This window comes from Onthophagus taurus, chromosome 6 (assembly GCF_036711975.1).
Source record: "Onthophagus taurus isolate NC chromosome 6, IU_Otau_3.0, whole genome shotgun sequence".
NCBI classification, from domain to species: Eukaryota; Metazoa; Arthropoda; class Insecta; order Coleoptera; family Scarabaeidae; genus Onthophagus; species Onthophagus taurus.
Window position 1 is genome coordinate 22,566,839 of NC_091971.1, and position 458,830 is coordinate 23,025,668.

General features: G+C 33.3%; 6 protein-coding genes and 2 long non-coding RNA genes across 10 annotated transcripts; 2 read left to right on the forward strand and 6 right to left on the reverse strand.

Moving 5' to 3' along the window:
* Positions 1 to 6,025: 6,025 nt before the first annotated feature.
* LOC111415114 (regucalcin-like) lies at positions 6,026 to 7,386 on the reverse strand. The gene is made up of 4 exons (XM_023046624.2): positions 7,086 to 7,386; positions 6,608 to 7,030; positions 6,372 to 6,550; positions 6,026 to 6,306 (listed from the first exon to the last, which is right to left on the reverse strand). The coding sequence occupies exons 1-4, from the start codon at positions 7,240 to 7,242 to the stop codon at positions 6,139 to 6,141; spliced, it is 927 nt and encodes a 308-aa protein (XP_022902392.1). The 5' UTR covers positions 7,243 to 7,386; the 3' UTR covers positions 6,026 to 6,138.
* Positions 7,387 to 16,934: 9,548 nt separating this feature from the next.
* Positions 16,935 to 46,062, forward strand: LOC111415112 (zinc finger protein 271-like). The gene is made up of 4 exons (XM_071196331.1): positions 16,935 to 17,212; positions 25,602 to 27,394; positions 45,465 to 45,667; positions 45,721 to 46,062. Exons 1-4 carry the CDS (start codon positions 17,063 to 17,065, stop codon positions 45,873 to 45,875), a joined length of 2,301 nt encoding a protein of 766 aa, XP_071052432.1. The 5' UTR covers positions 16,935 to 17,062; the 3' UTR covers positions 45,876 to 46,062.
* Positions 46,063 to 52,926: 6,864 nt separating this feature from the next.
* Positions 52,927 to 63,028, reverse strand: LOC139429919 (uncharacterized). The gene is made up of 3 exons (XM_071196330.1): positions 62,880 to 63,028; positions 55,078 to 55,663; positions 52,927 to 55,020 (listed from the first exon to the last, which is right to left on the reverse strand). Exons 1-3 carry the CDS (start codon positions 62,978 to 62,980, stop codon positions 53,011 to 53,013), a joined length of 2,697 nt encoding a protein of 898 aa, XP_071052431.1. The 5' UTR covers positions 62,981 to 63,028; the 3' UTR covers positions 52,927 to 53,010.
* Positions 63,029 to 76,649: 13,621 nt separating this feature from the next.
* Positions 76,650 to 372,374, reverse strand: LOC111415113 (adhesion G protein-coupled receptor E2-like). Its single transcript, XM_071196332.1, has 7 exons — positions 372,290 to 372,374; positions 277,882 to 278,047; positions 166,888 to 166,993; positions 125,982 to 126,142; positions 112,249 to 112,368; positions 89,049 to 89,235; positions 76,650 to 77,127 (listed from the first exon to the last, which is right to left on the reverse strand). Exons 2-7 carry the CDS (start codon positions 278,037 to 278,039, stop codon positions 76,816 to 76,818), a joined length of 1,044 nt encoding a protein of 347 aa, XP_071052433.1. The 5' UTR covers positions 278,040 to 278,047; positions 372,290 to 372,374; the 3' UTR covers positions 76,650 to 76,815.
* Positions 362,536 to 362,778, reverse strand: LOC139430290 (uncharacterized). Its single transcript, XR_011640753.1, has 2 exons — positions 362,749 to 362,778; positions 362,536 to 362,626 (listed from the first exon to the last, which is right to left on the reverse strand). It is a non-coding gene; the product is annotated as an uncharacterized lncRNA (long non-coding RNA).
* LOC111418567 (uncharacterized) lies at positions 365,508 to 366,510 on the reverse strand. The gene is made up of 2 exons (XR_002706845.2): positions 365,634 to 366,510; positions 365,508 to 365,574 (listed from the first exon to the last, which is right to left on the reverse strand). It is a non-coding gene; the product is annotated as an uncharacterized lncRNA (long non-coding RNA).
* Positions 372,375 to 427,140: 54,766 nt separating the features above from the next.
* Positions 427,141 to 448,104, reverse strand: LOC111420306 (caspase-8-like). 3 transcript variants are annotated; one of them, XM_071196333.1, is made up of 7 exons: positions 448,016 to 448,104; positions 447,757 to 447,858; positions 447,377 to 447,688; positions 446,695 to 447,320; positions 427,666 to 428,020; positions 427,430 to 427,607; positions 427,141 to 427,374 (listed from the first exon to the last, which is right to left on the reverse strand). In XM_071196333.1, exons 2-7 carry the CDS (start codon positions 447,851 to 447,853, stop codon positions 427,209 to 427,211), a joined length of 1,734 nt encoding a protein of 577 aa, XP_071052434.1. In that variant the 5' UTR covers positions 447,854 to 447,858; positions 448,016 to 448,104; the 3' UTR covers positions 427,141 to 427,208. The 3 variants fall into 3 exon arrangements, with proteins under 3 accessions (XP_071052434.1, XP_071052436.1, XP_071052435.1); XM_071196335.1 differs by having other exon boundaries at positions 447,757 to 447,876; XM_071196334.1 differs by lacking the exon at positions 448,016 to 448,104 and having other exon boundaries at positions 447,757 to 447,989.
* Positions 448,105 to 448,229: 125 nt separating this feature from the next.
* On the forward strand, positions 448,230 to 449,668 carry LOC111420308 (Solute carrier family 35 member B1 homolog meigo). The gene is made up of 4 exons (XM_023053288.2): positions 448,230 to 448,763; positions 448,814 to 449,047; positions 449,099 to 449,308; positions 449,366 to 449,668. Exons 1-4 carry the CDS (start codon positions 448,422 to 448,424, stop codon positions 449,549 to 449,551), a joined length of 972 nt encoding a protein of 323 aa, XP_022909056.2. The 5' UTR covers positions 448,230 to 448,421; the 3' UTR covers positions 449,552 to 449,668.
* Positions 449,669 to 458,830: the final 9,162 nt, after the last annotated feature.

The window sequence follows — 458,830 nt, forward strand, 5'->3', positions numbered from 1 at the left end:
AACGTTGTTCTTCTGATTGATAGAAATAGGCTTTATATACATCTTCAAATTTCTGAATCGAAGTCTCTTTTAATTCTTGGCCCCATCTTGTCATATCAAAAACTTCTATCTTATGCCGCGGATCGAGAATTAAAACTGCAGCATAAATCCAATTAGTTTTACGATAATGTTTTAATATTTTGTCTCTCGCAGCCTGAAAACTAACAATAAGCTGCTCTTCGACAGCGTTTCGATCTGCCTTTCGGTCCCATGTAAATATTTTGCTCTCAATATTATCTATTAGTATATTGATACATACAACAACCATAGGTAATGTGACGTACTTCTCTCCTCCGAGTTTCTTGGAAAGTGTTTGAAAGTTTACTAGCAATTTATCCACTTCTTCTAGCAGTATTCATTCTTTGTCCTCAAGAGCATATGGTTTTAAATCAACAACATTTTGACACAATACACCAAGTCCATGTATACCTTCAAGAACTACTTTCAACATATCATCACTGGAATTCCAGCGTGTAGGCACATCCAACACAGGTGTCAATTGGCGAGAATTGCCAGTTGCTTCACATGCACTTCGAAACTTAATTAAAAGTTGCTCTGACCGGTTAATTTTCGAAAAGATAGAATGTATTTTACATAGTGCATTAGAATTATCTTCAATTTCCTCAACTTCAACTGCCTCATCGACACTATCATCACTCAATTCTTCATTTGCTTCAGAATTTAGTTTCAAAAATTTAAACAAATCTTGTCCCCTACATTTAAATCTGGAATAAGTTCATGAAGTTCTTTAATAAAAGATGTATTTGCTGAGGCATTATCCATTGTTATTCCTTGAAGTTTGTGGATTAAGCGTTTAGCGTTGAGACATTTGAAAAACGTAAGAGCGATGTCTTTTCCTGTATGTTTTCCATGGGCAGGAACAAAATCTAGAGCGATAGATTGCAATTCCCAATTGTCATCTATAAAATATGTTGTAATTCCATAATAAGATCTGCCGCTGATAGAGGTCCAGCCGTCTATAGTACATGATAATTTCGAAGAATTTTCTATCAACATGTCAGTCATTTTCTTATTTAGACATTCGAATCGTAACATTGCTAATCTTCTCAATTTATCTTTTTTTGGAAAATCCTCTCCAGATATTTCCTTAAAAAAAATTTGAGTGTCTTCGTCATTGAAGAAATTAAAACGTGAATATTTTTTTGCCATCCAATCAACGAATCAAAATTGTCCTTTTTTGTTTTCACTGGTGTGCTCTGAAAATAATAATAAGGAATGCGATAAAATCTTATAAAACGGACTAAAGATAAAAAATAGCTATTTATGTAACCACTTGGGAAATGACAAATGACACAATTTGTGTAATGCAATATGCAATAGATAATTGATGCATGAATAGTTTTATTTCCTACACTGTATTTTCTGCTTTTTAGTGTAGTTGTAGTCGTTTGGAAACCTTTTGGAAAACTTATTGATTTCAATATTTAAAACACAAATATGCGATAAATAAAAATATGGGCATCGATGGTATGCAGTGTGTCCTCTTAAGTTATGCATATGGAAACTTTTTTATTGTTCATTTTATGAAAAAAAGGTTACTTTTCATTAATTTCTTTTGCTCGATGTATAAATGAGGCGCTGAGAATAGAAAGAGCGAACTCAACATCGGACCAAAAATTTTTTTTTTCATTTTTCATTAACCCTTAACTGGTGTTCTAGGGCCAAATTGACCCTAAAACAATGTAGTTCAGTAGTGGTTAAAATTAGGATCACCAGTTAAGGGTTTATTTGCATGATGACGAATTGTTCTACGACGAATTATGTTAAGTTTGCCCTTCTTTCCCTTCGAAAATCGAATATCAAGCAAAACGGATGTTCGATTTTAACCAATACGGCTGAGAGTACAATCGGCGAACTCAACACGCCTAACCACAGGTGTCACATTTTCACAGGTGTGACGTTTTTACCTCATACCCAGAGCCGCGACGTTGTCGGGCAACTCATTGGCGGCTTGTCGCCTTACGGCTGAGACTCGGGCCACATCACGCAACATATAGTATACCACGCCACTAGTTAAGTTTTTCTACGCCACTGGTTTGTAATTTCACAAAAAGAAACTTAATACTAAATCGCGTATGTCGTGGGTGTCGGCGATTTGAGACGACACACGCGGACGATGGAAATTATACATTAATTAATTGGCATTTAATTCTGACCGATTTATAGTTTTTCGTTACTTGGTCAGCATCGTACGGTTTTATTGTATTGTCAGCATCGTACAACAATACAATAAAATTCGACCTGATTTCCTTATATGGTAATCACTCGTTTTGATGTTGTAACTATAGATCTTCATAATTTTTGGTAATTTCTCCACAGATTCTCATCCTGCGTACCTTGATCTCTTCTAAAAAGAGCAAACTTACGTAGAAGGTAAAAAAGAATTTTTCTGCAACTCTCCATGGATATATATATATATAGTATAATTAAATGAATATGTATGCATAATTGTGACATAAACAATAAATGAAAACAATATACCCCAATATGTTATCGTAAATAAAAAAAAATACACATATACAGGGTGTATCTGAATGACTGCAACAAACATCAAGGGGTGATTCTTTAGTGAATTTTAAGGGTACTTTGATATATGAACAGTTGTTTAGAACTTGTTTAGAAGGGTAGGTTGAAAGTACAAATAGGGTCAAAACGTGCCCTATTATGAGTTAAACATATTCCCCAAATTTCATTTTCCTAGCGTTTATGGTTTTTGAGAAAAAGAAATTAAACCAAAATTTTCCGCCATTTTTGGAGGGGTGTAGCTCCTTAGGGGATCCGAAGTCGCCCATGGTTCATATATCAAAGTACCCTTAAAATTCACTAAAGAATCACCCCTTGAAGTTTGTTGCAGTCATTCAGATACACCCTGTATATACAAATATAAATACCCATATCGAGATACAAATGGCGGGATCCAGAAAAATCTGCTCTATCCAACCGAATAAACAGAAAAGAGGACATCCTAACAAAATAAAAGAAAAGGAAAGAAAAAAGAAAAACAACCTGATAAGGTTGCCCTTGTAGAGCCTGTAATAGAAAATAATAATAAAAAAAAAAACAAACTCAATTCAGATAAGAATCAACTGACAGCCTCTGACTGCTGACAAAACATTAGTCTCCTTAGTTCTGTGCGAAATCGAGATAAAGACAACTGTCGCAACAGAATTAGTAAAGATCCGTATGATTTGTAAATGTGATACGTAAACGATCGCTGGAACATTGAAGTTCTAAATCTCGGCGGATAGAAACCCACTCCCGACCTGGTTTGACGAAGCTGTGGTTTGAATATAATTTTATTATATAGATATTCCGGAATTCCAGAAACCACAATTCTTTGGAATAGAATCAAACTGTAAAACTCCCTCCTGTTGCACATACTCAACCAACCAGCCTCTTTAAGTTTATAAGAAATTCTCTCAAATTTTCGAATTCCATAGATAAATCTAAGACAACTGTTTTGTACTCTGTATACTTCGCGAAGTAACCGCATCAATAGCGCCATGATATATAGCAGACATAAAGTTAAAATGTGAGAGCACAAATGCGTCACACAAACTTATTTTCACTTTTATGGGCAGGTATGACCGATGCGGATAGAGAATTCGCAAATTGCGGTAAGATCTTTTAATATACATTGCAATCTGTTGCTTAAATCTAAAATTATTGTCTAAAATCAAACCAAGACACTTAGCCTCTGAAACTCTTTTAATTAACGTATCATTCAACTTAATAGCCAAGTCAGGAGCAGCAACACGCTTTTGACTACTAAAGCACATCCACATATATTTTTCAGGGTTTATTTTTAATTGATGGTAAATAGCAAAACTAAATATTTTTTCAAGATTTGTTTATATTATATTCAACAACACCACTATCCGCATCCACATAAGAAGCGTACAGTTGTGTATCATCTGCATAAGAGTTAATCTTACAAAACTGAATAAATTTGCTGAACTGCGAAGTATATAAAGAAAACAAGATAGGACGCAACACAGAACCTTGCGGAACACCGCTCGTTACTGCCAAATCACTAGAAACAGAATCGTCAATCCTCACCCGCTGTGTGCGATGACTAAGATAATCACGTAAAATAGATACTGTGTTTTCAGTAAATTCCAAATATCGAAATAATTTACAAATAACAGTGTGGTTAACAATATCAAATGCCTTAGAGTAATCCAAGAAAACAACAGCGGTATTCATTTCTCTGTCAAGAGCAGTCAACAAATCATCTGTTAAATTCAGCATTGATGTAGTATACCCACGCCTAAAGCCCGATTGCTGCGATGGGTGTAAACTCTTCAGTTCCACATACTTTGCCAACTGTATCTTCATAATCTTTTCTAAAATTTTGGAAAGGACAGAGAGCACACTAATAGGTCGCAAGTCGCCATATTCCTGTGGGTCACCCTTCTGAGGCAGCGGAATAACCACAGCACGCTTCCATTCCATGGGAAAGACATGTTCAGTTACACAACAGTTTAGTATATGAGTTAAATATGGCAAAATAGTTGGACAAGACATTTTGATCATGTCAATGGAGACACCATCCGCTTCAACTGCAGATGAGGCAATAGAATTAATCATCTCCATCACCAAAGAGACCTCCACTGGTTTAAAAAAAAAGTCATTTCTAAAACTAGAACTATCATAGAGATCTAAACCAGGCCCTTGGAAGTCTTTAACAATTTAATTTTCTAATCATTAACTTAAATATATCGGTCATCCAGGGAGCAGGAGGCTTAGTAAATCGATACCTTTTTACAGGAGCATGGTCATCAAAGACGTTAATTAACGCATTTGTGAAAAAAGAAACCTTCTCATTAATGTCACCAATATAAAATACATAGTTAAACGGAATTGATCTTAAGTTCTGCAAAAAGGAATCATTATCAATATACTTTAAGAGACGCAAAAATTTAAAAGTTGGAGATTTCTTAATTGTATTAATCCTTATGTCACAAAAAACCATATCATGATCAGAAAGGTGACACGGAAGCACACCACTACGAAGTACCAAGAACCTATCAAATGAAATAACTAAATCAATAAGAGAAGCCGTATTCAGAGTTACTCTGGTAGGATGTTCGATGAGCTCCTGACCTCCAAGAGATCAAGCAGACTTAAAAGATATTTACTATCAACACTATCAATATTCATTATATTAATATTAAAATCACCACAACATATAATTTTGTCAGTAGCGCTTAGACAACTAGCAACTGAATTTTCGAACTCATCAAAAAAAACCTGTAATAAACCGCATACTCTTTAATTTGATGAATAGCACGACCAGATCGGTCATATCTAACTCGAGAATCAACTTACCCTAAAAAAAAATTATAGCTCCAAAACGTATCCATAGAAAACATTTTAAATGTGATTTTTGAGTTTAGGGGACCAAACTACATAAGACAAATACAGTGGCGTCAAATGTACATTTTATAAATTTTTGTTTGTAGATTAGTGTAATTTATGTAATGTAATGTAATGCAGCTTAACAGTGAGCCACGGTTTGTTCTCGTCACATTCGTATCGAATCGCTTGATTCACTATCAGTTGATTAAGGAATTATTGAGGTTGGGGCTCTTGTCGTCATTTAGTACACCTTACATTTTTGTAAAGTCATTTGATTCGATCATAGAATGTTTTTGATTTAACCTAGCTTGCAGCTTTCTTTTGCTTCTGAGAGGTAAATTTTAATTAAGAAATTGAAGGGATCTCTCAGTTGTCAATGAAGGGCTCATCCCATTTTTCGAGATGCTTTTTGGACCTGTTGGTAGTAACTTATTTATTATTACGGTAAATGGAAGTTGAATTTGTATAGAAAATTAGGTAGCAACATATTATATTGGTTAAAGCGCAAATTTACTATCTTAAAAATAAATGTAAAACAATATGAAATAAGCACCTTATTAAATGTCAAGTATATATTGATTAAATACAAATAATACAAAATCAATCACTCCTTTAAATTTAAGTGTTTTAATCATTTTTTGTCCTTCATATCGAGATATCTGATAAGATTTTATTAAATTTTTTAAATTATTATTTTTTTACTAATAAAATCTAGGATTATATTTTAATCCGGACTCCTGGAAACCCGCTACATCCTAATCCCGTTATTTTGTAAAGTACGCCATTTTCGGGACCGTCAGGAGCTGGTTCTGGCCCAAATTGAACTTTTGCCGTCGTTACATATAATTCATCTAAATTTTTACCACCAAACACTAAAGAAGATACCTTAAAAAACGAACAAATGTAACAAATTAAAGAAAATACGTATAAATATTATAAATAATAAATACTTGTTGTGCTGGAAGTGTAATTTTTTCTAAAAGACATTCTTTTTTGCTCGGATCAATTTTAATAATCATCCCGCCACCAAAACAAGTTACCCATAAATTTCCATCTTTGTCAATGGTCATTCCATCTGGAGCTCCTGGAATGTTATGGTCATCGAAAGTAAATAATCTAATTCGATTTGCTAAAAATAAGGTTAATCAATAAATAAAATTAAATTAATAAATTAAATATAAAGTACTTATAACGCTTGCTTCTGGATCGTAATCAAATTGTTCAATTCTTCGTGTTGGACTATCAATAAAATAAAATTTATTTGTCACAGAATTCCATGCCAAACCATTCGGAATTGTTAGTGAATTAAAATGCCTCTTTATTTGTTTGTTAAGTTCTAAATTATACAACGTCCCGGTTTTTTCCTCAAATCCACCCATCGTCTTAATAATCATAGCCCCAGCCCATAGTTTTCCCGTTGGGTCCACTTTTCCATCGCACCAAATATAATTACCATTTGGAACTTCATCCAGGGAAGATAAAACTTGTATATTTTGACCTCTTTCACTTTTACCATCCCATGTTAATATCGATAATTTATTACCGTGTGATATTACGTATTTATTATTATTATTTTCAATTGGAATTGCAAATGTAGAATGAGTTAATCCTAAATTAATTTATAATTATTATAATTAATTAATAATTAATAAATTAATTCTTACCTAATAATGCACGAACGTGAAATTTATCATGTGGACTATATCTATGTATTGCTCTATCATTAGTATCGACAAAATATAAACTTTGAGTTTCCTCGTCCCAAAAGGGAGCTTCAGGAAGTTTTAAATTAGTAACTAAAGCTTCTATTTGTCTCGACATACTACTTTAAGGAACAATAATAATTAACTGATTCTAACATTGGTTCATTTCAAATTTTTATCTTTTATCATTATCTTTTGATAAATAATCACCATGTTCATTCAACTGGATATAAAAATGTAATGTTTTACAAGTTTTCTTTCGAAAAATAAAGAAATTAAAAATCAATTTTATTGTGTTTAATGACTTAATTTGTTTTTTCTTTGGATTTCAAAGTGTTCTTATATAAGCCTAAATAAAGATAAGACTAAAAATAGAGAACGAACGATAATAAAACATTTTTATTGCCGCATTGCTACGAAATATCCTCATTGCGTAATTTAAATTTTTATAATTTTAATGTTGACATTAAATTAAATTAATAAAGTATACAGGGAAATAAAAATGTAATTAATTATGCACTAAATAACTATACGTTTTTTTATTTAAACAAAAAATGTTTTGTTTGTAAGTTTCAAAATAAATAAATAGATTATAAGTAGGTCATTTAAAAAATTTATAAAGAATGTTAATTTTTTAATTTTCAAGCGATATCATTGAAATTGAACAACGTCGAAAAATGGTCTGCAAATTTCTCTGTGATTGTAACAGCAGATTGCGAACAACCTGGTGGTGCTGTAGCTTCAATTTCTTCTAAACCTACTAGGTACATTCAGTGTGTTATCGAAATCCATACCATCCTTTTCTCTCACAAAGTTGTGAAGAATGCAAAAAGCCTTTATGATAATCTCAGCAGTTTTAACATTCATGTCTGTAGCGCATCTGTGGCGTTGCACATATTCCCTGCCATATTGATTTCAATTTCTACTTTTTTATTATTTACCATTGATTATTTAAAAAAAATGATTTTGTATTAGGAAAATAACAAATGATAAGTCCAAGTATCATTTGGTGGTTGCAAATTTGCCTTTCGATATCATTTCTAGTATTTTTGACATTATCTCTTCACCTCCTGATAAAGATACGTTTATACGTACAATTAAACTGCTTTAATTTCTCGGCTATCATTCAGTGAAGAAACAAAACTTGATGAACTGTTGTCAGGTGCAGAGATGGGGAATCAAAAACCATCTAATTTCCATCGAGGTATGTTGAGTACCGTTGGCGGAACACAGATGGTTAGTCATGATCTCCTTTTAAAATTGTTGCAGCGGAGGTTGCCACATTCCATCTCTGTAGCACTTCATGCATCCGGAAATGAAAATATTGATGATGTTTTACAAATTACAGATAAAATCTGGGATTCCTTCCATCAATTTGCTCCTCATAATAATGTTTCCAACATTAATCAATATTCCGATGTTGCGACAGCTCAATTGAATCAACAAAATAATTTATCTTTGATAAAAGCTATTAGTGATCTAAACATTTCTTGTAAATCAGTGATTACAAATATTTCTCAAAAACAAGAAATTATAGAAACCCAAATTACCAACATTCAAAATCAAGTTAAAGATAGAGACAATTATAGACCACATTTTAGTTGTCAAAATTGTCAACAAAAATATAGATCGCGTTCTAATTCTAGAAATCGTACAAATAAAGATCAATCTTCTTCTATCCTCCAACCGGGTGATAGGTTGGGTGATAGGCCGACAACCCGTCCCCATTAAAAATCATCTGTTACGGAACTTAATGCAATGCCTCAGATTGGACGAATTCAGCGGTCACGATCCGGCAATCAGAAAATTAATTACTCCTTCGGAACCTGAAATAAGCAAACCTAAATGACTGGGCAGCGAGATAACGCACATGAGGTCACATACAATCTGTAAAAGTGGCAAGGGAATAAATTTATTCTCAATAGAGCATATAAACAGTAGATCATAAACTTCAAACCCATTTTTAACGAAGGAATGTTCGCACTACGTATCACCAACAGCCGCACCAACAGACGACAAGGATAAAGCAACTAAGAATGAATTTTATATTTAGCTGGAAACAACTTTTGACTCATTGCCCTGAAATGACACCAAGATAAAGCGGGCTCTAGTCAACATTGTAATTCCGGGCCTATTTTTCAGTCATGACACATACTTTGCGTTTGGTTTTAAAGCATCTAGTATGTAGTTAATAATAAACATATTTTATTAAAACAAGCAATAATACTGAAACAAATATACCCAGATTGATTAGTTATATTGCCTTTTTTCTCACTTTTAATTCTGCAAACTCGTCAATTAGTTTGTCATCAAATAGAGTTATTTAATACCTCTTTTTCTATATAAAGTAATGATAAACTATTTAATTTTTGTTGGCCTAATGTGGATCTTAAAAATTTTTTATTCTGGCTATTACTGAGAATGATCTTTCACCGCTTGCATTGCTTATTGGAAGGGTTAAATAAATTCTCAGAATTATGTTTAAATTAGGGAATGTTGCAATAATATTATATTCCTGAATAAATGACCACATGGACACAGGCGAAATAATATTTTCTTTACTTATAAAAGTTTTAAATTGTAATACTTCATTTTTCAGTTCTGCTAGGTTTAAATCTTGTTCATAACATTTTAATTCCTCTATTGAAGAGTCACCAACATCACTATCATGAAAAATTGTTTTGAATTTATTGTTAATAGTTTTATATCCGTCAGATCTTTTCTTAATGTTGCTAATTAAAGAATCGCATACAACAAAAAAAAATTAACTTTAAAATCTTCTTTCCCATTGAATTTTCTGCCGTTTTTTTATCATTAGTATATGCAATATCTTTAACTTTTTCTGTTTCTCTTTCTAAGTTGTCAAAATCATCTCTAACAGTTTGTATAATAATAATAATAATAATAATTTATTATGTTAATAACCCAGAGGGCATACATTCGTCACAATCGAAATAGAAATACCACATAAAAACATATATAAGAAAGAATAAATTACTAAATACATTACATTACATTAAACCCCTGATAAAATAATCGGTGTCCGGTCAGTAGCGACAAAGGCACAGTCGTAATACATCATAAAAATATCAATCGAAGGACTGTATATCGTTTAAGAAATCATCTATGGAGTAATACGCCTTCCCCACTAAAACATTTTTAATTTTGGTTACAAAAGCCTTATAAGGTAAGCTTCTATAACCACAATGCAAGACATTGAAGAACTTCACTCCATAGTAATTATATGCGTTTCTCGACCTCTCCAGTCGCAGTGCCTCCGGTCGAATGTCATTCCTCCCCCTAGTGCCATAATTGTGAACATCACTATTTTTCCTGTGCTGACTATGATGTAAAAAAGTGAGCTTTAAACATTCCAAAATATATAATGAAGGAAGTGTTAATATTTTTAATTTGATAAAAGAAGGCCTACAGTCATCAGTATAGTTCAAGTTAGCAATATTTCTAATAGCTCTTCTTTGTATCCCAAATATTCTTTTATTGATCGGGGCATGTCCCCAGGCCAGTAACCCATAACTTAGATGGCTCTGAAAAAGCGCAAAAGAATATGAAATCTATCAATGAATCATATATTAAAACTGCTGTATTTAAGAATTCGTCTTTTTGTTGAAAAGTCTTGTTTGAAGCATCTATTCTCTCTAAAATCTTTTCCCATACAGCGTGTCCCGTATCTTCCGCATCAGAGCATTATACGGTTGTAGAATACATTATCGGCGCGGCGGTCCGGACCGATTACCTGAATCTGATTTGCGATTTGCCATTGGATGTCGAAAAACAGTTCCCGCGCGGTTATTACAAACATTTCGAAAAAAAATTTATTAGAAAAATCGCTTCGGAATAATGTATCCTACAACCGTATAATGCTCTGATGCGGAAGATACGGGACACGCTGTATAGTAAGTAACAGTACATACTCAAATGTATCAATTTTTTTATGTAAATCGGCAGCTTCGGACCTTGTTAATGGTTTCTCATCTTTGTTTGAAGAAAAATGACGTAAACAATGTTTAATTTCGTCATAATTTTCCTTTAAGGATTTTACAGCATCGGAACGAGCAGACCACCTGGTGTCACAAATAGGTTTGCTACTCAAGTGTTTGCTCTTACAACATTTTTGTAATGCATTCCAGCTATGTGTAGAACTTGAAAATAATACGTAAAATTGCTGAACGATATTGAAAAAAGTGGTCATTTCCATGCAACTTTTTGCAGCAGCGTTTCCAATTAAATTTAATGAATGATTTGCTAAAATAACTTTATCCAAGTTTTTACCAGTATGAGAAAATATAGGTAGAAATCCCAAAAATCTTTCTTTTATACCACTTGGAAGAACATAGCGAATAATGACGGTCAGCTGATCTCCGTGAGATATATCAGGTGTTGAATTTATAATAAGAGAGTCAAATTTGGCTTCCTTTATTTCGTTCACTATTGTGAGTTGTAAATCTTTCGATATAATAGAAATAAATTCATCACATATTGTAGACGAAAAATAGTTTATAGTACCGGTGCCGCAGTTTGCATACTTTTTCATGTGTTCCCGCAAAAATGGATCGAACTCGGATAAATATTCCAAAGCACCTATATAATTACCATTGTTTTCACTAAAAAACACTTCATTTTTACCACGAAACGCTAAAGAGTATGAAGAAATAAATTTGATTGACGCTATCACACGTTTAAGTACTTCCCTCCAATATTTTTTTTTCATTAATAATTTGTCTTTCAAGTTCAGTGTCAATGCGTCCGGTAATTTTAGATCTTGTTATAAAAATTAAAATAGAGTTAATGTGGTCACTGGAGTTTTCATGCTCTGACAATTTTTTATGTACATTTTTCCAATTATTCGTCCCTTTTGTCATTAGCGTTGTTTGCTTGGAAAATAATTTACAGACGTAACAGTACAATAAGTTGTTGGTTTCAGTATAAGCCAACCAATCTCTTTTAACTTTTTTCCCGCTATTAATTGTTCTGAAGAAGGAGGCAATAGTTAACTTTCTTGTGATTTGTTTTGACCCTTCCTTGCATGGACTAGAAGATGATTCCAAAGATCCATTTATTGATTTTGGTGGATTTTTTATATAATACTCTCGCATGGCATCTGTTAAGTATTCTGGCTTTTTTACGTTTGACTTTTTAAACACTTGCATAGTAAAGCTCGATCCACACTTGTCGACTTTATCAATCAACGACTCGGCATAATTTGGATACGTTTCAGCAATAATTATGAAAATCACGTTTTTCTGTTAAATAAAAATTAAAATTAAAAACCTAATTTTTGGGTCCCAAAAATTACGGGCTCTACGTACGTGCCTAGGTTGCCTAGGCCTTAGTCCACCCCTGCAAGCAGGGTTGTTTTGATTTGTAACAAATTTATTTTGTGTGTGGGATGAGACTGCAGTAGGTGTCTTTACAAAGAAACTTCAACTCAGTTCCTGAGAAAATCAAAAAGTTACTTGAGGCTCTTCACCCACTTCCTGACCGGACACTGCAGGTTACGTAAGCATATGTTCTACATGAAGTTGGTGAACACACCTAGGGATTGCAATCCCGGGATTTTAATCTAGAAAATCCCGGGATCCCGTACATATTTAAATCTATCCCAACTAAAATTATACCAGGAAATTATGTTTAGCAAATGGTTTACACCTTGCAATAATAGATGTGTTAAACAAAAGCCAAAGAAACAACAAAGTATATTAGAGCAAAACATTAGAGAAACTTATATTACGTTTAACATCAAAATATGTTTGAAAATGATGATGATGACTGATAATTGCGGAGCCTCGACGGCAGGAAATGAATTAGACACTGAAAGAAAAACTTTATTTTGCTCTTGTAAGGAGCGGCTCTTACTATGTTGAGTGGGCGTGCTAAAGGCGTATGCGACAAGCAGAACCTGGTCACGCTGGCTTGGATTTAGGGAGCAAAGTTAAATGAAATTAATAAAAATAAAAGAAATCAAGTTAAATTTAAATAATAAATTTAATGAATTAAAATCAAACCAAAACAATAGCAAGAAAATAAAATACAAACTTAAATTAATAAACAGAATTAAAGTTGAAATAAATTGGAACAAACAAAGTTTAGCTTCAAAAATAACTCGAAAACTTTATATTGATTAACAACAAAAGAAATTTTAATCTAGTAATTTTGTTTACTTGAAAATCTTTATAACCAAATTTAATTAAAAACATTCAAAAAAATCTAAGTTAATAAAAAGAACAATTCAAAAGAATATCGAATATTACGTAGGTTCATACCAAATCAGAAAAAGCTAAAGCAATTAGTTACAATCTTTACAAGTTAATATGTAAAGTAAAACATTAACGACTTACCAAGCGTTAAAGCGATCATATTGAGAGGAGTATCTCGTTAAAAAGTGTAACACAAAGAAAAACCGGAGTCTCACTCGAACATTCCACTGAGACTCTTAACCGAAACCGAATAGGGTGCTTCGCCGAAGAAATTAATTTAAAACCAAACCGAACTGAACTGTCTCGCCGAAGAAGAGAGAAATTAATTTTAATCCAAACCGAAAAACTCTGTTGTCTCGCCGAAGAAGAGAGAAATTAACTTCAATTCAAACCGAAAAACGGACTCAAAATGCGCTCCTCCTCAATATTTAAACCTTTACCCCCTAGACGCTCTTTCCTCTAGAAAAGTCCTTATTGGCCAACGCATGATTCAACCAATTAGAAATTGCAATATCAGCAATTAAACAAAAGAGAGGGAAGGAAAACAAAAAGAAAACGTTTTACCCCTGGACGTTCTTAACTCTAAGAATGGTCTTATTGGCCAACGCATGGTTTAACCAATCAAACAATTACAACTATAACAATTAGACAAAAGAAAAGGAAGGGAAGGATGAGTCGAGCAACGATCCCCTCCATTCGAGAATGAATAAAAGAATATCAATAATTAATTAACAAAATTTGAACAGATCCGCAGATCTACACTCTAAACAAACAACAGCCATCTGTCCAGTTAACTAAGTGTAAGAATGCGCTCTTCAATACATTGATCCAAGAAATTGATGTATTCAATAATGGCGGTAGCATCGGTAAAAATCATCAATTCGCTTTTAAATGTTTGAAAACTATTCCACCAACAAGTGTGGAATCGAAACGGTGCTTCTCTTCAGTAAGTATATTAAACACAAACTTTAGATCTCGTTTAATAGATAAAATAATAGATAAATTACTTGTTCTGCGACATTTCTTTAAAAGTAGTTCAATGTATGGTAGATTTTTTTATAATGCTTTCTATTATGTTTAGAATAAACTGTAACGTTAAAAACACCTTGAAACTTTTTATTTATGATTACATATGTAGCCCATAAAACCCAGGATTACCCGGGATAGACAATTCTGATCCCGAAATCCCGGGATTATAAAAACCATTCTTGATTGCAATCCCTAAACACACCCCTTTGTAGAGGGTGTGAAATGGACGACGAGATGGTAAGTCATATTGTTTGTGACTGTTCCAACCTCGTGTACTTAAGGGAATCCATTTTTGGCGTACCATGGCCTATGTTAACGTTCATTAAAACCTTGAGCTGGTTTTCTGACCCTCAAATGAACTGTAAATTGTGGGAATGTACAAAGGTCTCGTTGGGGCCTAAGTACTGTGAAGGAATTCACCCTTACATGAAACTACATATGTACATACATATTATTCGAGATCGGTATATACCGGGTGATTAAAGATTGTGTTCGGATATTTTGACATTAAGTGATAGAGCACTTATAGTTCTCATCAAGATAAACAAAAAAGTCTTAGTAAACCTAGGTCCTAAATGCAGTGGTTTCGAAGATATAAACAATTCCAGTGTTATTAATTAATTGAAGCGTCTTGGTCTTCAAATGTCTATTTAATTGGGGAAAATACAAACAGAACATAAAAACTGAATACAAAATGCTTAAAGTAAATGCTCTACATGACCTCCCTCTATTTGAATACATGCTTGACATCTTCGTACAAAAGAATCGCTTACTCTTTTGAAGACTGCTGGAGATTGGCGAATAGTCTCACGTGCATTTTGTATTCTTTGCTGGAGATCCTTCAAGTTATTAACAGGTGCTGAATACACTAATGAATTTAAGTAACCCCATGCAAAAAAGTGTGGAGGATTTAATCAGGTGATCTAGGTGGCCAAACTATTGAACCTCCACTTCCTATCCATGTACCACAAAATTCAGTATTAAGAAAATTACAAACGATGATCGCAAAATGTGCAGGCGAACCATCATGCATGAATCATATTTGTAACCTATCCTGGAGAGGTACTTACATCCTCGAATAATATCGGCAAAGTGTTTCGCAGAAAGTCCAAATAAGTATCACCAGTTAAGCGATGAGGAAGAATTGTTGGTCCTATCAATCGGTCACCAACTATACCAAGCCAAATATTTATAGAAAACCTATACTGACTTCTTGATTGCGCAACAACGTGAGGATGCTCATCCGCCCAAACGTGATTGTTATAAAAATTCAAAATTCCGTCTTTTGTAAAGGCAGCTTCGTCAGTGAATAAAACACTAGCATGGAATATCGGATTTTGTGCAAGCTTCTGGAACATCACTTCACAAAATGCTCTTCTCGAAACGTAGTCAGGAGCGACAAGTTCTTGCACTCGTTAAACATGGTAAGGATACAATAATTGTATCAACAATTATTGTTGCTAACGTAAAATTCTCCAAACTATTAATGTTTGGCGCATAATGGCATTAATGTTTACTGCAGCAGAGATCCTTCTTACAATCGTACCTGGATTTTCTTCAACCCTTCTCAAAACATCCTCTTCTACTGCAGGAGTACTCACAGATCGAGATCGACCAGCATCGTGGTAAGTTGTCTTAAAAGAACCCACTTCCGACAAACGTTGATGCAATTTTGTAAAAAGTTTATTACTAGGTAAGTTACGGTTGGGGTAAGTTTCCGAGTGCCTCATAAGCGTTATCATTAGCAGCACCGTACATAAAGTGCATGTCTGCCAATTCTGCATTTGTGTATTCATTCATACTTACATAAATAAAAGCACCCAACTACACCAGCGAAAGTGACGTGAGATGGACAATAACTAAAGACAAAACGTGTTTAGTTTTGCATGGGTAACACGACTAAACGACTAGATATGAACTTTTATGAAAAGCAACGTAAAATCAACTATATCGCTGAAACAATTAATTTTTGAACCTAACTTTACTAATTGTAAGACTTTTTTGTTTATCTTGGTGAGAACTATTGGTGGGTAAAATATTTTAACACAATTTTTAAACACCCGGCATAAAGGTAAGATCATAAATAATAGAAACAGTTAATTACTTTCAATTGTACTAAGATCATTATTTTATTGAAATGAAATAGAAGTGATTTTTGTGTTCAAAAAATATTATTTTTAATCATTAGTTTCGATTTAAACACAGTAATTAACAAAAATTGGTTTTATTTATTATTATGTTAATATTAAAAAAATTTATAAGTACGAAAACTTTCACAAATTTCATTAAAAAATATTATTCAAAATTATATTTCAATTTGAAATTTTCCGCAATTTATGCAACCAATTACAATCATCTGTATATTTAGTTGCATAAATAAATAAAAATTAAACTGAAACTGCTGAAAATAAATTAATAATCTTAAAATTAAAACACTATTTTCAATCGAAAATAGTAGTTTGTGAATACAGAAATTTAAACAATTTTGTAACTTAATCATAAAAAGTATTTTAGTATAATTTAAATTTGCCGCCTTACGATGTTGTCACTGGTTAAAAATTATGTGCGCAGATATCTACTGCGCAGTCCAGTGGAGTGGTTAGTGTTGCTTTTTCGGTATCATTTTCGTAGATTTTTCTTAATTATTGTTATTTAGAAGCAGTTTTAGCTAAAATCGATGATTTTCTTTTAAAAATGGAATCGAAATACACCGATTTAACGAGGTTATGTCGAACTTGTAAAATGGAATCTTCCGATATGCGGCCCCTGCATACGCGAGACACTGACAATGGCACAGATAATCCTAGAGTAGATGACATGCTAATGTTACTCACAAATATAAAGGTAAATTCATGAATGAACATTTTAAAAACTATTAATTTTAAGTTTTTTATTAAATACTAGAGATTCAATAATGATAGGTTATGTAATTGTTGAAGTTTGAAGTAGGTAAATGTAGTAAAAAAAGTTTGATTTTGTACTTTTAAACTGGTTTTTATTTATTATAGACTTTAAGTGTCACTAGTTTCGCCCCTTGGCCATCTTCAGAGATTGTTTCTTAAATTAAAGCTATTTTAAGAACGTTCTTAAATTTTAACCTATAAATGTGTAACACTTCGTCCTTAATTTTATTTTACAACACTTGTGAACTTTAATTTTGTAAATTTAGTAACTAATAATCTGACTTTAAAATTTAATATGTGATCTTTTTGACAAACGAAATAGTCTCTGAAGATGGTCAAGACCCGAAACTAGTTAGACTTAAATTCTATAGAACCCAGTAATTGGATGGTTTAATTTTATTAATTTTTGAAAAAGAATGAATGGATTTGTGAGACAAGTAAAGAAATAGAAACAAGGAAAAAGTTGTAGTGATTTGTGGGCATAAACTTTGGAATGAGCAGAAGTTATTACAATAAAAAGGAAGGGAAGGACAGATTTTTGTTAACAATGAGTGATTCTAAAACTGTTAGAACGATAAGGATGGACATCAACCAGGGTATTGTTGATAAATTAAAATTAAATTAATTAAAAGAGACACTGTATAAATTGGGAATATGTAATAAAGGGAACAAACAAGAATTCAAACTAACAATAAAATTAAAATCCTATATAAACAGTTCACTTGACAAAACAGATGATGAGGTAAACTTAAATGACTTGATAGATAGTACCATAACCATAGTAAACTGTGATGTAGACAATGTAAACTGAACGAAAATTAAAAATAATAAAATGACATTCAGCTTGTTGAACTATACAGGGTGTTCCGGTGACTCGGGGGATAAAATTAACCTCATATACTAGAGCAAAAATGATGACGATTCGTGAAAAAAAATTATTATAAAAGTCTTCAAATGGCCAAGATATGGGCCATCAAAGTTCAGAAATTTTAACACATTTTTCTAAATATTTTTAATACCATTTATGCTAGAGCTGATATGAAAATATTCTTAAAATTCTCTTTACACCAAGCAGGGCTTAATTCCTTAGCCTTAAAATAAAATCCAAAAATTTTTAAGTCATTATACCTCTTGTAACATCTATCCTAGGACACTCTGTATAAAAACAGTTTTTTTGTTTTTTTTTAATTGCCATGGCCAACCTTGACTTTTTCGAAGACTTTTGTATTTTAGTGTTACCATTAAAATCGAAGCTTAATATTTTCGCATATAACACGAAAACGGTCAATGTTATCAAAATTTTCAAAGAGTGATAAAAGTTTCTAAAATAAATTTTCTATTAAAAAGTACAATAATAAATGTAGGGTTACGAGCGAACAAAAAAGTTCTGAACAAACAAATTTTAGGGACACCTGTATAGCATGATTGCCGCCGCGCCGCCCGATGAATGTCAAAATTGGTTCATTTTGCTTGACATTTGTTTACCTGTACCAAATTTCAACGCCATAAATATTGAAAATATTTAGAAAAATGTGTTAAAATTTCTGAACTTTGATGGCTCATATCTTGGCCATTTGAAGACATTTATAATAATTTTATTTCACGAATCGTCATCATTTTTGCTCTAGTATATGAGGTTAATTTTATGCCCCGAGTCACCGGAACATCCTGTATACAGAAAACTCTACATACCCGTAAACGTCTGTTTTGAACAACTTGTGCAAGTTGAAAGTATAAAACACTTATTATACAGGGTCATCCACGACGACCGTCCATTAGAACTATACAGGTTCTGGCCAAAAAAAAATTTGAAAATTCAGATTTAAGTATTATCAATTGCGTTGTATTCGACTGAAATATTTTCTGATTTCTCCGGTATAACCGGAAGTGCTGCACCTACTTTATTATTTTAAATGGAACACCTGTATGTTTTTATACAGTGTGTCCCAGGATAGATGTTACAAGAGGTATAATGACTTAAAAATTTTTGAATTTTATTTTAAGGCTAAGGAATAAAGCCCTGCTTGGTGTGAAGAGAATTTTAAGAATATTTTCATATTTTGCAAACAAAGTCGGCCTTGACAGTGAAGCGAAAACTAATTTTAGTTTAGGTGAAGTAACCTTTTTGTTCATGATACGGAAAAATTTTATTAAGAAAAGTTGTTCAAAATAAGAAATTATGGTCCTATACAAAATTTCAGAAGGATCCATCTACTTTGGTTGAACCATTACATTTTAGTTTAAATAACATAAATATTGTATAATTTTATTTTATTTATAAAAAATCGAACATCAACATAACTGTCGTTTATTCAACATAATATCCACCTTTTGTTGCACACTTTTCTATACGATGCCTAAATTCTCTAAAGCTTTTCTGAATTTCTTCGATGCGTATTTCTCCTATAGCATTTGTTATCCGTTGTTTTACTAGTTGTTTAAGGCGACCCCATAAAAAAAAATCTAATATTGTAAGGTCGGGAGACCTTGGAGGCCACGCAATTGGACCATTTCTAGATATGATCTTATTTCGAAATATTAAATTTAACCATTCAGATACGCGTGCTGTAGAATGTGCAGGGCATCCATCGTGTTGAAAATAAATGGCCTGTCTTTCTATCAGCGGCATGTCGTTTAAGTATTCTTCCCTGAAGCTTTCAAGTAGCTGTAGATAAGAATACTGATTTAACGGCCCCTCTATGAAGAAAGGTCCAATAATACCTAAACGGTATGAAATAGCGCACCACACATTCACTTTTTGGTAATACTGTCTTTTACAGTTGACGCGAAAATTTGGATTTTCCGTGGACCAGTAACGACAATTTTGAGAAGAAATAACGCCATTTGTACTAAAAGAAGTTTCGTTAAAATAAAATTCAAAATTTTTTAAGTCATTATACCTCTTGTAACATCTATCCTGGGACACACTGTATATTTGGATTAGCCTGCTTTCAAGGTTTATGAACAACTTTACTTTTTGCAATTTGATTCGGCCATTCTCGAGTTATTCGAAATTTTCTAGAAAAATCTGCTCCAGCAGACATTTGTTTAAAAAATCAGAGAACACTCGGTTTTTAGGATATCAATTTAGGATTCAGAACATGCTTAAGCAACATGATGGAGTATGTTTTGGTGCCGCGTACGGCTGCCTAGAACGTTTGAACACTTTATTATAGCACGTTAACTTGGAAGTATAACTTCATTTTTTTAAATGGCACCCCCCATATTTTATTACTTAGTCATCTTCGGAGTCTCAATTTACATCTTTTATATCCCATATGTCCTATATCTAACATTTATGGGTTGGGAGATAATTAGGGTTTTTTGAAAAATGCACACATATCGATATTTAACCTAGTGTGCCATGAATTAAGTGCATAGTGTGACCTAGTGAATAACCAAATGAAGTGGGGGTTTGAAAATTTGCAGACTTGTGATGTTTGATGCTAGCTTTTTAACTAAAATATTTTCAGGTTCCGGGTACTTGTGGTTACACCGGAAGAGGTGACAATTTTCATATTTCAAATGGAACAGCCCTGTATTTTATTACATTTTTGAAATGTTTGTTCAATTTTAGGCCACTTGTATGTTACATACACTATACATAAGTGGAGTAATTTTTGAGATTTTAATTTTTTGTAATCAAAAATGTCAACTACAATGTTAGTTGCTAATTTTTAAATCATCTACTTTGACCGCCAGAATAAAATGTTGTGGTGTTTATGTATCATCGGAGGATCAATAAGGAAAAAATAAACAGTTTGACATTTGCTAAAGCTATGGTTTATTTCTGTTGGTGTGATGACTAGGTTACTTTTTGTAGTGATCTATTTGATAATAATTTATAGAGAGTGCAACCAAATAATTGTCGTACGTGTCGGCTATTTGCGGAAAGATTTCCATGAATTTCCAACTCATCCGGTACCAACTAAGGGTATTGTACACAAGCTATTAAAAAATTGTCGGGAATTTGGAACATTTTCTCTGGAATCAAGGACATTAAAACTGGAATTTTATCGCTCTTCGTTGCGATGAAAACTTTACCTAGTCATCACACCAACAGATATAAACCATAGCTTTAGCAAATGTCAAACTGTTTATTTTATTCGTACTGATCCTCCGATAATGCATAAACACCACAACATTCCCAACACAAATTGTTTTCCGGCGCCGGCTGCTGCAAATTATTGCACTATAACATTCAATATTTTTATTTATCAAGATATAACAAATTATCTTCAAGCTATAAATAACTATTCTCACATTTAAGAAATTTCAAATTTGTTCAGAGGATAAACTCCTAAACATATACGCCTAAATTATTCATGAACGTAGAAGTGAATTTTAATTATAAAAAGGAGTTCCTCTGTGATCTGACGGTGAGCTGTTTCCTTTAATTTTCTTTTAATCGTTATATGTTTTTGCTCCTTAATTGTTTTAATCTTTAGTTAATTTGTTAAATCAATTTGATAATGTCATGGTATTTTCAGTCGTGCCTGAAGAAGGAAAGAAATTCCGAAACATATGTAGCACTGAAAAACAAATAAATTTGCTTCATCGTCAAACATGGTTTAATTATTAAATATAACATTCAAGGTTTAAAGAGTAAAAGTGTTGAACTGGACATATATTTAACACTCCAGTAGTCGCACCTCCAGTTACTACAAGAGTGCGCAAAATATATATATATTTTTCTATGATGCAAAAGTATTAACAGGTTAGTCCAGGCAGACTGTTTACGTCATCTCTTAGGCGACTTTTCAATGCATGCAAAATATATATATATTTTTTTATGATGCAAAAGTATTAACAGGTTAGTCTAGGCAGACTGTCTACGTAATATCTTAAATGACTTTTCAATGCATGCAAAATATATATACATTTTTCTATGATGCAAAAGTATTAACAGGTTAGTCCAGCCAGACTGTCTACGTCATCGCTTAGATGACATGCGACTATTGGAGTGTTAAAGGACTGGCTGACGAATCTTGAAATTGGTAATGTTAACCTAAATGGATATGTGAAAGCATCAAGCTTTTGTCGGTCTGGGCGTTTACGTGGTGGTGTTGCTATTTTATGCCCGTTCTTAGTTTCCTTCTCGCACACCTCTTTCGTTTGATACGTTAATGCTCTCAACTGAATTAGACTTTGAAGTTGCTGATATAAATTATAATGATGTTCAGATATTGTCTGTGTACCGTTCGAAGCTATCTAAAACTCTTACACAATAAATGACTATTACCACAATCACCTTATAATTGAAGTTTTATCCACACTTATGAACCATATAAAGTACCACTTTATCCACTAATGGAATAAAGTTACTTTATACCACTAGTGGAATAATGAAAAATACAATCTTAAATCAATCACATCCTATTTATTATTTATATTAATAGACATTTCATTCTTTGATTTGTCATATTTTACTTCCCTTCCATTAATAACCAGCTTGTAATTGCCATAGCTTCCAGAATGTATAGTGCCTGTCGAAGTTTTTGAAAAATCTATAGAAACAATGGACGTTTCCTCTAGTAAGGAACGACTATACTCTGTTTTTAACGTTTTTAAACCAGGAGGAGTAAACGCGAAAGTCAGATTTACACTAGGAAAAATCACCAGAAAATATCACTAGATATTTTGGCGGTAAATTTAAATTAATAATTATTATTTATTTATTTACTTATTATTGTATTTATTTTCGTTTGTTATCGCAACACTAAACATACAAATTAACATTGAAGTTATGAGTGTATTTATTTCAAAATATAATAAAGAAGGGTTTAAGAACACAAAATTTACAATAATGACACGAAACTGTCGAATTATCAATAACCTAACCTTCAAATTCAAAATTGCCTGTATGTGAACCTTCCTCGCATTCAACCAATCACGTGCAAGGTCAATCTGGTGACAAATTTAAAATACTCCTCCTGGTTTAAAAACAGAGTATAGTACCAGTAGAACCTTGGATTTTTCTTGCGATATCAAGCTTATTACATATAGAATCCTCGATATAAATTTCTGCTATGCCAGAGCTCCTCCACCCACCATGTCGTTTAATTATTGTAAGGTCGGCACCTTTATTGGCCAGTAAAGTTGAAGTGCGCCTCATACAATGGCCGCTATAAGCTTTTGCATTTGCCAGATTCAAAAACGAAGCAACTGTTGAAGGAACTTTCGACAAAGTGTCAACAGGTTGTGAAGTACATTTTTGATTAGCGTATTTTAAAAAGAATCTCTCATTGGATAACTTCTTCGGACGTAAAGACATGTATTTTCTACACGTCTCCACAGTATTGATAGAGAATCCTTCTTCTATAATTGTAAATTTTCGTGAAATACCTATCTTGGTATATGGTATCGAAACAATCAAATATCCCCTATCTTCTACATCAGTAATCTTCAAATTAGTCAGTTCACAGCATCGACAAGCACCAGACACCCCCATTATTAGTGCAACCTAATATATTTCAAAATTTATTATACAGTGATATTCCCCTAACTCGAATCACTAAGAGAGTGGAAGAAAACTTCGAGTTATGGAAAATTCGAGTTAGAAAAACACATTTAAACATATTTGAAGCCTAGTCAAACGCTTGAGCTTACGAAAATTATTCGACTTAGAGGATAATTCAAGATATAGAAGTTCGAGTTAGGGGAATTTCACTGTATATAATATCCAAAAGGTTAAGAGAGATTACCTTGATCGTCAAATATTCTTTATTGCAAGCCCTTGTCAAAAACTCTTCGACATGTGTTCTTTCCCATACTGCAGATTTCTTCGCCTTGTATCCTCTTGACTGATTCTTCAAATAGGCCATGAGCTTACTATATTTTCATATATCTATGTTTTTATAAACCTTTATAGCGGCTTTCAGCATCGAATACTTCGACCACATGGATGAAATTGCATACCTCTTCTTCAAATTTAAGAAATACGATAGCAAGACTTCCTCATTTATTGTTATTACCCACCGTTTTTCTTTCCATTCATTAAACTCGGAAAATACTTTTTCGTAATGTTCCCTGGACTGTGCAGGCAATAATTGGACAGTTGCTTCTTTAGCTTCCTCAAGAATTATCATATCACTTTCTTCCATTTTTCTCCAACTTTACATTTACACCCTTTACAACTTTTACAAATATGTTACAACATGTTACAAATGGAATCGATAAACAATCGAAAATAAATAGCAACAATTCAACACCTCCCAATATTTTTTTAGTTAATTGCAATAATTTTTGAGGTGACAGCCGCTGTCAGAGTGAAATGTCAAATCATTTTTTGATAACATCAGATGAAATTTTGGCGATTCTGATTCTAAATGAGTGTGATTGTGGATAAAACATTCTTGCGTGAATAAAATACTGTCTAAAACACTTACACAATAAATAACTATTAACACATAGATAAATACATCAATAATGATTTTGGGGATCTTGTATAATTTTGTTGCTTTTGTAAGCCGTTGCCTGTACCCCTCAGGTCGATTGATGTTGTGTTTTTGCTTTTCTTTTCGCGTTTTAGTGGTCTTGTGTTCTCTATCTATATAAATAAATAATCGTTTATTGTGCAAAGCTACAAACAAGCAAAAAAAATCCAGAACAATATACAGGATGATTCAAAAAGCCGCTGACAGACTTTTAGGGTAGATAATACATGAAAAATTAAGATAAATAGTCTTAATATACCTTAATAATAGTCTTAATGTAAAAAGTCCTTTTTTAAAAATATTGTTTATGCCATTGAGCAACAGTTTTTGATTGGATTAACAAATTTTCTACAAACGTGTTTTTCTTAAAAACTATTGCTTTGATCAAAATTTTGTAAGAGACCAACTGATAGATAATTGATCACTATACAAAATTTGCAGTGACGTTGAAAATATTTTTAAAAAAGGGTTTATTATTGCAGATAATGTGTAATTTTAAAGAAACTTTGACACCCTTATATCTCGTTAAGGTGGCATTTGCAAGCCCATGTATATTGTGTATTACCTGCCCTAGGAGTCTGTCAGCGGTTTTTTGAATCAATCTATATAAGTAGTTTATTTATGACGTGTATGTGTATTACTATACAGCATTTTGTATCATGTACTACTGACTTGTGATAATACTTAATAGCATATTTTCATTAATAAAGATTATTATTATTATAATAAATAAAAACCAGTTTAAAAGTACAAAATCAAACATTAAATTGTTTACCTTCTTCAAAATTGACAACTGGTAGAGTGGATTTTAATTATAATTCTTTATGTAATTGTTGTTAAAAGTGGATTTCAATAAAATAATAAAAATTGTTTTATTTTTTCTTACAAATTTAGGTTGAAGAATCGGATAAACTCCCACATTTAATATGCAATTATTGCGTGACACAACTAAAAGCGGCCGTTAATTTTAAACAACTTTGCGAAGCCACAGATTTATTTTATAAAGATTTATTAAATCTCAATATTGAGCATAAAATCGAAATATACGAAGATATGATACTTTCAGAGGATACATCAATAAAACAGGGAGGAGATAACGATAATTTAAATAATCGCGACTACATCCAAGTTCTTGATGATGAGAACATATTAATTTTAACCTGTGGGGAATGTTTAAAAGTTTTCACAACAATCGAGGGTTTAAAATGCCATAAACGTATACATTCTAAAGATCCATTTAAATGTAAATATTGTGGCAGGGAATATTTAAGCTTAAAAAGTTTAAATCGCCACGAATTGATGCACACAAAACGAAAATTACATGTTTGTAAAATATGTAATATAACTATATCACGAGATACTAATTTAAAGAAACATTTAATGGTTCATTTGAAAGATAGGCCATATCAATGTGAGGGCTGTACTAAAGGTTTTAATCGTTCTGAAGATTTAGATATTCATAAAAATAAATGTAAAGGGCAAAAAATTTACACTTGTAATATATGTGCGAAAGGTTTTAATCGAGAAGATAGTTGTATGGTGCATGAAAAAATGCATGAAGATCAACAATACGTTCTTCCAACATTAGAAAGTTTAGATAATATCCAAGAATTCTATTATGAAGTTGATCTAAACGACGAAAATATTAATTTAATTAATTCAGAGATTTCTGATGTTGATGTTGAAGAAGAATTCCAACCAGATATCGCTTGCGAAGTTTTATTTACCCCAACAGTTGATAAAAATCCTATCATAGATATTAAATCAGAAATTTATGCCGAAGAAGATCCCCTGGAAATCATGGAAGAAAAAGCTAGGATTGAAGAAGAAATGTATAATGGAAATAGTGATAGCGCTGAATCTGAATACTTTCCTTTACGTATAAAAAAGAAAAAAGGAAGGCCAAGAAAAAAACCGTTAAAAAGATTAAGAGGTAGACCAAAAAAATTAAAATCAAACGAAAATAATGAACACACTTGCCCAGATTGTAAACAAGTTTTCCCAGAATTATCACTTTTAGAGGATCACATGATTAAACACGAATGCACTTATTGCAAAAAACGATTCGCGAGATTTACTCACTTAAGGAGACACATTTTAACACATTCAGAAAGTAAACCATACCCTTGTGCACAATGTGAAAAATCATTCACAAGATTAGATCATCTTCAACAACACATTAAAGTTCATGACCCCGAATATAGGCATTCCTGTGAAAGTTGTGGTTTAACATTTTCAAGGCAAAGTCAACTTTCCAGGCATATGGTCACTCAACACAACGCTGAGCCTTCAATGCAAGACGTGGAAAAAAAATTTTATTGCAATATTTGTTTGAAAGGATTCACAACTGAAAAATATCGAAACGTTCATGTGAAAAATCACGAAGCTGGGAGGCCGTTTCAGTGTAATATTTGCAAGAAAACTTTTACTTTAAAATCGCATCTTAATGAACATATAAAATTTCATAGTGAGAGTTCGAAAAAGTTTTTATGCTCGGAATGTGGGCAGAGATTCATTCGAAACGATTATTTAATTATTCATATGAGGAGGCATCGTGGTGAGAAACCTTTTAAATGTAAATTTTGTGGAAAGGGATTTCCTCGGACTACAGATCTTCATGTACATGAAAGATATCATACTGGCGAAAAAACTCATTTGTGTGGTGTATGTGGACGCGGTTTCGGAAGGTAATTAATAAACCTTTATTAACTATTATAATAATAATAATTTATTGTCTCCCAATATTGTTACAAAAAAGAACAACATTATCCATAACTAATCAAAATCCTACCCCTTTCCCCAGATTCTCCCTGTCTCGACGTCTCCTTGCTGTAGGGTTGCCAGCTCTATTTTTTGCTTTACGAGGGTTATCTGGAGAAAATACGGGATTTAGGATTAAAATACGGGACATGCATTTTACATAATAAAACTCCACTTATTTCTGTTTTGGTACTAAATGTATTACAAAATATGTAGTATATTATTATACGAGCATATAATGAGGGCTATTATTCACTAAGGTTAAGTTTATGTCACGAACGTAGCGAGTGGCATAATTAACCTGAGTGAATAATAGCTCATTATACAGGATGTCTCCGCGAGACCGGTCATTAGACGTTTCTGGAGTTATTTTATCTACGACTGCCCATTTATCAAAATTTTTGAGGAATTGATAAAGAAGTTTAAAAAATTAAATTTTGATTTTTTTTTGAATTTGCCTCTATGAAACTAATTTACATCACATTTTAATAATTTAATTTTATAATGTGTAATTAATGATTGTAGTTGTCGTCCCGTTTTTGGTACAAAATACATAATTTACTTACAAGGGAAGTATCAGAACTGTCCCTCACCGATTTTTTTGAAATTTGGTACAGCGATGGTATGGCCAAAAATAAGGTTTACGTATTTTTTTATACGTTCTAATAAAGCCCCTGGGGCGAGTTATAAGGGTTGGAAATCGGGGCAAAATATATATATTCGCTTATAGGCTGAAAACGAAAATAGCTATCGAAATGCGGTAAATGTAAACTGGTATTCATTTTTAAAGAACTTTCCATTGATATATCACATATACAGGTGTCTCAGCGAGACCGGTCATTAGACGTTTCTGGGGTTCTGGCGAAAATAAAAATTTGAGAATTCAGACTTAAGTATTATCAATTACGATCTCTTCGTCTAAAATATTTTCAGATTTCTTGCACTTCCGGTTATACCGGAAGTCGCCACCAACTTTATTTTTTTAAATGGAACACCCTGTATATTTTTACATATTTGGATTTGTCTGTTTTCAAGGTTTATAAATAACTTTACTTTTTGCAATTTGATTCGGCCGTTCTCGAGTTATTCGAATATTTCTAGAAAAGTCTGCTCCAGCAGACATTTGTTCAAAAAATCAGAGAACACTCGATTTTTAGGATATCAATTTAGGATTGAGAACATGCTTAAGCAACATGATGGAGTATGTTTTGGTGCTGAGAACTGCTGTCTAGAACGTTTGGTCACTTTACTATGGCACGTTAACTTTTCAAAATTTGGAAGTACCATAACTTCATTTTTTTAAATGGCACCCCCCATATTTTATTTCTTAGTCGTCTTCGGTGTCTCATTCTACATCTTTTATATCCCATATGTCCCATACCTAATATTAATAGTTTGGGAGATAATTAGGGTTTTTTGAAAAATGCACACATATCATATGGATATTTAGCCTAGTGTGCCATGAAAAACAAGCCTTCTCAATGAGTTCTTGTCAAAGACTCACTTGTTTACGTCACTTGATGCATGTGAGCTAATAATTATCTGTCATGTCCCTTAATATTAGTACTGAAACGAGTTAAAATTGATAACAATTACGAAAGTAATATTTACACAAATCAAGAAATTCTTAATTTATTTTTTATGCATGAAAAGCGCGACAAAGTTCGTAGTATGATTCCCAGATCTTCTTTGACAGCTCGAATTGAGGTGTTGGGACTGGGCTCGAAATAAGCCAAGGTATTCACCTCTTTTGTTGCATTATCTACTACATTTTTTGGTCAGTTTAACACGTGATTAATTCGTCCAAAATGCAAAAAATTTGCTTCTATTCTTCTAAATTTACCTTTTGTCATCGGAGATAAATGTGGATAATTTTCATTAAACATTCTGCAAGTTCTACTAAGAACTTTGTCGCACTTTTCGTGCACAAAAAATAAATTATGGATTTCTTCATTTGTATAAACATTATTTACGTTATTAATATCCATTTTAACTGGTTTTAGACTCACAAGCATCAAACAACGTAAATCAGACTTTGACGTTTATCAATAAGTCATTAAACATTTGTTTTCCATGGCACACTAGGTTAATATCGATATGATATGTGAGCATTTTTCAAAAAACCCTAATTATTTCTCAAACTATTAATGTTAGGCATAGGACATATGGAATATAAAAGATGTAAAATGAGACGCCGAAGACGACTAAGTAATAAAATATGAGGGGTGCCATTTAAAAAAATGAAGTTATGGTGCTTCCAAATTTCGAAAAGTTAACGTGTCATAGTAAAGTGACCAAACGATCTAGACAGCCGTTCTCGGCACCAAAACATACTCCATCATGTTGTTTAAGCATGTTCTGAATCCTAAATTGATATCTCAAAAATTGAGTGTTCTATGATTTTTTTAACAAATGTCCGTTGGAGCAGATTTTTCTAGAAAAAATCGAATAACTCGAGAACGGCCGAATCAAATTGCAAAAAGTAAAGTTATTCATAAACCTTGAAAACAGACAAATCCAAATATGTAAAAATATACAGGGTGTTCCATTTAAAAAAATAAAGTAGGTGGCGACTTCCGGTATAACCAGAAGTGCTAGAAATCTGAAAATATTTTAGATGAAGAAAACGTAATTGATAATACTTATATCTGCATTCTCAAATTTTTTGTTTGGCCAGAACCCCAGAAACGTCTAATGACCGGTCTCGCTGAGACACCCTGTATATCTGAGGGCTTCAGGGGGTAAACTACCAATAGTTTTTTGGAATATTTTAAAAACTAAATAGTACGTTTAAAAATATTAATGACGTGTTTTTTCTTATTTGCCTCTGACCATCCCCTGCAAAGTTACGGGGTATGATAGATAACCCCTTTCCTTAAGAATAATGTGATAAACTGTTACACTTTTGAACAATATTTTGAAGAAAACCATTAATTAGATGTAAATTAAGATGTACGCAGTAAAATAAACCCTATATGACATTAAGGGGTGGCTGGGGTTAACTACCCTAACCACTCCAAAAATTATTCTTTTTTGCGAAAATTGTTTGTCGATTTTGGTGCAATTTACCACAATGATTTTTTATACGTTTGGTAGATCTATTGTAAGAACTTACAAGGGTTAGAAGTTTGGGGTAGAAAATATATTTTCGCTAATAACTTCCATACTCCTACAGAAAAAGGTTTTTTTATCCTTATTCTATTTAAATAACACAAAAGTTAGGATAATTATATAAATATTTATTAATAATGAGTTAAAAAGTAACTGACAAAAGAATGGTTGACTATCACAAATTGTATTCTACATTATTAATTTAATTTCTTTATTTTTACTTTTTTTATTCAATATATTGTTGGCAATAATGAAAATCATGGAAAAAATGTTTTAAACACAACGATTGTTTACACCATGCACAAGTTATAACAGCTATATCTCCACAGATATCGCACGTAGGTTTTTCATTGGAAAAGCAAACCTCCACGGGATTTTCAAACTGTTCTGGTCTCTCCTCTATATATCCAGATGCAAACTAGGCGTATTTAAAAACATTAATAAATCGTGGGGGAGACAACTGGGGTTATACGTTAAGGATTGCAATTTTAAAATGTTATCTCGCTGATGCAAATTGACATCGTACTGGTAGAGAATAACTTGATCAGAAAATCTTCTAATGAAATTTTTCCATATTCTAAAACCAAATACATCCAGGGGTTGAATTTGACCTGTTGTCCCTGCAGGTATGGACAAATATTTAAACTTAACATCCGATGGAGTTACTTAACTAATAATTTCGGGGCAGTGGCCACTCCAAGAATCCAGTAATAGTAATGATTTGGGTCTGGTGTTTGGGAAATAGACATTTTGTAGCCAATTTTTCATATGAGCAGAAGTCGGTTTACCAGACTTTGATGCCAAAACGAATATATTATCTGTTTTGAACATTGTACTTATTACCCTCGGTCCAAAGGTACCAGAGGATTCTAACAATGTAGAATACAATTTTTGATACTTAACCATTTTTTTTCAGTTGCTTTTTAACTCATTATTAATAAATATTTATATAATTATCTTAACTTTTGTGTTATTTAAATAGAATAAGGATAAAAAAAAACCTTTTTCTGTAGGAGTATGGAAGTTATTAGCGAAAATATATTTTCTAGCCCAAATTCTAACCCTTGTAAGTTCTTACAATAGTACTACCAAACGTATAAAAAAATCATCGTGGTAAATTGCACCAAAATCGACAAACAATTTTCGCAAAAAAGAATAATTTTTGGAGTGGTTAATATCGTCATAATATCGCCAAAATCGACAGCGTAGTTTTTAAAATGTTCCAAAAAACTAGGGGTAGTTTACCCCCTGAAGCCCTCAGATATATGTGTGATATATCAATGGAAAGCTCTTTGAAAATGAATATCAGTTTACATTTACCACATTTCGATAGCTATTTTCGTTTTCAACCTATAAGCGAATATATGTATTTCGCCCCGATTTCCAACCCTAATAACTCGCCCCGATTTCCAACCCTAATAACTCGCCCCAGGGGCTTTATTAGCACGTATAAAAAAATACATAAACTTTATTTTTGGCCATACTATCGCTGTACCAAATTTCAACAAAATCGGTGAGGGACAGTTCTGATACTTCCCTTGTTAGAATTTTGGATCCAACAAGGCCCAATGATGATAAAAACGACTGTTATAATACAAATACTTTATTTTCATACCATTATCTAAATATTTACATTACTAAAGAAATGATAGTTTATTATTCATAATCCATGTCTTAATAATTAAGACTAATTAATAATAATAAATAATAATTTAAGAACTGTTTACAATAAGTTCGTTGTAAAACTATATGCAATCTTGGGGAACATATTTATTCGCTAACGTCTTCACATCTTCGAATTTACTTTTACTTTTCCCTGGAAGGGAGAAAACGGTACTTGGTTTTTCTAGCTGGAATGTATCTCTGCGTAGTGCGGAAGAGTCATATAACAGTTCATCTTGATTGTATTCTCCATACTTGTACTTTGATATGGTAAACTTTACTTTATGATTACATTTGCGTTCAGATATATTACTCTGAGATTTAGCATATAGAGGTTGCTGAAACATACTTTGTTTGGCTTCTATAACTACAAACTTCTTTCATGACTTTCGGACCATGTCTTCGTAGTCTTTAGGAACAAACACCCTTTCTCTTTCTCGTCTTTCTTTTTCAATAACACCAAAAGTGCGGTCACAAGGTAAAAAACTGTGTCCTGGCTCTGGATATCTGTGTATAATTTTATCAAACGTTTTATACCCCTTAACAAGAGTGTACAAGTGTGCATCAGTACCATGTTCTTGTTGTGAGCTGAGCAGTTGTCAGAAAAAAGGTACAGGTTCTTTTACACTGGAACTGATTTCATTTTTTATGAAATGATCGATCATGCTTATTACTTAATTCTGACCTTTCCACCCAGTACCTTCGTTGTACATGTAGCAGTGTGAGTTTCCTTTGCTTGCACAGTATATAGTGAAGTTATAAACCCACAGTAGTCTCTTGTAAAACACATCTCCAGTTGGTACTGCTGGAAAGGTAAATTCTGTTGAAAGTCTAATGTCAAGACTTCAATCTTATCATTAGTTTTGGATTCTTTAATTTTTAAACTAATTTCTTTATAAAATTCCTCACTCTTTCTTAAATGAAATTCTTTTTTCCTTTTTAATGTCTCTAAATTTTCTTTGTTGTTTTCACATTTAATTTTGTTCTCTAGTGTATCACATTTTTGGCATATATCAGATTTTGGTATTCCAAATGAAAGCTTATAGTTTTCATTAAAGTGACGATTATAGTAATTGTATGTAACTGTTTGTTTGCATTTTTCACCTTTTTCCAATCTCGCAAATACCGCTGCTTCATGTTTATCTAAATAAAGTCTCTGCTTTCTTCGAATACTCAAATCTGGAGAAAAGTACCGTACATTCGCATTTTTCGTCCTACTGTAGTGAGATATTTGAGCAGGAAAGTTTTGTATCTGCTCATCAACTTGATTTATAATATGATCTGGTATTTAGTTTGGTCTACTACCATGTTTTCCACAATTATCCTTCAATACATAGGTATTCCTTTTTGTAGATATCCTAGTAACTTTTCAACTCTACGTTTTCCTACTCCATAAAGAGAATAAAAAGCTTTCTTACAAACCTTTTTTTCAAAAGTACCCTGTTTTATTTTATAGTGTGCTGCGTAGACTCGAGTTTGTACTGCCCCTGTTTTTGGTCTACGCCTCTGAATAGTGGATAAACTAATTTGGCCACTAAGATGAATGTCCTGCTTCTCCTTATTTGCCATTGCATTGAAACTACTGAGCATAGTAGCCTTAATAACGTCGGTGATAACAGAAAAGCATTTGCACTTGCAGTTGCAATCCGGACCTCAGTTGCGTGCTGTGACCACATTACCTGAAGAATTCATATGTTCATCTTTAATCGTCCCTTTTCCGCTTTCGTCCCGTTCCCTTACGTATGGTCGCATTTTCATTATCATCACAAACTATGTTTGTATCGGAGCACTCGGCATCACAAGAAGCTAATAACAATATATTTACATTGTATCTAGGCTTATGCTTCTCTACGTTGTTTTCCGGGATATAATCTGGATCACTATCCGTATTATCCAAATCGGTTTCAACAATAAATAGGTTGGTTATGCTCATAACTGAAGCAAATTCCGTCAAACACATAATATGACCTTACAAAACTAACAACAGCGCTGTATTGGCCATAGACAACTATGATAATAAACAAAATAGTAGAAGCAGTTGTTTAGAACAAAAATTATCAGGATGGGGCATTACTACTTCAAAAGTGTAACGGAAATTTTTTAATCAATTGTCAACAATCATTTCAAAATATTTTTATAAATGTCAAAATAGACCTTTTTAAAGAAATTGATTTTTAAGTAATTTTTAGTAGTCGTAGATAAAATGTTGTGTATCACAGGTGGGCTAGAGCATAATTGGACTGCGTATACATCACTTGACTAAGCGACAAATGATCGATGTTGAGAAAAACGGGACTTTCGTTTTCATCTCTCTAAAAATATGACTTCTCAGATTTATTTATTTTTATCACAGAACACTGATGATAGCCATCACAAGCACAGAATCCGCTTGGTCAGTCGTTTTATGATTATACAGAGTGTTTCTGTAAGTCGTGGCATAAATTTAATCACAAATACTAGAGTCAAAATGATGATTCGTGTAAAAATTTTTTAAGAAAATTGTCTCGATTTTGATTTTGTACTTTTCAACTGGTTTCTATTTTATACAGAATTATTAGTTACTAATTTACAAAATTAAAGTTCAAAAGTTGTAAAATGAAATTAAGGACGAAGTGTTACAAGTTTACAGTTTAAAATTGAACGCTTTTTTTTAACAAAAGAAATATTAAGAAACTTGGGAAAAATTCAAGAATCATCATGTGGCTTAAAAATCACCGTTTTTTTTAATCAATGTGAAATGACCCAAAAAACACGTTATAAATAAAAAGAATGTGCGGAAATGTGACTAACACTAGATTAACTTCAGTTATAAAACTTCTATTATATGATAACTAACTTCAGGTTTAAAATGTCAACCTCAATTTTGACATATTTGCAATCTTCATTAAAAATCCTTTAAAATGAATACAAACACGACATATTTATCTTCAATATTAATGAAGTTATGGTCAACTTCCGGTTAAGAATGTCAACGTTAATTTTGACATATTTGTAATCGTCGTGAAAAATCCTTTAAAATGTGTCCAAGCATGATACGCTTAATTCCTATATTACTCGAGATATAAACAACTTCCGGTTTGAAATGTCGTCATTTTGATATATTCTTAGTTTTTATAAATTGTATTTGTCACAAAAATAAAAATGTAATAAAAAAAATTAAAAATTAAGGTTGGTATTAATATTAAATTGCTATCTTCATTGTTGTTAACTTCGGGTTTAATGTTTTTTATTCTAACTTTTATGTTTTTTGCGATAAGTGCTATCTTTGGACTCATTTTAAAGGTTTTTTAATGAAGATGATAAATATGTCAAAATTGACGTTGACGTTTCAAACCAGAAGTGATTGTATCTCCATTAATGTCAAAGTTAAGCATATCGGGTTTGGACTCATTTTAAATGATTTTTTATGAAGTTAACAAATATGTCGAAATTAATAGTTGAAAGTTCGAATTTTGGTTTTTTGAAAGAAATGCGTCATGTTTGGACTCACTTTAAAGGTTAGTTTATGAAGATTACGAATACAATAATAAAATTAAAGTTGACATTGATAACTGCAAGTTTTTTTCACGACTAAACCCGAATGTTTCTAGTTTTCGTTCTACCACTGCCACTAGAACTAACACTAGACCGAGAACTAGAAACATTCGGATTTAGCCGCACGTCTCTCAAGACGGCTAAACCCGAATGATGATTCTAGTTCTAGGTCTTGTGTTAGTTCTAGTGATAGTGCTAGTGTAAAACTAGAACTAAAACTAAACCTAGAACTAGAAAGTATCTAGTTCTAGGTCTAGTGTTAGTGCTAGTTTTAGTGCAATAAAAATATGCAACTTAATGATATCTTATGCTAACTAGCGCTACCTACCGCTGTCGTTTGTAATATGGATAAGATGTGAGATGTTAATCTATTTGTGGAGAGTTTGAAGATGGCTAAGGGCAGAAACTAGTTAGACTTAAATTCTCTATGAAATAAAAGACATAAACTTGTAATTTTATGCTAACATCTAGAAAACGACACTGGTCCGAAATTGTAGGTTCATCTATTTTTTCTATAGTAGAATTTCTTGGTGTATATAAGTGTCGTATCTAAGACGGTTCTTAGACGTATGGTGCAAATCGGACTTGAAATCGCGTATTTTAGCGTATTTTAGGTCTTTCGGTATTCTGCATTTTTTCTAAGAGCATGAAAATCTTTAAAAATGATAAAATGTCGCTTAGTCAAGTGATGTATAACGCGGTCCAATTATTAGTCTGTTAAGTTGATTACCCGTGAATAATGATTATTCACCGCTATTATTCACTCTGTGAAAAATGACTGCCCTTTTGTTTTAGAAAACTCGTAGGTGCCATGTCCCGGTCTCTTTTCCGAGACTAATCGAATCCTGCAAAGGCCAAATCTCTATCTTCTTTTGTTTTTAAGTTATAGCCAAAAAGTCAAATTTTTGTGATTTTAAAAAATGCTCTTATTAATATTATACATTCTTAAGACACTTTTTTGAGTAGAATATACTGGGCGTTGAAAAATTTTAAACATAGCTGATAATTTTTGAAATATAACATAAAGTTGTATTTTTTTTAAATACAAACTATAGTTGATTATGATGTTACTGAAAAGAGCATATTTTTAGCTTTCCAATGATGGATATATTTGCATGGTATATTTGCGGAAAATAAGCGCTATTTTTCCATTCCAAAATAGTAAGCGCTAATGTTCAACATTTTTATTATAGTATGTGTTATATGGTTTTGCACGAATATGACTGAATAAATTTGGTTTTGTACCATTATGCAGGATAAAGTTGGTTTTGAACCAACGAATAAAAACTGTGAATAGTTCATTTAAATTTCTCAGCGTACCACAGTGGTAGTACTACTGTAGTACATAACTTATGTACACTTATGTAACATAAAGTGAATTCATTTTTCCATAAACAAATTACTTAGTTTTGAGAATTACCTATTTATATTTTTGGCAGGTTTTAGATGTTTTACGAGCTGCATCGTTTTCTAAAATATATTTATAAAAGTCTTTGCGTGACAGATTAAAGTTTGTTTTTATTTGTAATTCTGCCTTCACACTTTGTATATCTAATCTGTTTCGATTCTTGATCCATGTATGTACAGGTGGGCAAATTTGGGTGTTATTATAGGCTATCTCAGAAACTATAAGAGATACGAAAAAAGTAGGTGCCATGTCCCGGTCTCTTTTTTCGAGACTAACCCAATCCCGCAAACACCAAACCTCTATCTTTTGTTTTTAAGATATAGCCAAAAAGTCAAATTTTCATGATATCAAAAAATGTTCATATTTCGTTTATTTTTGAAATTAGAGAAATGGAGTTGATACGTTCTTAAGACACTTTTTTAAGTAGAATATACTGCCGTAGAAAAATTTAAAAAATATTTGATGATTTTTGAGATACAACACAAAGTTGTATTTTTTTAAATACAAATTATACTTGATTATGGTGTTACTGAAAAGAGCATATTTTTAGCTTTCCAATGATGTATTGCACGCATGGTGTATTTGGGGAAAATAAGCGTTATTTTTTAATTCTAAAATATTAATGATTAATATTCCAAATTTTAATTATAGTAGGCGAGGAAAATGTTAAATGTCACTTACAAGGGAAGTGTCACAACTGTGTCTCACCGATTTCGATGCAATTTGGTACAGTCATAGAATGGGCCAAAATAAGGTTCGCACATTTTTTTATACGTGCGGTAAAAGCCCCTGGGGCGAGTTATAGGGGTTGAAAGTTTGGAGAAAAAGTACGTTTTCACTTATATTTTGAAAACGAAAAGTGCTATCAAAATTTGGTAAATTGTAACTGATATTCATTTTAAAAGAGCTTTCTTTTGATGTGTCACACATATAGCAGAGGGTTAAAAAGGGCGAACTACCCCTATTTTTTTGGAATTATTTAAAAACCACCCTATCGATTTTGGCGGCATTAAGTATACTTCTAGTGCGTTCAAAAATATTAGTTAAGGGTTTTTTCCCATTCGCCCTAGATCAACCCCAGCGAAGTTACGGGGGTTAACATGTAAGCACTTTTCGTAAGAATGATGTGATAAAATTGTCAGGTATTTTGAAAATACTTTAAACAAAACCGTAAATTAGTCGCACAATAAAATGTTTAGTGTAAAATAAGGCATAATACACCATATAGGGGTTGTTGGGGTTATCCACCCCCTTAAAAATTAATTCTATCCCGGGCGTTATTTGTCGATTACGGCGAAATTTGGTACTGTGTTTGTTTTATATTTGAAGTAAAAATTTTTGAAAATGGTTATAAGGGTTACAAATTAGGGGTAGTTTTTTGTTTATACCTCGAAGATGAAAACTGCCATCGTAACTGTGGTATTGTTTTTTAAAAATCTATCTATCGATGTTCCACGAGGTAAACTACCCTCATTTTCTTTAAATAATAAATATAAAACTACTAGATAAATAAGATATTTTATTTATTTATGAGTTAAAAAGCAACTGACAAAAAAAATAGTTCAATATACCAAAGAAGTTTATTCTACATTACTAATTGACGTTTTTTATGTATTATATTAATTTTCAATATTAAATTTATTTTTATTCTACGTAGTGTTGGCAAAAATGAAAGTCGTGGAAAAAATGTTTTAAACATAAGGATTTTTTACACCATGCACATGTTATGACCGCTATATCCCCACAGATATCACACGTTGGCTTCTCACTCGAAAAGCAAACTTCCACGGGATTTTCAAAATGGTCTGGTCTCTCCTCTATATAGCCACTTGCAAACCATGCGTATTTAAAAACATTTATAAACCGAGGGGAAGCCAACTGGTTATGCGTCAACGATTGCAATTTTAATATGTTATCCCTCTGATGTAAATTGACATCATACTGGTAAAGAATAATCTGATCAGAGAATCTTCTAATAAAATTTTTCCATATTCTGAAACCAAATACATCTAGGGGCTGTATTTGACCTGTTGTCCCTGCAGGTATAGATAAATGTTTAAAATTAGTACCTGATGGAGTTATTTCACTAATAACTTCAGGACAATGGCCACTCCAAGAATCTAATAATAATAATGATTTAGAACCAGTATTTGGAAAATATACATTTTGGAGCCAATTTTTCATGTGTTCTGAAGTTAACTTTCCAGATTTTGATGCCAAAACGTATATATTGTCTGCTTTAAACATTGTATTTGCTACCCTCGGTCCAAAGCTGCCAGAGGGTTCTTTTAAAACAATAAAAAGTGGAGAAAGAAGTTTCCCATCAGCAGATATTACGGGTTGAATTGTGTAACTGTGCGTTGTAGATGACACCGACTGGACCACACTTTCTACGGTTTTAACTCCTAAATCGCTTAATGTTCTTCCCGAATGGAATTCCAAGTTAAAACCGCTCTGATCCGAATTGTAGGTGTTTTCAGGTCCATATATTTGGATTTGTAGCTTTGCCTCTTTAACGAAATCTTTTGCTAAAGTTTTTACTCGATCAACATTTCCAATTTGTTTTTGGGATAGAAATTTTGTTATTTTTCGGCTTACTAACCGATTTGCTTTCTTAAAACGTTGCACCCAGCTATGAGATGCTTTGAACAGTTGAGGAGATAAATTCTTTTCATTTCTAGCTTGTATAGCCCATCTGCGTATATCAATATCATGTAGTGGCAATTTATTATCTACGGCGGCTCTCGCTTGATTAATTACAAATTCGGTAATTTCTGCTAATTTTTCTTTGTATGTCCCTCTTTCTTCAATATATTTAGACCATCTGTGCAATTGGGTCTTTGACGTTACTTTTCGGTATTTGTTTTTTACGGTTTCTAGTTTCAAATAACCTTTCTTCCCACTTGTCCAGTAATTTACCGCCTCTAATTTGTACTCGTAGTCGATGTCATCCTTCAATGGACAATGAGCATCAGTATCTTCTACAAACCTGTCAGTTGTATCCTGGTCTTCAATAATTTGCTGACCGTCATTGATGCCATTGGATGAATCGAAAATTAATACAGTTTCGTCTTCAATTTGCATATTGTAGTCTTCCATACTTTCCATTAAAATACGCTGTATATTTTCTTTTAAACTAACTTCTGCTTCATTTACAGGAGTCTGGGGAATATTCATAACAGTAAAAACTGTCATTAGCAAATTTAAAACGTTTATTGGGTTTATTGTAACCATTGCTTCTGTCAGTTGCTCTGAAACTAAAATCTACCCACTGGGCACACGTTCTTTTATACTAGAAAAAACTATTTTGAGAAATGACCTTTAGCAAGCGGCACTAAAAAAACAAATATTGTGCCAAAATTTTTTTGGTAGGTGTATTTTTGGCAACATTATGTAGAATAAAAATAAACTAATAAACTATATAAAACAAACACAGTACCAAATTTCGCCGTAATCAACAAGTAATGCCCGGGATAGAATTAATTTTTAAGGGGGTGGTTAACCCCAACCACCCCTAAATGGTGTATTATGCCTTATTTTACATTAAACATTTTATTGTGCGACTAATTTACGGTTTTGTTAAAGTATTTTCAAAATACCTGACAATTTTATCACATCATTCTTACGAAAAGTGGTTACATGTTAACCCCCGTAACTTCGCTGGGGATGATCTAGAGCGAATGGGAAAAAACCCTTAACTAATATTTTTGAACGTGCTGGAAGTATACTTAATGCCGCCAAAATCGATAGGGTGGTTTTTAAATAATTCCAAAAAAATAGGGGTAGTTCGCCCTTCTTAACCCTCTGGTATATGTGTGATACATCAAAAGAAAGCTCTTTTAAAATGAATATCAGTTACAATTTACCAAATTTTGATAGCACTTTTCATTTTTAAAATATAAGTGAAAACGTACTTTTTCTCCAAACTTTCAACCCCTATAACTCGCCCCAGGGGCTTTTACCGCACGTATAAAAAAATGTACGAACCTTATTTTGGCCCATTCTATGACTGTACCAAATTGCATCGAAATCGGTGAGACACAGTTGTGACACTTCCCTTGTTAGTTACTATAGTAACGTGAGTTTACTGATCATTTCATTAATGAATTTTTCGAAACGAGTTTCCCGCTAAAAATTCCTCATTATCTTTAAATACATAAAGCGATAAAATTAAAAAATTATTCTTTGAAAATAATAGATAAGGCTCCATATCCCATATAAACATCGTTTCAATGGAAAGTTCGCTGCCCAGTTTATGATCCCTAATCTTCCTCTATCTCACCCAATTTTAAAAGAACAAGTTGTTAATATAAAAAAACTTCTAAATCTCATGGTTGGGGAAAATTGGGAAGATACTACCGAAAATTTCATTCCTTGATACCCAACTGTTCTAACCTTACAACCAGTAAGTTGTAAGTAGAAGAAGATGACACAGTCTATGACTGTTTAGTTCCGGAAGTTGTTGTTCATATTTAATTATTCATTAATTAATACGTTTCTTGTATTTTTAATAAACAAACTTTATCTACAAATCATTTTTTATTAGTGAACAAAGTTAGAGATAAGACACTGAGAAATTTAAATCAACTATTCAAAGTTTTTATTCGTTGGTACAAAACCAACTTTATCCTGCATAATGGTACAAGACCAACTTTCCGTCATATTCGTGCAAAACCGTATAGCAATTAGGTAGTATTTACTGTCCGAACCCGCCTACTATAATCAAAATTATGAACTTTAGCGCTTACTATTTTGAAATTGAAAATTAACGCTTATTTTCCGCAAATACACCATACATGCGATACATCATTGTAAAGCTAAAAATATGCTCTTTTTATTACCATCATAATCAAGTATAGTTTGTATTTAAAAAAATACAACTTTGTGTTGTATCTCAAAAATCAACAAATATTTTTAAAATTTTTCAACGGCAGTATATTCTACTTAAAAAAGTGTCTTAAGAACGTATCAACCCCATTTCTCTAATTTCAAAAATAAACGAAATATGAGCATTGTTTGAAATCACGAAAATTTGATTGTTTGGCTATAACTTAAAAACAAAAGAAGATAGAGGTTTGGTGTTTGCGGGGTTCGGTTAGTCTCGAAAAAAGAGACCGGGACATGGCACCTACTTTTTTTCGTATCTCTTGTAGTTTCTGAGATAGCCTATAATAACACCCAAATTTGCCCACCCTGTACAGTGTTGTTTCCGTACAAGGAAAAGATTCTTTCAGCTTGTGCATTGGAGGTTGGGATCGAAAACATAAACTGAAGTAGTTTGCCAAAAAAATCGTTTTCATTAATTTCATCATGTTGTTGACTTTAGAATGCGTATCTAGGTGTCGAGGACTTTAGCATTTTCATTACACTCCTTTTCCGCAATTATATACTTTAAATATAATTGGTTTGAGCACAGAATACTTCTCATATAATACATCTATGTCGATATTTATATTTAGCTGTGACACAATTTTAACCAAGTCTTCGTACTGGATTGGATTGGCTAAGAGCAGAAACTAATTAGACTTAAATTCTATATGAAATAAAAGACATAAACTTTTAATTTTATACTAACATCTAGAATTTCGTTGAATCTTCAGTGTCAATTTTTGCAACAAGTAAAAACTATTAGTGTTTTCGTTAAAGTCAACTCTTGATTCACGATAGTTGATTGCGTCTCTGTACCAGATGAGAAATATGGATTTATATTTTTCTGCTTCAGTATTAAGTAGTTTTCGAAGTGATTGCTGCATATTCATACCAAAGAAAGCACCTTCAAGACGTTGCTTCAGTTTTTGCCTTAAACGGTCCATAATTCCGTACACCCTGCATATTAACATGTTTGCACGGTCAAGTTGAAGTATAGCTTCTTGAAAAATTGTTAGGACATGGTGGTAAAACGCCAAACATATTTTTACATCCAACACATCTTCATTGGTATTCTGCATTGCCGCAGAATCAGTAGTCTTGAAATATTTGAGAACATGTACTGGGCAGTCAGGTTCATTTACGAAGTTCATTTCACAGCCGTCAGATTTTTGTAGAGTCGTTCTATTGCTGGATGCAACGATAACCATCGAGTTACATGTCGAAGCAAGGGCGAGCATTCTATATCCATGAACTGAAACACCTCCTTTAGCTCACCTATTCTCTTTGTGTGACTTGAAAAATACGAGAACGTTTTTTTTATTATTTGTAAGTATATCGTTTGAGGCCTCTTTTGCGTCTTCATAGTAATCCAGTAAATAGTTTCTCAAGCCGTCTTGTAATGTGAAGTATCATACCACTAAAGGATACATTTTAATGTTTCCGCGGTTTGCTGCATCTGTACCTATTGAATAAAAAATGTCTTGATAAACCAATCTCTTTACGGCTGTTTTTATGGATAGAGGTCCTTCCTAATTTTATGTCACCAGCAATTTTGGAGTCCATATATGATCGAAGCCAGTTTAGTGCAGTCTAACGAAAGTTAAGATTGTTCATGCACTATGTTATGATAAACGTTTGTAAGTTTCGCTGTAGGAACTTTCTTCGATGATGACGTACACGCTTGGGATCCAAAGAACTTCGCAGTAGATTGGTTGGTTTTCACCTGTTTCACCCTATTTTGATGTTCGACACCTCTGTCATGCTGTTTTACGTCATTGAGTCCTCCGCCGGCCACTTTGAAGTGCTTTTTGTACAATGTGCAGAAAGTTTTGAACACATTGTCTTCACAATTTTTTATCCAAAAATAACTAGTCTCCCAATTATGCTTGTATTGGCAGAAGCGTTTACGTTTTTTTGAAATAACTGATTCGCTGCCACTGTTCTCATCGTCAGACACTGTGACTGCGGTCGAGTTAGACATTTTACACTGCAACAAAACACAAAATCACAACAAAACGAGGATATACGAATCGAAACGAATAAACAAAAAAGCTCGAAAAACCGAAATATGGGACGATGTTCTGTCCCGTATTGTCATACTGAAAAATGGGACGTCTCGTAAAATACGGGATATCTGGCAAGCCTACCTTGCTGCCACCACCTCCCCTATCCATCTTTTTCCTTCCGCCCTCTACCCCAACAACTGTCTCCTATCCATCACCTCCTCTTTCAACTCACTACACTCCACCAGCAGATGGTGTAGAGACTCCCAGCCCTCCCCACAGCTTGCACCCCTTCTCCTCATCTTCCATCCAATATCCGTTGGCCCTTTCTTCATTCCGACACCTAAACCTGGCTACCAACCCCTTCCCATCCTCATCCCCCTCCGTTAGCAGGTACTTTGGTAGCCCCTCTACTACAATTTTATTATGTACCTGCTTTCTCTTACAGCCGTCCTTTTCTCTTGCTTGTTGAATTGTTTCCACATCTCAATCCTCTCTTTTCTTTTCCTGTTCACTTCTTCCATTGAATACCCCTTCACTTGAAATCACCCTTCTGTAGTATTCCTCCTTTTCTCGTTGCCTATAACGCCACTTGCCTCAGTCTGTCTGTAGCACTCCCCCAAGATTTTAAAATGCCCTCTACCTTCCATCCACTCCTCAAAACGCACCGCTCGCTTACCCGCTTCCATTCTCACCTTATCTACCTTCATTTCTTCCCTGACTATACAGGATGATTTATTAGCTCATCATCAAACTTTGACATATGATATTAAAACTTTAAAGTGTTATAATTTCGTAAATAATTGAAATAGGACATATGTTCATTAATATTTTTTTTGGTAATTAGATTAGCTATCATATGTCAAAGTTTGATGGTGAGCTAATAAATCACCCTGTATATCCCGGAGTCTTTTGCCAATCCAAAACCCACCTCCAGTACCTGGTCTGCACATCCTCTAAGAACCCTTGCTCCTTCCATCCCCATAGTTTCACCCCATACATCATTACGCTTTTTATCATCTTTCCCAAAAATCTTCTCATCCCATCCCCAAACCTGTCCCATAACCCTATTCGCCCTCGCAGCCAACATTCTAATATGTCCGTCCTCCTTGTTATTCTTTTTAAATCTGTACCCCAAGTATGTGTACTGCCTAACTTCCTCCATCACCCTCCCATCTCCAGTCGTCAGTCTTCCTTCGACCCTCTTTACAGAATTTCATCATTTTTGTTTTATCTACGTTTACCTCCAAATCCTTCCGGCTAAAATACCTTTCCAGCGATGCATCATTGCCCTCTTCTCACCCGCCTCCCTCGCGATCACTATCAGGTCGTCGGCATATCCCAGTACGTGCACCTTCCTCCTTCCGATCATATAACCTATTATAGTAAAATACAATTTACTTTTTTTAGAGCTTATAATTTAAGGGTTCATATGCGAACTCATACAGGTGAAAAACCTTATCAATGTACATATTGTCCTGCTGCTTTCGCCCAAGGAAACGATTTAAAGGCGCACGTTCGAAGACATACAGGTGAACGATTTCAGTGTGATCTTTGTGAGGAAACATTTCTAATGGGTTATTTATTAACACAACATAAAAGATCCGTCCATGGTGAATATTTATGGCTTAAAATTATTATTTTAAAATAATACGATTAATTTAAGGTTTAAATATAGTAGGAAATGTACGACGATTAACACCTATGAAAAAATATGATATCTCCAGTGAAGAACCAGAAACTGTAAGTTTACCTGAACCGGTTATACTATCAGCAGCTTTACGTGGGACTCGATTGCAAACAGAAGTAAAAATGGAGTAATTATTTGGAATTCTACCTCAAAGCGATGTTAATAATAATTATTTTGTAAGAGTAGAATTTGTTGTTGATCTTTATTAAGAGAAAAAGAAACGTTGATTTTATTGATTCTTTATTACCCAACAATAACTATTTTTGTATAAGATACAAACCAAATTGATGATTTTAAAAATAAATCTATTAAATTTTATAGAATTATTTATTATTGCAAATTTATTATTGTTTTTAAAGATGCAAGGGAAAATTTTACCGTACTAATTTACGCGTTGACGAGCCCTATGACTTTACTCTAGACTCTAAATCCATTCAACGACAGAGGGCACTACTATATTTAATATCCTGTTTTATATAGAGAATATAATTTGAAAATGTGGTTGCTCTTACCTCATATTACAATACTTATACATATAATGAAGATCCTATTTATTTCGTATTTAGGAGAAATAATATGTAATGTTTTTTGTACTTTCAAAACTGGTCTTTAATTAGATAATAAACATGAGTTTTACTACCTTCGGCTAATAGCGGGAGATAATCAGAGACTCTATAATTAATTAATAATCATAATAATATTATAAATTAAAAAATTATAATTAGAATTTCAAATTTAACAAAATAGAAAATAAAGTTACAGTTTTTAGGACACAATAATAGATTAAAATATCAAGTTAACATTCTTTAAAATTAAAAAGTAAATTAAAATATAAATGTTTAAAGTATAATTTACAACCACGTAACATTTTAAAAACTTAGAACGTTCTAACTCTAAAAAAATCGTTGAAATTGTTATAAATTGGGAGACAATATTAAATATTTGAAAATGGACATTCTGTTTTGTATAAATTTTATTAAATTTTTATTGAACTTTTGTTAAATTTTTAAGTTACATTCTATGAGGTATAAAGCTATTATAGCTCATAGAATTGCAAAGGGGAAAAGGGAGAGAAAAGGATTAGGGTGTAGGGAGATATATAAGAAATGGAAGCGGGGATATAAGAAATGGAAGTTTTTGGGGCCACTGGGACCCCAAAAAGTGCAAAAAATGAACGTGGTCCAGATGCATTATCTTCTGCATTTTGGGGAAATGGATGAGTTAGGAATTTATATAAAGGAGTTTTTGTACTCTAGACCTGATCGTTGAGGCATTCTAAATGGGGATTGTTACTCTTGAATCTATCTGTTTCAAATTGTTCTAAATGACGCAATTTAATCTTTTTGTTTAGAGAATATAAAAAGATCAAACAAAAACTTAAATCTAATTCTATTATCGTCACCAATGCAGATAAAAATGCAGGCCTAGTTTTCATAGATGAACAAACTTATATTTCCAAAGCATTAGAATTTTTTACAAATAACAATTTTACAGATATAAAGAAAAAAACCTCTACCTTTCATTTGAAAACTAAAAATATAAAATCATCTATTGATTTTTTAAATAACAAAATTTAAATACATTTAATCTATTACCTATGAATCCTAAAATCCCTCTTGCGTAGTTACTAATTAAATTACATAAGGCTAACTACCCTATCAGACCAATTATCTCATCTATAAACTCAAGTACTTATAAAATTTCAAAATTTTTAAATCAATTTTTCAAGGAAACAATTAATTTCAAAGCTAAATTCACTGTCAATAATAGAATTGATCTAATTAACAATATAAAAACCATTCAACTACCTGATAGCTTCACTCTTTTATCATTTGATGTTACAAATTTATACACTAATATCCCAATTATCAAAACTTTAAATATTACTAAAGATATTATCAAGGATAAACTTCTTTCAAAAGATGTTGACCACATTTACAATTTTATACTGAACAGAATTTTTGTCAATTTCAACATAAATTTTACAAATATAACGAAGGTTTACCCATGGGATCCCCTCTGAGTGGTCTTTTAGCTGACATTTTTCTCAACCATATGGAAAGCACTATTCTCAGTCCAAACAATCCTATTAATAAAAATATGATACTTTGGCGTAGATATGTAGATGATATTTTAATAATTTGGAACAACCAGAACGATATACATATCAAAGATTTTCATAATTATATTAATTCTCCCCATAATAATATAAAGTTCTATTGAAATAGAAAAAGACATACAACTTATCTTTCCAGCTCTAACACTTATCAATTTTAACAATAACATCGAATTCAAAATATACAGAAAACCTACTCAGGCTGATGCTATAATTCCTCAAACATCTTTCCATCATTCTTCACATAAAATAGCTGCTTTTAGAACTTACATCCATAGATGTCTTAACACACCTTTATCAGATGTAAATAAAAATAACGAATTTCAGATTATCAGAACAATAGCTCTTAACAATGGTTTTTTTCACACACAAATTAATTCACTCCAACGCAACGTGCTTACCGAAAAAAGTACAAACGTAACACTAAAAAGAAAGTCATTACATTCGACCTTTGCTATGTATCTTACAGACGAAAAAGAAGTAGAGAATATTATTAAAAGTCTAAAAAATATCAAAGCCGTAGGAGTCGATGGTTTTTCGATTCAGGTATTAAAAGAGGAGTGGTTGACCATATTTCCTAAGAATCTCAAATTAACAATAATTAAACCAATTTTCAAAAAAAGAGTAGTGACTTATTTCTCAAATTATAGACCGTTTGCGCTTATATTCAATATTTCTAAAATTATTGAGAAGATAGTTTTTACCAGAATGATGAATTTTTTAATAAAACACAATTTGTTAAACAATACGCAGAATGGATATATCAAAGGCAGAATAACCTCTAGAGCGATATTCCAATTGCTGGAAAAAATTACGTATAATATGAATAAAAAACATGTCACGTGCTGTTTGTCTATGGACTTAACGAAAGCATTTGATTGCGTACATCATGAAACGTTGTTTCATAAAATCGCAAACATGGGCATCAGAGGTACACCATTACTTTCGTTCAGGTCTTACTTGTCTAGAAGGAGTCAATGTGTGACCTCTTATGGCAAACAAGGAAATGAAATAAGGTCAGAATGGATGTATACTAACAGTGGCGAGCCCCAGGGTTCTATCCTTGGCCCTTTGTTGTTTCTCATGTATATTAATGATCTATCTACTATGACTGATGAATTATTGATCCTTTTTGCTGGTGGTTGCGAGCGAGAAAGATAGAAAGAAAATAATAAATTCTCTGAAAATAAACCTTATGAAACTTAATGCATGGTTTACAGACAACAACTTGACATTGAACATTGGAAAAACGAGCATACTTACTTTTGGAAGTGACCCTATAGGTATAAAGTTTAAAGATGTAATATTATTCACATCGGACACATTCAAGTTTCTTGGGGATTCAAAAACAATGGATTCAAAAATCTCATGGAGGGCCCATATTGAGCTTTTCTCTTAGATGTGTTACGCGTACTATCGGGGTGAATGCTTCTATGTGCGCGTATTTTGCGTGTGCTTAATTTAAAATACTGGTGTGAAGTGGTATTTATGGATAAATACCAGGCATAAATTTAAAACAATAATAATTCCTTAACCAATTTAGCCGTTACCTTAACCCGTTTTTACTTTTTTACTAAGTTTCCGGATAGCCGAGATACAGGAGGTGTTTGAAAATCATAAATTTCAAACACTCCCGGTATATCAGAAACGAAGAGGGTTATGAAAATTTGGTAAGTTTCACAAAAAAGGTTCGCGAAAGCCGCAACTTTCTATCTTTCATAATAACTGAGATACTCTGCAAACCCATCGAAATTTGGACACCTGTATATATATTAAGGGTGATTTAACTATGCCGCCGATTGACCAACGAAAACCCGGATTAAGATAGTTGAAAGAGCGCTCTTTCTGAGTGTGATAACAGTTTTTTTTAAATTCGGTTTGATAACATTGCTCAAGGGCTTGAAGTTTGGTAATTTTGAGCAGTTTAATCTAAGTACAGAGCGATGTTCTTCATCTTTTATTGATCTTAATATGAACTTATCTACGGACCGGTTTTAGATAGAGAATTAATCAAGCTTTCAAATGGTGCATTTAGCTTTTCGCTATCTCGAATGATAAGAAAGATATCAGCTAAGAAAGTAAATAGAAAATTACGTGTAAAAGTTTGTTGCTACTTCGCACGGGTGAAAAAAAAACCGTTAACATTTAGATCCACGCCAGTAGAGATATATGGCAAATAAAGTGTTATGATTTCTATTTATGTAGTAATAAATTTGTATCATTTACATACGACTTGATAATAAGATTTGGTAAGATCTAATATTTATTTATTGTTATTTTGTAACCATGTACACACATGTCTTTTTTAATAACTATTTTAAGTTAAGTAAGCTACTACGTTCCAAAAGTACACTCGGTTCCAAAAAAAGTGACGCACTTGATTTTTGACCTAATTTTAATATTTTATATTTTTTAAACCAGTGGACCGATTTTTATTATTTTTTTATTTTTTGGTAACCAATTCCTTTGTCTTAAAAAAAAATTAAAAAGGTGGAAATTTTTTCAATGACTCCTGGATGGTAGTGGAAAAACTGGAACCATGTTTTTTTCCTAATTTTTGACTCACACTGTGTATTAATCAAGTAATGGTATAAAAAGTGCTTACGCCCTATATGAAAGACGTTTCTTTTATGAGCTTTTTTTTTATTCATTAATTTATCTCTAAAATTGTCCGAATTGAAGCTTTTTTGTTGAAACCTTGCATATTGCCAACTTTCTGAATTTATGGAAAAACAGTTTTCTAGTGAAATAAACTGATACGAATTTTTAAAAAAGTTTTATTAAACACTAAATTATAAACTGGGATAACTGCTTAATACCGTGTATTGCTTCCCCTAGCAACTCTAAGAGTTTCTAATCTAAGCGGCATACTGGAAATCAGGTTTCTTATCGTTTCCATTGGTATACGATCCCATTCTTCCACTAACGCATCTGCTATTTCTGCGAGGCATTCCTGAGGCCTCTCGCGAGAACGTATCCTTCTCCCTAATTCATCCCACAAATGTTCGATAGGGTTCATATCGGGGCTTCTCGCAGGCCACTGTAATGTGGTGATACCCGTAGCTTCTAAGAAGTTTCGCACTATTACTGCGGTGTGTGGTCGGGCATTATCCTGCATCAATATAAAATTATTGCCCACTAACTCTTCATGAGGTAAGATATACTGTTGTATAATGTCAATGTAAATTTGGGCCGTCATCGACCGCCTCACCGGAAAAACATGAAGGGGTGTCTTTCCATTCATTGACATCCCTCCCCACACCATAACCGACCCACCATTAAAACTTTCGCGTTCTGTTATTAAATTCTGATTAAACCTTTCACCAGTCCTTCTCCACACTCTTTTTCTTCCATCCACCATGTTAAGGCAAAACCTTGACTCGTCCGTAAACAAGACATTCGACCATTCAGGAATATTCCATTCTCCATAATTTTGAACAAAATTTCTTCTAGCAGCACGATGTTCGGGCAATAATTTAGGACCTTTTGCAGGTCTCCTAGCTTTTAAATTAACTTCTTTTAGACGTCTACATACCGTCTGCTTACTTATTGCAACACCACGAATTTGGCGAAGATCTTGCTGAACATTTACCGCAGTGTTTGATCGATTCCGTAAAATCCGCAATCTCAAGAAACGATCATCTCTTGGAGACGTTTTTCTAGGGCGACCAGAACCCACCTTCCGAGCAGTGCTTCCTGTTTGTTCATACTTGCGGATTGCTCTACGAACAGTTGCTTCATGGATTCCCACTGCACGAGCGGCGTAACGTTTACCACGCCCATCGTTTACTAAAGCAACTAATCTTGCTACTTGTTCTGGATTTATTTGAGGCATTTCATGTAATTTTAATCACTACAAAACTTTTTTGTAGTTAATTAATGACACAACGACAAATTAATTGCTATGGCAACGTCAATTGTTTGACAATGTGATCTGTGGTATAAACGTAATTTTTCAACAACAAAGCTTCAATTAGGACAATTTTAGAGATAAATTAATGAATAAAAAAACAAAATGCTCATAAAAGAAACGTCTTTCATATAGGGTGTAAGCACCTTCTATACCATTACTTGTTTAATACACTGGGTGAGTCAAAAATTAGGAAAAAAACATGGTTCCAGTTTTTCCATTACCATCCAGGAGTCATTGAAAAAATTTCCGTCTTTTTACTTTTTTTTTGAAAGACAAAGGAATTGGCTGCCAAGAAATAAAAAGATAATAATAATCGGCCCACTGGTTTAAAAAATATAAGATATTAAAATTAGGTCAAAAATCAAGTGCGTCACTTTTTTTGGAACTGAGTGTACTATAAAATTAGAGAAAAAGTTCCTGACAATCCTCGTTTTTTTCTGCGATACCATGCTGGAAAATGTGCCAGTCAACCCGTGGGAAAACGCACCTTTGCAAAGATTCCGTTCCAAATAGCAAGTTTTTTGAAATTGCCGGAAGGAAGTCTCTACAGGACATTGTTATCGCCGGAGCGGGGCAACGTTACTGGCTAACTCAGGAGTAAAACGTTTAGGATTAAAACGTTTCGGTGGCTGGAATAGTTCGATTATTGCGAAAACTTACTTAATAATAGATTAGAAGTATCGAATCAAGTTTTTTATAAAATCAAAATTCCCATCGAGGAGAAATCTAAAGAACCAAAAGAGAAACATATTTAGAAGAGTTGGACAGTATATTATGTTTTCCAGTTCTAACTGCATCAACTTCAGCTTCATTTAATGAAAAAGATTTTCAAAATGAGAATTTGGTTCTTGGCAACTCATCTTGTTCGAACTGCTCCATTGTGTTCAATAGCTATAAAAATAATGATAAATAAATAAAATGAATGATTTTTACTAATTTTGTTCATCTTTATTATTTTCCTAGGAATATAATGAATTAAGTTCTGTCGTCAAGGATTAATAAATAAGCAAATGATATGGCCTTACGATACTTGTAACCATGTATGCAATTTCATCTTCGAAATTGCTAATGGGAAAAAAATATTTAATACTTCAATAGCTGGTACTCTCTTATTTCACATTACTAATTGTGATGTTTTATTAAAACAATAAAAACCATTTAAATGCAACTTTATTAAACGATAACTTTAAAAAAGTACAAAATCAATATCCTAATTTATTTCATATTAAAATTATTACTATTCCATATGAATATCATCAGAAACTAAATTTTTCATAAAACTAAAAATATCTTTTAAGAAATGATACTTTTCGGGCGTAATCTGAGCTTCATCAATTTTCTCAATTCTATTATCCCATGGGGAACGTCTCAAACGATTGTTTCCGTTACCCTCCACGTTCATTTCTTCTCCGAAACCACTCGGGATTGAAGTCGTCACATCTAAATCTACGGGAATTGCATTTGCGGGAAGTTTATTTTCTTCATAAACTTTAATCGGGATATCAGCGATTTCTTCTTCCTCAACACCTTTTAATTCATCACCAACTATATCAGTTATGTTATGGTGTTTCCTTCCGTTGCAATGTTTACAATTACAGAGTGCTTTCACGTCGATACTTAAATGAAGCGAGCCGTCGTGGAATTCTTTTAAAGTTAAGGGTAATTTAATTCCATCACCGACGAAGAACATATTTTTATGTTTGACTTGTTGAGGGATATCTCTTCGGTTTATAACGTGATCTCTTGGTATTAATTTTCCTAAATTGCGAAATTGGTGGAAGGAATTTCTACCTTGATGCCGTTTGGCTTCGACGATTTCTTTTGAATCATTGTTTTCTTCTGAAGAGTTATCATCGTCGTTCGATCTATAAACTGGTAAATCAGAATGATGGATTCTTGGTAATTTATCGTGATTTTTTAATGGAAAATTTGGTAAATGTAACGGTAATTTCTTATGATGAGTTAAAAACTCTGGTAATTTTGGAGGATTTAATCCGGCTGCTCTGTAAAGATCATCATCATATTTATTTGAATAAGGTGGTTCTACATTGAGGTATTTATAATTTTCTTCTGATTCTTTACTACAAGCAACATGTTCATCATCTTCTTCTTGAATTAGGTCGGGTTGAGAGGATTTTTTTATATTTTTCGCTAAAGAATCCATATTTAAAAGATTTTTATCAACAAACGGTACTTTCCCATCATCTTTTGTGGTTTCTATGAAAGACGGTTGATTTTCAACAGATTCAGCATCACGATGTTTCGACTCAAACGGGGCATTTTCAGGTAATCTTTTTATCGTTTGATATCTTCCGTTTTTATGAATCGTATCAATTCTTGGATGTTTACTATAAATATCTTTGGGTTGTGGAGACATTGCAACAGTCGGTTCATTTTTTTCTTGATTTAATTTCATTTGTTCTTCAGGTGTTAAAGATGTACGAAATTTTTGGTTATTTGTTAATTTTATTTCATCAACCGGCGATGAAGTTTCATCTACATTTTCTTTGGGTAAATCTGTTAAAGATTCTGGGAAGATTTGTTGAACTAAATCTTTAATTTTTTCATTATTTTCTTGGACGGAAAGAGTTGCGTCGTTTATAGCTTTATTAGCAGCACTTTCTATGGCTTCTCCTTCTGCTTCGCGATTCAAAGAAGGAACTAATTTAACTGGACCATCAATATTTTTTGGTAACAGCGATTGATTTTCTTCGTTTTCATCATCATCAAGTACTCGTTTGGATGATGTCGTTATTTTCTTGGAAATCATTTCTTCATTATTTGGAACTTCTTCTTCGGTCATTTTAACTCCTAATTGATTATTTTCTTGTAGATTTGTGTTTTCATCGAATTTTTTTTCAGCCATCATTACTTTATCATCAGTTTTAGTTATTGGAGAATCTTCAAGTTTTTCATTTTCAATCATTTCTTCTTGCTTCAAGAACTCCCTTTGTGAAGGAGATGAATCAACTTCGGATTGCCTTGAAAGATTATCTCCAGAGACCATGCGAGTTTTATTTGAATTTGTTTCATGATTAACGTCTTGTAATTTCTGATTTGCTTGTTGTGAAAGTGTTGTTGCTGATAAGATGGTTTCTGTAACTAATTCATTGACGTTTTTATCGAAGATTGTTGAAGGTTCGGAAATTGGAGTTGATACAGATTGAATTAACTCATCTTCGGTTTTACTTGAACGTTCTGTTGAATTAGTTTCTTTGAGTCTAGAAGCCATTTGAGGTTTGTTTTCCTAAAAATTAATAAATTCAAAGTTTAACAATTAACATATTTTTTTTTTAAATATTACCTCTCCAAGTGCTTCTTCAATAATTTCATCAATTTCTTCTGGCATTAAATGCGGATCCATATTAGCTTTTTTTTTATCTTCAACAATATTTTCAAACTTTTCATCTAATTTCTCAACCAATTCTTCAGTGGGTTTATTCACATTCTTAACTTTATGAAGTTCCAATTCGAGACGTTTATCATTTCCATCATTTGTAGTGAAAACATGGGCTGTATCAATAACAACCGGATGACTAGCTGGACGAGGATTCTTCGATTTCGGCTTAACCATTATTATCATATGATCAGTTTGACTTTTATTGCTTAAATTAAGAAGTTTTTGAAGCAAACGTTGAATCGGGCCTTCCTTAAACGCCCCAACTGTATAATATCTGTCTTCATTTTCGTTTGTTGAAGCATTCTCCGAAGATCTTTGTGCCATTCCAACCGATTCTACAGGTTTTTTGAAAGAGCTTTGTTGATATTTATCGCAAATTTCTTCGCATGGTAGGCAATTATCTTGAGCTTTGCATTTATTTTGTATTTTACAACTTGTACATTTTGTTTTTAATTCGATTCTATTTGAAATGGCTCCAAGTAAATTTTCTCTAAAAATAAAAAAATAAAGTTTTTTAGCAATTTTATTAATGGCTTTAGTTAGAAGAACGAAATAAAAGTAATTTGGATCGGTTACGAGATACGCTACGCATTGCCATCTCAATCTCAACATGTTCGACTTCTAAAACTTAACAGAACGAGTTCGAACGGTGACTGAGCTGGTCTCGTTCATTTCTACAAAGAAAAAGTTTCCGTTCAAGACGTGTAGAGGGTGAAAATCCGCTTAAAAAGTCGATGACGCGGTGAAATCTCCGAACGTTGTCAGGGGATTTTCTTGGATTTTCCACGTCTTTCTCTACCGCGAGTTTTCCACCCTTACAAAGTTTCATTAACCCTCCACGACATAAGACATCTTGTCAACGTTACATTTTTTTTATGTGATTAGTATTAAAAATAAAGATATGGTGATTTCTTTGAAAGAAAATTGATTTTTTTTAATTTATTTCACCTTATTTTGGGGTTTCTGTAGCGTGCAGGGTACAAAATTTGAAAGCTAGAGGTTGAAATTATTAGACCCTGCTAATTGCAAGGGCGTGATATATCCTGCGGCTATCTAATGTCTGGGTATGAACGATCCCTTTTGGACACATTGCAACCTCATTTCGGAGCGTGATTGCTTTTCCCAAAGCTTATACAAAACAGACCAACATTTACTAAAGGTTTCAGAGCTTATTTCATGCTGTATAATAAATGTAACGTCTGTTTTAGTCAAATTTCGGTTATTAAGATGTAAGATTATTGTATAATTAGAATAAAACTAATTAGCTAGAGTTAACTTGGAACAATTTACTTTCCGTCAGCTTTGTTATTTCACTCAATAGATGTTTCAAACGTAATTGGTGATCTGCCATTAGCTTTTCTTTTCTTTGATTCGTTGCTTTTTCATAAAAATTTGGACATGACGTGTGATAATGATGTAGGTCAACAAGAGGTTCATGAGGGGGTTATCTGGATTTGAGTCCATTACTATTTCATCAAGTTTCCACAATTTGAGTATATATCGCAACATAAATGATGATGTTATACAGTTTGGAAACTATATTAATACTAATGCCGTTATTAATTCAAAACTCGAGAGTTTTTTTGAACTAAGTTTGATTTGAATTCTGGTATAACTAAAAGAATTAAATACACTTTTTATTATGTCCCGTCTAAAAAAAATCTACAATGAAGAAAATAGAAAACGAAGAATATACATTTTAATTTAATTTAAAAAGCTAAGGTACATGGATGAAAGAAATTTAACAAAGGAGAAAAGTTGTGTTGGGTTATGCACGAAATGCATAGGGTATAGACAGCATTCCAAACAAAGCACTGAAGACGATATTGGTGTAATGAAAAAGATGAACCCAAAACCGTTGCTAAAAATTTATCACAACACGTGAATATAAGACAATCGATCGAGTTATCGAAAATTATGAGAAGAATTCCGTTGAAGCAACCGCACGAAGAAGTTGAAGAGAAATATCTCTCCCCAAGAATCCCCAAGAATCGATTATGATTAAGCCACGTAAAGAAGCTGTACAGCAAGATACGAATCTTACTAGCACGTTTGAACTTGCCCAGACATAAGATAACAAACCATTACGCTACTGATTGATGTAAGAAAGGTTCAATACTCCATCTGGTATATTGGTCTGCTGGCAAACATGATCGAAACCAATCTGAAAGAAAATGTTATAAGAATTACTGATTGTTATCTGAAGAATAGGATCTGAAATTCTTGTTATAAACTTCTGCATCGTTTTGAACCTTGAAAAGAGGCGGAAAGAGACATCGATAAACACCTTTACGGACAGTCAGGCCATCCTAAAGGCAATTCAGGTCTACACGTGTAAAGTGATAATAAAGTTACGCTGTGGTAGGTTCCAGGTCACAAAGACATTGTGAGTAATGAAACGGCGACAAACCGGACAAAAAGGCAGCGAAGATGCCTTTTATTGGATCCTAACCCTGTTGTGGACTACAAAAAAGCCATAAAAAGCTCAAAGGTAGCTCTGAAAAGAACTGACAGGACACAGACAGATGAAGAATATGATAACTTTATCACAAAAGTGAATTAAGAAGCTCAGCAAAGAGAACCTAAGGACAATTTCAAGTTTCCTGACCGGCTACTCACCCCTAAATTACCACCACTTCAACATTGGACAAGCTGAGTCAGACTGAACATATTCTGTGTGACTGCGTTGCCAGAGGTCGCTTAAGACACAACATTTTCGAAAAGATTTGCCTGACACCTAATGACTTAACACAATAACACCTTGTAGTAATATTGAGGTTCATCAAGGACCTAGATTTGTCCTTAGCCTTTGAAGGGCGTAAGTTACAATAGATCTGAGAGGTCGCTGAGACGAAAGGAGCCGCTCTTCTCAGCCCGGCATCAACAAAAGGTACTTCCATGTGAAAATGGAGATAAAGTACCTGGAACTGATGACTGTTAGGGAGATTTGATACGTTTATGTTGTAGAAATAGAAGACAAAACAAAACTTCCTTCTGTATCATTCATAACAATACGAGAGCGTGCTATTTGACGCGATTTCTCCCTCTGTAGTTTTGTGAAATCTATGCCAATCAGCCACTAACTCTTCCTGTGCTCAATCTAACGTCATCGAAAGTTTCATGAAAAGAGTAAAGAGTTCAGAACCTTGGGGAATTTGCCAAATTTTGTCTAATTTTTCTGGAACATGTTTACTTTATATTGCAATAAAATGATCATCATTCGCACAAAAATTACGCGTTTCATTTAAAATTAAATCAGGCACTCTTGGGATACCTTTACAGTCATTTACAAACAGAATTCTGCGTACATTAATAAATCAGACGGGTTGGAAGCAATAGAGAAGAAAACTTCCAATTTGGTGAATAACTTAAAAGAGAATGAAGAAGTCTGTTCTTCTAGAGAGATACCTATGGCGGTATACACTACCTTTAAATGATGAAGGAAGAATTATACGGGTTAGATTATATGGCTTGCTTACAAATCGCTCGCTAGATATTTTAACCGTAATACCCGCCCCTAGCCCATCAGAGCGTCGTTTCTTAAAACAGGTACATCAGTAGAAAATAAAGTTAACTGTAGTATGAAAGAGTAAGTGGTCACCATTTTATACCTCTAACACAATGCAGCCGACGACAATGTTGCCCGTTTTGCCAGCACCTACTTGTTTTTCTTCAGCATGATGTTTAAAACACTCTTTGAATAATCGAGTTTTTTGAAAAGTCGACTAAAAGGTGAAGAAAATAAGCGCAGATCCACAGAACAAAATGATTAAATGAAAGCCCAACTAGTGGCAAAGTCAGCAAATGAAAGTCAGTAAAAGATTCCATACAATTGCCAATATTGTGGATAAGTTGGACACAAAAAGGTTAACTGTTGGAAATTAGAGATCGAAGGAACAATATTAGCAGCAAACGTTGCCACTCTGTTGTCAATTTGTTTTTATGAACTAGATGTGATAAAAACACAAAATAGCAGTAAAAGCTTGTTAGATTGTATCGGGGTTGGTGGGATCTTTCATTATACAGGAAACAAAAGGGAAGAAAATAGAATAAAATCTGAAACAAAAAAAGAAAACGCCAAAGGATATTTAGATGATTATGAAATGTTTATTTTGAATGCTGAGATATTTGTAGATGAAATTCCACAAGATTAAGTAAGTTTGAAAATAGAGAAGATAAGAAACATTGGTTGACAGCTATTAATGAATTGTTAAAATGATGTTACAAAAATTATCAGACAATAGAGCAATTAGGATGAAACAGTGAGACACGAGGATAGATTTGTGAATCATCCCCTGATTACAACGAAGAAGATATGATATGAAACATATGCGCTGCGTTTTAATAATAATCTTGGGATCTTTTTTGATATTAAGAAAAGATATACAGAAGAACTCGTAAACACTCCAACTAAAGGACGAGTTAGAAAAATCCGAAGGATATCGCCACTCTTAGCTGCGGCCTTCATATTAAAAAGGGAAATGTTATGAGGTGCATTAATTAGGGGTATTAAATGGAAATATTCTAAACGTTCGAGACAAATATTGAACTGAAATAAATTGTATCAAAATAAACAACGTTTGCTAAAATTAAATGTATCTACAAAGCTTAAAAATTTAAGTTGAATTGATTCATAATGTTGAATACAAAAAATTTTGGTCTAAGCGTTTAGACGTACAACGAGGGGTCACATTTCTCAGGCATGTGGGGTATATGTTATATTAGGGTGTATAAATATTAGGTATTTTTAGGTGCTAATCATATTAAAAATATACCAGAAAGTTGAGATCGTGTGCTTATAAAGATTACCCAGAATACTTTGAAGCTGTGTTAAAAAATACTACAGGTGATAGTTTTTTAAAACCATAACGACAATATCCTGAATAGATTAACATCGATTAGATGAAAAGTGCGTCTAAACAAAATAAAGAGCTTAGTTCATGTCTCAAATTTTTCTGACTGACTTTTTTTTGCTGTAATTCAAGATGTAATCTAAAAAAACAATCAATTCATAGGTTTAGTTTAAAAAATTCTTATGGACGATAAAAACCTTTATATGCGCTTAAAGAGGGTAGCTACTGCTTTAATTCAAGACATAAATCGTTAGTTAATTCCTATAAATAAGGAAGATACGATTTATTAAAGTTTGAGGCTTTTGAAGATGTATTGTAAAACAAGCAATTTTTAGGTTTAGTTTAATTAATTTTTTTCTGCTAAATTTTATGGACGATCTTAAAAACCTTTATATGTGCTTAAAGAGAATCGATTCAACTTTAATTCAAGACATAAATCGTTAGTTAATTCCTATAAATAATGGAGGTACGATTTTTTAAAGTTTGACCTTTTTAAAGATGTACTCTAAAACAAGCAATTTTTAGGTTTAGTTTAAAAAATTCTTTTCTTCTAAATTTTATGGATGATCTTAAAAACTTTTATATGAGCTTAAAGAGGGTTGCTTCAACTGTAATTTAACACATAGATCGTTAGTTAATTCCTATAAATAAGGGAGAAACGATTTTTTCAAGTTTGACGCTTTTAAAGACGTGTTCTAAAACGAGTAATTTATAGGTTTACTTTAAAAATTCTTTTTTTCTAAATTTTATGGGTGATCTTAAAAACCTTTATATGCACTTAAAGAGGGTTGCTTCAAGTTTAATTCAAGAGATAAATCGTTAGTTAAATCCTATAAATAAGGGAGATACGATTTTTTAAAGTTTGACGCTTTTAAAGATGTTTTCTAAAATAAGCAATTTTTATGTTTAGTTTAAATAATTTTTTTCTTTTAAATGTTATGGACTATGTTAAAAACCTTTCTATGCGCTTAAAGAGGATCGATTCAACTTTAATTCAAGACAAATATCGTTAGTGAATTCCTATAAATAAGGGAGATACGATTTTTTAAAGTTTGACGTTTTTAAAGATGTACTCTAAAACAAGCAATTTTAGGTTTAGTTTAAAAAATTCTTTTTTTCTAAATTTTATGGATGATCTTAAAAACTTTTATATGAGCTTAAAGAGGGTTGCTTCAACTTTAATTTAACACATAGATCGTTAGTTAATTCCTATAAATAAGGGAGAAACGATTTTTTCAAGTTTGACGCTTTTAAAGATGTGTTCTAAAACGAGCGATTTATAGGTTTACTTTAAAAAATTCTTTTCTTCTAAATTTTATGGACTATCTTAAAAACCTTTATATGAGCTTAAAGAGTGTTGCTTCAATTTTAATTCGAGACATAAATCGTTAGATAATTCCTATAAATAAGGGAGATATGATTTTTTAAAGTTTGACGCTTTTAAAGATGTGTTCTAAAACGAGCAATTTATAGGTTGACTTTAAAAAAATCTTTTCTTCTAAATTTTATGGGCGATCTTAAAAACCTTTATATGAGCTTAAAGAGTGTTGCTTCAAGTTTAATTCAAGATATAAATCGTCATTAAATCCTATAAATAAGGGAGATACGATTTTTTAAAGTTTAACGTTTTTAATGATGTGTTCTAAAACAAACAATTTATAGGTTTACTTTAAAAAATTCTTTTCTTCTAAACTTTATGGATGATCTTAAAAACTTTTATATGAGCTTAAAGAGGGCTGCTTCAGCTTTAGTTCAACACATAAATCGTTAGTTAATTCCTATAAATAAGAGAGATACGATTTTTTAAAGTTTGACGCTTTTAAAGATGTATTCTAAAACAAGCAATTTTTAGGTTTAGTTTAAAAAAATCCTTTCTTCTAAGTTTTATGGATGATCTTAAAAACTTTTATAGGAGCTTAAAGAGGGTTGCTTCAACTTTAATTCAAGACATAAATCGTTAGTTAATTTCTATAAATAAGGGACATACGATTTTTTAACGTTTGACGTTTTTAAAGATGTATTTTAAAACGAGCAATTTATAGGTTTACTTTAAAAAATTCTTTTCTTCTAAATTTTATGAACGATCTTAAAAACCTTTTTATGCGCTTAAAGAGAATCGATTCAACTTTAATTCAAGACATAAATCGTTAGTTAATTCCTATAAATAAGAGAGATACGATTTTTTAAAGTTTGACGTTTTTAAAGATGTACTCTAAAACAACCAATTTTTAGGTTTAGTTTAAAAAAATCTTTTTTCTAAATTTTATGGACGATCTTAAAAACCTTTATATGGGCATAAAGAGTGTGGCTTCAAGTTTAATTCAAGATATAAATCGTCATTAAATCCTATAAATAAGGGAGATACGATTTTTTAAAGTTTGACGCTTTTAAAGATGTGTTCTAAACGAGCAATTTTGTACCTTGCTTTATGAAATATCATACACAGGAAAATATACAGAGTAAAAATATTGTAATAACACAAAGTAAAAAAAAGAAGTACATATATTGGACGGATTTAGAATATTTTAGTTATTATTTACTCTATATTTTTTCCTGTACATATATCAACATCAAATTTGATGCTTATAATGAAAATATATGTACGTAAAATGAAAAATATATGTAAAATATACTTTAAGGGTTTAATGAAAAAATACGTGACTTATTCACCTAAAGTAGCCAAAAGATTATATTTTAAGCAGATTATGTAATAAAAAAATGGATTAATTTTTTATGGCCGAATTTTTTTCTGTAAAATATTTAGTTATTTTAATTATCGCTCAAAAAGAAATGCTTTAAGAAATTTAATCATGACATAATAAGGAAGACATAAAAAAATTAAATCTTTCTTACCCATTTTCTAATTTACTATTGGACGGAAGTTTATATGAGTAGGTTTCTTGTTGGCTAAGGCCCACGACCAAGATGATCAATATCATGAGTTGAGAGTCCATCTCGACTTTGGTGCACCACCGATCATTAACTATTAACTAACTAACTTGATGTAACGTTTTAGTTGAAGTCTCGTCCAGGTGCGGTTTGTCGAAATTTGATGATTGGACGTTTTCATAATAATATCGCAACCAGTAGAAGACGATTATTGCAAAATTTAAATGTTATGTCCAATCATCAAAAAAAAATGTTGCGTACATTTGCTGTTTTGACAAATTATTGAATTTATTCGTTGGAAAAAACCTATTTAAAATTGCTTAGGTATTTAATAAGAATTTAAAATATGGTTGTAATTAAAGGGATCCTTAATTGCTAATAATATAATAATTAACTTCGGAGTTGAGTAAATTTGTTCTACTTTAGAGGAGAATGCGGGTGGGTGAAAGGAAAGGAAATCCTTTGAAGTTTTAATTCTTATACCCGGCAGCTTTTATGCAATTAACGCTACTTTTCAATTAAATTTCTTAATACCTTTTATTCAATTTAATTTTTTTTTTAATTCTTTTTATGAAAACTTTATTCAAGCTGTCTCTTTATTCATTACTTTGTTAATTACAAATAAATAAAAAAATAGTAATTAAAATTTTTCACGCCAACATGTTATTTACGAAATAACAAGATCATTTTAGTTAAAATAGACTTGTCAGCTGAATTCGATGAATATGCAAATAAAGCACGTCGTCGTTCCATAGAATGCATTTATAATTATTATTTGTTCCCATCCTGTGTAGGTTCATCCGCGTAAAGAGTTCCACTTAAAAAAAGGTTTTCCAATTTAAATATCTACATTTCCACTCTATTTTTGAATAAATAAATTTAACAAATTTCCCGTAGGTATTTTTGAAGGGAATAAATTAAATTACATGTATTTTATTAATATGCGTTCCGTAAACCAGCATGTACATAGTTTGAAATCAATTTCCCGGTTATACACATTTTGATTGCATTCCTGTTGAATTGATTGAAGCTCTCTTAACAATTGAGGATTCCAATCGGTTTGTACTGATAACACGTTGGAATAATGAAACCTTCATAGGATCTATTTCAGGGAAATTGAGAGGAACCTCCGTAATACATATTGCTATATAGAACAGCAGCCTTAGGGACCTTTGTTTGACCCGGGTCTATGTCGTTACGTGGCACGTTGAGTAAATACGTTCCGGGAGTGATTGAAAAGATAAACCGTTTATGGTCGGGAGCAAGGACTTGAAACCTTCCGGCGAAATATACCGAACCAATTCTTCTAGCTTTTGATATCCAAGTAAATAAGCTCAATATTCTCATGTCCTCTCAGATTCGTGATAACCCAAATAAATAACTTTAGTTTTTGTTATTTAAACATCTCTAATTCTTTTATACATTGGGTGATTTCTTTTAAAATTGTTTGAATCTGAAAATACCGTAATTTCCTATCCACTTTTTTAGCTGATATCTTCCTGATTATGATGTGGCTGAAGTTAGATTCACTCGCCAGACACAGATTCGAATATTTACAGTCGATCAAACAAGTAGTGGTCCCAAAATTTTATTTCAAATATGAACTTTTCTCACCACTTGGGAGCGTTTCACTCTAAAATCACGCTAAGTACTTAAGTTGAACCCTCTAGAACCCCCGTATTTAGAGATGGGGATGCAGGGTGAGGGTTTAATTTTTGTTAATTTTGTAGGGTAACTTTAGGATTTTTTTTCTCATCCCCCGTGGAGTGCTTCACTTTGCAACCACGTTAAATAATTAAGTCGAACCCCCTAAAACCCTCGTGCACGATCAGCACCTCCGAATTTAGAGATGGGGATGCAGGGTGAGGGTTTAATTTTTGTTAATTTTGTAGGGTAACTTTAGGATTTTTTTTCTCATCCCCCGTGGAGTGCTTCACTTTGCAACCACGTTAAATAATTAAGTCGAACCCTTTAAAACCCTCGTGCACGATCAGCACCTCCGAATTTAAAGATGGGGATGCAGGGTGAGAGTTTAATTTTTGTTAATTTTGTAGGGTAACTTTAGGATTTTTTTTCTCATCCCCCGTGGAGTGCTTCACTTTGCAACCACGCTAAATAATTAAGTCGCACCCTCTAGAACCCCCGTGCACGATCAGAACCCCCGAATTTAGAGATGGGGATGCAGGGTGAGGGTTTAATTTTTGTTAATTTTGTAGGGTAACTTAAGGATTTTCTTTCTCATCCCCCGTGGAGTGCTTCACTTTGCAACCACGTTAAATAATTAAGTCGAACCCTCTAAAACCCTCGTGCACGATCAGCACCTCCGAATTTAGAGATGGGGATGCAGGGTGAGGGTTTAATTTTTGTTAATTTTGTAGGGTAACTTTAGGATTTTTTTTCTCATCCCCCGTGGAGTGCTTCACTTTGCAACCACGCGAAATAATTAAGTCGCACCCTCTAGAACCCCCGTGCACGATCAGAACCCCCGAATTTAGAGATGGGGATGCAGGGTGAGGGTTTAATTTTTGTTAATTTTGTAGGGTAACTTAAGGATTTACTTTCTCATCCCCCGTGGTGTGCTTCACTTTGCAACCACGTTAAATAATTAAGTCGAACCCTCTAAAACACCCGTGCAGGATCAGAACCCCCGAATCTAGAGATGGGGATGCAGGGTGAGGGTTTAATTTTTGTTAATTTTGTAGGGTAACTTTAGGATTTTTTTTCTCATTCCCCGTGGAGTGCTTCACTTTGCAACCACGCTAAATAATTAAGTCGAACCCTCTAGAACCCCCGGGTATGATCAGAACCCCCGAATCTAGAGATGAGGATGCAGGGAGAGCAAAAAAGACACTGCTGATAGGTGGCTATCAGATTCCTGTATTGATGCCTTCGCGTTTGCATATTTGCAATATTTTGCTGATATATATTATGTTGACACAGTCTCAACACAGTTTATGTTTTCAAACAATACCTCTCTGAAGCTACAAATTTATTCGGAATGCTTCAATAAGTACAGATACATATTAATTCCTTATAATATTAATTTTTCGCATTGGACTTTAATTGTTTTAAGTGTACCTAACCACTTAATATATTTTTTTGATCCAGGACACACAAATGCCCAATCCAAAATTTTTAAAATGGTAAAAAAGTTTTTTTTACTTTACAACAATTTCAACAATTCTGATAATCAAATTGACGTGGATGAATGGAAAATGGCACCAAACTGTAAAAATCTCAAACAGTTGGATAGTGTAAACTGTGGCGTGTTTGTGACATTCTTTATTAACACCATAGGTGAAAGTGGAATGCATGATTTGTTTTTAAACCATAAAAACTTTGATCCCGAAAATCACAGAATTTTCCTTCAGAATTATTTATTGGAAAAATCTAGTGATATAAGGAAATATTGCCCTTGTTGTGGACTGTACAATGTATCAAAATACATTAACTGTAACCAGTGTCATCGTTGGTACCATTTCTACAATTGTTCCGATATTCCAAAAACCATTTCATTTGATGCTTCCTTCCATCCTTCCTTTCTTTTTAATTGTTTGTTTTGCCGAACATAGTCCCATTCCAATATTAAAAACATATTTTAACTGTTATTAACTTATATTTGTATTTTTCTGTACCAGCAAGAATGTAAACGTTATTTTTCATAGATATATATTTAAAGTGTTACTTTTATTATTTGTTAATATATTAATTTGTTTATTTTATTATTTGTTAAGACATCATACATTGTCAATGCTTTTAAATTTTAAATAAATCATTGTTTCAACGTTATGGTTGTTTCATCAATATTTTCTTTTATTTCGTAATAAATTAAAAATAAATCCTTACTTCGCCCTGAGAGTATAACAACACTTTGCAAAAATGTTGTTCGCGCACGGGCTTTGTAGAGGATCCTTCCGAGTCATTTTACGTGGTTGCAGAGTGAAACACTCCACGGAGGATGAGAAAAAAAATTGTAAAGTTACTCTACAAAATTAACAAAAATTAAACCCTCACCCTGCATCCCCATCTTTAAATTCGGAGGTGCTGATCGTGCACGAGGGTTTTAGAGGGTTCGACTTAATTATTTAACGTGGTTGCAAAGTGAAGCACACCACGGGGGATGAGAAAAAAAAATCCTAAAGTTACCCTACAAAATTAACAAAAATTAAATCCTCACCCTGCATCCCCATCTTTAAATTCGGAGGTGCTGATCGTGCACAAGGGTTTTAGAGGGTTCGACTTAATTATGTAACGTGGTTGCAAAGTGAAGCACACCACGGGGGATGAGAAAAAAAATCCTAAAGTTACTCTACAAAATTAACAAAAATTAAATCCTCACCCTGCATCCCCATCTCTAAATTCGGGGGTTCTGATCCTGCACGGGGGTTCTAGAGGGTTCGACTTAATTATTTAACGTGGTTGCAAAGTGAAGCACTCCACGGGGGATGAGAAAAAAAAATCGTAAAGTTACTCTACAAAATTAACAAAAATTAAACCCTCACCCTGCATCCCCATCTCTAAATTCGGGAGTTCTGATCGTGCACGGGGGTTCTAGAGGGTTCAACTTAAGTACTTAGCGTGATTTTAGAGTGAAACGCTCTCAAGTGGTGACAAAAGAAGTTCATATTTGAAATAAAATTTTAGCACCACTACTTGTTTGATCGACTGTAAATATTCGAATCTGTGTCTGGCGAGTGAATCTAACTTCAGCCACATCTGATTATGCTAGTTTACAAGAAAAATCTCGAAGACTGTGATATTTTTTTTATAATGCAGAATGTTGTGCTGATTCTGAAACTGTCCTCAGTTTTTTTCCATCACGTCCAGTTTTTGAGATATACCCAAAAATGTGGAAAATCGGAAATAAAAAAACATAGTAACGGTTCATGGTCAGTATATTTTTTATTTTGCATAGTGTGCTTCTGTAGCTATATGGACATGAAAGTAGAGATCCAGACGAATATTTTGAGCTATTGATGGCATAAATCGGATTCTCCGTTATTTGGCTACAGCCTAAAACAACAAAATGAAATTTTTTTAACACTTAATCGCACCGTAACGAAAAAGAATTATATGTGAACAAAAAAGTTAGCTATTCTATCCTGTAGAACATTTAATTCTCTAAATTTCGAAGCATTGGACATCATGGTCGAACGTATTTTACCGGAGATATCGTTAATTTACGACAATCGTGCAAAATTTCATTTTTGCCATTTTCACTGTATTGTTGAAACATTATTACGAACAATTTTTTTTAATAAAGAGGTATTTTAACTGTTCCAGGCACTAAGAATAAACATTAAATTCACTGAAATCAATATTATTTTACCTGTTCTAAATGTTGAACATTAAGCATATCAAATAATTAAAATTTATTGGCTGTCGTTGCTAGATGACATTTCTCCACTGTCACTTTTACTCTTATAACTTTTTTTACTCTTTTACTGGATTGTAGTAATTGGTCAGGAGGATTTGGTTTTGGCAGAGATACCAAACTTTTCTTTGTCTTTTTATTTATATTGTCTAGGTTTATAGTACAAATTATATTACAGAACTTTTATGGAATTAAATTTTATGGTTAATACATACTACTTTACTTATTGTTAGTATAGTGCGGGATATGATTACTTTTCGACAATGTTTTGTATGCCTTTGAGTCGATTTCTCTGATAACACTCCAGAGATAATCTCCCATCATCCCGGCGTCCCAGTATCCTTGTTAACGTCTTTCCAATGCCATTAAGTCTTGATACAACCGCTTGCCTTGTTCGTCACTTTCCGCTCCAAGATTGCTTGGAAAAAAATCTAAGTGCGAATGGAGAAAATGGATTTTGAGCGACATATTTGCATTTATGGCTTCGTAATTGTGCAATAAGTTGGAAATTATTTCGCGATAATTCTCATCCTTATGGTTTCCTAAAAATCCATGGACGATTTGTTTGAAGCTAATCCACGCCATTGCTTTTTTTGTTGTTAATATTGACATTAATCGTTGTCATTTATTAATTTTCTTGTTTGACGGCCAACGAATATGCCTTCTTTTAGTTTAGCATACGATAGTTGTGAAAAGAGCTGGGTATTTAAAGGTATTTCAAGATATTTAAATGCTGGGCCTTTGGATTCAACGTTTTCACAAAGTTTTTCATCAAACCCAGTTGGATGTGTAGTGGAGGCAAAATTACAGATGCTGGTCTCACCAGAGGCTTATTTAAGACATTGAAAGCACCAGTATCGTAATGTTCTCTAGAAGGCCAGTCTTTGCGCACATAATGATGCTCTCTCGCGCGGCTATCCCACAAACAAAGAAAACAGCAATATTTTGTAAAACCGGCTTGTAAGCCAGTAACCACAGCAATTACCTGAAAATCATAGAAATGTAAGTCAATACTTAAAAAGTAGAAGTTAGTAAATTTCTTTACTGCGGCAATTACCTTTAAATCTGCACAAACTTTCCATTCAAATGCGTTATAGTGAATTAGAGTCAAAACCTCTGATATGCGCACATATGTTTCTTTAACATTGACGGCATGAGTAAGTGAGCAAGTGGAATAGTTGGTATACCAACTATAGCAACTATACCAACACTATAGTGTGTTTCCATTATGAAGTAAAGCTGCTTTAAAACTGTTTTTAGAGCTATCGATAAAAAGACGCTATTCACTTGGGTTATGATCTATTTTCAATTCATCAAACAGTCTCTGCACGTTATTACAATAATAAATACCTTGATCTTTCGTAAAAAATTGTACAAATGCTTCGCCTCTGTTTCGATAAACAGTTACACGGGTTGTAGGGTGTAAATAATTCCATTGCTGTAAGCGGGATGCCAATACCTCACTATCAATCTTCAACAACTTCAGATGTCTAGCTAAGTCACTTAGTTCTTTCTGTGACAGTTTATTTCGGCATCATAGTCTCTGCTAGATGACATATCTTCACTCTTTCCTTTACTCTGATCAAAAAGTTTCGCTGTGCGGAATCGGCTTTTTGGCTGATCTTATATTAGGATAAACCAAATTTTTCTTTGCTTTTTTTGTTTATGCCGTCTAGGTTTATGTTACAGAAATAGCAATCGCAATGGTCTGATATCTGTGATCATAACATTGGAAAACCAAACTGTAAATGAGATATAGATATATATACCGCAATTCGGACATACAAAGCTGGGCGTCCAGGGCTTGTCTAAATTCGTCAAAGCAAACCCAAAATAATGAAAATACGCCTGTTTTATAACAGTTGTAATTGGTGGTCCCGTCATCCCAATAATGTATTGTCCGCCAATAAAACAGAACGAATCAGAATTGTTCTTGCATTCAAAATTTCTGCTGCTGCTAGCCATTATCAACAAAACTTTTACAACACTTTGCTATTTTCTTAAACGAAAGATCATTGAGGTATCTCAAGAAGAACTAAATATTATTACAATATATTCTCCTTTTATATCATAAAATAATTTAAAAAAAGACTGTTTAGCAGAACAAGGTTCTAATGTATAAATAAGTGGAGTTATTAAAAAACACTTTTTCATAGAAAGTAATTGTTTCTTAACAAATTTCTTTTGCCAAGAAAGGTCTAAGAGGTAAACGCGCGCATTCTTGAAAACTTTTTCCAAGAATGTTATTGTTTGTTGTATTTAAAAAATAATAATATTTGTTTTAGTAAATTTAATTTATACTTACAATTAGTGCTTGGAAGAGTTAAAACACCTGTTTATTAAAAAAAAATTGTTCGTAATAATGTTTCAATAATACAGTGAAAATGGCAAAAATGAAATTTTGCACAATTGTCGTAAAATAACGATATCTCCGGTAAAATAGATTCGACCATGGTGTCCAATGCTTCGAAATTTAGAGAATTAACTGTTCTGCAGGATAGAATTGCAAACTTTTTGTTCATATATAATTCTTTTTCGTTACGGTGCGATTAAGTGTTAAAAAAATGGGAAAAATACCAAAAAATTTGATTTTGTTGAGTTCTTTTAGGCTGTAGCAAAATAACGGAGATTCCGATTTATACCATCAATACCTTAAAATGTTCGTCTGGATCTCTACTTTCATGTCTATAAACCTACAGAAGCACACTATGCAAAATAAAAAATATACTGAACATGAATCGTTACTATATTTTTTAATTTACGATTTTCCACATTTTGGGTATATCTCGAAAACTGGTGGTGATGGAGAAAAACTGAAGACAGGTTCAGAATCAGCACAACATTCTACGTTATAAAAAAAATATCGCAGTCTTCGAGGAAAAAATGGATTAATATTTGTAAACTAGTGTTATTGGAGATAGCGAAAAACTAAATGCACCACTTGAAAGCTTGAATCTTTTTCTATCTAAAACCGGGTTTCGTCTGCCAATAAGTTGATATGTACTAAGATCAATAAAACATGAAGAACACCGCTCTGTACTTAAAATAGCTCAAAATTACAAACTTCAAGGCCTTGTGCAATTGTTATAAAACCGAAATTTAAAAAACTGTTATCACAGTCAGAAAGAGCGCTCCTTCAACTATCTTAATCCGGGTTTTCGTCGGTCAATATCTATCGGCGTCATGCTTAGATCACCCTTAACATCCATCCCTACACGCAGAAACGCTTAAATACTCTTCCTCTAAACATCTTTCTTATTTAATAGGGGGAAAACTATAGAAGTATATTTATCTTATCGAAAATTTTCTGCTCTTTCTAATTAGATTAGATCAAGTTATTATGATTATTATCATCAAGCCATTGTTGGACATAGGCCTCCCCTATTCTGTTCCATTCGATTCTATTCTGTGCTGTCTGAATCCAATTGTTGAGCTTTGCCACAATGTTGACCACATCATTTGCGCCAGTTCTTCTTCATAGGTGAGCCTCCTGGCAGTGGCTACCGTTAATGTTAATAATAATAATAAATGACTTTATTTTTTTTTTCACTAGTAATACAAAATAAAAACAATGCTTGTAAACTTAAAAAAAAGAAACCAAAATACAAAAGCGAAAAAAAAAGGCGAAGTTCGGTCTTAAACCGTTTTTCAACTTAACCATGAGAGAAAAAAAATTTATTATGTGAAACAAAAGTAAATCAAAACAAAAGCAAATTAATAAACGACTATACAAACTAGAATTAACTGAAGCGTGCACATCAAAAATAGTAAATAAATAAGAATAATCCGTAAGAATGACAACAACGTAGATAAAAACAAAGGCAAGAAGAAACACAGAAAGCTCTCAACCTGCATCAAATAACAATGCAAAGTATTTCCGTTTAAATGAGTTCTGAGACAATGATTTTCTGATGTCCAATGGAATATTATTGAATATTTTAGTAATCTGGTAACTAAAACATTTTAAAAAAAATTGAAATTTGTGTACTGGAGGAGTCAGTGTACCTCTAAATCTTATATTCAATGTATGGACATCGGCTCGAAATCGAATCCTGTTATAAAGGTAAGGGGGCTATTGATAATTTATCACTTTATAATACAAACAGGCTGAATGCAAAATTCTTCGGTCCTGTATATTCAACCAGTTTACATCGACCAATCGATCACTAACATGTTGCCGACGTTTAATACCATAAATTAGTCGTAAACAGGAATTTTGCACCTTTTGTATCTTCCTCTTTGCGAGATATGAAATGAAAGTAGAATATATCACATAGCGATTTCATCTAGTTTTCACTTTTTCGTATTTTCTCGATGTTTATGCATCTGAAAGCAAAATTGTAAAAAAGCAATATTGTTAAGAATAAAATTTGCTACAATTTCTATACTAAAACTTTTTTTCTAATACGTTCTGAATCCCATGCTCTCCCAACAATGAGATGTGAAACTACGATTTCATCTAGTTTTCACCTTTTCGTATTTTACCCGATATTTATGCATCTGAGAGCAAAAGTATAAAAGAGCAATATTATTAAGAATAAAATTTGCTACAATCTTTCTATTAAAACTTTTTTTCTAAAAGGTTCAGAATCCCGTGCTTTATTAACAATAAGATGTAAAACTAGGATTTCATCTAGTTTTCACCTTTTCGTATTTGTCTCGATATTTATGCATCTGAAAGCAAAAGTATAAAAAAGCAATATTGTTAAGAATAAAATTTGTTACAATTTTTATACTAAAACTTTTGTTCTAAAATGTCAAGTACCGTATTTGCCTGAATATAAAGCGAGGTTTTTTTCAAGAGAATTAGACACAAAATTACTACTCGCCTTATATTCGGAATTTTACCGAGGAATCAAAAATGATGTATTCGCGCACTAGCAAGCATAAGCGGGCTCAAAGAGTATGATTCGCTTCCAGCCTGCTGGTTATGTAAATAGGGGAAGCCCCTAAATGCTTACGGCCGATGCGAAGTTAGGTAGATAAGGCGCGCTTTTGTTATTCGTTAGCAAACTCTTGTCCGGATTAGACTTATTGAGAGTGCCTCATCAGTTATGTGTAATTGAGTTGAAAATCGGGGTACGGCGAAAGGTCAAATATATAAAAATATCCGAACAAGCTATGATGCCAATTTTTAAATTATGGCTATTTGTGAAGCAGAAAAAAGAAACAATTGTGCAGCCGCTAAAAAGTATGGTACAATAGAAAACAATATTAGACGTTGGCGATTGCAAAAAGAAAATCTTTTGAATGCTCACTCAACACGAGAATCCTTTCGAGGACCCAAAAAAGGTCGATTTCCAGAAATTGATGAAATTGTTGTTGATTTTATAAATGAAATGCGTGGACAAGGATTTCCACCAACAAGAGAAATAATGTAATTAAAAGCTGAAGAATTTTAATAGCTAAAAGCAAAAATATCCCTCAAACTACATTTAAGGCAAGTTATGGATGGTGCAGAAGAATGATGGTTAGGAGTGGATTATGTTTGAGTCGTCGTACAACGTTAGCCCAAAAACTTCCTAAATATGTTGAGGAAAAACTAATTGAATAACAACGTTATGTAATAAATTTAAGAAAACAGCACAAATATCCTATAAACTTGATATGTAATGCGGATCAAACACCAGTATATTTTGATATGGTTTCAAATTAACCCTTAAATAAAAAAGGCGAAAAATCGATTCTAATCAAAACAACAGGAAATGAAAAATCGAGGGTAACGGTTATGTTAGCAATACTTGGTGACGGAACAAAACTTCCTCCTTATGTGGCACTTAAAAGAAAAACCATGACAAATTTCCAGATGGAATTATAATTAGGGTACGAGAGAAAGGATGGATGGATCAAGCACTGGTTATAGATTGGATAAGAAATGTTTGGGCAAATCAACAAAGGAATGATGGGGAGAGAGTAATGCTTGTATTGGATGCTTTTCGGGGTCACCTTGCACTACAAGTGCGAGAAGAAATTAAGAAGCAAAATACAGATTTAGTCATTATTCCTGGTGGTATGACTTCACAACTGCAGGTTTTAGACGTTGTAGTTAATAAACCCTTTAAGGATCACTTAAAGAAACAGTTTCAGTCAAATGATCATCCACTTACTTCCAGTGGAAAAATAAAAAAATCACAAGTTTCAATGCAATGTGAGTGGATCTTACGGGCTTGGAATGAAATTTCATCAGAAAGCATTATTAAGGGATTCAAAAATGTTGCATTTCAAATGATTTAGAAGGTGCTGACGATGATGTCCTCTGGGATGATATGCAGCAAGACCAAGCTACTAGGGCTACTAATGATGAATCGAGTACTGAAGAGAGTTATGTGGAAAACGCATGTGAAATGAATGATGACAAGAGATGTGTTATTATTCAGTATATTTGAAAATAGTTTTATTTATTATTAATAAAGTACATATTCTGAAACTTACCTATGTTTTCTTAATAGTATGCCACATACATTATATTTATAAATGACATTAAGGCAAGTATAATATATTTGTGTATATAGGTGTCCGGTATCTTCCGCATCAGAGCATTATACGATTGTAGGATACATTATTCTGAAGCGATCTTTCTAATAAAATTTTTTCGAAATTTTAGAGTTTATTTCTCTTCCCGTGTCGAATCTATTGGTGAGAAACGACGTGGGAAACGAGTTATGAACGGCGCGGAGGACCGGCCGAGGGTGGTACCGATTACCTGAGTCTGATTTACGATCTGCCGATTGGTCGTTTTTAAACAGTTCCCGTGCGATTATTATAAACATTTAGAAAAAATTTTATTAGATAGATCGCTTCAGAATAATGTATCCTACAACCGTATAATGCTCTGATGCGGAAGATACCGGACAGCCTGTATAAGACAGACGTCTTATATCCACGACTTTTTCATATTTTCAATATCCTTTTGGATATTTGGTGAAAATGTCACGCCAAAAAGTAGGGGTCGCCTTATATTCGAGTAAATACAGCCATTTTTATTTCAAATATCATTCGAAAATGTAAGGGTCGCCTTATATTCAGGCAAATACGGTAGGTTGTCTGGTTATCTTGTTGCACCACAACATACTTCAAAATCGTATATGGAAATGCAATCAAAAGATCGTCGCAGATTTTATTGTACAAAATGTAACAAATTGCATTGTTACATTTTGTTATAAACGTTTTGCTTACATAATCAATATAGAAAACGACTTAATAAAAATGAATAAAATCCTTCTCGTATCACATTTAAACAGTCTGTGTGTTTTTCTGAGCTCATTTAAAATAAAGTTATGACTCAAAAGATTTTTAGGAAGTACGAGCCCTGCTATTGAAAGTTCTATAACGATAAATCAATATGTGAACCACACGAATGTTCACAGGCTGTAGAAGTCTCAGAGCCCGAACGTAAATTTATATTTACATATAGGTGAAAACAAATTTAATAAAAAACAACCTACAAGACCAAATTTACTCAAGAACTGAAGCCTATTCATCATTAGACGCGTCGAAACTTTCCAGATTGGATTGTGGTAAAGTTTAAAGTAAATCATCTTCAACGATGAAGCTCATTTTTGGTTTAATGGCTTTGTCTGTAAGCAAAATATGTGTTAGTGGACCACATGTGCTTCACGAGACTCTATTAGAATCACAAAAAGTGACTGTGAATTTTATGCCGGTGTGATTTGGTCATATTTTGTCGTCAATGAATCTAATCGTCATGTTACGGTCGAAGTTCAATATCTTACCATGTTGGAAGATTAGATTTTGAACAAAATTGGATGGACTTGGCAAGCTCGATGTTATATAGCTGGTTAAACAATTGATCTATTGACGAAGATTTAATGCCGTTTTATTACTTTTTGTGAGGTTTATGATTTTGTAAGGTGTTGGTTTATGCCAACAACATTAGAGGATCTTAGTGAAAACATCGAATGCAATCACATTATCAGGTTATATTAATTGTCACTACAGTATGAAATTATTAACTTTGTTTCTCTACATTCTTTTTGTTAAGTTATACGATAAAGTGGTTTTATGAAACAATGTAAATATGTCATATAAACAATGTCTGTTGGGAAATAGTTGTTATAATAGCCTTATTTCGTTGGCAGTATGGCGTTTGTGTAAGGATAATGTATTGCTGAGGGCGGTAGAGAGCAAATTTATTATGAAAACTAACACGTCGGGGTTATTTCGGTCCCCTTTCTCCACAACCCTGGACTCCTCCTGCCTTGATATACGACAGTTGACGGTTTTTGGCAAGGCACTTAGTTCCTGTGTGGGGGTGCCCGATTCATCACACCAGCTGTGTTGGATGTTGCAGCAAAACGTGACACATCTAAGGAAAGGTTAAAAAAATAATCGAAATCATATCCGACATAAAATCTTTATTAGAATATAATTTATTTACACGGATATGTATAAAACATCTATTTACATACTAAAAAATAATTATTTTTAGCTAACAAATTCAATTTTTTTTGCAATTCTAACATAATCTTTATACAGAGTAAGATTTAACGTTTAATTTTTAATCGTTTATACAGGATCGGGTGTTGGATCCCATGTTAATAATTGCAAACTTGTTGATTTCGAAATTGAGACTCCTTTTCCAAGCAAAGTTTTTGCGCTTGGTACGATATTTCCGAATGTACTCGTACCTTGTCTGGGTCCTCTTGATTTAAACGTCCTGGTGTACAATTTCAAAACTTGGCAATTACAAGTAACCATCATTGCGACGAAAATTCCTTGCAAACCTTGCCCAACATGATAAGAAATCCATAAAATTTCCGAACGGATTAATTTCGTTAAAGCACCCAATGTAATTATTAAAGCCAAAAGTAGCGTTATCTAAAACAACAAAAAAGGTATTAGATATCTTGTTGAATATACGATCATAAATCTCGCGGTAGGTAGATAATAGCTTGAGTAGATGCTTCCATTATTCACGTTTAATGCCTCGGCGGAATGACGTCCTTAATGGACTTGGGAGAGTTAAAACAATTCTAACCGTGATTAGTTAGTTTAAATGGGTTTTATGGAAATAGTTTTATTTGGTTGTTTTTCTTAGACGACAAATTAAATTTAATAAAGTTTAGGAACATGCGATAAAAATAAAATTAAAGGCGATAAGAATTGGTTTATGAGAAAAGTTAATAATTTAAATTCCCGTATACAAAACTATTTAATTTGAAACGCTGTCGGAACATACTCGAAAGTCTCGTTACCATTCATTAAACGGAATGCGGCCGTTTAATTCAATTATGAATTATTTCAAACCATGCAGCGTGTTTGCCTGTATCGGAAATTAAAAATATAAAATGAAACAAAAAAAAATTAAAACAGAAAGAGGTGAAATAATATGAGTAATAAAAAAATGTTTAGTCATCCATCACTAACTTGCAACTTTGAATATTTGCAGATCTAAACAATAAACTTGAATAGGTAGTTTTGCAATAATTTGAATTGTGAATCGGAAAATGCTGTTTATAAATAATGTTTATGTTTGTGTGAGTTTTAATGTTTTTTTGATCTCGATTTTTATTCATATCGAAATCGAAACAAATGTAAATATGGAGCAGCGATTAAAAAAAATTGGGGCACGTGTGTCAATTTACATAGAACAAATTTTAGCGGAATTTAACAATATATACAATTTATACAATGAATTGAACTAGGACAGACCTGCGTGGTGAGGGGTGTGTTGCCTTCGATATTTAAACTCAAAATTTTTCTTAACAAACAATGCTCTTTACTATTTAGTATGTAAATAATAAAATAATGCTAAATAATACTATTTTAAAAATATTCACTTTTCCCATGATGTTGTCAGACGATAAACTAGTTGAGGGAAAAAGATGAAATGTAAATGAGAACGAAAATTTTAAACCTAGTAAGAAGATAATTAGAACTCTTAAAAAAACTAGAAGCTGAAGAAAGTAAGTTAGATAAAATGATGTAGTTGATGGTAAACTTAAGGTGGGTTTATGCAAAGTGTTTTAGTTTTAGTCATAGTCATAGTCATAAGCGTTTGCTTTAGCTGTAGCTATAAGGAAAGGGATTGGTTCATGCAATATTTAAGCACAGTACATTAAAGGAGGATTTTGACATATAAACAGTAGTGCCACAACTCATGCCAAATTAAAAAAAAGAAATCGGAAGTGAAACTGTTTTGATTATAATGAACAAAAAGAAAATTGTTGTCGCTGCTTGACTATTTGCAATTTTTTAAATATGTTTGCATGTCGTTCGAAGAGTTTAAGGAATTGTTAAGACTGGTTGAACCTTTTTTAGCAAAAACACCAAATAAAGGTGCAATTTCACCCGCTCAAAGGTTGATAGTAACCCTACAGTATGATTTTGTTTAATTTTATATTATAAACAAATTTTAATTAAGTAATAAAATTATCGATACATTCTACAAAAAAAAGCATATCCAACTGTATCGGTGCTGTTGATGGTAAACACATCCATATGCAAGCACCAAAAGCATCGGGAAGTGGGTTCTTCAATTATAAACATACCTTCAGCAATTTTAATGGCATGTGTAGATGCGAATTATGATTTCATTATAGCAGATATTGGAGCTAGTGGAAGAAATCATGACAGCACTATCTTTAAAGAATCTTCTTTCGGGAGAGCTTTTTTAAATGGAAACATAAATATCCCTTTTCCAAAAAAATTGCCTGGAAACAACATTACACTTCCACATTTCGTTGTGGGTGATGCTGCGTTTTCTCTAATGGAAAATATAATGAGACGATATCCCGGACAGTACTTAGGGCTAGAAAAAAACATTTTCAACTATCGTTTATCCAGGGCAATCCGTTGAAAATGCCTTTGGTATACTCTGCCAGCGGTGGCGAATTCTACGGAGGCCATTTAAAAGACGTTTAAGAATTAGATTTAAAAGACGTTTAAGATACTTAATGAGGATGAAAAATTTAAGAAAAATTGATTTTGAGGTTTTTTGGAGATTTTTGAAAGACATCAAGTAATAGAAAAAGGTTATTGGTGTGTGTGTCAAAATGGTTCAAATCGATTAAAAACGTAGTTAGGTGATTAATAATGACAATAATAATTAATAGAATCAAACAGGACGTTTTCCAGAAAATTCAAAGATTTTTGAAAATTGAAAAAGTTGATTGGTGGGAGTCAAAATTGTTCTGATCAATTTAAAAAATGTTTAGGATAGTTAATGAGGATGTAAGAATTGAAAAAAAATTAATTTTGACGTTTTTTGAATGTTTTGGAAGATACCAAAAAGTAGAAAAGGACAACTTGTTCATCAAATTTTCATATTTTCGTATTTTTCTTGTTAGTGACGCATCTGAGAGCAAAAATAAAAGTGAGCAATGTTGTTAAGAATAATATTTGCTACAACTTTTGATCTAAAAGTTTTTTTGTAACATGCTTCGATTACCGAATGTTACCATTAGCTAATAGTAAAACAAGAAAATTAAGTAAATTTTCATATTTTCGTATTTTTCTCGCTATTGACGCATATAAGAGCAAAAATGAAAGAGACCAATATTGTTAACAATAATATTTGCTACAACTTTTGCTCCAAAAGTTTTTTTGTAATATGCTTCGATTCCCGAATGTTACCATTAGCTAATAGTAAAACAAGGAAATTTAGTAAATTTTCATATTTTTGTATTTTTCTCGATATTGACGCATCTGAGAGCAAAAATGCAAGAGAGCAATATTGTTAAAAATAAAATTTGCAACAACTATTGATCTAAAAACTTTTCTATAACATGCTCCGATTCCGAAGTGTTACCACTACCTACTTAAAACAACGAAATTCATTAAATTTTCCATAACTTCCTTCGTATTGAACAGCAAAGCGAAAGGTACTGTCCTCCAGAATATGGTGATATTATTCAGTCAGAGTCAGGGGAAATTATGAATGGTCAGTGGCGAGCTGAACCAATGTCACTGCAAAATATAGGATGGGTTGGAAGCAACAATACGGCACTAAGGTTCCAGAAGAACAGAGACTTGTTGTGCGAATATTTTTTTTTTTGCGGTATTGGAACTGTAACATGGCAATATAACAAGTAAAGTTAAAACACCAAGAAACGTGAGAATTAAGATATACAGATCAAGAAAATACAACGACAAAATGTCCAGAATTCTATCTGGAACGAAGATAGAAAAAATATAAGGAAACGGCGAAGGAAGTGGCTTCACAAGTTTGTGTTTGCAAATAATTAATACGAGACATGAAATGAACTACTTGGTAGATTGACAAAGGTAGGAGGGAGAAGAAGAAGATGCTTTAGAGAGTATATTTAGTGGATAAAACCAAAGAAAATACGAGGCTTACAAAAATCAAAGAATAAAGACTAAACTGATGATATTAGAGGTAGAGCTAGGAAAGGTTCGGTGAGACACTGGAAAGAAATTGAAATGAAGATGGCAAAGCCACAAAGAATTTTAGTAATGGGAAAGTAGGAAAACAAATAAAGATGAAGCGAACACTGAAAATTTCTTAAATCCTAATAAAGTTGAAAATAATCAGAGGAAGAAGTATTTGAAAGCTTTCAAGTTGGAGAAGGCTGCAGGTTGTGATGAAATTCCACCAGAAATGTTGAAGTTCTTAAGTGAAAACCACTTTCACTAGTAATTTCGCTACACCACGTAGCGAAATTACTTGGATCATCAGGTTAGCGTGGATGCTAAAAAAATTATTTATATATTTATTTTTGATTTCTTAGTACATAATAAGGATATCCAAAGTTCTCCAGGTGACCCTAGATACCATTTGCGCTTGCCGTAACGGAAAGGATCTATCGATAAACCCGCAAAAAACAATCGTTGTGGCCTTCACCAGGAGACGAAAGTTGGATGGACTAATTCAAGGTGAAGAAATTCCTTTCTCAAAGGAAGTCAAATATCTAGGTGTAATTATGAACAAAATCCTCTCATGGAACGGACATTTGCAGGGAGTTTTACACAAGGCTACATTATCCTTGTGGACTTCTCGTAGTCTTTGTGGAAAAAATTGGGGTCTTACCCCTGAAAGACTGTACTGGCTCTATGTGACTATTAGACTTATGATCAGATACAGAGCAGCATCCTGGTATAGGAAAGTCCGAGAAACTATGGTATGTTTCTTATATCTGAAATTTGGAGCCATGGTACTCTAAAAGTGGATTGCCTTAAGTACGCGAGGTTGGGACAGTCACAAACAACATGACGGATGTATTCGTCAGCTTCATGTAGAACATGTGCTTACGTAACCTGCAGTGTCCGGTCAGGAAGTGGGTGAGAAACCTCGAGTCACTTTTTGATTTTCCTAGAAACTGAGTAGATCTCTTCCGGTCAGGGTAGAGCAGAGTTTTCTTTGCAAAGACACCTACTGCTGTCTCATCCCATCTATGGCAAAAACCTCGATAGGAGATGGAGTTTATCAGCTTTGATGTTGTATTAACAGCTAGTGGTACAAACGGTTCAGAGGAGATCGGTGACTTGTTAGCCGCCCGTTTCGCCAACCTGTCCGCATGATCATGTCCTTTAATTCCGATGTGTCCTTTTCGTCACTTTATCGTAGCGTTGTTTTATACGTTTGCCTCCTCAAGTGATTGTCGATAGGACTTCACCAAAGATGATGTAGTTTGATGCCTATCAACCGCCAGCATAGCCTGTCTACTATCAGGCTATGCATTGGCTGCTATGTTTATAGCAGTTATATCGGCTTGAGCAGTCGTGCAATACGACTCTAGCGAAGTGGAAAGGTGTAGCTAGAGATTGTGCGAGATAATTCTCGCTCCGGAGCCTCCAGCCTTCTTTAATCCATCAGTGTGGCTTGCCTAAGAAAGTAAGTGTGATGTAGTCTTTAAGGAGGGGTTGTTTACGAACAGCCTCACTCCAGCGCTCGCTCCGGACTATTCCCATTTTAACAACCTGCTTATCATTTACTGATTGTAATCGAAGCAACGTCATCACGGCCACCTCCCTGATAACAATATCTAGGGGCAGCACGTTCAGCATAGTCTCCATAGCAATCATAGGTGTAGATCTCTTAGCGCCCGTGATTAGTAGGCAGGCCAGTCGTTACAATTGATGCAAAAATTTAGCTTTATATGCATGTTTTAGTGCTGAGCACCAAACTATGGATCCGTGAGCTACCATCGGTCTTATCACAGAAGTGTAGATCCACATTGTAACTTTTGGATTTAGACTCCAAGTATTCTCAATAGCCCTTCGGCATCGGGTCGTACAATCGTTTCTTTTTTGGTGTTGCAACTAATGTGTGATTTCCAAGTTAGTCCTTTGTCCAAGATTACACCAAGATGTTATTGTGCTATCAATGCCGTCAGATTTGACGGGCTCACTATCAGTATTAATGCTTGATACCAGATTGTACTGCCGGAACGGCAGTTCTGGATCGAAAACGAACATTCTCTGATTCAGGCAGATATTTGCATGTTCATACATGGATTAAAATCGCCGGAAGGGGTCGGAGCAGAAGTATACATGCCAGACACCTCGGATTAAGCAAGCTTACAGCCTGGGTATGTACGTACTGTATTCCAGGCGGAAGTATTTGCTATTGTAATGGGTGCTAAAATACTTCTTGAGAGAGAGGGGTGAAGAACATGACAGTACGATTTTTCTCAGATAGTCAAGTCGCTCTCCAGGCGCTGCAGGCCGCGAAAACGGTGTCGGCTCTGGTTAATAACTGTTAAAGAACATTAAACACACCGAGTTGTGATAACACAGTTTCTCTGATCTGGGTCCCAGGTCACTCTGGGCACAGTATAAAGTAAATCAGTAGTCTCACTTGCCTTATATGGCGTCCTCAGTTTTACTACAGCGCATACGCTGCGCGCATTCATGCCACGTTTGCTACCTTATGAGTCATCTTTATCATCGACATAAAAGTTTGTTTTGACAATTGTTTCAATGGTGCGCGAAGCGGATGCGCAGTAAAAAATGTACGGACACGACGTCAAAGGTGCCGACACGAAGTGAGACTGCTGCTTTACTTTACACTGTGCTCTGGGGTTGCTGGCAATGAAGCGGCAGATGTGCTAGCACGAGAGGACAGCGCTAACGCGTTTGTGGGGCCACAACCAGCAGTTGGTGTATCATTTGCGATGGCCAAACATAGGATTGGACTGTCAGATTTTGCTGTTGGTGGTATTGCATGTAAAAATATGGCATCTTTATAAAAGATTTCTCCGTTAGTAAAAAGTGTAGGCACAAAAATCTTTAGATAAATGTTTTTTTTTTGCATGAAGCACAAAATGTGTCCAATAATCATTAATAGCATCAGACATACTCGTTTTATCTCTGTGAACAATATGTGGCACTAAGGTTAATACCATCAACATAAAACTGATGTCAAACGGTGCAGTGCCTCGGTCGCAAGCGACCTCGGCTTATTCACCTGAAATGCTCGAAAACACTCTATTAAATCGAGGTCAACACCAAATACTTAACCAAAGTCGGCTTAAAACAAGTCATGCATTTTGGATTCTATAATGTAAAATTAGCAACAGGTTGCTGAATAATCTTTACCATAATATTTTGTCAAAAAAACTGTTGAAAATGGACCAGTCGATGTTACAACGCCACGGCCACAGACTACATAGATTAAATAAAGTGAAATTCATGACAAAGACTGCATGATGTTGATCGATTAAGCTGAGGTCGCTCGCGGCCGAAGCCGTACTGTTAATATCATATCAATACAAAATGGATGCAGGGCCATAGCTAGGAGAGGGGCATAGTGGGGCAATGCCCTAACTTAAAATACCAATGCCCTACTTTAAAAAATGCCTTTAAACTGTTTGTTCATTGTATGACACGATGAACAAAAAATTTACTACTCGCGTAGCGACATCTAAACAATTCCGAAGTAATCACGGTTTGTTATAATCATAGATGTATATTAATTCTTTATTTAGCCCATAGGTGGCAATTGAAGTATGTGTAGGAGTTGTGCCGGTATTGCAATCTGTGGTATGGGGAATCGCCATATAAACTAAAATAAGCAGATTAGAGGTTTTTTGTCTATGGTGTTAGTTAGTGTTGTGTAGGTACGGTGTTTCAGTCGATTAACGACACAATTGTTAGTTTATTGCTGTGAACTGAAGATTGATTGATTGATTTTTGCGATGGATATACGGACTTTCTTTAGCAAAAAGTGAAGAGTTGAAGAAGAAATTGACCTCGATGAACCACATTCCTCAAAACAGATGCAAGCACAAGATATGTACAATTGCTACTTCTAATCCTATGGAATTCAGTACAGGTTTGGTGAAACATGTTGGTAGTATTAGTCATGGTATTCCTTTTGATATTGCACAAATCGGAGAACCAGTAAAGCAAGTTATTTTAGACATATACCCCAAACAAAATAATAGGGCCTTTGTAGCGGACTGGTCCAAGCGATATAAATGGTTGCAGTATTCTATGGAGAAAGATGCTGCGTTTAGTTATCCTTGCCAGCAATTTTTGCTTTATGGTAGCAAACGAACTTCTTACACTTCCACATGTTTGAAAAACTGGAAAAACACCACTGATGCAAAAACTGGTTTCCCAAAACATCAAAAATCAATTTCCCATACACAAGCCATGGCGATGTAGCAAACTACGTAGAATATCTACAACTACCAGTGTCAAAACGTTGTTAAATAGAAAAGTATTAGAAAAAAATCGGTATTACGTGAAAACTATTGTTGAAGTAATACAATTTCTAGTTGTCAACGAGTTAGCGTTGCGTGGAAATTATATCTTGGAGGAAGAAAAAGAACAAGGATTATTTCAGAATTTGTTTGAATGCACGTGCATGGACGATCCGAATTTGAAGGAGGCTCTCAGACACATACCACAAAATGCAACGTATGGTTCACCTGAAATTCAAAATCAAATAATTCAAGCAATGGTTCAAGCAGTACGAAGTTCCATTGTTAAAGATATTAAGGAATCTGACGTGAACTTGTTTACTCTAATGGAAGATGGAACAAGAGATAAAAATAACCGCGAAAATATTGCAATAGCAATACGTTACGTTAAGGGTGGAATCGTCAATGAGTCATTGCGGACAGTTACAACTACTGAAAATCTTGATGCAGCCACTTCTACGGAATTGACGTTAAATACCTTTAGGGAAAATAACATTGACCTCTCGCGTATGCTAAGCCAATGCTATGACGGCGCAAGTGTAATAAGCGGAAAAGTTTCTGGAGTTGCGACCAGAATGGCAAACAAATTTTGCCAAAAAGTTCCTTACGACCACTGCTATAACCATCGCCTGCATTTCATAGTCATCAGGACTATCTCAGAAATGACTTTCATCGTTTATTTTTTGATCAATGCGTCATGTTACATGAATTCTTTCACTATGGCAAAATAGCTGCTTTGTATGGTGGAAAAAGGATTGGCCGGCTCCTCAAGCAGCGTTGGTCAGGACACTTGGCTGTTACAAAAGTTGTAAACGATAATTATTCAGCGATTTTGACGACTTTAGATGAAATTAAAAATGACAGATTTAACGGTGATGACGTCGCCAAGAGTGTCGGTATTAAAAAGGTCATGCTCAGTTTGGAATTCCGAATGGCTATGGTTGTGGCCAAAATAATCTTATTCACGCTTTAGCCTGCAGACGCAGCTTTACAAGCCCAGAGCGCAGGATTAAAAGATGCCATAAAAATCGTAAAGTGTGCCCAATATGAAATAACGAAACTGAGATCAGATGATAGGTATCATCAAATTTTGGGAGAAGCTAAGTCTATGATAAGCGGCGATTCCGAAAATAGGACCCAGACCCAGAAGAGACAAGTCAAAAAATCTAATCGTATGGATGATTACTTGATGTATGGTCCTTCCTGTTCCTGCGCGAGACAAAATATAGAAGACCAGAACGATCAGCCATTTAAATCTCAGTATTTTGAAACTTTGGACATACTAACAGCTGAATTACAAAGAAGATTTTCGGACAACGACGATTTATTAAATTCATTAGTGAGTCTTGATGAATTGGATGTAGACAAAATGGTACCTTTGAAAAATCTGGATAAGTGTGACAAAATTAATGAAAACTATGTTGCTACTATTGTTTATTTATGTCCAATTCACAATTTTACCTAATTTTGCAGGTCTAACAATTCCATCAAGGGAAGAAGCTGCTGCGGTTAAAGCTTATGTGAGTCGTCGCGAAGATAGAACGGAAAACACAATGCAAGGTTATTACAGACAGCGAGAGGCCTTCAAAGATACTTATGAACTGTTTGCATCTGTTTGCGAATCTACATTTTCAACTTTGACTGCAATCAATAGGCCTCAGAGGGTATTTCTTGCTTTTGAAAAGAAAAGGACAAAGTCAGTTGATCTCAATGCAGTCCTTCGCATTTTTAACAATATGGAGGAATGAAGAATTCAGCTGTTTTAAGGAAAGACTTTTATTAGTATAGTGATTATAATATGTTTGGAAAATTAATATAAACCTGAATAAATGAATGTTTTGCTATTATCTACCTATCACCCTCCTGCAAATTAAGTACTACCTCACTCACTCAGTCATATTCACAAGTACGATGAAAATCGATTTACCAGATCAGATCAAGTACAATTTTTTCTTCCGCCCTACCTGTAACCACCGTTGCCCTACTTTAAATTCAACTCTAGTTACGGCCCTGAATCGATGTCAAACAAGGCAGCACCTCGAATTGAATGATGATATTAACTATAATATTATGGCAAAATACCATAATTATACAATCTGGCAATACTGGAACTATGTGTCCTCGCTGATAATCTGGTCATATGTGCTGAAGGCAAGGATAAGCTACAAAATAACTGAAATGTTGGAATAACGAAAATGCTAACTTTAGATTAGCCATCATCTCAGGAAAAACTAACGTCATCTCGAACGAAGAAAATGTGGTAAGTCTGCAAGTGGAAAGAGTTATTATAACGCACTTTCTAGGACGGACATAAAGAAACTATCAAAAATACAAAAATGGTGCTATACAGAACAATTTATCACCTATTTTGATTAATGGCTGCGAAAACTGGATTATGACAAAAAGGCACCAGAGCCGAATACATACGATGAAAATGAAATATTTGTGTGTACAAGTGAAACGATAGCGTGAGAAAGATTTTGGTAACTGATGGTAAATCCTGGACGGAGGCAATGAAGTTAGCAGCTATCAGAGAGGAGTGGATAATTTTTGTTTCAATCGAACACCGTTAAATGGAGAACTAGAGGGGAGAACCTCAACATCTCCGGTTATAAAAAGGATTGATTATGATGATGTTGCTTTCAAGTTTACTAAGAAACTACAGATTAGACGAAACACCACCTAATTTAAATTACTTGAACTAAAGGTAACATAATATATTGAAGTTAACAAAACGAAAACAATGTTTTCTATGAATTTTCCAACATTAAACTATAAAAACATTAACGTTTTAATCTTGACATTTAAGGGTATTTTTAAATTTCTCATTATGTGGGAACTTTCAAAGGCCTCCTGAATAATTAACGTTAATAATTCCGGACAAAGACCGCAAATTACGAACCTTTACATAAAGTCATGCATAAAATATAAACGTCGTACCGCGGAAGATGAACATTATTTTAGAGCAGTTTTCTAATCTTTGCACAGCTATATTTCACGTCTACCTTATTCAATATTAAATACATATACCGTTTACGCTAATCGTTTAATCTTTAGATAATTTTTAATTAAACGCTTTATAATACGTTAATGCATTTTTCTGTTTATAGAAGAAAATAGAACTTCTAAATTAATGCAGTTAAAGTAAGGAACGTTTACCAAGCGTTCCTTTTACTAATTAATTGAAAAACTACGTGCCGAGCTTCAGTTGAGAGCTGCTTAAAAACTAGGCACGACCTCCATTAAAATTGACCGGTTGTAAAGATGGATTAAATGTATTTATCTACGCCCTTGGAAAATTAGTCCTTGAAAAAAATTAGTTACTATACAGCGTGTCCCGTATCTTCCGCATCAGAGCATTATACGGTTGTAGGATACATTATTCTGAAGCGATCTTTCTAATAAAATTTTTTCGAAATGTTTATAATAACCGCACGGGAACTGTTTAAAGGAACTGTTTTTCATCCAATCAGCAGATCGTAAATCAGACTCAGGTAATCGGTGCCACCCTCGGCCGGTCCGCTACGCCGATGATAACTAGTTTCCCACGTATACTCACCAATAAATTCGTCATGGAAAGAGAAATAAACTTTTTCGATGAATCAAAGTTGTCCGTTATTGGTCGTCGTTAAACAGTTCCCGTGCAGTTATTATAAACATTTCGAAAAAATTTTATTAGAAAGATCGCTTCAGAATAATGTATTCTACAACCGTATAATGCTCTGATGCGGAAGATACGGGACACGCTGTATAGACAATAAAAATAAATGAGCTCTATATTTTTACATTAATATTTTTTCATTTTTTAGAATTCAACACCTAGATCAAAAGCGAACAGAAGAACAGGATGTGCTCTATAGGGAGTCTTAAGAGGGAGGGAAAGGATCTCACATTCGCGGATGGGAAAATACGAGGAAAATCCATTTACCGCGACCCCCGAGGCATTAATCCGGACCCGATTTTTCCCATTTTTATTCGAAGCCGTCTCGTTCCACCTCGCTCTATGTGTAGGGCTTTCGTGGAAATATACGATCTGAAAGCTGTTGCTGGCAGAGTGCTAGAACAGTTTCCGGTGGTCCCTGATACAAACGTTTAAGAGATGGTTTAAAGAGAAGCGAGCCCTAGGCTTACCTTTGTGAAGAGCAACAGCTGGAGTTTACGTTTCCGCTTCATCTTATCTCGAAGCTTTTTATCCACTTGCATGTTTACCACGTATCTTGCTACTAAAGCCGATCGGATTAAATAGCTGAAGGTTGTTAAAGCTAGAAGAGTTGATGGCAGGATTAAACCATAAATGAAGGCGTTCTTATCTAAAAACCTTAAAAGTACACATCGTAATTAAACTCCTTTTATTACTTGATAACCGCGAATTGAATATTTATTCCATTCGAATAAATCAACAATTTCGAACGATGTTCATGATGAAAAGGTACGACCGCATTTGCGGAATACAATTTACAGGAATAAATCGTGCTCGGGCGACAAAAGCGTAGGACCGAACAGTTGCATTAACGGGACAATTCGCAAATATGAAAGCTCATTTTGACCCATCATCGTTTTCTCGTTAATCAACTTGTGTAATATGATTACAAATGAATTTACAATATTAAGAACTGTTAGTGTAGTAGTAAAAACGTTATAAATTACTTATTGTTTAAGGCTTGACTGTTTAGAAAAAATTAAATATATAATATATAAGTATTTCGATAACCTAATAAGTATTTCAAAACAACATTTTAAGAAATTAAAACAATTTAAGATGCAATTTAAGAAATTGTTGCCAACTGTTTAGTTGGCAACAATGTTGACTTTTTTTAAATGTTCACCGTGTATATTGTCTATTTTTTTACGTTTGAGTTTTAAATTTACTATTGATTTAAAAGAATAAGTTTAAAATTGTTTATGTGTCAACCTAACTGGATTATTACGGTTCATTTAATTGTTCAAAATTAACCTTTTTTTAAATTTTACTCTACTTAGGTTGGCAATAAATTATTTTTGGCATTATTGAAACGTCAAATTTAGGGATATAATGCATACAATTCGTTTTTCTTCTTAATATCTGTCAAATTGTTGTAAAGTTGACAAATTAACAGGGATTTTGTTTTATCATGTATGTTTATTTGAGCTTTCCTTATTCAAAAAATCAAAAGATGGTTCTGAATTACGTAGATGAGTAAAAAACTATGATAAATGTTCGCTTAACATTAAAATAAAAACTGAAGGAGTTAGGTTTACTGTGCTACATGCAGGTTACAGAGGTGGCTTTTTAGAAAATTGCTTGTAACTTTTTAATAGCACGAATACTGACAAAGATTACCACAAGACGATGAATTTCCAAATCTTTTACAACTGGGTCAACAAAAATCTAATTCCAGCAGTACAAAATTTATCTGGCAAAAATGTAGTGATAATGGGTAATGCGCCCTATCATTCAGTTCTCAAAGAAAAAACACTCAAAAGTGTTGTAATGCAATTTTTAATCGAACATAATGTAAATGTTAATGAACATAAAACAAAAGCTCATCTTTAGGAAAAGATCGTGCTATTTTTACAACAAAATACAAAAAGATATGTCGTCGATGATCGTCTTCTGCAGAATATTATTATTTTTAGAATTGTCAGCATAATGCAATTTTATTGAACTAGTTTGGGCCTATTTATATTAAACCTCGAAGACTCTGATTCGAAAGGTAATAAACATGAATATGATGCATAAAACATGTTTTGGGGTGTTTATTTGCCATATGTTTACCTAGAAAATGTGTTCTATTTCATAACTTTGTGGCACGTTTCTACAATAAATATGTACTTCGTTAAAATCGTATTTATCTAAAAATGTATTTTAACCTAAATTAATTAGTTACTGAAAATGTTACTAAAACTCAGGAAAACAACATAAATTTTATAAGGGTCCTAGATAATATCAACAGAAACCCTAAAAAATTTACCTTGACAAGTTTTATAGAAAAAAACGAAGATTTAAACGAATATTCAAGATTTATTCTTTATCGAATCCAATTAGTTAATATTTCAATTACCTGCAGAGAATCTGCTTCGACCTTACACAGCTGTTTTTAATGCTTTACTGTTTTAAAGTACTCATCATTAAATAACGTAAAAACTGAATTATAGTAGGAACCACAAGAGCTGGCAGTGACTTGACGTTTAAAAAAGGTATGAATAAGGTATGAATCAAGATATGGACGTACGACTTAGATTATTTCTACACATACATTTAAATGTATGTTAGGTTAGTAATGGAGGTTATATGTCAAACATTGTCAAATTTAGGAGAGGTTAAGCAGCGAAAAATCGTTAATATTTATTTATTTATTCGGGATACGAACAGGGTTTCCCCCATAATAGTATCCACTAAAAGAATTCATACAAACAACAAAACAAAAAAAAAAGAAATCAACATGTAACAAAATCGAAAACAAAATAGCAAAATAAATAACTAATTCTAGATATAACAACAAAAACAAAAAATAGTGTTCCTAATTAATAATACAAGCCAGATTGAACTCGAATTACACAGATATTCAATGGCAGATATTCAAACTTAATATACTCCTGCGGAAAGACGCCAACGAGGAATAAAACATATCACACATCGAACAATGACGATTGTAAGAGTGCATCAATCGCGGTAAAGGTGAGTTGTAATGGCAATTGGTAGTAGAAGCGGGCAATCGGAAAAGACATTGATCTCGAGTGGGATAGCTAGGAATTAAGAGAGGAATGTGTCTCACAAGTTCTGGCGAGTCAACAAAACCGTTCATTAGTTTAAACAAAAATAGCAAATCCGTAGCAGCTCGACGCCGCGCAGTGTACGCAAACCGAATACAGTGCATCTTTGCTCGTAGGAGCAATAAGGCAATGCGAATTTGTGAGCCAAATAACGCACAAATCTGACCTGTAAGGCCTCAATGCGGTCAATGTACACAGCATACGCAGGATTCCATACAACTGAAGCAAAATTAAGTATGCTGTTTACGTAAGCCATGTACAAAGATTTGATGCACTGTAGATTGGTAAATGAATTTGACATTCTAATAATGAAACCTAAGCTCCTATTCGCCTTACTGATAAGTTCCTCTACGTGGTATAAGAACAACAGTTTAGAATCGAGCACTAAGCCAAGATCCTTTACCCTAGACAACACACTTAAGGGTCCGGGTCCAAGCTTATAGTTTTGATTTATAGTGTATCTTTTTCTGGTGAACGTTATTTGACTGCATTTACCATAGTTTAGAAAGAGATAATTATAAGTACAATAGGTTTGCAAACGATTAAGATCCATTTGAAGTTTTTCGCAATCAGAAGAAGATTCAACTTTGGAAAATCTTTTACAATCATCGGCATATAGCAAAAAGTTACTATGGTGAAAGCACTCGTAGATATCGTTTATATAAGCCACAAACAGAACCGGACCCAAGTGACTGCCCTGAGGCACTCCTAAAGTTACCGGAATAAAGTTAGATATGTAATTATTAATTTTTACAGCCTGGCATCTATCAGAGACATAAGACGCCAACCAAATTAATAACCCATCAGTCAGGTCAAATTTTTGCAATTTGGACAAGTTTGAATGTAATTAATATAAGATAGGAGATTGGATTCTACAGATCGGCTACGAAGAAAACCATGTTGCTGCTGCATAATAAACGGTTGTATTGAACGGTATATTTTATCATAAACAATTTTTTCAAAAACCTTAGATAAATATAAAATAATAAATATTATTTTATAATAAAATTTGTGTAATTATTAATTTATTTAACAAATACTTTAAAAGGGTATTTACAGGTCACAAGGGATTAGTAAGTTTTATTTAAACAGCGGTTCATAATTTATTCATTAATTATTAATTTATTTTATTTTCGGCTTGTGAAAACACTAAAAGATTCATGACAACGCTCACAAGACGTTTCGATTTGAGGTTATAATTATAGAGTTACATCCCTTAGAAGAACAGACCTACTTTTTCCACGTGGCTATTTGAATTGTACAGCAGACATATTAAACTAATGCTATCTCTTTCTAACACACATTACTTTCTAGCGGTTTGTGAGCTACGTATGGCATTTGTAAGAGCGGAACACGATGATTTACTGCCAGCTCTCGTGGCGTCTACTATACATTGTATTTTCATTTTTCATATTTTTGTTTAAATTTAAACTTACATGACCTCTTGTAATTGTCTTTTAGAGTATTTAAAAGCTTATTAAATTACTTTTAAGTTGACAAAAAATCAGTTTCGTTGCATATAGAGGTGTTTTTTTAAGCCAGATAGAACTTACGAAAGGGTTAACTGTTAAACGAACCGTCATACTGCGCTCACTTTTTGATAGTTATGATCAGTATACTCTGGCAAATCATCATGAATAGATTAACGTTTGAACAACGCTACCAAACTATCCACATTTACTTTGAAAATCAGTAATCAATTCGCACAACTTATAGGCGACTTGGTGATTTGTATGGCGCACATAATCGTCCATCTGAGCAAGCCATCCGTCGAACAGTGTATAGATTTCATACCACATACTCTCTAAATGATGCAATAACACCACCACGTCGAAGGAATGTGCGTACTGAAGAAAATCTCGCCGCTGTAAACGAAAGTGTGGAAGAAGATCCAAGTTTATCGATTCGTCGTCAGTCGCAGGATTTGGGGCTCTACGTGGAAAATTTTGCGCAAAGATCTTGGACTACACCCGTTTAAGATCCAGCTGGTGCAGGAATTAAAGCCACGAGACCATCATATGCATCGTTGTTTAGCCGATTGGGCTCTAGAACAGTTAGAAACTGATCCGATGTTTTATCGTGTTAAATGTGCTGGTGAACACTGGACCAACGAATGCACTAAAGCCAAAGAAATCCCGGCTAAATGTTTCAACTGTGGAGAAAATCATCCAGCGAACTACCGTGGATGCATTGTGATTAAGGAACTACAAGCCATCAGAAATAAGAAAACAGTAAATTCAATCTCCTATGCCGAAAAAGCAAGTGGTGCAACTACAGAAAAAACTGTAAGTACATTAATCAATAAGAAGGCTGACAGTAAATTAGATCTAATACTTGAAAAAATACTTGAATACCTGAAAAACAAGAAGAAATAATAAAAACTTTATATACTCGTTTAGATTTCATTGAAAGCAATTTAAACCAAGAAGCGATTCAAAAAAGAAATCAAAATGTCTAAAAAGCAGCAACTAAACATAATGTTGTGCAATTCCAATGGTTTTCGACAGCATCAAAACACACTACCAATAATACTTAAAGAAAACAATATTGATATATGTCTTGTCTCCGAAACTCATTTTACACGAGAATCGTATATAAACATCAACCATTACAATACTTACCACACAATTCACCAGAGTAATGCGGCTCGAGGTGTAAGTGCAATTATTGTTAAAAGGAATGTTGACCACTATTTGAACAATACAATTAGTACTGAACGATACCAGTGGTAAAAGTTCAAACTGCTAATGGCTTAATATCTGTAGGAGCAACGTACATACCACCGAGACATAATCTCAAAAGAGAAGATTATCAGGAAATTCTACTACATCTCGACAACAAATTTATACTTGGAGGAGACTTTAATGCAAAACATATGTCTTGGGGTTCTCGCTTGACAAATACAAAAGGAAAGAGAACTGAACCATGCAATAGAGGCTCTAAATTGTGAGGTGCTCTCCACTGGGAAGCCAACTTACTGGCCAACAGATAAAAGTAAAATTTCGGACCTGCTTGATTTTTTTATTACGAAAAATATTTCGCTTAACTTCGTAAACATAGAAGAAGAGCTAGGGCTGGATTCAGATCACTCACCAGTAATTATTACTCTAAATAACAAAGTATGTAACAAAGAACCCTTTTTATCACTAACTAATAAACTCACTAATTGGAATCTATTTCAACAAACATTAGATAATAAAATTCATCTTAATGCTCGAAAACGCTTGAAAACAAACGAAGACATTGACAATGAAGTAGAAAAGTTCTTAAAAGACATACAAAACGCAGCTTGGGCTCAACACCAATTTTAACACCAAAACCTAAATCTAATATTTATCCTAAATTCATTAGAGACAAAATTGCAGAAAAACGGAAAGCAAGAAAGAAATGGCAAACCAATAAAATTCCTAGTGATAAAACTAAATTAAATAAAATAACAGCCGAATTAAGAGCATTAACAGATAGCCACAAAGAAAATAATATTCAAAAGTACTTAAAAGACCTTACTGACGATGCCAGTACTAATTATTCTCTGTGGAAGGCAGCAAGAAAGCTTAAAGTTCCAAAAACACATACACCTCCAATTCGAAATAATAATGGAAATTGGGCTAAGAGCAATCAAGAAAAAGTTAATTTGCTTGCTGAACATCTGAAAGAAACTTTTACATCAGACAGTCCAACAACTATGCTAAATAGTGTCCCTAGCGTATTTCAAAGTGATCAGCAGAGTAATATACCATGTGTAAGAATGAAAGAACTGTATTATGAAATACAAAAACTAAATATAAAGAAATCAGTGGGCTATGACCTAATTAATGGAGAAACATTGAAACATCTACCAAAACGGGCGATTACAAAACTATTACACATAATTAATGCTGCTTTTAAACAGAAATACTTCCCAAGCATATGGAAAGTTGCTGAAATAATAATGATACCAAAACCTGGTAAACCCCCCACAGATGTTACACCATATAGGCCAATCTCATTATTACCCTTACTATCAAAACTGCTTTAAAAATTACTATTAAAAAGACTAAAACCTGTCATAGAAGAAAAAGCCCTAATACCAACACATCAATTTGGGTTTCGGAATAAACATGCAACAATAGACCAAGTGCATAGAATAACGAATACTATCGAAATAGCAATGGAAGAAAATAAAGTCTGCTCCGCCGTATTTTTGGATGTTGCACAAGCTTTCGACAAAGGCTGGTTAGATGGTTTAAATTACAAAGTAGACCAAATACTACCATCAACGTATAGTCAACTATTAAAATCGTATCTTTCTGATCGATATTTTAGAGTAAAATACGAAAACGCTTATTCACCAATACATGAAATACGAGCCGGAGTTCCTCAAGGAAGTGTGCTTGGCCCAACATTGTACTTACTCTACACATTCGACCTTCCTCAGGTACCAGAAACTTTAACAGCTACATTCGCAGACGACACAGCGATCTTGGCTGTTGCAGAAAATGAAGTAGTTGCAGCAAATAAGTTAGGTACAATTGGCATTAAATTCAATAGAAAAGTGGACCAAACGATGGCTAATAAAACTAAATACAAATAAATCGACATACATAAACTTGACTTACAAGAAAGTAAACTATGTCCCAGTACACATAAATGGCAATGCAGTCCCTTACGCCGACACCGCAAAATATCTTGGTATGACGCTGGATGCCAAACTCAAATGGAAAGCTCACGTCAAGAAAAACGAGAGGAACTTGATATTTTTGTGTTTTGGTCTTAAAACGGTAAAAATATGACAATATTTATCTATATTATGGGTAAAGCAGACTGGACCGCTGGGAAAAGCTGCAAAATATTATCTAGTTTTATTTAGTGTTAAAAATAAGTAACTAATTAGTATGTATTTGCTAGGTGTTATACAATTGTGCTATGCATAATACAGAAAAAAAGATGTTTTATCGCAAAATTGTGTTCAGCGATGAGGTTCATTTTTGGCTTAATGGGTTTCTTAATAAACAAAATTGCCGCATATGAAGTGAAACCAATCCACAACAGACCCTATAGACTCCATTACATCCAGAAAAATGCATCATTGAACCTTATTTCTTTAAAAATGAAGCCGAAGCTCGCGTTACGGTCAATGGAGATCGTTACTGCACCATAATCAATGATTTTTTGTTTGAAAACATGGATGACATTGATCTGGGCGAGATGTGGCTGCAACAGGACGGCGCTACGTGCCATACGGTGACCGCAACCATCGACTTATTGAAATCAAAATTTGGCGATAAGTTTATTTCGAGAAATGGACCTGTAAAATGGCCTCCAAGGTCGTGCGATTTGACACCTCTCGATTATTTCCTGTGGGCCCACACCAAGTCATTGGTTTATGCTGATAAACCAGCAACACTTGACGCTTTGCTAGGAACAACATTGTTCCTGTTATTCGTGACATACGGCCAGCAGGGCGACTCAAAATTGAACCATTTTCAAATGTTGTATCATGTATTGATCTTTCGAACAAAAACATTTTTTGGATTAAAATGTAATTTTTTGTGTTATTTTTTTCAATTTAATTTTCTATCGGGCTTAATAAAACACCCAGTAAAATCGTACACTATTTTTATTAATTATTTTATAAACCACATCTCGCTAACAGTGCACAAATAATAAAATGCATCGAAGTAAAAGGCAAGAGCGAAAACTTTTTTAATTTTCATTTAGAGATCCAATTAATCCAAAACATGGATAAAGTTGTCAAGCGTATCATAAGAAAGATCAATGCGTCCAAGGCAGGAGGTGTGAAGAGTACGACCATGGAGCATGTTTTGCAAAAAACTTCCCAAATATCTTAAGTGTGCCAAAGATAGTTTCACCTCTACCAAAGTATGCCAATCACCTTTTTCATATTCATCAATCAATGTAATCAACCGATAACAGAAGAGAGTGAATGAGCCATCTGCAATACCAGTGCATAAATTTTATACAAAGAAACATTGTAACTCTCCGCAAACATTCTAAAACGACTCATCCTCCATAGATACAAGCAATTCAATCTCGAAACCATGATTGACTTCAGACCACGATGCAACATCATAGAACAAATTGTTATGGAAACAGATACTATTCGTAACTTCACCACTAATAAAATAATATCTCTTGCCACTCTCCACATCCATAAAGCGTTTGGAGCCGTTTGATATGACGCCCTTAATCGCAAACCAAGTATCAACCAGATCGTTCAGAGACAAGTAGTCTGTTGGTTTATCATATAGCAAGCAAATAAAAACTTACAAATCCACCTAACACTCCCCCAAAAGTACTACTAGAAATTGAATATCCAAATTGACACTAACAAAACCAATCTATTTCACTACATGTATAAAAGGAAATTCCTTATCACACTCCTACCAAGTTATAACTAACAGCTTTTCACAACTACAGAAACCACAAAATGTCTGGGCATCAATAAACCACTCTCAATAACTTCTGTCATTAGTCATCCAAATCTGACTCTTACCATATAAATCATACACTAAAGGAATCCTATTTCTCTATCTCTGCCCAATGTTCAATAATACCTACAAAACCGATCATATCAAGCTTAAAGTCATTTAAAATAAGGTATCTTTGATAAAGTATTTCACGAAATCCCTGATATCCTAACTAACCAATCTGAAATCTTGAAGCTCATTACCAAATTACCTGCATCCCTACCTAGGAACACAAATAAATATAACATTAACCACAGCTTATTCCTTTTCTCCAAAGCAGACACTGCCGAAGAAACATTATTTTAAAGAAAGCTACCATTATCCACTCAAAGATTAACACACCCACACCTCCAGAAAAAGATTATAAATTCGACTATAATCTTTAAATCACATATCAACTGCCATATTTCCAGAGGAAGAACTACAGAAAAGTATAATCAACACGAACACATACGAAAAATGGCAAAATGTTTCACCTGCTATCATGGAAGTCGTAGTGATCGAATTCTGTCATCGTTAGCACTATTATATATCGTTAAAATCACTATTAGTTAGCACTATTAATAAAAGATATCTCTATCACGAAACCATAAACAATTCCGCCAGAAACTAAGCATAACTTGCAAGGAAAGCTGTAAAATAAATTATAACACAAGAGTTATCCTATTCCGTACGAAGAACACGGAGAATCGTAAAAGAATCATCAGAAATGACAAAATTGGATCAGCACACGCATCTCTTGATCTGGGGAAAACAACAATCACTAAAACTGCGTTAATCATCACTTGCCAAGACATTCTTGAAATCAACACCAACAACGCATCTTAATACACTCTTTTAGTTTTCTTTCCGAGTTGTAATTAATCCAGAACAGAACAACGCGCTGGGTCGTTATCAATTGTACATTAAATACATTCAAGGCACATCTATGTGCAATAATACTCCTGCAAAACGCGATTGCATCTTGTTCATCTTCGCTATACCTTTAATAGATATCTACCATAATATATCTGCAGCAAAAGTTCTGCTTGAAACATCCATACTTTCCAACAACTTTTTGTAAACAATCTGTTATAATTCCTATTCTTAAAGCAAGTAAACCAATCTTATCAATAACCCAAACTTCTATAGACATATGAGACACCCTCTCACTCCTAAAACTGCAGCTCGTCTACAGAACATCGTGCGTGACGTAACTAGATGAAGACAAGAAGAAGACGGACTATAAAAGAAATGATGGGCATCAGGATGGTCAGTAGTTAACAACAGATGTCACCACTACTACACCTACTAACGGCGTCCATACCTATCGATCATATCTGGCAAATTAACTATGTGGCTGTAAAGAATGGATCGACAACTATGTACCTTAATGTCGAAAGGCAGTTCACGTTGGGGGGCAGCTGATGAATAGAACTACAACCACGTGATAAGTGCAATATATCTTTCAGTACTTGAGATATAATATGTATTTTCGATATTGTATTAACGTCACATTTATTGCAGCGCGTTGACCGCATGTGTCCTCAACTCAAATCTGTTACAGCCGACAAGTATATAAGCTGAAGTAGTTTGCGGCCGAGGCTCAACTATGTATTATTTGAAATTGAATCAATTTGGCTTGATTATAGCGCCTCGGTCGCAAGCTCGCTTGGCTTATGTTGTTCTTAATCGTAAAAGATGTAAGCTGAGGTCGTTTGCGACTGTGGCGTTAAAACCCATAAAAATAGAGAGCGATAGAGGAGATTGCTTTCATTGAAGCTTAAGAAAAAATAATTACGATAAATTAATTAAGGAAAAAATGACATCTCCCAACGATGGCCAATACCGCTATCCTTGAATATAATTATGTCGCGATCCTTATGATATGACTGGTTACCGGTTCATGTATGCGAGCTTATCGTCTCAAAAGCAAAAGATGCAACTGGACGAGCGAGCTGATTTAGCAAACCGTTACGAGTTTGCAAACCGTTACGAATGGCATCAATAAGCACTATTCTTTATGAAGTTAAGATCAATCAGGTGCAAGTCATAATATTGTCGCGCTACTGTTCAAAGCTTATGAGTTCAGCGAAATATCTTGTCAATGCCTCTTCACAATCGAACTACTAAAATAGAATATTTCGTAGACATCCTTACGGATTTTTGCATTTTCGCATTACTCGTGATCGAACGATGTTTGAGCTTGTTGTACAACCTATATTCAGCAAACAATTACGTCATCGTGACGCATACAGTTGTATTATCTTGGTTTCCATCGGGATTACACATGGTGATTGGTTGTGGCTAATGTTTTTAAGCTTATAATTGGTATCGAGCATTCAGGATTACTGGTGAACGGGACATTATGTCACATTTGACATTCCAAAATAAAGCAGGAAATTATTAAGTGAATACTGTTTTCAACAACTATCCAATAGTATTGATTTTTATAGATGTATTGCTATAAAAGATAAAGAATTTATAGCTAGATTAAAAAGAATTTATTTTTGTCCAAACGTGCATATGACGAATCTCACTCGTCAAAAGTATCCAAAGGATTAATCTGATTTATATGATATATGTAGTAGGTTGAAGAGTTTGGAATAGTATATGGAATTTATAAGGAAAACTACTTTTACTTTTGGTAAATGAGATATATAATAAAATATTAATAATTTTGTAGTTGGAAAATCAACTGTGACCTTTATACAGGGTGAGTCAGAATGAATGGGAAATCTGAGAACAGGAGACATTAGCACTAAAATATGACGATTTAACCTAACATCCCTTTTACAAATGTCGGTGGTTTTCGAGGCACAGGGTGTTGAAAGTTAAAATCTTATAGATATCGAAATTTCTTGATAATTTTGAAGCTTTTGTACTATTAACATAAAATTTGGTAGTTTTGTGTTTTGAGAAATACGAATTTGAAACTTGTTTTGTGATAGCTCGCAGAGGTCACTGCTCGTTTGATAAATCAAGTCATGACTATTTTGTCAGTTGAGGTATGGTGAATTAGAACTACAAATCTGAAAGAGCTTTCAATTCTACACAAAAAAGGTAGTCTTACTTAAATTGTCTAACTCTACTGGTTTCCAAGTTATCTGCTTCTTGAATTTTCGCCTCAGTTCTTTGATCGAATTAATTTTGTTTTTGTACACCATATTTTTCATTTATGACCATATTGAAAAATTCAATGGATTTAAATCTGGACTTCTCGGTAGAGTTGTATAGAGAATATACACTGTAGGCAAATGATCGCTCAAAAAGGAAGGTCATATGCTTAGGAGGATTTATAACATTTCTATTTCTGATGTTGACACTATGCAAGTCAGCTCTAAAATAAATCTTTCTAGCTAAGTAAGGTGAATTGCGACTAACAATCATGTCATGATAAAGTGTAAGTGATAGCATTTTAATACGAGACCTCATATTAAGCCATCCAAGATCCTTCAATTTATAAGTAATATGGTCATATTTTCTTATGTCGAAAATGTACCGCATACAAGCATTTTGCACACGCTGCAACCAAGATACGTCAACAACGTCGAGACAAGGACCGAAGACTGGAGCACAATAATTAAAAATGGACAGCACAGTGCGTTCACCTAAAATTGTCTTAAGCTTGATGCTGAAAACATTCCTAAAAGGATACAAAACCTTTAGGCTTAGAAAACTTAAACCTATAAGTCTTGAAATATACTGCCGATATCGAAATGTATTATCAATAATAAGACCCAATTCTTCTCCTGTGGTGATATAGGAATCACATTATTGTCAACACTGATTTTAACCAGTGATAGTAGTTGCTGAACATGTTTCTCATTTCCAAACAAAAGAACAGCACATTTTGCCGTATTCAAAAACAAAAAATGTTCACGAACATAAACAAAGATCGCAATTAATTTTATTTACAACATTTTCATAACCATTAAATAGAAAACCATTATACAGTTGAGTGTCATCCGCATACATGTGGACATTACAATATTTGATACAATTATGCAATAAGGACGTATAAATGGTAAACAGCAGAGGGCCCAATATTAATCCCTGTGGAACACCTTTATTAACATGTAATGGATTAGAAACCGAACTACCCATCCTGACACATTGACACATCTAATAAGACCAAATACCACAATCACCCCGATCCCTAATTCTAAGCAAATCATCTGTTATATTCAAAAGAGCCGTAGTACAACTACGCCCAAGTACAAAACCTGACTGACACTCAGGTAAAATGTTGTAATGTACTAAATGTTCTCTTAATTTAACGCTAACTATTTTTTCAAAAATCTTGCTAAAAGCAGGCAATATGTTAATAGGACGAATATGTTACAGGCGCATCTTTTTTAGCCAGAGGGATTACATACGCCATTTTCCAAGAAGAAGGAAAATATATCTCCTCGATACAACAATTGAGTATATGACATATGTATGGTAAAGTAAGCGGAAGACATTACCAACAGAGCTGCCATTCATATTCATCACTAAGCTTAAAATTGTATCTTCATCCACAGATCGAAGTCTAAATACAAACCCAATATTGTTGAAAGTATTACTATTGTAAACGGATGCAGAATGAGTGTTATTGTATTGACTATTTGGAATATTATATACAAATGCTGAGTTTATTTCATCGCACCGTCCTGCATACACCACATGTTTTCTTTTAGAGCGTCTGGTAGATCATGTAAAAGCTCGTGTAGATGATCGTCAAGAAAACTTAAGTACACACACCTCCATTTAATTTAAGAAAAAATGGATGTTACACTACATCAAATCTTTACTTTAAACTCGTGTTGAAAATGTCTTTTCCTTACAGTATATTGATTCACGGACTTGTAAACGTCGCTTCATCACAAAACAGAATCTTGTCAAGAAAATTTTCATTTTCGCGTTATTTGTTTTGTAAAAAGTGGGCATAACGGGAGTAGAATGATATGGCCGGATTTTTCTTTCTTTAAAACTCTACACACCGACGACTGGCTTATCCTGGTTGTAATACTTAATCGGCGGGTACTTACAGATCGATTTTCTGCAATTCGAACCAGGATCTCCTCTTCTTCGTCGACGCTAATTGTTTTTGTTACATTTTTGCCATTTTTAGGACGAAAAGACCGCGTTTCGCCAAGGCGATTGTACAGATTCCTAAATAACATATGATTAGGTTGCCTTCGATTTGGATATAACTTCAAATATCTTCGGGCTCCTGCTAAACCATTAAAATTAGGTAGAGCAAAACAACTAATCATATTTCGCATATTGCCATTAGAAAACTCATTATGTTGTGGCATTTTCAAATTGGTAATAACTTTATTCAGCAATAAAGTTATCTTTACCAACTTAAAGATGATTATTACACACTGAAATTAGAACAATGTTAACAATTAACAAGCAATTGTCGAAACATGAGCGAAAAAATACATTTAAACATTTAAAAGCAAATAATTCGAAAACCGATAGACTTAGACAATTTAAATAAGAGCACCTTTTTTATGTAAAATTGAATGCTCTTTGTGATTTGTAGCTCTTATTGGTCGTAGCTCGACAGCCAAAAAACTTACAATTTGATTTATCAAACGAGCAGTGTGCATCTAGCGCCCTCTACGAGCAATCACAAAACAAGGTTCCAATTCGTATTTCTCATACTCGAAAACATGATACTACCAAATTTTATGTTAATAGTACAAAAAGCTTCAAAATTATCAATAAATTCCGAAATAAGAATTTATCTTTCGACATACACTGTATTAATTAATTATCATAACCCACGTGACCTGTGTAATATTGGCTGCATATCTCAATATGTAGTGGTAGCTTGGATAATTTTAAACTTGTAACCAGATGTTGACAGCTGATCGAACGTTATTGTTTAAAATATATCTAAATATATTTTAAACGGCTTTTAAAGTTAATGAATTGTCGTCATCGTTTTTAGGAATTTTCGTCGCGTTGCAATACCAATCTGTGATATTGGTTGCATACTTCGTCAGGTACGATAATTAATTAACACACTGTATTTCGGATCCATGTTGCAAGTTTCAATTTCAATATTTCAAAAAGATTGTAAAAAACTTCTTACTTGCTTTAAAAAAATATATTTATTCGGAACCGGTTTCGAGCAGTGTTCTATTCATCATCAGCCGAATCTACGTTGAAAAAACATATCATATTATGTATGACATATTCAAATATGAAAATAAGTAAAAAAAAATAATATATTTACAACTTACTGTTATAAAGTTAAAAATAAATTACACGACTTCAATAACGTTTGGTTGTGAAAGTTTCTTATTAAAAAATGTTTACATAAACTACAGAAACGTACAATGTAGTAAATAATTAATGTAATTTTAATTATAGTAATTTTGGAGCAATATATTAAAAACACGAAAGACGGAACAAACAACTCGGCATGGGGCACGAGAACAACTAAAAGACTAAAAAAGCAAAACCGAGCAAAACAGAAAATTTTTTATGTTGTTATAAAAGTTAAACATATTGTATTAAATTTCTCTTAAATACTTAAATAATAGGTTATAGTCAATATTAATTTAATTATTTAACAGTATATACCATTATTATTCTTGAATTTTTAAATATTATACTGCTCCAATAAATCCAATTTTGGACATTATAGCTGCAAAATAATTTTATTAAATATTGTGTCTCCCTACATTAATTATTTATACATTGTACGTTTCTGTAGTTTATGTAAAAAAATTTTAAATGTTATTGAAGTCGTGTGATTTATTTTTAAGTTGATGACAGTAAGTTGTAATAATAATAATAACTTTATTGTATTTTTAAGAATGAACACTCGTCAGTCATTACAAAAAATAAAAGGAAGAAAAGAAAAAACAAAATAATTAACTTTGCATACTTAACCTCTTTCCTACGCTTATCCGTACCTTAACATTGACAATTAAATAAAACATTCTACATTTAAAAAGTCCTAAATACTATAGAATGCGTTGCAAATCGTTTTTTCAGAGCTGCATTTGATAAACATCGGTTGTCAAAGGGCAATCGATTGAACAACTGCTGGGATGTGAATTTCGGTCCACGTTGTGACATATTCAAACGGCAGCATTTCGGCCTGAAGTTGTGCCTACCCCTAATCCCGTATCCATGCACCTCAGATTGAAGTTGGTACACTGACTTGTTGCTGTAAGAATACTGAGCTTTTTGAATAGAAATTTGCAGTCATCCTTGTAACCCACATTGCCCAGGACACGAACAGCACGTCGTTGCAATTTGAAAATATGTGCGCTGAAAGGGCTATTACCCCATACCAAAATGCAGTAGGTTGCCAAGGAATGGACCAACGTGTGATACGTCAACTTAGCTACATCCAGTAAAACTGTACTCATTAGGAATCTCAATGCAAAAATACTACGACTTATCTTTCTCCTATTATGGCAGCATGATTATCAAGTTTTAAGTTAGTTGGTGTAATATACACCCCTAGTGTAACTGTGGTTCAAAATATTTGAATTTCTAAGACTTAGTGTCGTTTTAACTGTTTTTAAGTCATTTAGCAAGAGCTCATTGGCTACGGTCTACTCGCGTGCCCTATTCAGAACACTGTGCGACAATTCAAGGACCTTATCGATGGTCCGACCCCTAATTGTTACCAATATAGAATGGAAAATCATTAAAAAAGTGCAGAAAGAGTAAAGGCTCCAGATTTGAGCCCTGCGGTTCAACTGGCAAATTACCAGAAGTATTTTGTTTACAACTTACTCGTTGAAATGTGTTTGATAAAAATGATTTAATGAGATTAAGGTTACCGTTATTGAAATTGTAAATGTTATAAAGTTTTTGAAGCAAGATTGAATGGGAGACGCAGGCAAACGCTCACGATAGGTCCATATTCTTGGACCTATCGTGAGCGTTTGACAACACAGTGCTCCCCCTCGTCCAAAGTACAAACTTTTACAAACTTCGCCACTGCATACTTTGTGCCCACGCCCTTACGAAAACTGAATTGGTTCTTGTACAACAAGTTGTTATGCTCCACATAGTCATATATGCGGCTGTATAGTGCCCGTTCATAAATTTTTGAAAAAGTAGGCAATATGCTAATAGGTCGATAATTATCAACGTCTTTGGAATCTCCGTCTTTGTATACAGGAACAACAAATGCTAGTTTTAAAAGATCCGGAAATTGACAGGTATCAAAGGCAGAATTTACTAATTTAGTTAAAGGCGAAACGTATAAGCTGATGTTTTTCTTGATAAAATTAGATGAAATACCATATACAGGGTGTTTCATTTAAAATGACATATGCTTATATCTCGAAAACCAAAACTCGAATCGAAAAAAGTTTCAAGTAAACTTTTCTTGGTGAAAAGGGGGGCACAGGGTACACATGAGCAGATTTTTTTCAGGGTTGCCTAAAGACCCTTCTGACGTCATTTTCATTTTTTCAAATCGCACATATATTTTTTTGTTCCAACATTTTAGTACTAACACCAGAACATTGAATAAAATTTATAAAGTTACCTTTATACATCGATTAAATGCTCAAAATGATGACCATTCACTTCTAAACATTTCTGAATTTTCATTGAAAATGTTCTGTACACATTGCCAAGCATTTCTTCAGTTATTGATTCGCAAGCTGCTCTGATACGGTTTTTCATATCGTTTGGTGTTGTTGGAACCTGGTTGTAAACTTTCTCTTTGAGGTAACCCCAAAGAAAGGAATCGGGAGATGCTAAGTCGGGTGATCTAGCTGGCCAATTCACCGGTCCATTACGTCCTATCCATTTTTCAGGAAACATTTCGTCTAAAACTTCTCTTGCGGCTAGAGCATAATGAGATGGACATCCATCCTGCTGATACCATAGCGCAAGTCTTCGCTATGGTATCCAAAACCGGTAAATCGTTCAACAAGATATTCCGATACTTTGTGCCATTCAAATTGCCTTCAATAAAAAAAGGTCCAATTATTTTATTGCCAACAATGCCGCACCAGACATTAACTGACCAAGGTTTTTGATGATCAACTTGTCTTAGCCAACGAGGATTTTCATGTGACCAGTAGTGCATGTTATGACGATTTACTTGGCCGTGATCGGCAAAAGAGGATTCGTCGGAAAATAGTACATTGAAGAAAAAATTTTCAATCAATCTTAACTTTTCTATAGCCCAAGTACAAAATTGTACACGATTTTCGAAATCATCGCCATGTAATTGTTGGTGTAGAGAGACATGATATGATACGGATGAAACTTATTAAGTTTCAAAATCCGATGTACTCGTTAACGAAATGCCTGAATCTTTTGACAATTAACGGCAACTTATATGAGGATTAACATCTACAGCTGCTAAAACATCTATTTGATTCTGTTCATTCGTAACCGATCTTGCACGTGTTCGTTTTTTTCCCTCCACGTTACCACATTCCAGAAATTTTGTAACTATTCGATATAAAGTTTTAGGACAAGGCGCTATTTCTCCAGGAAATTTTCGAACATAAATGCGATGGGCCTCAGCGAAATTTTCACGACTTTCACCGTAAGCTAACACCATCTGAATTTTCTGTGGAGTAGAGAAGTGCTCCATTTTTGCTTTGATCACAATGATTTTTTCGCTTGAAATTTTTATCCCACGTGCAAGTTAGCGCACATCCAAACAAGGTTTAGAACAGGATTTACTCGATTTATAAACATTAAAAAATTTGTTTTGTTGATATCTTCACAACGCACAGTGGTCACTTTTGTCGATCTAAGCGAGCGAAATTATTTTGTATGATAAAATATATGTATAATTAACTTTTGAAAAAGTTTACGAAAAGATAGAACAGTACTTTAGGTGAATAGTTTGTAAATATTGAAGGATATATTACTGAAAAAGTACTAAAATAAAAGAAAATTAACGTACAAAGTATAAATAAACGAAGAAACGCTTTAAGGCAATGGTTTTTGGTATAATTACACTTAATAAAACAATACCAGTTTTTAATGTGTAACATGTAACTGAAAATGTAAAAAAACGCTTTTTATTTTTTAGTTATTGTCTATGTCACTATTATAAGATTCACTTTCACTACTATCATTTATGCTACATTTAATCTTTTTTTTAACTTCTGATGGCAAAGTGCTACTTTTCTTAGGTTGTGATAGTCGCAAACTACTAATTAGTGGATCGGATGATACGAGTAGCAGGTGCATCATATCCTCGAGTGTCTGCTGACGAGTGAATTTACGAGAAAAGAACTGTCTATATTTATTAATAAGTTTTGAATAGTACGCTATTTACTTCGAAACCACAGGAAATGGTAATTAAAATGGTACTTATTCGTTTTATAAAATTTTCAGAAGCTAATTCAGGACTTCTGAAAAACGTCTGGGTGTATTGCCGTCATTGGTTGTCCCAAAACCTGGCTTAGGCATATCAACCAGAAGACCCATGTTACGACGAAATTTTTCTTGTATTTCTTTCTTTCTGGTTTCTACTTTTTCCTTATCTTCTTTCCTGACTTGCCATTTACATATCTCAAATCTGTATGCAATATGTAAAATGCACTCAAACGCTTTTATCCACGCATGGAGGCTTGAAATTCCATATTCCAACTTATCTTCTTTTATCACTCGTTTTAATACGACATCTACGTCATTCATTTGCTTCGGAGAAGCTCCGCAAAGGTGACAGTTTTGACCGGGCGTATCAGATAACCAGCTGCAAATTTTACCATCAATCACGGTTAAAGAAAATAAGGAATAACACGGTATCAGATTTGTTTGAAATTCAGTAGTGATCTATTTGGTTCATCTATTTGTTTTTTAATGTTTTCAATTTCAGTTTTGACAAATTCTTTTGTTTCTTTATGAAAAATTATTTTTACTGGTCGACAGTATTTTGTTAACGATGTTAATTCATTTTGCCATATAACAAATTCCTGTTTATCTTCAAATACACCTATGATACGTAATGGTACTATATAAATTGAAAACAAAAATGAGTCATCATATTCTTCGCGTTCAAAAACCTGTTTATAACAACTTTGTCCCGCTGCACCATCACCACCCCACTTGAAATATATGTTCCTTTTTTTAATAATACTATTACTACTATTAGTGATATGTTCAAGCACTTCATTTTGAACGGAAAGTAATCTTTGAATTGTAAGTTCAACTAACGATTGGAGCTTGACTTTGGCTGAAATTTCACTAATTGTTATCTCATTTGGATAACATTGTCTTTTTGCAAGCAGCAATGCATTATAATTTGGATAAATGTTTGCATTATGAGATTTGCTCATTTGCTGTACAGCAATGTATTCTTTTTTCGTCATTTTTGAATTTACGTATAAAGCGAGCGCCTTTTCAGCTGTAATTTTTGTTGGTAGTTGTTGTGAATGAGAATCTGACAAACATATAACATTATATAAGCTGCATCTCTTTTTCCCGTTCGCCTAAAACTTACTCTTGATGCGTAAGTTAGTTCATCTTGCGTAAACGTCTGCAGGAGTGGACGAACTTTTCTTCGTTTGACTGAATCACTACAACTACCAAAAGATTTTCCTGGTCTACCAGACCGTGATAAAAAAAACTAAATATGACAGACAACCGCGTAAGTGCGATTGCGTTATGCCTTGTACGATCATTTTTATTGCAGCGTTTCCTTATTCCACGTTCGATCTTGAAACATATGCTGAGAGGCGTATCAGCCATAGCTGACAATGAGTTTACTATGTTTGCAGGTAGCTCAACCAAGTATTTATTTAATAAATCAGGATCAAAATTAATTAAGGATTTTCCTTGTCGATTTATGTTGGCATTTATAATTTCCCAGCTGGCTGAATAAATTGACTAGGAGAATGTTTTTTAAAAATTGTTAAACCTTTTCTGCAGTCCGATCGTATTTTATTCCTTAGGGCTAACAAATTTTCAGTTTAACGCATTTTATAAAGCTCCGAAACAAACTGAAGCCCTAATCTTAATTGTCTCTGGAAATCATTAAACCATGCGATATTATTATCTTTAGTTCTAACTGTACATTTACGTTGAGGATAGCTAGCAGTGAAATACTTGAGAAAAATGTCATGAAAAAGCTTAAATTTTTCATTACCACCTAATAAACCATCATCCAAGAACCAGCGCCATAATTGACAAAAGTATCAAAAAAAATCACACCACCAATACTAGTAATTGGTCGGGTTACTCTAGGAGTATAGCTTACACGGTTTACAGGATGGATAGGCACAACAATGCCTTGGGCACAATGATCCGATGAGTAAGTGTCATAGATTCTTGTTTCAAAAAGATTTAGGGAAAAGTTAATGAATATGTTGTCCAGGCAGTTGCTCAACCTAGTTGCCTCGTTTATGGTTCTTATAAAGCCGTAGGAACTTAAGAGGTCACACAACTTCACTGCAGCACCATCAGACGTGCCAAATCTGACGTTGAAATCACCGCAAATGATAATTTGCTTATAATTACTTAATTTATGTAAAGCTTCAGAAGTTATTGTGCAAAATTAATCAAAGTCTCCAGATGGAGACCTATACAAACAGACAGTCACAATATCATATGACTCAAAACGCGATGCAGTTAATTCACAGTGCAATTCCACAGATAATTCATTAACACACTCCAAAGTACTGCATTTAAGGTCGGTTTTACTTAATATTAAAACACCCAAGTGAGAATAGTATATTACAATACAAGTGAGGAAACTAAGATTGCTGTCGTCGCCGATATGTCACATGAAATTACCCAGGAATTAACGAATTTTAAGATCGGGTTTTCTCTAAATAGCAGGATTGAACAAAATGCTATACAGCACACGTGGGAAATTAATATTTTTCACTAACTTGCATGAAAAATCTTAGTTTCCTCACTTGTACCGTAATATACTAATTTTTCTACTTATTTTTATATTTGAATATCTGTAATATGATAAGTTTTCTTTTAACGTAGATTCGGTTGATGATGAGTAGAACACTGCTAGAAACCGGTTCCGAATAAATAATTTTTAAAGCAAATAAGAAGTTTTTTTACACATTTTTTGAAATATTTTAACTTTCAACAGCCTGTACTTCGAAAACCACCGACGTCAATATAAGAGATGTTGGATTAAATCGTCATATTTTGGTGTCTAGTGTCTTTGGTATTCGGATTTCTCATTCTTTCTGACTCACCCTGTATATGTAGAAAGAAAATACTTTATATTTCCGTTTTTAAAAAATAATCATCGAAAATGGTTAAGGATCAAGTTAGGTTGGATATATTCTATTGTTTAAATTTAGGGAAAAGAAGTAGAAAATCTTTTCAGTTTTCAAAGAGTTTCCAACATTTTCGAATATTCCGGATATTTGAACAAGTTTTTATAACTTCTCCAACTTTTCTTCTTAATTATGTACTGTTCCTTTATACATTATTTAATTAATAAAAGCATTGTAAAAGTTATGAAAACATTTTTATGTTGAACTTTTCCATCTGAGCTTTCTTTGAAAAAGGAATAATAATATTCTAATTTCTGTTGGAGATTGCATAACGTTGGCTGGTAATTAGTGAAGGAGAACATTTTCCTCGGTTTCCACTAAAAGCAAGAGAACTGCGAAAATGGAGGCGGGGAAACGAAAGTCGTACCTCTACTTTCGCGAATCGAGAAAGCGCGAGATAACTTCCTCGGAACTCATAAAGCCTCCCCCTTTGAAATTGCAACCGCGCCAGTTCTCGTGCGCGCTGATTTCGATTCTAACTTTGGCGTGCCAATCCTGCGCCTCAGGAATTTTCAACTTTTGATTAATACTTTGCCGTTTCCGTAAAGTTTTCCCCGATTCCCGCGTAAATGGCTTTTGTTCACCCCTTCACGTTGTATTCCCTATCCTCCTAATTGAAATTGACGGTAAATTTGTAATCATAGCCAATTAAATTAATCCAAGCCATTAAAAAAATATATATAAACCAAAAAAACCTATAGAAAAGACGTGATTTTTTTTCTTTATTCTTTTTCCTTGTGGATAAAACGAGGGGTGATAATCAGGTTCGTTCGGACGAATTATGGGGCCGTAAATAAGTGGGTTTTGGTCGACGTTACGGTTTCTCGTAACGCCTCCCTTAATAACGATTTCAGCGATTTTAGATAAAACGAGGGAGCTTACCAACAATTTTGCTCTTTCAAACTTGCAGTATCCAGGATTTTTCCACCCTTTTCTCTGTATTGAACGATTACACTTGCTCCTAACAACACCGCTGGTAGTCCCCAAGCAAACACAGAGTATCTAAAAGAATTACAAAACATATATATAATTTTAGAATAATTATTGGTATTTATAGGTTTATATAACATTCAATTTTCCAACAAAGCTTGTTTATTCATGTATAAACTATAAGGATTGTGCTATATTGGGCAAGTTTACGATCGGTTTATCTACAGTATAGTAGCTAATCGAACGCATAGAGAAGGGCTTTTGTAACAACCTCTCCCGCTTGTAATGCTCACTTCCGGTCGATCGATGTTTCTCCTCAACCGCAAAACGGGGGGATGTTGTAGTTTCGTCGTTTTGCCGTTAGTGTAATACCAGGAAAATCATTTTCAGGGTTTTAGATCTTTCTCGCTCGTACTAAAATTAAACTTTCCATCCAAGTCAAGTTGTAATTTAGTGTACGGTCTGAATATAAACATAATGACAAGCAAACGTGTCTCCAACGTCTACTGACGTAAACATAGAAACGAATCTACGAGTTCTATGTTGGACTTTGTATACGAGAGCTACGATTTAATATGCGCCGGTGCCCCGGACCGTGAATAATTTTGCGATGCCAGCCAATTTGGTTGGCTGTAAATTTACGAGCTCGTAATTTCCCTCGACCGATGAGAATGAGATAGTGAATAAAAACGAATTTTAGGTCAATTATATTATGTGACAAATTTAATATTATTTATTACATATACAGTAAAACCTCGATATAACGAACTAATACGGGGAAAGGAGTGTTCGTTATAGCCAAAAGTCCGTTATATGAAAAATTTTTAATTTATACTTTAAACTGTTTTAATGAATAATTTAATGCACATAAAGTGTGTTCAGTCTACGTGGGTTTATATTTATAGCAAGAACGGTCGAATCTCAGAGGGCTGCTACATCCCGGGAACAGGTGCACAGCTCGAAGGCCCGTTCGTGACGTCACGTACAGGTACAACTACATTTTCACACTTTGAATTAGCAAATGCTTAGTTTATTCTATTCGTGTTTTCTAATGTTGTTAGTTTGAGACTTGGAACTAATAATAATAAGCGTTTTATTGTTTCTTTATCTTTACAATTTTCTCTTTCCTAATATAATACAATACAATCTATATGTTACTCGCAATACCCGAATTTGGACATTGTCCAAAATTTTTAAATACAACGCGTTGTGGGTATTTAGGTTTACTCAATAGCCGAAATTAACCAATTTTGCACATTGTGGACACCAAAAAGTACCTAGAAAGCGTTGTGACTATTTGGCGTTTACTCAACACGCCAAAAAGTATCCACAATGCTATGTGAGTATTTCACGGTTGCTCACAACACGTTGTGGCTATTCAATATTTACTCAATTTGTAAACATTGTCCAAAATTTTTACATACAACGCGTTGTGGGTATTTAGGTTTACTCAATAGCCGAAATTAACCAATTTTGCACATTGTGGACACCAAAAAGTACCTAGAAAGCGTTGTGACTATTTGGCGTTTACTCAACACACCAAAAAGTATCCACAATGCTATGTGAGTATTTCACGGTTGCTCACAACACGTTGTGGCTATTCAATGTTTACTCAATTTGTAAACCATCGTAGGTAAAGTGCTCTTTCTAATCGAGGTACAACAAAAGTTTATTAAGATAAAATGGTCTCTTATTGAATTATAGCGATATGCCAAATTTTTATTTCTCCAAGAAAAGAAAATTTTAAATGTTCTGGTAAGGCTACTCCTTGAAGAGTTGGCTCCACAAGGAAAAATAAGAAGATCGCTTCTACAGAAAATATTTTATGTAAATGTTATATATATGTAAATGTAAATGCTTGTAGAAATAAATCGTGTTCGTATTTAAAATAATTGCTTAAGTGTAATTCTAAATACCATGTAAAACATTCCAACAGTAAACCATGTAAAAATAAATAAACATGTTAATATAGCACTTATTTCTTTTTAATTTTTATAATAAAAAAAAAATTTTAAATTAAACAATAATAGGTAAAAAGAAAACGATTTATATGTCCACAATCGAATGTGGCTAAATATTGAGTACAGGTGTCCCAATTTTGATGTCCGCATAGGCTATCTCCGAAACTAAAAGAGATAGGAAAAAAGTAGCTTACATGTCATGATCTCGTTTTTCCAGAAAATGCTAATGCCGAAAACTCCGAACAGCTATCGTCTTTTGTTTTCGCCCTATCGGCAAAAACTGAAAATTTTGCGAAAACGACAATCGCGAATATCTCACTTATTATCAACGATAGAGTATTATAAATAAAACATTATATGGGCAACTTTTTACGAAGAATTCAGTGGTGTAGGAAGAATTTTTTTCCCATCTTTTATTTTCGAGATTTTAAGCGTAACTTTATTTTTTTAAATGGAAACCATAGTTGGCTATGACCTAAAATAATTTGTTATTTTCTTCTGATAACAAATATATATAGTTTGTGGGGTATATTTCTTATAGTTATTGAATAATTAACAAAAATTCATTTTGTTCTATCTAAAACTAATGTATGTATTTAAAAGTTAATGTTGCTATGGTGATAACCATACATACTATGATGGAACATAATGTATCAATTGTTTTTGTTCTTTCTGAAACTATTGTATGTATTTAAAACTATTACCAAAGTTTGTAGCAGTATTTAAAAATTCACTAACAACTCTGGCATTATGTGCTGGTGCTCCGTCATATTGAAAATATATCATTTGTGACATACAGGGTGCCCATTATATATGGAATATAGTATATATCTTGGTAGGTATCAACTTTATAAAAAAACATTTTATACAAAACTTGTTTAATATTTTATTTGCCATAATAAGACTGCATTTAATTGTTTTTAATTCAGAAAACAGATGAATAACGAATAATAATAAAATTTTTTTAAATGGCAAAGTATTCTTTCTTTAGGCTCATTTGAGAGAGATTACTTTTCTCTTTACGATGGCGTAAAATGTTTGTATCCTTACATCAGAAAATTTTTGAGAAAAATGGAAAAATTGTTTATTAATAAAAATTAATCAATAACATTAATCTAGATATCCGAGATCGTCAAATACCTCCAATTATTATTGTAAATTAAATTTACATACAAAATAAAACAAATAAACGAAAAATTAGTGTACATCTCCAATAATTCGAGGTACTTCGAGGTACTTGACGATCTCGGATATCTAGATTAATGTTATTAGTTAAATTTTCTCAATAAACAATTTTTACATTATTTTCAAAAATCTTCTGATATAAGGGTACTACAATTTTACGTCATCGTAAAGAGAAAAAAAATCATTGTTAAATGAGCCTAACAAAAGGGTACATTGCCATTTAAAAAACTTCAAGTGTATTCGTTGCTCATTTGTTTTCTGAAATAAAAACAATTGAATGCTTTCTTATTATGGTAAATAAAATATTAAACAACTTTTGTATAAAATGTTTTTTTATAAAGTTGGTACCTACCAAGATATATACTATATTCCATACATAATGGGCACCCTGTATTTAGTGGCAAATTGTCGACCAAAGGCTCAATGTGCTGCCTTAATATATTGAGGTATTTACCTTAGTTTAAGTTTTTATGGTAGATACTATATGCCAAAATTCTATTATCTAAAAGGGCACACCATACATTGAACCCTAATCTTCTTTGAACACTCAGAGACTTCATCAGTCCAGATGACATTTTGAACAAACAGCAGATTATTTAATTTTTCTAAATATCATCTACAAAATTCTAGTCTTAGATTGACATCTCCGGCACGTAAATAATGAGTTAACTCCGTTTTGTATGGTTTATACTTATTTTTCTTTCACATTCGGGAGCAGCGGCTTTTGGGTCACATGTCTTGTTCAATTTCTCTGCAAGATGTTGATGGATTTATCGCAAGTGAAGCCAACACATTGACTTCATCCTCTTGCTAAAATCTATTAAATTTTCTTCTAACTGGCTGAAGGTTCTTACGTGCGGTTATCTTCTTTCCAGATACCTTGTGAAATATAATTCCGCGGCTAACGTCGCATTCTCATTTGATAACATATAGCATTCCATCATGTTACAGTTTTCATAATTTTCGGAATTCATTGTAAAGTTTTGTTACACTTTGACACTTAACATCCTGGTGCTTTATACCAGCACATAATGCCAGAGTTGTTATCGAATTTTTAAATACAACCTTAAGCAATTATTTGATACATTATGTGCCATCATAGTATGTATGGTTATCACCATAGTAACATAACTTTTAAATACATACATTAGTTTTAGATAGAACAAAATGAATTGTTGTTAATTATTCAAAAACTATAAGAAATATACCCCACAAACTATATATATTTGTTATCAGAAGAAAATAACAAATTATTTTAGATCATAGCCAACTATGGTTTCCATTTAAAAAAATAAAGTTACCTCTAAAATCTCGAAAATAAAAGATGGGAAAAAAATTCTACCTACGCCACTGAATTCTACGTAAAAAGTTGCCCATATAATGTTTTATTTATAATACTCCATCTTTGATAATAAGATATTTGCGAATGTCTTTTTCGCAAAATTTTCAGTTTTTGCCGATAGGGCGAAAACAAAAGACGATAGCTATTCGGAGTTTTCGGCATTAGCATTTTCTCGAAAAACGAGATCATGACATGTAAGCTACTTTTTTTCTATCTCTTTCAGTTTCGGAGATAGCCTATGCGGACATCGAAATTGGGACAGCCTGTACAATTAAACAAATTTTGCACTTAAAGGTGAAATGTGTTTATTATTACTCTACCGGTTTCGCTCCTTTCAGAGCATCCTCAGGAGTTCCTAAAGTTGTAAATTAGTTATTATTACAACATTTTCTATCATAATATAATTTTCTAAAACATTTTAACTTCCGTCAATTCAGTTTTTGAAAATCTAAACATGCTATGTGATATTTTGTTAAAGTAATTCACTATTAATAATAAAATTAGTAAATGTTAATTCTTAAACATACGTAAATTACCTTTTATTATATTTTAAGTTATGTTGAAGCTGTCAATGGTATATTTTCTATTGTAATGTTGGTAATCTGTCAGATGAAGAATAGAAATATGACATCAATAAGAGAGAATTTAACAACACATAAATTTCATGAAAGAGTTACAAATATGTCAAAGACACAGTTTAATCAAAACGAATTGAATTTGCTAGAAAAAGGACTGAAATATTGTCAGTTGCGAGAGGATTGCCAAAGAAAGAAGAAATACACAAAACCTTACAACAAATACTAATGAAAGAAGAAACTAAAATAACAAAAAGGAAGAAAAAGAACAACGAAAAAACGGAAAAGAAAAGGAAGTGTGAAGAAAAAACATTGAAAACCATCAAAGCAAAAATAGAAAAAAATAACTTAATCTTTACTAAAGGCGATAAAAACGCAGGTTTAGTCATTTTAGATAAAGTAAATTATATAGAAATAACCGAAAAATTCCTTAACGATAACAATTTCATAAAAACCTTAAAAAACCCTACGAACTCCTTCCATGAAAAAGTCAAAAAAATAATAAACAATAGTAAAACTACTTTAACGAAATACGGCAGAAATGTAAGATCAATCATCCCAATGAACCCGAAAGTACCTAGATTGTATGCATTGCCTAAGCTGCATAAACAGAACATACCCAATAATAAGACCAAGTATACCAGAGCCAATAATAACCAGCATCGACTCAAGTATTTACAAAATATCAACATTTCTAATAGACATTTTCAAAACAAATATTAACGTCAAACCAACACACACTATTCGGAATAGATCAGAAATAATAACAGAATTGAGCACAATGTCACTGCCAAAAGTTTTTACTATACTGTCCTTTGACATCGTCAACCTGTATACCAACATCCCCACCAAACAAACATTGAACATTATTAAAGACATTCTATCACATAACATAGCAGACCTAAATGATCGTAATAACATATTCAACGTATTTGAGATCAGTTTACAACAAAATTTTGCAAATTCGACAATAATATATATTCATACGAAGAGGGTTTGCCAATAGGGTCTCCATTAAGCAGTTTAATTTCTGACATATTTCTAAATGAAATGGAAACTAAACTCATAATTAATAAAGATAATAATCCATATTTTGATAACATAAAATTTTGGAAAAGGTATGTAGATGACGTACTAGTCATTGTTAAATATATTAACAACTACACAACAAGATACAATTTACGATAGAACTAGAGAAAAATAACGAAACAAACTACCTAGACATAAATATAAAAAGAACACAGAATGACAATTTTATATTTAACACATATAGAAGACCTGTGTGGGTCTTCAGATACAGTCATACCCTACGACTCATATCACTGTAACGCACATAAACTGGCTGCCTTTAGATCACACATATATAGAGCATAAACCATTTAGACCACCGAAATAAATACAATCTACCAAATTGCGAAAAATAATAACTTCCCAACTTCCATAATAAATGATATTATAAACAAACAACAGAAAATGATTAATTGTACTACACTAACGAATCAACATAATGAAGATCAAGGTATTTATTATAGAGCTATAACATTCCAAGGCAACATATCCAACAAAATAAAACAGAGCTTAAAACAATATAATATAAATCTTAATTTCAAACCAAATAAAACATTAGAAAGAATGCTTATAAACAACAAAGACAAAATAAATAAACTGGACGCCAATGGTGTATACATACTGGAGTGTGACACTTGTAAAGCTGCGTACATTGGAGAAACAGGCAGAAGCCTTAGAAAAAGAATAAGAGAACATAAACACGAAAATAACTCCAACTTCGGAAATCACTTAACATTTAATTCAAAACATGAATTTGACGAAGATAAAAATTCCAGAATCCTTCATCACATCAATAAAGGTTACTATTTAGAAATAATGGAAAACTATGAAATTAATAAATTCCTGAACAACTGCCCAGATGTAACATGCCTAAACGAACAGATTATACCTACAAGAAGACCACTATGTCCCTCAAAAGTGGCTCACCCCCATATTTTTTTTTTATTATTAGTGATATAAGAAAACCATTTGGAATGCATATATACCTGTATACAGTGCTAGCGTAAAGTAACCCCCCCCCCTTTTTAACTTCCGAACAGATTGAGATATCAATATGAGCAAAAAAATGTCAGGTTCTATATTTTATCAGCACAAATATTTTCTTATGGAAAATTTTGCTATCACTTTTAGTTTTTCCGGAAAATGGATCCACTTTGTTTTTTTTAAATGGAACACCCAGTATATTATGGTATCTTCCGAAAGATGAAACCAATACAAATCCAACGGTACTTCACAATCAAATACCGGTTTATTAGTTTTTCGCATAAAAATTAAACAAAATGCGGAATTTTGCCGGAAAAACCAACGTATCTTCGTTGACTACCTGTCGAAATGCAATCGGCCAGTTAAATGGTGAACGGTAGGTTAACGGTAGGTATACGCTCGAGCTAAGACGGATTTACCTCGGTCCATAGCCGAATTATGATTGATTTTTTCAAAAAATGTTTCAGATAAAAGTTGAATCGAATCATATTATACATATTTTAAAATTATTTTCAGTAATGGCGGCCTTCCGCTTCTACCGGAAAAGGATATCAACTTTGTTATTTTAAATGGAACAGCCTGTATATTATTGCATTTTTGGATTCTTTGTGAAATTTCAATGGTACTTTGATAAGGATGACTTAGGTCTAACTGGTATCGTTTTTGAATTATATGACGATATTCGAAAAAAATTACATTTGCAGCGTCTTGTAAATTTGGTAATATTACCGAAACTGTGAAAGCTAGAAAGATTTGGTTTTCTGTTTTGAATTAACAATAAAAGAACACACGTTTGCTAATAGAAAATTATGCATTTATATTATAGAGTTCTTAAGTAGGGATCTGTAATTTTCGAACTTTTTACTCATGGATAACTTAATTTTTTTTAATGGAACAATATACCAGTTTTTGCATAACTGGTTGTAAAATTTAATTTTCTTTCAGTTTTATACAAGTATCATGGTGTCTATTTTTAACGGTTTTGCGAAGTAGGCTTAGGACTGGTAAATTGGAAGGTGGTCGACACTTTGCAATACTATTAAAAGTTGAAGTAGGCTTGGAAAACAAACTAGGTAAACTGTCATTGGTGTTCCACGCAGTAGAACTGGTTTTCAACGTATTATTTGTTAACATAATAATTAAAAATGTCACTTACGCGGAAAGAATTAGTAGATATAGTTTTCGTCCTCGGCGAATGTAACAAGAACGCTTTGTTAGCGTCAAGAGTTTACGCACAACAATATCCAAATAGAAGGCATCCAAATAGGAGGGCATTTCTGTCCTTGCTGGAAAGATTTACAAATACTGGATCCGTAAAACGTATTAAGCGCAACCAAACCAGTTGCACGTATTGTTAGCTGTGCAAGAAAATGCAGAATCTAGTGTGTGTGAAATAAGTAGGAGGACAAACATCAGTAAATCTTCGGTATACAGGATTTTAAGAAAACATAATTATCGTCCGTATCGAATCCAGTTGCACCAGGAAATTACTGAAGGCGATTTCGAAAGCAGGCTGTTATTCTGTCAGTGGGCAATTGAAAGAACTAATCTTGATGCGAATTTTTTCGAACAAGTGATGTTTTCGGATGAAACCGGATGTCGAGATCATGACATGTAAACTACTTTTTTTCTATCTCTTTTAGTTTTGGAGATAGCCTATGCGGACAACGAAATTGGGACACCCTGTACAGATGGTCAGTCAACGTGTGGGCAGGTGTCATTGGAACGCATATCATAAGCCCTTTCTTTCATAATCAACGTTTGACGGGTAGGATTTATTTAGAATTTTTAGAAAATAATTTGGGCGTTCTGTTGGAAAATATTTCACTGGCTATTCGTCAGTGGATGTGGTTCCAACAATATGGTGCTCCACCACACAATATCGCCCAAGTACGTCGATATTTGGATGTGTCCTTTACGGACCGTTGGATAGGACGAGGAGGACATGTCACATGGCCTTGCGATTTCATTTTATGGTGTTTCATTAAAAGCAAGGTTTACGACTCATAAGCCTCATAAATTATGAGACATCACCAACTACTCCTGACGATATGGTGTCAAAGCATTGTAACAGCTTTTCAAGAAATCACACCAGAAATGCTCAGAAATGTTCAAAACTCCTAACAAAAACGATTTCTATTATGTAGTGAACAAAACGGACAATATTTTGAACATTTGATGCAATAGTGGTCTTGTTGTGTTTTGTTGGCCACTTTTTAAGCATTCCAGTAATATTTCTGCTAGTCCCAAGCCTGATAAAATGCGAGGGAAAGGTGGCCGGCGATGCGAAATAAGTATCTATCGTTAAAAACTGAAAAATCTTGAATATCTCCAACCGTTCAAGATAGACACCATGATACCTGTATAAAACTGAAAGGAAATTAAATTTTACATCCAGTTATGCAAAAACTGGTATACTCTTCCACTTAAAAAAATTAAGTTATCCATGATAATAATAATTGCATAATTTTCTATTAGCAAACGTGTGCTCTTTTATTGTTAATCCAAAACAGAAAACCAAATCTTTCTAGCTTTCACAGTTTCGGCAATATTGCCAAATTTATAAGACACTGCAATTTTTTTCGAAAATCGTCATAGAAATCAAAAACGATACCAGTTAGAGCTACGGTATCCTTAACAAACTACCATTAAAATTTCACAAAGAATTCAAAAATGCAATAATATACAGGATGTTCCATTTAAAACAACAAAGTTTATATCCATTTCCGGTAGAAGTGGAAGTCCGCTATTACGCTAAAATATGTACAGGGTCAGCCAAACTCGACGCCCCAACTTTTCTATGGGAAGCAGGTAAAATTTTCGAAAAAAAAATTTATACCATTTTAAATAGTATCTTCTCAGCTTTAAGAAACATCAGGCGTTACAAATTTTGGACGACGACGCTAGGCGTCGCGACGTACCCAAATTGATTTTTTCAACGAACACATTTTTTTCGGTTTAGGAATAGGATGCCTATATAATTCTATGCAATGTTGGATAAGAATGTTTTTTTATATCTCTAATAGTTTTTAATATATAGCGGGATATGTAAATTAATATTGACGAGCATCATTATAGTAATTCTTCCATCATAGGTAGCCATGGACTAAAAATTTACTAATATAAAATAATAATATAATAGATCAGGAAGTTGGTTTCCAAAACATTTTAATAAAGTGGATAGTAACAAAATAACAACGAAATAAAAGTATAGAACAATTTGTTGAGACAATCATCAAATTTTTTTAAAACTTAAATCAATAAATTTTGATTTTAATAAATTAAAACAACAGAAACAGAATATGTTGCACCTACAAAGTGTGCTCAAGCTGACCGCCATTCGCCGCCAAACAGTGCTGAAACCGGCTTCTCACTTCATTATGAGTAACTTTTCTAAGAGTATCACGACTTATCGTATTACAAGCATCACGAATTTTTTGTTTAAGATGTTCAACGTTGTTTGTGAGAGTACTGTATACAATGTTCTTGATTGTGCCCCATAAAAAGAAGTCCAGGCAGCTTAAGTCTGGTGACTTAGCTGGCCAACGCACTGGACCAGATCTTCCTATCCATCTCTCAGGATATACGCGGTTCATATATTGCGTAACAATTGCAGAATTGTGATAGGGTGCTCCATCCATTTGAAACCATACATTTTTCTGCATGAGAGGTATATCTTGCAATAAATCGGGCACTTCATTTTCTAAGAAATGGAGAAAGATTGGTCCAGTAAAATTGTAATCGAAAAAATATGGACCCACTAAATATCGATCGATTATGCCGCACCATACATTAATTCCAAAGTGGCCTTGATTTTCGACTTCATTAATCACATTAGGATTTTCAGTGGCCCAGTATCTTTCATTCTGCCTATTTGGAAGCCCATTACTTACAAATCGACTCTCATCAGTCCATAAAATGTTCCTATATATCCTTCTATTGTAGTCTTCCAATATGGCCATATCCGCTAAAAAATCTATGCGTTTATTACGGTTATCTTCATTTAAAAGCTGCAAGTTCTTCAATTTGTATGCAAAATATCCGTTCTTCTTAAGTATTCGACGTATGGAGGAATAGGAAATATTTAATTGTTGACTTGCCATATTAACAGATGCTCTAGGATTATCTTCAAAAAACTGACAAACTTCAGCTACGACGCCATCATTGCATACGGTTTTTTTAATAGGAACATGTTTCCTACAGGAAAACGCGTCTGTATTTTTTCTTAAATTTTGTTCCAATCGAGTAAAAAACTTGTGGTCCGGAACAGCGCGGTCTGAATACTTTTCGCGATAAAGTCGGACAGCTGCCCTTGAATTACGGCGAGCTTCACCGTAAATTAAAAGTATGTCAACCTTTTCCTGGTGATTTGCCATTTCTAAGAAACAAATGCAAGACTATTTGACACTGAGTCAAATTAAGAAATGTTCAGACATTTTCAATCCATGGCTACCTGTGATGGAAGAATTGCTAGAATAATGCTCGTCAATATTAATTTACGTATCCCGCTGTATATAAAAAACTATTACAGATATAAAAAAACTTTTTTATTCAATATTGCTAAAAATTATATGGGCATCCTATTTCTAAACAGAAAAAAATGTGATCGTTGAAAAAATAAATTTGTAAGCGTCGCGACGCATAGCGTCGCCGTCCAAAATTTGTAACGTCTGATGTTTTTTAAAGCTGAGAAGATACTATTTAAAATGATATAAATTTTTTTTTCGAAAATTTTACCTGTTTCCCATAAAAGAGGTGGGGCGTCGAGTTTGGGTGACCCTGTACAATAAGATTCGATTCAACTTTTATTTGAAACATTTTTTGAAAACCTCAATTTTAATTCGGCTATGGACGGAGGCAACTTAGGCGGGACACCTGTATATGTATAAAATAGAAACCAGTTGAAAAGTACAAAATGAAACTCTAGATAATTTTCTTCAAAAATTTTTACACGAAACATCATTTTAACTCTAGTATTTGTGATTAAATTTATGCCACGACTTACAGAAACATCCTGTATAATCGTAAAACGACTGACCAAGCGGATTCTGTGCTTGTGATGGCTGTCATCAGTGTTCTGTGATAAAAAGAGATAGGCACCAAACAATTTTCAATAGTTTGAGAGTGTCTATTCTGAAAAGTCATATTTTTAGAGAGATAAAAACGAAAATCGCGTTTTTCTCAACATTGTTCATTTGCCGCTTAGTCAAGTGATGCATAACACGGTCCAGTTATGATATAATAATTGTAAAAAAGCCCGACAAATGCGAAACCCCTGCAGACTTTTGTTTCAAAAACTGCAATAACTTGTGTGAACTCTGCAATTATATTGCAATAATTAAATGTGCTTGGTGTCTGACATCAATGTACAGCAGCACTTCTTTGTGGCAACAAACGGCAACTCTCTACATTACTGTACTAATTTTAAAGTATAGGTCAAAAGCACCCTAATGGCAAGAAAGGTTTGATTGATACATGAATCGCTACTTGTAGTGATCAGTTTTCATGATTCGTTACTATTAGGGGTAGTTTTTGATATGAACCGTTTTTCTAGAAATCCGCCTTAAAATTATCGTTATTCTTAAATTTTTTAAAATTCGTCGCAAGTTTTAACAAGGAAAAGGGGCAGATATACAAGTCTAATATTTTTCCATACACTACTTGTGCCAAGTTTCAAGAAAATCGCCGTATGGCACTTCCCTAGTGTTACTTGTAAGTATAAGGTAAGCAACTATTATTTCACACATTGAGTTATCAAATGCTTAATTTAGTTTATTCGTTATTTGTAATGTTGTTATTTTAAAACTTAAGGTTCATAATATAAAATAAAAATCGAGGTTTTACTGCATTTGTTATAACTTTTTAAAAAACTGTCTCGGTCCACTTAATTTTGCTTGACATGCCACACAAGGGTGAATTTATTGTAACGTTGCGGGTACAATGCAGATAACTCCCGAGAGGAAGTATTCGAAACGAACGTTCTATTCTACCCTTTAAGTGGCTCACCCAACTCTTTCATCTGAAACCGAGAAACGGTTTTCGCGAAGCGCAAACTTTCCGTTATTCTCAACATCTCATTGTAAGTTTTCTCTCTTTTAAAAACGCGATGAAACATCGACAACTAAACCCGAAACAAAGAGAATTATCAACGCCTCAGTTTAATCGTTTTCTCTTTTGGAAGTAATTGCCGGCAATTTTAGCGGAGAATTCCAGTCTCCCATTTTCCTTTCTTCTCATCCTCAGCATCGCTTATATTTAATTGCACCACATTTTCGACGAAGAAGCGGGCGGTTAATGCCATATTGCCTCCTCCCCCTACCTATTCATCCTGACAAATTAAACGATAAAGTGGCTCTCGTCGACGCGGAAGCCAAAGGGTTAAAGCGTTAATTTAATTGAAGGTAACAGCTGGGGAGGGTTCTTAGGTTTATCACTTTGGTATATAAAAGGTAAAACACCGGATGGACTTTACTAGCAATTAACTTTAATATTGGGGAGTGGATGTCGTGTCGAGTTTTGATGGACACGGCCAATTACGGAATACAATAAACTGAGGAGTGCCGCACTTACCGCAGAAATCGTTTTCCGATGGAGTTGTCCGTGATGGGCGTTAGGTGCAGATTTGTACTAAATTGAGTGTACATGTGATGTGCCATTACTAACATCCAACATAGAACGCATGACCGGATGTATTGCAATGAAAATGCCAAAGCTATACATAATTCAGGATCCTGAAACAAAAACAAAATCTAATAACTTCATCAAAAAATGCACTCTCAATATCGCGTCACACATTGCCGCAAATAATTAATGTAGTTATTTAAATTCAAGCAAAAATCGTTGTCTACCTCATCCCCTTCTCCAGATGGTTTAGATCCCACAACGTAGAAGCCATAAATCACAGGACCAATAATGACGCAGCATCTCCGGTGGGATTGGAAAGCGCTTTACGCTGAAAGACGCGTCCTTATCCCGGAAATATATTGCCCTATTTTCGATTTTATGTCCCCGAATTAACGTCACATCGAAAGGTATCCAGTTTGATGAGAGAGAACACACGGTAAATCGAAAATTATTCGTGATCAATAGATCTAAAGCCAAGATAACGACGAGCCCTTTGACGATGGAAATATTGACGCACCCCGAGGGGTTCAATTTGCTCCTTTTGACGCTAACGTTCTCATTACGTTATTAGATTTTTGTTCACAGCACACACGCGTTTTAAAAATGTTCCATGGTTTCATAGCTTGATATACCTCAACGAGGGGAGCTTTTCAAACGTGCTTTGTAAGCGCGAGCTTGCAAAACGGTAATCTTGTATTCGCGGATAAAAACCAGCCTCCATTATCGTAATCTACCAGCGAATGCTTATAGCAGCAATCCTTTTTGTGATTAAAAAGATTACTACTCGTATGAACACGAATAGAGGTACTTACTGGAATTACAGGGTTTCATTACGTGATTGAATTACTAGGAATTACTTACACTTCTGTAGTTCAAGTGGTTTGTAGAGAAATTTATCTTTGAAAAAGAAAATACCTACTAATAGATTTTTTAAGCAATTTTTTATTGTTTTAATTATTTTTAATTTATTGTTAACAAAAATGTCATTGTTGTAAAATATCATTGTAAATGTTTAAGTTGCACACTCTAGAGATTATTAAATTTAGTGAAGGATTATAATGTTCGTACTGGGAGTTGATTTCCGCGCGCGCACTTTGGGGAAATGGATAATTCTATTTATGCGCGGAGGTGACGTAAAGCAACGGCAACAACCACTTGTTGGCCGCACACTTTAACTTCTTGGTCTGCGTACACGTTAAGTGGGCGCATGCAGCGAGTAGTATTGCTGTATTAGAGCACTTATGTCAGAAATTTCCTCGTAGTTTCCGGAAAACTGTCCTTAATTGGATGAAGTATGAGAGCTTTTGACGTATACAGTTACCATAATTATAGTGTAGCCAGCTACAACTTGATATGTTTGAAAATGTTATATTAAAAAATTATTATGGGTCATAATTTAATACTTCATGAATTAATTAAAACGAAATACAATTAAATTAAATAAAAATAATATTGTTTATCGCCCACCGGCAGCAAAACAATACTCTATGCTATCCATTTGCGGCAGCAAAATGACACTTTGTGCTACTGTCCAGTAAAGTGTGCATTTAATTCATTTGTTTTACTTTACCTGCCGCATATGCGGCATGTATCTTTGAAATGGTTTTATAGCTATTAACATACCGAGAAATGTTATGACATTTATTACAGCCGCAGATGTCAGGTTGAAATCCGAGCTCGAAGAGCGAGGATTTTAAGACATCTAAGGCTGTAATGTGTCATAACATCGAGGTTTGTTCAATAGTTTATCGGTTTCAGGCGACCACCTTCGCATTTTGATGACTTTAATGCGAACAATAGTAAATCAAAAATTCATTTGCAACGTTTTCCGTAAAAGTCAAAGTCGTTATACAAGTTGGTTGCTAGGTAGTCACAAAGATGTTTATTTATCAACAAATATAAATTTTTTTTTAAATTCAATAATTTGTAAAATGTGCGACGTTAATTTACCTAAACTAACTAATGCATCACACTTTTTCGGGTTGTTCTAATTGCACGGTGAACATAAATAATTACTATTATTAAAAGTAGCATTAGGTTTCTGTTCCATTGTTACTTAAAATTTTCATAATAAAGGTTTATTAAATATGTTGCTTCTTTTCCTGTATTGTAAAAATATAACATTACTAATATGTCATTTTTACCTTACCGATATGTCATTTTTACATTCCTAATACAGTTATAACGTACATTACAAACCAACTTTTGTGAATGTTAAGAACCTTCTTACAGCCTGAAACCGGTAAACAAATTAACAGTCACGACAAATTAGAGTCGTATTAGAATTTCTCAATATTGTAGAAAAATTAGAATTTGTGAATGACTTTATAACATGGTTTTCTATATACATATTTATTTTATAAATTTGGCATGTTTTTATTATTATTGTCATTTACAGGTCAAAATAGTATTTGCTTTCCGCAGATAATAATAATATGTTAGTATATAAAATAAGGTCCTACATTTCTCTATGATGATAAAGATATACAGGTGTCCGGAAATTGCGTCTATGTATTTAAAGTGGTGATTCTACATCAAAAATTATGAAGAAAAGTTTATATAAAGTCCGGTCCGAAAATGCTTCCTAACGCGCTACAGCCCTTTAAAGATAGCACTCAAAAAGTACTCTTTTAGCGTTATCTCAAAAACGGCAAGGTTTAGAATGCCGAAATTTGGTGTACAGAAAATTCAAGAATCATCATGTGGCTTAAAAATAGACGATTTTTTTCAATCAATGTAAAATCAACGCAAAAAACACGTTAAAAAAAGAAAGTGCGGAAAAGTATAGAACATACCGAAAAAACACATTAAAGTTTCGATGTGACGACACATTTTGTGATTGCTTGTCATTAGATAGACTGTATGTCAATAGAGTCTGTGTTAATAATAGAATTAACACGTGTAAAACGTTAACGTTAACGTGTAAAATTAGAACTAACACTAGGCCTAGAACTAGAAACATACTTTCTAGATCTAGGTTTAGTGTTAGTTCTAGTTTTAATGCAATAAAAATATACAACACAGTGATATTTTATGCTAACTACCTACCACAGCCACTAGAACTAACGTTAGACCTAAAACTAGAAATATTCAGGTTCAGTCGTCTTAAGATACGTTTCTAGGTCTAGTGTTAGTTCTAGTTTTAGTGCAATAAAAATATGCAACATAGTGATATCTTATGATAACTAGCGCTATCTACCACTGTCACTACAACTAACATTAGACCTAGAACTAGAATCATTCAGGTTTTGTCGTCTTAAGAGATGCACGGCTAAACTCGAATATTTCTGGTTCTAGGTCTAGTGTTAGTTCTACTTTACTGTCAATAAAAATATACCAAAATCTAACGCTAAGCATATTTACAACTGGCACTAACACTAGACTGAAAACTAGAAAGATTCAGGTTTAGCCGCACGTCTCTTAAGACGGCTAAACCCGAATGATTCTAGTTCTAGGTCTTGTGTTAGTTCTAGTGATAGTGCTAGTGTAAAACTAGAACTAACACTAGACCTAGAACTCGCATAGCTAACCCAACCCTGCTTCATGCCCAACCCAATTGTTAATTAACCTAACTTTTACACAAAATTCTGAAATAAATCAGTAAATTAGGTGGATCCGAATGTAACGTTTAAAGAGGGGGGCTCTACCCCCTCTAAAAGGATATGTCGCATCTGGGTGAGAAAGCATCGAGTGTTGTAGCAGCAGTTTTTAAATCTGTAATGGAAGGGACACAGAAAGATATCATATTCACTCAACAGAAGAATAGTTTCAGTAAATAGTCTTCAACCAGTAGTATTGTAATCTCCAAGCACTTAGCAGTGTTTTGGCAGCAGTCTTCTGAAAGCATTAAATAGTCTTTGACAACCATATCTAGCTTTCTCGAAGCAATCAGTTTGGAGAAAGCTAGATAAACTAATAATAAACCAACAATATGTAGCAGTCTGAAAGTAGTTAATAGTCTTTTGGAAACAGTGTCTTGTCTTTCCAATTTTTTCTAGTAGTATATAGCGCTCTGAAAGCAGTAAGTAGTCCTATGGAGGCAGTATGTCGTCTTTCCAATCAGTTTGTAGTTGTCTTCTACAAACAGATTGTAATCTTTTCCACAAGTATCTAGCATTTTGCAAGTGGTAGGTACCTTTCTTGGAGAGCACATTTCTTCTTTCCAAGTAGTTATTAGTCTTTTTCAGCAGTATCTTACATTCTGGAAGCAGTAGGTAGCTTTTTGGAAAGCATATCTTTTTTCCAAACAATTATTAAAGTCTTTGAAAGCAATATGTAGTTTTGGAAGCAGTATTCCGCCTACCCAAGTAGGTCAAAACCTTTAACAGCAGTGTTTAGCGTTCTGGAAGCAATTGAAAACAGTATCTAGTCTTTTCCAAGTAAGCTGTGGTTTTTTTCTGCAGTATCTAACATTTTAGAAGCAGTAGGTAACTTTTTGAAATAGTATTTCCTGTTTCCTAGCAGTTTTTAGTCTCTTACTAACAGTATTTAATCTTCTGATAGCAATAATTAGTATTTTGCCTACAATATCTAGCTTTCAGGAACCAATAAGTTAAAGAGGGGGTAGGGCATCAGGTATAGATTTTAGGTTATTTTTAGTTTATAGATGGTAAACAACGACATTTTAGTCGTTGTGCGTTAAAAACCGTAACAGCCGATTTTAAATCGATTTACTTACCGATTTTTCGGTAAGTTTTACATTTTTCAGCACTTTCTTTTTTACTTGTAACGGCTTACTTGAGTGATTTCCCGTCAATTTTTAAGCGACATGATGATTCTTGAATTATACCGGGGGCGAGTTTAAGGTACCATATTTTTTATCTCTATTTTTCTACCATTTTAATTGCAAGAAATCATTTCTGCGTAAAAAAAATACATAAAAAAGGTACTACTTAAAAAATTGTCGGCAAAAGTAAAAGTACTAATTTTTTTTCTAAATATCCGAGTAGGCTTCTTTCACATTACAGTTTTTACTGTCAAACGATGAATAAAAAGCAGTTGTAACGTATTTTTGAATTCAAATTGCTATTAAAATTCTCAAAATAGTTGAATATTTATTCGAAGAGTATATCAATATAAATTTTATGTATAGTAAGGCTGATTGAAATGCTCAGGAAGCTCGGAGGTTGTATGCAGAAGCGTATCCGAACATATAACTTCCTTGTGAACAAACTTTCTCGTTAGTTCATAGAAGACTGTTTAAGACAGGATCTTTTAAACCTAATCGGGTGAATTGTGGAAGATCACGCTCCACCAGAAACGCAGATATTGAAGAAAGGATATTGGCTGCAGTAGACGAAAATCCTTTGGCCAGCACCAGAAGGTTGTCTGCTCAAGAAAACGTACCGAAAAGTGCCGTTTGGGGAACATTGCAGGAACAGCTACTGCATCCATATCACCTCCAAAACGTGGACGCTTTAAAACCTGTGGGTATGGAACCACGAGTACATTTTTTGTGAATGGATTGTGGAACATTTGGAGTAAGACTGAAACTTTCCAGATAGGATGAAGCTGGGTTTACTCGGGATGGCGTCATAAATTTTCACATCAGGCACGTTTGGGCGAATGAAAATCCATATGCTGCTATGGCCAGAAACCACCAAGAAAAGTTTTCTATTGATGTGTGGGTTGGAATCATTGGAGACCATTTGATCGGACCGCACGTATTTAATGGTCGCCTCAAAGGTGCAAGTTACCGCAATTTTCTAGAAAACACTCTGAGTTATTAGACGATGTGTCATACCAAACATGGAGAAGAATGTGGTATATGCATGATGGGGTTCCTCTTCATTTCAGCATTCAAGTTCGGCAATATTTGGATGAAACTTTTCTAGAAAAGTGGATAGGTCGAGGAGGACCCGTAGGTTGGAGTTCTCGTTCGTCGGACTTGTATCCAACAGATTTTTTTTCTTTGCGGTTACCTCAAAACGTTAGTATATGCCACACCAGTTAATACAATTGAGGAGCTAGAGTTACGCACATTCGTACCAAACAGGGTGTTTTCTAGAAAGTCAGGCGGTCCTTAATTAGATGAGTTAAAAGTTGTATTGAAATGAATGATGGTGTTTTCGAACATTTGTTATGATTTTTTTATTTTATTTTTTATGCATTTTTGTTGCACTTTTTTTGATGAATTACTATTTATTTGTTCGATAAGTTTAACAAATTTTTGTGCAATACAGTTCATCGAACATACTTACAGTTAGTCACAAAAGTGTACATACACCACCTAAAATAGAGATACCGCAATAAAGACCATTAAATTCATCTTTGTATTACATCTAAAACTACTTGTGTTTATTGACGAGCATACCATATAAAATAAAACTAAATAAAGTGCTCCATAGACAGAGCAAAAAATGAAATATTGACGGATAAACCTCCCAAAGTCAACATACAGTTACGCATTTGATACAAAAGAGCTTACACACACATTTCTAGTTAATATTTATGTTATTTTATGTTTAAAAAGTTTATAATATTATAGTTTCTAGTTAACTTAGTGCTTAAAATTTAAAATAATAGGAAAGCAAAGAAATATCGGTTGAAGTTCGCCTTTTAATAGTAAAGTTAAGAAATGAAGGAATATCAAATGGAACAATCCAAACAATTATAAAAAATTTTAATCTAAATGGAAGTGTGTTAAATAAACCACGCATTGATCGTCCAAGAGTTTTATATCAACGTGATATCCAAACAATTTTAAAACGGGTGAAAAAAAATTCCAGAACAAGTCGTCGCAGAAGAAATTCAACAAGCTACCCATAATGTCGTGCATCCAGAAACTGTATGTAGAATGTTAAGATTTAATGGACGAGTTCCACGAGGAAAACCTTTGACTTCTCAAACAAAACAGACAGAAAAAGGCAAAACAGTTCTGTTTACTGACGAAAGTAAGTATAATATTTTCAGATCGAATGGTAGAGGAAAAATTTGGCGGAAGATAAACCAAGAAATGGAAGCAAAAATTTGCTCCAAAACGTTAGCACATGGTGGAGGGTCGGTAATGGTTTAAAGCTCGATGGCGGCTTCTGGGCTAGGAAATTTGGTTATTATTGATGGTACCAGGAACCAGATTTGGAAATATTGCAAGGCAATTTGAAAAAATCAGCAGAGCGCTTAGGGCTTGGAAATCGGTCATAGAGGCTCATGTTATCCGAGAATGGCTCTATTGCGCACATTTGGGATAAGGTAGAACGAAGGCCCGTAAATAGATTGTTAAAAATAAGCAATCGTTAAAAGATGCGCGACATAAAGCTTGGGCTGAAATACAAGTCAGCATAACAGAGAATCTTGTTCTTTCTATGCCACGACGATTCCAGACAGTTCTGGATTTGCAAATATTAACATTTTTGTATTTGACTATTATTAATTTAATAATTTCAAGTTTTATACATGTGTATGTAAACTTTTGTGAGCTGTTAATTTCAGTTTAATTTTTTTTGCTAAAATTGTATTATGATAAAATAGTTATGATGTTTCAAAATTGTCTACATTCAGGTAGTAATACATATTTTTAAAACGAAATGTTCAATAATATGACGTATTATCTAACTGGAGTACAATTTATAAGTATGAAGCTTTGATTATATATAATATGGATTGAGCTAACTGAATATATCTACTAACAAAAATGTGGCTCAAGGTGAATAGACGCAGATGGAAAGCGATAATGTGAAAGTGTAACAAAGATAGACATAAAACGGTACTAAACAGACGGGCGCATGCGCACAAAAGTGTCAAACCTCTTCCATTTGACGTTTATCGTTTTGTTGTGTCACAGCCAGTCACACCGTTATGTTTAAAAATGTATTGTTTCGTGTGCAAAGTTCGCGATAATACAGTTTCACATCACCGGTAAGTATTATAAATGTTACTTCTAATTGATAGTTTTTTATCTTATAAATTAACGCACGCCCATTATATGTCAGTACGCTTCTATGTCTATCTCGGTTCGATCACCTTGCGCAAGCTATCTCTCTCGTTGGCTCAATCCATATTATATATAATCAAAGGTATGAAGGCTTTCACGGCCGGTGCGAATTGAACTAAAATTAGAACTAAAACTAGAATTAAAACTAGAACTAACACTAGAAACTTTCGGGATTTGTCGTGCGTCTTTTAAGAAAAGGTTTAAGAAAATTAAAAAAAAAAAATAAAAATTTAAAAAAAGGAGTGGATTTACTTGGTGTATGTAGACTTTTGTGATTAACTGTAAGTATTCTGTGACTTTATTTCTAAAGTTAAAACTGTGTAGAATTAAAACACCATAAATATTGAGAAAAATGTTGTCTGTTCACAAAGAATTACCATACATAAAATGGATATTGGTATACTCTTCGAATGAATATTCAACCATTTTGAGAGTTTTATTAGCAATTTGAATTGAAAAATAGGTTTTACAAGTGCTTTTTATTCATCGTTTGACAGTAAAAATCGTAATGTGAAACAAGCTTACTAGGATATTTAGAAAAAAAATGTAGTATTTTTATTTATGCCGAAAATCGTTTAATGCATTTTTTTTGGAATCGACTAGTTTTAGACAATTTTTTAAGTAGTACCTTTTATGTATTTTTTACGCAGAATTGATTGATGCAATTAAAATGGCAGAAAAACTAAAGATAAAAAAAATATGGTACCTTAAACGCAAAAAGAATGATTTTTGATATATTCATTTTCATTTATAATGATGTAGTATATCACCAAGTTGAAGGTACCCCGATGGGCTCAAAAATTTCTCCGTATTTCCCTTATTAGTTATGGATTTTGTAATTGAGGAAGTTTTAAAATCAAATCACACACTTTTTAGAATTGATTTCATTAAGAAATATGTTGACCGAATTTTGGGTGTACACAGGGATGATATTGACATAGTTTTAGAATCATTTAACAACTTTCATCCGAACATTCAATTTATTATAGAGGTTGAGACAGATAATATTATCCCTTTTCTTGATACTAAGTTAATACGTAAGAAAATGTCATTCTGTTTAATTGGTATGTCAAACCTACTTACTCGGGAAGGTATTTACATTTTCAGTCTAATCATAATTTTGGACATAAAGTGTCAACTATTTTGGCAAATATGTGATCCTATATTTCTTAGAGAAAACCTAATTTTTTTGACACCTTTATTAATAATGGTTATCCGTCTAATTTACTTAATAAACTTCTGTTTTCATCAAATATACATAATCACCTTAATAACAGCCGGTTGAATGAACAAAATGTACAAGTCAAATACAAAGAAGTCTCTTTTGTTGCTAATTTAAGTTACAAAATAAAACGAATACTGAATCCTCTTGATGATATACAGATTGTTGACTGGTATGACAACAAACTGCAAATGTTTTTTTACTAGTGTTAAAGACAAGACGGAACACCAACTTAAGTGTGGTGTTATTTACTGTATCCCCTGTGGTACTGTAATGGCAAATACATTGGTCAGACGGATCAGTGGATGAGTAAACGTAAGATCTCTAAACATAAAAGTGATTGCAATTTAAGAAAGTCTACTTGTGCTTTATCCCGACATGGTACGAACACGGGGCATCGTTTTGATTTATTATATGTTAAAATACTAGAAAAATATGAAGCTACATAAATGAGAAGCTACATAAAAGAATATATGAACACAAAACCAGGAATACTTCCAATATATTTAAGCGACCGAATATAACATTAACTTTGAAAATGTGAAACTCCTTCACAAATGCGATAAAGGTGTAAGAATGGATTTTTTGGAGGGTTTTGAAATCGATAAAGTTAAGCATAGAAAAGATTCTCTCCTACTGAATGATCAAATAGAAAATTTTTATAAGCCTTTGTACGCCTTTTTAAAACATTAGATTTTCGTTATCCGACTCTTTTTCGTTTTAATTGTAATTCATATTTATAACCTGTTTGCGACAAAATAAATTTTTCCGTTCGAAATCGAGAACTAGTTGTCAGTTGTATCGCGTGTGTTTTCATGAATGTTCGTCTTAATTTATAAAAAGGTTTAATTTGTTTATTTTATTGTAAAGTTTTTATAGTTTTACTTTCATTTTACTTGTGATTTTGTATGCCCCTACGCTGTGACCTTTTTTACGATTGTATTTGGCTGATGATGGCATGTGAACATGTCGAAACCGGTACCATGTAAATAAAATATATTATTAAGAGAAGAAGAGGCTTTTTTAGTCCTTATTAAGTATTAAATTATACCTCTAAATCATGGATTTTTTAAGATAAAAATAGTAATGCTAATGTCACCAATGGTCGATCACAAATATTTGAACCACTGATTTATGATTTTAAATTGTTTGTCGATCTGTCTTGTCCTAATTTTAATTAATTTAATTCAATTGCTTAATTTTTACGTTTAAATTTTGGCGGTTCCACCACAAAATATTTGACACTTGCGCAGTTCGGCTCTTGTTCACAATTTTAGTTGGTATCACTGATTAAAAGGTTTTTTGAAGTCTTAAAGAACACATGTTATTTTTATATTAAAGATGTTTTATCTGTCAGACATCTTATACGCTTGTTGATTCACCCAGTTTTATTAATGCTTTCGTTCAGTTTTGATCCTTTATGACCCTTTTACTTTAATAATGGTTTTCGGTTATTATACAATAAAATTGTTAGTTTCATAAAACAAGTACGTTTTAATTACGTTAAGTAAAGTTTATCTTTAACTTTTGTAATGATAAAAAATGCTCTGAGGAAGGTTACAATAAATGACCGAACTTTTTAAAAAGCTAATATAGCTTTTTAAAAAGTTGTTTCTTTAATCAAACCTGGACCGTACACCCCGAATAGTCGTTTTTTCTTGTTGCTAGTTTCATATTTCTATATTCTAGTTTCATAGATACTTCTTTTCTACATTTAAATATATATATTGTCTATATATAGACGCAATTGCCGGACATCTGTATATTAAAGATGTAAATGTTGTTGACTTCCTGCAACTTCCGCTTAGATGTAGTGTTAGATGAAGAAGATATCTCACAATCTTCCAAGTTTGGAAAAAGGAAGATTTTTTGTTTGAAATAATTCATGGTTCGAGTGTATGGTTTGAAGTATCTTCTTTTCGGTTAATTTCGGACTTGTTTTCAATTTACAAACAGCCCAATTGAGATTGACGTCTCTTCAGGCCTTAATAATAATAATAATAATTATACTTTTACTTATAAATTTGGAGAATAATTTTGATTCTGGGGTTCACAAATCATGATTGATTGTTCCTGCCTTAGAAAACGAGATTCGTAGCGATCCTGGTATTATAACGGATTGAGTCCGACACCATTAAGCGTCGCCGAAGATCCTGAGTGTGCTTTTCACAACACCAAAAGCCACTCTTCATGCTACGTTACACTATTCATTCATCTTTCGCATTCAATGCTTATTTTCCCGTATCACGCTTAAGAAAGATTACCCGCGTTTTTTTTTGTAGAAGATCAAATTAACTAAAGTGGTATTTAATTGTACCTACTTTTCAGTTATTTTTTTTTTACAAATAAAGACAAAACGTGCCTTCGAAACGTTTTATAATCTCTATTTCACAATCTAGTCCGCGAAATGAAACTATAGCACCGATGAAAAATGCACGCAATAAAATAGGAGGTTAAAATGTAAAATGAGGTTTGCAAAGTGGGTCGCACGTGTGGGAAATACTTCTATATCGGATACATTAAAAAGATGAAATATGAAGTATTGTATTTTGCATCGCAGCACTGCACCGGATGGTTAAAAGATTTCAAGTCAAGACATGGAATAAAGGAACTGGCTATTCAAGAGATATTATATTCGGACAGTTTTGCTGCAGAATTTTTCAAGATCATATTTTTGAATTTTGTATCCGAAATAAATATGACTTTGACCAATAATGAGTTTGTTATTTGCTATAGACAAGACATTTATAACTGTGATAAACCCAGGGCAAAATATAAAGATTGTAATGTTTGGATCTTATGTTAGTTTGCCACTCTTTATGTATATGTATTGATGATGGCTATACCATAAATATTGAAAGAACAATTTTCTGACATACAAGATTTGCTATAATGGCATAAAAAGCAGGGATATTTTACGCATATAATCAAATACGATAGCCTTGATATCATATCTCTGTTTACAGATCGTCTCTTGTGCACCAGTACTGGTACTGTTACACTTTTTCTGCTACCTACTAACCTCCTACTAACCTTTCCTCCTAGAAGGAAAATTTCTAGAGGTGACCAAGGCGGAAAATTGGACTGTAAGCACCATGGGATGGTGATGAAATACTCGCTTAACAAACAGAACTAATTAAATCGACCATATACATACGAACAAGAAGAGGTGCAAATAGATGTAAGAGAAGAATTAAATGGACACCGAAAAATTAACAGAAACAGAAATACAAGATATCTCTAGCAAAATGGAAGCCACAAACATAAATAATAGCAGTGACATAGACGAAAGTTGGGAAAAAGCGTTACAAAATCCGCAGATATAGTAATAGGCACGCGTGTTAAAATATAGTCGCTAACCATTGGTGAAATGACGTGTCCTTCTGAAAAATTTCTTTACTTTTCTTGCATAAAGGGATTTATATTTACATTCTATTCACAATAAATACAGTTTCATGTTTAATATCCTCGTATGTTTATTTGTTTGGCGATATAAGTACTTTTCATAATGGTTTATTAGGATTATTTTAATTTGTGCATAACATAATGTCAAGATAATTTTTTTTTATGTGAAAGTTTATAATATTTTTGATAATTGCTTGTAGACCTCTGATGATGATCGTTACATGTCAGATTAAATTAAAAGAATTTAAAAATTAAACCAATAGTAAAAACATTTTTGGATTTTATTTTCTGAAACAGAGTAGTAAACTTTCAATTATGCTCGACAAACGCGTGAAAACTGGTTCGTCTCTCAAACTGATATCTTTTCACCAGTGTCGTATCACTCATTTCAAAGAATTATCACAAATTTCATTCAAAAATATATAAACAAATGATCAAAAGTATTAATGATCAACTCCAAAATCCTGAACAACTCTTTATAAATATCTATATATTGTGCCAAATATCGTATATGGCCAGCAATAATCTTGACTAGAGCAAATTTTGAATTGGTAAAACTTGATTGACGACTTTGGAAGAAACATACTTATTTTATAAAGCAACATTTAACATTTTCAAATCATTATATGTCTGCCACCACTTCCCCATCGATCTCCTCATCTCCGCCTTCTCTGCAAGCACTTGTCTCCAGTCCACCTCCTCTCTCAACTCATCACACTCTACCAGTAGATGATTTCCTCATCCTCCACCAATATCTATTGGCCTCTCTTCATTACCACACATAAATCTGGCCAGCAACCTCATAACCCAACCCAACCTCTTCCTCACCTCATCCACCTCTGCCATCAAGTACTTCAGTAATTTCAGATATAGTCTCCCTTATCTCAGTCGCTCTTTGTTGCATTCCTATATCCATATTTCCTCCTCTCTTTTCTTCCGTTAAGTACGCTACCCTTCTGTAATATCTCTCCCTTTCTCTCTGCCCAAATATAAACCGATTACATTAATCCTTTTTATATCCAATTCAGAAAAAAATCAATGTTTTCAAAAAGTTGTACCAACTAAATTTTTAACAGTAAAGAAATGATTTATATCTTAAATTGAAGCTAGAAGATTGCAGTTTATGATAAGATATAAAAACGTTGATATGGGATTATAAAAATTTCCTGATAAAAATTATTAAGTGCTATTAACCGGCCATGCGCCCCTGCAATACCACCTCTTCCGTATTGGACAAGCTGAGGATCAAACTTGTTGACTTTGCAATGACGACTCAGAAACTACTGAACATATACTGTTGGAATATGTCGCCTAATGGCTGGTTTGGGATATCAAACGTAACCGTAACCGTAGCAGTAGTTGTAACCGTAACAGTAAGGAACTTAACGCTTACAGCTGACCCGTTTAGGAAGCAACTTTAAGATTTTAAAATTTAAATATGTAGTCAATAAAATAACGAGAAAAGTACGGAATGTTTAAAAGTAAAAGTGTGTGGTGAATACTCTGTTCACCACTTGCAACGCTACTGCAACGTGTTACATCGTGTTACAACACCAGCCCGTGATGTCAACATGTAAACACAAAACAGCTGTACGTAGCAATGTTTAACATTGACCCTTCGCATTAGTGCGCATGCTCAAATTTTGTCCTAAACGTAAGAAGTTAAAAGTTGGTCAACTTTAGGTGTTACAGCTACATCGGTCGTAGCCTTAAGCGGTTCTCTAAACGGTGCTATTGAAACGCATTGGTTTAACTTTTCTTACTGCTACGGCTACAGCCGTTAAGTTTGACATCCTAAACCCACCATAAGAATCATAAAGGATCTGCAATTGCCCTAAACTTTTGGAATGCTTAAGTTACAGTAGATCTTATAGGTTGCGATGACGAGAGGGGCTGCTCCCCTCAGCCCGGCAGCAATAATAATAATAATATTATCTTATAGTTTTTATATCATTCCGTGACTCGACCGACAAACTTATACCATATATTCCGGTCATTACGATCGAAAAATGGTTATCACCTATAGGTGAATTCCGCTTTGTTGTATCGAAATAAAAATAAAAAAGAACAAAAAAATAAAATAAATATGATAAAAGAAAATTACAGCAGCTGTTCAAAATGAGAACCATCATTTTCTAAATATGCAGCTATTCTTCGTGTTATAGAATGTTGCTAGTTAATTTCTTTAGCGAATTTTAGTAGCTTCAACTATTCTGTCAATCAACTCTTCGCGTGTATCTGGTTTACCATTACTACTATACGTACGAGATTTGAGGCAACCCCACAGAAAATAATCTAGAGGCGACAAGTCAGGTGACCGAGCTGGCCAATGTATGTACAGGACCACCTCGTCCTATCCACCTTTCCGTAAAATTTGGATTAAGAAATACCGTCACTTGTCTCCCAAAATTTGATGGTACCCCATCTTGCTGGAACCACATGCCACGACGAGCTTCTAGAGGACTATCTTCTATGTAATTCGGCAATTTCTCTTCCAAAAAGTTAAGGTAAGTTTCTGCACTAAGACGTCTTTCAAAAAAATGAGGCCCAACAAGTTGATTATTTAACAAGCCGCACCACACGTTGACGGAAAACGATATTGATGGTTAACAACGATTGCTTCGTGTGGGTTTTGATCCGTCCAGATGTGAGAATTACATGTGTTATTAATACCATTCCTTGTAAACTAGGTCTTATTCGTAACGCAGGAAGTAAATGCTGGACTTTGTGTAAATGATAGGGATAAAGTCCATCATAGTGCAAAATTCTCCATACGTTGGTTTGAGGAATTTCCGTTGTATGGGATATTCTACGATACTGGGAGAAGGACTTCATTCAACTGCATTTAAAACTGCTTCAGGCAGCATAAAAATCATTAATTTATCAAACGTTAAATCATCAAGACTATCATTTTTTTTAATTCCTTCGATATGTCCGAAATAAAGAGGAATTCACCTATAAGTGATATACCATTTTTTGACCGTAATGACCCCCGGAATATATGGTATAAGTTTGTTGGTCGAGTCACTGAACACCCTGTATATTATAAGCATTTAATGTTCATCGACTTTAGATAACCTTTCAATAGCGCAAACAGAAGCAAATTACAATCAGTACTGATAAAGCAAGGTATTCCAAAGTAACTCGTCAGCTTGGCAATGATGGCAATGATGACAATGTACGTATCTAAAGCAAAAGTAATAGTACAGGGTAGAAAGTCGGAATCATTTGCCATAGAAATGTTAATAATGGTATTAGACAAGGCGATAGACTATCAACGTTACTGTTCAATCTAGCCATGCAATATGCAATTGGTGATCTAAAAAATGAAGGCAACATATTCAATAAGGCATAGCAAGGAATTGGATACGCAGATGACATAGTAATAGTGGTCTGCTCTCTATACACCATAGTAGAAACATTCAAAAGGCTCGAATTTAAAACGAAAATAATTGGCCTAAAAATCAATGAGGAAAGAGATGAAAATAGAATAATTCCGCAAAACTTAACTGTTGCAGAGTACAACACTGCATACAAGACAGAATAAAAGTTGGAAATGCATCTTAATTCGCTCAGTAAAAGTTATTCCAATCAAAACTGTTGTCTAGAAAATTAAAACTATTACTATATCAAATCATGATAATAAGACCGATTGTCACATGTGAGTGAAAGCACTCACCTTGGCATGATGATGATGAATTTGTAAAAACAACAGATCTATAAGTGATTCTCTGAAATTAGGAAGCCAAAGAATTAGTAATCGCCAAGTTGCACAAGATCTTCAGGAAAATGAAACTATAACCAACCTAATTAGTGTTTTATGGATATACAGTGCCAATTTTTCTTTTAATGGTAGTGCTTAAACTCAAAAGTATCGAATATGATTTAACAGAAAGTCATAGGTTGGTTTTTAACAACTAAAAAAGCATGCAAAATATAGCACTATAACACATGTAAGATCGATGTCTTTAATTTCTTTTATTTCTTATGATTAGTTTAGTTCGTTAACGATATACACAGTGGAACAAAAGTCTGGAAACCTGTAATTCTCATAAATAAATTAGCTAGAATTCCAGATGTAATATTTAAATGTTTCGAGATTTGCTGTTTCTCTGATAATATTTGTCATTTTGGATTTTTAAATGTAACACTCTGTATATCGTTTCATTAGTAGAATATACCCTTCAATATGTAGTCAGAAAATCTTAAATAAAATCATAAAATTAACCTCATTATTGAAATTAAAATTATCTTTAAATTTTTAATGTAGTTCAATTAAATCACAAAGTCCTAATTTGTAATTGATAAAATAGATAATGTCCACTTAATTAGCTGTTCAAAATGTGCTTCGTTGTTAATTTAACAGTACCCTAATCGATGGTAAAATACGTTTATTACATCCCTCTATGATTCTCCGGAAATTAATCGTGATTGATCGACAATTCGTTGCCTTAGCTCTACAAAACATCCAGGATTGGTCTTATAAATTCGACTTTTCAAGTATCCCCAGATAACAAATGTTGTCTTTAAGATTGAGACCCGCTAAACGAGGAGCCCATTTAATACTCTCGTCTACCAATCTATTATCCAGGACATATCTCACCTAGATAACACCGAAAATGTATGCGAAAATAAGCTGGATCTCTTTCTTGTCAACAATGTCATGTCTATGTAGCATTTTATACCCATCAGCTGCTAAATTTCATTCGATAAGCTCCAATTAACTGAGAACCCACTAAGACCATACATTTAACTTTAGTGATCTTTGAGTACGGGTTTCATGCATTCAGTGAGGGTTTACATCATGCTAATATCTTACATTATGGGGATAAAGGTTGCTTGGTAATACATATCTTGTTACTGAAATTACGGTATTCTGTAAAGAAATAATCGTCTGTATTATGCTCACCGATAACGTATCTGCCAATTAATTTCAATTATTAATCTCTTGGTCCTGTCTCATGAGACGTTTGTGATTTATTGCTAGATGTAATATCTGCTGTTGTACTTTTATAAGATTTCAAGCAATTCACGGTATATTTTGTCACTGCAGAAGACAAATTACGAGAAATGTTTTCGTTGTTGAACCGCAATGAATCACAAAAGTATTAATAGAAACACTACTCCTTAATGAAATGAATATGTAAATATTTTAATCTCATACTTGGCAGGTTTCTTGAGAATAAATTGAATAAAGTTACATTGTCCCCGAAAGCTTCTAATTTTTCAGTATTACGTATACAGTATACACTGGGGTTGGTTAATGTTTATAAATTTCCAGTCTAAGTTCGCGCCTATTTTGCTTATTGTCAAAATGTAGATATTGAAGTACTAACCAAAAGAGATTCAAAAAATCGTTGGATCTCATGACACATTTACTCTTGTTTTTCCATCTATACTTGCTGTTATCTTCCTTGTCGTTGGAGATAGTGGAATACTAAATACACCGCTAGAAAGCATCGTCTTTTCATAATCTAAAATCAAATTATTTTATCCTGTCGATATGTTGATATAAACAGCAGCGAAAATTAAAGAAAGTGCCGTGTACTAAATACATTTCAATATTATCAATGAAAAACCCGTGTGCAGCCGTTATGAAACCAAAAAAAACTAAACTAATTTTAAAAGAACATGCTTTGGGCTATTTAGATCCGGGGTTTATCCAGTCAATATCGATCTTCTTCCAAAAAACACATCTAATAAACAACCCTTCATTCTACCCACATAGAATCGATAGGTTGATGTTCCTCAATACAACTTTTTTATTTGATTTTAAATGATTAATGCAGTACCAATCATTTTGGAAATTTTCTAATAACTTTTTTATATGCAAACAATTAAGTCTGTGACCATATAGAATCGATAGCTGGTATATAACAGCAAGAACGAAAGCAGTACATAATTGCGTACAAAAAAGGAGCGATGCATATAAAGTTTAAGCTTATAAGTTCTACGCCAAGCTGGGTTGAATTTGATTCACCTTCAACCACTTGCAGATTCTTTTATCTCTCGATTCACTCAAACATAGTAATTGCAGACTCTGTTCTCTCGCTTTTACTGTGTGAAACTGGGGTGTTAAATGTGCAAATTCGTTTACAATCTCGTATCGTTGAAAATCCTATTCATTTAATAAATATTGTGCACATGAGCACAACAGAGTTACACGTGTGTAACAGTTGGATCTCTTTCAGACTAATTTACTGCTACCGTGCATGTGTATTATAATATGATGCGGTTTTCCATTGAATGCTAACATTGTTGCGTTTAACATGGCAAAACTAGAGAGTCGATACGAACTTTTGTAAATATAGGGCATTCTAAATTAGGCATAAAACTGAAATAAAAAATAATAATAATATATTATATAAAATAATACATAAAATTAGCATTAAAACAATAACAGCCAGGATGGTATTGCTGCTTAAGCATGACTGATTAATACGCACTCAACAGCAGAAACCAGTAAGACAAGATGAGTTTGCTGGATGAAATAGGCTTCCTTAAGCACACTACCAGTAGCATCTATGTAGGTGTAAAGTATTGAGGAAATTGTTATTAGGATCATTTACAACATTAACCTGATCTTTAGTAACATTATTGGCAGTAAAGGATTGCCCTTTTAACTGGAAACATGTATATGATCTCTTTACATTAGCATTACATCTAATACATCGTCCTCCTAAGTATCAAGTTTTTTTTTAGAAAAATAATAGTTTAGTATGCCTAAGTTGGAGCCTTAATGGTCGCCTAAATTTAACCGGCTCAAATTATGATTATTATTATTATTGCAGCTGGGCTAATTGAAGCGGCCCCTCTCGTCACCGCGACCAATAAGATCTATTGTGACTTAACCCAGATATGCCCACCGTACTACATATTACACAGGCATTCAGTAAGAAGTAGTGGTTGCGTAAAGATGCATAGGTTTGCAATTAAGTGTTAATTACTCTAATTGTTATTTTTTTAAATTTGTAAAATATCATTAATGGCGGAATACGGTGTACGATTTGTTAGGGAAGTAGTTTTTCATATATTGTATTATCTATTTTTCTATTATTCATTATGGATAATAAGACAAAAGTACCAAGTTTTAGATATATTATCTCCAAATTAGTTTTAAAATTTATTAGAGTATTGTTTCAACCCGATTTTTTTATGTGTATGTAGGACGGTGGGCATTCGGATACCTCTTATTTTTCTACTATTCTAGAAGTTTTTCGTTAAACGAGGCTTTGGCAATGTTAGAAGATGACGACGAACTGGCAGAAAATGTCGATTCTTTGACCATTTTTCCACCAGAGAATGCTTGCGCAGATCAAACCGATGAAAATTCTGGAGAGGAGGATGCCACAAACCTAAACAATTTACCTGGACCACAACTTCAAGCTCCAGCTGAAATAAATTTCCGAAATATTGACTGCCAGAATCAAAATCAAAAGAATGATGACGATTTTTCTTCAGACGACGAAATTCCTCTTTCAGCCTTGAGGGTAAAGAAAACAATGGTAGAAAAAAATACGAAAAAAAGGAAAAGTTATAAATGGACGGATAACGACTTGGAGCCTAGTAATATAATTTTTAATGGCCAAGTGGATGAAAATGATCACGATATAAGTCCTTTGGAAATCATTTTCACTTTTCTTTGATGATGAAATACTGGATCTAATAGTAATCGTTATACAAATCAGAAGAATCACCACCTAAGAATAGAGAAAACTCAGTGGGTACATGCAAGTACCAAGCAGGAGAATGTACTGGGAGTATGAAAGAGACAGTCAAAATGTGTTGGTGTCTGAAGCAATAAGTCGAAATAATTTTGAATATATTATGTCCCATTTTCATCTTGCAGATACTACTAAAATAGAAGCAAGAGAAAAATTCGCAAAGGTGAGGCCTTTATTCCAATATCTGAATAAAAAAATTTTAGAAAATAGTATATGCGAGGAGATGCATTGCGTTGATGAAGCCATGGCACCATACTTTGGTCGTCATGGCTGTAAACAGTTTATACATGGCAAACCCATCCGATATGGATATAAACCCAATAAATCCAATAAAAATTTGAGAGGCACAGGCACCATTCGTGAAAACCGTATACCAACTAGTACTCTGATGGATTCTAAAAAAATGAAGAAAGAGACCAGGGGATGTTACGATTATAAAAAAGTTGATGGCCAAAATATAATTGTTGTAAAATGGCATGACAATAGTATTGTCACTTTATGTTCAAATTCAGCAGGGGTGAATTCAATTCATTCTGCGAAAAGATTTTCTCGAAAAGAAAAGAAAATTATTCAAGTAACTCAGCCACATTTAGTTCATTTATACAACGCGAATATGGAAGGTGTCGACAGATGTGATCAAAATTTGAGCCTTTATCGTATATATGTCAGAGGGAAAAAATGGTATTTTCCTCTTATAGCACATTGTATTGACATGTCAGTCCACAACGCGTGGCAACTACGTAGAAGAATTGAAGAAGAGATGCCACCACACTGCTATTGCAGAATAAAAAACAAACGACTTCAAGAGGATATACGTCACGTAATGAAAGTATAGATATTCGTTTTGATCATACGTCATACCTCAAGATAAGCAGACTAGATGCGTCCATTGTCATCAGAAGACCGCCACTAGATGTTTGAAGTGTGAAAAGGGTCTACACGTTTGTTACGCCTTAAATACCCAGCGTACTATATATAGTACGGCTTGAATTTTGTATTTTTCAAAATAAATTTTTAATTTGCTTTACAAAATTTGTTTATGTATAGCTTAAACACTAACCTCTCAGAACATCTACTCATAAACAACCACCAAATTTGTATGGGCATATCTGGGTTAATAAAAAAAAGCAAGAAAGAAGTTATTTTTCTTTTGTTTCTTAATTATATATAAATCTTGCAACATGGATTCTATCACATGTCTTAATATTTGTCACAAAAACTAAACCCGAATTGTCACTAAACCCGAATGTTTCTAGTTCTCGTTCTAATTTCAGTTCAATAAAAATATACAACATAGTAATTTCTTATGCTAACTAGCGCTACCTACCACTGCCACTAGAACTAACACTAGACCGAGAACTAGAAACATTCGAATTTAGTCCCACGTCTCCCAAGACGACTAAACCCGAATGATTCTAGTTCTAGGTCTAGTGTTAGTTCTAGTTTTCGTGCAATAGAAATATGAAACATAGTGATGTCTTTCGCTAACTAGCGCTACCTACCGCTGCCGTTTGTAAAATGGATAAGATGAGAGATACTAATCTATTTGTAGAGTCTCTGAAGATGGCCGAAACTAGTTAGACTTAAATTCTATATAAAATAAAAGACATAAACTTTTAATTTTATACTAACATCTAGAAAACGACACTGACCCGAAATTGTAGGTTCATCTATTTTTTCTATTGTAGAATACCTTGGTGTATCTAAGTGTCGGTTCTTAGACGTATGATGCAAATCGGACTTGAAATCGTATAACGTGATTGGCACTTAGCTTTATCCTTTAAAACAAATAGTATTTTATGTCCTTCGCTTTTCTGCATTTTTTCTAAGATAAGTTACACCTTTACCTACCAGACAGCAAGAAAATCTCTAAAAACAATAAAATGTCGCTTATTGTTAGTCAAGTGATGTATAACGCGGTCCATATAGTGTTACGACATCAACGCAGAAGATCCGACTAATTTCAACCCAGAGCTGTATATCTTGCAATATGCAGTCGACACGATGCTTATCTCACATAGCAACACAATAAATAAAGCAAACTTACAAACTTTATACAAGCAAGTATTAAAATGGTTACATAAATGGATACTTACTCCCAATCCAGGACAATTCAAAGTGATGATTCCAAATACGGTGGATTTGTGAAAAATTTCCAACAGTGAATCGATTAAATACTTAGGAATAATTTTGGATAACTGCCTAAAATTATCCAAGCGTTACGAAACCAAAAGAGATGAAGCAATCCAAAGAGCCAAATACTTCCGAACATTTACGTATAAAAACGAAGGGATAAACATCGACACAAAGCCATATGCAGACCGATCTTAGACTGTGTATACATACTAACAATTAACTCGACGAATTAGTCTAAATATATCATTGATAAAGTAGAAAGGAGACGCAGAAGAATAGTAACCAAAATCCGACATCCTAAAAATCCTCTGCACAATATAAGTAACTAAGACCTATACACTCGAACACTAATATAACCAATACGACTAAGGCACGAACAACTAAAGAAGAAATTTATCAATAAAAAGAACAACAAACAACATTGGATAAAATGTGTTCAAAAAGAGCATACAAAAAATAACGATAATTTTAAGGAACGAGATAATTTTTAAATTTAAGCAAGTAAATTATAAGAATTGACGACTTGTTTATAAAAAAGTACATACTTTAGTTAATGCTTAGTGAAAATTGCATTACAATTTTTCATCGATTCTATTATGCAGAAATTTTTAAAGTTGAGCCGAGTCATTATGAAATATACGAAAATATCGAGTCTACTTAATAAACCTGAATCCTTCATTGAAAAGTAGATGTTTTAGTTATTAATTGGGAAAAGTTTTGTAACAACTCTCTGGATAATATCTTTAACCTGGTAGATAATGACCCGACATAACTCTGGTTTAGATAGCATAAAGTTTGTTCTTTTCAACTTAGTAAAGTTCTTTTTTAATTCAGTTCCATTGCGGAGCTGCATCCGAGCTTGAAGTTTGATAATTGTGAGGTGTATTGCGTACACGGTGAGAATTTTATTGCAGCTATTGATATCACCATATCGAGAGGACAAAATAATCCGGTTTGAATAAACATTAGTTTCGCATATATTAACATGAATGTCTCTCTCACCATCTACATCTTCCTACAGTTTCAAAGTTTTTTTTGTTCAATTTCTTTCTACGAAAAAGACATTGTAGGAAAATTCTATAGAGTATTTACATAATAAAAAAGAAAGCACTTTCAATAGAAACATTTTCACATTGAAAACATACTTAGAAACTGAGTAAAGTTATAAGTTAATTAGTTGCAGCGTAAATTGAAATAGAATTAAAAATATTTCAAAGGGCTATTCTTTATATCTTTTAATGTACAAATTAACAAGATTTAATTTCCATTATTCAAACGAATCAATTAGCCCGATGTAATTAATTGAAACATTCTCTGGTGAAGCTTTCGCGATGTCGATCTTCACAATCCGCTAGACGTCGCTGAAGATGGTAGCAGTGAAGCGCTTAATTGACATACAAGTTGTTAAGTCGGAGGGATACAAAGTCGCTTCAGAGTCTCGAAGTATTCCCTTTGAAGATCCCGACTGTCGAATTAACGCCTCGACGTCGCTCTTCCGATTCCATCTCTTAGTCGCTCCACAAGAAGCGCTTCGTGTTTTATTCAGCTTCTGTTTATCAAAAGCGATTGAAACGCTGTATAGAATTGACATCGAAACCATCCTATTTATCGATTTGATGTTGTAAAAATAGACTAGGAAATGAAATAAAACGTGTAATAAACGGATGGCTTGTGGGCTCAATTTATATACATGCCAGACGCAGTTTTTCGCAGGTTTATGCATTCTAACTCGAGGTGGTTTCCGAGAAAGTTTATAAAACCGCGTGTTCCCTGTAGAGTTGAAAGAGCTGGAAGGTGAGCTCGTTTAGAATTTTATCATGAAGTACATTTACCGCAGGCTATTTTAACATATTTTGTGTTATTTTCGTTTCTTTTTGATTACATGGTATTTTTTGAGGTGCTTATTAATTCACTATACATCAAAAGCAATCTATAGAAAGTTATTTTTTTAATTAATGACTTACTTGTAGGTGGAGTAAATAACTGTGACAAGTTAAAGCAGGTTTTAACCGGATATAGACAAAGCTGTGACCCTTTGGAACGAAACGGCGCAGTTCCTTATATCGACTTTTTTTCTAAAAATAAACTTTTGCTACGTACATATAAAGAAGTTATTTATGGCCCAAGCTTAAAACATTCTCAAAGTTAGCTAAAATAATACCCCAATACATTTTTCAATTACACTTTAGCGATTTCATTTTTATAAAAAATGATGGAAATTAAACCCGTGGAATTTAATTAAATTAATCGATGTTCTTTGTCAAACAGTAAATAAGCAAACCGTACAGAGTCCCTATTAAGGAAGAGAGATAGAAAATGGGAAAACGACAAATTGAGATCGCATTCCAGAAGAGGCATTGCACGTTCCAGTTACGTGCAAAAGGGGGCGTTAATTTCAGCAATTACTACCGGTTTACCTGACAGGGGAAACTAAGGGCGACACATCACACTTATAATGGCCCATTGTTTTGTTGTTTTGTTTCGTTCCACCGGATAAGCACTTCCTTTTCCTTCTCAAGCTTATTGTATTGTTGGATTTAAAATTAAATTAAAGTATATTGAATGGAGAAAAATGTAATGAAATCAAAATGAAATTCGTTTCAATTTCGTTTTTAATTTTCCGTTTTCATTTTGTATCGCATCTCTATTCAGAAACGAAAAGTCTTCTATAATACGACCTCAATCTGGACGTAATGCGGCTTTGAATTCGCATTGAACCGGTATCGGTGGAGATATTAAATTTCAATTTTTGCAAACGGCAATAGCTTCGAAGGGCGCTTATTCGAACAGGCAGTTGATTTGAAGAGGTTTTTGAAACCATCTTTTTTCTGCGAATTCGACAGAGAGATTTATTGAGCTATTAGTACGACCTCTTTCTACTTTTTCCTTTTCTATCGTAAAAAACTCGAATTTCCATCGAATCGTTATATAGTGTTTTAAAATAAAAGTAGCAAAAAAAAACAATTCCGTTTTAAAATTAAAAGTTAAAGAATTTTTACTTTAAAATCTATTTTTTATGTGAACCTTTTGTTTGATTCTTTTGAAGATCTGAAGGGCCATAAGTTTTCAAACGATCAATTTGAAACCTTTCGGTCGCTTTAAAATAGGTACTAATGGACGATATTTGTTACGAGCGGGTAAAGATTTATTGGGAACGATTGAAACGGGGCAAAATTCAGATTGAAGTGATTTCTTTTTTGATTCTGTGGGGGTTTTCTCACATATTATAAAATAATAGAATAATAGTATTTTTAGAAAAAGATTTTGTATTTTGAAAATAATTTCAATAATTTTCAATTAATAAAAAAAATGAATTTATACATAGTAACGTAAAATAACAGATTTCTAGATTTTTTTAGGTGATAAATTGTAAATTTGATTTGGACTTGGTTCAGGAAGTTTTTTAACCCTTTGTGTCCCAAGAATTAAAAATTTTGAAACTTTGTGACAGAATCAGACAGAATTAAAACGCTATCAAAATACACTCAGTAAAGGCCTTTGAAATCAATTTTAGCAAAATATGTAATCCCCCTATTTTCGCAGAATCTAAGTGTCAAAAAAGATGCTAATTCAAAAATTCCTGGAAGCCGTATTTATTGAAATTTAGAAATGAAACTTATTGTAAATTGAAGCTTAAAGCTTTCTGTTTAAATCGATGTATTATAATCGTTGGGTTGAATTAGAAAAATATTGAGAAAAAGAGTATTGATTTAAAACTAACATTTTCGTATAACCTGAGTGTCAAAAAAGATGCTAATTTAAAAATTCCTGGAAGCCGTTTTTATTGAAATTAAGGAATGAGACTTATTCTAAATTAAAGCTCGCAGCTTTCTCTTTAAAATAATGTATGATAATTGATGGGTTGGATTGGAAAAATATTGAGAAAAAAAATGTTGAAACAAAACTTACATTCTCTTATAACCTAAAAGTGTCAAAAAAGATGCTAATTTAAAAATTCCTGGAAGTCGTATTTATTGAAATTAAGGAAAGAGACTTATTCTAAATTAAAGCTCAAAGCTTTCTCTTTAAAATAATGTATGATAATTGATGGGTTGGATTGGAAAAATATTAGGAAAAAAAATGTTGAAATAAAACTTACATTTTCGTATAACCTTTTTTTTTTTTTTTACAGTTTTTATTAGATCAACATTTTATTACATGTTATGCACAATATTTGTAGTTTAGAATTAGTGTTTTATTCATTATACTGTATGAGGTTATTCACTTGTCTCCTCTTCGCTACTTCCATCGTTAGTTAATTGGTCTTGTGGCATTTTTCTTTTAAGACGTACATAGATGTTTTTCTTCCCTAACTTATAGTGTGTTGCTCCTTCGCAGTTTTTTAAGTTTTCAAAGAACTTCACGTTAAGCCGTTTGATGAAAGTTGTCACTGTAGGTATGTTTAATTCTTTATGAAGTTGGTCATTTCTAACGAACCACGGTGCATTTGTTGCAATCCTTAAAACTTTATTTTGAAAAGTCTGTTTTGAAGTTTTGGAGGTATTTGACCATACACAGCTGGCGTATGTTAATAGCGATCTCAACAATGATTTATAAAGTAGGAGGGTGCATTCTATTTTTAGTTGGGATTTTCGATTTATGAGGGGATAAAGTTGGTTTAACCGTACATTTGCCTCATTGAGTTTTCGGTTGATATGAAAGCCCCAGTGAAGCCTCGTGTCGAGATATACTCCAAGATATTTAACAGCCTCGGTTGACCATTCTACACCTTCATTGTTAATTGATATTTCTGGTAGCTCTCGGAATCTTCTTAACGTGAACATCTTCAATTGTGTTTTAGCCGGATTTACCATAATTCCCCATTTATTGGCCCATCTGCATACGATATTGATATCATTTTGTAATGCGTCAGTTGTTTCCATGATGTTGTTTCTCTGGCTGATAATAGCGGTGTCGTCAGCAAACATTGATAGTATTCCTGAAACGGTTGGTATATCGTGCACATATATATTAAATAGAAGGGGGCCAACACGCTGCCTTGAGGTACTCCGGCTTCTATAGATTTAATTGTTGATAATTCGTTATTGATTTTGATTTGGAACGTTCGTTTATCAAGAAATGAGAATAATATAGCTGTTAAATATGATGGTAGTTTTAGGTGTAGTAGTTTGTATTTAAGGCCTTCTAACCAAACTTTATCGAACGCTTGGGCGAAGTCTAGGAAAGCTACCGCTGTGTATTGCTTTGCTTCAAATCCCTTTTCAATAGCTTCACTAAGTCTTAGTAGTTGATGACACGTTGAATGGTTATTTTTGAATCCAAACTGAAATGACGGAATAGTCCTTTCTATCACTAATTCTGTTTTTAGTCGGCTTTGGATGATCTTTTCTAAAATCTTTGATAAAACTGTTAGTAAACTAATAGGACGATAACCGTCCATACAACTGTGATTTTTTCCAGGCTTCGGAAAGACTACGATTTGGGCATGTTTCCATTTATCTGGAAAATACCCAATTCTCAGACATCCATTAAATAGAGTTGTTAAAAAAACTAACATTTTATTGCTGAGTTGTTTTAAAATTTCGTTAGTGATCAAATCGTATAACCTAAGAGTGTCAAAAAAGATGCTAATTTAAAAATTCCTGGAAGCCGTGTTTACTGAAATTAAGGAATGAGACTTATTCTAAATTAAAGCTCAAAGCTTTCTCTTTAAAATGATGTATAATAATTGTTGGGTTGGGTTGGAAAAATATTAGAAAAAAAATGTTGAAATAAAACTTACATTTTCGTATAACCTAAGGTGTCAAAAAAGATGCTAATTTAAAAATTCCTGGAAACCGTGTTTATTGAAATTAAGGAATGAGACTTATTCTAAATTAAAGCTCAAAGATTTCTCTTTAAAATGATGTATAATAATTGTTGGGTTTGATTGGAAAAATATTGACAAAAAGAATGTTGAAACAAAACTTACATTTTCGTATAACCTAAGAGTGTCAAAAAAGATGGTAATTTAAGAATTCCTGGAAGCCGTATTTATTGAAATTAAGGAATGAGACTTATTCTAAATTAAAACTCAAAGCTTTCTATTTTAAAATGATGTATAATAATTGTTGGGTTGGATTGGAAAAATATTAAGAAAAAAAAAGTTGAAATAAAACTTACATTTTCGTATAACCTAAATTCCTGGAAACCGTATTTATTGAAATTAAGGAATGAGACTTATTTTAAACTAAAGCTGAATGCTTTCTTTTTATAATGATCTGTAATAATCACACCTAATAACCATTTATCAAAGAGATAAATTTTTGACTTTTTGAACAACAAAATTCAACACCACTTTTTACTAAACTTCTAACCTCACATCTGAATGAATAAGTTTAAATATACCTAAAAACCCTACAGTGCGGATTGCGTCATTTTTTATACAGATTCTTTCTTGTATAGTAGAAAGTACCGACAGCTCTAAATGGGCCGAATAGATTACTACAGTTTAAAATGAGTGTTTAAAACTACTGGTACTTTAAAGTACCGTCGGGACACAAAGGGTTAAAAATAAAAGCAGGTTTTAAGCGAGAAATATTTATTGTTTGGTTTCTATTAAATCGTGAAATGATGAAATTGTTTGAAAATTTTCTAATCACTTTGAATCGTCCTGCGTACTTTGGTGATAAATTTGCTCTTTTGTTTTCAACTCGAAGGAACACATAATCGGACAAAAATAATTCTTTATGTACAAATGGTTTCGGAGAACAATGATGAATAGTTGTCGTAGGTCGTAGATTTGAAAAAGTTTCGCGTAAAGAAATTAATAATGGAAAAGTATCAATGGCATTCTACGTTTTTGTAAGAAATTCACCTGGAAGATGCAGAGGTTGACCATAAACCAGTTCTGCAGATGAACAGCCAAGATCTTCTTTTAGGGAGGAACGGAGGCCTAAAAGAACTAGTGGAAGTTCGTGTTTCCAACGATTTGTATTACCTCTTGCAATAAGAGCAGTTTTTAAAGATCTGTGAAATCTCTCCAGAATACCTTTGCTTTGGGGATGATAAGTAGATGTATGAATTTGGTTTGAACCGAAAAATTTATTGAATTCATTGAAGAGTTTCGATTCAAATTAAGTGCCTTGATCATGCGTAATAGTATGAAGGATACCAAATCTTGAAAAATAATGAGTGAAAAGAACATTAGCAATCGTGGGTGTCGTTATATTGGAAAGAGGAAAAGCTTCAGTCCATCTTGTAAAGCGCTCAATAACAGTAAGAATAAATGTATGTACTTTCGTCAGATGGAGCAAGCCTAACGAGATCTATATGAATATGTTCGAAACGGCCTCTTGGAATATTAAATTCTCCTATAGGCGTTCTAGTATGTTTATTTACTTTAGAAAGTTGACAATTAATGCTAGATTTTGTCCAATGATATAAATGGGTATTCATTCTTGGCCAGAAAAATCTTGTTTTGATTAAATTTTGTGTAACGCGTACTGCCGGATGTGAAATGTTGTAAAAATTCGAAAAGATTGTTTTACGAAATTTGACGGGAACATAAATGCGTGATGGGGAAGAAGAAATTTCGCACCAAAGTTTTAAATTGGAGGAAGAAATTTGTTCTTTTGCTAAAATAAATTTTGCTTTGTTAAGAAGTTGTTTTTGTAAAAGATGTTTAAGCTCAGAATCGCCGTCTTGAGCTGTTTTTAAAGTTTCAAAATCAGGATAAGGTGAGTTAATGACATCAATATCTAAACGTGATAGAGTATCAGCTACTATGTTAGTTTCTCCCTTAATGTATCTAATATCCGATGTAAATTGTGAAATATAATTTAAATAACGAGATTGTCTGGGAGATTTTTCTGTTTTGGATGAAAAAGAATGAATAATAGGTTTATGATCAGTAAATATGGTGAAATTATAACCTTCAAGCAAATGTCTAAAATATTTTATTGATTCGTAAATGGCAAATAATTCACGATCAAAAGTTGAATATCTAGTTTGTGAAGGTGAAAGTTTTTTTGAAAAATATACAATTGGTTGTGATAAATTATTTGCAGATTGCTCTAAAACAGCACTTATAGAAGTAGAAGAAGCATCTGCTGTTAGTGTTAATTGAGCATCTTTACAAAGATGAGCAAGACTAGTTGCATTTATAAGGGACGTTTTAGCAGAAGAAAAAGAATCTTGGCACTCAATAGAAAAGGAAAGTAATTCTTTTTGTTTAAGAACACGAGTAGAATTTGCTAGCGCATGTAATGGTTGTAACAATTGAGAAAAATTTGGTATAAATCTATGATAAAAATTTATCATCCCCAAAAAACGTTCAAGTTGTTTCAGCGTTGTTGGAATAGGAAAATCATTAATGATCTTAACACGTTGCTCAGAAGGAAGAATACCTTCTGGAGTTATAAGATGGCCTAAAAAATCGAGAGAATTGATACCAAAAATACATTTTGAAGGTTTGACGTTAATGCCATAATAGCATTAAGCTTTTAATAATAGAACTAACTACAACATTACTAACACCTACCTCCGGATCACATTTTAATATCTTTAGATGTTGTTAGCCTTTTTACCGTCATTCCGTTGGATTTGGTTAACAGAATTGTGGACGAAAAATGGCATTTGATTGCTGATCATTGTTCATGGGACAAAGACACCTTTTTGCTTGGATTGAAACTTATTTTTGATACTTCAATTTTCACCTTTGACAATGTAATTTGCCATCAAATAGAGGGCTAAAATATCACCGGTTCTAGCTCTGATGGTGATGGATTTCGCGTTGGATGAGATTTTAGTTAATAACAACTCGGGTTTTCGCATCAGTTTTATCAAAAAGTATGTTATTTGATCATTGGAATACATAAAGATGATATGGATTCAACGTTGAATTTGTTTAACGGTTTTCATCCAAGCATTCAGTTCACAATTGAGATCGAAAAAGACAACTGCATTTCTTTCCTTGATACAAAAATGATAAGAAATGAAAACGTCATTCAATTTAACAGGTACGTCAAGCCAACATACTCGGGACGCTATTTGAATTATTTTTCTAGTCACAGTTTAAAACATAAAGTTTCCACCATTCTCGGCATGAAGCATAGAGTTTCGAATATTTGTGATGATCAGTTTTTACAAGAAAATCTTAACTTCCTTAGGACAAATTTTGTGAATAATGGTTATCCTCTTAAATTGGTCAACAGACTTTTGTTTTCAACGTATTCACATAATAATATCAACCAGATCAGTTTAACTAATCCAGATTTAATTAATACAGAACGCTTCACGTACAGAAAGCTTCCATACATAGGAAGGTTATGTGACCAGTTAAAGAAAACGTTGAAATGTATTGATAACATAAAGATCATTGATTGTTATGGTAACAAATTATTAGGAAACAATTTTACTAAACTTAAGGATAAGACTGATGATAATTTTGGATTCAACTTGATTTATTGTGTTTCATGCAAGGGTTGTGATGGAAAGTACGTTGGTCAGACCAGTCAGTGGCTGAAATGTAGAATCTCAAAACATGCAAGTGACTGTAGACTAAAAAAGTCCAGTAATGCTTTATCCCAACACGTTTTGGAGTGCAGACATGAGTTTGATTTTAAGGATGTAAAAATCTTGATTTCAGAAAGCAATTATCATAATAGGCTATTTTTGGAGATGGTACACATCAATTATACACAGAATTCTGTAAATTTTAAAACAGATACTCAGAACCTTAGCAACATTTATGCTTATTTGTTTGCCTTAGATAGGTTTAACCATAATAATTCACGCAACTTACAAGGTTCCAATGCTAATAACACCTTAAATTTCTCCAATGATATGCTATTTTAGTCCTTTAATTGGTTTTATATTGATTTTTTTGAGTTAATTTTATTATTGTTAAGAAATTTAGAGATTCTTTATAAATTAAATTTATTTTTGTTTAACGCTCATATGTTTGATGAATTTTCTCTGTACACTGTACATCTTAAAATTTTTGGGAATCGTGTTCTCACTCCAAAAACGGGTTTTCCCTTTTTACATTTGACAGTCGTGCATTTTGCGTCTATTTGTTCCACGTTTTATTAATAACTTTTTGATGTTTAATTTTTCAATTTTAATGTGTTTTTTGAATTTTAAATGTATAGGACAATACATTCAGAAACTCTGTGATGAAATCCCAGCAGAACTAACACAAACTAAAAACTAATACATTTTTTGTTTGTTGTTAAATAATAAACTAATTGTTTGGAGGAATATGGAAGACGGAAAAGTTCCCTAGAGAATGGAAATCCGGCATTATTAGTCCTGTATTCAAAAAGAGGTATAAGCTGATTTAATCGAACTATAGAATAAGGTTATTCCTCTAACCGTGCTTGCGGTTATGTACAAATTGTTCATGCAGATAATCCATATGCGGCTAACTCCAGTGGCAGAAACGATCATAGGAGATTACTACGCTGGTTTTAGCAGGGACTAATATCAATGAATTAAACATTCACCAATATATACATCAATTCCACAATGGCTTATGATAAAGTAAAACAATACGAAATTTTGAAAATACTAGAAGAGTTCCAATTATTACTAAAGACACGAAAACTGAAGAGATGCAGTGGGAGAAATCAAATATCAATGTAAAATAGGCAACCAGGAGTTTGAAATGTAACGCGAACTGAAGCTGAATCCGCTATTATTTAATCTCGTCCTGGAAAGGGTAATACGACGGAATTACGACGGGTATATAGACGGAATTACACTGAACCCTGGAGGTACGATATACAGTTATCAACTTCAAGTACTGGAGTATGCGGATGATGTAGCACTGGTAAGAGGAAGCTCTAGAACAATAAAATAATGATGGAAAACACTTGGGTTTACAAATCAAGCAAATATAAAGTAACAGGACGTAGATTACCTGAAGAGCGAGAAGTACATATCCAGATTGGACGTAACAACTTTGAATGGTGAATGAGTTTAATATCTAGGCTCTATCATAATTCAAAATAACAATATCGATAGTAAAATAAAGGCTCGAATACTAGCAGCAAATAGAGCTGCTTTCACGCTAGGGAAACTAGTACGGGCCAAACTTTTAATAAGAGGCTGTAAAGAAAGGTTATACAAGACGCTCGTACGCTCTGTAAGCAAGTAAACTATGGATCTGAAACATGGACACTAAATAATCTTCACCAAGAGTTGTTAAACAATTTTGAAAGAAAGATCTTACGAAGAATATATGGGCTAAAATATAATACAAACCTGGGAGGATGGAGAGAAGTCATAAACTACGAGATAAGAGACTGCGGAAGCACTGCAACTATCAACGGGGATTAGAACCCAGAGATTGTGGTTGTTGCGACACGCAAGAAGTTTAAAGTTGAGGTATTTGAACATCAACATGGTTTTTCACTCAAAGTTTAAAAACTGTGGATGCAAATGATATTAATAAAAAATGTTCACAATAATAGAACAAAAGTATAATCTATACTACCATTTCTTTTCAACTGTTTTGCTTTTGTAGTTATAAACCATAGAATCCTCTAAATTGAAATCTTTTTATTAATATCAATATCTCGAAAGTCGTAGGAGAAAATGTTATATGATGAAAATTGTTTGTAATAAACCAACAAACCATTATCTGCAAGCGATTATAACCCAACTATGACTATGATTTAAATTCATAAACAAATGAAATTTGAGGCAGTGAACAACTCTTCCAGCTATTTAACATAATACATAAATTCACTAACAACATGTCAAATGTAAGAGTCAGAGAAGAACTAATCGAAGATATCAGGTAACATCCGACAACGGACAAAGTAGTCGAGGAAGTAACTTTAAACTTAGGATATAAAATGGGCCAACAGAAAATCTGTATAATTTGCTACACTGGCGCTGATGACACTGTGATAATTGTCAAAGAAGAGTAAGACCTGCAAAGAGCTTTGAGCATGGCTGTTTCTCCTTCAAAAACAAAAGGCATGGTGGCAGCAAGGGAGCCAACAGGATGTAAGCTGGGTGTCAACAATGCCACTATCAAATAAGTCATGAAGTTTTTCTATATAGGTGTACACAAATTACAATAAAATATCATCAGGCTAAAATACCAAAATAAAATTAAAGCAGAAACAGAATCTTATTGGTACAAATACAAAACCGAAAACTTGGAAGCAAATGGAAGATTTTAAAGATATTGTAATTAGTCCGTCAGTAAAACATGTGGGGTGATAAGTTACAGAGTTAACAAAAAGCACACACCATGGTGAAAGTTACTATGAAAAAAGAACCTGGATACGTCCAATAGTGAAGACTACGAAAAGTATAAACAAAACAGAACAGAGGTAAAAGGGACTGTCCAGGAAGCTACAAAAGAGATGTAGAGGAATTTTGGACACAGAATGGATACACATGGCAAACAATTCTTGAAACTTTTGTACTGGACTCTGAGAATCTTAAGGAAAGGTAAGAACTCAAACCAGAGATACATCAAAGACGAAAACTGAACGATACTTATGTCAGAAGAGGAGGTAAAACAAAGATGCTTCGAATACTGCAATGAATTATTGGAGGAAGAGATTCACTATGAGAAGCCATTAGAAACTTAGATTGGGTTAATAGAAAATAAAATACTGCCAGATATAGAAGTGGATGAAATAGAGAGAATGTTGGATAAAATTAAAAAAGGGGAAAGTACCTGGAGCAGGCAATATGAAACCTAATATGATAAAATGCATAGGAATATAACATGGAAAGGTAAACAGAAACCTGAGGATTAGAATCTCGGTATTATAATCCCAATTAAAACAGGAGATATTACTGACTGTAATAATTACAGAGGTATTACTCTCTTACTTCGCCGTAGTTCGAAAGCTGTTTGAAATAATAATCAACAGTATGTAGAAGAGACCAGAAAGGATTGACTACAGAAGTACTTCAATTAAAAGCAATAATAGTTAAAGATCTGTTATACGCTGGTGATCGCTGATGATCAAATAACAAAGCCGAGCTGAAAAGAATGATAGGAACTCAGAGCAGGCATCTCAAGAAACACGGCACGTGAATTAATTTTAACAAATTTGAAATAATTGCAGTAACGAAAACAAGAGAGTCCATGCAGATTATCACAGAAAGAATGATATACGATATATGATTGGATAATAATGAAAATCTGGAAGTAGATATATACAATGAGATACTTGTTACATCTAAATTATTTAATGCATGGAAAGGACTGTTCCTAAAGAAAAGAGAGGCAAGCAAAAGTACTAAATTACACCCATACCTCGCTATCAGTGTTGTTAAATACCCGGGTATTTATTTTCAAGGGAAAATTCCCTGGATATATACCCGGGGGTATTTACCCAAGATGGGTATTTAGAGGTATTTATAAAATTTGATTTAAATTGAGTTAGTGGCAGTTTTGCAAGTACTTCAAGAATGCAGAGTCCATTATCGATACACCAAACTTATTTATAACACTTACAAGAATGCTACAATGACGGTAAAATTGCATGAAAGTACTGATCGAATACCTATTGGGCGTGGGGTAAGGCAATGCGATATAATGTTGAACCCAAATTGTTCATCACGGTCCTGGAGAGTGCATTTAAACAACTGGATTGGACCCAAAAAGGTATAAACATTGATAACAATACCTAAATTGCGCTACGCGGACGATATAGTCCTTATTTCGGATAGCCTTGGAGAGATGAAACTGATGCTGAACGTATAGAGGAGACGTGTGCAAGTGTCGGGCTAAATATCAACAAAATTTAGGACAAATCTTGTTCCAAGCTCTAACATCAATATTGGTGATAATGAATACTTTTATCTTGAATACTTTCGATGGTATGTCATTAATCCCTGATGCCTTTCCATGTTTTGACGCAGTGATTGCGTTTTGAACCTCACTGATTGATATACGTTCCATGGCCTAACCTTTCTTTGGTGTGACGGACTGCTGTCTATTTCCAAATCAGTTTCTATGCTTAATAGGTTTTGGAAATAATTATTCCAAATGTCATTCATTTCACTATTACATATTATCTTTCCTGTTCCATCTCAGCATAGAGCTGTGTGTGATTTGTGCCTTTGTCTTAACTGTCTAACAAATTTATACACATTCCTGGTGTTATTAGCTTTAAAGTGTACATATATTTCGGGAAAGTTTATATTTTCACTACCGACCATTCTCGTTTACGTAATATTCTTCGAAAATATTTAACGATTTCTTTAATGTTTCAAAAACAACTTTGAATGTCCTGAATTGAGTATAAGCCTAATAAAGAGTGTCTCAAAATTAACGCAACATTTGAATTAAATAGAAAACACAGTTTTTAGTCTTTTGATTGTAATTTTTTTATTGATTCATAAAGCACATAGGATAGGGTTATTTATAAAATAACACATCGGGCAAATGGCCTCCATGGCTTTGCATACACATACGCACTCGTTTCTCGAAATTTTCCATGACCATTCTGCATAAATGTGGCTGAATTTCGTTGATGCAACGTTGAATCTCCTCCTTTAATGCACGCGTGGTTGTGGGCTTGTTGACGTAGACCTGTGATTTTAAATAACCCCATAAAAAGAAATCTAATGGTGTTAAATCACACGATCTAGGGGGCTAATTTTGATCACCGAAACGAGAGAGTACGCGACCTGGAAATATCTCATGCAGTAATTGAAGTATTTCACGGGCTGTATGACATGTGGCACCGTCTTGTTGAAACCATATAAATATTGGCCACATCAATATCATTCAATTTCGGCAAAAAGAACTGTGTTAACATATCGCGATATCGAGCACCAGTAACAGTCACTGCTTGAACAGCCTCATTTTCAAAAAAGTATGGTCCAATTACGCCTCCAGTCCAAAATCCACACCAAACAGTGACACATTGTGGATGCATTTGTTTTTCGACAATCACATGTGGGTTTTCAGAACCCCAAAAGGGCAGTTTTGGCGATTAACAAACCCATCAAGGTGAAAATGTGCTTCGTCGCTTAGGATGATTTTGCTCGAAAAATTAGCATTCATTTGTTGATGCTCAATAATCCATTCAACAAACTCTCTACGCTGTTCATGGTCATTGGGCTTCAGTTGTTGTGTTAATTGAATTTTGTAAGCATGTAGGCACAGATCTTTAGTGAGTATACGCTGTAGAGAGCTTCTTGAAATTTGCAATTCTTGTCCACGACGCCGAATTGAGGTTCCTGGATTGTCGCCGACACTCGCACGCACTGCTTCGATATTGACATTTGAACGGCTTGTTTTTGGACGACCAGTGTGTTTGGTGTCTCCAACGGATCCTGTCTCCCGAAATTTTTCAATTAATCTCTTCACAGATGACGAAGTTAAAACAGTATTCCGACCATATTTTGTACGAAATTTTCGAACTGCGGCCGCCAAGCAGTCATTATTTTTGAAATATTGTTCACTAATGAAGACACGTTGTTCTATTGTGTAAGGCTCCATTTTTACTAACCCTAAACTGTCAACTGTCGATTTATTTTTTTTTTAGGGTTGTCAACACTTTACTGCATGAATGGCGGCAAATTGAAATCTTGCGTTAATTTTGGGACACCTTTATATATAAAAACCATATAAAAACTTCTAACTTGCGTTTATTAATTTAAAGTCGTACTAGTTTCGGGTTACCCCATCATCAGCGACAAAGTCAATGAAGCTATAAAAGGTGCAGACTGGAAATCAGGAGAAAGTTTCAGGCTAGACTGTTTTCAGTCTCGCCTCATCTCATCCCACCAACACATCTTTAATACGATCTTAAAGATTTATTCGAATTTCTTATTTTTAACATTCCACATTTTTAACGTCGCCATTTGTACTTTCAACTTTATCTTCATTTTGTTTATCCATCAGATAGCAAAATGCTTTACTTTCTCCTGATTTCCAGTCTGCACCTTTTATAGCTTCATTGACTTTGTCGCTGATGATGGGGTAACCCGAAACTAGTACGACTTTAAATTAATAAACGCAAGTTAGAAGTTTTTATATGGTTTTTATTTGATCATTATTCTTGCAACATGGATAACTCTTTCACCTTTATATATGACTAAATTCAGTTTTTGTGCTTCATTAATTCTTGTTGTATGATTCTTCTCTAGTCATATTGCACTTCCATCAAATCCAAGATTCCAAGATCCATCAGATTGTTGATTTCCAATTGAAAATTAAGTAGCACGTTGAAGATCTTATTATTCTTCTTCTTTTATTCAGGTTGTAACCTGTTTTTCACGCATTATTCATGGTGTTTCATTAGAGCTGGAAATCCAACTTTCTGGTCTCCCGGGATCTCTTTCTAGCTAACCTTTGGTCTCGTGCTGTCTTAATCAACCAGGTTTCTTCCAATCTTTGGAAGTATTCATTAATTTTTTTTATTTTTCCCCTAGCAAAACTCATGACATATCCGAATCCACAAAATTCTCTTACAATTTTGCTCCTAACTTTATCTGTTCTTGTTTTTTCCATTATTGTTCTTAAAGTACTCATCTCAGTTAGTTCGCATCGCAGCCATATATCTTGGCCATGAGGTTCGTATATCGAGAGATAATAGTCAAACAAGCGAACTAAACATGAGGATGATACTCGCATGGGCAGCCTACAGGAAACTTAGAGACATCTTCATGAGCGATATTCCTGTATATTTGAAAAGAAAGGCTTTCAATCAATGCGTGGTTCCTCCTTTGGTTATGACATTACCAGGAGGCTCAAAGTAACGCAAAGAAAGATGGAGAGGTCGATGCTGGGTGTAACCCTGAGGGACCACATACGAAATGAAGACCTACAAAGAAGAACTGGCGTAAATGATGCGGTCAACATTTTGGCAAAGCTCAAGTGGAACTGGGCGGATCATCGTCGCAAGAATAAAGAATGAGCAGTGGTTACCTAATTATAATACGTCTTCGATCGTTGACAATCGTCTTCAACGAGCCCATTTCATCATGTTCCTCTACATTTTTGTACGAATCTGTTATATTTTTATTTGTATCACTTTTATATGTACTGTTTGGGTATTTACTCTGGGCCGGGGTAAATACCCAGATAAATACCCATTTTATAAATACCTACCAGCCGGGTATTTACCCAGCGCCCATCACTGCTCGCTACACGGTCGCTCTTTATACGGCATTTCGCTATAGCGGCCCTCTTCAATTAAGGCACGTTTTCGATTTACGGCCTAAAATGTTTCGCTATAACGGCAAAAAAAAACTTTTTTTCGATGTATTAGAATAATTGATTCCTTATAAGGCTTTTCACTTTGCGGCCAAGTTTCGTGGAACGTATCTAGGCCGTAAAGCGAGGTATGGGTGTATAAATTTATGAGATTGTTTTTGTACCCATCAAAACTTACTGCTTTGGAAATAAAGATATTAAGAAGAATAGAAGATGTAACAAGGATGGATAGAATGAGGAACTACGACTTAAGACCAAGACTTAACAAGAAACCAATAATAACAAAAATAGAAAAGAGCCGACTTAGTTAGATGGTAAGAATAAGCGAGAACAACCTGGTCAAACAGATATGGGAAGCAGGGTAGGATGGAAGGAGGGGAAGAGGCAGACAGATTGAAAAAAGAGAAAATACATGGACGATCGCCAAATATACGACGGTAGACAGAGAAAACTAGAAACGATACTGCAGAAACCACACTCAACTTGTACGGTTTTTTATGTAATAACAACATTTGCAAAAGTTCTTTGATAGATAATGTTCATTGATGAATATTTAATTTAAAGAAGCCAAACATTCAGATGAAGTATCACTTTCAGTTCCGCAATTTTATATCTGATTATTTATTATGATTATAAAGGCTTGTGCAACATTTAATTAATTTATCTTCATTTCAAACGACAGTTGTGTTCAAAAAAAGTTCCTCTTCCGGTAAAGATATTTTACTAAAATTTTATATTCGATTTGTGTTCAGGTTAAGTACTACTTACTGTTAATGGATTTAGCCCAAAAGCTTTAGCTAAAATTTCGTCACTGTAGGTAATTGCGTTTTTGAATTATTGTATTTACACATACACCTAGAAATAGCATTAAAAATGAATATATCCACTAAACTCTCGAGGTAGAGCTTTTGCAGGATTACACTACATACTCTCTTTTTATCCATTTCGTATACGAGAGAGTAAAAATATTAAATTGGATTTATCCCAGACATTTTATTTCGTACAATTACCACTTAAGGGTTCTCTTCATTCAAGTTTTTGTGAAATGAATAGGTAGCTTTTAAAACCGGAGGGATGTAAAATTCGAAGCGTAAACCGTCGTCGGCCAAAGAACTCGATAAAAAGGGGAGAGTTTATGTCTGGGATAAAGACCCTAAAAACGACAAAAACGACGAACGTCGAAATGCGACCGATAAACTTTTAGGCGACCTCTTTCACTTTTTTTTGGTCTCATTATTTTAATTTTTACGTAATGAGCAACATAAAGGGTATTAATTAATACGTACCGGTACTCCACCTACTCCTATGACGTAAAGCAGTTGGGTCATGAAGAGGGCTGCCAACAAGTTCATTAGGGCCGTACCGGAAAGGTTTCGAAGGTCCGAAAATAGACTGCGAACAAACGTATCAATCAGTTAGTGACAGCTATAAATCTCGTTTTCGTGATAAATGGTGAAATTTTGTAATTTATGATGTTAATTAAATCAATACATAATGAATCAAATTATGAAAAATCGATTTAACTTGAAACAAAAAAATTTCAATTAAAAATTGTGCCTTTAAAATTTATAATACAATGAAACCTCGATATAATGGATTAATACGGGCACTTAATAATAATTTATTTCAATCAGTTAGCACAGTACATAGCATTGGTCATCATCGTAAATACAAAAAGAAAATAAAACAAATCGTAACAATAGTTAATATAAATACGTCAGGCTTCCATATATGCAGTGAAATTTTCCTATTTAATTACTGTATTAATGGAGCTTGACAGATTATTGTATAATTTAACAAAACAATAGAATGGCGACTTCTCGAACAATGCAATAATTTATTATTTTTCGTGTTATACTCATGGCCAGGAAGCAAAAACTGGTGAAGATGGCTGCGCAAAAAGGACTACGGCTTTAAAAATATTACAAATAGTTAAATTTTCCCTGTACGAAAATAGGGACGATAATACTCTATTGGTTGGAGACCATGTATGTACCGAATGATTCTTTTCTGAGCAATAAACATCGTCATCAACCCAGATGCTCTGCCCTAAATGAATGTGTTGTATGTCAAAACTGAGTGCGCAAGGACGTAATATGTACTCAAGATACCACCAACGTTCAAGCTTTCTAACATTAGAATTGCAAAACATGCAGAATTCAATTTTTTTTCGAAACGTAGTCAATATGACCATTAAAGGCCAGATTATTCAATTGTTATACCCAAAAACTTGGCAGAGGTTTCTAATTTAATGTTTTCTAAATAATAAATAAATTTGAATCAAAATCTCTTTTGAAAATCAATTTAAAAAAATCTAGCATACTTACACTTGGAATCTCACCTAAAGAAAGACAATTAATTGCGAAGAATAAGTCATGTATGCTTGGTATTTGTTTTAATAAACGTCAAACTTTCGTACCTCCATGAAAAAGCCTCGTGGTAAATACAATAAGGTTAGTGCTGCTGATAGAAGAAAAATAATGAAAGCTTACGAAGATGGTAAAAACTGGAGGCAAACTGCTCAAGACTGGGTGTCAACGTTCGCACTGCGTACGAATGGTTAAAAAATGATCAAGAAGATCCGAAACCTAAAGAAGGTTCCAAGTCTAAAAAAACTCTTGCAATTGACGAAGCGTTAGTAAGGTGGATCGAAGAAGATAGGACGTTAACGCTTAAAGATCTATCTAATCGCGTGCATAATGAATTTGAACTTCGTGTTTCAATGAATACGATAAAGAACAATGTGTTTCAATAAGCGAAAATAATTTACCGTCCGGCCAGTCAATTATTTTTGCTTAAAAAAATTCGTCCACATGTTGCAAACATCAATACGTACGAAAATAAAGTCAAACGAAGGGAGTATGTTGAAAAACTTTTAGAAAGCCGGGGTAACGGTAGAGACCTCATTTGGATTGATGAGTGCAACTTTAATTTATATTGCCGTCGAAATGAGGGTAGATCAAAAATTGGCCATAGAGCTCATGTGGTTGTTCCGGCAAGTAAAGGAAATAATTTGCATTGCATTGGCGCGATGTGTTCCACACAAATTGTATCTTTTGAGCATAAAAGAGGTTCGTATAAAGGTGCAGAATGCAAAGTATGGTTTAGAGGTTTAATTGCAACATGTAGAAATTTAGGATTTTTGCAACCGAGTTTTATTATCGACAACGCACCTGTGCACTCAAACTTGGAAAGTGTTTTGCAACCCCAAGAGGATGTTCAAATAATACGTTTAGCACCGTATCCATATTTATTAAACCCTATTGAACTCCTATGGAGCTCCTTTAAATCTAAAGTGAAGAGACAGATACAAGTTAGAATGCCAAACGTACTGAACTATGTGCATTTAAATAATAATCAAGGACTCACTATTGCCGAACGTAAAATGCGGATTTTAGAAGAAATCGCAGATGAAGTAATTAGGGATACTCCCCAGCAACATCTTTTGGGGTATACAAATCATGTGGAGCGTTATTATGCTGCTGTGCTAAGGGAGCAAGATTTAAACGAGATCTAAACGAAATATAAGTTTTAAGATGTAATTTATATATAGTTATCATTTAATTGTTTAATTTAATTATATTGTTGTAATTATTTAAATACTCGTTATTAAAATTCCATTGAATAAACATGTTTATATAGGTCTTTATTTACAGCCTAGTAAAATTCTTTGGAAATTGATCTTCATAAACATAAAATTCATTCTCACGAATGTAAAATTCGTTTTCATAATGTTGACTTTGAAATTCGTAAAGGAAAAATTTAGTTTCGTAAAATTGGTTTTCATTAGTACGAAATTGATTTTTCGTTAGTACGAAAATGATTTTCAGTTGTGTGAAATCCAATTTCGTAAATTTGAAATTGATTTTCATAAGTGCGAATTCGATCTGGATATGTTATAGTTCAAAAATATTAGAAAAGACTATTTATAGATATAAGCAAATAGTTGCCAATATTAATGAGCGATCCCTTCTTATGGACTGCAATGACTTTGTTATTTTTGAGACTTCTTCTTCTTCTCCTGATCCTTATGCCCGATGGCGTCGGATATATCTTTTTCTATTCCTCCATTCACTTCTTCCACTCGTTCCGGTTCCTGGATAATTCCTTTATATCTGCTTGAGTCTTCCCTGTAGCGGGGCCGTGGTAGGTTTGTATATTAGGCAACTAAATGTGCAATATGATGTATAATACAAGCTGTAACTTGTAAGAGTAAACAATAAAGAAGTGTCGTTCAAGGGAACAACACATGGTGTCAGGTCTAAGCGCAAACAAAAGGTGACCGTTTTAAAGGAAAAAAATGAAATTAAAACTGCCATGGAAGAGAAAAAAAACGAACGCAAGAGAGATAATTTCAAAAAATAAAAAGGGTGCCGTAGAACGAAACGGACGAGGTCGGATTAAATTCGTGGACGATGGCGTCAAACGGGAAAAAAGTACGTCGTGAAAAAGAAGCAGACATTGATCAGTTAATAGAGCAGTTAAATAGCATGCAAAAGTTAGTGAAAAATCTACAAGAAATGAACCGGAAATACTAGTGACCGGGCAACAGACAATACCAGCACCGGAAAAGTTCTCATTTGCGAAAGAAGATTGGGAAACGTGGGGTAAGCAAGGGGTAAGCGAAAAATCGCAAATAAACTCATTATGTCTTCATATGGGACCGGAAATAACAAAATTCGATATGCGACGACGAACGCGAGTGTCCACCGATGCATCATCGTACGGGGTGGGTGCTGTTCTCAAACAACAACACGAAAAAGACAAGTGGAAACCAGTGTATTTTTGTTCAAAGACATTAAACGAAACGCAAAGTAGTTACGCGCAGATTGAAAAAGAACTGTAAAGAACTGAATTACGTGGGCGTGTGAAAGACTCGAACAGTTCTTGTTAGATAAACGATTTTTAATATAATTTTTATACTCGCGACTAAACAACTAAACAAACTATTTAATAAATTGCAAAGATTCCGCAGGCGTTTGGCTAAATTTAACTATATCATGTATACGACGGGAAAAGACTTAATAGTGCCGGATGCCTTATCTCGAGCTTCGTTGTGCACCAAATCCGATAAAGACATTTTACTTGAAGACGCAGATATTTATGTAAATTCTATTATCAAAGAGGTAAGCGGATTTTATTCCCGAAGAAAGGATCAAGAAGAAACAAGATTCCGACGAAGGATTACAATGTGTAAAATAATGTATCAAAAATGGATGGCCGAAAAAGAATAAAGTAAACGACTCAGCAAAAGAATACATCAATCACATACCGAGACCGTATAATAATACCCACAGAAGCGAGAAAATGGTGTCTCAATTTTCAATCTAATCCACGAAGGACGTCAAGGTATTAATAGATGTATAGCTAGAGCAAAGGACTCACAATCAGTGTGGTGGCCAGACATACGAAGAAACATAATTAGTACTATTACTGTTTAAAAATCAAAAATCGTGTAGTAGAACCGATGATTATAACACAAATACCAGAAAAACCATAGGAAGTAATTGGTGCAGATTTAGCAACCTATCAAAACAATACTTATATTGTAGTTCAAGATTATTATTCTAAATATCTCGAGATGTGCAAACTACGAAAAATCAAATGTCAGGAAGTTAATGAACACTTTCAGGACGTTATATCACACATTATGGTATACCTATTGAAAAGAGAACAGATAACAGTAGACAATTTGACAGCTACGAATTTAAAAGATTTGCAAAGACATATGGGTTCAAATGGACAAGTAGTAGTCCTGAATACCAACAAGCTAATGGTCAGGCCGAAAGTGCAGTCAAACTAGTTAAGAAAATACTTGAGACGAACGACGACATGTACAGGGTGTCCCAGACCACCCATACCAGCCAATTTATTCGGAAACGGTGAGTCCTAGAGAGTTGAAATAAAAAATTCGTCAACTAAAGCAGACACCCTCCTTCTAGATAGTGTGTTACGACCGACCAACAACATCCGGACAGATTTTGATTGTTCATTTCAACCATCCAATGGGGGTTAACTTCTGACCAGTAGTGGGCATTGTGCAGGTTTAACTGCCCATTACTTTTAAATGTCGCTTCATCTGTCCAAAGGATATTCCGATGAAAAAATTGAGTTTGGCCTAATAACCAATTACAAAATTGTAATCGGTTATTAAAATCTTGATCTCTTAATTCTTGGCAAAGATTTACATGATAAGCGTAAAATTTATTTTCTTTTAATATCCGTTGGACTGAGCTCTTGGTGATATCCAATTCCCTTGCCATATCACGGACGGATAAATGAGGGTATAACTCAACACCGGCTATTACCTCCGCTGTTCGATTGTCTTGCACGGTTCTTTTTATTCTGTGTCTGATATTGTGATTAGGACGAACTACCCCAAATCGCTTAACTCTACAAGCAAGACGACTGAAGACATGACGACTTTGCTGTGGTCGGTAAGGAAAGCGCTCGGCATACAATCTTTCGGCAGCCCGAAAATTTTGTCTGCATTCCCCCAATAACATCAACATGTCATACGCTTCTTCATTGTTGAAAGGCATGTTGATGTTTAAATAAAATTCTAATTAGTTGTTCAAGATAAATACGAAGAATTGATAACTGCTAGTTTCACAAGGTTGACGTTCTGTCAATAACAATTAAATAATTTTATTTTTTTTTTATAATTTTTAATTTATTAAGTTTTATTATTTAGTGTTTTGTAATATTCTTCTGTGGTAAAAAAAACTCCTTGTTATTTTATTCATTTTGTTAGTAAAAACAATTTCTTGTTATTAACCAGCCATTTCTAAATTACACGATTTTTCAAAACGACGAATAGCGACATCTATTTGTCAACTTAAATAACACCGGTAAAAAGTACCAACAATTAGGGTGGATTATTTCGAAAACGATTAGCAATATAAAAATTTTTTTCAAGCAAAAGAGATTTCTATTGAAGAGTTCTTTACGATGATATCGTAATTGACCCCTCTTTACATATAAAATATTAAAGTACTACTCAATTGCACCCACTTCCGGTTGTTGTTGGTCGGTCGTAACACACTATCTAGAAGGAGGGTGTCTGCTTTAGTTGACGAATTTTTTATTTCAACTCTCTAGGACTCACCGTTTCCGAATAAATCGGCTGGTACGGGTGGTCTGGGACACCCTGTACAAAGCATTGTTAATATACCGAAACACATCGTTAAAATGTGGAGCATCTCCACCTCAACTTTTGTATGGTAGATCAATGCGCGACCCACCCCCAAGAATCGAGGCCAAATTAAAACCTAAGTTACCAAATCATGCCATCATTAGACAAAAACTAAAAATAGAAAAGGAAGAACAAAAGAGGAATTACAACAAACGTCATCGAGTTCGAAAGAACACAAACCGAACCAGGCGATCGGGTATGGATAATAAATAAGAAGCGGGAAGGCATAATAAAAGAAACAGCTGACGAACCAATGTTATATGTTGTAAAAACGGAAAAAGATGATTTGAGAAGAAATAGAAGACATCTCCAAAGACTACCACAAATCAGCGAACAGATCCCGGATGGTCCGAGCGAACCTCAATATTTGGAAGAGACCGAAACCAGCGCACAGATAGATGGAGAAACACGGAGAAGCGGACGTGAAAGAAGAGTTTCATTAATGTTAAAAGACTTTGTTAAAGAAATTATAGTGTGGGCTTTAGAAAGGGGTATGTAGCGGGGCCGTGGTATGTTTGTATGTTAAGTAACTAAATGTTCAATATACATATGTATAATAGAAGCTGTAACTTGTAAGAGTAGTCAATAAAGAAGTGTCGTTCAAGGGAACAACACATACAACAACACATTTCCAACTTCTGCTATTTTTTCCTCCCAGTTCTTCCTAGGTCTTCCCCTCTTTTTCTTATCCTTGTTCTTTGCTTCAAATACCTTTTTTACTATTATGTGTTATGTTCCATTCTAATTGAATGGGCGTACCAGTTTAGTTGCTTTCTCTCTATTTTGCTAATTATACTCTCTTGATTTACTCCGAGTCTTCTTTCCTCATTCCTTATCCTATCCTACTTCGTTTTCCCCACTATTTTCCGCAAAAATTTCATTTCCATTGCTGTGATCTTTCCTTCTTGTTTATCCTGGAGTGTCCATGATTCACTGGCATATGTTAATATTTGGACTGCCACTGAGTTGTACACTTTCAATTTTATCTTTTTATCTATCGCCTCTTCCCAAAAATTGTTCTGTTTAGAGTATGATATATGTTGTTTGTTTTATTTATTTTTGCATTTAGGTCTAAATCTATCCTTCTATCTTGTGATATTATACTGCCCAAGTACTCATATGATGATACTTTTTATATCTTTTGTTCCTCTATAAATATTTCTTTCGGGTTATTTCTTATTTCCTTTTTATTTATTATCACGATTTTATGTACATTTATTTACGTTCAATTCTAGGCCCAACTTTTCAATTTCTTCTGCCCATATTTCAACCAACTTCCTTGGCTTTTTATGGTTCTCTGCTATCAGCACTATGTCGTCAGTATATAGTAAATTATCTATTTTTATTGGTTCCAAATTTTTATAACCTATTACTGTTTGAAATTTATTTGTTCTTGTTCTTGTATTTTTTATCACTCTGTCCATTAATATTATAAATAACAAGGGGCTCAGGCTATCGCCTTGTTTTATTCCGTTGCTCGTTTCAAAAGTTTTTGATGTTTCTCCCATCATTTGTACTATGCCCTTGACTTTCTTTTTATAGGTTTTCAATTATTTTTGATAGTTTTTGTGGTACCATTAGTTGTTCTAGGCACTTCCATATAATACTACGGTTAACCGTGGCAAAAGCTGCTTTTAGGCCCAAGAATATTAGCTATAGTTTGTTATCGTTCGTTTGTTTGCTTGCTTTGTATGCTGCTTGTTCATCTTCTTCAACTTGTAGATGTTCAACTTGTAGATGTTGGGTATCGTTCTGAAATTTTCACACTTCGAGTAGCTTCCTTTTTTATGTATTGGTAAGATGATATTATTCTCCCAATCTTTCTGGATTATTTCCGACTCCCATGCGATTTTATATATGTATACTTAGAAGCCGCTCCTTCCCTTTTATTTCCAAATATTTTATCAGCTCCGGATCTATCTTGTCTTTGCCGCAAGTCTTGTCTGTTTTCATCCTCATCATTGCCTCTCCTAACTCTTCCATTGTTATCTCTTCAGTTGCTATGTCTGTAGTGTCTTCCCTTATCTTATCTTCTCTTTTTGAGACAAGATGGAAATATTCCACTGAGAACGCCTAAATTAAAAAGTTCCGACAAAGGGCTTATAATCTCATAACGCACAGTCTTCACAGTTCTTAAGAAAATCAGGTCATCATGACCAACGCTACTAGTATATTTCAGCCTCATAATAGCAAGTAGCATAATTAAGAGTATAAGACCAGTTCATCCCACAAAGTTCAGCTTTCAAGTATGCAACCAATATCACAGTATTGATATTGCAATACGCGATTTGCGTATTTGGTTGCATACTTGCACTGATGACGTCGGATACGATAATTAATTAACAGTCTTTAGTTTAAAGCACGATATGAAAGGATACGACAGTTAATCAAATTATTTCATTTGTTTTCGTGCTCGTACACTTAATTGAATATAACCAATTTATCAACTTACTTTAGACTCTGAAGACGCACGGCTAACTCCGAAACTTTCTAGTTCTAGGTCTAGTTTTAGTTCATTGAAAGATATACAACATTTTAACGTTGAATAACAACTACTTAAAACAGCTAAACCCAAATGTTTCTACTTCAAGGTTCCACTATTCGTGCAATAACAATAGAGACTGTCACTAGAACTAACACTTGATCTACAACTAGAATCATTGGGGCTTAGCCGTACTTCTCAAAAGACGGCGAAACCTGAATTTTTCTAGTTCTAGGTCAAGGTTTAATATTGATTCTAGTTATAGTGCTAGTGGAACTTCTAGTTTTAGTTGTGCAGCGTCAGGTTGTTATATATTTTTATGGATCTAATACTAGACCTAGAACTAGAAATATTCAGGTTTAGCCGTGCGTTTCTCAAGACAACTAAATCCTAATGTTCCTAGTTCTAGATCTAGTATTAGTTCTACTTTTCGTTCAATTAAAATATACAACAATCTAGCACTGAATAACAATTTAAACTAGAACTACCGTCCTTGATTTATACATCGCATAGACAACTCGGGTGAATACCCGAGGTCCGTTATGTCGAGATTTTACTGTATTCCTTTTTGTATCAAATCAGACAATTTGTTTCCAAATAAAACCCCGTCTTGATTATTGTTTAAAATAGTTTGTTTGAAGATCCTTGGAGCTATTTGTTTCCGTTAACCTTCGACGTAAGGGAAACAGAAACAAACTGAAACGTTGCGGTAAGAAAGACAAACAAAGCTACCAAATCCGAAAGAAACGTGCCTAGGAACCGGACGGCGCCATCGATAAAACCGCAATAAATTCACAACCTGTTGTCGCTGGTTGAAAATTAGCGGCCTCCGCTTCGTTTTCAATTTGCCAGAGCGGAAACAGTTCGATTCGCACCGTGTCGACCGGTAACAGATTGCCTTCCCTCCATCCCCCTTCACTGCACAAAATTCGATTTCAAATTTCCTCCTATTTTCAAGATTGACGACATACCGATCCAATTTTCATAATTTACTAGTTGGTTTTTTTAATTAAAATCTAAAAAAAGACTTAATCACAATTTATAATTTCATTTTGATACCCGTATATACTTAAACATTCCCCTTAACAAAAGTTTTCAATCCAGAAAGTTTCTATTTGCGTCGTCGCTGCCTAAAACTTTCATGTTCAACTTCTTCAATATTTCACGGAGGTCGTGTCTCGCTGTTTTACGACGCTCGGATCTCTACGGTTTTTATCCCCTCAGGAGAAGAAATGATGGGTGAAACGTTGCAGCGACGCATACGTTAACTAAAAACTTTTTACCTTGCAAATACGTATGATTTACGTGTCGTAAGCGTTGCATTTATGTAATTTATGAATCAGGGTGGGGGCGGCACCGGGCTGAATTTACTGCTTTTAATAAAGTCCTAAGGTACCTTAGAGCTCTCGGTAATTGTGTTTATTATCGGACGGCGTCGGTGTGGTGTTAGCGCGTCGTTTTATGAGGAACGCAACATTGCTTTTATAAACCATTAAAACAATAAAAACAAAAAAGAAAAGCAATTTTTATGTTTTATTATTAATTTTAATACAAATAGGATCTTACGGGCCATTTATGCATGATTCGCAAGTTCCGGTAACTAGTTTACCTCCTTCCGCATACGTTGCCCTTTTGGATGAGGGGGTAGTTGTATTACCGCGAAGAGCTTCGGGATAATTAACTATAGTGCGCTCCGACGATGGATCTCTTGGTTCGAAATTACACAAGATGGTGGGATGTACGAGGTCGAAACTTAATTCAAAAGTGATGGCTTATCGTACATATGCCATGAGAAACTTGTTATCTACTAAAGCGTACTATTAAGGACCGGCGAGACGATAGCAACAAACCGCTCAGCAACAAACTTTTTCCTTTATATTTCCACCTACTTCTAGGGCCAATATCTTCGTTATCTAGAAAGATAGCGAAAAACTAAGCGGTTGGAAAGCTTGGTCTTTTCTCTATCTTAAACTGAGTTTTCGTCCACCGATATGTTGATAATAAGAGCAAGACAAAATAAGAAACGTCGCGCTGCATTCAATTTACCTCAGAATTACCAAACTTCACGGCCTTGTACAGCCGTTGCCAGATGGAAATTCAACAAATCGTTTAAATATTCGGAAAGAGCTGACCTTGGGCTATCTTATTCTGAGTTTTCGTCCATCAATATCTGTCGGCGTCTGTAAAAAAACGTTCCTGAAACAGAGCCTACAGTTGGCAACAAACTTTACTTTTGTATTTCCATCTATGTACTTTTCGGACGGATATCTTTGATATTTATAACGCTAGCGAAAAACTAAGCACACGGTTGGAAAGCTTGGTCGTTTCTCTGTCTTAAACCAAGTTTTCGTTAGCCGATATGTTGATAATGAGAGCAAGAAAAAATAAGAAACGTCGTGCTGCCACGGATTTTTGCCGCGGCTAAACCACGCTTGGGTCATTAGAGAGTTTGCGGTAGTGTATTTTCGTTACGTTAGGCGGCCATTTTTTGATTATAACGTAACGTAAATTAATTTCTTGAAAACTTGTTTGCGGTTAACGTCGGTGCTTACAATTCAAAATCGAATTCTGATTGGCTCCGTTATTATTTCAGGAAAATTGTGTAAATAAAGAGTTTGCGGTAGTGTGTTTTCGTTACGTTATGTTGCCACTTTTAGGTTATAATGTGAAACATAACCTGAATGTTATTAATTGAAAACATGTGTGGTTATACAGGGTGAGTCAGAAAGAATGGGAAATCCGAATACCGGAGATACTAAACACCAAAATATGATGAAGTAACGTAACATCTCTTATACAAATGTCAGTGGTTTTCGAGGCATAGGGTGTTGACAGTTAAATTCTTATTGCCAAATTTCTTGATAATTTTGAAGGTTTTTGTACTATTAACATAAAATTTGGTAGTTTTATGTTTTCGAGCATGAGAAATACGAATTTGAAACTTGTTTTGTTATTGCTCATAGAGGGCGCTAGATACACGCTGCTCGTTTGATAAATCAAATCATAAGTTTTTTGGCTCGACAGCTACGACCAATAAGACCTGCAAATTACAAAGAGCATTTAATTTTACATAAAAAAGGTACTCTTATTGAAATTGTCTAAGTATCGGTTTTCGAATTATTTACTTTTAAATGTTTAAATGTATTTTTCTTCTAAAATATTTATTTTTTAACATGAGCAAAGTTGAGTTATTTTTTCGCTTATGTTTCGACAATTGCCTGTTAATTGTCAATATTGATCTAATTTCCGTGTGCAATAATCATTTTTACCAACAAGAAAGTTATTACCAATTTGAAAATGCCAAGACATAATGAGTTTTTTAATAGTGAGAAATCCAGATTTAAATCCACTGGATTTTTGAAAATGGTCACAATATTCTATTGTTATTTAATAATTAATAATTAATAATTAATAATCAATAATTAATAATTAATAATTAATAATTAATTGTTATTGTTACCGATTATTATCGTTACTAATTGCTACAGTTACTGTATGTTATTGATTTTAAATGTTAATCTTAAAATTAATTTTGAAACAATTAAAAACAGATAACTTGGAAACCAGTAGACTTAGACAATGTAAGCAAGAGTACCTTTTTTGTGCAAAATTGAAAACTCCTTCAGATTTCTGGTTCTAATTCACCATACCTCAACAGACAAAATAGTCATGACTTGATATCTCAAACGTATAATGTGTATCTAGCGCCCTCTACCACTAATCACAAAACAAATATCAAATTCGTATTTCTCATGCTCGAAAACATCTAACTATCAAATTTTATGTTAATAGTATAAAAACCTTCAAAATTATCAAGAAATTTCTAAATAAAAATTTAACTTTCAACACCCTGTGTATTAAAAACCACCGACATTTGTATAAGACATGTTAGGTTAAATCGTCATATTTTGGTGTCTAGTGTCTCCGGTATTCGGATTTTCCATTCTTTTTGACTCACCCTGTATACAATTGTTTCTTGACATGTAGATTGACATGTGCTAGACCAACAATGACAAAAGTGTATACAGAAGATTTGCACAATCTCATATTGTTTGATATAGATAATGTTGAAGATTTTCTTGTGTTTACTTCTTTAGAAAAAGCAGTTAAAGAAAGGAAGACACTGTGTTCGGTAGCGAAATTTAATTTTCATTTTATACCACCAGAAAATTGCCAATTTATGTTTCGTTTTGAAAAGCATGACATCATTCGACTTTATCAAGCTTTACATCTGCTCAATAGGATAGAAACAAGCGATCAACATATTATAGATGGTATGTAGTAATTAATAATTTTTAAGAATTACTATATAGTGAACTGTATTATACTTTTAAGGAATTGGAGGGTTGTGCTTATTACTACGCAGGTTTGTTTACCCAAAGCGATTGAAGGAATTGCAGGAAGAATTTGGATTACACTACACCTCCTTAAGTAAATTATTAAATAAGATAATAGAGCTCATATATGGCAAATGGGGCACTTTTACTTAACATATCTGAAAATACATGGTTTACGTTAAATTATCAGAAGGAATTGGCCAGAATGGTAGAATGGTGGATTTATTGATGGAACTGCTCGAGCAATATGTAGACCCACAATAAATCAAAAAGAGATGTATAGTGGACATAAACGTCTCCATTGCATGAAATTTCAATGTATTACATTACCAAATGGGATTGTTATCCATATGAGCATGCCATATCCAGGTCGAAGGCATGATGTTTTCATTTTGAAGGATACCCTTATACTAGATCAATTACAGCTATACTGTAATCCATATTGTATTTATGGCATCGAGATACATATAATTTACTGGAGTACGTGCTCACGATATTCGCTTGGTCGAGAAAACGGTCCGATTCGCCAGCATGTTCCCCCACCCTATAACGGCAAGAAATACAAATAGTACTAACTAATGGATATAATTCAGCATGAATTTATTCAATATTGACTAAGTAATTCAAATAATGTTATTCAATAATGATGAAAAATACCAAATAATACATATTTAAGTTATTATAGTTAGGAAAAAAAAAAATATTACGTATGTTACGTTGAAGCTTTTTGCCGTTATGGGGTGGGGGAGGCCGGCTCGTTTTCTACCTCAAAGCTCGCACTCCAGTAAACATAGTATATCTCGATGATTTATGGTGATGAAGGGTACCCTTTAAAGAAACAATTAATACGGCCCTATTCTAGCACTACATTGTCAGAAATGCAAATCAGGTTCAATCGAGAAATGTCCAAAGTTCGGCAATGTGTGGAATGGAGCTTCGGAAAACTTGTGCAACAATTTGCCTATCTAGATTTCAAAAAAAATCAGAAATTGTATTTGCAACCTGTTGGAAAGTACTATCTTGTTGTAGCACTTTTAACGAATGCCCATACATGCTTGTATGGCAGTGTAACTTCGACTTATTTTAATGTAGAACCTCCGTCATTATTGGAATACTTTCTACAGTAAATAACTGTTATAAGTGTCATACTGTGCCGGAACACAGTTCTGTGGATGGATATAAAGAAGTTTACGGACTTTCTTATTTGGCCACCTGGTACATGAAGCTTGTGGAAATCTATTGGTTATTAAATGAAGACATAACCACAATCGATTTCTAGATGAAACCTTTCAGTATCTTAAAAATCACTTCCACAGTAAATTATATAACTACCCTGTACATAAAAGATGTGTTGATCGAATAATTAATAAAGTTTACACAACTTATGTATGCCAACTTATTTATTTACCTACTAATAACTATTTGATAAACCATGTTATTTATTCTTATTTATTAGAGTTTGTAATAAGCTTATTATAGTAGAAACCACGAGAGCTGGCAGTGACAGATCGCTTAAAAATGGTATGAATCAAGATATGGACGTACGACTTAGATTATTTCACCACATACAATTAAATGTAGGTTATGTTAATAATGGAGGTTATATGTCAAACATTGTCAAAGATATTATTTAATGATTTTCCTTTCAAAGAAAACATTTTCGGCTTGTGAAAATACTAACAGATTCATGACAACGCTCACAAGACGTTTCGATTTGAGGTTATAATTATAGAGTGACATCCCTTAGAAGAACAGACGTACTTTTTCGACGTGGCCATTTGAATTGTACAGCAGACATATTAAACTAATGCTATCTCTTTCCAACACACATTACTCTCTAGCGGTTTGTGAACTACGTATGGCATTTGTAAGAGCAGAAAATGATGATTTACTGCCAGCTCTCGTGGCGTCTACTATAGTAAATTATTTTTTTCTATTTCGGCGTCTTTCTGTCGGGCTTCTTTCTCCCACCCAACTTTTTCGAATTCTAGTTTAGCCTTTTTAAATCGAAGGCTTTCTTCTTGTAAGTGCACTTAGTCAGCATGTTGTTGCTGTTGTAATTTTAACTCTTCTTTTTTTAAATCATTTTCCAACCTTGCTTTTTCGGCCAACTATACATATACACTAGGAATAACTTCTTTCTTTTTCCTTTTCTTAGTGATACCTAGAGAAGAAGTAGGAGTATTCTTTTCATAACATTCCAAAGTAAAAGAAGTATTACTGCATTCTCCATCATTAATTTCTTCTTCATCTAATGAACAGCTCTCATTCGTTCCCATTGCTGCATCTCGTATTTTCTTAGCCAGCTCCATGTCTCTCTGTTGCGAAGCAGATTCTTTTTTTGATTTGGAACCTTTATTAGCACTATCTGCTAATTTCTGATAGTTATCCCACACGGTTATCAGGTCTTTCATGCAGTCACCCCATGGCGTTTGTAAGCGTTCTTTCCCAGATTCTGTCGCCTCATGAGAATCGTACTTGCGAAACTTTGCAACTTGATCTACTATGTGGTCCTTCAATAACCTAAGGCTGCATGACTTAAACCTACAAAAAATTAACATACATTAAAGCATCATGAAGTCGAATCCATACCTCTTCTTCTGTTATAAGGTCATCTTTAGCTAAAATGCCGTATAATTCTTTAATACATTTTAATCTATCTGCATCAGAGAATCTAAAACGTTTTCTCTTTTGCGTCTCACTTTCTCTAGAGTTTGTTGGTTTAGACGTGCATTGTGCATGGAATTGCATTGTCTGTGCGAATAAAGAACTCAAAAGGTAACAAAAACTTCTTACACACGGCAATTATCTGTGCTATAATGACATATGACATCTTATTTATAAAGGACATGAGCGACTCATAAGAATTAAATTGTGATTGGCTCCGTTATTTCGGGAAAATGGCGTTACTATCGTTACTATACGGTATAAATTTAACGAAAACTAACCTTAAAAATCATAACGGCAATTTTTATAAGGAAAAATGTACTACCGCAAACTTTTTAATAACTCTCTTATATGACGGGGAGGAAACTCTAGCACTATATTCATCCTATGGGAAATTTTCTGTTGTTTTCATTGGTATATAACACATCTCAATCACACGTTTGCACAATCGTTTTTCAGCCCAGCAACAAACTTTTCCCTTGTATTTTCGCCTACTTTTCGGGCCAATATTTTCGTTATCTAGAAAGATAGCGAAAAACTAAGCACACGGTTGGAAAGCTTGGTCTTTTCTATATCTTAAACCATGTTTGTCGTCCGCGGATATATTAATAATAAGAGCAGAAAAAAATAAGAAACAACACACTACATTTAAATCACCTCAAAATTGCCCCACTTTAACGGCTTTGTGCAGCCGTTATCAGAAGGAAATTCAATAAATGGTTTACTATTACATATGCGAAAAGAGCTAACCTTGGCCTGTCTTATTTCGAGTTTTCGTCCGGCAATATCTGCCGGCGTCTGTAAAAGAAACACACCTGAAAGACAACCTACAGGTAGCAGAACGCAATCACTTCTTATCCTAACTTTCTTATTTGATGAAGAAAAAATTGGGACAAAGTTTTACCCGAGAGAGAATCCTAACTTCATTTCATGTTGACAGATAATTTTTCATTCACTCTTAATTTATTTAAAATCGTTTAAAAACATACATAAGTATGAAGGCTTTCACGGCCGGTGTTAATAAAATGTTTGACGTGTCGGATGTCATGTTGCAACCTTCTTCAGAAAACAACTTCGAAGCGAACCCAAAAGTGTCTAGTTCTAGGTCTAGTGTTAGTTCTAGTTCTAGTTTTACGTTTAGAAACATGTTAAACTGTTCAAAACGGAAAGATTATTTCATGTTACACCTATTTTATCAGAATCTGAAATTGTGTTTTGATTGTTTTGAATCTGGTAACGTTACCAACCTTTGCATTTTAATTTAGAAGTAGTAACGGTCGTTACTGTTAGGAACAAAAGTAATTTATTGGGATACACGACCAGGCTAGATAATTGAAAAGAGGCTTCCTTTTATCTTTACCGAGCTTTCGGAAATTTTATTTTTCCTTCTTCAGGGTAACTACAATATTGAGACAACAAAAGTTATAATAATTAACAAAAATGCATCTTAACAACTTACAAAAATGGATTGCATATGGAACTGAACCAAAGCTAAACATGAGGTCGCAAAAATTGAACACTAGACATCTCTTATTAAAACTATACTTCTCATAATTCACTAAAGGTGACGAATTAAAGATCAAATAATACTAAAAATTATTACAACGTTAATTATGAAACTATTAAAATAAGTATTACTTACAATAAGAACACGTTAAAATTCCAACCCACGTTAAAAATGGTAGCAAGAATGCTGTTGCCTTGTTGGACGAGGCAAGAGGAACCATCTCTCATAAAGTTAATGAGTTTAATAAGAGGTTAGGAACTAATATTCTTAATTTTGAAATTCAAATTACTTACTATGATATAAAAAAGGTTGATGAATCTATTGCGGAGCTAAAAAATAAATTGTACAATGTGTTACTTATATGTGTGGTGAATTTGAGATCAGATTGGCATTTTCTTATTCAAGGATTTTTAATAAAGTGAAGTGTATTAATGTTAAAAAGTTTAAAGTTTTAAAAAATAGTAATTTAAAAAATTCTAAAATGTTTAATGATAACAAGGGTTGGTTCGTCAATAATACATCTATCCAAATACCTAAAGATGTCAAAGATTTTTTGTCACTGGGACCTAAGTTTGACTTATTTCCTGATGCCACTACTTTGTCTGTTCCTAAGTTGTTGGCAGATGTAGAGTCTATAATTAAAGTTTTGCCTAGTAGTTTATATAACATAAAAAGAGCTCAAGTTACAAACATTATGACTAATTTTCTTAATGGACACCAACACCTTAACAGTACCCAGTTGTTTTTGAAGAGGAGTTTGATCTCTACAAAAAGGTTTTTGAGTCTTGAAAGAGAGGACCCGATTCTTATACTCAGAGCAGATAAAGGACAGGTTACAGTAGCTATGTTTAAATCTGAATATATATCGAAGTCTTTAGACTTATTTAATGATCAGTCCACGTATTGTGTTTTGGATAAGGACCCTACTTCAAAGATACAAAATAGAAACAATAAATTTTCAAAAATTTTATTAGAAAAGGAATACATTGATAAGAGATTGTATAACAGCCTTAGATGTCGTAATGGTGTCATTCCCAAGTATTATGGGTTGCCGAAGATTCACAAGGTGAACTGTCCCTTGAGACCTATTACATCGTTTGTAGGTTCCCCCACATATCACTTGTCAGAGTTCCTGTCAGGTATTCTGAAACTTTCTTTTAGTGAGAGAACTTCCTACAATATCAAGGATACTTTCTCTTTTGTAGAGAAAATTAGGGATATAAAACTCCCACCTAACTTTATGCTTATCTCACTTGATGTGGTGTCTCTCTTCACCAACATACCCCTCAATTTGGTGAGAGATATATTGTTACAAAATTGGGACCTAGTAAGTTCTGTCACTCCCATTGATATGGAATTGTTTTTACAATTGATAGTGTTCCTTTTTGAGTCTTCGGTATTTACTTTCAATGATGTTATTTACAGTCAAAAATTTGGCACTCCAATGAGAAGTCCTTTAAGCCCCATCTTGGCCACAATGGTGATGCATCATCTTCTCGATCAATGTATCCCTCTGTTGGGTTTTTCTCTTCCTTTTATCTATAAGTACGTGGACGATATAATTTGCGCTGTACCTGTCGACCGCATCGACGATGTTATGGATGTGTTCAATAACTTTGATAGTCATTTACAGTTCACGGTTGAAACTGAATCTAACTCTAGTGTTCCTTTTCTGGATACTAATGTTATAAGAAATTTATATCAAACTATTAGTTTAAATTGGTATACTAAGCCAACATATTCGGGGAGATATATTGACTTTCATTCAAACCATCCTCTCAATCAGAAACTGAACACTGTGGTTGCTATGGTTAATCGTGTCAGATCCATCTCTGATGTCCGCTTTCTTGACTCTAACCTAAAAAAGCTCCGGGATATATTCGTCAACAACGGGTATCCGATAAGTCTAGTGAATAGAATTCTTTATCATAATGGTACTTATCATCGTAATATCAGTCAACCTTCTGAGGGTGACGACCAGCACGACATATTAGCCTTCCTGACCGCCGGACCCACTATGTTAAGATTGCCTTCGTCCCCAAGTTGACTGATAAACTTGTTTCAGTTCTGAGGTTTGACTCGGTTAGGTTTGCTAAATGTAACTCTTTGCCTTTATCCACTTGTTTTTTAAGGACTAAGGATCTGGTTCCTAAAGGTTTACAATCTAATGTTATTTATAAGATTCCTTGCAATAATTGCGAAAAAAGCTACATAGGCACTACCAGTCAGTATTTTGATGCTAGGATCAAGCAACATAAACGTGATTGTCAATCTAGAGATGAAAATAAGAGTGCGTTGGTTCATCACCATGTTCTCAGTGGTCACCATTTTAATTTTGAGAATTCTCAGATTGTTGATAAAGAATCAATTTATTCTAAAAGATTATTCTTAGAGATGTTTTACATTAATAAAGAGGTTAATTCCTTGAACTTCAGAACTGACACCCAGAACCTTAGTTCTATTTATAGTTACCTTGTTATGAAGGACTGGGGTAGAAGGGATCAAACATTGATGGATAGTGATTCTCTTGTTTTCTAGTTCTTTTTCCTCGGTGTTTGGTTTCTTTTTCATATTTTCAATTTCATTCCCCCTTTTAGCGCCACCTAGTGGTTATTTTTAGTGTATTTGGTGTTTTGCCGTGACGACTGTTGGTCAGCCTCGTTTCTTTCCAGTTTTTGTGGTATAAAAAACTTAGGTGACTTATTGCGTCTTAACTTTTAACGTAAATATTTTAACGTGTTCTTATTGTAAGTAATACTTATTTTAATAGTTTCATAATTAACGTTGTAATAATTTTTAGTATTATTTGATCTTTAATTCGTCACCTTTAGTGAATTATGAGAAGTATAGTTTTAATAAGAGATGTCTAGTGTTCTATTTTTGCGACCTCATGTTTAGCTTTGGTTCAGTTCCATATGCAATCCATTTTTGTAAGTTGTTAAAATGCATTTTTGTTAATTATTATAACTTTTGTTGTCTCAATATTGTAGTTACCCTGAAGAAGGAAAAATAAAATTTCCGAAAGCTCGGTAAAGATAAAAGGAAGCCTCTTTTCAATTATCTAGCATTGTCGTGTTGGCCGTGTATCCCAATAAATTACTTTAGTTTGCATTTTAAGTTATTTAGTTCATCAATTTAAAAAACGCGTATGCAAGTGCATAAGCGAAGTGCGTCGCACACCGTTGGAAAGAGCAGAAAATTTCCCATAAGAGAAGATGAATATACTTCTAGAGTTTTCTCCCCTTCATATAAGAGAGTTATTGACCCAAGCGTGGTTTAGCCGCGGCAAAAATTCGTGATTTAAGTAGTTCATAGTCAGAAAAAAGGATTGTGCAAACGTGTGATCACGGTGTGTCACACATCGTTGGAAAGAGCAGGAAATTTCCCATAAACTGAATATAGTTGTAGAGTTTTCTCCCTGTCAAATAGGAAAGTTATTAGTGCAAGATATATTTGCGTGTTTTCATCGGTAGGGGCTTTTTCAGGTGCGTTTTTTTTACAGACGCTGATAGATATTTTCGGACGAAAACTCGGAATAAGATAGTCCAAGGTCAGGTCTTTCCGAATATGTAAGCCATTTATTGAATTTCCATCTGGTAACGGCTGCACAAGGCCGTGAAGTTTGGTAATTCTGATGTAAATTGAATGCAGCGCGACGTTTCTTATTTTTTCTTGCTCTTATTATCAACATATCGGCGGACGAAAGACCAAGCTTTCCGACCGTGTACTTAGTTTTTCGCTATCTTTCTAGATAACAAAGATATGGGTCCTAGAAGTAGGTTTAAATATAAAGGAAAAAGTTTGTTGCTGAGCGGTTTGTTGCTATCGTCTCGCCGGTCTATTAAGGGGCACTTTAATAAGTATTTATCTAGTATTATGAAAAGAAAATAATAAATAAAAGATATTGTATTTTTAAAGTAAAAATTCAAATATAAAATATCTACACCGCGAAAGTATTGTAATCTTCTCCTAGGGATATTGCGGATCCAGATCCAATATCTACGTCGAGAAACCGGAGGTAGCGTGTGTGCCGACTCGAAACTCGGTGAACAAAGACGAAGAGAAAAACTAAAACCACCCATGAATCATAGAAGAGGATGAGAACTCCGGTCGTAAAGCCACGTTTCGCAATATGCGTGCAGCATCCGGCTATTGAGTTTTATCGTTATTATTTACGAGTACTGCATCCCGGTGCACCACCGTCAATACACGTGCTACTAAAATCTAAAATACACCAACCATAGTCTCTCATGAATAAGAGAAAAAAAGTACAATAAAAATTGTTGTTGAAAATTTCGTTTTCAAAATCAGTTTACAATACATCAATGAAATTTCTTTTCTTTCTCATATTATTCATCACTAGTGCTATTGCGTGAAGATGCTTATCCTTATATCGTTGTGTATCTTTAATATGTCCTCAATTTCACTTTGCTTTTTAAGATTACTCATCTCAATATCCGGTCCTTGAATATACGGTTTGTATGTACCGACAAGATTAAGACAATCTCAAACAATATGACATACTGGTCCATCTTCCAACTAGAAACCTGTGTCCCTCTTAATAGGTTATAAATATAAAAGCAGAAGACATCCAGACATCAAGACATCGCAACAGTGACATAAACCACCAAAACCCAATTTGACAGTTGGTGAAAGAAAAGTTTTACGTAGTATAAGAGAGTAGAGCTGGGCAGAAAGGAATACGAGAACAAAATGAACGCGTTATGGCAGGTTTATTTAGCGCAGGTTGTAATATGTTTTCAACATTTATTAAACTTGAACGATACTTTTATTTTAAATACGCTAATGTGGAAAAAACCGTTTCACATAGGTAAGTTGAACAGAATGGTAATATGTTTAGTGCCATTTCCGATAATACTGACTATTTCGACATTGTTTCAATCCAAAATTCAGGTAATGGCACTTGGGATATTCTGAGTCCTAAGTTTGAGTCGCTTGATAATTCTGCAAATCTATTATATTCATCCGTTAATGAAAACATTTCTAGGAATCCATTTTCTACTCTGTTCTTCCATCAATATTTTTTTAATAAAGATCTCAATTTTGCTGAGTTAAAAACATAAGAATTTCATCTTTTAAAGTTAACAATCGTTTCAAGCTTCGACCCCTCGATAGCCACCTAACTTCGGCATGAAACAATAAACTTGTATAATTGGTATTCAAGTCAATGCAGTAATTTGAAAATAATGAAACAATTTTGATACTTTAACTGTATCAAAGAGAACAGTATTTATAATCCATATTGTAGGTATGATTCGTTATATTTTTTTCTTCGTTGTGTTAGAATTAGAAATCCTATTTGCAGTGCTGTGGGTATATAGTAGACTGGTCAGCCCTATCTTTTTTTAGCCGAGAAGAAATGTGACTTTAATCCAATTTGAAATGTTACCATTAGTGGTACATATAAGTAATGTACCACTGCACAGCTCAAACACACGAACCACACCAGAGACAACAGACAAATGCAGATTACGAACTGCGGGAATAAACACGAATAAGCATGTTCAAACATAACATGTATGCAATTCTCAGCACTGCGACAAAGCGATAAATTAGGTTGTTTCTATGAGAAGAAGGAAGAGAGACGTGTCCAATGTCAAAACAATAAAATTTTGGTACTACAGTTCTTAGGAATGACGAGGAATACAGCTGATTATATTGGCGAGTATTTGATTTTAGTTTATACTCTGCGTGTAGCGTGTACTATTCTTAAAAATATACATGATTACAATTTTTTCAGTTCCCGGGGGCTCACGACTTACAGTTTAACAAGCCCTTGTCTATGGGATCCAGACATTTCCAGCAACATTAAAAAGGATTCCACGAGTAAAATACCTAGGACGACGAAGAAGATAATTATGTCGACAGATTTTGTTTGTTCAAGATCTTTATCTTACAAGAAACACGGACTTACACGTTAAAGATTCAACACATTTTGCGGAATTAATTGGCAATATACAGTTGCGACGTGGAATCACTTTTTACCAAAGTGTCGATAAAAGATGCCGGAAGGTCTGCGACGACAACTCATACCGGAGGAGTTACCGAGGTACGTCCCAGAATTTATAGAGTTCTGCCTGACATCGACTTACTTACAACTTACTTTTGTTAGTACGCTAGAAAGTAGAATTTTATGTACAGTATGAAGGAGTAGCCATGGGATTGCCGTTATCTCCATGCATCGCCAAGTTATGGAGCTGTTTGAAAAAAGCAGCTTTAAAACCCAAACAAGTTACAAGTTAAATGCAGTAACCATAGTTACGAAACTATTATGCACTTGCATTGTCACACCTAAAATGCAACATAGCTTAGTAGTACAGGTATTGGGTAGTTTTGCAAAGGAAAAGTTTTGCTTGGAAAAAGGTGACGACCTTATGATAACCCCGAAATTTCGGCCATCTTAAGAGACGCACGGCTAAACCCGAATGTTTCTGGTTCTAGTTCTAGTGTTAGTTCTACTTTTAGTTCAATAAAAATATACCACAATCTAACGTTGAATAACAATTAAAACTAGAACTAACACTAGACCAAGAATTAGAAACATTTGGATTTAGCCGCACGTCTCTCAAGACGGCTAAACCCGAATGATTCTAGTTCTAGATCTTGTGTTAGTTCTAGTAACAGTGCTAGTGCAATACTAGAACGAACACTAAACCGAGAATTAGAAACATTCGGATTTAGCAGCACGTCTCTCAAGACGGCTAAATCCGAATGATTCTTATTCTAGGTCTGGTATTAGTTCTAGTGACAGTGCTAGTGCAATACTAGAACTAACACGAGACCTAAAACTAGAAAGTATCGGGTTTAGCCGTGCGTCTTCAGCCACGAATATTTTTATTTCTAGATCTATTGTTAGTTCTAGCTTTAGTTCAATAAAAATATGCAACATAGTGATATTTTATGTTAACTAGCGCTACCTACCACTGTCACTAGAACTAACATTAGACCTACAACTAGAAACATTCAGACATGTTGCAATTTATGTGGGGCAAAGTAAGTAGGTACACTTTGGTTTTTATGGAAATATATTTTTGTATATTGCACATGCAGCTGGTTGGGTAGACGCGATTAACTAGAGTTTTTTAAGTAAACTGATTGTGATTAAGGATTGTATGATTAAAAGGACGGGAAGACTATGAAGAATGGTCTTTCGCCTGGTGTGTCGCTTTCAAGTCAATATTGAGAAAAATTGCTACGCTCTGTATCCACATAGAAGAAACAAAAATGGCTGTAGAACTGTGGAAGAAACTCCAGAAATTATATACAGACAAAATAAGAAATGTTTCATCCGATTATATGACCGTATATTGGCAAGCAACAAAGAAATCATCTCCGTAATTTATTTGAACTTGACTTTTTCAAAAAATTTGATGCTGTTCAGTTTTGTAAAAGTATTCGACCAGGACGGGCAAAGGGAGATGTAAAAGTTACCAACATTAGTGTTATTCAGTACACACCAGATCATGAATTATCACTAATTTTATAACAATCAAGCTCCATAAATAAATTTGAAAATTCATGCAAATCATTATTTTTTCTTTTACAATAATAAAATTATTTACTAAAAATATACTTATTTCGAATTCTTCCATTGAAATCGAAAACTGATCAAGTCAAATATATCACTGCCACGCCATTTCTGTATATGTAAATATTTCTGAACACCATTCACTAATTTAAATTTACTGTTAGATAAAAGGAATGTATTTCTCCATAATTCTTCGGAAATTTTAGTTAATGAAAACACAAAAAATGTGTGAAGAATTAGTGTTTATTAATTTGCTTATCTGCGCAACCGGTTTCGAAAAAATTACTTTTCGTCTTCAGGCGCAACTAAAAACAGAAAAATCGAAATACAATATGACGTCAAGAAACTACTCTTAGATGTTTTTGTAGTTTTTTAAAGATGCTCCTATAAAACCTTACCTCCTATAAAAATAGTCTTAATGAATTTGGCAGGTCTCTATTTATTTCTCTATTTCCCCAACTATTTTGCATAATCTGCACGACAAGAAATCTTTTTGACTCGGGTCTAGATGGAAATAGAGCGATTAAGAAGCTGTTATGTCAATATTATGTCAAGTTATCTCTGTATTAACTAAGATTTATAACAGCGAACGATGTTTTATCGTCTTTCGAATCATGATTTAAAATTTAATCTTGCATAATTTGTAATATTATAGCTCTTTAGGACGTGGACATGGTGATAATTTTAATTATATTGAATTTTTGTTGTGAATATGATATGATCATTCACTTCTTCATGGTGTTCACCCTGAAACATAAGGACTATATGGTTGTTCCTTGAAATTATTTGCATCTTATCTTTATGGAAGGACATAGTCAAACAAAGTAATTTGCAAAACATCCACTCCTCAGTCGAAAATGAAATCACATTTCAAATTAAATAGAATTTGTTGATATGGTTTTCTTTGCTGTTTTTGTTTGGGTACCTTAAGATGGTAATAGTGTTGAGGGCACAGAAATTCATTTATCGCATCGTTTAGAATGTTTATTATCATTTCCACGGCATATGCGACAACATCCTCTATTAGTTCTTTGACTAGAAATACTACAAGTTATTCTTATTTTTCTTCTAGTACTTTCTATAGCTATGGTCATTAAATTTGCAAGTTTGTATCTTCTTCAATTTTCTTTGCTTTTCTTTCAATTTGTGACACCTTTTTTATTTGTGTCATCTTGGTAAGTTGAATCACTCTGCTTGTCAATGAAATTAAGATATAGTATAACTCAACATGTTTTGTATTTCTTTTTTATGAATACTCACGCACAAGTTCATCTAAAACACAAACGCCATTTTTTTGTTTTATTCTATGCCAGAATAATATCAGGTTTAAATTTTTTAGACGAATCAGAACGAAATCAAACGAAAGTTCTGCAAGTCTTTTTTATTATTATTTCTTAGTCCAGCTGAAGAAAAGCAATTCCAGATTTTTTTTTAGGTAAACTTCTAAATTACATCAGTAATATGTTGTCACATCACATAATGTCCAAACTTTTATCCAATATTACCGGGCTTGCTAAGTTCTAATCAACCTTTTTCTTTGCGAATACAATCTGCTGCTCTTGTTTCCCTTCTTTTGTGGTTAAGTATTAAATAAAGGTCTAATTAATTAAGATTAATTAAGTTTATGTTCTAAAAATTACATTTTCTATGGGCTTAAAATCTTATTAAAAACGTGCCTCCTAACATAATAAAGATAATGCACGAGTTGAATATGAATAACACAATTAAAGTAAGAGTAAGGATTCAAACAACGGATAATATCGCCATTCCGGGAGGAATTAGCATTGTTTAATCTCCTAATGGATAAAATCTAAAGTAACATCTTTTAATATGGGATACGTGATGGGCAAGGATAGAGTTAGTATGGTGTGTTATGTAGATAATGGAACAATAATCTCAGGAGGCATCCAACATCAAAAAGCATCCAATATCAGGCCGCTTAAGAGATAAAGTTTGATCAAATCCGCATATGCGAATAGATAACAAAGTTCAAAAGGATAAGACATGTGTGAGACCGATAATGACACACGGAATAGAAGTGATAGTAGAAACAAACAAAAACAAGAACATATTATGAGTGACCGAGATGAAGACATTGAAATCAATAGTGGAGAAAGCAAGAATGAACGGAGTGAGAAACTCAGATATTAGAGATCAATGCAACGTTCCAGACACAGTGTGACGTGGAAGACAGCAGAAGAGACAATGGCATAACTACGTGGGACGTACAAACAACAACAGACGACCGAAAATTGTGCTTGTAAATAACCTCCCAGGCTCAAGACTACCTGGGAGACTCCCAATGTGATGGCGAGATAGTTGGAATTCGACATCTCAGGAATTTATTAACTAATGAGAATTTATTTATTAGGTATAACTAAAATAATATACATAATTTAATTGAGGTAATAGAATACATATCTCGGGAAATGGTTCAAAGACAACAACTGCAAAATTAACAGATCGATTAGATTATTATAGATTGAGAGATCTCCAATAAGTATATACAGTTTGGTCCATTTAACGTGAAACAAGCGATTATCGTGAAAACGGTTCATTTTGCGTCTGTGAAGTTAGCACCTCATTTTTTTAAAACTTCAAATTTCTCTTGCGTTCCCATTGCACCCCATTGAGTTCTATAGTTCTCTACCATTTTTATTAAAAGTTAAAATATGGACTTAAAATATTTTGGATGTGTGAATCTACGTCTGGCTATGCTTTGGTCTACAAAAGATGTTTCGCCGTCGTACTGGCAAAACCACACCATAAGTTTTTTTTTAAATTATTTTACTTTTATCCACAGATTCAGATTCTGTCAGATCATACGGTGCCATTTAAAAAATTGGTCGTGACCTTCATATGACCTTAAAAATATCATCGTAGAAGGATCATTTGGTTCATTTTTATATAAAATGAACACTTCTGTGAAGTTAGCACCTCATTTTTTTAAAACTTCAAATTTCTCTTGAGTTCCCATTGCACCCCATTGAGTTCTATAGTTCTCTACCATTTTTATTAAAAGTTCCGCAAAAATAGGCAAAAACATCGATATCGACTTTTTGGGGTGCTAAGTTCACAAAACGAGATCACAAAATTTGCAATAACTATTAAACGAATGCACGTATCTAAAAACTTTATTAAAATATCTTAGCAAATTCATCACAAAATAATTCTCTCGCAGGAACATCCCAACTTCTGTCAACTTCCGCATGAATAAGTAAACCACAGAATGCAAGAAATTCATCAACAGTTACATCTTTGCATGGTTTTCCTTTTGCTCCATAAACACGTTTGGCCTATAAATTAGTACAGTTCACAATTTCTTGTACAATAACTGGAGTTGCAAATAACTGATACGCTTCTTTTGGTGTTGCAGCCATATGTTTCCTTGCTAGTCCTGGCGCACGCCGAATAATGTTGTGTGGTTGAATTTTATTTTTTGCTGGAGGTTCGAAACTCCATACCAGACCACCTGGAGCAATGTAACCGCTCGTTGAAGGCTTACCAATATCATCAACATCATCCTCTGAATTATCATCACTATCATCAGAACTGGATCCAGAATACTCGTCAGGCACAATGCGAAATTTCTATCTTCTGTGTCATCATTTTCTGCTTCTGACACATCACCTTCTTCAGAAGGCAGATCATCACATTCAGCTGCCCACTTCACCAATATTTCTTCATAACCGGAGTCACCAAATCTCACGCTTTTCACATTCCTTTTTGACGCCATTATCATATGTATCTCACAAGTTCACTCAATCCAACTTCTATTCCAACTGAATGAAAAACAGCTGCACCTACTTTTATACATCCAACAGTAATGCACGTTTTAACTTGCACAGACACGCGCAACTCCGCGCAGCAGTGTTTGACAAATTATAATAACCCTCAACCTGTAATGAACACGTTGAAACTTGTTCTATAGTAACTAGTAGTACACGGGCTTCGGAGGCCCGGTTTATGCAAATATGGGGAGCTAATAAAAACGATTTTTTTTTCGATTGCTAACTACACTTGAATGTTTTTGAATCGAGTGTGTATTGAATAAAGACGTGTTTAGAGCATATCTAAATGCTCAAGCCGATTGAAATTATTTTAAGAAAATTATGAGTAACTAAATTCTCGCCGGGCCTGAGAGGCCCGGTTTATGCATCCTAGTGTTAAAAGGTTTTCTTGGCTACCATTTCTGCATGCGTTTCGTATCCGCTCTTTCATGTTTTCTGGCGTAGTCGGTACTTCGCGATAAACATTATCCTTAAGGACACCCAAAAAAAAATCAAGAGGTGTTAAACCAGATGATCTGGGAGGCCAGGAAATTGGACCTCCTCTTCCAATCCATCGCCCAGCATAATCCCGATCTTGTGCTGTACACCCATCATTTTGTAGCCACATATTTTGTCTTTCTTCCCTGCTCAAATCTACAAGTAACGTTGGTAAGACGCCATCTAAAAAATTTCGGTACTTCTCCCCATTCAGCATACCATCAATAAAGTATGGACCGAACAATTTATCACCAATTATGCCACACCAAACATTAATCGAACCAAATATTCTACTTCACGTAACCATCTCGGATTTTCAACGCTCCAATAGTGCATGTTATGTCTATTGACTTGTCCTTTGTTTGTAAAAGTAGACTCATCCGAGAAGAGCACGTTACCAAAAAAAATGACGTCCAACCGCATTCGTTCTTGTGCCCGTTGACAAAATATTAATCGATTTTCAAAATCACCTCCATAAAGCTGTTGATGCAATGAAAATGATGCAACGATGCGTATTTCCGTCAAGAAAACGTTCTGGATACAAAACTATACTATCAGCAACTTTTCTGCCACTTTCTCCATAAATAAAAATCATTTCGACTTTTTCTGCCATATTTAGAGTATCCCTGATTTAATGAGTTAGCTTAAACACTTTGCCTTAATGTAAAACGATGGAATGAATTCAGAATTTTTTGGCAAGCAGTTTTTATGCAAATTTAGTTTTACCTGTTACATTTTAAAACAATTCAAACAATTAAGTCTTTGAAAGCGATATTCTGAAAATGCCGACATAAGCAGATCCACGAACTCTTGTTTTTTATGCGTTATTCTATTGTCAAATTGACAAAGGCGGAGAAATGTCGGAACCTTTTAGACCTCTTTCCAAATGTATTTCCGACGAGCCAGGTCACCCGATGTACCTCTTCTGGATTTTTTTTGTTGAGCACTCTTAAATAGTATTCTAAGAATTAAGAACTAAAGACAATGTATCGAAGCGGGTAGGAAAATGTTTGAAAATTCATAAATCTTATTTATTCTTGCTAGATTATAAACGTTAGTTAATTGTTTCTGAAGAAGTTTCAATTTTTTTCCAAAGATGTTTTGCCATTGTACTGCCAAAACTACACAGTAAAATATTTAATTTTTTTTTTTAATTACTTTACTTTTATCCACAGATTCAGATTTTACAATAAAATATATAGGGCGCCATTTAAAAAATTAGTCGTGACCTTTATATAACCTTGAAAATAAGGTCAAGGTCAAAAAATGTTATCGTCATATGCTTCCCTCTTCGCACAGAACAACTTTCATTTGGTTCATTTTTATGTAAAATGAACCGTTTTCGAGGTAATCGCTTATCTCACGTTAAATGGACCACCCTGTATATAAGAGGAAGAAGGAACCTTATCTGGAGATTATTTTAAGTGGAAAGATAAAAGGGATGTGATGATGCTGACTACAAAGCATGGGGATTCCATGGTAACTGTTTTGCCGAAGGGTAAAGAAGTTTCTAAACCTGAAATGGTCATTGATTATAACAAGGGAAAGGGATTCGTCGACTTATCCGATCAAATGGCTTCATACGCCCCTTGTGTTAGACGTACATTAAAGTGGTACATAAGGCTATTGTTGCATTTGGTAACTGCAACTACTGTTGTAAATTCTCTGCATTTATATAATATAATAAATAATAAAAAAATGAACATCATAAAGTTCAAAGAAGCAATTGTATCAAGCATTGTAACTGCAAAAGATGTGTCATCAGTAATAAGCCGAGCATCCACATCAAAGCAGAAACATACATTGAAAGAAGTAGAAGGCCAAAAAGGGTTACAAGAAAAAGATGCAATATTTGTTATACAAAGATGTCTAGGGAAATTATGTTACACGTTCAACGTAAACCTTCAAATGACCACCAGTGGACACGTTGCCTCACGAAGCAGCATGGAAATGACCACCGGTGGGTCACGCGGCGCTATATGTGTTAAGTGTCAATTGAAAAATGTTGATACACTCGATGCGTTTCAGGACTTAAAATGATTTGTAGCCGCTCTTGAATTATGGGATAAGGATACGTTGTTGGGTGCTTAGCAATCGTTTTTGGTCGTTTTTCAATCATTTTGGTAACTATGATTTTCGGAAACTAATCGAGTTTGTTATCTGAGATTCCAAGCAAGTTGATATAAAAAATACCATATTACCAAATTGTTATAGGTAGAAATAACCTTTTGGTTAATTTAAGAAATATTTTGAATAAAGGTGTAAGAAAAAGTATAAAAGGCATTTAAAATTAAAAAATCAACTTACTTTAGCATTTTTTTTTGTACTTTTAATCGTACCTGATGAAGGCTGGTACTGATTTTGATAAAAAATAAATAATTTATTACTATTACATGTTAAAATCCACAAATTACTACAATATAATTGCCTACACCAAAACCACGAATAACCTTAATTATACATACATTCTGTTTTTAGACCTACACCACAAATTAATTAAGGCCGTTTGCTGCGGGTAAACTCTAATTAGTTTGAAAATGTGGGGTGATGGTGTGAGTCAGACAAAGGCCTCGACCTTCTCGCATTTTAAAGCTGACGAAGTTTTGAAAATAATGTTTAACAATTAAACGGAATTAAATTGAACTTGCAAATTAATGTACCCGGCCAAAAAGGAAATTTCCCTGTTGCTTTTTGATCAACATTTGAAAATTCCCCCACTCAATTTTCACGTTTTTACAAAATAGCTAAATACAGTTGCGACTATGTTTTCCAACCGCTAAACCCTGTTTACGGGTGACTCGGTGCATATTTTTCAGTACTTTTTTTGTCTCTGTTCGGTTTGTTGTTGAATCGCATTGACCCAATTACGGAAAGCTTGTTTAGCGATCAACTGCGCATTTCGCTCCAGCACTCCTTTGATGTCTCACCGTGTGCATATGCACGTGATGTTAATTAACTTCGAAACGGTTTCAAGGCATTGTTGGCATTAAAACCAATCAATGCTTATATAATTTTCTTTAAAGTTGTGTATAGAATTGGATACGTTCAAACTGTAACCAAAGTTTCTTGGTTAAGTGACTAAATTATACGAAAATCGGTTAGATACAGTTGAAGGGACTGTTTGTGAAGTTGAGATTGGATGTTTTGTAATGATAGCATTCGAGGACGTCCTTTAGAGTTTCTACAAAGGATGATTCCCGACAACAACGACGTCAACGCTACCGGACTTCTGGTAAATTTCAGGACACCAGTTGCTGTCATAAACTTTAAAGGATATGTACGGACTTGAATGCTCTTGAACATTCGAATTTGTATTGCATTTACAAAGGAACGTCTTCAATTTTAGAATTGTATAGATAAAAATCTATCTAGATTTTAAAATCTAGAAATATCAAAAAAGAAAAATTTACGTTTAAAAATTAAATAATTCTTTGATAGATGTTTTAATATTAATAAAGGTGTGTTTATACAAACATTTTATGCAATTCAACAGTTAAAAAAGGAAAAAACTTTCAGTTTGACATTATTGAAGTTTTAAAGTAACAAAGTTAATAAACGCTCAACCCGAAGTGCTCATAAATATTAAAATAGGGCCGCCTTGCGATTGGCGTTCAGCTGCTCTTTGTTTTTCTTCGAACGCGCATTTTGCAATTTAACTCCCGAGGTCGTCGATGGCAATCTATAGAGAAAATATTTACAGGCTTAAAGCTTAACATAAAATTCGACGGCCCAATTAACTAATTGTCAAATGAATTACCTTTTAATTTACATTTCATTAACTACGTAAACATTTTTAATTTAAAATAAATGTTAAAATTATCTCTTTTTTTCTATTATCCCGGCAGCTTAGTTTTGCGAGAGAAAAGCTAACATTTTCTCACGATCTGGTGCACATTCTTTTTGAAGTCACCTTCGGTGAATGGAACCTTTCGACTTTTAAATTAAATGCACCTCTAAAAGAAAAGAAGGGTCACGAATCTCTTATTGATAAAGTTTGTTTTGGAACAGGTTTCCTTTGGGGTAAAGAAATGGACAACCCGCTGTGAACTACCCAAAATTTACTCTAGAATTCTCCACCCTCCCGTAATGAATATTCAGTTCCGTTAAATGCACGTGCCCTTTAACGACCCTCCTTGTTTAAAGTCCAGTGTTTATTACGGTCCAAGATTATTTCGTAACTACTTGGGTGGAGTTCCATTTGAGGAAACTAAATTAGACTCTGTTTCGCGAAGAAAATAGGAATCATCATTCAGATGCATATTTCACATCTATAAGCAACATGAATTTTGCAATTAGAGAAAGCAAGAAGCTTTTCGATTTTAATACCATGGAGACTTAAATTGGATATTTCGAATTATTTCAGGAGTAGGAAAATTCCCGAAACGACTACTAATGATGCGAAAAATTTCGTTTATGCACAAAATGGAATAAAATGAAAATCTTACCCCCTTATAACTTCTACGAAGAGCACGTATAAGGAACCCGTTCTAAACGGGGTAATATGTAAGATCGATATGCAATTTTCAAGAAGCACTTTATAGCATTCCTCCAAGATTAATTTTTCTTTAACCGCCTCCTCTCACTTGAGAAATAAATCAAGTTATTAAAAGATATTACTCTATAACAAATTTTGAACGTTCAAATTATCTAGCAACATCATTTAATTGAGGAGACCGTAAAAGACGGGGAGGGTTGTTGCGTTCTATGTGGACGTATCGTCGAAGAATCGTTCCGCGTAATTGGCACTCTGGGCGTAATAGAGGACCCTGTAATCTAATACGAGACACGGCACCGCTTTGAATAGCAAACAGAACATCCCGTGAGTGTCTTGCCGAGTTTAACATTACCATGCAGCACGTTGGGAGTAACGAGCGACCTCCTTCGGTGCCCCACAGTTCAATTGATATTGCGTAATCTTGATTAAGGGTATATGGTATGTTACGGACAGACATCCCAACCACGTGTCAGACCACCATCACCTCAAATACGTGCAGATAATTAGATATATCTAGTATCTGTGCTATTGATGGATGAAATTATTGGTTATTACCATAAATGATGACGTTAAAAATTTGTGTTGTTGAAATAATTTTGATTTAGTCTTTTAATAGTTATTTATATTACAAGTGGGCTAGAAACATAATTACTGTACGAGTGTGGAGAATTGCACGACGAGGTCGTAGACCGACTCGTGCAATCACACGAGTACTGTTGTACTAGACACATGAGTTGTTATTCATTTTATTATTGAAAAATTAAATGGCAATACGTGTTGGAGTCGAGTACATTTACCTTAGTATTTTAGATAAGTCAGCAATATTAGTAAGTAAGTTAAATAGGTTTATTAACATGTAGAAGGAAAATAGAATAGAATAAGTCATCGATGCGTTAACACGAAAATGTTAGTTATAAGTATTATTAAATAAACGCAGTTATATAAAATCCAAAAAAGCCTTTTTCTCCTCTCTCGAGGAATCTGGCATCATAAATAAGTTGATCATTACATGGCGATCCTGCCACTTGAGAGAATTGGAGAATAATGGAAAAGAAAAATTAAAATAAAAAAAAAAAGAATGGTCTTGTTCTTCACCGCTGACGTGGCCCAACTCAACCATATGGAAGTATAATGCAATAAAGGTGTACCTCTAATAAATAAAAATGGGTTACAATCAATCGAAAGTGGAGAAAGAAGAAATTATGATTAATCAAGTAGGAAATGGAGCTAGTAATGCAATACTTTCAGCTGACATGGGTACCAGATTATTGGAGATAGTTGTCGTAATTGTAATAGTTTTTATATTGGCAATTGGTTGCACGTGTTTATATAAATAGATGAAACAAGCGTTGACAAAGAAAATAAGAAGAGAAGTTGTTAGAAGTACGCAGCAATTGGGTAGTTCAGTATAATAAATATGTTGAAAATAGAATAAGGTAACTTTGTTAGATTTACAAGAAAAAGTTAAATCATTTAGGAGAAATTTAGGTAAAGATAATCAATCGGTACGTAAAAATAAAGACTATATACAACGTAAATTGTTAGAACTAGCTGAGTTAGAAATAGATTTTAAAATTAAAGCAGATAAACTAAAAAAAGAATTATGCTCTAGCCCACGTGTGATATACAGCATTTTATCTACGACTGCTAAAAATTACTAAAAAGTCAATTTCTTTAAAAAAGTCTATTTGACATTTATAAAAATATTTTGAAATGATTGTTGACAATTTTGAATTGTCAGTTTCAACAACATGTTTACTCGTCTGGAATAAGTGTTTCGAAATGTAAAAACATAACAATTAGTGTTTATAATAAATAGTATTGTTTCTCTGTAAGTAGATAGCACTTTTTCTTTTGTATTGTTGCTCGTTTCAATAAATTAAGTCTGTTCTGATTTGGCTAAAAATGCGTTACGTAATGAAACCAGTGCGGTAATGAACTTCATTACGTAACACAAATCACCTCAAATGAGTGCGGTAATGATGACTTATCCAACCAGTCGTAGATAAAGTACTTTTAACTTACAATAGTGTAACGACTAAAGAGAAATATTTTAGATAGTAGACTATAGCCAGTGACATCCACCGATTTACATTAAAGATAGATTCATTAAAATACCGTGTAAATTGTAAAAAAACTAAATAATTTTTTTTTACAGAGTAGAGGAAAATGCATTTATGCACCCCGAACTAATAAAGAAACTAAATAATAACTTGTTTGTAAATTAAATTATAACAATTTCCCTAAAAAGCTCCAAAGTGTTTATGATGAGTGTAAGGGCAATACCTCAGGAAAATACGATTGATGAGGTGATTGATGAAATAAATGAGCGTGAGCGTAGGGCGCGGAATGTAATTGTTTTAAATGTGGTGGAGACTGATGATAATATTCTAAAAGACGCGGTGCAAGGCATATTCAAAGATCAAAGGATCTAAAAATACAATACACCAACGGATGTCCTCGTATAGTGAAGAAAAACTAGGTATCTCCCAACGGAAAGAGTATAGTATACAGGGTGTATCAGGTATGAGTAGAAAAAATTTGAGGGGTTATAGGTCCCCTTTTTGTGAATAAAAAATTCTTATAACACAATGTCCTATTCTTTGCCATTCTTAAGATATGATACGATAAAGTTAAGGGTTTGAAAGTTTAAGTATAAAGCTGTATAAAGAATTATACTAAGTACGCTTTGCTTATGTATATAGCTTTAATTTGACACATAGTCATTTTTGAGATATTTTTTTAGAGGTTGTTTACTTTATACGAATAAATTTATCACTTCGGTTTTATCACTCTTCAATGTGAAAATTTACAAAAATTTAGGTTTTAATAAATAAACTTGCTTATTGTATTAAAAACAACAAAATTACAAAACTAAAAACAAATTAAAAATTGCAAACCAACGCCTGCTTAGTATAATCGTGTTATAAGAATTTTGTATTCAGAAAGAGGAGATCTATAACCCCTCAAATTTTTTCTACTCATACCTGATACACCCTGTATATAATCAGAACACTTGTGGATTGAATACAAAAATCAAATCATGTCGATTGGAGTTACTTGCTATCTCAGTCGTCGATTGAGCATTCGTGTGAGATTTTTATGGTGAGCTATACTCTGTTATGGACACGTATGTTCCTAAAGTCAGAAGGAAAGACACAAGGTCGAAGTATCCTATATCTATATGGTACACTACGGAACTGAATAGAATGCTTAAATTAAAAAGTATTACCACAAATTATACAGAATTACCCATTGCAGTTATCATTACACAAGATATAGTCGCCTTCGCCGAGACTGTAAATCACGTGTCGGATCTTTGGAGAGAGATATAAAAGACAATCCTAAAAATGTTTGGCACTTTGTTAACATGAGTAGAAACAACTCGAACTCCCCAAGTGTTCTGAAATGGAATGGTAAAATCATAACCGATTTCACCTACTATGGTGAATTTATTTGCTGACCATTTCGAAAGTATGTATAGTAGTACCTCATTCGCTGCCTTCAATAGTCACCATATTAATCCTGTTATGACTGGGGTTTCTTTCGGTATCTCTGAAATTAGCTATGGCGAAATGGTGGAATCCTTCAATACCAGATGGCCAGATGGCATTCCTGCATTTATGGTTAAAGACTGTGCACCTGCATTTCTGCGACCACTGCAACATATTTTCAATCTAATTGTAAGGAACTCTGAATTTTCGGAAACCTGGAAATTGAGCAGAATTTGTCCTATTTTCAAAAAAGGCGATAGGTGCTGTGTGATAAACTATCGGTCAATAGCCATTATAAATAACTTCGCGAAGCTGTGTGAACAAATCGTGGCATACTATATCTCCAAAAAAACCGTGTCGCCATGAGTACGTGCGGAATTTGTAACCAAATTGTATCTCGTTTTAAAGACAAAGTCGTATGTGCATCCGAGCTCTGTTCGCGTATGTACCATATCAAATGTGCTAATATAACCGAAGATGAACTAACAACCCTCAATTCCACGGGAGAAATCAAAAATTGGAAATGTTTAACATGTATCCAAAATGACAGCTCAGCGAAAACAATCACTCCAAGTAACGTAGTTTAATATTGAAGAAATAGTTACCATTAAGATTAAATATGCAATAAATCAGATAAAAGAAGAAGTTATTCAGTTGTTAAAAAGGGAAATAAACAATTTATATGCTTATAATAACAATTTAAATACAGAAATCTGTAAACTGCAAGCAGAAAATAAGGCCTTAAACAGAGAAAACCGTGTCCTCCAAGACGAAGTTTCAAAATTTAAAAACTTGTTTCGTTCTTCTTTATCAGATGGCGAAACTAGTATTAACGATATAAACATCGATACTGATCCTAAACTGGAACTTGTAAAAAAATTGGAAAATCATCCAAACAAGAACATCGATAACCAAAAGAATAAGGAGACTACGAACAAAGAAAAAAACTTAATAAAAATAGGGCTATAGTTGGATCTGCTGAAAACACAATTATTAAGGCAGCTGTAAAGTACACTTATGTGTATGTAACGAGACTCGACAAAGATATTACCACAGAAAACCTAATTACTTATCTAAAGGAGAAGATTTTTTGACGATGTAAAATGTGATAAAATGAATTCAAAACTTCCTGATATCTACTCTTCATTTAGAGTAGGTGTCCCGGAACACGAAGTAAATAAAATTAAGCAACCCGAAAACTGGCCTGTCGGTACTTACGTCAGTCGTTTTTTCTGGAAGATGAGCCCTCAAATCGAGACAACCTAACACATCATTTCTCATTGTATTACCAAAACGTACAATCACTATCGACTGCGATAAATGGCCTTATAGTTGAAATTGAAATTCTTCAAAATTGTAAAATGATCTTTTTTGTAGAACATTGGATGGACACGGAAACACTAAATTCAGTCTCATTACCGGGTTTCCATTTAACGTCGTTTTACTGTCGCCAATCGTCATCACCCCTTGGCGGGTGCGCTATATACATCGTAAACGATCTCTCGGCAACACCAAACAACACTATCACTCAACTGTCGGTAGAATTACTGTTTGAGTGTTGTGGAACCAACGTATATTACAATAAATGTCATCTTCTTCTTATCTGTATATATAGATCGACATTTACAAAAATTGAAGATTTTATTCCTAAATTGGAAGAATTGCTCGACACCATCTGTAAACTCAATATCACCACACTAATTGCAGGTGATTTTAACATTGACCTTTTAAAGAATGACAAATACAGTAATTATTTTAAACAAACACTCAGCAGTTTTGGAATGAATGTTGTTTTTGATGAACCCACAAGAGTAGCTACTTTGAGAAATAGAACAACGTCATCTTGCTTGGATAATATTATCACTTACTATCCAACGAACAAATTACTGACCGTAGATAATTCAATTATCAATACGTCGTTCTCTGATCATAGAGCCCTGATTGCCACGTTTGAAACGAGTAAATCGCCTGTATCCAAACAATATAAAGAAATACGAATTCTGAGTAACGAGAAAGCTGCAAATTTTCTTCAACAACTTGCAACAGAAGAATGGTCTGATGTTTATTGTAATGGAAACGACTTCAATATTCAATTTGATGGTTTCATGAGTATATTTCTTGGACACTTCAATATATATTTTCCATTAAAAAAAATGCCTATTAATAACTGCAAACAAAATTTTAACAAAGACCTGCTCGCTCTACGAAATACAGTAAATGCATTAAGTACGGCAACACACTATGATGATAGTTTTAAACCTACTTACATTCTCTATAAAAAACTATATGATAATACTCTTACATCAGCAAAACGTAAGTTTTATGACGATAAAATAATAACCGCATCAAACAAAAACCGAGAAGTATGGCGTATTATAAAGAGTCATACAGGAAAATCATTCAAAGAAACTCTACCTAACTTCGATAATATACAATTCCTTGCCGAATCCTTTAACGAAACTTTCTCACAAATGAACACTTTAACTGTGGTTTCTCCTAGCGCTGTAAATATTTCAATCCAACCCAATTCATTTTATTTTTTTCCAACATGCACTGATGAACTCCTCACATTTATTAAAACCATCTGATTTTATTGGTATATCATTGATGATATACCAATCGATTTCCTAAAAAAGTATCCCGGACCTTATCTAGAACCCTTAACCTATTTGATAAACAAGTCATTTGAGAATGGAATATTTCCGGATTACCTCAAACAATCCAAAATTCGACCGATTTACAAGAAAGGAGACGTCAACGACCTTCATAATTACCGACCTATAAGTCTCTTAACTTTTTCAAAAATTTTCGAAAAAGTAGCTTACGACAGACTTTATAAGTTCTTCATGAAGTATGATTTGATAAATATACACCAACACGGTTTCCTCAAAAACAGAAACGTTGAAACTGCACTGTATGATTTCACGGAACAAATATATAAACCTCTTGAAAATAAAGAAGTGCCCTGTGGAATTCTGCTTGATCTGACTAAAGCTTTCCACAACATACATCATAATCTATTACTATGGAAATTGGAAAGATATGGAGTGAGAGGTACTGCTTTATCTTGGTTCAGATCTTATCTCTCTAATAGGAAACAGTTAGTCCATTTAAACGTTTTTTTAAAAATTTTTTCTTCCGCAACACCGGCTAGCACTAACACAGTCCAGTTTCGGTTATAATTGTTTAAAAATGTACAATAAACTCCCGATGGCGATTAAACAAATTAATAAATTTATAATTTATAAGAGAACTATTTTTAAGTTATTATGTAATATAGAACCGTACTCTATGTCAGAGTTCTACAATAGTATTTGATAAGGGTAATAATTAGTATGTTGTAATTTTTGTTATTATTGTTACCTTTTTTTTTTCATTTTTGACTTTTGTACGTTTCATGCATAACATTGTATGTTTGATCGCACAATAAATACTAAATACATACAAGATGGAATTGTACACCAAAGTGGGAATGTCTAAACATCAACATGGTTTCTGCAAAAGTAGATCCACAGCCGCTAACCTGTTGAGTTTTGCCGAATACGTATCTATCGCACTAGATCGCCAAGAACAGATGGATCTCATATACACGGATTTCTCACGGGCCTTCGATTATTTAGACCTCTTCTTGGTGATGGAAAAGTTGGAGAAGTTTGGGTGTGATTGTTCTCTTACACGGCTTCTGTCATCCTATGTATCAAATCGAAGACAATACGTCGAGTTGGCTGGTATTAAATCGAGAAAAATAAGCGTTACTAGTGGCGTACCTCAAGGATCCATACTTGGCCCTCTACTATTCAATATTTTTGTGAATGACTTACCAATGAGCTTTAACACGAATGCCCTATTGTACGCAGATGATCTGAAGTTGTTTACTACTATTGGTAGTGAACAGGATTGCATTTCACTTCAATTGGACTTAAATAGACTCTATTCGTGGTGTAATAGTTTGGAATTTGCTCATATAAACACAATAATAAATCTCTACTTTACACTCGTAAGAAGCAAACTTGAGTATTGCTGTATTGTTTGGTCACCATCTTATTTAAGGTACATCACCACCATCGAGAGGGTACAATGTAAATTTGTTAGATTCACGCATTTCCTGGACTTTGGTCCCAATTAAATGAATTATACTGGACTATATTTTTAACTTTTCTGATTTGTTCTAATTTGAACTAAAATTAGAACTAACACTAGAAACTTTCGGGTTTTGTCGTGCGTTCTGATTTTTCAAATCACTTTGCATAAGAATGCATGTTGATTCTAGATAAGCTTTGCACTGCACCTAATGTTTTGTATTCATTCGTAACAGTATTTGGTCGACCTCTTTGATGTCTATCATTTAAGTTTCCAGTTTCCTTAAAACGCTTTATAATTTTTTGCACCCCTTGAGATGATTTGACCCCTCAATTTGAGCTAACCTGTTCCATCGAGTTTTACAGTATTAAAAATGATTATTTTAAAATGAAAAGCGACGAAACCGGAAGAGTCCAATCATTCTTAAGTCAGTTATTCGTCAATGTTCTCGTGATTTGTTAAATTAATTGATATTTGTTCATTGTCTTCAATTAGGTTCACACCATCGTCATTAATATTGTTAATGTCGTCCATGGTACTTATACTGCCATCAATTTGAGTGTTTGCTTTTGATAATTTTCGCCTATCTTTTTAATGGATGACGGCAATCACTGCAAGTTGTATGTCATGACCAAAACATAGTTAATGCAGTGGGTGCATTAATTTTTCCAATTTCTCTATTACAGTGGTTCCATTATTATTACTGAAACAATGTAATTTTGTTCTAGGAAAACTTAAATCACTCAAATTTTGTTTCGACGAGATCAATACATTTTTCTGCAATCAAAAATTCTTTGCTATATACTAACACGATATTCAACATTTTTCAAGATTTTGTTCTAATTGTTCATCATATTGAGTTGAACATTATTCATTGCTATTTTCGAGCTCGTTAAGGTAGTTTACCTTTTTTAGTTTTGTGTATTAGGTTTTCGACAGAATTTTTTTGGTTTTATCATCTATCTTCTTTTGGATAGATGCTTCATGTCCTACTTTTAGTTTTTTTCTGTAAAATCTTTAGCTCAGCTGTAAAGGTGCAGATGTCAGAACGTGGATAACCGAAATTAATGTTAAAATATTTATTGAAAATGTTGCTATGTATTTCGTATGAATCAGAAGGAGAACAGGGAAGGTAGATTTTCTATTTTTTTACTAATGTTTAAGAGCTTCATTTAGACTTTTCTGTGCAATTCATGTTTCTTTATAATTACCGCGCTTGTAGTTTCAAAAAATCCTTTTACGATCGATTCCATTAAGGATTAGTAGCGCTTAAAAGAATATAAACCTTCGTATAATTTATCTGTAGCTTCATTTACAGCTCATTTTTGCTTTACGGGCATTAAAGTGATCAATCCTGCCGAGTAGTTATTTTGCTCATAATACACCAAAGTGTTTAATAATATTAAATGAAATTTTTCATCTGCAACGGTGAATCGCTTTAATCGCTTCAACGTCCCAGTGCAAAAAAAAAACAATGCAACTAATAGCAGAAAAGTTAATCGTAAAATAAACGTTTTAAAATATTCTCAACCCGCAAAGTTGAATCATAAACAGAACGCTTTAACAAGAAAACCAATGTCACATGCTTGGTTCCCTTGCTGGTCGACTGAACATACCACCGTTCTCGACTTTTCGTGAGAATTTCGCGTTATTTCTCTTTGAATACGGCAATAACGGACACGTTGATTTTATGCACCAACGACTTTTCTATTTTATTTCAGATAAACAAAAATGATATAGATAAATAGTGACTGGTAGATATTAGATGGATATTTTGTATATCACATATATTTTTTGATCACTTCTGTCCTACTACACCTCTTTGGGGCCAAAATCGAACTATTAAAAAATGACAAATTTGAAATATATTTTATTACATCGTAGTAATGATCTACTTTAACCGGGAACCATTTTTCATAAAGTGTTTTACCTGTAGTATCAACGTATACATTCATATTTTAACTCATATGCGCTGTGTGTGTGTTACCTGTAATTAAAAATTACTGGTGATTCTGGTTACCAGTAGGCCGATACATTAACTCTTTTTAGCATGTTATTTATGTACCAGCAGAAATGGACGCTGAAAGTGACTACTGAAATTTTAACTGATGAAGCTCCATCAGTTTTTAAGTCATTGAAGGAATTTGGGCCACCGAAATGGAGAAAACGAGAAATTAAATCGCCAGTACATACAGATCCAATGTTGGTCAATACTATTATCGAACGTTTACATATTTCTTAACATTTGAATCAACTGTCTTAGTGTAATTATAGAAAATTTTAATTATTTTCAGGTGAAAAATCGCCTCAAGAACAGTTTACTAAATTTCTAGTTAGTACGCTGCTCAACATAATGCTTATCTTGGATTCAAGCCATATGAATTGAAAAGGTTTTTCGATATTCTTTTATTGAGCGATTATTATTATGTTCCTCGATGGAAAGTGTACTGGTCAAGTCAACCAGACCTCAGAGTTCAAATTGTGAAACAATTTCTTCCTATATCTCAATTTGAGTTCATCAAAATATTCATTCATTTTTACAACAATAATGACTCAGATGCAAGTGATAAATTTGGGATGAAGCTAATAGAAGAATCGTGCAGTACGATATACCGTATTTTGGACGCCATTCTTGCAAGATGTAAGATATATTCGTGGTAAGACAATTCGCTTTGGTTTCAAAACGTAGTGGTGTGTTCATCAAATGGTTATTTGTTTCAAAGAATGCCATATGGTGAAGCGTCTACTCTACACGATAAAACGATTGGTCTTGGAGTTGATATGGTAATGTCGCTATTAAAAAATGTTCAGACACCAAATTTACATCGTGTCTTCTTTAATAATTTATTTAGATCGTATCATTTAATGTGTTTATTACACTGTTCTACAGTGGTTTTGTTGCCTTAGATATAAGATTGATTTTGGATATATTTATGCTCACAAGTCATGAAACTATCAATGATTTTGTAAGATTTGCTCTCGTTTTTTTTAAATCTTTATTTTCATTTTACATTACAAAAATCGGAAAACAAGAAACAAAATAACAGATATATTTATAACATCAGTTTTGTTTTGAAAAATTCGGATACATTGAAGTAAATAGTGAGAAAAATGTCCAAAACATATGTTATATTTCCATAAAACACCTTTTATGAGCCTTTCTTTTATAATTTTTCAGGGGACAATCTATTTTTAAAGACCATCATGTGACAATCCCATCGACCCTGATAACTTTCCTCCATCACTTTTAGATCCTTAGTCTGAAACTTTGTCAGCATATTTTGTACAATTTATTCATAATTTGGTGCTTTATAGTTACCTAGGAAATTTTCAACTACCAACACGAAACTTTTCATAACTTTAATAAAATCTATGTTTTTCATCAATTGCCGTATTTGAGGACCATCATATATCCCACCTTTCAACTTTTCCATAGTAAGCTTCGGAAATTTTCTACAAATTTAATTAAAACAATCTCCTTCCTTGTTCCTTGTCCAACGCTTTTACAAATTGCTTTATCATTCCTAACTTGATATGTAATGGTGCAAGTATGATTTTGTCTCTGCTCATCAACGGCTCCCTTATTACATTGGCTTTACCGACAGTTAAAGAATTTCTTACAGGCCAAACATCTTGTGCCCAATGAAGTTGCTTTGTTCTACTGTCCCACATACAAATTAAGCAAAGGTATTTCGTGTATCCACTTTGTTGACCAACTAAAAAATTAACCATTTTCAAATCCACACAGATCGGCCATTGATGCTCCGAGTAATTAGTTTTTTCTAAAACTAATTTTACATTGGCAATTGGAATTGATGCAAATTTATTTCCATTGTGCAGTAAGACGCATTTAAAACTTCTTTTACAACTATCAATAAACGAGCGCCACTCAGTAGGTTTGTATTCTTTTAAACCCATGTCTAGAAGCAGCTTCGCGATATCATTACAGTACACCAGTCCTTCATTTTCACTAAAAAATTGTAATAACTCACTTTCTCGCGTTCTAATTCTATGTTGTAATTGTTACTGTTGGGGCCAATAAATTTTTTTCTTTCAATTTTGAGGCTTACAGTTCTGATCCTTGTTTAGATAAATTGAGATCACGTATTAAATCATTGAGTTCATTTTGAGAAAGTAACTTCGGCGTAGATGTTTCACCTTCCCATTCACTTCCACTGGTCATTGTTTCTGAGGGCATGCGAATTACTTTTGAAACGTAAATAGGCCGAGGGAGATTTTCATTGTGTAGAACAGGACATTTTGTAGACTGTAAGTCTGGATATCTCCACGTTTGATTTCGATTAAAATCTTTAGCGTCAACTACGCAAAAGTAACAATCATCGAAATGATACTTAGGCTCCATCCAGATCATAGGAATACCAAATTCTAATCTAGAACGTACTCCTTTTCTTCACAACCGTAAAGACTCAACACAGGACTTACAAACTTTATGAGGAACCCATGACTTATCTAGTTTGTCCATTTTAAAACCGAAATATTCAACATAAGTCTCCTCGACAAAGTCTGTGATATTTCTTTTTTGTTTTTTTGTTATACCGGGTGATTTTTTGAAAACGATCTGCCTAAGATATTTCTGAAACCAAAAGGAAATTGAAAATTTTTCGAAAAAAAGTCCACTTATATTTCAAAGGGGAAACGGTTTGACCTATCATTCACACTTTTGACGTTTAATTTAATTTTAAATGGAATGACCCATCGCGTGGTATCTCAAATGAAAGCTTATAAGGATTATGGTGATGTGTCACTTGCGTGGAAACAAAAGAAAACAAGCCGTTGGCGTTTTGTCTAAGAAACTGTCACATTAGTTGTTTCCGTTTAGTCAACTTAACTTACATTGGTTTCCGTAAAACTCTATTGCTGAAAGGGTGGAAGTTATCTACATTTATGGTGCCGAGCAATGTGCTCGTGCAACAGCAAGGGTTTTTAATCAAAGACATCCAAATAAGCATATGGAGCATAAATACGTTCGCGAACTTGTGCAAAAATTTTAAGTAACTGGATCGGTAGAGAACAAGAAAAGGCATACTAATAAGGTAGTAGATGAACTGGCGGAGATGAAAGTAATTGGAATTTTACCATAGAGCCAACCAGTTCTTTGCGTCAGGTTGCAGCATCCACCGGACTTTCTTACTCGTCGGTACGCAAAACGACAAAGCTGCATAAATTTCGCCCGTACAAGATACAAATATTGCAAGAAAGAGAGAAATGATCATTGCGAATCCAAATTTAGTAAAAAACATTTGCTTCAGTGATGAGTGCACTTTTTACATTAAATGGAACAAGCATAATGTACTATGATATTGGAGCGAGGAAAATCCCCATGTTACAAGAGAGGAACATACCCAGAGACCTCAAAAGATTAATGTTTGGGCTGGAATACTAGGTAATACAATAGTTGGACCAATATTCATTAATGAAACGCTAAACGGTGGCGTGTACTTCAATAAGTTGGAAAACATCATCGATCCTCTAATAACTAAGAAGTGGAAAACCAGCTTGATGAAGGAGGTAATCAAGTACTCGACGAACATCAATTGTTCTTCCAGCAGGATGGTGCTCCACCGCATTATGCTGCGAATGTTCGTAATTGGTTTAACTGGAAATTTCCAAATCACTGGATTGGTAGATAAGGAACAATCGAATGCCTCCACGATCACCGGACCTCACAAGTCTTGACTTCTTCCTTTGGGATCATTTCAAGTCAATAGTTTATAAGACTAAACCCATAGATTTAAATGACTTGTGTCAACGAATTAGCAACGAGCGCCGAAACATTCCACGAGAAAGTTTTCAGAAAGTAAGGCAAGAATTTGAAAACAGACTTTACTACTGCATTGAGACTAATGGTGCTCATTTTGAGCTTTTTTTAGTTTTGTTAAAATATTATTTTTAACGCCTACTTAGATGTTTAAGTTCTTATCCTACTGTAAAATGAATTGATCATTTCTCAATGCTAAATTAAAAAAAATGCTCAAGTGACACATGACCATAATCCTTAATGTGAATTATAGGTCAAACCGTTTCCCCCTTGAAATATAAATGAATCTGTTTTCGGAAATTTTCAATTTCCTTTTAGTTTCCGAAAAATCTCAGGCGGATCGTTTTCAAAAAATCACCCTGTATAAACACCGCAAATATAACAAAATAAATCACTACTATATTTAAATTTCTTCGTGACGAACTCATGTTTTAAAAGACAAGACAAATATATTAGAATGGACATTCAGTAATTGAAACAAAATATTAACACATGACACTTATAAAGATTCACGTGTAAGTACTTCAATGTTGTCAAATAACTGAGATCTCAGCTGTTTTGGGGAGCAAGGGGTCTGAGAGTGGGGATCACGTGAAGTCTGTATGCGCAAAGAAAGTTGCGCAGAAGCCTAATCATGACTGGGATAATAAATTTTATTACCAACAAGCCGATAATTGTTCAAAATTTAAGATATGTAAAAATCATAAAAAACAACAGCACATTCAGTACTTTCATGAATATATTCGTAATCTAGGCATTTGAAAACATAAAAATTTGCAAAGATATCCAGGGCAACAAAAAAAAAAGTTTGTTGTTGTAACTGGAGCTGTTCGTTCAAATAGATTCGGCAAATCAACAATACCTGAGAAGATCAAGAAAGGAGAATATGCTATTATGTATGAACCAAGTAAAGAATTTACCATAATTCGATGGAAAGATAATGCCAATGTTACTCTACTATCGAATTTATCTTCTGTTTTACCACATGGAACTGCCCGAACATATGATAGAAAAGCAAAAAACATACTAACCTCAGTGTTACACACATGATCAAAGAGTATAATATGTATCTGTGTAGATCTTCATGACAACGCATTCGGGAATTATCGGATTCGTAGTAAGATGTGGTGGTGGCTACTTTTCACAAATACATTCTCAAATGGGTTAGTAAATGCATGGAAATTTTTACATGGATTACATGTACTAATTGCAAACTATGAAACGGTTTCAGTAATGGATCAATTAATATTTAGAAGTGCTACTGCAAGAGATATTCTTTTGGCTAAAGATTTGTCAATGGATTATGCTGATCCTGCATTTACTTCATCACGAACGTCACGTTTATCATTCAGTCATATATCAAAATCAAATGTCGTTGTAAAGTATACCATGTGTATACTCCATTTATTTGTAAAAAGTGCAATGTGAATTTGCATCCAAAATGCTTCGATAAGTATGACAAACACAATATTTTTTTTAATAGTTATGTATTTTTGTCAAATAAAAGTTAATTCTTTAATGTGTATGTATGTATCGGCCCATTAGTGACTAGAATCACCATCCCATAATAAGACAAAAACATAGACTAATTTTTTTTTTCACCATATTTGGCGATTTTGACCTATTAGTAGTGTCTTCTGTAAGAAAGTGAAATAAATTCTTTACAAAAGTTTTAATCTAAGGCTAATTTTAAGTTTGTTTTATTTAATTGTTAACTTTTTTAAACATTTACATTTATATCTTTCTTAATTTAACTTCTAATTTTTTATCATAATCACTAAATCACCTATCACAAAAAAAAATGTTTTCGAGTTTACCATCACTTAACTTTATATACCAACTTTTTGAATGTTATTACGGTTTGTATTCATTATAGTTGTCGCTGATGATGGGGTAACCCGAAACTAGTATGACTTTATATAAATAAATGCAAGTTAGAAAGAAGTTAATAACAACATGGATAACTCTTTCAATTTCATCGTTAATACTTCATCACTTATCCATGGATTTAAGAAGCTATATACGAGACTGGAAATCATAGATAATCACATCAAATTCATTAATATTTGTATAAAAGAAGATTTAATACCAAATTTTGCGAAGTTTAAGTGTAACATGCTCAAAGAAACAACAAGACATAACATCATTAGAAATATACTGCGGGATGAGAAGAGGCGACACTACAAGAGGCAGAACATTACATATGAACAATTGGCAAGAACACAGAGAACCCTAAACAAGAATCTCCATTACATAGAATTGGATGAAATAATCAAAAAATCATCAACGAGGCCAACATCACGAAGAAGGACGATCTACGTAGGAAAATGAGGAAGATAACTTAAGGAAAAATTGGGATAAGGTCAGAATTAATAATTGCAAAGAGAAACATTTTAACGAATTAGACAATAAATCACAATTTACCAACTTAACTATCATCAGCTTCACCGAAGAAGAAATTAATCTCATTGAGAGAGGTTATAAATTTGCCCTTTCTAATAAACCTAATTTAACTAATATTGCTATAGAATTTGATGTTATTATAAAAAACCATTCCGATTTCAATGAGATTAAAAATCAATTGATATCATTTGTTAAAAAGAGAGAGATTCAACAAAAATTTAGTAAAAATAAAGATAGAAATAATTTTAATTTTTCACAGTGGAGGATCATAAAAAGCATGGAAGCAAAACTCAGTGAGGGTGATGGTATTTTTGTTAAAGCAGACAAGGGTGCTGGCGTAGTAAGAAAACATGCCCATTCTTCCCCCCCATTACTTCATTTAATAACTCACCTACAGAAAAAATTTCAAGTTTTTTATTAAAGATTTTCAAAACTATAGATTTCAAACTTAAATTCATTGATTCATTGAACAAACTCAAAATTTAAATTACAAGAATAAAACTTTAGTATCCTTCGACGTAACAAATTTGAACTAACTTTAACACTTTGAACCTCGTTTCTGACATTTTTAAAGAAGTTTTCAATAATAATAATACTACAGAACATTTAAATAAATTACTTAAACATGTCGTTTCTCAAAACTATTGTTCTTTTAATAACGAATTTTACCATATCAGTGAAGGGCTTCCTATGGACATACCCTTATCCGGTCTTCTTTCTGACATCTTCCTAGATCATGTTGAAAATAACTATATAATTAACAACAATAATTCTTTCAAGAACCATATTCATAAATGGATTAGATATGTTGACGACGTCATTTGTGTTTGGGAGTTAAAAGTGTTCCAAGTTAAACGATTTTCACAATTACTTAAATAACTTATTTCCTAAACTTAATTTCACACTTGAAATCGAAAAGAATAAAACTCTTAATTTTCTTGATCTAGCAGTTACTAGAGATAACTCCGAATCTATTACATATGACATTTTTAGGAAGTCAACATTTATTCCAACTACAATTCCCTACGACTCTTAACATCCAATGTCACACAAATTAGCTAATTTCAGAATTTTGATGAATAGAGGACTACCCTCTACCTGAATAAAAGAATTTAACTACATCCATAACTTAGCTTCTCACTTTAGTTTTCGTTCTAATTTCATCAAGAAACTACATAATAGAATACAACAACAGAAAGATCCCTTGTTCACTAAAACTCATAATAATTCTATTTATAAACCTATTTCTTGTAATGAAATTCCCAAAAGGCCAAATATATTTAAAACGAATTTAATATTACCTTAGCTTTTTCAAACAATAATTCTTTACTTAAACTTTTATCTAATTATCATTGCAAACAATTTGATGTTCTCAAGGAATGTGGGGTGTATTCAATCGGATGCTCTAATTGGATGTAGACTCGAGAATAGAATTAATGAACTAAAATAATAAAACTAAAATTCAATCAAATATTTACAAACATAAAGTTGAAACAGGACATAACAAATTTTAATAATATTTCTCTTATTCATAAATGCCAAAAGGGTTATAAACTTGATCTATTGGAATTATTTGCTTTACTTTGCTTAATGACCAAATTCAAAACTTATATAAACTTATTTTCAAGTACCTAAAATCTGATTTTTAAAAATAATTTACTACACCCGTTTTTTTAAATTTAAGTATCATTTTCTCGCCCCTCTCTCTCTTTTTTTTTGATTTTTTCTCTCTCTGTTTTCCAGTTTAACAATAATTCCAACTTGATCTCTTTAGTCTCGCCTCATCTCATCCCACCAACACATCTTTAACACGATCTTAAAGATTTATTCGAATTTCTAATTTTTTAACGTAAGTTTACTCATTTATTTCTCTTTAATTACTTTAATTATTTCCTAATACCTCCTTATATAGGGGTTTAGTGCTTATTACTTAACCTTTATTATGTTTCTTCTGATTCCACACTTTCCAACGACGCCATTCTTAATTCATTTTTTATCCTCATTTTGTTTATCCATCAGATAACAAAATGCTTTACTTTCACATAATTTCCAGTCTACACCTATGATAGCTTCATTGACTGTAAGTATTTTTCGAAATATTTTTTGATTTTTCACTTTTCCTCATTTTCCCCGTGATTAGTTATCTTTTACATACAAAATTTTTTCAATTTGAATGTATCTTGCCTCTAAATTTCATTTCGTCAATTAACTCGTCAATTATTTGGTAAGATTAATCCATCTACCTGCAGTGATCTGATGCTGGTGGGATCATATGGTTTTCTAACACAGTTAAAAATCTTGGAGTCCTTATGGATTCTGCACTGTCTTAGAAAACGCAAATTCAACATGTTTGCAGAAAAGTTTATGCTTGCTTCCACTCTTTAAAAAGACTTCGCTGCTCTCTTCCTCCGGTGGTCCGTCGTAATCTTTGCTACTCACGCTACTCACTTATATTTCCTCACTTCGACTATGCGGACGCGGTTTATCCCGATCTCTCAGTACCTCTTCTATGTAAATAGCAGCGGCCACAAAATAATTGCATCCGGTTCATATTTGACCTAAATAGATTTGAGCATGTAAAGCCGTATCGCAATTACATTCAGATGTTAACCTCTGAGGGAAGTAGATCCTTTTGTTTATTAACCATTTTATTTGAAATCCTTCATAACTGCACTCCAAAGTACTTATCAGACAGCAATTATCAACTCATGAGCTTGCTACTCGTTCACGTTCTGATACTATTCTTACATTTCCTGTTCATAGCACTGAAATTTATCACAGATCATTTACAGTACAGTCGATTGCGCTGTGGAATGGACTGCCTTCTGAAATTTGTAATATTTCTAACATTGCTAATTTTAGACATGTTTTAAAGAGTTTTGTTTGTTCTGATGGGTCATTTGGAAGAGATCACTTGTGTGATAAAATGATCCATTTGCTGATACTGTTTAAGTTTAAGTTTATCCATTGCTCGACTAAAAATCGACAATGGGAATTTATGTATATAAATATGTATATGTATATATTTATGTATTTAAATTCCCATTGTATTATTTTATTCTTATTATTTTTTTTTCTCATTGTTTTTCCTTCTTGTATACCTTATGTAATTTTGTATTCATAATTAAGACAATAAATGGTAAATAATAATAATAATAAATTTAAAAAAATTCTTTACAAAAGTTTTAATCTAAGGTTAATTTTAAGTTCTTAACTTATAGTTTGTACTCATTATAGTTGTCGCTGATGAAGGGGTAACCAGAAACTAGTACGACTTTATATAAATAAATGCAAGTTAGAAGTTAATATATGTTTTTTATTCTTCTGTAAGAGTCATAAATGTAAGATGTGCCAAGATTAACCCATCGGCAAAAGTGGGTAATAAAACTTGTAATCACCAATCGGACTTTTTAAACTTTTGTAAATCTTTTTATATTGAGTTAAGCGTTTATTAAGTCACAATATAAATTCAATGTAAATCTTTCACGAACGATATCCAGATGACGGGCTTGTCAACAGAGGAGCTCGAAATTGTGTGTATGTCTATAAGAATTCGGCAGCAATCAACAATATTTTCTTATCCCAAATATTTATTTGATTTTATTAAAGCTCTTCGTAATTTATCATATATTTCTAAAAGTGTGCAAATGTGTAGAATTAAGCACCGATATTAATTTATTCTAAATAAACAGGGTGAGTTACCGTATTTTCTCGAATGTAATCCACACCTTTTTTACAAATTTTATATGCTTTAAAATCAAATGCGGATTATAATCGGATGCGGATTAGATTCGCAGTCGTATAGTTGCAATTTGGAAAATAGTAAAATAAAATCACATTCTATCAATAACACTTTATTAAGGGTTTTAGAACGATAATTACATTTTTATGTATCATTTTCTTCCCATATTACGTCATCTTCGGATCTGTCCAAAGCATTGGTTATACAAAATTTCTTAAATGATGTTAGGGATTGTTTTTAGGGATAGTTTTCCATGTCGCCTAAACTCACTGAGCAAGTTCAGAAGCTCGTTTAATTGCTCCCGATTTTTGTCAATTCTCTAGTTTGTTAATATATACATACACAGGTTGTAGTATGGATGTCATTCCACCAGGTATTATTATTATGACAAAAAGTCTAAACCAAGGGCAATCAAGCTATGATTAATTAATATCCTTATTTAATAATCCTCCTGGTTTACGACTCCATACTTGTCTTAACCATTCCATCATCAGCTTTTCCATTATCCATCTTTTTTGTTGTGCCCTAACTAAGACGTCATTCGGGAAGTCTTTCGGATTTCAGAATGGTTTTTTTCTCATTATTAATAATGACAGCAATTTTTCCCTATTACTTGTTACTGCTAGCATCAATGTTATGCGCAATTTTTTTCAACCACTCGTTTATAAAGAAATTTCCCACACACCTCTTCTTTCCAGTGTGTAATTGGGAGGCATATCCAGATATACTGCCATTTCATCGGAATTCACAGTTTGAGACAAATTGAAATTTTCTTGTAAATCATTAGGAGCTTTTGGGAAATTGTAATTCTGTGCCTCAAGGATAAAACCATTCAGCGCATAAATCCCACAGTCCAACCTTTGCTACTATTAAAAAATTTTTAGTCCCTCCTTTCGTTTTTCTTGAGAACTAGAAAACTGCCTCGTCAATTTCTTCATGAAAGCGTCTCTTCTTTGGCCCGGTAAATTTTTTGCAGGATGCCTCATAGTCTGCAACAGCTGCTTTGTCTTTCCGCAATAGCCGCAACGTTATTCTCATTAACGGCAAAAATTGTACCAGCTTTTCGATTTCCTTCTTTTAACGCTAACTTAATAACATCTGTTTAAACTTCACTATATAGAAGAACCTCTTCGATTTTTGCTACTACGCTGTTATATGTATAATTAAGCACACATCACGTTCGAGCTACTACGAGGGCAGTATATGAACTGAATCGTGCTAGGCAATACTATTTATTTTTAAAATTATATTTATTTTCCATTTTTTTCTGGCTTTGTAAATTTAAAGTCTAGTCTAATAAAAACTCATCGTAAACAAGGTTTCTTTAGGTACATCAGCGTCAGTCAACGGAAAAAATATATATTTATGGTTAAGAACAAGCATCACATCGTTTTGGTGTTGTCGAATTGCTCAAAGAAAGATGCGGATTACATTCGCAAACAAAATTTTTTACCACTATGCATTTTTAAAATCGGGGTGCGAATTAGATTCGAGTGCGGATAAGATTCGAGAAAATACGGTATTTTCATTGTTTAGTAAGGCAATCTGAAACGTCAGCGAAGATATAAAAAACATAAATAGGGTAAAAATTGCAGTTTTATGATTTTAATTTAACACGCTTTTCTATTTTTGAAAAATACATTGTTAACTAGATATCTGGCTAAAATAATATTTCTGTTATTTCGTTCCGTGCCTGCGGCTCACAATATACAATGTAACATGGCCATTTTTTCTTTTCATTTTTATATTGTTCAAGCAAAATGCTACGGAAACAATTGTACCAAACAATTGAACAATTATGTTATGTTTAAAAATGTGTCTTCTTATTAAATTTGAAATTATAATTATTTTTGCGTGAAATTTTTATTCTGTTGGAGTTATACAGGGTGATTCAAAAAACTGCTGGCAAACTTTTAGACTAGATAATACATGAAAAATTAAGATGAATAGTCTTTATATACATGGGGTTGCAAATGCTTCGTTGGCGAGATATAGCGGAACAAAGTTTCTTTAAAATTTAACATTATCTGCTATAAAAAGCACTTTTTTAAAAATATTGTCTATGCCATTGCTCTCTACGCGTGTAAAGTGATCAATTATCTATCAATTGGTCGCTTACAAAACTTTGATCAAAGGAATAGTTTTTAAGAAAAACACGTTTGTAGAAAATTTATTAATTCAATCAAAAACTGTTGCTTTAATCAAAGTTTTGTAAGACACCAATTGATAAAATACTGCCCGTTTAACAATATTAGCAGTGGAGTTGAAAATATTTTTAAAGAAGGGCTTTTTATTGCAGATAATGTTTAATTTTAAAGAAACTTTGACCCGCTATATCTCGTTAAGGAGACATTTGCGACCCCATGTATATTAAAACTTTTCGTCTTAATTTTTGATGTATTACCTGCCCTAGAAGTCTGTCAGCGGTTTTTTGAATCATCCTGTATATTTAAATAAAAATAATTTTTCAATTCCCGTTGTTTCCTATCCATGAATTCGAGAATGTTTCATTTTAATGGTTACGTGCCATTAGTTGCTAATAAAAACTACTTTTGAAATCACCCACCACTCAACACTCACCAAAACTAAATGTTTATTAAGTTTAATAAACATTTTCAGAAGAAGCAGGCTATGATGCAAAGATGTAACAGTATGTTGAGTACGTTTATAAGTATGACATCGGAGAATTACAATGTGGGTTTGGTGACGAAGCGGACAATCGGAACATACCTATACAGGATACATAAAAAAGAAAATAAAAAACTTCTTCTCCTCCTCAGCCGAATCTAATTAAAAAAGGAAATCATACAAAATCCCATTAGATAACAATTGTAGGTTATTTATTACAAACAAATAAACTTACTGTCAAAATCACTATTAAAAAAGGAAAATCAATATTTGAAACATTTCCAAAATCCTTACACTACATGAATAAAATGTTTACTATTTATAATTAAAATTAAACGACACATCAAACGCACAAACAACAAGAGTTAAAATCTATATAAAGTGACAAGTTGAAAGAGAAGGAAATGGCCCGAAGAAAACATCTGTTTAAATAACAAGTTCACAAATATTAAACCAATAACAAACATAAAAAACGAGACTTCAAAATATATTTCTTATATGTATGGTTTGAATTTAAATTTATACAAATATGCAAATAGAGGTTTATAATAATTACTTTGTAGTTGGTCATTTAATATATCATAGTTACTATCGAAGTTATATTTATTAATTTCCATCAATTCTAATAAATCCATTCTGTATGCCTTATCACAATTATGTATTAATTCCGCATTTTCATAGTCAAAATTATGTAATGTATCTAATGTATGTTTAAAAACATTGGATGTTGATTTTGTTTTATGTTCATTTAACCGATTAGAAAGTTTTCTTCCCGTTTGTCCGACGTAAATAGATTTACATTCTGTACATTTTATCGAGTAGACGGCGCATTTATTATGCTTTCTATTATAAGTACCGATATGATGGTTAGACAAAATATTAAGGATTGTATTTCGGTTTGAAAATGCTAGAGAGATATTATATTTATTAAAGATTCTTTTGCTTAAAAAGGTAACTGGGTTGTATAGGATGGGTTTATATATTTTGTTTATGTTTTCAGTTTTGGTATATAAATAAATAATAAAATAACTTCTACTTGCTTTATTTAAATATACAGTCGTACATGTTTCAGGAAATTATTCCCATCTTCAGCGACAAGCTATTAAAATAATGAAAATCACATTAGATATTAATCTTATGGTAACATTTAAAATCAAATAACTAGAATTAAAAATGAAAAGTGAACTCTGAACATATTAAAAAAGAACTCACCGTCAGGAACCGTAAGAAGGATCACAAACCAAGCAAAACATATAAAAAACAATAGTTTTCCAAAGGAAAAACCATGTTAAAATGAATTCAAGATATAATAATTTTTTTTTCTTTTCAAATGGCGTAATATTACGTTAAATCTAAGACAAAAAGGTTATTAGTTATTTGATTTTAAATGTTACCATAAGATTAATATCTAATGTGATTTTCATTATTTTAATAGCTTGTCGCTGAAGATGGGAATAATTTCCTGAAACATGTACGACTGTATATTTAAATAAAGCAAGTAGAAGTTATTTTATTATTTATTACATATTTAACTTGCAACATGGATTCCAATATATTGGTATATAAAGACTCATATTGGATCTTAATCTGTTTGGTAAGTTTATTAATAAGTTTGGAAGGAAATCCATTATCACGTGCTAGTTTATTAATGTAGTTGAATTCAGAAATAAAATCGTTTTGGGAAAGAGGATATTGGAAGGCTTTGTTAATTAAATATCGAAATTTTGCAAGTTTATGGGATAAAGGATGGGTAGAGTCGTAAGGGATGGTTGTAGGAACCGTAGTGGGTTTCTTGTATATATTATATGCAATGTTTTCTGAGGAAGTATTAAGAGAGAGGCCAAGGAAGTTAAGGTTATTGTTTTCCTCTATTTTGATAGTAAATTTTATTTTATCATATATTTTATTAACGTGTTCATGGAAAGTATGAAGGGAAACCGTATCACCCTCCCAAATTTTGAAAACATCGTCAACATATCGTAACCATTTTATTATAGATCCATTAAAAAGATTATTAGTGTTGACAATATATTTATCTTCTAAGTGGCCCAGGAAAATATCTGAGAGAATACCTGACAGTGGCATTCCCATAAGTAGGCCATCAGTTAAACTGTATATTTCATTATTAAAGGAGAAATAATTCTGAGTGACGATGTGTTCAAGTATGGTCAAAGTAGTCTTTAAAGAGTTTCATTACAATGTCAATTGTGGGTTTTAATGGAACATTGGAGTATAGATTCGAGTATCGAATGAGGCTAGAATTCTGTTTTTTAAATTGATGTCCCGTGTCATATCAATAAATTGTTTACTATTATTTATGGAGAATTTAGGTTTATAATTGATCTTTTGAAAAATTCTCAACATAAAATTTGCGAGTTTTGAGGTAGGGGAATTATTGAAGGCTGTAATTGGGCGAATTGGAAAGTCAAGGTTATGGAGTTGTGGGAGGGAGTATAATTTAGGAACAGTAGGGTTCACTATTAAAGTACATATTGGTGGAGTTTTTCAGGAAAGGAGTATGTTCTATCAATGTATTTTTGCATTTATTAATAATATCTCTGGTTTTCCTGACTATGGTATCTATAGGATTTCTTGCAAGTTTGGTGTAATTATATACAGGATAATATTTTAGTATTATTAATCCCTGATTCTGAAATTTTAATAGTTACTATGAACTTTTGTCCTTCCTTTGGTTTAGATTTTTGGTGTATTAGCTATTTTATGTCATCAATCAATGATAAATAGGCGGTATGTACTGCGTAAGTCACTCAAGATTACTTCATTTTTCAAGTGTAATAGGAAGTGGAGTTCTGTTAGTTTGCTGAAGTGTCGATCCTAGGGAAAACGATGAAGATCCGATGGAATATAAACACCTAGAATACGTTTAATCTGAAATGCAAATGTTTCCTTATCGTTGTCATATTTGAAATAAACGATTTATCTGAATTTAAGGGGCTTTGCACGCGAGTATTTTTTGAAATCTTTTATTAAGTCGTTCAAATTTCTTGAGTCGGAACACATGAAACAACGTCTTGTCATTTTTTTCCACCCATTTTCATCATAAGTCACCAGTAATCAAATGCTTTAAAATATTACGAAGCATACTACGACAGTATCTGTCCCACTTCCATGCATTATAACGTCTAAATATTTTGCTTTTGATGCTTTATCTATCATTGACACACTTTTCAACTTGTTTTAGGTAATTTTATACTGGCATCATGTTTAATAATATTGTGTAAACTATCGTACCTGGGCGATATGGAGTTTCTAAAAAACGCAGATTAAAAACTGTATTGTAAATTTTGCTATAGTAAAACAACTTGGTAGGAACTTTATTGTTTATAATAAAGTGTCCTTTATGTAAATAGTGCATTATGGATATATTAGTTTAAGATAAATATCTTGTATAGCTATTTTGTCACGAATAATGACATCTATAGTGTGTAAATTGGTTACGTGCTTGAATAATAATAAAATTCCTAGATTTGTGGATTTCATTATCAGTTTGCTGATATCCTCGCACACTCTTAGATCATCAACTTTTTTACACATCATTGTAAGATTGTTATCGCTTATGCGCAAAACTTTTTTTACAAACACGCTTATTTAACAATGTAATATTTGTAAAGAAATTATTATGATCGGTGTGATAGCGGTCGTCTGATTGTGATTCAGAATTTGAATTTTAGTCATTTTTGTCTCACCTTTATTACTGACTATTTTCGTCGACGTTTAAATATCTTCGACAATTAAACTTAATTGATAAGTAAAAACTATACGTATTACTAAAACATTAACAAAAATGCAATAGAAATGAGGCATTAATGAGGTAAGTACTACATTAATCTGCACCAATCTCACAAATCAATAAAAGTCACTTATACCTTTTTGTTTAACCCCTTCAATAAAGAATAGCAAATGAAATTTGTCTCACAAGTGTTAGCGAGTCAGCAAATCCGTTAATGAATTTATACAAAAATAACACATCCATGGCTAGCTCTATTCGACGTCCCAACAATGATCGCAAATTGAACACGGGCTATCTTTGTGTGGAAGTACAATAGGTTAAGCTAAACTTGTGACCCAAGTAACACACAAATCTCGTCTCTAACACCTCAATGCGGTCATATACCGCATTCATTCCACTTTAATTCTGTATTAACTTGGTAAAAACATTGTAACTACTTTTCTTTATATTTAAATTTTTTGCTTGTGTTTCTAAGCGTATTGTCTCTTTATGAAATATGATGTTAATTCGATATTTTGTGAGGATGCTTCACTGGGGATGTTCTCCCTGTTTGCGTCCCAAATTGTAATAAATAAATAAATAAATATATTAAACTAAGATTAGAACTAAAACTAGAACTAACACTAGAAACTTTCGGGTTTTGCCGTGCGTCTTTTAATAAAAGGTTTGACCTTTCGGATGCATGGCAATGTTCCGCAACCGCCGACTGCTGGATCTTCTTCAGCCTTACATCCCTTTCATGCTCATTGATGCGGCACTCGACGTTGCGTCCAGTTTGGCCAACATAAACCTTCCCAGAACTACACGATAGTCGATAGACTCCCGCTCCTTTTAATGGAGTTAGTTTGTCCTTGGCTATCGGGAGTGTGTTCTGAATTTTTTTAGTGCGGTACGGCACGGTCAGCAAAATTCAGAACACACTCCCGATAGCCAAGGACAAACTAACTCCATTAAAAGGAGCGGGAGTCTATCGACTATCGTGTAGTTGTGGGAAGGTTTATGTTGGCCAAACTGGACGCAACGTCGAGTGCCGCATCAAGGAGCATGAAAGGGATGTAAGGCTGAAGAAGATCCAGCAGTCGGCGGTTGCGGAACATTGCCATGCAGAGGGGCACCGAATAGACTTCGAACAATCAAAGGTGCTGGCTAGGGACAACAGATACTACCAAAGACTGACAAGAGAAGCCATAGAGATTCACCGACATAAAAATAACGTCAACAGAGAGGATGGCTGGGAGCTTAGCAGAACATGGAAGATGGTGGTGAACACGAAGACCTCTTCCCGCCTCACACCGGACGCGACGCAATTAGTTATTAATTAGTTTGTAATTAGCGTTAACTAATTATTAATTACTTTTTCCGACTTATATATAGTTACCGATTTTTTGATCTCGTCACTTCGAACCAGTTTCTGAAGAAGGTTGCAACATGGCATCCGAAAGGTCAAACCTTTTATTAAAAGACGCACGGCAAAACCCGAAAGTTTCTAGTGTTAGTTCTAGTTTTAGTTCTAATCTTAGTTTAATTCACACCGGCCGTGAAAGCCTTCGTACTTAAATAAATATAGTCTATACCACCAGAAGTGCAAATGATTCATCGCGTAAAAAAGGTACGAAATACTATATTCATGATAAGCTGTTTCAAAGACACGTCAACTTATGGGCACAATATCTGTACCGTATGCGGAAAGTACATAGCCTTTACATAGAGTTTAATCATTCTTATTACGCAGGCTTTAATACAACGTAGATCTGTTAACGATCTTGATATTCTAATGATGAAGGCTTAAGCACCGGTCAGCTTTTCGAAGTAAGTCGTTAACATAATGATTGAAAATCAATTTATAATAAAAAGACTAAGACAAAATTTTTTACCTTCGACGGAAAACTAAAGGTGGATTCATGCAACATGTTTTAGTCGTAGTTGTTGGCATAGTTGTAAGAGTGAAAAGTTAAAGTATTGTGTTATAGTAGTACTGTTCATGCAACACCTTACGACTAAAATGATTTTTGTGCTAGTCCCAAGAATTGCCCAACTTTTAACTTCTTAAAGCTAAAACAATCGGTCGTAACGTGACGCATGCGCACTTTTCTCTTTTGTGTCCTTGTAATTATAGCAGTGTTTTATTTTATAAATTGAGGTTAGGTCAGTTAGGTTTTGTATTTTATTGTATTAAGGTTGTTGTGCGTTATTGTTTCGACAATTATTTCAATGGAGTCAAATGCGGACCAAATTGACTAAAAATTAATAGAGTTGATACAAAATACATTATTTATGAATATTTTATTAATATAAAAAAATTAAGGTCTAACGCGCGATACATGGTCATATTGCCATGTTACACTTCCAACACCGTTAAAATATTCGCACAAGTCTCTGTTCTTCTGGAACCTTCTTGCCGCATTGTTGCTTCCAACCCGTCCTATATTTTGCAGTGACATTGGTTCAGCTCGTCACTGACCATTTATAATTTCCCCTGATTCTGACTGAATAGTATCACCATATTCTGGGGGACAGTACCTTTCGCTTTGCTGTTCAATACGAAGGAAGTTATGGAAAACTACTGTGGCTTTTACAATATTTTCTACTATGTCTACCCTATCTATGATTGGCTCCCGTAGAATTCGCCACCGCTGGCAGAGTATACCAAAGGCATTTTCAACGGTCCTCCTTCCCTGGATAAACGATAGTTGAAAATGTTTTTTTCTAGCTCTAAGTACTGTCCGGGATATGGTCTCATTATATTTTCCATTAGAGGAACGTGGCATCACCCACAACAAAATGTGGAAGTATAATGTTGTTTCTAGGCAATTTCTTTGGAAAAGGGATATCTATGTTTCCATTTAAAAAAGCTCTCCCAAAAGAAGATTCTTTAGTGCTGTCATGATTTCTTCCATCAGCTGCAATATCTGCTATAATGAAATTATAATTCGCATCTACACATGCCATTAAAACTGCTGAAGGTATGTTTATAATTGAAGAACCCACTTCCCGATGATTTTGGTGTTTGTATATGGATGTGTTTCCTATCAACAGCCCCGATACAGTTGGGTATGTTCCATCTTTTGTAGAATGTATCTTCAACAGAGGCTAATATGTCTCTTGTTAGCTCTGGTAATACTCTGGGCTGTAGTACGTTACACAGAACAGTTGTTGTCTCTTTAATTATATAATGTACAATGGATTTTCCCATTCGAAAATTCCAAGCTAGCTCTTGCATAGAACTTCCTTCTCGAGTTGTGGCACGACCGTTTATACGTCAAAAGCTTCCTTTAATGTGCTGTGCTTAAATATTGCATGAACCGATCCCTTTCCTTATAACTACAGCTAAAGCAAACCCTTATGACTATGACTATGACTAAAACTAAAACACTTTGCATGAACCCACCTTAACGGGTCGATCCAAGTCTATACCTAAAATTCATTAAATACCTTGCATTGCTGACCGCTATTTTATTGCATTTGTCGTGATTTAATCAAAGATATTTTTTAAGCAATAAATTTATAAAGTGTAAGATCATTTGTGATTTTTTTACAATCAGTGTAATGATCTCACCTGTCTATCCTGAGACTAGCTGAGGTATCCAAGATGAATATTAATAATTTTTGTAAATTACTAGATTTAATTTCGCAGATCGGCAAACAAGGCTTGTTGTTGCAGATTATCGAATGATTCTATTGCATGATATAATAAATCGTAAACAATATTTTCAAAGACATATCCAGTCTACATATTGGCAAAATGGAAATAGGGAAGTTCCTTCAAGCCGATAGCACAAAGTAGCTTAGAAATTTGGTTAGTCCACCAACAAGAAGGAAAGAGAATCACTTCCTTTTCACTTTTTGAAATTTATATTTTCTTTAATCATCGAATGTTTATCGAAAGTGAAGAACGGAACAAAATTAGTACTTAAATTAGAACATCAAATGACATACTGTCACACAAAAAATCCCAACCCGCGGGTTTAATTAATATAGCTTACGCACAGCTTAATAATGAGGACAGAGGCCCATGATGTAAAACGGTTAGCGGTTTGATGAATACAAAAATTTCAAAGCTGGATTTAAATGAACGAGAGGGTTAATTAAGAGAAAATAGAGCTAATCAAGGCTACAATCTATAAGATTAAATGTAGTGTGTTGCAATTAATAAGGCTATTAAATTGAATAAAGTTACTTGTAACAAAAAGTTCAGAGGATGTCATTACAAAAGATTTAAATCAAGGTTCTAGTCACAAAAAGAACACTCGAAAAAGCAAAGAGTCGCGAGGGAGAGAAACACAGCACAAAGTCGCTGTAACGTGTTCTAGTAAAGGTGCAACAGATATACAGGTGTCCCGTATCTTTCCGGATCAGAGTATTATATGGTTGAAGGATACATTATTCTGAAGCGATTGAAGCCAATAAAAAATTTTCGAAATGTTTATAATAACCGCACGTTTACGTCCAATAGCAGATCGTAAATCAAACTCAGGTAATCAGCCCTACTCTCAGTCGGTCCGCCGCGCCGTTCATAACTCGTTTCTCACGTGAAGTCACCAATAGATTCGACACGGAAAGAGAAATAAACTTTTTCCGTTCTAATGGACGGCTTTAAACAGTTCGTGCGGTTATTATAAACATTTCGAAAAAAATTTATTAGAAAAATCGCTTCAGAATACTGTATCCTTCAACCGTATAATGCTCTGATCCGGAAGATATGGGACATGCTGTATATCTTGAGTACTAGGCGGACCGAAGATAATTTGAAAAGTTTTTGTCTCTCTAAACATTGAGTCATCCGAATTGGGTTTTTATTGAAGTACGTAAAATAGATTGGTAGACACAAAATCTACATTGCTTCCCCGAGTTTTTCCTATCGAGTACCGCTGTGACGGAGAATTATTAGCTGTTCCAGGTTAACGTGTACTGCACAGGAAAAAATCGTTTCGTGTAGAAATTTTAAAGTAGTTGGTAAAAAAAATTAGAGTAAAAATTGTAATAACACATGTTAAAAACAACTCTAATGTGCACTATACTTACTACATATTAATATAGAGTTGTTGTCTAAACGAGTGTAATTAAAGGTTTCTTTGTTACTCATGTTAGTGAAGTTATGTAATATATAAAATATTAAATTTTACACTACGACATGTACTTTCGGTATACTTTGTAGGCATCGCACAATTTCGATTCTGAAAAACCAATCTTTTCAAAACTTATTGTAAAATAAAAAAATACGTTATAACTTTCATTGTCGGCAAACGAAAGTTATAACGCGGAAACGCACTCAAACCCAAGACTGTATTAAATTTGGCATATTTTCAATAATACGAACAAAAAGTGTTCTAGTTTATATATTCTGGAAAAATATATCACTAGCAATGAAAACCTAATGCTTTATAAAGGTCGTCTAAGCTGGATCTATGTACAAGAACTCGTTTTGGAGTAAAACTATATCCATTATACAATCTATTATACACCGATGTCTCCTTCAAAGTGGTTTAGTCATTATTATAATCTTTATTAAGTATGGATTACTGTTTGACGCATGGTAATATTTATACTTCTCTACAGTTAGCAGATATTATAAAAGAAAAAACTGACTTGTATGGAACTATACATCACCACCTTCATTTGTCATCCTATTCAATAACTAGAAAGAGGGGAAAGAAATACTATAAATAATATTTTTGCACTTATTGACAATTTCTGTTTGGAATGACTTTATTACAATTTCAAAAAGCTCTGATGGGGAAAATGATAGCAAAATACGCCATATACATGTACATATATAATCCAAGAGTTGTTATACAATGTAATGGTGTATGGTATTGCCGAAAAATCTATTGCTTCTCTCTAGTTACTATTGCTATCAGTATTCTCGCTATTACATTGACCCACGTTTTCCTTAATAAAAAACGGGATGTGCATTAAACCGATTTACAAGCACAACGCAAAAAGTTAGGTAAACAGTGACTTCATCGGGTCGTGTTCTGTATCTTTTTGCACATTCGTAATTCGATCACCATAACGAACGCTTCGCATATGAAAGTGTTACACCTCTACAACCGTCAAAGTTTCTATACCGGCAATATCTTACAAACTAGTCTAATTGTATTTCTATCACATTAATCAAAATTACTTCCCCAAACTTTTCATGAAATGATAAGACTAAAGTCATCACCTTGGCTCTACTACTTTCGCGACGGAGACTAATACATTATTTTCTGGATTAACTCTTTAATGGAGACAGACTCAAACAACGTTGTTTCTGTTATTCCCATTATATTAACTCCTAATTCCTCAATCTCCATCTCCAGCTCTATTTCTTTCCCGGCAATACCCCTTATATTCCATGTAGCCTACAAGATTGTTATGTCCTTTATCGATGTGTGTTAAACTTACTCATACCTTGCTTTTCTAGGTATGTATTATTCCATTCACTTTTAGTCGATGTTTCTTTTACGTTGCATACACAGTTCATTCTCATTTTCAATGTTTTCTGCTGTTAATGTTTCGTAATTCACCACCAGTTTGTTGTATCTGATGTATGCTCGATATCCCTCCTTTCTGGCTTCTTGGAATTGTAAGATCAGCAACTTTCTCTCTTGTTGCATATCTCTATGGTAATCATCAATCCATATATGGGGAAGTTAATAACTTTTTACTTGCGTTTTACTTCCCCAACATAATCGTTAACATTTAATTAAAAAATAAATTAGTAAAATGCTTTTTTATATAATAAACTTTCGCTGCCAAGATATATTTTTTATTTGAAAATAGGAAAAATGTATTCTGGCCTCTTGGATTTAAGGAATCAACTTTACAAACATGACGCTACAAATACTCTCGCTTCCAAGAAGAAATAAGGTCAACAATAAAATGTAAATTAAGTAGTTATAAATATTTTAATTTTGAAAACGTATTCTTCAAGATTTATTGGGAATTGAATTTTGATTAGAAGCAATTTCAAGTTTATCGTTAGCTATAAATGCTGGCGATAATCAATCAACACTAAAATCAATTAAAGTTATCTTTTAAAATAATAAAGTATTTTTGAAAGCGTTTAATAACTTTAATAGGGCCTTCAAACCTTGGTACAAGGGAAGGCTTAAAATGATTTAATTTTAATAAAACAAAGTCTGAAACATATAGATCTTTATTCTTGTGAAGTAATAATAAATTCTCTGGGTAGGCGGAGGGGTTGACCATACACTAACTCTGCTAACAACCTAGATCTTCTTGAAGTGAAGATCTAAAGCCCAATAGTATAATTGGGAGGTCGTTGTTCCACCTACAGCCGTTTCCTCTAGCAGCAATGGCAGTTTTAAGGGTTCTATGGAACCTTTCTAATATACCATTACTTTGGGGATGAAAGGCTGAAGTCTGGATCTGATCAGATCTTAGCAATCTATTGAAATGGCGAAATAATCTTGGATATGATGTCTATTCTTGATTGACAAGGTCGAATTCCTTTTTCTGATACTGTATGACTTAAAAAGTCTAATGAGGGGATGCCAAATACACATTTATTTGGTTGTATATTTATATTATAACTGTTTAATCTTTCAAAAAGAATTCTTAGATGTTCTAAGTGTTTATCATTGAATCTCTGAAATGTTTGTGCGGCATTTCGCAAACCAATAGGCATTTGCAAAGATTTAAATAGACCAAATGGTGTGGTATTTGCCGTTTTGTAAATATCTTCGGGTGCAACTGGAATTTGGTGGTAAGCCCGAACTAAATCAATTTTTGAAAAAATGATACAATCAGATAAGTGAAGATTAGAATCTTGTATGTGAGGCAATGGATAAAGATCTGGAACTGTGATATGGTTAAGTTGCCTGGCAGATCCCTAATGATACCATGATTTCAAATTCTTTTTTAGCTAGAAAGTTTTCTGAAATCTAGTCTTCGAGGGCGGTTGAAAGGCAGATGAGAGTTAGTTATTATCTTATATGTTGTTTGATGAATTTATTGAAAGGAATGAATGAATATTTTATATAATAAACTTTCGTTGCCAAGATATATTTTTTTATTTGAAAATAGGGAAAATATATTGTGGCATCTTGGATTTAGGGAATAGACTTTGCAAACATGACGCTACACCACACTTCCGTACTTTAGAACCGTTATTCTTTTTGACACTTTCTTAGTTCCTGTTGTAGTGATACTTTCCAATTCATCTCCCTTCACCTATTTCCGACCGCTGGTCTACGTTAAGTTCAACCTTCCGTAGTACATTAACTCTTTGCTCTGTTTTTTTTTCGGTCCCATTTTCGCTATTCTCAATCTCCTTTATTATTATGTTCTTCCGTATCTGTGTCTTTCCTTCAAACATTTGTGCTCATCGCTCATATCATCATACACGTACTATATAAGTGGTTACTAAATTACATAAAATGTTATTAGAAATGTTGACCTCAATGTAGCCCCTTGCAACCCAAAGAGAAAAGCATAATCCGTAACTAAACATATTAAAGTGGATACAATAAAAACAAGTGGATGATTCCTTTTTTCAGAAAAACTAAAATTAAGTGGTTAACAGTGTTAAATGTTTAGAAGTGGTCTAACTACGAATACGGATAGTCTCAAGGGAACAACAAAATTTGGTTAAATCGGAATTAAATTTGTCTCCTTTTTTAATAGTATAGTATCAGAATTAAATAAGTATTTATTTAATACTTAATAATTGAATCGTTGAGTGTAGAAAGGATACAAGTCAGAACTTCGGCCATTATGAGATATTCTTAAAAATCATCATTTCCTGTAAAAACGTCCCATTACTCATCAAAGGAATATCACTACTTCAATTCAGAATGAACGGTGAAAACTATGTATTCAATGTTTCAATGTTTCCAAATACTAAAATGAAATACGTATTATAATAAACTATTCAGAGAAGATTTTGATCTTAAATTTGCTAGGAAGCAAGTAGATACATGTTGCACGTACGAAAACCTTTCAATAAAAATAAAGAGTAAAAGTCTAAGCGAAAATGTTAAAGGAACTGCTGTGGCAGAAATAACTGTTCATAAAAGACGTAGCGAAAAGTTCTATACCACTTTACAGGCATCAACAGCACTATCAAAAGAAAATAATTTGTTGTGGCATTAGCTTTCGACTTCATGCAAAATTTGCAACCACCTAAAATTCCTGTACTGGATCTCTAACATGACGACAGATGAAGTTGTGTATTTCATATATCATGAGGGTAACGCCAAAACGGGGCCCGATGAAATATGTTCTTTTCTGCATCAATATATTGAAAATTATATACCTGATAATGTCGAAGAGTAATACTTGTACAGTGACAACTATCCTCGAAGGAACAAAAATAATACTCCTATTCGAATGTGTCTTTATTTAACAGATACAGGTAGATTTGTCAAACTAGAACGATACTTTCCTGTTAGAGAACACTCATTTCTACCTTGTGATAGAGATTTTAACCACATTAAGCGAAAATTAAAAATGTATGATCGTGTTTATACTCTACAAGTACGTAGAGATAATAGGAAATTCTACTTGAAATCAGAAAGTCATCAATTTTCGTACGGGAAGGATAATGGAAAAGGTTTGGTGGCTGCCAAGGAGTTCTGTAATGGTATATTTAGCACTTTTTGTTTGAAATTATCTAACAATATAACTGGCCTAATACAACTGAGCAATCCTTCCGGAAAAGTTGCTATAAAACCTAACAAAATTGACCATACTAAGAAGTCCGCTGCGTATGTCGAAGATTTTTCAGAAACAGCCATGTTTTGGAATGAAATTTTTGATGGGCCAACTATATAGAATATGGAAATGTGTCTTTCAGTTGGTATTTGTCATTGTAAGTTTAGTTTTTGTTTTTGTATTTAGTTGAATACGCTGCTTCTTGAAAAATATCCCTCTTTTTTATTAACTTTGGAGTTGACTGCAGAAAGGGTATAAGATTTTGATAATTAAATCTTACTAAAAATTAAGTACACAAATTTACTTTTATGATCTATGGCAAAAACAACTGATAATAATTGATATTTGTACTAACCAGAAGAATATATATTTAAAAAAGACATTTTTTTTTAGTTTTTCACAAACCTAATTTTTATTGACATATATCCTTTCTGCAATTAGACATTCAATTGCTTTTCTAATCACTACAACATTAATAAATTAAAACAAAAGAGAGAAACTTCTTACTTGCGTGTTTTATTAAATTAGTATCAGTACCGGTTTCGAATTAAAAAATTCATCATCAGCTAAATCTAAATTAGACAATGAAAGTCGCAATTATTATATGTATAAAAATATGTAAAAGTCGATAGAAAAAAACCATATGATAATAACTACTACAATATAGTTATTATACAGGGTTATTATAAATGATGGACCCATTTTTAAAGATGAATATTTATTAAAGTACAGATCCAAAATGAACAATTTTTATACCAATGGAAAGAGGAAATTTCAAAGTTTTTTTTGCAATACATTATAAATGTTCAATATCAATATCAATGTTCAATATCAGGCCACCGCCTGATATCATCCGTTCGTTTCCTCTCTGTAAAAATACTAAGCATGTAGAAAAGAATGCGATTGCGGTATGTCGCACCATAGCGACAAATAAACATAATTTTATTATTTATCTTTTTGTCTTATAACAATAAATATGTACGTCTTCGTCAAAAGTGAGTGACATGGCTACCGTGGAGCACAAGGTTTTCTGCGTTCTTGAGTTCGCAAGAAGTGAGTCACAAATTGTAGTGCAGCGGGTATTTCGTACAAAATTCGGTATCGAACCACCAACTAGAAAAAGCATTAAGCGTTGGTTTACGCAATTTCAAAGAACTGGAAGTGTGTGTAAAGCGAAAAGCACAGGTCGACCGCGTGTATCAGAGGATGATGTCAGACGTATTGAAAAAAGTTTCCAAAAAAGTCTACCAATAGAGCTAGTAGAGAACTTGGAATATCCCAGTCATCACGGTTTGGAAAGTTCTGAGGCGGCGTTTGCTATACAAGCCTTACCGATTACAACTTGTGCAGGCTCCCAACCATAATGACAAAGAGAAGCGTTTCGAATTTTGTAGTTATGTGCTAGGAATGATGGAGGATGACGCGTTTCTGCAGCGTATCATTTTTAGTGATGAAGCGACTTTCCACCTTACAATTAGTGGAAAAGTCAACAGACATAATGTTCGCATATGGGGTTTGCAAAATCCACATTTAACATTGCAACACGAAAGAAACTCACCGAAAGTAAACGTGTTCTGTGCCGTATCTCGTAAAAAGGTTTATGGACCATTTTTCTTTGCGGAAAGATCTGTAACTGGAACAACGTACCTGCACATGTTGGAACAATGGCTGTTTCCTCAAGTTATGGAAGATTCACATGACTTCATTTTCCAACAGGACGGAGCTCCGCCCCATTGGCATCTTCATGTACGAGGCTTTTTGAATGCAGCCCTTCCTCAACGCTGGATAAGTCGCAGGGGAAGTGAAGACCTGGCTCTCCACTTTTGACCACAGAGATCTCCTGATCTCACTCCATGTGACTACTTCTTATGGAGTTCTGTTAAGGAAGCTGTTTACGTCCCACCTCTACAAACAACTCTGGACGATCTGCGGAACCGTATCACAGCTGCTGTGCACTCAGTAACAGTAGATACACTTGCTCGTGTGTGGGACGAGTTCGGCTACCGCATAGATGTTTGCCGTGCAGCGGACGGTGGACACATTAAACATTTATAGTATATTGCAAAAAAACTTTGAAACTTCCTCTTTCCATTAGTATAAAGATTGTTCATTTTGGATCTGTACTTTAATAAATATTCATCTTTAAAAATGGGTCCATCATTTATAATAACCCTGTATTATGATAATAACTACTACAATATAGCCGAAGGGTTACCCATGGGTATGCCACTATTTGGTTTTCTTGCTGACATCTACCTCAACCACATAGAAAATGAATTCATAATCAATAAAAACAACAAACCTTTTTTCAGCAATATTAAAAAGTGGTATCTTTACGTTGACAAAATCTTTTGTGTTTGGGAAGGTAATCTCGAAACTCTGAATTTATTCTATAAACAAATAAATAATATACACGAAAAATTAAAATTCACTCTTGAAATTGAAAACAAAAAACAACTAAATTTCCTAGACATTACGCTTCTAAACAATAACAATAGGATCGAATACAACATTTTTCGAAAACCCTCAGCATTACCTATAACAATTCCTTTCGATTCTGCCCACCCTCTAGATTATCCCCTAAAACCGGAACATAGAGAAATAGAATTAAAATATATCGAAAACCTAGCTGACACCAATAATTTCCCCCTCACCATGATCAAAAAACTTATTAAAAACTATAAATTAAAAACAAATCCTTTATACACCAAAAACAATATAAACACCACTTATAGATCCATACCCTATAACAATCTAACTCTCCAATCTAAAACCATCTTTAACAGAAACAACATCACATTAGCTTTTTCCAATAACCACACCATAGATAAGATTTTGTCAAATTATCACAAAAAACAAGGTTTCTTGCAAAACAATGGAGTATACTCCGTTGAATGTTACAATTGTAATGCAATATATATTGGACAAACGTGTAGGAAAGCTCAAACAAAGACTTAAAGAACACAAAACCGATAACAAATCCAACATGTCTGTAAAGACACTACATGAAAACAGGACATAAAATCGATTACGATAATGTGAAACTGATTCATAAACAACCAAAAGGGTATAAATTGGATCTTTTAGAAATGTTGGAAATAAAAAAATATAATAATATGCCCAAATATGAAACTTTATCCGATCAAACCTCATATTGTTATAAACCCTTATTTAAATATTTAACCTGATCTTTTAAAAAATGTCTCCTCCCTTCTTCATATTTTGTGACCGGTTATTGTGTGCTGTGTGGACTCGTGTCAATCTGTTCTTTTAATGTAAATTTTAAAGATAGATTTTATTTATTTACTATTGTTCTATTTAAAAAAAATTTTTAAAGTGTTGTAATGTTCGTGTGTTCATGTGATTTTATTGTTATATTGCCTTTATGACAGTTATTTTTAGGTTTTTTCCTCTTTTAAAACAGTAACTTGCAACATGGATCACTTGGACAACATTAATACATTAACAATCCTTATATGGATTATTAAAACTAAAAATCGTTAATTTTTCAAAAAGGAGCTGTGGTATTTATAAATAATAATCAAAAAACAGTTTGTACTTTTCTGCAAAAAAAGAGTTAATTATGAGTTTATGAAATAGAAAAAAAAACAAGTTCTAATTTTTCAATCACATATTAGAGATAGCAAATATTACTGAAAAAGAAAATTTGAAATGTTTTCAAATTGAAATTATCAACGTTATTTTCAACCGCTTTATTTGCAAATAATTAGGTTAATTTAAAGGTTAATTAAATTTTTTATGATCACACAAATTTGTAATGTTCTATTAAACATGGTTAATAACAAATAGTTTTCTCCTTCATTTTGCCTCATTTTCGAGCTACATAATTATCAAGTCAGCAGCAAAAGCGGTTAATTAATTTACAGGGTAGGTCTGAAAATGGTGCATGCATATAATATTAATTAAAATTATGTTATGGTAGAGATGCTCTATTGATGATAAATCCCAGGTAACAAAGCATATAATACTAGAGGCAAACCATTTTCGGAAAACACCGTGACAGACTATATTTACTATATCCATCCCTTTCGATAATATATTACCCTTTTTAAAATTAAAAATAATATCGTACATAGCGTTATCAAAACATTATTTCTTTCTAATTATTTTTAGGTTAAATGAAAATATTTTAAAAGACAATATCATTTTTAGCAAGATCTCAGAATTAAAATTTCCTGGCGAAGATAATTTATGTATTCTTGAGATTGTCTATTAACAGTGTTCACCTTCATATAATACCTTTTTCTTTCAAAAAGTTACATTTAATTTTTCAGCAGGATTCCAAGAATAATTTTTTGCTTTGAATAGTTGCTTAAAAAGGGCAACCTCTCGAAATGAAAAGGATATAAAATACGATAAAGACTCCAGACGTCTTTTATCTTGTATCTTCGCGATGCATTCAGCAGGTAGCTTTCCGGTATAAACTGACAGATTGTAAAAATACGATATCTAGGTCAGCAAGAAAGTTTATCCAATATTGAGCTGGCTTCTATTTTATAAATTGCTGTAATGGGTGAAATTCGCATAAAAGTCTCAAGTTCTACTTTCGACATTATTTTGACACTCTCTATACATTCATCAATCATAAATTGAAAGCGTCACGTATGCTATGATTGGCATTGGATGTTGAAGAATTCATTTTAGTTTATTGATTTTAAAAAGTCACCTGTAGTTTATCTCACAAATTTTAAAGAAATCCTTTAAAGTTATCAAATGATATGAGAATTATTATGGTTATATCAAAAAATATTTTTTTAAAACTAAGTTAAATTTTATTTCAATACTCTAAATTAATTATAGTGTTCAAGACACACACAATATTTAACCGAAGAGGCCAAAGCTCAACTTTATATGACACTATAGACGAATATACATGTTTAAATTAAAAAGTTTCGATGTGCGAAATTAAATATTCAATGTCAAACTTCAGTAGTGCTTACATACTAATCTAGTGTATCGCATAGATTGGCAGATTCGCCTTCATGTCGATGTAGTAAGATGGGGGATTTAAATTATATTATTTTTGATGGTTGAGGGACTTTGAATGGAATATCTACTATTCTTGGTTTTTGCTTTGTTGTCAATGTTTTTGTTCTGGTCTCTGTTCCGTATGTTAGCACTAGCCAAACTACCGCCTTGTATATTTTGACTTCACTATCTACTTGCATGTTTTTTCCCCAAAGTACAAGATCTACCCTAACCCTACAGTCCTTAATGCGATCGTTAAAGCGATCGATTATAATTTCGACTACCAGATAGGTGAAGGTCACCACTTGTTCTAAGACTTTACCTTTTCAGCTCCAGCTTGCAACTATGAGGTTTCTTAGAAGTCACTAATAACGATTACAATTTGGTTTCTACAGCTTTCTTTACATAAACCAAAACCTTCAATAAATAGATGTATGGAAAGGTGACTATCGAATGACTCCTGAAAGCTTCCCTACATGATTGCTATCCCTGCCATTTAAATATTTATATGTATATTGTAGGAAATAGCAAAGTAGCACAGTGCGTAATACATATTTAATAGCGAATTTTTATTCAAATTTTTTTTAATTCAAAGTTGCATAATAGGCTGAGTTCATTTTCTTGCACAGAGTTTCTATATGATTTTCAAAACAGTGCCTGCCATCTAACACCCAACCAAGAAATCGTGTGTGTTCCGACAACGTTCAACGCTTCAATACTGTCAACCGCAAAAAAACAGACATTCTGCTGGCATCCGTTTATCTGCCCATTGAGGGCTTGCCACCATCCGAAGGATTGGTGCGACTGGCTGAAACCGCTAAGGTAGGTACATGGAATCTTGTCATCGGCTGCTATTCAAACGTTCACTCAACAGCTTGGGGTAGTGCGAATGACAACACTAGACGTAAGGCTCTCTTAGATTTTATATATTGCAGTAATTTAGACATACTAAATCGTGGCACTGAACCGACGTTTGTAACTGCGAAAGTTCAGTCGGTTATCGATATCACTCTAGCCTCCATAAGTATCTCACAATCAATCCACAACTGGAGAGTTTCCGACGTTGTGTCAATGTCGGACCATAGGTGGATTACTTTTGATCTTGGCAACACTAAGATCGGAAATAAACTAAGTCGCAATCCCAGAAGCACGGACGCGGACAAGTTCAGGTCAACACTATCTGGGTTATTGACTAAACTCGGTCAACGACAACCAGCAGACAGCTGCGAGCTAGAGAATTATTCAAAGTCTCTATACAACTCCTTGATCCTTGCATATAAAAAGGCTTGTCCCCTCCGAAGGGAGGCGACTTCTGCGCGCGCTACCATCTGGTGGTGCCCCGAACGAGCCTCACTGAAACGAGAGGTGCGGACTGCTTTCAATAAAGCAAGGGACTCTAGGATTGACTCTGACTGGCACCTCTATAACAGGAAGCTGCCTGCTTAAAAAAAACATTCGCCGAAAAAAGCGAGAATCATGGAAGAACTTCTATGAGGAAATTACTTCCTCTGTCCCCCGCCTAAAAAAGGTGCTTGCTTCGAGCCCTGATCGACGTATTGGTATACTAAAGAAGGATGACAGTTGTTATACCGGCAACCTTCAAGAAAGTTTACAGTTTCTAATGACTGTTCATTTCTCAGGTTCGGGCAACTCTAACGATCTCCAACAGGAGATAAATCATGTACCAACTACGGATGAATAGCTCCCTGACCGACCTCAGAATGACGACCTTCGGGGAGGAATGGCCAACCGCAGATGATATCAGGAATGCACCTCTAGAAGCTGTCCTAGCCTTGGGCAAAACCTTAGGCTGGTTGATGTGACCAGAATGTGGAATGGGAGGCTGCACAAGGGGCCCAATGGGGCCTAAGTGTGGTGTGCTATTTCGCACGCAATCCCGAATCCATACATACATGTTCGACGCTTGCAAAAACTAATGCAAACAGTTTTAGCAACATTTAACATAATCCTATTACGCTTACACCATACCGAAAACTCTTTAATAGTTGACGTAATTTTCATATTCAATCGATCTGGATCCGCATCCGCAATTGCAACAGATGAGTCATCAGCGTACATAACCAGATGAGTATCCTCAAGAAAGCCGGGTAGATCATTAATAAAAAGTATGAAAAGCAAAGGCCAAACATTCGACAACACTACTCTAAGGGAACGGTCGGTTAAAAAAGAAAAAGTTCAATTCAGGATAGGACCACGTATACCCATACAATATAACTTTTCGCATAAGAAATTTGGGTTGAGGGAGTCAAACGCCCTACTGAGGTCAAAAATCAATCCAATTACCATCATCAATATTAGCCATTATCAATTAAGGCAATCTCAGTAGATAGCTTACGTCTGAAACTATGCTGGTAGCAACTAATAACATCCAGCTTGTCAAGAAAATCGAGAATCCTGTTACTAATTATTTTTTCAAATACTTTAGAAAAATACTACAAATTGCTGTCGATTCAAAATAAGCGCAAGAGGTTCCGCTATAACACTGGCAACATATTTGACAACCCTCACACCAATTCCATCAATACCCACACTGCCCACATTCTTTAAAGCATTAATAGACTCAACCACCTCCACAGGAGACACCTGCCAAAAATACATACTGCAAGGAACAGATTTACCCAGCGTACATGAATCCACAACAAGAGGACAAAAACAGATCGCACCTTATTAGCCGCCACCGTCGAAAAGTACTCACAAAATGAATTGGACAACCGTTTTGAGTCAGAAATTGTAACTCCGTCAATATTCAACATTATGTCTCTGTCAACATTATCACTTCCCAACTGTGTATTTATAAAAACACCTTGGTATCCTTAAAAAATAGGGATAAATCACTTTTTCACTATAAGTGCCGCTCCAAAGGGTCACCTCAAGGGATGGCTTTTCATGTGGATATTTCATCCCCCAGAAATGCAAATTTTGTTTATTCTCATAATCAATCGTCCCTCATTATAATGCTGGATACGAAATCATCATCCTCTCACACCAGGTTTAAGAGACCATGAGAGTAAGTTAACCTTATTCGATAGTCAGCAGGCATCTTATTAAACGGTTTAAACTGTGTGCGGAAACATCTGCATGTCTTTTACCAAAATTTTACGTAACATCTGCTGATGTCGTATTGTCTGCATCGTTGTTCCGACGATATTTGTGGACGCTCTAGGACGTTCTAGGTCACAGCAGCGATATTAACGGCCCAACGAGCATTATGGGAACGGCTACTTCTTGCGACATCTCTTGTTGACGTAGTTTGCACGATACGCTCAAGTAAACGCTTAATTTTTTGCACACATGGTGCAAGACGATAAGAAAAACGAAGATGAAATTCACGCTGAGTTGAAACAACTGTTTTGTGATAATCTTTCTACGTCTGTAACCTGCTTAAACCTTCTTAATTTTAATGTTAACTGAATGTTTATCATCTTTTATCTATCTACAGGTGTGTCACAGGGTTTTATAGGGAAGCTATAGATCCAATAGATTTGGCATTTGGTGTATCGATATAGGATAAAGATGTCTATTAATTAATCAACAGTTGACATTTCCCCAAAAAACTCATTGTATCAATTCAAACTCTTTCATAATTAACTTGAAAAGATGTTAGATTGCGCTATCCTATCTGTTTGACTAACAATAAGTGATTTAAGTTGTGCAAGCGAGACAGGTTTATAAGGTTAAAGATAATTATTAAAAATGTCGCTCGTTTGTGCAAATTCTCCAAACCTATTTTGTTATTTTAGTGATAAATTTTATTCTAACACTAAAAGCCAATTCTCCGTTGCTTGAATTGTGCTGTCAAGCTTATTTTAAGACTGAAATAAAAATCAAGACAAATCATTAGTGCCTCGTGTGTTGTTTGAAATGTTATAAATATTTGACTATTTAGTACAATGATGCCTGTACAAAAGATATGCGTTTTGGCGTACCTACATGGGGGCATGAACCCAAGAATTATGCAGACTGTTATTTCTATTAACGTCGTTGTTCCATCGGCTTCTATGCCGCTAACTCATTCCTCTGAAATTTCGTCGATCGCGATTTTTAAGCCTGTCAATTTCGTCGAGTTCTATTAACCCTAGGATGCATAAACCGGGCTCATGCCCGGCGAGATTTTAGTTACTCATAATTTTCTTAAAATAATTTCAATCGACTTGAGCATTTAGATATGCTCTAAACACGTCTTTATTCAATACACATTTGATTCAAAAACATTCAAGTGTAATTAGCAATCGAAAAAAAATCGTTTCCATTAGCACCCCGTATTTGCATAAACCGGGCCTAAGAAGCCCGTGTACTACTAGTTACTATAGAACACGTTTCAACTTGTTCATTACTGGTAGAGGGTTATTATAATTTGTCAAACACTGCTGCGCGGAATTGTGCGTATCTGTGCAAGTTAAAACGTGCATTACTGTTGGATGTATAAAAGTAGGTGCAGCTGTTTTTCATTCAGTTGGAATAGAAGTTGGATTGAGTGAACTAGTGAGATACATATGATAATGGCGTCAAAAAGGAATGTGAAAAGCGTGAGATTTGGTGACCCCGGTTATGAAGAAATATTGGTGCAGTGGGCAGCTAAATGTGATGATCTGCCTTCTGAAGAAAGTGATGTGTCAGAAGCAGAAAATGATGACACAGAAGATAGAAATTTCGAATTGGTTCCTGACGAGTATTCTGGATCCAGTTCTGATCATGTGATCAGAACTGGACGTTAATTACGTCCAATAATAATTACGCTCGTGACGATAATTCAGAGGATGATGTTGATGATATTGGTAAGCCTTCAACGGGCAGTTACATTGCTCCAAGTGGTCTGCTATGGAGTTTGGAACCTCCAGCAAAAAATAAAATTCAACCACACAACATTATTCGGCGTGCGCCAGGACTAGCAAGGAAACATATGGCTGCAACACCAAAAGAAGCGTTTCAGTTATTTGTAACTCCAGTTATTTTAGAGTAAATTTTATTCTATTATTTACTCTACTTATGGATAAACTCTATTAGAGATAATTTTTTCAATATACTCTAATGGATTAAAGTTTCCTGTTGTAGATTTACATTGAACATGCTAGAGTTAAAATTTAACTCTTAACAGTGTTGAAAGTTACTCTAAATCCAGATAAGCCCTAACAAGTTCACAACCTTTCTTGCTTGAACACGTGGTGATGTGAAATGAAAACAAGGCGTGTTGTTCACTTTGTTCTCAACGGTCCCGTCGTTACTACCTATCTTGGTTATAAACGAATTGGCATAGTGTTAAGGATAAAGGATAGTGAAACAGTTCAGCTTTTAATAGAATTTAAAAAAGAAACAAAAATGCAATTTGGACCATCAACAATTGTTACGTATGAAAATTTTATCTATAAGAAAACTCTGAAAGACTGTATCGATGAATTTCCAACAGATTTCCAATTAAAAATTTCCAAATGGTTGAAATATTCGTATTATTATAAGAAGAGGATGATTCTATGTACTGATCTGACTAAAGAGAAATTATCACAGTTTGAACAAATATTAGAAATAGATGGAAATAGATTTTTTGTAAGAAAAATGTTGAAAACAATTATTTATGTGGATATATTAAATGCATTCAAAGTGCAAATTCCTATTAAAAAAGACTTAAATATTGCAGATTTAATTCTATGGATGAATTTATTGTTTAGTTTAAGTTTTCGTGTTAGTAGTTTAAGGGTTTTGCATTAAAAATGACACCTACATATGATTTTGTTTTATAATTTCAGTATGCTTACTTAAATATAGCGACTTGGTATATCTTAAGATTGCATAAATGCAATTATTTATTCGATTGTTCAGTTTTTACATAATAAACCTATTTTGTGAACACTGTCTATTTTCTTATAACTCTATTTAGAATATACCTAAATCTAATTTTGAGTATATTGCTAAATCTACGTAGATTGTAGCATTCTATTAAAAATATATCAAACGCTAATTTCGAGTGCATTTTAAAATCTGTATAGATTATAATTTCAACTCTACCGAGATTTAATATGTAATCTGTGTTCACTCATCGTAGAGTTAATAATTCACTTTGCCATAGATTCATTTAATCTCTAAAATTTGCTCTAACAACCGATTGAAATATTTACTCGAAAAGTGAATGGACCTCCTGGAAACATGTTAGATTTAAAATAAAGTTAGTTACTTTTTTCCGTGCAAACGTGTTTATGGAGCAAAAGGAAAACCGTGGAAAGATGTAAGTGTTGATGAATTTCTTGCATTCTGTGGTTTACTTATTCATGCGGGAGTTGACAGAAGCTGGGATGTTCCTGCGAGAGAATTATTTTGTAATGAATTTGCCATTCCTGTATACCGAGACACAATGTCTATATTTCGCTTTGAAGAAATACGAAGATTCGTCAGATTTGACGATAAGAGAACCCGGAATGCGCGTTTGGAAACCGATAAGTTAGCAATGGTGTCCTACATTTGGGATTTATTCTTTCAGCAATGCAAAACCTGCGTCATACCTGATACTAATGTTACTATTGATGAACAATTCGTTCAACATATGCCAAGTAAACGGCAAAATATGGACTTAAAATATTTTGGATGTGTGAATCTACGTCTGGTTATGCTTTGGATGGTTTAGTTTATGTTGGTCGCCAGCCCGGAGAACCTCCACATAAAAACCTGGGGCTTGAAGTAGTACAAACTCTTGTGCGTGGCATTCATAATTCTGGTCGCAATCTCACGATAGACAATTTCTTCACTAGTATTACGCTAGCAACTTATCTGTTGGATAAAAATATTACTGTTGTGGGTACACTACGTCAGAATAAGCGTGACATTCCGAAAGAAATGAAAGCCTCAAAAGATCGTGTAGTCTACTCTTCACTGTTTTGTTTTCAAAATAACCTATCCATGGTAAGTTACGCACGTAAAAAGAACAAATGCGTAATTTTACTAAGCATCATGCACCACGACGCATCTATCAATGACGACGCTAAGAGGAAGCCTGAAATCATCTGTCATTATAATAAAACAAAGGGCGGTGTTGACATCATGGATCAAATGGTGTCGACATACACATGCAAGAGGCAAAGTAAACGATGGCCCATGACATTTTTCTTCAACATCATTGATGTTGCAGCACTCAATGCATATATAGTCTTTACGAAGGAACATCCAAACTACAACATAGGAGTGACTCACAAACGCAGAATGTTTTTGAAAGATTTAGCGAAGGAACTAGTGATACCACATATGCAGAGAAGATCTACTAACCCTAACCTACGGCGTACTGTCCGGGAGTGTATGAGCAGATTTATTGATATATGTGGTCCGCCAGCCGCTCACACAAGTGCAACAATTAAGAGAAAAAGATGCTCAGTATGTCCCGCAAGTATTGATCGTAAAAGCACAATGATATGTATTACTTGTAAAAATAATATCTGTAATGAGGTTAGTATTAGAATGTGCACTAAATGCTTCTCTAATCCCTAAAAACAATAAACAATAATGTTTTTTTAACAATAATGTTCACTTTCATATTTAACCTCACGTTTGTAACGTACATATGTATAAATAAATAAAGTTTTACTTCAATAACTTTGTTTCTGTTCTAACTACATGTGATTTTATATAACGAGTCTCAGAAGCCCGGATTATGTAAATAACGATATTTTATTGGTTAAGTATCCAAGGGTTAAAGAACATAAGGATTGTGCTAGGGGAAACGAATTTCAAGACGCAACTATAGCTAGGGCAGAAACATATTTAGTTGGTCAATTACAGCTAAAAGATCTTATTAGAGATTTAGATTTAGACCTCGTAATTGTCATCCTTTTCTTGTGCAAACCCGTATTACTTCGGTATCGTCGTTATTTTTTCTTATCCTATAACTACTTAATCATCACTTAATCACGACTTGCTATTTAGTTCAGAAAACAAAGCTTTAGAACACAGTAGTAATGCTGGTAATGCAGAGAAGGGAAGTAGATTACACTCTTGCTTTAGATCGACAATGGTTTCGAGTACCATAAGATGATTCTCAAGTTTCACAATTCGCCTTGATTAAAGCTAGTGATTTAAAAAACATTAATGTTGGTAATGATAGGGTTTCTTCCAGTTTCATCGTGTTTCAGTATGAAAATAAAAGCTTATGTTTGGCTTGAACGATGTATTTTTTCTTTATTCATTAAATTCGGTGCGACACGTGTTTCGCCGTTGAGGCATCTACGGGCACGACTGGCATACAAAACAAAATAGAGAGATCAGGACAACAAATATTGAAGCTAATTATTATAGAAAGTTTCTATAATTACCGTCATCGGACAAATGATGGACATAACGAAAGAGTCGACATATAAGAAACACCTTCCGAATGAAGAAATGAATGTTTGATGTACAATTAAATTTAAATTTATGAAACAAATTGTTTTGTATTATTGATGTTAAAACTGCAAAAATAATAAAGTAAATATCTCAAACAAAAATACTATTATCTACGTATTACCTCCAAGTCATTCACGCCTTGTATAACCTCAAAGTTATTTTTCTTAGATATATGAATAGGTTAAGCCAAAAGATATATTGAAAAACATGATATTTAAAAAAGAACTAAGTCGAAACGATGTGGAATGAATATTAAATTTGGGTGATCAACTTAATTACACAAGATACAAATTATTGAACGAAAAACAAAAACTTTAACTTAAGTCCCACTCTTCTTCACGACATCTTTGAGCGGACTGAGGATGCGTAATTGAAACTGGTTGTAGATTAAGGAATGTTGAACGTTAAGAAAAGCGGGAAAATTCGAAATGTAGTTCCTTAATTGAACCTGACTATTTAAAATAAACATAGCTATTGTAACATTTTTAGAAAAAATCTCTGGTTGTTAAATTCGGAAATGTCGTTGAGTAGGTTTTCTACATTATCCTTTTTATATTTGTTTATGAAATATTCCTCATAGAGATCAAGCTTTTTTGATTTATTAATATTTTTAAGGAGTGAGATATTGTTACTGCAGATTGAATGGTTGTGTGTATGTAAGTGTTTATATACGTTAGATGTTTGTTTCGTTTTATGTTCTTTTAGTCTAGTTTTGTATTATTGAGTTTTAACATCAATAATACAAAACAATTTGTTTCATAAATTTAAATTTAATCGTACATCGAACATTCATTTCTTCATTCGGAAGGTGTTTCTCATATGTCGACTCTCTCGTTATGTCCATCATTTGTCCGATGACGGTAATTATAGAAACTTTTTATAATAATTAGTTTCAATATTTGTTGTCCTGATCTCTCTATTTTGTTTTGTATGCCAGTCGTGCCCGTAGATGCCTCAACGGCAAAACACGTGTCGCACCGAATTTAATGAATAAAGAAAAAATACATCGTTCAAGCCAAACATAAGCTTTTATTTTCATTAATGTTGGTGATTATACCTGCATAAATTTCTTTGAGCTTTTGTTTGTTATAATTCCGTTCTTGAAACAGAATTTGAAGATCTTATCAAGTGGTGATGACTTTGATGAATTCGTTGTTGTATAAAAGATATTGTTTGATAGTGAATAATTTTTATAACTCACCTGTTGCTTTTTAGAGATCGAAATGGAAGGATAACAAAGATATCTTTTTTTATCTTTACCAGTCAGTTCATTAATGGTGGATATAAAACACTGCAAAATAACTGATCTCGTAATATGGAACGCGTCCGTGCTTTACAATAAAATTTCACGGTGGAATGGATTCGCTTGATTTTCGTCTAAAAGTAAGTAATTGAACTCTCTATTGAAAAATATAAAACTACCAGCATTTCAAGTGGATGGCCAATAAGCGTCCTAACACCACTGATTGTGAGACATCACCAAGACATTTTCCATCTTTTGCGCCATTAACCCCAAAGAAAGAAAATCCAACTCGACAATGTTTTCTTTGTTCACGTTTTTGTATACGAAACAAGACGTGATTTAACTATTTTATTTACAAAGTTTGATTGAGACATTATGATAGGTATCATAGAAAAAATATATACTGGGTATACTTGTGGGTATACTTTTATAAACATCTTTATTATTACATTAATTGTAAGTGATTTTTATAATGTAATAAATAAAATTTATCACACAATAAACAAATTTCATTAAGAATTCGAAACGCATCATTTCTGATCCAACGCCAATTTCACGGCAATGAATCAAATAATCAGAAACGAGAGTGGAATACGCGATCACGAGACACATTCGGTCGCTGTAGAATAAAGACATCTCGAATTCTTCTCACGACCACCGGAATCGCTAAAATTGCAGCTCTAACGTCTGCACAGTACCAACTTAACACAATTTAATAAATATTTCATCACTTCGCGGTTCGTGGTACCTCGTTGCAATTGAACTAAATTATACGGTGTGTGCTTAAGGGACGTTAAGCCCTTTTCCCTCCTTTTTTGGGTACCTAATACGAGTGAAAACCATTTGGAGGGTACGGAAGTACTTCCGGTAACTTTGCCTGGTGGAATTGAACGTTTTAGTTTCTCATTCGGCTTCGAATTAACTTCCGGGCTCAAAGAGACTATATAGTGTATTGAAGTAAATAGAAGGATTTACACTTGGTTAGGGTAGTTAATATAAACTAAAATGTTTTTTCTTTTAAGGTTTCTTTGTTTTATCTTAGTTTGTTATCTAGTTTTCTATAAGAATTTTTACGAAAGATGAGTATTCTTAAAAGTTTATTTGGTAGGGGAACCTCACAGGTGCTATTAAAACTTTGTTTGCAAGCAAAATCTAAAGTTTCTATAAAAGATGGTGAAAAGTTTTATATTCATAAGAATAAAAGGAACTGGGAAACTAAAAGATTAATAATAAGAATAACAAATTTATAAACAAAAAAGTTACCTTTAACAGGTTTAGAAGTAATCCTTTCAAGTGTTAAATGATTTTCAACGGGCGTTTGAACATTTTTCGGTGGAGGGTAGCTGATGTTAAAGTAAACGGGGCAGCTTCGGGGCTAACTTTGTGACAACCACCGTTACGTAAACAATCGCGGAAAACTTGGATAACTTCGTTTAAGCGGCGAAGATAATCAAAGCTACCGAACTTGGAACCATTTCATTAAAGCCACCGACGCGGCTGGCATCTTCTCTCCCTTTTCCTTCCTCATCATCCTTACAAATTGTTTTTACCGATGTCCAATTTAAGTTTGTCCAATCAATGAAATTGAAACTTTAAATAACCATATCAAAAATTATAGAAAGAAAATAGAAGAATAATAGAAATCAAAGGATATAGACAGTTAGACTTAGTAATTGTGTAATAGAGCCGTTAAAGAAACAGTAAGAAGGAATACTGAGTGTAGAGTTGAAAAAACATGTCATCATTGCAAGTATGCAACCAATATCACAGTATTTATATTACAATACGCGATTTGCGTATTTGGTTGCATACTTGCAATGATGACGTCGGGTACGATAATTAATTAACACACTGTATGAAAACAGTAGTTAATAGCAGTTAACGGATACGATGAAGATGAAAGGAAGAGTTAAATGAAGTAGTAGAAATAAGCAGAGGGGCCATCTTTATAGCTGGAGATTTTAATGGAACAATCTGATAAAATCTGAGATCTAATAGAACAGGTCGACAGTTTTCAATACTTAGAGATTAATTTAGAACAAAATGGGAAGCAGAAGCTCGTAGATCAAAGAATAATACCTCTCCAATAAACTAGGATTCATCTAGCCCGAATAATAGCACCCTTCAAACACTTCTGTCAGGATACGATAAACCTGCTACCAACATCTGGCACATTAAAGGCTATAGGAAGAAATTCTTGATCAAAAAATACCTGGTCCTCTAGTTTGGAGGTAATGTCCCTACTCTCTATTATTCGTTAAAAAATAAACTAGAAAACTACGCCAGTAATCAACCACGAAACTTAGATGAAACAAGAACTAAGAGGACTAAGAAACGAATAAGAAAGGAAACGGCATCGATTATGTAGGAGAATATATCCACATTTATTATGGACAAATTATCCAATTGGGAAGCTATAACTGAAAGAATAATGACTGCAAATCTTAATCTGAGGGGGTGCAAGATAACGGTCATTGGTATCTATGCCTCAAACAAGAAGCCACCGTCCCAGAAAAAGACCAATTTTATGAACAACTTAAAGATTTACCGAAGAGGAAGAAGGATAAATGATACTGGAAGGTATAGAGAACATATCATACGTAATAATCACATTTGCAAGTTTTGAATGAGTTTTATAAACACAAAGATACCACCAGGCATCAACAAATTAGTGGCGATTACGTAATTGAAAAAAAAAGTACAAACAGAATGTCCAAGTCATCAGAGTGTACAGGGAAGCAGATTGTGGGTTGGACCACTATTTGGTAATTGCAAGGAGCCCATACCCACACAATCACAAAGGGAACAATTGGAAAAAGTTAGATACAGCTTGGACGGACTATATAACCAAAGCACTAAGATACTTTATCAAAACCATACTTCATCGACCGAAAACTGAACGACAACTTATTACAAGGTAGTCCAAGAACACTGCAAAAACACAGGGTTGATACATTGCATTCGGGAGCTGGAGAATACTTCTCCAGCTCCTAAGTAGATTACTTACACTATATATTGTTGTATTCATCAGCTTACTTAGAGACAAAATGGAACAAAGATGAAAATGATAAAATAACATACCGATTGGATCAAATAAGATTGGATAAAACAAAAATGAAACATAGGAAAGGAAGTGTCAGGAAATAGAGTCATACATAGGAGGAGCAAAGTCATTAGAACCATGGAAATTTATTAATGCTTGATGAAGTGAAAAATTCTTCTAAAAAACTTCATACTAACTAATTATTACGTTCAGGGTCAATAGATAGAAGTTAATGCGGAGATGGCAACTAAATAAATCGTGTATAGGAAAGCTGTGAAAAAATGACACTAACAAACTGATAGAAATGTTGACAACTTTTTGAAACATTTATAAATTGATCAGGTTTCTGGTCCGGAATGTCGTGTCTAGCAACCAACCGATAAATTTACTACTGTTTGTTAGCTTAGAATAAGAAATTTGTGGCAGGTATTAAAAGTATAACCAGTAATCAACAACACAGCTCAGAGTGCAGCGCAGAGTAATATTGGGAAGCGTTGTCTCACCAACCTTTCCAGTGACAAAACGCCTTAGACAAGACTGCTGCTTGTCTCCAACACTCTTAAAAATTTATCTGAACGAAGCATTAAGGAGATGGAGAAAATCATTCCTTGACATGAATGATGATAGAGCTCACAGATGACATAACACTCACTTTGCTGATGACCAAACGTGATTGTATAAGATACAGAGGATCTGAAATTGAAGTTTTACAGTAAATTTTAAGCAGACATTTTTAAATATGTATGCATCGGAGGAGAGAAAAGAAGTAAAAAATGGAGTTGAAATTGATACCTGCGACGAATACAGTTATTTGGGAACAAAAATAACAACGGATAGGAGAACACGAAATCAGATAGAAAGCAAAATATGCAAGAGAGAAATAACAATTAGATAACTGAACTGGATGCTATGGTCCAAAAGTATATCAACTGAAAGAAAACGCTCTATATATTCCACAGTCTTTTAAAACATCATCTTATATGGAAGTGAAACTTAACCGTTAACAAAGAACCTTAACCCTTTCGCACCGACTTTTTTGTCGCCCATATCAGGTTTCAAGGAATAAATGGAGTCAATATAGCATATTAAGGGTCTCCAAAGGCTCACCCATTTTTTTATTTATCTAAAATCAAATTTGACTCTGGAACATATTATCCCGCCAGTGTTTTGAATTGGGACACACATATATGACCCAACAGTTGCAAAAGCTTTATTAAAAAAAAAATATTACTTACAAACTAATGAAATATTATGTATGTAAAAGAGTGAAGTAATTTTTACATAACGGTATGTTGCACATAAAATGTACGTACACAAGTACGCTTTCTGCTGCGAACATCTATGGCATCTTTTACGAGAAGTTCCCCCTACCGGCAGATGATTGCTGACATTTAGAAGGTGTATTGCTGTAGCAGAAGCTCGTTCTAATCCTCTCTTTCTAACAACCTTTGCGTTTTCTCTGCCTATTCCAATAAATCCCTCCGTCAAATCAATTAGAAATGGGAGTACAGATTCCTTCTTATGGTGAACTTCATTGTATATTATGCATTTACTCCACCATTTTCCCTGACCTACTATCGAAATCGTATATAGTGGTAACCTGATCGGACAGATCAACTCTCCCCATAAATTTATTGTAATCAGCAATATTTCGCCATTTTTTAATTTACGGTTCACTGAAGAAAATTCATTTTTATGGCAATTGCTGAGGACTAGGACTTCTTTTGTGTCTTGCGAAAAACAAGCTAATATTCCACATCCAGTACCAATAACTTTGCTACCTCCTCGGGCCAACGTTTCTCTATGATTTGACATATTTTTCCTATTTGGCATGGCAGTACCCACAGCTGCAAATGGCAGATCATAAAGCAATCTTACTGAGGTAAAAAATAGGTCGAAGCAGACAAACACATCTTAATCACGCGGTATAAATCCCAGTAGTTTGTTCACTACCCGCTCTCCTAGTGTAGATGCTTGAGTACCTGAAGTGTCCTTACCGGCATATATATCAAAGTTGTAGACGAATCCTGTTTTCGAATCACAAAGTTGTCAAATTTGTATTCCCAGTTTTATGGGTTTTAGTGGCAAGTATTGTTTTGGCGATGACCGGCCTTTGAACTTCACCATGGATTCGTCTATACTCATATGCGAGCACAAACTTCGATCAACTCGTCGACATAGTCTTGTTGGGGTTTTCTGGCTTTTCGTACAACGATCGCGGCTTATCGCATTTTTGATACAATTATTTCCCATGCTCTTCTTATTGGACCAATAGTCATGAAATGATGGTAGGCGATTGTAACTCATCACTAGTATACACCCTGTTACTTCCATAATCTCAGACACATCCGTTGCAGCACATTGTCTCCGATTTTTCGCATTCTCGGAATAGACTTTTCGGAAATATTTGCAAAAAGCAATTAAGTTTGGATGACTCCTATTCAGGTTGGCTAATACAATTGCGTTCCTAACTTGAGGCATAGTTCTTCTGGGTGGAAAATTTGCGATTTTGTCGATATCATACCAGTGTACCACACCATCGTTATTCTTGTTATCTGGTTGGGGCTCTTTTTCCGAATCAGAACAGGAATTTAAAGAGCTATTTGATGCACCTTGATCTTCACCATGATCGTTGTTATTTTTTGGTTGTATGGCAGGAAGTTCTTCTTCAGAAGGCTCATAATCTGAATCTGAGTCATCACTACAATGGTATGGATCCACATCTTCTTCGGAAAGTTTGTCGATTTCTTCATTCATCTCTTTCTTTCTTACATATTCTTTTAGCCGTTTTGCAGGATAATAAACAATTTTTGCACTTCAGCACTACTGAGACAGATATGGCCAATGAAAAACATTGATGGGAGGAATATGTACCAGTATCACATTTTTGAGCGAAATTCATCGAAAACATGCAGGTTTCCATGCAGATATTTTTCAAGTTTTTAGTACTTACATTTTAGTTCAAAATAACAAAAAATTCAATAGAATTCTACCCGCCTTGGAGACAAACACAACCTGTTGCTATGAAAAAGCATTGCACAAAATAAGAAGAAACGAAGGTAAATGATCATGTGATATCCCGACAACTCCCAAATATACACGACGACAACGTGAATACTGATTGGACATTGATTCATTGTAGATCGGCATACCCACCGACCCTCCAGAATTTTTTAAATAAATATTATTAGTACAGGAGATGGATTAAATGCTGAAATGGTAGACAACATATAGAACTAAATAATAGAATAAGAAATGCCAAATAAATAAGAAAAAACTGTTAACACAAATAACAACAAAAGCTTATACACATTATACCTATAGGCGCTCTGGCCTACGGATACAAATCATGGATGTTGGTAAAAGATAAAAGCAACATTAGATCAGGAGTGACAAAACGGAGAGAATGATGAGATATGAATAAATCAAGACAGACTTTAATAAAGAACAATGGAAGAATATATAGAAAAAATAACAACTAAGGTTCGCCTGGAGCAGCTGATGGGTGGATTTAGTAGCTCACCAGCTCTCACTGCTGGTCTCAACACTGGAACCAAAGGGCCCAAGCTAGTGTAGAAATACTTGGTTATAAACGATTTGAGCGTTACATAAAGGAAGTACAGTATTTAAATACCTGATGATGTTCGTTAGTCTGGAGTTTAATCAGAAACAAATATGTATATACTTGATTAGTATATAAACAGCCGATGGAAGTAAATCGCAGAATGAACCACCATCTTTTTTCGAAAAATTACTAGACACATCGGACAAACCACATAAACAAGCAAATCTCTTTATAATGGGAGATTTTAACTCTATTCCAACTCTTATGCCAGGTATGAGTATCGCCCTATTTTCGTAACTTCTGCAAGGAGCAAGAGGCGCCGATCGGCATTTCTTTGCGTGTTTTAGCAATGGGGCACCCAACCCTATGTGCATGGGTTTAAGTCTTTTAGTTTAGTGAAATCTTCCATTTTCTTAACTCTTATTAACTCCTGTCCTTGATTATTTTCTTTGATAAGTAGTTTTGTTTTTCCGCGTATTTATCTTGAGACCAATCTTATTTGCTGTCTCCTTTAAATTTTCTAGTTTGTATTGCATTTATTTTCTTGTATGTGTTTGTTATTAAGCAAGCGTCAAATTCCAAATCTTCCATTTTTTCAAAACTTTACCAGTTAGTTTATACCTGATATATCATATATTATTCCTTTCATTATCCACTATTATTGTGAATATCAAAGGAGACAGAACACAGCTTTGTCTTATTGCATGTTGGATTTATATTTTACCGATTAGTTCGCCTGCATGTTCTACTGTACTACTGCAATTCCTATACACTGTATACTATACAGTGCTCTAATTAACCTGATAGAATTCCCCGATACACTATATAACAGCAGGAGGTCCTGCACATTGTCCCGTGGTTGATCGAATTGAAGACCCGAGATAACATGAGGAAAACATTTCTTATCATTTCGTTTCATTCTGCAAGAATTGCCTTTAATTACTGATCTATGCATGATCACCGACTAAGTTATTGTAATATTGGATATGAAGATAAATATTAAACACACATTTACTACATTAGAAAAAGTGGAGTCTACAAGTTGGAATGCGGTACCTGTAAAGCAACATATATAGGAGAAACTGGGAAAACACTGAAAAAACGAATTAGAGAACACAAAACCAGAAATGAATCGAAATTTCGAAACCATTTCAGAGTAAGCGCCTTATTTTCTTTTAGCCACACTATGGGTACTACTTTCAAAATATTTGGCAGTAATATGTTTTAGGACATTCTCTACACGATGGTAATACCACATTTTCAATTGGACGAATTAGTTCAAAATGGCGACTGTCAACTTTCTTTTTTAAATGGAATTCCAAAATTTTTTTTTTGTTTTTGAGATCCTAAAAACATTCTTTATACGATAGTATTTATTTTTTTTTTTTAAATTCATTTCTTTCCCCATCAAAAAGCACACATTTTAATCTAGTAGCGCATGAATGTTTTACACTCGATGTTATTTTTGTCCAAATATCAAGTAGCGCTAGACACAAAAGAAACAATTAAACTTTATTTTGTAATAAACATCTACTTATTTATTTATTTGGACAAAAATAACATCGATTGTAAAACATTCATGCGCTACTAGATTAAAATGTTAGGACGATTTTTGATGGGGAAAGAAATGAATTTTTAAGAAAAACAAAATACTGTCGTAAAAAGAATGTTTTTAGGATCTCAATAATAAAAAAAAATGTTGGCATTCCATTTAAAAAAAAAAAGTTGACAGTCGCCATTTTGAAATAATTCGTCCAATGGAAAATCTGGTATCACCATCGTGTAGAGAATGTCCTAAAACATATTACTGCCAAATATTTTGAAAGTAGTACCCATAGTGTGGCTAAAAAAAAATAAGACGCTTACTCTGAATCAGGCTGTATAACCAAGACCACGAATTTGATGAACAAAACAACGCCCAAATAATACACAACATAGACAAAGGTAAACTAATGGAACTTTTAGAAACATATGAAATAAAAAAGTTTATCCATAATCATCCGGACATCCCATGCCTTAATGAACAAATACAAAATAACAAGACTATACACATATTTAAAAAACCCATACACCCCATCCAAAAGTCAAATGAACGAGCACCTTGTTTCTGCAACTTTTGTCTTCCCTTGGCTACAATCCCATCCTGACCCTCTACATCCTTTTTACCCCATAACATCTTTTCCTAACCCACTTATAAATATAATACTACCGAACGACAATAATAAAGAAATCGACTTATCATACAGAGATCAGAGAAACCACAATAATATAGAAACATTTTATTACAAAAAAATTTTGTAAATAACAGTTTAAATTTAGAAGTATATCTGGATCCTACCTTACAACAAATAAGAAAACCTTCACTACATGCAATTTAATGGAAATAACAGGTATGGCGAGAATATTGCACAATAATATAATATCAAATTTGAAAAACTTTCATAAAACATAACGACCAATGAACGAGAGAAATAAAATAAGTAGCACCCTATTTCTGCAACTTTGGTCTTCCTGTGGCTACATTCCCATCCTAGCGATCCTAGCCCATATAATTCCTTTCTTTTATCCTAATACCCTTTCCCAACCTACTCCCACTAATAATTTATAAAATGAAAAGTTTGAACAAAGACATATCACTTTTCAAGAATTATAAAACCAAATTTAAATTTGATAATGAAAACACTTAAAAACATAAAACAACTAAAAATACAAATTCCAAGATACCAACTAAACAAAACATATAGTTCATTTTTTTTCTATAATACCTGCCAAATTGTTGTAATGTTGGCAAAATTAACAGGGTGTTTTGTTTTATCATGTTTTGAAATAAATATGTCACACTGACGTTTGAGCTTTCGTTATTCAAAAAGAAAAGGTGCATAAAAAATGTTGTGGGGTGTTTATTTGAAATTTATTTACCTAGAAAAGTTATTTTGTTCTATTTAATTACTTTGTAGCACGTTTTTACAACAAATATGTACTTCGTTAAAATCGTATTTATCTAAACATTTATTAGTATTTTAACCTCAACTATTTAGTTACTGAAAATGTTACTAAAAATCAGGAAAACAACATAAATTTTATAAGGGTCCTAGATAATACCAACAGGAACCCTAAAAAATTTACATTGACAAGTATTATAGAAAAAAAACGAACTATATGTATCCAATTCATAACCACAAAATAAACACAACGCATCAAACAAGAGGTAATTTGGAGATATCCATACACATCGCATAAAATAACCAACAGATAACAACCAAGAATAGTAAAGCGTGATTAGATTGTAATAAAATTTTATTTTGTAATTGTAACAGGACTTCTTCCTGAAAATGAGGACTAGCTCCTCGAAACATGTAGAAAGATAAATAAAGAATAACATCGTTAAAGTATAAATAAATCGACCTTCATTTCCAATCCGACTAAGTTATCTGACAGTATTTTACCTATTTGCGATTTTAAAAGTTTTTTAGCGTTGTGAGGGGGTTCTTTATTTCTTCCTGAGTGAGTTCTTAATCAGTAAAATACAGTATATCCTATTGGCCAATACTTGAGTTTCCAATACCATCTTTTCCTTCGGTTTGTTTTGTTTCGTCCATATCTTTAAGATAGTCCTCCATCTATTTTTTATTTTTCTTCCTTAGTTGTATAATTAGCTCTAACTATATTAGATACAGGGTGATTTATTAGTTTACCATCAACCTGATATATGATAGCTAATCCAATTACCAAAAAAAAATGTTAATGAACATATGTCCTATTTCAATTATCTACGAAATTACACTTAACACAAATTATATCAGCATACTCTTCAGTGCTATAAGCGTACATTTTAAGTTTAATTAAATCTTACAGCAAACTGACATATTAATAAATTCGCTGCAGAAAACTTTAAAGTGTTATAATTTCGTAAATAATTGAAATAGGACATATGTTCATTAACATTTTTTTTTGGTAATTGGATTAGCTAGCATATAATCTAGCTAATAAATCACCCTGTATAAAAAACACCAAAAACGCGAATTAGAACAAGTAATGAACTCATAAGGAAGTACCTGTATTGACAAAAATCCGCTAGGGAGTCAATCCGAATTCAGGTCTCTTTAACATTGTAATGGACAAAATCTTATATAGTGGTAAAGAGGTGGGAGGAGGTTACAGAATGGGCGATAAAGTAATAAAAATATTGTGGGAAAGTACTTGGGACAACACAACAGGAAATAATAAAGAAGAAAAGACGACCTCTGGACTGAAGCGAAGAAGCTCACACAAAACAGAAACACCGGAAAACTTTTATAAAGAATTAGTTTTAAATTTAACTTACAACTATCAAGTGTATTTTTAGTATGAATTGTAATTTAGTTGAATTTAACCCTTACACCCCTTGGGTAACAGAAGCATTTAATTAATAATGATAATTTATTATTCTCATTAACTTATTATCAAGTTATTTTTAAAAAGGATTTTTATATATAAATTATTTCAATATAAAATTTTTATTTTTCAGTATATAATTTTTTTTTTAAATTATCGATGAAATGACTTCAAGGTTAATGGGGAGATGCCGTGACTGGGTTGTTTGCCTTGACCTTTTACCATTGCCAGGAATAAAATTACACCAACGAACGCTGTTGTTGAATCGCGTTTGTCGATAGACCGGCACCTCCACCAATTCCGGAAATTCCTGAAAATATTACAATTTTTTGACGCTCGCAACACAACGTCACATGTTCCCAAACTGTTAGAACCAGCTAAAATCGACCCAAAATTAACACGACACCAGCAGCACCATCACATATCACAATTTTAATGCTATATGTGTACATGTCATGTATCGATTTTCACTTTGCAAAAAGAAAAAACAGCAAACACGCCTTTCGATAGCGGATTTAATTGGGAAGAAAATTGGAATTTGCGCGTTTATTAGTTTCTCACTAACTAACGCTGCGAGTTGGAATATTTCGAAGAGAAAAGGCAGCACGTGGCAAAACGCATGCTATACAATACAACATTGCTGTCAACTAGGCACCAACGGCTTTATAAAGGTATCGAATGCATGATGTGTCGATAACAGAAATTCGATTCTCTGCTATCTGTCGTAATTTGAATGGGAATATTCCGTCCCCGGACTCAAGTCCGGTCGTATCTCTATTATTGGAAACGGCAAAGTGAAGTACGAAATCGATGCGGAACTTATCTGTAGAATCACAGCAATTAAACCCGGTAAGAGCCGTTCAATTGGAGATAATTTAGTTTTGAATGGTAACAAATTTAATTAAAACTTCAGTTTCATTATCTTACATTTTTATTTTATTTTTTATTATAAAATAGATGTTATTTTTAAATTTCTACTTTAATTGTTACTTCAAACTCATTTTAATTGGAGGCACATTAACCCTAGGATACTTAACCAATAAAATATCGTCATTTATATAATCCGGGCTTCTGAGACCCGTTATATAAAATCACGTGTAGTCACAACAGAAACAAAGTTATTGAAGTAAAACTTTATTTATTTATACATATGTACGTTACAAACGTAAGTTTAAATATGAAAGTGAACATTATTGTTTATTGTTTTTAGGGATTAGAGAAGCATTTAGTGCACATTCTAATACTAAGCTCATTACAGATATTATTTTTACAAGTAATACATATCATTGTGCTTTTACGATCAATACTTGCAGGACATACTGAGCATCTTTTTCTCTTAATTGTTGCACTTGTGTGAGCGGCTGGCAGACCACATATATCAATAAATCTGCTCATACAGTCCCGTACAGTAAGCCGTAGGTTAGGGTTAGTAGATCTTCTCTGCATATGTGGTATCACTACTTCCTTCGCTAAATCTTTCAAAAACATTCTGCGTTTGTGCTTCACTCCTATGTTGTAGTTGGATGTTCCTTCGTAAAGACTATATATGCATTGAGTGCTGCAACATCAATGATGTTGAAGAAAAATGTCATGGACCATCGTTTACTTTGCCTCTTGCACGTGTATGTCGACACCATTTGATCCATGATGTCAACACCGCCCTTTGTTTTATTATAATGAGAGATGATTTCAGGCTTCCTCTTAGCGTCGCCATTGATAGATGCGTCGTGGTGCATGTTGCTTAGAAAAATTATGCATTTGTTCTTTTTACGTGCGTAACTTACCATGGATACGTTATTTTGAAAACAAAACAATGAAGAGTAGACTACACGATCTTTTGAGGATTTCATTTCTTTCGGAATGTCACGCTTATTCTGACGTAGTGCATCCACAACAGTAATATTTTTATCCAACAGATAAGTTGCTAGCGGAACACTAGTAAAGAAATTGTCAATCGTGAGATTGGGACTAGAATTATGAATGCCACGCACAAGAGTTTGTACTACTTCAAGCCCCAGGTTTTTATGTGGTGGTTCTCCGGGCTGGCGACCAACATAAACTAAACCATCCAAAGCATAACCAGACGTAGATTCACACATCTAAAATATTTTAAGACCATATTTTGCCGGTTTACTTGGCAATTATATTGAACGAATGTGCATCTACCTCTAAACCCAACGAGTTGTTCATCAATAGTTACATTAGTATCAGGTATGACGCAGGTTTTGCATTGCGGAATGAATAAATCCCAAATGTAGGACACCATTGCTAACTTATCGGTGTCTAAACGCGCATTCCAGGTTTTCTTGTCGTCAAATCTGACGAATCTTCTCCTGCGAGAGAATTATTTTATGATGAATTTGCCAATCCTGTATACCGAGCCACAATGTCCATATTTCTCTTTGAAGAAATACGAAGATTCGTCATATTTGACGACAAGAGAACCCGGAATGCGCGTTTCGAAACCGATAAGTTAACAATGGTGTTCTACATTAGGGATTTATTCATTCCGCAATGCAAAACCTGCGTCATACCTGATACTAATGCAACTATTGATGAAGAACTCGTTGGGTTTAGAGGTAGATAATAATAATAATAATAATAATAAACTTTATTGCCCAACAGCGCACCATATTAAGGGCAAAATACAAAAAATATACAAATTATTACAAATTGTACATCAATATAATTACAAGTGAAATTAAAATGCATATAATACATACCTAAATAATAATACAATCAAATAAAAGAGGCAAGAAAAGAGACAGAAAATGCAATGTTTATTCTAGCCTACAACTATCGTTCATGTTGGTGATCATATGTGTTATCGGCGCCCTTTTTTTGACATTTGTTCTGCATAAAGGTGGATAAAAATACAAATGGGACCGAGAATTTATGCACATTCGTTCAATATATACCAAGTAAACCGGCAAAATATGGACTTAAAATATTTTGGATGTGTAAATCTACATCTGGTTATGCTTTGAATGATTTAGTTTATGTTGGTCGCCAGCCCGGAGAACCTCCACATAAAAACCTGGGGCTTGAAGTAGTACAAACTCTTGTGCGTGGCATTCATAATTCTGGTCGCAATCTCACGATAGACAATTTCTTCACTAGTGTTCCGCTAGCAACTTATCTGCTGGATAAAAATATTACTGTTGTGGGTACACTACGTCAGAATAAGCGTGACATTCCAAAAGAAATGAAAGCCTTAGAAGATCGTGTAGTCTACTCTTCATTATGTAGTTTTCAAAATAACGTATCCATGGTAAGTTACGCACGTAAAAAGAACAAATGCGTACTTTTACTAAGCACCATGCACCACGACGCATCTATCAATGACGACGCTAAGAGGAAGCCTGAATCATCTCTCATTATAATAAAACAAAGGGCGGTGTTGACATGATGGATCAAATGGTGTCGACATACACGTGCAAGTGGCAAAGTAAACGATGGCCCATGACATTTTTCTTCAACATCATTCATGTTGCAGCACTCAATGCATATATAGTCTTTACGAAGGAACATCCAAACTACAACATAGGAGTGACTCACAAGCGCAGAATGTTTTTGAAAGATTTAGCGAAGGAACTAGTGATACCACATATGCAGAGAAGATCTACTAACCCTAACCTACGGCGTACGGGAGTGTATGAGCAGATTTATTGATATATGTGGTCCACCAGCCGCTCACACAAGTGCAACAATTAAGAGAAAAAGATGCTCAGTATGTCCCGCAAGTATTGATCGTAAAAGCACAATGATATGTATTACTTGTAAAAATAATATCTGTAATGAGCATAGTATTAGAATGTGCACTAAATGCTTCTCTAATCCCTAAAAACAATAAACAATAACGTTTTTTTAACAATAATGTTCACTTTCATATTTAACCTCACGTTTGTAACGTACATATGTATAAATAAAGTTTTCCTTCAATAACTTTGTTTCTGCTCTGACTACACGTGATTTTATATAACGGGTCTCAGAAGCCCGGATTATGTAAATGGTTAAGTACCAGGGTTAAAGAATCGCTTTCGGACGAAGAGATACAGACCGCGTTGCTAAAAAATAGTGGTCACACGTATTGAAACCCGGTTTGAGGAAATCTTGTCCAAGTATAGTAAACAAATCGGCGATGTAGAACGGGAAAATATAAAACTCCGAAAGGATATTGATAGTCTCGAGCAATATACGAGACGATCAAATGTTCGGATATTTGGATTGGAGGAAACAGCCGATGAAAACATTAGTATTGAAGTAGTGAACATTTTTTAAAATAAAATGGGCTTTAATTTACCACCTGATGCTATTGAATACACACATCGGTTGGGTCAAAAAAGCAAGATCCGGTATCGTGAAGTTTGCGCGTGTGGATCATAAGGACTTGGTCTTAAGGTCTAGGAAAGAGTTGCGATCTGCAAAATTGGCGATCGTAGAGGATCTTACTAAACAGAGGCATCAACTAAATCATCTTGCGCGGGAATCTATCTACTGTAATACAGGCATTAAAAAAATTAGTATCGATGGTGTTTCTGATCTCACTGAGACAGCTTGTCAACAAATGGGAGCGACCATCGATAACGAAGGAAGTCGGCACGCGCGTCAGAAGTACCAGGAATAGGCCTAAATAAAGAGTTACGCTGTCAATGTTTGATATATCCAGTTAGGTACTAATTTCTTTTTCCAATAGCCTAGCCGTCCAATCGCTGCGTACTGAGCAATTATCATTTATACTTTATTTTTAAATTTATACTTTGTTTTATTTTATATTGTTTGTTTTTTGCTTAGTACTACATTTGCTCTGAACTAGTTAGTCAAATGGCCGCAAAGGGATTAAAAATAATGCTCTTACATGTTCGTTCTTTAATAGCCAAATTTAATGATTTTCTTAATTTAATAAATAGTATTCAAGCCGATATAATTACATTATCTGAAACTTGGCTAACAAAAGCTGTTAATTCTGAGAAGTTAAAAATAAATAATTTTAATTTGTTTCGCCAAGATCATAATGCTCGAGGTGGAGAAGTAGCAGTTCATATTAAACAACAACTTAATGCTACATTAATTGGTACGAATGTTGCAATTGAGCAGTTATGGTTAAGCATAAAGGTTAATAAATAAGTTCATGCAATAGGGGTAGTCTACCGGGCACCTAGAGTAGGAGCAATAGAATATTTGAATATTTTGGAGACAGTCATCGAAATTTTGCCAGTGGTCTCCAAAATGGTTATATTGCGTGATTTAAATATCAATTGTCTGCAATTAGAAACTCGTGCATCGCGTAGTTTAGTGGATTATATGGAGGCTTTTAATCTTTCCCAAGTAATTTCCACCCCCACAAGAGTTACATCGTCACCGTTAATATTCCTTGATATTATTATAGTATCTGACCCTGAATTAGTAATCGATACAGGTGTTGTATCTTCTGATGGGCTATCGGATCATGAATTAATATTCTGTACACTAAACATTGATGTGATCATTAAGTGTTTACAATTAAGCACCTTCGGGAGCTACAAAGATTTTGATTATCAATCATTTTGCAATGATCTTCACGCGATTCCTTTTTTTAAGATTTTTGACATTTTTGACAAATAGTATTGTTCAAGTAATGCAGTGTCATGCTCCGATGGCCACGAAAAAGCTTACAAATAAACAAAATTCGTGGATTACTGACATTATTAAAATAATGCAAGATTTACGTGATAAAGCGCACAAACGTTTCTTAAACACAAAAACTAAAGGGCATTATGAATATCACAAAGATCTACGCAATTATGTAAATCAGTCAATTCGTAGGGGGAAAAAGCATATTTCCAGCATCACCTTAACCCAAATATAAAAAATCCATGGAAAGCTTTAAATAATGGTGAACTTACAAAATCCTGATGATATCAATAAATATTTCTTACAAGCTTCACTTCCTGTGCATCATGTGCATCCTAACACCTACAGATACTATATGAGCTGCCGACATCTCTTGAATGTTTTTGAGTCCCTGTTTTTGCTAAGGTGTGTGAAAAACTGTTATGGCAACAAATGAATCAGTTTGTTTCATGTGAGGATATTTTGCCTCAAGTGCAGTCGAGTTTTAGATCGGGGTTTAGCTGCACCACAGCACTTTTGTGTGTAGTGGATGATATTTTGAGGGCTGCAGATGACAACAATATAACTATTCTATGCCTTATAGACTACAGTAAAGCCTTTGATATGATCGATCATCAGCTGCTTTTTGCTATATTGTATCACAGGGGGGTTGGACCTAAGGCATTGAATTTGCTTGGTGAATATGTTGCTGGGCGAGGGCAAGCCGTGAGCATAGCCTACTGCCAGGTCAGATTTTCTGGTATCTACTTCTGGGTGTCCTCAGGGGTCTATATTGTCACCACAGTTGTTTTCTATTTATGTTAGAAACATATCAAACTGCTTAAAATACTCCAAATATCACGATTATGCTGATGACACCCAGATTTATGTATCGGGTAAGGAAACGGATTTGGGTAAGTTATGTGGTCAGCTTGAGTATAATGTGTCGTCGATCGTGGACTATTCCCAGCGATATGGACTACAAATTAACAGTAGCAAAACCGAGCTTATTGTATTTGGTCCGTGAAGGCTTAGAAATAGAGTAAAAGATAGGATTAAGGTAACACTAAATGGAGATCGTGTAGAGGCCTTTGAGCTTTCGCGACCATATAAATTTATATCTAAAAAAGACTTTGTAAAGCCTTCTTTAAAACAAGTTCGACGAGTGCGCAATGAGAATAGAAATCAAAAAATTCGTCATTTCAAATATTTCAAATACTATACAGGGTGTTCATTTCAAAACTTTCCACCTCAATTTCTGTAAATCCGGAAGTTTAAAAAGAAAATCGCTGAAATAGGTAAAGAATAAAACCAATGGGGACAACTTTTTATGCAAAAATTGTGTCAAGTGATACCTCATTTTAAAGGTCTTTTAAGGTACTACATGTTAGTATTTATTTTTTTTAAATTGATCGATTCGTTTTCGAAATTTTTGCGAAAATCTTTGTTGTATTTCCCGCTTTAATTAATATTAAAAACTTTAATCACCTTCTTAAAAGCAAGAATAAGTAATCTTTTATTATTAATTTATAAAATTAAATTACCATGTTCGTTTTTACAACGACCATTAAACTTTATTATTTCGGAGCAATCGGAAATATTTAAGAAAACTAAACACGAATAATTATGAATTAAACTAAATTTTATTGAAAGTATTTTCCATTAAACCTGTATGAAAATTACTCTTGACTCAAATGGCCAAAAAAGGAAAAAAAGAGACGAAATTTTTCTCTTTCTATAAACGAGTTATAGGTAGGCTCACAGTGCGAGAAAAGAATAAAATAAAAGTGCAATTCTAAACATAAGTTTATTTGGTTATTACTTAAACAACTTTGTGTTATCCACTTAACAAAGTTATTTAAACAAAACAGCAATAATGGTTTACAGTTTGCAGGAAAGGATTGAAATTGTATTAATGTATGGATCCCAAAATGAATGTGCTCGACGAACTGCCGCAGTTTTTAATGAAAGGCATCCAGATAAGAACGTATCTCATACATACGTCCTGAATCTCATGAAGAAATTGACTGGAGAAAGACTGGGTCCGTTGCCAACATAAAATATAATGAGTCGAGAGTTTTGAATGAGACCGCTCAACTGGAAGTGTTGGGTAATTTCGGTATCAACCCCAATAGTTCATTGCGTCAGGTATCTCGTGCAACTGGTATATCCTTGGGTTCTGTTCATAAAGTTGTAAAACTTCACAAATTCCATCCTTATAAATTGAAAATACATCAAGAGCTAACTGAAGACGATTTTGACAGGAGAATACAGTTTTGTGAAGAAGTGACCACTATTGTTAATAATAACAACGTTTTTGTGAAAAATATCTGCTTTAGTGATGAATGCACTTTTTCTTTAAATGGATTTGTAAATAAACATAACTGCAGATATTGGAGTAATGAAAACCCTCATCTGACTGTAGAAGGGCATACACAATATCCTGAAAAAGTTAATGTATGGGCCGGCAATTTGGGAGACCAAGTGATTGGTCCAGTGTTTATCGATGGAAATTTAAACGGCGAAGTGTACTTGGATATGTTAGAAAATACTATCAATCCACTAATTACGGAAGCTCTCGAGAATCAGTTGGATAGAGAAGAAAATGCCTTACTTGATGAGAATGAATTACATTTTCAACAAGACGGAGCTCCTCCTCACTATGTTCTCCCAGTACGACAGTGGTTAGATAATACGTTTCCAAACAGATGGATCACCAGATTTGACGCCATTAGACTTTTTTTATGGGGTCATTTAAAGTCTGTTGTATTTACTCCTCAACCTCAAAATTTAGAAGAACTTCGTCAGAGAATTACTGCAGCTTGCCGTGAAATTCAAAGGGAAGTTTTTGAAAATGTGCGCCGTAGTTTTGAACAACGGTTGTACCATTGTTTAGCTAATAATGGACAACACTTTGAACAATTATTAAGTTGATTTTCTCTGCAAAAAGTTTTTGTACATAATTAAATAACTGAAAATAAAATAGAACGTTTCATGCAGTTAAAACTTGTTTAAGTAATAACCAAATAAACCTAAAAGAAAAGAAAAATGAAACAGAAATCGTTTTTTCTAAATATCTCTGACAGACGCCAGGCAAGCTAGCCAACGTAGGTATATCATTGTCAAAACAACCTAAATATCAAAGATTTCGGATTGCTCCGAAATAATAAAGGTTTAATGGTCGTTATAAAAACGAACATGGTAATTTAATTTTATAAATTAATAATAAAAGATTACTTATTCTTGCTTTTAAGAAGACGATTAAAGTTTTTAATATTAATTAAAGCGGGAAATACAAAACAAAGATTTTCGCAAAAATTTCGAAAACGAATCGATCAATTTAAAAAAAATAAATACTAACATGTAGTACCTTAAAAGACCTTTAAAATGAGGTATCACTTGACACCCCTTTCCATTTAAGGGGTTGGTTTCTGGCGGCGGGGGGTTGAAGTGAGTGAGTCAATTTTTGCATAAAAAGTTGTCCCCCTTGGTTTTATTCTTTACCTATTACAGCGATTTTCTTTTTAAACTTCCGGATTTACAGAAATTGAGGTGGAAAGTTTTGAAATGAACACCCTGTATATTGAATTTCAACTTGATCAGTAAGTAAAATGTTATCGTTGTAAATTTTATGTTTATTAATCTCTAGGGTTTCTAATAAATCAAGTTTAAAACCTTTATGGCACTTGTGTAAGAGTGATACATTTTCATAATCAACTTCATGACCTGTTTCTTTGCCGTGTTTAAAAACATTAGAATTAGATTTAGTTTTGTGTTCATGGATATGTATTTCTAGTTTTCCGCCAGATTGGCCAATATAAACATCTTTACATTCAGAACGCTTGATTGAATACACACCATTTTCTTTAATTTTACTATTAATCTTGTAATGATAATTAGAAAAGATATTAAGTATGTTGTTCCTATTGGAAAAAGCTAAAGAAATGTTGTATTTAGAAAAGATGAATTTGGAATGATAGGTAATATTATTAAAGTTAATGTTGAGTTCTGTTTCTTGTTTCGAATATAAAGGATCGGTCTGAATATATATTTTATTAAAAAGATTGTTAATAATTTTCAAAGGAAATTTATTTTGTTTGGTAAATTTTGTATAAAATTCATTCAGTAACAATCTGAAATTTGCCAACTTATGATTAAGGGGATGGGCCGAATCATAAGGTATAGTTGTAGGAATTGTAGAGGATTTCCTATATATATCATAACATATTTTGCCGTCATTTGAATGTGTTAAGGTTAAATCTAGAAAGTTAAGAGTTTTATTATTATTTTCTATTTCTACAGTGAAATGCAAGTTTTTATGTAAGTTATTTAAATATTCTAAAAATTCAAAGAGTAATGTTCTATCTCTCTCCCAGACACAAAACACATAATACATCGACGTACCTAATCCAGCTGTGGATATTTTCTTTGAAAGGGTTATTATCATTAATAATATTATTATTATCAATATAGTCCAGAAAAATATCAGCTATACTCTGTTTTTAAACCAGGAGGAGTATTTTAAATTTGTCACCAGATTGACCTTCCACGTGATTGGTTGAATGCGAGGAAGGTTCACCCACAGGCAATTTTGAATTTTGATTTTCATTTTGTCATTTTTTTGCGTCTTCAATTTAATTGAGTGAAATCTGTACCTTGTTCTGTATGTTGATCCATACCTTGTTTTTAGAACAAGGTATGGATCGTGACCCTAATAGTCGTTCACAATAAATTTCACCTCCGAAAAAGCGTAAATTGTTGAATTTAGGACACTTAGCTTTGTTTGAAAAGCAAAGTATCCTAAATCTCTACAAGCAATACATTAATGACGAAAACCCAACGAAAATTAGTAATATTGTTGATAAAATTGTCGAGGTTGCTGGCAAGAAAAACGTTTTAAAAATTATATCAACAGTATACCGTGTGGTGAAGGAATATAAAGATACCGGAAGTCCCAAAGTCCCAAAGAGCTAGGTGGGAGACCTGGAATTATTACGGAGCTTGATGATTTTACTAAGGTTTCCATACGCCAAATTTGCCACAGTTTCTTTTATAAAAACGAAATTCCAACTTTGAACAAAATTATAAAGGAACTACGCAGTCATCCAGAGTTACCAAAGCGAGTTATGTTTTTTACAGATACATGAAGAGAAATCGCAAGAGTGTTCTAACCGAACGTGACGATATAATTGTTTGGCGACGACACTATTTAAAAAGTATTAAAAACTATCGCTGTGAAGAACGACCCCTCAAATATACTCTTGCTATTTCTCTTCATGTATCCATAAAAAAAATATTATAACAATGTATATATTTTATTATTATAGTTCTATATAAATTTTATTTTATTTACTTTTGTAAAATTTTATTTTAAAATAAATACACTCATACCCTCAATGTTAATTTGTATGTTTAGTGTTGACGATAACAAACGAAAATAAATACATTAATAAGTAAATAAATAAATAATAATTATTATTAATTTAAATTTACCGCCAAAATATCTAATAATATTTTCTGGTGATTTTTCCTAGTGTAAATCTGACTTTCGCGTTTACTCCTCCTAGTTTAAAAACAGAGTATAGTAGACCTGATAAAGGCATTCCCTTAGGGAGTCCTTCTTTGACTTTATAAAACTCGTTGTTAGATGTGCAAAAGTTACACTATATGAGTGAGTATGGTATTTAAATGATGAATGGTATCGTGTTTGTTTTTAAAATAAGAGGAAAACAGTTCTTCAAACTTCTTGGAATTTACTTTATAAAAATTTTGGAATGTTATATGTCTAATTTAAGTTTTTCTATTTTGTGACATATATATTCTTACATCAATATTATGTGTTTTATATAGTTTCATTGACTGTAAGTTTTTTAACATTTATTTAATATTTTAACGTGTAATTTGTCTATTTTCATCTATTTATAGTTTCAGACTGATGATGGGGTTGAAACCCGAAACTAGTTTCTGATTTAATTAATAAATAAATTTGGCAAGTAAAAGAAGTTTTTCTTTTAAATCATTTAATTTAATAAACAGAACTATTTACGGGTAAGCGCGATGGATCTTCTAGACCGAATTGAGACTGAAAGTAATAAATGTGGCCTTAAGAGTAACGCAGAGAAACCAAAAAAATTTGATGTTCTGCAACTGATGGATGTTTTACTCAGATTTCAAATCGTAGTCCAGATCAGGTACCTATATAATATATGGATAACACTGGTTCAAGAGAACGCGACATCCGAAGAAGAATAGGACTATCTTACATCTGGAAAGACCACTCTATTACAAGAAGTACTCTTAAACGTGGACGACAAAAGCAGCCGACAGAAGAAAGAGAATTAATCCGTTTGAAATGTGGTGGTGGAAATCAATAGAGAATACTGACGGCACAAGTTGCTAATGATCACGATTCTCATTAATGAGAGAACGACTGAAAAAGTGATAGTTTAATAGAATGGATATACGGTATAAAAAAATTAAGCAATAAATGAATAAGAAATTTCACTGCAAGGAGACGCAGATAAAAACGAAATAAAAAGTAACAAAGCTAAAGAAGAAGATCATGTTAACTGGAAAAAGACAAAAAGAACTGCAAGATTGCAAATACTTTACGAAATTAAACTATGTTCAGATGTAGTGTTCTGAAGCAGTTTTATAATTTTGGAATTACAAAATAAGTATCTTGCTGTGCTAAATAAGTATCTTGCTACTTATTTAGGATACAAAAGTTCAAATAGGAGACAACAGTGCAAGAAGAACCGTATTCTTATTGACTAAAGTGTATCTATTTATATCTTCCGGCTTTATGCTGAGGCACAGTGATCTGCTTTTACACAACACACTACACAAGACCACACGGTTTTTTCTCTTCAGTCTTGGACGTGGTTTTTGTTGTCCAGCAGTTGATAAGACTCTGTACTCATGTCAACGTGACGGTAAAGTCTAGCTTCATGCTTTTCAGAAAACTTTTTAATCTCTTCTTTGACGGTTAACATCCGATGGTCTGTATGTATATGGGAAGTTTTGAATAAAAAACTGAAAAAACATGAAATGATAGCCATTTGTGGTATTGTAATGCTAAAATGGAAAGACACTCACGATGTGTTGTTACTCACATCAAAACATACTGCGAGATCATTCGAGTTCAACAACGTGGAAAGGAAATAGAAAAACCTTTAGCTATTTTTGACTACAATAAGTCGAAAGCGTATATTGACGTATCCAGTGCCGGCGCTAGCAAATGAAGCACCAGGGTGCGGGAACCGGAGTGCCGCCGAAAAATTAAAAAATACATTTTAATTAAAAAAATATATATAATCAAAGAAATATAAATAAACTTAAAAAAGACTGGAATAATCATAATCCATACTTCAGCAAAAATTTAAGAATTATACTGGTGAAAAACCAAACTTAAGGGAATAGTCGGGAATACTCTGGTCAGAAGATTAATTTGCAAGAGAAAGTCTGAAATTGCAATAGTTTTAAACTAGACTTAAGCAAAAAACAGAAATTACATTGTTCAAAGTCCACATGAAGTCTAAAATTACTGTTCAGAGAAAACAAAAAATTGATTATAAACTAAACATGATTTTTCATGGCAATACTTATGTGTTCAATAAAAGAATGCGAAGAATATGAACAAGAAACCAATGGACTTGTCTTGTTATCACTTGTTAGCACAAAAACAAAGTAACAGCTGCAGAAATGAGGTACCGGGTGGTACAAGATCCGTATAGATAATAAGAGGCTCCCAAAAAGATGATGATAGACACCCAGAGAGAAGTAGCTGTCAGTATCAAGAACAAAACATACATAACGTTGGCAGAAGACTAGATACTATTTCTAAAAAACTAAATACTGCTTTCTGAAGACTAGATACTGCTCTGGAAGATTAAATACTGCTTTCTGAAGACTAGATACTGCCGACAGGTCTAAATACAGCATCTGGAACACTAAATACTGATTTCTAAAGACTAAAATAGCTTTGTGGAAACTAAATACTGCTTTATGAAGACTAGATACTGCTGACAGGTCTAAGTATTGCAAAAGAAAGATAAGATATTGTTGGAGAAAACATACATAATGTTGGCAGGAGACTAGATATTGCTTCTAGAAGACTAAATACTGCTTTCTGAAGACTAGATACTTCCGATAGGTCTAAATACAACGTCTGGAACACTAAATACTGCCTTCTAAAGACTAAAATTGCATTGTGGAGACTAAATACTGCTTTCTGAAGACTAGATACTGCTAACAGGTCTAAATACTGCAAAAGAATGATAAAATATTTTGGAGAAAACATACATAACTTTGGCAGAAGACTAGATACTGCTTCTACAAGACTAAATACTGCTTTCTGAAGACTAGATACTGCCGACAGGTCTAAATACAGCGTCTGGAACACTAAATACTGCTTTCTAAAGACTAAAATTGCTTTGTGGAGATTAAATACTGCAAAAGAAAGATAAGATATTGTTGGGTAAAACATTAAAAAGGCGCCGGCGCCCCCTTTTAGGCAGCGCCCGGGTGCAGTGCACCCCTTACACCCCCCGGTAGCGCCGCGTCTGGACGTATCTGACCAGCTAAAAGTATAATGGCATTGCCTGTGAAGGTACTAAATGGTATCGAAAATTAGCTATTGAACTAATTTTAGGTTCTGCATTGGTCAACGCCTTTTTATTATTCAAAGAAATTACACAGAGTAATAAGTAATAACGGTAATAAGAATTATTTTTTCTATTCATAATGCAAAAAAAAAATTAAAATAACATCACTCGGATATATTTTCAAATCATATTTACTTTTTTTGGCAAAAATAATTAATTATTTTCTAATATTTATTATTTTGAAGTTTTGTTATAAATCCTCATAAAATAATATAATTAAATATTCGTGACCAGGATTGGTGAAACGCCGGTCAAAGTAGAGCCAGTGAGGCAGTAATGCCATACCACTCCATACCGAACGTGTTAAGGTATTTCCGACCTACCAGAGAGTAGATCGTATAGAAAAGTAGAATTGAATTGATTAAAAAGTTAACAAACAATTAGTTTTACGTCCATTGAGTTTGTGCCGCCTGTGAGACAAGTGGTCAGATTTACTATGTTAGTACTTAAACGTGCATTATCAGATCCAATGAAGAAAACCAACCCGACATAACAAAAGAAAACAGAAAAATTAGGTAAGTAATCTCGCGGCGGCACTTTACATGTACCAAAGTGTCGCCTGCGGTTTGTGTTTACAGTTCGGTCAATTTGCAGAAACTGTTAGATTTAGCCGTGCGTATTCAGACGTTTTCAAAATATTAATATTTATTAGAACAGTAATTATTGCCAGAAAAAGCTACAATATTGTTATTTGAAACAGCTAGCCAACAAAAGATGACGCTGGTGCAAAATTAGAAATTTAAATTGCGCGCGTGTATTGAAAGATTAACAATCGATTGAACGTCACTGCCAAAAATTATTTTAAAGTTTATGTTTTTGTGTCAATGAAATTAATTTTTATTCACTTTAAAACTGTAAAAAATGCCAAAAAAACTTCAAAACATAAATCTCCACAAATATTTAACATTAAGTCGATTTTGTCTTAAACGTTACACATTAATCCCGTTACTTTTTTGTGTGTTAATTCCAAATTGTATAATCTCAAAAGCATTAACGACCGATCCCATTTCTATAAAGAGAAGTAACGAATCACTCGAAAAGAACGAAACAGCGGAAATGCAAAAATGTATAGAAACTACAAGTAAAAATGCATCTAATTTTATTTACATTGATGACGTGCTAATATTTGGATCCCACGAATTTTATTTAGTCGGTTTAATATTTGGATCAATTGGTGGAGGATGTTACGCCGATCTATATGGAGCTAAATACATTTATTATTTTTATATAGGATGGTACATAGTGTTGGGCTTTATTGGTTTGACGATAAGTGATTTAAAAAGTCAAATATTTAGAGTTATCTTTATGATAATTACGGGAGCTGTAGATGGAGGTGAATCATGTGCAAGAATGAATTTGATTGCTCACTGGATACCAACCGGTCATATTACATGGGTTGTTGTACTTTTAAGGGTTGCTTCAAATGCCATCGATAGTACTGCTGAATACTTATTAGAATATTACGGTTGGAAACGATCGAAATTACAAAACTACATTTTAGCAATCATCGAAATATTTCTGCTTCTTATATTTCATTATAACGTTTACTCAAGTCCGAAATTACATCCTTTTAGCAACAAAAAAGAACGCGATGAAATGTTAAAATACGTTAAAGAATTTCCCATCGCGAATATTCCAATTAAAAAAATTTTAAAAGAATACAGATTATGGACCTTGGCGTTTTGTAATATTGCAAATTATAGTTGGAACGTTGGTTATTATGGAATATGTTGTATGTATTTTTTTAGAGCGGTAATGAGCATGCCGAAGAGAGAACTAAGACAATTAAACGTGATTGTTTTAACTATACAACATTTCTTTTCAATTACAATAGCATTAATTATCGATTACACAATCAGAAAATGGAATATTTCCATTATGTATTTAAGAACATTATTAATAGGAATCGGGCTTATTATACCTTGTATCTTAAAAATTTATATAACATACGCAAATTGTCATTTTGAATACGTTAAAATTTTATATGTATTAACAACATTTTTTGAAAGTGGATTTAGAGTCAGCATTGATTCGCATACAATCGATATTACAAGGCATTATGCAGGAACCGCTTGCGCATTAATATCGAGTTTTGCAACGCTTATTCAAATCATTTTTAACTTTGTATCGCCGTTTATCTTTGAGAAACACACTCTTTTTGAATATCGAAATATGATGCAAATGATGACTATTATTTGCGTGTTTGCGTCGTTTTTACATTATAATTTTACTCAACCCGTACCACCTAAGTGGGATAGAATCGATCAACAGAAAATACAGGAAGTTCGTATCATTCAAGCCTCTATTGCATCGTTGACACGATACGATGAAGCCGTTGGAAGATTTTTTAGGTTACTTTTAAAATTAATAAAGCACAAAAAGAATACTTTACCTGTAAGTGATAAAAGCGAAAACAAGTCCTACTAAAGAGACGCTACTTCCAAGAACTATCACCAATGACAGCATGCTTTCTTCGGTTAATGGTGATTCAGAAACGGCACGACTTAAATTTGGGAATCCATGGAGTCTTGATGTGTAAAGGGTTTCCATTTTATAATCTGCAAATAAAAAACGATATCTTTAAACATGTATTGTTGAGTATATTATAAATAAATTCCCTGCATTTAGGAACTCCTGCACAGAATAAAATGTTTTTTGACACAAAATTTTTTTTAAGCTATCTTTAAAAATCCTTCTATTAGGCTCTCCTATTAATTCACTCGACATCTTGTTAAGTACCACTCGAGATAACTACTCTGGCCCAAGCTGTGTTTTGGATAAACGGCAGTAATTGTTATAAATTTTATCCTTATTCCTAGTATTATGCTCATAAATATCGTCATGTACCGCAAAACGTCCCCTGTTATCCAAAGCATACAGAGCGCATTCGAGAATAAAAAGTGAGGGTAGAGTTAAAATCTTTAATTTATTAAAAGCATCTACTCTCACCGCTCTCCGTTGCAGTGCAAAGATACGTGAGTATTGAATATGACAACTAGGAATGAATCAGTGCATAATATGCGCTATATACCGCCTCGTGAGTTACCTCCGTTTTTAGCTTCCTCAGTATAAAGATGTTTCTACTGATCTTACTTCCCATTTTCCCAATTCATTTGGGAAGTAAGAAATTTTGTTGAAGGCGAATTGGGATAGTCGTTCTTTTTTAATGTGAAAAGAGTTTTAACTGTTTTGTTGTTATTTAAACAAAGTTTATTAACAGCACACCAATACTCTGCTCTATATAGCTAACGTATGTTCAGCCCTATCCAAAACCTCGCCATAATTATCGCAATATAATTATTTTAAAACAAGGGTTGTATCATCGGTGTGGCTATGAGGTATTAGCCAACATAATAATAAAATTACAAAATTAACTTTTTGGTAGACTTTTTATTTTGTGTCTGTTATGTTTTGCATCAAAAACAATTGTGTGGCAAATATAGAAATAATAACAAATGAAAATACATTTTGTTTTTAAATGGAGCTGCTGCCACAGCACGCTACATCCACTTCCCCTCCTATAAAGAAAGAACAGAAAGAGGGATAACATTTAGTCAAAAATTTGAATTAAAATTTAAAATGTACTTTTTTAGTTTTATTAATTATTAAATTGTTGACTTCAGGAGAAACGTTTTCGTTCAGAAAGAAAGCCGGTTTCAGCAAATCGAGGCTTACATTTATTTCTTTACTGTCTTTCAATACAACGAAAAATTTTGAAAATCTCTTCAACTCTCTGAAGGGACCTTCGTACCTAGGAAACAACGTAGGTTTAATTCCAGTAATTTTAACAAATACAAAGTTTGACCTGAATAATTCTTTGTGAACAAAAGGTTTTTAGCTGGAATGTATGGTTGACTGAACTGGTTTAATGTCAGCAAAAGATGATTTTAAACGTGATAATAATGGTTCAGTTTCAATTGATGGTTCGGTAGGTAAGAAAAATTCTCCTGGTAATCTGAGTTGCTGACCATAAACCAATTCAGCGGATGAGCAACCTAAATCCTCCTTTAGGGATGATCTGAGACCTAGGAGAATCAAAGGTAAGTCATTGTTCCATCTAGTAGAATTACCTCGAGCAATAATCGCTGATTTCAAAGTACGGTGAAATCGTTCAATCATACCGTTACTTTGTGGGTGATAAGCAGATGTGTGTATTTGATGAGTACCTAAAAATAATTGGAATTTTGAAAATAATAGTGATTCGAATTGTCGTCCTTGATCGTGAGTGATCATGGTAGGAATACCGAAACGGCTGAAGTAATGCCTGAAAAGAGTATCTGCAATAGAGGCTGCAGAGATATCTTTTAGAGGAAAAGCCTCTGGCCACCGTGTGAAACGCTCAACGACTGTGAGCAGATAAGTACATCCAAGAGATGGAACAAGTGGGCCAACCAAATCAATGTGAATGTGTTCAAATCGAACTTTTGGAACTTTGATTTTGAGAATTGGCGATTTTGTATGCCTTTGTATCTTAACTTTCTGGCATTGTAAACATGATTTTGTCCAAATACGAATTTGTTTCGACATATGAGGCCAAAAGAATTTTGTTTTTATTAAATGAATGGTTGCTCGAATGCCAGGGTGAGATAAACCATGAAATTTTTGTATAACTATTTCTCTAAATTGCTGCGGAATGTAAATTCGCGGAGATTCCGTTGATATTTCACACCATAATTTGATATCAGGTAGCGTTGTGGGTTGTAGCAATAACTGATAGGGTGTTGTAGTGTGAGTGCGAGAAAATTGTTTTTGTAATTCGCTACGGTAATGGAAGCTATAACAGTACTCAAACGGGTGCTGTAATGAGACTCTTTACAGCATCCGATGCTGTAATGAGATTTTAGTAACATTTTATGGAAACAGTTCAAGTTGGTGACATTGGGTCATTAATTTTTCTAGTTGTCAATAGACAATTTTTATCTATGGGTGTTTAAACACGTTCTTAGCATCAAATACAAGGTCCACAATGATGAGGACATTGACTCTGAGCAATTTCTCTTATTTTGGGAGGTGTACATCAAACATTTTTTTCAGGTGAATATATTTTGTGTTTTGACAGTTTCTAATTGTCAATTCAAAGTTTCTATTTTCAAGTGTTCCGGTGTTACCAACTGCTACATACCTATTTCCCTACATTGCCAAAATTTACTTTATTTTTGTTAAAAAAAAGTATAAAAACGCGAATTACAAAAAATAGCATAAAAAACACGTTTCATAAGACTTAAAGCACTCATTCATTAAAAAACTCGTGGCTTCGCCACTCGTTTTTCAACTTGAATTCGTGCATTTCAAGCGTGTCTTACGAAACTTGTTTTTTAATATACTATTATGTAGTAGGTTCGACAATTCGATATCTGTGAGTTGAGCTTTCTAAAGTGTAAGTGTGTCGGGGTACTGAGAATTTAGGGATTCAATATTTGTCCTGGACAAAGCGTCTGCAACAATATTGGAATTTCCCTGAATGTATCTCACATCGGATGTATATTGTGTTATGTAATTTAGGTACCTGGTTTGTCTTGGTGTTTTTTCTATTGATGAAAATATTGCCGTAGTTATAGGTTTGTGGTCGGTGAAAACTGTAAAATTGTTTCCGTGTAGGAAATGATTAAAAAATTTTATGGCAGAATATATTGCCAATAGCTCTCTGTCGAACGTTGAATATTTAACTTGACTTGGAGAAAGTTTATGTGAATAAAATGCTAATGGTTGCGGTATTAGAAGCGTCTGTGGTAAGTGACAGCGAAGCGTGAGGAGATGGATGAGCCAGAACGGTAGATTTCGTTAGAAGATCTTTAGCTGTTGCGAAGGAAATTTCATGTTCATCTGACCAAGATTTTATTAATTTTTGTTTAATTGAATAAAGCGATGATGAAAGATTATGAAGGGGTGATAAAATATTAGAAATGTTCGGTAAAAATCTATGATAAAAATTAATCATGCCCAAAAATCTTTGTAGTTCCTTCAATGTTTTTGGTTTGGGAAATTTTGAAATAGCATCAATCCTAGACTTAGAAGGTTGAATACCATCGCTAGTGATATGATGGCTAAGAAAATCAATGGAAGTAACTCCAAAAACACATTTGGATGGTTGGATGTTGATATTGAATGTACTTAACCGTTCAAATAACTTCTCGAGATGTACATAATGTTCTTCTTCGTTATGACTTGCAATGAGAATGTCATCTAAATAAACGAATAAGAAGTTGAGACCCGAAAGAACTTCATTTATGAATCTCTGAAAGGTCTGAGCAGCATTACGGAGGCCAAAGGGCATACGAGTAAACTCGAAAAGACCAAAAGGAGTAGTGATAGCTGTCTTGGGAATGTCTTCTTCTTCCACCGGAATTTGATGATATGCCCTTACTAAATCCACTTTTGAAAAAATTTTGCATCCATTCAAATGTAAGTTGAAATCCTGAATATGTGGAAGGGGATATCGGTCCGGAATAGTAACGTTATTTAATTGTCGATAATCTCCACATGGTCTCCTATCATTGGAATCCTTTTTGGGGACCATGTGTAGAGGCGATGCTGTTGAAGAAGAAGAGGGTCGACATATTCCCATGGCTACCATCTGATCAAATTCCCTTTTGGCTATTTCGTGTTTATGTACATCTAAACGTCGAGGACGACAAAACGGTAAATGAGAATTAGTTATAATTTTGTGTGTTGTTTGATGTTTGACTGGTGAAGAAAAATTCGGTGTAGAGGTTAGTGTTGGGAATGATTTTAAAAGGGTTGTATATATGGATTCGAAAGAAAAAAGTTTTGGTGTTGGTTCATTTGTTTTGATACTGGTACCAATTGAGTATAATTCTGTTTTTGAATCAATTAATCGTTTGTTTTTAACATCAACCAAGATACCGAATTTATGAAGAAAGTCTGCGCCAATGATTGGTTTATTAACGTTCGCAATGGTGAAGACGAATGGAAAATTTCGTCTTAAATTCAGCGAAACCGTGCGTAATTTTTTTCCGTAAGTGTTAATTTTAGTACCATTGGCTGCGGAAAGGCTTGATTCGGTGTCTTGGTTGTGTTTGGGAAAAAGTTTAAATGGTAAAACCGAAATATCGGCGCCAGTATCAATTAAAAAATTTAGATTATTTTGATTATCAAATATAAAAGTCTTGTATTAAATGAATTTGCCAAAATTTGAGGCTGACTATCAGTCTTAATTTTGAATTTAGAAAACATTTCTTCTTTTTTCCTTCGAATCTTTACGGATTTTTTGAATTATTGGTGGTGGTTCTATCTGCAAATACGGAATAAAAACTGCATGTGGCACCATCGCATTTCGTTGCATTTTTACCAAAATTACGATGATACCAACATACGTGATTCAAATTAGTTGAATTGGAATTACTTCTTGATCGAACTTTATGAGAACGATATCTCTCACGAGAGGTATGACGCTGGTGGCAATTACAATAATTTGACGTAGTTGAAGGTGTATTGCTTTGAAACTGTGCAGATAAAGAATTTATCTGGCTCTCTAAACGTTTCGTTACGCAGTCCTGTTGTTCCTGTTGTTGGGCAACTGATTTTAATAATGTTTGGCTGCTATGGAGCTGCTGCCACAGCACGCTACAATCGGCATACAATAAACAATGCACGTCTTCACTTTTTTCATTTTTTTCAAAAATTTTCGGATGTAAGTGTACAAAAATTTGACATCATCGGAAAGACAAAAGTAATCTCTATCAAATGAACCTAATAAAAGGATACATTGCTATTTAAAAAAATTCAAGTGTTTTTCATTACTCATTTGTTTTCTGAATCAAAAACAATTGAATGCAGTGTTATTATGGCAAATAAAATATTAAACATTTGTATAAAACCTTTTTTTACAAAGTCAACATTTACCGAGATATACATTGTGAGTCGGGAGGAACGGACCAAACTTTAGAAGTGTATTGTACGCTTGAAAATAATATAAAAAAACCCATATGTTGTTATCCGATTTTCATTTGCTTTCAATTGATTGCATAACTACAGTTGAACATTTAACGTAGATTTGACATTTTGATTTGCATTAAGTGGTACAAAATGCCAAGTACTTATTCACATTTAGAATATACAGATATGTTATTTGTATATGGTTTTTGTAACGAGAGTGCTACAGCTGCTGCAGATGAATATCGTCAACGGTTTCCAAATCGCAGACATCCTAATAAAAACGTTTTTATTAGGGTTTTCAATAAACTGCGCGAAACCGGTACACTTCCCAGCGTTAAAATAACATCTCAACGAGCTACGCGTCAATTTTTAAATGAAATAGAAAACATTTTGGATCTAGTAGATGAAGATGCAACGACCAGCTCACGCAGAATTGCTGTTCAATTAGACATTCCACAAAAGAGAGCAATAAACACACTCCACGAGCATTGCTTATATCCATACCATTTAGGTAAGGTACAACATCTACTGCCGGAAGATTATGTTAAACGAGTCGAATTTTGTCGGTGGATAAATAATGATCATCGTATATTCTTTTCACGGATGAAGCAACATTTACCCGTGACGGCCTATACAGGGTGTATCTGAATGACTGCAACAAACTTCAAGGGGTGATTCCTTAGTGAATTTTAAGGGTGCTTTGATATATGAACCATGGGCGACTTCGGCTCCCCTAAGGAGCTACGCCCCTCCAAAAATGGCGGAAAATTTTGGTTTAATTTCTTTTTCTCAAAACCCATAAACGCTAGGAAAATGAAATTTGGGGAATATGTTTAACTCATAATAGGGCACGTTTTGACCATATTTGCACTTTCAATCTACACTTCTAAACTACTAAACGAAACCACCCCTTTACATTTTTGCTAAAATTTTTTTTATGCAGATGATAAATACATTAGAAAAATTTTACATAGGTAGATGAAAGTATCCTAAAACTTTTTTGTCTCTCTAAAATTTTTCCAAAAACGACTAATTTTTGAGAAAAAAAAAACAATAAAGCAAACACATCCCGTTAAACAACGGGGTTGTCGATCAAAAGTAGGAATGAATTATTAATGAAAAAATCTTAGTAGGCTTTGCAGTCTTTGTCAGAAATATTTTTGACGTTTAAATGTCAGTTTTTTCTTACTATTATTATTGTTTTTCAAATTAATTGTTAAATAAAGTTCTATCGCATTTACGCTCGTTCACTCGACGTTTCCAAATTTTAAATAAAACAATAATAATAGTAAGAACCACTGACATTTAAACGTCAAAAATATTTATGACAAAGACTGCAAAGTCTACTAAGATTTTTTCATTAAAAATTCATCCCAACTTTTGATTAACAACCCTACAGCTTAACAGTTAGTTAAGAACATCAGAGAGACAAAAAAGTTTTAGAATAGTTTTATCTATCTAACTGAAATTTTTCCAATGTATTTATCATCTTCATAAAAAAAATCTAGGCATAAATTGAATGGGGGTGGCTACTTTAGTAGTTTAGAAGGGTAGGTTGAAAGTACAAATAGGGTCAAAACATGCCCTACTATGAGTCAAACATATTCCCCAAATTTCATTTTCCTAGCGTTTATGGTTTTTGAGAAAAAAGAATTAAACCAAAATTTTCCGCCATTTTTGGAGGGGTGTAGCTCCTTAGGGGAGCCGAAGTCGCCCATGGTTCATATATCAAAGTACCCTTAAAATTCACTAAACAATCACCCCTTGAAATTTGTTGCAGTCATTCAGATACACCCTGTATAATACTCGTAATAGTCACGTATGGTCCGATGAAAATCCCCATGCAACAATCGAAAACAACTTTCAACACAACTTTTCGGTAAATGTGTGGTGTGGTATGATCAACGGTTATTTAATGACCCCTTGCATTTTGGAGAATCGCCTAACAGGAAACCACTACCTAGAGTTTTTACAAAATGAATTAAATGAATTACTGCAGGATGTTCCTCTAAACATTAGAAGGCAACTGTACTTTCAACACGATGGAGCTCCGGCGCATTTCGCTCGTCAGCTCAAGCAACATTTGGACGAAAGGTTTCCAGGCGTTAGATTGGTCGTCCTTTCGACCCATCAGCCTAACGTCATTTCTGCTGAAAACCCTTGAAAAAGTTCTGGAACGGTATATCCGTACGCACTGCCATTGGTATCTGGTCCACTGAGTCGCCACCAGTATGCTTATCAAGCGGGAAAATCAGCAGAATTGGCTCTACACAACTTAGTTGGTAGAGTATCCAGGACGCTGCAGGATAAAGAAATCTTGGTTTGTGCGTTTCTGGATATAGAGGGAGCGTTCAACAACGCAATACCACAATCTCTTGAAAGAGCTGCTCTTGACAGGGGCAGCTCTTTCTGATACTGTGCTATCAATGCCGTCAGATTTGGCGGTATCACTATCAGTGATTAATGCTCAATACCAGATTGTACTGCCTGAGCGGTAGTCCTGGATCGAAAATGAAAATTCTATGGTTCGGGCAGACATTTGCTTGTACACAGGTGGATCAAAAACGCCTGAAGGGGTAGGAGCAGGAGTATACTGCCAGACACCTCGAATTAAGCAAGCCTACAGCCTGGGTACGTACTGTACTGTATTCCAGGCGGAAGTATTTGCTATTGACATGGGTGCTAAAATCCTTCTTGAAAGAGGGGTGAAGAACATGACAGTACGAATTTTCTCAGACAGTCAAGCCGCTCTCCAGGCGCTGCAAGCCGTGAAAACGGTGTCGGCTCTGGTTAATGATTGTAAGAGAACATTAAACACACGGAGTTGTGATAACAGAGTCTCTCTGATCTGGATCCCGGGTCACTCTGGGGTTGCTGGCAATGAAGCGGCAGATAAGCTAGCACGAAATGGCAGCGCTGAAACGTTTGTGGGGCCGGAACCAGCAGTTGGTGTATCATTTGCGATGGCCAAATATAGGATTGGACTGTGGGCTGAAGAGAGACTTCGCCTACTGTGGACCAGTTCTCCTGGAATGAGACATGCTAAGGTGGTTATTATTCTAATGGGTGTTTTTACTGGGCACTGACGATTAAAAGCACACCTCAACTTGTTGGGTTTAGCCGACGATGTTGAATGCCGACTATGTGCGGAGGAAGCAGAGACGGTTGAGCATGTTTTATGCCACTGCCCTGCCGTTAACCGTATCAGATTCTCGATTTTTGGGTCGCAGTTTATCTCCTCAAAAGATCTGATTGAGCTTTCGCCGAGCAAGGTATTAATGTTCGTTAAGAGCATTGGAGTGCACGGTGAAATTTGATAACGATATCTATCGGGGTACAATAGATCCTTAGGGTCGCGGTGCAAGGTTGGTTGGTCCGCCTACCCGATATGTATTCTATGTAATGTAATGTAATGTAGATTGGTCGTGGTGGTCCTATTAGTTTGCACTTGATTATTGTTTGTGGGGCTAGTTCAAAAATGAAGTATACAAAGTCAAAGTTGACACTAGGGATGCACTTCTTAGGACTAAGTGATGAACTTCTAAATGTTGCAGTTAATATCAAAGAAAATCGTGCAGCAATTAGGAAAGCAACAAGAGCTTTTAGTAAACGAAGCCGGAAATGTTTAGAAGTTAATGACGATATTTTCGAACAATTATTAAAATAACGCTGATGATCAATATTGAATGTTAATGTATAAGATTTTGTTTAATTGCAGTTATGCAATAAAAAAACAAAATAAAAGAAAATCGGATAACAACACATGAGTTTTTTACATTATTTTTAAGCGTACAATACACTCCTGCATGCTGTATTATATTCCATACATAATGGGCACCTGTATGACACTATAACACACTTTAGTTTTACGCAATATTTTACACATTTTTGCAAACACTTTCGAGCTAACTCTTTGGTTTCTTAATAGATCATTTATACCATCCATTAATATTACATATGTTTTTCCGAAGCCTTTACAGAGGCTATCAATATCATAAGTAATATCCTGAAAGTTAGCGTTTCGTTGAAAATATTTACTACTTCAAACATCTCGCTCAATCCAGTACGCAAAAAAGGGGAAGCGTCTCATCCAAGGCTGTCCGCCAAGACCTTGTCTTCGCTGTTCGCATTGCTTGGACCCTCTTGCTCGGACATCAGCTTGATATCCTTGTTGTCCTGGATTCTGCGCTGAATTAACAGCTGTTATGGAATTGGAGATCTTTTTCTCACGATTCTTTTTCTTTTTTTGACTATGAGATGTCGCTACAATTTCTGTTTTCTTTCCTTTTAATAAATTGTTACCAATTTCCAAAATGCTATCTTTAAGGGATCCTAACTTAGATTGAAGTAGGTTCTCAACTTGTTGAACACGATTTACTATGTTTTCCAAGCCCAAATCAGGACTCACTTTTAATGGCGAGTCCTGGTCAATTATTCCCTCTTGATCTTCGCACAAACGGGATTTACCTTCCATCGCTACCGGTACAACTACCACACTTTCTACATTGTTCTCAAATACTTTTACCTCAAGGAGCGACAGCCTATGTTTTAATTGGAGAATCTCCTCGTTCTATTCTTCACACGTGCAGGTTAGGGTAGACCAGCAGAATATTTTACCATCGTTGGCAACAAAAGCACCAGGAATTCTTAATATACAGCTTGGGTGATAACTTTCACCGCGTTTTACACAAACTACACTTAATTTAATTTCTTTTACACACTTTCTACATATGCTAGCTTTATAGACACGCGCTCTCGACGCCATGTTGAATATCGAATTCCATAGATGAATTAAAATTAATTTGAATAAACTGCGTTTTATAGTTCAGTGATTCCGAATAAGACGGTTACAATATTAGGGACCCACAGCCAAATTGAAGACTTTAGTGCAAAAATCGGTCAGTTGCACTTTTTTTTTAAATTTACGTTTTAGTTGGATTTAATTTTACGCTTCATGACTTATAAAAGGAAACAAGCAGTTGTTTTAACCATCTTTTAGGTCAAGATTCATCTAGCTCTACAGTTGTTTTTTCTTGCTACAATCAGAATCGTTATAGCTGTTTGCTTGTTTTTGTCTAAATTTGTAGTGATAAAATCTTGGCGATCACCTAATTTGTTGGAGTGAGAGCGTTCGCAATGTTAGTTTTTACAAAAGCGTGTATTTTTAAGTGGTATACAGTGACGAAACTTAAGAAAATATAGAGCAAAAGAAACAGCTCAAAATAGGCCCCATCGACGTAATTACATATAAAAAATAAATAAAAAATGCCGCAGAGACAAAGACAATTACATCTCCAATATATGTCAAGAGATAGAAACACACGCACACCGAAACGTAACCAAAGATCTGTTTCAGAAAGTTAAGGTTCTCGCAAGATATTAGTATCTGAACAAGGCACACTTATAGTGGAGGATATTGAAGCCGTTTTGGATGTTTGGCAGAAATATTGCACTGAACAGTTCAAGAATCAACAAATCCTGGGAAAAAAACGAGAGAAGTCGTAATATAAACGAGATTGAGTACGAACCGGATATCCTGCAAGTAGAGGTAGAGGAGGAAATAGCACATTTAAAAAAAGGAAAATCTTCAGGATACAACGATATAATGGGCGAACTTTTACAGAATTTTAATCAACAAGGTATTAATTAATTAACTGAGCGATGTAAAGTGATTCAATGGCCCAAGGATCGATCTACTTCTATTTCTATACATAAGAAAGGTGCAGCTACGAAATGTTGCTGCACCTCGTTGTTGGAGTCTTATCTGGATAGGCAGATCCTACAAGAGCAGTCAGGTTTTGTAAAAAGAGAAGAGGTTAGAGAACGAGTCCTAAATTTAAGGCAACCGTTCCTTAGATTACCAAATGACTTTTAACCGCATGAACAGAAAAATGCTTCGCGAGATAAAAGTTACCTGAACACCTAATTATACTCATAAGAAATCTCTACGACAACAACATGGCCACAGTAAGAACAGAGAACCTACACTCTTTGCCCTTTAAAACTGGTAGGGATGTTCACCTGGGTTCACCCTCTCTCCAGATCTCTTTAACATCTATAGAGAAAACATAATCTCAATTCCTTGCAAGAAAATACAAACCTGAAATATACAGATGAAACTTTGATAGCCGCATCAGAAGAGGCAATGATGGATGTTCTAGACCGAATTGAGACTGAGAGTAATAAATGTGACTTTAAGATTAACGCAGAGAAACCAAAAAAATATGATGTTCTGCAACTAATGGATGCTCTACACAGACTTCAAATCGTAGTCCAGATCAGGTACCTATATCATATATGGATAACATTGGTTTAAGTGAACGCGACATCCGAAGAAGAATAGGACTGGCTAAAAGCGCAATGAATAGACTGCTTAGATTTGGAAAGACCACTCTATCAACAGTTCATCTTCTGGGGCTGAAACGTGGACAATTAAAGCAGCCGGTAGAAGAAAGAGAATTAATCCGTTTAAAATGTGGTGGTGGAAGTCAATGGAGAGTACTAACGGCACAAGTTGCTAATGATCACGATTCTCATTAATGAGAGAACGACTGAAAAGGAGAAAACTTTTTAATCGCTTCTTTGACGATTAACATCCAATGGTCTGTATGTATATCGGAATTTCGCACATACCAGGGGCCATTAACTACATTTCCTTGCACTTTGATTTATAATATTTGAAGAAACTTGATGTAGTAGTGCCATATTGATTTTAGGATCAGATTTTAAATCAGTTTTTTGTTGGTGATCGAAACTTTAGGGTTGCTCCCAACCAGCCATTAAAGTTGTGTATTAGGGTTAAATTGGTTGGAAGTAAAGATCTCAGCAAACAGCATCACTGTTTGATTATTGTCTTTATCCTATAGTCCGTTGTTCTTTTTAATAATAGGAACAGAGGTTGGATTGGGTTGGGTTGGGTTGGGTTGTCAGAATCCTACAGCTTCCTGGTTGATTATATTTTAATTCTTCCATACTGAAAAATCGATCTTTTTATATGCTCATCATCATTTAGAAGGACGGTCTCATAGATTCTTCTTGAAGCTTTTGAAATTCTCTTCTGAGCTTTTAGGTCTTGTTGTTAAGTATAGTTGTGTCTCATTGTTTTTTATCGGCAAGTTCTCTGATCTCAAGTGGATAATTCACACCTTACTTATATATATATGTGTTATCGCTTTAGTATTGCTGTACGCTACAGATTAGGTAAGAGAAGTCAAATGTTCAACTTTTTCCTAGATGTTTAGTCATTCTAACACTATTGTTTAAGTTGATTTTGTTCTAAAGGTCAATCTAACAGGTTTCTCAGTCGGTAGTTCTATTAGTGATAGTAGGTCTGGTAGCTCTTTTTATTACCTTTTCACTTAACGTTAATATGACAGCTGAGTGATCGGAATCCATCTCATTTGGTCATGCTTTGCCTGGAGTGTAGTACATGTTTGGCGTGGTAGTACTCGCCAGCAACAAATCTTTAGTACGGTTAGTTGGATGTCGTCTTTTTGCAGATTACATTCTTCAAAGAGGTTAATTTTTTTAAAACAATTGCACTACCACACTTGGCTTGCTTGTCCGGGTGAGTGGTATGGTATGTTTTATAATCACTTAATTTATGGTAGGATTGACTTATCATGTGTGTCTCACAAATGAGATAGATGTACTGTTTTTTGTTTAGAAAATTGTTGGCATTCCAGGCAGCAATACGTAATAAGTATTTTCTTTTGGATACAGTACCACTATTCCGCCTTCTAATTTATCGGGTTTTGCATTAATTTGATCTAATATCTTCATCATGCTCTATTGGTTGTCGATGTCACAAGTCATGACTTTACTGGTTACTGTTGCTTACTGTGAGCATAACATATCCCAGGTATTACTATATTAGCTTGGTCCTATCTCTTCTTTTCTGCGGCTTCATTCCTATTGTGCATTCTTCTATAGCTACCCGGATCTTCTTGTTACAGTTAACGGACTTGAAAAACGTTCTTCTACAGAATCCCATTGGGTGGCCATGAGTTTGGCATCTTTTATATTATGGAATGAGCTTGCTATTACTTGCTGCCTCCATTTTTACTTTCATGTGGTTGATGATATGGATGATCCATCAAAATCACTTTCTCTTAAAATTTCCTTCTTTTAGTTCATTCTGAATGTCAAATTTCTGAGTTATTCATCATGCATACTTAACATATTAATGGTCTGCTTCGCTTCTTTTGCGCCGATAGTTGTGTTACAGTATATCCGAAAGTTTCAAGTCTTCATCCAGTCATTTCGTTATATAAAATGACTCGTAGATATAGTTACAACCACTCCATTTCAAGGAAAACTTCGCAACAAATACTTTCACCACAAATTTTATTTGTTCTTTACAATTTCACTAACACTAACATGTAAAACTGTTTACTTTTTAACGTCATAAACAGTTCTTTTCTTTTAAATTTAATTGCCACTTGACCACTACCTGAAGGGGAATAATAAGAAATTATACTGTACTTTTCTATATTATTCATATTATACTCTTTTAAATCAGTAAAAAGTATTGACGTTGCAATGCCTATGTTGAAACTCAGTGATTTTATGACGATAATTAATAATTCAATAACTCAAACGAAAATAACTAAACCACAAAGGACAGTTCAATGTTGCACGTGCGCACAAACTATTCAGAATTCACAAAGGAAAATGTTGCCGTTCGTAACTGTATTATGGAGAGTATTTTCAAAGCATTTATAATTTGTTTAAAGACAAATCTTATACCATTTTTTGTCGTAATTTAATCACATGAAGACAATAAATATTTTGGTCGTTTTAACCGCAATTACACAACATATATAGAAGTGTATTTATGTAAACGAAAAATGGAAAGAAATTCTTATTAAATAATGAACATATGTCCTATTTCAATTATTTACGAAATTATAACACTTTAAAGTTTTCTGCAGCATTTATTAATAGTCAGTAAAATCAAATATTCAACAAAAACAAAGTTGTCATTGTAATATGTCAGTTTGCTGTAAGATTTCATTATTACATACAAGAAGAAACTCAAAATGTACGCTTATAGCACTAAAGAGTATACTGATATAATTTTAGTGTATGGTTTTTGCATTGAAAATGCTCGACAATCAGTACGAGATTATCAAGAAAGATTTCTACAGCGTCGTTTGCCATATTATTCAGTTTTTAGCGATTCTTTCAAAAGACTTCGAGAAACAGGTAATTCTGCTCCAGCAAAAGCTATTGGAACACATGTAGTTAATGTAGAGGACGAAGAAGCTGTAATTAATGCTGTCATGGATAATCCTTCCATCAACGCTCGAAGAATAGCACACAACATGCATGTAAGTCAAAATTTTGCATGGCGCGTATTGAACCGCGAAGTCCTTTATCCGTATCGTAAACAGAATGTTCAAGTTCTACAGCCAGGAGATCATCAGCAACGGTTAGCATTTTGTGAGTGGTTATTGCAGCAACATGTCCAAGATATTGACGTCATTTCAAATATTCTCTGGACAGATGAATCATGTTTTACACGAGATGGTATAAATAATTACCATAATGAATATATCTGGGCATTACAAAATCCGCATGCGATTAGACCAAGATAATTTTAACAAAGTTTCAGCATCAACGTTTGGGGTGGAATATTTAACAACAATTTACTAGCTTTGCATGTACTTGATGGAAGTTTGAACGCTGTAAATTACAGATTTTTTTTTAGCAATACACTTTTTGATTTACTTGAAGATATACCTCTTAATGTAATTCATAATATGTGGTACCAGCACGATGGTGCCCCACCACATCGCGGAAGAGTAGTTGTCGAGTGGTTAAACCAAATTTTTTCGAAACAAGTGGATTGGTAATAATGGTCCATTTGCTTGGCCACCTAGATCCCCCGACCTTAATCCATTGGATTTCTACTTATGGGGTCATATGAAACAAATTGTGTATCAAGTGGAAATTAACACACGAGAACAGTTATGAAACAGAATACAAATGGCTGCTACTGAAATAAGAAATCAATCAAACATTTTAATTCGGCTGAAGAACTCTTTAATTCGTCGTTGTGAAGCAGGTATTCTAGCAGAAGGAGGCTATTTTGAACAATATTTGTAATATTTATGTTTTAAAAAAAATATAGCAGTTAATTATGATATAAAAGTTAAAACTTTAAAGTGATTAGCTATCATATGCCAAAGTTTGATGGTGAGCTAATAAATCACCCTGTATATATAGTAAAATCCCATTTTTACAATCAAAAAATGGTATCGAGTCGCGACTGTTGTAACAATTAATTTAATAAATTTCTGAAATTATACAGAATTAAGGGGCCTTATATGATTGAACAAACTTAAATAGTAGAGAGACCATTAGTAGAAATTGCAAAATGTAATTTACTCCAATCGAGTTTACACCTTCGTTTTGTGCTGAAGCTATTACTTCAGAAACTGATGTCCACCGAAAGAAATTAATGGATAAATTGATTAAAAAAGCATATTAAAAGAAATATATAAATAAAATTTTAAATGATTTAGGATAGAAAACGCGAAACCAATTAGTATCTCTATGGATTTAAATGCAAAATTAAAAAAGCCACTTTTAATCAACTAGGAAACACTGAAAAAAAAATCCCATTTCAATGCTTAATTGGAAGTTTAATTAATGGTGCAATAGGGACCAGAATTACATTTAGTGTTTATTTTTGTTTACTTAAGTCAATTTTACAATAATTATTATGAAACTCATTGGATAGCAATGAAAAAGATCCTTACATATTTAAAAACTTGGAATAAAGAAAAAAATCTTACACAGATTTCTTATGGTTTATGTATTCTTACTTCATTACAGAGTCCAGAAGTAAGAGTTTTAGATTTTTGTTTTCTTAGTAACTTCGATTCAAAACTTTAAGAAACTTAAGAACTCCAGGTTCATGTAACTATAGGAAACCTTTTATTCAATACAATACAAGGTATATTTGACAAATTTTCATTACGTAAATTGTGATTTCATGTCTAATTTTCTTGGAATGTGTCTTTGTATATTCATTGGGAGACCGTTTAAAAACTTTAAATATCATTTTATTAAATAGCACACTGCTGTCGAACTTTCACGTTCGAGATTTACAACTTTTCAACTCAAGGAACGAGACTATAAAAATCGCATAGAAGCGCATTCTTCACATAAAATATGATAGTATAAAGTTTACACTATCTAGTTTTGTTTATTAAACAAAATTAGTTTCAATTGAAGCTACAATTTTAATAGTTATTTATGTATTAAGGTCGTAATGAAGGCGTTTGTGGCCCGCGGCGTGACTTAGAAGCTAAATTGACGGAGACAAACAGGATCATCAAGAATATACACAATTATAAATAACGAACTAAATTTTCTTGGCTTATTTCGAAAATACACAGCTGTACGGCCTGCACATACTAATCACGATAGATTTTTTATTTGTTTCAAGAACGGAAAGCGCAGTACTCAGTCAGTCGGAAAAAACACGTTTGATTTATTTAGGACCTCCAAATCCTTCATCGTATACTGGCCATTGTTACCGTGGGTCAGAAAAGTTATAAAATTTTCAGTATCCTGTAAATTGCTCTAGGCTGTTCTTCAGAATTTTGTATCGCCTCATCTCAAATCTCAATCGGGTTTGACGCATATCTCTAGTTTTAAGCAGTCAACGGGATCTGGACACAAAAAATTTGGCAATTCATTTTTATTTTAATCAAGGATATATTCGACTTAGGAGAGACAAGAACACATCGTAAATTCATTTTTTTTTCGCTTACAATACAAAAGTTTTAATTTGATGGTCAATTTAATGTGAAGGTCCATCAATGGTTAGCTTACAAACCACTGCCATCAACTGATCGCAATTGGTTTATGAGATGACAGCTGTTTTGCACTCTGCCTGCGAGAACAATAGGAAAGCCCGGATAGAAGAGGAGGGTTCTCAAGCAAGGCTAGCAACAAATTAGACAAAGATTACATATTACCCATAAACGTTACCAAAAATCGGTGATTGACTATATTGTCGCTAACAGAAATATATTCTGGATTTCAGCGTGCTGACATTAGCAAATGCTGCAGCAACCACAACCCAGTAAAGGTAAAAATAATAAACAAAATACAACATATAAGAAAACAGCTAGTAGAAAAGACAAATAAGATCGTTATAGAATAGTCACAGGAGTCCATTCACAAAAACCTTATACTAAGAGAGCTTTAGAAAAAAAATACATGTAGGTCTAATAAAAATAATGACTATATAACTTTACACAAATTAAAATGTAACTTTATAAATGCGGCCGTGGAAGCCCGCAGAAAAAAGATGCACAAATAGAGGCCGATCAAATACAAAATCATCTGGTTCACACCAGAGATTAAATACTCGGCAAATGAAAACCGACAAGCATCAATCGACAAGATCTGTACTCTAGATGTACAGATCTTGTTAAAATTGGTAATAACTAAACGACAAGGTAAAAAGATCTTTGATCATAGATAGTACTTACAAAAAAAGAAAAAATAACAGATAAGAGAGTTAAGTAAATTATTAAATGTAAATAAAATTCGTTTTTGCACTTTAAATGGATATTTTATTTTTATTTCTCTACCGGTTTCGCCACATAATTATAGCATCATCAGGAGAATACGTCAATGGTTACAAAAGCATCCTATGATAGAAGTTACTGGGCATTTCTTTATGTATTTTCATCCTTAAATTACACTGAGAATCTTATAAAATTGCGATTAGAGAGGATCTGGAGATTTATTCATTCAAAAAGAGACAATTTACATATTTTTTATTTAAGCTCTAAAGCGTTTTATATGATGAAAATCACAACCATATTGGATTTTCTACAAAAAATTTTTAAAACAATGGAATATTGATATAAAAAATATGAGTCGGAAAGCTTATTCTTTAGTGAGAAAAGATGAAAAAATAAAATATACCGTATCCAGTTGGCCTGCCACTACACGACCGACATCTTTCTAAACTTTGTCCTCAAAGTTGGCTTTTTAAAAAAACAATTGATTTTGTTTTGATGCGAACTGTCACTTATGTGGTTAATACTGCTATTTGCTGCTAATTGCTGTTAATTGGTTTTGATTGTTGGTTTTGTCTGCAGTTGTTACTTATTGTTAAATTGTTGTTGATTGTTTTTATTTATTGTCGATTGTTGTAAATTGTTGTTAACTGTTGTCGAGCGTTGTTGCTTTTGTTCCTTGGTGTTTGTTCTTGATTGTTGTTGCTATTTTTTTATTGATTGTTGTCGCTTTTTTTATTGTTGATTGGTTGTTGGTTTGTACGTTTGTGTCAACTGTTCTTGATTGTTGTCAATTGTTACTTTTTATTTATGAATGTTGTTGACTGTTGTCCGTTGTTAAAAAGATTTTAAGATTTTATTACGTGAGTTTCGCTCCAGTGACGTTTTTTAATGAATGTAAATCGATTTTCATTTTTATTAAATTTACTAATTTAGATCAAAAAATCTGAATCAAAAGTGACCTAAAAGTCATATTTTGTTTAAAGTAAGTTTATTTGCGTTTTAGAAACCATGTCTTCAAGACTTCCTTGTATAAACAAACTTGATAAGTTTTGTTACATTTGCGGAAACTTCGAAACACGTCCTTACCGCAGAACCATTAATGAATGGATTAAAAAAATTTTTTTTAAATGTTATAACATACCTATGAGAAATTTAGGTAAACCGTGGGTACCTACATCTATTTGTAATACTTGTAGATTAACTCTGATTAATTGGAACGATATGAAAAAGGAAGTTATCATTACACCAACCATGTGGTATGAGCCTAAGGATCACAATGAAGATTGTTACTTCTGTGCCTGTGATATAACAGGTTATAATTAAAAAAAATAAAGGAAACATATTATAACGTACAAAGCGTAACACCAGCCAAGAAAGGAAAAATAGCGAGATTAGACAAAGTACCACCTAATAAAAATGAATGTTGTTTGGAAGAAATGAGTTCTGTTGAAAGTGAAAAGGGCAGTGATTATGAGGATTCTGTTAGTGCCAAAGACCCTGAACTTTTTGATCAAGATTCATTAGGTGATCTTATTCGCGATCTTAGTCTTTCTAAAGATTCAGCTGACTTATTGGCTTCAAGACTTAAAGAGAGGAACATGTTGTTACCCGAAACAAAAATTACAGCGTACAGAAAAAGAGATGAGGAATTTCTGAAATATTTTTCTAATGAAAATTCCTTAGTTTATTGTAATGATATAGAAGGACTTATCAATACATATCAAGTAGGAGTGTGTAAGTCCGATGACTAGCGGCTCTTTATAGATTCCTCTAAAGAAAGCCTTAAAGCAATTTGCTCCATAAGGGCAATAAATACGCAGCAATCCCTATTGGTCATTCCACCAAGCGGAAAGAATTATACGAAGATCTTCAATTTGTACTCGAAAAAATTAACTACAACATCCATAACTGGTTTATATGTGGTGACTTTAAAATGATCAATATATTGGTTGGTTTACAATCAGGAAATACAAAAAATCTTTGCTTTCTCTGCATTTGGGACGCCTAATATAAGAAACTTAATGAAAGATGACGATTTTATAAATGCTTGGTTAAGTTACAAAGAAGTTGTACAAAAAAGTTTGTATTGCTTTGAAGTGTTAATAAAACATTTTAAAACTTGTAAATAAAACTGGAAAATAAAAAGTTTTTATTTCCAATATGATGAATTTCTTAGTTTTAGGAGACAATTTCTCAGAGATCAAGAAAAGTATTTAAATGAATAACATAAGATTTTAAGGGGGCAGAGAAATAGTTTTAAATGGCATAATGACTTCTGTGGAAAAAAATTATCTTTTGATGTAAATTCAGCCTTAAATGTTCTGAAAAATCGTGTTTTTCGCATATTTTAGGTAAGATATCTTGAAAATCTTAGGTGATGAAACAGTTCTGACGTCAGATTCGGATTTAGGGTATCGAAAATTATTTGGAAGGTATAGTCTGGTCTTTGGTTTAAAAATTTGTCGGCCTGTGTTATTAAATGTTGTATAAATTTTGCTTGTTATAAAACAAGCAGAAGAAATAAATAGATCATTATTACAAGATAAAAGAACTTTTAATAACCAACAATTAATAGGTTATGGGCCCAGACTCCAGTCGTTAAATTAAAAAATAAATTTACGTAACCTTAAATTTACGTAAACATGATGCAATCGACTAGCAAGACATCCCAAATAGAACAATTAAATGAACAAAACTATTACAGTTGGAAGTTCCGGATGGAAATAATATTAGAAGAACAAGGGGATCTACAAATAGTAAAAACTATAATTGATCAGTCTAAGATGAATGACACAGAAAAGTTATCTATCAAGAAAAACGACAGCAAAGCTAAATCGCTGATAGTGCAATGTGTAGCGGATAGCCAGTTGGAATATTTACGAGAAAATGAAACAGCCATATCTCATATATATGGAAAGCATTGGAGGATTGTTTTCAGAAGAAAGGTCTGCCGGGGCAAATGTTTCTCAGAAAATAATGTTGCCAATGAAATTGAAAGAAATCAATTAAAATCGAGTGGAGGGGAATTGAAAGATGAAGATGTAATTTATAATTTATTAATGGCATTACCCAAGTTGCTACGGTTATTGAAAATTTCTCATCTGAGGAACTAAAATATGATTTTGTGAAATCAAAACTGTTATTGGAATGTGAAAAATAATAAATAATAAAAATAATGTTGAGAACAGTACAGGCACTAACCAGATGGCATTTTTAACTGCTAAAATATGTTACAAATGTGGTAAATGGGGACATTTTAAAAGGAATGATTGGTATAATAAAGGAAGAGGCAGTTCGAAGGCAAGAGGTTCAAACACAGGATACTTCAGAAATCATCGAGATAGATAACACCTGGAAGGTACTCAAGAGGAAGAGGTTATGGTAATCAACTGAGAAATAATTATGCCAATAATGAAGAAAAGAATAACAACAAAAGAGACGCCGATTATAGTATTCCTGACAAAAGTGTATGCTTTATGGGGGAATTGGATACAAATAAGCAAGCAACTGGGACGGATTTAAAATTTGTCGTAGATTCAGGTTGCACTGATCATTTAGTCAATGATAGTCAATGATAGGCATTTAATTTAAATTTAAAAATCTATTAATGTTAAAAAATCCAATTAGAATAGCAGTGGGGAAAATAATAGTAGTTTGGATACAGTAGGGATAGAAAATATATCAGTATATAGTATTATAAACAATGAAAAAATGTTGTGTAACATTAAGAATGTTTTATATTATGTTCCTAATTTAAGACAAAATTTATTATCGGTTAAAAAATTGGAATCTGGGGGTATGAAAATAATTTTTGAAAATGTTGAGGCAAAGTTATATAAAAATAATAGATTAATAGGCAGGCAAAAAAATTGTATGAAATAAATTTTGAAATAACAAAGGTGAATATTATAATATTAAAAATGATAATAATGTGTTTATAAAATGGCATCTTAGATTCGCGCACTTAAACTATTTAGGTTTAAGTAAATTAATAAGAGGAAATTATGTAAATGGGATAAATGACAAAATACCAATAGAAGAAATACATTTTTGTGAACCATGTATTGCGGGCAAAATGTCTAGACTACCATTTAGAACACGAGCTAAAAGTAAACGTTTGTTAGAGATAATACATACGGATGTTTAACGGAGGGGAATATATTTGTAAAGATTTTAAATTGTTTGGCAAAAATGAAGGGATAATATTGCATTATAGAATATCATATAAACCAGAACATAATGGAGATGCAGAAAGAATGAACAGAACATTGGCTGAAAAAGCTAGAACAATAATGCATGAATCTAAAACAATTATGGAATGAAGCATTGTTATATGTAACTTACATTCTAAACAAATGTCCAACAAAATCATTAAAAGATTATATAGAAAGAAATAGAGGTATGGTAACAAACCAGTAGGCAACATTAGAGTATTCGGGACTCTAGCGCTAAGTCATATTCCCTAAGGAAAGAGAGATAAGTTTGATTCAAAGGTAGAAAAATGTATAATTGTAGGATTTGCACAAAATGGATATAGATTATGAAGCATAAAAGAAAATAAATTAGAAATAGCAAGAGATATCAAAGTTGATGAAAGTTGTTTTCCTTACAATAAATATATATTATTGCAAAAATAAACATAAATGAACATAAAAAGGAGGGAAACCGAGGAGACGTTAGCAGACGAGTTACGTGAAAGTAGTAAAATGAAAATATATCAGGTGAAGATGAAATAAGAAATGATAGTGGAGAAGAAAGTAATACAAGAGTAAACGAGAAAAAATATGTTTTTAATTTTATATGTTGACGACATAATTTCCGCTAAAAACAAAATAGAAAATGTTGAAAAGTGTATAAAAGAACTGACGAATGAATTTGAATTAAAAGATAAAGGCGATTTGAAATACTTCTTCGGTTTAGAGATAGATTATGATATAAAGAATATTGAAAATTAGTAAAAGCAATTATTTGTTAAAAATTTTAAAGCGTTTTAATTTTGAACACTGCAATTTATGTACAACACCTATACATCCCTAATTGAAAATAGAAATTAAAGAAAATGAACATTCAAAACCAGCAGGCAGAGAGTTAATAGGATGTTTGATGTATTTGATGTTAGGATTAAGACCTGATATAAGTTTTGCTTTGAATTATTTTACAATATTTCAGGATGAAAATCAAAATGATGTTTGCACACATATGAAGAGATTGATGAGAGATTTAAAAGGAACAATAGATTTTAAATTAACATAAAAAACAAACGTTGAAGAATTACCCTTTAAATGTTATGTGGATTCAGATTGGGCAAATGATGAGTGATGAGTAGGACAGAAAGTCAGTTACAGGATATTTGATACAAATATTTGAAAACACTATGCTGTGAGTAACAAGAAAACAAAATAGCATAGCAATGTCAACTGCAGAATCAGAATTGATTGCTTTATGCTCAGCAGTACAGGAATGCTTGCGGTTTAGAAAATTATTAAAAGAACTAAATATAAATTATGATTATATCAGAGTATTCGAAGATAATCAAGCACGTATTTCAATTGTAAAAAATCCTGAAAATAATAAACGCGTGAAGCACATTGACCTGAAATATAATTTTATACGTAATCATTTAGATAAAGGTGAAGTTGTTGTTGAAAATGTGAGTTCTAAAAATTAGTTCAAAAGGGACAAATAAGTATGATTCAATAAAAAGAGGAAAGTTCTCAAGCAAGGTTAGCAACAAATTAGACGCAGATTACATATTACCCTCATAAACCACAAAACCTTCTTTTGAAAATGAAATACACGTTACCAAAAATCGCTGATCAACTACATTGTCACTTTGTCGCATGTTATTGATAAGAGAATTAAGTTAATTATTAAATATTGTATAAAACAAGCAGAAGAATCAAATAGATCATTATTACAAGATAAAAGAACTTTTAATAACCAACAATTAATAGATCTGAGTCGATAACATTCGAGGCATATAAACTCATAAGGAATAGGATCAACAACAAAATCGAATAGATCAAAACAGCTCATTGGAAAAGAATCATGTAACATATGGAGTATGACCTCTATGGCGTACAAAGAAAAATTTGGAATATGCTAAGAAACAGAATAAAACCAATCAACGAATTAGAAAAATTGAACTGTATGAATTGGGAGAACACTTTTGTGAAAACGTCTATTACCGAAACCACACATCAGCAGTGGTCCATATCCAAAGAAAGAATGAAAGAGACAAGCATTCAATTAAAAAGTCAAAAATCTACAGGGGTTGATGAGATATTCAACTAGAAAGAGGAGTGTTCAACAAAATAATACAAACAAAAGTATACCAACTAAATGGAAGGGAAGCATAACAATACCAGTATTTAAAAAGGAATGCAAGAAAAATCTTGAAGACACTAAAGTATCTGTGAGGAGCAGCAAGAAGCCTTACACACGTACTATACTTATATTATATTACACGTACTGCACACGTACTATACATGTTAAAAACATCAGGTTCCCTTGGCGGACCCTGTATAATAGACGCTATATTCATAAGACAGGTTGCCGAGAAAGCCATTGAATATCACAACATACCGTAATGTATTTTGTGACTCGCAGAAAAAAAGGAAATCCCGATATAATAGATATTGTCATGGAGCAGAACACCACTAATTGGACATCTATAAGAGTAGAGGAAGGAGTGACAAGCAGAGTACCCACACAAATCGGCATGAAACAGGAAGACAGTTTAAGTCCCACACCCTTCATCTTGGTTACGGATCAAATAATAACCACCCCGAAAAACCAGCAACAAAATTCGATATGAACATCTCGGTGCCAAAAACAAAATCATCAACGGTAGCGAAGGAGCCGCGCCATTACAAATTGGCAATATACAGCAAGCCTATAAAACAAGCGATGAGTTTTAAATAACTTTTTGTCAACATTATGAGCAGGAGATCCTTTCATTATTTGAAAATCTGATCTTTTCTTTCAAAAACCAAGGTCGCACATATAAAACCTGTGTAATATCTATTAGAGATACGAGCAGAAAATGCTACCATAAAAAGAATCTCCAAAAGTGCGGAGATGAAGACAGTAAGGGTATTAACAGGATACATCTTGTGGGACTATAAACGCAGTAAGGATATCAAACATTGTGAGATGGGCCGTCAAAGGAAGACGGGAATGGAGAAACTATGTTGATCGTATGGATGCCTCAATACTAACAAGGATAGTCAAAGATGATTACTTGATGGATCTCAAAAAGTAAACAGATACCCCGGAAAACGTCCTATATATGATGGTATGAAAATTTCAACTCAACTTCCGTGCATAGGCTATAAATTATGAATCATAAAGAAAGAGAACAGATGTTTCAAAGCAAGAAAAATGTTGTTTTTTAGTTGTAGGCGGTCGTGCTCGCTTCATTTCTTTGATATCGATAGCTGTGCAGTACTTTCTGGAAATATTCTCCACCATAAGAAGTCAATGGTGGTGGAACCAAATTCACACTTTCCGGGAGAGAGCCGTAGTTTGAGTAGTTGCATGCATTCGCATACATGTCCAATGTGCAACAGATGTTCTCAATTTTCGACAAACATAATGACATTTTTTCATCTTTTTATGAACCTTTAGAATGGTGCTGAAGCATTTTGTAATCCGAACAGCATGTTGTGAGTTGGTACGGTGCCGTATCAAGAGTGGTAAAAACGAATACATACGTTGATTGTTCGATCATAAAATTTAGCCAGTACCCGGACCATAACTCCATGTTGGCGAAAATCTTTGTTTAGTTAAAGTTTTGTTAAATGTTTCTTACATAGTTGTTTAAGCACTGGTAATCCACACTGTGTCATTGTTTTCAAATCATCTCCGCACTGAGGATTTATTTACTTCTTTTACGGTTGTTTCCTGTTTGTCGTTGGCTAAACTCGGAATACCATCTCCATTTTGATCAGATCGAGTTTATGCTCGATTGTACCAGTAGTGCGGCTTAGCAAAAAAATTTGTGAGTTAGTTTCAAGAAATCATCGTGGTATTATTATGAGTCTTTCTGTCAGGAATTGTTTAGATCGAGTTGACAGCTTGGGCAACCCTCCTTTCCGGTTTCCAAAATGTGGTGATCTTGAGTACCCCCCGTATCAAAGGGACATTCCCCCGTATCAAGTGAAGCAGTCTTGCCTGAGAATGATGAGTGAGATAGACGAGGAATCATAAGAACTACACTCTTTAATCTGGATCAAGCTTATATTGAATAATGATAGCTATCCGTGTTAATTTGACAACCTTGAAATCTTTCTGAAGATTAGCCAGTGGCATGATATCGATGATAGCTTTTATAGTGTTGAAAGCTCTCAATATATTTATGACCGCTAGTTAATTCTCCGAGATCTTTTCAAATGTAGAGAGTTCTGCCAATGCGATTTGGGACAATACTAACACGCCAATGTTAACTCGGGGTGTGGCTGTTCACCTTTGGAATCTTGTCATTGTATAGGTTTCGTCGAAATGAGCAAAAAATGAGATACACCTACTATTGCGTACCTTTCTAGTCTTTATGCTTCAACTTTAGAAGGGCTTCCACGGATACCCCACAGCTTTGCCACACGGATAAGTATTATCTGTTCGTGCTGGTCATAATCTGGCAATGATCTGATGAACATGTGTATGAACAGATTTCTAATTTCGTCTTTTTTATGTTTTGCTCCTATTCAATGAAACTTGAAAGAATGGTCACTAAATGATGGAAGTTTCTAGACTGATCGCAGAGATGTTTTCTAAAAGCGGATCTAGAGAGCAAATTCCAATCGTTTCTTGAAGGGACCTCTAGATCTACAAATTCCAATAAAACTCCACTGATTGTGAGTATAATATATAGCTTCTTCACCAGCACAAATACAATAATCAGCATATTTAGTAAAACAAACAATGTTGAATCGAAATTGATAAATAGATAAAAACCTAACAGTATTTGACAAGGTACATCGCAATAATTGTGCTTTGGACAAGTCATTCTTTTAAAGAAATATAAATTGTGACTTCGTCAATAATTTTTTTAATCATTTCTATATTCTCAAATAGATACCTTATCGTTAAAGTTCCATTAGATTTGTCAAAATAATTAAACGTATCTAAGTTTGAAAGTCTAAACTTCACTTACTACATTTCAATTTAAGGTTCATTTTGAGTTTATGTTCTCTGAAAACTTTTAGAACTCTCAAGAAATCTAATCTTTCAGTTTCCGGATAATAAAAAATGTCATGATACTTAATTTAAGGTTCCTGGAAACGATTTAAAAGAAATTTGGTATTCCGTAAGTATTTTTTTAATAAAATGTTGAGAGTTAAATCGGATGACAATAACAAAAAGCAAAATGAAATTAATTAGAGGAAAATGTATTCAGTTTTATTATTTCAATTTTATTTATTAAAACCTCATTAAACAATTATTTTATCAATCATATTTCGTGAATAAATTAATTTCATATTAATAATATTCTATTAGACTTTTAAATAATAACTGTATTGACGAATTCAAATCACAATTTAAATGGATAAATCGTGGTATACATTTTTAATAAGATTTTTATTAACTCTTAAAATTTTAATTGGATTGTAAATATAAAAAATTTCTCAAAAATTATCAATTTAGTCATATCTCAACCAATTCTATCTACGAGTACGTATAAAAAGAAACTAGACAGAAACATATTTTTCAATTAAATGTTGGATATTTATTCATCCCATTTCCCAAATGACCGTCTCCGGTAATCGAAACGCATTTTTGATCAACAACGTTTTTCGATATTGGAAACATCAACGAAATACGTGTTCGTTCCAATTCCAAAAGCTGAAATATATGCAAGCTTAATTGAAATTCATTATACTATATTTGCATCCTATATGCAATTTTGCATTAAGCCGAACGAACAAATGCAATAAAATTATTAAATAAATTCATACAATTACTAAAATGTCAAAGAACAACAGTTTATCTTCTATTTCTAGCACATATATTATTCTATTTTCTTGAATTTTTATGTTGTGTATGGGTAAAGAAATTGATCTACGACCCAATAAAACTTTTCCCCCAATTTTTTTGGGCTATTTATATTCTGCATGTATTTTCGTGGGCGGTTTCAGAGGCAGGTTGGACGCGGCGGAGTGTAGATTCGGAAATTGATATTCATTGAAGTTTCGAACCCATGGTATATTGACGCATTACAAATTTTGGCGGAAATTGAAACTGCCGCTTTTTCGTAAATATTTCAAAACCAGACTTACACCAACTGAATAAAGACAGCTTTATAAAACAGATTAATGTTACCTGAAAAATAACTTTTGATACAAAAAGCTTTATAACGAGATATTAACGCAATTTAAAGAACGTCATAATAGAATACGAATTCCCATTTATATACTCGATGTTCAATACTATAAATTCAATACAATTAATAATGGAATTATAAAAAAAAACAGTAGTAATATATAATAATAATTTCCGTTTTATAAATATTATTACAATATTTAACATCCAGCAGTTTTATTTAAACCAAATAATTTCAATTTAATGTGAAAATATTTGTAAATATAATTCATGCTAACTTCAAACGTTTTATTAATAATTTATTGATTATTACGTTTAGAAAAACTACTTCAGTTTAGGCAAGCGTCTCTTAACGTGGCTAAATCTGAATGTTTCTAGTTCTAGGTCTAGTGTTAGTTCTACTTTTAGTGCAATAAAAATATGTAAAAATCTAGCGTAAATAACAATTAAACCTAGAGCTAACTCTAGCACTAAAGCTAACTCTAGACCTAGAACTAGAAACATTCCGGTTATATTTGGTATATCACTAATCTATGTATATTTACTTATTTGCACAGTTTCAGCACAATAAAAAACTAAATGTTACAAATCAAGAAAGAATTACACCAACACTTCTATTGGAGAGTTATGTTTGTAGCCAAAGTAAAGAAAAATATTGGAAATGTTTAATCTTACAATACCATCTGTACTATTATACAACATGAAGACATTGTGTACAAAATGTACCACGCATAGCAGGGCGTAGTTAAAATATTTGGGACAAAGTTGCCTAAACCTAGGAAGTTTTATTAAAAATGTTGTACATAATAAAAAATAGACAAAGGATAATACTGAAAAATTAATCAAAAGAAATTTAGTCATTCGTCTAAACGAGGAAAGTAGTTTGCTATTTTAAAAAGAAACAAAATAAGGAAAGTTTATCATCGAGAAAAACATTTTGAGACAGCGTGGGTCTTAATCTTGTAATTAAGTCTTTAACCCTTAGCTACTTTTTTTAAATTATGTCATAAAACCGTTATTTCTTGGAAATATCCCTGAACGGTTTAGGTATTCTTTAAATGGGATGTCTACTTAATGTACCACGTGAAATTAAAAAAAAAATATGCTTGTACAGTTGAGTTTTGGACGTTTAACTGCAAAGGTGTCGAGGGCGGTATCTAGTACCACGCGCGTGTGAAAGAGGTTATAAAGTTTTTAATTATTGTGAAGCGAGTGTTACGCATAAAATGTAAGTATAAGTTTCTATAAGAATAACCGATGCCGCGGTTTTGGTTTTCTTTGTCCGCATTACATGGTTGCTGTATCACAGACAAAGAAAACCGAATCTCAATCTTTCACCGGTCTAATGGTATGGACCTAGCGAAGAAATCATGTAATTGCAATAAAATGTAGTTGCGTATTGCCCCGCAATGAGCAAAATTGTACTTGGCGTAACTCAGGTATACATTCAGGTTGATTTCATTCTTTTTTCTTAGGGCAAGCAGATCTGGACAACGTAAGACCAGTCGTAATTTGCGTAAAAAAGTGCGGCTTGAGGATTATGAGCGAGTACTTCAAGAACTCTCTCACCATGAAATGCAAGAGTAGCAAGAAGACCCTTACGATTTTACAGACGATAGTGAAGGTGAAGAAGAAACTATTTTGGAGGATTATGAAAGTGAAAGTGAAGAGGACCTGCCGATGACATCTCATTTCGAAGTTTTTTTGCCACAAGGAAAAAATAGTGATCCTTTGTGGTTTAGTTCACCTACAACACTTCAGTCAAAAACTAAGTCAAAAAATATCGTAAATATTTTGCCTGGACCTACACGCAATGCAAAAGATGCGTCTACCGAAATAGATGTGTTTTTAAAATTGTTTGATTTAAACATGATTGACAGAATTGTAGTACACACTAATGTATATATTGATAAGAAAAGGGAAAGTCAGGGTTTCCAAAGAGAGAGGGATTGCAGGATAACGACACGCTTCGAAATAATGGCGGTAATAGATATCAAAATAAAAGTAATTTATATGAAAAGTTTTCTGTCAGCTTCTGCCCTAGACGCAGAGTTGTGACACTTGAATGATATTTGTAGAAAATACGTAATTCCAAAATTGTACGTGTATAAATGTGAACAAAATGAGAAATTAATTGCTCTATTTTCAAAAGCATCGATAAAACTTCAACAATACAATATAAAAATTTGCGTTATTGCTAAAGCAGAAAGAATTAAATATAAACAAACGCGTCAATTAATCCTTAATGATTTTCATTTGCTTCCTACCGGAGGACATTGAGGAATTAATCGAATGTACGCTAACATCAAAAAATATTATTTTTGGGAAAATCTGAGAAATGATGTATCTAACTTCGTGAAGAGGTGTGATGATTGCCAAAGGTACAAGCATTCAAAACCTAATGTGGAACCTTTGTCAATCACCACTACTTCTTTGTTGGCGTTTCAAAAAGTTTATTTGGATTTGGTGGGTCCACTTGTTCAGGATAACGATGATAATAGATACATCTTAACAATACAATGTGAACTCACTAAATTCGTAGAAGCTTACCCATTGATAAACAAGGAAGCCTTAACGGTGGCACAGTCTTTCGTAAATAATTTCATTTTAAAATTAGGCATTCTAACGGAAATTGTTACAGATCAGTGTAAAGAATTTCTGGCAAATGTCTTTAAAGAGTCCGCAAAACTTTTAGGTATTAAGCAATTGTCTTCAACAGCTTACCACCATAAAACATTGGGATCATTAGAAAACACTCACAAATGCTTAGAGGCATACTTACGTACCCAAACAAATAAATTTCCATATACATGGAGTACATGGGTGCCCTTTTGGTGCTTTTCATTTAATAATACAGTGCATACGGAGATGAAATATACGCCGTATGAGCTGGTATTTGGAAAAAAATGTAATTTACCGTCAAATTTATTAACAAAAATTGATCCCATATATAATTTCAACGATTACCCAACAGAATTAAAATTTCGCTTACAAAGCGCTTGGGACGATGTGCGAAATAACCTCATTGAATCAAAAAATAAAACTTAGGATAGATAATAGTATTAATAGTGTTAGATATAAGGTGCTCTTAAAAAGCGAAGGTGTTAGTAAATTAGAACCTTTATACATCGGACCTTATAAAGTCATTCGTGAAAATTCACCCAATGTAATTATTAAAGTAAAAAATAAAACTGTGGAAGTGCATAAAAACCGCGTAAAACCATATCATAATTAAATAAATTTAGTTGTTATTTAGTTTTAAATTAGAAACCCGGGACGTAGATTTAAGAATATTAGATGTAATAGGAAGGTGTAATGAAAAGAAACCTCAAATTAACGTTGAGGAAAGAAAATAATAATATTCGCGATAGTTATTATTTTCTTTGATAGCAAGGAAGGTGTAATGGAAAGTAAAGTATTTGTAGTTGGCGAATATTGCACAATAATTAATCAAGTCAATAAATTCAAAAAAACGCACGAGTAGGCATACTTGTGCGAGGAGTGCGATATTCGCCAATTCAACAAATAACTTGTGATTGTTATATTGGTAATTAGAAATAAGTTAAACTTAGACCTGTAATGTAGTCGTCGTAAGAATAAATAAAGAAAGTAAAGAAAAAAGTTATTTTAAATAAATTACACTCCAAGCCCATAAAGAAATCATACAAATGAAAAGAAGAGCTTAAACATTACAGAATTTTATTCCTTTTAGGGATAAACAAAAGCAGCCAAGCTAACGCATCTCGAGCTTGGAAAATGAATGGCACTGGGATGATGATATGCGGAGCAACATTTAGAATAAATAGATTTAGATTACAATCTGTTAGATTTGACGATAAAAGGACACGGCAGCAACGAAGGGCTACGGATAAATTGACACCAATTAGGGAACTTTACACCAATCTACATGTAATTATTGAATATCACAATTTGTAACAATAGACGAAATGTTACACCCTTTCCGAGGTCGCTGTGGGTTTATAGTTTACTTACCTGATAAACCTGGGAAATACGGTATCAAACTGTATGTGTTAGCTGATGTCAAAACCCACTATGTCTTTAGATTTGAAATATATTATGGGAAGCAACCTGGCGGGCCACTTTCAGTTTCCAACAAACCAATACACATAGTGAAACGTCTGGTAGCAACCATTCTGAACAAAAACAGGAATGTAACAGTAGACAACTACTACTCAAGTTATCCGCTAGCGATATATTTGAAAGAAAATGGACTCACCTTCATCGCAACAAAGAAGAAAAACAAACCCGAGATTCCACCTCAATTTTTGCCCAATAAAAATCGGGAAGTTGGGTCTTCCATTTTTGGTTTCTAAGACGACATCACATTAATTTCTTACGCTTCAAAAAAAAAAAATAATGGCGTTATTCTTATTTCCACAATGCACGACGAAGGAGAAGTAGACGAGGAAAATGGAAACCAATTATTATATTAGACTACAATGCGACAAAAAGACGCGTTGATGCAGTTGACGAAAAGTGTGGGAATTATTCGACTAAAAGAAGAAACCGGAGATGGTCGCTTACTGTTTTTTTAGATTTTTGGATATAGCGGGAGTAAATTCCCATATTATATATGTTGGCAACCACATGATGACTGTTGAGAAACCAAAGACGAGGATGGATTTTCTAGATGCATTGTCTTTTTGCCTTCTTGAAAATCATCTAAAACAAAGATCTAAGATAGTCAACCTTCCGCAGGATATAAAAAGTTTTCTGACTAGATATCAAGATGCCCCAGAGGAGCGAGCGGTTCCTGACCAAGAAGGTCCATGCCACGAATATGGAAAACACAAAAATAACACAACAACCGTGCGTTGTACCGAGTGCACAAGGTTTGTGTGCAAAAACCATTGTGAAAGATTTTCAAAATGTAGATCTTGTATTAACGATGTAATGTCGTCTTAATTTAAAAAAATAATTATAAATATGTTTCCCAATTGTTTGTTTTACTAGCTATTAATATTTTCCGATTATACGAATCATTTAGCGTCTTAATCATAGTAGCTAGGTTTGAACATAGAGCGCCTGTAGCTAAGGGTTAATAATTATGGTTGAGAGTTCTTAAGGAAGCTTTTTTTTAACAACTATGGTGCGTTAATGGCTGTTCTTATAACCTTGTTTTGAAGAACTTTCATTCTTTTAATGTTGTTGTTTAAGGTGTTACCACATTCGTCGCATGCATAACTCGTGATTCTTCGCAGTGTTGCTTTGTATAGTAATACCGTACATGTTGTTTTTAATAATGAATTGATAAGCGGATACAGTTTAATTATTATTTAATAACATGTTGCAACCCTTGTTCTTACATGATAATCCTTGGTTAATCGTGTGTCCATACGTACTCTTAAGTATTTAACCAGGTTAGCTCTCCATAGCAGAGGTTCATTAATTAAATCGTTAATTTTGATAACGACATTTGAGCGAATTTACCGTAATGTGAATATTTTAGCTTCACATTTATTAACATTCGGGTCCAGCTTTCATTTTTTAAACCAGTTGGCAATTATATTTGTGGATGACTGAAGTTGATTAATAATGATATCCAAGTTATGATTGCTAATTAGGACAGTGTCATCTGCTTACACTGCTATAGATGCACCAGTTTCCGGTATATCGTATATTAATTTAATAGCAAAGGGCCAAGGACGCTCCCGGAGGGACACAAGTTCTAATGCATATAGTTTCCGAATTTATTGAATTAATTCTATCATTAAAGGTTCGATCGTCCAAGTAGCAACTCAATATTTGTTATGACTAATTAGGAGATACTTTATTTAACTACTATTATTTAATTAGGTGATATTTTATATATTAGCCCTTGATATCAAACCTTGTTAAAGGTCTGTGCTAAGTCTAAAAACAATGCTACCACGTACTCTTTGGCCTCAAATACAGTCTCTATATCTTCGGTTATTTTGAGTAGTTCGTGAATTGATTCCTCCGAAAATCAAATCACATTAGGAATTATTTGTTTTTCATCAAAGAATTACTCCCTCAAGTAGCTTTGAAAAGGTTGGCAACAGATAGGTCTGTACCTTTCAACTTCTTTGTTTGGTTTACCTGGTTTATGGAAAATCGAGATATGTGCGTAGGTACTTCCATGTTTTGGGAAAGTAGGAAAAAAATAAGACCAATTTTCATTGGACTCATTTAGAAGATTAACTAAACGCCAAAATTTGGAAAGAAGCATACTTTCTGGAAAGTAGATGTACTGATGTAAACCAGTTGCCGACCCGAAAGCCGAAAAGTTGTTTGTCAGTTTATAAATGTTGAAGTTCAACATGCAACCTCTTCAGAAACGTTCATAAAACAACATGGATATCAATGAATGGATTCGTAATAAACGTTGCCATTAGTAAAGATATAACAGTAAGTTCAACATGCTTCCTCTACAGAAACATTCACAAAACAACAAAAAATATCACCTGATGAAAGCACATCAAACTAACTAAACCACATTATCATAGATAAAAGAACTGCGAGTGACACCGTAGATGTCAGAACAAGAAGTAGAATATACTATGGCTCAGACCATTTTCTGGTACAAGAGTTAGATGTCAGAAAGTCGAGAATAGTACCTACAGAGACAAAGAAAGGATAGGTAAACTAAATAGGGATACACTACAGTTGCCAAACACAAGCAGGAACTTAGACAGAGGAACAAGATCAAGACTGATATGTGAATATTAAAGACTACTGAAGTAACATCAAGACAGTAGTTAAATAAACCAAAACGCTAAAGACAACAATAAATGAGTTGTCTGGTTTGATGAGGAATGTAGACAAGTAATAGAGGAGGAAAATAAAACAAATGGAATACATACAAAGGAAAACATGAGAAAGACAAAGTGACTGAACGAAAATAAAGTAATAGAATGATCTAATAGATACAATGGACGAAGACTTCTGAGAGAAAAATGTGAGGGAAGTTTACAGATTTATAAAAAAATGCGAGAGAAGGAGATAACCGAAAGAAAGCAACAAGACCAAAGATTTTTTACTATAACGTTCGGTATTAGATTATTGACCATGCGATTTGTTAGGATGAAAGTTATTAATATGTTCTTTACTTCTTTTGGTGTGGTGTAGTTTAATTAATTGGACTTTTTGCTTTTTTAGCAGAAATTGCAACAATTTTAAATATTAGTAATCGCAGTAACACCTAAGTGTATATGCCAGTGATGGCGAACCTTTTGAACTGGACGTGTCAACATTTTCAAAACTCTTAGTAAACAATATGCTGCCGTGTCATATATAAAAATTTTAATAAGTATTTGGTATTTTCAGATAAAAAAGATTTATTTTTGCAGTATTTAACCCAAAGAATAACATCTCACAGTAATACGTTGAAGAATATATTGTTAATAGCGCCATTGCTAGATTCTTTATGTTACTAAATGTTACTGTCAGATAATCTGTTCCAAGCATTCAAAATTTCCTGTTCGTAGTTGCACTCTTCTTCATTATTTAAACTATTCCGCTCCAAATTTTCAAGCTTCACTTAACTCAACGAATATGACTCCAAACTCTTTCTTGAAATTCTACCAGTTTCATTTCTAAATTTTCAATTTCCAACCATTGAAAATCATTTAAATTCAAAGTATTGTAAATAACTATATCCGGATATTTAATTTTTTTTTTTAATTTATTTCAATGTTCTCTTCCAGGTTTCTAAATTGGTTAAATCTTTCGCTGAACTGTTCAGATAATGAGTTTATTATATTCTGGTAAAAAAGCATACACTCCGTTACATTAATGGTCTTCTCAACATACCTTTTTGTAAGTTTTAGATTCAACATCTCGTTTAAAAATTTTAAGTTTACTTTCGAAAGATTTGATGTATCCAAACATAACATCAATACTTTTGCCAAAACCTTGTAATTTTAAGTTTAGTTCATTCATATGAACAGACAAATCTGTAAATAACATCAAATTACTGACCCACTTATCATCATTAATCTGGGGTAAGTTTGCCACGTCTCTATTCTCAAGAAATACTGTAATTTCGTCAAAACATTCCACAAATCGCTCAAAAACTTTGCCTCGATTCAGCCATCTCACATTAATTAAACATTAGCAATCCATTGTAGGTTGAATCGACTTCTTGCCACAGTGCAAAAAATTCTCGCTTATAGAGAGGTCGAGCAGTGATAAAATTAACAATGTTTGTTACATCAGACATTACATTATTCAGTTCTGAAAATCCTGATTTAGCACACAACACCTCCTGATGGATAATGCAATAGAATGGTACAATAAGACGTCTAACAGTTTCCATAAACAATTTTACGAATTCCACATTTTTTCTAACCATATTTTGTTCTGTTATGACATGACCGACACAAGTTTAGAGATATCAATGCTTAAGTCACTGAACGTTTCTATAACAAGCTTACATATTTCGTTTCCTGATGTACTTATTGGCACTGATTCTAATTTTATCAAATCTTCTCTCATGGTAAGGCCATCAGAATATCTCGCAATAATGGTCAACCGAGTATTTGATGTGATATTAATGGTTTCATCAAGAGAAATCGAAAAATAGATAGAATTATTTAAGTCTTTTTTTAGTTGATGTTGTACGTTTTTATTAAGATTTCTTTTCTATGGAATAAGCAACATAATAACTTGCTGATGCTAAATTGGTAGAGCTTTTTACAAATTTAACGATGGAATTTGATTGAAATTTATAGACGTTTAATTGCCTAGCAATGTATGCCTTCCTATCATCCATAGTTTTCTTCAAGAGCTCACAATGAGTAGTTTCAAAGTGTCTTTTTATATTCCATGTTCTGCTTACTATCGTTTCATTACACAAAATACATAATGTTGTTATAATTGTTTCTGTTGACAATTCCGTACATCTCTGTCCATATATCTTGGAAAGGTCGGCTACCGGTACTTCCGCACTTGTTATCATCCAATCTTGCTTTTTTATTTTTTTGATTTTCCATTACGCGACTGGTAAAATAAAAACATCACGAAAGATGTAAGTTTCTGATCTGCTAAACTAGCTAACCTAACTATGAAACCTAATTAACTAATTATTAAAAATTGAATTATGGAATTTCTTGTCTCAATGGAGGTGTGTTATTCAAAATCAATTCGCGTGTCTCCTCTGACACAAGTGTCATAGGTTTGCCATCACTGGATGCTGTACTAGTTAACTTTCGTGACTGTTGGTGTACAGTCACGTTCACGGGAAATGCACACTCAAGGTCAAGCGCTGTTGTGAGATCCGACATGCCGCTGGCTAAACGGGCTGAGCCGAATGCCCACGAGCTTCGTGTGCGCTCGGCCAGCGGCATGTCGGATCTCACAACAGCGCTTGACCTTGAGTGTGCATTTACCGTGAACATGACTGTACAACGAGAAGTCGATGAGCCGTTTGGACGTGGATTCCTTTTTACTGTTCTGAGGTGCGTCGTTATCTTTATCATTATCGCTGCCAGAAGTTTTAACATTTAGTAATTTCGACATTTTGATATATTTTATCCCCTTCACACATTGTGTTTGATTTTAGCTACAACAGCAACTTTGCCCCACACTTAATATTTCATTAACAATGAGCATCAACTGTAGTAGATATAACGAACACATTTAAAATTTTAAATGGATGTGAAAAAACTATATTGTGTTTAACAATATATCATATGCTATTGTTATCTAATCTATTAAAAACACAAATTGATAATTAAGTGGCAAATGCACGAAATCAGAGATTTATTCGAAATAATAAGTGAACAAACGATGACAAAATTGATATACAGAGAATATACATCAGGTGTAATAATAATAGTAGAGAAACTTGTATAATGTATCCAGAAAGGAGAGATCCACATCCTCGAACTTTTCACAAGTGAGCTTTTTACAAGACTCGAAAGTAATTTACGAAGGAATGGCTGTTTTAATAATCAGATACGAACGACAGGAAATGGAGGTGCCACAAATGATGAAGATATTTTAGTATTTGCGCTGTAGAGCACACCCACGAAATTCAATACGTCAAGCAGTGGCTGATTTAAAATAAATCTGTATAAAACATTTCTTAATTTAAAGAAACATAAAATGACTAAATATAAAATTTAATTGGGACATGTTTAAGAAATGATGATTTTGACAGGAGAGCGATATTTTGTATTTGACTAATAAGAGCCATCTACATTTATTAAATTTAATACTTTGGAGCGATGAATCAAATTTTAATAATAATGTTTATTATGTTATTCAAAATCGAATTTAAATAAATATTTTATATATTTTGGTAACAAACTATTATAAAAACCATTAAATGTGTTAACACTGTTTTATCATGTGGTATCACTGTGTTATGTGATAGCTTTTAGCAATCAAATATCACTTTCAAAAAAGTTTAAAGCTATCACGTAACACAGAATCAATGGTTTTTTATAATAGTTTGTTACAAAATATTTGAATTTTCACTTATAAGTTTCAATGTAGGTATTTATTTAAGTTCGATTTTGAATATTTTTATCGTTTTATAATTAAATAACACATTCATTCTGCTTGATCTAATAAGAAAATAAATTTTATTGTAGTTCTGATGGTGTCCGCATGGAAAATATATTAACATTATTACATCAGTAAAAGTGCAATATTATACTTTAATCCTTGAAAATTAATATTAGTTACATAAGAAAATTTTCGAGAAAAATTGTCTTAAAGTTTCATGATTTTTCATTCATTGAGGTAGAAAAATAGCAATAAACATGCGTAACCATGGCAACCAGTTGTTTTAGATATTCTATTAAGACAATGATTAACTTTTATTATATGAAACAGTTGGTTGCCATGGTTGCTCATGGCTACTGCTATTTTTCTATCTCAATTGAATGAAAAATCATGAAACTTTAAGATAATTTTTCTCGAAAATTTTCTTATGTAACCAATATTAATATTGTTGAATATGTGGATCCATGATTTTAACCAGTGTGACGAATAAATAAACTCCAAAAGAAATGTTTTACAACTGGTTTTATTTTAAATATTCGATCAACTTCACATGTTTCGGTCATTATGGGACCATCGGAGGTCTACAAGCAAAAACATAAACATTAAAGATGAACATAAACAATTAATATCAATACTGACTACTAGATTCAGAAAAAAGTCCTCTTTCATATTCCGTAATAGAAATGAGACATTGTTATTTGAAAAAAATATCGATGACGTCATTACTCGTTTAAAAATTGTGGAGAAAATTTAAAATTTATACCAAACAATTGCAAAAAATTTAAATCTTTGGACCCGTCTCAGCGATTTTTCCATAAACTGTTCTTAATAGGGCCGTTAACTATTTTTTTTTATTGGCTTATTCGAAAGTTTTTTAAAATTGATTGACCCCATATTTTTTAATTTTTGATTCTGAGGCTTAGTTTTTCCAAAAAAAAATAATAAAGTTTGAAATTACAGGCCGCGAATTCAGTAGCGCGTCACTCAGATTTGAGCGTACGATTGGAGCGTATAAAAATTAATAAAATTCCTAGAGAGAGACAATGCTACGAATCTTATGAGCTAGAAGAAAACAGAAGAAAACGGGAGAGAAATCACGTCTGTGATTTCTTTCTTCTTACTTAAAATGTCACAATGAATCAGGGGTGGGGAATTTTAAACTTTTACATTAATTATTGCAAAAATTAAACAATTTTCGAACGTGAAAACGTTACTAATCCGTCTAATTTAATTTACATTATCGATTTTTTGAAAGACGGTCTTTCTAATCGATTGACGTTAACGGCCCTATTGTTTTAATGAATTTATCCGTTACTATTGGGAAACCCTGTATAATACACGTACAGTTAACGTAATGTGGATGGACAGGTTGAAAAGTCATCCAATCCGCCAGGGTATACCGACATTTCGCAGTTTTTGATAATGTGTTCAATGATCTGGTTCTCCCTATCGCGGTCACACATGGAGTTAGGACGTTTTGTTTCATTTATGGAGTGAGTCTCTGCATAAGCCCTGCCTTGTTTGAATTCTGTTAGCGGTTTTCCAGATGCGGTGGGGCAAGTCAAAACCAACACTTCGGGGATGATGGCTTGGTTCCATGTTAGTTTCCAGCTCCGCTCTATGTTGAAGTTCCTATTGTATAGAGTCTTAGCTGTCCTTATTGCATTGAATGTTTAAATTACAGCCTGGTAGAAGAGGCCGCTTGGGTGTAGTTGTGGATTGGGAGTTGTCCATAAAAAGGCATAGAAGACCTACACTATGGAGGAAAGTCGGCAGATCACAGCCAGTTTGGTGGTCGTTCCCCTCAACCGGGCAACAATAATAATAATAATAATGCATTGCAAACTCTACCGTTACCTAATTTGGAATGGTCCAAATCAGGCAACTTGAATAATGTTCAATAATGTGCATAACGGTATCAATAGTGGTGGAAACATTGATACCAAACAAGGACTCCTCAATCTCATCCGTTTCCAACTGAATTAGACTTAAAGGAAAAGTATCACGACTAGTAAAAACATGTGGAAACACAATTAAAAAAATCATAGGTAATTATAAATATAACCTTCCAATGAACCCTCAAACCCCTAAACTATACAGTTTATTGAAATTGCATAAAGAAGGCCAATCGATTATTCGACCTATAATCAGCAGCGTTAATTCCAGCACTTATAATTTGTCTAAAAGGTTGGTTAATTTCCTTAAAAATGACATTAAATTCAAACCAGAATATACAATAAATAATAGAAACCAACTAATTTCACTACTTAAGGACATAAAAATGGAAGACAACTACAAAATAATTTCATTTGACATCTCTAACCTTTATACAAATGTACTTGTTTTGGAGACCATTGAAATTAAAGAAATCATTCAAGACTCATTAAATGATGATGAAGACATTAAAAATACACAATTATTGTTTAAACAATGTGTTAAACAGAATTTCTGTCAATTCAATAATACCATTTATAGTTTTGAAGATGGATTACCAATGGGTTCTCCTTTGAGTGGAATTCTGAGTGACATTTTTCAAAATAAGATCGAAACTGAAAAAATAATGAGCGACCACAATCCTTTCCGAAAATACATAAAACTATGGCGAATATATGTTGATGACATTTTGGTAATAATAGAAGACGAAAAAGTTATAAATGACCTACATAATTACATCAACAAATTACATAAAAATCATAACTTCACCATAGAAATAGAAGAAAATAGAAATTAAAATCGATGATAGTTGAGTTCGTTTGTGTGAAATGTGATGTTTTACATTGAATTGATATTGTATTATTGTCAAGGTCAACCTTTCAAAGTTCTGTTTACCAACTTTAACATAACCTCGCTATAACTCCAACCGCGCTGTGTTATAAGTTATAACTTATAACTATACTATATACTTATAACTTATAATTTTCACGTGTTATAACTTATAACACGTGAAAATACAGATAGTACCTTAAAAATATTCATGTTGGAGAATTTTTTAATTTATGTGTACCGTTTCTGACGTAAGTTTATTTGTATTATTTTATTCTATTTAATTTTAATTTAATTGTACGTTATGTAGACGTCTTCTGAGGACGACCAAGTGGTCGAAATCGATTAGGATAATTAAAATAAAACAACATCAAACAGTATATTAAGAAAAAATTTTAATTCAATTAAAGGAAAAGATTCACCTCCAAACAATTATACTTTGTTGGACTGGAGAAGGATCCACAAAAACTAATGAAAATAAATCTCAGAGCACACTTCAGCACTATCCCCAACATTAGTTCTATTGCATAATGTCGTGGAAGCAGTATCATACAGGAGATAATCCTTTAACAATTCAATAAAGAGATAATGTTACAATAAACAGATAATTGATTCCAACAAAAAAAAAGAAGCAAACAAAATAGAAAAAAATGAAAAAAGTATTACTCGACTGAATTAGCTGCACGCATTAGTCTGTTTATTGATGAATTTAGACCTATATTCATGTTAGCGCGATTCATAAAGGCACTACAAACACACGCAATGATCCGCGGCACTCTCACATTCAATTGAGCCAAGACTTCCGATGCAACCAGCACACCCGACAAACATCCTGCACAAACCCACCAAACAGCACTCTTCTTCGATCCTCAAGACCTCAAGAGGAGGTCATAACGTCGTAATAGATGTACATAGTTCAATTCTCCACTAGGTGGATAATAGCCAAAATCGAGGTAGTGGATATATTCAAGTTTGCTACGCACTTGCGTAAAATAAAGATCTATTATTGTTTTTAAATCAGTAAACTCCAAGCTATTTCTTGTGATAAACCCTACGATATGTTAATGTTGATTTGGTTACTTAGCAACGGACAAGTATTTTAATTATTCTTTACTGAATATCAGCGGTTCTCAAAAATGGATGTTAAATTATTTAAAAAATTAACATGCGATATCTATGTAACTATTAAGTTTTTAACAAAACAGGATTAAGAAAATCTCTTCAGTTTTACCTCTAGTACCTACCCTTTTAGTCTGCTCCGTATGTTATAAATCACCCTGTATAAACGTTGTCTAAACTATTTTACTTGAATCCTATGCCTATATGTAACACATATTGTTAAAATTGAGTGATTTTTACACAAATTTCAACATCTCACGATTTTTTATGACATGGTTCACGACATTCTATGTGTGTAACCTGGCAACCCTGTTCCACAATCTCATCATGACTCACTTCAGAGATGCCTAAAGAGACACCATTGCACTTATTGCCAACATGGGCACTATTAACATTGACATCTGGAGCCGAAAGATACATACTTTCAAAATGATCGGCTACATATCAACTACAGTCGGTAGATCAGAAAAGATCATAATGAAGGAATAAAGAATTCGAACAACATCATTAATATCACGGTTATTGTATCGTGAATCATAGAGGGAGGCAATTTACTAGGACAGGAGTGGCCAACCCGCGGCCCGCCTCGGATAATTTTGCGGTCTCGGGATTTATTAATTTACCAATAAAAACAACCTAAATTTACCAGCTAATAACAAATTATATGTAAAAGAAAAAAAAGAGCTTGATAATTTTATTTTTAAAAGTTAGACCTGGTTATTTATGGAGCTTTAGAAGAAATACTGTCAACATGTGGAAGTAGTTAAATACTTGGCGCCTGGAAGTCCAGCCCCAATATCCTCATTGTAAATCGGTTATAATAAGAGAACCTATCCCTAGAAATTCGACTTCTTTTATTGTTTATTTATTATCTTTCAAAAACCCTTTTGAGTAACCCCCCTATTGCAATGCCTGGCTAGGTCCTTGTTTGCCGTTGGGTGTGTAAAAAACGGCGTTATAATCTGTCCGCTCACTTTGACTATTGAAGTGCGTCAGTGCTAGTTGATAATTTGTTTTCCAGTTTCGTTTTGTGTGAAAGCAGGTAATACAAATTCCATTAAATTAAAAATTAATTAAATTATTTTATTTTTTTTATTTCCTTCCAATTATCAGTACGAATGCAAAGAAAAGAAGAATAGTGGACGAAAATAGAAGGTATAGCGATGAATGGGAAGAAAAGTATTTTTTTATAACTCAAAACACAAAATTAATGTGTTTAATTTGTCGAGAAACCGTCGCTGTGTTTAAGGAATATAACGTTAAAAGACACTACGAAACAAAACACAATGATTATTTGAAATCCGATAAAGAAGTGAAACAATCGAAGCTCCAGGAATTAAAGTCACAATTAAGAACTCAACAAAAAATGTTTGGTTCAGCTTTACAGCAACCTTTCAATATTGTTAAGGCAAGCTATTCTGTTTCATTCTTGATAGCAAAAAAAATGAAAACATTTTCGGATGGTGAATTTGTGAAAGAATGTTTGGAAGCTGTAGCAAAGGATATTGTTCCTGATAAAAGTAAACTATTTTCGAATATAAGTCTGTCCCGGCAAACAGTGTGTCGTCGAATTAATGACATTTCAAATGAAATTATTGTAAAACTGCGCGATCGAATTCGAGATTTCAAATATTTTTCCTTAGCATTCGATGAAAATACAGACATTTCAGATACAGCTCAACTTGTAGTATTCGTTCGTGGAATAAATGAATCATTTGAAATAACTGAAGAAATGTTAAGCTTGATAAGTTTGAAAGATACTACAAAAGGTGAAGATATTTTCCATGCTGTTGAAAACTGTTTACGCGAAAACAACTTGGGTTTGGAAATTCTTACTGGAATATCAACAGATGGGGCGCCTGCTATGATCGGCAAAGATAAGGGAGCTATAAAATTACTGATCGGTAAAATAGAATCCAAGAACAAAACTCATAATCGCTGTAAAAGAGATGATTTATTTATAATACACTGTTTGATTCACCAACAAAATCTATGTGCCCAAGTATTATCGATGAATCATGTTATGCAAGTAGTCATAAAAACAGTTAATTACATTCGATCACATGCACTTCCTCACCGACAATTTAAGGAGTTCCTGAAAGAATTGGATTCTGAATATGGTGACGTAGTATACTTCAGTCATGTCAGATGGTTAAGTCGTGGAAGATGTTTACAGCGATTTTATGAGTTACGTCAAGAAATTGATTTGTTTATGAATGATAAGCAAATACCAGTACCAGAATTAAGAAATGATGAATGGTTATTGGATTTATGCTTTTTAGTGAATATTGTCGAAAAACTCAATCAAATAATATAAATATATCATTACAGGGGAAAGATAATTTAATAATCGATATGTTTAATCACATCAAAGCATTTCAGAAGAAATTATTGTTATTTGAATCTCAATTGAAAAATAATAATGTTCAACACTTTCCATTTGCTTTTGAGAGTCGTTTCACTAATTTGGACAAATACAACAAAATATTTGAAATATATTCATCTCCCTTTCATGTTGAGGTCGAGTCGGCCCCAGAATATCTCCAAATGGAACTGATTGACCTACAATGCAATAGTCAGTTAAAACAAATTTTTGGAACAGTAGAATCTAAAATAGATTTTATAACATTTATATCAAAAAAAAAAAATTTCCAATTTGAGAAATTTGGCACAAAAAGTTGTGAGTGCTTTTGGATCAACCTGTGAATCGTTTTTTTCTAAATTAAAATTCACCAAACATAAATCACGATCGAACTTGACAGACGAAAACCTACAACACCAATTACGATGTGCAAATACCCGCATAGATATAGATTTGCTAAAGTTAAGTGAAAGAGTTGAAAAACAAATATTTCACTAATTAAATAAAATATAATTATTGTTAATAATTTTATTATTATATTATCTATGTTTATCCATCATATCTTTGAGTAATAATAAAAACAATAACAATAAATCATTCATTGATTATAAAATATTTTCAAACTGGCCCGCAAGATCGTTTTGGTTGGCCACCCCTGTACTAGGAAGTAAGATCGATCAGAAAAATTGAAGAGTGAAGGACACAATCTGAGAGTCATAAAAAGAGATCCAAGAAGTTCTACATACAAAAACCAACTCGAACTTCTAGATACCAGTCGTTTGAGGCATATTAAAATTCGATAATTAAACCAGTTTGATTTAAGATATAGTTTAGCAAATTAATATCATGAGAGGAAATATAAACAGTGCTAAGATGAATCACCGTGCGTGTAGAACAATACAGTTTCTTTGGAAGACTAGATTCCGAGATCTAGCTACACCTCAGTGAGATTGTTATACTATGCCTGCAGATTGATGCAGAGATCTCGAATGATTGGCATAAATAACAATAGGACAAGAAGTTTATAAATATGGGTGCCATTTAAATACGAGTCTTTAATAATAATAATAATAAATGTCATTATTGCACATACCATTCAATACAACAAAAGAAAAAAAATATATATATATAATAATAACAAAAATTGTATCTATAGTGTAGATATATTTTAAACTAGAATGTTTAAACAATAAGAGATCAAAAAACTTAGTACCTAACACTACAAAAAAAAACGAAAAAAAAGGCATTGTGCAATAGGCGGGTTCCAGATAAAATCTGTTCAACCAACCTTACCACATACAAAAACTTAATATTAATTATACTACACGCGTCCCACGACAACGATAATACAATTTCTTGAATATTCCTCCCTCTCCTGCTCTGAATGTTAAAAACAATGCATTCAAATGAATAACTATGACAAGGCTGCACATTGCTCCAAAAATTTATCTCTATATAGTGTTTTTTTGAAATTATTGATATTTAGTTTTTTGATCATAGGCGGTAACGTTCCATATGACTTATATATGTGATACGTAAAAGATCTGTGAAACAAAGGGGTTCTGTATTTTGGTGGATATATACCATATTTTAATCTCGTTTGTAGAGCATTGTTAGCCCTTTCAAAAGTAATTTTCTCATACAATTATGTCGGTATATGTGTTGTGACGATTTTATGAAACAAAACTAAACTGTGCAACTCCCGGCGGATATCCATTCTGTGCCACCCAATAACTTTGAGTTTGTGTGCGATTCTGTCATACTTTCGGATTCCAAAAATGAACCTAAGGCAACTATTTTGAACTTTTTGTATGCGATTCGATGTAAGCACATCTATAGCTGGATGATACACAGGCGCCTTAAAGTTGAAGTGAGACAACACAAGAGAATCACGTAACTGTTTTTTTAATTTTATCGAAAGAACGGGTCGGTGAGGATAAAGCTTTCTTAAACATGAATACGACCTTCTCATGTAAATATTAATTTGAGCTTTAAATCTGAAGGTATTATCTATTGTTAAACCCAGGCATTTTGCTTCCTTAACAACATTGATTCTTGAACTATTTATATGAATATCAAGATCCAAGTTCAGTGCTGAGACCTCAGACTTATCAGAATTAATCTTTAGTTTAAGAAGCAATATTAAATATAGTAGACAGGTCCTCATTAATACGCATCTGTGCTAGATACTTGTCATTTTCATGAAAGGACAGATAACACTGTATATCATCAGCATACGTATTGACTTTACAATATTGTACCCGTTTACTAAACTGCGAAGTGTACAAAGAGAACAAGAGAGGTCCCAACACCGAACCCTGTGGTACACCATTGAAAACTCTAATTGTGTGAGACAAATCATCACCGATCCTTAACCTTTAAGACCTATCGCAGAGATAGTCACCCAACAAAGATACCGCCTCTGAACTCAGCCCCAAATCAAACAGAATCTCACCCAAAACTGCATGAAAAATCCAGGAAGACTACAACAGTGTACAATCCATTGTCCGTGTTCGTAAGAATATCATCAGTTAGGCGCAACATTGCATTTGTACAACTATAGCCACTTCGAAAGCCAGATTGCTCCTGAGGCAACAAGGCCATTACTCCCCACGTAACTCACCAACTGCTGCTTCATAATTTTTTCAAGCACCTTTGATAACGTTGGAAGAATACTTATTGGTCTAAGATCTTTCAATTGCTTGGGATCATCAACCTTTGCCAAAGGAATAACTATCCCTTGCTTCCAAAGCACAGGAAATTTACTCTCCGAAAGACAACAATTGAGAAAATGAGTCAGATACGGCAAAATCAACGGACAGCAGAGACGTATCATTCCTATGGAAATACCATCACACCCAACTGAAGCAGATGTGATAGAAGCCAGAATAGACCGCAGCTTTGCCTCATTTACATTTTTACATACAAATTGATTTTGACATGCATTATGCTTATAAAAATCCAAATTAACACACGGCAAACTATGCACAAGCTCTTTTACGCTATCTACAAAATAACTGTTAATACGGTCAGGATTCTGCAAATGCGACGGTAAGGACGACGCTCTGCCATCCGTCATAACCCCAAGACCTCTAACTTCATTCCATATCTGTTTAGAACTTCCTTGTTCTGTCAAATAAGCAAAATAAGCACGTTTTTCGTTCCTCACAGCTGCAGTGGTGTAGCTACGCAGAGATTTGTAATAATCCCAATCTCCCTGACTACGAGTCCTCCTGAATTTCATTTTTGCGCGATCCCTCAAATTCATCAAGAGCTTTATATTATCTGTCTTTACGCGCCCACATAAACCTGTAGCCCTTCTCTTTGACAGTTCTCTTCACGTTACGCCATAAAAGCTTGTTCGGAGGTGTGAGATGTTCATTTATGAAACATCTCATAACATTAGTTTAGCTTGCTAGAAAGAAGAAACTAATCGCTTTACAAAAACTATTCATGAGAGCTGGAAGTTTGCTCATAAGGAACATGATGGATCTTATCCAAGTTAGTAAAAGGGTCCGTGACATACAGAAAATCACTGATCGTACCCAGAACCAGAATCATACAAGTCATAGGTGCTTCTATGGGAGTATTGCTACAGTCTTCCAATCCAACTATTAATAGAAACAACAGGTCGTTGAATGCCTGCTATTTAAAAACAACATTTTGTCCGCTTAATGTATCTGTTATGGCTAAATGTCGAATTCCAGCTAAACCTAAGTTTAACCGGTTAAAGTTGGGAATTACCCGGGTCTTACGGTTAAAGTCCGAAGAGTTTTCAGCGCTTCGAACTTTAACCGGCTAAACCTAGGTGTAACCAATGGCAGTCGGTTAAAGAGCGAAGTTACTTTAAGTAAGCTTGTAGAACAATAAATTGTTAGGTAATAAATAAATGAAATCCATAATTAAGAACATTAATTTATTATTTATTTAAAAATAACCATTAACTAGTATATTTCATATTAAACTAACGTAAAGAAATAGACATTTTGAAAGAGATGCACACTTTCATTTTCAAGAAAAAAAATTAGTGTTTTTTTATTTGTTATTGCAAGATAAACTGGAATGGCACTTAGAGTTGCATAAAACATTTGCAGAAAAAAATGCAAAGGCATTTTTTTGTTCCGCATTTTGTTTTACAATGGCATTTCTTAAATCCTTGACCACCAGAGGTTGACTGTAAATTTGCAAGTTGTCGTAAGGACTTTTTATTAGCTGAAACATTTTCAATATTTACAAATTTTGATTCACATTCGGTAAATTGATTCCTTGAAAACATTTCAGAAATGGTCCCTTTCTAAGTGATAGCTCGAGATAGGGCCAAGACAGGCGGCAGCGAATGTGTTAACCAACTGCCATTGGTTACACCCAGGTTTAGCCGGTTAAAGTTGGAAGCGTTGAAAACTATTTGGACTTTAGCCGTAACACCCGGGTAATTCTCAACATTAACCGGTTAAACTTAGGTTTACCCGGAATTCGAGCTCTAGCCGTAACATATCAATTTTAGTTGCAATTGGATTGTAAATTCAAATTGAAAAACATTGCAAAATTATACAGCTTCGGCAATCTCCTTATACTTGGATCTCATAGATTTCATATCGCTCCGAACCTCCCCGAACGTGCGAGGACAAGAAAACGAGAAAATGACGATAAAAATAAAATTTTACATTTCACAAAAAAATTGACAAACACTTTGAAACACTTTTAAGCATAGCCGAAAGTGAAAAAATTGAGTGTAAGCACTCCTATTAATTTATTTTCTTATTGTCCTTAAATTGTTCTTTTAGAATTAAGCGGTATTTTGAAAGTAAAATTTTCGAAATTCTGGTATTCAAATTTGGTTTAATACGATTCCTAATCCGCATATTTAATGTAACCGTGATTCATAAATTATAATCCCCGGTACACGCTAAAATATAACGTTACAACTGTGATTACGTTATGCATGTAATTATATGAAATCCCTCAAAAACAAATTAAATGAAAAAAAAAACAACAGATTTGTAGCAGAACTATTACGATGCACTTGATCTACAATCTTGTTTTCGCAATATCCAAGTATACGATTCAATTTATAAGTCTACTTTTTATTGCTTGAAAAATAAAGCTACTACTATTACTTGTTTACGAACTTTTTCAATATCAACTTCCTCGCCCCCGTTTTTGCCTTTATATTTACACCGAAATTATTTCACATAAAAAACATGTTGTTAAACTTATAATTAAGGAAGCCCAACCGTAATAATTTTAACTGTTACTGAATTACATCGCAAAACTTTGTTGTCGCCCCCGTCTTATAAGACAAACGCGTCAAGCAACTTTTTATCAAGGATTCGGGAATCGTAAATGACGTCACCCGTCAAGCGACAAACTTTGCGCTTTGAAGACGCCGAGGGCTTCACTTTTACGACCTTCCAAGGCAGAGTCTTTTAAGTTAATGGAATAAGTTGAGAACGAGAAGTGAATAAAATCGAAACACCATCCGATCACAGAATAATATTTTACATTGAGCTCAAGAATAAAAATATGCCACATTTTATTTTTAACCATTTTTATAATATTACATTTTATGTGAGTATATCAGCAATTACCTAATGGGATTCAAGCTTTTTAATTTAGATAAGAGGTGCTTGGAAAGTACATGTTATCGAAAGTACTTTTCGCTATACTCTCATCTCACATTCTCATTCCACAAATGGGGCCCTTTTCGAGTTTCCTACTCTATCTACACCTACTCCCCAACTATACCCTACATACTTTAACAGCAAAACACACAAAACCCTTCTTTGTCGTAATCGAGAACACACGAAATGTGTAGAAAACGAGCTGTGTTAAACGGTTTTTGTTATCTTTACCATTAAAGCTAAAATTTGTACACATTATTTCAAGTTTTACATTGTTAGCTTTTTGTTCATTAATTTATTTTGAAACTAAATAACGTCACGTTTAGAAATACTTTAGAAAATACTTTATAGGGGTTTAGTTTATATTTAGTTTTATAGGGGTAAAGTTTTAAATTTAGTTGTAAACATTAAATGATTGAATGCATTAAGAAAATGACTTAAAATTGGAAAATCTCCAAGCAAGAATGTTCCAAAATCCATTAATTCGATTCCCATTTAAAGAAAATCATTTGGAACATCTTCAAGACGTTGTTCGTTTACTTAAATTGTAAAACGTTTCACAGCTAAAACCACCGCATTGACCGAAGGCGAATTGAATTGCTTCGCTTTAGTTCCCCAAATTAAATTACGACCATTTCGACCTCGACCACGGTATTGTCGAAACGAATTCTACTCAAGACGGAATCGAAAAGGTATTAAATAATTTACGATTCGTCTTTTCTGTCGGTCTTAATCTTATTGTGTAAGATTTACGATTTTTTTATAACATAACCTTTGCAAAAATCCGTAATAAATCTGATGAAAGCTGATGCTCAACAAAATCCATTGTTAAAATAACTTTATTTTCTTCTTAAATGTACAAATAAATTTTATTTAGAGAATTAGAAAATTAAACATGAAATTATAAACAAACATCAGCGTCTTATACTCTATACGTCATATACTATGTCTAATTTTAGTGCAATGAGTTAGAAATGCGAGGGTGAGGAAGATATTATTGAAGCGCGTTTGTGTGATACGGATACCGAGCAAGAAGCAGATAGTGATACCGAGAATGTGCCTCCAATGTCAAAACGTCATCGATTTCTAGTTTCGCCTGAAAACACGAATCTATCTGGGAAAAACGCCGATTTCATTCAAATATGCGAACTCGTAAATGTAACTTAGTTATTTATGTACCAGGAGTGAAACCGCATGGAAAAATGCGAAATCTATAATTGATTGCTGGATCTTAAAGATATTTTGACCGTATTTGCTGAAAATACAAACAAAAGAGAAAATCAATTGAAGGAAACTACGCCAGAAACGGTTAGCAATAGACACCGAATTGATTGCAATAAAGACACCTTTGGGTTTACTTTATTTAGCTGGATGTTTGAAGAGTCACAGGTTCAACAACACTGAGTTATGTACTAAAATGGGTGGAATTGAGATGTTTTCGTTTAAATTGTCTTAAAGGCCTTTTTACTTAGTCATCTGTAATTTGATCATTTAGATATCCGAGATAAGAGAAAGTTGTCTGGCAAATTTGCACCCATAAGAGTCTTCTTTACCATATTTTTCAATAATTATAAGAAAGCTTACACAATCGGCGAATATATAATAATATACAGGGTGATTCATAAGTAATGGGCCAAATTGTAAATGTACGTTCAGGAGGCCAAAATAATAATATTTTCATTAACAATAATGGGTCTTAGTCTGCTCCTTACTGAGATACAGGATGTTAAAGCGAAAAAAATAAAATAGATTTTTGTTAATAGATCAGCTACTTTTCTACATAATGACTCATAGTTGACTTATAGTTTTTGTAAGGGTAAACAATAATGTGTGAGAGGATTTGAGTTAACTCGTAGATGTCGCCACATGCGCCATATGAATTAGATGAAATCAGCTACAAATTTTTTATCGGAATGTTTCATTCAGATGTTCGCGCACAGCACGTGAAAAATGTGGAGGAGCACCGTCTTGCATGAACCACATATTTCTTCTTAGTTGTAATGGAAGATCTCCCAAGAGGTCGACTAAGTCATTATTTAAAAAAATTAAATATGACTCTCCATTTAAATTAGGAGGTAATTCAACTGGGCCCAGTAATGTATTGCCTATTACACCGCACCACACATTTATTTTAAACTCGTGCTGGAAATGTCTATCTTTTTTTAAACGAGGGTTTTCGGTTTCCCAGGCATGACTATTTCGCCAATTAAAAACTCCGCGTCTGGTAAAGGTTGCTTCATCCGTGAAAAGAATGTTCTTTAGGAATGTTGGATTATTATTCAATTTTCCTTTTAGCCACTGACAAAATTGAACTCTGATTCGATAATCTGTTGGAAGTAAATTTTGCACATTTATAAAATGATAGGGATATAAATTTTCCTTGTGTAAAATTCTAGTCACGGATGGTTGGCTTATTCCAGTTGCTGCAGACAATCGACGAGTGCTTATTTCAGAATTTTGCGCAATTCTTACCAAAATTTCATCTTCTTGCTGCGGAGTGATAATCTTAGGACGTCCTGTATGATATTTTGGACGAAATGAACCTGTTTCACCCAATCGATTATAAATATTTTGAAATATCTTCCGGTTTGGCTGCCTTCTGTAAGGGTACATTTCATGATATTTTCTGGATGCTGCTTGCCCAGAAAAACGTTCTTGTGCGTAAACGCATAACATGTCTCTCATTTCTTCGTTTGAAAAGTGATTATGTCTCGGCATTTTGATTTATGTTAGGACAAGAATGAATCAGTTTACTTAACAATAAAATGTTTTAAACTATTCATTAAACGTAAAAGCTCATTGACGTTTCATAATTCATATGGCGCATGTGGCGACATCTACGAGTTAACTCAAATCCTCTCACACATTATTGTTTACCCTTACAAAAACTATAAGTCAACTATGAGTCATTATGTAGAAAAGTAGCTGATCTATTAACAAAAATCTATTTTATTTTTTTCGCTTTAACATCCTGTATCTCAGTAAGGAGCAGACTAAGACCCATTATTGTTAATGAAAATATTATTATTTTGGCCTCCTGAACGTACATTTACAATTTGGCCCATTACTTATGAATCACCCTGTATATTCCATTATGTTTGGGTTCCAAGAAAATTTTACAATACTATCATATGTTCCAAATAAAGTATAAAAATTTGATTCTGGCCGTAAGTATGCACCATGATGATTGACTGGATCAATCAATAGAAGATAATTTCTGTATTCCTTCTATAATTCCACCAAGTTTGTGTTGACTCAGTTGAAAAATCTGTACCACCTATAATCTGCTATCTGCTACCTACTATCTGGCTAGATAGTATGCATGCTAATTTTGTATGCCTCAAATAATTTACAAAGCAAATAATTGGCAGTAATACATATTATACATCGAAAAATATGTCTTAAACAGTCGGCAGTTGAACTTGCAAAACAGCAATTGAAACGTCGTTTCATGATTGAAAATGTTTCACCTGTAATGCGTTAAGGGTGTCAAGATGTGGCAGAAACATCAATTATGTTCCTACAAAAGATCTAGAACCACTTGTTATTAGAAAACGGTTTTAATTATGTAAAAACAATAAGACACGTAGGAAGGCCGTGAAAGCCGATGTTAATTGAACTAGAACTAATACTAGCAGAATTGTTGAATTCTACAGAGAACAACACAACAACAGAGAAATTTATTTGTACAGGCCCTATTAGCACCAAGAATTTATGATTACCTAAAATCCGTAAACTGGATGTCCCGCTATGGTCTATTGTCAATGCGATAAATCTCAGTTAAAGATGCCGGGGATGGTCTTTGCCAAAAACTCATCCGGACGGTTCCCAAAGTATGTTCTAGGGCTAGTAGAGTACTATTACATATTTTTGCTAGGAGAGAGAATTCTACGAGCAATGCGAAAAGGTAGCCCAGAGAATCACCTATGGCACCGGTAATTTCAACAGTGGCTTCGTTATGTGAATGGTATCTCTGTGATTTGGAATCATGGAAAAGAGCGTCTCCAGGAATTCCTTGACCACCTGAACTCGCAACACCGCATGATTAAATTTACAATGGAAACGGAAGCTGCAAAATAGTTACCTTTCGTTTTGGTCACTAGCAAGACAGATAGGGAACTTTGTATCGCAACGTGTATCGGAAAAAGACACACAAGAACAGGTATCTACAGGCTTCATCCCATCACCATCCACAACAGAAGAGGCCAGTGATACAAGCCTTGTTTCAGCAAGCAAAAAGGATATGCGATCGAAAGGGACGCACCATAGATTTCGATAAGACCAAGGTGCAACTAGAGCAGGAAATTATTTCCGGATACTTAGCCGTGCAAAATACGACTAAACTCAACGTAGTCTTCTCCACCCGGAATTGACAACAACAAATTTGTTGGCAATTAGTTAACAACTAGTGTTAATAGATTATTAATTATTTTTTCATAAATATTTTGTCAAACTCTTACCAATTTCATCACTTCGAACTTGCTTCTTATAAGGAAGGTTAAAACATGGCATCCAAAACGTTAAACATTTTATCAAAAGACGCACGACTTAACAGAAGTATTTAACAAAAGTATTGTTTTTTTTTGCACTGTAAAAGTATAGTAGAGAAACATAAAATTCCCGCTATCTCAGAAAGTTAGACGATGAGCTATATCGCTTTTGTTTTGCGGTATTTCTCATATCTGTTATAATAACGGAGGGGGAGGCCAATACGTTTTCAAATGTTTACATTTTAATATCTCCTGGACCATTCAACCGATTTGGATATTTTTGGTCTTGTTTAAAAGAGCATTTTATGCTCTTTCAGAAAATATTTTCAGTAAGACCTTTTGGTTTAAAACAAATAAGCTAGAGGGCGTTATCTGTAGCGATTACATATTTTTGTGATTTTTGAATAAAAAGTCACCATAAAATTTACTAAATATTAGTGAAAACCGCATCTCGATATCACCATCCATTCTCGAATTATAGAAGAAAACCTAGAACCTTCCTTCACACTTTATCCAAGCTTAGAACTGGTTCAAAACTACTTTTGAGGCGTGTTTAAAAGCCAACGGATCAATAAAACATCAACAATGATAATAAAGCAAAATAAACCAAAACACTACTTCGAACACACAAATGTTCGTAAAACCGTATCAGAGCAGCTTGCGAATCAATAACTGAAGAAAAGGTTGGCAATGTGCAGAGAACGTTTTCAAGAACGTTTCAATTCAGAAATGTTTAAAAGTGAATGGTCATCATTTTGAGCATTTAATCGATGTAACTTTATATATGTAACTTTATAAATTTTAATCAATGTTCTAAGGTGATTTCAAAACTGAAGAAGAATTTTAGTACTATTTTACGATTAATTAAATCGTTTTTTATTAATTAAATTTTGAAAACTGTTGTTTTATTTTTCTTTTTGTAGATATCTTCATAACGCAGAACTTAAGAAAAAAAAATTTTAAGCAATAAATACTTAGTTTGTCAAGTTGTTCAAGACGTTGCAAGAAAAAATGACGTCAGAAGGGCCTTTAGGCAACCCTGAAAAAAAAACTGCTCATGTGTACCCTGTGCCCCCCTTTTCACCAAAAAAATTTACTTGAAACTTTTTTCGATTCGAGTTTTGGTTTTCGAGATATAAGCATATGTCATTTTAAATGAAACATCAGTATTATAAATATGCTATAATAAAAAAAGCAATTACACTACTAGACGTTCGCTAGTTGGTATAGCCTACCTAAATATGGTTTCTTTATTTGTACTTTTAGCATGTATGCCAGACGTTAGAACTAATATTTAAGTGGATCCAGACATTACCAAGATTTCCAACTAAAGAACTAATAAGAACTATTAAAAGTAATAAGTTTGAAAGTATTTTCAGAAAAATCTGAAAGGTTATTTAATGAGATCTAGATATTTCTAATACCTTCAAAGATATCCTCTTTTTCCATAAAACCATCAAAGTATTTTTAAACATTTCTAAGCATATCCATGATTTCTAGTGATTTTCAGTAGTTCCTAACAATTTCCTAGAGCAATTTGGTTGTAAAAGATGTCCAGAAATTTCTAAACATATCCAAATCAAAGATTCTTTTTGATTTTTGTCAATTTCTTCATAGCATTTTTAAAGATTAAATTATCAAAGACTTTAAGAGATTTCTAAAGGATTTATACATATTTCCTTGATGGTTCTAATAATTTTCAAAGGCTTACCAATTTGATTATCTCGAGAATTTTAAAACATTTTCGAAGATTGCCAGGTATTTCAAAGATATTTAACGTTATCAAATTTTACGATTAGACACTCAAAGGATAACAAGGGATTTCTAAGTATGTATATCTAGAAGTTTTTGAATGATTTCAGAAGATTTCTCAACCTTCACAGTATTTGCAGAAAAATTATTAAATTCACCGAAGATATTAAACGATTTTTATTAATCTTGAAGATTAACGGATGATTTTCATTTGATACAACCTACAATTTCCAGCTAAATCTATATTTTTCTAAAGTTCTATATTTATATTATCAATACCGTCTAATATTAATCACTTCCGCGAATTTATTTCTATTTTAAAGGCTTGGTTGAATCCATAATTCTTTTCTTTGATGTGTCCTCTTATACCAGAACCAATAACAATAATTGCAGAACCACCTGCTAATAAAAGTTGAACTTCTTTATCAGTTATTTTGAGGTATAAGTAAAAGCAACTGGGATGGCATGTAAACCTTCTAGCACGTACTCACATTCTTTATAATAAGGACGATACAATAATTTCAATAAAGCCAGTCGACTTTACGGATTGACATTGCCAATTCGTATAATGGAGATAGGCTTTAGAGATAGGCGCTTAATTTATGTATAAACATGTATTGGTGAGACAATGTACATAGCCTGCCATTTGAATATGGAGGCTATTAACTAATTAACTTCTAATACTCACGTTGAAAAACTAGAAAAATCTTTTTCTAAATAGAAACGTGTTTTTAGTTACATTTTTCAGGAAAGATTTGCTAAGAAAATATGACATTTTTTTAAATTGATGTGACCCAGTAGCCTTATTCCTTAAAATTGTATTAAATACCTCACACATTCATTTAACATATAGTTAGTAAGATAAAGATGAAATCATTAATAGACATTGTATTAAACATTGTGGAAACCCAGTTTCTGTAACGTATAAGTTAACTTTTATGACACATGAATCTCTGAAATTGTTTGTGCAGTTGTTAAATATTTTTTGAATAATGATTTTAAATTAATTTCACTTGTTTTGGATTGTTCTGTAGAAAATGAATCACACTGTACACAACTTAGCAGTGCAATTTAGCAACCTCTGACAATGCCATAGTTAAGGCCAATAAAGTAGCAACATCTTGGTTGTATGGCTCATACAATAAAAGAAATTGTAAAAGATGGATTGAAAAATGATAATTAAGCCACAATGATTGATAAAGTAAAGGTAATTGTAAAATATTTTCGAAAAAATAACACTGCAATCGAAACGTGAATGAAACTATAAATATCAAAAGAATTTTTAGAGCCTTTTGCACTAGTTGAAACAAGATATTATCAATATGGTAAAATAAAACTATTCCAGGATAGGATCAATCGAAATAAAAAAAAGGCAATTTATGTAGTTAACCTTAATATAACAATAGGTAAACTACATAAATTGCCTTTTTTTATTTCGATTGATCCCATCTTCGAATACTTTTATTTTACTGTTGCCAACCCGATTGAACAAAATCTCCTCTCTGAGTTTTTAATCAGCAGGTTATTATCAATAGATTGCTACAAAAATAACAATCAAATTCACTGACTGTTATGCGAAAAAAGAAATCCGTTTACAGGGAGAAACAACAAGTGAAGGGAAAACTGAGCATCTACCCAAAAAAGAATTCCATTTGGACATATTTTGATAATTCTGTTGCAAGTAATCAACCCAAAGAGAACCTCTCTATTGCTTTTGACCCTCTACTTCAAGAGCAATAATTGAAATGCAACGTAAAATGGAAGAGGATATTATTCCAAGACATTGCGACACCGAAGTATGGTATTTTGTTTAGGTTTTGGCGTATTTTTAACGTAAACCATTCCTTTGCCACTCCATTCTATTATTTTAATTTCTTCATTTTGTCTCTTTTATATAGAGACTTACTCTTTCTCGTACAGTATTTTCATGCAATCTTTATACGTTGTGATCTATTATGGATATATAGTACAGATTGTGTATTCATACATCAAATAGATGATATAATTATTTATTATATGATCAAATAGAACATCGATTTGCTAATTCCTATTACCAAACAAATTAAACTATTGTAGGATAAAATCCAACTTCATTTGCATATCTCGTAGTGTCTCTCTTCGCTCTTCCTACAAGTTCACGTATTCGAGTTAGATGGAAGGTATTCTCTCTGTTATTTAATTTCAGTCGCGAGGTTTTTAGAAGTCCCGAAGTGCAAATCCATTTTGTGCAAGGTTGCTAACTACTTCATTACATTGTTGTTAATCTCAGTTCCCAGCTGAGAAGTATCTGATAAGAGCGTTTATAATTTCAGTTCGGGTTTTACTCTTGGCTATCTTATCCATGTCTCGAAAAAGATTCGATTATTGTAAGATACTTTTGTTGTCTTATTACAAACCTATGAATAATTTTTCGAGTAGGGCATCCGTTGTCCAAGTTGTAAATAACAAGGGAATCTCCGGATGTGTATTGCCTTTACATCTTTTGCATTTCTGTTTTTCACCAAGAGATCTGACTTGATCATCATTTATTATATTGATGTATAAATCCTTTTATCTTAAACAATTCCTCATCTTCAACATTCACTTGTATCGAGTCAATTTCTGGGCTTCCTTTCTGTATGGTTTTTTGTATTTTATCCTTAAGAGACTGCTATATTCTGTCGATATTATGTTCTAAATTTATTTTATATTGCATTATCCTCATATTTAGTTCATTTAATTCCTAATCATTGTGCCTCGTGGTTACTAAAATACACGAATTCATGTTTGAAGGATTCTTAATTCCGCTAATAAGTATGTCACTTTATCTCTATATCTTATTATTATCTACTAGATTTAAGTTCTTCGAACTAATGTTATATAAACAATACAATAAAAGATTTTAATAACAATTCGCGTCAACGATTTGAGTGGACAATCGCATGCACAACGAATTTTGTTTAATTGATTCCTTTCAGTTTTCGATTCACTAAATGAAATAATCGTATGATTTATTGCCCTTATATGGATTATTACAGATATTTCTGTGTTTATATGATCAAGATATTCATCGAAAATATCTTTTGATACGTTTTTGCGACTATGAAATTTTAAATTTTAGCAAATGGTACGAAAGAGTGCTAGAACAAGCTTAAAGAACAAGTGTTAGCAGAAAATATTTCAACTGCTCACATTCAAGTTTTTCCATATAATAACTTCAAATCCTTCAAACGTTTTAAGTTTGCAAAACATATTTTTCCGACGTTATTTTATTGACTTCAATGCCTAGAGTTGACGATCCCTGAAGTATCAACAACTCCAACTGGGACCTGATTAATGTTATTGAATTCTTTAAGAATTCAATAACAAACCGAATAATTAGTTCATTATAGGGAATTACTCGATGAGTATCAAATCATTCAATGATTTGACAAACATTGGAACCCAGAATAATCATAAACACCTTAATTAACATTCTAATAACTCCGCTAACACCCTATGTCGTGTTGAAACTGTAAAAAACGATATGATCAAATCGCAAAAATTGGTTGATGAGCAAATGGATGGCGAAGATCGTAATACCAGTCAAGATAAGTGTTTACAAAACAAGATACTACATAATGAATCAAAAATTGACAGTAATAAGACAGATGAAATAGACAGATAGTAATAAGTTAATTTACTAATCTAGCATACAAATTAATCAAAAAAACAGTTGACATAAACTTTGAGTGGACATAGGACGACGCTCTTGCTTTAGACTTATCAATTCCGTCGGAGTTCCTTGAACGGTAATAAATGCGGGTCTTAACCAGCTTGACCTCTTAGCACTCGTGCTATTAGAAAAACCCAACAATCCTAGATGTCCAAAATATCTTATCAACTTGGCGAACGTGAGGTTTGTTGTAGAAGTTGAGCAGCTATCTAGGGTATGACGTAGCCCGTCAGCCACATAGTCCAAATATCTTTGGATATGCTTGGACCTTGGAGGTCACGTCACATATTGCTGGTCATAGTCCAGCAATACGAAATAACTAGTGATTAATCCCATGTACTCCATAATAGTGTTAGAAACAAAACCTAAACTCTGTCACTATCATCCGTAGCATCACTAACACTTTTATATCTCACTAACAACTTTCAATACCACGTCGTCATCAGCAAGATAAGAACACAGGATAAAATTGTGATCATGGAAAATTTGAACGCTAGAATTCATAATGAACCGTTAAAAGGTACTGTTAATAACAATAGAGGTTTGCTAAAAATGTCTTCTTCGTCACTCTTACTTCTTACTAGAGACTTTTAATATAGCGTCGTCATCATGAACAAGATAAGAACACAGGATAGATTTGTGGTGATGAGAAAAACCGTTAGCAGGTACAACCCAAAGAAAAGAATTAAGGAAAAAACTGTTAAGTACAATAGAGATTTGCTAAAAAATGTTGTGTAGCAAACAATATGAAAATCAATAACACCTTCTTTGAACGCCATGAAAACGACATTTTTCCGATTTTGCCTTGAAGCTACGGTAGACAATAGTCGAAGCCAGTAGGTAGATGATAGTATTCAAAGATATTAGATACAATATGCAGGGTGTTTAAAAAGCTCAGTTACTTTTGATGTTTTTCAAATGGCTTTTTCTTAAGTTTTTAAATGGAACACCCTGTATGTTGTGTGCTAGTTGAATTGCTCATCAAGTTCCCTTTAATTAATGATAAGTATGTCATATATTGTCTAACTTTAATAGTTTTCCTGATATTTAAAATTTAAAAAAAAATGTGCAATAAAATATCAGTATTGTACTTAAAAAACTATAAAATATATTCTGTCCTTTTTTTGTTTTTTCTTTTTGTTAATCTGTCATTTGTAAATCAGTAATATTATATTAAAATACAATTTAATAAATAAATAATCAAAACGTGATAAAAATACAAGAAATACAATTAAATGGCAGAACAATAAATCCCTTTTTTAATTACTAAATTATTTAAATGAAACGCAGCAACAAACTATAAATAATTACTAAACGTTGCTCAACAAGTAGGTACTAATTTAATTGATACTTAGAAGTTGTTCAAAATGCGGCCCATTTTCTCTTCTACAGGCATTAATGCGCTGTATAAAAGATCTTGAGGTATCTCTTAACATGTGCATCTTATGTTCTCTAAAGTCATAAATTATATGGCAGAACAATTGTATATTTTATTACTTACATCTTATTAAATCTCATAAAGTACCAAGTCGCATTAAAATCTGGCATATCGGAGCAAAATTATTAAATTAAAAGTTAGATATACGACATACTTATCATTAATTAAAGGTAACTTGATGGGCAATTCAACCAGCACACAATATACAGGTGTTCTAAGCTAGCAAAAAGCCATTTGAAAAACATCAAAAGTAATTAAGCTTTATGAACACGCTGTATAGCGTATCTAATATCTTTGGTTACACTCATTTATCTAATGGCTTTGACTATTATTTGACATAGTTTCAAGGCAAAATTGGAAAAAATGTCGTTTTTACATCGTTTTTAAAAGATCTTGTAATGGATACATTTTGGAAAAACAATTGAATATCTCAGGAACTATGAACGCTATGAGTTAGTAACATATACGGTTGTATAAACAAATTTAATGCTATTTAAATATGATAAAATGTATAGGGTGTTCCATTTAAAAAAATCTACACACTCTCCGTTACGCTTAAATAGAACACTCTGTATAAGTGAAAATAATTATACGTAATAAAAAGTGGTGAGTCAAATAACTTTTGTATAAAACATTTTTTCTTTCTCGAACGGTTTAGCAACTATCATCCGCCGGGATACTAATACCTCACCCTGTTGTACACCCTGTTTTTAAGCCTGTTCTTAATTAAGTGCGCACCATTGGTAACTTTGTTATTAGTGGAGGTACAAAGTCGGTTAAATAAGTAAACTAGTAGCATTTTTTCTGTCGATTACAATGGTGAAAACAGAAAAACAATTGAATGTGTCCTTTAAGAAAAAATTAGGAAAATGTAATTTTTTTAAATGAAACACCTGTATATTTTTTGCAAAATCAAATGTACAACATTTTTAAAACAAAAAAGGTCATAGCAATATCAGTATCAACTTATTTTCAATTTAGCTTAGTTGACTGTAAATGGCTGTGAAATAAGATTCAAGTTTCCTTTTTTTTTATTTACCGTTTTGTTTAATACATTTTCGGGCATTCTTTATTACACGTTTTGCAGCTTTTAGAATTGTTCTTCTATCAATGTATCTTATAACGTTTGTAATGCTGTTGTGATGTTCGATCAAGTTCCGTATCTCCTTTTATAAACTTCGTCCTTGCCATAACACCAAAAGTAAAAATGGGCCAACGTATTGGACCATTGTTTGCTATCCACTTATTTTGAAAAAGCCTTTTTAGTAACACTCTCACTTCGCGAAACTGATGGGGAGGAGCTCCATCTTGTTGGAAATACATTCGCCTACGTGTCTCTAAATTGACATCGTCTAAATATGTTTCTAGAAATTCCGACAATATATCTCCTTCCTGTCAATGTGCCTTCATAGAAAATTGGCCCAATTATTTCACTCCTTATTAGACCACTCCACACATTAATACTAAATTGTATTTGAGGATTTCTGGGATGAACAATAAATAAACATTCACGAGACCAATAGTGCATATTTTTAAGATTAAACATTCTTCTATTTGAAAATTTGGCTTCATCGGGCCACAAAATGCATCTTAAAAAGTTCACATTTTGCCTACACATATCTGCGATCCATAGACAAACGATTAGCCTCCTTTCAGTGTCACCAGGTACTAATATTTGCACTGGTCGGTACTTATTGGGCACAAATTTATATTTTTACAGAATTATCAAAATAATGTAAACCCTAGAGTGCAGATAATGCAAGCTAACTGCAGCGGTGGGTTCTGATGGTATCTCAATCTGGATGATTGACTTGTGTACCCCTTTTCTCATTCCTTATATTACTCACGTAATAAACGCTGCTATTCATCAATCAGTTTTTCCGGATGCCTGGAAGATGGCTGAAGTAATTGCGTTACCTAAAGTATCTTCTCCTTCTGCCCTAAGGGATTTTAGACCGATCAGTATCCTACCAGTAATGTCAAAAATTTTAGAGAGAGTCTTGGAAAAGCAACTTAGTTTCAGCTGCGCAACAGCTTTATTGAACCTTACTGATGATGTATTTACTTCTAGAGAGGCCGGGCAAGCCGCACTTTTGTTATCGTTGGACTTCACCAAAGCATTTGATACAATAAATCATAATATACTTGCATCTAAACTTAATTATTTTGGTCTTGGAAATCAAGCAGCAATTTTGATAAAGTCTTTTTTGTCGGACAGGTCTCAGGTTGTGAAGATTAATGGTCAAGTGTCGAGCGCTCTGTCTGTTACTCGTGGAGTCCCTCAGTGGTCCATTTTGGGGCCACTATTGTTCTCTATTTATACATCTGATTTTGTCCAGGTTCTTGAGGATTCGCAGATTCACTTGTATGCAGACGATACACAGCTTCTGCTGAATTTTAATCCAAATAATTGGGTTGATGCCTGCATAAAATTTAACTCAGATATAGCATTATTTTCTGATGTTGCGAAACGCCATGAACTTGTACTAAATCCATTTAAGTCTTCTGTTCTTCTGTTTTGCGGTAGTGTCACAAGGAGAGCGATTAAGCCTTTGATATCCGGTCAATTGGTGGTGGATGGCGAACCTCTTACTGTTTCTGATGATATAAAAATTTTAGGAGTCACATTGGATCATCAGTTGAGGTTTGAGGAGCATGTGGCCAGGTGCTTGAGGGGTGGGTATGGCGCCCTGCGTCTCTTGTATGCCCATAGGGATGTCTTAAGTAAAAAATTAAAAATTATGCTGTGTGATAGCTTGGTTCTAAGCAAATTAAATCACTGCGACGTTGTTTATGGTCCAAATTTAACGGAGGGGAGTGGGCGTCGTATCCAGAACCTCCAGAACGGTTGTCTGAGATTTATTTACGGAATTCGTAAATATGACTATATTAGTCATAAGTTGGCAGAGAATGGGTGGTTGAACATGAAGAACAGACGTAAACTGCATGCAACTTGCGTTTTTTATAAAATTATTAAAAGTCAGCGGCCTCCTTACTTGCTGCAACGCCTATCTTTCAGAAGCGATGTCCATAACATTAATATAAGGAGGAAAGATGTATTGACGGTACCACGCCGCGCCTCGCACCGATCCTTTTCCTACCAGATAGCTAAAACGTACAATGATCTACCGGTGAACCTTATAGGATTGAACTGTATTTCGTTCAAGAGTAAATTAAAATCCTCCCTCCTGCTTGAGTCATCATGATTTTTTTTAATTATATTCTGAGTTACTAATGTATCGCTTTATACTGGCATGTCGTCGTATTTTGTTATTTTTTTTTTTTCATTTTGTTATTAGTATTGTTAAAAACATTCTCATTTTTGCTTTGTATATATATTTTCTATATATTCTGGATTAAGTGGAAGAGCAGTTGGTTAATAACCAAACTGAACTTCGTCCAGAAAATAAGTGTATTTTCTAAGAGTGTATTATTATTTTCTTTCCTTTTTTTGCGACTTATTAATAAAGGCATTATTATTATTATTATTATTAATTCTCCATATTGTACATAATTTTAAACCACTGTCTTTTGCTAATTCTCTGACTGAATTATTTTTGTACGTTTTGAAATATGCCAAAACATTGACTTATGTTTCTTCATTTATACATAGTAAATTGGTTTTGAGTTCGGGTTGGAAATCTTTAGTATAACCTAAGAAAATACCGTTTGTCTGGTTGATCACGTTCTGGGTACATTTCATTTCTCAACACTAAATAAGTTCCTAACATGTCGCATTTTTCTAAATGAGTCAATACCATCTTTTAATATTAATAACTTAACTAATAGGATATTCTGAGTAAATGAGGAATATTCAATTTTTTTAATTAACTTCAAATCAATAATAATTTAACATTAGCTTGCTGTCTAAGTCACCATCATGTCACCATCTCGAATGGGTTAACTTACAATGACATATCGAATGATTTTTTTGTTTTGTTTCTAAATATACACAGCCAACTAGTCTAAAAGGAAAAAATAGTTTCAGAGCACTAATTCAATATGATCTGATACGTTGGTTAAATAATCGTACATTTAATGTAGATTATTTTCTTAATTTTTCTGCTTAAGTAAAATAAAAAAGTAAATTCGAATTTTATTTCACAGCCATTTACAGTCAACTAGATATTGTTTATGACCTTTTTTGATGCACTAGGAGAAAAACAAATGAGTCTTAACAAATAAAGCACCATGGTTTACTCCTGAAATAAAAGAGCTATGTGTACAATAGAAAAAGCATACATAAAATACCTTCGGAACAATAACCAATAAATCTGAACACTATACAAAAATGAACGAAATAAAGTCAATACCAGGATAAGAGAAATAAACAAAAGATATTAAAGAAATTCTTAGAAATAAAATGATACAAAGATAACAGAGAAACCGAACAGCCACTGAGTGAGAAATATGAAGAATGAGACGCAAATATAGAACTAATACGGAGGATGATAACAGACATTCTAAATCAATTTAAAAATCAGAAAAGCCCAGGATCTAATGAGATAACAAATTAAATGCTGAAATATGGAGGAAAAAACTTAGAAAAAGAAATATTAAAACTCTTCAGAAGCATCATAATCGTGCAGCAAATACCAAACGAATCGAAAACTGAAATTATCGCAAAATAACGCTTCTTAATAGCACGCTTAAATCATGTACAAAAACAATCCTAGAAGAACAGGTCCATTATGGGTGCAATCTTCATTAACAAGCAATTAGCGAAAAATCGTTGGAGTTTAATATATCAGAAAAAAAGCCCTTGATCGAGCTTGCCTAATGGCCATTATAGAAATAATGAGAGAAAAGGAAGTGAGGTAAAAATTGATAAAACTAATCCACGATATTAACAGCCACTACAGAACGGTTATTAACACTGACAAAACCAAATATGTAGCAACATCTAAAGCACTGGTAAGATGCAAGTGGAGATCCACCAGAAGATCATCGAATAAATAAATCAATTTAAATATTTGAAAACAAATAACAAAATCTGGAAATTTGTATAGTAAAGTCCGGGAAAAAATAATAGAAGCGCCCCAAATCTAAGGCTGCTTAAGAGATATTGTATACAAGAATATATGACTTAAAACAAAAACTAAAATAAGATTCTACAAATCAGCAATAAGTCTCATAACAACACAAGCGATTGAAACACAACCTCCAACATAGAGCAAATGATGCGAACAGTCGAAATGAAAATTATAAGAAGCGTTAATTGAAAAACACTACATGACAGAGTCAGAAATAAGCTACGATAACAAAGCAATGTACAAGACGTGGAAAAAATGGATAAGAAACCAATGAAAACGTGAAATATAAAATAACCCTACCGAAAAAAGAAATTAAGTTAGACCATCAAAACGCTAAAAAGAATGTTAGACATCTATATCTGAAGAGGTATAGGAAGAAAATAAACCAGGTCTACCAACTACGCGCAGAAATAAAAAAGAAAAAGACTTTCAATATATGATATTCTTCGCTATACCTCCACATCAATAGGTAATAATTAAACATATTTAGAATCCTTATAATTTATCCAGATCAACATACGATAATAAACCATTGTATCTAACAATAAGTATATTATCATGTACCATCATCCATTGTAACTATTGTAGTCCACTGTGTCATACAGCATTGTAATTAAACAGATTAATCACTCATCGATATAATTTGTGTAGTGCCCTCTTTTCTCTTAAGATATTTTCTATTCTGCACTCATTCCAAGCAAACTCTTCAAACAGTTATAAATTTTTATATGTTTAAAAAAAGCTTTACTGTTAATTTATTATCGTTTATTAGTTTAAATTCACAAAGTTCACTTGTCTGGCTAAATATGGCTTGTACGGCTACGATTAGACTACGGCCATCTACAGTCTATCCCAAAATTTTAATTGAACTATAAACTAAACTAGAATTATAACATAATTGCAACATCCATTACAAAATTGGTACTACCTTGAGAGTTGACAAATCCATCAGCTTAAAATCTTTTTTTATAATTATGGCAGAAAGTTTTAAAATTTATAAAAAGTGCTGAATATTTGATAGTTGGCGAATATTAACTTTGGAAAATAATAACGAATTGCGCCCAAGAATTTTTTGTTAGATACTCCATAACAGTCTTGGAAACAAAACCCAAACTCTGTCAATATCATCCGTAGCATCACTAACACTCTTATTTCTTACTAACGACTTTCAATATCACGTCGTCGTCAGCAAGATAACAACACGGGATAAAATTGTAATCACGGAAAATTCGAACGCTAGAATTTGTAATGAACCGTTAGCAGGTACAACCCAAAGATTTAACGAAGAAACTGTTAAGGACAATAGAGATTTGCTAAAAATGTTCTGCGTAGCAAATAATATGAGAATCAATAACACCTTTGAACAATATAGAGTATAAATAATCGTGTCAAAATACAATGAAGCAACAATCTGGGATAGATTACATCATCACTAATAGAACGATTACACCACAGATAATACTCGATGTGAGAATACGTAATGCAGCCAACATAAGAAGTTATTCATTTTGCAAAGTACCAATTTGCAAAATAAGAATAGATATCTCCCATTCATCAAAGCTAAAACCACTATATATACACGAAGTCAATGTTGAGTCTCTGGAAAATGATTGTGGCAAAACAGGTAGATTATATTATAGATTATTATAGATTAATGCAAAAGATAAAGCAGAACCCAATCAACCCGGAAGAAGATGTACAATGGAAATCCCGAAAAGAAAACGTCACGAACGCAGTTATGGAAGCACTAAGAAAAAAACAAATGAGCCTTAACAAATAAAGCACTATGATTTACTCCTGAAATGAAAGAGCTATGTGAAAAAACGGAAAAAGCATACATCAAATACCTTCGGAACAAAAACCAATAAAACTGACACTATACAAAAAAGAACGAAATAAAGTCAACACCAGTATAAGAGAAATAAAGAAAAGAGATTGGGAACAATTCACAACACAAATGAGATGAACATGTACGGAAACTAAAGGATAGTATGGGACATTCTAAGAAATAAAATGATACAAAGATAACAAAGAACAGCCACTGATTGAGAAATATGAAAAATAAGACGCAAATATAGAACTAACACGGAGCATGATCAAAGCGCAGGACCTGATGAGATAACAAATTAAATGCGGAAATATGGAGGAAAAACTTGGAAAAAGGATATGGAGGAGAAAGAAATATTAAAACTCTTCGGAAGTATCATAAGCGTGCAGAAAATGCCAAACGAATCGAAAACCAGCGTAACGATCCCAATTGTCAAAAAGAACCAAAAAACAACCACGAACAATTATCGCGAAATAACGCTTCTTAATAGCTCGCTTAAAGCATTTAGAAAAACAATCCTAGAAGAACAGATCCATTATCGATGCAATCTTCATTAACAAGCAATTAGCGAAAAATCGTTGGAGTTTAATAAATCAGAAAAAAAGCCCTTGATCAAGCTTGCCTAATGGCCATTATAGAAATAATGAGAGAAAAGGAAGTGAGGTAAAAATTGATAAAACTAACCCACGATATTAACATCCGGAGCAGTTATTAACACCGACAAAAGCAAATACGTAGCAACATCCAAAGCACTGGTAAGGTGTAAGTGGAGATCGACCAGAAAATCATTGAATAAATGAATCAGTTTAAATACTTGAAAACTGATATAACAAGATCTGGAAATCTGTATAGTGAAGTCCGGGAAGATATAATAAAAGCGCCCCAAATCTAAGGCTGTTTAAGAGACATTGTATGCAAGAATTTAAAATAAAAACTAAAATAAGATTCTACAAATCAGCAATAAGTCCCATAATAACACACGCGATTGAAACACGATCTCCAACATAGAGCAAATGATGCGAACAGTCGAAATGAAAATTATAAGAAGCGTTAATTGAAAAACACTACATGACAGAGTCAGAAATAATCTATGATAACAAAGCAACGTACAAGACGTGGAAAAAATGGATAAGGAACCAAAGAAAAAGTGCCATATAAAATAATCCTACCGAAAGAAGAAATTAGGTTAGACCATCAAAACACTAAAAAGAATGTTAGACATCTATATCTGAAGAGGTATAGGAAGAAAACAAACCAAGTCTACCAAATACGCGCAGAAATAAAGAAGGAAAAGATTTTGAATATCTGAGAGATTTCATTCGTCAATATTCTTCGCTACATCTCCACATCTATAGATAATAATTAAACATATTTAGAACAGATCCATTGTAATCCTGTCATACAGCATTGTAATTAATCACATTAACTTATCGATATAATTTGGGTAGAGCCCTCTTTTATCGTAAGATATTTTCTATTCTGCAATACTATTCATTTGCCGTAGTATATTCTTTTTATTAGGCTATTTAAATGTTTTACTGGTCATTATCATAATTATTTATTATCGTTTCAAACCAGTGTGTTTTTCTTATGAGGGCCTTTTCTTGAACAACGAAAAATGGCATATTTTCTCGTATGTTTTTCTTATACTCCTCAACTCATTCATGATTTTCGACCAATCTCATGTTGCTAATCAAAAAGCAACATTACCAGCTTTTTTGATTTGCAACTCATTGAATACCTCCTTATTGTTAAATTTTGAACATGACCAAGTATAATCTGGTCCTTACTTTTTTCGAATCATGGCACTTGGTCCTGACAGCACCAAATTTACTAAGTTCGCTTGTCTGGCTAAATATGGTTTGTACGCCTACCATTAGCATGACACAAGGCGCAAACTTTGTTATACTTCTTTGTAGTGCTGGGCAAAGTATCGATACTTGACGATGGTATTGATACCTACCTCGGTATCGATACTCGATATCCGCAAAGCATCGGTATCGAAAGTATCGAAGTATCGAAAATATTTTTTATACAGCCTGTCCCGCAACGATTGTATAATACTGCATCAGCGTATTTTCTGATCGAAAATAAACAAAAACAGCCTAATAAACATAGGTCCGGAAATGATTTCAAAGATTTAGTTTCATAAGTTAATATTGTTAACATCATGAATTTCAATTTGTTTTTATAATAATTAAGTGGTTACTATGATTGCGATAAGTTGTCTAATAAAAAAAAATAATAATTCTTTGGGAAATTATTATTTTACTATTTAATTTAATAAAACTATTAAGTATGGCTCCTATTAATTACTGCAAGGAAGAGATGGAGGATTGACTAATAGTCACACCTTTAGCAGACTATTTCTTAGTTTAAAAGAAACGGGAAGCGTAACCCACATACATTCCACGGAGAGACATTACACAAGGCCGGTGGAATTAGAAAAAGCAGTTCTGAGAAGAATTGATGAAAATGCCTCAACCACCATTAGCAGAATTTCGGCACAAGAAAACAACCGTTCACTGCATTTTAGGGAGCAGTTGCTTTATCTTTATCATTACAACACCGTTCAAGCTCTAACAGAAAATTATGACGAAAAAAGAGAGATTTTTTGTAGGTGGGCCATACAAGAAGAGGTAGTAAACGTCGACTTTCCCATAAACATTGTATTTAGGGATAAAGCAACATTTACTCAAAGTGGAATTTTTAATATTCATAATGCGCACGTTGGGAGTGATAAAAATCCCCACGCAATACTAGAAACTCATCAGCAGTGGCGATTCAGTGTTAATGTATAGGCTGGAGTTATAGGTGATCAGTTAGTAGATCAATTTTTTCTTCCAAAGAAATTGACAGCCGATGCTTACATACATTTTTAGCAAAATGAGCTTACAGAGGTTTGATGAATTACCTCAACAAATTCTAGAAGATTGCTATTTTATGCACGATGGAACACCAGCACATTATGTAAGCGCTCCTCGAGCATACTTAAATAACAGATTTGGCAATAAGTGGATTGGCCGAGGAGGTCCTGTCCCGTGCAATAAAACAAATTCCCGGTATCTTTGAACGTATTAGAAGTTCATTTAAAAAACGTATCCGTTTGTGTTTAGATTGAACATTTATTATGACATGAATCTTTTCCAATTTGTTAAATAGCCGCTGTTTTTATGCTGGTTGAACGATTTTCTTCGACAATCTTTGTTGCTTGTTTTGTTAAATTATTAAGGAACTGTATTAATTAACTTAATATTATCTTGTCATTTATTAAACTTTATCTTAACCATCGTAACCATGGTAATCATATAATTACTGCAACTAAATCGTTACAATTAATGATGTTAACAATAGGTCAACTTATGAAACTAAAACTTTGAATATCTCGAAAATGGTCCATTTTCGGACCTATGTTTATTAGACTTTTTTGTCTATTTTCGATCAGAGAATACGTTGATGCAGTATTGTACAATCGTTGCGGGACACGCTGTATAATAACATCGAAACAACGCATCTATTGAAGAAACATACAGCAATAGTCTTTCTGGACATCAATAAAGCATTCGACAGGGTGTGGCACAAAGGATTAATTTACAAAATGAACCTACTCAACGTGGATATTATATAAATCATAGACGACTTCCTAAAACACCAACAAATTAAAATCCAAATAAATAATACATGTTCTAATCCGTTTTCTCCTTTGCAAGGTGTTCCCCAAGGCTCTCCTTTATCACCCACGCTAGTAGAGGCATAAAATTGTACTAGAAACGTTCACGTTCACGAGGCATTCAATCCAGGTTTTACCTGCTCTGTAGTGTTGTAAAAGTTCCGAACATGCAAGCGGGGTAATGTGATTTATGGCCAAGATGACTGAATCACAAAGAAAAATTAAGAAAATAAATAAGTATAAGCAATCCATTTACTTTACACAATTCCTGTAGTAAATGAAAATAATTACTAATAATTACTGTATTACTTTGGTAATACAGTGGAACGATAAGTCGAACCTCATAAGAAATGAAAATAATATATTTATAGTAAGTTATATACAGGGTGAGACAGAAAGAATGGGAATCCAAATACCGGAGACACTAGACACCAAAATATGACGATTTAACCTAACATGTCTTATACAAATGTCGGTGATTTTTAATACTATAGATATTAATAATACAGGGTGTTGAAAGTTAAATTTTTATTTCGAAATTTCTTGATAATTTTGAAGGTTTTTGTACTATTAACATAAAATTTGGTAGTTAGATGTTTTCGAGTATGACAAATACGAATTTGATATTTGTTGAGATATCAAGTCATGACTATTTTGTCAGTTAAGGTATGGTGAATTAGAACCAGAAATCTGAAGGAGTTTTCAATTCTGCACAAAAAAGGTACTCTTGCTTACATTGTCTAAGTCTACTGGTTTCCAAGTTATCTGCTTTTAATTGTTTCAAAGTAATTTTAAGGTTAACATTTAAAATCAATAACACACAGTAACTATAGCAATTAGTAACGATAATAATCGATAACAATAATAATTAATTAATAACAATAGAATATTTTGACCATTTTCAAAAATCCAGTGGACTTAAATCTGGATTTCTCACTATTAAAAAACTCATTATGTCGTGGCATTTTCAAATTGGTAATAACTTTACTGTTGGTAAAAATGATTATTGCACACGGAAATTAAATCAATGTTGACAATTAACAGGCAATTGTCGAAACATAACCGGAAAAATAGCCCAACTTTACTTATGTTAAAAAATAAATATTTTAGAAGAAAAAATACATTTAAAAGTAAATAATTCGAAAACCGATAGACTTAGACAACTTCAATAAGAGTACCTTTTTTATGTAAAATTGAATGCTCTTTGTGATTTCCAGCTCTTATTGGTCGTAGCTGTCGAGCCAAAAAACTTATGATTTGATTTATCAAACGAGGAGCGTGTATCTAACGCCCTCTACGAGCAATAACAAAACAAGTTTCAAATTTGTATTTCTCATGCTCGAAAACATAAAACCACCAAATTTTATGGTCATAGTACAAAAACCTTCAAAATTATCAAGAAATTTCGAAATAAGAATTTAACTTTCAACACCCCATGCCTCGAAAACCACTGACATTTGTATAAGAGATGTTACGTTAAATCATCATATTTTGGTGTCTAGTATCTCCGAGAATTTTATAAGGTCCATTATACCATCAAATATTATCAGTATTTTGTATAATACCCATTATTCTCTATGCAACATTGCAATCTGGTGGACATCGAATTTACTAACTCTTTCGCATACATCCTTACCGTGAAACAATTCCCACACAACTGTAATGTTGCGGCGCAGATTACTTATATATTAATCCTATTCAGGTAATGTTTTCTCGTTGGGCGGAACTGCAATATCATGGAAACCCAGGAAACAAAGAACGGTACCTACATCATCTGCTGAGGCGGAATTCGTTGCAATTTCTGAAGCTGCAAAAGAATCCATTTTTAAACAATTTCTTAGAAGAATTGGGATATTATGATCTCGTTGGCAGAAGATAGCAAGAGTGTACAATGTATGATTAAATATAATGGAAACTTACATAGTAGAACAAAACATATTGACATTCGCTATCATTTCACAAGAGATTTGGTAAATTCTAAATCAAACTAATGAAATGATAGCAGACATGTTAACCAAAGATCTATCACCAATTAAATTGAAGAGTTGTTCAAGTGGAATGGGACTTTCGATGTTGAGGGGGGAGTGTTGAGGATCAACATTCTCAAGTAGTAGTCTATGAATGTTTTTGGTTACTATGATAATAGTTGTAGTCGTAAAACAAGTTGTATTGATTAAAGTAACTAAAAGAAAAAGTGTTCATACAAATCTGCGTTTTTCTGCATTTAAATCCTATCAATTCTTTATCACAACATCAACCAAAATTCCCCATATATCCTTACAGAACAAGGCAAGCTGGAACACTCAGAAGATATTAAATATCTAGGAATATCTCTGGACAAACGACTACGACTAAAAAAACATTTCAAGGAAAAGCAACTAGAAATAATTGAAAGAGCTAAACACTTCCGCTGCTTAACCTTCAAGAACAAAGGAATTTCGACAAAGACAGCAGTACACAATTATAAAAGCATATGTAGACCGTTGATTGAATACGGGCACATACTAACTACTAACGTACCTAAACAAATGCTGGACATTATAAACAAAAGTGAAAGAAAAGGGCTAAGACTAATAACAAAAATACGCCACCCTAACAACCCACTACACAACATACGCAACGAAGTTTTATACGAACGAACAATCATTACTCCCATTACAGACAGGCTCAAAATTTTAAGACAAAAGTTTTCTGACAAACCATTGAATAGACAAATTATGAACAATATGTGTATAAATAACAAAAGAAGTTTATTTGAAAAACTATTTGGATCAGAAGAAGGCTCCCCATAAATTTAAACATGTACTAAATAAAACGTAATTCTTTTTATTTTATTATAAAATCATTACACCATTCCCTCCTTTAACTATTTATTTCTAAATCATTACAAACGACGTTTCGGGACTATTCCCATCATCAGGTTTAGTAATTTTTGTCATCTAAAGAAACAACAATTCAATGATTTACGTAACTACAATTATTTTACAATAAAAACATTTATTACACCTTAACCACAATATTTAGAATATGATTCTTACCAAAAACTTTTTTCAATTTTATCATTGATCGTCTTTTAATTTCTACCCATCTCATCACGCTTACACATGATTCCTTGACAAAACCAATAATGAAAATAATTAAAGGTAAGGCTAAATTAATATACCTTAATTAATATACCTTACGAATGCGAAAAAGTTAGAATTGTTACCAAAACATATATGTCAACACATACAAAAGATAGATAACATTTTTTAAACGAATTTACAACAAATAATAAAATTGTATATGAAATGTTTGGTAGTATGATCTTAAATGTAGAAATTAAACAGACTTGTTGGTTAATAAATAAACTCAATAATTATATTGGGAAGTTATTATGAAAAAGGGGAAGTTTTTCAAATAATGAAAACAATATAAAAATGATCGTAGATAAATATAGTAAAATTGAAGCTCAAAGTGTTATACAGAAGTTGTTTAAAAATAGCAAAGTCAAAACTAACAAAATTAAATTACCGAATTTTTTAAGTTATGGTACTAATAAAGATTATAGTCGTGTACAGTATTCGTATGATGAATTACATAAGACAAATAGAGTAATAAACTTAAGAAACAAATACCAACAAACATATTGAACCTTTTGTCATTGGGAGATAATTTCAGTTTCCTAACAACCAAATTTAAAAGAAAGTTATAATAGAACTGATTGCGGATGTAGAAAGAATTTTTACTAGATAACCATATAAATGCAACAAGAAATAATATAGTTAATGAAATAACTAATTTTTTATATAAACATAAAAAAGAAAAGCACATAAACAAATTTGCAGGTTCAAATTTGCGGGGATGTACAATCTTTCAAAAAATTCTTATCAAATAACAAAGACATAATAGTAATAAAATCAGATAAAACTAAACAATTAATCATACTTTATAAAAAACAATATAATAAGAAAATGTCCACTTTATTAAATGATAAAAATACTTATAAAACAATTAGGACAGATCCTGGACCAAACTTAGTAGACAAAACTAATGACTATTTGAAAAAATTTGAAAAAATGAAATATATAGATAAAAATCTTAAATTACAATTAGCCCCAACGCATTACACCCCTAGGATACATGCACTGCTCAAAATACATAAAGATGATAAACCTTTGAAACCTATAATAAATAATATCAATGAACCTACCAATTAATTAGCAAAGTTCTTGAATAAATCATTAAATTTCTTAAATTCATTAAATGAATATGACGTCAAAAGCGTTTGGGAATTAAAGGAGAAAGTAAAGTCATTAAATATAGAAGATTTGAATGATATTGATGTTTACTAATATACCATTACATAAAATGATCGAATTATTGGAACAAAATTATATAACATATTGAAGAGCACACCCTAATTAAAAATAAAAAAGTATTTATTGATAGCATAAAGTTATGCACCTTTAATAATTATTTCATATATAATGAAATATATTATAGACAAATCTTTGGATTACCAATGGGGTCGAGTTTAAGTGTAAATTTAAGCGGGATAGTTTTAAATCATTTATTAAACACACAGTTGAATAAAAGACAAATAAAACCTTTGTTGATAACGAAGTATATATTATGTAGATGATCTATTGATTATCTTGCCTAAGGGACAATATTTTCAGTTATTGAACGTTTTTAATGATTATAACGATAGATTAAAATTCACGGTGGAAATACCGAAACAATCACAAATAAGTTTTTTGGATATGTCAATAATCATCGACGAGGATAATAACATAATAAAGACGAAATGGTATAAAAAAGATATAAGTAGTGATAGATTATTGAATTACCACAGTAATCATCCAAAATCACAAATTATAAACACGATGAACAATTATATATATATATATAGAGAAATAAAATTGACAGATAAACCATTTTTGAAAGAAATAAAACAAAAAATATATATTTTGTTAAATAATTTTTATCCCAAACACTTGATTAATAACTCATGGTTTATAATACTAAATAATATAGATGGATTGAAAGTCAAAACCAATAATATATCCCCACAAGATGATCAACAAAGGGCAAAGAATACAAATACAGAAAATGTAAAAGGAGATATAAATAAATAGAATAAACCAACTATTAGACAATCCCTAATTACACAATTCATACCTAGACAAACTAATACAAGGCAGAATGTTCCAGAAAGCGATCTTAGTACTCAGGGAAATATTAACAATAAAAGCACTCATAATAATAAAGAATTATGTAAAATTAAATTTATACCAACATTAACAAATAAGGTAACGAATGGGTTTAAGAGGTATGAAATATCCGAAATAAAATTTGCTAAATATAATAACAAAATTGGCACCTTAATATCAAATATGAAGGATAAAATCAAGACATTAGATAGAGTAGATACCGTATATCAATTAAACTGCACTAACTACAATAAAATTTACATAGGAGAATCTAAACAACAAAAATATGATACTAAACAAATAAAAACGCAATGAAATCACTTATCTAACTCTCTTAAAAGACCAAAATATCATCGCAGAGTTCTCTGAAGCAAAGAATCTCATTCCTTCTACTAAAAAAATACTAAAAATTGTAGACCAAGAAATTAGCGACGAATTGAATTCACAGAAACTATCGCCTAGATTATGCAAAAGAATAATTTCAAAAGCCACTAACAGCGTTGATTCGTATCAAAGGCTACTCCAAGAGGATTTTTTTTATAAAAACTGTCATTTCCCAGTTTACGAGAGCCGTCCTCCACCAATTCCAATTCCATGCAGTAAATGCCATAATTTGGTCACACAACCGATAAATGTAATGTTCCAGTAAAATGCTCCAAATGCTTGGGTCCGCACAGCACCACCAAATGTACCTCCCAACTACCAGAGAAGTGTAGGTCCTGTGGCATTGAAGGCCATAGTGCCTGGTCTATGATATGCAAAAAACGACCCAAAGCACCTATACAAGGCGTTCCCAATGTTAGAATTAAATCGGCTAACAAAAAACCAGACGAAATCATGAACAAAACCACCAAAGAAAGCATTCATAATCCTGTTACGATCCACGATCAAATTATCGACACTTATCTCACAAAAATCAACTCTCCCAAGCCGCGGGAGCGACAAGAGCTTTTAAATGCCCTAAAACGTAGATTCATTGAGCATCATCAAATTGACACAATCGTTGCTTTTTCGGTAAGCTACATGTATATAATCATGATTGACCTAAAAGACGCAAATAAACCTTCATCTACCAAACCGATCCACGGCACCCAAACCATAATTTTGCAAGATCAGCAATGACCGAGATAAAGTTACTGTATACAAACATTAACAGCTATGTCCTAAAAAAACACCTAATTGGAAACTATATTTCTGTAAACCGCATTCAGGGTGCGATGTTCGTTGAAACTAAAGCCAAATCGCTAATTAACTTCAGGGATTGGACAATGATCCAAGAACTGGGAAATATTGTGAACAGGGGTGTCAGAGGCGGAGCGGTGGTTATGGACGATCCTGCATTACAAATTGGAAAAGCTAATGCTCCCAGAATAAATTCTCCACTAAACAACGCCCTCCATTTTACTTTTATGATTGGCACAGAAAGAGTACATATATTGTTGGTTTATATACATCCTTTTAGTAAGATAGAAGAAACAATATTTAACATGGCTGCATGGTACGACAATTGTCTAATAATCGGTGACTTTAACCCAAACGCAGCCAAAAACAGACACATCAACCAATTTGTGACTATGTCAAATTTTGTGCGCATCACAACACCTCCGACGTTTGTCATGGAAAATAATCCCAACTCCAAGCCTGATTTAATCTTCTGCACAAACAACATAAGACCGCTCATCACGTCTGTTAATGTCATTCCTGATCTGTGCTCTGACCATCTGGGTCTTGTGATCTGTATTAATTCAACCACTCAATACCTAAAGTAGCTCCTACTCTGATCAAAAGCTATAAACTTTGTAATATGGAAAGAGTGAACGCAGGAATAAAGGAATATGTAAGATCTAACCCTGTTGTTACACCCGAGTCTATCGCAACCTTTAATAAACGCTTGCTTAATTTGGTGGATGAAGCGAGCCCTTCCAACATCAAGAAACATTACAATTTTTCTCTGCCACCATTTATTCTCCGTTTGATTAAGGAAAAGAGACGACTCTACCGCGATTTTAGATCCTATGAGGAACCTGCTCTGAAAAGAATGTTCAACGAGCTTAATAAAAATATCCAAAAACTAGTGCAGCAATTCCGAAGCGAAAAATACATGCATGCCTGTGACAAAATCAACAGAAGCAAGGGTAAAAACTACTGGCAAGAAGTCTGCAAACTTTCGAAGTACTAAAAGTCGCCAGAAACCCAGGAGCTTATTGACCCTATGGATGGCTGCTCACACTCTAGCCCGGAAAAAATAGTAAACATCCACGCTGAATACCTTGAGAGTACCTTGACCCTCACAACAAAAACACAGTAGACAATTGGTACCAACACGCCTTTCTCAATTCGTCCGAAACACCTCAAGATGCTCTCATGCAGGAAGAAGAATACTTCACACTACTTAACAGAGGAACCAACACAGCCCCTGGATACGACAACATCTCAAGGGAAATCTTAAGGAAGCTGGATCTTGATATCCACGCCTACATAAGAAAAGTTTACAACTATTGCCTTACCACCCAGCATTTCCCATAAGATTGGAAGACCTCTATTATCATATGCATCCCCAAGAAAGATTCTTCTCTATCCGATCCTGCGAACTACCGTCCTATCTCATTGCTACAGTAATGGGGAAGCTTTTCGAGGTACACTTGAAGAACAAGCTGTTCGATGTTGTTGCAAGGAAGATTCCGTCATACCAATTTGGATTCCAACAAGGTAGATCTACATCTCATCCCTTGGCAGTGCTTGTCTCAAACTTGCAAGTCGCACGTTACCAAAAACAACAATCCGCCGCAGTCTTCCTGGATGTTCGGAAGGCATTCGACTTCGTATGGCACAGAGGTCTACTGTACAAGCTAGCTATGTTGAAAATCCCATCTTATCTTCTTAACCTGCTAAAAAAATTTCTTTCAGACCGCTCCCTCATTGGTTAAAGTGAAAAACTACTACTCTCACAGTTTCACCGCTCAACAAGGTCTCCCTCAAAGCTCTCCCATCTCGCCAGCACTGTACAACGTCTACTGCCATGACATCTTCAACGACAACCCAGACGTCTTCGATCCGATGTCTTACGCCCTACTTTATGCCGATGATACTACTCTCGTCGCACATGTTGTAGACATTCCATCATCAATCCTAAGGCTGCAGACGCTGATCCAAAACATAGAGGAATGGTACCGAAAATGGCGTGTCCTGATAAATCCTTCCAAACCCCAATTCTTCATCCCCTTCCTCCCTATTCGCGTTGCTCCTCCCACAATAATAATTCAATCTTCTCCTATCACAGCTTCACCTACTTGCAACTACCTCGGCATTACCTTGGATAGAACCCTTAAATTCTCTGCCCACGCCATCAAAGTAAAAATGAAAGTCAAAAACCGCGCCAAACACTTCCGCTCACTCTCATATAGATGCCGAGGAATATCCACCAAGTGCGCTACTCACATATACACCTCAATATGCCGACCTATTATCGAATATGCCTCATTAATCATGAAGCGCCGTATCACTCGTATTAGACACCCTCACAACCCACTTTTCAACCCTTCCAACGAACTCCTTTACGACCTTACAAAGACTCAGGTCTATAGCCCTTTTGGACTCACTTTTATATTTGTTCTATATATATGTATTTTTTTTTCTCCTATTTGTTATAGTTATTTTTTCATATAAGTCCAAATAAATATTGTTTTCTTCTTCTACGATACTAAACAAATAAAAACGCAAAACAAAACGGCTCTATGCCAACATTCGGTAACTTTAACTCACAAATTTGATTTTAAAAATACCAAAATATTAACAGCAAACAAAAACACTAATAAGGAAAAACTTGGAATTAATTTTCATGACAAAAAACGTTAATAACACTGTTAACTTTAAAACTGACGTAGGACGAATAGGGGCGCATTATGCAGATATTTTAAATAAATTGATTATATAATAGAGTGAGGGAGATGGAGACTGGTTTCCAACAAATAATTAAATTGAAATTTGACCTTGTTGAGAAATTTTCAAAAAGACGTGATGTGTAAGCGTGATGCGATGGGTAGAAATTAAAAGACGATCAATGATAAAATTGAAAAAGTTTTTGGTAAGAATCATATTCTTCATATTGTGTAGGTGCAATAAATATTTTTATTGTAAAATAATTGTAGTTACAAAAATCATTAAATTGTTGTTTCTTTAATAGTCCCGAAGCGTCGTTTGTAATGATTTAGAAATAAATAGTTAAAGGAGGGAATGGTGTAATGATTTTATAATAAAATAATAAAAGAAAACCTCCACATGTCATACAAAAAATTATAGATAATTCTTTTTAATAAAATGTAATTTACGTTTTTAGGCGAAAAGAGCTACTACGGTAGGTCGATAACCAGTAAATAATAATACTTTATTAAATCACGTGGGCTTCATGAGTAGATGTGACAAGTCAGTACATAGAACAACAAAGATAAAATACAACAGCAAATTATACAATCTATTAAGAACTAATATAAGTAAGAATACAGAGTCCAGGAGATACCGTTTTACATCTTGTTTAAATTTCTTAGGACACTCCTGATATCTGATCGAACGGCGTAATCTATTATAAATTTTAGGTAAGTCATAAAAGGGACATCTTTCAAATGTGGTGGTGACATGTTGAGAGAGAACTAGGTTATCTCCACCACGGGTATTATATTTGTGAGTGGACATTACAAAACGGCTCATATTAGTCCTCACATAAAGCAAAGACTTAAATAAATAGATGGATGGGAAGGTGAGTATCGAATGTCTCCTGAAAACTTCCCTACATGATTCCCTGCCATTTAAATCGAACAGTAATCTAATTATGCGCTTCTGTGTCACAAATACCCCACACCAGTATATTGTAGGAAATAGCAGAGTAACACAATGCACAATACATACTTAGTAGCGAAGTTACATTCAAACTTTTTTTCAATTTCAAAATTGCATAATAGGCTGAGTTCATTTTCTTGCACACAGTTTCTATGTGATTAACAAAAGAGAGTTTAGCATCTAACACCAAACCAAGAAATCGCGTGTGTTGCGTAAATAAAAATTTATTCCCAAAACTGATCGGCAAGATCATAAAAGCTAATGCACACTGTTTTATCGACATTTAACATAATCCTATTACGCTCACACCATACAGAAAACTTTTTAATAGTTGATGTAATTTTTCAATTCAATATGTTAACGCTTGAGAGTTATATACGTAGTTTGATTGACATATCCACAGAACATTGCCTGAGTATAAACCCAGACAAGTCTGTGGTCATGCTCTTTGGGAGATAAAAAACACGTATGAAGTATGCTAGCTCTTTCTTCGTAAATATTAACAAGAAACCAATAAAGGTCAGTGACACGTCTCGCAACTTGGGTTTAATGCTTGATAGTAATTTAAGATTCCGTGAACATATTACTAGTAAAGTTGGGAAATCGTTTGCTGCTCTGAAAATGATATATGCTAGTAGATATTTGTTGACGACATCAAATAAGATAAGATTATGCGACAGTTTAATACTTAGTAATTTTGATTATGGTAATACTGTATATGTTCGGCAAGAAGTATCTTCGACCGATAACCGTGGGAGGCAAATTTAAAACAATCTATTCGGGGTGAACGGTCAAATAAGCACAGGAACAACTTTTTACAATTTGCTAATATATTTCGGTTGTCGAATTACAACCTTCATCAGAGCGAATTACATTTGCTGTTAAAGAGAAAAAAAATTTCTTAAAATGGTAGAAGTTTTACAAAATAAGTTGAAAAACTTACTTGTTTATGAAGTGGATAAACCAAAAACATTATTGAACACATTACATAGATAATATTACGTTTAATTAAATTAAAACTTGGAATTAAAAGTTAAAATCATTGAGACGAACGAGATACACGTTAAAATTTTACTTTAGTTTTTTATTTTTTTTTGATTCTGAAATTCTAGTTTTATTTGAACAAAACTGGAACAATACGCCCAGCGCATGCGTTAAAATATAAAGAGAAAACTGTAATTGAAATTCAAAATTTAAAATTTAAATTGATGATAAAAGTTAACATAACTAAATTTCAAGTAACCCCAGCGATACAATTCACAATCTGCACACAAATTTAGATTGTTTAAATTAAATAACATTTTACTCTCTACCAACATCTTAAATACAACAACAAACACAACTGAACAGATTGTTAAATATCGTAAAATTCCTTACGTAAATGAACTTACGGGTAAAATTAAAAAAGTCTTTAAGAATATTGACAACATCAAAGTTGTGGGTTGTTACGATAACAAATTACAAAAATATTTCACTAAAGTCAAGGACAGCACTGATCCACTATTAAAATCAGGTGTTATCTATTGCATTTCGTGTGGGGAATGCAATGGCAAATATATTGAGCAAACCAATCAGTGGCTAAAAAGTAGGATTTCGAAACACGCGATTGTAGGTTATTAAAAACCTCCTGTGCTCTATCACAACATACCACAGACACAGGACATAAATTTGACTTTGATAATGTCAAAGTTTTGGACGTTGAAAAGAACTATCATAACAGAAACCTCTTAGAAGTTCTTTACATTAACTACACTGATGACAGTGATGACTCAATTAACTTCAAAACGGATACACAATCCTTAAGCAACATTTATGCTTACATCATTTCTAATGACAAAAGCAAGAATAGGCTGGCCCCCTAGACATTTTGTTTTTTCCGTTTACATAAAATTTTCCTACACTTAATGTTTAACTTTTCAACAAATTAATATTTTAAAAATGTATAATTTTTAGTTTATGGAGGCTTTGGTATATTTTATTATAAAAATTGTGACATCATTCCCTCCTTTATTTCTAAAACTCCAATTATAACGACGTTTCGGGAAATGTTCCCATCATCAGGTTAATAATACTCTTATCTAAAGAAACACGAATTACTAAATTAAAAATAACATAATTACTATTACAAACATAAAAAACAATCTCCATACACTTAACTCACAAAAGATTTTTTGTTTAGTTTATAGAATATGATTCTTACCTAAGACTATTATCAATTTTTATCACTAATTATTTCTTAAATTTATTCCGATACATCTTATCATGTTTACGAATCAAGTCTAAGAGAAATTTTTTTCTGTTTTCTCTCCCATATTCTATTATATCACTAATTTATTTAAAATATCCGCATAATGTGCCCCTATTCTTCCTACATCGGTTTTAAAATTAACTGTTTTATTATTATTTTTTGTTATGAAGATTGACTCTAAATTTTTCCTTATTTGTATGTTTTTATTTGTTGTTAATATCTTAGGATTATCGAAATCAAACTTATGACTTAAAGTTACAGAATGTTGGCACAAAGCTGTTTTGTTTTGAATTTTTATTTGTTTAGTATCGTATTTGTGTTGTTGTATTCATTTTTTAAGATGTTGTTTTGATTCCCCTATATATATATTATTACAATCAATGCAATTTAATTGGTATATAGTATCTACTTTATCTAAAGTTTTGATTTTGTCCTTCATGTTTGATATTAAGGTGCCGATTTTGTTGTTATTGTACTTAGCGAATTTTATTTCGGATATTTCATACTTTTTAAAGATGTTCGTTATTTTATTTGTTAGTGCTGGTATATATTTGATTTTACAAAATTCTTTATTATGAGTACTTTTGCTATTAATTCCTTGAGTACTAACATCGTTTTCCTGACAAATCTGCTCTATATTACTTTGTCATGATGTCACAATTTTTATAATAAAATATTTTAAAAATGTTATTTAATTTAAACAATATAAATTTGTGTGCAGACTGTGAATTGTATCGCTGGGGTTACTTGAAATTTAGTTATGTTAACTTTTATCATCAATTTAAATTTTAAATTTTGAATTTCAATTACAGTTTTCTCTTTATTATTTTAACGCATGCGCTGGGCGTATTGTTCCAGTTTTGTTCAAATAAAACTAGAATTTCAGAATCAAAAAAAAAAGAAAAAAATTCGTAAAATTCGTTCGTCTCAATGATTTTAACTTTTAATTCCAAGTTTTAATTTAATTAAACGTAATAATATCTTTGTAATGTGTTCAATAATGTTTTTGGTTTATCCACTTCATAAACAAGTAAGTTTTTCAACTTATTTTGTAAAACTTCTACCATTTTAAGAAATTTTTTTTCTCTTTAACAGCAAATGTAATTCGCTCTGATGAAGGTTGTAATTCGACAACCGAAATATATTAGCAAATTGTAAAAAGTTGTTCCTGTGCTTATTTGACCGTTCACCCCGAATACTGTATATGATCCTTGTCTTGATTCCTGTTTACGAATGATTTATAAACTTAGACGAAGAGAACATGTTTCTCATATGTTACAGGTTGCTGGCTGGTTAAACATGGCTAATAGAAGAAAGTTTAGATTGCTTACTTTTTATCATAAACCACGTTATTTAAGTGATAAGGTAAGGTTCAGAACGGATATCCACAATCTAAATGTTAGAAATAAGGGTCTAATTTCTCCTCCGCAGCATGCAACAGCACTATTTCAAAGATCATTTACTTTCACCCTCCCGAAGCTTTACAATCCCCTGCCGGGAACTTTGAAATCGGCACCACCAGCTGTATTTGCACGCAACTTGAGATCTATTTTATTCAATGAACAGACTTTGTTCTGATGAGTGAGCACTATAATTAAAATTTTAACGTAAGATGTAGGCAAGATAAGAAAAGGGAATATTTTTGAGAATTAAATTCCCTTTCTGATAGGCTAAAAAAGCATGGTGCGTTCCATTTAAAATTTTCTACTTTCTCGCCATTGAAAATGGAGAAACAATAATTCAATTTTTGACCACTCTGTATAAGATACTCCGATACAACAAATGAAAATCTATTTGACAGCATCTGAAGAATAATCATACCAATTTAGACCTTTTTTGAATGAACGTTGGCTGAGATGTGGGGTTTTAAACAGCATGGTGAAATTTGCCAAAAAAAAATTTAGAACCAAAATAACTCGAAAACGAAAAACGCTATGTACCAATAACTTTTATCAAAGTTAACCTATTTTTTTTACGTACAATTAAATGGTGTAATAAAAACTATAGCATTCTATTTAAAATAACGAAGTTATGGTGTACTTCCAGTAGAGCGGAAGTGGCAGAAATCTTGAAAATATTTTAGATTGAAAGTTCCGAATGAACAACCCATGCTACCAAAATTTCAAAATTGTACGAATAGTGGAACCTGAAAAAGTTCTAACGAACCAGTTACGTGCGACACTCTGTAGTTAAAGATTTATTTATAGAAACCTTACATCGAAGTAAACTATATAACCAATTTAGTTTAAACAATTTTGTATTTCGCTATCCTTCACGATTTAATAGCGTTGTATAAAATTTTGTATTTATCCAATTCTAAGCACCTAAATTATATGAAAAAAATAGAATGTGACCTCAAGTAAATTAGTACTTCCGGTTGCCATATTTGATCCAAAAGTTCACAAAGTCTTTAGCATATAGTCCTATAGCCACATACCAAGTTTCAAAAAATTATCTCAACCCAAACTGTGTTAAAATATTTTTGTTCGGGTTTTTTTGAATTTAGACCACTGTGAGACGCCAACTTATATCCAGGCAAATTGAGAACACAAGCATTAAGATTAGCCCAATGATATTTTCTCTCTCTCTCTAATAACGAATAGCACCCAAGAATTTTTTGTTCCGATAAAACTAAAAACTTTATTTAAAAACTGATTTTTTTCTGTAAATAAAAAACATTTTTTTTTTAGTTAATTAAACAAATTTTGCACTTAAAGGTGAAATGTGTTTATTATCACTCTACCGGTTTCGCTCCTTTCGGAGCATCTTCAGGAGTTCCTAAAGTTATTAATTTTACAACACTTTCTATTATTATATAATTTTACATTTTAACTTACGTCAATTTTTTTGAACAACTAAACATGTATGTGATACTTTATTGAATTAATTCACTATTAAAATGTTAATCTCTAAACATGTGCTATCATACATCACTTTTTATTATATTTTAGGTTATGTTGAAACTGTCAATGGTATATTTTCTATTTTAATGTTGGTAATCTGTCAAATGTGATTGTCGTGTATTGAATTTAAACTTTCTTGTTTTGAATAGGTTGATTTTCAACAGGTTAAAATGAGGTATTACAACATAAACATATTAACTCCCTACATCAAACACACTGAAAAATATAATGGTACAGAGAGAGCAGCTATTTTTAGAGTTCGGGAGGTTTTCGTGGAGGTGTGTATGGTCGTTTGAGATAGGTATATAGTGGTCTTCTTGTAGGTATAATTTGTTCGTTTAGGCATGTTACATCAGGGCAGTTGTTGAGGAATTTATTAATTTCATAGTTTTCCATTATTTCTAAATAGTAACTTTTATTGATATGATGAAGGATTCTGGAATTTTTATCTTCGTTAAATTCATGTTTTGAGTTAAATGTTAAGTGATTTCCGAAGTTGGAGTTATTTTTGTGTTTATGTTCTCTTATTCTTTTTCTAAGGCTCCTGCCTGTTTCTCCAATGTACGCTGCTTTACAAGTGTCGCACTCTAGTATGTAGAGGGTGGGCAAATTTGGGTGTTATTATAGGCTATCTCAGAAACTATAAGAGATACGAAAAAAGTAGGTGCTATGTCCCGGTCTCTTTTTTCGAGACTAATTCAATCTCGCAAACATCAAACCTCTATCTTCTTTTGTTTTTAAGTTATAGCCAAAAAGTCAAATTTTCGTGATTTCAAAAAATGCTCATATTTCGTTTATTTTTCAAATTAGAGGAATAGGGTTGATACGTTCTTAAGACACTTTTTTAAGTCGAATATACTGCCGTTGAAAAGTTTTAAATATACTTGATGATTTTTTAATACAACACAAAGTTGTGTTTTTTTAAATACAAACTATACTTGATTGTGATGTTAAAGAAAAGAGCATATTTTTAGCTTTTCAATGATGTATCGCATGTATGGTGTATTTGCAGAAAATAAGCGTTAATTTTCAATTCGAAAATAGTAAGCGCTAATGTTCAAAATTTTGATTATAGTAGGCGGGTTCGGACAGTAAATACTACCTAGTGGTTATAATATATGGTTTTGCACGAATATGACAGAATAAAGTTGGTTTTGTACCATTATTCAGGATAAGTTGGTTTTGTACCAACGAATAAAAACTTTGAATAGTTAATTTAAATTTCTCAGCATCTTATCCGTAACTTTGTTCGCCAATAAAAAATGATTAGCAAGTAAAGTTTCTACTCAACTTACTGGTTGTAAGATTAGAACAGTTCGGTATCAATGAATGAAATATTCGGTAGTATTTTCCCAGTTTTCCCCAAACATAAGAAGTTTTTTGATATCAGCAATCTTTTCTTTTGAAATTGGGTGAGATAGAGGAAAATTAGGAATCATAAACTGGGAGCGAACTTTCCATTGAAACACCGTTTGAATGGGGATATGAAGACTTATGTATCATCTTCAAAGCGGACTCCAATATATTCTATATTTAATTTTATCGTTTTATTTAAAGATAATGCAGAACTTCTTAAACGGGAAACTCATTTCGCAAAATTCATGAATGAAATGACAAGTAAACTCATGTTGCTGTAGTAAGTAAGTAATATTTAGTGTTTTCCTCGCCTACTATAATTAAAAATCTTAAATATTTAAAAAATTGAAAAATAACGCTTATTTTCTGCAGAAACATCATGCGTGCGATACATCATTGGAAAGCTAAAAATGTGCTCTTTTCAGCACTATTATAATAAAGTATAGTTTGTATTTAAAAAAATACAACTTTATGTTATATCTCAAAAATTATCAGCTATGTTAAAAATTTTTCAACGGCAGTATATTCTACTCAAAAAAGTGTCTTAAGAATGTATTAACCCCATTTCTCTAATTTCAAAAATAAACGAAATATGAGCATTTTTTGAAATCACTAAAATTTGACTTTTTGCCTATAAATTAAAAACAAAAGAAGATAGAGATTTAGTCTTTACGGGATTGGATTAGTCTCGGAAAAAGAGACCGGGACATGGCACCTACTTTTTTTGTATCTCTTATAGTTTCTGAGATAGCCTATAATAACACCCAAATTTGCCCACCCTGTACACACCATTGTCGTCCAGTTTATTTATTTTGTCCTTATTGTTTATAAGCATTCTTTCTAATGTTTTATTTGGTTTGAAATTAAGATTTATATTATATTGTTTTAAACTCTGTTTTATTTTATTGGATATGTTGCCTTGGAATGTTATAGCTCTATAATAAATACTTTGATCTTCATTGTGTTGATTCTTTAGAGTGGTACAATTAATCATTTTTTGTTTTTTCTGTTGTTTGTTTATAATATTATTTATTATGTAAGTTGGGAAGTTATTATTTTTCGCAACTTGGTAGATTGTATTTATTTCGGTGGCAAGGTTTTCTGTGTTCATTTTTGAATTGTATGCTCTATGTATGTGTGATCTAAAAGCAGCTAGTTTCTGTGCGTTACAGTGATATGAGTCGTAGGGTATGACTGCATCTGTCTGTGTTGGTTTTCTGTATGTGTTAAATATAAAACCGTTATCCTGTGTTCTTTTTATGTTTATGTCTAAGTAGTTTATTTCGTTATTTTTCTCTTGTTCTATCGTAAATTGTATCTTGCTGTGTATTGAGTTAATATATTTATGAATCTTGTTTATAGTGTTGTTGTCTTTAGTATTAACAATGACTAGTATGTCATCTACAAACCTTTTCCAAAATTTTATGTTTTCAAAATATGGATTATTATCTTTATTAATTATAAGTTTAGTTTCCATCTCATTTAGAAATATGTCAGAGATCAAACTGCTCAAAGGAGACCCCATTGGTAAACCCTCTTCGTATGAATATATATTATTATTGAATTTGCAGAAATTTTGTTGTAAACTGATCTCGAATAGGTTGAAAATGTTATTACGATCATTTAGGTCTGTTATGTTATGTGATAGAGGCCCACTTTTACCACCTCTTGATAAATTTAACCGATAGATAAATTGACGCTCTTAGCCAATGAGAGCGTTTAAAACCGCTGTAACCATGGTAATTATCCATCGGTTAAATTATGAATCTTGTTTATAGTGTTGTTGTCTTTAGTATTAACAATGACTAGTATGTCATCTACATACCTTTTCCAAAATTTTATGTTTTCAAAATATGGATTATTATCTTTATTAATTATAAGTTTAGTTTCCATCTCATTTAGAAATATGTCAGAGATCAAACTGCTCAAAGGAGACCCCATTGGTAAACCCTCTTCGTATGAATATATATTATTATTGAATTTGCAGAAATTTTGTTGTAAACTGATCTCGAATAGGTTGAAAATGTTATTACGATCATTTAGGTCTGTTATGTTATGTGATAGAGGCCCACTTTTACCACCTCTTGATAAATTTAACCGATAGATAAATTGACGCTCTTAGCCAATGAGAGCGCTTAAAACTGCTGTAACCATGGTAATTATCCATCGGTTAAATTTATCAAGAGGTGGTAAAAGTGGGCCAGAATGTCTTTAATAATGTTCAATGTTTGTCTGGTGGGGATGTTGGTATACAGGTTGACGATGTCGAAGGATAGAATAGTAAAATCTTTTGGCAGTGACATTGTGCTCAGTTCTGTTATTATTTCTGATCTATTCCGAATAGTGTGTGTTGGTTGGAAGTTAATATTTGTTTTGAAAATGTCTATTAGAAATTTTGATATTTTGTAAGTACTTGAGTCGATGCTGGTTATTATTGGTCTTATGGGCATGTTCTGTTTATGCAGCTTAGGCAATGCATACAATCTAGGTATTTTCGGGTTCATTGGGATGATTGATCTTACATTTCTGCCATATTTCGTTAAAGTAGTTTTACTATTGTTTATTATTTTCTTGACTTTTTCATGGAAGGAGTTAGTAGGATTTTTTAGGGTTTCCATGAAATTGTTATCGTTAAGGAGCACAGAAAACCTTACCACCGAAATAAATACAATCTACCAAGTTGCGAAAAATAATAACTTCCCAACTTACATAATAAATAATATTATAAACAAACAACAGAAAAAACAAAAAATGATTAATTGTACCACTCTAAAGAATCAACACAATGAAGATCAAAGTATTTATTATAGAGCTATAACATTCCAAGGCAACATATCCAATAAAATAAAACAGAGTTTAAAACAATATAATATAAATCTTAATTTCAAACCAAATAAAACATTAGAAAGAATGCTTATAAACAATAAGGACAAAATAAATAAACTGGACGACAATGGTGTGTACATACTAGAGTGCGACACTTGTAAAGCAGCGTACATTGGAGAAACAGGCAGGAGCCTTAGAAAAAGAATAAGAGAACATAAACACAAAAATAACTCCAACTTCGGAAATCACTTAACATTTAACTCAAAACATGAATTTAACGAAGATAAAAATTCCAGAATCCTTCATCATATCAATAAAAGTTACTATTTAGAAATAATGGAAAACTATGAAATTAATAAATTCCTCAACAACTGCCCTGATGTAACATGCCTAAACGAACAAATTATACCTACAAGAAGACCACTATATACCTATCTCAAACAACCATACACACCTCCACGAAAACCTCCCGAACTCTAAAAATAGCTGCTCTCTCTGTACCATTATATTTTTCAGTGTTTGATGTAGGGAGTTAATATGTTTATCTACAACTATTGAATTATCTATTCGTTATACAATTGATTTTTGACGGGTAATGACACTCATTACCCATGACAGACAAAGTGTTGAATAATGAGGCTATTATTCCACACTTCTGACACTGCCTACTAATCAAAAAATAAAATATTAACAGAAATGACAGCTTTCTTATATTGAGGTTATGTCTGAAATGTCTATCAAGTTTATTTTTTTTTCGTTTTTTTGATTTTTTTTTCAAAATTAAATAGTTGTAGATAAAGTATAGTATTCAACTTGCGTATAATGGATGTTACCCACTCAGATTACAACACTCGCTCGCTTCGCTCGCTCGTGTTGCAACTTCTTCTTCGTGGGTAACAGCCGCCATTATACGCTTGTTGAATAATATACTATTATGTTGTAATACGTCATTTTAACCTGTTGAAAATCAACCTATTCAAAACAAGAAAGTTTAAATTCAATACACGACAATCACATTTGACAGATTACCAACATTAAAATAGAAAATATACCATTGACAGTTTCAACATAACCTAAAATATAATAAAAAGTGATGCATGTTTAGAGATTAACATTTTAATAGTGAATTAATTCAATAAAGTATCACATACATGTTTAGTTGTTCAAAAAAATTGACGTAAGTTAAAATGTAAAATTATATAATAATAGAAAGTGTTGTAAAATTAATAACTTTAGGAACTCCTGATGATGCTTCGAAAGGAGCGAAACCGGTAGAGTGATAATAAACACATTTCACCTTTAAGTGCAAAATTTGTTTAATTGAATTACCCAGGTGAAAAGAAAACAAAAATGAATATTAATTTTTTTTAGTACTTATATCGTGAATTTTTAACGATGTTTTGGAAATAAATTACAAATATCAAAAATTTTGTGAATGTTTAAAAAGAATTATTTATCACCAACTTCGAACCAATTTAAATTAAATCTTTTTCAAGAAATTTTATCAAAACACAAAATCGATGATCATCAAAAGTGTTGTTTTGTACCGTGAATTGTTTATTATGGACGTGAAGGTTTAAAACAATAAATCATTCATATCAGTTCCCGACGGAACCGATTCAGAGTTGTGAGAATTAAAGCTTTTCTCTTCCCCTAAAATTGTTAATCGAGTGAATTCACTCCGGAAAGGTCACAAGGCGAGTTCAAGGAAATACATTTCATTCATCATCGTTGAGACAATGACTATTGATGTATTTAGGGGAAAATCCGAAGTTGCTTATTTTACCTTTATCTTTGCAAATAGTATAGTTTTACATAACAATACCTATAACGAGCTAAATCTTTTGTTGTGTTGAACAAAACTCGCTATTCCCTAGATCCTCATAAATTATGGTTTTATTTCGGCTAGAATCTGGGTTAATATGGGATTTATTAATCGTTAAAGTTCGGCTTTATTTTTTGATAATTATACCCTTAATGGAATTATTTTGCATTTTGACCTCGCTTTGCTTTACGTAATGTAATTAATTATATTTTGTGATTGCTGACCAATGTTCTATTTAATTTTAATGATAATATTTTTAAAGAAGCACGTCTTTTTTTAAGAAGAAAAAATTCTCAATATCAAATATCTCGGGTGAGAGTATTCTCAACGAAGCCACTCAAAATTTCTCCCTTCCCATGAATACTGATTTTTTTTCGCACCGATTTTTCATCCCTTTTCTACTCTCTAATCAATATTTATGAGAAGAACTGAACTTATTTCATTTTTCTTTTCTCTATTCCCATTTTCAACCAACAAATTTACAAGTTATAAATTTTAATTTAACTATTTCAAACTTTTTAATAAAATATGCCGATTAAATAATTTTATTAAAATTTAATTATTAATATTTATATTTATTTACCTGTTTGTGAGCTCACGCGAAATCTTCAAACACACGTCTCGATCGCTTTTGAGACGCTTGGCAATAATACCGAGCCTAACCAGGGTGGCGTCGCGACGCTACTGAAACTTTACGCTTTCAGTAAGGTCTCCGCAGAAGAGCTTTCCTACGCTTGCGTCAAAATCCGCTTGTTCCATCTCTTCTCTATCTATTTCGTTCTTCTTCGTATAGTTTTCATAAATTTAACAATAAAATAAATAACAATAAAAGATACCACCAAACATTTTTAGAAATAACACAATCTGTATAACCTAAATTATTAAATTTTCAATAAAATTGAGTTTTCAATTAAATAATATTTTCAATTAATCATATTTTTAACTTTTAAAAACCATGTCAACTTTAATACGAACCCATTTGGGAAATCGAATATTTCCATTTGAACGTCGAATAGAATTAATAGAAGGGGAGAGGTCGACAGGAAATCTAATTAAAAACGGTGTCCTTTTGTTCCTGTTTTTTATAAATTCACGTTTTTGTTATCGTTGGGAACATAGAGGTTCGATGGAGTTTCGACGTTCACGAGATGGAAGAGTGTAAAAAATCAGATCTTTTTTTAGTAGGGATCAAAAGATGGACGTATTCATTTCGCTAATTCAGATTTTTAAAACGATGAAAGGTTTAAATTAAAAATTTTATGTTATCAATAAAGAATTCTTGAATTTAATTTCTATTTATATCATAGGTTTTATTGTTAGTTTGATATTATAGAATAAACGTACAACAAACCACCACAAAAAAGAGTACATAATTAAACAAAAGTTAGTGCTGGTCGCAAGAGAAGCCGAGTTTGGTAACTCTCTCAAATTTGCAACTTTAACTAACCACAAAACGGTGTTCACAACATGGCACTATACATAGATCATTTAAAACGCACTGAAACTTTTATTTTCAAGTAAATTTCAACACCCAACGATAGTTTTCTAAACATCGATTAAACCTCCACTGAATTACATGCGATGGGATTTTTTTCCTCCACCGTTTTTACTAAGATAACAAAAAAAGGCTAATTACCGGTCGTTAAATTCTATCCTCCTCTATCTTTCAACCATAAAAAACTACCCTAGGGATCTAGGAAACGAGTTTTTTTTTGCGTTATGTAAAGGAGCATAGACGAGGGTATGGAATTAATTAGAAAACTTATCGGAGAATTTATTAAGCGCTATAAAGAATTGAAATTTGTAAATTTTTTTTGTTTACACATAGATAACCTGAAAATGAGCGTACAAAAAAAGAGTTAGTGAAATCGAAAAACAACTCCAACAAAAAAATAATTGAAGAAAGCCCATTTTTACAGAATTTGTGATTCACGAGACTCACAAATTATTTCGAGAATATTGTAATACCGCTGTATCGTGTTGTTGCATTTTTCGTAAAACTCTAAAGGCAGTTCTACTCCATAACAGAAACATATTCAAATTATTACCTGTTGCGTGAGGGGCTCATTTAAAAGATGCCTATGAAACTTTATAATTTATTCTGAAAGAATCAAATGCTCAACGTCTAAATATTAAAAGTCTCCCCCTAGGAACTGTGAATTTTAGAACGATCAAAACAGCTCAAAAATGGCCGGTGAGGCAGTAAACGATAATATTGGAACCATACTGATATCACCAATAAATATTTACAATCCCAGAGCGGATATAGCCGCTAAAGAATTATATGGACAGTTGGAGGTACTGTACAGGGTGTCCCAATTTCGATGTCCGCATAGGCTATCTCCGAAACTAAAAGAGATAGAAAAAAAGTAGCTTACATGTCATGATCTCGTTTTTCGAGAAAATGTTAATTCCGAAAACTCCGAACAGCTATCGTCTTTTGTTTTCACCCTATCGGCAAAAACTGAAAATTTTGCAAAAACGACAATCGCGAATATCTCACTTATTATCAAATATGGAGTATTATAAATAAAACATTATATGGGCAACTTTTTACGAAGAATTCAGTGGCGTAGGTAGAATTTTTTTCCCATCTTTTATTTTCGAGATTTTAGACGTAACTTTATTTTTTTAAATGGAAACCATAGTTGGCTATGACTTAAAATAATTTGTTATTTTCTTCTGATAACAAATATATATAGTTTGTGGGGTATATTTCTTATAGTTATTGAATAATTAACAAAAATTCATTTTGTTCCATCTAAATCTAATGTATGTATTTAAAAGTTAATGTTGCTATGGTGATAACCATACATACTATGATGGAATATAATGTATCAATTTTTTTTGTTCTTTCTAAAACTATTGTGTGTATTTAAAACTTAATTTTGTTATGGTGATAACCATACCATGAGGGAAAGCATTGTTTCCAATTATTGCCAAAGTTTGTAGCAAGGACAGTAGAATCTAACAGGACTGCTACATCCAGTGTATTTTTGTAGTCGACTACGGGTTGGTTGCCCGCACTCTACGTCATACTATTTGCCACGCCTGGTAACTGTCTATGTTTTTAGAGGTTATATGAAGGACATTAATACGTCTAAAAACATAAAACTTCAAAACTAATATGAATACGTCTAGGATATAACCTCTCACAGCAAACGCATAGACCATAACAACAGCTGGACGTGGAAAATGGTGTGACGTAGTTTGCGGGTAGGCTGTCACAACAATGGATGTAGCAGTCCTGTTAGATTCTACTGTCCTTGAGTTTGTAGTAGTATTTAAAAATTCACTAACAACTCTGGCATTATGTGCTGGTGCTCCGTCATATTAAAAATATATCATTTGAGACATATTTAGTGGCAAATTGTCGACCAAAGGCTCAATGTGCTGCCTTAATATATTGAGGTATTTCCCTGAGTTTAAGTTTTTATGGTAGATACTATATGCCAAAATTCTATTATCTAAAAGGGCGCACCATACATTAAACCCCAATCTTCTTTGAACACTCAGAGACTTCATCGGTCCAGATAACATTTTGAACAAACAGCAGATTATTTAATTTTTTTAAATATCATCTACAAAATTCTAATCTTCGATTCACATCTCCGGCACGTAAATAATGAGTTAGCCCCGCTTTGTATGGTTTATACTTATTTTTCTTTCATATTCGGGAGCAGCGGCTTTTGGGTCAGACGTCTTGTTGCAATTTCTCTTGCAGGTCATTTTGGTATGTTTTTGTATGTGGTTTGGGAAAGGACCAAATACCTATTAAATTTTCTGCTAATCGGCTGAAGGTTTTTTCGTGCGGTTGTCTTCTTTCTGGATATCTTGTGAAACAAAATTCCGCGGCTAACGTCGCATTCTTATCTGATAACATATAGCATTCCATCATGTTACATTTTTCATAATTTTCGAAATTCATTGTAAAGTTTTATTCAGTTTTGTTATACTTTGACACTTAACATGCTGGTGCATCGTACCAGCACATAATGCCAGAGTTGTTATCGAATTTTTAAATACAAACTTTGGTAATTATTTGATACATTATGTTCCATCATAGTATGTATGGTTATCACCATAGCAACATTAACTTTTAAATACATACATTAGTTTTAGACAGAACAAAATGAATTTTTGTTAATTATTCAATAACCATAAGAAATATACCCCACAAACTATATATATTTGTTATCAGAAGAAAATAACAAATTATTTTAAGTCATAGCCAACTATGGTTTCCGTTTAAAAAATAAAGTTACGTCTAAAATCTCGAAAATAAATGATGGGAAAAAAATTCTACCTACGCCACTGAATTCTTCGTAAAAAGTTGCCCATATAATGTTTTATTTATAATACTCCATCTCTCTTTTTTCTATCTCTTTTAGTTTCGGAGATAGCCTATGCGGACATCGAAATTGGGACACCCTGTACAACAAAGCATGATATAAAAATAATTATAGAAGATATGACTAGTGGTGGAACTCTCTCAAATTTGCAACTTTAACTAACGACAAAACGGTGTTCACAACGTGGCACTATACATAGATCATTTAAAACGCATTGAAACTTTTATTTTAGGTGAAGAACTGTGAATTTCAGAACGATCAAAACAGCTCAAAAATGGCCGGTGAGGCAATAAATGATAATATTAGAGCCATACTGATATCATCAATAAATATTTACAATCCCAGAGCGGATATAGCCGCTAAAGAATTATATGGACAGTTGGAGGTACTGTACAACAAAACATGATATAAAAATAATTATAGAAGATATGACTAGTGGTGGAACGGATATCCGGTATCCGGCCGGCATCTTTTAAAATCCGGCCGGATACCGGATAGTTACCAAATAGCGCAATATTATAGAGCAATATTATATTTTTATCAAAGTAATTTTTCAATTTTGCTAATGAAATATAATCATGGAATGATGATGTCGTGTCAGCTTCAATTCAAAAGTGGTTGCAATAAACGACTGTAGAACTGCAGACAACAGAAAAGACCTAAGCAAATGTAGAGGTTAGTGTAACCAATTAATTTAAGGGCTTAGTATGGAAGTGGGCGGCGTAATTAGCGAAGATCAAAGTACAGAATGTATTTATATTTGCATCAATTGATTAAGAAAAGCAAAGACAGCGAAATATGCATTACTTTTATTGGCTTAAAAAAGCCTATGAAAGCGTACCAAGAAGTAAGATGAGGGCATCTCTTAACGTAATTAGTATTAGTTCTTACCTCATGAGAATCATCCAAGATCTGTATGGTGATAATATCGCCTATATTAAAATAGGGAAATAAGTTGTCAGATGCAATACAACCTAACAGAGGGTTAAAGCAGGAGTGTAGCTTGACACCAATTATGTTTAATCTTTATGAAGACGATGAATAAAAGACTGAAGGCCAAGGTATGGCCATTTCAAGTAATAACACACATTTGTGCATACTGAGCTTCGATGACGACCGACCAATTATAGCACAAGACACATATGACATGGAGTTTATGTTGAAAGTATCGCACACAGAGTATACAAAATGGGTACTCAATTCGAAAGTTTCTTAGATGACACAAATAATATTCGTCAAGTAGAACATATCAAATACTTGAACACCATTGTCAACAAGAATGGTATTGACCAGACGAATATTAAAAGCCTATTACTTAGTACTCCACCATTCACAGGAATTAGTATCTCTTTTAGGTGTTGGACACTACAGATAATAATCAAGTTCAACGCCAATAGGACTTTTTTCATTGAATACAACTTTATTTATATCAGGTTTGTCTTTAGCAACTTCATTGTAAAAATCCCAATACGATATATAAAATCTCTTCTTGTAGTTTCGTCTAGTTTCCTTTTTTTCGCTTGTAATTCATCACATTCATTAGTAACAGGCCTGTCGCTGTTATCACTTTCGATTATTAATTAAAATATCCTCTTCTTAATGCAAAAAGCCGTTTTGAAAAATCACTTTCAGTTCTTGAGAAATAAATTTTTGAAATGTTCGACAATTTTTTCGAATTTTCCAATTTTCGCCGCTTAAGTTTTCAAAATTCGTATAAAATCCAGTTCTTGGAATATGAGTATGAAAATTTCCCAAAGTGTTAATAAGAGTGTCCTCTTTACAATTAACCAACACGTTTTGAAAAATCGCTTTTAGTTTTTGAAAAAACAATATTTGAAATTTTGACAAAATTGTCGATGTTGTAATTTTCATGGATAACATTCAAAATGTGCTATAAAATTAATTTCTTGAAGGATCCTTGTGGAGATATCACCAATTATTAATTAACGTATTCTCTTTTTAATGCAAAACGCCGTTTTAGGAAATCAGTTTTAGTTCTTGAGAAATAAATTTTTGAAATAATCGACAATTTTGTGAAATTTTGCAATTTTCACCGATTACATTTTAATAATTCGTATAAAATCGATTTCTTGGAATATGAGTATGAAAATTTAACAAAATGTTAATAAAAGTGTCCTCTTTCCAATGAACCAACACGTTTTGAAGAATAACTTTTAGTTTTTGAGAAAATATATTTGAAGTTTTGATAACATTTTTGATGTTGCAATTTTCATCGATAACTTTCAAAATTCGCTATAGAATTCATTTGTTGAAGGATTCTTGTGGAAATATCGCCAATTATTAATTAAAGAATCCTCTCTTTAGAGTTGCTTCGTTAGTTAAACCAGCATCAAGAAAGTTCATTTTGTATCTTGGATCCAAATAAATTGACATACATTTCATATTAATTTCATTTTTATTCAAATATCGCAATAATGTGGTAATGTAGGGTATCACTTCAGAAAGGTACCAGAAATTATAACCATATTGGCCGGATAGATTCGGGGATTCGGCTTATCGCAAAATCACTATCCGTTCCATCATTAGTACAGACCAATTACTGAGAAACATTCCAATGACAACGGCACACGTCTTATGGAATTCAGCACAACACTGGGAGTTGTCAATAGTAAGCACCTATTTTCAGTATAAAGATATCCATAAAGCCACATGGAAATTCCCAGATAGTAACTTTTTTCCAAACTGACTAATAGACATAAGTCATATCACAAACATTATGGACGTGAGATCTTATAGAATGGGCTCGAAAGGTAGGATTATGGTAGGAAAATGGGATACAACATAAAGGCACTGGAACAGCAAAACATAAAAGAAACATTCACACAATTGGTCACACAAGAGCTCCAATTAGAGAAAACGCACACAGGCATGGATAGACGATAGAGGCACTGTGAATATTTGCGCCGCAAAGTGTAAATATTCAACATACAAACAACATAGCAGGAGAAATGCGGAGTGAGACGCGAAACAATTGCTTTGATGAGGAATGTCAGCGGGTTGGGTAAAAGCAACAGCCTATATAAAATTGCAACATCGCAACACAAGGAGCGAAGAATACAGGGAAAACGGGAAAGGTTTTAGAAGAAATGAATGAGATATACAAAAAGCGTGACACAAGGAAATTCTGCCAAAAAGTAAAGAGCGAAGAGGAATTTATACTCAGAATAAGAGCATGTGGATAAAAACAGGGATATGTCCTTAATAAAAAGGAAGAAATATGTACTTAACAGATGGGCAGACTACTTCGAAGAACTCTTCGAGGACCAGAAGGAGAAAAAGGAAGGGTCAATACCAATTACCAATACCAATACCGACTGCACCAACGGGGGAAGATTAAAATGAAAAATCGGCAGGTTACGAAGAATTACTAGCTGAACTCTTTAAAAATTGTGGCCGCATTACTACAACAGAAGCTTATGGGAACAATTTGGTTACAAGACGAAATACCTAGCGAATAGAATGTAGGTATTATATGCCAACTCCACAAAAAAGGAGACCTCCTGAATTGTGAAAACTACAAAGGGATCACATTACTGAATAAGCGTATAAAATACTATCGAACATACTATATGGCAGACTCTAACAATATATAGAAGAAGTTGTAGACGGGTACCAAGCCTGGAAAAGGTAGTAGGATATGCAGGAGTCCGAACATCCTTTACAAGGTTGAAAACGAAAGCGAAGACGCTTAAAAATAAATTTTACTAAGACCAAGTATATGTGACAAAGGTTCACAATGAGTTGTACAGCCAAGCATGATGATCTCTAAACCTTTGACGTCTAATGGAGCATGCTATACAAAATTATAATTATTATTATTATGATCATTTATTCAAATTGAATCAATCAACGATATTCTGTATAGTTCATTAATTAAAAATACAATTATTATTAAAATAAAATACTATTTGATTATGTGAATCCATGTTGCAAGTTTATATTATATATGGGAAAATGTATATGTATACAGTGTGTCCTCGGATTGTGTCCCCGTAAAGTATAATTGACGATAAATGTTTGAATTCAAATTCATTCTTTTGCAATTAAAGTCTAGATGTCATAAAACGAAATATAACCAAGTTTTACGTCAAATATCCTGAAAGTACCAAAGTTAACGTAAGAAGTTTGTTAACCGTTGCAGGTAAAGTGGTCTTTCTGAGCAATGTACAACAAAAGTTGATTAAGATAAAATGTTTGTTATGTTAAATTATAGTGATATGCCGAATTTTATTAATTTAGGATGTAAAAGCAAAATGCAGATTTTTAAATCATAAGATTAACAAAACATTTTCGATCTAAACTAAATTAACATAAAAACTTATTCAATGATACCACCACCAACACTAACACATAATTCAGCCCTTTTCCGACATTGTTCATAACTTTTTCTGATATGGTCCAACGGAATTTCTCTAATAACAGTTTCAATTTTTTGTTTTAAACGGTTTATACCTTACACAATCCGGGGACACACTGTATATATATATAAAAATAGAAAAAAACTTCTTACTTCCTTATATTTTAAATGTTTATTGGAACCGGTTTCGACACATAAAGGTCATCATCATCCAAAATGTTATAAATGAATGATTGATGTCACAATAATCATATTGTGTGCTGTGTTCGACATGTCGTACGTTTCATTTTAATTTGTAACATACATACTTATTTATTTTAACAATTTACTATAGTTTATTTATTTAAATTTTAATATTTTAATATTCAAATGTGTTATTTTTATAAATTTCAACGTTAACATTTTCTTCATTTATGACATTTTGGCTGATGATGACCTTTTTGTGTCGAAACCGGTTTCAATAAACAGTTAAAATATAAGCATGTAAGAAGTTTTTTTATATTTTTATATGTACAAATACATACACATTTTCCCATATAAAATACTATTTTGCTGAGCTATTGAAACCATAAGCAGTGAACATGAGCTATATTATATTGCAATGTGGTCCATCCTGGACAATGAGCAATTCTATACCAACTTAAATTACTAGCGCAAGATAATCTTAAATTTATGAAGGTTTACTCAGCAATATCCTTAATGTCCGAAGTCCACTATACGTGATGCGTACGCGTTTCATTGATATGGAAAAAGCATTCAACGTGGTGCCGGGAAAGAAACTATGGTAAATATTGCAGAGAAGAGGAATTAAAAGAAAAGTTCTGAAGATTTAAAAAATGATATATGATAATAACATTAATGCAGTAGTATTAATGCAATGATAAGATTAGAAACATTTATATACGTAAAGAACTAAATATCGAGGCTTTACGAAATTTTATAGAAAAGAGACTAAGTTAGTAGTGTGATTTATAGATGATGCATATAAGGTCAGTGAAACGTCTATGGCTGGAAGACCGGGAGGGGAAGACCGGAGGGGAAGACCGCGTCTAACTTAGGACAAAACATTAAACAGCATAGAACTAAAATTCTAATCTTAGTTCAATTCACACCGGCCGTGAAAGTCTTCGTACTTATATTAAACAGCATAGATATCAAAAAAACAAAAACTATAGAAGAAGCTAAAATTTAGCTAGAAATAAGAAGTGAACTCACCAGAATGGTTCGTGAGCCCACTTTGTAAGAGAACGAAACATATTAAGTATTTTCGGTTGAGTAAATTTCGGCACTCAACCTAAACGTGTACCACACAAAACAATTTTAGCAGCGTAATAAAAACTGCTGTGACAGCTAACCTGTGAGAAAACAGTTATTTATGATAGCAATATAGCATTTAATGGGTAAATCACATGCTAAGATTTTTCATTTAATACCAATATGACAACACTACGAGAGATTAAACTGATAAAACAAACTTTTTAATGGCTCTTTCTATATTTCTAATTCTCTTGACAATTTAAATTTTTTATAACTTTTAAAAAATATTTGAAAAATGGTATATATAATTTGATATTATTAAAATCGTAATGTACTATTTTATATGTAAATATGTATTAGCTAAATATTTATACTATTACAACCCTCCTTCCATCTCTACTAATTAATGAATTTAATATTGCACCAACATGTAAAAACACAATAAAACTTCTGTGATATTTAAAAGAATATTACCCTAAACTAATTACACCTCGTCTTCTGGATATATTTCCGTGTCTGTCGTTTCATAGTCGTCATCTGCAACGAAACGAGCATCTGAGTTTAATACCTTGTAGAAATGCATTTCGTTTTCCCCCTCGTAGTGCTCTGGAAAATTATGACATATTTTGCGACCTTCAGCAGCAATGGATTATTTTAACTGTTTATGGCGTTTGAAAGGAAACTATATCATTCATGAATACCTTATTCTTCGTAATAAGTATTCATCTTTCCTTTTACTGCTCTCATTAAAGCTGAAAGGAAAATAAAAAAAGGGGTTTCATAGTTCAATATCGTGTTGTATTCATCTTCGGTGACATATTTACCAAAGGCCTAGGGTATAAAAATATGTCCAGATTATATGAAACAAAAATGTCTCAAATGTTGCAAATGTCTAACTTCACAATTGGTAAAAGAAGCTTTTCTTAGAATTAGTATAAGAAAGAAAACTGAAACAAAAATACAAAAACAGAATGTACACTCTACTAATTTCAGATAGTTGATTTCGGATAGAATAGTTGAGACGATGAAGAAGCTGATTAACTCAACCACCATTAAACCACTATTAATAGCTCAATAGATTCCACACATTCGATTTAAGTGCAATAAAGTCACCAACATTTCAGCTTGCATAACACCTGGCCAAAGAATTATCTCCAATTATCGAAAACACGTTTATGAAATTAACTCTTTAAAGACCAAGACAGTACATTTAGGCAAAATAAAAAGTGCCTCACAGACTAAAGCCGTATCTACATGCAATATCAGAGGCACGTGTAAGGACCACAGCCATACAATTGAGAAAGCAATTATGGTGTCGTAGATGACACCTCATCATCTGGCAACACGGCAAATAAAGGTTTGAGAATTTCTTGTATTGTTTAAACAACCAGCATTCATTGATAAAATTCACTATGGAAGGAAAAAAGAACAAGATACCATCCTTCCTCGATATATCAATAACCAGAACTAACAATGAATACCCTAAACGCGGATTGTATCAAAAGAAAACGCCCACTAAAAGATTCGACCTGCTTCTGCCAACCACCGTGGAATGACTCAGATTCAAAAGAGTTTGCTTGAAATCTCCAAAGTGTGTTTAGAGTTTTTTTACAACCATCAACAAAACCCGACATCATTTTTATGTCTAGCAGTGCCTTGAGAGCCACTCTATCACCTCTATAAGTATGGTCTCTGTCGCGGACTATATTCTGACAGCATTGACCCCATGGTTATGTGTTCAGCGGCTGAAACAGCAATCACATCGGAAGATATAATCTGGAACAATTCGCACCTTTTTTTGGTATACATTGTCTATTGTTCTTTTAAAATCAGGTGTCATTGTCAGAACTTTATATAAAACCAATCTAAAAATCATGTTTTATGGCCAAGTTCTGTAACATTTTATATTAAATTATAAATAAGTATATATATACATTCTAATACAACAAATAAAATTGGAAAACGCTTAATTCATTTTCCATTGTATGTAACGGAACTTGTAATCTCAAAGTAATTTTCTATGTTATGGCTCCTCCTAATGCAATGGAACTAGGAAGAACCTCCTCAAACGAATGACTGGATACTTCTTTGTCTTGCTCCTTGTCTTCCTTCATGTTCAAAACTTCTTCAACTATTTATTTTCTGAATACAATTATGAAAATATTCGCTTGAGTAGCTGTTCTTTAAAAAATATTAACGTTGACAATGTTTGAGCCAAAAAACACTGCGTATGCTAATTTCTGGTACCATTTTATGCCTTTACGTAACGGCGGAGTATGATTTTTTCTTTTGCGATATAAAGTTAATGGAATTATAGTTGTCCACACCAAGATCCGGAATTACAACCCCCATAAATTGTAGACCTTTGCTTCTGTGCGGGTAAGGGTACTTAACCATTCCTACCTGAGACGCGACCGAGAACCCCGTATAGTTTAGAAAGTCAGGGACGTAAAAACGAAATTCTTTGAGTTCATTACACTTAACTGTATTGTACAGTAAACTATATTATAATAATAAATAATAATAATATTAATAACATCGAAAACGTAAGCTAAAGCCCGAATTTAGTCAGAATCACTATCGAAAGGGGTGTCTTCATCACTATCTGATTCTTCTAAATTATACTTATACCGTGCCCGATTTGTGTGAACCCAAAAGATACCTCTTTATTTATGACTTGTTTATGTACACCATCATAAAACTATTGCCCCTTCTATTGTTAAGGATCTTTTACAGCCGTATAATAATTCCGGATCTTGGTGTGGACGACTTTATTATAAGCTATGATTATGTCAGATTTATGTTAAACTGCAAATATTGTATTGGCGAGTTTTGTACTAAATGTCAGCACATCACATTTATCTTTGATTGTCAAATTTGGTTGAAGAGATTGATCAGACGAGCACCACAGTAAACGCTAAGATCGTAAGTGAATTCTTTCTCGCAACACAATTTGAATAATTTGATGGCAAACTTGTGTCTTTTATTCTTGATATATTGCCTGAAGGATAAGCGTCTTCTAAAAGGAATAATCATCTCACCGCAATTAATCCCATTTTTGTGTGGGACCATGCCTTCAATCTAGAACAGGACCGCTGCCGTACCGGTGAGCAGGAGCAATCTCAGATCTGTGGACATTGGACGAGAGCTGTGACGAGCGGGAAATGCTGCTGGACTCGTTGGGCGACGACCAGTGAAGAAACCGTTCGTGTCGGCCAAGAATAGGAAGGCACACCCGGAGAGAGCGAAGGTTCACCTCAACTTAACCTGATAGCAGTAGAAACAGGTCATCTGGAGCCACGAGAGCAAGTTCCTGATGTTTAGAACTGATGGCATATCGTGGCTACACCGTCCCTATGGCACTTGCTTCGATCCGAAGTACCCATTGCCCACCATGAAGACTGTCACGTGTAGGTACAGAGGCAATCTAGAAAATGACATGATTCTCTGGGCACGCAAAAACAGGTTCCAACAAAACAACAACCCAAACGTCATTCCAAAGACGTTACCCAGCTAGTCCCCGGACTTCAACATCATCCGAAACCCATCCACTTTAGGACGCAACCTGAAGGGCGTTTGGACCACATCCGCCGATGAAAAGTTCCGGCAGCTGCAGACGGAGTGTGCGAAGATCGAGCATCTTTGATTGATTCCATGACAGCAACAGATCCCACAAAGTATTAAGTACTCCAGAGTTCAGAGCTTTTAGAAAATTTGTCATTTTGAATTATTTTGAGAAATTATTTTGTTTATAAAAGCTGGTATGTGTTTGATGTTTAAAACTTGTTGGAAACATATGAAATACCTCCCGAAATACTCTGTGAAAATTTTAGATCAAAAAGTTACACACATAAAACAAAAATATAGATAACTGTCCTGGCTTGATGCCCCCGCTTGGAAGATGCTAGTGCTGTTTACATGATGCCAGTAATTTTAAGCCAGCCAAGCCAGTACCATGGCAGACGGTTGACGGTACAACACGTCCGTGAAGTAAAATGAACTGCATTCGTAAAAAAACACAATACGACTGAAACAGTTACTTCGGAAACTACGTCAATTTACATTAGACGAATTACTAGAAGATGTATTAGAAAGAAGTTGTATGGACAGGGCCATGGCTTTTGAGAGGGATTGAACGTCGATCATCTGCTTTACTTTTAAAAGAACTTAATTGTGTTACTAAGTTTCGACATCTCCTTGCAGACACAGACGTGCGTAGTCGCTGCGCACTAGCTGAACGGATATTAGCTTCCCCGGCCACACGAAGCTAAACCCAAGCCAGGACATCAGTGGTGGGGGAAGCTTACTAGCTTTAAAAATAGAATGGCAAACTATTAACCTATCTTGAGACTTCAAGATACAAGCTTACTAGCCTGGAATAAAGTTAGTTTTGTATACACGAAGATAAATGCACTAGCTTGCTAGCTTACTAGCACTAGCTTGCTATCCTAGCTTACAAAACCAAGCTCATGTATCCCGGGCGGAAGAGACGGTAACACAATCCGGAATATATTAAATACGGATTTATAGAAAATCTCACAAATCCATCTTCGCCCATGTGCCTTGTTTGCCAAAAAACGTGAAATGACACGATAAAGCCTTCTAGGTTATAAGATCATTTGAACAAAATGCATTCTGATGAAAAGACAAAAATTTGGCCTATTTTCAAGAACTGAAAAAGAAGTACGCAGGTCAGCCAACTGTTTCAAAACTTTCTTCAGCTGCTTTTAAAGAAGACGATGACGGACTTACAGCTTCGAACAAAATCTCTTTGTTAATTGCTCAAAGAGGAAAACCACACACAATTGGGGAAGAACGAATTTTACCAGCAATAAAAGAAGTTATAACTACTGTGCTTCATACACCAGCGGCAAATATTATTAAAAACATTCCTTTAAGTAACAGTTCCGTACAAAGACGAATTGATGAGATGAGCTGAAAACATCGAAGAGTTATTGTGCCACCATCTTAAAACAAGTCAATTTTCAATTCATGCATTGTTGTTGTCATACATGAGGTTTATTAAGGACGAGAAAACATGTCAAGAATTATTGTTTGCTAGAAATTTAGAGACAGATACAAAAGGAGTGTGGTGAGGCCGCCTCTGAACGATCTCGACCTTTGTTAATACGCTGCCACCAGAAACAGTATTTCGCGCTTCCTAATTCTTAGTCTGAAGGACCCTTAATTGATCTTAGCAAATAAAGCATACTAAATGACAAGCGCGCGGTCACTATTTAAGAACCTTTGGTTCTTGCACTCAGGCTCTGCCAGGAAAAGGAAAATGAAAATACTAGTGTTCTAACCACACTTAAACTATATTTACAAAAAAAAAGAATTGATATGGAACAAAATGAAGCTTAAAACTATCTATGTTATTTATGACCCGACGTTACTTAAAGGAGATCTTTCTGAATCTAACCCCGACAGCTAATACTCGTTGGCAGATAGATGATAACTGAAACTGGCAAACAAACTTACTCAGGACTTGTATTCCGATTTGATGGCACGTCGATGGATCGCAACCCTGGACCCTTTTTGGTGGCTTCTCGGAGTTTAACCGGGAAGGTTTCAACACCACACTCGCACCAAACCCTCAGTGGGAACACAATTAACCGACACGACACAGACGCCCGAAGTACTAGAATGTTCACAAATGAAACTGAGTCATAGTTCTCGATAGATATGCGACGAAACTTAGAGTTGGCGTTAAAGCGAATTGTAAGTTCAAAAATCTCTTAGATTTTGATTATCGTCGTGAATTCTGAATTGATTGTGATTGTGATTGTCTAGAAAAAGGTCGTACAAGCTCTTACGTAACTCCTATCGCCTGAATGTCCCGGACACCTGTAGTTAATCCAAATAACAATACGGGGCGGATGTTTTACAATAATTTTCTGAGCCAATGAGGGAATTTGGGGAAGGGAACAATTTTTGACCACGGAGCCAGAAGATAACATCCGCCACTAGCTAATCGCAAAAATCATCACGTAATTCCCAAACTGTGGGACACATCAAACTTTACGTGGTCTATTTTATTTTTAACGACTTCTTCGCACGATCTACGTTTCCCCATAAAATTGCGGATACAATAATTTTTCCTAATATTTATTTCGACGTCTGGTCTCCATCCGGACGTCGTAAACGCGAGACGTGATTTTTTGGTTTCTAAAACAAAAAGGTTGCACGCCAGGAATTTATATTTCGTATGGTTTATTCCCAAAAAACATTAAATAATTCCCGAATTAATACAAAGGAGAAACAATATTTAATACACTGGAAAAGTTTTGTCAGCTGCTACCGATAGCGCTCCAGCTATGATAAGGCGTCACAAAGGGTTCATAGCATATATAAAAAAAATTTCCAGACGTGCTCGCTGTACATTGCGTTATCCATCGGCAATATTTAGTTGAGAGGAATTTGCGTGAACGGCTGTCTCAGTTACTGCAACATGTCATCGAAACTCAATAAAATCCGAAACAGCTCTTTAAATGACAGATTATTTAATCAGCTTTGTGTTGTTAATGACGAATGTTTCAACCGATTGTTGTTTCACACAGAAGTGAGTTGGCTATCAAGAGGTACTTGTTTGATTCATTTTTACAATATGTTTAACTCTGTTTTTGGAAAACAAAGATAATAATATAATAATAATACTTTATTGGTGATAGCATCAATAAGTGATTTTCACAGGTCATAAAAAAAAACAATACAATAAACATAAAATGCAGTTTACAATAATGGTAAGTACACTAAAGGTAGTAATAAGTAATTACATGTAAGTAAAAGAACAAAAAAAGAAGAAAAAGGCTTCTGGGAGGCGACACACCGGTCATAGCAAGTCATCAAAATCATTGGTCAAAAACTCCTGAACAGTATAAAAGGCCTTCGCCACTAAATAGTTTTTCATTTTGTGTTTGAAATTGTTACTCTCTAGCAATCTTATGTGTTTCGGAAGGACATTGTAGAATTTTATGCCAAAATAATTGACGCCATCCCTGGCCCTTGCCGTTCGAGAATAGTCCGTAATTAAGGTATCACCCGCCCTAGTGTAGTAACTATAATAAGTATTAACAGTTTTAAATTTGAAAATATTACCCTTGATATATAAGAGACAATGGAGAATGTAAAGCGAAGGGAGAGTCGGTATCTTATAGTCAATGAAATTGGCTCCACAACAGTTCCGAAAACCTAGACCGGCCATAACTCTAACACATCTGCGCTGCACACCAAAAACACGATCCACATGGGCGGAGTGACCCCAACAAATTAACGCGTACGATACGTGGCTGAAGAAATAGCCGTAGTATGTGTTCATCACAACATTGAACGGGACAAGGTCTCTCAGTCTCCGAATGACGAATAGAATGGAATTCAGTTTTTTCGTCAATTGGTCAATGTGGGCCTTCCACGTCAAACCAGAATCAAGATAGATCCCCAGGAACTTGACCGGCTCCGAACACGACCTGAGACGTTTAAGTGAAAAGTTTAAAGTTTGTGTTTTTTTCTCTATTCATGCTTAGTCTGTTGGCCTGAATCCAATTTGAGATGCAGGCTTGTACTCAGATATGCGGTGACGCAAGGCATCGGCATCTGGTGAGGAGACCATTACGGTTGTATCATCAGCAAAAAGGATGAGGTCGGAATCATGTAGAATGTTACTGGGTAGGTCGTTGATAAATATCAAAAACAGGACTGGCCCCAATACTGAGCCCTGAGATACACCATACCTAAGTAGAAGTCGACCGGACTCGAGACCGCCATGTGAAACATACTGTGATCTGTTCGTCAAATAAGATTCGAGAAGATTTATGCTGCTAATGTCCATATTGAAGGCACTAAATTTACGAATTAGTAACTCATGAGAAACGCAGTCGAACGCCTTTGTTAAATCATAAAAAGCAGCTCCCGAATAAATATTGGCCTCGAAACCATTCTGAACAAATTGTACCAAGGTCCGGATGGCGTCCGATGTCGACCTATTTCTTCTAAAGCCAAACTGTCCGAAAAACAGTAGGCTATTGGAATTGAGATGAGTTGCCATTTGTTTGTTTAAAACTATTTCAAAGATTTTCCTGAAAATTGGCAGAATGGATATTGGTCGGTAATTGCAGGGGTCGTATAGCGGGCCTTTTTTGTGAATAGGAATAACCTTTGCCACTTTAAGGCAGTCCAGAAAAATCAAATTTAATAAAATAATAATAATTTATTAGTTTGCATAATGGGTAAACAATTATATTTGAGACTATTTTAAATAAGCTACTGTTTAATTGATGCACATCCTTGGACATCGAATTTTTTAATTTTGAGATTATGTCACGTAATTCGTTATAAAATATAGTCTTAAATTCGAAGAGTTTATTATTATGATCATTGACCAACAGACCCGAGGAGACATTATGATGGTATAGTGTAGGAATGTTAACATCATTGAGAACACTTTCGGCCACATTAGCAAAGTATGCGTTTAGGTCAGAGGCCGTGAGTTTGTCGGACGAACGGTTACAAGTTGAAGGATTGGTGTTCCGAATAACTTAGCAAATAACACGCTGCTTGTTTCCTGAGTTTTCAATGTGTTGACTGTTGGATATAGAATTGTACGACAACCTCATCACATCAAAGAATAATATTGCGTACTTGGCAGACTGGGATAAATTGTTTAATGATATCAATCTCCAACATCAAGGTGATGATTTAAACTTGATTAAAACAAAAATGTAGAAAGAAAAATATTGGCAGACGAGAGTTTCACAATTTCCCTAATTTATCAGTGGCATCTTTTAACACAGACGATTTGCTTGTTTATTGCCAATATTTGGAGAACATTCACAGTGATTTCCAAGAACGATTTCAGGACATTTTAAAATTGGAAATACCAGACTGGGTTTAGATCCTTTTTCAAATGTTCACACAGTAGGATCATCCCAGCTGGAAGAAGAACTAATAAAACTGACAATAAATGAGGAAATAAAAATCAAATTTTAAAACGGCTACCAAAAATTTGGTTACAAAAGTCAATACCGCAATTGTACCCTTGGTTATGGTCGATTGTTCAACGATCTTTGATAGCATTTCCATCGTCGTATTTGTGTGAACGTAGATTTAGTATTGTGGAAACTCTGCTAACTAAGAAAATAAATCGTTTGCATATTACGGAACGCAGTGACTTATGGTTATTTTTGACTAAATTCGAGCCTGATATCAATAAACTTGCTAAAAAACATCAGATTCATCCTTCACATTAGATTACTTTTAACCCTTCGGTTGACGGGCGGGTCTGTGAGACCTGCCAAAATCATTTTTTTATTGTATCTTTTCAAATATTTTTTTAATTTGATTTATCTTCTGGGTACCTTCTTATATTTACTAAATACATCCTTTTCTCTTTTGTTTTTAATTTTATGTTTTGTCATTTAGTTATGAGAAGGGCTTTGGGCCTATTAGACCCAACCCAACCTAACTTTTTTATCATAAATGATAAAAATTGTACAGGTAATTGATTTCAATTACTCATGTAGACTCACTTCCCAGGAAGCTTGATGATGAGGGCTGATAATGCCACAGCTGGCTTATCCTGCAAGATAAAGCGCCCCTCAAATACTGATTGGAGTGTGGCTAGAAAAGTCGTCACTTGCACATCCGTGAACCAGGCGATTCAAACGTTTAAGCCGTTCAAATCGCCTGGAGAAGACAATATCTTTCCTGCTTTGTTACAGCAAGGAAAATCATTGTTGTTGCCAATTTTAGTAAAAATTTTCAGAGCGTGTGTCGCTTGGAAATATGTACCGGCAGAATAGAAGGTAAGGGTATCTTATATACCCAAAGCGGGCCGTTCGGTCCCTACTCCTAATGCCTTTCGACCCATCAGCCTAACGTCATTTCTGCTGAAAACCCTTGAAAAAGTTCTGGAACGGTACGCTGCAGGCCGGGGGTGGCCGCCCGCAGGAAGGGGTGTTATCTCCCCTGCTTTGGTCCCTCCTGGTTGACGATCTGATTGCGATAGTCGAAGCCGTTGATGTAGAAATACAAGCTTATGCTGATGACATTGTCGTTATGGTCAAAGGAACCTGTTTGTCGAGGATATCTAAAGTCCTCCAGGTGACCCTAGATACCATTTGTGCTTGGTGTAAGGGAGAGAACCTCTCAATAAACCCGCAAAAGACAATTGTTGTGCCCTTCAACAGGAAACGAAAGTTGGATGAACTAATCCGCCCAACTATCCAAGGTGAAGAAATTCCTTTCTCAAAGGAAGTCAAATATCTAGAAGTAATCCTAGACAAAACCCTGTCATGGAATGGACATTTGCAGGGAGCTTTGCACAAAGCTAGACTATCCTTGTGGACTTGTCGCAGTCTTTGTGGAAAAAATTGGTGTCTAACCCCTGAAAGACTGTACTCGCTCTATGTGACTGTGGTTAGACCTATGATCACATACGGAGCAGCAGCCTGGTATGGGAAAGTTCGACAGACTTCAGTTATCAGTAAACTTTCACGAATTCAACGAGTAGCCGGATTGGCAATCTCTGGTGCGATAAGCACAACGCCAACTCTAGCAATGGAGGTTCTGCTTGGCCTATCTCCTCTGCATTTGCATATAGAGGAAGTGGCTAGAACAACCATTTACAGATTTAAGCAATATGCTCAAAACAGTTCCGACATGTCCTACCAATAGGCTGCGGAAGACATTATAATCACTGATATTGTGGTATCAATGCCGTCAGATTTGGCGGTATCACTATCAGTGATTAATGCTCGATACCAGATTGTACTGCTTGAGCGGCAGTCCTGGATCGAAAATGAAAATTCTCTGGTTCAGGCAGTCATTAGCTTATACACAGATGGATCAAAAACGCCTGAAGGGGTCGGAGCAGGAGTATACTGCCAGACACCTCGAATTAAGCAAGCCTACAGCCTGGGTACGTACTGCACAGTATTCCAGGCGGAAGTATTTGCTATTGACATGGGTGCTAAAATCCTTCTTGAAAGAGGGGTGAAAAACATGACAGTACGAATTTTCTCAGACAGTCAAGCTGCTCTCCAGGCGCTGTAAGCCGTGAAAACGGTTTCGGCTCTGGTTAATGATTGTAAGAGAGCATTAAACACACTGAATTGTGATAATAGAGTCTCTCTGATCTGGGTCCCGGGTCACTCTGGGGTTGCTGGCAATGAAGCGGCAGATAACCTAGCACGAGATGGCAGTGCTGAAGCGTAACTAGCAGTTGGTGTATCATTTGCGATGACCAAATATAGGATTGGACTGTGGGCTGAAGAGAGACTTCGCCTACTGTGGACCAGTTCTCCTGGAATGAGACATGCTAAGGTGTTTATTAACATCGCCACTGTCAAACCCGGGAATATTTTAGGACTTGCCCGTAGTAGTATAAAATTTCTAATAGGTGTTTTTACTGGGCACTGCCGATTAAAAGCACACCTCAACTTGTTGGGTTTAGCCGACGATGTGCGGAGGAAACAGAGACGGTTGAGCATGTTTTATGCCACTGCCCTGCCGTTAACTGTATCAGATTCTCGATTTTTGGGTCGCAGTTTATCTCCTCAAAAGATCTGAATGACCTTTCACCGAGTAAGGTATTAATGTTCGTTAAGAGCATTTGACTGCTTTTCAGACTGCTATTCAGGGGAAGTCCTGAATACAAGAAGTATTTCTTTCGGTTGCTTTTGAATAAGAAGGTAATTTTTTGTTTGCTATCAGGGTATCCCTTTCCTAGGTTTGTTTACTGTACAGATGTTCCATTTTAGGGTAATCCCTGTTCTTTAATATTATTTCGGAATACTATATAAATGAAGGCAAACCGCTTTATGTTTAGTGTGTTGTAAGTTACTTGCACGTAACGTTCCCTACAAGCGAATTTATTATTTTCATTTTGTGAAATGGATAGTTACGAACAGAAAATCAATGCACTTACCGATGAAATTCCAAGTCCAGACGTTAGTGAAGAATCTGATAGTGAGTCCGTTGCTGAAGATATAATTAATGAACATAGTACTGATACAGAACAAGAAGAACCAGATGAAGAGGACAATCCTTCTACTAGTATTGGTAGTACCCGATCTCAGTATTTTCATGGAAGTGACAGAACTAAGTGGAAAAAGCGTGCAAATAAACCAAGTAAATATGGGATAAAAGTATTTTCTTCAGTGGATGCAAGAACCTTTTATACATCGCATTTGGAGATTTATGCTGGACTACAATCTACAGGACCCTTTCAAGTGGATAATTCTGCAGCCGCGGTCATTATGAGAATGACCAACCATATTTCGGGAACAGGACGGAATATTACCATGAATTGCTGGTTCACTAGTGTCGAAGCTGTAAGTCGATTGCTGCATGAACATCGACTAACAGTAGCTGGTACAATCCAATCCAATCGAAAATCATTGCCGACTGAAATTAAAAATGTGAAGGGTAGGGCTGCACGGTCTTCAGTTTTCGTGTTCCATATTGATATGACGATAACATCTTATGGACCTACCCAAAAAATCTAAGAATGTTGTAATTGTATCATCCATGCACTATGATGACAAAATCGACGAAAATTCCGGTGAAAATAAAAAGCCAGAAATTATAACATTCTATAATAATACAAAGACTGGTGTTGACGTAGTTGATAGAATGATGAATCTTACAACGTTGCTCGAAACATAAGGCGGTGGCCACTGGTAGTTTTCTTCAGCATACTGAATGTAGCACCAATCAACGCATTCATAATAAATAAAAGTAATAACCCTGATTGCGAATTTTCAAACAGCAGGCGACTATTTTTGGAGGAGCTGGGCAAGAAATTAGTTTTAGAAAATATGAAAATACGAGCTAATAAACCGAACCTACCGCGGATAGTACGAGGACTAGCGGCTCAATTATCAGGATTCCCAACTTCACAAAAAGTTGCAACTGCAAGGACCGAAAATCGAATACTTGCATCTGTTTGGAGCATTCAAATCCATGCTGCACCGACTGCGCAGAGAATTTTTTTTAAGATGTTTGACCATCTACATTTTGTGCATAGACTGTATATATATGAAAATTCTATTTTTTTTGTGTTTATTGAACATTTTAGTTTACATTTAGGCAAAAATTTTTCTTATATTGTTTTCAAACTTTTTTGATTTCCAATTTTTTGTGTAAAGTACGTTAAATGTAACATTGTTTTTAATAAAAAATAACTTTTTGCGAATTGTTTTTTGAAGTAGAAATAGTTCTACTTTCAGCAGTACAAAATAAGACAGACTAACAGTAGAAAACAATAAATTTAATATTTTGTTGTGTTATTGGGGGAGGAATAAGCATCAAACTTTGGGTCTGAGGGACCCAGCCCGTCGAATAGTGTGATTTTTAAACCACCCGTCAACTACAAGGTTAAAATTTAAATTACAATAGTTGTTTTTATTTGAATAAAAGTTTGGTAAATAATGTTTCCAAAGTTGCATTTTATTTGTCTTATTAGAACAGTTCGTTACTAGAATATAATATACTAATAATAATTGCATAGCGATTTTCTAGTTGGGATAAAGTTAAAAATTTAAGGGAACGAGAATATATTTAATTCTCAACATGGGCGGTAGAAGAAATTAGTTTGAGAACCTCTGGTTTACATCAAGCCTGTTTATCATTACGGCTTTAATAGACGGAGTTACTGCAAGAATCTGAGTCCTTCGCCAGTGAAATGATAATCAGACGTTAATCATTTACCGATGAATTTCCCATTAACTTCATCAATCTTTTTTAACAATTTTTCGCAGTAGTGGACACTATTTTTACGTAAACTAGTATTAAGATTTTGATTTGATATTGAAAGCCCTACTTTTTGGTGTTGTAAGCCGTGTTTATTATTTCATGGTAATGGTACATTTAAGAGATTCACCATTATTTTTTAATTATAATGAAAACAATGTAAATGAATTATTGGCACAAATATTGTTATTATTCCTTTTGTCTGATTAAATTAAATTTTATGTTCTCCATACTATACTCTTATTCTCAAATTTGCGTAAAGAAAGAGTTAGATGACGATTCATAAATAACTGTATTCACTTGATAGCAATTTCATAAAATGTATTCATTAGGAAAAATCCTCTCACTTATACACTTATCTCCTTTGTTCGTACAAACATGATGTATACGTCATGCACCAGTCGCTCGTATTAATGAAGTTGGGAACATACGTTTAATTCTGGATACTGTCACTTATGGCGTTGCTTTCGATTACAGAACCCATTTTGGCAATTTTTTGAGTTGTCAGTTTGACTGGTTTGACCAGGTTTGACATACTAATATTTTTGATTGCGTTGTATTGTGTACAGTGGAAGAGTTGCTAGCGATTTGAAGAAAAAGCGATTTGTTGTTGTTGCTTTATAATAAGTACACCTCGATTGATGCGGAAGCAGCATTGGATAAATGCAATAAAATTAAAAGGAAACGATGTGGTAAAAATAATAATAAAAAAATTAAAGAATAAAGTCTTTGTTATTCATTTAAAGACTTTTTAATAAACCCTGTACCAAATAATAATTTAATACCTAGTCATGTTTTTTTGATGTTTTTTTGTAAAATATTGTAAACGACAAAATTTAATGTGTTTAAAGTTTTGCACAGTTTGTAAAGTTTTGTCGCCAAGCAATGCTTTCGTAAAAAATCATCGATAAACCTTACAAATAACAAATTTAATTTATATTTCCCGCCTGCCAATGATTTCAGCGCTGTAGGTGACAGTATCCAAAACTAATTGCGCATTTCAATCAAACGTTTATAGTTGCCCATCTATATAACAAATATATTATATCTTATCTATGGTATACGTTACAAACGGGATATAACAACTATGTGACCAGACTAGAAGCGTTTTCGATTGGGTGCACTTTTCTGCACTCAGTGTGCACTGGTGCGACTAGCTAAAAACCTTATTAGTCGCATGGGAAACTTTCAAACATACGGTGAAAACACGGTTCTTTTTTCAGCTGTAAGATAACTTCTCTTAATTCAATTTATTATTTTATCCAGTATTAATATATTCGAGACTAAGATTTTTTGATTCAATATCCAATACATATAAAAGAGGGGGGCTACTGTGGACATATACCGGGTGATTCAGACCACCCGTACCAGGGATTTTTCTCAAAAACGCGATTACCTAAGAAGTTGCAATAAAAAATATGATAATAAAATCATATATGAAGAATTCAATGCACCAGTTTTTATCACGCTAGTAGCACCGGAAGTTGGTGGTAATGACGTCAACTTAAAAATTTTCCAAGTTGTCATATGAATTAAGTTTTATCGTAGAATAGATATTTTAAAAATAAACAACTTTTGCTTTAACTCTTCTTAGATTTAATGCAACGTTTAAGTGCTACTGATGAAAATCTTAAGGGGCCGGCTGAAATTATTTTTCAATAATTTATGATTAAGTGAGCTATGACTTCCACATTTGACAATTATTATTAAAAAAATACTATGTTTACCAACAAAGAAGCATTTGACATGTTAATGGTGTTAGGAGAATGTAAAGAAAACTTTCGAAAAGCAGCGCGAAGATATGCGGCAAGATTTCCCGATCTTCCGCAACAGTCGCGGCATGTTTTTAAACGTTTGGTGAACCGACTAAAACGTAAAGGTTGTGTGCAACCAACTCAGAACAAAGGCTTGCCGATTCGAAGAGTCAGAAGAGAAGAAAGTACTGCTGAAGTTCTTAAAGCGTGGAACTTGAATCCACACGTTTCTACACACCAGATTTCGATAGACTTAACATTAATCAACAGTATGGAGAATATTAAAGGAAAATCGTTTGCATCCATACCATTTTAGTGTCCATCAGGCTCTTGCTGGACGAGATTTTGAAAGAAGGCTGGCTTTTTGTAATTGAATTTTGGATCAAGACGATAATTTTCATAAACGTGTTCTTTGGACCGATGAATCGCTTTTTAAAAATAACAGAGAGATAAATCTTCATTACACCCACAACTGGGCAAGGGAAAATCCGCACTGGGTAAGTTATGTTGACAATCAACACTTATGGACCCTCAACACGTGGTGTGGTATTATAGGAGAGCAAATAATTTATCCACATTTCTTTGATACGGCTCTTTGTACAAAATGTACTGAACATCTACTATTTGGGCGATGTGTCCTTACTTGCAAGGACAACAATGTGGTATCAACACGATGGGTATCCTTCACATTTTGCAGTTGTTGCACGTAGGGTAATTGACCAGTATTATTCCATGCGTTGGATTGGTCGTGGGGATCCAGTAGAGTAGCCACCTCGATCACCAAATTTAACTCCAGTGGACTTTTTCCTGTGGAGCCGAATTAAAGAAATAGTCCATCCATTAACGCTAACGAAATTTGTCGTGCAGTTAATGCTGTAAGGAGGCGAGCAAGAAGGTGTGTGGCTGTTGATGGCAACGTTTTTGAACGTTAAAGTTTCTTTCCGTTCGTTTTTGTTCTTAAAATTTTAAATAAGGTGTTTAAAAAATCATTGTTATTGTTTGATCAGATTGTTATTTAATTAATCACTTCAGCATTTTTTATAATAGATGTTTAGTTATCATTACTGTAATCATCAATAGCACTTAAACGTTGCATTAAATCTAAGAAGAGTTAAAGCAAAACTTGTTTATTTTTAAAATATCTATTCTACGGTAAAACTTAATTCATATGACAACTTGGAAAATCTTTAAGTTGATGTCATTACCGTCAACTTCCGGTGTTACCAGCGTGATAAAAACTGGTGCATTGAATTCTTTATATACGATTTTATTATCATATTTTTTATTGCAACTTCTTATGTAATCGCGTTTTTGAGAAAAAATCCCTGGTACGGGTGGTCTGAATCACCCGGTATATTTCAAATATTTTTTCACCCCACTAATCGAAAGTAACGGAGTGGTTTTGTTAATCCTGAATAAATACTTTAAAAATTATCCATGGTAAGCCCAGGCATTCGCAAAGTCAGGGCAGTGTAGAAAGGGCTAATCAGGATATGGAAAATATGCTGACCACTTGGATGCAAGACAATGATAATTCACATTGGAGTGAGGGTATAAGATTTGTGCAACTCATGAAAAACAGAGCATTTCATGCTGGCATCAAGCAAACTCCTTGTGAGGCCCTTTTTGGGTGTAAAGTAAAGGTAGGACTATCGTTGCCAAATCATTTTACGCGAAGCGTCGAAACTGAAGAAGATTTGGAGAAAATCATACAGGATCTTGACCAGATTAAAGCAGATCCCAAAGCTTCTACGTTTAAACCCTGTGAGGTAAATATAGAGAAAAGTCAAGCCTCTAATAACAATTTGGAACAATGTGAAATAAGTAAGCAACCCCTAGCCAGTGCGCAAGATAAAAAATGCAGCGTCTGTTCACAAGAAACTAGTGGAGCTCATACTTGCAGGATATGCGGATGTGTCATTCACACAATTTGCGCTGTTGTTGAGCGATCAACTGACGAAGGACATGGGTCTAAAGTACTCTGCCCTTTGTGTTCAAAAAAATCAGTAGCGTTAGAAAACCGTCAAATTGCTAAGGAAAATCTACAACAACAGGCAGAAAAGATGTTGAAAACGAGTGGCAAAAAATTTCCTCCAGTATCTATTGGCACCTCTGTAAGGGTTTTCGTACCAGAAGTCGATAGAGGACGTGGTGATGCGCGTAATATTATAGGAGTGGTCTTAGATAAAACTGATGACGAGCTTTATCAAATCGGTACAAAGAATGGAGTTAGTTATAAAACAATTGTATTCTAGATCTCAGTTCAATGTTTGTCCAAAAGATATATTAGAAATCAAAGATGTACCTTGTACTGATATTTCACTACGCTCAGTTGCGAATCTACAATCAACTGGAACCGGACAAGGATTCAAAAAGTGTCTTTGCAAGAAGGGTTGTAGTTCATCAAAATGTTTGTGCTTTAAAAATAAAATGTTGTGTAATTCTAAGTGCCACTCCAGCTAACCCTGCAAAAATAAATAAGTTCTTCAGTTAAACGACTTTAAAGTAGATAAAGTTAATAAATAACCTTAGGGTGATCTTTATTTTTTATAATGTGATCTGATTATTTTAATTAATGGCAGTGGGGGCTTTTATAAGAAATTACATTTTTATTCTCAGTTGTATTTGCCTGTCAGTTTGGTCGCAAAAATACTATATATGTTCTTAAGTTTTTAAATGTAATAACTATTAATAAGTTTTATGAAAATGTTACATTTTATAATGTGACACCTGATTATATCAATGAGAGCTTTAATAAAAAATCGTGTTTATGCTCGGTTTACTTACTGTGTTTTATTTTTATTATCTAAATACGATACTACGCTATAATGTTAATTGTTATACATTCCCTAGAACCATTCAGGAATTGCATACAATGCCTAGGAAGTAAATACATTTCCTAGGAAATGCATGTATTAAAAAATCGTTGACAAATTATTTTACACATTTCCTAAATTGGCTCGGAATTATATACATTTCCTAGGAATTTTATAGAATTCCCAGGTTTCACACATTTCCGGTAACAAATACACAGATTTTTTCCAAAATAGATTATTTTCCATATTCCTTTAATAAATATATTTTGAGTCAAATTTTCCGCTCCTTGCAGGTTTTGTCACCTCTCTCTGTTTAGTTTTATTTTTCACCCTTATTAATTCCTTAACGTTGACATCAGACCAATTATTATATATATAATATATATTATTATTATTATATATATATTATTATATATTGACAATTAATAATAGCAACATTCACTTGTTTTATATTATATATAACTACTCATAAAACATTAATGCACTCTTGATTGGGATTGCTTTATGATATAACATTTCAACACTCCCCCTCAAGGCCAATCATAGTTATAAACTTTTCTAATTTTGGTTTTGGTAACGGCTTTGTTAGCACGTCGGCAATCATTTCTTCTGTTTGACAATATTTTAAATTGATAACGTTATCTTCCAAAACTTTTCTTATGAAATGATATTTTATATCTATGTGTTTAGTCCTACTATGATAAACGTTGTTTTTTGCCAACTTTTGACAACTTTGATTATCATTGTAAAGGACGATTGGTTTTTTTTAATTGAATTTTAATTCCGATAAGAATTTTTTCTCATACATCATACGATGTTAAACAATGTTTTATTTGTTTTAATTCTGTAGGGTCCATAGACAGTATTAAGTCTGATCGTGCTTTACTGTCCTTTATTTCCCATTCTCTAATTTTTTTTATTGATTCATCATTTTCCGCTATTAAAGTTGGTTTTTTTTAATGTTCCATTTACATACTCCCATGCGTCATTTTTAATTAATATTGCTTCCATTTGCAACTTCCATGTTTCCCAATTATTCTTTTTAAGAGGATCAATTTTAAAACTTGTAGACATTTTTTAAATTTATTTTAGTTTGTCTTCTTATAAAGGTTTGTTTTTATTACTGTTTTATATCTGGACCCATAACCTATTAAAATTATGCGTGATATGTTTTAACAGTTTAACAAACCTTTTATTATCTTTATATATTGACAATTAATAATAACAACATTCACTTGTTTTATATTATATATAACTACTCATAAAACATTAATGCACTGTTGATTGGGATTGCTTTATGATATAACATTTCAACAGAAGTGTAGCCCCAATACGAAAAAATTAATTTAGATTAAATTCGCTATAACTAAAGAATGGTTTGATTGATTTTAATGTTATATATCTCAAATGAAAAGCTTGCGTCTGGCTGAATGTAGAAGTTATAAACATTAAATTAACAAGGCGTATACACACATAACATTGTATTACATGAAACTGTAAGCGCATTTTTCTCGAAACATCCTTTTTACATCTGGTTAACACGATTCCTAAAAAAGTTCTCATTCGATTGACTTGAAATTTGAACTACACTTTCAAATAGCATCTTTCTATCGTATAACCTACAGAGAAACTGATACGATATATATATGATTTTTTTTTTGAGATAAACTTATCGATTTGAAGAACAAAATCGATTATCTTAATTTGACTAGGCGCTTTGTTGCTTAGTTCTAAAAAGAACATCATTTGATTTTTGAATTTCAGATCATTTCAAGGATAGTTATTGTGTCAACCAGCAACTTAGACAATCCACGCACCAATTTGGTTGAGGGACAATGTAAAGATTATTTTCTATAAACAATTCTTTTTAAATAAGTAAATATATCAAGAAAACATATGCAAAAGATTAAATTGAAATACCACATAATTTGGTAGCAAAAAATTCCCAAAGAAATCATTTTATTTGATACAAAAAAAAGAGACTCCCCCATTAAAAAGTTTGAATTAGATTATACTAGTATTATTGAAAGTGGTTTAGACTCAATTTCAAATTATTTCATGTTTTGACAATGTTGATAATTAAAGCTTTATAATTTTTCAAGCACAAAATGCAAAAATGTATTGAATGGTACCGTTTTTCAAGCACAAATCCAATGAGTAGCGTTCAAACGGTTTTTATCTGGAAAAATTATACCGTTCAAATCGCGAATTTTCCCGATATGTTTTGGTCAATTAATAAAATTGAAAACGACTCACCGAATGGATGTTGTTTCCCTTGGATTTTACTTCGAAGCTCAGCTGGAAAGAAAAGATAAATTAATTTATTGTGACAAAAAAAAGAATTAATACGATACCTTTACATCCTTCAACATCCATAAAATAGCAATCCCATGATGTCCAATATCACATCACTAATATCACCTAACACTTAGCACAAATATAGCACGCATTTATCACTTAATTTAAGTAATAAGTTTTATTTTTCTAAACTACTTCATCACCCTTAAATACCCGCATATAAACTAAAACGCGTTAGTAGCGAATCAACTTCCAAACATCCCCTCCTCAATTTATTGTGGGAAGAAGGAATACTGGAGGTGAATAAACAAAAAATGTAAAGACGACGGGCCGAAGCGGTTTTAAATTGTTTTTTGGTTTTAAAACTCAACCTATCAATAAAAAAATTACTCGTTTTCTCGAAACATTTCAAATAAAACTTACATTTTACTAAAATAAAACGCACTAATCGAATTTCAATGTTTAACACTTCCTGCAAAAGAAAGTCTATCCCCCAATATAAAAAAATTAATTTAAACTAAATCGACTATAATTAGAGAACGGTTTGACGGATTTTAATGTGTAAACAAGGTTAACCCTTAACCCGAAACATAGGTCCAGCAGACCAACCCAACGCGCAGGGCGTATGCGCATATACAGGGTGTCCCGTTAAACGTACGGAGCGGCTGTATCTCGACAACGGTAAGGCCTAGAGGTTTTGGAAAAAAATCTTTATAAGCAAAGTGACCAAGAGAAATAGCTGGAAATTATTTTGAAGTTCGTAATTCGACCGCTAGGGGGCGTAACTGCCATTGAGAAACATAAAATTGCCGTTATCTCAGAAACTTAGACGATGAGCTATAACTTTGACAACATCATTTAATAGCTTGGATAATACCGCATCGCTTTTGTTTTGCGATATTTCTCATATTTCTTATAATAAGGGAGGGGGAGGTCAATGCGTTTTCATATATTATGTTTACATTTTAATATCTCCTAGACCATTCAACCGATTTGAATATTTTCGGTGTTGTTTAAAAGAGCATTTTATGCTCTTTTTAAAGATATTTTCAAGATATCTGCAGCGATTACATATTTTTGTGATTTTTGAAGAAAAGTTAAATGGAACGATACTATTTACTTCACAGATTCTTAGTCGCCTTAAAATTTGTTAAATTTGAGTGAAAACCGCATCTCGATATCGCCACCCGTTCTCGAATTATAGAAGAAAATGTTAAAAACTCGAGTGCCATCAATCGCATCCAGTTACCTCATCGATAAAAACAAATCACATAACCATGGTAATTGTAAACATGTCATTTACCAACGCAGAAGCGTATGATTGATAGAGCGTATGATGATTTATTTTCAATGTTTCGAATACTATGCAACTACATGGCAAAAATGTGCAATGCAATTACGATAAAGAAAGACATTTTTCTCTAGAAGTGTTTTTAAGATTTTAGTTTTTAGATTTACGGCGATTACGGAAAACTGGCAACGTGTAGCCCATTCAGACATCTCTATGAATTCGTAAATCACATTGGTGCGCAATGCATGGAGTTCACACATAATCTGGGAACTCCGAAAACAATTGTCCACAAGATTTCTCAAGAGAATAATATCTCCACCACGTTGTTTTACATCAGGACTTAACAGATACCGATTATGATAACAGACTAAACTATTATCATTGACTTTTAAATATGATTTGGACAAATCCAAACCTTTTATCACAAATGCTATGGATGCATGACGCATCTGTCCACAAGTTGGTGTAAACTTGCATAATATGCATTCTTGGTTCGAGCAAAACCCACATTGCTTTCACCCCTTTATCTATTGCGTAGACTAAACGACCTGACTTTTCAAGAAAAACCAATAACCAGGGAAAATATGACAAAACTCTAAATACCAGTAGAAACGTGTCCAGGGCCGAGACTTAAGCTTTTAAGTTTTTTTTCGTCGAAACTAGATTAAATAAATGCATCGAGGTTTAGAAGGCATTTCGCACATTAATGAGCTATTTTTGCCAAAAATTTAAGTTATTCAATGTGTTTTGGTTTATTTTGTTTTATTATCATTGTTGATGTTTCATTGATCCGTTAGCTTTTAAACATGCCTCAAAAGTAGTTTTGAAGCAGTTCTAAGCTTGGATAAAGTGTGAAGGAAGGGTCTAGATAATAAAATTTTTGTGCTCTCTTATTTGTTTCCTAAGGTAACTTGATCCGATTAAGATATACGAATTTTTAACATTTTCTTCTATAATTCGAGAATGGATGGAGATATGGAGATGCGGTTTTCACTACTATTTAGCAAATTTTATAGTGATTAAGGGTCTGTGAAGAACCCAGTACCATTCCATTTAACTTTTTTTCAAAAATCACAAAAATATTTAACCGCTGCAAATAACGCCCTCTAGCTTATTTGTTTTAAACCAAGCGGTCTTACTGAAAATATCTTTTAAAAGAGCATGTAATGCTCTTTCAAACAAGACCAAAAATATTCAAATCGGTTGAACGGTCCAGGAGATATTAAAATGTAAACATTTGAAAACGCATTGGCCTCCCCCTCCCTTATTATGACAGATATGAGAAACATCGCAAAACAAAAGCGATGCGGTATTATCCAAGCTACTAAATGATGTTGTCAAAGTTAAAGCTCATCGTCTAACTTTCTGAGATAGCGGGAATTTTATGTTTCTCAATGGCAGTTACGCCCCCTGGGGGTCGAATTACGAACTTCAAAATAATTTCCAGCTATTTGTCTTGCCCACTTTGCTTATAAGGATTTTTTTCCCAAACCTCTAGGCCTTACCGTTGTCGAGATACAGCCGCTCCGTACGCTTAACGGGACACCTGTATACCTTACAGTTTGAATTGTGATAGTGCAATGTGATGTGAGTAGTGGATTAGAAACATACAGGTCTGTGAAACCAGTTGTTTCGAATTACAGTAAGGGGGACCTATAGACCAGTGTTTCTAATTGCATATACAATACTAAACAAAAGTAAGTGTATAATGTGTATATTATGTAAGTTATATAGCTCATATTTGTAAAAACCAGTTTTATTTTTAGCAACTCAAAACCAGGTCCTAGTAGACATGGTACCCGTATAAATTTGAATGATCCAGATTTTGAAAATGAGATACACGAGATGTTGTTGGCTAACGGAACGAGTTTATATGTATCGGACGAAGAACATGATGAAGTAGCAGATGATTCCGGCCAAGATCCTGATTATATTTTAGAGGATAGTAATGATTCAACTGATGATGAATCAATGTCCGATGATGATTTCCTGGAAATAGAACCCAGAAATGATACTATTAAGATGAATCTCGAAGCAAATGTTTTGGAAGGAAAAACTGAATCCGACGAAGTCACATATTGTGGCAAAAGTGGTTTTCAGTGGACGTCGACTGAACCAACAAGAAACACTGAAACCAGATCGCATAATATCATTACAGGTTTACCAGGGCTAACTACAATTGGTAGAAATTTAGGAAATAATCCTTCTTCTCCCTTAAGATTTGGTATACACTAATCTATAATGATATGATCGATGAAATTGTTTTACGTACAAATGAGAAAATGGATAATATAAGAGAAAAATTACTGGTGACAACCAATAAATCAACGACTCCTTATGTTGTCATCAATTATGAAATCCTCACATGAGGATATGTTATCCCTATTTTCCAAAGATTATTTGGGACATCCCATTTTTGAAACGACAATGTCTGTTAAAAGGTTCGAAATTTTACTAACTAGCCTTAGATTTGATAACAGCGTAGATCGGGAAGAACGAAAGAAGTCAAATCCAACAGCCGCAATCTCTGCTATTTTTGACAAATTCGTTTCAAACAGCCAAAAACTATTTTCCATAGGAAAATGCGTTACTATTGATGAAATGCTTATACCTTTTAGAGGTAATTGTCGTTTTCGTATATACATGCCTAGCAAGCCAGCTAAATATGGCATAAAGGTAATGAGCATCAGTGACGCACGCAATTCGTATTTCTACAATGGTTACATTTACGCGGGAAAAGATACTGATGGTGTAGGGCTCCCTGAAGAAGAGAGAAAACTGTCTAAGCCTTCACAATGTGTGATTAGATTGTGTAAACCTATCGAAAGATCAAACAGAAACGTAACTGCAGACAACTATTTTACGTCAATAGAAGTAATTGATAAATTAAAAGAATCTGGCTTGATGTACGTAGGAACTCTAAAAAAAAAAATAAACGGGAAATTCCCAAAGAATTTCTAGTGAATAAAGACAGAAGTGTTGGTACAACACTTTATGGTTTTTCAAACGATCGTACATTGATCTCTTATGTACCCAAGAAAAATAGAGCAGTTCTATTAGTTTCAACTATGCACCATTTTAAAGATAATGAACTTGGAAAGCCAGAAATAATTAAATATTACAACCATACCAAGTCAGGAGTTGATGTTCTCGATATGAAATGTGCTAACTATAGCGCTAACCGCAGAACAAGACGCTGGTCATTAGCTGTATTTTACGCCCTGGTAAACATTAGTACAGTAAACAGTTTTATTTTATATCTGTGCTATCAGGGTAACAAAATGATACCACGTATTAAGTTTGTGAAGGAGTTGTCTTTTGAACTGTTAAAACCTCATCTGAGGCAAAGGCTAACAACAAACCTTCCTGGAGAACTGCGGTCCAATGTGGAGGTTCTTTTGGGATTTGCTGTTGCACATTAAGTCCATAATGATGAAAATACTCTTCCCGATGACAAGCTTACAAAAAGAAAAACTTGCAGTATTTGTCCATCATCAAAAATGAGAAAAACGAATTATTGTTGCATCCGTTGTTCCAAGCCAATTTGCTTAGAATGTAGTCGAAAAGTTTGCGTCACATGTATTCGAAATAATTAATAATTATAATTTGAGCAGTTATTACTATGAATAAAATTAAATATGTAGTATATTTGAATTTTTAATAATCAAGGTCTGGTAGACCTGTTGTTTCTAACGTTTAACGGGAGCGAATTGAAATCGGGCATTTTGTGATTTCGATAGAAGACACTATGACGAATCGAATGACGTATAGATCTGGATCATCGGGTACATCGTTTACGAGTTATCATTACTTAAAAAAGGTCATTTTTGTGTTATTTTCGTATACCTTCGCATTATGTTGGCGTTTTAGCGAAATTCGAAAGAGATTTCGAATCGGGCATTTCCACTTTCGTATTGGTCAAAGATTAAGCTTTCGAATGAGGCATTGTTTATCGAAATCGGTTGACTGGTTCTCTTGTTATAATCAAAAAAAATACTATACATGTAAAATCCTATATAATTGGGGGCTAACTTCGCATAGGTGTCAGTGAGCCAGGGTGGGCGTATGCTACTGCTTTTCCGTTTACAACCTCATTTACAACCCCATTTACATATTATCTTTAGGCTATCTCGTTCTTTCTCATTTAATGTCATCAGGACATTAATGTCTTCTAGGGAAATTGACAGGCTCCTTACGGTTAGATCAACCAAAGATTGTAAGTCGCTTTCAGCACAGGTACTTGTTACTTTGCATGCCTCTGGCGGTGGGTAACATTCTTGTTTTGTCTTTTGTAAAAGGCTGTAACAAGGGAAGAACTTTTTGCTGGTATTTCTAATTATTTCGTACTGTCGACGACTTAAATCAGCTTCTACAAACATGGCCAATGCTTGCAATGCTTGCAATGGTGGCCAGTTTGTTCTTTTCTTGTTTCAGAAAATGCCCTCTTATATTTTGTTGCACGTTTCAGACTAGTATTGGTGATTTCTTTTAATATATGGGAAGCATTTCGTTTTCCACTTTTCCGCAACTGAATCTGAGCAGCATGAACGATCACGTCTTCTTTTGTTCTTTCACTTGAATCTCCAAATAACTTACTTGGGCGGCCTGGCCGATTTTGTGCAACAGCGGGAATCTCAATAGTTCCTTCAAGCCATGAATCTTTGTATTTGCAAAACACCTTCCTTCTTCTGAGCCTTTGACCACCTTTGTCTTAATAGGCTTTTAAAGTGAGAAAAGGAGTGACACATGAAAGTATCAAAAAAGATACTAATTTAAAAATTCGTGGAACCCGTATTTATTGAAATTAAGAAATGAAACTTATTCTAAATTAAAGCTCAAAGCTTTCTCTTTAAAATGATGTATAATAATTGTTGGGTTGGATTGGAAAAATATTGAGAAAGAAAATATTGAAACAAAACTTACATTTTCGTATAACCTAAAAGTGTCAAAAAAGACGCTAATTTAAAAATTCCTGGAAGCCGTATTTATTGAAATTAAGGAATGACACTTATTCTAAATTAAAGCTCAAAGCTTTCTCTTTACAATGATGTATAATAATTGTTGGGTTGGATTGGAAAAATATTGAGAAAAAAAATGTTGAAACAAAGCTTACATTTTCGTATAACCTAAAAGTATCGAAAAGATGCAAATTTAAAAATTCCTGGAAGCCGTATTTATTGAAATTAAGGAATGAGACTTATTTTAAATTAAAGCTCAATGCTTTCTCTTTAAAATGATGTGTAATAATTGTTGGGTTGGATGGAAAAATATGGAGAACAAAATGTTGAAACAAAACTTACATTTTCGTGTAACCTAAAAGTATCAAAAAGATACTAATTTAACAATTCGTGAAACCCGTATTTATTGAAATTGAGAAATGAGACTTATTCTAAATTAAAGCTCAAAGCTTTCTCTTTAAAATGATATATAATAATTGTTGGGTTGGATTGGAAAAATATTGAGAAAAAAAATGTTGAAACAAAACTTACATTGTTGTATAACCTAAAAGTGCCAAAAAGATGTTAATTTAAAAATTCCTGGAAGCCGTATTTATTGAAATTAAGGAATGAGACTTATTCTAAATTAAAGCTCAAAGCTTTCTCTTTACAATGATGTATAATAATTGTTGGGTTGGATTGGAAAAATATTGAGAAAAAAAAGTTGAAACAAAACTTACATTTTCGTATAACCTAAAAGTGTCAAAAAAGATGCTAATTTAAAAATTCGTGGAAGCCGTATTTATTGAAATTAAGGAATGAGACTTATTCTAAATTAAAGCTCAAAGCTTTCTCTTTACAATGATGTATAATAATTGTTGGGTTGGATTGGAAAAATATTGAAAAAAACAATGTTGAAACAAAACTTACATTTTCGTATAACCTACAAGTATCAAAAAAGATACTAATTTAAATATTCCTGGAAGCCGTATTTATTAAAATTAAGGAATGAGACTTATTCTAAATTCAAGCCCAAAGCTTTCTCTTTACAATGATGTATAATAATTGTTGGGTTGGATTAGAAAAATATTGAGAAAAAAATGCTCAAATCTCAAAGCTTTCTCTTTACAATGATGTATAATAATTGTTGGGTTGGATTGGAAAAATATTGAGAAAAAAATGTTGAAACAAAACTTACATTTTCGTATAACCTACAAGTATCAAAAAAGATACTAATTTAAATATTCCTGGAAGCCGTATTTATTAAAATTAAGGAATGAGACTTATTCTAAATTAAAGCCCAAAGCTTTCTCTTTACAATGATGTATAATAATTGTTCGGTTGGATTAGAAAAATATTGAGAAAAAAATGCTCAAATCTCAAAGCTTTCTCTTTACAATGATGTATAACAGCGGTGTCCACTAATTTTTGACAAAGATCGACTTTTTATATAAATGTCTTGAAAAGATCGACCTTACTTACTCATCCTATCATATTTACCTACCTGCTTATAATATCACATCTTTTCAATGAAGAAAATATGAAATAAAAAATCATTTCATATAACTCATTAATATTTTAAGTTTTAATACAGATATTATAATGTGCTTCCAGGTGCATTGGTACATGTTTGACTTATTCGACACTGCTGTGAGTCTACAATCTTTTTAAAGTTGGGACTGTAAATACTTAGGGCAATTCTCAAACAACATTCTAAATGAGTAACTGTCAATACCGTTCGCTATTTAGATTTTATTATTTTTATTTGTGAAAATGCAGTTTCACGTAAATATGTTGAACCACAACATGAGTACAAATTCTCAACACATTTTCGACAATTTGTATACTTGTCTTGCGATAAATATTTAAAAAAATTTTGTTCAGATGACCTTGCTTTAACATAGATATCGTTTTGCAGTGTTATGATTTTGCAGTGACATTCTAACTTATGTACATCCTTTTCGAACAAGTCAGACAGTTTCTCTGCAACTTTTTCTATATTTATATTTTTATTAAACAGAAAAGTGATAAAAAGTGCCACAACATCAATTCTTTTTAAATTCTTGAAAATGATTGTCAAAATCTGCAATTAGGTTTTTAATTTCATTTTTATACCCATTTAAATCGAGATTGGTAGCAGCAATATCTTTTAATTGAGACGTTATATTGGGAAAAGAAATGAAATTATTATCATTCGTTCTAGATAACATTATGTTTAGTTTTTGTTTAAAGACATTTACAGAACTCATCATGTCAAAAATTGTTTTATTCTGTCCTTGAAATTCTAAATTCAAATCATTCAGCTTACTTGTAATGTCTGTTAGAAAAGACAAATCTTAAAGCTAAATGTCATCTTCTAACATCCTGTAATCGTCGCCTCTTGTAATAAGAAATTGTTAAATTTCGTCAATTAAATCTTGAAAACACTGTAAGAACTTGCCTCTACTTAACCACCTGACGCCAGTATGCATCACAAGTTCAGTACATCCTTCGTGGCCGCTTTCTTCTACGTATAATTTAAAAAGCCTTCTTTGTAAACTTTTTGCCCGGATAGAATTACTGATTTTAAAAGCTATGGTCATGATTTCTTGCATATTGAGAATTTTAGAACACAGCATAAATATCTACATTATAGATATTTCAGATTCATGATTTTGTTGGCGATCGACTCAAAATGGCTTCGCGATCGACGTTATCGACACCACTAAAGTGTCAAAAGATGCTAAAGATGCTAAAAGTATCAAAAAAGATGCTAATTTAAAAATTCCTGGAAGCCGTATTTATTGAAATTAAGAAATGAGACTTATTTTAAATGAAAGTTCTTCTATTCTCTTCAATGCTTTCTTTTTAAAATGATCGGTAATAATCACACCTAATAATCATTTATCAAAGATATACTTTTTTGAACAACAAAATTCAAGAAGTCCATTTTTCACTAAACTTCTAACCTCACATCTGGACGAATAAGTTTAAATATACCTAAAAACCCTACAGTGCGGATTGTGCCATTTTTTATACAGATTCTTTCTTGTATAGTAGAAAGTACCGACAGCTCTAAATGCGCAAAATAGATGACTACAGTTTAAAATGAGTGTTTAAAACTTAAGTAAAACTTTAAAGTACCCGACGGTACTTTAAAGTACCGGTACCGTCGGGACACAAAGGGTTAAGAGAGTCTGTTGTACATATTCGTGTGGTTGGCGAGAAATTCAAATTAATTTTTATATATTTTTTCTTCCCGTCCACAGTGGCCCCCCTTTCCCCTACATTTATTATAGTAGAACTTTTTTTTTCTTGTCATTGAATCGAATTGCAAATACAAAGAGCAATCCGAGAGGAAATTTGTAACGGTATAATGTTGGTTCAATTAACTCAAGCAAATACGACCCGTAACAATATTTATCTTGGCTCGGCTAAATTGTAACCGACGTTCATCCACACCGAGAAGGTTCCGGAGGGTTTATAAATGCAAAACCGACACCCAAGAGAATTATACAGGGTGAATCAGAAAAAATGTTTCACTCATAAACGAAAAATGAATCATATTTGATTAATTTAAACATGATATAACTTTTAAACAACTTTTATAATTCCATAATAATGTTCGTAGTTGATAATATATCCTTCAAGTAAACAGTATATAATCGAAAAGAGAAGGAATATTACAGCGAGGTTGTGTTGGTGGAAGTTGAAACCTCCTTTGGGTGTTGAAACTTCGGTTAGTTGAGCTTATAACGGTCTATTTGTGTCGAGGAAACTCTACAGGGAGTGCATAGTAATTGAGCAATAACTCTACTGTACTACTTAGGAAAACTGATTTTGAAAACTAAAATATTTCTTGTTAATACATAAATTTTTTTGTTAAAACTTCAAAATAAAAACTGAATTCTAGTCAAAAAAGAGATATAAAATCTACAAATGGTTCGTAAAAAATGCAGAGTAAACTAATTGAATAAAAAAATGTCAGGATGTACGCTTTACCGTACAACATAACAGGAAACTGGATAGTAAAGGTAAAAAGATTGTTTGTTACGCCAATGACGGGGGTTCTTGTTTCGTTCGAATAAAAACAGAATCCCCTTTTTGAAATCGCCAACACGACGGACGTCCGTGTTTCAATTCTTCCCTCGTAATTGGTTCGCGGTTCACCTATAAATTATTCGTTCACAAATTCCAATTTTCCTCACCACCTACAAAATTCCAAACAGAAATTCAATTCGAATGCACCGAAAAATCCCTTTTCACCCAAGATTTTTCCTGACGTTTATTCAATAAAATTTCGAATATTTCGTAAAAGTTATTTCTGAAATAAATAATTGCAATATTGTTTTAAAACATTCTTTAAAGAATAAATTTAAAATCTAATTTTATCTCATTTACATCTTCATCTTCAAACTTTTATTTTTAACATCAAAGACTTAATTAGAAACTTGTTTCAGGAAACAGATGTTCTTAATTAGTAAAGTTGGATACAGTTTGAAAACTCCACCGTGAATGGAGATCAAAATCGTGGGTGATCCCCATTATTTCAAACAAAAATTTTCATAAAACTCCATTCTAATCATTAAAACTAATTAGAATAACCTAAATGAAAAATAAATATTAAAACAAGGAATTTCTTCGTCTCCTCAGATCTCGTTTCTCTAAATAACGTAGAATTATTATTTCGTTTAAGGTTGTTTTCACATTCTAATTAGAATTCACCGGTTGTTGTTTTAGTTCCTTGTTTAAGGACGGAATACGAAGGAAAGAGAATTTGCATTTGGTGATGCAACGTCTGAAATTCCGCGGGGCGTATATTTAATTCGAGCGTCATTTCAACGGAATTAGAGCGAAATTATCCTTGTTAACGTTCGTTCGGTTGGACGTGGGCGCGAAGTAGGTAGGGTAAATTAAAGTGTCTTTCAGTTGACGCGCGAGCATTTCCATTTCTCATCTCGACACCTCTGCGAGGTGCCATTAAGTTCATGTCAGACCTGCCAAACGTAATGCAGTCTCTTTCATCGTTTCAAGGAACGACACCATCCACTTATCTTGAAGAGACTCTTCCTTGCATTTCCTATTTCCTACACATTTCAAACGAAAATAATGTATTACAAAAAATAGTAAATAAAATGATGAGATTCTAAATCCATATCAACTATTTTTGAAATAATATTTGTGTGATTACAGTAAAATCTATCATAAGAGGAAATTCATGGTTCTGTTGATTTTACCCGCTTATTGGAGGTGTCCGCCTAATAGAGTGTGTAAAAATACAACATTTTAATATGTAATTAATAAAAGGCTAAGTCAATTTTTGTTGAAATCATGTTAACAACACAGTCTGGTAAAATTAAAGCGAATCTTTTCGTCAATGTTCATAAAAAGGGGAAAAGACGGTTAGAGACGGTCAAGAGAAAACACAGAACTTAAATTTGGTGAAGAGGGAATATACAGGCTAAGTCCTTAAAACAAGGAATAAACCGGCTAAGTCGCAGCGTCAACTACCTGTTTTTGCTAACTCAGGGGAGTTGGTGAAAATTGGCTTTTTTGCGCTAACAATAATATCAAAGAAGCTTCGAATTCCTAGTGTGAGTCGCAGTTTGTTTCTGTTGGTTTCTGTCAGTAAAGTGTTGTGTGGTGTTGTGCAAATAATGCAAGACGAAACTAAAGAATCAACGAATGGTCAGAGTACCAAAAAACGGAAAAAGTTTGGACGGCTACACGAAGTTCGCAAAAAACTTAGGCTACAAAGCCACGAAATGGGTCCAGACTGTAAATGTCGTAAAAAATGTTTCGAAACCTTGAAGGAAGAAGTACGTAAAGAAGTTATACGCCAATTTAACTTGCTACTAACAGAAGATGAACAGAATTTATATTTGTGCGGTTTAATTTCCCTCGTACCAGTAGCAACGCGACGACCACGTCAACCTGAAGAATCCGCGAAACTTCGTGATGCTACATTTTTCTACAGAATTCGTGCAAAAATAAATGATCGTATTGAAGAAGTATCTGTTTGCAGGACGGCTTTTATGTCAATTCACGGAATTACTAAGTCAAAAATCGAACATCTCGTTCGTAGTTTAAAAATGACTGGCATAGCTCCAAAGAATAAAAGAGGAAAGCATAACACACGTCCAAGAAAATTAAGTTCGGAAGTTCTAAATATCATTCACGATCACATAAAAAGCTTTCCGAATAGATCATCTCACTATGGCTTACGGGATTCTTCAAAAATTTACCTATCTGAAGACTTGAATATGAAAAAAATGCATAAATTATTTGAGGAAGTGCATCCACAAGTAAAGATATCGTATGAAACTTACAGAACAGTTCTAGAAAGGGATTTTAACATCTCGTTTGGATATCCAAGAGCAAATACATGCAGTACTTGCGATCAATTTATGGCGAAGAAAAGGGTACTAAGAAAAGAGTTTGTGGGAAAAATAGGTAGTGACGATGTCGCTTCGTTAATTCACCACTTTGTGTACAACTTCCTCGACGAGAAAGTTAAGTCCTTATACTTATTCTGCGATTCGTGTCCGGGTCAGAATAAAAATTTTACAATTTTTCGTTTCCTGCATCATCTGGTTAACATAGAAAAACGTCTAGACTTTATTAAAGTTATATTTCCAATTCGGGGACATTCATATTTGAAATGCGACAAGAATTTCGGCTTGGTAAATCAAAAAACCAAAGTAGAACATCCTAGGGAATGGATTACAGCTTTTGAAAATGCTAGATCCAAACCAAACCCATTTATCGTTTTGGATGTTACACAGGATTATTTGCGAGGGTGGCCGAAGCATTTCGATACAATATACAAAAAGAAATGCCCCATTCTGTCCTGTCCTATTAAGGAAATAAAGGTGGAAAAAGAGCATCCACATCTACTATATTACCGCACTTCATATAACGGTGCATGGGAAAATTTTGTTATTACCAGCCCAAGTCTCGAAAAACAAAGCTAAATAACAACGAATTTGAGCTTCCGGAGTGTTGCTATAGAGGTATGTTTAGTATAACGTTACGCTAAATATTACTCTATATTTACGAAAAATTTCAGATTTAATACAGATTTCCAAAGAGAAATTCCAAGATTTACAGCATCTAGCCCAGTTTTGTGGACCTGAGGCAGCAAACTTTTATTCGTCAATACCCCATAAATGAATGTTAAAACATGGTAATGAATGTTTTCTTGTTTCATTATTTTAATAAAATATTATAAAACTGTTGACGCTCGGACTAATCTGTTTTATTCCCAGCTTTTGGTGGTGTTACTGAGTAATTTTGAGTATTATCAACGTTATGCAACCGCAATCAAATTTGCCGTTATATTTTACCGTAGTATCAAGAGCTACATTTCCTTTAATGATGCTCAAACATTAAAATTACTTTTACAGGCGAACTTATACAGTCTGAAACTTTTAACACGATTTTCTAGATTATTTTGTATTTTGACTTAGCTCATTTATTCCCTGTACCCTTCGTATGTATGTATTAGTGTGGATATATATGTGTCCACAATATAATAATATAATATATTTTAATAAATGATAACATGGACTACATTGGAAGGACTGATCGATTGATTATAATTTGATTGATAATAATTTTATATAAACAATAATAATTTTATAGAGAAACGTGGTTTTGTTTGTACATGTCACAGTTCTTTAAACATTTTTTACATGGACATCAATTTGTGGTTTACACTGACCACAAACCTCTAATCAACACAATTTTTTCTAACACAGAAAAAACTCCACGTCAGACACGATATCTTAGTTACATAACACAATTCACATCAGATATCAGGTACATTACAGGAGAATCAAACATTGTAGCGGACACGTTGTCCAGAACAAATATTGATTCTCTAAATTCACAGTACCCTGACACACAAACCTGAAAAAACGCACAATTTAATGATACAGAATTAACACATTTACTAAACAAACAATACTCAAAGACACAAACTACTAAATATAACCTATCGCAACAAACAACATCCCATTCTGATGTAAAGCTACATTTCAACAAATAATCCTCGAACATACATACCACAAAAATTTCGTAAAACAATTTTCAACAAATTTCACAACTTAACACATCCTGGTATTCGCGCTACTACACACATCATCAAAACACGATTATTTTGGCCTCACATGACAAAACACATTCAGTTATGGAACAAAAACCTGTTTGCGATGTCAACAAACAAAAGTTTAAAAGTACACAAAATCACCTATTAGTAAAATTCCGATACCAAAATTAAGATTCGATCATATCCACATTGATTTGGTCGGTCCTCTCACTCCGTCCCTTGGCTGCACATATGTGCTCACCGTAATAGATCGTTTCACGCGTTGGCCAGAAGCTTTTCCTCTCAAAGATATTGGTTCTTCTTCTATTGCGGATACTTTGTTTCGGTATTATTTCAGCCGATTTGGTATTCCTAGCACTATAACCCATGATCAGGGACGACAATTCGAATCAAAACTCTTTTCAAAATTTCACACCCTTCTAGGAACACGTCAAATTCATACATCCACCTTCCATCCCCAAAGCAACGGAATTTTAGAAAGGTTTCACCGTTCTTTAAAAACAGCCATAACTGCCAGAGGTAACACTACGAGGTGGAACAATGATCTTTCCTTGGTTCTCCTAGGCCTCAGATCATCTCTTAAGGAAGACCTAGGTTGTTCATCTGCCGAACTTGTATACGGTCAACCACTTAGGCTTCCAGGAGAATTTTTTGTTAATATTCAACACCCTTTGGAATCTGATCCATTGCTATCTAGTTTACGAGAAACATTCTCTTGTTTGAAACCAGTAAACACAGTTTTCCATTCTAACCAAAAACCATTTATTCATAAAGATTTATTCATTTCAAAATTTGTTTTTGTCAAAATTAATGGGATTCAACCCTCTTTAAAACCAAGATATGAAGGCCCATTTAAAGTGAAATAACAAGCAAGTAGCTGTAAACATCAACAACCTTAAACCAGCATTTCTTTTAAAAGAAAATTTAACATGTCACCACAGCGAGGTAATCAATTCTCATAATACAAAAATTCCAAAAAAAATTACTTTCAATTTTTAAATATCAATTTTTTTTTTAAACCACCATAATATTCCTCTTTTTATTAATCTTTATAGGGGGGGAAGTGGCTGTAGCATGCTGTGCACACGACATGTACAAACAAAACCACGTTTCCATATAAAATTATTATTATTGTTTATATAAAATTATTATCAATCAAATTATAATCAATCAATCAGTCCTTCCAATGTAGTCTATGTTATTATTTATTAAAAATATTAATTTATCTTATTATATTGTGGACAACACATATATACCCACAATTAGAATAAAAAACAAATAAACTAGGAAAAACACAAACGGAAAATCATAATATATAACACTTTAAATATAAAATTATTAAAAAGCCAGGTAACGCTAAAAATTTTCATTAAATACATAATATACAGTCTGGCCCATTTAACGTGAGACAAGCGATTATCTCGAAAACGATTCATTTTACATAAAAATGAAGCAAATGAAAGTTATTCTGTTCGAAGGGGGAAACCATATGGCGATAACATTTTTTGACCTTGACCTTATTTTCAAGGTTGTATGTAGGTCACGACCAATTTTTTAAATGGCACCCTATATATTTTATTGTAAAATCTGAATCTGTGGTAATAAAAGTAAAGTAATTAAAAAAAAAATAAAAAAGTTTTACAGTGTGGTTTTGCCAGTACAACGGCAAAACTTCTTTTGAAAAAAATTGAAACTTCTTCAGAAACAATTAACTAATGTTTATAGTCTAGCAAGAACAAAGGAGATTTATGAATTTTTAAACATTTTCTTACCCGCTTCAATACATTGTCTTTAGTTCTTAATTCTTAGAATACTATTTAAGAATGCTCAACAAATAAAATCCAGAAGTACATCGGGTGACCTGGCTCTCTCTTATAGTACGTTTAAAAATATTAATGACGTGTTTTTTCTTATTTGCCTCTGATCATCCCCTGCAAAGTTACGGGGTATGATAGATTACCCCTTTCCTTAAGAATAATGTGATAAACTGTTACACTTTTGAACAATATTTTGAAGAAAACTATAAATTAGTTGTAAATTAAGAAGCTGGGGTTAACTACCCTAACCACAAATTTTTTTTGCGAAAATTGTTTGTTGCTTTTGGTGCAATTTCCCACGATGATTATTTATACGTTAGGTAGTATTATTGTAAGAACTTACAAGGGTTAGAAGTTTGGGGTAGAAAATATATTTTCTTATTCTATTGAAATAACACAAAAGTTAGGATAATTATACAGGGTGAGTCAGAAAGAATGGGAAATCCGAATACCGAAGATACTAGACACCAAAATATGATGATTTAACGTAACATCTCTTATACAAATGTCAGTGGTTTTCGAGGCATAGGGTGTTGAAAGTTAAATTCTTATTTCGAAATTTCTTGATAATTTTGAAGGTTTTTGTACTATAAGTACGAAGGCTTTCACGGCCGATGTGAATTAAACTAAGATTAGAACTAAAACTAGAACTAACACTAGAAACTTTCGGGTTTTGCCGTGCGTCTTTTAATAAAAGGTTTGACGTTTCGGATGCCATGTTGCAACCTTCTTCAGAAACTGGTTCGAAGTGACGAGATCAAAAAATCGGTAACTATATATAAGTCGGAAAAACTAATTAATAATCAGTTAACGCTAATTACGAACTAATTAATAACTAATTGCGTCGTGTCCGGTGTGAGGCGGGAAGAGGTCTTCGTGTTCACCACCATCTTCCATGTTCTGCTAAGCTCCCAGCCATCCTCTCTGTTGACGTTATTTTTATGTCGGTGAATCTCTATGGCTTCTCTTGTCAGTCTTTAGTAGTATCTGTTGTCCCTAGCCAGCACCTGTGTTTGTTCGACGTCTATTCGGTGCCCCTCTGCATGGCAATGTTCCGCAACCGCCGACTGCTGGATCTTCTTCAGCCTTACATCCCTCTCATGCTCCTTGATGCGGCACTCGACGTTGCGTCCAGTTTGGCCAACATAAACCTTCCCACAACTACACAATAGTCGATAGACTCCCGCTCCTTTTAATGGAGTTATTTTGTCCTTGGCTATCGGGAGTGTGTTCCGAATTTTGCTGACCGTGCCATACCGCACTACGATGTCGTTCTTCTTGAGATGCCTAGCAATTCGTTCCGTTACACCTGAAACATAGGGAAGACAGATAAATCCAAGTGGTTTTGTACTTACCGTGTCCTCTTTCTGCTTTCGCTGCTTGATGGCCTGGTTGATGTCCCTCGAAGTGTATCCATTCTTCTTCAAGTTCTCTCCTTCACATAGTCTCGCTGCTCGCTAAAATAATGTACGGATCACGGACCTCTTCTGTTGGGGATGATGATGTGAACATGCCTGTAAATACCTGTTGGTATGGGTCTTCTTTCGGTATACACCAAGTTCTATATCTCCATTTGTCGTCCTGGTGACCAACACATCTAGGAAAGGTAGTTTTTTGGCAGTTTCTGTTTCCATGGTGAACTTAATCATAGGATGTTGAGAGTTCAAGTGATCCAAGAACTCTTGGAGCCATTTTTGACCATGTTGCCATATCACAAACGTGTCATCCACATATCGGAGCCATAGTTTTGGTTTCCACTGGCTCTTCTTCAAAGCGTATAATAATATATAATTAATATATTAATAATATATATAATTCCATGTAGAAATTAGCTATAACTGGCGATAGTGGAGATCCCATAGCTGCCCCTTCGAAGTTTCTAGTGTTAGTTCTAGTTTTAGTTCTAATCTTGGTTTTTGTACTATTAACATAAAATTTGGTAGTTTTATGTTTTCGAGCATGAGAAATACGAATTTGAAACTTGTTTTGTTATTGCTCGTAGAGGGCGCTAGATACACGCTGCTCGTTTGATAAATCAAATCATAAGTTTTTTGGCTCGACAGCTACGACCAATAAGAGCTGCAAATCACAAAGAAAAATTTAATTTTACATAAAAAAGGTACTCTTATTGAAATTGTCTAAGTCTATCGGTTTTCGAATTAGTTACTTTTAAATGTTTAAATGTACCTATTTTTTCTTCTAAAATATTTATTTTTTAACATGAGCAAAGTTGGGTTATTTTTCCGCTTATGTTTCGACAATTGCCTGTTAATTGTCAACATTGATCTAATTTCCGTGTGCAATAATCATTTTTACCAACAATAAAGTTATTACCAATTTGAAAATGCCACGACATAATGAGTTTTTTAATAGTGAGAAATCCAGATTTAAGTCCACTGGATTTTTGAAAATGGTCACAATATTCTATTGTTATTAATTAATTGTTATTGTTATCGATTATTATCGTTACTAATTGCTATAGTTACTGTGTGTTATTGATTTTAAATGTTAACCTTAAAATTACTTTGAAACAATTAAAAGCAGATAACTTGGAAACGAGTAGACTTAGACAATGTAAGCAAGAGTACCTTTTTTTGTGCAAAATTGAAAACTCCTTCAGATTTCTGGTTCTAATTCACCATACCTCAACTGACAAAATAGTCATGACTTGATATCTCAAACGTATAGTGTGTATCTAGCGCCCTCTACGAGTAATCACAAAACAAATATCAAATTCGTATTTCTCATGCTCGAAAACATCTAACTACCAAATTTTATGTTAATAGTACAAAAACCTTCAAAATTATCAAGAAATTTCGAAATAAAAGTTTAACTTTCAACACCCTGTGTATTAAAAACCACCGACATTTGTATAAGACATGTTAGGTTAAATCGTCATATTTTAGTGTCTAGTGTCTCCGGTATTCGGATTTCCCATTCTTTCTGACTCACCCTGTATAAATATTTATTAATAATGAGTTAAAAAGTAACTGACAAAAGAATGGTTGACTATCACAAATTGTATTCTACATTATTAATTTAATTTCTTTCTTTGTGTTTGTATTTATTGAGTTTATTGTTACCTTTTGTTTCTTAGACTTGATTAAAATTTTTCTTTCTAGTAGAGAAAAAACTAAACACGACTACGTTTTTTCCTAACACTGTAAGCTTTGAGGATCATTGAATGCCCACGCTTTTGATCAATTAATGATATTGTATTCACGTTAAACATTAATTGCAATTAGTTGAAATCATTGCCAACTACGATAAGGTAACTTTTGTAACTGCAATGGCGTAAACAAGGCTTGCAGATATTTAAAAATACCTTTTTTCTGGCTTAACCACTTATGTAATCAAAATCTTATAAGAGGCAAAAACGGTTTAGAACTAAATGGGCTATTCAGAAATTATAATAATGTAAATGTCGCCTGGCCAGAAAAAAAAAATGGAGTAATATCCGGTGAACACATGAGTTTTCCATCATTCCTGTGTTTCTAAAATTGTATCAAAAACCATAAAAAGACGTTAATTGAACCTGTTGAACACGTTTTCGAGTTATAAAAAATAAAAGAATTTTTTTTTGCTAACTTTAAAGTTCTTTAGCGGCGAAACGAAGCAACTTTGGATATAGATAACTTAACTTAAATCGACCAATTTTGAGCCAAGGAATCTGTGGTCTTCCATTGTATACGCATTTCGGAGACAGCCTGTATATTAAACCAGTAAAAGTGCAAAAATAATTTACATTCTTTTACATTTAAAGGAATGTAAATAATTTTTAAAACATTAATGGTGCAAAAACACACCATTGGGATGTATGATGAAATATAAGGATTACATCATCTTTCGTATTATCTATCGTATTATCAGATATCAGTCTAGACGCATTTATTCGGTGAATTCCTTAGAAATAGTTGTTTATGGACATACTGCGTCAATATATGTGTAGTAAACTTAGCGTTCATTTAGATGAAGACTGCTTTGCGAAGTATCACAATAAATGATTACACTGTTCATCCCATTGGTAAGTTTTTGCACCAATTTTAATATAAATATTTTTTAGATCAAACATCATATTAAAGTTGGTATTTGTTAGTATTATGTTGTATTACTATTATTATTTATTTATGACTAACTTATTACTTAATTAATAAATGATAATCAAAATATTTTTGTGTTGTTCTTCGTTTATCTTACCAGTGGTGCATTTTTGCACCATCTCATATCACACAAAACAATTTTTTTTTCAAACGCCTGTGTACATTTTTATACTTTTCATTCCATCTTATCTCAAGGAAAATTATAAAAACCCGATTTTTTTAAATATAAAGCAGCGTGGGACTTAAATGGGTTAAATCCGCATCCGCAAAATTAGAATAATAAATCCTGTTCCGCATCCGCATCCGCTAAACTCACATCCGTAACATCAGCAAAATCCCGAAAAATTCTTTAAAATATTTCTAAGTCCCTTGAAATTGATATAACTTTCTGGTTGGAATTGAAAATTCTTGAAGAATGAGCAGAACATTCACGAGAATATTTAGATATCCATCGAAATTATTATAAATTTCTTGGAATTGAGGAACATCGAATTATTTGCTCGATGCCATGTAACGAGTTACTGTCCACAGAAGCTTGGAAAGCACGAAAAGAAAAATTAGGGATGGAAAGTTCACGTTATTAAAAAAACAAAAGCGTTTTACATCTCTTGAAAGTCAGGTTTCTACTGTTTCGTCATTTAATAAGTTCGAAAAATTTCGAAGCATTTTTACGATACTATACAGACAGGATGATTTATTAGTTCACCATCAAACTTTGACATATAGCTAATCGAATTAACAAAAAAAAATTAATGAACATATATGTCCTATTTCAATTATTGACGAAATTATAACACTTTAAAGTTTTAATTTTTATATCATAGTTAACTGCTACATTTTTTTAAAACACATAAATATTACAAATACATGCTTCATGCCATGCAAAATTTGGACTTACATGTATGTTGTGTGCTATTCTACGAGTGCTGATGGAAGGATTATCAATGACAGCATTAATTACAGCTTCTTCGTCCTCTACATTAAACCTTACAGCAAACTGACATACTACAATGACAACTTGGTTTTTGTGAATGTTTTATTTTACTGACTGTTAATAAATTCGCTGCAGAAAACTTTAAAGTGTTATAATTTCGTAAGTAATTGAAATAGGACATATCGTCGGTATACAAGAGAAAGTGACTAAGTCCACAGATAGTGGTTTTGAGTTATTAGTATTCTAATTTTTGCCTCTTATTATAAAATCAATTATTTTACGTGAGATTAGTTTATAATGATTTTTATAAATAATATAGTTTTTAGAATATGTATTTTAAATTAAAAAAGTCTATAATTAATTTAAGCAAATAGTAAACCAGTAACTCATTTCAACTGCATAGGTTTGTAATGGTTTCTATGAACAATGCAGATTCTAGAATATGTATTTAAACTTAAAAAAGACTATAATTAAACAAGTAGTAGTAACTAGTTTCAACTTCATATGTCTTCATCACTATATTCATTGTGTGAGGGTTCTGGACACTTGTCTTTCAAGGAATTGTCACTCGGTATGTCAAAGTAGCAATCATGGTATTCGATCGGAATTACCCCCTTACGGCAAAGTTGAATTAAATCGTTTTTCTTCTTGATCGATATAGGCAAGGGTTCAGTATAACATTTCTTTAACTCAGTTTCTTTTGGAATATTATTACTGGGCCTACCTTTTGCTTTGCCTTTAATGTTAAACATTTTATACTCTTCATCATAGTTGTATACATTATAAACTTTTTTTTCTCTTTTTCGTACCTTAATTGTTTGATCTTTAACTATTCTATTTTTTCTCCCCCTTCATCCCGAATTGTATTTTGTAGTATAGATGTATTGAGTGCTTTCGAGTCAATAATGTCACGGTAAGTCATTTGCTCTATTTTTGCCTCTCTTGGATCTTGCTAGTGTCATAATTGTCTTCCAACCATTAAGACAAAATACAGGAATGTATTTTTTTGCACTTTCAATTGCACTATGCATCGAATCGGCCTCCATATGCGAGTGACCTTTTTCTAAAAAGTTGTGAGTAATAATCTCTATAGGTAACTGGTTGACTACAAACAACAAAAGAGCCGCAATGTATTTATTTCGGTTTTGGCCGCCACATGTGTCGTTAAAGAGTGACACTTCTTTGACAGTATCAGGTAAAGTTTTACACCACTTCAATAAAGCTGTACCTATTTCACAACTTCCTCGTTGGCCATCAACTTCGGACCAAAAGTAACAATATCCCTTATTTGGTGGAGCTGCTTCATAAATTGCTAAATTGTATGCACATAGCTTTCGACTGTAGTAAAGAGGTGATACATCGGAGCATGGAATATGCAGGACACTCTGTAAGTCAAAACTTACTGATACAAAAGTTTTGTCATGAATTTCTCTTTGTTTATCTAAATCTTTTGCTCTATTAGCATCATCCCTTCGCTTTATGTGAGAAAGAAATTCTTCTGATTTTTCAATAGATTTAGCTTCTTTAACACACAGCAAACATTGATCTTTCTTTGGTTTGAAGAAAGATAAGTTATACTGCGTACAAAACACCCTCCTATATGTTATTGGAGAAACAAAATCCTTTTGATTGCTGATCTGTAAATCTTTGTACAATTCATACATTTTAAGAATGGATAAGGTAGAGTCAAGATACTTCCGTGTAGTTCCACGTCTACAATAGTGTGATTCCATCACAGGAAATGATTCTATATGTCTCTTCACCTCATTCAAAATGACAGGTTTAGTCTTATTTCCGGGGAAACTTTTTCCTCGTCGATCTTGAATTGAATGATTTATTCCATTTGTGTTTATGTTCATTATAGCAGAATCAACCGGTCCATGACTTATCGACAAGGTTTTTAAGTAAAAATTTTAACAAACTCTTTTCTTTTCTCCGTTTTTAACAAATGTATAAATTTTAGAGACATTTTTTGCAGGTCTACTAGAGTCCCTCGTTCGTTTTCTTCTGCATTCAGAAGTTGCAACGGTATTAATTATAAAGTCCTTTTGTCTGTCATAGGATAGACTGTGATACTGTTTACAGATATCTTGTCGACGATCTGCAGGAAATACTTCTGTACATTTGTAGCGGCAATTGTCACAATTTACATTTCTAGGGGACTTTGCAGGCATTTGTTTGCCTTTAGTATTAATATACGCTAAACACGATTTTTTTAATAACTTGTTTTTCTCACGTTTTGTTCCTTGAGGATTTTTTATTACCCATCCGCGTTTTTCTATAACTTGCGTAGGATTTACTAGTGGTTCATTTATTATTAAAGTCGTAGGGCTTGTATTACTAGAATTAGTAGCAAATTCTACCGGAACATCCCTAAGATCATTAATAATTTCTTGTGCGTTGTTATAATAATTTTTCGAACAACTCATTTTGCCACTAAAATAAGGTATTATTGCAGTAGCTTATTATTTTTTAAAACTAAATATCCGAAAAACAAAATTATTGTAATACGTGTAGATAGTTACCAAAGATTAAGTCTAATAACATAGAACACAATTTTATTTTGATTTAAGTAATAATTGTTATGATAAACTGTTTAAACTTCAAACGTCACTCTCTTTTCCCCGTCTGTCACATCATATTTCAGTATCTTTTCTCTCGTTTTTTTTTCGTTAAGCATAATGCAAATCCTAGAGATAAAAATATTGACAAGAAAACATGACTAAGTCCACTTAGTCATTTTCTCCTGTACAGGTTTTTACAAAATGGACTTGGTGATTATGGAATTTGAAATTATAAGCATTATTATGGCATTTTTGGACTTGTTCATTTTTTCCAGAAAAATAATATTGAATTTCCGGTACATGAGCATTGAAACCTAAAAATCTAAAATTTTGGACTTGGTCACATCCTCTTGTATACCGACGATATGTTCATTCACATTTTTTTTTGTAATTGGATTAGCTATCATATGTCAAAGTTTGATGGTGAACTAATAAATCACCCTTGTTAAATGCAAGAAACTTTAGAAGATTTTATGTAAATAGTTTTGAATACTTTTTCTACGAAATTGTCAGTAAACCAGTTTTCTTTTCTAAAATAAACATACTCATCCATTAAAGTATTCTATTAAACACAACGAAAACTTGAAACGAGAACAAACAAAACGCGGACATAGAAACGATCCGGTTTTAACTCGATTGTTTAAACCGGCTTCCGGCACGCAAAGCTTGGAATTTGTCCCGAGATATTAGATTTTGTCTGTTCAAACATTGCAACAACCGGATTTGTCGTACCCGCTGTACGTTTTCAATTAAGAGTATCTCAATTCTGTGCAAATAAAACTGTAATGTTTTCCATCTTATTCTACTAAACAGAGAGTGAATAAAAATCGAGACTAGAGATAAATGATGATATTGATTGTAGAGGAAATGTGAAGCTTGTACACGCAAAGCAAATTTGCGTGGATGAAGTATTGCACTACCGAACCGCCTATAATCCGCATTACAACCCATTAATGCAAAGCGGCTACTGAATGCATCCGCTCCATTATTTGGCTGCGTTGCTAGTTTCCGTCGTGCGAAACCCTGTTAACTAAACAAAATTTGTACTGGCAGCGAAACGGAATGGCTTTAAATTGGGAAAATAGTCAATCAACAAAGTATTAATGAAACCTATTTAATAAAAATATATGCTTTTTTATGAGTGTATCACATTTTTAAGTATTTCTTTAACAACGACTCTCAAAGTTAAAACTAATCTTTTTTGTAACATTTCCAGGTAAATATAATTTTTTTGTTAATGATGATTCAACCAAAGGTACCATTACAACAGTTCCCCATCGTTTCTTTACTACATCTCGTTTAACTTCCAAACAAATCTCCTCAAAATGACTACTAAAAATATAAAAGCATGTAAAATAAAAATAAATAAATTAAAAAATATATTTACTCTTTAGTGGAAGCCATTTTTTCACAAAGTGATTGTATAAACCAAGTACCATTTTTCAAATGCCTTATGGCTGTATAATCCGGAATTGTGGCATAAAAAGCTAAAACATCCGCCGTTTTTGGTGATGTTAATTTTAGTGTGGATGAGTCAACCCCATCTGTCGTGTATTCATCATCAACTAAAAATAATTTTAAAATTAATTAAATACATCTTAAAAATGTTTTAAAAACTAATACTTCTTTGTCGATTTTCGCCTTGACAAGCTTGTATAATCAAAATTTTCGGTTTACCCGATAAAGATTTCGCATATAAAGTTTTTTGTATTTCAGCTATATCAACTGGGATCGTATTACATCCGTAAATAACCCCTTTATCACCATGCGACAAAATCGCAATGAATAAAGAAGAATAGTTTTCTTTTTCGACGGTTTTAATGCAATCTTTAATATCTTCTTTGATCTGATCGTGGCGTAAGTTATCTTTTACGACAACATTGAAATTTAAATTTGTGAATACTTTTTGTAAACTTTCTCGGTCGGTTTTTGTCCCTGATCGGTCTTCTAATTTTCGTGAAAGATTTGGTAACAAATGCTAAAAAATAGTAAATTAAAATTTTAAAAACATACATATGACTTGGATTTAGGGATGCAACATCGCTCATAAAAACATCGATATTAGAACATCGATGTTTCCCAAAAGTTCGATGTTTGCAAAAGGTCGATCCATCGATGTTTAAAAAAATGTTCAGTGGCTGAATTTTTATTATAAGAATTATCATAATAATCAATACTATTTGGACCGCGTTCTGCATCACTTGACTAAGCGACAAATAATAATAACTTTATTATCATAAATTTAATCACTAAAACTAGAGACAAAATGATGACGATTTGTGTAAACATTTTTGAAGAAAATAATCTAGAGTTTGATTTTGTACTTTTAAACTGGTTTTTATTTTATATAAAATTTAAGTCTAACCAGTTTCGGCCCTTGGCCATCTTCAGTGACTCTACAAATAGATTAACAGCTCTTATCTTATCCATAAACAAGTTTCTTAATACACTCACAAGGGAAGTATCAGAACTGTCCCTCACCGATTTTGTTGAAATTTGGTACAGCGATAGTATGGCCAAAAATAAGGTTTACGTATTTTTTTATACATGCTAATAAAGCCCCTGGGGCGAGTTATAAGGGTTGGAAATCGGGGCGAAATATATATATTCGCTTATAGGCTGAAAACGAAAATAGCTGTCGAAATGTAGTAAACGTAAGCTGATATTCATTTTCAAAGAGCTTTCCATTGATATATCACACATATATCTGAGGGCTTCAGGGGGTAAACTACCCCTAGTTTTTTGGAATATTTTAAAAACTACCCTGTCGATTTTGGCGATATTAAGTATCCTTATAGTACGTTTAAAAATATTAATTACGTGTTTTTTCTTATATGCCTCTGACCATCCCCTGCAATGTTATGGGGTATGATAGATAACCCCTTTCCTTAAGAATAATGTGATAAACTGTTACACTTTTGAACTATATTTTGAAGAAAACCATTAATTAGATGTAAATTAAGATTTACGCAGTAAAATAAACCCTATACGACATTAAGGGGTGGCTGGGGTTAACTACCCTAACCACCCCATAATTTCTTTTTTGCGAAAATTGTTTGTCGATTTTGGTGCAATTTACCACGATGATTTTTTTATACGTTAGATAGTACTATTGTAAGAACTTACAAGGGTTAGAAGTTTGGGGTAGAAAATATATTTTCGCTAATAACTTTCATACTCCTACAGAAAAAGCTTTTTTATCCTTATTCTATTTAAATAACACAAAAGTTAGAATAATTATATAAATATTTATTAATAATAAGTTAAAAGGCAACTGAAAAAAAATAGAGTAAAATACTTTTTTCTGTTTGTACTTTTATTAAAAATGAATTTATTGTTTTAAATTCTACCGGTTTCGGTTTATTTACAAAACCATCTTCAGGAACCTTCGAATCTCGTCAATTTATTTTAAATGTCTCTCGTGATAATTAACATCTTGATTTTCTAGTAAACGTTTTTATTGAAATGAATCTGTGTCTTTATTTTTGGTGTAATGTGTGTTATGCTTAAACTTTCGGACCGGAAATTTTTACAACAATATGAAAAAAATGGTTAAGTATCAAAAATTGTATTCTACATTGTTAGAATCCTCTGGTACGTTTGGACCGAGGGTAATAAGTACAATGTTAAAAGCAGATAACATATTCGTTTTGGCATCAAAGTCTGGTAAACCGACTTCTGCTCATATGAAAAATTGGCTACAAAATGTATATTTCCCAAACACCGGACCCAAATCATCACTATTACTGGATTCTTGGAGTGGCCACTGCCCTGAAATTATTAGTGAAGTAACTCCGTCGGATGTTAAGTTTAAATATTTGTCTATACTTGCAGGGACAACAGCTCAAATTCAACCCCTGGATGTATTTGGTTTTAGAATATGGAAAAATTTCATTAGAAGATTTTCTGATCAAGTTATTCTCTACCAGTACGATGTCAATTTGCATCAGCGAGATAACATTTTAAAATTGCAATCCTTAACGCATAACCAGTTGTCTCCCCCACGATTTATTAATGTTTTTAAATACGCCTAGTTTGCATCTGGATATATAGAGGAGAGACCAGAACAGTTTGAAAATCCCGTGGAGGTTTGCTTTTCCAATGAAAAACCTACGTGCGATATCTGTGGAGATATAGCTGTTATAACTTGTGCATGGTGTAAACAATCGTTGTGTTTAAAACATTATTTCAATGATTTTCATTATTGCCGACAATGTATTGAATAAAAAAAAGAAATTAAATTAATAATGTAGAATACAATTTGTGATAGTCAACCATTCTTTTGTCAGTTACTTTTTAACTCATTATTAATAAATATTTATAAAATTATCCTAACTTTTGTGTTAATTAAATAGAATAAGGATAAAAAACATTTTTCTGAAGGAGTATGAAAGTTATTAACGAAAATATATTTTCTACCCCAAACTTCTAACCCTTGTAAGTTCTTACAATAGTACTACCTAACGTATTGAAAAATCAACGTGGGAAATTGCACCAAAATCGACAAGCAATTTTCGCAAAAAAAAAATTTTGTTGGGGTGGTTAGGGTAGTTAACCCCAGGCACCCCTTAATGTCATATAAGGTTTATTTTACTACGTAAATCTTAATTTACAACTAATTTATGGTTTTCTTCAATATATTGTTCAAAAGTGTTACAGTTTATCACATTATTCTTAAGGAAAGGGGTTATCTATCATACCCCATAATTTTGCAGGGGATGGTCAGAGGCAAATAAGAAAAAACACGTCATTAATATTTTTAAACGTACTATAAGGACACATAATATCGCCAAAATCGACAGGGTAGTTTTTAAAATATTCCAAAAAAGTAGGGGTAGTTTACCCCCTGAAGCCCTCAGATGTATGTGTGATATATCAATGGAAAGCTCTTTGAAAATGAATATCAGTTTACGTTTACCACATTTCGATAGCTATTTTCGTTTTTAGCCTATAAGCGAATATATATATTTCGCCCCGATTTCCAACCCTTATAACTCGCCCCAGGGGCTTTATTAGCACCTATAAAAAAATACGTAAACCTTATTTTTGGCCATACTATCGCTGTACCAAATTTCAACAAAATCGTTGAGGGACAGTTCTGATACTTCCCTTCCCTTGTCAGTTCCAAAAAAAGTGACGCACTTGATTTTTGACCTAATTTTAATATCTGATATTTTTTAGCCGATTTTTATTATTTTTTTTATTTCTTGGTAGCCAATTCCTTTGTCTTTCAAAAAAAAATTAAAAGGGTGGAAATTTTTCCAATGACTTCTGGATGGTAGTGGAAAAACTGGAACCATGTTTTTTTTCCTAATTTTTGACTCACCCTGTGTATTAATCAAGTAATGGTATAAAAAATGCTTACACCCTATATGAAAGACGTTTCTTTTATGAGCATTTTGTTTTTTTATTCATTAATTTATCTCTAAAATTGTCCGAATTGAAGCTTTTTTGTTGAAACCTTGCATATTGCCAACTTTCTGAATTTATGGAAAAACAGTTTTCTAGTGAAATAAACTGATACGAATTTTTAAAAAAGTTTTATTAAACACTAAATTATAAACTGGGATAACTGCTTAATACCGTGTATTGCTTCCCCTAGCAACTCTAAGAGTTTCTAATCTAAGCGGCATACTGGAAATCAGGTTTCTTATCGTTTCCATTGGTATACGATCCCATTCTTCCACTAACGCATCTGCTATTTCTGCGAGGCATTCCTGAGGCCTCTCGCGAGAACGTACCCTTCTCCCTAATTCATCCCACAAATGTTCGATAGGGTTCATATCGGGGCTTCTCGCAGGCCACTGTAATGTGGTGATACCCGTAGCTTCTAAGAAGTTTCGCACTATTACTGCGGTGTGTGGTCGGGCATTATCCTGCATCAATATAAAATTATTGCCCACTAACTCTGCATGAGGTAAGATATACCTCATGGTAAACCTTTACTTGCAAAATTTTACTCCTCCAATGATACGCAACTGATACTCGGTGACAATGTTATACATTTCACCAATACGGACAAAAACTTGGGGGTGACAATGGACTCAGCGCTGTCTTGGCGGTATCAGATTCAGTCTGTTTGTAGGAAGGTTTATTTTTGTTTTCATTCTTTGCGTAAACTTGGTTGTTTTCTTCCCCTTGCTGTCCGTCGTAATCTCTGTTACTCATTAATACTGCCCCACATAGATTATGCTGATGCTGTGTATCCCGACCTGGCAATTACCCTCCGTAACAAATTAGAAAGATTGCAGAACAACTGTCTACGCTTTATTTTTGACCTGGGTAAGTACGACCATGTTACGCAATATCGTAATCACCTTCAAATGTTGACTGTCGAAAAGCTCAGATCATTCCGTATACTGACAACGCTGTATAAGATACTTTCTTCTCGGACCCCAGGATACTTGTACACGAACTTTCAATTCATGTCGTCTCGCGGTCTGCCTACTAGAGCACCGTCTGATACGTTACTCATATTTCCCATTCATCGCACCGAGAGATATCATGGATCTTTCACGGTGCAGGCTATAAAGCTTTGGAATAATTTACCCATGGAAATACGCAACACTCGTAGTTTTCTGACATTTAAGGTCTGCTTAATGGATTATCTATTATCATTACAATTATCGGAATCTAACTATTGATATCGCCTGCTTCTCTCCTCTTTTTCTTTCTCTTCCTCTCTATCAACTGTACTCGTTGTGTTGTTTTTCCTTTTTGCTCTTTTTCTTCTTTTTGCTTAAATGTTGAATTATTTATATAGCCACATTGATTTTTTTTTACATACGGAGCTGGTTGGGTCTTTTGGAAGACATCGCCTTTGGCGATAAACTGACCTTTTGTCAACATGCATTACTTATTCATTTATGTATACATATATATTATTTTTCTCTTGTATTAACTATGTGGCAATAAACTTATTATTATTATTATTATATACTGTTGTATAATGTCAATGTAAATTTGGGCCGTCATCGACCGCCTCACGGGATAAACATGAAGGGGTGTCTTTCCATTCATTGACATCCCTCCCCACAGCATAACCGACCCACCATTAAAACTTTCGCGTTCTGTTATTAAATTCTGATTAAATCTTTCACCAGTCCTTCTCCACACTCTTTTTCTTCCATCCACCATGTTAAGGCAAAACCTTGACTCGTCCGTAAACAAGACATTCGACCATTCAGGAATATTCCATTCTCCATAATTTTGAACAAAATTTCTTCTAGCAGCAGGATGTTCGGGCAATAATTTAGGACCTTTTGCAGGTCTCCTAGCTTTTAAATTAACTTCTTTTAGACGTCTGCTTACTTATTGCAACACCACGAATTTGGCGAAGATCTTGCTGAACATTTACCGCAGTGTTTGATCGATTCCGTAAAATCCGTAATCTCAAGAAACGATCATCTCTTGGAGACGTTTTTCTAGGGCGACCAGAACCCACCTTCCGAGCAGTGCTTCCTGTTTGTTCGTACCTGCGGATTGCTCTACGAGCAGTTGCTTCATGGACTCCCACTGCACGAGCGGCGTAACGTTTACCACGCCCATCGTTTACTAAAGCAATTAATCTTGGTACTTGTTCTGGATTTATTTGAGGCATTTCATGTAATTTTAATCACTACAAAACTTTTTTGTAGTTAATTAATGACACAACGACAAATTAATTGCTATGGCAACGTCAATAGTTTGACAATGTGATCATACTTCTTAAATCTGTGGGATAAACGTAAGGTTTCAACAAAAAAGCTTCAATTCGGACAATTTTAGAGATAAATTAATGAATAAAAAACAAAATGCTCATAAAAGAAACGTCTTTCATATAGGGTGTAAGCACTTTTTATACCATTACTTGATTAATACACAGGGTGAGTCAAAAATTAGGAAAAAAACATGGTTCGAGTTTTTCCACTACCATCCAGGAGTCATTGAAAAAATTTCCACCTTTTTAATTTTTTTTGTAAGACAAAGGAATCGGCTACCAAAAAATAAAAAAATAATAAAAATCGGCCCACTGGTTTAAAAAATATAAGATATTAAAATTAGGTCAAAAATCAAGTGCGTCACTTTTTTTGGAACTGAGTGTATGTATTTCTTTTTGTTTTGTTAAAAAAGATCACATATCAATGTCGAAATCAGATTATTAGTTACTAATTTAGAAAACTAAAGTTTAAAAAGTTGTAAAATGAAACTAAGGACGAAGTGTTACAAGTTTACAGATTAAAATTTAAGAACGCCCTTTTTTAACGAAAGAAATATTAAGAAACTTGGGAAATTATTCAAGAATCATCATGTGGCTTAAAAATCGACGACTTTTTTAATCAATGTGAAATGACCCAAAAAACACGTTAAAAATATAAAGAAAGTACGGAAAGGTGACTAACACTAGATTAACTTCAGTTATAAAACTTCTATTACATGATAATTAACTTCAGGTTTAAAATGTCAACCTCACTTTTGACATATTTATAATCTTCATCAAAAATCCTTTAAAATGAGTGCAAACACGACATATTTACCTTCTATATTAATGAAGTTATGGTCAACTACCGGTTAAGAATGTCACAATGAATTTTGACATATTTGTAATCGTCGTGAAAAATCCTTTAAAATGAGTCCAAACATGTTATATTTAATTCCAATATTAATCAAGATATAAGCAACTTCCGCTTGGAAATGTCAATGTCATTTTGACATATTCATAATTTTTATAAAATGTCTTAATATTTGTCACAAAAACAAAAATATAATAAAAAAAAAATAAAAAATTAAGGTTGGTATTAATATTTAAAAATTAAATTGCTATCTTCATTGTTGCTAACTTAGGATTTAATGTTTTTTATTCTAACTTTTTTGTTTTTTGAGATAAGTGCGTCATCATTGGACTCATTTTAAAGGTTTTTTAATGAAGATGACAAATATGTCAAAATTGACGTTGACGTTTCAAACCGGAAGTGATTACATTTCCATTAATATCAAAGTTAAATATGTCGAGTTTGGACTCATTTTAAAGGATTTTTATGAAGTTGACAATTATCTCAAAATTAAAAGTTCAAATTTTTTGTTTTTTTGAGATAAATGTGTCAAGTTTGGACTCACTTTAAAGGTAATAATAAAATTAAAGTTGACATTGACAACTGAAAGTTATTTTCATGACTAAACCCGAATGTTTCTAGTTCTCGTTCTAGTTTTAGTTCAATAAAAATATACAACATAGTAATATCTTATGCTAACTAACTAGCGCTACCTACCACTGCCACTAGAACTAACACTAGACCGTGAACTAGAAACATTCGGATTTAGTCCCACGTCTCTCAAGACGGTTAAACCCGAATGATTCTAGTTCTAGATCTTGTGTTAGTTCTAGTGATAGTGCTAGTGTAAAACTAGAACTAACACTAGTCCTAGAACTAGAAATATTCGGTCTAGTGTTAGTTCTAGTTTTAGTGCAATAAAAATGTGCAACAGTGATATCTTATGCTAACTAGCGCTACCTTGCGCTGTCGTTTGTAAAATGGATAAGATGAGAGATGTTAATCTATTTGTGGAGTCTCTGAAGATGGCCAAGGGCCGAAACTTGTTAGACTTAAATTCTATATAAAATAAAAGACAAACTTTCAATTTTATACTAACATCTTGTAAACGACACTGACTCGAAATTGTAGGTTCATCTATTTTTTCTATTATAGAATTTCTTGGTGTATCTAAGTGTCGTATCTAATGGTAAGACGGTTCTTAGACGTATGATGCAAATTGCACTTGAAATCGTATAACGTGATTGGCGCTTAGCTTTATCCTTTAAAGCAAATAGAATTTTAGGTCTCTCGGTATTCTGTATTTTTTCTAAGATGTTACACCTTTACTTACCAGCAGTGCTCGAAATGGACAGGAACGCACCGGAACGCCGTTCTGGTTCGTGAAATCACCGTTCCGTTTCGTAAAAGTTTTCCTCATGTCATATTGGCTTCAGCGAAAAACCTACGTTAGTACGGACGGACACTGCTTTTCAGTTTAAAAAGCGCGCGTACAATTGGATCTCTCGTGACGACGACATATGTGTGCGCATAGGCATGATTAAGCCGAGTTCGCATTGGCATTTGGCAGCGTAGTTTCAACAAGTGCATTTGTCTTTGATCTTAAAAGATATATATACTGTGTTATTTTCATTTCGTTCCTGTTTGTTGGTAGATAGGATTAGTGTTGATAGTTTATTGAAGTGACAGTGTGTATGCATTCTAATCATCTAACAATAAATAAAAATTTTTAACCTTACTATTTTTGTATTTACAATGTCGTTGTAGGTCCAGTGTCGGTCGCGTAGCTATTTAAAATGAATAATCTACAAAATTGGCTTAAAAAGAGACCACACAAGCCTGACGAGACTAGTCCGATCAGCAATAAGAAAACAGTACTGGAAAAAGATTATGAAAATCTTCCCAGCACAAGTGGCCCGAGTAAGGTCGATGAGAACAGTGATAATATCAAACACATACCTGCTTGTTAGAATGTAAGCCAGTATCAGGCATTCAAAGAAAACAACTGGCTCATCGTCGAAAATAAGGCTTTGGGCTGTGTAGTTTGTGGCAAAGTGGATTCTTTCGCCATTCACAGTGACAAAAATAAAAGAGTTTCAAATCGTGGCAAGAATGTTCAGTGACAGAAAATGGAAAGACTCGGGAGTCACAGCAATCAAGCCTACGTAAAAAAATATTTGAACACAAACATTCGGAAGCTCATAAAAAGGCCATAGAAATTCTAGAGCATGTAAAAAAAAAAGACCATTGAAGGAGGCATTGACAAAATGAATGAAACATTATTTACTACCACTGAACGAGTTTTCAGAACTGTTTACAAAATTGCCAAAAATCAAAGGCCGTTTACTGATCTGCCTGTTGATATAGATCTACAAATTTCAAATGGACTAACTATGGGTAAGATTTTACATTCTGACAAAACGTGTCTTGACATTGTGACTCATATCGCATTTGAAATGAAAAACGCCATATGCAAAAATATTATTGACAATAAAAGGAAAATCTCAGTTTTGATAGACGAGTCAACAACCCTAAGCAAAAAAACGACTTTGGTTGTAGTAATAAGGTCAAATTTCGAAGATTCCTCATGTCTTTAATCTTGACTTAATTGAGCTGACTGATTCAACTGCTGAAAATATCACAAAGGATCTTTTGATATGCCTAAATAAATATGGCTTTGATCAAACTTTTCTGGTAGAGCACCTCATAGCCTTTGCCTGTGATGGAGCCTCGGTTATGATTGGAAAGAAGTCCGGAGTAGCAACGCGGTTGCAAACAATATTTCCAAATTTATTAGTGTGGCACTGCTCTAATCACAAATTGCAGAGCTTGCTGTTAATGATTGCGTTAATGAAGTCAGTGGTATCAACCATTTTAAAATCTTTATAGATAAATTATATAGCTTATACCACCTATCGCCCAAAAACCAAAATGAGCTCAAAAAGGCAGCATGCTGTATTACATAACTACCAAGCACTTTGTGAACATTTTGAGACAGCCTCTAAGGATTTGACTAGAGATACAAAAGAAAGGGCCAAATACAATGGTTTACTCAACATTATGACTAATGTACAATTTGAAAAAAATCTACATACTATGTCTGACGCTCTTGATGAAATGGGAGATTTGTCAGAAGTATTGCAGCGTCAAAACATTACTCTTGTTGAAGCTGATAAAGCTATAACAACTACAATTCGAATTTTCGACTCCATGACTACTCAACCAGGACCCAAACTTGATAAACTTTTGTGCTGTATCTCAGAAAATACATACAAAGGTATACAACTTCATGAGGGTAGAGTTGTACCCATAAATACTGCACAGCTGTATACCAGTTTAGCAAATAACATGAGGAATCGTATGATAACAACTTCGTCTTCTCATGGTTCTCGTTATGATGCCAAACGTCAGACAAGTCAGATTAAAAATGAAAACACATACACTAATTTACTAGCGAGTATTAGTGTTCTTGAGCCGAAGAATTGGCCAAAATCAAATAATGATGGTGAAATAGAAATACAATATGGTGATAAAGAAATTAGACATCTGTGTACTCAGTTCTATTTAAATGATGTACAAATAATTCGTGGCTTTAGGTTCTACAAAATGAGCGGAGGAAAAGAAGATATTCCTGATGATTTGAAACCACTTTTAAACGTTATTGCATCAATTCCAATATCCACTAGCGAATGTGAGAGGAATTTCAGTTCAATGAATGAAATAGTAACACCATTACGATCATCGTTGTCGGTGGAAACAACTACTGCACTGTTATTCATAAACTGCGTTGGACCACCACTAACGCAATTTAACCCTGAAAAATATGTGCGATCGTGGTTAGCAAAAAGTAATTAAAATCTATTTAATACTACCTAATACAATTTTTAAATTGTTGTATCAGTATAGATATATTTTTTTTTTGTTTCAGGTCGACATTCAGCCGATGATGCAGCCAGCCGCAAAAGAGTTTACAAGTTAGACAAAAAATACGAGCTATTGTGGAAACTTTTGTAACAAAATAAAAGTTGCGAGTTTTACTTATTTTGTTTTTATTTACCTAATAAAAAATTTCGGAAGCGTTCCGGTTCGTGAAAAAGTCCATTTCGAGCACTGCTTACCAGACAGTATGAAAATCTCTAAAAACGATAAAATGTCGCTTAGTCAAGTGATGTATAACGCGGTCCATTTATTATAATATGATAAAACACATAGATAATGCTATTTAAATTTATTTTTAAGTATGGAATTCAACCTTAACTTTGACAACCTGGTGCCTAATAAGCGATTCCTTTCCTGATTAATTGTTGCGCCAACTTCTGTGAATAATCGTTCGTTAGACACTGAAGTTGCTAACAGTAGCAAATATTTCATTGCTCTTTTATACAAAAATGGTCGATTATTTTATCAAATATCGAATAAAATATCGTTCATGATGAACGATGTATCGATGTTTTATGGACTTCAACATCGCTATTAAAACATCGATATTTATTGACGATACATCGATGTATCGTATGCATCCCTAGTTGGACCGAGGGCAGATCTTAGAAGAGGGGAAACGATGGATGAGAATGATTGTGGGGGTGAGGAGATAAAGGGATGGATGAGGGGATGATTGGGCCGAGGAGACGAGGGTGTGGAAATGGAGGAAGAGGGTTGAGGATGAAAATAATATATTAATAATGTAAAGAATTGTAGAATTGAAAGGCTTAGTGTGAAACAATGACAAGTCACATTTTTTTCAAATATGACGTAGTAATGATCTTGCGTTGCTACATACGCATTTGTTTTATGAAAATAAACAATGACAAGTCACACAAAAATTGTAACGCGTCGTGACTTAAGTGCATGTGAATCGAATAATTTTAATATAATGAACAGTGAAATGAGCGATGTAGATTCTCCAGTCGATGATAATGATATTGATAGAGATTATGTACATAGTGATGCAGAAAAGGTAGATACAAATCAACAGGTAAATGACTTTTTTCATTTATGTGGCATGTTATTGTATTGCCATTGTCAATTCTATGCAAGCAAATTGGGTTGTCATTGGGTGGCTAGTTTAGTATTGCTTTTTCAATATAGAACGATGGTATAAAAGAATCAGATGGGGAAACAGGGAGCAGAACATTAAAACGGATTAGGGCTGATACACCTGAACCTACCCCTAGAAGTAGATGGAAACACCGAAAAGAAGACACATATCCACGATCAAAAAGAAAAATAAGAAAATATCTGGAATAGCAATACACTAGTGACAAAACCAAAAAGACTGTTGCAGCTCGGGAGTTAGGAACTCCTTGTGAGTGTAAAAAAAGATGTAGAGAGAAACTAGATGGTAATGAAAACCGTATTTTCAATGAATTTGGGATCATGGGGATTGCAGAATGGGTATCTCTTTGGATGCATTGCTATAGCAAAGAAAAAGAGATCTTACAAAACAAGGCAAAAACGACAAGAATCAAGTAGAACTTCCAATGCGATTTATTCTGTCAATGCTAATGGCCGAACGAAAGTAAATGTGTGTAAAACCGAGTTTCTGAATGTTCACGGTCTGCAAAAATCAAAGGGTAGACTGAACAACATCGTTTCAAAGAAAATAAGAGGAACTCCTGTACCAAAAAAGATAAACGTGGCCGACATTCGAACAGACCCAATCAAATTAGTGACCAGCAAAAGCAGAGTGTTAGACAGCATATAGATTTAATACCTAAATACCAAAGTCACTATAGCAGGCTTGAAAATCTAGGGAAAGTATACCTTAACTGTGATATGACCATATCGCGTCTTTATTCTGAGTATTATGTTCCGTGGTGTCAACAACAACATATCAAACCTGTTCTGGAGCACACATATAGGCAGATATTTTGTACAGAATACAATATTGGCTTTAAATTACCCAAATCCGATACTCGCAAAACTTGTGATCAACTTAACATCAGAATAGAGTCTGCAACAAAATTAAATGAAAATCAGGAATTGTCTCGGCTAAACATTGACCTGACGACACATAAAACTAAAGCGAAAGCAATGCAGGATTTGTTAAATAACACGGCTCAAGAATCACAAAACACCAATAGAACGTTGGTAATTTCATTTGACTTACAACAGGCATTACCAATCCCGAAATTAACAACGGGTCCAGCGTTTTATTGCAGAAAAATCTGGTTGTACAACTTAGGCATACATGATTGTACAAATGGCAAAGGGCACATGTTTCTCTGGACGGAAGATATAGCAAAAAGAGGAAGTGATGAAGTCGCTTCAATCCTCCTAAAATTTCTTATGACGAAGACCGAAATTGACCACCTAATTATATTTACAGATAATTGCCCAGGGCAAAATAAAAATTGGCTAATGATGAGTTTATGGTTACAACTGGTAAAGGAGAATAAATTTAAAACAATAACGCACCATTTTCTCGTAAGTGGTCATACTCATCTTCCTTCTGATAGGGACTTCGCACTTATAGAAAAGCGACACCGAAGGTATGCACCACAAGTTTTTTGTCCAAATGAATGGTACGATATTATACGGCGATCAAATAAAAAAACACCTTTTGCAGTCACAGTTATGACGCAGGAAGATTTTTTAAACTTTACACCTACTCCTACAAACATAAAAAACAGTTCGCGCACTAATACTGGCCATAACTTAGACTTTGCTAATGCGTTTTCATTTCGATTTAGTAATAAAAATACTAAAGTTTTTTACGTGAAACATTCCGTTCATGGAGTACGACCAGGTGTCTATCTCAAAACGAGGAAGACCAGTATACACTACACTTGATCAGTTAGATAGAAAGTATCTTGAACCAATTAAAATTTCAAAAAGAAAATACGACAATGTAAAGACATTGCTACCTTACATACCGCGAATCATGGTTTTTTTCCAAAATTTACAGCCGAAAATAACTGAAAGTGCTGAAGAAACAGAGGAACCTGAAATTATTAATGAAGCAGAGTCATTTTCTTGGTTTAAACATTATTTTTTTATATTTATTTTCTTTTTTGAGTTATTGACTTATTTAGTTTTTAATTGAAAATGTTGTCGTTTGTTAGTGCAAAAGTGTTACAAATCACAATTTTTCTAATAAAATTCTATTTATATATTTATTATAGTTTTCTATATATTTTTTTTATTATTTCAGTATCCTGGATAGATATTGTAATAATATCACTTATGATAGTATTAAGAGGTGGCGTTAATATAAAAAAATAAAAGTCATGGAAACAAAACAAAAAAAAAGAAATGATAGAAGTAAATAAACAAAAAAAGCGTTAAGTCGAATTTTTGAATTGACGAATTTCTGTTTGAACCTGCTCCCGAAATATTCTATGATATATGTAAAAATTGTGTTTTGATAATAAAATACACAATCATCACAATTTCGGCGCCCAACGTGGGGCAATTCAAAAGACAATTTAATAATACAATCGTTATCCTTAGAGTAAAAAACTATATTAATTAAAACTAAAAAATAAATCAATAAAGATGTCCGAGAGAAAAACTAGGGGAAGAACTTTATCAAAAACTGACGAAATAGAGAGGGAAGAAAGATCTTTGAGTAGAACCACAACGGGAACTCATGACATCGGAGACACAGGTGAAGAAACAACACCGAAACTTTCGACATCTAAAGATAAAAAAGAGGAAGAACAAACAAGTAAAGGTACGTCTATACAGGAGATGATGATTAAATTTGTGGAAGAAAATAATAGAATAAATGAAGAGAATCAAAAAAGAATCGATGAAAAATTAAATGAAGAGAACAAAATCATAAATGAAGAAAATCTAAGAAAATTAAATGAAGAGAACAGAATCATAAATGAAGAAAATTTGAGAAGAATAAATGAAGAAATAACTAAAATAATAGATGAAAACCAAAGAATGAGAGACGAAAATAAAAAACTAAATGAAGAAAATAGAACATTAATAGTAGAGAACTTCGAAATAATTAAAAAAGAAAATGAAATAATTATGAAAAATAATCTTGAAAAATTGGAACAACAATTAAATAATCAAATAGAAGGTATAACTAAAGCACTAGATGGGAAGATAACGTATCAAATTAACGAAAAGATTGAAACAATTAGACAAGAAAACACAATTCAAATTATTACGACAATAGATCAACAAATAAATGAGTATTCCGATAAAATTAAAGAAAATAGAGATATTATAAATTTAAAAGAAGAAACACATAAAAATTTAAATAGTTTACAAGAAGAACAAGATAAATTAAAGAAAGATATCATAATTAACCAAGATCTAAATAAACAAAATTTCGATAATTTAAAAACAAAAGAATGTGAAAATTACGACAATGTAATTAAAATAATCGAAGATATAAAGAAAACTAGAAGTAATATGATAAATTTAGATTCTACATCGACATTATCATATTTAAAACCGGAAATGTGGCCCAAATTTAGGGGTACCAAGGACAAGATACACCCGATGACATACTTAAATAACTTGATAAGACTAACCACCGATATTGACGATCCTCAATTAATTTTGAATTTGATTCAACTAACTTTAGAAGAGCAAGCTTTAGAATGGTACGAAATGGTAGCGAACAAATGCCATAACTTGGATGATTTTAAAAATGAATTTGTGAAACAGTTTTGGAATAGTAACCAACAACACCGACAAAAATTAAAACTATTAAATGGAAAATATAACGAAAATTGGAAAGTAACCAGGGAAATTTATGCGTGTGATGTATACAACCGTAGCAAATACATACAGGGTCTGGAGGAACAGGAAATAGCAGAAATTTTAATCAAACATTTTGTCAATGCCGATAATGTAGCACTTGTTTATCAAAATATTTCCAGCATGAATGAATTAATGGAGATTTTAAGAAGATTAGATGATTTTACGGAAAACCAAAGAAAAGAAAGGAATTTAAATTATCAAAATATAAACTACGGGCATACAAAAGTAAACTATAACTACAACTACGATAAAAAACCAGAGCAAAGTCAAAGAAACTACAATTACAATAACAATAACTATACGAACTGTGATAATAATGATAAAACCAATAGATATGATAATAATTACTCTCGAAATAGAAATGGAAATGGACACGATAATTATGGATATAGAAATTCTCAATCAAGATTCCAAAATAATGACAGAGGACCACCACGTAGATTTAATTTTGTACCACAGAATCGTGGAAATCTCCCAGAACGAGAAAATGTATATATGAATCACGTGACTTATAAATATTATTCCGAAGATAGAACTAACCAAAATGTGGATGATGTAAAAAAAAAACGCTGACTGTACCAACAGAAGAAGAATGGTAAAAAACTTAGGTAAAATAAACACTTCAAAATTCATACCAAATTTTACGATAACCCTCATAATTTCTTCAACTTTAATGAAGAAACTAATTTAATACAATATTAATTATAAGATAATTTAAACCGTAATTGTTGTAAAACGTTAATTTTAAATTAATAATTTAAGGTACGTTAAATTGTAAAATTTCCGTCATCTACATTTGTAAATTTGCCAATTTTGAATATGGGGAAATTGTAATAATATCACTTATGATAGTATTAAGAGGTGGCGTTAATATAAAAAAATAAAAGTCATGGAAACAAAAAAAAAAAATGATAGTAGTAAATAAACAAAAAAAAAGCGTTAAGTCGAATTTTTGAATTGACGAATTTCTGTTTGAACCTGCTCCCGAAATATTCTATGATATATGTAAAAATTGTGTTTTGATAATAAAATACACAATCATCACAATATACAGGGTGTCTCAGCGAGACCGGTCATTAGACGTTTCTAGGGTTCTGGCGAAAATAAAAATTTGAGAATTCAGACTTAAGTATTATCAATTACGATCTCTTCGTCTAAAATATTTTCAATTTTCTTGCACTTCCGGTTATACCGGAAGTCGCCACCAACTTTATTTTTTTAAATGGAACACCCTGTACATTTTTACATATTTGGATTTGTCTGTTTTGAAGGTTTATAAATAACTTTACTTTTTGCAATTTGATTCGGTCGTTCTCGAGTTATTCGAATTTTTCTAGAAAAATCTGCTCCAGCAGACATTTGTTCAAAAAATCAGAAAACTCGATTTTTGGGATATCAATTTAGGATTCAGAACATGCTTATGCAACATGATGGAGTATGTTTTGGTGCCGAGAACTGCAGTCTAGAACGTTTGGTCACTTTACTATGGCACGTTAACTTTTCAAAATTTGGAAGTACCATAACTTCATTTTTTTAAATGGCACTCCCCATATTTTATTTCTTAGTCGTCTTCGGTGTCTCATTATACATCTTTTATATCCCATATGTCCCATACCTAATATTAATAGTTTGGGAGATAATTAGGGTTTTTTGAAAAATGCACACATATATGGATATTTAGCCTAGTGTGCCATGAAAAACAGGCCTTCTCAATGAGTTCTTCTCAAAGACTCACTTGTTTACGTCACTTGATGCATGTGAGCTAATAATTATCTGTTATGTCCCTTAATATTAGTACTGAAACGAGTTAAAATCGATAATAATAACGAAAGTAATATTTACACAAATCAAGAAATTCTTAATTTATTTTTTTTGCATGAAAAGCGCGACAAAGTTCGTAGTATGATTTCCAGATCTTCTTTGGCAGCTCGAATTGAGGTGTTGGGACTGGGCTCGAAATAAGACAAGGTATTCACCTCTTCCGTTGCATTATCTACTACATTCTTTTGGTCAGTTTAACACGTGATTAATTCGTCCAAAATACAAAAAATTTGCTTCTATTCTTCTAAATTTACCTTTTGTCATCGGAGATAAATGTGGATAATTTTCATTAAGCATTCTGCAAGTTCTATCAAGAACTTTGTCGCACTTTTCGTGCACAAAAAATAAATTATGGATTTCTTCATTTGTATAAACATTATTTACGTTATTAATATCAATTTTAACTGGTTTTAGACTCACAAGCATCAATCAACCTAAATTAGACTTTGACGTTTATCAATAAGTCATTAAACATTTGTTTTCCATGGCACACTAGGTTAATATCCATATGATATGTGAGCATTTTTCAAAAAACCCTAATTATTTCTCAAACTATTAATGTTAGGCATAGAACATATGGAATATAAAAGATGTAAAATGAGACGCCGAAGACGACTAAGTAATAAAATATGGGCGGTGCCATTGAAAAAAATGAAGTTATGGTGCTTCCAAATTTCGAAAAGTTAACGTGTCATAGTAAAGTGACCAAACGATGTAGACAGCCGTTCTCGGCACCAAAACATACTCCATCATGTTGTTTAAGCATGTTCTGAATCCTAAATTGATATCTCAAAAATTGAGTGTTCTATGATTTTTTGAACAAATGTCCGCTGGAGCAGATTTTTCTAGAAAAAATCGAATAACTCGAGAACGGCCGAATCAAATTGCAAAAAGTAAAGTTATTTATAAACCTTCAAAACAGACAAATCCAAATATGTAAAAATATACAGGGTGTTCCATTTAAAAAAATAAAGTAGGTGGCGACTTCCGGTATAACCGGAAGTGCTAGAAATCTGAAAATATTTTAGACGAAGAGAACGTAATTAATAATACTTAAGTCTGAATTCGCAATTTTTTATTTTGGCCAGAACCACAGAAACGTCTAATGACCGGTCTCGCTGAGACACCTGTATACAGTTGTGTTAGTAATGTAAACAACCAAAAAGGTAAAAAGACGGAAACATTAATTTTACAGATTTTGTACAAATTTCAAAGTCGATTTTCCAATAATTTTATATTTGTGCCTTGTCATTGTTTCACACTAAGCCCTTCAATTGTAGAGAGATTATTGTATACAATAACTCTTAATAATAGTAATAGAAATAAAGTACACATTAGTGAAAGGAAGATTGGGTTTCCTTTCATCACCCATCCATCCATAAAAAAGGAGGTTGAAGATTGAATTAATCTCAAAAAAAGAGATCAGAAAAAAAGGGACATAGCGCCTACTTTTTTCGTATCTCTTATAGTTTCTGAAATAGCCTATAATAACGCCCAAATTTGCCCACCCTGTACACCTGTTCCCAGCATGTAATAGCCCTCTTAGTTTCTAAAATCCTTGAAGAAAACTTACCTTAAATTGTTGTCTATTTTCAGTATAAAAATTTTCATTATCAATAATTAACAGTAAGCCAGGTTTTAAAGGGTCAACATGATAACTATCCTCGATATCACAAATTTCCCTGTTTCTTGATTGTTGAATTGTACTTTTTTCTTGTACTTCCCCAACGTTTTGGAGATACTGATTATCATAGTGATCAATGTTGCGTTGTGTTACATCATCATTCATAAAAGATGAATTAGCCGATTGGCCCCAATTTATACTAGTTGCACCCACAGGTGGTCCAATCTGGTCATGAGTTGAGAAACAAATATTTTCTTGAAGCATTTTAAAGTCTTCCCAAACACTTAACAAACCCATTTGTTTAAATAAAAAGATTAGATTTGTTAAATTAATAAGCGAAATATAACCTGACATTTCCAAATGTAGAAATGTTAACTCCAAATTATTTTTATCTAAAATCGTGGATATATATTTCTTTAAAATATCTTGTTGTAAAATTTTAAATAATTGATCCACTTCATTAGGCTGTAAATCTTCAAAAATACAATACAACGCTTTTCTAATTTTATTTACCTTCACAGAAACCAATTTATTAAACGGTAAAAACGTTGATGTCATATCTGCTTTGTTGTGACCTACACATTTAATTAATTTTAACATAAAATTTTACTTTAAACAAATAAATAATTACCCAAAATTTTTAAACCTTTAAAATGTTTGATTATACATAAAGCTTCCAATACCTTCAAATGCCATTCTTGAATAAATTGTCCTTCCAATTTGAACCATTCTTTAACAACACCATCAAAAGAACGTTCTAACATCTCACATGCTTTGTTGGGATGATCATACAATAAATAAATTAAAGAAATCTTATCGTTTATATCTAAATTATTGTCTAATACACCAATTTCATCCATACTAGGTTTATGAAAAATATATCTTGATGTAAAGGCAGCATCTGAAGTAAGTTGTGACAAATTCTCTGGCTTCTCCATATCAGCTAATAACAAGAAATGATTCATTAAAACAGAGTTATTTACATTATTTAGGTATTTAAAGTTTACTTACATGCTATAGATTGATAATCATCAGAATCTTCTGAATCGCTGGTGTTGGAGGACGAATCGTCTATCTTATTGCTGCTTTGGGATTGGCTGGAGCCCATTATTACTTAAAAGGGGGAAGAACCTATGTTTATGTAAAATTATTCTTGTCTTATCTTTTATTGACATTTATACTTTATTCTTAGGATGTTGTAAAATACAATAGATTTTTATCTTTGGGATCTTATACCTCAAAATTAAAAGAATTAGTTAAAATTACTTACTGAGAATATTATTAAAAGTAAGATTAAAATGAATTAATATTAAAGGTGGAAACTAATGATATTACTACACGTCAACATTTCTACTAAATGATTATTCTACCAAATGATGTTTTAATATTTTCTTTTGCAAATTAATTTGTTAATATAATTATTATTATCATTGATGATATAAAATAATTACTAAATCGTAATAATTTTATTAGTAATTCTAATCAATGAAAAGAAAGGTTAATAGAAATTGAATAGGTTGGTAGTTAAAATCGAAAATGTGTTGGTATTAGATTTTGACAATGACGTGGACCAATCACCTAACGTCATTTAATTGACGTGTTCGGAGTTTACTACATAAAATATTAAGCGATTCCAAAACTATTACAACTCTTTTTGATTTCGTTGATTTAAGAAAATGGGAAAAAATCAGCGATTTATTTTTTGTGCTGGTGGTATTTTCGTCTCATACTTTTATTTCGGTATTCTCCAAGAAAAAATTACCAGGGGCAACTATCCTTACACATCTGTTGATGAATCGGGACTTGTTAAAAACATAAATGAAAAGTTTACTTTTGCCCTGTCCCTCGTATTTATACAGTGCCTAATTAATTATCTTTTTGCGAAGGGTATGTTAATTGCTAAACCACAACCTGAGGATACAACTCCGACGAAGTATTTTGCAAGCGCATCTTTAACATATTTATTAGCTATGATTTGTTCTAATATGGCATTACAATGGGTTCCTTATCCAACGCAGGTATAATGTGATGTTTTTTGAAGTTATTTTTCTAATATAATTGGATTTAGGTAGTTGGTAAATCAGCGAAACCAATTCCAGTCATGATTTTGGGAGTTTTAATTGGTAGAAAATCGTATGCTTTAAGGAAATATTTATTTGTTCTTTTAATTGTTATTGGGGTGGTACTTTTTATGTATAAGGATAAAAGTGGAAAAGTACAAACAGGTGGGAGTTCTATTGGAATTGGAGAATTACTTTTAATTCTTTCTTTAGTTATGGATGGGTTAACTGGCGCTGTTCAGGTAATATTTTTATATGTTTTATTTGCTTTTAATGATTTTTATGGTATGTAGGAAAGAATGAGGGCAGAATCAAAGCCATCAGCCCAACAAATGATGATGGCAATGAATTTTTGGTCGACTGTATTTGTAACATTTACACTACTACTTACTGGAGAAACGTTTGAGTTTTTTAATTTCGTTACCAGACATCCATCAGTTATTTTAAACATGAGCTTGTTAGCTGTTACAGGCGCTTTAGGGCAATTATTCATTTTTTTAATGGTAAATTAGAAATTCAAATTTAACATGTTTTGTTTTAATGTGTTTCTTTTTAATTAGGTATCCGAATTTGGACCATTACCTTGTTCAGTAGTGACTACAACTCGAAAATTCTTCACTGTCTTAGCTTCTGTATTAATCTTCCAAAATCCTTTACTTCCAAGACAATGGATTGGAGCTGTAATCGTCTTTACTGGGTTATTTTTGGATGCTTATTACTCAAAATCAACTCCTAAGAAAAAATAAAACCCTTTGGGGGAAATGTAAATTATTTTTTTTAATTTTTTATGTGATATAACGTTTTAAAAGATATAAATATTAAAACTTATTTATATATAAAAATAAAATACTCTAAAAACTTGAGGCTAAACAATTTCACACGGTCCAAAAACTCACAACCTTTGTAGTTCTCAAAGTCTCTCTTCATGAACGCCTCCAAAACATACCCGAAAATTCCACCAAATAAAAAAATAAATGAAATAAATAAGTGGGATATATATATATTGTACTAACTAGTACAAGCTGGAACTCGCCTATTTTCCTTTGTATGTTTTTTTTAATACAATTAAGCTTATTTTCTAATAAAGGCATTTATTATTATTATATGTAGGATCTGAAAAAATTAAATAGAAACCACAAATTTATACAAAACTCTATAAATGATGATTGACGCGCTAACATGACCTATACTAAAGGCAAAACTAAATCTTACTTCAAAAATTCAAACACCAACCAACCTTAAAGTAAACGCAACCAAAAGATATACCCATATGTGTTTAAGATTAGACCCAACTCTGCACATACAACAGGTGTCCCAAATTCGTTGTCCGCATATTTATGGTAACGCTGGGGAATCTGAGCATGCTACAGAAAAACTTTTCGAACGAAACTTATAGCAAATTTTATTCTTAACAAAATTGCTCTCTTGCACTTTTGCTCTCAGACGCATAGATATCTCAGAAATTAAGATATAGAGGAAAAGTAGTTTACATGTCATGATCTCGTTTTTCGAGAAACTACTTTTGTCGAAAACTCGGAACAGCTATCGTCTTTTGTTTTCACCCTATTGGCAAAAACTGAAAAATTTGCGAAAGCGACAAACGCGAATATCTCACTTATTACTAGAGTGTCCATACGTCCCGGTTTTAACTTTCTGGTCCCGGCGTCCCGACAAGTTCTTTCAGGACAGTTAATTGTCTCGGTTTAACTTTAGCTGAAAGAAAAGATTGATTTTCCCGCAAATAATGAATAAATAAATTCAGTTCGTAACTATTCGTTACATATCGACTACATGCGTACTATCTCTACTACTAGGGGATACCCGGATACGAGACAGGTCTTACATTAGTGCAATAAGATCGTATTTCCTTTACTATAATTAGTAGATTTTACTTTTGTACGCATGTCGTTGATATCACGCGTGAATCAAACGAAAGTGCGCGATTCCAGGGAATCCCAGGTTCTAATCCGATAAGTTAAAGCGAAAGATAAAGCTAAAGCTATCAGTTTTAAAAAAATTAAAAAATATGGAATAATCTGACCATACTAATTTCGAAAAAGGACAGGTTTCACCTTTCTCTTAAAACTTATAATAATAAAACATAAGTTGCGATTTAAAGTGTATTTTATTTTGTGTAAACTAAGTAATAAATTAATAAATAAACTAAAGTAACAAATAAAACTAACTATTTGATCAGTAAGGTCCATTGCTATCATCTTTTAGTTAAATTTATCTTATAGATAAACCCACCTACTAGCCAATCAGAACGCGTAAAAAGATGGTAATAATGGACCTAAATCATATAAATAAACTAATATCACGGAACAATACGGTTACATCACTTTGCTCATTTATAAACATATAATATATGCATATTTGTGCATTTATTTCAGTAGCTTCTTCAAGTTGTACAACGGTTTTTCGATTTTCTCCGATTTTGCCTTGACACTACGTCAGACAATAGTCAAAGTCAGTAGGTAGATGATAGTATTCAAAGATGTTAGATACAGTATACAGGATATTTATAAAGCTTAGTTACTTTTGATGTTTTTCAAATGGCTTTTTCTTAAGGTTTTTAAATGGAACACCTGTATATTGTGTGCTAGTTGAATTGCTCATCAAATTCCCTTTAATTAATGATAAGTATGTCATATGTCTAAGTTTAATAGTTTTCCTGATATTTAGAATTTAAAGAAAAAGATTTATGAACACGCTGTATAGCATAATATATCTAATATCTTTGGATACTGTCATTTACCTACTGGCTTTGACTATTATCTAACATAGTTTCAAGGCAAAATTGAGAAAAATGTCGTTTTTACATAGTTTTTAAAAAGATCCTACAATGGACACATTTTGGTAAAACAATTAAATATCTCAGGAACTATGAACGCATAATTTTATTCTTTAGATCAAGGTGCTTGGTATTTTGGATAAATTCTTTCGAATTAGAAACGGTATATTTATGTGGGAAAATTATTTTTTGAAACACTCCAAGCATGAATTTGGCTAACTTCGATGTGGGTGAATTATTGAAGGCTGTTATAGGTCTTATTGGAATTTCTATTTTGTGTAGCTTTGGTAAGGAATATAATTTAGGCAGATCAGGGTTCATGCTTATGAAATTCATACTGAAGAAATTGTTTATACGTTTATGTTGTAAATGAGGGGTAAATTCGATAAGAGCATCTTTATTACCGTTAATAATTTCTTTCGTTTTTCTGATGATTGAATCTAACGGATACTTGTCCAATTTTTCATAGTTATTATTATTCATAAAATGTTCCTTTTTTTGTATATATGATTCTTTTTCGATAATTACAATACCTGCACCTTTATCTGCTTTAACGAACACAGCACTGTTTTGTTCTATTTTGTTTTTAATTGATTTAATTATTTTTTTTATTTTTTCTTGTTTTTTTAAAAAGAGATTAAATCACTTCTGATGTCAGTGTCTGGTAGTCTTTTGATTATTGTATCGAAATCTATGGTTAATAATGGAAAATTGACTGTGGGGTTCATTGCAAATTTATGACCCTTATTTAAAAAGTTTTCTTCTTTCGTAAACAAGATGTTAGTTATATTCTTGAATTGTATGTAATCTTTTTCTTCACCCTTCTCTTCGTTTTTTCAACAGGTGTGTTAGTCTATGAGGATTTACATTTTTTAAGGACGTGACGTGAGTTAAAAGTAAATTTGTTTAATTACGATGATGTTAATTTTGGTTTGTTTTTTCATTTAATTAAGGTTTTGACTGATGATGAAGTAATACTTCGAAACCGGTTTCAATAAATATTTAAACAGCAAGTACAAGAAGTATTTTAATTATTTCTAATTAATCACCATTTTAAATTTATCCAAGAGCTTGCATCATGGATTCAAATATGAAATTTAATTCTGTTCATAATATGATAAAATATACAGGATATTCTATATAAAAAAATCTACATACTCTCCGTTACGCCTAAATGGAACATTCTGTATAAGTGAAAATAATTTTACGTAATAGAAAGTGGTGAGTCAAACAACTTTTGTATAAAGCATTTTTTTCTTTTTCGAACGGTTTAGCAACTATCGTCCGCTGGGATACTAATAACTCACCCTCTATATTGCCATTTGTTCAGAGGTCCAGTAATGGACAAAAAATGGATGCAAACCAATAGAATGGATTCTTCCAGACTAAATTCCATACATCATTTCTTGAATGCTCTCCAATGTATCGGACGTGAATACACCTAAGTTAACGTTGCGTCTTTCCTCTTTTGCAAAATAATACATAATGTATAATACAAACAGTGTATTTTTGTTTGCTGATCGAATAGTAGGATTATTCATTTGTTGATTTATTACTTTTTCTTGTTAGGCCGCATTTTACTGTGTTTTTAACAAGATATAATTTAGCAAAATTAATGTCTGGTTAGCTAGAAAACCATTTTTTCCTAATTTAAACAGAAAACACATCTAGAACAATTTGAATCAGTAAAGTGTGAGTTATTTTAGATTGTTCTATGTTTTTTAATACTTATTCTGTAATTTAAAACCAGTGCAAAGTGTCCTTTATAGAGTTGTTCTAGTCAAAATAATAGCTGTTTTTATAATATCTTTTTTTAATACCTATTTTTAGTTATAACTTCGTAATGCTGTATCCCACAACTTTGATTCTCTAGAACAATAAGTAGAACAACAAAGAAAATCTGATTTTACCAAAAATGGGGGGCTAGTTAAAAAAACCCGTTTTTTCGGTTTTTCTCGTCGAGATATTATTTTTTCTATTTGCCGCTTTGGAACAATGTAGGACATTTCTAGAGCAATCTAGAACAATTCCCCGTCTACGCATGTATGTAGACGCAGAAGATAAATAAACTATAAATTTAATTTTAATACAATCTGTCCAGAAATAAGAACGTATAATAATCGATGGCTATGTACAGGGTGGGCAAATTTGGGTGTTATTATAGGCTATCTCAGAAACTATAAGAGATACGAAAAAAGTAGGTGCCATGTCCCGATTTCTTTTTTCGAGACTAACCCAATCCCGCAAACACCAAACCTCTATCTTCTTTTGTTTTTAAGTTATAGCCAAAAAGTCAAATTTTCGTGATTTCAAAAAATGCTCATATTTCGTTTATTTTTGAAATTAGAGAAATGAGGTTGATACGTTCTTAAGACACTTTTTTAAGTAGAATATACTGCCGTTGAAAAATTTTAAAAATATTTGATGATTTTTGAGATACAACACAAAGTTGTATTTTTTTAAATACAAACTATACTTGATTATGATGTTAATGAAAAGAGCATATTTTTAGCTTTCCAATGATGTATCGCATGTTTGGTGCATTTGCGGAAAATAAGCGTTAATTTTAAATTCCAAAATAGTAAGCGCTAATGTTCAAAATTTTGATTATAGTAGGCGGGTTCGGACAGTAATTACTACCTAATTGCTGTATGGTTTTGCACGAATATGACAGAAAGTTGGTCTTGTACCATTAAGCTAAGTGTCCACTTGCGAGAAATGCTCTCAAGAGAAGCTATCGAGAGTATATTTTCTGGTACACGCATCTGAGAGTAACTATCAGAGAGTCCCCACAAACTTTCGGAGAGTAAACACGTTGCGATTTGTACTCAAATGGACACGCACAATTTATCTATCGTGAGAGTAACTGTCAAAAACCGAACACGGTTCGAATTTTGCTGCGAGTAGCTGCTAGTTTTTTCAATATAACACGTTTAAAGATAACACCTAAAAGAAAATAGTACCAAGAAGAAATATTTCAATTAATTGAAGTGTATGAAGAAAATTCAATTCTTTGGAATATCACATCTAATGAACATAGAAATCGGGAAGCAAAGGATGCAATTTTAACAAGTATTGGACAGAAATTTAAACGGGATTTGTACCATTAGTAATAGTAACTTATGACAACATAATTTGGTGTTCTGACAGTAAAATTAAGTCTTTTGCTAAAAGTATTTGATTTTTAGTAGTAGTGTGTAGTCTTCTGTAAGAAGGATGTGCTTCATTTGCAATATCTAGTTTTTCACTAGCAATACTTAGTCTTTTGCCAGCAATATCTAGTCTTTTGCAGCAATTGAGGCGTTTAAGTTTATATTTTCTAATAATTTTCCAAAATACTGCCAAGCCACTATTAAGCTATCACGTGTACGACAATAAACTTATAGTTTGCATTTATAAGTGCCATTAAAGCAATCGAGTTCACTTTTTTGTGAATCCAGTATGCCAAATAACTAACAATTTGACAACGAATGTTGATATTTGTTGACACCCAGCTCTAATCTACGCCAAATCCATGATTTGGCACCCAACAGCTTCTTTTTATTTTTTTCAGTTTGTTTTTTTTTTTAAATTTTGTACAACGCTATTGCACTTGCAATTTTGTTTACATCCAAGTTTACAAACACCAATGAAAGAAAATAAATTTTACTTTCCATAGCACGGACACATTTCACTAGTGGACACGGTCCTGAGAGAACTGTCTGAGAGAAAGCTCTCAGAAGTTTTATAGAAGCTTTCGGAAAGCTAAAACAGTCTCAAGTGGACACAGAGTTGAGAGTAGATATCGAGAGTTACTCTCAGAAGTTTCTCTCAAGTGGACACCTAGCTTTATGCAGGATAAAGTTGGTTTTGTACCAACGAATAAAAACTTTGTATAGTTGATTTAAATTTCTCAGTGTCTTATCCCTGACTTTGTTCACCAATAAAAATGATTTAGTAGATAATGTTTGTTTATTAAAAATACAAGAAACGTATTAATAAATGAATTAAATATGAACAACAACTCCAGGAACTAAACAGTCACAGACTGTGTCATCTAAATTTACTAATTAAACTTACTGGTTGTGAGGTTAGAACAGTTGGGTATCAATGAATGTAATCTTCGGTAGTATAGAGGAGGATTAGGGATCATAAACTGAGCAGCGGACTTTCCATTGAAACGATGTTTATATGGGATATGGAGCCTTATCTATCATTTTCAAAGAATCATTTTTTAATTTTATCGCTTTATGTATTTAAAAATAATGAGGAATTTTTAAGCGGGAAACTCGTTTCAAAAAATTCATGAATGAAAATGATCAGTAAACTCACGTTACTATAGTAACTAAGTGGCATTTAATGTTTTCCTCGCCTACTATAATTAAAATTTTGAATATTAATCTTTAATATTTTAGAATTAAAAAATAACGGTTATTTTCCCCAAATACACCATGCGTGCAATATATCATTGGAAAGCTAAAAATATGCTCTTTTCAGTAACACCATAATCTACTATAGTTTGTATTTAAAAAAATACAACTTTGTGTTGTATCTCAAAAATCATCAAATATTTTTAAAATTTTTCTACGGCAGTATATTCTACTTAAAAAAGTGTCTTAAGAACGTATCAACCTCATTCCTCTAATTTCAAAAATAAACGAAATATGAGCATTTTTTGAAGTCACGAAAATTTGACTTTTTGGCTATAACTAAAAAACAAAAGAAGATAGAGGTTTGGTGTTTGCGGGATTGGGTTAGTCTCGAAAAAAGAAATCGGGACATGGCACCTACTTTTTTCGTATCTCTTATAGTTTCTGAGATAGCCTATAATAACACCCAAATTTGCCCACCCTGTACATAGCCATCGATTATTATACGTTCTTATTTCTGGACAGATTGTATTAAAATTAAATTTATAGTTTATTTATCTTCTGCGTCTACATACATGCGTAGACGGGGAATTGTATGAGCATTTTTTGAAGTCACGAAAATTTGACTTTTTGGCTATAACTAAAAAACAAAAGAAGATAGAGGTTTGGTGTTTGCGGGATTGGGTTAGTCTCGAAAAAAGAAATCGGGACATGGTACCTACTTTTTTCGTATCTCTTATAGTTTCTGAGATAGCCTATAATAACACCCAAATTTGCCCACCCTGTACAGGGTGTCCAAATTTCGATGGGTTTGCAGGGTATCTCAGTTATTATGAAAGATAGAAAGTTGCGGTTTTCGCGAACCTGAACTACTTTTTTGTGAAACTTATAATGCCGCAAACCAAATTTTCATAGACCTCTTCGTTATTGATATACAGGGAGTATTTCAAAATTTACGATTTTCAGACACCCCCCGTATCTCGGCTATCCGGAAACTTAGTAAAAAAGTAAAAACGGGTTCTAATAGATTTTTTCACGTAGAATCCAATGATGTACGTAGAATTTTTCTAGACATCACGGTTTTTGAGTTATAAACACAATTTAGGTTTTTTTAAATGGAACCACCTATATTTTATTTTTTTATTGAACTAGAATTTTTTCAAGCTTTTCAATGATATATAATACTCTATACTTACCTTTATAATTAACCTCGAAATTAAAAAAACCACATTATTTTATAAGTAGGCTATGATAAATTAAGTGATCGCGTTGCTAGGATACCAGAATAAACAAAGAATTTTGAAAATACTATAATATTAATTATTGACTTATTAAAAATATGTATCTATTAAATTTTGTTTGCTAAAAACGAAAAATTATTAAAAACTAAACATTATGCAAATATGGCTTCAAGTTACAAGAATTGTTCAAAGTTGTTACCACTTTGATGCACACATTGTTCACAAAGTTTAGTAATGCGTTTAATTGCATTTAGAATAGTTATGGGATGTTGCTGTAAATGTGAAAAAGCATCAGTTACAGCAATTTTCAATTCCAATTTTGTTCGATTCTGGGTACTATATATCCGATTCTTCATCGATTAATCAGGTGATCTTGCTGGCCATCGCGTTGGACCATGTGTGCCTATCCACCTACCAGGAAATTCTGCAGTTAGATAGCGACTCACTAACTGTGCATTATGAGCGGGAGCTCCGTCCTGCTGAAAATAAATATTATTTAGCCGAATAAGAGGAATATCATCTAAAATCTCTGGCAAAGCCTCTTGCAAGATGGCCAAATAGCGATTAGCGCAAAGGTTTCCTTCAAATATTTTGTAAACAATTCGTGGCCCAATAATAAAACATGCCACGCTAAAACCAAATTTTCCTTGACGCTCTCGCTCAATTACAATATGTTGGTTTTCTTGATGCCAATGCCTGTTATTATGACGATTATAGATTCCTGTGCTGGTAAAATATGTCTCATCAGACCATATAATAGAGGAACTAAATTCAATATTATTTTGTGCATGGTTCAAATACCAGTTACAGAATTCCAAACGTCGTTCGGCATCTCCCGGGTGTAAGTGGTGAACTATTTGTTCTTTGTAGGGTTTATATTTATACTTTTTTAGAATCGCACAGGCTGTCGATTTTTTAATTCCAACTTGATATTCAATTTCCCTACATGATGTTTTAGGCGCGGCTTCCACACATCCTAACACCGTAATTTCATTGTTATTCCGATTTTCTTTATTATATTTTTTTGGCCTGGGCATCAAAAAACTTCCATAATTGATCAAATTACGCTTTATTCGCAAAAAAATTTTTGAATTTGGTTGCGCTCTTTGAAGTGAAACAATCTGCTAATAAAATGTTATTGCTGATAAATGTTGCATTCTACCTATTTATGTATAATTCAGCAGCTTGATTAACACACGACTTATTGTTAGCACAAAATTCAAAATTAAGTTTGACAGTAATTAACTATATTTACTTTGTTTATTCCGGTATCCTAGCAACGCGATCACTTAATAGACAACCTAAGCCTTGACGTAACAGAGATGGGCGGAGCTTATATCGACTCCAAACATTTTCATAGCTAAGTGTGTTGCTAACGGTAAATCACCATATGCAATTTTTCAATTAGTGTTAAAATAAAATAAACTAACAATAAGTGACTTTTTATGACATTTCAAATGACATTTTTATTACGGTTTATCATTAGCAACTGTGGTTAGCAACGAAATTGTTTGGAGTCGATATAAGCTCCGCCCATGTCTGTGACGTCAGGCTAGGCAGTCTATTTATCATTGCCTACTTATAAAATAATGTATTTTTTTCAATTTCGAGGTTAATTATAAAGGTAAGTATAGAGTATTA

Coding starts and splice junctions, on each gene's coding strand:
- LOC111415114 (XM_023046624.2), bottom strand. CDS start 7,242: ATGTCGAGACAAATAGAAGCTTTAGTTACTAATTTAAAACTTCCTGAA. Junction 7,031..7,085: donor TCACGTTCGTGCATTATTAG/GTAAGAATTAAT, acceptor AAATTAATTTAG/GATTAACTCATTCTACATTT. Junction 6,551..6,607: donor TCCAGAAGCAAGCGTTATAA/GTACTTTATATT, acceptor CCTTATTTTTAG/CAAATCGAATTAGATTATTT.
- LOC111420306 (XM_071196333.1), bottom strand. CDS start 447,853: ATGGGCTCCAGCCAATCCCAAAGCAGCAATAAGATAGACGATTCGTCC. Junction 447,689..447,756: donor TGATTATCAATCTATAGCAT/GTAAGTAAACTT, acceptor TCTTGTTATTAG/CTGATATGGAGAAGCCAGAG. Junction 427,608..427,665: donor AGGCGAAAATCGACAAAGAA/GTATTAGTTTTT, acceptor AATTATTTTTAG/TTGATGATGAATACACGACA.
- LOC139429919 (XM_071196330.1), bottom strand. CDS start 62,980: ATGGACTCTCAACTCATGATATTGATCATCTTGGTCGTGGGCCTTAGC. Junction 55,664..62,879: donor AATAGTAAATTAGAAAATGG/GTAAGAAAGATT, acceptor TTTTATTTTTAG/AGAAAATTTACTTGGAGCCA. Junction 55,021..55,077: donor TTGAAGAAGCACTTGGAGAG/GTAATATTTAAA, acceptor ATTAATTTTTAG/GAAAACAAACCTCAAATGGC.
- LOC111420308 (XM_023053288.2), top strand. CDS start 448,422: ATGGGAAAAAATCAGCGATTTATTTTTTGTGCTGGTGGTATTTTCGTC. Junction 448,764..448,813: donor GGGTTCCTTATCCAACGCAG/GTATAATGTGAT, acceptor AATTGGATTTAG/GTAGTTGGTAAATCAGCGAA. Junction 449,048..449,098: donor GGTTAACTGGCGCTGTTCAG/GTAATATTTTTA, acceptor TATGGTATGTAG/GAAAGAATGAGGGCAGAATC.
- LOC111415112 (XM_071196331.1), top strand. CDS start 17,063: ATGGAATCGAAATACACCGATTTAACGAGGTTATGTCGAACTTGTAAA. Junction 17,213..25,601: donor TGTTACTCACAAATATAAAG/GTAAATTCATGA, acceptor TTACAAATTTAG/GTTGAAGAATCGGATAAACT. Junction 45,668..45,720: donor ACATAAAAGATCCGTCCATG/GTGAATATTTAT, acceptor GATTAATTTAAG/GTTTAAATATAGTAGGAAAT.
- LOC111415113 (XM_071196332.1), bottom strand. CDS start 278,039: ATGGAAACCCTTTACACATCAAGACTCCATGGATTCCCAAATTTAAGT. Junction 166,994..277,881: donor TTCGCTTTTATCACTTACAG/GTAAAGTATTCT, acceptor GTTTGTTCGCAG/TCTATTTTCGGACCTTCGAA. Junction 126,143..166,887: donor TAGGAGTAGGTGGAGTACCG/GTACGTATTAAT, acceptor TTTTTGTTTCAG/GATCCTGAATTATGTATAGC.